Below are 576,716 nucleotides of genomic sequence, written 5' to 3' on the forward strand. Positions count from 1 at the left end.
AGGATTAGTATCCAAATATATAAAGAACTTATAAAACTCAATACCCCAAAAATGAATAACCCAATTAAAAAAATGAGCAGAAGACATGAATAGACATTTTTCAAAAGAAGACATACAGATGACTAACAGACACATGAAAAGATGCTCAACATCACTAATCATCAGGGAAATACAAATCAAAGCCACAACAAGATATCACCTCATACCTGTCAGAATAGCTAACATCAACAATACAAGAAACAAGAGGTGTTGGTAAGGATGTGGAAAAAGGACAACTTTCTTGCACTGTTGGTGGGAATGCAAACTGGTTCAGCCACTGTGGAAAACAGTATGGAGGGATAGAACTATTCTATGATCCAGCAATTGCACTACTAGGTATTTACCCAAAGAATACAAAAATACTAATTCAGAGGAATACATGCACCCTGATGTTTATAGCATTATCAGCAATAGCCAAATTATGGAAACAGCCCAAGGGTCCTTTGACTGATGAATGGATAAAGACAATGTAGTACACACACACACACACACACACACACACACAATGGATGGAGCTAAGAGTATTAAGTGAAATAAGTCAGAGGAAAACAAATACCATATGATTTCACTCATATATAGAATTTAAGAAACAAAACAAATGTGCAAAAGGAAAATAGAGAAAGAGGCAAACCAAGAAACAGATTCATAACTATAGAGAACAAACTGATGGTTACCAGTAGGGAGGTGAACTAATATTACACTAGAATATAATTCCAGTTAATTAACATATAATGTAATATTAGTTTCAGGAGTAGAATTTAGTGATTCAAAACTTCCATACAACACCCAGTGTTCATCACACTTGCACTCCTTAATACCTATGGCCCATTTAACCCTTTCCCCTCCCTTCTCCCCTCCAACAATCCTCAATTTGTTCTCTATAGTTAAGAGCTGATTGGAATTTACTTATTTTTTTAAGATTATTCATTTACTTATTTATTTGAGAGAGAGAGAGAGTGCACAAGCAGAGGGGAGGGGCAGACAGAGAGGGAGAGGGAGAGGGAGATTCCCTGCTGAGCAGGACCCTGGGATCATGACCTGAGCCGAAAGCAGACACTTAACCAACTGAGCCACTCAGGCACCCCAAGAATTAACTTGAGCTTAAATAAAAACTTAAAAAAATAATATTACCTCATATCTGTCAGGGAAATTCAATATAAAATGTGCCTAGTAATGTGTGAATTTAATAGGTACTTACCACACTCCTAAGCAAACTCCTTTTCTATATAGTGAATTTCTTCCCTGAGTGAGGACAGCTAGTCCCAATCCCATTTTCGAGACTAAAATCAATAAATGAACAAAGTAATGGCTTTGATCCCACAAAGTATCCTTTCAAATCACCTCTGTGATGATTCTAAGAACATCCTATAGGTCACTGAAGTAAAGGAAGTTTTATCTTAGAGCCCTATCCAGCCATTTGGCAGGAAAGAGCAGGCAAATAAGCCCCAAGGTTTCTGTAGAGAAAGATTCAAGTGATAGGGAAAGCTTCATATGGTAAAGCATATGTTAAGTCAACAATGTTCGGTTCCAAATCTCCGAGCCAAATTTCTCAAAAGGAGCCCCTGCCCTAGGAAATAGCTACGCTTCTCAACCTGCGTGCTCCCTTACCGATTTTTGGGGATGCCCAGACATTCTGTGGTTCCTTATGTGGTAATTATACCTATAGTTTAAACACAGTTCTTTCCAAAATATATCATTTGGGGGAAAATCATGACCCATAACAAGATATTACTTCCCATAACTCCAGGTACAAGTTTATTCCCAAGCATACATTTACAGACTTTGGTTGAGAGGAAGACCTGTTATAAAAAAAAAATAAATATCTTTCCCTTATCCAAGCAATAGATGGGGTAAAAATCCTTCCTTTCTTTTTCTTTTTTTTGCCTCAGAACAGGTTATAATTAATCTCAAGAAACTGAGTAGGTGAGTGTATATTATCCATGTTCAGACTTGTGGCATCTATCCAAACTTAGTGCATTTCAGTTTTAAAAAGAATCTTCAGAAATACAATTCTTGTCAATGAGCCAGTAACTGCCTACACACGGCTCTAAGCACAATTATTTGAAGCTTTATTTTTCTTACCTTATATTGGGCTCTTTTGCCCCAAAGTACTTTGATTCTGCTCAGAAATTACAAAATTATGCTATGAAAAGCCCTGAAATCTAAAGCTAGGATTATTTTTTGCATAGACAGAATGGTAGATGATAGATAGATATAGACACTTTATGTTAAAACATTTAAATATTGTGTGAGTCAGCCAAATCAAGATCATTCCCTTTTCCAGTCTAAGAAATGCAGATTTCCCCTGGCCATATACAATTGAATCAATTAAATTTTTATGAAACACAAGGACACAATATAAGGAAATTTTTCATGATCTCTTATGAAAAATTTAAGCTGAAATAAAAGCATGATCCATTAACCTTACATCAGAGTTTACATATTCTGCAAGGTCAAGACCAATGGTGACTTGTAGTTTGTGGAAAGCAGCACAGAATATTAGAAAGCGCATCTACTGTGGGGTTTTTTGGTAAGTCACTTAACATGTTTGCATTTGTTTGCTAACTCTAAATGGGGTGATAATTCCTACCTGCAAAACTAGCTGAGGATTAAGCTATTATTGTATATACAGCTGTCACAAAGGAAATACTCATAAATGGGGGCCATTACAATTTATTATTGCTAGGATTATTATTGATCTGAATTTCATGTTAAGATCATTTATTTAAGCATTGCACCGTTTCTTACCCAGCATCAGTCCATCACAGGGAAAAAAAAAAGAATTGTATGCTAACACCTACCCAGGCTTCCCCTAATGTAATAACCTTAGAAAGGATTTAATAAATTCTATAGTAAAGAAATCTTTTTTTCTTTTAATCTAGCATACTAACATTTTCTTTACTTGACTTCAAACAAAACTGAAATAGTTACCCTGTTTTCCAAAAAAAAAAAAAAAAAATGCTTATTAATGTGTTCTACACACACACTTTGGGAAATTCTGTTCTTAAAATTACCCTGTGCTTCAGGCAAATTGAATACCTGTCCATTCTTGAATTACACTCGTGCTTTGACCCACCGGGCCATTTCCATGTTGTCTGCTCCATCTTCAACACCTTAACTTCTCTTCTCTGCCTAGCAACTTGTGCATATATTTTATTTCTACCAGTGTGATGGAAGCTTTTTGAGCACCAGATTACATCAACTTAATTTTATAAAATCTTTCAGAATGCCATATATACAGCAGAGATTTTCCTATTTGTAACCCGAATGAATGCATAGTCATAGCTTACATACAAAGGCCCTTAGGGTGGGAAGATGAGAATTAGGGGAGGCGGGAATGGACAGTGAAAATCATGGGGGAAAGACAAGCTCTCTTAGCCATTATACAGTCAGGAGAAAAATACTGTTTCTATCCCTGATGGTGGAATGAGATGCAAGTGGAGCTCTATTGCCTAAAATGTAGAGGGAAATAAAGGAGCAAAACTAGCAAAAGAACTAGTACTTACAGGTTCTTCCCGTAGGGGACTTTTGTTGGAAAAGATAGGAATTTTAAAAAAATAATTTCCAGATTCTCAACTTCTGTATATATTCTGTCCCAAACCTAATGTGCCTGTGGAGCCACTGAAGTTCCAGTTGTCCTTAAGGTTCCCCCTTCCCCTTCACACTCACCAGCTTTCCACGTGACAAGAGAAAGCCACAGCTCTCCTATGGCTCATTGCCTCCCAAGGTATAAATCTTCCACAGCAGCAAAGGAACAACTTTACTACTGCTTTAATCAAGGCATCATAACCAACCCTCCCACCCAACCATATAATTTGATATCTTACATTTCATAGTTACATATGGAAGTTTATAATATGTTTATATTGTTTTGACCAATTGTATATTAATATTTATAATGATAACTCAAAGAAAGAAAAAAGTTTCATAGTTAAAACCTTTGGTTATATGAAAAAAATAATTTCAATTTATAAATGATTTTTGTTGCAGAGAAGTACAATAGGGTGATCAATAAAAGTTTTTCAAGCATAAAAGTATATTACATTAGGATAAAATTCTTTGCAGAAAGTAAAATGAAAGTGCGATTCAAGGAGAAAAAAGAACAATGTAAAATTTCCAACTATTACATTAGATCTTATATACATCTTATATACACATTAGATCTTAAATACAAAATATGTAGATGATGGTTACCAAACTACTTGTAATTTGGTGTATTGCTTTAAGACATTTAAAAGAATGATGAAAACTTTTATTTCTTAATGTCAATACTTACAATATGCTGGTAATTATATACCTTCTAACTTTTTAGTTGAATATGAAAAATTGTAAATATCTACTTAAAAATGTGTGATAGGTACATTTTTTTAAGTTGTTTTCAGAGATGTGTGGGCAAAAAAGGGACCACAGGCTTAAAGCTAAATAAAAGAAAAAGTTTTGAGCCTAATGACTACCACCCTACCTCTAGATTAGGGGGAAAAAATGAAGACAAGAAACAGCTACTGATTTTTGGTGCACACATATACACACATCCTCCTTTCCCTCATTACACCTGACCCCATCCTTTGCTTCTCTCCTCCACTAGCTCCATTTCTGTCACACCTTGGTGGCTAAAGCCAACGATTTCATTCACTGGCAAGAATCAAAGACCAGGAACCTTAAATTACTCCAGAGCAATGACCTATGACTGTCACCCTGTCCCCACCCTTCAAGGACCCCCACTTCTGTAGCTAGAGAATGCAGCAAGAAATGGAGGCCCCCAAGGAAGTGGCAACAAGGACAGCGACCAGGGGGGAGAGGCCCATGAGAGAGTGCACTGGGGTTAAGTGTGCAAAAAGGACTTTGAGTGAGGACAACAGTGGGCCACTTCAGAAGCTGAATGGCCTTAGGGATGATGCTATGACTAGAGGTTGTGGGCCTTGAAAGATGGAGCAGCCTTTATAGGCTATGTGAACAGATGCAGTGGAGCACTTGTGAGCCCTCTGGGGCCTTGTGAGGAGGGAGAGACTTGGATTCAGTGATCAGGGCAGGGCTCTGAGCTAGAAGACATGATGATAAAGCCCTGAGGCAATGCCTGTGACTTTTGACCGCTCCTGCCACAGGCTTAAGACCTTTATGGTTGTCTGGGCCCCACTTAACATTTTTAGTTCTGAAAACCCCCCTTAGAATCACTTTCACTCTGCCCTCTTCAATCCTAGTGTCAAAATCACACAGAGGGCTAAGAAAATATTTACTTAATTAAGGTTTAAACATGCACAATTAAAGAAATAGCTTAAACGCTTAAGTTTTGCATGTTGATTTTCCACATTAATCAAATTCTGACGATAATTACTTCATCTTCCACTTCACTGATCTGGGTAAATCAGGCTGCCTCCACCTGAGGGAAAAAACACCAGACCACAACACATTCAGGCCCATTTTAAGATCACAGGATGGCAGAGTCAGTCCTGTCAAGGGTCTTGTGGGCAGGAACAATGGGAAGTGTGATCCAAGTGCTTAGTATCATCAAAATATGTAATCAACAATGCTTTCATCTCTCACCCATGCACAAATACATGCATTTTCAGGTACTTGCCAAGATGTCAATTCATTTAAAATGGTTGAAAATTATTTCCCTACATAAAATAGTCAAGAAAGTAGGCTTTTAAATTTTATTTCTGGCCAAAGAAAAGTCCTCTAGAGTTCCCTTGGATAAATCTTTGTCTACACTTGGGACCTGTGTGCTATGACTTGAAGAAATGAGAACTCCCTTGTAATCAGATGACCTCAATTCCAACCCAACTCCATCATTTATTATTTGTGTTACCTTAGCACCTCAGATACTTCTTCTGTAAAACGAAGATAGTGTCTGCCTCAAGGGAATGTTAAATAAGAATACAAGTAAAATTGGAACCAATGTTAATTCCCTTCTTTTCTTTTTGACACTGGAAAAGTATTATCACAGCATTAAATGCTTGGATTTGAATCGGTCTCCACCTGAGAGCAAAAGAACAATGAAATGCAATAGATATTTAAAAAAAAATACGGACATTCTTGTGGATTCAGCAAAAAGACCAACTTTTAAAAAAAGCAAAAACTTACAAATTATATGAATCTAGGTTAATTGTTCAGGAGCTTTTTCTGGTTGCAGTGAGCACTTAGAAACTTAAATCACTTCCTTTCATGAATATTAAATCAAATACATCTAATTTAGCCTACATTGATCTCCCAACATAAATAAGTGAGTCATATAATGAGCCACATAAGAGTATTAATTTTTTTAAATGAAAGAATACCAAGAGGATGATTAGATTTTAAGGAACTAGTTTAATTTTTTAGAAAGCAACTAAAGACTACATCTATGCCAGTGGAAATATTTTGTATAATAATAATACTGGTGATAATAATGAGAGTGATAATAGTGAAAATTTAGCTAAGACTTACTGATACTTATGTTCCAGGTTCTGAGTGCTAATATATATTACAGGCACTGGTGTGACAATTTTATTTATATTAATTCCTTCCATCCTCACAACAATCTTACACAATAGCCATTATTGTTGTTGTTGTTGTTCCCACTGTAAGAATGAAGAGCATGGGCCCAGAAAGATCCCCCAAGGAGAAAAGAGAGGAGCTAGGAAGTAACCCTAAGGTACGCTTGCTTAATCACTAACTGGTAACATGCCAGAAATAGTGGATCTGAGGAAACTGGAAATAAAAACTAACCTGCCAAAGAAATTTTCCTTCTGATTCTCTTCTTACTCCACATCCCCACAGCACAGATATAAGCACAGATCTTTTGAGCCGAAAAAAGGGAGCATATTCTGCTTAAATCAATTTTATTAGTACACATTTAGTTACCCTTTTAGCAGTATGATTTGAAACACTTAGGAATATAAAAACACGGATAAGATTTTCATTGTTGTTTTTGTTTTTACCGGTGAAAAAGACAGTCAATGAAATACAAATTGAGAGATTTTAAAATGTATACCTATTTTTATTATGCTAAATAACCCTTTAGCATATTGTAAAATACATGTTATAATAATAGGTTCCCATTTACCAAGTCGATACATAAAATGGTAACAATTTTCTATAATACTTAAGACATGAACAGGTAGAGATAGGACGAGTAAAGTCTTGGCTTTATTATTATTGTTGCTGTTACTTCTATTTCAGAATTTATGGTACTTTTCTTAGGAACTGCAGCCTGTTTAAGAAAGTGTATGCTATCTGCCATGAACAAAGCAATCACTTCTAATCCATGCCTAGGATTTCGATATGATCATCAGATAGTCAGTGACACCTGAAGGACTCTGTTTGCATGACCATCAAATTCTACGCTAGCACCTGGAAGCTCTCTCCAACTTTGTTACACCGTCAATAACACCCGTGGGCCTCAAGCTATCATATACTCACGTATTTATAGAGGGAGTGACAAAGGTTGATTAGTTTATCCGGGGGCAGGGGAGGGGGGAATCCTCCAAACAACCTCATATCCCTTTCAAGGAATCAGCTCCAATCTCATAGAACAACTGCATTGTAATGGCAATCATAAAAGCAACAACCAAAGGAGCATTATTTAAAGTCATAACCACTATTTGGCTTTGGTCTAAAATCCTTAAAGACAGTGCCTACTTTAGATCCATACCATTCTCAAAATACTGTCAGTGGTCAAGCAATTTTTGGTGCCTGCCATGTGCCAGTGATGAGATAGGCACTGGGATCAAGTGGATAATTAGTAGACATAGTCTCTGACCTTGTGGAATTTATGGCCTGTGTCTGTCCACCTTGATGGAGACTGGATTCTGTCTGGAAGGCAAGGAATGACGGTAAGATGATGCAGAAAGGTAAGACAAACAGGAAGAGAAGAGATGGTCAGAAACAAGTGAGAATGAGATAACAGAATACATTTGAAAGTGAGAAAGAGGAAAGAGTCTCCAAAGACTCAGGAATACCCAGCACTGCCCTATTCAGTGATCTGAGAGTACCCTTCTTATAACTTTTTTATAATACCAAAATCTTTCATTATTACGGCAATTGCTTCATGAGGAGCCTAACTTTATATTCTTAGATTAATATTTATAGTTTCTAAGGCAAATAGTAAGTTCCCATATTTTATTATATTATCTTCCTTTTTCATTAAAAGTAACATGTACAGAGATCAGGATCTAACAATGAGGTGACAAAAAGTGAAAAACTGTAAATGTCAGCTCCTCATGAGCTGTGAAGCTTAATGACTGATATTGTACCAACAGTGTGTGTAGGCAATATACACAACATACATGTATTTTAATCATGTATCATCTGAATTGTATTTGAGAAAAGTACTAAAAGCAGGAATAAATAAAATTAATTTTGTGTAGCTATAAAATTCACTTATTTCTAAGTGGATTTTTTTTTACTATTAAATATGTATATTATACATGTGGTGAGTAACTATATTATATACCTCCTATATTTAGCAGTTAGAAGTCATGATTATTTATAAAACAACATTTTTAGTCATTAGGAGACTATGTCATTTAATTTATTAAAATTTTCAAACATTTTTATTGTAATGAAATTGCTTTAGAGCATATATATTTCCTCCATTCCTTTATAAACCTTCCTTTGATAATAATTAGAAAAATTAACTTTGTTCTTAGTATTTATTTTAAGGTAAGCCTTTTGTGAAAATAATGTTAAATCTTGGTCTCAGCCAAAAAAATTCACGTGGTTTACTTTATCAATAATTATGGAAACTATAACCAAAACAGCTGACCATCATACCTAACATAGGCTCAGTATTTCTGGTGTGGTATCAATGATGATTTAAAGAGAATTCCCTAGCAATGGATAATTTAGGTAAAATCAGTGCTGGAAGTTGAATGGTGAATGAAATAGGCATGATCTCTGGTGCAGCCTAAGGAGAGGAAAAGTATTACCAATAATGGATCTCTATATTTGGAAATTATAGACATGACAGAAATGATTACTTGAGAATGACCCAAACTTTAACCTATACATTATACACAGTTTATGAAATGTTTCACATAAGATATAACGTTGGTGTTATATCTTAAATTAGTGTGGAGTTGGTATTACTCTAAGCCTGTCTCATTAGTACATATTTCTAAGATACTACTGCTTATAAGATGTATAATTTTTTTAAAAGATTTATGTATTTATTTTTTTAAAGATTTTTTTTCAATATTTTATTTATTTATTTGAGAGAGAGAGAGAGCACAAGAGGGGGGAAGGTCAGAGGGAGAAGCAGACTCCCTGCTGAGCAGGGAACCCGATGCGGGACTCGATCCTGGGACTCCAGGATCATGACCCGAGCCGAAGGCAGTCGCTTAACCAACTGAGCCATTTATTTTTAGAGAGAGTGCATGCAAGAGTTGGGGCAGAGGGAGAGAACCTTCAAGCAGACTCCCTGCTGAGCACGGAAACCAGCATGGGGCTGGACCTCATAGTCCATGAGATTATGACCTGAGCTGAAACCAAGAGTCTGATGCCTAACTGACTGAGCCACCCAGGCACCCCTAATTTTTTAATATTCCATTAAGAATAAAAAAATACTGCCAATTAAAGGTGGCACACCCTTCTTTGTAAGATACATCCCATTGTCAGAAGTATTAAAGTATGAAAAAATGTGCACTTGGAATCAGTGAAATCTGAAAAGGAAATCTCACTCAAATCTCCTGCTGGCCTAGCCTTTTCATCATGAATCCTCTCCAGTGTCCTAAATTGGTTCATGTCCCATACCCAGTGTCAGAATAGTGAGTTCCACGCAGCAAATCTTCTTTACTAAATTCTACATAGTCTGCCCCTCTTTTTGCCTTAGATCGACATGGCCACTTCAGAGAGCATCCTTCATCACAGCCTTTTCCTATGCCTTTTCCACGACTGATTGTAATGTGTATAGCACAGGTCTGTACAATTATTGAGACTAAGAAACCTCATGCTTTTCTAAAGTGCTTCCTGCCAAATGTCTTGTGATAGTATTATCCACCTAGTGGACTGTTGTCACAAAGGTAAGGCTGGAGAGATTGAAAGAAAGAAAAGAAAACAAGTTCCTGGGAATAAATGAGACAAGAACATGTGGCATAAATTAAGGAGAGGCAGAGAAGAAAATATAAGCTTCCCAGGTCCTAAAATCTCCATAAGGCTCCCTGCTGACCATCATACAACCTAGGTGGAGTAAAGATTCTGTCTTCAGATTTTTCAATACCTTCCCATACTCTAAAGACTGACTATGCTAACGACCCTAGGTTTCTGGTACCTGCTTGTCCAAATGATGCGATAACCAGTACAAGTCCAGCACGTTCCTGAGTAATTGTTGGAAGACCAAGTAAAACAAAGGTCAATTCCCCGGATATAGAACTATATATTTTGAGCTAAAAATGGCTTCCTTATCCTTGTATATATTTTATTTTTTCAATTCTAATTTTGTTCTTGTTGTTATTTTCAGGAAAAGAACACTTATTATGTCGAATGTTATCAGAAGTCTCTCTCACTGAACAGGCATTGGGAACTTTGTTACATCCAATATGACAGAAGCCAGCAATGTCCTGTCCACAGCATCAAGAAAAGGGCATTAATATGTTCATGTCTAACCATTTCAAGTCTAGTTATAATTGGAATAATCTACACAATTCAAAGTGTGGAGCACACTGGCTGCTGGAGTTTTGATTCCTTAGTTAGAACGTACTAATATTCTAACAGCATTTTGTGAAAGAGAGAGAAAAAAAGTGGCCATTTTGAATCACAGAAAGTTCATTTCCAGCACCTGCCCAGGGACATCTGTAAAATGGCTAATGAGAGGAAAATATGTCTCACAAGGAAGGATGTTGCCTCTGAACTCTCAGTTCTGTTCTCACATCAAGAAAACTAATCATTAGGGATAAATGCCTATACCGTTTTATTTTTAGCCTTACTGAGGAGAAACCTATTATTTCTTTCACTCCCTGGATGAGACAGAAAATACTCTCTTACGGTCTGACAACATAAACAATTATGCGATTTTTGAAATTTGGGGGAAACACTTATATTCTATTGCAAATGCAGAATAAATTATGAATCACATAAGTAAAAAATTATTTCTATTTCTAAAATTCTACAGTGGTTACAGATAAGACCAAGGACAACTTGCTTCTATGTGTAGTGAATGGAAGTGGTCCTGAGAGGACTCTGGTACAGTTGCGCCCACTCCTGTCTATGTCACTCTGGCAGGGCAGCAGTGGGGGATACTTTAATTGTCATCGTCTCACACCTCTGGTCTGGGGGAAAAAGTCAGCAATAACCAAACTACACGCACTGGATTTCCTAACAAGAAAGGGGAGAGCACATACCAGAAGGGTGGTCGAACAGACAAACAATGGAGGTTCTCCTAAAAGAGATGTTTAAATGTTATGGGTCCATCATCAACTCTAAATCCCCTGCTTGTCACTTGGGTGTCATCCATTTACTGCACTATCCTGACAAGAGACAGCATGGTAATATTTCCTTCCAATGTCAGTCCATGAACTGCCATCATAATCTCTTGAGATAGATGGCACATCATAACCCAAACATTCAGAGATCAGTAAACTCCACCCCTGACTCCAGCCACATCATTGGCTTAATATTTCTAACTAGTGTTGACTCCTGATCCATGAGGTAGAAACACAGCAATATATTAACTACTATTAACTATCGTTAAATAATAATTGAAATAAAATCTATTTCCTATGATGTAGGTGCCTGTTACAGACCTATAGTATGCCCTCTTAGTATTTTCAGTTTTATAAGGTTTTATTTCAAAATAAATCGACCATCCGTTACACTGAATGCTGAGGATGTTTTTAATCTTTGCTTTAATTAAAAGTGAATTTATGGTACATTGAAAATTATATGAAACACCAAAAAGCTACTGAGATTCATAGGAATATGTCATTTTTCTTATCTTCTGAGAAAGCTAGCCTAAATAGTTAATGTACATTAAATATGTTTTGGGGTGCCTGGCTGGCTCAGTCAGAAGAGCATGTGACTTGATCTCAGGTTGGTGAATTCAAGACCCATGTAGGGTGTAGAGATTACTTAAATAAATAAAACTTGTGTATATATATATATATATATATATATATACAGACACACACACACACACATATATACTTATATGTATATATGAAAGTTATTTAGAGCTATCATTGGTAAATAATGAGATATAAAAAGAAAAACACTGAAAATTAACATAGTTTCTAAATAGGATTAATTATTATTAATAGACTACTCATTTGGCAGTTCAAATCCAATTTATGTTACTGGTTGCAAATATTGATTAGCACTGATATAATAAGAGTATAACAATCCACTCTTTTTTTATATTGGTCCAGCTCTTAGAATTATAGTATACACTTTAGACAATTAAAAACGCCAGGAATTTTATCATGTATCCGTTAAGATGACTTCAGCATTGAGGAAAAAAGAACTAACTTAAATTGGCTTAAATATTAAAGAACTTACTGACTCATCTACCTGAAATACTTATAGTAGGGTAGGCCTTTAATTTGACTTAATTAAGAGACTTCTCTCCACTCTCTTATAATTCAGCATCTTGTTCAGACTGCAGAAGTCTGGGCATTACATCTTTGCAGGACAACATGGAGAAGAGGAGAAATCATTTCCCTGGATACAAGTTTTCCCTTTTCCAGAAGTCTTCAGCAAACTTTCCTCATACGCTTTAGCCCAAATTGTATCAAAGGTTCATTTCTACACTAATCTTTGATAAACATAATGAATAAATCATTTTCACCCCTAGAGCCCAATTGGCAAAAGGTCAGCTACTCCTTACAGTAATGAGCTGCATTAAATTAGACTTCTTATAGGAAGGAAAAGGGGGAAATGGGTGTTGTTTCATCCTACTGCCCTAGGATGAAATTCAAACAATGTAATATTTTGCTATTGAACATGAATGGAACTGCGTAATTTAGAAAAGTGTTCAGGGGCTCCTGGGTCGCTCAGTCAGTTGAGCATCCAAGTCTTGGTTTCAGCTCAGGTCATTTCAGGGTTGTGAAATTGAGCCCCGCATCAGGCTCTGCATTGGGCATGGAGTCTGTTTGGGATTCTCTCTCTCCCTCTACCTCTGCCCCTCCTCAACTCACGCATGCGTGTGGTGTGTGTGTGTGTGTGTGTGTGTGTGTGTGTATGTGCACGCTCTCTCTCAATAAATAAATAAATCTGAAAGAAGAAAGAAAGAAAAAGAAAGAAAGAAAGAGAAGGAAGGAAAGGTGTTCAGTATGTTGGCTTTTCTTACATCCTGAATGCTACATTATCTGAACTGACCATGGAATTTGCTATAGGCATCAACCTTGGAGCCTTGCCAACACCTAGCATGAATCTGTATTTGGGTGCTGTGTTGAGAAAGGTCAGCCACCCTTTCCTTTCCGTTGTTATCTCTGGTTCATTTACATAAAATATTCTCGATTTGGCCAATTTGGTTCATGGAAATTTCAATTAGCAATAATTGCGCCTCTGATAAACCTCATTGGCTATGATAGTGTGCAAAGCTAGTTCATGGAAATTTCAGAAAATTAACCATGTATTTAACTTTTTGAGTTGTGGAGAAAATATTTTTCAGTATAAGAGTAATATTATCATTTAAAAAATATTGACAATCAGATCTGAAAATCATTAGTAATCCAATCTCTCTAACTCAATCTTTATTAAAATTGTGGCCTTCTTTTTTCTACTAAGTACATTATAAACTTCTCTCTATATACTTAGGTAGTTTACATACCTCTATTCTTAAAACATGCATAAAATTTTGGCAAGTGCATGTATCTAATATAATTGACAATATTGAAGTGGAAAAAATAACTAAAATATTGGCTCTTTCCTATATTTGTCATCACTTTCATGACTTGAGAGAGTTAATTTCTTGTTTTCAAGCTATCCTAGAAATACTGTCATTGTTCCCATAAGACAACATGGCAGCACGACTGCCTATCTCTCCATCTGAACACCGTTTTTAAACAATAAATTATAGATCCAGATAAAGCAAAGAATTCCATGATACAACACAAACAAGAAACATACTATATTTGAATGCCAGAAAAATTAAGAACATCATTAAGAAGGAAGGTGTAGTAATCAGAAGATATGGTGCAGCACAAATACTTGGGAAATCTCATAGAAATCTCTTACCCTCTTTTTCTTTTTTTAAGATTTTATTTATTTGAGAGAGAGAGAGGGAGAGAGAGAGACAGCATGAGCAGGGGGGTGAGGAAAGAGGGGCAGAGGGAGAGGGAGAAGCAGATTCCCTCCTGAGCAGGGAGTCTGATGCAGGGCTCGATCTCAGGCTCAATCCTGGGATCATGACCTGAGCTGAAGGCAGATGCTTAACCAACTGAACCACGCAGGTGCCCCTGAAGCCTCTTACCCCCTTTGAATTTAGTTCATACACATAACACATTGTCCAGGTATAAAATGAGAAAAATAATCACTGCCCCCACCTGCTGCCCCCAAATAGGGAGATTGTTTGATAGTATTTTATAGTTTTTGGAAGAATATTTATTTTTCTGGTTACAAAAGTAATATATGTTTATTGCACAAGTTTTTAAAAATCCAGGAAAAAATATACAGAAGCAAATATAAGCTATCCATAAACCTACTATTCAGAAATAGCTTTTAATATATCCTTTAATGTTGTTTCTACAATTTGTATTTTTAATATGAAATTTGATACAGCTCTGTACACTCCCTCTGACACTTCACATTGTGAGGGTTGATTTCAAGCCATAGCATAGGAATCTAAAATTGAATGACATATTATCAGAGACCGCACATTATGTCAGGGCAGCAAATCAAAGAATGATCTTCAATATAGATGCATCAAATAATTCTCTGGTATGTAGGCAAAGCAAATTCCTCTGATGGGGTCACCAGGCAATAGTTGCAAAGGCAGTGGTTTCCTGATGTCGTTGTACTCTTCCCCAAGAAATACTAAAAATGCAGGGCCACAATAGGTCAGCAGGGATGAGCTCATGGCCAACTAATACTGCAGAGCCCTACACATGCACGATATGGAAAGGATCATCATCTGTGTATTCTAAGCACCTTAGTTCTAAGTGAAATCTCTAGAGTCACAACCCCATACAACACCTGCCTGCCCAACCACTGAGCATTCACCTGGAGGTGTCTACACCACCTCAAGGTATCTAGTCCAAAAGACTCTATCCCAGTCTCCCAGCTTGAGTCTGATCTCTCCCCATTCCAGAGGCTAGAGCCACGTGTCCCCATGACAACAAACTGACAAAATGTTTTATGCAATATTAGCCTTAGAAAGTCAGGGCAAAGAACCAGACATCTACTGGTTTGAAAAATAAAACTTTTCCATTACTTGTGGACACCTTTACATTTCATGTAGAGGGTTGATCCTAGACAAACAGTCTAGAAATAAAGTAGAATATTATCTTTGTATTTGCTTCTGTAAAATGATGTAGGCTTCTTCCTATAATTCAGGAAAATATTCTATGGTCTGTGTGCACCTGGGTATGACAACTGCCGTTGCAAAAAAATATACATGGTTTTCCTTCCCACACAGTTGACAGTAATGTGGATGTTTTTGTGTGAGAATGTAATGCAGTTGAAACATCAATATCTTCAACCCTTATCTCTCCCTTGATCTTTTTTTGTAATGCTATACTCCTCTTTCATCAATTTCTGTTGAGCACGTGTGCATACTCCACTCTCTCGGACTGGAACTTCTCTTTTGTTTCATGTTTACTGTGACCACTCATAAAAGTTGCATGGTAGCATCTGGAATCAGAACTGGAGACTCAGTCTTCACCCCACCAAGAAGTTGTATGATGTTAGTCAAGTGACTGAAGGTCACCACACCTTAGTTTCCTCATGTAAAATGGAGTGAATAATGTCAAACCTTCTTATGTTAGAGTTATTTTAAGGTTCCGATGAGATAATGTTTATGTGAAAGTTCACTCACTAAAATGCAAGTATAATCATAGCTTCCCATGCTTAAACCCTTGGATGACTTCACTCTGTTTAGCATAAGCCCCAAAATATGGACTTACGGAGTCCTTTGTTATCCTGCCTAATTTCTATCTAGCCTCATCTCCTGCATCTCTCTTCTGGCACTCAACCTTCTAGATACACAGCTCACTTCATGGAGTCATTTCACTTTCAAATATGAAATGGGGGGAAAAAGTTAATTTGACTACCTTTTGAAAACATCTGTTACCTCACGGCAAGTTATCCCAAAGCTTGCCCCCAAAATGGTCTTTCAGGGTATGAATCACAGCTACCAAGACTTTTGCATGCTGTTCTGCAATACTGAGAAAGATCCTTTGAACACCAAGAATGTAATATTAATATTGGTGATCTTGATATCATGACTTTACGTCTGGCCTTCACAAAAGATCATTTACTCATTTCAAAACTGTTCCTAAATCAACAGGTGTTGTGTTCTGTTCAGCTAATTCAGAGTAGAGTCAACAGCAGACGGATAAACAGCTTGGCATTTGGCTTTGGCCCTACTGCAGAATTGCCAAGAGAAACCCAAGCATCCTGCATCACCTGCCTTTTCAAAGGCTTCTGTTGTCATATGAATGGCTCATTTTGTGACTCCAGCAATGCTTGAAATTGGCTGTCTGGTATCACAGAATGCCTGACCCTGACCAGGGGGCAAATGTCAAACCATGCCAGAATGCACAGCTTGGTTTCAAAATGACTGGCAAAATTCACTTCTTAGGAGAAGGGCATTGTGTTGGTTTGATGCCAAGAAGTATGGAAAATTATCCCATATTTAATTTAAAAGTTCACTTTGCTGCTTGTTAGTCAGCCATTGTAAATACTGAAGTTATAGAATTGCACCCCCTATTTATCCTTTCTCCTAGTTTTTTTCACTACCATTCATCAAAATCTTGAGTGGAAATACAAAGCATGTGATATAGTCTATCTAGAAGCAGAACTTAAAATGGATTTTCTTGGGCAAGTGATCTATTGAAGTAGTGTTTTTGAGAAACTAAAGGAAACAGGTAGGGTGGGGGAAGAAGCTGGATAATGATGTAGCTTCAGTCTAGTTCCACAGGGAGCTTGGGAGCATGAATTGAACCTCACAGGTTTATCAGCCAGAGGCAAGGGGGCTTTTCTCAGCCAAAAGTCAAAAAATAATGCAGCCATGAGCACTGAGAAGTCAACACTCACAGCATGTGGGGATGGGTGCACCAGCCTAGTAAAGGGGATCTGGAATAAAAGGGCAGATCTGGACAGGGCACAAAAGATTGTACCCACTTCCACAGGTCTAAAATTCATCCCATAAATCTCTGCCATCATAATTACTATGATATGTTATAACCATTGTTTTTGGTAAAGAAGCCTATACATACATACATATATGATGAAAACTATCTTTGAGTTCTAAACTGGGCTGTACTTATTCCAACCTCATAAAACTAGCAGGAAACTGAGAATTTAGAAAAGATGTAATTTACTTTTATCTCAGCAAATTACAGATAGCTGATCATGGTCTATAGAAAATTCACATTAAAAAATGGATAGGTACCAGTTTGGGGTTTTTTCCTAAACTATTTTATTTCAATTCCACTATTATTATTGCAAAGGCTTATTCTTAGAAAACAAAGTAAAAGTGAACCTGTTCTCCAAGACTCATAACCTGTGACGACCAAATAAGGATTTATCTTACCAGTTAGAATGGTAAAACTCATCCTGATTTCACAAGAGCTAGTCTGGAATTGCAGTCTTGAATGCAAACCACAGTGTTTTCTTTGAGAGCTTTCAAACACCCCATAATGACTGTTTTCAATGTTCTCATGTTCAAATACTCAGGAGTATTTTTTCCTCCTTCTTGCCAGATTTTCCAAGCTTAAATAAATAAACATCATTTTGGGATTTTACTTCTCATCTAACATTGTGTTTTGTTTTCTTTTATACTACAGAGGACACAGGGCACTTATTGGCCAGACCTAAATAACTGAAGCGGTAGGTAAGCCAATTTTGATACTATATCAATGCCCTTGGCAAGAGTGCAGACATGTTATAACCTTGAAGACCACATGTAAGTGAATGAATCAATGGCTTAACATAGGACCCTAGACTATCAAGGAGTAGAGAAATTGTCGTATCTTAACCCTTCCAGTATTCCAGAAGCAGAGAGAGTTCTACCTCTAAGATAATGAAGGTTAAATGTCAATGCCCTTCCCTTTCTCCGGTTCTGTCCAAAGCCTGGGAGGGGACCTACAATGTTTTCACATGTTCATCTATTTTTCTAAATTTTGCAGAAGCAATATATATAAGATTCCTTTTCTTGAAGAGGAATCCAAAAATTATAAATTTCAGGTCCTACAAAACTTTGAGTCTGCCATGCTTACCCATCACCAAGACCACATCTTTCTATCTAAGTAGCCACACTGGGAGGTGATGAGTGGAACTGATTTTTTTGTCACCCGAGGCCCACACATCTTTGAGGACAAAGCAGAAGATTCAGAGCCTGCTTTCATCAATTTATCATCCCTTTGGCTAAGATCTTTATTTAGCAATGCTTATGGTGAGGATTCCTACCACGTCTAAAGGAAAAAACACCCTGTGAGGCACTAGGATGTGCAGCCTTCATGGTCCCTTTTAGTTTTTCTGCTCTGCTTGCCACACATCCTTAAACGACAGTCAGGCAAGGGGCTCCCAAGCATTTATCTGAGGATATACGACTCTCTTTATCCGCGTGTCTGCAGCACCTGAGTCTGCATATGCCATTTAAAATTAAAAGGCCACAGCATTTCAGACCCAATCATAAGACTGCCAATTAAGGTATCATTTGTCTTTCCAAAAAATAAAAATAAAAAATCATTTGGGGCTATTTTTCTTTTATCCGTAGGCCCTTATTTACTGTAAATTTCCAGCAGACGGTAATGGACTACAACTGCTCAGCCTGTTTGAAAATTATTCAGCACAGATTCATTTGCAAATGGACACTAAATAAATACTTTTTGATGATATGTGATGATGTGGGAAAGGTTTTTATTAAAGGTGTCTGACGGGGATCAAATCTTTATGAAAACACTTCTGAGCCAGGGTGACTTTTTCAGAGTCATGACTGAACCACTTCAACAGCTATCCCTACTATTTACACCAGTTCCATGAATTATATAATGCCTCTGGAACCTGAATTCATTAATAGTGTCAGAAAATATGTTTTAAAGTCTGAGAAGAGCTAAAAATGATTTCTTCTCCTCTAACCGGGAAACAGAACACTAATTTTGTTCAAAGGAGAAATACTAGTTTTGTTTACCAGTGTAAGTTCCTTAGCTTACACATCAAATTCTACTTTTGGCTAGATCTATTCATTTGTTATTTTCAAAAAATATATGTATTTCCAGTATTTTAAAACAAGCAAATGTATGCTGAGACTTAGAGTAATAAAATGACTTTAAAACACTTGTCTTTGCCAGTCAGGTAATGCTTGTTTCTGTAAAAAATAATGCCAAGCACTTTTTTTTCTTCATTCTAGCTTGAGTTATTAGGCCTGAAGCTCCCAAACAATTTTTTCCTTTTTTGCCCTGACTATGCTCCTTGGAGAAAGCTTGGATTTCATTTTGAGGTCATACAGTGGAGGCCATTTAATTTTATAAAATCAAAGGAGGGAAAACCTGAATCTCTGCCCTCTTTTGTTCTCTTTGTTTATATGGATAAGGGAAGAGGTCTGGGTCACTCTCTTTGCACTTTTCAGGGGAGTAGAGAAGAGGATCTTCTCTCCTGATCTTCCCTTTAAGGATTCCTGGGCCCTGGTAGCAGTTTAACTCTTTGTCCCATAGGCCCTACCATCAGAATTTTGATGTTCAAATTAAAGTCACACACTAGAAAAAATTAGCAAATCTGGCCACTAGTTGTTCATTGTTAAGCCTGATAATCAAAAATAGTAGATTTGTTGCCTACTATAACATAATATAAAAATAGGAAATTGTTTGGTCATAATAGCTCTACCTGATATAAACCACAGTAAATTAATTTTAGTAATCCAAATGGAAAGAACATATAATCTAGATATCACATGTTGAGATGTGCACGAAGTGTGTAAAAGCTTTCACAAAAGCCAAGAAAGTTTTGTGAAAGCTGCAGGTGGTGAAATTATCCATCCCTTCGAGGATCTATTTTAATAAGTTCCTTTAAAGATATATTTTTATTATATCCTACAGCTATTTAAAAGGTGTTTTAATAAACACTTCTCTTTTATAGCTGCCAATCTTATTCCTACGTCCCACAGAAGTTATCAACATCAACACGCCCTATCTTAAAAGTATTCATTAACAGGGGTAATTATTTGAGAGTTGGGCCTCTTTTTTCCACTTCATGTTCTTAATCAATGATTCTGCAGAGAGTTGCTTCACCATGTGGGGTTTTGTGCACTGAGTTTTTTCCTCCATTTTGGGTCACACCAGGGCTGCTTCTGTGAAATTCAATTAGAACCTTATAATAGTTCTCTGTAAATTTCATTACTTCAAAAACAAACGGTAAGATCTTGAAAAGAGCCTACAACTGCTGGAGAGAGTTTATTAACACTTTGTCAGAAAATGTGTTTTTTGTCTTAGGCAAGATCAATCGAACCCACTTCAATTGGCAAGTCCCTTTGCTCTCAATGTGAAGAACACAGACTTGTCTCATCCCCTCAAAAAATGTTAAAAACACCCAGTTCCTCATAGCCATAACACTATTGGGGAAATTTTTCCCCTTTCAGGTTGGAAAAAAAAGTCACTTCTCATTTGGCATAACAATTATTTAAGGACCATAAATGAGTTAGAAAAAAAAATCAGATTATTTTGGAGTAAAAAGCCTAGAGAGAAAGAAAATTCTGTAATTTTAACAAGATTTAAACCTCATTTGCCACACTCTTTAACAGAAAGCAAAGGGGAAGCCAGCTCAGCAAATCAACACAATTATGAGCTTATTTAAAAATGCACACACACAAGGGAAGCAAACTGATCAAAATTAGGTAATATCAGCACTTAAAACATAACACTGTACTCAACAACCTGCCATTTAATTTTTTGTGATTATGTACAAATAGTAAATTATGGACAGTAATGTTTTTTTAAGAAATGGCTAGTTTTTAAGCTATAATTTTAAATAAACCGGGTAACAATAACACCAAGTAAAAGACAAAAAAAAAATGAACAAAACGCACACATATACATAAAAAATATTTTACCAATCTCCAACAAGGTCTCTTATTGTCCTCAAACTCTCATAAGCTACTTCTTTCTGAAATCACTGCAAATCCAACTATAGATACTCAAAATAAAACATTAAAATTGAATGATAGCACCCTTAGGGCAGACATAATAATCTGTGTGGACAAGAAAAGGGGTTGATAAGGAAATATGGCAATAATGTAAGGATTGTGAGCTGAATACAGGGACATTCTGATAGTATTGGGATGGAAGGAGCTACATACCAGTGATAATTGAATAATTACTTTTACAGAATTAAATGCATCATTTTGAACAGCCAGAGTTGACTATGTGATTATTAGTATATATCCTTCTGATACTCATTTATGAGCTTTGTTTCTGCTTTCTCTTCTTAAATTATAAGCTATTAAAGGACAGAAACATAGTGTCTGTTTCCATTATAACTAACTCCTTTACTACACTTGGTTCAGCACTCTTGAGATGTTCTATAAAGCGCATTAAAGTTGTTTGATGGACTGGATGGCTTACCAGTATGACAACAATTTTGTTAGTATTTACACAGCAATGAAATCAGTAACATTCATGTCAATTTCTATTCACTGTTTGTATGGTCTCGACATCAAAAGGTATCACTTTTACTAGCTGAAGGGTATTGCTTCTGACTGCCTCAGGGTGATGCAAACAATAAACAATCACATAAATTTTTTTAATACTTTCTTACAATAAATATTTACATAATGTTTTACGGTTTACAAAGTGCTTTGCTAGGATATTATCCCAATGACTCCTGCTTAAGCCCAGAATATTTCATTGAACTTTTGTTAATTTTTCTAGTAACTTCTGTTTAAAAAGAGACAAGAGGCCCAAAATGGAGTCACTTACGCTAAGCCTTAATGTCAGAAAAACCAAGACATAACACCTAACCTAACTGCAGCTTCAGCTTCTCCCAGGAATGTAACTTTTAACCAGTGAATCTGAAATTACATGGTCAGCATTACTGAGGAAAACTGCCCATTAGACCCTTTTCCTTTAGGAAGGGGACCTTACTTGAAACAATGCATTCTTTGCTAAAAACATTTCCATTTCCATCCCCCTCCCTGTCTTTAAAACCTTCCCTTTTCTACAGTTTTTTGGAACTCTTTCCTATTTGCTAAATGGGATGCTGCCCATGAATCTTAGAATAAAGCCAATTTGATCTTTAAATTTACTCAGTCGAATTTTGTTAATCCTTTCTTGTCTATATCCAACCTACTTTAACCTTCAAGTGGCAAGGAATTTGAAAAAACAACAACACAAACAGTCACAAATGTCTACAATCACTGAATTATCATTCACATTTTAGTTCCATCAGTTAATTTGTAGGTTGTCAGCTAAATTTAATTCCCTGACCATGTGTACCAATTTGGTAAATAAAATTCAGTAAGAATTATCATCACAACTAAAAATATACATCTAAACTATCAGATGAAATAAGTGTAATGTCTTTGGTAAATCTCTACTTTTTTACTGGTTTTCATTTATAATTAGCCTTTTGACAAAATAATTGGATTATTTTAAAAAGTAGGGTTCTTCTGTTATATTTATATTTTTGACATAAAGGCCCTTTTCTCATCATAAGAAAACTAATATGCACTTTAGGAAATTAGACACCAAACCACACTTTTGGATAATGCATCATAACTGAGGTTCAAGTATTAGAATTTGAGCTGCCCATTACCAAAAATTTTAATAGACCATTGACTCCTGCATTTGCCCTTCTAATGTCCCTCCTTCCAAATTTTGCTAACCTTAAAGCAGTTGTGTCGGCATGTAGGACCCCAAATTTCAATCTCATTTGTCTGCCTTCTGAGACCATTGATCTCATGGCACTCTTAAAATTCACTCACCACAAGTCCATTCCTTTAGGGTTAATCTGATAAACTAATCTGAATTAAGGTGTTACTATGAAATAGTGTATTTGCATTTGAATAAGAACTTTCTAGAGAGCTGAGAATTCCAATGCAATGAAATGACTTCAGTGATGGTTACTTCAAATGCACATCTGTAATTGTGTGGAAAACTTGAGGGAATTATACTCATACCACACTGTAATTTATTCACCTACTCTTCCTCCTCACAGGCTGGTTCTGACTATAGGTCCAAATATGTATGTCACCTATCCATTAAAATAAATAAACTATGGGTCCTGCTCTCAGGAAGTTTACGTTCCAAATCGGTAGTTCTCAATTGATAAGAATTACCTGGGGCCCCAGTCTGGGGCAAATCCTGAGTAATCTGAGCTACATTTGGACAATTTTGTTCCAATCAAGAAAGGATAATACACACACATAATATCTGATACATACACACATGATGCGGAGGAAATACCAAGGAAAGAGAAATATCACTCTGCCTGAGGACATTGAAGAAAGCAGAGGGAGACTTTGAATTTCATTTTGAATGGTAAAATTCCCTTTTTGGGCTGAGGAAACATTATAAGTAAGGGCATGGAGATGGGGAAATGCATAGCACACTGGAGGAACCCAGACTAAACGGGGCAGGGGTGAGAGTTTCGATCGTCTGAGGTACATAAATGAACATTTTTTTCTTTCCTCTTCAGTTGTCGGTTCTTAATGACCTGATGAGTTTACAGTCCAAATGGAATATAGGAGATAAATACAAAGGCTTACAAACTGAAACTCATATAATACTATTAAAAAGAAAAAGTTGAAACCTAGTCAGTTAAAGCTATATGAAAGCAAGAAGAACATGTCAAACCAATTATCATAAAACTGAAAATGAATCTCAGCAATATAATTGGAATAAGCATTGATGGCCCTTGCAGATTCATATTCTTAATTATTTCAAAGAATTTTGCTATGACCACCTAAAGCTAAAAATACTGAGGGAAGATCAGGATCACTGAAAAGCCACATATGCTTAGAATAAGGGCAGACAAATGAAATGAGAGTGAGAGGGAAACTATCCAGCTCTCTTTTACCCTTTTCATATAGGAAGGGAGTCAGAAGTAACCATAACCCAATAGCATCATTCTATGACCCTGAGAAATTAGGCAGAAGCCATCCCAACAATGGGAAGCAGACTGGTTTAAAGGGAAGGTCAGCAGTGTTTACTCAGCTATCTTTGGGGGATGCCAACATAAAGCTCACAGTATCCCTTGAGAGTCTTCTGAGACAAACTCTACTGGTTCACCATAAAGTGGTGTGAAAGAAGACACCATACCCAGGGTTTATACATCTTATATAACATTCATTTTAATGACAGGGTGAAATGAAACATTAGTATATAAGATAGTTTCAACCAATCAGAAAGACTACTTATTTGTGGTCCTGGGGTTCAAGTCTCTTGGGACAAGGTTCTTTGCAGAGCCATCCTTAACAAGCTAGTCACTTTCCTCAACAAGATTCTTCCTTCCTGCAACACTTTATCTCTTAGCTTCTATGTCACTGTGTTCTTCTAAATTGCTTTCTACCTCAAATGGCCCTTCCTGCAGAATTGCTCTATAAAATTTCTAAATGTTGTCATGTAGGCCTAATATTTCAGCCCTCTTCTCTTTCTTTCCTTAACTATAGCCTCTGTTCTCATCAGTGAGTCTCAAGTGTTGTTCTGAGGCCAGCAGTCATAGCATTAGCTGAGGAAATTAGCAATGAAAATTATTGAACTCCACTGAAATGCTATTGAACCAGAAACTACTTGGTTAGGGCCAACAATCTGCATTTTAATAAAACAGCCCTGTATATGATTCTGATGTACACTAACATTGAGAACCACATCCACAGGCTACCTCATCGATATTCATACAATGAATGAATATGACTCCTAAATAGGAGTCACCTGATCCCTCCCCTGGATCCCTCCCCTGGACTGTAGATGGTACATTCAACTGCTAGCTTGACAGATCCACTTAATTGTCTACCAAGCCTCTCAAGCTTAATCATCTAAATAGAAGATTATTGACTTCTTCCAATTTTGTCCTCCTTCTTTCTCAGGAAATGACACTATATTTATTCAGCTGCTCAAGCTAAAAACTTAGAATTCATCTTTGATTCCTCCCTTTCACTCAATCCCTCATCAAATTCATCAGCAAGTCCTGTTAACTCAGCATACAAACCATTGTCACATCAAATTATTTCCATCTCTTCCTCTTTACACTACTACCTTAGTCTAAAGTGCTATGCAATGAGACAGGATGAGCAAGAGTCAGAGAAGGAAATTAGAAAACAGAGATTTTAAGATTTTAAGGAATCAAGGGCAATGAAATATCACAAAAATCAGAGAAGGATCTCAGGTAAGAAGTAATAATCTGTATAAATCTCTAGAAATGTCAAAGAAAGAAAAGACTGATAAAAGTAATTAGTGATGCCTAAGAGGTCAAGCAAGGTAGAACTTAAAAGATTATCCAGACTGAAGACATGCATAGAAAAATATTTTGAGGAAGAAAGGGGAGAAAATAAGAGCTGGCTTTGACCTTCTCAAAAAGTCAGTACTAAGGACATCTGCTAAGGAGAAGAAATGACTGAAGATTTGAGAAAGGAAGCAAAGACTTGAACAGTCACCGTGAAACAACTACAAAACAACATAAGAAACAGAAATGAATAACCTGGTTAACCTTAATATAAATTTGCATTCAGGAGAACCTGACCGCCTCTGCCTAGAAATGCGTCAAACAGAATATTTAGGGTGGTTCTCCTCATGGTAGATCTTCAGATGATTCAAACATAGATATGGATCATCACATGAATTATTTTAGTCACAGCATTTGGTATCAACCATGAAGGAAATGAAGCATACGACTTGTTACCATGCAAAGTTTATATCAGAAAATTATACCACAAGAATAATCCTAGCATTTCTAATTACATGAGACTTTTTTACTTCCTTGGTACCTATTTACAGTGTTGTTTGAAAAAGACACCGATTGCAGCATCAAAGCACATCAGAAAGATAATTTCTGGCTAAAATTATAAAACGTAAGAGAAAACTCCCTGAAAAGATGAACCTCAGCACAAAACTAGAGGCATAAGCTGACCCAGTGCAAAGATAAATCCGCATTACGGTATACAAAATAATAATAGAATTTTACTTCATACTTAAAGGTTATTTGACTTATTGAATCTGCAATGGCAAAAAATAACTGCTCCTTTTTTTTAAGTTAAAGCTGTTTTTCTATTTATTAATTTAACTAATAACTTCAATTGAATTCCTTCTATGGGCCTAGCCCTATGCTACGTGTCCAGGCCATGGAACTGGCATCTGTACCCAAAGAGTATATCACATGTTGAAAGGCAGCCAGAATCAGCACAACCAGAGAGCACTGCAGGCATCGCTTTGGAAACCAGAAGGGGCAGCTCCACTGGACTGAAGGAGTCAGAGAAGGCTAAAAGCTGATTCTTGAAGACTATGTATGTTTTCAAGATGAAAGGAGGGGATATTCTGAACTTCTTTCCTCACATACCTTGAATTCCCTATATAAATACTACAGAAAGTGTCTTCTGTGGACTGGGGCCAATCCACAAATAATTTCTGATCCAAGACGAAGTAAGTACAGAAATTAAGAGTAAGCATTTGGAAATTTTTATACCAACTTGACAAAGTAATTACAAGTCTGTTAGATCTAGTAATAAAAATTTATGGTTTGTATTTTGTATTTATTTGTTTTTATCTCATTGTGCTACTAATTCATTTTTGTTTTTAAAAAGGCTGTGATTGATTGGAATTTAAGAAAAAAAAAAACCTGAGCTGAAAATATGTCTACATGAAATCCTGCAAATGAATGTTTATAGCAGGTTTATTCATAATTGCCAAAACTTGAAAGTAACCAAGATGTCCTTCAGTAGGTGAATGGATATTTAAATTGTGGTATATCCAAACAATGGACTATTATTCAGTGCTAAAAAGAAATGAACTACTGAGCCATGGAAAGACATGGCAGAGCCTTAAATGCATATCACTATGTGAAAGAAGTCAACCTAAAAAGACTACATATTGTGTGATTCCAACTCTATGACCTTCGAGAAAATAAAAATTGGAGACAATGAAAGGATCAGTTGTTGCCAGGAATTAGGGGGTAGAGAGGGATGAACAGGAGGAGCACAAAGAATTTTTAGGGCAATGAAACTATTTTGTATGATACTATAATGGTGGCCACGTGTCATTATGTTTGTGAAAACCTATAGAATCTGTACCCTAACATAAATGTGTGCTGTGTCAACATAAGTTCATCAATTGTAACAAATGTACCACTTCGGTGCAGGATGTTGATGGTGGGGAAGGGTGTGCATCTATGAGGGTGAGAAGTGTATGCGAAATCTCTGTACTTTCCATTAAATATTGCTGTGAACCTAAAACTGCTCTAAAAAATAGTCTAGTATAAAAAAAATGGTCCTTTACCACAAATGGTTAGAGAGACACTGTTCTATTTTCATTATGCTTCAACCCTAAATTCTACCAGCTCCTCTCACTATAGGAAACATCATGGTAACTCCTTGTAGGAGCTAAGAAAGATGGGAGGGTGGGAGTGATTATTCATTGTATGCCACAAAACCTCTTGTAAAAATTGATAGTAGTAAAATTCAAACATTTTAGAAATATAGAAAGTAAAATGTGAAAGCCCATCATAACCTCAGGACCCAGAGACAAAAAAATCATCAATATAATGAATATTATTTGCTGTTTTATCTTTGTGGGATAGTCTTACCTACACTGAGTTGCAACTTTCTTTTATTGTTTACTTCATCTTATACGTTTTCCACTAAAAAAAATAACAGAAAAGTATTAACTTTAAAGTGGTAACATTTATTGTTTACTATGTGCTAGACCATGATCTAAAAATTTTATAATACATCATCAATTTTCTTCTCATGAAAGCCTATGACATATATACCATTATTATGCCCATTATGCAGATGACAAAACTGAGATACAGAGACATAATCTAATTAAAGTTCACACTGCTACTAAGTAGCAGATCCCAGAAACTGAAATCTATATAATTCTACTTTATTCTTCTTTTATTAATTGTTATGTTAATCACCATACATTACATCATTAGTTTTTGATGTAGTGTTCCATGATTCATTGTTTGTGCATAACACCCAGTGCTCCACGCAGAATGTGCCCTCTTTAATACCCATCACCAGGCTAACCCATCCCCCCACCCCCCTCCCCTCTAGAACCCTCAGTTTGTTTTTCAAAGTCCATCGTCTCTCATGGTTCGACTCCCCCTCCGACTTACTTCCCTTCATTCTTCACCTTCTGCTATTTTCTTCTTTTTCTTTTTCTTAACATATGTTGCATTATTTGTTTCAGAAGTACAGATCTGTAATTCAACAGTCTTGCACAATTCACAGCGCTCACCAGGGCCCATACCCTACCCAATGTCTATCACCAAGCCACCCCATCCCTCCCACCCCCCACCACTCCAACAACCCTCAGTTTGTTTCCTGAGATTAAGAATTCCTCATATCAGTGAGGTCATATGATACATGTCTTTCTCTGATTGACTTATTTCACTCAGCATAACACCCTCCAGATCCCTCCACGTCATTGCAAATGGCAAGATCTCATTCCTTTTTATGGCTGCATAATATTCCATTGTGTATATATACCACCTCTTCTTTATCCATTCATCTGTCGATGGACATCCTGGCTCTTTCCACAGTTTGGCTATTGTGGACATTGCTGCTATAAACATTGGGGTGCACATACCCCTTCCGATCCCTACATTTGCATCTTTGGGGTAAATACCCAGTAGTGCAATTGCTGGATCATATGGTAGCTCTATTTTCAACTGTTTGAGGAACCTCCATACTGTTTTCCAGAGTGGCTGCACCAGCTTGCATTCCCACTAACAGTGTAGGAGGGTTCCCCTTTCTCTGCATCCCCACCAACATCTGTCGTTTCCTGACTTGTTAATTTTAGCCATTCTGACTGGTGTGAGGTGGTATCCCATTGAGGTTTTGATTTGGATTTCCCTGATGCCGAGCGATGTTGCACACTTTTTCATGTGTCTGTTGGCCATTTGGATGTCTTCTTTGGAAAAATGTCTGTTCATGTCTTCTGCCCATTTCTTGATTGGATTATTTGTTCTTTGGGTGTTGAGTTTGATAAGTTCTCTATAGATTTCGGATAGTAGCCCTTTATCTGATATGTCATTTGCAAATATTTTCTCCCATTCTGTCGGTTGTCTTTTAGATTTTTTGACTGTTTGTTTTGCTGTGCAAAAGCTTTTTATCTTGATGAAATCCCAATAGTTCATTTTTGCCCTGGCTTCTCTTGCCTTTGGCGATGTTTCTAGGAAGAAGTTGTTGCAGCTGAGGTTGAAGAGGTTGCTACGTGTGTTCTCCTTTAGGATTTTGATGGACTCCTGTCTCACGTTTAGGTCTTTCAACCATTTGGAGTCTATTTTTGTGTGTGGTGTAAGGAAATGGTCCAGTTTCATTCTTCTGCATGTGGCTGTCCAATTTTCCCAACACCATTTGTTGAAGAGACTGTCTTTTTGCCATTGGACATTCTTTCCTGCTTTGTCAAAGATTAGTTGACCATAGAGTTGAGGGTCCATTTCTGGGCTCTCGATTCTCTTCCATTGATCTATGTGTCTGTTTTTGGGCCAGTACCATACTGTCTTGATGATGACAGCTTTGTAATAGAGCTGGAAGTCCGGAATTGTGATGCCGCCAGCTTTGCTTTTCTTTTTCAATATTCCTCTGGCTATTCGGGGTCTCTTCGGGTTCCATACAAATTTTAGGATTATTTGTTCCATTTCTTTGAAAAAAGTGGATGGTATTTTAATGGGGATTGCATTGAATGTGTAGATTGCTCTAGGTAGCATTGACATTTTCACAATGTTTGTTCTTCCAATCCATGAGCATGGAACCTTTTTCCATTTCTTTGTGTCTTCTTCAATTTCCTTCATGAGTATTTTATAGTTTTCTGAGTATAGATCCTTTGCCTCTTTGGTTAAATTTATTCCTAGGTATCTTATGGTTTTGTGTACAATTGTACATGGGATCGACCCCTTGATTTGTCTCTGTCTTGTTGTTGGTGTATAGGAATGCCACTGATTTTATATCCTGCTACTTTACTGAATTCCTGTATGAGTTCTAGCAGTTTTGGGGTGGGGTCTTTTGGGTTTTCCACATACAGTATCATATCATCTGCGAAGAGTGAGAGTTTGACTTCCTCTTTGCTGATTTGGATGCCTTTGATTTCTTTTTGTTGTCTGACTGCTGTGGCTAGGACTTCTAATATGATGTTGAATAGCAGTGGTAATAGTGGACATCCCTGCCGCGTACCTGACCTTAGGGGAAAAGCTCTCAGCATTTCCCCATTGAGAATGATATTCGCTGTAGGTTTTTCATAGATGGCTTTTATGATATTGAGGTATGGACCCCCTATCACTATACTCTGAAGAGTTTTGATCAAGAAAAGATGCTGTACTTTGTCAAATGCTTTTTCTGCATCTATTGAGAGGATCATATGACTCTTGTTCTTTCTTTTGTTAAGGTATTTTATCACGTTGATTGATTTGCAGATGTTGAACCAACCTTGCAGCCCAGGGATAAATCCTACTTGGTCGTGGTGAATAATCCTTTTAATGTACTGTTGGATCCTATTGGCTAGTATTTTGGTGAGAATTTTTGCATCCATGTTCATCAAGGATATTGGTCTGTAATTCTCCTTTTTGATGGGGTCTTTGTCTGGTTTTGGGATCAAGGTAATGGTGGCCTCATAAAATGAGTTTGGAAGTTTTCCTTCCATTTCTATTTTTTGGAACAGTTTCAGGAGAATAGATATTAATTCTTCTTAAATGTTTGGTAGAATTCCCCTGGGAAGCCATCTGGCCCTGGACTTTTGTTTGTTGGGAGTTTTTTGATGACTACTTCAATTTCCTTAGTGGTTGTAGGTCTGTTCAGGTTTTCTATTTCTTCCTGGTTCAGTTTTGGCAGTTGATACATCTCTAGGAATGCACCCATTTCTTCCAGGTTATCTAATTTGCTGGCATAGAGTTGCTCATAATATGTTCTTATAATTGTTTGTATTTCTTTGGTGTTGGTTGTGATCTCTCCTCTTTCATTCATGATTTTGTTGATTTGGGTCATTTCTCTTTTCTTTTTGATCAGTCTGGCCAGGGGTTTATCAATCTTGTTAATTCTTTCAAAGAACCACCTTATAGTTTTGTTGATCTCTTCTACTGTTCTTTTGGTTGCTTTTTCATTGATTTCTGCTCTGATCTTTATTATTTCTCTTCTCCTGCTGGGTTTAGGCTTTATTTGCTGTTCTTTCTCCAGCTCCTTTAGGTGTAGGGTTAGGTTGTGTATTTGAGACCTTTCTTGTTTCTTGAGAAAGGCTTGTATTGCTATATACTTTCCTCTCAGGACTGCCTTTGCTGTATCCCAAAGATTTTGAACAGTTGTGTTTTCATTTTCATTGGTTTCCATGAAATTTTTTAATTCTTCTTTAATTTCCTGGTTGACCCATTCATTCTTTAGTAGGATGCTCTTTAGCCTCCATGTATTTGAGTTCTTTCTGACTTTCCTCTTGTGATTGAGTTCTAGTTTCAAAGCACTGTGGTCTGAAAATATGCAGGGATAATCCCAATCTTTTGGTACCAGTTGAGACCTGATTTGTGACCTAGGATGGGATCAATTCTGGAGAATGTTCCATGGGCACTAGAGAAGAATGTGTATTCCGTTGCTTTGGGATGGAATGTTCTGAATACGTCTGTGAAGTCCATTTGGTCCAGTGTGTCGTTTAAAGTCTTTATTTCCTTGTTGATCTTTTGTTAGATGATCTGTCCATTTCAGTCAGGGTGGTGTTAAAGTCCCCCAATATTATTGTATTGTTGTCAATGTGTTTCTTTGCTTTTGTTATTAAGTGCCTTATATAATTGGCTGCTCTCATGTTAGAAGCATAGATATTTACAATTGTTAGATCTTCTTGTTGGATAGACCCTTTAAGTAGGATATAGTATCCTCTCTGATCTCTTATTACAGTCTTTGTTTTAAAATTTGTCTGATATAAGGATTGTCACCCCAGTTTTCTTTGGGTGTCCATTAGCATGGTAAATGGTTTTCCACCCCCTCACTTCCAATCTGGGGGTGTCTTTGGGTCTAAAATGAGTCTCTTGCAGACAGCATATTGATGGGTCTTGTTTTTTAATCCAATCTGATAGCCTGTGTCTTTTGATTGGGGCATTTAGCCCATTTACATTCAGGGTAACTATTGACAGATATGAATTTATTGCCATTGTATTGCCTGTAAGGTGACTGTTACTGTATATTGTCTGTATTCCTTTCTGGTCTATGCTGCTTTTAGGCTCTCTCTTTGCTTAGAGGACCCCTTTCAATATTTCTTGGAGGGCTGGTTTCATGTTTGCAAATTCCTTTAGTTTTTGTTTGTCCTAGAAGCTTTTTATCTCTCCTTCAATTTTCAATGACAGCCTAGCTGGATATAGTATTCTTGGCTGCATATTTTTCTCGTTTAGTGCTCTGAAGATATCATGCCAGTCCTTTCTGGCCTGCCAGGTCTCTGTGGATAGGTCTGTTGCCAGTCTAATATTTCTACCATTTTAGGTTACATATCTCTTCTACCGAGCTGCTTTCAGGATTTTCTCTTTGACTCTGAGACTCGTAAGTTTTACTATTAGATGTCGGGGTGTTGACCTATTTTTATTGATTTTGAGAGCGGTTCTCTGTGCCTCCTGGATTTTGATGCCTGTTTCCTTCCTCACATTAGGGAAGTTCTCTGCTATTATTTGCTCCAATATACCTTCTGCCCCTCTCTCTCTTTCTTCTTCTTCTGGGATCCCAATTATTCTAATGTTGTTTCATTTTATCATATCGCTTGTCTCTCGAATTCTGCCCTTGTGATCCTGTAGTTGTTTCTCTCTCTTTTTCTCAGCCTCTTTATTTTCCATCATTTGGTCTTCTATATCGCTGATTCTCTCTTCTGCCTCATTTATCCTAGCAGTTAGTGCCCCCAGTTTTGATTGCACCTCATTAATAGCCTTTTTGATTTTGACTTGGTTAGATTTTAGTTCTTTTATTTCTCCAGAAAGGGTTGCTCTAATAACTTCCACGCTTTTTTCAAGCCCAGATAGTATCTTTAAAGTCATGATTCTGAACTCTAGGTCTGACATTGTACTAATGTCCATATTGAGTAGGTCCCTGGCTGATGGTACTACTTCTTGTTCTTTTTGCTGAGGTGATTTTTTTCATCTTGTCATTTTGTCCAGAGGAGAATAGATGAATGAGAGAACAAAATGCTAACAGGTTAACGACATCCCAGCAAAAATACTCTATACAAATCAGAAAAGACCTGAAACCAGAGGAAAAGAAAGGGAAAGAAAGAAAAAAGAAAGAGAAAGAAAAAGAAAAAGATAAAAACAAAAACAGAACAATAGAAAAAAAACAGTATATGATCAAATATGATCAGGCTAGTGCATAGATCAATGCCACACACTAGATTTTGGGCGTATTTTGGTCTGTTAGAAAAAAGTGCCTCCTAAAATTTTAAAGGAAGAAAGACTTATATATGTACAAAATAAGGGTTGATACAATGAAGGGATGGAAGATGACTGTAAAGATGAAAAGTATAAAAGATTTTATAAAAGGAATTGATAAGGAGTTGTTTGAAAAAAGAAAGAAGATTTTAAAAAAAAAGAAAAAAAAGGGAGAGAATGTGATCAGGCAGGAGACTAGAACAAAGCCATACACTAGTGGTTTAGGGTATATTTTGATCTGTTAGAAGAAACTGTATCTCAAAATTTTAAAGAGAGAACAACTTATATATATATGCCAAAAATAAGGGTAACTACTATGAAGAGATAAAATATAACTCTAAAAATGAAAAATAAAAAATGTTTTTTTAAAAAAAGGGATTGATAAGATGTTGGTTGAAAAAGGGAAAAAGAAAAATTTAAAAAAAAACAGTTAAAAAATTAACTTTGAAAACTAATGAATCATGGTAAAAAAAAGCCATGAATTCTATGTGCAGTATTCCCCTAGCGCTGGAGTTCTCCCGTTCCCCTTGATCGGTAAACTTGGTCTTGGCTGGCTGGTCTTGCTGATCTTCTGGGGGAGGGGCCTGTTGCCATGGTTCCCAAATGTCTTTGCCAGAGGCGGAATTGCCCCGCCCTTGTGGGTCTGGGCTAAGCAAGCTGCTCGGGTTTGCTCTCAGGAGCTTTTTTTCCCTGCAAGCTCTGGTACAGCTTTGGAGGACCAGGGTGAAAATGGTGTCCTCCCAATCTCCACCCAGAGGAGCTGAGAACTCAGGGCTCCGCTCCTCAGTGTGCTCCCAGAGAAAAGCAGTCACTCCCATCTCCCTGGTCTCTGGCCGCACTCCATGCTCACCTGGCCTGTGACCAAGCATTTCTATCTCTGGCACCCAACCCCGTGTGGAGTCTCCAAACCCAGCAGATCCCTGCGGTGCACTCCCACGCCACTCCTCCCTGGGGAGGAAGGGGAGTCTCCCCAGATCTGCCGCTTGTTGGGTCCCTGCTGGAGAAGCAGTGGCCCGACTGGGCCGCGGATCACAGTTTATGGCAACCCCGTGCTGAAAGCCCGCGCCTCAGCTCCATTTCTGCAGCCAGCTTCCCCACTCTGATACCTGGGAGCTCTGCTGCACTCAGGCACCCCCAGTTTTTCTGTGACCCCGAGGGTCCTGAGACCACACTGTCCCGCGAGGGTTCCACCCCCAGCTTAGCCACTGGAGCGGCGTCCCTCAGCAGAGCCGAGTTCTAAAAGTTCCAATTTTGTGCTCTGCGGCTCTATCACTTGCCAGAAGCGGCCAACAGAGGCCCCCTCCTCCACCGTCTATCCTCCCGAATATCACCTCGGGTTCACTTCTCCGCACGTCCTAGCTTCCAGAAAGTGGTCGCTTATCTGTTCAGAGAGTTGTTGCTACTCTTTTCTTTGATCTCCTGTTGAATTCGTAGGTGTTCAGAATGGTTTGATCCCTATTCAGCTGAATTCCTGAGACCAGGTGAAATCCAGGTCTCCTACTCCTCCGCCATCTTCTCTACTTTATTCTTTATAATGACTACTTAGCATTCTTACTTTTTAAATTTAGTGATTTCTATTTAAATTTGAATTATTTCACTTTATGATTATAAATAATGCCGCAACATCCTGTACATATGACTTTATTCACTTATATTAGTGTTTCTACACAATAAATTCCTAGATGTGGGAAGTTAGGTCAAAGGGTTTAATACATTTCAATTATGACAGATGTTGGCAAATTGTCCTCCAAAATGCTAGTACCAATTGACACACTAATCATGTATTAGAGTTCTCAGTTATTTATCTTTTGCAAACACCATATATTATCATTTAAAAATTCTTTGTCAACCTAAGACTCAAAACTATCTTACCATTGTTATAGAATTCTTAAAGCTGCATTGTAAAGATGTGACATTTCTGGAGACGATTGTACATGGCATCTGGACTTAAGAGTCAAATTCCTCTTACTTACTCCCTTTTCTCTCTGCTCGAGGAAAGAAGGAACAGACACAGACCTTCCTGAGAAGCCCTAGCATTAGCTACAACCCACAGGGTTTGGCCAAAGCTTTGGATCAGCTTTTAGAAGGTACTAATTGAACTGTCATCCAACTTGGCTGCAGTCAACCACCTCTCAGTCATTCATGATGAGGCATGAGGCTCTAGTTTGATAACTTCGCTAAGGGCTGCACAGGGAAGAAAAAAAATCATACAAGACCGTATTGCCAAGCAGTATTCAATGCTTTTCCTCTTCACTGTCCTCCACCTTGCATCCACCAAATACTCATTTGCATGACATTTCTCCCCTTGAGCTGCTATTTGCCCTTTAAATGACATCTTAGCATTTAAGGACCTCTAGCTGTCTTCCTTCCCTTCTTCCTTTGGCTGACACTTTTCCTGGAAGTTTGTGAAAAGGCTTGACATTCATGAAGTCTAAGGTCTTCTGGTGATACCAAATGTAACAGGAATGGAAGCATGATTAGCGCTGTGCGACATTATGTCTCTTTAGCATGGTTTGGCTCAGGTTATAGAACCTGGGCAGCTGTAACACAGACAGAGTCTGTGGCCATTTCCCTTCTATTTTATGATCATCCTGTTTCATTACTTAGAGCTTTCACTACATCCTGGCCTAGCAGCCTGTAGCAGCAGGCTAGAGAGATAAGGCCTTCGGGTAATAAATAAAGTAGAAGCTTAAAACCAATAGAAAGGGGATGTGGAAATTGTGATGACAAGGCCATATGTTTAGCCTTGGATATGTGCTTTAAGAGTAGTTGGGAGCCTTTTTACCCTCTTGTAAGAAAACTTCACATTTACATCTATCATCCAAACATTCATAAAAGCATGTCTCACATCCAGGCAAAGAAACTGTTTGACAGCCCCCATTTCTCATTCTAGAGGGTTAAGTACAAACAACAGGATAGTACAAGTGGCTTCCAGTCAGATACCATTCAGTAGAATTCTGGGTTTTACTGAAGAAAGGAATTAGAAAAATATCAATTTACTGATGATCAGCCACAAATAAGATCACCCTTTCTATTTACCTTAGATCCCAAAATGTGTAGAAAACAGAGTTCTGCAAAGGGATGGCACAAAGAAAAGAGGGTAAATTAAAACACATTTGCATATGAAATTAATTGAACAATATGACCAACTGATAAATAAATAGAGGATGGGAAGAAATCCGTGCTAGTATTCATCAGGTTACCTACAACACATACTAGCTTGCATAACAATTGAAAAAAAATCCCCATAATATATGACACCTCATTTTACTTTTTATTAAAGCCCTCAACTTTAAATATGAATCTGAATTCCACTATTAAGGAAGCATATTCCAATGACTGTTTGGGAAACCAGACAATAATTAAAGAAATTTTAAATATCTTTCCTATGCACAGAGGAAAATATTTCCAATACAGATTTAATAATATTTAGGATTTTTGCCTTGTGTAGCTCAATTTTTTTTAGGTTTGGGGGTGTTTGTTTGTTTTTCCTGACCACCTCAAATTCTGCATTTTTGTATGATCAAGAAGGAATCAAACCGAGGTTGGACAAAAAGCTACAAATGAAAGGAGTGGCCTGGGAGGCATAAGATATATTTACTAAAGCACGAAGGCTCCCCCTTGTGATGTGTTATGGGTGACTGAGGCGGCCAGCTAGGAGGCAGCAGGGACTAATGCTGGCTGTCAGATGTGCATCTGAAATGCCGGTATTACTGTATCTTATTATTGGCTTTTAATTGATTCATATCTCCTCCCCTCTAACTATAGAACTCAAGTAGTCTAAGTAAAAATTATTAAAAATAGCTGCAAGCATTTTTTAGAAGGCACAATAAATTCCAAATTGATTAAAGATTTAAATGTAATAAAGTATCTAGTGAAATTTTGATGAACAATTGTACGATCTTTGACTGAGAAGAACGTTCTAAACAGGACATCAAAGTCACTAGCCATAAAAAAAGAAACTTCTAAATTTGATACATAAAATTCCTAAACTTCACCTAACTAAATTTCTTAAACTAAAATTAAAAGAAAACTAAGAAAAATATTTTCAGTATACAACAGGCTGGTAGTTAATACACTAATAAAAAAATGAGCTCTTATAACAGTTTTAAGAAAGAGACAAATACGTTATTATGCCTAATAAACACACTAAAATAAACACACCAACTACACTAGCAAGTAAATAAATAAATAAATAAATTTTTAAAAATAAAAACAAATAAGATAGGTTTTTTTTTTCCCATTTACCTACCATCTTAGCCCAGTTTTAAAAGAATGGTAATACTCAATGCTGAGTTTGCAGAAATAGAAACTTTAATACACAGACAGATGTCTATACAAGATTTCGAGGTGGTAATCTGGTAAGATATATAAAAGATTGAAATTCACACATCCTTACCAGAAATCCAATCTCTACAAGTTTATAAAACAGAAATTCTTGCATCAATAAGCAATAAATATCCAAAGCATTGCTTATTATAATGAGGTATTGCAAACAATATTAAGTATCTGTTGTTTCAGATTTGATAAATAAGTTGATTCATTTTACAAAAGAATAATATGCAACCATTAAAAATGCTATGTTCATGCTGTATGATTTCATTAAATATCCAGGATAAAAGTCTTAAATGAGAAAGCAACTATTACATAGTCCTATATTCTATATTTTTATATGCATCTTAAATTTCTAGGATTTTCATAGTTTACATGTCAAAAGTGGTTATCCTGGGGGAAAGATTGGAAGGAGTTTGTAGAGGGAGAGTGGATAGTGAGTTTCACTTCTTGATAGCTTCCTCTGTTTTCTGAGTGGTAGACAATAGATAGAACTTTTATAATAAAAATTATTTTTTCTTAAAAATGTAGAGTAATAAAACCCTCATTTTAGACTTTTTTTCTCCATCCCAACTGCTTTTTAAAGACTTCAGATATGAACTGGAAACAGCTAAAAACATCAACAGGAGATTTGTAATCTATGTGTTGACTATTCTTAACTCTGAAAAAAGTTTACTCTAGCAGTTGATTCTGAATATAGATAACTAAACCTAAAATAAAACTTTTAGAATGGATTAGATATCTGCAATTATTTCCTCCAAATGTTCCATTTCATAGGTTAAAAAAAAAATCAGACGTGGAAGATAAAATGCCTTTCCCAAGTCACAGAGCAATAGGCAGCAAGCCAGAATGAAAATTCAGATACACTTCGTCATCAACCTCTTGTTTGGGTACAAATCTCACTTTCATGACTTTTATTGTGAAGGAGTATAGAAAGAGAATTTAAGGGTGCCTGGGTGGCTCAGATGGTTAAGCGTTTGCCTTCAGCTCAGGTTGTGGTCCCAGAGTCCTGGGATCGAGTCCTACATCGGGATCCCCACTGAGCGGGGAGCCTGCTTCTCCCTCTGCCTCTCTCTCTCTCCCCGTCTCTCATGAATAAGTAAATAAAATCTTTAAAAAAAAAAAAAGAAAGAGAATTTAAGATAGTTCTCATAGCATGCTAGGGTTCTCTTGAATAATGACATAAATAATGATACTGCACTTCTGCCTTATTAAGAAGGACATACCCAAACTACTCTGACCCAAATGTGCCATTAGTCACAACAATCACAATGATGATGATGATGATGATACTACAATTGAGCCATTGCAGTGTTCAAGCCAAGTATTAAATGTTTTATATGCATTATCTTATTTAATTCCCACTACTTAGAAACACAGTTTTCTGCATTTTCTTGAGGAAACCAAGGTTTAGAAGACTGACTTGCCCAATATCAGGGCTGATATAATATTCTTTTTTTTTTTTCTTTTTGAGGAGGCTCCACGCCCAGCTGTGAAGCCCAAAGCAGGAGTTGAACTCACGACCCTGAGATCAAGACCTGAGCTGAGATTAAGAGTCAGATGCTTAACCAACTAAGCCACCCAGGCACCCTGAGCTGGTATAACATTCTAGCACCTCTTAGTCATATATAACTCCAAAATTAAAAAATAAAGGACTTTTCATTGTCATTTAAATTGCCTCATAAAGATGGCCAAAGACTCAAGACACACCACATGTCTTCCTGATAGGTCAGAACTAAGCACCATTCCCATAAGGCCCAGCATTTTATAATGTATTATCTGCCAAGTTGCAATATATTTTCATGCCTTCTTTAAAAATGGTCTCATAAATAATGTGTTAATCAATAGTCAACCTCTACATTACACCTAGAAGCACTGACCCATACATACTCATCAGAAGACAGCATCTTTCCACTAAACTGTTTTCAGACAACTTAAGAGAAAGTGGTGAGAATAACAATAAATCACTATATAGTACACATCCAATTATATTTGGATACTGTTTTAAAATAGGTAATAGATGTAAATCTTTAGTAGATCTGACTTCACTAAATTTTGTTATAAATCTCCTTTCTTCCTCATTCATTTGCTCTTTTTATTATATTCTTCTCACGTGTTTCCTCATTACATTCTTTTAATTTCCCCTTCAATCACTCTGTTTATATTTGTTTGCTGAAGTGTTAAACTTTTACTATTTCTCCATCCTTCATACTCTAGGCCCCATGTACCATTCCCTCACTCATTCCTTCTCAAGAAGTATTCCTGGGGGTGTGCTTGGGTGCCTCGGTCGTTAAGCGTCTGCCTTCAGCTCAGGTCATGATCCCAGTGTCCTGGGATCGAGCCCCATATCGGGCTCCCTACTTCTCCCTCTCCCACTCCCCCTGCTTGTGTTCCCTCTCTCGCTGTGTCTTTCTCTGTGAAATAAATTAATAAAATCTTAAAAAAAAAAAAAAGAAGTATCCCTGGAACATGGCAAGAAACAGCAGCGAAGGAAAGCAAGAAAAAAGAACCACTATAGAAATGCTAAATAGGCTAGAATTTAGGGATTTGGCCCAGTGAATCAACTAGTTCTAGAGAAAAGGTAGAGAGCATGAGGCCAAATCATCCCTCCTTCTCTTCAAGTTGAAATGTGAAAAGACTCCTCCTCTACCAATCTCTAGCGAGACCCCTCTGAGCTCTCTTCTCAACTAGGCCACAACCTTGACCTATAAAGACTTGAACAAATGCTAACATAGTTTCTAATAGCTCAAGCCCACTTCCCTAGGATGACCTAGCCCCCCTTAAAGTGCCTGCCTGAGAAAATTCAGTTTCCAAATGAATTTACTGTTTGTTCCAACCAACATCTGAAGAGGTGAGGCCCCTGTATCTGAGTCTCTGGGAGCCTCCCTTCGATAAGTGCCAGTTAGCAAACCCAAATGAATTTCACATGGATCAACCTACACTTCTTACTTTTTGTAATTTTTCACCTCCCTGAATCAACTGAACCCCCACTCAACCCCCTCCCTAGTTCCCCATTCTCCCTTTAAAAGCCCAGTCATCTCTGGACAAACCCAAAATGAGTTCAGATCATGCTGGACTCTTTCCTATTGTAATAGGTAGTATTGCTGATTAAAATCTGTCCTTACTACTTTAACTATATGTCAGGCTTTGTTTATCTTTCACAGTTGAATGCATCAGAGGGGCAGAGATATTTGGGGAAAAAAAAAAAACTGGAAAGAACCTGGAGGCACTTCTAGATGTGTGGCAAGAATCTCCTTCAGTTTTCTTAAAGCTCTTTTCCTTTTGGACACTTTCCCTGGAGAATATGGTCAGTGGGACTCAGAGGAGAGGGAGTGTAGGGTGTCGCTTGACTAGGGCTTGCTTTACACTCAAGGGAAAATGAAGCAGAGAAGGCTTTCAAATTTCCCTTAAGTCTCTGTCAATCAACTCACCAGGATAAAAAATGAGAAAGGAATTTTAGCTACTAAACAGTAAATGTTATCCACTTGCACTTAATCAAGGGTTAACCCCCAGGAGAAAGTTATTATACATTATAGACCTGCATCAATGGTGCAAACAAAATGGAACCAAGTAGGAGGACATGACCAGTGGGAGTGAGAAGTGGCTGTGAATCTAATATAATCAGCAATGGGGCAGGGTGGGGGGGAAATTCCTGAGCCTGAGTGTAGGAAAGAAAAATAATAGTGAAGTGTGATAAAGTATAAAGGACTCAAACCCACCTTCTGGCCATGAGTAGTTGTGTGTTTGTGAATGATCTTGGATATTTTACTAACATACTCTGAACTTGAATAATTTTCCTTATATAAAGGAGGGAATAGTACCTGCCTGGCAAAATAATACACAAAATCTGTAAAATGCTTAGCCTGGGGACTGGCACATAGGGGAGTAATCAGTTACAGAGTGAGACTTCCCTGCTGTTCTGTAACTGCCAACTTGAATGTGGGGTTGTCAGATTTAGCAAATAAAAATATAGGATGCCCTGTTAAATTTCAATTTCAGATAAACAAGGTGTAAATTCTTCAGTATAAGTATGCCCTGTGCAATATTTGTCCCTTATTCATCAAAATTCAAATCTAACTGCACATCTTGTATTTTATCTGGCAATGATAGAGATTTCATTCAAAACTGGAGTTAAACAGGTCATGAGTATCCCACCTTTGTAAAAAACAAAAACAAAAACCTACAAGCAACTGAGAGCCAAAGGTCCTGTCTAGAACTCAAGAGGACCTGAGCCAAACTGGCTATACTACTCCCAGTCATCTCTCACATTCCATATCCACTTCCACCCCCAACCTAGAGAGTTGAGGAAATGGTTGGAGAGATATTTTTTGGAAAAAGGAATTGTCACCTAGGAAAAGAGTAATTTTCACCACTAGCCCCCAACCAATCCGTCTCCTTTCCTGGGTTGGATGAAATGGTTATGTACCTGAGTTTATGGCACACCCTCTGGACCTGTGAGATAGCAGAGCTTTCCCTTATGCTGAAGATGTTTAATTTTCCCATGAGTCAAGTCAGTAGTTCAGAAGGTATGGGAGAGCCCCAGCAGGAAGATTTGGAACGGTCCTGAAGAGTAAAAGAGCCGGCTGTCTTGCATTCAGCTTGCAACACATTCAGCGCAGTGATGAGGCTCTTGTGGGCCTTCCAAAGCTTTCACAAGTGGCTCTCACATGAGGGACAATACTCAGATGCCCATTATGCAGACAGCAATGATGGCCAGAGAAGCCTCAACAGTCAAGAGAGATCAACATTACTTCTAGGTAAGTGAAAATACTGCGCTCTTCTCTAACTGCTCCTCCTCAACGCACCAGACAGAAGCAGGAGACAGAAGGGAAGGAAGAAAAGAGCAGACCAAAGCTCTATGCCTCATCAAGTCTAGGAGACTGAATCCTTACAAGTTCTGGGGAATGAAGATGAAGCCTAAATGAGATACAAGATACAACTTTAAATTGAATTTGGGCAAAATTTTTCTAATAACTGAGAGAAACCAGAAATCCTGGGATCCACCCCAAGTGATGTGAAAGATGACAAGGAAGAAGAAATCTAGCCAATCAGGTTTGAAATAGTAATTGAAGAAGAATCAAATTATTTCATGTTTGGACCCCCTCTAAGTTCAGCGTTTTCCAGCTGGCACTTAGTAGGTACGCACAGAGTCAGTACAGTTAAGTCACGTTCCACATGGGAGCTTCAGTCTAAGAGCTTAACTGCAGGAACAAGGCTCTGAGGTGTAGGCTGCTCAGGTGGATGAAGTGAAGGTAGAGTCCAACTGATAAACAAGTGTATCAGACTTAATTGAAAATTGTTAGGCAATAGAGATCAGGGAAAGGCTAATAATTATGAGGCAGAAGTGGGTTTCAGCCACCAGGTCCACTGTTGGGTTTTGGAGATCCCAGGACAAGGCACCCTGGTGAAACAAAATGGTTTCCCGTGTGGACTTAGATTTGGAATTCTGCCCTTCAATTAAGTGCCTCTAAAAATGTGAGGTCACACCCCTCAAGAAAAAGAGGCATGGGAAAACCATTTCAAAGCTAGTGAGTAAGAAAAGACCTCTTTAGATTATTTGGGCCGAGACTCTTTCTAATAGGTAACAGCAGGACAGCCAAACACTGGACAGAGATGTGCTTCTGACCAGAGCAGAGGCACTCCATGGAGCTTAAACAAAGAATGGGGGAGTACAAACCTCCACAGAAGCATCATGTCTTCCACACTCACATCACAAAATTACTCCTTTCTTTTAACCTTTAGATCCTTCTTGTTTAAATTGTTCTTTGGATTTTAGTCCTGTGTATACTTAAAATATAGGCTTAGCTCTCAATTTGTTAAGTATTTTTCAGGAGTAGCATCAGTATTAGGTGACATGTGTTCCTCAGAAAAAGATTCACTCGTAAAATGAATATGGAATCATGGTCTTTCCTGCTTACTGTTCTTATTATTTAATATGCATTCAGAACTAACAATATATACTTCAAAGCACTATGTAATGTAAACAAACCCAAATTTGTAGGTTTACTGGCTAATGAAAAAGATTTGCTGATCTTTTGAGGGAGTTTGTCAAGTGAAATTCAGCATTTAAAATACAGAACCCTGCTGAAAATCCCTATTTGGTTTGTTAAAGTTTTTTTTAAAAATGAAAAATCAATAAAATAATCTCAAAGTCCCTCTAAAATATAGTCCACAAGGAAGTAGAAATAGCAAAGGAGAAAAAAAACTTTATTCTAATTACAGGATGCAGAAAAAGTTGTGCCAGTTCTCAGATGTGTTCAATAAGGCCAGAATCAAGAATCTGGTTATCTCTGTAATAAAGACACAGGGGTTGGGAATAGTATTACCAAGTTCCTGCCACATGGAGCATCTAATCTGCCAACACTCAGAGTATGTGTAATAGACATGGTAGACAGAATTCCAAGATGTCCCCCAAGACTCCTGTCCCTTTGTGTACAAGCCCTGTATAATCCCCCACAACCGTATGTGTGGGCCAGATGTAAATATGATGAGACAGCCCCTCCCATGATTACATTATGTTCTGTGACGCAGTCAGCTTTCAGAAAAGGAGATTATCCTGGGCAGCCCTGACCTAATCAGGGGAGCCCCCAAAAGTGATTGGACTCTTCCTGGTGAAAGACATGTATGAGAAGGATTCCAATGCAAGAGAGATTTCCACTGTTGTCCTTGAAGCAAGAAGGGGCCGCGTGGCAGCAAAGGCAGGTGGTTGCAACTGCAAAGAAACCGAATTCTGCCAACACCTGAATGAACATGAAAGTGGATTCTTCCCCAGAGCCTCCAGACACACAGAAATGTAGCCTAGACAGCACCCTCATTTTAGCATGTGAGACCCTGGGCAGAAGAGGACCCAGTTAACCCTGCCTGGACTTCTGACCTACAGAACTAGAGCTGAAAAATGTCTGCTGTTTTACCCCTAAGTTTGTGGTAATTGCGACGCAGCAATAGAAAACTGTTGGAGGGCAACAGTTATAACTTAAAATTGCTTTGGCAGAAAGGAGGCGATAGTTGAACTAACCTAGAGAAAAGTAAGGCAAGAGATACTATACCCCTAGTCTAGTCATGAGGAGGATATCAGACAACCCAAATTGAGATATATTCTACTAAATGCCTGACCAATACTCCTCGAAACTGTCAAGGTCATGAAAAACAAGGAAAGAACTGTCACAGACCAGAGGAGGCTAAGGAGACATCTGACTAGATGTAACATGTATCCTGAATAGGATCCTGGAACAGAAGGACATTCATGGAAAAACTAAATTCAGAATTTAGTGGGTTTTTTTTAATAAAGATTTTGTTTATTTATTTGAGAGAGAGAGAGCACAAGCAGGGGGCGGGGGGGCAGAGGGAGAGGGAGAAGCAGGCTTCCCGCTGAGCAGGGAACCCACCGAGGCAGGTCTGATCCCAGGACCCAGGGGTCGGATCATGACCTGAGCCAAAGGCAAATGTACAGCCAACTGAGCCACACAGGCACCCCCAGAATTTAGTTTTAAAATAAACAACTAAATACAGTATCTGCAAAGTATCACAGAAATATATAATGTAAATGAACACAATAGTGAACAAGTGAAGTTTAAATATATATTTAAATTTATATACATTAAGTGCTATTGTTTTGGTCATATGCTAATTTGATAAAATATAAGAAATTGTTTATAGTCACTATTTTTAATAAATGTAATACTTCAGTTTTTTTCTTAAAAAGCAAGCATATCATGCAAAAAACATATGGCTCTGACATACTGATCTTTTCTTTATGGCCTCAGTGGATCCCCAAGGTCAGTACAAAGCAAAAATAAGAAGTGTAATATCCTAAGGCTTTTTATACCATTCCATTGCTAGCATAGGTCAGGCAGTAGTCAGAAGATTATAAGATGCCATCCTCTAATCTGAGCTTGTGATACTTAGGAGATCACTAGAGAACCCACAAGTTTAAAGATTCTCTTCCAGAATGTTTAATGTGCTTTTTAAAGGTGAACTCAAAGATTTACCTGCAGAGGGGATAGAGATCAGGCCCAGGGTCCCGCAACAGCCAGCATGACACTATTAACATCAAATACAGTGCATTCCTTATTCTGCTTTAATTATCAATGCTAATAGAAGAAGCACAGGGCAATAAATTCAGGATTTAGCTGGCAAAGGAAAGCTAGTTTTCATGTTTCACTTTTAAAGGTATTATATTCCTATTTAACTTTAAGTGTCCTTGCATGTTCTTCAGTCTAGTTCTTGCTATATTCTACAAAGCTCGTACTGAAGCAAAGAAAAGAAGAGACAGAAGACTGTTGGTTTTAATTTTTTTTTTCTGTCTTCAATTATTTACTGTCGACCCTCGTAATAAAAGATCGCAGACTGTGGATAGACTGCCCTTCTTTGCCTTAAGGTGGTCAGGATTTTATCTGATTTTTGAATTGCTATTTGTCCCTCTGAGAACATGTATATATGACATTGTGGTTGCAACAAATTTTCAGTACATTATCTCTTTTTTTTAATTCAGAATAAGCTTGCCCCCAAGAGTTATATTATTCCCTCTATAGAGTTATTCCCTCTATATAGATAAGAAAACTGAGGTTCAGACAGAGTGAGTTAACTAGCAATGTATTTGAATTCAGATATTTTGACCCCTGATGCAATGGTGCTTTGTAAGTAAATGGGCCTTTGGCTTCTTTTGTTTCCCCTTTGTGCCACCCACAGCCATACTCAGTATGGACTACATGTCATTGCTGACCCCTGGCTACCGAGGTTCCTCAAATTCCCAGCCTTCCTGCTAACACTGTTGATAACCATGAAACTCTTACTATTCTTGTCTGTTTCCTAAACAAAACTTCAAAATTCTGCTCAACTTCTGTTCCCCTAGAAAAGTCCCCTGATTTGTCCCAGGTAAGGCCAAACTCATGGATAAACAGTGTGACATTTGACCCTGGACCTCACACAAAGGGCCTAAAGTTGAGACTTTGACATTGTCTCTGGATGAGGATATGTGGACAGGCACAGAGACACTCATCATAGAACTTTAAAATTGTATCCAATTCTGACCATGTGACCTATATCAAGTGTGCCAACATACTTGTATTATTATAAATCTTGAAATTACCATTTGAATGACAGAGTTCGGCTGCATTGTAATTTTAAATTTTTATTTGTTTAAAATAAATATTTGACATTTACCACAGTTATTGAAGCCCTATTTCTACATTACTTCATTTTTTTACTCAACATAGTTCAACATATGTAATTTTCATGGCTTATCTCAAATTCTAGGATGTCCCTTTTCCAGAGATATTTATATCCCCATAAATGGAAAGATGAACAATAGATAGACATATACTCAGAAATTTATTTACTATGTTCTAAGTGACTTATCACCTTTTAAAATAAAGAGTTGGGATTGTGCCTACAGGCTACCATTGTTAGTAACTATTTTAATAGATGCATTGTCTTTAAGGAACTCAAGACAGAAAATGAGCAACAGATTTTGAGATGAGGCTGGTTGGTTAATCAGAGAACTGGCACTTCTATATTTCAAATATGAATGAATCAAATATAAGTTGTTTGCAGAAAACAGAGAACAAGAAACAAAAAAGTAGAGTTAATAAAGTGAACTTTAACATAAAAGCAATCTCTTAATCTTTTAGTGTTTAAAGAAATTCAGACAACTATTTTGCATATACAATAATATCAATCATTTTATAATCCATTTCCAACCATCTCATTTACCAGTGTTCAGCAGCCCACATTTTCTATCCTGCCAAGCCAATCTCCAGGTGGTCTCCACTATTTTTTCTCATTCATCTTATGCCCATATCCCTTCCACAGCCTGCATCACCTCCTAAAGAATCCTTTACAGTTTTCTTTAATTCAAGAACATTTTCTCCAAAGGAAAAGCACTTTCCTGCTTTCACCCTATTTGTTAGGGTGTACAATTACGTGTACAGTCACAGAAAAGCATCACAAGACATTTAAACAAGGACAACAAAAACTTATAACTGTACCCTAGGAATTGATATGTGTTATATTCAGAAAATTATTTTGTTTTCCATTTCTGCTATCTGTCCTTTCATATCCAGCACTCTCTCCTTTTTGGAAACCCGTTTCTCTGAGAATCAACTGCAGCCATCACAGGTTGACATTTAATTTGCATTTATCATGAATAAAGGTACATTTCCATTCCCTCCCACTGTTTGTAACTGCAAACAATGTACTGTTTTTAATTCTAAGCAATTTGTTTTTCTCCTTTTAATGAAGGAGTCATGCTAACTGTCCTGATTTGAAGGCTTTCCTCCTTGAGGAGCTATAGCAGTGAAAATTGGCCACACAACTCATGCCTAGAGCCAAAAATATTTGTAAGTGCCCAGAAACAAATCCTACTGGCCCTGCAAGAAATAAGTGTATCTGTTCTCACGTGTTTGCACGCTCTCTCTCTCTCTCTCACTCTTTGTTTTGTTTTCATGTGAATTTGTTTTGTACAGAAAGACAATAAACTTCATTTAGTCAGATCTCACTGTTCCTTTAATCTAGGAAGCTGGCTGAGAAGGTCAAAGTCCAAAGAGGACAAGATGGCATAGTTACATGTGACCAAAGGTAATGCATACTGTGCAGGCCAAATAGAATTTTTTCTAATGATCTGAAAGACTGATTTAGTAAGCCAAATTCTCCCCAGTGCCTGGATAGAAGCTCAAGAGAGCCCCATGGAAGCAATAGGGAAATAATTCTCCTCTTCTCAGTGATGTGGAAATTAATGCCCAGGAAGGTTTATGACTCAAGCAGGACTCTGTACCCCTGGTCAGTTTTCTATCTCTTGGACTAACCTGTCGTAAGTAAAAACTCTTCATTCTAAGAAGGGATTTAAATATGCAAAATATTTAAAATCCCACACACCCCCCCAGCGATTATTGATTCAGGTCATTACCACTCTTATTGTTGTAGTTTATTTATTGATGGCAGGCAATAGATAAGACAGAGAAACTAAAATGTCGGCCAAACAAAAGAAGGACGTGTAGTCACTGATTGCATCCCCATCTCAAATTTAGAAGCTCAGAAGCTGAACAAAAAGCAAGCATGTACCTTAGGCTAGAAGCAGTAGCAACAACACACATTTACAGATTATGAAAAGGGCAAAATGTTCAGAGTCTGCATTGTTCAGCACAAAGAATCCCCAAAAGCTTCAGAGACATGTCCTTTTAATGAGAAACAATAGTTTGCAGCCAGATGCTCCTCATCATTATGAACACTTTAACACCAGAAAGAGGCACAAAAGGGGGCTATGAGCCCAGCACTTTGAAAATAAAGGCCTCAGTGGATAAGTATACCTATTAATATAAATGGTTCTGAATAGATTCTGCTTCTGCTCCAAGTCTGTCAATTAACAGCAATAAAAACAATATTTCCACACCATTCCAAGAAAAAACAAGACATCAAGCATATCTGGAGATACCTAATTTTCTACTAACTGTGATCAGATCTGTTGCATGAATATAAGAACAAAGCATAACCCCTTGAAAATACTGACACTGCTTAGCTTGGTTTTACACTAGAAACAAAACAGTTAACATTATTCTGATTTGCGACTGTTTTGCTGCTGAATAGGAACAGTCTAAATATATTTCCATTTAATAATAGAAATGAGAATATGAGCTTCATGGCAAAGTTGCAATGAAAGAAACATGAGTAAATGAACTAATGATATCATACTCTACCGGTATTTCCTCTTCTCATACTGACTTGAAATGACAGCTTAACTGATACTTGCTTCTCCCTGAATTTAAAATCTAAATAAGTACATTAAAGTGTCATCAAATTACAGTAGTATTTAAGAATTTGATGTCAGACACTACAAGTTTAAATCTTAGCTCTAACGCTCCCTAGCTGCATGACCTTGAGCTTGCTACTTAACCTCTCTAAACCTCTGCTTTTTCATCTGTGAAACGGGGATGGTAAAAATGTTCACATCATGGGGGTGTCGTGAGGATTAAATGAAATAACCCATGTACAGAATTTACCACAGGCTCTGGCATTTAGAATACTGTGGACTTTTTATTAAAATCTATAATTTAAAAGCATCTTAGGAGAATTTGAGAATTATCATCTAGGAATTTCACAATCAATTTTACATTTGGGAATTGTGATAGGTTTTTAAATGTGACCATACTACCAGAAAAAAAAAAAAATCAAATTCACTGTCTAAGCTCTAAGCAAGTGGAGGTGCATTAATGCAAATTAGACAGAATGACTTTTCCCAGTTATAATTGGGCTGAAATGAGGTGGAAGGAACAGAAAGACGATTAACTTTAGTTTTTTTTGTTTGGTTTTTTTTTTTTTTTTTTTTTTTTGGTAATCTCTAGCAGTTCGGAGTAGGTTTTAGTGCCTGATGGGTGTAGACTGTCAATGCTGTCAGGTGAAATTATTCAGAGGCCTTCAAGGGGTTTTGTTTATCTCATTTTCAATTAACCTCTGCGTTTTAACTTCATCATAATGCATATGCCAATTCACACCAAAGAACAAATAAAAAATCCCTGTTTGCCATCACTATTTCTTTGCTTCACAAATCAAATTTTATTTTTTCTTTTTAATGCATTAAAAAATTTTAATGCATCCTCTTTACATGAGGGATGTAAATTTCAGGTTGCAAAAGACCAACAAAGTGGCAAATGATTTAATATAAATTAAGTTTTGTGTTAACTTTCTCCTCTTTTTTTTTCTTTTCCTTGTTTCCTCACATGAGGTAACAGCAAAGTTTAGCACTGCTGAGAGCAAAGTTCAAAGTGTGCTTGAAGACGGATTTTTGTTATTGGCTCAGTTCAGGATTTCTTGAGGCCTACAATGGCTACATGTAGACAAGAGATTAAGATGCATTTCTTCTTCCTTGTGAGTCAGTGTCACTAGACTTAAGTCTAAATCTGTGTATCTCCTTCAAATGTTAATGGCACTAAGGCACCTCCCCCTTATTCTTAGTAAGTCAATACCAAGATATAAATAGCTTTTAGTAAGTATGTCCAGATTTTTTTTCACATCATTTGAATGACATTGACATTTTTATCCCTAAATGGATAAAGTTCCATCCAGACAATTAAAATCCCCTTTTTAAAAAGTGCCAAATGATACAGGGAACGCACACCATTTTCTGTTTTACTACTCAGGGGCTAAAAAATATGAAATTTGGTATGTTTCTTGTATTTAAAAATCTTCCTTGGAAGCACACAATAAATTTTGAATGAATAAGATGAGAGCACCAGGTATTACGTAATGCATGAGTATTGAGCATCTACAATGGGTGAATGTAAGGTTAGGGCTGGCCTGGCTATTTGCAAGCATTAAGAAAAAGACACAATCAAGAATGCCAGCAATCAGGTAGAGGTGCTTTTGAATGGATTACAGATTTCAACATAAAATAAGTGTTAATGGAAATCTTTAAATAATGAGTCTGTTCAATAGAAGGCTCTATAGAAGCCCTACATCTGAGGGAAGCAATATGAGTGTGATCCAAAGGGTAAAAATAGAAACAGGAGTTTCTGAAAGTGACCAAGTAGGCTTGGCCAGGCAAGTGCCATTACTGTCTTCCAATAATAAATATTGGTAGGCCCAAGAAATTCCTTAATTATTTGTAAATCTCCTGCAAATTCTTTTTCTCCAGATTAGCAAATGAGATTGTATAAAGTTTCCATAATGACTGAATTAGAGACTTAATTCATATTTCCACTGAACCAAGGCATTAGGTGACCTTAGAGTACCCTATAAAACAGCCCTAAACCCTGACCTGAATGGATCACATCCTCATAAGAATTAAGGGCAATCTAAAGTCATTACAAAACAAAACAAAACAACAAAACAAAACAAAACAAACAAAACACACACACACACACACACACACACACACACCCAAAACAAACAAAATAAAGTCATTACAATGTTTTTCCTTTCAAGACACCAATACTGAAGTCAGTATTTCAATATTCTTGCTTTGTCATTTCATAGACCATTAAAGTAAAAAATGGTCTGATTTTACCAATCTTTCTCTAATACAACCGAAAAAAAAAACCACCCATCAGTAACTGGATCATTACAAGCCTAGGGTGGATGTGAGCTAGATTTGTAACTTACCAAATAAAACGCTCTATATCCTATTATTCATCCCTGTGACTAGGCAGGAAACAATTCGATATGTTATTCTTTGGAAGAAAAATAAATCATTGAAAAATCATTATAAATTTAAAAATGTATTTAACTCAAGGGGGAAAAAAGAACAACCAAAAATTAGAAATATAATTTTAATAAGGAAATATCGAGAAAACTCAAGTACATTTTTAAAAATATAAAATGTTGAAAACAATGCTAATTCAGAAAAATGTTCTGTACTCAAAGGTAGTAAGCCTCTAGATTCTACACTTCAAAAGGATCTTGACTTGCAACAGCAGTAACCCCAAGGAAATTAATATAGCACTCTCTTTCATCTTTCTGATGTTAACAAATTTTTTCCTAATACACTATCCAAGTTTTAACTGAAGTACTGTCAGAGGAACTGCCAACTTCTGTGAAAATTTTTCTGAGCATATGATGCTGTCACAAAGTTTCCATGTTGCTCAAGACAGAGTGGTTGCTAAGGGATTATGAACTGTGTCCTCATCAATACTAGAGATCTCACTTTCCAGATCACTGGACCTAGAGATATGGCCTACAGAGCATGATGAGGGTGAGGAAAACTGACTCAAGAATATTCTGGTTGACATCAAGACACTTCAGCATAGGAAAAGCCATCACCTCCATCACTTGCAAAGACAAGCACAAGAAAGAACATAATAAAGTTCATGTTATACTTCAAAAATATAAAATATTAACCATTGATATATTGATATAATCTTTAGTTTGATTGTACACAGAAAGTTGGCCAACCAGGCAGAAATGTTTTATGCTTTCCAATATTGGTATATAAACATTTTAGCTATGTATATGCTAACTAATGTTCTACATGTACGTATATGTGTTTATATATCAAGAGTTAAACAGTTGAAAGACAAGTAGTGTTATTTGCTTTTTTCCTTTCAGAAAACGTTTTGTTTTGAAGAAAGCTGAAACTCTAAATAAATATTCCATAATGCAAATACAATAGTCATTGATTTGTAAGGAAGTATTTTTATTGACTATATTTGTCTAATTCTTTCCATATGTGGGTTAGTATTGAGTTTTCCAATGATGTATTTCTACTGATAAATATAATAGTTTGGGTTAATATCCATTTAAAAATTTGTTCTATGCACCATATACGAACATTCTCATTAAAATAAGCTGCATGTTTCAATCACCCTCATTAGAGAAAATAAGAAGAGAGCCTGAAAATTAAAGACCTGATGTCATAATAATTTTTAGTAGGTCTTCCAAAAGGATTATAGTATTGCTTCTAAAGCTTCCTCTTAACATATTCACAGTGCTTTGGCAAGCCCAAGATTATATAGGCATCATCAGGAAAAACAAAAACAAAAACAAACAGAAATCAAAAGAGCAAATGCATCAAGCTTATTATCACAAATGAGCAGAGTAAATTCTTACAAAACTTCCACTGGGATATAAGTAATAATGTATATGAAAATGTTATAATTATACAGATTAATTTTATTTTTATTCAGGTCTACAAATACAACAGACACAATTGTCCTTAATTCTGGTGACAGAAGAGCCATGTTAGGAACAAAAAAAAAAAACCTGCTGCTGATATTCACCAGGAAGGTAAATAAAATAAGTCTTTTTGCACTCAGTGCCATCTCATTTCTCAAGTAACTGATTTTCAGAACATACATTTTTGTTTCTCCCAATTTTACCAAACTTTATTTTACTTAAAAGGGGATAAATATAGGTCAATGGGAAATGGTACATCCATGAAAACCAATACTCAGGCTAGAGTTGCAAACAGATTTAGTATAAATAAATTTATGTAGAGGGAACCTGTAGGATGGTAGAGGTTACGCAGGGTAGTGCAGACCTCAAAGAAACCAAACTCATCAGCAAGGGGTCAAGGCACTTTAGGGAGGCATATAAAAAAGCGAAAGTCCTCTACTCAAGAAAAGGTGATAACGGCATTCTCAGGAGAACTACCATATGTCATCTAATCTATGGTGTCCTCAAGGCTAAGACATACTATTTTTTATGTACTACAAAGAAATTATTTTTTTAAAGTTACCAATTATACTTATAAAATAGCATAGGTTTAATATGTATTCCTATTTCAGAGATAATAACATGTAAAAAATATGAATCTCAGAACCATTTATGTTGAGGCATAGAAGAGTAACCATTGTTTGAAAAGCTTAAAGATGTAAATTTTGTATGCCCTAAAGCAGAGGGTGTGTGTGTGTGTGTGTGTGTGTGTGTGTGTGTGTGTGTGTGTGTTGGGATGAGGAAAGAGGACACATCCAGAGTCTGAAAATGCAATTTAAAAAGCAGAGTAGGTCATTAGGAAGATCTTGCATATTGAGAGGTATTACAAGGTAGAAAGGGAAGTAGGTATGGAGGTAATGATGTGATCTCATCTTTTTTATTCGGACTTTGTACCCAAGCCAGGCTGGAATGTCTGGCCTAGGTTTAATAATTCCCACAGTCTTGTAAGAGTCTGAAGTTGCAGAGCCCAGCACAAACAGAAATACAGGAGGTCACCATCCTGAGGACTGTCTCAACTTGTGTTTGTACAGGTGCTCAGGGTCTTTGTTAAGACTTCAAAGAAAATGTAGGTGGGGAGAGGCCATAGAAGTTGTACATCCCCAGGTGCAGAGATTCAGTCATATGGTAAATGTTTAAGTAAACATTACATCAAAGTGTTAGCAATAAAACCTTTTCTCTTTAATATTCACTCAAAGTTCCCACTGACCTTAAAATACAATTAAGTACAGCACAACTGTCCTGAGAGAATTAATCATTTCTTTATCACTAGTCAGGAATCATTTTCCCAAATGCCAGCACTGGCCCTCTAATAATTCACTTTTACCTTCTGTGGATCCTTGGTTGTGTGCCCAAGCCCTTTCCCTGACCTCAGCAGAACAAGTTGGCTGCAGTGCCGGCTGTCCTTGAAGACCACCTGGGAGCCTCAGATGGTGCCCAGTGCAGCAGCCTGTCGGAAACGGGCTACTGCCAGTGCGGGGCGGGAAACACCTGTGCCTCACAGTCTGCACTCTGCCACTCCCAAGGATCTTTCCAGATACAGGTCAAGCCTTTCTCCAATGGTAATTTAGATACAGGTACTTCTCAGTTCGTCTTGTCCCCACTGCACCATCAGTGCCGAGGAAGGACTTGGGAAATGAGGAAGGAAATCAGAGATTCCTTTAATGCCCAAATGCCATTTATGTGGCTAGGATTTCATTCTCTGACCCTACAACAAGGAGTATCCTACTTGTTATATAGGTGCCCCAAACACACGAACACGCACACCCCACATAAACAATTTATCTTGCACCATATCTGGTACAACTGAATTGATTAAGATGCAACAACCGATCCCACAAAGATCTGTGGAATTTTCAATTTCTACTTGACACTGTGTTGAATGCTGGGGCTGAAGGCACAATTGCTGCCTCGCAGTCTAAGGGGAAAGGCAAAACACAGCTTCTTATATTTAATACAAGGTAGAGCAGATAAGGAAGCACTAATAGATACACAATTTCTTTCTCAAATCACCCTTTTAGAAGATCTTTCAAGGAAGACCTTCCATCTATAAACAAAAATAGAGCTCATAAATGGGAGATGCTTCTATTTTTTTAAACTTGGTCCAAAACTTAGCTTCTTCACTTTTCTTGATTAACTTCAACTCCTCTTGCTGTTTGGTTTAATATATAACCAATACAGTGTACTTTAGCTTTTAAAATTTCTGGAAAATATTTATTGTTTTAGAAGCAGTTTAAGATTTTCTTTTATATCCTTCCCCTGAACTGATTTACAGAAAAAATTATGGTTTTGGTGGATGTTTTTGCAATTCATAGCACAATGAGAGCTCAGTAAATTCCAACTGACCAGTGTCTTCTAGATAGTCGCATTTTATCAACTATGGCTACACTTAACTAGTGATTTCTCCTTTGCATGTAAGAACAATTTTTTTTCCCAAATCTTATGTTTTTGTTAGCATAGCTGAGAGGAAGAGTCCTAATTGGAAATCTGTCTATTGAGGTGCCTATATCATATGTAGTTATATTTACTTGTTTTAAAAATGTGAAGTCTCAGCACCTAGTTCATTTTTTGGTTATTATTACTTAGGTGACATAATTAAATCACAATGTCCAAAACTAAATCAGCTTGGAGTTCAGAATTTTCTTTTTTATCTTTAAGAACAGATGTTTGAGTAAGGTATAATACCGGTTTTTTTTAATTTATTAAAATTCAATTGTATTTTTTAAACCTGACTGGTTAACCTTGAGGTATTTATGAGCTCACTATGACAAACCACAGTATTTTATGTTAATATAAATATTCCCCAAAAGTAATTATTCCATTTTAATTACTACCAAAGTAAAGAACAAGTCTGTTTTTCCTTTTTTTTTTTTTGGCTTTTGGTGCACAGTATATAAATAATTAGAAAGTATAATATAAAAACAAATTATGAACTGGCATTCACAAAGTAATTCTAGTTGAATTTTTAAAATTAATAATAAGCATAGTAAGATACTGGAGCATTTGAGAAATTGGGAGTCAAGAGACCAAAGGCCTGGATTCCAAATCTGGTTCCACCACGTAATGGTGGTAACACTTGAATAAGTTGCTCACACCTTTTTGTAGGTCAGTCCCTTCATTCATAAAATGAGGTGGAGAGTACCCCCCTGAACAGGATCCTTATAAGATCTGTATAATACAAAACATTCATTGAGAGTTTACTATGTATTATTGACCTTCCTAAACACTTTAGATGGATTAATTCAATCCTCACAATTATCCCAGAAGAAGGTACTATTATTACCTCTATTTTATCATGGGGAACTTAAGTCCTTGAAAAGTTAAGTGGCCCATCTCAGAACCAAAGTTTCTCTCTGTAGCTTTCTCCCAGAGAACAGGAATACAAGGTCACAGCCACAAACTCTGTTTAGAGTGCAAAGTAAGGAAAAGGAAATCAGCTTAACTGGATTCTCAATCATCAATAAAATGACCTTGGATAAATGAGAGCTTACTCTTTCCCTACTAAAAAGTATTTTCATAAAGCATAATCCCACTTTTCCTGTTGAGAAAAGCCACAAAGCAAATGCATGACACTAGATGCTATATAAGACACAATGTAATTTCCATCATTATTTTTTTGAATGTTCAGTTAGAGGTGAAAAGCCAGAACTAAGAAAGATGTATCAAATCTATACCATAGAAACAATTTTTTCATTCATACTCTCATATTTTTATACCTATGAATAGAAAATTATTAAAATGCATAATAAGGAAATGGAAAGTCTAAAAGTTTGAAAGAATATTATTCATTCTGGGATTAAGAGGTAATCACTTAGACAGAATATGTTATTTGCAAAAAAATAGGAATCCCCAGAATCAACTCCTCTATCCCAAATATTCTCCTTTCCTCCTTTGGTTTTATCAGTTACTAGGGCATACCCCAAAGACCTCTGTGTTACTGAATATTCTATTCTTAGCCAGAGAGAGGATTTGTCCACAGTCTCTAAAAATCCTTTTAGAGTAGACCCAGAAAATAATATAAAACAGGGTAAAAATCAGCCAGCATCTGCCATAGACTAACAGCTTGCCTTGTATTTGCAGTGTTGAACTTGACTTCTTCTAACCACCCAGACTTTGAATTCTGTATTCATACCTTTTCCTTCGAATTTCAAGAGCAGACATTTGCCTTCCTGAATATACCACCAGGCTTTTTCTTAACAGCCCTACTTTTGTGAGCCCACAGCCCAATACACACATAGAGCCTAATAATTTATCTGATTCTGTTGAGAGGCATGGATTCATGAGAACTGTTTCAGCTTCACTGTAAACAAAAAATGACAGCCCTGGGTCAATTGTGATATGAGAGGTAGTGGCTTGGGACGAGAGATGTTAAATCAAAACCAATGCTGTCAAGATATAATCCCTAAAGAGTAAGAGAAGAAACAGTAGTTTCTTTATCATTTATGTCCTGATATTTTGAGTTTTGTTTTAGAAATTCTGGATAAATCCAGAAATACACTGAAGATATCTCTGTGTTTATTCCCTGTTTCAGGCATCTTTATTTTCTATTCTGCTTTTCTCTTTGGGTAGGTTATACTTAATTCCCAAATAAATAAATAAATATATATATATATTTAATATATATTTTATATATATTAAAATATATATATATATACACCCACAATACCAGCTCCAAATATGAGCAGGAGAATTTGAGCAACTTTCGTCAGAAAGGAAGAAAATCATGACCATTAGGCAGAGACCTGGTATCTCCCCCAGATGAAGGAATGTAGGATTATGAAGGAACAAAGAAATAATCTTCATGCATTGGCTTTACCCAAAGAGGATATAATCTATATAGTGATATAGAATACTACTGAACAAATTGAGGACCTTAGTATATTCAGGGGTATATTTTGCCATTCAAAACCTTTGGCTAAAAAGTCTAGATAATTGTTTATAAATAACATTAAGAGAAAATATATATTACAAATGACATCAAAATAGATGTGCCTATAGTGTTAATAGTTGTTTCTTAATGTGTTTTCTCTTAAAAATATTCTGATTAAGGCAGCTTAAAACTAATCCCCTTTCACTGATCTGGAAGAGGATTTTTAGCAAGTAATTCTATTTAAATTACTATACAGAATTAATCCTTTTCATTGCTTATGGCAAAAGGGAAACCAGAGAAAAACAAAGAATATAAACTGGGGTTGAGATAGTTACATTGAATTCTTTCTTTCTCAATTGAAAAAAATTGAATGAAGTATTTTGTAAATCCTTCCTCTATATTTATTTTGCTTCCTTCTCAGGGAATACAAATCATGTTTTATACGGCAGATATAAAATACTAGTTGTGTGTCTAAGTGAAAATTTATGATCATTTCCAGAATATATAAAACTAAGATTCTTGTGTCAACCATAATGAAAGGGAACAGAAGAACAACATGAAGAAATTTTTCTCCTATTCTGAGTTCAGGAGAACATCCTACATTGTGGTTATCTCTCTGAGTTTGGGGAAATTTTACCTTGCACAATGTTGCCAACAGGCTAATCATTGTGTTTTCTCAATTCTAAGATTCTTTAGGAAATAATTAAAAAAGGATAATTAATGAGAAAAAAATGAGTTCTCGTGGTCCAAGATGATAATTATTAATACATCAAGCAACAGGATAGAGGGAGGGATGGAAAAGAGGTAAATGACATATATGAATTATCTTTAAGGAAGTTTCATTACATTTATGCTTAAGTACCATTGGCCAGAACCTAGTTAGAAAGCCATGTAAAACAGCAGGTAAACTGGGAAATGCAGTCAGTGTCAGGTTGTGCTGAGCCAAAAAATTAGGGTTTGGGCAATGGAAGAAAAAAACATTACTAATGGGAAACCAGAAGGTTCTGACACACTCTGCCTCTTTAGCAACCTATAGATTCATTCCTCCCATACTTGGAACACACTGTGCCTCTCCCCAAGAAATCCAGTGCCAGAGTTCCAACCAGTTTTGGCATCCACCTCAGAGTCCAGGTTATCTGGATGGTATGATGCATCAAGTCTGGATACGGTAAGTCACGGTCTGAGAACATGCAAAATAAAATACAAATTATTTGCCTCTTTATTCCAATGGTAAAGCAGGAATAGGATTTCCCCTTAGGAAAAGGGGAAAATTAGAAGTACAGAGCCATCACTGGTCCTTAGCAATTATCAAAACTTGCTGTCCAAGAATTATGAAGACTCCCTTCTCTAAAAACAAAATAAGTGCCTTGAGCAGGTAACTTGGCAACCCTGGTTTTGCTTTCTGCAGGCAACTTCCTTGCCCATTGTCTTGGCCCTCACTTCTCTCCTTGGGGAGTTCTCTACTATATTTCATTCCATGTTCACATGTAAGGTAGGCACTGGAGTTTGACCTTTGGGGTGGCTGTACAGATTTCACAGCCTACTGGTACAATGGGTCTGAAGATTTCATTAGAGATTGAACAGCTACAGACTTTTGCTTTTATTGATTGGGATGGAGGTGTGCAATGGTCAGTATTTACAATTCATTCAAAGAGTATTCACTTCTAGTCAGCTCCAAGTGCAAACAACTTCTTGTTTGTTTTTTAATGCAAGTTCTTAGAAGGCATAGATTTCAAGGCTAATGAATCTGGCTTTGAATTATTAGGTTCTAGCCCTGCCCATCCCTCTCCTTTCCATTGCCAGACCATGAAGGTGCTACCTTGGGGATATCTAAAAAAAATAGGTATATGAGTCTGCTCAGGCTACTGTAACAAAATACCACAGACTGGATGTCTCAAGCAACAAATATTTATTTTCTCACAGTTCTGGAAACTGGGAGTCCAAGATCAAGATGCCAGTGGGGTTGTTTTCTGATGAGAGCTCTATCTTCTTGGTTTACAGACAGTCATCTCACCATGTCCTCACATAGCCTATCTTCTGTGCCCATGTGGAGAGACAGCTCTGTATTTCTTCCTCTCTTATAAGGATATCAGTCCTATAGGATTAGGGTCCCGACCGTATGACCTCATTTAACCTCAGGTACCTCCTTAAACGCTCTATCTCCAAATACAGTCACAATGGGGGTTAGGGCTTCAACATGTGGATTTGAAGGAAACAATTCAGTCCATAACAATTCAGAGAAAATACAGGACCTTTGAACTAATTTTGCCACTAGTTTGCTGTTATAGTTGGCCTGGAAATTGCTTTACATAATGATAAAGTTGCTACCTTATTTGGGGTTATAGAAGCAATTAGCTATTTTAATCCCATAAGGCCTTAAGTTACCAACCTCTCAGTTTGCATTCTAGCTGGAGGCAGAGATGGTTGAGCTTTGCAGAGCAATATTTCCTCTATCTTTACTTGTACCTTGGCCAACTCTATCCTAAGTAAGTATCTCACTGCTATGGCTTGTTGAAAGCAACAAAAAGAACCCCAACATTTTAAATTATTCTTACCATTTTCCATAAGGCTTTGAGGATAAGCAGGCAGACAAACTGCTTTTTAAGAGACTTTTGGGGATGGTATTCCCAAATGTTTGAAATGACATAATAGGGGCCACCAGCTTTCCAACCTACAATTGTTACCTGGACACTTACACTAAACTGACACTACAGGTTGATTACAGCATCCTATTTCTGATAAGAAAACTTGAATTAGTTAAGATTAGATAAAGTCACAAAAAAAATAGATGGCAGAAAATCCAAAATAATATTTGAAACAAGGTGACAGTTTATTTCTTTCTCATTTGAATTCTTGGTGTATAGTCCAGGACTGGCTGAGTACTCCACAGGATCTAGGTACCAGACTCCCATTTTGTTGTCATTGAATCTTGGTGTTCTAGATTTTGTTTATTGACATCTGGAGTACATCCTCACATCCTTATCACAATGGCTGGAAAACAAGTAACTCCACTTTCCATACTCCCTCGCAGCTAGGGTTCCAGATGGAAGGTTGGTTGTGCCAATGAGATGCACAAATCGTGAAAGATTTGGAGGGTAGAAGGGAGGCAGAGGGTATATTACAATCATGGATACAGCAGTGGTTCTCAAGCAATTTCCAAGAGAGATGTGAATGTTTGCAGAAGCCATATTCTAAACACTACCCTTTAATAATGTAAGGCAGCCAAGGGGACAGCAACAGTAACAGCTGCTCATAGGTACGATGATGTGAACTTAAAACCAACTGTCCTGGGGTGGTTCTCTGACTTCCACTATGCCACTCCTTCCTATTATTTTGTAAGCACTTAATTCACTGTATCCTTTTTTGCTTTGGATACTGACAGTGGTTTCTATTCCCCAGTCTAAACTCTGGCTGATATCCCTACTGTGTTGTCCTCATCCACATACTTGAAGCTAAAGCTGACTCACAACGCTCACATCTATGTTTCCATCTGAAAAGAGTAGGAAAAGGTAATAGAGGGCCAGCAGTTTCCTCTAACGGCATGACCTCAAATAGTGTACATCGCTTCCTCTAACATTTCACTGGACAGAGAGTCGCGCGGTCATGTCAAACGGCAAAGCAGGCCAGAAGAGAAGACGCCAAAGGGGCAAACATATGATCAGTTAACACTCAGGGAATTTAACTGATGAAAGGAAGAAGAGGACTAGATATTGGGGGATAACTAGCAGTCTCTACCACAGATCCATTCAATACATCACCTTTCAGCAGCAAGGCAATCATAGTTTTAATTAAAGACAGGGAAGGTACTGAAAAGAGCAAAAAGGGCTAGAGCCAAAACCAGACAATGCTAAGGGTCATCATTTCAGTAGTACCCAGCCACAGGCCAGAAACAGGAAAAAAAAGTCATTTTGTCATCAATTTAATTCTATCAATGAAACTTAAGTTACTGAATTCCTTTGCTCTCATTCTGATCCATTGAAATCTCCTACAGCCTTCTTTACACACACTCTGGAGGCATTCAGTAAAGAAGTACATTTCAATTTTCTGCTTTGTGTTAGGCCAGCTTCCTTTATGTCCCCAGAGCACTAATTCATCAAGATCTTTGTTGTTTGGGGCAGAAAATTCAGCACCACATACAATCAGATATTTTTTAAGAGATTTTTATTATGACCCTTAATCATAACCTTCATTATTTTTTTTGTGTGGCCTCTCTTTTCAAATTATTCTGTTCGAGAAAGTCAGGCCCCAATTAGGAGACATTTTCTTTGCTTCAGAGAAGGTGGTAGCATTTTCAAGGCTCTAAGCTTAGTGCCTTAAAGAGTTTGGACAGAAAGCAGCACTTGAATCCTATAATTATACTGTGTTTTGGAGCACCGATTATGACAGGTGTGCAAGCAGGACCACGTAATGAGAGAGCTGGCAAAACAGTTGAGTTGTCATGTAATTCACTGGTCAAAAGCTAATCATTAATAGTAATAACAGTGGGTCTTTAGGAGAACTAGAGCTTCAATTCTGGCTCAAAGTAATTTTTCCAATCAGAATTTCAAGCACATTTTAATATGTTAGCTGCAATGTTTTGTCCAATCTTTTGGCTTTCAATTCACTCAAAAAAAAAATCTATCATATAATGCTGCCACATTTCTTACCACAGATGATTCTGTAGAATCTTAAAGATTGCCTTGTTCAGCTTCCCATTCAAGAAGGAATTTTACCGGGTGCCTGGGTGGCTCAGTTGGTTAAGCGACTGCCTTCGGCTCAGGTCATGATCCTGGAGTCCCGGGATCGAGTCCCACATCGGGCTCCCTGCTCAGCAGGGAGTCTGCTTTTCTCTCTGACCCACTTCCCTCTTGTGTTCTCTATCTCTCATTCTCTCTCTCTCAAATAAATAAATAAAATCTTTAAAAAAAAAAAAAAGAAGGAATTTTACCTCTACTAACCATTGTGAAACCCTTAAGACGAGGCCTGGAGAATATCAAATACTAAATAAATGTTTCTTAAACCAAAACAAACTACTTAAGAGAAAGAACTCCAGATCCAAGGGAATGGTACTTAGAAAGGGAGTCCCTATGCCATTTAGAGATCTCTGCCTGGAACATCCTTCTGGGGCCCTCAATTTAATTTTCTCTCTTTCTTATTAGCAGCATAGCCTTCCTGCCCCTTTGATGCTTCATGTACCAACTGCTGAAGGAGTAGCAGTTTATATTTCCCTAAGACCAAAATTAAACTCTCAAACAAATGCACAAGATAGTATCTTCAAGGAGTAGAAGTAGTTGACGAGTTCTCAAAAGAATTTAGAAAGCTATATAAGTTCTTTTTGAGTAGGTTTTTCCACCGATGTTCAACCCATTCTCAGATCATGACACTTCTCTACTCAAATACACTGAGTAAAAGGCAAAGTCCTTACTAAACATTACAAATTATAGACCCTGAAAACTTCTCTGACTTCTCCAACTAGGCTCCCCTGGCCCTTTCTGCACCCATCCCATTCTCACTGTCCCAACCATAATGAGCTCCTTGAGGTGTTCCAACACATTAATTACACTCCCATCTCAAGACTTGTTTTTGCTCTTTCCTCACCTCAAACACTCCTGCGTGGCACACTCCCTCACTTTCTTCAAGTCTTTGCTTATAATGAGGCCTTGTCTGGCCACCCTCTATAATACAGCCCATCCAAATCCCCATCCCGAGTATCCCTTTTACCATACCATATTTTCTTCTATAGCAATTATCATCAGAAATACTATATATTTGTTTATCTGTTCACTTTCTGCACAACCATCCCTATACTCCCTCACACAGTAGGATCTAATCTCCATGAGGACAAGAACTCTGGTTACTAGAGTATCTTATCCATAGCAAGTAGAATAATTCCTAGTACATCGTGGATGCCTATAACATTTGTTCAATGAGTAAATAGATGAATAAAAACAAAAATCATATATATTTGCAAGATATATAGCATATTTATCTGATTGATTTTTTTCCCTTCTATTAATCCTGCTATGTGCACAAAGTTGCCAATGTTCCTAGTTTGGTCAGGGGCCTCCAATATGTCGTAACTGTACCAAAAAAGCTTCTTGAATGATCGTTCTCAGCACTGACCTAATCTGTGCCCATGACGTTCTCAGACTCCAGTGTGCCCAAAACTCACCTGTGACCTCTCTCGTTTAAAGAGATTCCGATTCAATAGCACTTCAAACCCTTCTGATGCAGGAGCTCCCTGTACTGCACTTTGATAAAGGCTACACTCTGTGCTTAAGACAAACAAGAATGTGTGAAGGAAAAAAAGACAAGACAAGACATAATTTAACTGGGGAAGAAGAAAGGACATTAATTTTTATCTTCATATCCTCAAACGTAGTATAGCATCTGGAAAAAGTATGCACTCAAATTTTTATATAAAAGACAGTATGTAAGTATTTAGAGCAGCGCTAGTGTAAGACAGCAATCACTAGTCACTTGTGACTATTTAAATTTAAATTAATGAAAATTAGTAACATTTCAAATTCAGTTCCTCAGTTTTACTAGGTACACTTTAAGTGCCCAAAAGTCACATGTGACTAGTGACCACTGTATTAGACAGGTCAAATAGAGAACATTTCAATCATCATAGAAAGTTCTGTTGGACAGCACTGCACTAAAAGATAAGGTGACCCCAATTACTGCCACATAGCCTAGTGTGGACATAGCGGGGTTCCCATGCTAATCCCTGATCGCTACTTACATGAGACTTCAAGCAGGTTACATGACCTCACTGAGACTCAGTTTCCTGAGTTGTTACAAAGATTAATGTCAAATATTGTATTTTAAATATTTAGTATAGTGTTTAGTACATAATAATCAACATTTACTACTATCATTATTGTTATTCTTATTAATGAGAGCTAAAACAGGAAAGTCTTCATAGTGTAAATGAGGTGTGAACTACACTTTGAAGTTTGTGCAAGATTTAATTAGGCAACCATAAAATGCACAATGTGGAGGCAGTTAGAATAAAGGCTAGAAAACGAAGAACCTTCAATGGATCATGGTAAGCAGCTGCCAAACCTCACAGTCCTCCTACAAAGTGACTCATTTTCGTCTAAAATACAGTCAGATGGTGCGGAGAAAGTTAAACTTCTTTCTAGCAAATTATGATTTTGGGGAGGACAGTTTTTTAAAAAATGAGCTAATTAGGTAATGGTGATACTGGATAGTTGATGTCTCCATTCACCCAAAGAGAACTACCTGGTGAGTTGTAGAGGATTAGAAATTCAGAAAAAAGACGGCAGTGACTCTCTGGTACATTAACATCGGTGAAGCATCCAGAAGCCTGGAAGAAAATAGACTTTTGTTCAGCTACTCTTAGTCATTTAATCAGTAAAATCTGGTGCCAGTCCCAATAAACATTGGGTGGTGCAGCACACCACTGCACAATGCCCTCCAAAAAATGAGTTTAGAAACTAAACTGTCCTTAGAGGAGTCTGAGAAAGATCCATTATATTTGTTCAACAAATATTCACTGAGTGCCTGTTAAGTATTAGTGTTCTAGGTGTGCGAGGTTAATATATCAGTGAAGAAAACCAAAACCTCTGGCCTCACTGCACCCACATTCTAGCAACTCTACTTAGTTCTACTTTTTTTTTTTAAGATTTTACTTATTTATTTGAGAGAGAGAGAGAGACAGAGAGCAAGCGGGGGAGGGGCAGAGGAAGAAGCAGACTCCCCACCGAGCAGGAAGCCCTATGATGTAATCCATGATGATGCGATGATGCGGGTGGGACTAAATCCCGACACTGGGATCACGACCTTAACTGACTGAGCCACCCAGGCTTAGTTCCACTTTTTAATAAAGTTACAATTACCAAAGGATAATTAGTTTATTTACAAAGTAAAAATGACTAAGAGATTAAAAATAGAAGTATAGGTTTAAAATGGTAAAAATATTTAAAGCTGTTTTTACTAATTTCAAGAGAGGAAAATGTAAATGTAATCAGAATGTTTTTAGGAAGCAGCTGTTATGTAAGAATGATATCTGAAAGAATCTCACAACTATTCTTTAAAATGGAAAATATTAAGATTAAAAGAACTTGATCCTCATCTGATAACAATGAACTACAAAAAATAATAAAGCTTAAAAGTTAGAATTTTTATTTTATTTTGAAGCAAAAATTGATGAAATTAGATAATCCTTTGCATTGTTTTCTCATGCAAATAATAATATAATTATCACTTCAGATTTCTCCTTGCCCCTGTGCTTTTTGGCTACTTAGAATAATTTTAGAAAGGTATAATTATTCAAGTAAATAATTTCTTAGATTATTCTACCACATGACCTCTATCACCATATTCTAATTATTTCCACATTTTCATTTTATCCTGGGACAAAATAATTCTAGACAAATTCTGGAACAAAAAAATATCCAGAATAGTTATAGAATAATAGAAATCGGTTATATCCATACATTCAATATTATAACCACCTGTATGTCAGATGTATAAGATGAACTTTACTTAGATTCTAGATTTCAAGACTGAACGATTTCTTAGAGATTATTTTCTAATGTCATTAGCTTTTAATTTGACCTTTTCTTGCGAACTGCTCAAATCCCCAGGACATTTTTAGCCATTGCTACCTGATGGTGTGTAACAACCAGCCCCAAAGCCCAGTGGCATGAAACAATTAACATGTATTTGTCACTCCTGAATTTGCAGGTCAGCTGTGGGAGCTCTGCCTCATGTGTCTTTTATCTTCTTCCCGGGCTGGAAGGCCAGCGATGCATGTTCTTCCCTTGGTGGTAGCACAAGTTCAGGAGAACAAGCAAGCACATGCCAAGCTCCGATCTGCTCACATCTCATAAGCCAAAGCAAGGGCTAAGAAAGTCAACTCTGAGCACCTTGAGGTAGAGGAGAGGAAACATTGAAGTTCCTTGGTTAAGGGTGTAGATACAGAAAGAAGTGAAGATCAGAGTCAGTAATGCACAAGATGAGATAGAATGCAGTAGGAGTATGGGGAAAGAAGCATAGGCTCCAGCTCAGCAGCAGTTTCACAGATTCCACTTCAGGACAACATCAATGATCTCAAAAGTACTTGTGACCACAATAACTTGGTAAGAGAGAATGTGCATATATTACTATGAACTTATCATGCATTAGAAACATATCTTCACATAATAATGACAATAATGCTTTTCAAAAGAAACTATTTGGTCCTCACAGCTACAAGTTTTTATTATTGTATAAGTCAAAGTGGCTACATGATGGTTTTGAAAACAGAACTTACAACTTGAGTGTTCAATATATAGGCCAGACACTGAAAAGTTAAAAAATGTTCCCAAGTTCTCATTAAGAAAAAAAAAAAAAAAAACCCTATTGTAACCAAAGTAAATGGATATAGACTAGATAGAACCATTATTTTTTTTTTCCAAAGCCTTCTAGCTGTTTTTAATGAAACACACTAGAATCCTATCACGTTTGAAGTGGTATAAACACCAAATTTCCTAAGAATCCAGGCAGGAAAAATTTTATGCTCTTTCTGGTTTGAAAAGAAAATGTGCATGTATGTGTGTGTGTGCTTGTGTATGTATATGGGCGTGAGAGACTGAGAGAGAGAATTAAAACATCCAGTTCAATGTCACCTTCAAAAATAGGCACCAGAAGCAGCTCTATACTTATTTTGACAGTGCAGCTAGTACCAAAACAATTTTGGAATCCCTTATTTGGAATTTCTATCTGAGCCAGTAGCATGTTCTATTCAATGTCCTTAGTTAGCTTTTCTCTCAAATTGAATTTGGATTCAATTTTTTATGTAGCCCAAATAAATCAGAGCCAATTTTGACCACAAAATAATGAAGTAGATGTTGTTATGGAACTCAAAAAGCTAATTGAAAAGTATTACCTACATGGACTATCTCAAAAGATACCACTTACTAAGTGTATGGGTTGTTCTGAGTTAGAAATCTGTTGCATGCAAATAAGAGAAACTAACTCTGTCTCACTTAGCTACAAGAATTTTTTTTTAATTTATTTGAAGTAAAACAATGAATCATGGAACACTACATCAAAAACTAATGATGTAATGTATGGTGATTAACATAACATAATAAAATTTTAAAAATGTAAAAAAAAATTTATTTGAAGGATATCACATAGCCGTCAGAATCAACAGAAAGATTGGAGAACCAGGCCTAGAAATTCGGCAGGAACCGTAGACAGCTAGACCACAGGTGAAAGCCATGGGCAGAGCAAAGAGAGTCAGCTACTGCTTTCATTGCTGCTCATCTTGTCCTGTACCACAAATGCTGTCCCTCCTCAATACTGTCCCTGATGGACATATCTGCCACTGGACAGCTCGAACAATACAACTAAAGACTACACCTTTTTCCTTGTGTCTCTTGTTCCTGATTTTGGTCCCAGATTGGAACATCCATTTAGCTAAGCCAGGGGCCAGGCAGTGGGGGTGGGGGTGGGGGTGGGGGAGGGGGGTAGTTTCTGGCTCCCTTGATTTCTGGGGAGGCAGGCAAGACCTGGAGGAAATAAAAAAGAACAGATGCCCTTTCTTTCAGTCATACCTCTCATATCCTACAACTTCCATTGTCTGGAATTCAGAAAAACTCTGAATGTGAAGTATCGTGATTGAGGACTTTTTTTTTTTTACACATCCAATTTCAGGACTACATGAGTTGAACGGCACAGAAAGTCTTTTGATGTAAAATAATGTCTTTTGATGTCTTTACATCAGATGGATAAGTAAAAATTAAGACCAAGAGATTAGATTTCTTTTTGCAAACAATTAAGTGTGGAAGTATCCCAAGCTGCCTTCCTCATTTTCTCAGGAAAATGAGAATACTTTCTTCAGTCATCACATTGACTATTATTTGCATTACAATTATCGGTGCTTCCTTTTCCTTAGCACTCTATATGCCATCACTGTGTTAAATGCTTCACAAACACGATCATTTTATCTTTACAAAACTGCTGCAAGGTAGGTATTTTATAGTTTTGGAAAGTGAGGCCAGGAGGATCAATAACTCACCTAATGTTCACAGATCTGTCTAACCCATAGCCTAAGTATATCTCTGCCACTCTGTAAAGTCTCATCAAAAGAAATTCAAGGTTAAAGTCATTAGAAGGAAAATTCAAATGAGACAGAAAAGAGAGATGCTGCTCCTATTTACTTCATTCCCCCACACCTCTAGGAATACATTAACATGTTTTGAAGTATATTACCATTAGATTAATTTGGCATATCTGTTGATGATTGTTGTGATAAGCAAATGTTTCAATTGGAGAAATACAAAAGAGAAAAGAAATACATTATAAATATTTTATCTCCATTGTTATTTTCAGTTTGGCATTTTTCTAAAATCTTAGTGGCATGGATCATATGTTTAGCAGGTAGATGAGGTATCACAGATACAAAGCATTTCTTCCCCCAGATACCTCATCTAAATTATACATTATCCCCCCTCACTGCAAATTAATTATGTTAGCAATAAGAAAACCTTTTTTTCTGAGCAAAGAGGAGCACCAACAGACACATTTTATCTCTGAACTAATCAGTTCATGCACATACACATAAGGAAATTAATGAACTCGCACTAGCCAACTATTAATAGCTCTCTGTCATTATCAATACCTTTATCCCAAAGATGGAAAAACATTTTACCAACAGTTTACTAATCCAGAAAATCTCCTTTTAAGAGAGCATGACCTAGTTCCACATCTAACAGAAGAAGCAATCAAAGTCTAGAGAGGATGAAGTTTTGAGAATCACAAAGGAAAAATCTTAGATCATACATGTTCTACCTTGGAATATGTGTATCACTAGACCTCACCATCTTTGTGATCCATTTGGTATTGAGACTGCCAAATTGTAACACAGTTAGTATTGCCCACATGAAAACAATGGTCCCTAAAATCTCCTATTCAACCAACATTTACATTGTTGCTTTCCATTTCTAGAAGTGGAACACAAAGAATTCTCTTACTTTCAAGGAAATAAACTCAGCAGAATTTTCCACAAAAAAAATTTTAGTTATACTCAAAAAAGCAAAGTATTTACTAGAAATATCAGACATATGTGCATCAACTTTGAGTGTCTGAAAGACAGAAAGAGGCCACAAAGAATGCTTTGTTAACAGAATGTATCTGTTTGTTCAACAGTCCTTTGCCAAGTTTTCTTGAATACAGTGAATATATGATTGGATGACAGGTCTTTCTCAAAGCCATCCGCTCCTCTGAGTCAATCCTGTGGGAAATAGTTTATACTAAATTTGTCACACCACATCTCATTTCCAGGTCAAACAGAGTGACAGCAGTAGAATTCCAACTCTTTTGCTTATTCTATCTAATGTGGAGATTAAGTGTAACCCAACAAATAAGTCTGAAAGTTTGAGCACCACAATATGGTGGTTGGCTTCACAAGGATGTGGCCCAGCCAACCCGACCAAGAGTCCTACTGTCATTCCTCCAACAGATGTCTTTCCTGACAATAAAACCCTCTCCTTTGCCTAAAATTTTATTTTTCAAGAACAACACTATGAGTAAGCTTTCGGTGAACTCATTTGTCTCTTCTCCTGCAAGAGATAAGTAGATTAAAAAAAAAAAGTGTTTTGTTGTAGACATAATACTACCTAAGCAATATTCATGAGATTATTTTGGGTAGACGTTACTCAAGCTCAGTGCAAACTATCTTAAACTATGAAAGGAATTTATTAGAGGGGTACTAGAGTATTTCATATAACAACCAAGTCAAGAGCAGAGCAAAGTTGACATTGGACCCCAGGTAGTATGAGAACAGGGGCTTGAGCATCATTAGGACTCATTCTGCTTCTCTCCCCTCTGCCTCAACCATGGCTTCATTTTTCTTTCTTGCAATAAACCAGCTTTTTCTTCACACTTAAAAATGGCCAGCAATAGCTCTTGAACTTCATATATAATATTTCATTAATTAAGATATAAATATTTTCACCTATTAATGTTTCCAAATCCCAGATGTGTATTATAATTGCTAGCAGCAGTTGTGATGTAGTGATGAACTCATGTTCATCACTGAGAGGCAGTAATTGTAATATGGTGATTATTGACTGCCTGTATGTATCAAAATATGCAAAATAAGAGCCCACAGCAGCTTGAAAGAAAACGCTAGAGACAATCTTAAAAGACTCCAAGAAATGCTGAATCACCATTGCTTGTGATAACACAGGATAATGTATGGGAGAAAACAAAACAGATACCAACAACTCTGTCAAAAAGTAACTCAAAAAAGTCAGCTTGAATGGAAAGAATTATTAAGAATACCTTTGCCAATTTATTTCACTTATATTTTCCTTTTTATATATGTACAAGAATAGTATATGATTTTAAAAATCAGTATATAAAAAAACTAGCTCTTTCAATGAGTGTAAAACAACAGGCATCAGAGTTTAACAGCATATTTTCCCCTCAGTGGTAAATAAAATAATGGTGCATCTTATAAACAAGGGCATCTTAAATTCAGTGAAATACAAATCCAGCTTCAGTGTCGGATAAGCATGCCTCTCCTTTCTGCAGGAAGACAGGTTATCTCAGGTGCCTCATCCTGGACCAATCAATTGTGCCAGGAAAAAGTTAGAGCAAGGTTTGCTTAAGAGCAAACTTGAATGGAGGTGTAGCAAGGGAGGTGGGGAGATGCAAAGGTGTTAGGCAGACAGTACCAAGACCAGTGATTTTTTTTCTTTCATGGTTTAATCTTTGATACTGGCTTAAAAGATATCACTTCTGAAAGAAGAAAGTGCCGAGCTTAATGCAAAGTTCTGGCCATTTTATTTTATTTTATTATTATTTTTTTATTATGTTATGTTAATCACCATACATCACATCATTAGTTTTTGATATAGTGTTCCATGATTCATTGTTTGTGTATTTTATTTTATTTTAATTTTATTTTATTTTTAAAGTAGGCCCCCCAGTGTGGGGCTTGAACTCACCACCCTGAGATCAAGACCTGAGCTGAGATCAAGAGTCAGATGCTCAACTGACTAAGCCGCCCAGGTGCCCCAGTTTGGGCCATTTTAATGAGCTGTTATATAATGTAATCAAATCAGCATTTGACAATTTAAACATACCAGGATGAGTTCCTATATAATTACCTTTCCAGTGCCAAACTTAATCTTTTTCCTCCTGTAAAATTTTCTTAGACTAAAGCTATATCATGAAGTTATTTTTTGAATAATTATATTGTTCTCTTCGTTGAACAGAATGCTGGATTATATCCATCCAATTTGAAACTGGCATATTCTGGATTCATACACAGTCATTTATTAAAGTGTCCTGTAAAATATAGATGAACACTACATTTTAATAGGTGAAACTGTTTTGAGTTAATTCTTTTTTTTTAAAGATTTTATTTATTTATTTATTTGACAGAGAGAGAGAGCAAGAGAGCACAAGCAGGAGGAGCAACAGAGGGAGAGGGAGCACAGACTACCTGCTGAGCAGGAAACCCGATGTGGAGCTCGATCCCAGGACCTGACCAAAGGCAGACGCTTAACCCATGGAGCCAAAGGCAGACGCTTAACCCAGGGAGCCACCCTGGTGCCCTTGAGTCAATTCTTATTTCAGAAAATAATTCATGATTCATCCAAATAAGCAATACACTTTGCTTCTTACTTCTTCATCTACTATTGCAAACTCTTCTGCCAATAACATGACATTATTGAGCAAATGCAATTTTACCACTTTAAATATATTTATGTATATATAATTTTGTAATATATTTTATTGCAATACTGTATTATATATTTATATGTAATATGTATTTAATATATGAAATGTATTATAAATATATTAAGTGATTTCCTAAAGTACATTACGTTTGGGGAGAATGTCTTTATAAGGACCCATATCTAAGAATTAAAATGAACCTATATAGAAAATTTGTTCTATATTACTATTTTTTTATGTTCTCATCCATATTAATTGTATCTTATTTCTTCACTCTAACTACAAAATAACACAAAATTCTGGAATAGTGTTATCACCTGGTCATCCTTTTATTTCCTTGAAGAACATATTTCTTTTAAAAGATGTTATAGTGGCCTACAATTCACTTTTTCACATAAAATCTTATTTTTATATATTTTTTTAATAGTCTAATTAAAACAACAAGAGTCAAAAGACCTATGCTCTAGAGTTAGTTCCACCTAGAATTCATTTTGTGACATTGATCAAATCAACTGACCTCTTCGGAATCATCTTAAAATAAAAATGTTAAACATTCCCTCAAGCCTGAAGACTACTATTATCAAAATTTATATTCATAAAATTCTAATCATCTTTAGAGAAACTCTATAATGCAAACACTATGTAAATGCTGGTAAAATTATTGAGGAACTCTTTTTATAATGCCATTCTTCTACATGCTCTGAAGAATGCTATATCTTTTCTGAAAAAATCTGGAAAGGAACAATTATTTGGCCATGCAGAAATAAACATGAAGCAAAAAGGGTTATCACAAAAATAAGTAGGTCAGGAATCATCTTTTGTCAACAGCTTATTGACATTAACCAACTAGCATCAATTTCCCGTGTTAGCATTTTACCAAAAACAAAACACCACCAAGTTATTTTAAAAATGGAGTACCCCCAGGGCGCCTGGGTGGCTCAGATTGTTAAGCGTCTGCCTTCGGCTCAGGTCATGATCCCAGGGTGCTGGGATCAAGCCCCACATCAGGCTCCTGGCTCAGCAAAGAGCCTGCTTCTCTCTCTCCCTCTGCCTCTCTCCCTGCTCATGCTTTCTCTCTCTCTCTCTCTCTGTATCTCTGTGTCTCAAATGAATAAATAAAATCTTTTAAAAAAATAAATAAATAATAAAAATGGAGTATCCCCACTACATCAAAACTAATGATGTAATGTATGGTGATTAACATAACAATAAAAATTTTAAAAAATAAAAATGGAGTATCCCTCTAAAAATGTATAAAACCAAGCAAAAAATGATAATGACATTGATAGACTCATTGATAGCTACCAGTTACTGTTGACTCTGTACCAGCAGTCACTTCACTGGAACATTTGACCTGTATTGTCACATTCAGTTCTTACAACTATACCACGTGGTAGGTATCTTTACGGCTGACCCTTGAACAACATGGGTTTGAACTATGGGGGTCCACTTCTAAGTGGGTTTTTTCAATAAATTCAGTACAGCATTGTAAATGTATTTTCTCTTCCTTATGATTTTCTTAATAATATTTTCTTTTCTCTAGGTTACTTTATTGTAAGAATATCATATATAAGACATAAAAATACAAAATCTGTGTTAATCAACTGTTTATGTTATCAGTAAGGTTCCCAGTCAACAGTAGGCTATCAGTAGTTCCATTTGGGCAGAGTCAAAAGTTATAGGCAGATTTTTGACTGCCCATAAACCTCCACATGGTTCAAGGGTTAACTGTATTTCCATATACTGAGGCTTAAAGAAGTTAAACTATTTTCCCAAGCTATTAAATGTTGAAGTTGGAACTCAATGCTAGGTCTGTCAGATTCCAGAGCTCATGCTCTTACCATTCCTGCTATATTGTATCACTTCACTTTAAACAATGCATATCACTTGCAGATAGCATGCCCAAATGTACAGAAGAGACTATCTGGCTATGGTTCTTTTGCCTTTTTGAAAACAGACAAACCTATATACTAATGGATATATACTGCAAACTGCACTACAAAACCCACAAATTGTGGAGACTCTAGTTTTATTTTGAAAATATTCCAAACATCCAGAAAATAATGAAAAAGATATCCATGAAACTATCACCTAGATTTAACATAAGAAAATATGTTACCATATTTGCTTCAGATTTCTTTTAAGAAATAAGAATGCATCTTAGTGATGGGGAAGTATTTTAGACAAAGGTTAAGTGTCTCCAGAGAAGTGTCAGTATTTATTTAGTTGCCTAAATTATCACATTCAGAATGTATCGGAAATGTTAAAAGTCTCTTCTCTAATGTTTATTTCCTGAAATGGGTTAAAAACCAATGTTGTAGATTTTTCCAGATGCCAGTTTCCATTTGAATCCTATTTATTTCTAAAAATGGAATCAGAAGAAACCTCTGCCTTTGGAAAGTCAAAATATCTCATTCTTGGTTGGAAATAACTTTTCCTAGGATAACTAGAATGATGAGCATAGCATAAGGTCTTATTGCAACAGGATTAAGTTGCTTAGTGAGAAGTTAAATCTTTTTTCTATTTGGTGACAATATAAGATGATATTTGGTTGGTGAGACAGAGCCCTCCTACCTTCCTCATGACTTTAGAATGGGAGTGAGAGCAGAAATGATGATGGCCAGGTTAGTTAAAAATCACCTTGATTTTTAACTTATCTGGCCATCATCATGATACGGGGTGGCAGGCATGGGGTGGCTGGGTAATAGACATTGGGGAGGGTATGTGCTATGGTGAGTGCTGTGAATGTGTAAGACCGTTGAATCACAGACCTGCACCTCTGAAACAAATAATACATTATATGTTAAAAAAAAAAGAAGAAGAAGAAGACAGTAGGAAGGGAAAGATGAAGGGGGAGAAATCGGAGGCAGAGATGAACCATGGGAGACTATGGACACTGAGAGACAAATTGGGGGTTCTAGAGGGGAGGGGGTGGGGGGATGGGTTGGCCTGGTGATGGGTATTAAAGAGGGCACGTACTGCATGGAACACTGGGGGTTATATGCAAACAATGAATCATGGAACACTACATCAAAAACTAATGATGTATTGTATGGTGATTAACATAACATAAAAAAATTTAAAAAAAAGAAAAGAAAGCCATGGCAAGAGTGAAAACTCATCAAAAAAATAAATAAATAAAGTAAAATTCATTGTGGGACACTCTAAAAAATTAAAAATAAATAAATAAATAAAACACCATGGGTTTACAATATAAAATAAGTTTGGGAGAAAAGTCCGGCTTTCTTATGGGAGGCTTTACATTATATCACTAATAAGAAGATACTATATAGTGCATTACTCACAAACCATTTTATCACACTTTGGCATATGAACTACTCCACATTCTTTTATAGAAAATGTTTTATATTTGATTTTACAAGTTTCTTAATGATTTTTTGTACCGTAATTAAGAGTGTATCAAAATGCACAAGTTGTCTAAGTCTGTAAGGTTCATTGGTAGTGTTCATTACTAGCTCTGAGAATAACAATATTAGGATCTTTTAGATTTTCAATAAAATATTAATACTCTTATACAAAAAAGTTACAAATACATCTAATGCTTCACTTGCCCTCAATCCTCTCTTCCCTGAAGTAATCAGTACCAAACATTTATGTTATTATTTCCATACATAGTGTTTACCACAAATGTACATGTGATGTTTCAAAATATTTTATGTATTTTTAAATATTTTCAAAAATATAATCATATCATATATATCATTTCACAACTTGCTTTTCTCAGTCAACTGTATCCTTTTAAGATTTGTCCAAGTTGATACCTCTGATAATACATTTATTTGGCATTAGACTTCCATTTTCCTGCCTTCGATGATTTCTTGACTTCCTGATCTTATCTATTTAATAGCCTTTATTAAGTAAATTGCAAATCACTAATAGGCCACTTAATCTCTGGGAACAGTAATGTTTAGTTTGCAAAAGCATCCTCTGTAAGCTTACTGGTTTGAAAAAAGTTACTTTCTGGGTCCACCTGACTTGCTTTTAGGGTTGAAATCTCTCTTTCAGTGACTATATTTCATTAGTAACAGCCAGTTCTATTTGAATTACTAAAGTAAAAATATTCTTCCCTGTCAGCTAAAGTTCAGATGCAAGTCTTTCAATTTGTGATAGTTCCATGTAAATTGGAAAATGAAGTCATGAAGGTCAATTGCAGAGTTCTCAAATAAAAAAGCAGAGATGCAGAGGGAGAATAAAAGAGAAAATATAAGATTAAGAGAGAAATGCATACAAAGAAAGTGATCAGGTTATCCACTCTGATTTGGGTTCAGCATTCAAATCAGGTTAATTTTGCCCTGGGTCACTTATCCCTTATCTACAACTGAGATATCATTTTAGTTTGCACAGTACTCCCTTATCCTTTATCACTTAAATCAACTGACCAAACACTTCCAGCAAACTCTTCAGTTCTCTCTCTCCTTCTTGGACTTCATAAAACTTCTTGCACATGTCATTTGTGTTCCATATTTGTGCAGGAAGTGCAGTCCAAACTAAAGTTGGCTTTACTCTGGTGTTTTTTAATAGTTGTTTTTCCTTATTTTTTTATTAATAAAATAAATGCCATTCTGCCTAGAATACTTAGATTGCATCTTGCTTGAAGATGGGGATGGTTGAGGTGAACAAGAGAACTCCTTTTGAGTAAAATGCCTCATTCTTGAAGCTATATTGTCACTGACCAAATATGAACATCCATGAACAGGAAAATCATAATTAAATCATTAATTGGGGTGCCATTTTTATTTCAATTGGAAGATGAAAAATGAATGTTTATTAGCCCACTAGAGACCCTTGACTTTCCTGAAACTGTCATTCCATAGAATTACTGACTTGGGCATAGATTGTGCACATTTATGTAAAATTCAAAAACACTTTTACCAAGTCAATATCTCTCATCTATGCATGGTTCTTAATGGCCTATAACAAGTTTGCAAATCACAATACCATTTGATCCTTAGAACCATCACACGACATAAATGAAAAGGATACTCTTACTAATTCACAGGTAAGTTGATGTTAATCAAAGCTACGTGTGACTTGCACGTCACAGAATAAGTAAATGGGAGAATTAGCAGTGAAACTCAGGGATGTTGACACCTGGTAAACAATGTAAAAGATCTTTTCCAAGATTTTTCGATATCATTTGTATTAGTTTGCTAGGGTTGCTATAACAAAGTACCACAAATGGAGTGGTTCAAATAACAGAAATGTATTTTCTCATGGTTTCTGGAAGCTAGGAGACCAAGATCAAGGTGGCAGCAGAATTAGTTTCTTCTTCTTCTTCTCCTTCTCCTTCTCCTTCTTCTTCTTCTTCTTCTTCTTCTTTTTAAAGATTTTATTTATTTATTTGAGAGAGAGAGCATGAGATGGGGGGAGGGTCAGAGGTTAGAAGCAGACTCCCTGCTGAGCAGGGAGCCTGATGTGGGACTCAATCCTGGGACTCCAAGATCATGACCTGAGCCGAAGGCAGTCGCTTAACCAACTGAGCCACCCAGGCGCCCCAGAATTAGTTTCTTCTGAGGTCTCTTTTATTGGCTTGTAGATGGCAGTCTTCTACCTATGTCTTCACATAGTCTTGCCTTCGTATATGTCTGTGTCAATTTCCTCTTCTTACATGGACACTGGTCACACTGAATTAGAGGCCACCCTAATTACCTCATTTTAACTTAATTTTCTCTTTAAAGATCCTATCTCCACATCAAGCGGAGTTTTAAGGTTCACAGGGTTAGGATTTCAAATTACGAATTTTGAGAGGACACAATTCAACTCAGAATGCCATTATTGACAAATTTTAAAACTAAGAAAAATACCTTAAAATTTCTGCCATCTTACCATAATAACTGCTTTCACTTTTCAAGCTTCTTTTCAGTCCTTGTCCATTTGCACATATATTTCACAATTTATATACAATGTATTGTATATTTGTCTGTTTTACTAAATATTGCATGAAAAAGGGGCTGCTATCCACACATCTAGCAATTTTCCAATTCAATTTGGCGAACTGAACTGAACTGAAATCAGTTGAGTGTATATATATATATATATATATATATATATATACACCTCATATACATATACACACTATATATAGAGTTTATATATAGTTTAGTGTATATACTGTATACTGTATATACTGCATTATATATAGTATATATAAAAGCTTCAGTTATCAATATTCCAATTTAGATTCTTCCAAATACTACTCTAAAAAAACCAAGAAGATAATGGTAGTGACTCACATCTTGTAGATACTCAATAAATATTGCTTAAGTGAATGAGTGAATGAATGAATTCTCATACAAGTGAGCAGATGTTTTAGTTGCTAAAAGAAGCATTAAACCCTGTGCAACTTTTTGAAGTTGCTAATAATTATTATTTGGCAAAGTTTTTTAGTAAGACAAATGTTTCCCTATATAAGAATACGTATATCAAAAAAAATTTTTTTTCTCTTGCTAGACTTCAGCAATTCAAAAACATTTAGTATCAGGTAAGCTTGTCCTATAGAATCAGCTACAAGCAAATCATTTTTTCTAACCAGGTCATTCATATTTCCAAAGGAAATATTCTCTCTCTCGGGCAAGCAATAAAACCAGCAGCAGGAGACGCTCTTCAGAAATAATATGTGATGTCTGATCAAGTGGTATCATCAAACAAAGACAGATGGAAATTGATTAATTTTAATACTACAACATAGCAATATTGTCACTGCAGATTTCCCAAATTTCTCAATTATCCACACTGATTCAGTATTAAGAGATAAAAGCAGCCTTTTTGTTTGTTTGTGTTTAAACCAGTCTTATACTTTAAATACTAAAAAAATGTAACATGTAAGGATTAGGAAGAAATGTAAAGTCACAATTTGAGGTCCTGGGAGGTGTGCTAGTTCCCTTCCATACATCATATTATTTAATTCTCACTATAAATCTTCAAAGTAGGTATGATTTTGCCTGCTAAACATATAAGAAAATTAAAGCTAAAAGATATTAAGCCTTCATATCTGGTTATTTGAACCAAGGTTGTTACCCTCCAAAGAACATGGTCTTTCAAAAACATGGGCTGGATCCACTTTTTATGGTATAGTATTGGTCATCCTGTGGACCACATTAGCACTCAGTGTTTTCTCATTTTGGGGATCACAAGTTCTCACCCTGTCCTAGACCATGAAAACGGAAGTTCTCATTGTGGTTTGTGTCCTCCACTTTTTCCTGAGTTCCTGGAATTCAGGAAAAAACATCAGGAGTTAGTCCCAAAAGATTTCAAGCACCCACATACATATACTCAACCCCTGCAATCTGTCCCAATATCGGGCAAAATTGAGGTTAGCTGCTTAGCAATAAGTTCCCTTTCTCTTCTCATTTCCCTTATCTACAGCTCTTCTTTGCCACTAAAGATTGCACCTGATATTCACTTTAACTGGATTTATATATTGTTGAGGAAAGTAGAAGAGAAAGCTCTTAAAGTTTGATTTGTCTGGATTTTCGTGTCTGACATTTTGGGGTTAGGAATCCTTTTGAGAATACAGTGAGTTATTAATTCTCTCCTCCCAAAAATGTACCTTCACAAATATACAGATACTCCAAATATAATTTCAATGAGAAAACTAAAATGATTCCTTTTTATCTCAGATTGACTTTCTGTGGGCTCATGTTTTGACGCTCCTTAGAACCATTATGGATCTTAGACATCAAAAAATGAAGTTTAATTTAGAGAATATTACACACACACACACTTGGAGAACAAGTCAGAACTGTGGAACTCAATAAGTAAATACACTTGTGAAGATTTTTTTGCTGACAGATTAGGAAATTCTGGATTTCCTTGAGGAAAGTCAAATTCTTTTATAACAACAACAAAAAAATGAATGTGTATAATTCAATCTATATCTCAGTACTTAATACTTGTGTAAAATGTAGTGATGTCAAAACACTACTTTGATTGAAATTTTCATTTTCAACTTGTTTATATGTAGAAAATCTAAATTGCTAGTTCTTAGGGAAATACAATGCACAAAAACTTGTTTATATATTCAAGAACACGAAGATAATGCTAAAGTTCAATATTCCTTAAAATGCCAACTTAGGTTTTAGAAGTATAGAAACATTCACAAGTAATATAATCAAGAAAGTGGTTGCTTCACTTTTGTAATGAACTGTAAAAAACAAAAAACCTCCACTCAAAAAAAAAAAAATCCAAACTCCTAAGACATAAAAACACAATTCTCAAAATAAATAAACCACTATACCTACATTTCAATATAAACTTTAGTTCAAGATCATTTGTTCTTAGATGAATAGATAGTTTTCTAGTTAAAGTAAATTTCTCTCTTAAGGTGGCATGTTTCTTGAAAATATTACAGGAGAGCTAACATACTGGAGAGATGCATTTGGGGATTTAAGCTGTATACAACAATTTAAATGATTATTTGTGCATGCAGATCCTTACTTATGAGGAGTTTCTAACTGCTTTTTGCAGTGCAGCCCTCTTTAAAAACAGTCACTAGAGATAAAGAAAGAAATTGTTATAAATAGGATTACACTCAATATGAATTACATATAGAAGAAAGACTACCTCCAGTGAACTTCATTATAAAAGAAGCAAAAGACATGGCAGAGCAGTGGATCACTTGGAAAGAAATGTCACCCTATACAGATTTGCTACTTCTGGAATCGATTTCCCCAGACCTTGGAGGGCCTTGTGCCGTATGTCAGATTTCATTCATGTTCGTTCATTTTGACTGGTTGTTACAGGGAAATGTGGTTCTTTCATTTCACTGGAACAAACAAAACGTGATTAAAACATTCAACTTGCCTTTAAAAAGGAGTTTATTATTCCATGGAGGTAGAGCAGTTTATTGCTTTAATTCATAGCTTTTTGCCTCAGACTGCTCTGAGTTTGAGACACTGCTCTGTCTTTTTACAGTGCTCCAGAATCCAAGCTCCACAAAATAAGCACCTGGTCTGTCTTGGTCACTGAGGTATTCCTCGCACCCAGACTCATGCCTGGTCCAGAAAATAATTGCTGGATACGGAAAGAATTTAACATTTCTAAGCACTGGTTTCTTTGTGTATAAAATAAACCTGTTTCAAAGAGGGGTTATAAGGATAAACTGTGACAAAATGTGAAAAGTCTTTGACCAATGTAAGACTCCCTAAGGGCTTGCTAAAATTATCATTTCAATGAAAATCAAGTCAAGTTTCTCATATATACAGTTAAGTGCTCTCTTAACTGTACTTTCTCTTTCCCTCATAACTTTAAGGCCTCGTAAAATGTGTAACCCTTTTCCCCCAATTTCCTATTATCATTTTAAGAAAGTTCCACATGTCAATTCCAGCTATTCACAGATGATCCCTGGTCTTTCTACCTCTGAATTTTCTCCTCTTTATACAAAAATTTCTCAGTCTTAAGGATACGGCCAGTGAGTAGTAAGTAGCCACATCTCTCCACAAACCAAAAATGTACATTGTGTGTATTTGCTTTTATTTATATTTTATTATACACACACACACACACACACACACACACTGAAAGTCTCTCCTCCTTGATTAACCTTCATTAGGGACTTCAGATTAAGATGGAATGCTTGTATATTGCCCTCTGCTAAATAAATGTCATGGCTTTCACAGTTATTATATCAATTATATTTCCTAGAAAACTTTCTGTACTGGTTTTATTTGTAAGTCTAATCTTTACAAGCAAGCAGTAAATTTCTTTAAGTCAGAGAATATGTAAATAATTATTTTTCTAGGTCCCAATGCTAATAGCATTCTCCCTGCCCCACTCCCAAGACCATCAAGTCATATCTGACTAAAAATGCAAGGGATGAAATCATCCATTTGTAGAAATGAGTCACAATAAATCAAAGTGAGCTGAGTCAAGCCCTTAGGAAAACAGAAATGGCCTGGAATTGTAACTAAGAATATTCAAGTAGAGTTGCATGTTAATCTCTCCGAAAAACTGAAAGAGATAAACAAAGGAGAATTGTCAAGAAGACCTCTAGGAAGAGAATTCAGCATCTGAAGATTGAAGTGTATCTTATACATTGGGGTCCAGTGGCCCCAAAGCACAGAGCATCTCAACAGACCCACCAATTAGAGATTCAGCCCAAAAATCATTTACCTGCCTCTCCTTGGTCCTATCTCAGGCTCACTGAGCAACCTTCTGACCATAATTTGCCCTTGTGGTAACATTCACCACAGGAAGAAAATATATTGATCAGCAAATGTGATTTCTGGATCCTCTCAACACATTCATTTCTCAATGTAAATTAATAGATTGGCTTTTTGGATTTTATTCATCAATCTCTATTAGTTTGTTCTGTGTGAGTCTGTCCCTTGAGGCAAATTTGTTCCTGATCCACTTACAAATGATATTTTTAAGCCTGTCAGGCCAGGGCCAGACTCAAAAGCAAGTAAGTTCTGGCGGATTGCCAACTGTACTCTAACACCCATTCTCCCGTCTTTCCATTGTAAGACAGGTTTGTGTGAGACATCTTACCTACCCGAAGATCACATCTCCCAGTCTCCCTTGTAGTTAGGTGCAGCCATTTGGAGTCTGAGGTGAGGGAATACTCAACTTACTAAAAATTAAGCATACCTCAGGGAATATACTGTCCATCACAACATTGCAAGAATTCAAATGTTTCCAAAATTCAACTTATTCCTTCAAAATATGAACCACACTTTTCTTGAGAAAACCAGTAAATGTACTTTTCTCTACCTCACTACAATCTTAAAGCTGTTCATTATAGTTTGTCTATATATATGAGCACTTCACCTATATTATCTCATCTCAAAGTAGGAAAATGTATTATAGTGAATTATGTCAACAACTGTGAAAGGTCTGAGATTTTACCCTACTTCCAGGTTAATAACTTAGCCTGATACAGTTTCATAGATGCTGGCAGAAGACGTGAGACTCCCGGGTCAGAGACAGAGAACTTGATCACTCATGGTACCGGAAGCAGCATGAGATTCTTGCTTACATTAATTCTCTTATCCCCAAGTGCATTGATTGCTACATAGACAGAGGGTTTGGGTCATCAAACTTAGGAAACCCCTAATATTTAATAATGAGCTAGAAGCAAACCTGCTTTCTACCCCAGAGGGCAATACTATCTCTATTATACTAGATAGAAAACAAATCTTCTCTTTGCCAGAGAAGACATTGTGTCTGTCTTCTCAGGTTGTTTGTTGTACAAACAACCTTGAAAAGAATTTGGGGGAAAAAAGTTGTCAGTGCCTCTTCTCAACAGTTACAGATCTGTGGAGAACTGTCTCCTAAAAAATGGCAGTGGTCAGACTTCAGCATAGGTTCTATGAAGAAGGAAATGAAAACATCAGATTGAAGTAAATTCAATCTTCCTTCCCACCAATCCCTTGCCCATGACCAAAAACAGAGCAAGGGCAGTTACTAATGATGTTTAAGGGGAAAAAAACCCTTTGCACAGCCACAATGGACAGAAACATTAAGTAATTATCCAGTGAATTTGTGTTAAAGAGTCAGTTAACGAGTGCTCTGAGAGGCCAGCTCTAGTCTACTCTTCAGGTAACTCTCTCTCCCATGCCTCAGTAAGCTGTGGTTAGGTAACCAACTAGGACATCCAGAGAAATGAACCATTTCAAAAGAGGACTCTGATTTCTTTCCCTTCTGTGGTGATATTTTTTTTCTCATTTTTTTTTCTTCTCTTCTCCTTTTCTCCTCCTTCTCTTACCCAAGCTTATGTAAGCCACAGTGCTAACAATGCGACCAACATGATTTTAAGTGATATATACATAAATTCATTTAATACAACCCAGTGAGGTAGATTCTAACATCATCTTTCTTTTACAGGAAAGAAAACTGAGGCATTATTTTTTTCTAAAGACTTATTGTATTTATTTGAGAGAGAGAGCGTGCACACGAGTGGTGGGGAGGGGAGAAGGGCAGGGGCAGAAAGAGATGGAGAGAGAGAATCTAAGGCAGACTCCCCACTGAGCACAGAGACTGATGTAGGGCTCGATCTCACAACCCATGAGATCACATAACCTGAACTGAAATCAAGAGTCAGACACTCAACCAGCTGAGCCACCCAGGTGCCTCAAAACTTGGGGCATTAAAAAAATAAGTATGTTCTCCAAAGCCACACAGCTAATAAATTGCATAGCCAGGATTTGAATGTAGGATGTTTGATTTCAAAGTCCAAGCTCATTGTGAGTACTCAACATCACCTGTCAATGTTAGCATCCCGCTGTGTGATTTCCATAACCTCCTCTATGCCAAAAGAATAACATACCCAGACTTAGCCACCCATGTAGGGATTTGAGAAATTTTTGGTCAGTGTTTATTTCCTAAAACTGAGATTATTAATACCTTCTTATTTATGTTTTCTTGTTCCTTTCACTTGAAAATCTTCCCAAGTTAACTGAAAATGATCCAATCTACACTTTTTAATAAACATAGTATTCCACTGCAAGGATGTACCATAATCTATTCAACCATTACTCTGTTCATAGACATTCACCTTGTTTCCAATTTGTTCCAATGACAAATATTCCAGCAATAAACCCCTTGTTCATAAATCTTAATGGACCCAAGCTTTTACTTCTATGGGCTCAATTCCCAGGAGTGGGTCTGCAGATTAAAGGGTATGTGTATCTCTGTATTTACTAGACAATGCCAGATTGCATTCTGAGTCACATTTCACAAGCAATATATGAGAGCACCCTGTCTCCACATCCCCATAAGAGGGGGTAATTGCTCTTTTTAAATGGTGCCAATCTGATGGGTATAAAGTGATTTCTCACTGTTAATTTAAGTTGCATTTATCAATACCAAGTAGTCAACATCAGATTCTTAACAAATGTAATTGGCCATTTGGATCTGTTCTTCTATCATTTCAGAGCCAAATCTTGTTGTGCATTTTTATAGGCCTTTTTTTTTAATTGGGTTTAAATTGTTAAATGGCACATTTTTACTTTTTTAATAGTGTTTAAATAAATGTCTCTATTATTTAAGGGCTTTGTTATTACAGATATTAGTTCTTTTTCTGTCATCTATATTTCAATTTTTTTCTCAAATCTATCATTTCTTTTGAATCTATTTATGGGAATTTTTATGCAAAATGTTTTAATTTACAAAGATTTAAATATATTTCTCTTTTCTTTAGATTCTGACTATGCTATCTCTAACCGGAGCTCTCCAACCTCTAACTTTTACATGAAGTAATCTATATTTTCTTCTAGGGGCGCCTGGGTGGCTCAGCCGGTTAGGCGGCTGCCTTCGGCTCAGGTCATGGTCCCAACGTCCTGGGGTCGAGCCCCACATCGGGCTCCCTGCTCTGCAGGAGGCCTGCTTCTCCCTCTCCCACTACCCCTGCTTATGTTCCCTCTCTCGCTGTGTCTCTCTCTGTCAAATAAATAAATAAAATCTTTAAATATATATATATATATTCTTCTAAAATATTTAATGTTTAAATTTAAATTGTAATCTATTTGAAGTCTATTTGTGTGTGTGTGTATATATATATATATATATATATAAAAATATGTCATGTGAGGTGGGTTTCTAAATTTGTCTCCAAATGGATAGCCAATTGTGCCAAAATCCTTTTTTAAGTAAACTATGCTTTTCCTATTGAATTAAATCTTTATCACTACTAAATTCTCCTATTTGGTAGGAAATATTCTGGGAACTATTCTGTTTCATTGGTCTATTTGTATTTTTCTGTGCCAAATAACACTGCAATCACCAATTATTTAAAGACTAAATGAGAGGGGAATGAAAATAAGCAGCAATTTGTACAAACCAATAAAAATTAAGAAATAGAAAAAAAAGAAAACAAAGTAGCATAAATAATAAACAAAATCAGATAGAAGGGGAGCCTGGATGACTCAGTCGGTTGAGCATCTGACTCTGGATTTCGGTTCAGGTCATGATCTCAGGGTGGTGAGACGGAGCCTGGGATAGAGCACCACATTCAGCAGGGAGTCTGCTTTTCCCTCTCTCTACCTCTCCCTCTGCTCCTCCACTCACTCTCTCTCTAAAATAAACAAATATATCTTTTAAAAAAAGAAGTATATTTTAAAATCAGAATTATATATGTTGTCAGAATAAATGTAAACGTTTTCTGTATTTCAAGCTCTGCTGCTCTTGTCTCCAGTGTGGCTCACACAAGTTATCAAATCACCTGCAGAACTACACTAAAGAAATTAACTATTTTATATCATTAATAGTAGAGAATGTTTTTACAAGAACATGGTTTCCCGTTTTACATAAATATCAGAGCTAATATGATGTATTTTTGGAAAATCAGTGTCAAAGTAAAGCAAAAGCTTGTTTTTTGTTTTTGTTTTTAAACTGAAGACACTGAGGTGCCTGGGTGGCTCAGTCGTTAAGCGTCTGCCTTCAGCTCAGGTCATGATCCCAGGGTCCTGGGATCAAGTCCCGCATCGGGCTCCCTGCTATGCGGGAAGCCTGCTTCTCCTTCTCCCACTCCCCCTGCTTGTGTTCCCTCTCTTGCTGTGTCTCTCTCTGTGTCAAATAAATAAATTAAATCTTAAAAATAAATTAATTAATTAACTGAAGACACTGAATCAATGTCATTATTTCTGTAATATGCCCCAAAGTTTTTGTAGTTGACATTATGTTATCAGAAGGATATTGATAAGTGACCATCAACTAAGTGACAGCTGCTAGGTTTTTTGTGATGACATTATTTACTCTGAGGGATATTGCTCGGTAAAAATCAAATAAATGACAGCTGCTGTGGGTACCATTTTGGGCTTGCTACCTTCTCAGCAGCTATAACAAAAAGATGGATGAATGTCAACCAATCAGAAAAATGATTCAGCCATTAAAACATATTCCTCTCTTGCTGTTTTGTTCCCTATGGGATAGTTTATATTCTACATCTGGCTACCTTTGGGGATGTGTGAAATACTAAGGTATATGAAGTATTTTTTCATCCTTGTGGATTTGGGGTTGTTTTGTCATTACTGTTCCCACTGCTATTATTTTAGCAGTGCTGTCTTGGGAACAGCACTTCATTTAATGTGGTTCTATGAACAACAATGAAAATAATACCTATACAATTCAGGTATATTTAACTCACCTATAACATCTTGGCAATGTCAGCTTTCTTTAAATACAACTTTTCAGTAAGCTCAGTTTCTCAAGTATGTGTACCCTTTATTTTACTTTATTTAGTAAAATGGTTCATTAACAATATGGAGAAGAGTGGAAAAATAGGCATTGCTGTCAGTCCTCAGCATCTAGTCCTTATTTCAGTTGGAGATTAAATTGCCTGATGTCCTCACTTTAATAATTGCTGAGGCTGACTTTTATGAGGCCATCATGAGGAACACTTCAAGCTTTCAAGGGAATGTCATTTAAAAGACAGAAAATTAGATGCTGATATGCCTAAGTAACTGCTAATAATTAATTAAAATGGGTTTCAGTTAGTGAGTTCTTTAATATTCCATGCCTTTCCTAAAAATGTTAATAAAGTAATCAACAGACATTATTTCAGACATTTTAGTATTAATACATATATAAGTAATGATCAACATTATATGCTTCTTAGTCTATGTTTAGTTTAAAAAAACATAATCAAAAGCATCTACTTCCTGCAGAGGAGATACTATACTTCTATCACCCTAATGGTGTGAAAATGTAATGATGGTTTCCTACAAAGGAAAACCTCTTTCCTTTGATGTTTGAGCTTGGCTTCCATTACCACCGCCACAGTAAGCTGAGAAGAAAACACACATTACCCACACTATCAAAGATGCCGTGACTGCGCTGCTGACAAGCATATACTTAATTGCAGGATTTAAAATGATGTCTCTGCTTTTGATTTTCATGGTGAAAATTCTTCACTAAAATAATATAAGCAGTACTACCTAAAAAACAGCAGATGCAATGTCCTATTACTTCATAGAGGTCTCCATAAAAAAGTAGAAATCACAAAGATGCTCAGTGTAAATGATGAACCACTGTACTCTCATCTTTGTGAGTTTGCTTCACTATGAAACATTCAATTTGACATAAGCATCTTAAACCTCTTTGCATAAGTATAAAACGTCCCATTATTTGTGAGAAACACAAATTAAAGAGTCTAAATGATTATAGACTAAATGTACAAGATATTCTAGTAGATGTTATACTCTCAATCTAATTTAAATATGATATCCCAAATTAAGAGGTAGTCTGCAAAAATCACTCTGCCTTAAACATTGAGCAGGGGGAGAAAGAAAGAAAGAAAGAAAGAGATCATGACTTAAAAAAAAAGGAATAACTCATCTTGCAAGGTTTTTGTGAGTATTAAGTTACATAGCACATTCCAAAGTAGCTTGTTCAATAAAATATTGTATTATTTATCAGTTTTAGAAACAAGAACAAAATACAAAACATGAAGGTCCTGAGGTTTACAATATTTTATGGAAATAGGCAGGGAGTGGGAGAAATAACAGAAGAACAGAGAAAGAGAAAGAGAATGGGCGCCTGGGTGGCTCAGTCGTTAAGCGTCTGCCTTCAACTCAGGTCATGATCCCAGGGTCCTGAGATCGAGCCCCGCATCGGGCTCCCTGCTCGGCAGGAAACCTGCTTCTCCCTCTCCCCCTGCTTGTGTTCCCTCTTTTGCTGTGTCTCTCTCTCTGTTAAACAAATAATATCTTTTAAAAAAAAGAGAGAAAGAGAATGAAGGAGAATGATGAAGAACTAAATGTGGGAGAAGAGGATAAGAAGAATGGGTTGGGGCAGTGGGGAAGCTGCTTTGATAAAAGTCGTTTGAGATCCTTTGACTGGGAACATTTGCTTCCCAGGAAGGTCTTAGTGTTTGTAGCAGTGATGCCTATGAGACTTTTCTGACAGTGACCAAAATAGAATTCTTTGTCAAAAACTTGAATAAGCCTCCACAGGAGCTCAGGTAGATTGATATATTCAGCATGCCAGTGCATATTAGAATTCTGGGCATTCTAAATGAATTCTGGCTACAGAAGCCCATATTGTATGAATTCTGATTAGGGGTGGTGGGCAGGAATAAAGAAATTTCATCTGTTCTCTCAAGCCGATAACATATATTAGAAATCAGGAGATGGAGACGTTGGCCTGATTCTGGAAATTTGAGCTGTCCTGCTAAGGACCCAGTGGGTAAGAATGGCCAAAATTTCTGGACTGCTCTTCTCTCATGCAGACGTAAGCCTCTCAAAATCATTTAAGTTCTCTAAGTCTTCTCAAAATAAAGCCAATCCATTAACTGCAGTAGCTATTGTCCAAATCAGACACGCCAGTTACATCATGGTCCAAATCTATTCCTATTAGTATTTACTAAGATATTGAATATGTTGCTAACATATATGGCTATAAGGAATAAATTTCTGGTATGCACCTCAGAGGTATAATTTAAGAAGCATACAGAATTAAATGACCCGCCATCTTTTACATTGATATCATCCCAGACTAAAATAACCAAAAGTTTACATTGGCTACACTAATGAATTTTCTACCAATGTCCAGGTCTTTCTTTATGGATATCAGTGATGGCCAGTTAACTGGCAACTTTTTTTTCTAAGCAATACACATCAAGCAAAGGGTATAATCTACGGACTTATGGGATATCGAAACATAAGGCAAAGCAGTAGGAGAACTTTACCATGCACTTCAAACCTAGTCTACTTTGGGAACCAGCTGTAGTATTCACACAATTGTCCAAAAAATCAGGTGTTACTCTTAGGCTGCAAAACACATACTAATCCAGTGTTTCTTCCTTTTTCTAAAACAAGTGAAAAAAATACATAATGAGATGGGCAGAGGTTTGTTGAAATTCTAGGAGTTGGAGAGGTCCTAGAATTCAGGGGGTTTCCCTCAACAGAGCAAGAGGAAAAAGATGCCTATATCAAATAGAATGAAAGCTTCCTATCCATAAGGAAGTGGAACCAAGATTATAAGGTAAGGAATGTAAATACCTAGGACACTGGCTTGTGCCCACAGAGAAATAGCTATTTCTTACAGGGTAACAAAGTAAGTGCACTTAACAGAGTTCTGTGATACCAAAAAGCTTCAAAGCCTGGACTATAAAGCAGGACATGACTGCAGGTACCCCTGGGAAGAGTGAGTGGGTCTGTGGGCTTACTGGTTATAGATCATCTATATGCAATTTCTTACACTTAATGATGATGAATATGTTATGTAATTGATATGTGCTATGTATAGATTCAGATATGTTAAATGAATTTAGTAATATAACTTTGTATTAAGGAGTTCTGCCTTTGGTTTTAGTTATTTCCTGAAGTCCTGAGAAGGGAGGAAAATACATCACACAGTTGTATTCCATAAAATGAAACTTGGCAGAATTCACAAAAATCAACAAAAACAAAAGAAAAAAAATATTACTACACAATAAAATGTAAATAAAACAACAGAAGTGTATGCTAATTCACTGATTATAAATTGCTGATAAATGTATAGAAATCTATTTTCAGCAGATTAAGGTTATGTATTTATAATTTTAATTTATAATTTAGGCAAAATGTAATTAAAATTCCCAGTATGTTCATACTCACACCAGAACATTTAAGGGAATGATACTACACAATTCAAGTATTAGCTATTAAAAATATTTCAAGACAAAGATTAGCTAGATTCTTTGACTTAATTAGCCAATTATTTTCAAATAAAGCTTAGATTGTGAAATTGTACAATTGTTTAAGCCAAAGTGGCCAATAAACCTTATAATCAATAATACTGAATTTCTTTTGTACCCACAAAGCGAAGACATGATACTACAAGAAAAAACATTCAGAGAACAAAAAATGGCTCTAGGAATTTAAAAATTTGATGAAAGAACTCCAAAACACTATAGAAAAAAACACAACCATATAAACCAGAACATCATTCCCTCCCAAATAAATTACCAGTAAAATATTAGAGTGGAATAAATACATTTTCTGATATGCTGTTTCTGTCTTGCACTTTTGCTTTCATTCATTCACATTCAATTAGTTATTAAAGCCCAGGAATTGTGATAACCACTAGAGAATGTCTACATCTTGACTCCTCAAATAGGTTTTTCTTCCTTTTAGACAAAGACGTGTTATATTTGTTTAGATTTTAATGTTAGATCTTGTTTAGTCCCTCATACAGTACTTAACCTACAATAAATGCATAAAACTTCTTTAATAAATAAACTTTCTCTTCTGCCATTTGGAGTTAGAGAACACTAATATATAATATGAGCTAAATAAAATAGGGACATTTTATTTAACTTTATCATATAAAATGACAGCTCTAATAGTCAGATTCAGGGTGAGTGACCATTTCAAATATCCCATGTAGATCCAAACAATTTACTATACATAAGCAACAATTTTGGTATTTCAGAAGGTTATTTATTAAATATGGCCAGTGTTGACAGATTGTCATTGTTACCATTTAAAATGTTAACCAACCTTCAAACTGTCCTTAAAGGATCATCTACACATACAATCCAAATCAAATACAAAGTAAAATAAACATTAGCAACAAAGTTAAGATGCATATAAACAAAAGTTAAAATGTGGGGTGCCTGGGTGGCTCAGTTGTTAAGCATCTGCCTTCGGCTCAAGTCATTATCCCAGAGTCCTGGGATTGAGCCCCACATTGGGCTCCCTGTGCTCTGCAAGAAGGCTGCTTCTCCCTCTCCCACTCCCCCAGCTTGTGTTCCCTCTCTTGCTGTGTCTCTCTCTGTCAAATAAATAAATAAAATCTTTAAAAAAAATTAAAATGTGATATAAAGTTTTAAGTGCACCTGACTGGCTCAGTCAGTAGACATGCAACTCCTGATCTCAGGGTCATGAGTTCAAGCCCCAAGTTGGGGCATAGAATTTATATATATTCATACACACACATACACACACACACACACACACACACACACACACACATACATGCAATGTTCCAAAGAAAGCAAGTTTGGAAGGTTACATGACAGGAACTTCTATAAACCTTGTTTGTCTTGAAAGAGGAGAATTTAGAAATGAAAACTTTCTGTGGGTGATGGGTGCTTGCATCACTCATTTTTTCCTTTGTATTCACATGATCATTAAAAAAAATGCAGCTTATGGGATAAGACTATTGATGCTAAATCTTTAAGCCCTACATATTTTTTCCTAAATATTTTTGGGACCACTAAAGACTCAAAATAACTATAAACCAGAATGGTCCCCACAGACTGTGTAAATTCCATTGACCAATAGGACTACTTTTCAGGGGAAAGAGCAAAGATTCAGCGAGGGTCATATCTCAGAATTAAATGAGAACAAATATCTACTTAAAAGTCCAGAGACGTCAATAACTTGGTTATCAAATTTTGTAAATTACTTTCTATTTACTTTATCTAAGTGGTTGCTTTTACTGCCAATGAAACCTGACCTTAAGTCCTAGAAAAAAAGTACTTATGAAGCATAAAGTGGCCATATAACTACCCCTCAAGTATTTATAATGAAAAATATTCTGAACCAAGCAATGTGGGAGATGCAAATATCTATAAAATACAGATCTCCCAAGAGCTCACAATATAAAGGAGGCTATGAGACAAATTACTGGAAGGCGAGACTACAATTTAGAGCCAAACAAGAGAATCATAGAAACCCTCCAATAATCTGCACAAGAGTTTCAACCAGTAATGAAACTCAGATCCATGAACTGAACTCTTTTGGGACCTATATCTTAGACTTTGTATATATTCAAATTTCTTTTTCTTTTGGTGCAGTCATCTTTTGACTAGATAAATTAGGAAATCTGAAAAAAGCATGTGACAAACTAAAATTAGATGAAAGGAAAGACTATGTTATGTTTCCCCACATATTCAGAATAGATATCTTTGACATGTTTTGTTAAATAACACCTTGACATACCATGCTATTTTACTTTACTCTGTATACCAAAAGAAGGGTGAAAATAATAATTGATAAAATAAAGATATTTTACTTCAATTCAAAAACCCTGAAATTTGTTATTCTAATAAATCTCTGCATCAAAATGAACATAAACTAGAGCTTGCAAGTCTGAGAGCCTATTGTGGAAAATGGGTTGGTCTGATATTAAAATATTCAGACATTTGAAAGGGTTTTTTTCCCCCTGAATAACACATTATTTGGCATTATTTTCATTCTTTTTATGTGAAATTTGACCCAAATTTACTTTCTTATTTGTATAAAATTCTTTTGATATCTCACTTGAAAGAAGGAAGATAATGGCATAGTAAAGTAGAATCCCTTTTCCACAATAAACAAACTAGAAACGAGCCTCTTTTGATTATGTTTTGTGATGTGCAAAACCTTATTATACAGAGCTTTTATTTAAATTACAGAATGGCAAAGCCATGACAGAGAAATTAAAAATAGTTATTTAGTTTGCAAACTGACCCAAATAAAATATATAATTTATTCCTTAAATATGTAGTATGAAATGCTTTAGGGAAAAAAAAAGAAAAGAAAGATAGCTAATTGGCCAGGATTTGATAATAATGCCTCTTAAGGCAACAAACAAGAGAAAAATGATCATCACACACAGAGCTCTAGGGATGCTTAAAATTTAAACTACTGAGAATGCCATTTCTACCTCGCCTGGGAGAGTGTTCTTAAAATAAAACATTTTCTTTTCATTTTCTAAGATATGATACTGGTTACATGTCCTTTAAATTGGCTTCATTAAAATCCATTTGCCTTAAAATGATTTCATATCAGAAAATCTATTAATATAGTACACCATATTAATAGACTAAAAGAGAGTAAAATATGTCTATTTCAACAGATATCAAGTAAAAGCACTTAAAGAACTTCAACATTCATACAAGAAGAAGAAGATCTACTTTTGCCATTATTATTTAATATTCTCTGGAAGTACCAGTTAATGAAAGGAAAGAAAGAACTCTACATTAAAAGGAAAAGGTAAAATTACCATGACTTGCAGATGAAATTTTATATGCCTAGAAAATCTCAAGAAATCAATAAAAAGTATAATAAATAATAAGAAAATTCAGTAACATGTCTGGTTTTAAAATTAATACTCAAAAATCTTTAATTTCCCATATGCAACCAATGACCAGCTGAAAAATATCATGGAAGAAGAGGTCTCATTTACAATAGCAAAAAAAAGATAAAATACCTAGAAAAAAAACTTTTTTTCAAATGTGAAGAACTTATGTATAAATTTACTAAGGGGTACCTGGCCGGCTCAGTAGGAAGAGCATGTAACTCTTGATTTCAGGGTCACAAGTTCAAGCCTCATGATGAGTATAGAGATTATTTTTAAAAATGAATAAACTTTTAGGCACCTGGGTAGCTCAGTTGGTAGAGCATGAGTCTCTTAAAAATGAATAAACTTTTAAACTTTTTAAAAAGTAAATATTAAATTTACTGAAATATTTTTAAAAATATTCTTGGATAGTAATACTCAAAATTGGAAAGATTCAATATACACTGAAGGATTACTTTTTAAATTCTTGCAAAATAGTACTGAAGTTCATCTAGGAAAATAATGGGAGTATGCAGGAAAATATTGAATAAGAAAGTTAATAACAAGTTCTAGCAGAAATTAAAATATATTGTGAAGTTCCAATAAGTAGTTTACTTTGGTAATAGGGAAATACTATACAGACAAATAAATTGAACAGAATAAATATTTAAAATAACATGAAAATACTGTTGATCTTAAAGGTGGTTTTTCAGTTAGAAGGAAAGGGACTTATTCAATAAATCATCTTGAGACAACTGGTTAGCTATTTGGAAAAAATAAATCTAGATTTCTTCTTTATGCCACTCACCAAAATAATGCCTAAATGCATCAAAAAACAATAGAGAGTAAAAAGATTAAATAATAAATATATTTGTAAGCTTGGTGTAGAGTTGGCATTTGTGAAGAGGAAAGAAAATCAGGATGCTGTGGAGAAATGGATTGATAAATTTGGATAAATTCAGCATTTGTGTATGGTGAAAAATATTGAATCAAGTGACAAATTAGAAGAAATGCATTAATACATATTTTAAGGATAAAAACTTTTGTTCTTAATTAAGGCAATCCAAAAGAACTAACAAGGAATGAAGAAGGAATACAACTTAAAAAAATAGAAGAAGGGGGTGCCTGGGTGGCTCATTCAGTTGGGCATCTGCCTTCAGCTCAGGTCATGATCCCAGGGTCCTGGGATCAAGTCCCGCATCGGGCTCCCTGCTCCTTGGGAGCCTGCTTCTCCCTCTGCCTCTCTCTCTCTGTCTCTCATGGATAAATAAATAAAATCTTAAAAAAAGAAGAAGAAGAAGAAGTAGAAGACAAAAAAGAAGAAAAGGAAATTAACAGATAGAGGTAGGGGTAGGTCACAAAAAGTAAGTTCAATTTTACTTCTAATTTTAAAAACCAGATGAAAACTACAATGAGATGCTGTTTTCATCTATCCCACTAACTAATTGAAAAGATAACTTATACACTGTTTATAACCAAGGTATGAGGAAAATTAATAAATTGGTAAAATACTTTTGGAAAGAAAATTGTCAGTGTCTCTCAAAATTGTAAATATATGTACTTTTGACCCTACAGTTCTGCAGCTAGGAAGTTACCCTATAAAAATCTTAACCCATGTATCTTAAGATACATAAAAGGATGTTTATCACAGTAAAAATAAAATAACCAAAAATAAAATAAAATAAAATAACTAGAAACACTTTTAAATGCCCCTGATGAAAGAGTTTATATAAATGAGATGATATATAGCAGAAATCAATGTCAGCATTTTAAAAAAGAATTAGATAGTTATTAATATAGAATTACACCCAAATATATTTAGTGAAAAATATAAGTGCAGAACTATAGTAATATTGGTATATGTTTTTGTAAAAAAATAAAATAAAGGAGATACATATATATGTGCATATATATAGATATATATATCTTAATTTTCTGGAAAATTCACAAGAAACTGTTCCCAGACGTTTTCTTTGGGAAGAAGTTCTGAGAGTAGAGAGAAGTCTTTAAAATTCTATTTATGTCCTTTTGTTATATCTAAACTTTCTAATCATGTGCATGCCCATTTTTTAGTTGCCAAACTGATTTTATGGAAATATAATTCATTTTGTTTTCTTTTCTTCATTAAAAATAATAAATGATTTCTTAAAAGTTGTTTGCTTTCTGTTATACAGACTGACAAGAACAGGTACTGCTGAGAATAGAGGTAAAGTGTATCCTGGTGTGTGTGTGTGTGTGTGTGTGTGTGTTTACAAATTCTAGCTTTATTGTCCTTTCTATAAGATACATAGGAAGAAATCAGAATACAAGGGAGAAAGGAAATAAGAGAATAAAATCTATACATAATTTTAAGTGAAAAAGAGATTTGCAGATTAAAATGTATAGCACAGCCCATATGATTTAAATTATTTATGTATTTGTATAAAGAGAGGATGTTCATTTAAAAATTAACAGCTATTACTACCTATGGAAAATGGGAGTAATTTTATTTTTATTTTCTTTTTTACACCTGTGTATATTTCTTGAACTTTCTATACCAGTAAATGATATATTTACTCACAAGAAATTATCTGTAGTAAGTTTTTAACCACATGCTTTGCTATATCAATACTGAAAAAACATTTGGTCACAAACTATAACATAAAATTGTTAAATCTTTCATAGAAGAAATTCTATGAAGATATTTTTTAATATGTTAAATTTGAAGGATTGGGAGCCCATAATCCCCACCAAAACCAAACCAAACCAAACCAAACCAAAACAACAACAACAACAACAAATACTCAAATTTGAAATGGTATTTATTCTACCTGGGACCTTTTCATAATTAGAATTTCATTTGGGCTCAAATTTCCCTAACACAATGTCTCTTTTAAAGGCTCATACAAGGGATGCCTGTGTGGCTCAGTCGTTAAGCGTCTGCCTTCAGCTCAGGTCATGATCCCAGGGTCCTGGAATCAAGTCCCACATCGGGTTCCTTGCTCAGTGAGGAGCCTGCTTCTCCCTCTCCCTCTACTGCTCCCCCTGTTTGTGCTCTATTTCTCTCTCTGACAAATAAAAAAAAAATTAAAGGCTCATACAAAGTCTAGGTGATAAGCAAAAGACAAACAAAGGTAACTATTTTATAAGATAAGGCAGAATATATATACCATTGGAGCTATGAAAAGAACAAACTTGTTCATGTTACAAAATAACAACACAACCTGGGAATGAGGGGCCAGACAGAATAGCAGGGAATCTCATGGAGGATGAAGGATTTCACAGCCCTTGAAGAATTCTCAACCTTTCTCACTCTGAAGCTTCATAAGTTTTTGGGATTATTGATGTGGTGATGTTCCTTTCCTGTCTGGGAAAATGTACAAGCCCATTACCCCAGTCAACAGGAACTATGAGACATGCAGATTTCCTATGGAGAAAGTCACTTGCAGATGTCCAAACTCTTAACTCATCATCACATTACCACTCCAATACAAACTTCTAAAATAAACAAAAGAAAAGAGTCAATAAATACTGCTCTTCTTGCTGTCCAGATATTACAACTCATCAAAAAAATTGACAAAATGTAAGCAAGTCTCACCATTTATAGATTAAAAGATATTCTAGCCAATTTTATTGCTATGCAGGAGGAATTTTCAAATATATATATATAAATATATATTTTCTTCTCAGCTCCACCAATCCCATATCATCACAGAATATTTCTAAAAATTTTTCCATCCATGTATCTCTAATAGTTTCTAACACTATTTTAATCTGAGAAAGGAAAAACAAAAGAAATATCCAAATGAGGATGATATTTACTTACCTTCTATTACTATCAACTGCAATTTTCCATTTCCTCTACCTAATTCCAGTTCAAACTTCTACTCTTTCTGAGAATTTTCAAATTATGAGAAAATAAAGAAAAGTCAATTAAAAAGGGATATTTTAAACAATTGCCTATTTATATTTTAATGTCTCATTTTTAAATGATATTTCTAGCCAGAAAATATACCAATCTTAACCCGTGGTAGGGGGTGGGAGGGATGGGGTGGCTGGGAGATAGACACTGGGGAGGGTATGTGCTATGGTGAGCGCTGTGAATTGTGCAAGACTGATGAATCACAGATCTGTACTTCTGAAACAAATAATGCAATATATGTTAAAAAAAGAAGAAGATAGCAGGAAGGGAGGAATGAAGGGGAGGAAATCGGCAGGGGAGATGAACCATGAGAGACTATGGACTCTGAGAAACAAACTGAGGGTTCTAGAGGGGAGGAGGGTGGGGGGATGGGTTAGCCTGGTGATGGGTACTAAAGAGGGCACGTACTGCATGGAGCATTGGGTGTTATATGCAAACAATGATTCATGGAACACTACAACAAAAACTAATGATGTAACGTATGGTGATTAACATAATAATAAAAAAGAAAAATAACCAAAAAATAAAAATAAATAAAAAATAAAGGAACTAGAAAAATATACTACAGATTGTCAAAAGAGAGGATAAGAACTTAATTCAAGGATCCAACTCTTTTGCTCCTTTCCCATTTAGTTACTGTGTAACTAAGAGCCAATTATGGAGAAGCACTTCAAAACACTTCAAATCAGGTAATGGAAATGTGTCTCTGAAGTTAGTACCAATGAGCAAAGGGCAGATGATTTGTCTGCAGTTTCCTTTCATAAAGAGGTCAAACTAGCTTTTTGACTTTATACTTTAGAAAGAAAATAAGCATACATCTGTCTATAGCATCAACATTGAACTTCAACACATTCTTTGATGTTGGCTCTCTTAATTATGCTTTGGGCTACATTTCCCTTCACTTTCTCAGCCTAGGCCTCCCAGGGGCAAAAGGATTAACCTAGTATTTATACAAATCAGTAGTGCTAAATCTTACTCAAACAAAGATTTAGAGGGATTTAATAGTCATTTTTTTTAAGACTGGCTCTTTGAAAGCTCTTCAATTCTAGAAAACCAAGTTGTAATCAACAACATTTAAGATGGTATTAATAAACATGTATTTCACTGATTATTGTAACCCTGATGAAACATTTATTTCTCTCAGAAAAAGGTAAATCTCACTGGCAAAGCAGCCTAAGAATGTCTCCCAACTTTTTATCCTTAGTTACATTAGACAAAAATCATGTCTGAGACCTCAAAGACTTGCAGTCAAGTTTGAAGGCAAAGCACACAGTGGAGATTTATTCCAACAGCCAGGAATAATTATCTTTCTTATTAGCATAGAGTTGAGAACAATTAAGGCCATACTATAAATTCTATCTAAAAATAGGCTGAAGAAAGAATTCATTCCTAAACTCACCTAAATGCACAAAAAATGTTCATCATTAAAGTAAGCATGGTATTACATCATAAATTAGAACCTGTCTTGCTTTGGATTTCACTCTTTCAGTTCCCATTCCACCATCTCTGGGTTTGTCCATGGTCACTGTTCTCTGGCCTGAACAGAGCCCAATTTCTTCTTCCCCCATAGTGTGCTCACTAGGTCAGTCTACTTTGGCTATCTTCCTTAAATACTCCCTTTTTTTTTTTAAGATTTTATTTATTTATTTGAGAGGGAGAGAGTGAGCACACAAGCAGGGGGAAGAGCAGAGGGAGAGGGAGAAGCAGGCTCCCCACTCAGCGGGGACTGATGTGGGACTCGATCCCAGGACCCTGGGATAATGACCTGAGCCCAAAGCAGACGCTTAACTGACTGAGCCACCCAGGTGCTCCTTCCTTAAATACTCCCAACCCAAATATAATTGTTAAATACTTCCAACACTTCCTTTTTTCTTGTCCCATCATTTTATAATCAACACAAAGAAGATTCCCCAAACAGGACTTCACCTATCCTCAAAGCCCTAAATGCATTTTTGCATACCAGTCTTTTCATATCTACAACTAGACTTCAGTTCATAAAAAAATAAATGAATTCACGACATCGTTTTTGAGTTACCTAAAATATTATTGGGTGATGGGAACAAAAATGAATAAGACAGAGTTCTTTTTTTTTTTTTAAGATTTTATTTATTTATTTGACAGAGAGAGACAGCGAGAGCAGGAACACAAGCAGGGGGAGTGGGAGAGGGAGAAGCAGGCTTCCTGCTGAGCAGGGAGCCCGATGTGGGACTCGATCCCAGGACCCTGGGATCATGACCTGAGCCGAAAGCAGATGCTTAACGACTGAGCCACCTAGGCGCCCAAGACAGAGTTCTTGTCCTCAAAGAGTTTAATGCTTATAAGAAGGCAAAATAAAAATAAAAAATTACATAACAAAATTTAAAGTATAGTAATTGTGTTGTTTACAGTAGCGTCCAAAGGAAGGTGGCATTTCATTCTGATGGAAAGAGAGAGGATGCTATGGATGATGAGGCTGGAAAGGAAGATTGGTACGTGCCCTAAATGGTGCTGGATAAACAAAGGAACTATCAGATGCAAGTCACCACAGGCTATCTCTGTTTTGAAAAGATCCTCCTACAGAGGACATGAGGAATGAGGAATGGACGAGATGAAGAGACTCTGGCGTCCAATGCTAGTTGGTAATCTACGAAGGAGTTGATGGACTTGAAGTTTTGATGTGATGTCATCAAGGTGGGTCAAGTATAGGCAGAATGACTTGTCATTCTATTTAGGACTTTTTAAAGGAATACCAATGATAGCTCTCCTTGGATGAAAAGTAAACTCCTTTGGGGATTAGCTACAATCCGACCAATTAGAGATTTTTTTGTATTTAATGTTTAAAGCATAAACACTTCTGGAAAGACTCGGGGGCTATCAGGAATTCATAACTTGCTATGAACTATCTCAAACAGATTGCCTTCCCATTAATACGCTAGGGGAAATTGGTAACATTCTGACAGGAAAAAATTATAAAATGATAAAGGTAGAGGAAGAACTACCTCTGGCAAGAACAGGCCTAGAAGGCATCCTAAAATAGTATTTGGGGGCTACAAAAGAGTAGCCTGAGGTAACTGAAGCTAAAGAGTTGTGTGGGTAGGGCCATTCTTAGCAAAGGGGCAACCTTGATGCAAATCACACATGTTCTCCATCAATGTGCAATGTAAACTGATTCTTCCTTCATGAACAAGAACATCAACAGCAGTCTTAAAGGGAAAAGATAATTTAAAAAAATATTTTTTGCAGCCTCCCAAGAATATCTATGATAAAATGGAGATAGTTCAATCTTCATATCTGAAAAGAAATTCTGACTTTTTTATATATAGATTGCAGAGTAATCTTTTTTTTATTGTTGTTCTTTAACAACAGATGGCAAAATCATCTTTCCCTCCACGTTGGAAACACCCTGGGGTGCCTACTGAGCATTCATAGTGAAGGGTCCAGGGAAATTGTCACAATCCACAATTTCCCATAAATGACTCAGAATAAAATTATAAAGATAACTTTATAATATTTCTAAAGTGCAACTTTGAGTGCCACTAATTTTATTTTTAGTTTTAAGAATTCAGAAACCCAAATAGTTACAACAAAAAAAATATTTCTCTAAAGTTTCCCCTAAAATATACATATCTTTAAAAAAACCTATTGAGCTGCAATCAGAAACTACTTCCTTACAACTGGCAGTGCCATTGGCACTAGAGAATCATTACCTCAAGGTCAGGGCATTGTAAGAAGTCAGCAAAATCTTGGGGTGCCTGGGTGGCTCAGTTGGTTAAGCAACTGCCTTCGGCTCAGGTCATGATCCTGGAGTCCCGGGATCGAGTCTCGCATCGGGCTCCCTGCTCGGCGGGGAGTCTGCTTCTCCCTCTGACCCTCCCCCCTCTCATGCTCTCTCTCTCTGTCTCATTCTCTCTCTCAAGTAAATAAATAAAATCTTTAAAAAAAAAAAAAAAAGAAGTCAGCAAAATCTCTATACTATTTACATTTATGGAGTTTCTCTGCCTATTCTCGCCCTTTATTTAAATTCTTGCAGATGGGCTTAAGACTTATGAAGAAAGTTTTTGAATAAAAATTACAAATTATAAATTATGGGGAGGAATTAAGATAGGTCCTATGGAACATTTATTTCCCATTCTAGATAATGACATTAAGTAAAACTTGGTTCTTTATACTTGATGCTGTGATATTACCTGACTGGAAGTTTAAACATTGGAAGAGTCATTATACAAAGATTCTGGCTTAAACATTCCAAGGCTACAACCGAACAAGTAAAAATCTACGTCATGTGTTATACGGTAGGCCATATCCTTGCAGTTCCGAATGCGGTATAAAAGTCAATTAAGTCATTAGGACAAAAGCTAGTTTCCTGACTTTTGTCTCTGTTCATCCCCATCTACTTAAAGCTGATCCATCCTTCAAAGTCACAATCAGGATCTTTTCCTCCGTGAAGCTTTCCCTGGGTTCTCTAGCATCTTCCAAACTTGTCTATGTCAAGTTTTTTTTAGTTAACCTTTGATATTATTCTTTATCCATTTTCGATAGGTTTATGGCTGGTCTCCTGAACTAGATGGCAAGCATCTTTAACCAGCACAGTGTCAAAGCAAGTACTAGATATTTGGCAAATACTTATTTGCTTGGCTTGTTATCTATGATTATTTCTTCCTTGCCAACCCTGGTGTAACCCCTTTCTGTTGGGCCATTTGGCTAGATTGATGGTTTTCAAACTGTGCTTCAAAGAATCTCTTAGAAGTTGAAAGGGAAAAAGAAGGGCCAAGAAAATAAGCCTCCTGGCCAGATCCTTAGGAACCCCTCCCTCACTGCCTTTGGGGAAATAGATATGATATATAAGGTAGTGAAAGTGAACCAAAAGAATTAGCAAAGAATGCATAGAATTTTGCAAATGAATACTTGGGGAGAGTTATAATCATCTTTGATTGCCTTTAAATTTAAATATTCCACTGAACTAGAATATCAATGACAACTTATTGACTGATGATGCACTCACCTTTCTCCAGTCTGAGAGTCTCTGATTGTTACCTTTCTACTACGCACACTTTGCAGATTTTTTATGAAATTCATAGACTTGCCTAATGAAGGAAATTAAAATCTGGCTTCAATATCATTTAGTAATTAAATCTCAGCCTGTTTAAATTAAAATAAATAAATCAGAGATTACAATCTATAGAATTCTTAAGTTCTTATCTAATAATTTTAATTATCTAAAATTACTGTTCCTTTAGGTCTAACCGTTATCATCTACATTCTTATGCCTTTCTTAATACAAGAAATTCTATTCCTAGTCAGCTTTCTACTCTAGGTAATGGCACTGGTTTAAATAGGGGACATAGCTGCTATGTTCACCACAGAGCTTAGCACTGCATCCGGTACATAGTAAACATTCAATAAATATGGATTTTTTGAATGGATGAAAAATTAATAAATCAATGTCAGAAAATCATTTCCACTAATGTTAGTAACTTCCAACTATAGATTAGCCATATTCAAATTACCTCTTTTTAAGAGCCATCTTATAATTTTCTCCATCATATCTCAGACACCCATACTTCTCCAAGGAAGGCAGAACAATAAGCTGGAAAACAGTACAACTCTACAGTCACACAGCACTGAAGAGCACATCTGGACTCTAACACTTGAACTCAAGCAAATTTGCAAATTAGTTTCTGATTCATAGGCAGAGTCTCTTCACTTGCTTTTCAGGGTTGTTGCATGTATTAAATAGATAATATATATGGAAGTTCAAGTCACAGAGCTTGGCACAGAGTAGGCATCAAAAAGTGTTCCCATTTTCTCCCCCCCTTTGTAGCACCCTTTTCTGTCTGCTCGGCTTCATTTGGATCTGATACCTATAAAAAGGTGGTTCTAAGATTCAAGCCCAGAGGTCTCTGCTTCTGGAGTCCACCACTCCTCCATGCCAGCCAATAGCCAAGCGCCATGCCCTTGCTACAAACCCAAACCAGAATTAGATCTCCATCACTCTACCAGCAAAGGAATTTGAAACTCTTAGAATTATAAAAACCATGAATTTCTGTTTCTTTAATTTACTCAAAACTCCTGAAGGGAAAGCCAAGCATGACAGCCCCAGGTTTTCAGTTCTTAGTATATAATCAAAGACTACACCTCTAAAGTAATAGAAATTTTGATCTAATTAACACTCACTACTCTAAAACAGACTTTCATGTGCCTGGGTGGCTCAGTTGGTTAAGTGTCTGCCTTCGGCTCAGATCATGATCCTAGGGTTCTGGGATTGAAGCCCACATTGGGCTCCTTGCTCAGCCAGGAGTCTGCTTCTCCCTCTCCCTCTGCCCCTCCACCCTGCTTGTGCTCTCTCTCTCGCTCTCAAATAAATAAAATCCTTTAAAAAATAAATAAAGCAAATTTTCAAAATTAGTGGCTGAAATTTCCTTCCTTGAGTTTTATTGCTTTCAGAAATCAAAGCAATTGAAATCTTAGCACCCTTACTATTTCATTGAACATTTCTTCGACATCTTAAGTAACTCAATTTCAACATAAAGTATTAATTAGCAATTTATTCCTTCTCAATGTCATAGTGACCTTTATTCAGAGGTTGTTGAGGTAATTCTGTGATGTAACCAAATTAAATTTCAACCTTAAATCAAGCAATTATTTTAAATCAGGTCCTTTAATAGTGACTAAATAGGCACTTGTACTACTTATATTGTAACTTATTTCCCCATGGAGAGTTAACAACTGCTGGTCCTCTATATAGCCATCATGCTTAAAGGGTTTTCTATAAAGCCAAGTCTAATGTATGTTCATCCTCTAGAAGAAAGTAAGGGAATAACTGCCTGTTCCCACAACATAACATTTAATTTCTGTTTTAAAAAATAGCTTCTATTCGTCCCTATAAGTCCCTTCATACAGCTGTCTTTTCTCCTGGCTTTGCTCATCTCCCTTCCCTTTGTCTTAGATGCTTTTATTCTGCAATCCATACTCTTATTACTAACCATACACTTCTCTCTCAGTCTCATTCACTTTATCATTGACACCACTCTAGAATGTTTTCCTCTAGCCTTCTCATTGATGTTTCTTTCTCAATTACTTTGTTTTCTTAAAAAGAAAACACAGGAATAATCTTCACCAAACTGAACTACCTGACAAGAATAATGTAGTTTATAGAATCCCATGCTGGAGGCTTCACAGAAAGGTATTAAACCACTAAAACTATGATAGCATTCATCGATTCATTTATTCAAAACTATGTAATATTTTTAACATTTCAATGAAAAAATTTCCAGATTCTCCTTCATTCTACCTCGACCAGAAAATGAAAACCCTTCTGATTCTCAGTAAAAGCAGGATGACTCCATAGGCCATTCTTATTTAGCTAATGTAGAATTATTTTTAAAAACCATTACTCTAAGAATAACTGGATAAGCAGAGTGTGAAAAAAATCTAGCTGCTGAATATCTCTCAGCTCTTCAAGGATGTGAAGTAGGCAGCAGTTTCGAGTGCTACTTCACACAGTGGGATTTCATTCTACTTATTCACTTTATAAACATATATTAAATGTGTACTGTCCTGGACACTGTATAAGATTTGAATAATGAACTAAAGAATTCAGAATCAGAGTAGTTCCTGTTCATGTCAAACTGAAAGTCTTGTAGTCTTACAAACTGTGACCATGAAATGGAGGGAAATCACAGGATGATCTGGGAGAGTAGAAACAGGGGTCCTACGTCATATTGGGATGTCAGGGAGAGCATTCCTGAGTAGACTTGTGGGAGTCTACTCAAATGAGAGTGGTCAAATGAAATAGGCGGTGCAAATGAACAGCCCACAAAGAGTAGATAAACATAATTACAATAGCATCAAGTGGCTATTTTCTAGAGTTGAGATTGCATGGAAAAGTAGAGTTTGTGTGTTGGGGGAGGATGGCAGAATATGTTTGATAGTATTAACCCAGAAAGCATTGAGTGGCTGGAAATGAGGCCTCCCTTACACAGCTGCAGGCTACATGCTGGTATTTAAAATGCCCTTCGCCCGCCACAGGGTCATGAACACCAGTCCACAAAAATACCACAATCTTTGCTTTTCTACCACTTATTGTGCCTGATTTACTTTAAGAAAAAGTTCCAAAACCAGGAGTCCCTGAATCTAACTGAAACTTTCACAGTGGCAAATTTCACGTTTGCCCCACATTCATAAGGAAAGGATAAAAAGCTAAATGGAGCCACTGAGAGGAAAGTTAGAGCCAACCTCCCACACCCTACCCCTCACTGACATGGTTAACAGTCTCAAACCCATCTTTTCTGGATGGTGTCTCAGATTATCACAAGATATGGGATAATCTGAAGAATGTTGGAGAATACATATGCTCACTGGGAAGTTCTAATTAACATAAGTTTCGGAGAAAGTTTGCTCATGTAGTAAAGCTGGTAGACAGAATGAATTCCCTCAGCTCTTGAGTTTCTTCTGGCAGACTCTTATTTGTCCCCTTTTCACTACTCTGGAATCTCAGCACACTAATGCAGAATCATAAGTAAAGGACCTGAAGGACTGTTGGGCTAACAAGCCCTCCAGGTAATTTTGATTTTTTAGCCAAATTTAAGAAAACACTATGAGAGAGAAAACTAGCCAATTTTGTATAACCCTGGGCTAACAAGGTAAAGCATGCCTTACAAAGACCAGGAAATCTGTTTCATCTTCATTCAATGTCTATTAAATGATGTGGTTACAAATTAAAAAGAAAATCTGAACTTCAAATATCCAATTCTGAAATTGATATATAGGTAAAATATTTTGTATTTAATTTTAACTTGTTATTTCATCTAGATATTTACTCTTATGTCAGAATGGTTCCACAAACAGACCGTATATTTATAAAGATAAGCAGCTGCATTCTTTTGAATGTCCAACAAAAATGCCTCCAATAACATATGCACATAAAATACTTGTTAAACAAATACATGTTAAGCCAACTTTAATTACAAAGCCAACTGCTGGCATTGTCTCACACATGTTAAATGTTCCATGGGGTTCCTGAGTAACCAGCAACCTAATTTTTAGTTTCATTTTCATGAAATAGTTTACTCCTCAGGCTGTCAAAGTTCACACTATGTCAATTGTACCTTTGTCAACTGTACTCTGAAAAACTCTTTGCATTTCTCTTCCTGGCTTGTGTGGGACTTCTTTTTTTTTTTTTAATTATGTTATGTTAATTACGATACATTACATCATTAGTTTCTGATGTAGTGTTCCATGATTCATTGTTTGTGCATAACACCCAGTGTTCCATTCAGTACATGCCCTCTTTAATACCCATCACCCAGCTAACCCATCCCCCCACCCCCTCCCCTCTAGAACCCTCAGTTCGTTTCTCAGAGTCCATAGTCTCTCATGGGTCGTCTCCCCCTCCAATTTCCCCCCCTTTCATTTTTCCCTTCCTGCTAGCTTTTTTCTTTTTTTTTTTTTTAACATATAATGCATTATTTGTTTCAGAGGTACAGGTCTGTGTTGTGTGGGACTTCTTATTTTGTTTTACTTTCTTATCCTTAGTAAAGCATCACCAAACAAAGGACAAAATAAGGGCAATGAAACAATTGTGTGATGACTTTTATTTCACAGCTCTGCTCATCTGCTGCACAAATAGCAGAACCCACGGTTAATCACCGCATACTCCTGGTTCCCAGGGCACTCGTGGAGCTTTCCATATGGTCTGTTCAAAATGGGGACTCATACATATATCAAATACAAATTATGCAAAGAAATGTGATCATATAGTGGAAACAAGTTGTAAGAGAAAAATACCTGTTCAATAAAAACAGAAATCTATTTAATGAGCACTCCACATTTCTAGTTCCCAAGGCAAAGCAATAGTGTGCACACTATATAAATCTTCATCCTAACGTTAACTAGGATAATCTCTCAGACACACTCAACTAGAAACTTTTGTTTTCACTCATCCAGGCGAAAGAAGAAAAAGTTTAATTGATTATTTCCATTTTCTTCTTCCTTAATGTTTCAGGCTCTTCAGATCTTGCTACCTAGTCTGGGTGACTTAGCCCCTCTACGGTAAAGTCATTAAGTGTTTTTGCCCCTCAAAATTTCATCTTTAAGCTTTATTCTGCAACTTTTCCTCCTGGCTTAAATAGACAATTTTTAGCCTTAGGTAAGGTAACCATATAATTTATGATTCAAACCGAGGCACTTTTGAAAGTGAAAACTGGCACAAAACAGAAAGAACAGGGTAACAGAGAACAAAAGAGAGATTGTACTGGGAAAACTGGGAAGTATGTCACCTGGGGGTTTGCTTTTTGGTCAACAGAAAGCTTCTCCTCTAATTTTTAAGGTTAATCTGAAGAGCCATTTACATAACCAGAAACTATTTGACTGTAGATTGGATCCTATTTCCCACACATTTTATATTCCTAATAGTAGTCAACTGAGAAAGGCAGTTAAAAAAAATTATCAGTTTTCATAAGACATTTTCAGTAACAAGAAAGCATGGAGAATAAGCGAGGAAAAGAAAGCTTTTTGGTGCAACTACATACCAAGTACTGTGTCTATGGAGAGAGAGGGAAAGTGAGAGATTAATTGTATATTCTTAACAACCCTATAACTTAGATATTAACATTCCCATTTTAATAAATAGGCAGTCCACACATTGATGGTGCATTTACATTAGCAATTACTGCAACATTTTTGGAAAGTAATCTGACAATATCTATTGAAAATTTTAAAGTGCCTACCTTTAGACAAGCACTCCTACTTTGGTATGTATCTTCTAAAAATGAAAGCACCTCAACATAATGAGGTGTACAAGGGAGTTTATTACATTATTGCTTTTAGTAGCAAAAAAGAACCAATTAGAAATCACATCAATGAGGGGCACCTGGGCGTCTGAATCTTGATTTCAGCTCAGGTCATGATCTCAACGTCATGGGATGGGGCCCCACGTCAGGCTCCCAGCTCAGCATGAGTCTGCTTGGGATTCTCTTCCACTCCCTCTGCCCCTCCCCACCCCCAACTCGCACTCTCTCTCAAAAAAAAAAAAAAAATCAATGAAAGCATGTCACAGAATAATGTTTACAATATGATCTTGTTTTTGTAAGAAAAAAAGATATGGGTTTCACAAAACACTTATGTATAATGTATATATGACTTATTCACTTAACAAAGATATTGGGCTCTCACTAGAATGTGTTCTAATGCTATATTGGTGTGTACTTATAGTAGCAGAGAGGAAGATTAGTGAGGATTCTCATCTAGATGTTAATTATATCAGAATGGCAGTACTGAGAAGGGTAAATAAGTCATACACCTTCATGGGTTTCTTTTTCTTTTTTTCTTTTTTTTTGACAGGTTGTAACTCATATGTATTAGTTTTGTAACTTTTACAAATCCAATTAAAAAAGGAACTGGGTATTTCATATATGCAAAAACAAAGACTCATTGCTCTTAAATAACTAAATGAATTGACCCTCCCTGACACTACTAGAGAGTGGTCAACTTGAACTGACATCCCTGGCTAATTCTAGAGCACTCCACGACTAGGAGTCCAGGAGAAGCTATTGCTTTAAACTCAGTGAAATGCTTGGAGATCCAGCAGTTCATTCAAGATAAAACAAATCTAGAAGGAAATGGAAAGAGTTCTGAAGGAAAGTTAAATTTTCTGCTTCAACAAAAACTAAATAAAAGCTAATGTCCTTTGCTATATGCTCTTAGAAATATTTTTGTTCACTCAATCTCATTACAAGCTTGAGATGCCTCCTTCATTTTATCAACTTTGGTCCTGATTTTCCCAATTTCAAAACCTACCTAAAGGTTTTCTACAACAGATTTTAATAATTCAATAGGTGTGCAAAGGGTAAGTGAACACAGTTTGCCTAGAGCTGCAAAACCATTGTGCGCTCTGGAACAGTGATACTTCTTAAGTGAATGGGGACAATTAAAACAAAATTGTTAAAGGAAAACATATATTCCTTCTATTAAGTAGTAAAGCTTTAATATTGGGCATTGTGCCAACCACATAATTAACATGGATTCACACACTATACTCTTTCCACAGGTATCAAAGTTACAATAGGAGACTCCAGAAAAAGTGGCAGACTGAGAGCACTACAAAATACCGAGCAGGTGTTGCCTGAGTCAGAGTTGTTTGAGTAAAGTCACAAAGAACAGGGCTAAGGAGGAAAAGGCACACAAAAGAACAGAATCAAAATGTAATCAGATCTCAGGCAAATAGGAGCTGGGTATTGGAAAGTCATGAACAAGGCTATTCAACCTATCAGCAGCAGCCTCCTGGTCTCCTAGCTGTGCTTCTCTCTGGGATGGTGCCTGCCCCATCCTCTCTCAGCAGTTTCCTCAGCTGACTCAGCTTGGGTAGGGCACAAGATGGTGGTTAGCCTCAACTCCTTAGTATGGCCCTCATTGCCAGTAAATTTCACTGATTAATAATGGTTTCTTAGTTCAAATTTTTCTGGAAAAAAATTTTTTTTCTGGTTGCCTATCCCAGCTGGCTAATTAAAGCCCTTTGCACGACAATGCATTATAACCCCTGGTCAGCCTGTGGAAAATGGCTGGCTAAAGACTGATGGTTCAGTCCTTATTCCATGTGGACCACATCCACTCAGCAGGCACTATGGCCACAGAAAGACCTAACAAATAGATATGTCTGACATATTTCAAAAGTTGATTTGTGAGAATCATGGAACACTACATCAAAAACTAATAATGTAATGTATGGTGATTAACATAACATAATAAAATTTAAAAAAGTTTGTGAGTCAGTCATTTGGAATTTGTACAAGTTTTTCTCAAGAAAATAAGGAAGAGAAATAATCTTTAAAACAAACAAAAATCAATTGTCTGCTGTGAGTTAAGCACAGTGATAGGAACTTTATGTTCATTTCTAATTTCATTTCATTCACACACAATTCTCTAAGCAACTTATCATTCATGAGGTGGTTTATACATTGTGGCTAGGCTCAAAGATAACTATCAATATCTTACTAAAATAAAAATATGTATTAATAACACCCAAAATAGGATAAATGATAACCAGGGTTCAAATCATTGTTTCTACAGAAAAATACATTGCAGGGTGCCTGGGTGGCTCAGTCAGTTAAGGGTCTAACTCTTGGATTCGGTTCAGGTCATGAGATAGAGCCCCACATTGTAGGGCTCAGCGCTGGGCGTGGAGCCTGCTTAAGATTCTCTCTCTCTCTCTCTCTCCCTCCCCACTAATGCTCTTTCTCTAAAATATGTATGCATGTATATATTTTTTTTCAAGTTCCAGCATGAGCACATTTTCCCCCAATTGGAGCAAAAACCACACCTTCTTGCTCTCCCAGGGTGTTTTGTGCAGCAGTGAGGCACATCAGCTCTAGACCATAAATAACATAGTGCCCATGGTCTAAGAGGGAGGGTCTGAGGTGAGAAACAGACATGAGAGGCAGGCAGTAGGCAAAGGTGAATCTGTTATTCCAATTGTTTAGAGAAAAGCACTATGAGGGATGAGGAAGACGATGAGGCAGTAAGAAAGTTTTAATGAAGTTTGTACTCTTTTTTTTCCCATAGAGTTTTGCTTTCTTTTCCTACTTATTACTACTTCTAATCTTAGTATTAAGAATTATAAAGTACAAAGATGGAAAGCAGCAGTGAGAAGCCCACTCTTTGCCACAGCTCTGAAAGTGCTCAACCTATGAATGAAGCAGAGCGGGAAGGGGGTGAGAGGAAGAGTGGATTCTGCTGACCCTCTCTGGGGAACCCATTTGTAAATGCAAGGACATGCATAAGTCAGACATAAGCAAGTCAGGGACTGTGTGTAATTGGATCGTATAATATGACATTCATCCCTGACTTTTTTCCCCTCACCTAGTCTCCTGGTTTTATATCCTACTTTGATGTAAGATAATATGGTTGTACATGAATGACTTGAGTTAAAAAATAGACACATAAAATTCTCTCAAGCTAGATACTCAGCAACCTAAATTGTGAGACACTCTTTAGCCAGAGACAATTTCATAGAGAAGAGAAATGCAACACTGTATTACACAAATGGAAAACAGCCTTTATTCCCTTATTAAATTTTCAAGGAGTTACATGGAGATTTAACCACAAAGCTCCCATTATTTAAGGGATTTAATTATTGTTTGTTTCTTTCTTTCATTTTCTGTCTCCAAATAAAACATATTTCATTACATGGTGAGCGTTAATGCTTTTAGGAAGGTTCAGAAGGAAAAAAAATCAGCTTTTCACAAAAGCAAAACCATATTCCTTATTATCTACACAAATTAAGAAAAGCCATGCTCCTCTCAGATTGGACAGAAAAGAGGTGGCCCCTTCTCAGATTCCTCCTTAATAGCAGGGCTTTCCAAGTTTTGGAATTTGGGTCTGCCAGGGCCTAGTCTCACAGAAGGAGAACACTACAAACCTTGGGACAGTGGTTTCCAAATATTAGGTGCCCAGAATCACCTAGGGAGAATCTAAAACGTACAGATCCTATGGGCCCCAATCCAGACACGCTGGAAGCCAACCCCCCAAAACTGTACCTTGAATAAGGGCTCCTGGTGAGTCTCTCATAGTCTATGGGCACTTGTCCAATATATAGATATGTATATATATTTAAAACCATTGTCTAGAGCTTTTTTCCCCTCAAAATATGATTCATTGTCTATCTTCAGGCAGAATCATTCAATATGTTTGTTAAAAATGTACATTTCCAGATTGGAATTTAACTGTATCAGATTGTGGGTTGGGATCCAGTAATCTTCCTTTTATCAAGAACCCAATTAAATCTCACCTGGGTGGCTCAGTTGGTTAAGCGACTGCCTTCGGCTCAGGTCATGGTCCCAGAGTCCCGGGATCGAGTCCCACATCGGGCTCCTTGCTCGGCGAGGAGCCTGCTTCTCCCTCTGACCCTCCCCCGTCTCATGTACTCTCTCTCTCTCTCATTCTCGCTCTCTCAAATAAATAAATAAATCTTAAAAAAAAAAAGAACCCAATTAAATCTCATTCCTACTAGAGTTTGAGAATCAGGACACCTGGGTGCCTCAGTTTTATAAGTGTCTGCCTTCAGCTTGGGTCATGATCCCAGCATCCTGGGATGGAGTCCTGCATCAGGCTCCTTGCTCAGAGGGAAGCCTGCTTCTCCCTCTGCCTGCCATTCTCCCTGCTTGTGCTCACGCTCTCTCTGACAAATAAATGAATAAAATCTTTAAAATAAATAAATAAATAATAAATAAATTTGAGAATCACTGTCTTAAGAGGCTTTCAGCTAAACATATATCTTTTGTCTATTTTTCTCCTCTCCATAGTTAATTTCTTTATTAATATACAATTTTCTCTTCATATTTGGATTAAAGGTAAAGAAAAAAGTCTCTTTAATATGTTCCCACATGACTCTAAGCTTTTGCTATATTACAGGAAACTTTTGGGAAGTTCTCCTCTTGTAGGCAGAGACACCTGGCCATTTGCCATGTGATAATCCTTCCTTAATCTGTGAGGAAATGGACCTTATAGATGGTGATCAGTGGTCTAGACCCTGTGATTACAAGACTGTGACAACTTTATCCCTTAATTTTAAGGGATACAATCTACAATACATTGTATACTGCTGCTCAGTTTTCCAAATTAGAAAACTTCAGCAGTTGTCATCATTGTCAATTATAAATTAGGGAGTCAATGAGTCAGTGATGTCCATAGAGCCTGAGTGTGGACAAACCTCTCCTTGCCCACTCTGCTAAGACAACATCAGGAGCCATGGAGAGAGAGTTCTCAACTAATCAACTGTTCTTGCAAAATAAACCTCATCTGCAGGGGGCTAAAAAAAACAGTACAGGACATACACATTGTTTTTTACTTGATATTTTCTTGAGTAGAACATACAAGGACTTTTTGAAATGCTTTTTATCTGGTTGAGGTCATTTAGAATTCTAAATCTGCCATTCAGTGCATCATAAAGAGAAGCAACTCACTTCTTAAGGGGACTCAGTCCTGGTTTATGACCCCATCCCTTCGGATCTGACTGTCCCCTTTATATGGGATGTATAGGGCCCACGTGGTAGGGCCAGAATTTTCTCTCATCCAAACACTCTATTGAGAAATGCAGAGAAATCTTACGATTGAACAGAGCAACAGACTGTCAAAGTCATAACATTTGTAAACATACTGACTAGGACATATCAGAAAAAACGTTTTATTAAAAGTAAAAGGGGCATCTGGGTGGCTCAGTCAGTTGAGCAACAGACTCTAGGTTTCAGCTCAGATCATGATCTCATGGGTCATGAGACCAAGCCCTGCAGTGAGCTCCACACTTAGCTGGGAGTATAGCTTGAAGATTCTCTCCCTCTGCCCCTCCTCCCACTCTCATGCATACGGGCACTCTCTCTCTCTCTCTCTCTCTCTTTTTCTCAAATAAATAAGTAAATCTTAAAAAAAAAGTAAAGAAAAATCCAGACTACATATTTTGCAACAACCTCAAGTAAGCTAAAGCCTGTTTAAATTCAAATACAATTATTCTCACAGACTAATGGACAATGAATTGTTCATCAAAGGAGGAAATAAAGTATTTTTCCTCATTTTTCTAGTGAGGGTCCTAGGCCAAAATGAAAAAGCATATGAATATTTGACTTCACATCATCATTAAACAATAAAATCACCCCCACTTTCTGAGCCCCTTTGAAGGTAAGTTAGGTCTGTTTAAACACATTTGTCTCTCCAACACCTAATCAAACTAGAACATGCTCAGGAGATCCTAGTTAAATATATGAATGAAATGTCAATATCAATGCGATCTACACTTTTAGAATTCAATGACTTTTTTCCAACTACAAGATTAATTCATGTTCAACGTAGAAAACTTAGAAAAAAGAAATGTACCTATACACATAATCAAGAATCTATAATCCAAAAATCAATACATAAACAATATTAACATTTTGACCTTTTTCTCACTCATATGTATACATATATATTTTTTTTACCCAAATGAGAATATACACACTGTTTTGGTTTTATTTGTTTTTGTCTTAGAAATATACTTTTTAGACTTTTGATTACATCAATAAATATTTCTTAAAATATGATTTTTAAATCTGCATATTTGAAAATACAAATGAATTACAATTTATTCAACCAATCTTTTAGGAAATAGGATATATTTAGTTTGTTTAATATTTTGCAGTTATATAAATAACCATTTTATGAGCATCTTTGTGTATACCTTAAATAATCTCATTAATATTTCTAAAAAGAGAAATTAATCAATTAAATGCTCATTTTTATAGTTTTTTCAAACCTATTTCTGAATTACCCTCCAGAAAATTTGTACCAATTTTTTTTTTTTTTAAGTAGGCTCCATGCACCACTCAGGGCCCAATGTGAGGCTTGAACTCACAACGCTGAAATCAAGACCTAAGCTGAAATCAAGAGTTGGATGCCCGAGTGACTGAGCCACCCAGGTGCCCCATTGCTAAAATATTTTTGACAGAAAAAAGGTTCTCCAGTTGTAGCACGGCTATTAATTCAACTAAGTGGTCCTCATAAAGGGATCAAATTTTGTTAATTTTTTTCACTTTCAATATTAAATGTTTTATTTTTATTTACAGACTTCTTATTTTCCCCAGAAAATTATCATAGTTCATGTCAGTGTTTCCAGAAAATATTTTCATGTCTTTACAGAAATCCAAATAATAATCAGATGATTGTCCTGCAAGTATGGAATCAAAGCCAAGAAAATTAGTTGTTCAACTCCATTGTTTAATTTCATCAGGCTATGATGGCCTGATAAATGCATCTCCCCCCTAGGAAATGAGACTGGTTAACACCTGGGTTCAGGCCATTTCCTGCACAGAATATTACAGAAGACACTTGGAACACTTTTTCTGGCTAATGAATCTTCTTTTAGTTATAGTAATACCAGCTACACCATGATACCTTTGGCAGACTAGTAGGGCTGGACCTTGATTTTGGCAATAACCTGATTTGCTATTGGGAAGAGACCTATCAATTCTATGTTATTCCCTATTTTCTAGTTAATTTTTCCAAAGTTTTAGTCTCAGATGTTTCCCATATTTTTCAGTTTGGTGAATGCCTTGCTGTCACTGTCTCCATACCCAGAGTGATAAAGTCTTATCAAATATTTGTACACCTCTTCTACAGTGTGAATCTATAGTGTGAATCTGTTACTGGAGGCAGCTGCCCAACCAGGGTCTACATTTCAGAGTAGATTAGTTTTCTATTGCTGAATAACAAATTACCATAAACTCACGGGCTTAAAATTCATTAGCTCTGTCAGAAGGCTCTCTCAGCTTCTAGAAGCTGCCATCATTCCTCCTCAGGTAATTCCCTCCATACGTAAACCAGCAACAACTGTCAAATCCCCCCACTTGTGCTTAGAGTTTCTCTGACTTCCTCTTCTGTCATCAGCCAGAAGGGCTCTGCTTTTAAAGGCTTATGTGTTAGATCAGACCAACCCAGGTCATGTCTACCTTAACTGTGACATTTAACATAACATAATCATGGGAGTAATATCTCATTGTATTCACAGGTTCCATGGATAGGGTAAAACGTCTGTGGGAAGCCATCCTGCCGAACATACTCAGCCTCTCTTATATAGTCTGGTGTGTTGACTTGTTCTCACCAATAGAATGTCACCGGAAATGGTGTGTGTCTCCTCCAGGCTGGGATTTTAAAAATCAGGTGTTCCTCCATCAGTATTTCTCTCCCCATCTTCCAGATGAATGTTAAGGACTTTAAGGCCCTAATGGATGGTACAGCCACACAAAAAGGTCCTGGGTCCTTAACTCACCAGGTGGAAGAAAGTTGCTCATGGAAAGGAAGATCCACAGTGAACTCTTAATGAGAAATAAATGTACTTTTGTTGGATCAAGGTACTAAAAATTTGGCATTGATCTGCTATGGCAAATAATGCCATCTTACCAGATATCTGTTTTCTTCCATTTCTAAATATTGAGTAAGCAAAATTAATTCAAAATGCACATTTTCTGAGTAGAATGGAATAACTCGCAGTTTAAAATCCAGTTCCTTCAAGTAATAGTTTTGTGGCCTTACAAAAGGTATTTCACCTTTTTGATTGTGATCAAGTATTAACAAACTTCTGGTGCCTGACAAATTAGAATAGGACTATGACTTCATCTCCCTTTTTAGTAAAGATCATACTTTATATTTAACAGTTAATGCCTATTAAATGCCACTAATTGTGTTCTTCATGCACAGATCCTTTGGCATTAGAGATGCTAACCCAAACAATTGAAAAAAGTAATAAGGACCTTAGGTTCCTCATAAAGCAATTCAGTTATACTATTAGGGATTATGTTCCTATGTTTAGTGCTTTAAAACATATATCCTATGTATCTATAGGTACTATATATCTGCTTCAATAGGCAAAAACAGATGTTTCATTAAATAGCTAGAATGGATAAAAATATCCATCAGCAAACCACAGAATATGAAAATTACCTCTTCAGTACTATGCATCAAAAATAGATAATATTCAGTTCTTGAACTGGGAAACCAGAAAATACACTTAAAATGACAATTTTGAAATGAAATTTTCATTTCATGTATAGGAAGGATTTTTTTTTCCTTTGGCAAATCAACATTTAGTCTGTAAAACACGATGCTCGCTCATAATGTCATGCATCTCACTCTCAATAATTCTTTCTTATTAACTGCTTGGGTGCAATTTATTTTCCTCTCAGGCTGTGAAGGTGCGTGCAAGTGCAGCAGACTCTGGCTGGAGCTGATAAGCCAGCCCATAGCAGCAGCACTGCTGGCCTGATGAGATTTGTAAGAAGACAATATTCCATTGGCTTGCAAAACTATGCTGTATATCAAACCTATCAAAAATAACATCTACAAACAATGCCTTGATGCCTTTGCCAACTCTCACAGAAGGCTCTCTGCTGTTCTTCTGAAAATGTACCTAGATTTTTTTTTCTATTGTAGTGAAGAAATACAGACTACATTAAAAAAAAAAAAAGATTCTTGCTTTTGTTTACCTTTTTTTCACTAAGCATGCTAGTTTAAAAGAATATTTTTAAACCTTGGCTTTTAAATAGACATCACTATAGTTCAAGAAGAGGACAGATTACCCATCTCTACAGTTAGGACCATTTATTTCATAGAAGATTTAAAAAAAAAAAAAGAAATCAAGGAATGCTCAAAAAAGAAATAAGTCACAATCTCACAAACTAAAATTTCATTATAAGTCTTCCAATGCTTTTAAAATGAAATATTTATCATTGAGGAAGGCAAACACCCCCCTAAAAAGATGCTTTCCTTCTGCTTAGAAAAATTGTTTATTCTTTATGCTATCTTACACCACACAATTGTTTGTCTCAAAAGCACATAATCTATTTTAATTTAGTATATTTCTGAGATCTTTGATTCTAACCAAAATTAATATTGAGAAAATATTATTTTAAAGATGAACCACAGTGAGGAACTTCAACAGATGATGCACTGAATATATTCATTTTAGTTATATACTGAATATATTAATGGAAAATAGGCTACGAAGATGATATTATATTTAGATCTTTACAGCTTACACACGGACATACATTTTCCACAATGCTGAGATGTGGATATGGCTAGCACTGGAATTAACTTCAAATGCAACTGACTGCCACGTATTGAGTGTTTACTGTTTACTCTATGCTTTACATATATTATCTCATTTAATCCTCAAAACAACCATATGAGATTTCTTAGAAAGCAATATTTCATTGGCTCAGAAAAATCCCTGCTGTATACCAAACCTATCCAAAAAAATCTAAAACATGTTTTGATGAATTTTCCAATTTTCATACACACACACACACAATCTGCTGTGTGATTTTTCTTTCTTTCTTTCTTTCTTTTTAAGAATAAGTAATCACAAACTTCGGTGGGTTGAATGACTCACCTAAAAGCAAAAGTACAGAGACAACCACATGCTTTGAGCACAGACTATGGATGTACTGAGTGCTTTATGTACATACGTACAATCACACGATCTCAGTTAATCTTACCAATTGCTCCATGAGCCTGATATTATTATAATTCTTTTTTACCTCTAAGTTTCTCTTTTCATGTTATTTTCTAAGTTGTCATACAAAAAAATTAACTTTTTATCTTTAGGTGTACAGTCCTGTTAATACTAATTCATGTTAGATTCATATTACCACCCCCACAATCAGATACAGAACATCCATCACCCCAAAAACTTCTCTGGTGCTACCCCTTTATAGTCACACACACAAACCTCTCACCGCTAACCTCTGCTAACCACTGATCACCACAGTTTGTCTTTTCAAGAACGCATACAAATGGGAGTCAGACAGTACATAACTTTTTGTGGCTGGCTTCTCTCACTCAGCCTGATGTCTTGAAATTCACTGAAGTGATTGCATGTAACAACAGTTTGTTCCTTTTTATTGCATTATATCTATTTTAAATATAAACAAAATGAGACGTAAATTTATTCTTCTTAATGTGTGTTACAGGTATCTGCTAGTTGCATATTCTCCCACGGTTATCCTCTTTTCATCTTTTGTGTAACCCCTTTTAAAACCTAGATATTGTGGCCACGTTGGTTTATTTTTGTTTTAAAGATTTATTTATTTATTTTAGAGAGAGAGAGAGAGCACAAGCAGGGGAAGGGGCAGAAGGAAAGGGAGAGAAGGAGACTCCGTGCTGAATGGGGAACCCAAGGCAGGGTTGGATCTCACAACCCTGAGATCATGACCTGAACTGAAACCAAGTCAGACACTCAACCCACTGGGCTACCCAGGTGCCCCCAATATTGGTTTATTTAAATTCTTCCCCTGTTTCTACCTTATTGGGATAAAGTGTGATTATGCTGTTGGAATATTGCTTTGTGGAGCCTTTCCCCACTTATCCCTCTTGAACCATCCTTCCTCAAGATTCGCAGCGTTTAGATATAGCAGCAAAGCTAGTTTAATAGGCCAGTTTTTATCAAAACTCCTTGGAAATGGAATATCAAAAAATTATCTGGGGATCATGTAGACAGAGGGGAACCAGGATTAGCAAAAGCACACTGAGCAGAAAAGTCTCAGAATCCAAATATGGTATTTGCTTATTTTATACATATTGCCTACTTAGGGAATTTTTTTATTGCAATCACAAATAATTTAGGTATAAACAAATTAAACATTACTCTAATTAGAACCACCTTTAAAATCATAAAAATTAGAACTTACTGAAGGGAACTGCCTATTTATGCCACTATGAACCTGCCCCCATCCTGCCCTAAAGCACTGAGCAACGCTTTGAGAGGAGGCAGCTCTCAGACATGGTTGATTAAATGACCTATTACCTATCTCTCAGGGACATTGCCTTCCTTAATGCTCCAGTGGCTCCTTGTGTTTCCACTGTCATAAAAGAGCAGATTTTTATTCCCAATAACATAACCAACAGATGTCTCCATAATCCTAAGGCAACTAGGATGGTGGCAGTTTGTGGTATTTTCTCATCCCTTATGGTACATCAGAAATATCTGTGCAACCACCTGTGTTCTTCCCCTTTGCCCATGCAATTAAAGCTGTTTCATAATAGAGCCAAATTAAACAATAAAAGGGCTCTAGGAATCAGAAGATTGTCTCATAAATTCTATCCTTCAGAATGAAAAAGAGGTGAACTTTAAGAAATAAAAAGAGTATAATTTGTTTGGATTCTTAAACTCTGTGTCCTTTGTTACCAATTAACTTGCGTTATTAAATTTTTTCTACTGGTACTTACATGAAAGAAATAGCTACAAGCTGTTACTGCACATTCTACCAAAAATACATCTTCTGACTCTATATAGCTTTAAACTGTTTCTCTTGAGCTTGCTACGATGCCAACCATTTTGCTGCCATGATACATTTCTGGAATCCCTTTGTGCTGATTTCTATATCAGAATCACAAGCGTAGCTCCCAAAGGGCATGTTGATATGTATGAGTAGATGGTCAGAGACAACCCTGTTACCAGAGCAGAGTGCTTTCCACAGGAAGACTGCCATTGGATACAACTGTCCAGCAAAATATATCAATATCCTGGTAGAATCATTAGAGGACCTCCAAGGGAAGCAGTGAGTTGAGAGGGACACAAGTCAAAGCAACCAAAAGGTGGCACATTAGCTTAAAACTAGGTTTCTCTTGATTATATTCTCAGACCAGTATGTGACAAAAGCAGAGCTATCCTGACTAACCCTCACCACACAGTACCTCTACTGTGGTTACCCATTAGATAGTTACCTATTAGATATTATACATATTAGCTATCAACTCCTGGTACAGTTTCTTTGCTACCCCTTCTAGATAGATTCAGCATAAAACATGACTGTCCCTTGCATGTGTATCATGGGATGGTATCATTTAGATTGGAAGACTTCAAATCTAAAGTTGTAACATACTAGAATGTCTCAATTAGTTGCAAAAAAAGTCACAATAATTCATGTCAAAGCTTCAAAATTGGGGAAATGATTCACTTTAAAAATTAGATCACATTCAAGGTTATTCATATAATAACATATAATAACACAATCCTCACAACCACTAAGTTATATGGTCCAGGTGGGTAAGGCTCATCCCTTTTTCCTTCATCAGGAAAGTGCCTCTGATATAGTAGGTATTCATCAAATAGTTGGTGAATGAATAAATTCCACTTTTATCCAAATATACTTTCTCAAGTAGTAGAGAAAGGGTGACAAAATAACCATCTTGCTAGGAGTTACTTACACCCCATGAAATTTCCTAGGCCCATGGGAGTATGTCACCTATGCGAACATCATCTATTAGAAGCACTGCAACAGAGCAAAACAAAAAAGATAATTATTATTTTTCTTTCTTTTTTTTTTTTTTTTTAGAGAGAGCACGAGTGGGGTGGGGAGGAACAGAGGGAGAGGGAGAGAGAGAGAATCTCAAGCAGACTCCATGCCTAGCACGGAGCCCCAGCAAGACCATGAGATCATGATCTGAGCCAAAATCAAGAGTCAGATGTTTAATCAACTGAGCCACCCAGGCACCCCAGGATAATTAGTATTTTAAATCTCAAACAAATTATTTCTTAAATCTTTTTTTTCTTTTAACCTTGAAAAGGTTAAAACAAACACTAAGCCAGTGTTTGTTACGAAGGCAAATTATTATTAATAATTACATCAGCAACAATAGTTATTATAACACACTATGCTGTGCTCATAATGCTCCACACATTATATGCATCACGTCATTTAATTCTCATGACCTTATAACATAAGAGTGATTGATAATCTTTATTTAAAGATAAACCAAGATGGCCACACTCTTGGTAGTAAGTGGCAGGACAATACTCAGAGTCATATCTGCTTGATGCCCAAGCCCATGCTCTTTCCACTCCAACATGCTGCCTCTATTGAACAAACTTAAAGAAAATCAGAAATGCTGGAAAATTATTAGCCACCTCTTAATTGTAGACTATTTCCAAACTTTAGAAATCCAGCAGCAAACTATCAAAAAGAATTCCTAACATGTACAAGACTTCATACTTTACTGTATTATGTACCTGACCATATTATCAATAAAACAATGTGTAAGAGGCTCACTTATATTCAAGGCAAGAAAACTTTTTGAAAAACAACTACCTTAGACTAAACTTTTTATTCCCCAAAGGGAAGCTTTTTGCTCTGATTTTCAAAGCAGGCATAGATATAAGCAACATTTTGCCAAGTAACTACACAGAAAGATTTCTCCTTGGGTTCAAAAAGAGGGTATGTTATATTCTTTGCTGGTTTCAATGCTAATTTTGGCTTTTCACATAAAAGGCTTTCCTGAACAGTTGGGCCAAATGTGTGGTAATTCTTGGATATAACCTCTAAGTCCTAGAATACTCAGCCACAGTTACCAAAATAAATTAATTCAAGAGAATCTGGATTCAGTCCTTTCATAAATAAAGAAAACCTAGGAGGAGAAAACAAAACAAAATACATTCTTTCAAGTAGGGAAACAATGCCAACCAAAAAGCAGCAGTGTTTAACTTCACAATGTCATTGATAGTAAGGTTAGTGCATCTTTTCATAGTATACTTCAGTACCACGTAAAGCTTTCTAACTGTGGACACCCTGGTACAGAATTAATCTATGGAATTGTGTCCTGGGCCCTCCTCTCTTCTTTTGCCTTAGCCTGTATGCTTTTGTGACCACCTCTCAGTTCAGTGTGAACAATCTACAAATCTACACATTAATGTTTTAGAAATCTTGAGCATTCCCATGCAATTCTGGCAGGACTTCAAACAGAGAACAATAGAGTCTAAAGTGAGCTCACCCCTTTTGCCTTACAAACCTTTTTCTCCTTTTGTGGTCCCATTTCTTTTTTATTGAACCACCAGTTATCTGGGATTGCATCTTTAGATCACTTTGACTCTTCTTTTTTTTCCTTTTTTACTCATCATAAGCAAACATTCTGCTGCATTAAATACTCAGAATCTGAATATTTTTATCACCTCCACTACTGCCACCTACTCTACCATGCCACTGTCCTCTCTTCCTTTGGTCACTGGAACGACCTTATAATATGCCTTCCTGCTTTCTCACTTCCTCCTGTATCAGTTAGGGTTAGGTATTGTTATATATGATAGAATGCCCAAAATAATAGGACCTTGATCAAGACAGGAGTTTATTGTCCTTATACATGAAATAGTCCAGATAGAGGTAGTACCGGGCTGGTTTGGTGTTCTATGATATCAGTGGCCCAGGATCCTTCTATGTTGTTGTTCCACAATGAAGAGGGTTCTTCTCATAGTCTAAGATGTTCACCCAAGCGTCAGCCATACAGTCCATATCTGCTTCAGTATATAGGCAGGAAGATTGGAGATTACTCTTTTAAAAAGCAATTTCTGAAAACTGCCCTTAATATTTCCAATTTCTATCCCTAGAGCTGAATTTGGTTTCATTGTTACACATAGATACAAAGGAGGCTAGAAAACTTTAGTCTTTATTCTGAGTGGCCAAGTAACCAGCTAAAGATTAAAAGAAGAGAATAAATACTGGGTGGCAACTAAATACTCTTTGTCATAACCCAATAGAATCATTTATCCATCCAGCAGCCAGAGTAATCCTTTTAAACCATTAAGTTTACTGATTGTATCTTCCAAGTTCTTCAACAGCCCACAAGGCCCTATATGAAATAGGAAAGAGTAGTAAGATTACCTTTAAACCTTGCTGGTCTTGAATTTTATGTGAGATGATTCGGAATGGGTTTGTGTCCAACATATTCAGCTATAGAGATGAAGGCACAGAGTAGGCAAATCACTATATATAAGCAGGATTTAGGGTTTGCCAAGCAAATATGACAAAGCGAAAAAGGAGTAACAGAGTCAAAGTACAAAATAAGTGAACTATGGCATCTGATATGGGTATGAATGGAAATAAGGATATGAGCAGAGTGAATGTTTGATCCCACTCCTCCAAGAAGCAGATGAAACATAGGATTAAAAGTGCACAAATTTTAGTAGGAAGAATGCCTGTATGAAAGGAAGTAGGAATGGAGGCAGAGAGGGTAGGAGAACTGTCAAGCCATGATGTAAGTTATCTGACAAGTGGGATAGAAAGTTGGGATAAGTATCCTAGACTGTCATACCATCTAAGAAAAGTTTGGCTAGCCATCTGAGCCAAATTTGGCAGAGAAGTCCCATATCACCCAAGAATGGGTCTGCCTTAGAATGCCTGCCACACTCACTTATTGGCCTCAGTGCAAATTCAGCAATGGATTTCAGGCTGCAAATGCAGCCACTGGGATCCTCCGTCATTTCAATCCCTGTAGTTGGAGGTCTCATGGCCTCCACACTGAGAGACATTTAAAAAGTGATGTGATCAAAAGATTATAAGTCTCGGTAGGTACAAAGCAATTTTGAAGATCATATATTGGAAGAAGCTGAATATAAAGGAAGTAGAAAGCCTGAAATTAAGATTTAAAAAAGAAAGGACTCATTAACAGTAAGAAAGTGGAGACTGCAACCATGAGAATAAATAGCTGAAATCAGAAGAAGACAAGACCACAGGAGAAGGAAAAATCAAGAAGACAAGGGCATTACAGAGATTTTCTGCTTGTAATACTGAATGCATCAAAGACTGTGAGTGGAGTAATCTGGAGAGAAGAACAACAATCCAGATATTGAAGTCTTCAAAGAATTAAGAGAAACAACTTGGGGTCTCCAGATGATGGTAAAAAGAGGCAGGTGGGTGGTAAAATCTGATGGTATGGGTTTTAAAGCTGTGGTTCTTTAGGAGCAGGAAGGGAGAAAAATTCAACAGAAACAATAAGGAGCAAGTAGTATATCTATACCATTTCCCAGCCCAGTGGTTCAAAGAGTATGGGAAAGAAAGCAATCACCCATCTAGAAGGACAGTGGCATAATATTATCCTCAGTTATGGAGGGCGGGGGGAGAAGTGAAAGGGATAGAGAAGGTGCTGAGATATTTTTGCTTAAGACAAATGCATTCTAGAGGGCATATAGAAGGGTTTAAGAAACGGGGATAAGAGGGAGATAGGATCCAACTTAGGAGCTACACAGAGCCACATGGGGATGAGAAGCTAAGTAATTGTCCAAACGGGCTTTGGGGTTCTTGTGGTAACTGAGTAAACAGGGATAGAGGGCTTGATGCAGTTGATATTATATCTGCATATATCGAATATATCTGGCAAATATAATATCAATATCAGGGCGCCCGGAGGGCTCAGTTGGTTAGGCGACTGCCTTCGGCTCAGGTCATGATCCTGGAGTCCCGGGATCGAGTTCCGCATCGGGCTCCCTGCTCAGCACGGAGTCTGCTTCTCCCTCTGACCCTCTTCCCTCTCGTGCTCTCTATCTCTCATTCTCTCTCTCTCTCAAATAAATAAATAAAATCTTTAAAAAAATATCAATATCAATAATGAAGCTCTCCTCTAAACAGCCTAATTCTACTCTTTGGTGAGATTAGACTACCAAAGGCTACCTATTTGGACTATATTCTTTAAATCTAACTAAACCACCTTTTAAGATCCTATATTTGACTTTTTTAAAAGTTGGTTACAAGAAACAGCTACACAAAATCCACTTCTGCATGTGTTGTAAAAATTTTAATAGACTGTAAAAAGTTAAAGATGTTTAGAGAAAACACTAAAATAATAATATAAAGCTGAAAATAAATTAAAAGGTAAACCTAAATCCAATCACTTAAAATTATGTATGTTAAACATTAATGGACTCAACACACTGGTTAAAAAGCCCAAATTGTCAGGGTGAATATAGAGCGATACCCAACTATAAATTTTCTATCAGAGATTCACTTTAAATATAAAGATGCTAGATTACATATAAACAGATGGGAAAAGAAACACCATGCAAATAGCAAGCATTAGAAGATTCGAGGTGCTATAGTATTATCAGATAAAGTAGACTTTAAGGCAAAGAGTATTACCAGAGATAAAGACAGACAATCCATAATAATGAAAGAGTCATTTCATCAATTAATTTCTCACTTAAGGCCTTGCCTCTCAAGGAAGCCCACAACCAGGTGTAGTCTGTCTGTGGCTCAATGAAATTGAGAAGAGTCTGGTTTATCTAAACTACAGAGCTGCTGTATTTCTTTCAATTCTTTCCTTCTTCTTATGCATCTGTCCATTAAACCCTGATCAAATCATGCCTTATTCCTCATTTACTGTAATTAGTACTAAATCTTGTGGCCGACTGGGAATCAAGTGTCAGACATCAGCTCTTATCTGAGGACCCCCGTGGTTAATCCAGAAACTTTCAAACACATTGTCAGACCCATTTTCTACCTGGTTATTTTGTGGGACAAATAATATAAGTAGTTCTTCAAGTTCTTTGTACAGCTCACAGTATTCTGGCACTATCGGGATTATTCCAACTGGAATATCAAGATTATTCCAATTATTCCAATTCCCTGTATCAAATTCCTTCTCTACTTTCACAGAAAAAGTAGATGGTCTATGCTGCATCGACATAGACTTAAGAGAAACGGAATATCCACATATGTCTATACCAATAATATCATATCACGATCCCTGAGGGAGCTATACACTATTGGGGTATGGGTTCTTTTTCTTGAAAAGTGAGAAATTATTTTATAAATATGTTCCTTGGATTTGATTCTGAAATTTTCAGCTACAAATTGCTAGTAGACTGTTTTGTAAGTGAATTCACATCAAAAGATAAATATGGCTAGTTGCCTTCTGCTGTAGTCAACAAAAGAGTTGCGAAGAGATAGCAATACTCCCTGGGAAGAAGGTGAAAATGCATCTCAAAATTCTTATTATGAGTCATACCAAATTGCAACAAACTGTTTTGGGAAGAAGAAAAACATCAAGGAGAAGTTATCAGAATAGAACGCTGTCTGATGCTATACCCAGACTAGAAGATATCTGTAGAAGATGAATAGATAAGGTTGCACTTCTCTTTGCTACAATTTCAAAAGCAGTAAATTTTACTCTATTATCGACATCAAATGAGAAAAATTTCTTTGCCACATTACTAGTTTCAAATAATGTTGTTTTTACACTTCTGTATACATGTACATATATATGCATACACAGACACACACACATGCATTTATTTCTCTTAGAAGAATAATATTGGTGATTAGAATATGTACACAATTATCCTTCATTTTCCAACATATGTTTTCTTCTTTTTCTGTCACATAGCTTTCCATAAGGGACAGTAAATATAAAACTTAAAATTTTTGAGAACTATTGTCTGCCAAGCATTTATTGCAGTTCACTTATATCAGCCCCATTATTTCTACCTTTATTTCAGGGAATCAAATGTTTCAAATAACAATTCTTCCTGTTTTGAACATAAAAAGGCAATTAGAATTAAGGTGGCAATGTCCATAAGAATAAGAACTTTACCCTTTAAGATTACCAGCTTCATTGCCAAATTGATTATTTAAAACAAAGATAAGTCTGTGTTAAGGTGAATGATGTAGGTTTGGCTACACAAAATCCATTCATTTTGGTCACTTCCCTCATCAACTTAACTAGTCCTGCAGCAATCCACATTGATCAGGGTTAAATTAATAAATCAACTAGTTCCAATCTATTTATTTCATCAATACAGCCAAAAGGAGTATGAATGAAAAAGTTGAAAAAGAGAAAAATAATAGCCTCTGTTTTATTCTTTTTTGTTTGTTTTCACTTGTAATGAAAATCCTTGAAACTTAGCTTGCTTCACAAAAAAAAAAAAATTATGAGTCACAATTCATGTCATGTTCTTCAAAGGAAGACAACCTACTAATAATGAAGGTACAGTCCATATGAACTATAATGCTGCCCCTTATTAACTAAAGACACCCCCTCATAACCCACCATCATTTCCACAACCCCTCCTTCAGGGAGCCTGGGTGGCTCAGCTGTTAAGCAACTGCCTTCGGCTCAGGTCATGATCCCAGGGTCCTGGAATGGAGCCCCACATCGGGCTCCCTGCTCAGCGGGAAGTCTGCTTCTCCCTCTCCCACTCCCCCTGCTTGTGTTCCCTCTCACACTGTGTCTCTCTGTGTCAAATAAATAAATAAAATCTTTAAAAAAAAAAAAGAAAAAAAGAAAAAAGGTCCCTCCAACATATAGGGAAGGATATCAAGGAATCAAATAGAAGGTGTTAATATTAGAGGTTCATGTGCTATAAATGTATTGACTTGCTGGTTTCATTATTAAACCACAAAAAATTGGAATTTCTTGCAGAGTTCCTACATATCCTTAATCCTTAAAACACATGAAAATACAGAGTTCCTGCATATGTTTAATCCTTAAAACATATACATGGGGCGCCTGGGTGGCACAGTCTGTTAAGGGTCTGCTTTAGCTCAGGTCATGATCCCAGTGTCCTGGATTGAGCCCCAAGTCAGGCTCTCCACAGAGCAGGGAGCCTGCTTCTCCTTCTCTCTCTGCCCCTCCCCCTGCTTGTGCTCTTTCTTGTTCTCTTTCTCTCCAATGAATGAATAGAAAATCTTTAAAAAAACAAAAAAACAAAAATGCATGCACATGTGCACACACACACACACCTTTTAAGCACTTCACTTTCTCAGAGTGAACATGAACACTGAGATTTCCATGAAGTAGATTCTCAGCATGTCCACTCTCCAGCCAACCTCCTTCATTCATTCTAAAATATAAAAATGTTCAGCAAATATTTCTTGAATGTCTATCACATGACAGGCATTGGAAAATGTGTTAAAGTTCATTATGAATGTTTTCTGAGCTCATTCTTCTTGCTGTACTCAAAGGAAGTGTGGGTACCTCACAATCCCCTTCTTCTTTCCCATGTAAGCTATGTATGTATGCATGTATGTATCATAATTTTGGCTCTCACCCTATGTACTCCCTGAACCCATCTTAGTGCATTGCACCCAAATACAATCCAAATTCAACCACAAAATGGATATTTTAAACAAATTTTATTTGGGAGACAAAAGAGAAGTTATATTACAGTTATAGAGAAAAAATTTCTCCCCACCCTGTCAATCCCCACTAGCTCTATTTCTCCTCCCCACCCTAGCTGATATATTCAAAATCCCCTAGCTGATATAGCCTACTTGGTAAAACAAAAGCCCAGTAACATTCCAAAAAGGCTCCACTAAGTAAAGCCTCAGTAGGTAGCCAAATCCTAAGCAAGTGGTATTTTCATTCCCCTAAAAAGCTTCAATTAAAAAAACAGATATCTATATATCTGTATTGTTAGATAGATAGATAGATAGATAGATAGAGAGAGAGAGAGAGAGAGAGAGAGAGAGAGAGAGAGATAGAGATCACATTTCTTCTCATTTGAACTCGGGCCACTGAACTAGTGACCCATGCTGTCTTTTTTAGCGTATCATTTACCTGAGCAAATAAACCCATGACCATCAATCCTTAATTTAGAAAAAGAACATCATACCTGGATTCTTGATAGCATGGAGCATGCCCAAGCTAACTACAGTCTGGGTTCCACTTTGTTGCTCAGCCTTAAAGCAGCTTCAATCAGAAGTCTAGGTTGGGACACTGAAGTCAAAGTTGTTTGGTTCCATTATACAAACTCACTGGGACTGCTTATAGGCAACTCCATGGATGCCTGTAGAACCTCCTGTCCACATAACTCCTTCTGTCTAAAAGCATCCATTCTTCCTCCAACCGCTCCCTTCCTCAATGCAAAACCCAATCAGCCTTCCCCAACTGCATGTTGAAGACTGTCTGAGTTCTTAGGTCTGATAAGGAGAAATAAAAGCTGGGCAAGTGGGTGAAATAGAGCAGGAGCAGGCTACTTACTTGCCTACATAAGCAACCTTTCTTCAATTTTTCAGGAGTCATAAAAGATGACTATATAAAGTTGATAAAAATCAGATAAAGACTCAGTAAGTGTTAATTGCTGTTATTGCTGTTGTTGCTATTGTTGCAAATATTATTTCTATTTGTTCCTCTGTCAACCATAGGAAAAGAGAGCCAAATCGAGGTATTCTTTAAAAACAGGCACTTGTGGGGCGCCTGTGTGGTTCAGTCGGTTAAGTGGCTGACTCTTCATTTCAGCTTAGGTCATGATCTCAGGGTCATGAAATGGAGCCTGGCCTCGGGTTCCATGCTCAGGGTGGAGTCCGCTTGGGATTCTCTCTCTCCCTCTCCTTCCATCCCTCCCCACAACCCCGCACTCAGGTGCTCTCTCTCAAATAAATAAATAAATCTTAAGAAAACAAACAAAACAAAACAAAAAAAGCCAGGCACTTGCACTACAAGCAAACTGGAGGGAAGGAGGACTATCCTTGCCAAGGACAGGTTTTAATTGATGATGGCTGCAACACAAATGAGGCTGCCTCCCATTGATATGGCTCTTGCCCCTAAGTACCCCTCAGAGGGGCAGCCATGGAGACAGACGGAAACCACCTGCTCTGTTGCCAGAACCTCCCACATGGCAACATCAATAATAGGAGCAGCACTGATCCTATGCCTTCAAATCCGTGTTGTCAGCTCATACCATATTTAGGGAAACAGACTTTCCAGGGAAATACCAGTTAATGAAATAACTAGAGAGAAACCAAGGGTTACTCTAAGGCCGTACTCATGGTAGATGACCAGTGTGTATTATTAGGAAAGACTAGTGACATATAAACCTTTTCTTTCAAGCCTTAAGAAAACTAAAACTTACAATGGTAAATTTAACAATTATAAATAAAAATATTTCTACATAGTTTCAGTTTTCCAGGAGAACACGGTATTTTAAAGACAGATACTCATTTCTTCAAAAGACATGAATAGCCTAAAAGTCTTGAGCTTGAATAAAACAGGTTAAAATTAAAGTAATTCATTCCCAGTAAACCTCAAATATTCAGATAGCTGAGATGACCTTTCTTGTTTCTTTGGTTATCTAGACTGGTTCTTTGAACTACCCATTTCATTAAAAAGTAACAGCTTCCCCTCCGATTTCCGCCCCCTTCATTTTTCCCCTCCTGCTATCTTCTTTTTTTTTTTTTTTTTGAACCATGAAAGACTATGGACTCTAAAGAGCAAACTGAGGGTTCTAGAGGTGAGGGGGGTTTGGGGGATGGGTTGGCCTGGTGCTGGGTGTTAAAGAGGGCACGTTCTGCATGGAACACTGGGTGTTATATGCAAACAATGAATCATGGAACACTACATCAAAAACTAATGATGTAATGTACGGTGATTAACATAACATAATAATAATAAAAAAAAGAAAGGATGAATACCCCAAAAAAATAAAAAAATAAAGGCAAAACACTGTAAAAAAAAAAAAGTAACAGCTTCCACTGAGTGTTTGCCATGTGCCACAGTGTACCACATACATTAGGTGAATTACCTCATTTACTAGTCACAACTTTCTGGATAGGTACAGTCACAAATGAGAAAATTGAGGGGTAGAAAAAATAATTTTCCTAAGGTCACATAACTAGCACATGACTGCACTGGGATTCAATACATGTGGTCTGATTCCTCACCTGCTCCGTTGTAACCGCTAACTTTACTGTTTTCTTTATCTGATCGAATAGAGTTCACCAAATTAGTTCATGTCTACTTAAAAGTAGAAGGTCAAACATTTAGATGAAAACTCTTTACAACCTTCTTCCATATTTTCAAATTAAATCTAGACAAGTCAGCACATATTTCAATATAACACAATTTTACTGAATTTTTTATATCACAAATCCCCTCTTTCCAAAATCCACTATCAAGACCTGGTAATTCTACCTCCAAAAAAAATCCCAAATCAGTCCACTACTCTCCAACTCCACTGCCATTATTATATCCTCAGTTACTGCCATTCCTTTTCTGGATTACTGCAATAACCTCCTAATTTATCTACTTTTTTCCATTTATATTCCCCCCCCAATCCCTGAAATACAACCCCCTGTGTAATAGTATGATTTTTATAAAATTAAATCAGATTATGTCCCTCTTATGCTTAAAACCTTTCAATGACTTCACACTGCTTTCAGAATAAAATATAAACTCTAATACAGCCACAAAGTCTTTCACAATCAAGCCAATCAACTTCAACTCATATACTCTCCCTCTTGCTCACTGTGATCTAGCCTCTCTGGTCTTCTTTCTGTTCTTTTAAGGTAAGCTCTGTTCCACCTCAGGGCCTTTACATTTACTCTTACCAGTAATATTTTCCACCTGGCCCTTTGCTTAGATGGCTGGCTCCATCTCATTCATTAGAACTTGGCTCACTGTCACTACCCCAGAGATGTTTTCCCTGACCACTGCCTAAAGTAGCGCACATATGCACAATGACCCCCTGCTTTGTCCATTACTATCTATGAGAGCCCACTCCTTATTCCCATTAAGGCTTTTACCAAAATGTGCAGTTCTTATCTGTTTTCTCCACTAGAATGCACGACCAAGTGGAGGAACTACTTCTCTCTTATTTGTTGTTGTGTTCCATGCCCAGCACATAGTAGAAACTCAATAAACATTTCTGAATTAATGAATGAACTCTCCAAACTTCCTGTCCTGTGGTTTTTAAAATCTAGCTATAGAAATTCTTCTTAGATACTCAAAAAGTGAAGGAACTGAAAAGAATATTAGGTCAGACTAAAGGGAAATCTGTAGACAAACACATATACCAAAAGAAATTAAAAATATGTCCATAATATATATACCACAAACCATAATCCTAAATTTGATTCAAAAAGCTACCAAAAAAAAAGCATAATGCTTTCTAAAGTTCGTAAATTAGCCCAAAAACTCACATTGTCAAAATAATTTTAAATTAGAAATAAAGGTTGAACATTTTTTAAAGTAGCCTAATCTATCCTCGTTCCTTTACATGCTTTTTGTTTGTTTGGAAAAAAAAAACAAGCTAACAGACTTAGAAAATCTCAGATTCTACTTAGTTCTCATACAACTTGAAAAGCTATTTTTCATCACCTCAGTGGGAAGGGTGATAAAATTCTCAAAAATTACAATCAATAAGATATTTTCAGGATAGTTTAAACATGTGTATACATCTTTTGTTAACTGTGTCAATATATTTTTCTTGTCTTATGGGCAAATTTCTGGGGAAATGTATTGTCTCTTTCAAAGACTGGAAGATAGCCAAATTCTGTATGCCAAGAATAAAAACAAAAAATATACTAAAGCATGAAATATTATAGAAAGAGAGCTCAATGAGAAATGTAAAGCAAACTAGTCAAAGTGATACCCAAATTTCAAGATCCAGTGGGTCTCCTATGAAAAACCACCAGTTGGCAATTTCTGCCCAAATGATTATTTCCTGCAATCTAAGACTTTTTTTTTGCGTTTTTGCTGAATGTAACATTGATTTCCTACTATGTACAAACTGACACATGTAATCTGAAAGTCGAATAATGTTGAAATATGGTCCCTGCTCTTTAACTGATTGTAGCTTACCAAATTATGCACACTTATAAATAACTCTTACCTCAAATACCTCTTCATCCTAGGTAGAAAGTCCCAATCATCTTCATGATCTCATATGTCAAGAATTTCTTCACAGTGATGCTATATTTCTGTATTTCTAGTATCTTTTCACTACAGAATAATAAAATATAAAACTATAATTTATTCTTTCTTGCACATGACAATTCATTTTAGATATAGTGCAGCACAATATCTGACATGAACAATGACAGGTTATATACTGAAGCATGTAAACTAAAAGCAAGTCCTTTAGATCTGATTCCAAGGTCCTGACTCAGCCAAAATTCAGAGACTTGAATACAAGTGCAAAGGATAGACTCATGCCCTCGGGAAATAAGAGCGGTTCAAAGTGCTAAATCTAGCTAGCAGTTGCAATATCACCTATTGCTTATCTACTGCATTACCTGACTTCATGAGATTAACCTGGGCAGAATTTCAGTTTCAACATGTATTAAATGGAAAACTGAATGATATCTTAAATACACTAATGTCAAAAATACTGGAGGAATGAAAGTGGCTTTTATTCATTAAGGGATATACTGAATGTTTAATGTATACGTTGCTTATACTAGGCACCCTGACAGTTTTTTTCTTTAATTAGACAACACATGAACATCATTTACTTAAAATACACCCATGTAGGCAAATATATACCAAAGAGAAATGTGCAATATAATAAATGACGTGTGCTTAATAAAACTTTATACCACTCTACAAAAAATAGCTCACTCACCTTTTATTTTATTTAACAAAAATTTGCTATATTCAGTGGAGTACAGTGAAGTGGAGACACCAAGTTCTTTTTTAAATGTAACAAAATACGGTGTCTGTTACCTTTACCTTTTATGAGTTGCCTGCTCTCCGTATTTGGCAAGACAAATAGAATTACATACTGTGAGTGACTCAGAACAGAACTTCACTATCAATCATCTGCCTGGCTCTGCACAAATTCTGTAGGGCATTCAGGACATTTTGCTGCCTATGAATATTTTAGACAAGAAGAATCCCTGAAAGCTTCCTGATGGATTCATACAAGAAAGGAGGACGTTTTCATGTTTTATAGCTATTTGCTAAAGTACTACAGCCATTACTACACTCCAATGAAAAGATGCCTCTTTAAACAGAAAGAAGCAGCCCTGTGGAAGAGTTCTGGCTCCTTTTATCATAAACTGATTTCAAAGTAATGATATATAATATATAAATATTGCATGCACTCTTCTGCAGAAAATGAAATGCTGTACTGGTGCCAACACCTTTACACCCAGCAATGATTGTGGGGGAAAAAAAGAAAAAGAAGGAAGAAAATGTATGCCAGCCATTTAAGAAAAGAAGTTTGCTCGTGTACCTCTTTAGCTTTGCCAATGAAATAAAAAGCAATTTATTAGCTTCTCTACCATTTTATTGTAGGATTCACACCCATGAATAAACAGCAGAGTACAATTCTCAACAGCAGTTCCCAACTTCTCAAATAAAGCTTATACTTTATTTTAAAGGTAACAGAAAATTCAGAGACCACAGGAAAATAAAACAAAGAAAATATTCACTTGTGGGTGCACTACTATTGATATTTCATAAAGTATTTCCTTCCAGTTTTTCATGTATTTCTGTATGTAGTATTTTGTATCTTATTTTCACTAATATTTAAACATTTTACCATGTTATTATAAAGTCTTCATAAACATTTTAGTGGCTAAATAACATTCCACTAAGTATATGTAACAGAGTTGAGTTAACATTTGTCTTTGTCACATATTTAGAAGGTGCCTAATATTTACTCTTATAAATATCATTACTTCACATCACTATTCATATGTATTTCCTGTATTTTTTATTACTTGAATTTTTTTTTTGTTTCTAAATTAAGCAATCTCTCTTCCATCTAGAAAGAGTGGGGTAATGCACCCAACTCCCCAGTGACAAAACAGGGTTTTTGTTTTTTTTTTTTGCGTCTCTTCTATTACTAAGGATAATATATAGAAAGTTCAAATATATCTAGAAAATCAGCTAATGGCTACAATTACAATGAGTTTTGCAATTTACTAAGAGTCTCACAACTGTACTGGGATGTATAATTATATCATTTTTTTCAAATTAATTAATTATGGACAAAAGAGTTTAATTGCTCTAATTAAGTGCAAATAGTAAGTTGGGGGGGCTAATACTTTACCCCATGCTTTCCAACTTCAACAGCCACCCTCCTCTTATAATATTGATAAGGCAGGGAGCTGGGAGAAGATATTGTGTAGTTGTAGTGAGTGTGAGCACTTGAGTCCAACAGCCTTGATCCAGAACCCACTTCTGCCACTTATTCTTTCTGTGATCTTGTATAAATTACTTATTCCCTCTATTTCTCAGTTTGTTAATCTCTTAAACTCTGAAGTTAATGAAAAATATTAAATCTAGCATAGGTTTATTTGAAAAATCAAATGAAAAAATTCAGCTTATTAAGCACATGATTAACGTCTACATTCATTTTTTTACCTGTTAGCTTACAATTTCCATACACTTAATTAATATAAACTTTAATTTGACACATCGTCCATATTTATGCTCTCTGAAATAGACAATAAAAACTTCATCCTCCCTTAAAAATAAATATGAAACAAAGCTACACCTCAAAACTGTAACCAACAATCTAAAAAAGTATAAAGCAGATTATTTAATCAACCCATATGCAGACACAATGCTTACATGTGATAAGGGCTCAAATTAACTGATCTAGCTACACCTCCAATAAGTGTTCAGTACAAAAATATAGTTTATTTATATTTATTATATATAAATATATATATAAATAAACTATATTTTATATATAGTTTATATATATATAGTTTATATAGATCTCATTCATATGAGATCATCTGATCACTCCTTACTCTGACATTATACCCTCACATGACCTTGTACAAGGCCTTCAGCATAATTAACTTCAAAAATAGCAGAGTAAGGTATGACTATAGCTTCAGTTACTCTCAGTATGCACTAGAATGAGAACACTGAATACCACTAGAAAAATTAACTTAGGTTTCTTGCCAATAATGAAATCGAATTTATTTAGGTCAAGAGACAAGTCTTAAATATGTGTATGTGCCACATAGACACACACACACGCACACACACACACACACACACACACACACTCACACATATCCATAGTAATTCATGACAAAGGAAAAGAAGCAAAGAAAAAGTATCAGAAGAGGTTTCAGCATGAAGAATTTAATCAGTCAGGGTTCAACTAGGAAACAGACTCATCATGAGTTACAAACTAAGAGATTTATAGTAAGTATCATCTCATACAATCAGGGAAAGAGCTGGGCAAGTGAAATCCAAGCAGGAAGTTGGAAGATCAGAGTAAGAGTGACCAGTCAGGCAATCTGATAAACCAAGTACATCTAACCCCTGAAATGGGCTACGAAAGGAAGGCTCATGGAGAGGTCTATGGGAAGCATGCTTCTGTGCAGCTACCACATCTGTGAGCCCACTATGCAGAGTCCGGGAGTGGGCCGGCAGCCACTGTGGGTCAGGTAGAGTCAGCAGTCAGAAACAAAAGCTGGATGCAGAGCAAGGACCAGCTGGAACCTGCCAGCACCTGGTGTCACCTCTGCATCTATAGGCAACTGCATCTAACCACATGAGCCTGCTAGGGAAATGGTTACTGCTTCACTGCTGCTTTTCAAATCTTGGATAAAGTTCTCTTTTGGCTAATGCTAACCTAAAACCACACAGAGAGAAGCATTCTAACACAAATGGTTTTAGCATAACTGACACAGTACAAACCACCACAAGAGTCTGGATTAAATGGACAGGTGATTAGCATTATAACACAGCATGCCTATTCCAGCAGTTCTTGTTATCATAGGAAAAAAATACCGTCAAGACACTAGTATTATGGAAAATTGCAACATTAAGTGTGAGGAAAAAAGCAAAAGCCTTCTTTTCATACCAAAACATAAAAAGTAAATGGGAATAAGCAAGTAAAATTGTCTGATTTGCATGTCTGGAGGAGAAATGATCTACTAAGATTACTCTTCTCAAGTTAATAACAAATTGTTTCTTCATTAATCATCACTACCATCAAAAAAGATTGAGCTAGAATCTTTGTTGTGTATCTATTACAGCTTATGAAGAAAATGCAGGATTTTTCAAAAAATTTTTTTCAAATTTTTTCAAATTTTTCAAATTTTCAAAGAGAAAACTTGGAAGGCCCAAAACAAAATGCAAGAAGACAAGAGAAGGGCTAAATGATTGCACTCCATCAATCTGAATGGGACTGATGGAATGTGAAATAAGTTCTAGGGCAAAAATACGCCATGGAACAATAGGAAGTGTCAAATATTATTTATCTGTTTAGCATTATAAGGCACAGGTAAGAAAGGAAAAATGGAAAAAAATGTTTTCCTTAAATTAAATGCCTAAAATATTTTGAGCACTGAAATGTGCCCTATATCCCTCAAATAAGAACTGTAAGGCCACTGTTGTTATGAAAAAATACATATTTTTCTAAAAAACAAATTATAATGATAACTATGGAATTTCACAGTGAGGCTAGTTTACAAAAACAAATTAAAATGATATATAATTATCTAGTAATAGAAAGACTGTCTAAATTCTCAAAACGAAGGAAATTTTCATCTGACTTATTCTAACTCATTGTGAAAACAATTTCAATTCAAAATCAATTATTTATTATTTCATGTTTACTGTTACTACATGAGGTGCCAAGTATACAAAGATGAATAAGATATATGTAAGGGCAAATCTGCCTTTTATGTTATCCCTCCAGAATTTGAACCTCTTTCTACTTTGTGTACAGGGTCTCCACTCTATTATCTTGATAGATGAGGAAATGCTTCTTACTGCACAAGAGCTGAAAAATGTTAAATACTCACATTCCCGGTTATTCCTGCAGATAGAGAATAATCTTGTGACCTAGGCTCTGGCAATCAAATGCAACCATATCTGACTCTGACTCATCCCCACTGCCAGCAGACGCAGTATTGGTAATGGAAGCTGCAAGGTCAAGGCGCAGAAATGGCATGTGGTGGTGGCTGTGGTAAAGTTGAGTTGTTAGCATCAAAGAGGCAGCAGTACAGGTGTAGACTGGTGCTCTTCCATGGTTCCCTCTTCGGACCAGTTCCAATGTGGGATTTGGAGTTTGTCCCTAGAAACATTTCCCCATGCCTAGTGTTCCAACCTTCCATTAAACCCCAAAGATACCCAATATATCTTTTCAATAAACTCCTTTCTGCCTAAATGGAGCCAGTTATCTGTTGCCTGAAAATAAGAACTTTGAATGATATAACATGTTTCTTAGGCTCCAAGAGTTCACAGTCTCAAAAGAGATACTAAATGGTGATACCATATAAAAGCCATAAGTATGGTATATCTAATTAATAATCAACATCTCCACTATGAGACCTCAAATGCCCTTTAGAATATCCAAAACTGGAACTCAAACTGGGCCCTCTGTCACTTTTCTTTGAGTCAGTGATTGTTCATGACAAAAACCTCATAAGACTTCTTTTGATGGGGGGAGAGGGCAGAAGGAGATGGAGAGAGAGAATCTTAAGGAAGCTCCATGCCCAGCGCAGAGCCCTAAGTGGGGCTTGATCTCATAACCCTGAGATCATGACCTGAGCCAAAATCAAGAGTTGGACACTTAACTGACTGAGCCACCTAGGCAACCCCCCTCCACTGTGTGACTTCTTAAAACCACCCCCTTCCTTGTTGTCAATATTCAATATTCCATACCCAAGTCCTACCAATCTTGGTTTCTACATACCTCTCTAATCATTCACTTCTCTGCAGTATCATCACCACCCTCAAAGGCTAAGCTTTCATGATCTCTCACTGGACTTCACTCTTCCTTACAAGAAGGCCAACTAGCAACTGTCCATAGACATGACAATATTGTGAAATCCAAGAACCCACAGGTAAGGACAAAGCCCTCCCTTAGACAACAGAGGCTGAGAAAGACTGCATTAGAAGGGTGAACATTACATCGCATCTTTTCCTGCCCTCAAGACTGGGATTTATACCATCAGCTCCCCTGGTTCTCAGGCCTTCAGATTTGAGACAAAATTACACCACTGGCTTTCCAGCTTGTAGACTGCAGATTGTGGGACTTCTCTGTCTCCATAATTATATGAGCCAATTCCTCAAAATAAATCTCTCTAGATAGATAGATAGACAGATAAGTAGATCGATCGATTGATCTCTGAAGAAACCTAATAGAGGTACCAATACAGGGAAGGGAGGGAACAAGCAAAAGGGTACAAAGATAAAGCTAGACTTCTCAGATTATATCTTGCTTTGTGTATTTGATGTTGAGAATACATAAATATCTTATATAAATATAAAACAAACATTTTTAAAAAGCAATCCCTTAATAAGCAAAAATAAAAAGAAATGTAAAAGCCAAATGGTATAACAAATTAAGGCATAATCACATATGGCATTATTTCAAGTGATTTTAAAATACAGCCATTTGGTCCTATATATCCAGTGGAATATACACTAAGCTGAAATATACAAAAAGAGCTGCAAAAAAAAAAAAATCTTAAACTGTTCTCAGTAATCATACCATTGGACTTAGTGTTGGTATTATTCTAAGTGTATTGTGAAAAAAATAGATGAGTAATTATAGGGGTGTGAGGGGGAAGCAAATGTAAGATTAAAGAGGTTAAGTAAAGATTCTATGTTCTTGAATTTGAATTGAAATTATCCATGTGAAATCATGATATATTTTATCTTTATTTTGAACACATATACACTTCTTAGCTCTGTTTACTGAAAAGGCAATAGTACACTTAATACATGGTACTTTCTAAATACCATCTTCCACTAAGAAAACAAGGACTCCTTGGACAAGTGGAGTATTCCAAAATGGAATAGGAAATGCACAAGATGATTCTAGAACATTTTGTCAAACCAAAAATCAAAGACTACTGATGAGATACAAAGGATTTGAGAGCCAACTTGAAGTTCTTTCCAGCCAAAATAAGAATAATAACTGCAAAGGATTTAAAAATCAAAAACGCCAAAATTCATGAATACATAATGAAACTTAAAAAAAATCGTTGCACACCTTAAGGAAATATTAGGGAACCAAAGTCATTATTTTGAAAATTGATAAATCCTGACTTTCTTGCATGAACCGAGGATATTTCAAGGTAATTTAGTAGTTGATTAGGGTAAGTTTCTCTTTATAGAAATATGCCAAGTAATAAATTTCAAAGGGAGATTTAAAACATCATTATTTTGCAACTCCTAATCAAATAACATATCCTGGCAGTTATCATCAGTAGTTGTTAACATCAACAAAAGGGAGAGAACTAGATACCCTGTGCCTTCCATGAATACTCTTTAAGAAATATTCTTGCAAACCAAAAAAAAAAAAAAAACAAAGAAGAAGAAGAAGAAGAAAAGAAAAGAAACTGAATTGGTCAAGTCTCTAAATCTAACTACTAATTTATATAAAATGAGGGAGACAGGGGAACCTGTTAAAGAAAATAGAATTGCAGTTAGCAAAATCCACACCGCAGGAAAATTTGCAGAATAAATTGCAATGAGAAAAAGAAAAAATAAAATAAAATAGATTTCAGATAGGTCTTTTCAATTGCTTATCATTATGGACCCTATTTGGATCCCTATTTGAACTAAAAAGAATTAGGAGACCGTCAGGAATATTTGAACACTAGATATTTGATGACATTAAGTAAAGTTTTAGAAGTGATTATGGCATAGCGATTATATTCTTAAGAGTTTTTACCATTTAGAAAAAATACTGAAATGATTTCAAAAGAAATCATATTAAGTAGAGGGTATTAACAGATGAAACAAGGTTGACCATTTATTATAACTATAATCACTGTTAAAGCTGATACCAGGCACAAAAGAATTCATTATACTGGTATCAGAAACATGCATATGTTTGAAATTTTTCACAATAAAAAGCTTTTTTAGTGTTATGTAAATAATTATATTTTTAGAAATTTAAAATCTAGAGACTTCCTCAATAAAATATGAGCAAGTTGATTATAACTGTATAACTTTTGTGTCAAAATGGCAGAATTCTAGGCTTTCTAAGCAATAGATATGGAAAGATTAGAAATGCAATCTATCATTCCAAAGTAGCCCAGGGGTTCAAAAGAGGAAAAGAGGAGAAAGCAATAAAAGAAAGTTTATTATTCTTACAAAAGGTAGAAAACAAGAAAAAAAATGTAAGTAAGGTAAACAGAAAACACAAGGTAAGACGGCAAAAACTAGCTCAAATAGCAAAAAAAAAAAAACAAAAAAACGAAAAACCATAAACTGACAGAATAACAAGAGGAATTGAGGGATCAAGTATAACAGATGGAAAGGTCTGAAGGCTGTAGACTCTAGAGTGCAGCCCCTCACCTCCCCCAAATACTACACCCAAACACACACACACACACACACACACACACACACACACACATACACACACACACAGAACTAGCTGTTCACTCATCCATTCAAACATCTAATGAGAAGCTTGTGGTCCTTGGTAGTGTCTAGGAACTAATGATAAAACAGTAAACAAGACAGGCTTGATGCTTTTACTTGTGGAGCTCACAGTCTAGTGGAAAAATGCCTTAAAAAATAAAGGTAATTCCAACCCAATGCATGAAGTGCTATTATGGGGGAATCTACAGATACTGCAATAAACAGAGAAAATGTTTTATATCTATTATCTGCTTTTTTTAAGATTTATTTATTTGAGAGAGTGTGTGCATGTGCAAGCAGGGGAAAGAGCAGAAGGAGAGGGAGAGAGAATCCCAAGCAGAACCCCTGCTTAGCACAGAGCCTGAGGTGGGGCTCGATCTCACAACCCTGAGATCATGACCTGAGCCAAAATCATGAGTCACAGGCTTAACCAACTGAGCCACCCAGGTGCCCTTATCTGCTTTTCTTTAAGAATGAGTTGTATTAGGAGGGGGCAGAGCAAGATGGCGGAGGAGTAGGAGACCTAGATTTCGTCTGGTCTCAGGAATTCAGCTGAATACGGATCAAACCATTCTGAACACCTACGAACTCAACAGGAGATCAAAGAGGAGAGTAGCAACAACTCTCTGAACAGAAGCGACCACTTATTGGAAGGTAGGACGTGCGGAGAAGAGAATCCGAGGTGATATTCGGGAGGAGAGACGGCGGGGGAGGGGGCCTCCCTCGGCCACTTCTGGCAAGTGATAGAGCTGCGGAGCACAATATTGGAACCTTTAGAAGTCGATTCTGCTGAGAGATGTCACTCCAGTGGCTAAGCGGGAGGTGGAAACCTCGCGGGACAGTGCGGACACAGGACCCTTGGGGTCACAGAAAGACCGGGGGTGCCTGAGTGTGGCAGAGCTCCCAGGTATCAGAGTGGGGAAGCTGGCTGCAGAGACGGAGCTGAGGTGCGGGCTCTCAGCTTGGGGTGGCCATAAACTGTGATCCGTGGCCCACTTGGGCCACTGCGCCTCCAGGAGGGACCCAACAAGCAGCAGAGCGGGGGAGACTCCCCTTTCTCCCCCAGGGAGGAGCGGCGGGAGTGCACCGCAGGGATCTGCTGGGTTTGGAGACTCCACACGGGGTCAGGTGCCAGAGATAGAAACGCTTGGTCACAGGCCGGGTGAGCACGGAGTGCGGCCGGAGAACGGGGAGACAGGAGTGATTGACTGCTTTTCTCTGGGGGCACACTGAGGAGCGGGGCCCCGAGTTCGCAGCTCATCCGGGCAGAGAGTGGGAGGCCACCATTTTCGCCCTGGTCCTCCAAAGCTGTACCGAGAGCTTGCAGGGAACAAAAGCTCCTGAGACCAAACCCAAGCAGCTTGCTTAGCCCGGACCTACAAGGGCGGGGCAATTCTGCTTCCGGCAAAGATATTTGGAAAACACGGCAACAGACCCCTCCCCCAGAAGATCAGCACGAACAGCCAGCGAGCCAAGACCAAGTTTACCGATCAAGGAGAACGGGAGAACTCCAGCGCTAGGGGAATACTGCACATAGAATTCATGGCTTTTTTTTTACCATGATTCATTAGTTCATCAAAGTTAATTTTTTTAACGCTTTTTTTTTAATTTTTCTTTTTCCCTTTTTCAACCAACATCTTATCAATCCCTTTTTGAAAAAAACACATTTTTTATTTTTCATTTTTAGAGTCATATTTTATCCCTTCATAGTAGTTACCCTTATTTTTGGCATATATATATAAGTTGTTCTCTCTTTAAAATTTTGAGATACAGTTTCTCCTAACAGATCAAAATGTACCCTAAATCACTAGTGTATGGCTTTGTTCTAGTCTCCTGCCTGATCACGTTCTCTCCCTTTTTTCTTTTTTTTTTTTAAATCTTCTTTCTTTTTTCAAACATCTTATCAATTCCTTTTATAAAACCTTTTATAAGTTTCATCTTTACAGTCATCTTCCATCCCTTCATTGTATCAACCCTTATTTTGTACATATATGTCTTTCTTCCTTTAAAATCTTAGGAGGCACTTTTTTCTAACAGACCAAAATACGCCCAAAATCTAGTGTGTGGCACTGATCTATGCACTAGCCTGATCATATTTGATCATATTCTGCTTTTTTTGTATTGTTCTGTTTTTGTTTTTATCTTTTTTTTCTTTTTTTTTTCTCTTTCTTTTTGCTTTCTTTCCCTTTCTTTTCCCGTGGTTTCAGGTCTTTTCTGATTTGTATACAGTATATTTGCTGGGGACGTTGTTAACCTGTTAGCATTTTGTTCTCTCATTCATCTATTCTCCTCTGGACAAAATGACAAGACGAAAAAAATCACCTCAGCAAAAAGAACAAGAGGTAGTACCGTCAGCCAGGGACCTACTCAATATGGACATTAGTACGATGTCGGACCTACAGTTCAGAATCATGATTTTAAAGATACTAGCTGGGCTTGAAAAAAGCGTGGAAGTTATTAGAGAAACGCTTTCTGGAGAAATAAAAGAACTAAAATCTAACCAAGTCGAAATCAAAAAGGCTATTGATGAGGTGCAATCAAAAATGGGGGCATTAACTGCTAGGATAAATGAGGCAGAAGAGAGAATCAGCGATATAGAAGACCAAATGATGGAAAATAAAGAGGCGGAGAAAAAGAGATAAACAACTACAGGATCACGAGGGCAGAATTCGAGAGATAAGCGATACGATAAGACGAAACAACATTAGAAAAATTGGGATCCCAGAAGAAGAAGAAAGAGAGAGAGGGGCAGAAGGTATATTGGAGCAAATTATAGCAGAGAACTTCCCTAATGTGAGGAGGGAAACAGGCATCAAAATCCAGGAGGCACAGAGAACCGCTCTCAAAATCAATAAAAATAGGTCAACACCCCGACATCTAATAGTAAAACTTACGAGTCTAAGAGACAAAGAGAAAATCCTGAAAGAAACTCAGGAGAAGAGATATGTAACCTACAATGGTAGAAACATGAGACTGGCAACAGACTTACCAACAGAGACCTGGCAGGCCAGAAAGGACTGGCATGAGATCTTTAGAGCACTAAACGAGAAAAATATGCAGCCAAGAATACTATATCCAGCAAGGCTGTCATTGAAAATAGAAGGAGAGGTAAAAAGCTTCCAGGACAAACAAAAACTAAAGGAATTTGCAAACACAAAACCAGCCCTAAAAGAAATATTGAAAGGGGTCCTCTAAGCAAAGAGAGAGCCTAAAAGCAGCATAGATCAGAAAGGAACACAGACAATATACAGTCACAGTCACCTTACAGGCAATACAATGGCACTAAATTCATATCTTTCAATAGTTACCCTGGATGTAAATGGGCTCAATGCCCCAATCAAAAGACACAGGCTATCAGATTGGATTAAAAAACAAGACCCATCGATATGCTGTCTGCAAGAGACTCATTTTAGACCCAAAGACACCCCCAGATTGAAAGTGAAGGGGTGGAAAACCATTTACCATGCTAATGGACACCCAAAGAAAGCTGGGGTGGCAATCCTTATATCAGACAAATTAGATTTTAGAACAAAGACTGTAATAAGAGATGAAGAAGGACACTATATCTTACTTAAAGGGTCTATCCAACAAGAAGATCTAACAATTGTAAATATCTATGCCCCTAACATGGGAGCAGCCAATTATATGAGGCAATTAATAACAAAAGCAAAGAAACACATTGACAACAATATAATAATAGTGGGGGACTTTAACACCACCCTGACTGAAATGGACAGATCATCTAAGCAGAAGATCAACAAGGAAATAAAGACCTTAAATGACACACTGGACCAAATGGACTTCACAGACATATTCAGAACATTCCATCCCAAAGCAACAGAATACACATTCTTCTCTAGTGCCCATGGAACATTCTCCAGAATTGATCACATCCTAGGTCACAAATCAGGTCTCAACCGATACCAAAAGATTGGGATCATTCCCTGCATATTTTCAGACCACAATGCTTTGAACCTAGAACTCAATCACAAGAGGAAAGTCGGAAAGAACTCAAATACATGGAGGCTAAAGAGCATCCTACTAAAGAATGAATGGGTCAACCAGGAAATTAAAGAAGAATTAAAAAATTTCATGGAAACCAATGAAAATGAAAACACAATTGTTCAAAATCTTTGGGATGCAGCAAAGGCAGTCCTAAGAGGAAAGTATATAGCAATACAAGCCTTTCTCAAGAAACAAGAAAGGTCTCAAATACACAACCTAACCCTACACCTAAAGGAGCTAGAGAAAGAACAGCAAATAAAACCTAAACCCAGCAGGAGAAGAGAAATAAGGTCAGAGCAGAAATCAATGAAATAGAATCCAAAAGAACGGTAGAACAGATCAACAAAACTAGGAGCTGGTTCTTTGAAAGAATTAACAAGATTGATAAACCCCTGGCCAGACTGATCAAAAAGAAAAGAGAAATGACCCAAATCAACAAAATCATGAATGAAAGAGGAGAGATCAAAACCAACACCAAAGAAATAGAAAAAATTAGAAGAACATATTATGAGCAACTCTATGCCAGCACATTAGATAACCTGGAAGAAATGGGTGCATGCCTAGAAATGTATCCACTACCAAAACTGAACCAGGAAGAAATAGAAAACCTAAACAGACCTATAACCACTAAGGAAATTGAAGCAGTCATCAAAAATCTCCCAACAAACAAAAGCCCAGGACCAGATGGCTTCCCAGGGGAATGCTACCAAACATTTAAAGAAGAATTAATACCTATTCTCCTGAAACTGTTCCAAAAAAATAGAAATGGAAGGAAAACTTCTAAACTCATTTTATGAGGCCACCATTACCTTGATCCCAAAACCAGACAAAGACCCCATCAAAAAGGAGAATTACAGACCAATATCCTTGATGAACATGGATGCAAAAATTCTCACCAAAATACTAGCCAATAGGATCCAACAGTACATTAAAAGGATTATTCACCACAAAGTGGGATTTATCCCTGGGCTGCAAGGTTGGTTCAACGTCCGCAAATCAATCAACGTGATACAGTACATTAACAAAAGAAAGAACAAGAGTCATATGACCCTCCCAATAGATGCAGAAAAAGCATTTGACAAAGTACAGCATCCTTTCTTGATCAAAACTCTTCAGAGTATAGGGATAGAGGGTCCATACCTCAATATCATAAAAGCCATCTATGAAAAACCTACAGCGAATATCATTCTCAATGGGGAAAAGCTGAGAGCTTTCCCCCTAAGGTCAGGAACGCGGCAGGGATGTCCACTATCACCACTGCTATTCAACATCGTATTAGAAGTCCTAGCCGCAGCAATCAGACAACAAAAAGAAATCAAAGGCATCCAAATCGGCAAGGAAGAAGTCAAACTCTCACTCTTTGCAGATGATATGATACTGTATGTGGAAAACCCAAAAGACTCCACCCCAAAACTGCTAGAACTCATACAGGAATTCAGTAAAGTAGCAGGATATAAAATCAATGCACAGAAATCAGTGGCATTCCTATACACCAACAACAAGACAGAAGAGAGACAAATCAAGGAGTCGATCCCATTTACAATTGCACCCAAAACCATAAGATACCTAGGAATAAATTTAACCAAAGAGGCAAAGGATCTGTACTCAGAAAACTATAAAATACTCATGAAAGAAATTGAAGGAGACACAAAGAAATGGAAAAACTTTCCATGCTCATGGATTGGGAGAACCAACATTGTGAAGATGTCAATGCTACCTAGAGCAATCTACACATTCAGTGCAATCCCCATCAAAATATCATCCACTTTTTTCAAAGAAATGGAACAAATAATCCTAAAATTTGTATGGAACCCGAAGAGACCCCGAATAGCCAGAGGAATATTGAAAAAGAAAAGCAAAGCTGGTGGCATCACAATTCCGGACTTCCAGCTCTATTACAAAGCTGTCATCATCAAGACAGTATGGTACTGGCACAAAAACAGACACATAGATCAATGGAACAGAATCGAGAGCCCAGAAATGGACCCTCAACTCTATGGTCAACTTATTTTTGACAAAGCAGGAAAGAATGTCCAATGGCAAAAAGACAGTCTCTTCAACAAATGGTGTTGGGAAAATTGGACAGCCACATGCAGAAGAATGAAACTGGACCATTTCCTTACACCACACACAAAAATAGACTCCAAATGGTTGAAAGACCCAAACGTGAGACAGGAGTCCATCAAAATCCTAAAGGAGAACACAGGCAGCAACCTCTTCGACCTCAGCCGCAGCAACTTCTTCCTCGAAACATCGCCAAAGGCAAGGGAAGCAAGGGCAAAAATGAACTATTGGGATTTCATCAAGATTAAAAGCTTTTGCGCAGCAAAAGAAACAGTCCACAAAACCAAAAGACAACCGACAGAATGGGAGAAAATATTTGCAAATGACATATCAGATAAAGGGCTAGTATCCAAAATGTATAAAGAACTTATCAAACTCAACACCCAAAGAACAAATAATCCAATCAAGAAATGGGCAGAAGACATGAACAGACATTTTTCCAAAGAAGACATCCAAATGGCCAACAGACACATGAAAAAGTGCGCAACATCGCTCGGCATCAGGGAAATCCAAATCAAAACCTCAATGGGATACCACCTCACACCAGTCAGAATGGCTAAAATTAACAAGTCAGGAAACGACAGATGTTGGCGGGGATGTGGAGAAAGGGGAACCCTCCTACACTGTTGGTGGGAATGCAAGCTGGTGCAACCCCTCTGGAAAACAGTATGGAGGTTCCTCAAACAGTTGAAAATAGAGCTACCATACGATCCAGCAATTGCACTACTGGGTATTTACCCCCAAGATGCAAATGTAGGGATCCGAAGGGGTACGTGCACCCCAATGTTTATAGCAGCAATGTCCACAATAGCCAAACTGTGGAAAGAGCCAAGATGTCCATCGACAGATGAATGGCTAAAGAAGAGGTGGTATATATACACAATGGAATATTATGCAGCCATCAAAAGGAATGAGATCTTGCCATTTGCAACGACGTGGATGGAACTGGAGGGTGTTATGCTGAGTGAAATAAGTCAATCAGAGAAAGACATGTATCATATGACCTCGCTGATATGAGGAATTCTTAATCTCAGGAAACAAACTGAGGGTTGCTGGAGTGGTGGGGGGTGGGAGGGATGGGGTTGCTGGGTGATAGGCATTGGGTAGGGTATGTGCTATGGTGAGCGCTGTGAATTGTTCAAGACTGTTGAATCACAGATCTGTACTTCTGCAACAAATAATGCAACATATGTTAAGAAAAAAGAAAAAGAAGAAGATAGCAGGAGGGGAGGAATGAAGGGGAGTAAGTCGGAGGGGGAGACGAACCATGAGAGACGATGGACTCTGAAAAACAAACTGAGGGTTCTAGAGGGGAGGGGGAGTGGGGGGATATGTTAGCCTGGTGATGGGTATTAAAGAGGGCACGTTCTGCATGGAGCACTGGGTGTTATGCACAAACAATGAATCATGGAGCACTACATCAAAAACTAATGATGTAATGTATGGTGATTAACATAACAATAAAAGAATTAAAAAAAAACTCTGCAGGTTTCCAGAAATTTTTAAACTTGTGCTAAAAATAGTAGGCTTATAAAATTCTAACTGGTTTCCTTTATTAAAATTCGTTTAATCCTTGCTGATATTGTAAGTTTTCATATTTATTATATCCTAATATTAACTACATATTTTCATCCCCAAATTATATTTTAAAAGCTTTTAAGTTCTTTACTTTTGAATTTTAGACCCAGGACCCTTCTGCATGGATTATTGCTCTGATGTACAGTACCACTGCCTATTTGGTTGACTTCTTTCTATATAAACAAGTCACGTATAGTATAAATGAGCTTAGATTGGATCAGATACAATGAGGGTCGAAGAGTGATGGTTGATGCAAACAAGAGGGGTGATTAGTATTGTTCTAGCTGTATGATGAATTGCACCATATCATGCATTAAAACAATCGATTGTCCTTCAGGATATCAAAGACTTTTTAGCAACAACATGATGGGAAATATATAGTCCTTTATCCTTTTGCAAAAAGTGAGAGTTACAATAACAATTTTGAGAATTCTTTTCAAGTTTCAAAGAACATCGTCGTGCCAGCACTGACGAGAATGTATGCACCTTATCCTTGGTAATGGGCACAGTGTATTTTATTGTTCTTTTACTCTGCAGTACTGACTTGTAAGCTGTTTTGATCTCTGGGTACTTTAGCTTAAAAGTGGACCAGGAACTCTTCTACCCTTGGGGGTGTTAGTAGGATTCTAATGATTCTGTTTGATCTACCATGTTAAACACAAATGAAATAAATCAGGAGAAATACACAGAGTGAGTATATCAAAGAGTTATTTCTACTTCTGGGCATGAGGCAGTTGCTAAGCAACCTGTGTCAGACTTCATGGTCATCTGTTAGGAAGGACACAAAGTCAATGCTCACTCAAGACACTAAGATCATAAATGAAAAAAACTATTTTGTTGGATTCAAGAAAAACTGCTTGGATGAACGTATAATGGTTACAGGATGTGAAGCATCTGTTTGCAGATGTGTTTAAGGGAGCAATGAAATTGGCAAAAAAAAAAAAAAAAACAACAACAACAAAACCACACCAAAACAAAATGAAACAAACCCATATTCAGTCCAAGCTGGCTGGGAGGACAGGGAAAATAAACTAAATTCTTTGTGAATTGTTCCCACTTCCCAGGATCTACTTTCAGAAGTCTGTGGTTATCAGTAGGATATAATAGCCGTAACAGGCTGTGCTACAAACCTTCCAACAGGGGAGTCCACGGTGCACCTTTGGAATTTGGAGTTTTACTGATAACAATAAGATCACTTAAATCCTCTTTCACATTTTTCTTCAGTACAACATTTTAAAATATGAAGTCTGTAACTTAGAAAAGAGTTTTTTCAAAAAGCGGTATGAGATAGGTTTTGGGTTGAATTTAACAAAGCTATCCAAGGCACAAAGTGTGGAGGAATTATGTTTTTTGCTTTGTAGAACCTATATATTTAGCATCTAAAAATGACTGATGGTTTTTCCTCCTTATTTTTCTCTGGATAAATATTTTTCTTCTGCTACTGGATTATTGCTTGGCTGATCAAAACCTTTTATTGTGCTCTGTTCCACTGAGTCATGCTAACTGCAAAGTCTCTATTGTACCATGCACTAGTCTGTTGGCATTAGACAATATTTTTTAACTCATTTGAGCCCCAGTTTCTTAAATGTAAATGTAAATAATCGACAGTCATCTCATGAAATTGTGAGAATCTAATCAATAATATATAATAATATATAAAATGCCTAGAGGATAGAATGTTTTCCTTTTGTGGTAATTATTACTACTTATGGCATATGCTACTAGGACATAGTATTATAAGTAGGATTATTGCAATTTGTCCTCTAAAGGCATAAACATTTTTTAAATGGAAAAGTACATAGTTCATGTTTTTTATTGAGATTTTTTGAGAAATTAATTAGAATTCAAATAATTATTACATTGAGGTTTAAAAATTATTACATCTGTGTTTGAAGTACAGGTGGCAGCCATTTTCTTTTTGTTTCTGCAGTAAGTGTAGGTACCTAAAGTCTGTCAGTAAATTAATGTTTCTTTCCATAATGTAATTATAATATCTTCAGCATACACTTGATACAAAAAAAACTACTACCTGTAGGTCTAACCTCTCTCACAGACTCATAGATTCTCCTTGAAAGTAGAGGCCAGCTTTTTCTTTTTAGAGAGGAATTTTTTTTTAGAGTTATTTTTTTATTTATCAGAGAGAGAGCACAAGCAGGGGGAGCAGCAGAGGGAGAGGGAGAAGCAGGCTCTCCCCGCTGAGCAGGGAGCCCAATGCGGAACTCAATCCCAGGACCCTGGGACCATGACCTGAGCCGAAGGCAAACGCTTAAACGACTGAGCCACCCAGGCACCCCTGGCAAGGAATTTTTGCATTTAATATTGGGAGTCTTGTTAAAAATCTGTTAGCATCTTTCACCATGTTGAGTTCATTGATAACTGTAAAGTCAGTTGTGCTGATGATGAGGCAAAAGTTCCAGAATCCATTCTTAAGAAGTCACAGCTTATCTTTTTAGGACTAGTTGGGTCTAGGTATTCTCTCCGTGGCAGTGGGACATTTGTTAATTTATTCATTAACTGTTTTTTGCCTGTCTGCTATGTGCTAGGCGTATGTTAGATGTTGGGAATATAGTGGTGAACAAATTTGAAGTGAGCTCTACCCTCCTGGAGCAGTGGGGGAAAAAAAAGTGGAAAATGCCTTGAAGGAAATGAACAGGGTATAGAGACTGAGAATGTGGCTTCTGGGTTGGGTGAGTTGAGACTACATAGGGAGGAGGGTGGAGGAAAGATCTCTGAGCAGGTGTCGTTTAGACTGAAACCATTCAGAGCAGTGTTGACCTCCTGCACTTCAGCGTTTAGTGTGGGTAGCTCCACCACATCATGTACCTGCCAGTGACCTTTCTTTGTCTATTAGACTTCTGAGCTTGAATAATACAGCATGGTCTTCCATCTCCTTTTCCTTTATGAAGGCATTAAGCTTTTATCTTTGTTTTCTGAGACAGCTGTTTCATTTTACTGATAGATGCTATGTCATCCCTTAGCAAGCCAGTGCTTCTTTCATTATGAGGATTGTTTTCTCCTACATAGTTTTATTTCAACCTATGTCTTTTCATATAAATGATGAGCTCTTTAAAAATAAACTAAAATAATTTGTTAGTATAGATCAGGGAGGAGCTGTAATCTACAAATTAGAGTGGGGTTGTTCCATTTTGCAGGTTTGTTTTTCTGTATCTTGATTACCAGTTTCTCATAAATAATTGGGCGTTGCCTAAAAAGGGATTTAGAAGATCATTTATGTAGTACTAATCACTGCATTTTCATAGAATTTTAACGCTTTCAAATTATTGTGTTATATCTATTTGGAGAGAAGACTCTGGCTTAATAACAATAATAAAAGCATCTTTGCACTGGTGGGATCAGTGTTTTCAATTTGATTACCTTTCAAAACACCCATGAGTTGTAACAGTAGGAGTATATTAATCTACACAATTTAAATGTTAATAGACTAGCAATCATGTTTATACATCGATATGATTAAAGCCTAAAGTGCATGATTTCTATTTTAATACCCAGGGTCGACATGTCTATTTCAATGATTGGGAGTTTTTGAATTTTATAATTAGCATCTAACAACTGCTAGAAAGGTATTATGAGAAAAGAAGGCAAACAATATGAAACATAAAACAGAATGCCACATTATGATAACATCTGTAACCCATGTTTTATCTGTATTTTGTTAAGTGCACTATAGTTAGTGGCTTCCAATACTTACCTAGGAGGGATACAAATGTGAATCAGTGTACATAAAATAACTGGTTAGAATTAATTTTTTCCAAAGGATTTTTTATTGCTCACCTTTAATTAAAAAGAACAATGGAAAACTAAGCTATTTTACAGTAAATTTTCAATTTGTAATATTAGAAATAAGCATAATCATAAAAAATAAAGTTAGAAGTTCAGTTATGTTCAAGAATGAGGAAGCACTTTTTCAGACTAAATATACATTTTTATAAATTTTTTTCAGACTATATATTTTTTCTAAATCATAAATATATGTTATCTTCATAAATACCCTTATATCATATTTCAGACTCTAGCTCCATATATACCACACCCATAAATACAATGAGAGACATTTGGGAACAAACATGAACAGAATTTCATTTAATTTACAGAATGGTGTTTTTTGTTTTTTGCTTTTTTTTTTGAGAGAGAGAGAGAGAGAGCGTGAACAGTGGGGAAAGGGCAGAGAGAGAAGGAGAGATAGAATCCTAAGCACAGGGGGCCTGATCCCTCAACCCTGAGATCATGACCTGAGCTGAAATCAAGAGTCGGATGCTTAACTGACTGAACCACCCAGGCATCCCAAGTTTACATAATGGTGTTTTGAAGAATTTTTTAAATAGGGGATTTTGTGTGTGTGTGTGTGTGTGTGGTTCAACTGGAATTTTGACTATGGTTATTAAGACTTGGATTTACAGCAATAATTTAATTACATTTGATTAAAGTGCTGTGTGTACGTATCTGTGGAATTAAAACAAACAAGACAGGCGCCCCAATATGTTTCTATTTTCATTCTTCAAAGAAATCGTGTTAAAACATTGTTCTTTCTGTGTATTATGTGTTTTAAATGCTTTAATGTATGTTTTAAAATATATTTGAATACCAGGTTATGATCTAATTCTGAGAATGAGGTACAAATGCTTTTAAAAAGCACTCATGGCTGGGGTGTTGGCTGGCTCAGTTGGTTAAGCATCTGCCTTCTGCTGGGGTCATGATCTCAGGGTCCTGGGGGCTCTCTGCTCAGCAGGGAGCCTGCTTCTCCCTCTCCCTCTGCCTGCTTGTGCTCTCTCTCTGTCAAATAAATAAATAAATAAAATCTTAAAAAAAGAAAGCACTCATGGCAATGTACATAACTTTTATTTTTTTTTTTTAAGATTTTATTTATTTATTTGAGAGAGAGAGAATGAGAGATAGATAGCACAAGAGGGAAGAGGGTCAGAGGGAGAAGCGGACTCCCTGCTGAGCAGGGAGCCCGATGCGGGACTCGATCCCGGGACTCCGGGATCATGACCTGAGCCGAAGGCAGTCGCTTAACCAACTGAGCCACCCAGGCGCCCTGTACATAACTTTTAAATGTGTATGGAAGAAGTCCATCCTGATTTTTTTTTTTAAGATTTTATTTATTTGACAGAGAGAGCACAAGCAGAGGGAGAGAGAGGGAGAAGCAGGTTCCCTGCTGAGCAAGGAGCCCGATGTGGGACTCGATCCCAGGACCCTGGGATCATGACCTGAGCAGAAGGCAGACGCTTAACCGACTGAGCCACCCAGGCGTCCCCATCCTGATTATTTTTATAGGTGACTTTTTTTCCCCTAGACATCTGCCTCAAGAATTCTTTCTGTAATCCTTGAAATTCAGTAATTTAACTAAGATATGTTTTAATATTTAGCATTTTGCATCAAATGTTTCTGAAATCTGATAGGCTTTTTTTGATCTGAAATGAAAATGAAAACATATGACTCAGAGTAAGCAACAAAAGCATTACTGAGAGAAGTTTATAGCAATAAATGCCTATATTAAAAAGGAAAGATCTTAGACAACCTAACTTTATACCTCAAGAAGCTAGAAAAAGAAGAATAAGCCTAAAGTTAGTAGAAGGAAGGAAATAATAGATTAAACATAAACAAAATAGAGAATAGAAAACAATAAAAAAATCAACAAATCCAAGAGTTGTTTTTTGAAAAGATAAACAAAATTGACAACCTTTACTCGGATTTACTAAGAAAAAAAAGAGAACACAAATAAAATCAGAGTTGATTTACTATTGATTCTATGAGAAATGGTGATTTTCTTCAACATATTGTACTTGATGACTGCATATTGCTGTGTCCTCCATAGTGAAGGACTGTGGGCAGGGGGCAGGGAAGAAAGTTGAGTTGAAGTCTCTTACGTTTTGTTAGAATATTTGTGCCCCATTCTCACTTCTGAAGTTCTGTTAACCATTCCACAATAGGGTTCCCTGAAACTAATTAGAATACATGTCCTGTTCTTACTGAGGGAACAGGCAAATGTATCTGCCCTATTCCTCATTCCTCATGTGTAGCCCTGGAGCCTTTATCTCCATTAGAGATACTCAACTTCTTTATTGTACATTTCCTGAACTTTACTTGTTTTTCCCTGTAGCTCTTTTCACTTCTCCCCATCAAAATATCACTCAGTTCATTTTCCCCAAATTTGATGGTATTCAGAGAGGACTATTTGGTTTCTGAGGGAGAGGACTGGGTGAAGGATTAGGTGCCTTACTACAAAATATCTCGCACACTGCTCCAGCGACTGATCTTTGCTCCCCCTTTTGGCTGCCCCTTTTTGAGCTTCATGGTATTGGATTGCTTAGTTGCTGCTGAATTTTTCCTGGGTTTTGCTATTTTTATTTCATTGAATTGGATGTTGGGAGAGGAAATTATTGCAGCAGTTTTATTACACCATCTTAACTCAGAAGTCCCCAAAGCTTTTTATTAACCAGGAAAATATTTCTATTCATTGTGCAGATAAGGAAATTTTCAAATACAAGATTAGGGAGGACACATTATCATGTGAACAAGTACTTAATTACATTAAAGATGCAAATGTTTTTGAGATTATACTTTTGTAAACAAAATGATCTAATTATAATGGAGGATTTGTGATAACTGGAATGTAAAGGAGCCTCAGAGGAAAAATTAGGAAAGCTGAGTATGAGAACTATTTATTGCCCGAGTTAGTGGTATGCATAAAATCCAATGAATGCCAAAGACTGTATGCAAAATCACAACACAGTGCATTCTATGACATAGTCCCATTCGCTTTCTTTTAAATATCTAGGTAACTTTTCATTTCTTGTAAGTGAACTGAGGAGATGTTGTCTCAGACTGACACACTTCTGAATGTTTTAAATCTCTAACAATCAAAAACACACTTGGCAGAGAACTAATTTCACACCTCAGGCATTGAAACCCAGAGTCTGTATTCATTGTTTATTTTACATAATGTAAAACAGCATGAGCATGATATATTATACAACGGATGAATGGGAATTTTAGAAAATAAGGAATCATTTTACATTTACACCTGGTGGATGACATTTTATATATTGGAACTTGTCCTGATATATCAAACATGATGATTTTTTTTTGGTCAAGTGAATTTTTTGTCACTAGCATACATTAAAGAATAAAAGATTTCTGTTATTATTCTTCAATTATATTTTTGTGGAACATAATGGTAATTTTATGGGTTATTGTAATGTCAATGTTGATATGTAATAAACCAGCTTTTGTTTTAAATATGGTATATATAAAAGTTAGAGATCATCATAAAATCTAGATTAATAAAATTATAATATGCTTACCAGTAAATAGCTGAGCCAATTTGAAATAATCCTTCAGGAATAGAATGATTCATTTCTTATTATAAAACCTTTGAATTATTAGGGAATATATTAATAAATTCTGGTTTAATTACTGGAGCCGAGTAGCCATATATTGGTGTAATTTCTATAATTTAGAGGTGTTTAAATTATTTCAGGAATGGGTATTGTTAAAAAAAAATTGCACCAGTGAAAGATATAGTTTGGTAGTATGCCACTTTTTGTCTTTTGGGAACAAAACTCCCATGTTGTGTAAAGTCTAAACCATATAGTATAGAATCATAATTGTCAACTAACACTAGGTGACATGTTGCTTCATTTTAGGAATTCTGGGCTTGGGCGCCTGGGTGGCTCAGTTGGTTAAGCGACTGCCTTCGGCTCAGGTCATGATCCTGGAGTCCCTGGATCGAGTCCCACATCGGGCTCCCTGCTCAGCAGGGAGTCTGCTTCTCCCTCTGACCCTCTTCCCTCTCGTGCTCTCTATCTCTCATTCTCTCTCTCTCAAATAAATAAATAAAATCTTTAAAAAAAAAAAAGGAATTCTGGGCTAGAGTACATTGGAATTGACCACCTCTTATCACTGCTATTTCAGGTGCATGCTATGCTTTATTTGATAGACTCACATGGCTGAAGTCAGCTCAGGTTTGAGTCTGGTGGCTTTGGCTCAATTTTTGAATCCCTAACTTACCTTCCTCAAGATAGCAAGCTGTTATAAGAAAGTTCAACATGCGGGCGCCTGGGTGGCTCAGTTGGTTAAGCGACTGCCTTCCACTCAGGTCATGAGCCTGGAGTCCCAGGATTGAGTCGCACACAGGGCTCCCTGCTCAGCAGGGAGTCTGCTTCTCCCTCTGACCCTCCTCTCTCTCATGCTCTCTATTATTCTCTCTCTCAATAAATAAATAAAAATCTTTAAATTAAAAAAAAAAGAAAGAAAGTTCAATATGGACAGAAGGGAGAGAATGGATGCTGAGTAGCAAAAGGAGTGTGCTGGGCTTTTTTGGGTTGCTCTTAGATCCATTCTTAGCCCTTCCATGCCTTACTACGTGTACCAGGAAGCTGTACTCTTGCAAACTTCATTTTCCAGTCTTTTTTTTTTTTTTTTTTTTTTTGGCTGAGTAACTTCCAGTTAGATCTGACTAATGGGAAACATTTCTGGTAGACATGGGAAGAGAGGAACAGCCTCTGCTTCTGGTGGCATTTCCAACACCTACACAGCTATAAGGTCCAGGGGCCTTTGGTAGCTCCACCAGTGGTAGAGGCGGCTCCTCTGGTTTCGGTGGTATCAGAAGTGAGGCCAGGAGTGCCTACTGTTGCCAGTGGGTTTCGGTGGTTCCGGCGGGGGGTCAGAGGTTTTAGCGGCAGCAGCATTCCCTAGCAGTGTGAGCATTCAGTGCGCTGTGGGTTCCAGTAATCCCCCCTTCCTTTTTTGTCATTCCAGCGCAAGGGGTGGTAGCAGTTTCTGTGCTTCTTCTCTTATTTTCCTCATTTTACCTAAAGCTTTTTGGTCCTTCAGCCTGTCAGTCATTTTTTATAAGGGTTCCTTGCAGTAAATACTCTGTGTTTAAACTATTTCGCAAAATTTCTGTTTGCTGATGAGACTTTCCTGATTCTGTACTGTCATTATCTTTCTGGTATTACCCCAGACTGTTCTAAACTGGGGCCTCTTTAGCCTGGAGTGGGCACTCTCATTCCATTTGTGTGGCTGAGGATCTGTCTCTGACTCCAGCGACAAGAATCAAGAGTGCCCTGTGGCTCTATGCATCAGTATGGTGTGATGGTGAATATTATTTCCCTATATGTATTAACATTCCTTAGGTTTTGTATGTTTTAATACAACTCATTCTTTTTTTTAAATGCTTTATTTATTTGTTTGTTTGTTTGTTTGTTTGTTTATTTGATGTAGTGTTCCATGATTCATTGTTTGTGCATAACACCCAGTGCTCCACGCAGAACTTGCCCTCTTTAATACCCATCACCAGGCTAACCCATCCCCCCACACCCCTCCCCTCTAGAACCCTCAGTTTGTTTTTCAGAGTCCATCGTCTCTCATGGTTCGTCTCCCCCTCCGACTTACTCCCCTTCATTCCTCCCCTCCTGCTATCTTCTTCTTTTTCTTTTTTCTTAACATATGTTGCATTATTTGTGCAGAAGTACAGATCTGTGATTCAACAGTCTTGAACAATTCACAGTGCTCACCATAGCACATACCCTCCCCAATGTCTATCACCCAGCCACCCCATCCCTCCCACCCCCCACCACTCCAGCAACCCTCAGTTTGTTTCCTGAGATTAAGAATTCCTCATATCAGCGAGGTCATATGATACATGTCTTTCTCTGATTGACTTATTTCACTCAGCATAACACCCTCCAGTTCCATCCACGTCGTTGCAAATGGCAAGATCTCATTCCTTTTGATGGCTGCATAATATTCCATTGTGTATATATACCACCTCTTCTTTAGCCATTCATCTGTCGATGGACATCTTGGCTCTTTCCACAGTTTGGCTATTGTGGACATTGCTGCTATAAACATTGGGGTGCACGTACCCCTTCGGATCCCTACATTTGCATCTTGGGGGTAAATACCCAGTAGTGCAATTGCTGGATCGTATGGTAGCTCTATTTTCAACTGTTTGAGGAACCTCCATACTGTTTTCCAGAGGGGTTGCACCAGCTTGCATTCCCACCAACAGTGTAGGAGGGTTCCCCTTTCTCCACATCCCCGCCAACATCTGTCGTTTCCTGACTTGTTAATTTTAGCCATTCTGACTGGTGTGAGGTGGTATCCCATTGAGGTTTTGATTTGGATTTCCCTGATGCCGAGCGATGTTGCGCACTTTTTCATGTGTCTGTTGGCCATTTGGATGTCTTCTTTGGAAAAATGTCTGTTCATGTCTTCTGCCCATTTCTTGATTGGATTATTTGTTCTTTGGGTGTTGAGTTTGATAAGTTCTTTATACATTTTGGATACTAGCCCTTTATCTGATATGTCATTTGCAAATATTTTCTCCCATTCTGTCGGTTGTCTTTTGGTTTTGTGGACTGTTTCTTTTGCTGCGCAAAAGCTTTTAATCTTGATGAAATCCCAATAGTTCATTTTTGCCCTTGCTTCCCTTGCCTTTGGCGATGTTTCGAGGAAGAAGTTGCTGCGGCTGAGGTCGAAGAGGTTGCTGCCTGTGTTCTCCTTTAGGATTTTGATGGACTCCTGTCTCACGTTTGGGTCTTTCAACCATTTGGAGTCTATTTTTGTGTGTGGTGTAAGGAAATGGTCCAGTTTCATTCTTCTGCATGTGGCTGTCCAATTTTCCCAACACCATTTGTTGAAGAGACTGTCTTTTTGCCATTGGACATTCTTTCCTGCTTTGTCAAAAATAAGTTGACCATAGAGTTGAGGGTCCATTTCTGGGCTCTCGATTCTGTTCCATTGATCTATGTGTCTGTTTTTGTGCCAGTACCATACTGTCTTGATGATGACAGCTTTGTAATAGAGCTGGAAGTCCGGAATTGTGATGCCACCAGCTTTGCTTTTCTTTTTCAATATTCCTCTGGCTATTCGGGGTCTCTTCGGGTTCCATACAAATTTTAGGATTATTTGTTCCATTTCTTTGAAAAAAGTGGATGATATTTTGATGGGGATTGCACTGAATGTGTAGATTGCTCTAGGTAGCATTGACATCTTCACAATGTTGGTTCTCCCAATCCATGAGCATGGAAAGTTTTTCCATTTCTTTGTGTCTCCTTCAATTTCTTTCATGAGTATTTTATAGTTTTCTGAGTACAGATCCTTTGCCTCTTTGGTTAAATTTATTCCTAGGTATCTTATGGTTTTGGGTGCAATTGTAAATGGGATCGACTCCTTGATTTGTCTCTCTTCTGTCTTGTTGTTGGTGTATAGGAATGCCACTGATTTCTGTGCATTGATTTTATATCCTGCTACTTTACTGAATTCCTGTATGAGTTCTAGCAGTTTTGGGGTGAAGTCTTTTGGGTTTTCCACATACAGTATCATATCATCTGCAAAGAGTGAGAGTTTGACTTCTTCCTTGCCGATTTGGATGCCTTTGATTTCTTTTTGTTGTCTGATTGCTGCGGCTAGGACTTCTAATACGATGTTGAATAGCAGTGGTGATAGTGGACATCCCTGCCGCGTTCCTGACCTTAGGGGGAAAGCTCTCAGCTTTTCCCCATTGAGAATGATATTCGCTGTAGGTTTTTCATAGATGGCTTTTATGATATTGAGGTATGGACCCTCTATCCCTATACTCTGAAGAGTTTTGATCAAGAAAGGATGCTGTACTTTGTCAAATGCTTTTTCTGCATCTATTGGGAGGATCATATGACTCTTGTTCTTTCTTTTGTTAATGTACTGTATCACGTTGATTGATTTGCGGACGTTGAACCAACCTTGCAGCCCAGGGATAAATCCCACTTTGTGGTGAATAATCCTTTTAATGTACTGTTGGATCCTATTGGCTAGTATTTTGGTGAGAATTTTTGCATCCATGTTCATCAAGGATATTGGTCTGTAATTCTCCTTTTTGATGGGGTCTTTGTCTGGTTTTGGGATCAAGGTAATGGTGGCCTCATAAAATGAGTTTAGAAGTTTTCCTTCCATTTCTATTTTTTTGGAACAGTTTCAGGAGAATAGGTATTAATTCTTCTTTAAATGTTTGGTAGCATTCCCCTGGGAAGCCATCTGGTCCTGGGCTTTTGTTTGTTGGGAGATTTTTGATGACTGCTTCAATTTCCTTAGTGGTTAGAGGTCTGTTTAGGTTTTCTATTTCTTCCTGGTTCAGTTTTGGTAGTGGATACATTTCTAGGCATGCACCCATTTCTTCCAGGTTATCTAATGTGCTGGCATAGAGTTGCTCATAATATGTTCTTCTAATTTTTTCTATTTCTTTGGTGTTGGTTTTGATCTCTCCTCTTTCATTCATGATTTTGTTGATTTGGGTCATTTCTCTTTTCTTTTTGATCAGTCTGGCCAGGGGTTTATCAATCTTGTTAATTCTTTCAAAGAACCAGCTCCTAGTTTTGTTGATCTGTTCTACCGTTCTTTTGGATTCTATTTCATTGATTTCTGCTCTGACCTTATTTCTCTTCTCCTGCTGGGTTTAGGTTTTATTTGCTGTTCTTTCTCTAGCTCCTTTAGGTGTAGGGTTAGGTTGTGTATTTGAGACCTTTCTTGTTTCTTGAGAAAGGCTTGTATTGCTATATACTTTCCTCTTAGGACTGCCTTTGCTGCATCCCAAAGATTTTGAACAATTGTGTTTTCATTTTCATTGGTTTCCATGAAATTTTTTAATTCTTCTTTAATTTCCTGGTTGACCCATTCATTCTTTAGTAGGATGCTCTTTAGCCTCCATGTATTTGAGTTCTTTCCGACTTTCCTCTTGTGATTGAGTTCTAGGTTCAAAGCATTGTGGTCTGAAAATATGCAGGGAATGATCCCAATCTTTTGGTATCGGTTGAGACCTGATTTGTGACCTAGGATGTGATCAATTCTGGAGAATGTTCCATGGGCACTAGAGAAGAATGTGTATTCTGTTGCTTTGGGATGGAATGTTCTGAATATGTCTGTGAAGTCCATTTGGTCCAGTGTGTCATTTAAGGTCTTTATTTCCTTGTTGATCTTCTGCTTAGATGATCTGTCCATTTCAGTCAGGGTGGTGTTAAAGTCCCCCACTATTATTATATTGTTGTCAATGTGTTTCTTTGCTTTTGTTATTAATTGCCTCATATAATTGGCTGCTCCCATGTTAGGGGCATAGATATTTACAATTGTTAGATCTTCTTGTTGGATAGACCCTTTAAGTAAGATATAGTGTCCTTCTTCATCTCTTATTACAGTCTTTGTTCTAAAATCTAATTTGTCTGATATAAGGATTGCCACCCCAGCTTTCTTTGGGTGTCCATTAGCATGGTAAATGGTTTTCCACCCCTTCACTTTCAATCTGGGGGTGTCTTTGGGTCTAAAATGAGTCTCTTGCAGACAGCATATCGATGGGTCTTGTTTTTTAATCCAATCTGATAGCCTGTGTCTTTTGATTGGGGCATTGAGCCCATTTACATCCAGGGTAACTATTGAAAGATATGAATTTAGTGCCATTGTATTGCCTGTAAGGTGACTGTGACTGTATATTGTCTGTGTTCCTTTCTGATCTATGCTGCTTTTAGGCTCTCTCTTTGCTTAGAGGACCCCTTTCAATATTTCTTTTAGGGCTGGTTTTGTGTTTGCAAATTCCTTTAGTTTTTGTTTGTCCTGGAAGCTTTTTACCTCTCCTTCTATTTTCAATGACAGCCTTGCTGGATATAGTATTCTTGGCTGCATATTTTTCTCGTTTAGTGCTCTAAAGATCTCATGCCAGTCCTTTCTGGCCTGCCAGGTCTCTGTTGGTAAGTCTGTTGCCGGTCTCATGTTTCTACCATTGTAGGTTACATATCTCTTCTCCTGAGTTTCTTTCAGGATTTTCTCTTTGTCTCTTAGACTCGTAAGTTTTACTATTAGATGTCGGGGTGTTGACCTATTTTTATTGATTTTGAGAGCGGTTCTCTGTGCCTCCTGGATTTTGATGCCTGTTTCCCTCCTCACATTAGGGAAGTTCTCTGCTATAATTTGCTCCAATATACCTTCTGCCCCTCTCTCTCTTTCTTCTTCTTCTGGGATCCCAATTTTTCTAATGTTGTTTCGTCTTATCGTATCGCTTATCTCTCGAATTCTGCCCTCGTGATCCTGTAGTTGTTTATCTCTTTTTCTCCGCCTCTTTATTTTCCATCATTTGGTCTTCTATATCGCTGATTCTCTCTTCTGCCTCATTTATCCTAGCAGTTAATGCCCCCATTTTTGATTGCACCTCATCAATAGCCTTTTTGATTTCGACTTGGTTAGATTTTAGTTCTTTTATTTCTCCAGAAAGCGTTTCTCTAATAACTTCCACGCTTTTTTCAAGCCCAGCTAGTATCTTTAAAATCATGATTCTGAACTGTAGGTCCGACATCGTACTAATGTCCATATTGAGTAGGTCCCTGGCTGACGGTACTACCTCTTGTTCTTTTTGCTGAGGTGATTTTTTTCGTCTTGTCATTTTGTCCAGAGGAGAATAGATGAATGAGAGAACAAAATGCTAACAGGTTAACAACGTCCCCAGCAAATATACTGTATACAAATCAGAAAAGACCTGAAACCACGGGAAAAGAAAGGGAAAGAAAGCAAAAAGAAAGAGAAAAAAAAAGAAAAAAAAGATAAAAACAAAAACAGAACAATACAAAAAAAGCAGAATATGATCAAATATGATCAGGCTAGTGCATAGATCAGTGCCACACACTAGATTTTGGGCGTATTTTGGTCTGTTAGAAAAAAGTGCCTCCTAAGATTTTAAAGGAAGAAAGACATATATGTACAAAATAAGGGTTGATACAATGAAGGGATGGAAGATGACTGTAAAGATGAAACTTATAAAAGGTTTTATAAAAGGAATTGATAAGATGTTTGAAAAAAGAAAGAAGATTTAAAAAAAAAAAGAAAAAAGGGAGAGAACGTGATCAGGCAGGAGACTAGAACAAAGCCATACACTAGTGATTTAGGGTACATTTTGATCTGTTAGAAGAAACTGTATCTCAAAATTTTAAAGAGAGAACAACTTATATATATATGCCAAAAATAAGGGTAACTACTATGAAGGGATAAAATATGACTCTAAAAATGAAAAATAAAAAATGTGTTTTTTTCAAAAAGGGATTGATAAGATGTTGGTTGAAAAAGGGAAAAAGAAAAATTAAAAAAAAAAAAACGTTAAAAAAATTAACTTTGATGAACTAATGAATCATGGTAAAAAAAAAAAGCCATGAATTCTATGTGCAGTATTCCCCTAGCGCTGGAGTTCTCCCGTTCTCCTTGATCGGTAAACTTGGTCTTGGCTCGCTGGCTGTTCGTGCTGATCTTCTGGGGGAGGGGCCTGTTGCCGTGTTTTCCAAATATCTTTGCCGGAAGCAGAATTGCCCCGCCCTTGTAGGTCCGGGCTAAGCAAGCTGCTTGGGTTTGCTCTCAGGAGCTTTTGTTCCCTGCAAGCTCTCGGTACAGCTTTGGAGGACCAGGGCGAAAATGGTGGCCTCCCACTCTCTGCCCGGATGAGCTGCGAACTCGGGGCCCCGCTCCTCAGTGTGCCCCCAGAGAAAAGCAGTCAATCACTCCTGTCTCCCCGTTCTCCGGCCGCACTCCGTGCTCACCCGGCCTGTGACCAAGCGTTTCTATCTCTGGCACCTGACCCCGTGTGGAGTCTCCAAACCCAGCAGATCCCTGCGGTGCACTCCCGCCGCTCCTCCCTGGGGGAGAAAGGGGAGTCTCCCCCGCTCTGCTGCTTGTTGGGTCCCTCCTGGAGGCGCAGTGGCCCAAGTGGGCCACGGATCACAGTTTATGGCCACCCCAAGCTGAGAGCCCGCACCTCAGCTCCTTCTCTGCAGCCAGCTTCCCCACTCTGATACCTGGGAGCTCTGCCACACTCAGGCACCCCCGGTCTTTCTGTGACCCCAAGGGTCCTGTGTCCACACTGTCCCGCGAGGTTTCCACCTCCCGCTTAGCCACTGGAGTGACATCTCTCAGCAGAATCGACTTCTAAAGGTTCCAATTTTGTGCTCCGCAGCTCTATCACTTGCCAGAAGTGGCCGAGGGAGGCCCCCTCCCCCGCCGTCTCTCCTCCCGAATATCACCTCGGATTCTCTTCTCCGCACGTCCTACCTTCCAATAAGTGGTCGCTTCTGTTCAGAGAGTTTTTGCTACTCTCCTCTTTGATCTCCTGTTGAGTTCGTAGGTGTTCAGAATGGTTTGATCCCTATTCAGTTGAATTCCTCAGACCAGACGAAATCCAGGTCTTCTACTCCTCCGCCATCTTGCTCTGCCCCCAACCTGCAGACTTTTTTACACCAAAGCAAATAACAAGTGAAAAATCTTTTTAAATTGTAAAAAGTCAATTTATAAACCATGAAGTGATTAAAATAATAATATCAAGGCAAAATTCACCTAGTCACAATACTAACATTAAGGGGCTATTTTGTTTTAGACAATAATTTTAAAATAATCCAAATGTCTATGAAATGGAGAGTAGTGGAATAAATTATAGAAATCCATACAGTGGAATACAGTTAGATAAATTTAGCAATCCATACAGTGGAATGCTCTGCAGTAGTGTTTGTTTTTTTCTTTTGTTAATGATGCAGATCTCTAGGAACTGATATGGAAAAGTTCCCAAAATGAATTGTAAAATGAATAAAGTGGGAGTACAGAACAGTATGCTATTACATTTGTTGCATTTGTGTTCAAAAAGGGAGGCTTTATGTGTAGTGAATGCAAATATTATATACATATGTGATATATGTTATATATGCATATGTATATATACCACATATACTTCCTCTAGAAGAATATACAGGGAACTAGAAACAGTATTTTCCATTGGGAACAGGGAATGTGGGTGAGAGAGGAACTTACTTGTCACTGTACATTCAGGCAAAACTTTATTTCTCTCCTTGTTCTGTTCATGTGGGATGACAGAGACAGAACGGTGGAGAGTTTCTTTTACTTATGGATAGAGAAAGAGCACGTAACACATAATGCCCATGAGACTCCAAGAGTTGCACAGGCTTATAAGAGAGAGTTATAAGAGAGAGTGACTCATGATAATAAAGCAAGGAGCCAAGGGGAAAGAATTGGATTATCTAGTTTCCTGTCTAATCTTCTACCTACTAACCCAAATGCAACCAAACAGAATTAACAAGATTCAGAATATTAAAGAATAGTAATTTTCAATGAAATATTATTTCTCTTAGATCTGAAACCTGGATTTTCAGAATTCTAACAAAGGAGAATTTAATAAAGAATTATTCTAAATCAATGCAAAAGATCAAAACAGCTTTTAAGTGAGTTAACTATCACAATGCAGTAACACTGCAAATGTACCATGCAGTAAAAAAAGAGAGACGGCAATGCATTCCAAAGTGGGTCCCACAAAATGCTACTCCCATGAAAAGTTCTCACAAGACAAGGTTCCACGGTCAGATAAGAATACTGTACCCTATAATCCTATATGATATATATTGGTATATTGGAAGTTCTGGGTAATTGGAGTAAAGAAACTTGTTTAACTTCTTTGACCACAAAGAATATTTTCACACATATACAACTAGTAAAATTCCCAGGAACTAGTACTTCAGTGATCCCATTCTGGGAAACAAGGCTCTTAGAATATAAAAGGCAAATTGGTGACCTTTCCAACAGGGAAAAACACACCTTATCAATGAATCTTTAACCCTAATATTAAAAGGCTATGATTAAGCTGATTATTCTGCTGTAGAGTCACATTAAATTATTTGGTAAGACATTGCAATTAATTTTCAAGAAAAATGAAACTACTCTTTTTTTTCTTTAAAGATTTTATTTATTTATTTGACAGAGAGAGACACAGCGAGAGAGAGAACATAAGCAGAGGGCGTGTGAGAGGGAGAAGCAGGCTTCCCACTGAGCAGAGAGCCCGATGTGGGGCTCAAACCCGGGACCCTGGGATCATGACCTGAGCTGAAGGCAGACGCTTAACGACTGAGCCCTCCAGGCATCCCAAATGAAACTACTCTTAATCCACATTCTGTCAAACCACTCTATTTTCATCACAGCATTTATCACTACCTGGTTTTTGTGTTTGTTTACTTAAGTACTTATTTGTTATTATCTATTAGCATCTGTTCATACTAGTTTCTCAATAAATGTTAATTGAATACTTAAATAAATGTAGCTCTTTTCTCTTTCTTACCTCCTTCAGTCAAAAGAACACTTCCCACTTTTTCTTCTAAGACATTAGTAGTTAAAGAATATTCTGTACTGATTTACTAGCTGTGTCACCTTGAATAGGTTACTTAACTACTCCATGCCTCAGTCTCCCTAACAATAATAAAATTGTTGAGGCAATGAGTTAATATATGAAAAGTACTTAGAACAGTATCTGGTATATGGTAAACAGTCTGTAAGTGTTAGCTATAATGATAATGATGATGATGATGTTAATATGTTCTAAGGACAAAAATATTAAATTCAAATAAATTTGGGAAATGCTTGACTTACAAAGTTAAACAAGTATTCTGCATTTTTAAGAGCTTTTAATTGCTGTTAATATACATTTGTGAATCTACAAGAAGTAGACACAGTTGGAACAATTTAAAAAAATGACCTTAAACTGTCTTTCACAGAACATATATTAGTATCTCCTAAGAATACCAGTGCTCTCAGAAAGATAGCTTGGGAAAAACTAAATTAGAAGTTCTTGCCTAATGCAAATACATACCTCACTCCACCCACCCCAGAGCACACACAAATCCCCATGGGATAAACTAAAAAGTGAGTGAGCACAAAAGGCACTTACATCCATTGTCTAATTTTATTATCAATCCCTCTTGCTGTCAGTATTTTCTTTCCTTGAGGTTCCCTGATATTCCTTTATCCCTGTAGCAGTTGGCTATATGGTTTTACTGAGGCCTACCCCTGAGATCCCATCTCTACCCTGGGGCTAGCTTGGTACTACTGCCATTCTTGTCTTTCAGCTACCTTCCCTTGCAAAAGATTTAAGTTAACATTCTTTACCAGAGCCTTTTCAGTCAATGAGATCTCAAAGGATAAAAAAGAATTTTTCCATGATCAAAAGACTAAAGTTGTAGTAAAAGAAAGAAAATCTGAAGATCTTTCACCTAACAAGACTCTACATAAATAAAAAGGATTAACAGTTGATTTTTAATGCCATTTAAAGGAAAAGAATTTTTGCTTTAGAAATTTTGCAATCACTTTGCAAGTGATTGCAGTGAGGTGTAGTGAAAACATGGGCTCTGGAGCATAGTAAAACTGAACTGGAATTTCAGCACTACCAGCCCCCAGCTGTTGGCCCTCTCTGAGTTTCCGTATCACCATCTGCAAAATCATAAAACACTATATAGATAATATTCATTGAGCACTTACCCAATATGATGCACTATTCTAAGTGCTTTACATGGATTAACTCATCCACTCCTCATGTCAATGCCCTCTAGCCAAGGACCACAAGGAGCACACCTTTGGTCAAACAAGGTTGGGTTTCTTGACTTGTTACAATGAAAGAGACCACACGTTGTGGACAACTGTGGGGCATCTCAGTAAGTGGGTGTTAGAAAGGACTAAGGTTCAGGCTTGTATTAGGTGATTTTGGGAATAGGGGAAATAGAACTTGCTCTGTATTTGATACTGTCAGAAAGTATAGGTAATTCTATGATTGGTATCTTAATAATTCTTAGGTAGAAAGCAGGAAGAATACAGTAGTCTAGATCTGTAATTGGTAAAGAAGTTAGTTATTCATTTTAGCCAGGACAAGGGGATGCTTGATCATTTTTGTGGTCAATTTTCTTGCTTTTGTCTGTGTTCAGACATGATTATAATCTTGTCTTGATTCATCACAACCACAGAATGCCCTTGTATGCCATTAAAGTTCTATGAAATTTGTATGTTCAGCAGACAAATACCACAAGCTCGCTGCCAGTTATCAAGCCTGCTTCTAGCTATACCCAGGGCTTAACTGATAAAGCCAGGCCTCTTTCGCACTTATAGCAATATGGGTACTACTTATCTGGATCTTAAACCAAGACCACTCAGCCATTAAGTAACATGGGTGGAATCTGAATCCAGATAGGTACTAGGCATTATTCTATGTGACTCAGAACCAATACTCCTAATCTCTGTGCTATTCCACCTCTCAGTGCTAGCTATTATCAGCTTCCAGGATGGCTATAAAGATTGCTGATGATGTAAATGTCTGGGTCATGATAAGACTTTGACAAAAAAAGTGGTCCTATTATTATTAAACAGAGAAACTAAAACATTTTAAATTTAGGATTACTTTCAGGTCTTCAGGAGTTCCTGCCTTGTGAGTTGAGCATCTGAAGGAGGAGCAGGAAACATCTCTAGGTCAGATTTTCCTACTAACCAACTATATATGTATGAGTTATAGGATCCTGCAATGTTCTGTTCCCAAGGAGTTCTCTAAGTAATTTTTTTAATAGTTGTCATTGAAGAGTTCTAAGTATTTTTAGTCAAATTATTTGGTTCTGTTTTTAAAGATGCCTTCCTCACAATAGTCTCTGTGTGCAAACATAAAATACAAACCCAAGAACTTTTTTTCAGGTATAAGACTAAAGTATGTTTTAATTGTTAATACTTAAGAAAATCATTAAATTAAATTTTCATTTTACTCTAGTGATGACTGCAATATTAAAAGCAAGGCCCAGCAGTGAGGGTTTCAATGTTAAATCAGTGCTAGAAGCAGGCACAAAAATATTTCATTTTCAAGTATGTCCTTAAAGGCTTGGTTTTCCTCAGAACACAAATACTATGTATAGAATTAATCCAAACAAAATTATGAGTCAGACAAAATCAGTCAATTCTTTGATTCCAACTCCAGGCTCCTGGTGCCTCCAGGGTAACTGTGGCTGTCACTGCCCATCACTTGAGCATTCTAAGTTCCATTGTCCTTCATCTCAATACTCTTCTAAATTTGATTTTTCCTATTTCTCATCCCCACTCTCTGCTAGTTCGCCTTGTTAACAAAATAGTTCATGAAGACTTGGTTGCGCTGGTAATAAATCATTGTGTTAACCCTCCAAGAGGAGTTATTTGGATATTTTGATTACAAAAAAGGGGGGGGTTGATATAGAACTTTCAGGCATCACAGTAAGGAATGGCAAGAGATAGTTTTAGCTATGTGTACATAGGGAAAGAGGAGGAGCCAGAGCTAGTTCCAAAAGGAGGAGTAGGTAACCTACACTTTGGTATTTCAGGACTACTCAAAATAGTCCTCTTCCTCACCTCTAAAAAACTATACATGTATAACACGTTTAGGGGCAGGGTTGGGGACACACCTCAAGTAACTGGCAAACACACACACACACACACACACACACAATATTACTACTTAGCTTCAATGGAGTCAGAAATTAAACATTTTCTATTTTGCAACTAAGTTAATGTCTAATAAAGTTTAAGTAATGAAATGACACATCGACATGCTGCAAAAACAAAATAATTCTTACTCTTAAGGGATTCCAAAAAGAAAACAACAATAAGGAACACTACCCTGGAACTAATTTTCCAGGAAATATCCAGAATTTAGCTCTTTGTATCTGCTTGAGATAACTCCTAAACTTAAATTTGTTCCATTTAAATGTCATCTAGAAAAAACAAAGACCAAAAAAAAAAAAACCTAAAAACTAACCAACCCAAATTTCTAGATTCACTTTTTCTGAAAAGTATGAACTTAACTTCATTCATTTCCATAAGCTGTAATGATTAATCCTAAAGAAGAGGGAATATCTACTATTGTAGACAGAGATTGGACTTATACCAGTGGTACTTTAAACAATTGATTGAGCTATTTATCTGCAAATTGAGAAAGGTAGGGAAAAGAAGTAGTTCCTCAAGGTCCATAGGAGACCTGGAGCTATTTTTAACATTTCAAAACTATATATTATATAGTTATAGTTATTATATTATAGTTATATAATATATATAGTTATATAATATATATAGTTAATATATAGAATAATACATACTCTATATATTAATAGAATTAATGTGTTTGCTATAAAGAACAAATTGGTGGTTGCCAGATGGGAGGTGGATGGAAGGATGGGTGAAATAGATAAAGGGAACTAAGAGGTACAGACTTCCAATTACAAAATAATAAGTCACAGAGATGAAAAGTACAGCAGAGGGATTATAGTCAAAAAGATGATAACAACACTGGTGACAGATGGTGACTATACTTAATGTGGTGAACACTAAGCAATGCATACAATTGTTGAATTATTATATTGTACCTTTGACTAGTACTACACTGTATGTTAATTATACTTGAAAAAAAGAATTAATGTATTTACTCACACTGAATGTGCACTAAATACCAGGATTTTTTTTTATTTGGTTGAAATTCATCATCTTGGAATGGTGTCATTATTAAACTCAGGCTAAAGAGATCAGCAGTTGTATGTGTTTCAGATTCTTTTAAAATGAAAAACCTAATTATCATTTTAGGAGTCCTTTGGGTGAGGAAAAAATAGACAAAATATTTCAAAATGTTGAATCAATACAGAAAAAATAATTAAAAGAGCCCTTGGCAATGAAAAGGTCAAGGATCCCTTGTACCAGACAATGTCTATGATATCTTCCCACTTTAAAAATCAATTCAACTATGCATCATTTTTAATAATATTTTTGAATTCTTTTCTATAAAATTAGATGAAACAGCAGATCAGATTCTATTTCCAACCAGCTTTAAAGTTGTTGAAATTTTAAAATGTCTACATTTGACATTCTCCTATTTCTACTCACAAGAGAGTAGGTTTTCAAAAAAAAAAAAAAAGTTTGCAATCTAATAACTATAAACAGCCTCCTTAGATTCATCTACTTACCGAATCTCTCCATAAAGATATAAAATTCAAAAAGCAATAACTCCCATTTTAAAATGAGGGTTACAAATTTAAAAGAAATTTGAAAGCAAAACAATTGCTTGTAATCGTACAGCAATAATTAGGAGAAAGGGAATGATGAACATTTTGACAATGTGTTTATCATTATCTAGTACTTTAGAAATCAAAAATATGAACTCCGATTAAAAAAATTTAAAATATCCTGAAGTTTCTTTTTTTTTTAAGATTTTATTTATTTGACAGCGAGAGAGGGAATACAAGCAGGGGGAGTGGGAGAGGGAGAAGCAGGCTTCCCGCTGAGCAGGGAGCCCCACATGGGACTCGACACCAGGACCCTGGGATCATGACCTGAGCCGAAGGCAGACGCTTAATGACTGAGCCACCCAGGCACCCCGTGAAGTTTCTTTAAAGTCTTCCTAACTTGGACTCAAAGTGTCAACAACTAAAGAGTCAAATAGCAATGATGAGTTTCTGTGCATTCTTTCACAAATCCTTTAAAAATTTCACAAAGATACACACCAGTCTATTTAAAACAGGATCAACAACTCCTAAGAAACCTTGTTCTTTCTTCTTCCTTTTACATGAATACACAGTATGAACCATCAAATACTCTGGCTTCTGTTCTTCATATAAGTACAAATAAGAAATGGTGGGATTACAGCACTCCTTGGTTAGCTGTAGTAGAACAATTTGTAGAAACCAAAAAAGGATTGATGGGCTGGATGGTTTTCTCACTCTATCTACACCATGTAACTGGATGATGATTTTGATTAAACTAATCACCAATCAATCCAGTCCTAGGATTTCAAATATTTTAGGTACCTTGGAATTCATCCAGTCCAACCCCCAAATTTTTCCATGAGAAACTAGAAGCCCAAGAAACGTAAGTGACTTGCTCATGGTCATTTAACTAGTTGGTGGTAGACCTTAAATCCAGCTCTCAGTACTCTTGCCCAGTGTTTTTTTCTACTACCAGAAGTTAGAAACTGTTTTACTAAAATGTTGCCTCTTCCTATAGTTTCCAAACCTCCCAGGCTGTCATGCCCTAACATTTACTCACTTGTGGCCTTGGTATGGGGCCTCTTCAAATGGAGGGTTTGCTCAGATGATGTCACATTGTTATGGCCCTTTGATACCCCCAATTCTTGTACAGACATCTGGTTTCCCTGATATATGCACTTCAAACTTGACACAGCTTTAACTCTACCCTCTCCTTCAAATAGATAACCTGATAACTCATGCCTTTTGGCTTAAACTTGATGATTCTTCCTAGTCTTCATTTGTTAGTTTCACTCCTCAAAAGGCTTAAGGTTAAGTGCCTTTTAAGCACCTAACCCTTTTAGCACTCTTACCATTCCTTTATTTTTTTAGCCTCTCAAGTTACTAAAGAAACCTTTATTGCAGACTCTTTGAACCCAATCTTCTGTCTCAACCTTGAACAGATGGTTCCCCAGGCCTGGGCAGAGCCTCTTCTGCCTTTTCAAGCTGGTGGTTTTCCTGTCAGTTCCTGGCTTCTGCTGCCCTCTAGCAGCCATTAGTAGCATGGCAGGACATGAAATAAAGTCATATTTTTACTGAATTGAATTACTTGATGGATTATTTAAGCATCATGTAAATATGACCTAAAAAAAAAAAATCATGGCATGTAATTGGTGCCACTGTTCTGTAATCTCCCCATCCTCGCGCCTGAGTCAGAACCTGGTTTTAAGTTAGGGCTATAAAAAACAAAACAAAACAAAATAAAGTTAGGGCTATAATGGAGTTAATGCATGCAATAGATTCTTTTATACCACAATTTATCTGCCTAACTTATACCCATCAAGTGTCCAAATCTTTAATCCCCTCACCTGCTCAACTGAAATCCTGGCATAGGAACACTTCAAAATGAAGAAGTGACAAAACCACCTAAACATCCAAAAATCGGGGATTATTTACATCAACTTTGGTAACTCTTACAATGGTATATTTTGTGACTACTAAAATTTATGTTTAAAAAAACTCCACAACTATGGGAAAATAATATAATATTAAGTGTAATAGTTAAACATTAAAAAAAAAAAGAAGAGGGGCACCTGGGTGGCTCAATTAGTTAAGCGTAGGACTCTTGATTTCAGTTCAGGTCATGATCTCAGGGTTATGAGATCAAGACCTGCATCAGGCTGTGCACTGGGCATGGAGCCTGCTTAAAATTCTCTCTCTCTCTCTCCCTTTGCCCCTTCCCCCCTCTCTCTCTCGAATAAGAAAAAGAGGAAGAAGAAAAAGGAGGAGGAGAGGAGGAGGAAGAAGAAGAATTACAGGAAGATCCCAATAATAGAAATAGAGAAGGAAAGAAAAGAAGTGGTCTGAAATGTTGGTTGGTAGTTGTTTTTTGTATTATCCCATAAGCATGTGGAATATTTCATAATCATAAAAGCTGCATCCATGTGTGCAAACTGTGAGTCACTCATGCCTGACTACAAGACTGAGAGAGTCAGATCTCCAAAAAGAACTACTGTGGTACTTACAGGTCATCACAGTGATGACAGTGCCATCATCATAGCCAAGGACATGGGTAGTATTGGAATGGATAGGTGGCAAGACAAAATCATATGGTCAATCACATTCTCTTGCAGCTTCTCTGCCTCAAGAATCTGTAGGGAAGATGATCTTTTTTTTGGCAAATTAAGCCCACTAAATTTTTCAACAATTTATGTGAAGGCAACTTCAAAAGTGAGTCACCAGATGTTTCACTGTTTGAACATGTGGAACCTTGAGAAATGTATGAGAACTATGTGAATTTTTCAACTAAATGTGACTTTCTGTGTAACCAGGCTGGTGAAATAGGTCAATCCATGTACATGAACAATACTGAGTGGGATACAGAGTGGGAATTGTGGTGTCAACCTTCACAAATATGTGTAAGGTTTCCCAAATGTATTCTCAATATCATTTTAGAAAGTTTGTACCAGTTTACAGTAGAGGTATGGAATAGATGAGAAAGGTTGCAGGTTGTGTACATTTTCTAGTATACTTGTTGCAAATATGCTTTATCTAATTCAAAAAAAGAGACAGAAAGAGAGAAAGAGTCTGTTATAATAAGAATAATCACATCTGCTTTTATTTTATTATTCTAACGATATCCTACTCAAATTTTGGTGCTTTCTTATTGTGGGCAGCAAATTTCTTGCCACTCACCCCATGTGCACAAGAATCCATCATGTCGGGTGCCTGGGTGGCTCAGTTGGTTAAGCGACTGCCTTTGGCTCAGGTCATGATCCTGGAGTCCCGGGATCGAGTCCCACATCAGGCTCCCTGCTCAGCAGGGAGTCTGCTTCTCCCTCTGACCTTCCTCCTTCTCAGCTCTCTCTCTACCATTCTCTCTCTCTCTCAATAAATAAATAAAAATCTTAAAAAAAAAAAAGAATCCATCATGTCATAGCAGGTGAGTGCTAATACCCTAAAGTAGGAGCTACTGAACACAATCAGGTCCCTTCAGTTTTCCTAATATTCAATTTAAGAAGGTATTTTTGGTAAAAGGAAACATTTAAAAGTATATTTTTCTTCGTCCCTTTTATTGTTCTCACCTCACATTTTATCAGTTGACTAAATATAGGTTTCCCAATATTTTTCAGTGGTAATTTCAGTGGTAATTTCTAAACCCATCATTAAAGATGATGTGAATTCCCCAAGAGGCACAAAGGCTAAGTTTCTTTACTTTTTTTTTTCTTCAACAATTCAGTAATTACTTGTTGAATATGTTACGTGCCAGGCATTGTTCTGGGAATTGGAGGGAATATAACAGCGAACAAAACTGACCAAAACAAACAAACAAACAAACAAAAAACACTCAAATCCCTGACCTCCTTGAGTTTATATTTCAGTATTTTTTAAAGTATTTGTTACCTATATATCTTTTATTCTTATACTCTGTATCTATCTAGTCAGCAAATCTCATCAACTCTACTTTCAAAATGTATCCAGAATCCGACTACTTCTCACCACCTCCACATTTACCACACTTAATCTAATTTCTCCTCTAAATAACCCAATGGTATTTAAGCTGTTCTGCTTGCTTTCAACTTCCCTCTCCCCGACCCCCTACCATCATACACATATACACAGGCTATTCTCAACACAGGAACTAGGATGACCCTTTAAAACAAAAGCCAGATTACATAACTTCACTGCTCAAAATCCTCCTATGGCCCCCTAGCTCACTTAGAGAAAAGCCAAGACTATACAGTGGTCTACAAGACTTTACAGAGTCTGTGCTACTGACATCTCTCTGACGTCACCTACTCTCTCTCCCTTTCACTGTGCTCCAGTGATGGTCGCCTCCCTGCTTTTAACTCACAGGGCAACTTTGTGCCTCAGAACCTCTGCACAAATTAGTTCCTCTGCCTAGGATACTCTTCTCCCAATATCCACATACATGATCCACTCCCTCACCAACTTCAAATCTTTCCTCAAATCTAATCCTAGCAAGATGTCTCCTGACCACTATATTGAAAATTGCAACCCTGTATTCTTCTTGAATTCCTAAATAATTTTTTCCAAAAGCCCAGAAAGGTAGTCATCTATGCAGAGTTGGGTTGTGGATGGCAGCAGATCTGTGTGTTGTGTAGCAATGCATGAGTTGCAGAGGCCATCTATGAAGGGAGCACTGAAAGAGGAAGCTTGGAGCAGCATGTTCAAGTCTCAAAAGGATAAAGTGGTGGAGACTGAAGAGTTTAGCCCTGTGAAGGGAGGGGGCTGGTAGCAGCAGCAGGAGATTGGTTCTATTCAGAAAATATTTATCTAATACATAATGTTAAAGGTTATGACAGCAATGTTTCTTACTGGGGAAGAAGGGAGTTACAACTAGAGTGAACCCTGTGGTATGGGATTGGAGCTGGAGGTTAATGTTAACTCATGCCTTCAGAATATATAGATATAGAAATGAATATGTACATAGGTGGGTGTTTATAAGTATACGTAACCCCAGCTATGAACACTAAAAAGATTTAGGAGCAACAATACTCCATTGGCAACAAAAATATCTAGCACTCAGATCTTGGTTTCCAAATATCCAATGTCATTTTCCACTTAAGAGATCCAGGGATCCTCGAAAGTGGCTGATTCCAGGGCTAAGCGGAGGAATTACAGAATAAGCCTGAAGCAGCTTTTTATGCCAGAGAGAAAGGAGCACTCAAAGATGGGGCTTTGTCAAAATGACACAGGTATCCATTTAAAAGAACCTTCACTGGCCAAAGCTGGTAAAATTTGAGTATCAAATAATAATGCTAAAAATTATATAAAATTATATTATGAAAATCCATGAGTTTATCCTGATCTAAATTTTTCTAATAGTAAATAAATATAGAGAAGAGAAAGATTTTCTCTATAATAGAACAATGACTAATAAATGTAGTGAAAGTCATGGACCGTGATAGTAATTAACAACCAAGAAATATCAACAGATGCTAAAATAGTGGATGAAAGTCAATATGGAATGGGATATTTACATACTCTCAAAATACTTCCCCATAAAATGCCTTTTAATTACAAAGGGAAAAAGAATAACTTTGCAATGCAGATGCCTGACAGACGTCTTCTTAATTAAGTGATCAAAGTTAACGTTAACAATTATGAGACAAATTGAAATAACCTCTCACTTGACTGGATGCAGTAAGAACACAATTTGACTTATGTGGCATTCTTACCAAAAACGTTATAATTGGCATCTAACCATGAGGAGTCATCGGACAAACACATATACCAGGACATTCTACAAAATGTTTAGCAAGTAATCTTCAAAGTGTCAAGGTTGAAAGTCAAAGAAATGTACAATGTAATGATTTGAGATAGATAGATATGGTGAAAGGATTTTCCCCAACAATGAAAAACTATTTTTTTTAATTTTATGTTATTATGTTAGTCACCATAAAATACATCATTAGTTTTTGATGTGGTGATCCACAATTCATTGTTTTCGTATAACAGCCAGTGCTCCTGTACCTGCCCTCCTTAATACTCATCACCAGGATAACCCATCCCCCCTCCCCCCTCCCCTCTAGAACCCCCAGTTTGTTTCTCAGAGTCCATCGTCTCTCATTGTTCATCTCTCCTTCCGATTTCTCCCCCTTCAGTTTTCCCTTCCTTCTCCTAATGTCCTCCCTGCTATTCCTTATGTTCCACAAATAAGTGAAACCATATGATAATTGACTTTCTCTGCTTGACTTATTTCACGTAGCATAATCTCCTCCAGTCCCATCCATGTTGTTGTAAAAGTTGGGTATTCATCCTTTCTGATGGCTGAGTAATATTCCATTGTATATATGGACCACATCTTCTTTATCCATTCGTCTGTTGAAGGGCATCTGGGCTCTTTCCACAGTTTGGCTATTGTAGACATTGCTGCTATGAACATTGGGGTGCATATGGCTCTTCTTTTCACTACATCTGTGTCTTTGGGGTAAATACCCAGGAGTGTAATTGCTGGGTCATAGGGTAGCTCTATTTTTTTTTTTTAAATATTTTTATTTATTTATTTGAGAGAGAGAGAATGAGGGAGAGAGAGAGCACATGAGATGGGGGGAAGGTCAGAGGGAGAAGCAGACTCCCTGCCGAGCAGGGAGCCCGATGCGGGACTCGATCCAGGGACTCCAGGATCATGACCTGAGCCGAAGGCAGTTGCTTAACCAACTGAGCCACCCAGGCGCCCTATTTTTAATTTTTTGAGGAACCTCCACACTGTTTTCCAAAGTGGCTGTACCAACTTGCATTCCCACCAACAGTGTAAGAGGGTTCCCCTTTCTCCGCAACCTCTCCAACATTTGTTGTTTCTTGCCCTGTCAATTTTTGCCATTCTAACTGGTGTAAGGTGGTATCTCAATGTGGTTTTGATTTGAATTTCCCTGATGGCTGATGATGATGAACATTTTTTCATGTATCTATTAGCCATTTGTAAGTCTTCTTCAGAGAAGTGTCTGTTCATGTCTTCTGCCCATTTTTTGACTTGATTATTTGGGTTTTGGGTATTGAGTTTGAGAAGTTCTTTATAGATCTTGGATACCAGCCCTTTATCTGTAGTGCCATTTGCAAATATCTTCTCCCATTCTGTGGGTTGCACCTTGTTTTATTGACTGTTTCCTTTGCTGTGCAGAAGCTTTTTATCTTGATGAAGTCCCAAAAGTTCTTTTTTGCTTTTGTTTCACTAGCTTTTGGAGATGTATCTTGAAAGAAGTTGCTGTGGTTGATGTCAAAGAGGTTATTGCCTGTGTTCTCCTCTAGGATTTTGATGGATTCCTGTCTCACATTGAGGTCTTTCAACCATTTTGAGTTTACCTTTGTGTATGGTGTTAGAGAATGGTCTAGTTTCATTCTTCTGCATATGGCTGTCCAATTTTCTCAGCACCATTTATTGAAGAGACTGTCTTGATTTAGGACACTAAAAGGACATGACAACTAAATGCGATATATGATCCTGAATAGGGTCTTTTTATATAAAGAACATTATTGGGACAACTGATGAAACTGTATGAACAGTGAAGAATCAGTGCTAATTTCTTGATTTTGATGGCTACATTATGATTGTGTAGGAGAAAGTCCTTGTGTATTGTAAAGTAGTCACAAGCGATAGCAACTCACTCTAAAATGGTTCTTGAAAACAGAGGTTTCTTGCACTATTCTTGCATTGTTTTTCTGCAAGTTTGAAGTTATTTCTAAATAAATAAAATTGTAAATCCACCCAACACATTTCCCATTCCCCTCTCTAATTTGTTTTTCTCCAGAGCACTTATCAACTTCTGATCTACAATACATATTACTTGTTATTGTCTGCTTCCTCTACTGGAATATAGACTACAGAGATTTTTGTATTACTTTTATTGCTCTATTCGAGCACCTCCCACAGTGTCTGAGCCACAGATGATGCTCAATAAATATTTGTCCAATGAATTGACTCTTCCTATCTTCAGGTATAGATTGCCTGTGATCTGCAGCTGAAGCAAGTACACAATCTCAGCAAGCCAGTTAACAGGCAGAGTTCCATTCCATGACATCCATAGAAAAAAGAATCTCTTCTCCAAAGGAAATGATTTGAAGAAATGAGGAAATGCAGATCTACCCACTCCTAGACAAACACTATATTTACTATATTTACTATATAAGACAGTTTCACTGTCTTTATTATAAAATTTACTATAAAATGTTTCACCCACTAGAACCAGAGATTCCCAAACTTCTTCAGTTTCATTGGTAGTTTTGAATAATGAAATGGACCTCAGCAGTCAGTTTTTCCATAAAAAAAGAAACTGCTTCTAAATCAATTCGTTACCTCTTTTTCAGGCCAGATTAAAAAAAAAAAAAAAAGAGGTTCTGAGTTTGAATAGACAATTTTTTTTTTATCTTCTACCAATCTCATCAAAGTTTTCAGTGTTCTTAGGGAAAATTTAAGTCAAGATATCTTGTTAAATCATCTTGAGATTTTTAAATGTACACTGAGAAGAAAATGAAATTTTCATTTGAAAGAGAATTCATACGAAGTTAAGTTTTTACATTTTTTTTGTATTTTCTTTATTAGTTGTACAGTTCTCCAGAATGTACTTAAATTAATATGAGAATATTATGGGAAGAAGCAGAGTATTATAGCATAATAATATGAGTCTTATAGTCAGAAAAACAGGGATTCCTTCTACCCTTCATCAGTTATTAGCAGTTTAATCTTAGGCAGGTTATTTAACCTTTCTAAGTGTCTATTTCCTTATTATAAAACTGGTATTATAATGATAGTGGCTACCTTATAGATTAATTGTAAAGATAAAATATATATAGGTATGGATTAATGTATATAGAAAGAGAAAGAGAAAGAGAGCACTTAGCACAGGGCCTACACATGGTGATAAATATACAAATCTTAGCTTCTTGCTGTATATGTAATTGAATATAAACTCCATTTTTAAAATACAAATATGCAATAAACCTAATTGAAAGAAAATACACAAACATCGGGTTTTTCTTCTGAGTTTCATTCTGGTAAAGTTTTCTCCTTTTCTGTAACTCACATTAACATATACTTGCAAAATAATATCATAGAGTGATATAAATGTAGAGAAGCAGCTTTGACTTTGCATTGTTAATATTTAGGGGAAGCCCAAATTTTACGTAGAAATTATATTATTTCAGCTTGAAATTGACTTATACAATATGACATTTCATTTTCATTTGCACACATTTTATCTCTCACTAATTAAATAATTTCCCAAATCAGCTTGAATTTGTCATATCTGTCTATACATGAAGGTAACAACCAAATTGTTTTCAGGCTAATTTACATAGTAAGTATAGTGGAATTTTTATTCTATATAATGCATCAGATATGAATATTAGTTCAATAAAATGCTAAAGAATTTAATAATGTAAATTAATTATGTGATCTATATACATCTGTATTCAAATCTCATTCAAATGTTAAAATAATTTAAAAAAAAACAAAGCAAGTATTACATAGGCTACTCCTTTTCTTTTTCAGTTAACATAGTTTTATAACATATCCTTAGTCTCATAGTCTCATCTCATATTGCATCTGGTTTTGTATGACTAGTCCCAGTCGCTTCTGATTCACTTAACTGTAAAGTTGTATAGCAAAATATTTCCAATCCTCAGGTCTAGTCTTATGTTTCAGGTCCTCTGGCTTATGTTAAACCCAACTAATGTCAGGAAAGCTTACCCTGATTGATGATATAAAAACGGTCAATAAATACCTCAGCAGCTACAGCACACAGGCTCAACACAATGTTATTTCAATTGTGCATTAATTACCTACTAGAGTCTAGATCTTTCTGGAGGAGCAATTAAGCTTATAATAAAAATTACATATAAAATAAAGATGTAGATCAAGATATATATATATAAAACTTTTATATATTCAAACTTTCCAAAAAATTTCCAGGAGATGCCAAATCAAAGACTTTTGTGCAGACAGGATAGACTAAGATGTCCTGCAATAACAACATTCTCACTATAATTCACCACACGTCCACTGGTGGTGGCAGGGTAGGTAGGAGGAAGGGTGTCAGCTTGGGATGTCATCACACAGGGGCCCAGGAAGAAAAAGGCTCCATCTCTATGTTCTAAGCCAAATAGAAATGACAGCAGTAAGTCACATAAAAGCTCTAAAATTTCACCCAGAAATGACATTATTGTTCACATTGCATTGGCCAAAGCAAGACACATGGTCCCAGCAAGCTTCAAAGTTACAAGAAAAACAATCCTACATATACCCAAAAGAAGGAGAGAAGTGGAAAAAGTTGGTTAACAACAATAATCATGACTATAATATGCCCAACACCACACCAAATATCCTGTTCATTGTTCTTCCACAGGCAAAATATACTCATCACTTCCCCTTGGAGTCAATTCAAAAGTCACGGCATCAAGTTCAGAGTTCAGGATCTTTGGGTGATGTACACAAATCTCTACATCAGAGGTTAATATAAAGTCTTGGATATGGCTTCTTTTGATCCAGAGGCCTATGAACTAAAAAGGTAAGTTATCGTTCCCACAAACCCAATATACAATAGTGAAGCAGGATAGGATAACCAAAATAAATACATTCACAAAGTAAAAAGAAAAAAAAATGGGAGCCTGTTGTGGGCAGGGTTTGGTCCCTGTGTTAGTGGACCAAACTGGGGCTGCCTTGGGATTAAGTTGAGTCAGATCAGGCATTTGCCAGAGATATAGTAGCACCAAACTGCAGGAAAATGTGGGGTGGAGCGTCTGGTGCCAGCAAGTTTTGTGCTGACTGGAGGGGACCTCCAGTTGCCAGGAAACCAAGGCAAGCCAGGTTGGAGGTGACAGACCAGCAGAAGCAGGTGGGGGCAGGGTGGCAGTATCAGCAAGGTTTGCATGGGTCTGCTGGGGGCGAGGGCCTGGAACCCAGGCTGGGTGGAGGGAGGCATGTCTGCAGGAGAAAGCAGGGGTGGATGTGCTGTTAACAAGTTAGGTAGCAAGTGTTGGCACTATACTTGTTCCCACAGGTGTCCGTGTATCTAGACTGAGGTGTGGGGGAGGGAAATACATCTGCCAGCTCCATTATTCCTAGAGAAGTCTCCCAGTGGCCCCTGATCCTCCAGCACACACTCTGAGATTAGTAAACAAATCTCACTATTGCATACCCTAGGCATTTTTCACACTGCTGCTTCTATGCTGTATCTCCACAGGGCAGTTTGTTGTGTTATATCTTTAAGGGTGGTGATTCAGTTTACTCTCATCCTCCCAGGGGACATTGCACTGCAAGACACTATAGGAACTCTTCTTTATAAGGCCACTACTTTCAAGAGCAGGAGATGTAACTGACTTTCCTAATACAAATAAGCAGACACAGAGAGTAAGCCAAAATGTGGAGAAAGAGGAATATGTCCCAGATGAAACAACAGGGCAAAACCACAATAAGAGATCTAAACAAAATGGACATATGTGCCTGATAGAGAATTTAAAGTAATGGTAAAGATACTCACTGGACTTAAGAAAAGAGTGGAGGAGCTCGGAAAGACTCTTAACAAAGAGATAGACGACATAACAAAGAGCTCAATAAATGAAACTAAAAATATACTAAAGGGAATAAATAGTAGACCAGAGGAAGCAGAAGACGCGATCAGTGACCTGGAGGACACAGTAATGTAAAGCAATCAAGCTAAACAGGAGAGAGAAAAAAATAATAGTAAAAAAAGAAAATAGATGTAAGGAACTCAGCAACACCATCGAGCATAATAACATTTGCATTATAGGGATCCCAGAAGGAGAAGAGAGAGAAAAGCAGGCAGAAAGTATATTTGAATAAATAATAGCTGAAAACTTCCTGAATCTGGGAAAGGAAACAGAAATCTCGATCCAAGAGGCACAGAGATCCCCCAACAAAATCAACTCAAGGAGGTCCACAGCGAGACATATAGTAATTAAAATGGCAAAAAGTAATGATAGAGAATTTTTAAAGCAGCAAGAGAAAAGAAAACTTTAAGGGAAACTCCATAAGGCTATCAGCTGATTTTTCAGCAGAAACTTTGCAGGCCAGAAGGGAGTGGTGTGATATATTCAAAATGCTGAAACAAAACAAAACCATACACAAACAAAAAAAACTGCAGCCAAGAATCCTCTAACCAGCAAAATTGTTATTCAGAATAGAAGGAGAGATAAAGTTTCCCAGACAAACAAAAGTTAAAGGAATTCATGACAACTAAACAAGCCTTATAAGAAATGTTAAAAGGGAGTTTTTGAGTGGAAAGGAAAAACCATAAGTAGAAGTAAGAAAAATAGGAAAAACAGAAGCAGTAAAAATAAGTATATCAATAAAAATCAGTAAAGGTATTCACACACACAAAGAAAGGACATAAAGTATGACATATACCTAAAACATAGAGGAGAGAAGTGTAAAGAATGAGTTCAAACTTAACTGAGCATTGTCTTAATACAGACTGCTATAGGCAGAAGATTTTATACATAAATCTAATGGTAACCACAAATCAAAAACTGGTAATAGATACACAAAAAATAAAGAGAAAGGAATCCAAGTATATCACTAAAGAAAGCCACCAAACCATGAGAGAAGAGAGCAAGAAAAGAAAGGAACAGAGAAGAACTACAAGATCAACCACAAAACAAGTAACAAAATGGCACTAAGTACATACCTATCAATAATTATTTTGAATGTAAATGGACTAAATGCTCCAATCAAAAGACACAGGGTGACAGAATGGGTAAAAAAGCAAGACCCATCTATACGCTGCATACAAGAAACTAATTTCAGACCTAAAAACACATACAGATTGAAAATGAAGAAATGAAAAGCATTTATCATGTAAATGGAAATAAAAAGGAAACTGGGATAGCAATACTTATCGAACAAAACGGACTTTAAAACAAAGACTGTGTCAAGAGACAGAGAAGGCAGTATATAATCATTCAGGGAACAATCCAACAAGAAGATATAACAATTGCAAATATTTATGCACCCAACATGGGAGCACCCAAATACATAAAGCAGCTAATAACAAACACAAAGGAAGTAATTGATAGTAATACAATAATAGTAGGGGATTTTAAAACCCCGTTTATATCAGTGGATAGATCATCCAAACAGAAAATCAACAAGGAAACAATGGCTTTGAATGACACATTGAACCAGATGGATATATCCAGATATATTCAGAATATTGTCTTCAAGTGCACATGGAACATTCTCCAAAATAGATCACATGTTGGGCCACAAAACAAGGCTCAATAAATTCAAAGAGACTGAAGTCATACTGCGCATCTTTTCTGATCACAATACTATGAAACTAGAAATCAATGACAAGAAAATATCTGGAAAAAAACAAATACAGAAGGCTAAATAACATGCTACTGAACAATGAATGAGTCAACCAAGATATTAAAGAGGAAGTCAAAAAATACCTGGAGACAAATGAAAATGAAAACACAATGGTCCAAAATCTTTGGGATGTAGCAAAGCTATCCAAAGAGGGAATTTTATAGCCATACAAGACTACTTCAAGAAGCAAGAAAAATCTCAAATAAACAACCTAATCTTACAACTAAAGGAGCTCGGAAAACAAAACAAAACAAAGCCCAAAACCAGCAGAAGGAAGGCAATCATAAAGATTAGAGTAGAAATAAATGAGATAGAAATTTATTTTTATTTATTTATTTGACAAAGAGAGAGAGCACAGCAGGGGGAGGAGCAGAGGGAGGAGGGAAGTAGGCTCTCTGCTGAGCAGGGAGCCCGATGCAGGGCTCGATCCCAGGATCCTGGGATCATGACCTAAGCTGAAGGCAGATGCTTAACCGACTGAGTCACCCAGGCACCCATGAAATAGAAATTTAAAAAAAAATAGAGCACATCAGTGAAACCAGGAGCTGGTTCTTTGTAAAGATCAACAAAAGTGATAAACCTTTAGCCAGATTCATAAAAAAAACAAACAAAAAAAAGAGAGACAGAGAATTCAAATAAACAAAATCAGAAGTGAAAGAGGAAAAATAACCAAGGCCATAGAAAAATACAGAATTATAAGAGAGTTTTATGAAAAATTATATGCCTACAAATACGACAATCAAGAAGAAATGGACAAATATTTAGAAACATATACCCTCTCAAAACTGAATCAAAAAGAAATTAAAAATTTGAACAGACAGGGTGCCTGGGTGGCTCAGTCGGTTAAGTGTCTGCCTTTGGCTCAGGTCATGATCTCCGGGTCCTGGGATCGAGGCCCACATTGGGCTCCCTGCTCAGCTGGGAGCCTGCTTCTCCCTCTCCCACTCCCCCTGCTTGTGTTCCCTCTCTCGCTGTGTCTCTCTCTGTCAAATAAATAAATAAAATCTTTAAAAAAAAATTTGAACAGACAGATTACAAGCAATGAAAGTGAATCAGTAACAAAAACAAACAAACAAACAAAACCCAACAAACAAAAGTCCAGGACCAGATGGCTTCACAGATTAATTCTACCAAACATTTAAAGAAGAGTTAACATCTATTCTTCTCAAACTATTCGAAAAACATAGAAGAGGAAGGAAAACTTTCAGATTCATTCCATGAGGTTTGAATTGCCCTGATACCAAATCCAGATAAAGACACTACAGAAAAAGAGACCTTCACTCCAATACCTCTGATGAACATAGGTGCAAAAATCCTCAACAAAATATTACCAAACTGAATCCAACAATACATTAAAAAAATCATTCAGCACAATCAAGTGGGATTTATTCCTGGGATGCAAGAGTGGTTCAATATTTGCAAATCAATCAATGCAATATATCACATCGATAAGAGAAAAGATAAAAAAAACATTTAATCATTTCAATAGACGCAGAAAAGGCACTTGACAAAGTACAAAGTGCAACATCCATTCATGATAAAGCCTCTCAACAAAGTAGGTTTGAAGGGAACATACTGCAACATAATAAAGGACATACATGACCAATAAAGGCCACAGCTAACATCATACTCAATGGCGAAAAACTGACAGTTTTTCCCCTAAGATCAGGAACAAGACAATGATATCCACTGTCACCACTTTTATTCAACATAGTACTGGAAGGGGGCACCTAGGTGGCTCAGATGGTTAAGCGTCTGCCTTCGGCTTGGGTCATGATCCCAGGGTCCTGGGATCGAGCCCCACGTCCAGCACCTGGCTCAGCGGGGAGCCTGCTTCTCCCTCTCCCTCCGCCATTCCCCCTGCTCATGCTCTCTCTATCTCTGTGTCTCAAATGAATAAATAAAATCTTTTAAAAATATATAGATAAAATAAAGAAAAATAAAGATAATTTTTTAAAAATTGTACTGGAAGTCCTCGCCACAGCAATCAGACAAGAAAAAGAAATAAAAGACACCCAAATTGGTAAGGAAAAAGGAAAATGTCCACTATTTGCAGATGGCATGATACTATATACAGGAAACTGTAGACTCCATCAAAAAACTACTAGAACTGATAAATGAAATCAGTAAGGTCACAGGATACAAAATCAATATACAGAAATCTGTTGCATTTATATACCCTAATACTGAAATAGCAGAAAGAGAAATTAAGAAAACAATCCCATTTATAATTGCACCAAAAATAATAAAATACCTAGGAATAAAGTTAACCCTGGAGGTGAAAGACCTATACTCTGATAACTATACAACAGTGATGAAATAATTGAAGATGACACAAAGAAATGGAAAGATAATTGATGCTCATGGATTGGAAAAACCAATATTGTTAAAATGTCCACACTACCAAAAGCAATCTACGCATTTAATGCAATCCCTATCAAAATACCAACAGCAGGTACCTGGGTGGCTTAGTCGGTTAAGCATCTGCCTTCTGCTCAGGTCATGATCTCAGGGTCCTGGGATCCAGCCCCGCATCAGGTTCCCTGCTGAACAGGGAATCTGCTTCTCCCTCTACCTCTGTGCCTCCCCCTTGCTTGTGCGGGTGCACATACACACGTAAGTAAATAAAATCTTAAAAAAAAAAAATACCATCAGCATTTTTCACAGAACTGGAACAAATAATCCTAAAATTTGTGTGAAACCACAAAGGACCCTGAATAGCCAAAGCATTCTTGATAAAGAACAAAACTGAAGGTATTACAATCCCAGATTTCAATATATATTACAAAGCTACAGTATTCAAAACAGTATGACACTGCCACAAAAATAGACACATAGATCAATGGGACAGAATAGAGAGCCCAGAAATAAACCCACGATTATTTGGCAAATTAATCTTTGAGAAAGGAGGCAAGAACACGCAATGGGAAAGAGAGAGTCTCCTCCACAAATGGTGTTGGGAAGACTGGACAGCTACATGCAAAAGAAGGAAACTGAACCATTTTCTTACACCATACACAAAAATAAATTCAAAGTGGATTAAAGACCTAAATGTGAGACCTGAAATCATAAAAATCCTAGAAGAGAGCACAGGGAGTAATTTCTCTGTTATCAACCACAGGAACATTTTTCAGCAACATTTTCCTGGAGGCAAGGGAAACAAAAGCACAAATAAACTATTGGGAACATCAAAATAAAAAACTTCTTCACAGCAAAGGGAACAGTCAACAAAATTAAAAGGCAACCTACAGAATGGGAGAAGATATTTGTAAATGATAGATCTGATAAAGAATTAGTATCCAAAATATGTAAAGAACTTATACAACTCAACACCAAAAAACCACAAATAATCCAATTTAAAAATGGGCAGACATGAACAGACATTTCTCTACAGACATGATAGCCAACAGACACATGAAAAGATGCTCAACATCACTAATCATCATGGAAATGCAAATCAAAACCACAATGAGATGTCCCCTCACTCTTGTCAGAACAGCTAAAAATAAAAACACAAGAAACAAGGGCTGGTGAGGATGCAGAGAAACAGGAACCCTCACGCACTGTTGGTAGGAATGCAAACTAGTGCAGCCACTATGGAAAGTAGTATAGAGGTTCCTCAAAAAATTAAAAATAGAACTACCATATGATCCAGTAATTCCACTATTGGTATTTACCCAAAGAATACAAAAACACTAGTTCAAAAAGATATATGCACCCCTTTTTTTACTGTAGCATTATTTACAATAGCCAAATTATGGAAGCAGCCCAACTGTACACTGATAGATGAATAGATAAAGAACGTGGGATTTGTATGTATATAATGGAATATTATCTGATCATAAAAAAAAGAATGAAAGCTTACCATTTTCAACAACATGGACAGACCTAAAGAGAATAATGCTAAGTGAAATAAGTCAGTGAGAAAAACAAACACCATACGATTTCACTCATATATGGAATTTAAGAAACAAAACAAACGGACAAAGAAAAAGAGATGAACCAAAAAACAGACTCTTAACTATAGAAAACAAAACTGATGGTTACTAGAGGGGAGATGGGGGGATGGGTGAAATAGGTGAAGGGTTAAAGAGTATACTTACCAGGATGAGAACTGAGTAATGTATAAAATTGATGAATCACTATAGTGTACACCTGAAACTAATATAACACTGTATGTTAATTATACTGGAAATAAAATTTTTTTTAAATGTTAAAAATCAGTAACAATCAAATTCCCAGTGTCTTAGAACAACAGTGGTCTATTTCCCATCATGCTACACGTCCATTATGAGTGTGCTAGGGTGGGGGTGAGAGAGGTGTGCTCTGCTCTATATCATCCTAACTCAAGAATCCTAGCTAAGGGAAGCCCATCTGCAATGTTTCCATTTCCTGGGTAGGAAGAAGAGAAAGTAGTAAATTATACACTGGCTATTACAGCTTCTATGTAGAAGTGACTCACATCACTTCTATTCCCATTTCATTATCCAGTGCAAGTAACCTCAAGGTACAGGAAAATGCAATCCTATTTTATTAGTAAATATTAGTAAATAGAACTAATCACTCTCTCAAGTTAAATGAGTCAGTATATAAGGATTTAAGGGTTATATTGCTTGTACATCACCCACTTCACAAGTACCTCATCACCCAGGGCTAATTCTTATGGAAGGATTCTCCTTTGTCATTCCATGTACATTCTTTTTAAAGCTGCCACTCTCTTGAAGAGTACCACTTATAAGATAGAAGAAAACCCTTCCTTAGTCTACAAGAGCTATATTCTTCTTCTATATGAATCTCAATCCACTTAGAAGATTCCAACATAACCTCCAAAACATACTGGCTACTTAGCCAAAACAATCCCAGAAAAGAAGAAAAAGGTAAGAAGACTAACAGTTTCCAAACTTACTACAAAGCAATGGAAATAGAGTGTGGTACCAGTAAAAAAAGATAGACATATAGATAAATGGAAAAAAATTGAGAATTGAAAAATGAACTAATGGGCACTGGGTGGCTCAGTTGGTTAAGCGACTGCCTTTGGCTCAGGTCATGACCCTGGAAACCCAGGATCGAGTCCCACATTGGGCTCCCTGCTCAGCAGGGAGTCTGCTTCTCCCTCTGACCCTCCCCCCTCTTATGCTCTCTCTCTCAAATAAGTAAATAAAATCTTAACCAAAAAAAAAGAAAAGAAAAATGAACTCATACATCTATGAGTCAACAGATTTTCAACAAGGGTACCAAGACCATTCAATGGGGAAAGACTAGGCTTCAAAACAATGGTGCTGGGACAACTGGATAGCCACATGCAAAAAGAATGAAGTTGGTCTCTTTGTATTACAAGGTCTAACATTTTGTGTGCTGCATTGATGTCTTTGAGCCTCATAGGGCCCCAAAGTTCTAAGCATGAGATACCTTGCTCTTGCCTAATATGTCCCCCACTTAGCGCAGGAAAAGCTCCCCATCTGAATAGTTCTATCAACTGGACCCTCTGAAACCCACTCAGTCCTCAGTCTAATGGGTTCCAGCTCCCTGCCAGCCCATGAAATTCAAACAAGCCAATACCAGTTAAGCCAATGACCTCCCATGGGAAGCATGGATCACCTCATCCTCTGGTTACTACAAAGTCTGACTTCCACAGCCTCTGCTTATTCCTGCTATTCCCAGGTGCAAGCCCCATGTGGTCCTGCATGACATGCTGTGTCCTCCTCTGGGGAGGAGTAGATTAGTGGTTGCTTAGGACTAAGATAGGAGAGTAGGGTAGTGGTAGCTAAAGAACACAGATTTTATTTTTGAGGTGATGAAAATGTTCTAAAATTGAGTGTGGTGATGTACATATATGTGAACATATGGAGAACCACTGAATTGTATACTTAAAGGGGTGAATTGTATGGTAAGTGATTCATATTTCAATAAAGCTGTTTAAAAATATAGTGGCTATTATTAAAGTGTTGCAATATATTGAAGAAGATTGACACAAATGCACAGATGACTTATTTATTTAATTATTCTTAAAGATTTTATTTATCTATTTTAGAAAGAGATAGAGAGAGAATGCATGAAGAGGGGGAGGGGCAGAGGGAGAGAGAGAATCTCAAGCAGACTCCATGCTTAGCGTGCAGCCCATTGCAGGGCTGGATCTCACGACCCTGAGATCATGGCCTGAGCCAAAATCAAGAGTTGGTCACTCAACTGAATAAGCCACCCAGGCGCCCCCAGATAACTTATTTATAACAGAGTGTTAAGAAAAGTTAGCAAATTTGGTTTTATTACTTGCTTGAAGAGAATTATGTTCCCTCATAAAATATTTCTTGGTGTCAGTATACAAAAATAGATACAGAGGGATGATCCATTGGTCTAAACAAATATGGCATTTGGGTTTTTTATGTGTTAAACCAAAAGGGGGAAAAAGGATACAAAGAGTTTTCAGGAAAAAATAAATAAAAACAAAGAGTTTTTAGAATTTAAGCTCTGAATAAATGAACCTGCTCTTTTTCCTTATTATAATTTCTCCTAGTTCCTTGAAACTGTCATCCCTCTTCCGATTTTACTTGCTTCTTTCCAAAACTTAAGCAGAGATCTCTGAAATGATGCTCTCTAAAATCTTAGAGAGGCACAGTGGAGCCTGGATCTACCACAGCCCCACCTGGTAACATCTTACACAAAGCAACCTCCTCTGGGGCTCCTCAGGGAGCAGCCCAAGTGCTGCCATCAAAAAATGATGAGAACCTTTTGGTACGTCCTATTCTATCATACAATGATGAGTATGAACAAGGATGTGTTCTATCACCTAGACCTCCTCAAAATCTGGTTCAGCAGTCAATCACTGCCCATTTCCCACAAATGAACCAGGAGGCTGTTGAAGGAGTTTGTGTTCCAGGCATCCAAGTAATACAGCCCATTCTCCAGAACACTGGGGTGAGGTCAGGCAGGGCATCTGGCAGTCACAGTTTGGGGACTATATACCAAAATCCATCATCATAAATAATACTTATGGTCCATCTGCCCGTTCAGCAGCCACCAAGCTAGCTACAGGATGATTCTTCTAACAATGCATATACATTCAAATGCTTAGTCTGAAAAAGTTTAATTGGATCTGAAATCTTGTTTCACTATCTCAAAAAGTACCACATTTAACATTTAAACATTTAGAAAACTGATTGCAACTCTTGTAAAATTAAATTATTCTAAAGAATTTGTTTTAATTTTTTAGATGTGAACAATGTTTCTCATCAATAATAACTATTAAGAATTTAAATAGATCATCACATAAAAATTTTGATCTGTAATTGCATATGGCTATTCTAAGGGGGAAACCATCCTGATATTAAAAATTATATGCTCAGGGGCACCTGGGTGGCTCAGTTGTTAAGCGTCTGCCTTCAGCTCAGGTCATGATCCCAGGGCCCTGGGATCGAGCCCCAGATCAGGCTCCCTGTTCCGCGGGAAGTCTGCTTCTCCCTCTCCCCCTCCCCCTACTTGTGTTCCTGCTCTCTCTCTCTCTCTGTCAAAGAAATAAATAAAAATCTTTAAAAAATTAAAAAAAGAATGATATGCTCAGAAAACAAACTCAAGTTTTTCATTAAAATTTGTAAAAGATTTTATTTAGAATTATGTACAAATTCAATAGTAACATCTTCCATATTATTGGGTATTCTTTATTCTTACTATACTATTACTAAAAAATAAATTAGCAATACAAAATTTTTCCAAGACCCATATAGATAACTCCAAACACCACAAAAAATTGTCATTTCTATGTCATTTTCCTGCCACATGAAGAAAGTTAGGAAAGAATTAGTTTAAATCCAATGGCCAACCATTTTGAAGAAATTCTCATTAACAATATTATCTGTTCCTCATCTCTCCTCCACTCTCCCAAATACTCCTGTGTTATGTCTACTACTCCATTTCCCAAACCTGTTTAATCCCTGGCATTTATACAAAGTCCCACTCCCACCCTGCCGTGTCTTGCTTGAGAACATAATCAAACTATTAGAAATGAGTACACATTTCTTACTAACTAAAGCCAAAGGGAATGCACCTCTTTTATTAAGAAGACTAAAACCATCTGTTAGGTACTAAATCATGTCCCCCCTACCAAATTTGTTTATTGAAGCTTAAACCCCCAAAGTGACTATATTTGGAGATTGGGCCTTTAGGGAGGTAATTAAGGTTCAACTAGATTATAAGGGTGGGGTCCTAATGGACAGGAGTGGTGCCCTTGTAAAAACAGGAGGAGACATCAGAGGTCTCTCCCTAAAAACACATGCACAGAAGAAAGGTCATACAACAGAGGGAGCTGGTGGCAGTCTGCAAACCAGGAAAAAAGTTCTCACCAGAAAAGTTTGCCAGCACCTTCATCTTGGATTTCTAGCCAGCCAAACTGTGAGAAAATAAGTTTCTCTGTTTAAACCACCCAGTCCGTAGTACTCTCTCATGGCAGCCTGAGCTGACTAATAACACCATTGTAGAGAAGTTCCACACTCGGTTACTTACTACATATTTTGCTGTGTCTGATTACATACTATCTTCTCTACTTGACTCTTAGGAAAAAAAAAACAAAAACAAAAACAAAAACCTCTTATCTCCAAAATAAATCCTTCCATCTGTAGCCCCCATCAAAACTCCTCTGTTTCTCTGTCCCTTCTCTCTGATACCAGGTTACTTGGAGACAATGAATTTATTAGTGAGAAGGTAAGAAAAAGTGAAGAGAAATAGTCTTGAGGAAATTTTTGCTCAGACAATAATGAAATCTGAAGAGTTCTCCTTGCTCTTCACTGAGTTATCTCTGTGATCATGAAAACAGTTCTTCCCACCAGGTTCTTTGTCACTCTCCCTTTGAGCCTATTGGATTAACTACTCAATTCCTGGACTTTGGTCTCCCCTTTGTAGGTTCTACTCTATCACCTTCTGTTAACTAATTTCCATCTAGAGATAAGTAATATAATTATGAACTGGTAAATTTTCTATTTACTATAGTATATTAAGTTGCCACTTAATTATGATACAGATGTTTATATTTAATATGATTAGTTTATGCCTGGAGATCTTTACCTATACTGTTTCCATTTCCTCATTTTCCACTCATTCCTCAACCTATTCCATAGAGATTGTTCATGTGGCAATCTGCATGTTACCAAATGTAGTGGTTATTTTCTGTCCTTTTCTTATTGAACTTTTCAGCAGCAATAGCACAGTTCACCACCACACCTCCTTCTTCAAACAGTCTCCTCATTTGGTGTCCATTACACTAGACTCTCTGAGCTCATCTTCTCAGTCTCCTTTCCTGCTCCTCCTCCTCTATAAAATCTCTGAATGTTGGAGTTCTTCCAGATCTGTCCAGGATCTTCTCTTCTGTATCTACATGCTCTCCCTACACATTCTTAACTACTACCCTCCCTTTAAATACCATCGGTATACTGACATCTCATAAACGCCTTCTATCTGGGCACCTGGGTGGCTTAGTCGGTTAAGCGACTGCCTTCCGCTCAGGTCATGATCCTGGAGTCCTGCATCGGGCTCCCTGCTCGGCAGGGAGTCTGCTTCTCCCTCTGACCTTCCTCCTTCTCATGCTCTCTCTCTACCATTCTCTCTCTCTCATGTGCTCTCTCTCTCTCTCTCTCATTCTCTCTCTCAAATAAATAAATAAAATCTTTTTTAAAAATAAATAAATAAATAAAGGCCTTCTATCCAGGTCTCCAGACCCACATACCCGAGTGCTTACTTGATACCCCACTTGGATCTCCAACAAATATATCAAACTGTCAGTCCAAGCAGAAATCTTGATTTTTCCCACAGATTTTATTTCTTTGTAAGTTATCCATAGGTTGGTAAAAGGTACATTCTCCCATTAAATTGCTCAAGCCAAAAACTAGAGTCATTCTTAACCCTTCTCTTTACCTCCTTACATCCATCAAGCCCTATCGGTGGTCATTCCACATTATGTCTAAAATCCACCCTCTTCTCTCAATCCCCATTGCCACCACCCTAATCCAAAGGCAATTTTATCTCATCAAGATTGTTAAAAGTGGCTCCTAATTCATCTCCTTGCCTTTACTCTTGCCTTCTTCCAACAGTTTAAGACTTAGAATGACCCTTGGTCTCCAACTTTCCTTGGTCAAGAAGCAGATTGAACAAAAGCTACTCAGGGGTGCCTGGGTGGCTCAGTCCTTGAGCGTCTGCCTTCGGCTCGGGTCATGAGCCCAGGGTCCTGGGGTCGAGTCCCACCTCGAGTCCCACGTTGGGCTCCCTGCTCGGCGGGAGGCCTGCTTCTCCCTCTCCCACTCCCCCTGCTCGTGTTCCTGCTCTCGCTATCTCTCTCTCTGTCAAATAAATAAATAAAATCTTTAAAAAAAAAAAAAAAGCTACTCAGTCTCCAAGGAGGATATAGTCTACAATTTTCACTTTAGGTGAGACTGAGAGGAATAATGGGTAGGAAGAATCGTCAAAAGGCAAGACCCGGGAACCACAGAGAACAATGGACTGTGCAGCACCTCCCAGAAAGCAGAACTGACCCAATCAGGGAGCATTCTTTATCCTTAGGTTTGGTGACCCTCATAACACAGAGAGATTTCAGAATTTTAATGGACCAGAGACTACTGTGTGTTCCCATTCTTCCTTTGAATGGGAATGTTTATTTTGTTATAATGGTTATTTTGTGCCTATTTTACCACTATATATTGACTGTGTGGGATATATAGTTTGTCTTGTATTTCTCAAGTCTATTTTTTAAAAGTTTTATTTATTTATTTATTTATTTATTTATTTAATTATATTTTTTTTTTAGTAATCTCTACACCCAACACGGGGCTCAAACTCAAGACCCCAAGATCAAAATTCACATGTTCTTCCAACTGAGCCAGTCAGGTGCCCCCTTCAAGTCTCTCTGAATCAAGAGAAGCTATATCCAGATTTAATTTAGAAATTACTACACAGTATTCTCTGATGTAGAAACTGTTATGTATCACCCAGAAATCAATCTAAAGTTTGAGGTTAATTCTGTATCTAAATACAAATTAGGAGGTGACCACTTCTGCTTGAGAGAAGGGGAATGAGTCAAATTTTTAGTGATCAGAAGAATAGCCTAGGAAATAAAGTCCTCATTAGCTTAGGGTGCAGAGTGACTTTGATAAGCAGAGCTCCCTCACTGACCTGTTTTGGAAATGTTCTATGAGTGAAGAATAAACTTTTGTTAGTGAAGTTAATGAAGTTTTTGGTGTTGCTTTTTACAATAGCAAAACCTAACCTATCTTGACTGATACAGCTAAAGTACATTGTCCAGTCTGTCTTCCTTGCAATTAGCTATCAATATATGAAGGAGTTATTGTATAAAGAGTGTGACAGAAATGATAAGAGCCTCTTGCAGTCATGTCCTCTAAAACTTCCCATGTATGATCCTCTATTCTCTCTACCCATAAGCCAAATAAATGCAGAGGTCTCCAAGGTGTTATAAAAGGGTAGAATCACACACAGAAAGGTCTCAGAATATGAAATATATTGAAATCTTCCGCCAAGGAATGCCTGTGTTGGACCCCACAAAATTCTACCGTGTTAAGCCATGAAGGTCTGGGATGTTATGGACTGGATGTTTATGTTCCCTCAAATGTTGAAGCCCTAAACACCAATGTAATGGCATTTGAGATGGGGCCTTTGGGAGGTAGTAGGGTTAGATGAGGTCATAAGGGTGGTACTTTCATGATGGCATTAATACCCTCATAAAAATAGACAATCTGAGTGCTCTCTCTCTGTCATGTGATGACATAGAGAGAAGGCTACAAGCTAAGAAAAGTGTTCTCACCAGAAAGTGAACGATGTAGGCACCTCAATCTTGGATTTCCAGCTTTCAGAACTGTGAGAAAATAAATTTCTGTTGTTTAAGCCACGCAATCTCTGGTATTTTGTTATGGTAGCCCAGCTAAAACAGGGAGATTTATCTGTTTTAACAATATTTCCCTAATCAATACATGTAATGTATATTAATTTTCAAATAGCCTTCTGGTTGGACTTCCTAATTCTAATGTCTTCTCTTTCCAAGTCACCATATACAAACTACACCAGATTAATCTCTTACCGGTAACTTCTACCTATTATGATTGTGCCAGTCATAAATGCTCCTCTCTGGAGTGCCTGGGTGGCTCAGTCGGTTGAGCATCCGACTCTTGATTTCGGCTCAGGTCATGATCTCAGGGTCCTGGGATCAAGCCCCACATCAGGCTCCCCACTCAGCAGGGAGTCTGTTTGGGGATTCTCTCTCTCTCTCTCTCTCTCCCCCTCTTTTCTTCTGCCCCTCCCCCCACTTGTAGGTAAGCGCTCTCTCTCCTTCAAATAAGAAAATAAATATTTTAAAAAATAAATGCACCTCTTCAACTACCATATAAAATTCAATCTTGTCTTTTCTTCCTTTCTTGATCTGTCCTCAACACACATTCTCAGTCTTATCTCTCACTATCAGCTCACATACCTTATGCTATAAACCTTATTATCTATGATCCCTATTTATCACTATCCAAATATACCTTTTGTGTTCCCATCTCCCACAACATGTACCAAGAGCAGGTATAAACCATAAAACAATCACCAGAGTAAATAAAGAACTGCATTTGAGTTCCCTTCCCTCTGCACTCCCCTCCTACCCATCCCCTTATCCCCAGCTACTTTTCCACGAACAGTATAAATCACCAGAAGATAATGAAACCTGTAGCAGGGAGGAAGGATTATATTTCCTCCTCCATGAGGCCTGGCATTTTTGCACAGAGGTTAAGCATGTGCACTCTAGAGTTACCCTGCCTGGTTTCAAATCCCATTCCAGCAATTTGTGTCTATGTAACCATAGGTAATTTACTTAAATGCAATACTCATTTCTTTATCTGTTAAAATAGGAATAAAAATAGCCCAAAGGCAATGAAAAGAGCAAGTTCCAGTAAAGGCAAGTTTGAGCCACTCCCACTAGGTTTGCAGTTTTGTAAAGCCGGATCATTTTGCAAATGGCTTTAGGACTCAAAATTACTGAAGCTTTTCATGAGCTACCCTGACAGGCATAGCTGGAAGTAGAGAGTCTCTTACCAGAGAAGAGGTATGGTATAGTAGAAAGAAAATAAGACCTTGGAGCTATGTAGATTTTGATTCAAAAGCTAGTAGTGTAACTTTAAAATCACTTATTCAACCAGCCTCTCTGAACTTTATTTCTCCTATATAAGTAAAATAAAGCAGCCCAATAAGAGTAATGGGAGGATAAAAAGTGAGGTAACCCAAGCAAATAGCCTTGCATATTCAAACATGAGTTCCTGCTTTCCCCTCACTATCCATTAAAAGAAGCAAAAGCAAAATTAATCCCCCTAATTCCTGAAGCTTTATTTTTTATCCCTAGCAGTCTGATTATTCAATGTTTCTCCATGTGCTTCGCTTTCTAAGCATTTCTTTCCTAACACAGTATTTCATTAGGTTTGTGCTCTTAAGAAGCAATATAAATTAGCTAAAATGTCTTTCTGTTTTCTTTCCAGTGAACTAATTCTCACTGCATTCTAATAAATAAATAGCACTGTATTTCTTGCAATTGTTTATGATCGGTAATCAAGCCTACATGTCTACATGCCAGCAAATACCATACTCATTTCTTCTCCTGCCAACATTTTCTGGAATTCAAAAATTATACTTATTTGATAAGTCAAGTTCAAAACTAAAGTTAAAATTATTTTTGTACCAATATTGGCCAGGAATATGATCTTTTTATTTATTGACCCCAAAATTAATAATAGTCATCTAGTTCTGCTCCTCCATGGAGTAATTTACTCTCATTATCCACTAGGTCTTTTGTTTTATTTGCCTGGAGTAAGGAAACTAAAAGAAGAGGACATTTAATGTTCATAGTCATTTTCCTTCAATATGAAAAACAAGTCTATAAATTTATTCATGACTGTTAGGCACTGTGGGATTCTAGTAAAAAAGGGGGTATATCACCATATTATAATGATAAACTACAAATGCCTATATACATTATTTTTCAAGAGTAATTCAAATTAATAGCTTCCATCTAGAAATGTCATATAAGGTGTCTACATAGTAAACAACTGTCAGTAATTAGAGTTTTTCAACCACTATTTCATTGCTGTTTTATATGTGATCCCTTCAGGCTTATATAAAAAAACATTTTAATGCATTTTATTTTCATTTTAATAACCTATAAGCACTTGAGCTTTTGCTTCTAAACATTCATTCAAAATTCAACTACCAACTACAAATTAAGTTATATAGGCACTGAGAAAATGTCTATAAATCAAAAGCTTTGGCAATCACATTATGTTCTATATACTCAATCAATGAATATTTGTGGGCCTATTAGGTAGAGACACATACAGGCCTTGAGGATACAATGATGAGCAAAACAAACATAGATGCTGTTCTTATGGATACACAGAAAACCTGTGTTGCACTCAAGATGTGTGAAATGGGGAAGCGGATTTAGACAGAGTTTTGGTAGCCATCATAAATATTAAATCTATGGCCATGTATTACAAGAGGTTCAAGGGGGTAAAGAATCTAGGCTGAATATCACATTCTGGATTTTTTTTTTTTAACCTTCCTTTCTTCTCTCTCTCTCTCTCTCTCTTAAATATAGCAGTTTTAGGTTCACAGCAAAATTAAGGGGAAGATTCAGAGATTTCCCCAATACACCCTGTCCCTACATATGCATAAACTCCTCCACTATCAACATCCCTGACCAGAGTGTTACACTTGTTACAACTGATAAATCTATATTGACTCATCCCAATCATCCAAAGTCCATAGTTTACATTATAGTTCACTCCTGGTGTTGTTCTTTCTATGGGATTGGACAAATGTATAATGACATATATCCATCTTTATAGTATCATACAGAGTATTTTCAGTGCCTTAAAAATCCTGTGTTCCACTTATTCATCACTTCCTCACCACTGCCAACACCCCTAACCCCTGGCAACCACTGAACTTTTTACTGCTTCCATAGTTTTGATTTTTCTAGAAGGTCACATAGTCAGAATCATACAGTATATGTAGCCTTTCCATATTGACTTCTTTCACTTAGTAATATGTATTTAAGTTTCCTCCTGTCTTTCCATGGCTTGAGATAGTTCCTTCCTTTTTAGTGCTGAATATTATTCAACTGCCTAGATGTAACAGTGTATCTATCCACTCACCTACTAAAGGACAACTTGGTTGCTTCCAAGTTTTAGCAATTACAAATAAAGTTGCTATAAAGATTCAGTTTTTGTGTGGGCACATGTTTTCAACTCCTTTGGGTAAATACAAAGAAGCATGTTTAGTTTTGTAAGAAACCCACCAAACTGTTTTCCAAAGAGGCTGAACCTTTTTTTTTTTGGTGGGGGGGGAGGGGCTTCTATCCTGTTCCATTCATCTATTTGTATATTCTTTTGCCAGTACCAACACTGCCTTCATTACTGTAGCTTTATAGTTAAGTCTTGAAATTGGGTACTGTCAGTCTTCCAACTTTGTTCTTCTCCTTCAGTATCACGTTGATTATTCCGAATCTTTTGCCTCTCCATATAAAATTCAGAATCATTTTGTTGATATCAACAAAATAACCAACCAAGATTTTGATTGGGATTGCACCAAATCTATAGATCAATTTGGGAACAACTGACATTTTGAAAATGTTGAGTTTTCCTATCCATGAACATGGAATATCTCTCCATTTATTTAGTTTTTTTGTTTCTTTCATCAGAGTTTATAGTTTTTCATATATATATATATGTTTTTCATATATATAGATAGATAGATAGATATCAGCATCCAAAATAAGAGAAATACTTAGATATAAACCTAAACATATATGCTGATATAAGTGGTATTGTGTTTTTAATTTCAAATTCCATTTGTTTATTGCTGGTATACAGGAAAATGACTTTTTTTCAGTTTATTTTATTTTTTTAGCCCCAACATGGGACTCAAACTTACAACCCTGAAATCCAGAGTTGCATGCTCTTCCAACTGAGCCAACCAGGCGGCCCAAATGATTGACTTCTGTATATTAACCTTGTATCCTGCAACCTTGCTATAGTAACTTATTAGCTCCAGACTTTTTTGGTGAATTCTTCCATATTTTCTACATAGGTGATCATACCATTGTTATACCTTTTCTTCCCTTTTATTGTCTTACTGCTTTAGCTAGGACTTCCAAAGAGAGTGCAGAGAATTCGTATATCTTTCCTAAATGTTTGGTGAAATCTACCATTGAACATCTGGGCATGGTGCTTTCTGTTTTTGATGGTTTTTCATTGTTGACTCAATTTCTTTTATAGATATAGGCCTATTAAGATTGTCTATTTCTTCCCTGTGAGTTTTGACAAATTGTGTTCCTCAACTGAGGAACTGAAGGGTGTTGAAGTCTCCTACTACAATGATGGATTCATCTGTTTCTCCTTGCAGTTCTATCACATTTTGCCTCATATAGTTTGACACTCTATTGTTAAGTACATACACATTAAGGATTATTATGTCTTCTTGTAGAATTGACCCCTTTATCATTATGTAACACCCCTCTTTATCCCTAACCTTCTTTGCTTTGATATCTACTCTGTCTGAAATTATTACAGCTACTTCTGCTTTCTTTAGATTAGTATTAGCATGGTGTACTTTCTCCATCCATTTACTTTTAATCTATTTGTCTTTCTATTTAAGTGGTTTTCCTATAAACAACATATTGCTGGGTCTTGTTTTTTGATCCACTCTAACAATCTCTGTCTTTTAATTGGTATATTTAGATCACTGTCATCCAAGGTGATTATTGATATAGTTGGAATAAATATTACATATCTGTCATTGTTTCCTGTTTGTTGCCCTTGTTCTTTGTTCCTATATTTGTCTTCTACTCACTTCTTTTCTGCCTTTTGTGGTTTTAACTGAGCATTCCGCATGAATCCATTTTCTCTTTCTTTTTTTTTTTAAAGATTTTATTTATTTATTTGAGAGAGAGCACATGAGAGGGGTTACAGTCAGAGGGAGAAGCAGACTCCCCCCCGAGCAGGGAGCCCAATGCGGGACTTGATCCAGGGACTCCAGGATCATGACCTGAGCCGAAGGCAGTCACTCAACCAACTGAGCCACCCAGGCACGCTTTTCTCTCCTTTCTTAACATATTTGTTTGTTTCTCTGGCTTCTTTCAGGATTTTTTAAATTTAAAGTTGATTTTCTTTTTTTTTTATTTTTATTTTTTTAAGATTTTATTTATTTGAGAGAGAGAGAATGAGAGATACAGAGCACGAGAAGGAAGAGGGTCAGAGGGAGAAGCAGACTCCCCACTGAGCAGGGAGCCCGATGCGGGACTCGATCCCAGGACTCCAGGATCATGACCTGAGCCAAAGGCAGTCGCTTAACCAACTGAGCCACCCAGGTGCCCTAAAGTTGATTTTCTATAGTTTGGAAATAATATGCCTATGCGTAGCTTTTTGTTTTGTTTGTTTTGTCTTGTTTTTAATTTATCTGCCAGGGTTTGTTTAGCTTCCTGGGTCAGATCTGTGGTCTGCTTTCTGATATTAATTTTAGCAAATTCTCAGTCGTTATTGTTTCAAATATTCCTTCCATCCCTTTCTTTCTTCTCCTTCTTGTATTTCCATTACATGTATGTTACACCTTTTATAGTCGTCCCACAGTCCTTGGGTATTCTGTTTTTATTTTTTTCCAGTCTCTGTTCACTTTGTTTTTCAGTTTTCAAGGATTCTATTGATATATTCCCTTGCTCAGAGATTTTTTTTCTCAGCCATATCCAGTCTATATAGAGCCCATCAAAGGCATTCTTCATTTCTGTTACAATGTTTTGACCTCTTGCATTTCTTTTTGGTTCTTTTAGGTAGACAGAACTAAAATCAAATTATATATATTCCAAACCCCATGCTCTTTTTCCTACATGAGTCTGAATTTTTAATAAAAAAAAAAAACACTTTAGTTTCTAGTCACTAATTTAAAAGAATTTAAATTTAAAAGAAACACTTGATCAAAGAATAGCAGTTTTCATATTTGTGTAAAAATCTAAAACCATTTTGGAGGTTTAATTTTGCTCAAAATGGAGGTTTAATTTTGTTCAACTCCATGGGATGTCATTTGTACCACAGTCAAAATGAAAAAGCCCTCGCAGGAGTTGTTCAATGTGGTGACCCTGTCTCATATCCTTTCCCCTCTCTAATTGCTTACTTCCTACCTTCCAGCTGCCTTAGGTCCTAAAAAGCAAGAAAAAAGGTAAGTACTAGGAAAAAGTTTAATGATAGTATGAGATTTTCTTTAGTCACTTCTTATCTAGTTTATTATTCTACTATAAAATGTTAGGAGAAAAATGAACAAAACTTTTATTTGAGTCCACTCAGTGGTGTGCTGGAACCAGTTCACATCAATTCCTAAGAGCTGAATGTTCTCATCTTTTCCCAACCTGTGATCGATCACACCAACACGGTGCCCTGAACCCTTCCATGGTGGGTGCATTAGTTTTCTATTGCTGTTACAAAAAACTACCATGAATTCAGTGATTTAAAACAACCTAAGTTTAATATTTTAGTTATGTAGGTTAGAAGTCTGTCACAGGTCTATGGGGTGCCTGGGTGGCTCAGTCAGTTAAGTGTCCGAATCTTGGTTTTGACTCAGGTCATGATCTCATGGCTCCTGGGATTAAGCCCTGCTTTGGGCTCTGCACTCAGCAGGGAGTCTGCTTGGGGATTCCCTCTTTCTCTCCCTCCCCCCACTTGCTTACTCTCTCTCTCTCTCTCAAATAAATAAATCTTAAAAAAAAAAAAAAACAATTATGTTACAGGCCTCATTGGGCTGAATTTCTTTCTGGAAGCTCTAGGAAGAAAATCCATTCCCATAGATTTTCCAGATTCTAGAGGAATCTCCCACATTCCTTGGCTCATGGCCCCTTTCTCCATCTTTAAAGCCAGCAACATTTATTTGATCATTATTTTGCAGTCACACCTCCTTATAACTTTCTTCTTCAGCCTCTCCACTTTGAAGGACTCTTCTGATTACACAGAGCCCAGTATAATCCAAGATAATGTCCCTATTTTAAGGTCAGTTGATTAGCAACATTAATTTCATCTGCAACCTTACTTCTCCTTTGCCGTGTAACTTAACACATTTTCAGTTTCCAGGCATTAGGAAGTGAACTACTTTAGGGGGGCATTAATCTGCCAATAATAGAAATTGGCAAATGCTACAAATCAAGATTCTTCTTCCCAGAAAGCTGGTTGTTAAACATTCACCAGCACACCATTGCTACAAGTAATCATGAGGGAACATCAGACAAAACCCTTATAAGAATTATAGGATTAAAGCAATTTATAGAATTCTAACAAAGTTGCTTTGTACCTTAAGATGTTTAAATACACTAGATAGCTGGGAAGGATAAATTACTCTCTGAACAGTTTAAAACAAATTAAGTTTGCAAAATATCTTCCTTAGGATGAATTAATATGGAGTCTAAAAATCTTGTGTAGCATTAGCTGGTGAGGAACAAACAGGAAAATGTTATTATAAAGTACATAAGCTGTTGCCTTTTAAGATTAAAAAAACAACAACAGCAGCGAAGAGACTTAAAAGATTTTTTTAGATGCTATTTGTCCTTCATATAACATCAAAGAATTCTTTCAGTATCAGGCATGGATTAACTCATTAACATTTTCATCCTAGAAGAAATGACCTGAATATCAAGATTTTAATTCACTGAGTCATAAGGCAAACCAGAGAAGGTGGAACATTATTCTGTCATGCTATGTGGGTAGGCAATGCTTTAGCAAACCTAATTGAGAAACATAAATCACACTTCTTAAGTCTTACAACTCTAGTATAAAAGGTGGTCCACTTTGTCCACATGTTGAAATCAATGATATTTATAATTGAGGATCTTTTGATCAGATTGTTGGTAGTTGGATAAGCTTTTATAAATAGTAATTTTCTTTAATTTTTATATAATATGGCTTTTAGAAGTTTCTCATTAAAGTTTCTCATGGAAGGAGAGGGAGAAATAAACTCCAGGGTTTATAATTACAATAGCTTGTAACTTAAGTAATGCTTATCCTGCCAGGAAGTAGACTAAACTTCTTACATATATTATCTTATCTAATTCTAAAGACAACCCTATAAGACAAGTCTAGAGGGTTCAGAGAATGAACTCTTAGGTCAAATTCCTTGGATTCAAATCCTGGCTCCACCACTTCCTAATCATGTTTGACCTCGGGCGTATTTTTATGTCTCGGTTTCCTTATTTTGTCAAAAAAAGGGTGGGAAGAAGAGTCTGCCATACAATGTTCTAATTAGTAATAAATGAACACATGTATGGAGCTTAGTGTGGTGCCTAGCTGAATAATGTTATCTATTTTTTTTTTTTTTTTAAGATTTTATTTATTTATTTGAGAGGGAGAGAATGAGAGACAGAGAGCACAAGAGGGAAGAGGGTCAGAGGGAGAAGCAGACTTCCCGCTGAGCAGGGAGCCCGATGTGGGACTCGATCCCGGGACTCCAGGATCATGACCTGAGCCGAAGGCAGTCGCTTAACCAACTGAGCCACCCAGGCGCCCCTAATGTTATCTATTATTATTAGTTCCATCCTGTTAGAAGATGCCCTCTTATAACTTCTCGGTTTCATTACGGTCTACATAACCAAGTGGAGATTTCCTCCAAAAATGAATTCCACCAACCACCCCAGAGGAAAGGGACAAACTGGTACAATGGGAAATGTTAAAGGGTAGTAAATGTACATATAATATATATAATATATATTTTTCATTATTGCATTTCAATATTCATTAACATACATGGTCTGTTTTGCTTAATAATAACTGTTATTTGTTAAAATAATGACATTCTTGAATGCCATATTTGGGCATTTTTGAAAAAGTGGTTACAAAATAGTATCTAACATATCCTCTACACCACAAAAAAAAACAAGCCTTAGATACATACTTTCTGTGAATCTATTTTAACTGTGCTGAGCATGCATTGCTTTTACAACTGGAAACAAAAAGGAAACAAAAGAAAATGGATAGTTTTGCAAGGACTATGGTGCTGGGGACTCAAGGACTTTTTGTTTTTTATAAAAAAGAGATCTGGTTTTGTGCCTATACTTTTCTTTTTTTCATTCAGATTCATCTTCATTGTAGTTTGTGAAAGAAAATAACCTTACTCCAGAACAGTAGATACTATTTTAGTACAAACATAATGTTTTAGTTGAAAATTTAAAAAAAACTTACTAAAAATTATCAACTGGGAAAAAAAATTATCAACTGGGGGCCCAGTGATGAGGGAGCACAGCTTAAGAGTTCTATTGTAAAAGGTGTTTCACCATCTCCAGTTCTGATTGACTGCCTCCATTAAGAGTCACCTGTACCGCCTTAAGACTAGATACTCTGTTCTAGATGCTTAATGAACTGGCCCTTTATTTAAGTATCCATTTAACAAGTATTTACTGAACACCAACTATGTGCTAGGTACCATTGCAGGTGTTATGGATACAACAAAAGGACAAAAAATACTTGTCCTCATGGAGGTTAACTTTTAGTGAGGGGAGATACTTCAAACAAAATAAGTAAGCTAATTACATATTAGAACAGTAATAAATATGGGAAAAGAAAAAGTGATTATGGTGAAGCAGGGTGAAAAATTTGGGACAGGGAAGGCCTCATTGAAAAAGGTAACACTGGAGAAAGACTAGAAAAAGGGAGAGAGCAAGCCATGCCAGTATTTGGGGAAGATAATTCTAAACCAGAGATCAAATCCCGGAGGCAGGTAATATGCATTGAGGTGTTAAATCGAGGAAATCCACTTGGTGGAGGTGTGTTAGCAAAGTAGAAAATAATAGAAAGTAGAGTCAGAAAGTTGAAATATCTAGCTTTTGAATAAAATGGAAAGATATTAGTGGGCTTTGAGCAAAAGAACGTCGTATTCTGACATACGTTAAAGATCACTTAGGTTGCTGTGTTGAGAACCATAGACAGGGAAATTAGTTGAGAGGTTAAATAATTGACGTTAGCTGACAATGGCTTAGGACCATGGTGACAGGGGAGAGAATTGTATGTTGAAAACAGTGAGATTCTGGGTATATTTTGAAGGTTAGAGCAAACATGACCGATATATTGGGGTATTAAAAAAAGGTTAGGGACGCCTGGGTGGCTCAGTCATTAAGCATCCGCTTTCGGCTCAAGGTCATGGTCCCAGGGTCCTGGGATCGAGTCCCACATCAGGCTCCCTGCTCAGCAGGAAGCCTGCTTCTCCCTCTCCCACTCCCCCTGCTTGTCTTACCTGTCAAATAAAATCTTAAAAAAAAAAAAGTTAATGAAGACTCCAAGGATTCTGGCCTTAACTGTAAGGATGATGTTCCTATGAACTGGTATGATTGAAGATAGTGCAAGTGAAGATTGTAGATATGGAGTCTGAGAGGTTCACAGATTCAGAACTGGACATGTTAAATTTAAGATGCCCTTTAGACATCCACATGGAGAGGATAAGTGAACATGGATATATCCATATATAGTATATGTATGTATATATAGGTGTATATGTATATGTGTGTGTATATATACACACACACATAAACATACGGAAAAACATTTGGTCTGAAAAATTACCTAGGACATCTACAACATCCTATTTCAAAAATGAGACTGGATGAAGACTGCAGATAATGAAGAGGTCCTAAGTGTTTTTTCTTTGGGGTATTCCAATATTAAAAGGTCACAAAGATTAAAAGTGCACCACCAAGAAACTGAGTAGAAAAGCCAATTATGTAAAAGAAAAACAAAGTATGTTGTTCTAGAGACTACAGGATGAAAATGTTTCCAAGGAGAGTTATGTCAACTGTGATAGGTCAAAATGAGTACTGTTAAATGACTTTTGAATTTAGAAACATGGACATAGGTAACAGATGACCTTAACAGAATCATTTTTAGAGGAGTAGTAAGGGTAAATTCTGATCAGGGTGAATTAATAAAACTTGAAAGAAGTGAAATCAGTGTAATTTTTGCTTGGCTCTTTTTGTTTCCTTTTCAAGTACCTACTGGGAAGCATTTGCAAATTCTGAAAACTGAAACTTATCAAACATACATAAATGCTAACCCAAGACATCAGTATTTAAATGCAGCTTTGCTTGCTTTCCTCATTAAGAAACAAAGTAGTCTGTTGTGATTAAATCAGCACAGTAAAAGCATAATGGCTGCTAACTCAATGAACTAGATGGACTCAGATCCAACTACAATCCCTGATAACCTTCAAAATCTTCAGCATGGAGTATGCCATGATAAAAATCATTGACAATACACTTCAACATCAGTCAGTAGCAGAAATCCAAAGGTTTCCACTTTGCCAATGCCAGACACCTGAATACTCTCCCCCATCTATCTTTGCATATTTCCAGTTCCAGCTGTTAAGTATACTCTAGTGAAGTTACCAAGTCCTATACAAAAAATGAAAAGTGTTTTGAGCTCAAAGTCTTATTTTCAAATTATACAAATAGATGGAAATTCAGGAAATTCCTTAAATTCTAAGTTTATTTCCTATACCCTAAAGTTCAGAGCAGATTTTCAGCATTAAATAGTGACACATACCAAGTTTCAGGTATTTATTATTCAGTGTAAACCCCAACACAATACACCAACATGATTTCGTGCATTTAGAGGGGAAATATTTCCTGGATAAGTGGAAAATTGTGCGGATGGCTTCTGGAAGACCTTCATCCTAAGCAGCTTTATAGTGAAACATTTCATTTAGAAGTCTGGACCTTCTTTCTTCAGTTTGCTGTAATCTACATTCACTGAGTAGAACTTGGAAAAGAAAAAAGATATTTTAGATAATCTATCAAACACACAGAGATGATACAGAAGTTTTAAAATTATTTTTATTCAGCTTTCTATAGTAACAATTACAGACATGAATTTTTTATTACGGATATTTAACAATATAAAAGTCATCCAAAGAAGACACTAAAATTCCAGTCCTTTAATAATGATTTTGGTAAGGTAAAAATATTCAATCTACCTCAGCAGAACAGTGTTAGTACGTTCCCTCAATTTTCTAAATCAAATTGCATTAATATCAAAGTGACATCTGACCACTTGCGGTACAAAAGTTTTTCAAATAATACCGTATTTTTGCTTCTAAATAATACTGTATTTAAATCATAATGCATGTTTGGAAACCTGTAATTTCTAAAAATTTCCTATTAAAATTAATTTTAGAAATCTATAATTGCTTTAGAAAAAAACCGCCTCTCTCAACGTTTTTTTTTTTAATGATTTGTATTTGAAACATCTCCAGAGTTTCTACTGAGAAAACATTAGGATTTATACATTAAGCCTAAGGCTATAATCTTGGGTTTACAGAATCCTGTGCGAAAGAATACTGAAGAGGTTGTAATATAATTACTTGAAGACTACATTATTTTAACTCCAAAAGAACTAAACCTGCAGAATCATCATCAACATTTTCTTCAAGGTTTTTAAGAAGCTCATAAACCTATTATTTTTTCAAATCATTTTAATTTTCCAAACATACCCTAACTTCTTTATCTCTAACTGAAGAATTCAAAATTCTTATTTTACTTAAGTTTTAAAAAAAGAAAAATTCCCAGGTTGTAAAGCTTATCCTTGAGTTACACACAAAGTTGCATAGACAGAGAAGTACAAATAAGCCAAAGAGCAGTAATCTTTGTTCTGACATTGTTCTTATGAAGCAACTGAACCTAAACAACGAGATTTTTGTAAAAGAAACTAATTTGTGCTACCTTAACATGTCAACAAAATTAGAGGGAATATTTATAAAAGAACTACAGGCTACATATTAAGAAAGTAAACACTGATTAGGTTCTTCTAATGGATTCCAGACACTGTGGGCATAATGCTTTATGTTTATCTTAATTATCACAGCCTTATTCATTCTTACTTTATAAAAGAGGCAACTGAAGATCAAGTTACAAGATTCGCCAAACACTGAATGAGAAGCAGGATCAAGCCCTTACACTCAAGCAGAGTGGAAAGGCCATAGTATCTTTGCCAATTTTGTCAAAACTAAGCAGGCTTCTGATGTATTTGCTTCTATTCGGTTCCATGTGCCAGCATCAAAATTCTCTGTTGAAGTAACGAAGTAATTTTCAAATCTGTTTTACTTTTCAGCTTCCATGTCCCCATTCTTTTTCTCAATTTAATAGTGGCTACCTGGAAGGTCTCTGGAACAACAGTTGGGAAGGCACACATATTCTGATCGTGGCTTATGGACATTTTATTCAGTTGAGAGTATTCCTGGGCCTTTAATGCTTAAATCCTATTTTAGTCCTCTCGTTTGTCTCAACTTTGGCTAGATTTGCAAAGTGGCAACAATCCCCAAAATTTAGTGGTTTACAACAACAAAGGTTTGTTTTTCACTCACATTATATGCCATTTGTAAGCTGACTGCTCCATGTTCTCTTCATTGCAATTCTGGGTTGAATGAATAACCCTTAACTGTCCATTTTGGTCTCAGGACAGATGAAATAGAACAATGGAGGAAGCACACACTGGTTCAGAAATGGCAGATATCATTTCCCCTTACTTAGGATTTTTCCAGAATAAGTGATGTGGTCAAAAATAAAAAAACCAAGTATCTTAGGTGACGGGTAGTGAATGATAAAAATAATCTAGTCTACCTCACTGTTTAGGTTTAGAAGCAGTAGCATGCTTCATTCACTCCAGGCTCACAAGTTTCTGGACTTGGTTCCCTTTTATTTCTGCTTACAAATCGCCCAATTCTTCTACAAGTTCATCTGTTGGCAAATACAGCCAATAATAGTCCACTAACATCCTGTTTTCCAAGATCTTTTCCTGTAACAAGCTCTTTAGGCACATGGTCTACCTTCCAAGTTATAGCAGGTGATAGATACTTTATCAAATGTTTTGTATCAAATATGATTCATCTTTCCAATCTCTAAATCAGTGTCATAGCTAGTCATCCCATTCATGCCACACAAATTAGATTTTTGTTTCAGCAACATTCCATTTCCACTTCACATGTCCTCATACTGGCATGTGTTATCATAGTGCCAGGGTATTGGTAATTGCATTCATTATCAGAATCACCTAGGGAGCTTTTTGAACTACACCTACCCAGAGACTCCAATACACAATTTGGTGGAAGGATCAAGGCCTGTTTTTTTCCCTTTTCTTTTTTAAAATTTACTGGATGTGGAATCATTTTCTTTAGAATGTACTTAAACAATCTTTTAAGAGAGGAAAAATAAATCAGGATGCCCCTTTACCATTTTTTCAAGTTAAAATGTAATACATAGGTTAAGTGGCTCATTTCAGCTTTGCCAGCACATTTTTATCTGTTTCTTGCAGGGAGATCCATTTAAGAGATTTGGGAGCCCAATTATGATCAGACAATTGAGTGGAAAGCTTGGGATCGGCAAAAGGCAATAATTATCTTAAAAGTTGCTCTCATCAATGATAGCAGCCATCTCCATCTGATGTAGATCTGCTAAGGGTCCTGGACGTTCATTGGTCAGAGCACCGCTTCTTGAGAATGCTTAAGCAAACTGCTATTTCTCTCTTTTGATGAAGCACCTCAGTACACTGGAAGTGCACATGGTGAGTCATACACTTTAAATAGGTAAATTGTATGCAAATGTGAATTATACCCTAATAAAGGTGCCCTGGTTTTAGCATTTCCAGAGATTCTTTGTATGCAAAATTTTTACACATAAGGAAGGTTCTGTATAGGGAATTAACAAATGGTCTCAGATTTACAAGAACATGGATGGGCTTTAAGAGCATTATGCTAAGTAAGATACATCACATGGAGAAAGACAAATACTGTATGATATCCCTTTTATGCAAAATCTAAAAAAGCTGAACTTGTAAAAGTAGTAGAATGGTGGTTACCAGGGGCTGGGGGGTGGGGGAATTAGGGAGATGTTGCAACTAGTAAATAAATAAATCCTGGAGATATAATACATGACACAGGAATTACAGTCAACGATATTGTATAATAAATTTCAAAGCTACTAAGACACTAGGTCTTAATTATTCTCAACACACAAAAAAATAGTTAATTATGTGACACAGTGTCAGGTAATGCTAATATAGTAATCATACTGCAATACATAAATTTATCAAACCAACACCTTGTATACTTTATACTTAACATAATTTTATGTGCCAACTGTATCTCAGTAAAATAAATAGGGGCGCCTGGGTGGCTCAGTTGGTTAAGCAACTGCCTTCGGCTCAGGTCATGATCCTGGAGTCCCAGGATCGAGTCCCACATCATGCTCCCTGCTCGACAGGGAGTCTGCTTCTCCCTCTGACCCTCCCCCCTCTCATGCTCTATCTCATTCTCTCTCAAATAAATAAAATCTTAAAAAAAAATTTTTTTTTAATAAAATAAAATAGATAAATGGTCTCAGTCCATAAACTCATTCTGTGAAAGCGTAGTCCCACAAACCACTTTTCAGGTAAGATGTTAAAAAGTTTCGTTAGAAGGTTCATTGTAAAATTTAAGTTTCAAGTGACTTTCATTTCTTCCTAATTACCCTCACCTGAAATATTTCAACCATACCAACAAGAAAGAAGAGCCAACCAAACCATCCAGTGAAATAGTACTACTCAAAGTGTGGTCCATGGACCAGCAGCATCGGCATCACCTGAAACCTTGTTAGAAATACAAATTCTTAAGTCTCCACAACAGACCAACTAAATTAGAATCTCTGGAGATGGAGCTGAACAATATGTGTTTTAACCACCTGTCAGGTGAGGCCTATGTACACTGAAGTCTGAAAACCACTGCACTATTCAAGATCTAAGAAAATGGTATATGATAGCTATTACGTCTCCTTTTATTAGTCAAATCATGAAAACATTATCTTAATTTCACATCCAGAGTCTAAAGTCTGTGAATAAAATCCTTAGAAAAAAATATTTGCTAGAGAAATATGCCATTTTAATTTCATAGAACAATCTAGCAATTCCTCCAAAGTTCATCGTAATGGAATTTTACATGTATATCCAATTTAAAAAAAAAAACAAAAACCTACTACATGAGTATTAAAATATACTTTCTAGCAATTCTGAAACAATTTTGTAGCTTACCTTGTATTGATCATTGGGACCCAGTTTGTTCCAGGGTTCTGGGTTATTCTTCCTATCCCAACTAAAAGGAACAAACATTATAATTGTTATAATAAAAAAAACTATTTAAAATATTTTTGTACTTCCTAAGAAGCCAGTATTTTGAATAGATCTCATTTTCTATTAGAATAAGTATGGTGTTGTTTTCATTAGAGTTGAAGCAGACATAGGCTCTATAATTAGCAATTCCATGTGATCAGTTAGAAAAAAAGGGTAGAGCACTACTGGGTATTTACCCCAAAGATACAGATGTAATGAAAAAAAGGGGCACCTGCACCCCAATGTTCATAGTAGCAATGTCCACAACAGCCGAACTGCGGAAGGAGCTGAGGTGTCCTCAACAGATGAATGGATAAAGAAGATGTGGTTCATAAATATAACGGAGTATTACTCAGCCATGGAAAGGATGGATACCTACCATTTATATCAACATGGATGGAACTGGAAGGTATTACGTTAAGTGAAATAAGTCAATCAGAGAAAGATAATTACCATATTGTTTCACTCATATGTGGAATATAAGAAATAGCACAGAAGATCGTTAAGGGAAGGGAGGGAAAACTGAATGGGAAGAAATCACAGAAGGAGACAAACCATGAGAGACTCTTGACTCTGGGAAACAAACTGAGGGTTGCTGAAGGGAGGTGGGTGGGGGGATGGGGTAACAGGGTGATAGGCATTAAGGAGCACATGTGATGTCATGAGCAGTGGGTGTTATACGCAACTAATGAATCATTGAACACTGCACCAAAAACTAATGATGGTTTGATGATATGATAATGATGATATGTTGACTAACTGAATTTAAATTTAAAAAGAAAAAAGGGTAGAACACAGGGCCTCTGGGGCAGTGTTTCTGTCCCCATCCCTGTCACCGGAAACTTTAAACTTGGCTTTTACTGAAAAAGTGATATATAGAAAAGTATACAGAATAACAATAAATCTCTTTTTGTTCCCTGTTGTTCTCTAACTTCAAAAAGAAGCATTCCTGGGACACCTGGGTGGCTCAGTCAGTTAAGAGTCTGCCTTCGGGTTAGGTCGTGACCCCAGGGTCTTGGGATCAAGTCCAGCATCAGGGTCCTTGCTCAGCAGGGAGCCTGCTTCTCCCTCTGCCTGCCACCCCCCCTGCTTGTGCCCGCTCTCTGACAAATACAATCTTAAAAAAAAACCATTCCTTATTGAGGAAAAGCAGGAAAAAACATTTACATGTATGAGCAACCCTGATTAAGTATTTTATAAAAATACTTATCTCAATTCTCACAAGATTCCAAATAGATATTAGCAGTTCTACTCTACCCAGGAGAAAAATGAGACTCAGAGAAATTTAGACAATTTTATGAACCAAGTAGATGACAACAGAACTAGGATCTGAACTTTCTATATACGACTACAAAACTTAGGCTCTTTCTACTACTTGATGTTGCCTCCCTGAAGACTGTGGCTCCTAAACCAGCTTTAGACCACCAAAGTTATAAATATTTTTAAGTACTTACCTGACATCTGGATTGAACAATGCCAGGCGCAAGACATACAGCGCTGCTCCAGTACCTCCTGCCCCAATAAACATGAAGAGGGGGATCAACTAAAATCAAACAAACACAAAACAGACAAGAATTAACAGCCAGCTTCAAATACCTAGCTACTGAAAAGAAGAAAGGCTACAGTAGTTCCTACACACTAATTCTGAAGTCTCAAACCGCTATTTTTCGGTCTTGTTTTAAAATTGGATAAAGATAGACCTTACATTGAGGTAAGATCTCTTATAACTGTGTTCAAAAGAAATGGAATTTCTGAAAAGATGTGAAGATGAATCTGGTTTAATGTAGAAAAACGTATATTCAAATTTTTAAATTCCCAGGAAAATATATCAAATCGTCTTCCCCTAATATTTATACATTATTCTCATTAAATTTCCCAGCCTCCTTTATCTTGAGGCTTGTAAAACTTCTTGGTCTGTCTTATAAGTCTTTTGATTAACACAAATTCTGTGAAAAAGAGTTCGAATGAGCAAAAACAAAAGCACGCCCATTACAAACACTGGTTACATGCATCAATCTCTGAAAACATATTGCTACCAATGCTTAATGAGTTTAATACAAAAACTGCGTAACTGAGTTTTAGGACAACAAATTGATGTGCTTGGGAAAAAATTAAGATACAAAAGAACTTAACCGCGAGTCCCCTCTGCGCTACCGAACTCCCCCCAAATCTCAAGACGTGAAGACGTCTTGGAATCCTCAAGATTACAGACCTTTGTAATTGCCCGGTGGTGCAATGCAGTGAGCACTAGATCTTTGAGATGGCACAACAAATAGGAAACCTGACCTGCTGGTCTCCAACCCACACGGTGCACAACTACCCCTGGGTCGGACCAACATACGAGAGGGTGCAACCACCATAATATTCCAACATTCACCAGTTTATTTTCCTCGAAGGTATCCCTCACCTTCCACCTGCCAGCCTAAGCCCCTCAATGCCTGGCGTGGTCAGAGCTCAAGGGCCTGGGGTAACTAGGATGACAAAGTAAGTGAGCAGGGTCCACCCCAAGGTGAAGGAGGAAGCCCCCAGGGAGTTGAGGAAGCCGCAGCAGGACACAGGATGGACAAGTGAAGACACTGCTAAAGGGTTCACGAACTTACGCTCGGATGCTTCTTGGCCTGACCGATGATCTGGCGTAACATGGTTGCTGCAGAGGCCTCCTGTCCAGAAGAAAAAAAACAAACGTCGAAGGGCCGGCACTAAGTAATCCCTACACCGAGGATGAACGGACGTCCAAAGTCACCCAGAACCTCCTACCTAAAGGACCCCTGGCTCGGAGGGCAGTCTGCAGCAGAAGGGCCCGGATGCGGCTGTCCTTAACAGTGCCTGCCTTGATCCAGCGCATTATGCGTCCGCTCTAACCTGGCCAGACCCTTAGCGTTCCAGTCCCAAGCGAAACATTCTCATTCCTGTCCTATATATGCTTCTGACCGGTAAATTTTTGCGTCGAAACTAGAACACTTTGATTGACTAGACAGGCACTTTCTCGGGAGGACTCGCGTTGAGAAATGGGACGAGTGGGGTCTTCTTGTGAGGTGCCTGCAAGCCTGTACGCGCGCGCTAAGGCGCTGAGGGCGCGCATGCTGGGCGCGCGCTTGCCGGCGCTGACGGGCGCTGACGGGCGCTGAGGGAGCTAAGCGGCGCTTATCGTAGCTGAGCGTCCGGCACCTGGCGAGCGGGTCGAGTCACTTGCTGCTAAGGTCAGCGACTGCGGTTTAAGAGGACTGCAGCTGCTTCCTGTCTTAGACGGTCGCTTATGGGCAGAAGTTAAAAACTAGTAAATGACTTGAAGATGGCAGTAGACCTCAACGTAACCTCTAAATCCCTAGGTCCTGGCTCTGGATTTAATGTTTTAATGTTCAGTGCCATACCCTTGTACACTGTCCCGGGACCCAAAATTGCATTTTTTAAAAGATTTTTTTTATTGATTGATTGATTTGCGAGTGAGCGAGAGAGAAACAGCATGAGAGGGGAGAGGGTCAGAGGGAGCAGCAGGCTCCCCGCTGAGCAGGGAGCCCGATGCGGGACTGGATCCTAGGACTCCGGGAACATGACCTGAGCCGAAGGCAGTCGCCTGACCAACTGAGCCGCCCAGGCGCCCCCAAAATTGCATTCTTAAAATGTTTTGAGTGCTCCTGTACCTACACATATCTTAGACTACTTTAACACAGTTTTCATTTATCTGTTGTTTTTATTTATTTATTTTTAATCTGAAAGTCGTAACATGGGACAGGCTTCAAGGGTCTCGGGACAATCTGAACCCTCTCCAATCTCCTACGTAGAGCATTAATCGAATCATCACACCAGTGACTGGGACTGCGAAGACTAGGAAAAGGTTCCTCCGAAAAAGCAACGTTAGACCTAAAGGAGAAGTAAACATGAACCAAGTCAAAACGGGTGACGCAGGTGTACAAAATAGTGGTAGCAGGTGTGACAGGCTGAAACTGGAGAGATCCTTTTGAAAAGCGGGAGGTCTGGTATGGTCGGAACTTGAAGGGAGAGCAGGGTGGGGATCGTGATCTACTGGGCCGGTGACCACTTACACATCAAGGGCTTTATGCTGAGAGCATTAGTAAATTATGCAAAAAAAAAAAGTTGCTGTGGTTGTAAATGATTGCTTTGTCTATGAAGAATGGATTAGAGGACATAAGCATGAAAGGGGAGTAGACCGGTCAAGGGCCACTGTAGTAGTCCTTGCGAGAGATAACAGTAGATTGGACTAGTGTGGGCAATGTGATGATGTAGAAAGGATTCCAGACATTGGTCGAATGTGAGGAAGTGAGGAGAAGCAGCCCAGGATAATTTCAGGGGTTCAGTTTTGACCAGCTGTTTGGATGTTGATGCCAATTATTGAGATAAGAAACAAGAGAGAATGATGGGATATGTATTTATGTAAAATACAAGTAGATCTCTGTAAGGGCAGAAGAGAGATCTAGACTAGAAAAATATATTTAGGACTCAGTTTATTCGTGGGAAATGAAGCCATATGACTGAATGAGATTGCTTAGGGAGAGAAGGTAGAAGGTAACAAGAGAGACAAAAGACATGGAGGTGAGGAATTCCAACATGCAATGTTTGGGAGAGGAGATAAATTCAGCAAGAAATAAAAAATAAATAAGTGGTGATTATTAAGATGATATATCATGAAGCTTGGGAAGATGGTGTCTTTATAATTCATTCAGTAAATCTTGCACTAAGTACCTACTCAGCACCAGGCCCTGTTCTAACTTGGGAGAAAGCAGTGAATGCAAACACTGTTGTATCCTAATGGAGATTACATGGAAGTTGGAAGACACTATAGATAAACAAGATAACTTTAGATCATGATAAACCAATAAAATATGATAATGAGAGGACATGCTGGAGTGGAGAAAAGAAGATTACTTAAGTGAAAGTAGATAAGGAAGTTCCCTCTAACGAGGTAAATAAATAAATTTAGCCATAATATCTAAATAAATTAAGGTTACCACACTTAAATAAGGAGGTAACCTGGTGACAATATGGGTGAAGAATGTTCAATTCTTAAGAGAAATGGTTTTGAGATTGAAAAACAAAACAAAACCCCAGGCCAGTGTGGCTGAGCCATATCAAAGGAGAGAAGAAAATGAGATCAGAGAGGTTGTAAAGGACTCTGACATTGACTTTATAGATGATGGTGAGGAATGTGGCTATATTTTTAAAAATCAGCACAAAAATCATGGAAAACACTTAAAAGTGAACACAGAAACATAACAGCAGTAAGTGCAGGTGGACTTTTAGTAAAGAAATTAGAAGGAAGATTTCTTCTTGTAATATTCTCTTTTTAATGATAACAAGTGATACTAAAATAAGTGATTAGGTATACAGGAATACCACTGTTGATAAGAAAGTAAAATCCAAAGGCTTACCTTTTGGTTATTGACCTAATTTCTAGCAGTAACAATAATATAGGTAGTCAAGTGATGCCTTTGGAAATGTTAACAAAGGAGGGTTGCAGAATATAAGTTTCATTAAATATTAACCAGAATGTCAAATTATAAAAGTTTGAAATATGCATAAAGTTAGGGGAAAGAGTCTGTGACCTATATTTTAAGCAGGGATTAGAAGAATAGAAGAGACAATCAAGGAAAAGAAGCCATAGTAGAGGATGCATATTGTAAAAATACATTTTAGCTTTAGAAGTGGTTTTTGTATGTGTGGTAGATTATATTGTATACAAATACCTGTTGCCTGCCCCTGGAAGGGGATTATCACTCACTTGCCTCCATGTCAGGCTTGATAAGATGACTTGCTTTATTAGCAAATGAAATGTGAAACGTAACCTGTGTCACGCACAAGCAGAAGCTTTAAGATCCAATATGTGCCGTGTTTTTTCTTTTCTCTTTGCCACAAGATCAACAGTGTTCTAGATAGAGGTTTGGGTGTCAGGGTGAAAATTACTTGGAGCAGAGACACTGCTGACCTACAATGAACATGTATTGAGAATTAGAAATAAGCCTTTATTGCTGTAAGTCACCAGATTTAAGAGTAGTTTGTTACTGCAGCCTAACTTAGCTTACTCTAATAAAGAATTTGGCACTGAAAGTGTGGTGGTATATTACCATAAAAAAAAATCCTAAAATATCTGGCATTGGATTCAGGTCCCAGCAACAGGTCACAAGGTAACTGTTACCAGAAGCTGGAAGGATAGCAATTATGTTATACAGTGTTGGAACATTTGATGAAATTGTTGTCAATGGAAGGCAGTTAATGTACCTCATAAATTCATAGGTTTTAGTGAAATGGCAGGCATAGGGTATGTAAGCTGCATGTGTCCACTACTATTGGCAACAGTTGACAAGGTAATACAATATAGAGATGGACTCAGAAAATAATTGGTCAGTTTGCAAGCTTCAATGACAGGGAATGGAGCATCTGGAAATTTAGAGACTTGCAGAGTTAGAAGATATGGCTGATACTTATCTTCAGCTGTACAAGATAAAACGGAGATTGATGTTTAATCAAAAAGATCAATTAAAAATCTCAAGATAGTGACCCAATCATGAATGTAGCCATCACACCTTTATTGAAACATCTCAATAAATTAAGGTGTCTTAGTAAATTCTCTCAACTAAACAATTTGAAAGTCTGGACAAAGAGATAAGGGTGTAGCTCTTTCACCAAAGCCTAGCAGGATCAAGGTGACTAAAATTAAATCTCGAGAAAGAAGGAGGTATGACTAAAAAGAAATGTGAGTATAGCCATTGATGGATAGAGTTGACTGGAATCAAATAAAAGAGACATAGACTAAGTACTGATAAAAAAAAATCAGATTTGATTAAAGACACTGTGACTAATTGAGATGTTAAATGACACTTGGACTCCCAGTGTTCTGGAGATGAAAAGCAGGTTGACAGATGTACTCATCCTCCAAGGAGAGCCTATTCCTCTCTTTTTTAAAAAAATATTTTATTGATTTATTTCTTAGAGAGAAAGAGCACGTGAGCACAGAGGGAGAGGCAGATTCCCTGCTGAACAGAGAGCAGGACATACGACTCTATCCCAGGACACTGAGATCATGACTTGAGCCGAAGGCAGACGGTTAACCATCCGAGCCAACCAGGTGCCCAAGAGCCTATTCTCTAATGCCCCTTTTAGATAGATCTAGGGCAAGACTTCCCAAAGGTGAAACAGGAGCCACAGAGAATAGACTAGAACTAACCTCCAAATAGCAAATTCAAGACCTACTCAAAGAATAGTCTGTACTTTCAATCAGCAGCAACTTCTGCTTTTTGAGATTTCAGGACCGGTGTGTGCCTCCCATTCTTTCTTTTTCAGAATAGTATCATTCATGGTGGTTATCCAGTCCTTGTTCCACCACTGCATTTTGTATGTTGTGGGGCAAATAACTTTCCTGTTTCATAGGTCTCCAAATTAAGAGGAGACATACCTAGAATAGAGACTACAGCATCACTCATAAATCATGGGTTTTGAGTTGGAAATAGTGACAGTATATGACTTAGGTAATTTCCCTTGGTGAGGAGGGTGAAAGAGGAAAGGAGAAAGATCTGAATGATTGTAATCAGAAGGGCCACTGTGGTAGACTGTCTTTTTGATCACAAATATTTAATGTCCTTACTGGGAAAAGATTGTCTTCTATTTCCCTGTTGATAAGCTTTGTCAGATGACTTGATTGAGCAATAAGCATGCAAAAGTAAAAATACTGATAAAACAGGAGGAAATAAGACTTTGGGGCCTATGAAGAACATAATGTAGACTATGATCTTTGTGGAATGATCAGGCTAAAAAAGAGGAAGATTTGCGTTCCATATGGGTGAAATCAGGCAGAAGAAATAAAAGTTCATAGTGTAAGTGCATAATATGTAGAAGAAATTGAGATGAATTCAGTGTGTTGGAAGCTTAGGTTGCATAGAGAGGGGTTATAGAAAATGAAAACGGAAGAGGTTAACCCAGGTTTTTGAGAATTTTAGATTTGTAACTTGACCCTTTAGGTAGTGAGGATTCATAAAAGCTTTGTATCTAAACACAGGATAAAACAACTACAAGACATAATGATGAAGGATAGTTGGAAGGCAGGCAGGCAGGGACAAGGGGCCCCCACCCTAAGAGGAAACCACCCTTAAAAGGATTTTACTCCCTGGAAGGAGTCCTCCACCCTTTCCCATATAATAGATAGGTGACAAAAATCTGATTGGATGACAGGAAAGGGAGGATTAATCAGATTAAAACAGCCCGCTAACAAAGCCCATAAAAACCCCTAGACTTAGAAACTCCCTGTGGCAGGCACCTGCATGGCTCAGTCGGTTAAGCATCTGCCTTTGGCTCAGGTCATGATCCCAGAGTCCTGGGGTTGAGTCCTGTGTCAGGCTCCCTGGTCAGGGGGGAGTTAGCTCCTCCCTCTACCCCTCCCTCCTGCTCATGATCTCTCTCTCATTCTCTCTAATAAATAAAATCTTTAGGAAAAAAAAAAAAACTCCTTTGGCAACCCCTTCGGGTCCCGTCCCTCCTCAGGAGCTTTGTATTATCACTTTGCTATCGCTCAATAAACCTTATTTGTTGCCCACCACTCTGGTCTACCTCTTCATTCTTCGAAGCAGCATGACTAAGAACCGCTGGCACCAGGAGGAGGGGAAAAATCCTGCAACAGTAATATCTTGATAAATGAATTGGAGCTGTTTTTTACCATTTTACTCTGAGACTTGTGCCCTCTATATTTCTTGTTCCATTGTTTGATTTAATTTTGTGAAATACAAAAATGTATAAATAGTAGTTTTCTAAATTAAATGTAAGTTGTACTATGAATAGGTCTAAAAACTAAGCAGTATATCAATAGCACCCCCCCCAAAAGTGATTTTTCTTACAGAGTTTCTCTGAAAATTCAAGCCTAGAAAATTCTGGAAGGTATAGTGATTGTGTGTTGTTATTAGTGCGTGACAGTAAAGAAATGACTTCTTTAGAGACGGATAATTTGATAAGTGAGCTGTGGAATATGATAATAATACAAACCCAAGGCAGAATCTTATGTTTTACTCTGTTTGCATTTGGGCATTTAATTATTTTTCTAGCAGATATATTGACAACTGTAGTTATTTTTCTGATAATGCAAATACAAATTATACCTTCACTTGTTAATGAAGATTCTGCAGCTATCCTTAATCTAAAAATAAATATGTTCTTCCACTAGTATTATGGTTACTTAGCATAAACTGTATTTAATTATAAAATTTCTATTAGAAAAATTAGAACATATTTTCATCTGTGAAAGTTTACTTCCACTGTCGTAAATCTCAAAGCTTCACATACTGTCATTAATTTAAATTAAATACCTGAAGAACTTTATGTACAAAATTCAATGAATACTAAAAAGCAAAGAAACTCTAGCAATGTATTTATTTATTTATTTAAGATTTATTTATTTGAAAGAGATAGAGCACACAAGCAGGTAGAGGGGTAGAGGGAGAAAGAGAGAATCTCAAGCAGACACCCAGCTGAGTGTGGAGCCTGACTGGGGCCTGATCCCACAACCCTGAGATCATGACCTGAGCTGAAATCAAGAGTCTGACATTTAACCGGCTAAGCCACCCAGGCACCCCAAAACTCTAACAATTTGAAATACACTCGTTTTCACTGAAACCTTCTGGTTTAACAATATTTTAGGAAAACTGCATATTTACAATTTTTGGAAAATTATACCATACACCTAGATCTTCAAATTAGAATTTTTTTTTAGAATAGCTATGTTCTACTACTCTTCTGTTATTTATTATTTCTCTGAAATTTCTATCTTCTCTATGAATCCATTCACTCATTCACTCCTTCATTAAACATACATTAAGTGCCCAATATATATTGCTCCTCATGCTGAGTGCTTAGGATAAGAAGAATAACACATTGCAGGGGCGCCTGGTTGGCTCAGTCGTTGGGCGTCTGCCTTCAGCTCAGGTCATGATCCCAGTGTCCTGGGATCGAGCCCCACATCGGGCTCCCTGCTCAGTGGGAAGCCTGCTTCTCCCTCTCCCACTCCCACTGCTTGTGTGTTCCCTCTCTTGCTGTCTCTCTCTGTGAAATAAATAAATAAAATCTTAAGAAGAAGAAGAATAACACATTGCTGTCTTTCTTCAACATCTTCAAGTCTAGTGGGGCTAGGGGTATCATTATTACAAAGCTTTCTGATAAGTGCTACAATAGACACTGATATATGACTTAGGCTACTGGATATATAGTGTCCCAACCAAGATCAAGAATATAAATTCATCTTTGGAAATGTTAAGTCTGGTATACCTCCGAAATATCCAATTATAGATGTTCTGAAGGCTGGCAAAACATCAGTCTTCAACTCAAAGAGAAGTTTGGTCTAGAGGTACAATTTAAAAGGAAAGGGGATATAAGTGACAGTTATTGGGAACTGATGAGCTTGTCCATGAAGAATATGTGTGAAAGAAAGTGTAATGAGAGAAGAGGGTTAATGCTAAAATCCTAAAGAACATGAACAAAATGGGGACCAGACCAGGAAGGAGGAATCAGAACAGCAAAGTTGTATCAAGTCAGAAATGGAGGCATGGCGTCTCTAAAGAAGCCGTTTCTTTACTGTCACGCACTAATAACAACACACAATCACTATACCTTCCAGAATTTTCTAGGCTTGAATTTTCAGAGAAACTCTGCAAGAAAAATCACTTTTGGGGGGGTGCTATTGATATACTGCTTAGTTTTTAGACCTATTCATAGTACAATGTTTTATACCAGTCAGGGTTTAGCCAGAGAAACAGATCTTCTAGGAAATATACATACATAATAAGGAATTTATTACAAAGAATTGACATTATGCAATTGTGGGAGCAGTATTTTATTGCAGTCTGAAGTCAACAGGGGAGACAGTAAGGGAAGAGGAACATGAAGTCAGAAGCAAAGATATATTAGAACCTGTGGGGACAGGTGGAACCCATGAGGACAGAGAGACCCTATTTCTAGAGCCCTTTGTCACGGAATTAGATATAAACCTAGTTCAAGAATATAGAAACTAAAGAAGGAATTTGACAAGAAAAGGAAAACGAAGAGATGCCCCATGCATTCCATACATATTCCTCCTTCATTGAATTGTAGAATCCCAATTTCCCCTTGCTAATCAAAATCAGCCATTTAAGCTAACAGAGTAATAGAGATTTCTTTCTTTGAAATTATGACTTCCAGACCAGCAAAGCTACAGTTGCAGGGATGGTAAGTCATAATTTTACTAGTGGATCACTACAGAAGGTAAGAACCACTTCCATATTGTCTCTCACTGTTGTCCTTCAGAGTCAATCCAGAGTGGGATTATAGTGCTACAGCTGTCAACTTGGAATATTGATAGCATTTTATACAGAACCATCTGTAAAACAGGCTCAAATATGTCTTTCTTAGTTAATTGGTCATAGGCAATGCTCCATACCATAGGTTCAGGTTGAGAGGGGAGTACTGAACATGGGCATGCAACTTAGGCTTTCAGGACCTGCTCAAATCCATCTGGTGATGGTTTCCATTTGGTGATGAAATGCTGCAGTGTATATTCAATCTTATAGATTTGTTGGTCAGATAAGACCCAGTTCATGATAGATAACTGAGGTAGGATGGTAATTTGCTTCCAGCACCAACAGATCTGCTAGGTTATACATCTCAGGTTAAAAACAATTTGCATGGGGGACACCTGGGTGGCTCAGTCGGTTAGGTGTCTGCCTCTGACTCGGGTCATGATCCCAGGGTCCTGGCATCAAGTCCCGCATCAGGCTCCTTGCTCAGTGGGGAGCCTGCTTCTCCCTCTGCCCCTTCCCCTGCTCTTGAGCGAGCGTGCTCTCTCTGACAAGTAAATAAAATCTTAAAAAAAACAATTTGCATGAGAGCCCAGACTCATTGCAGGATCCTGCCCAAAACTAGCAACTTTTCAGGTTGCTCAGTAAATGGATCAGGGTAGCATACACAGATGAAGTAATTGTTGCCTCCAAAATTCAAAGAGACCCACAGAGTAGAAAGCATCTTTGTGATAAGAGGAGCCAAATGCAATAATCTGTCCTTTACTTTCAAAGAGCTATGTTGACATGTCCCAGACCACTGAAACCCTAGCAATTTCACTGAGGTGGCAGAAACCTGATTTTTGGTCAGATTTACCTCCTACCATCTGGCTTACCTATGTCCTAAGTAGTTGTTACTTCTTTCTTACTAGGTCCAATTACCATGATACCATCAGTGTAACTGACCAACATGAATTTCTATGGAATAGAGATGATCTAGGAACCTATAATAGGGCTGTAGAGTTGATGTATCCATAAGGTAAGATAGTCAAAGTGTGTTACTCATCTACAGAAAGCAAATTACTTTTTTTTTTTAGAGAGAGAAAGAGTACAAGCAGGGGGAGTGGCAGGCAGAGGGAGAGGGGAGAGGGAGAAGCAGGCTCCCCGCTCAGCAGGGAGCCTGACATGGGCCTCGATCCCAGGACCCTGGAATCATGACCTGGGCCAAAGGCAGACGCTTAACCAACTGAGCCACCCAGGCGCTCCACTTTTGTTGGTTTTTAATAACAGCTGTAGACATGGAAAGCATTCACTGGTCCAAAATTAAGGTGCCAGCAGACTTGTTCCCTCGTGAGAACCCTCTTCCGGGCTCTTCTCCCTGAGAGCCCTCAAGGGGGGGGGGGGGAGGAAGAGGCTAGCTCTGGCCTCCCTTTTTCTTATAAAGATACTAATCCCATCATGGGGACTCCACCCTCATGATCTCATCTACACCTAATTACCTCTCAAAGGCCCTATCCGAATACTGTCATATTGCAGGGTAGGGCTTCAACATATAAAGGAGTGGGGGGCACACGATCATTCAGTCCATGATAGCTACCAAACCTTCAAGGTATAGATAATTCTTATGCTATTTGTCCCATATCTTTGAAAAAGGAATCTTCAAAATTCACATTACAAAATAAGCATTAACCTCATAATAAAACTTGACAAGAAGAGTCCACCCATATTTCCTTTAATTCCAACTAGTCTAATAATAGTTTCATCAAAGAAATATCAGATCCCTCAAAATGTGGGGCCCTAGTGAAATATTAGTTAAAATTACTTGATTTAGAAACTGTTCATAGACTTACACTTTCAAGATTGGCAGATTACATTATTCAGACAATGCAGACTCTTTTTCTGTTCAAAGACACTGAAGAGTGTGGAGGGTTGAATAATGTCCACTGACATTATTTGTGAACACCTGGAACCTCAGAATGTGAAGTTATTTGGGATTAGGGTCAGTGTAGATGTAATTTGTTAAGGTCATACTTAATTAGAATTAGTTAAGGTCATACTTAATTAGAATAGGCCCTAAATCCAATGACTGATTTTCTTGTAAGAAAAGAAGGGAAGACATAGACACACAGAGAAGTGACGTAAAAACAGAGACACAGATTGGAGTTATGCTACCACAAGCCCAGGAACACCGGGAGCCACTAGGAACTAGAAGAGGCGGGGAAAGATTCTCCCCTACAGTTTTTGGAGGAAGTGTGGCCCTGTCAACACCTTGATTTCAGATTTCTGACCCCCAGAACTGTGAGAAAATAAATTCCTCTTGCTTTAAGCCACCCAGTTATAATAATTTTTATGGTAAACTTCAAAAAACTAAGGTAGATTTTGGTGCCAGAAGTGAGTCTCTCCTGTAACAAATACCTAAAAAAGAGGAAATGCCTTTGGAATTGGGTAATGGGGTAGAGGCTGGAAGAATTTTGAAGTGCATGATAGAAAAATCCTAGATTGCCTTGAAGAGACAATTCATAGAAACAGACACATCAAAGGCAGTTCTGATGATGGTTCTGTTGGAAATGAGCACAGTGGAGAAAGCTACTATCATCTTAGAGAATACTCATATTGTCATGAACAGAATATTGGTAGAATTATAAATATTAAAGGTGCTTCTGGTGACAGAAAGAAATGAGGCCAATGTTACTGGCCATTGGAAGAAAGGTGATCTTTGTTATAAGTGGCAGACAACTTGGCTAAATTGTGTCCTTTCGTTGGGTATAAAGTAGAACTTGTCAATGATGAATTTGGATATTTAGCTGAGGAGATTTCCAAGTAAAGTGTTAAAAGGTACAGCCTTGTTTCTCTTTGCTACTTATAGTAAAATGCAAGAGGAAAAGAATAAAGAACTGTTAAGCAAAATGGAGATAGTGCAAGAGACATATGCGATAGAGAGCATCCAAGATACATGAAATTGAAGTCCTGAAGAAGACTAAGATTTTAAGGCAAAAAAATTGGAGATATAATAACAAAGATTGTTTCAAATCTGATGTAGGATATCAAACTAAAGATTCAAAACTCTCATTAAGTATTGTATAGAAGAGAAGAAAACAGACCTTAATACATTGCTGATGAGAGTATAAATTGGTACTACACTTCAAAAATCTGTTTGACTTTTTGTACCAAAATTGAATATTTGAATATTATACAATCCAGTAATTTCACTCTGAGATATAAACCCAACAGTAATGTGTGCTTATGTGCACTGAGAGACACAAACAAGAATGCATATAGAATCATTATTTATAATAGCTTTGAACTGGAAAGAGCAAAAATGTTTATCAAGGGCAAATGAATAAATAAATGTAGTACATTCAAGCATATGATTCCATATTGCAAATGAAGTACAAGTACACACAACATAAATGATTCTCACAAAAAACAAATTGTTCAAAGAAACCAGAAGCAAACAACATTGTGTGAGTCCATTTATATACAATTTTAAAATAGTATTAGACTCAGGATAATGACTAACTTTATAGGAAGTAAGGAGTTGAAGAGGCTCAAGAGAGGCTTCTTTGGTCTTGGCATGGTGGATTTTTTTTTTTTTTTTTAAGATTTATTTATTTGAGAGAGAGAGAGAAACAGAGGGAGAATGAGAGAGAGAAGCAGACTCCCTGCTGAACAGAGAGCCTGATGAGGGGCTCAGTCCCAGGACCTGGAGATCATGACCTGAGCCTAAGGCAGACACTTAACCAGCTGAGCCACCTAGGCGCCCCTTTACGTGGTGTTTGGAAAGATGTTTACTTCTTGATGATCCTTTGATCTGTACATTTGTTTATTTTTCACTTTTCTCTGTTATATTTTCCAATAATTTCTTTAAACTGAATTGTTTAGATTTAGAACAATGTTAGGGAGTTTGCTTATGATTGTCACTTAAAGATCTGATGGATTAAAAAAAAGAACAGAGGGTATCATTTGTGCATTTTTGTTTGTTTGAAAGCTTCTCTACAGCTTTTGAGTTGATGACATGAAACTTGTCGCTACTAATCTTATTTGTCTAACATCCAATATTGTACATTTTATGATGTTGCTTCACTGATGCTGTCTTTGCCCATCTGCTTTGCTTTCTTGGGACTTGCCCCTTGTGAAACACAGCTAAGACTGCCATTCATATGCACTGAAAAATAATTAAATACCTTAGCTTGTCTAAGAGATCTGTCTAATAAACAGCTATTACTGAGGGCACCTGGGTGGCTCAGTTGGTTAATAAACAGCTATTACAGCAAATACTGAAATACCTCTTACTTTTTTCTTCATACAGAACAAATACTGATAAAATTTCACAGTATCATGTCAGTTTTTAAAAAAGCTATGTTATGGGGCACCTGGGTGGCTCAGTCGTTAAGCATCTGTCTTCGGCTCAGGTCATGATCCCAGGGTCCTGGGATCAAGTCCCGTATCAGTCTCCCTGCTCAGCAGGAAGCCTGCTTCTGCCTCTCCCACTCCCCCTGCTTGTGTTCCTTCTCTGTCAAATGGATAAATAAAATCTTAAAAAATAAATAAATAAAAATAAAAAAGCTATGTTACTATGTGAATTAATCATGAAAACACTGTGCTTGATTAAAGAATCCAGACACGAGACCGACATTTTTTATTGTATTTATATGAAATATCTAGAATAGGCAAATCCAGAGAGACAGAAAGTCAATTATTGATTGCCAGGGACTAGGAATAGGGGAAATGTGAAGTAACTGCTAATGGTTATGAGATTTCTGTCTGGAGTAAGTAAATGTTCTAGAATTAGATAGTGGTAATCATTGTACAACTTTTGAATATGCTAAAAACTGAATTTTACACCACAAAAGGGTAAGTTTTATGGTATGTGAATTATATCTCAAAAAAGCCATTATAAAAACTAAGCCCTGAGCTAAGCACGTTTTTTATTTTTTTAAAGGTTTATTTATTTATGTATGTATTTATTTATTTTAAAGATTTATCCATTTATTTTGAGAGAGTGAGAATGAGAGAGAGAGTACATGAGAGGGGGGAAGGTTAGAGGGAGAAGCAGGCTCCCCGCTGAGCAGGGAGCCCGATGCGGGACTCGATCCTAGGACTCCAGGATCATGACCTGAGCCGAAGGCAGTCGCTTAACCAACTGAGCCACCCAGGCACCCAAAGGTTTATTTATTTATTTTAGAGAGAGAGAAATAGAGAGAGCGCAGACCAGGGGGAAGTGCAGAGGGAGAGGGAAAGAGGAAGCCGACTCTGATGGGGTCAATCTCTGATGGCAGATCATGACCTGAGCCAAAACCAATAGTCAGATGTTTAACCAACTGAGCCACCCAGGCACCCCAAGCACCTTTTCTAAAAAGGTAATCTTGTTATATCTAGAGAGATGATTGATGGGCTAAGGTACAAAGACAAGATGATAATTTATTTTCATGATAGTCTTTTGTGCATTTAAAATTTTTGTACTATATATACATACTAGCTGTGAGATAACTTAACTTAAAATCTTTTCAATATTATTCATTTGTTAAATATGTAGAAAGGTTTTATTCATGTAATACTAGAGTAGATTTTTGCTGCCTAAATACTTGAAGAAAATCCTGTAGTCAGTATATTTTACATAATTTGAAAAGGATGATTATCAGTGAACCCTTTATTATAAAACATTGAAAGAATTTTATCTATTTATTTTTAAGATTTTATTTATTTATTTGACAGACAGAGAGACAATGAGAGAAGGAACACAAGCAGGGAGAGTGGTAGAGGGAGAAGCAGGCTTCCCGTTGAGCAGGGAGCCCGATGCAGGCTCGATGTGGGGCTCAATCCCAGGACCCTGGGACCATGACCTGAGCCTAAGGCAGACGCTTAACAACTAAGCTACCCAGGCGCCCCAACATTGAAAGAATTTTAGAAGTTCCCAGACATCCAAAGTTGTAGTTAAGAATTCTGACTTGAACCTGATTCCTATTCCTTTGTAGATATCCTGTCTTTTCCGATCTCGTCTGTCTTTTCTCTAAAGTAACATTTAGAATTCTCTTGAAGTTCAGAAATTTGAGCACAATCTTTTCTTCATCAATATTGTTTTCTCTTGAATATCTCTGAAGATATTAATTTCTTTTAAAGATTTTATTTATGTATTTGACAGTGAGAGACACAGTGAGAGAGGGAACACAAGCAGGGGGAGTGGGAGTGGGAGAGGGAGAAGCAGGCTTCCCGCCGAGCAGGGAGCCCAATGCGGGGCTCCATCCCAGGACCCTGAGATCGTGACCTGAGCCGAAAACAGACGCTGAATGACTGAGCCACCCAGGCGGCCCTCTGAAAATATTAATTATGGCGAGATAATATGAGCTATGGACTCTCTGCAGGGGATATCCTTAAAGGATTGTAAATGATGGCTAGCTGCTGCCTTGTGCTGGTTCCAACGCAGTTCAATATTTCTTATTTTCATCTTAGCATTCTATCAAAACAAATACTTGCTACAAAAAGCTGGCCTTCAACAGGCACCTTATTCCAGGTGATCACATGTGATAATATAAGTAACTATTTTATCATGCATGCCTTGGATTGCCAATATCTTATTTTCCACCGGTAATAAAATCACCACTGTCTTTTGACCCACACCAAGTTAAATAATAAATCTTAAATTCCCATTTTGAGGTTTTATTTATTTATTTTCTGAACACCTTTCTGCACTAAACTCTGTATCAGACAAGGTTTCAGTAGAGGAAACAGAAACCACTCTAAGTATGTTAGGCTGAAAAGAAAGTTGGTACATATGAAGTCATTTGAAAGGCTGGAGGAGTGAAAGTCACGGATCAAATGAGACTTTTAGTTTGAAGATCATACACTTGCAGCTGAGATCTAGAAGTCAGAAAATGAGTGCAGCTATTGTCACTAACCTTTTCCAGAACTGTTCCTCCAACATAACCTTATACCTTTGAAGCTGGTGAGTAGATGCCAGAATGTGGATTCTACCTTCATAGATTATGGAGCTTGTTTTGGTGCTGCTGCAGCTAAAAGTAGATGGCCTCTGCCTCCCTTTTACCTTCTAAATCTCATGATGTACATAGGAGCCCTGATATATCTGAATTATATAATTGTTTTAAAGGTTTTTAAAACGTTAGTTCCTCTCATGTTGTTAGTTTTACTTTAATATTTAATGAAACTTGGTTGCCTATATATGTCTGTATACATGGATTGCATGGTATTGGTAGCCAAAATTTATATACCTTGCCTAAATAAGCAGCTCTGTTCACTCGGCAAAAAATGAATGCAAGTTCTGTTTACAGACATCCTTGCTCCAACGGTTATAGTGGGTGGGTGCATGTGAATGAGTAGGCTGTCCTTTATGGTTTATGAGTAGTTTATGCTAGATTTTTCTATTTCTTATGGCAGTTGATCGTCACTGGGCTCACTATCATTCTTTCTTTTATAAACCTAGTGCCCATTCTGAAAATTTCTGGAGTCAGACTTCCCACTTAATAGAACTGACCTTGAACTTTTATTCTGGAGAGAAAGCTGAAAACAGGATTGTTGTGTGACTTTTTCCTTTTAATGAATCACCCAGACTGTTGTCCTAGTCTTGGCCCTTTTTACAGGCCTTATTATCCCTCATCTGAGTGCCCTACAAAGGGTACTTTGTAGGAAAATCTGACTTCAGTAACTCCTTTTTCACCTGGATGAAATTATTAGCTTCTTAGTTTGGTGGGTTTTGTTGGGAATCTGAGCCTACCTCTATAACTATCAAAATTCCTCAGTAGCCTTCAAAAGTTTGTTGGTGATACTCCTCCTGGGTTTATAATAGTACTATGGTTTTATGGTCTTATTTCTATTTTTATATTTATTCCGTGACTTCAGTGAAATCTGGGGAGGGTAGAAAGATAATTCATGTGTTTAACTACCCTTTGTGAACCAAATATATTATCCTTAGATTTATAACAAACTGATTTGCACTTTCCTGGATTAAAAAAATTAATCAGGATCTACAGCTTCTCCCTTGAACCATATAAGACAATTCAATTTTTGTTTTCATTTCTCTTATTTTACTTTCCCCATGCTTCCCATCTCTTTACCTCCAAATCTCTTGGATTTGGTTATAATCTTTTAGAATTATGGCTCTTCTGGTTACCTATCCTTGCTTAATAATTGTATTAAATTTCACAATTTCATTATCAATAATTATTCATATTTAATTATAACTTTTTTTCTCTTTTCTTTTTACATCATTATGTGCATTGCATGTTCTTGGGGTTTTGGGGGGTTTTTTTTCCTCCCATTTTTCTGGAGTAATTTTGGAGATAGAATCCTTTGTCATCTGCTTCTTAAAACTTCTCATTTAACTACAGAGGTTATTTTAAAAAAAAAAAATCTTTTTTTTAAAGATTTTATTTATTTGAGAGAGAGAATGAGAGAAAGAGAGAGCATGAGAGGGGGGAGGGTCAGAGGGAGAAGCAGACTCCCCGCTGAGCAGGGAGCCCGATGAGCAGGGAGCCCGAAGGCAGTCGCCCAACCAACTGAGCCACCCAGGCGCCCTTAACTAGAGAGGTTACTATTATCATGCCCAGATTCTAAATGAAGAATTAGAGGCTCAAAGAGTTCAAGTTACCTTTTGAAGGTCAAACAGAAATTCAGTGGCAAAGCTTGGACTCAAATTCAAGTCTGCAGACTCTCTGTTTGCTGTCTTTTGCTTCTCAGTTTGTTTCTTTTTTATATAGCAAGTGTCCATACAACACTATGCTGCTTACTTAACCACCTTTTGTAGTAGTTTGAAGGACCATTTCTAAATATAAATCTGTCTTTTATACTTGTTGATGATACTTGTACAGTCATGTTCAGCTTGATTAGTTGGAGAGAACTGAACATTAAGAGTATTCTTTGTCAAAATACTACATTAAGGCTGTCCATGGTTCCAACTATTAGGAAATAATTATTCTCCTAATATGTGTACTAATGCATGGATACCTTGAACTGAATAGAGAATAAAAAGAAAAGCATGCAGGATTATATAACACAAGTATTTTTAACAAGAAGATGGCATGTCATTAGGAGATTCAAATTTTTCTGAGTTAAGAATGCTCACAGTAATTTACAATATGTGCCTTCAAGACACATAGAAAAATATTATAGGAGATGCTAATACAGCAGTTCATAAACAATAAAGATTCTTTATATGACAGAAAAATAGTAGCAAAGCAACATCCCTTATGAACATAGAAGCAAAAATACTCAACAAAATACTAGCAAAACTGAATCCAGTAACATATACACCATGACTAAATGGAATTTGTACCAGTAATGCAAGGTTGGTTCAACATGAAAATCAATGTACTACACCATACTGACAAAATTACAAAAGTATAAAAACCACATGATTGTTCCGATATATACAGAAAAAGCATTTAATAAAACTCAAAACTCTTTCAAAATGAAAACAATCAGCAAACTAGAAACACAAAAGAAGTTATTCTTTTATGAAATAAAAGCATCTATGAAAACCCATAGCTAACATCAGACTAAAACAGTGATAGATTGAAAGCTTTCTTTCTAAGATCAAGAACAAGACAAGGAATTGTATCCTTACTACTTTTATTCAACAGTGTACTGTGAATTCTAACCACAATGTTTAGGAAAAAAGAAAAAAAGAGGGCAGAAAAGGGAGGAAATTGTACATAAGTTTTCGGCTAGCATCCCATTGGCCAGAACTTAATTATGTAACCACATATAACTTCGAGAAAGTTAGAAAATGTAGTCTCTATTATTATTATTTTTTTTTAGATTTTATTTATTTATTTGACAGAGAGAGACACACAGTGAGAGAGGGAACACAAGCAGGGGGAGTGGGAGAGGGAGAAGCAGGCTTCCCGCCAAGCAGGGACCCAATGCGGGGCTTGATCCCAGGACCCTGGGATCATGACCTGAGCGGAACGCAGGCGCTTAACGACTGAGCCACCCAGGCACCCCTGTAGTTGCTATTCTTGAAAAACTTGTGTCTAGTGGGGCACCTGGGTGGCTTAGTCAGTTAAGCGTCAGACTCTTGATTTTGGCTCAGGTCATGATCTCAGGGTCTTCAGATTGAGCCCAGATTGAGCCCTGTGCTGGGCTCTAGGCTCCTCCCCTCCCCCTCTCCCAGCTTTTTCTCTCTCTCAGATAAATAAATAAAATCTTTTCAAAAAAGAGAAAAACTTGTGTCTAGTTAAAATTTGGGGCTTTTATTTTTGGAAGACAAAGATAATAGGTATTGGGAAACAACTAGCAGTTTCTTCCACATTTATTAAATACAAATCAAAAAAGCAATTTGCTATTTAAATTTTTTTTCTTTCTCCATTTTTTTCCTTCCTTCGTTTTTTCCTTTTTGTCTTTTAACTCATGTATTGCAAAGGTTAAAAAGATTGCTAATTTAAATGCAACATGGTCCTCTGGATTGGATCTTGGACAAAAGAGGACATTAGTGAGAGAACTAGTAAAATCCAAATAAAGTTTGTGGCTTAATTAATAATATTGTACTAATGTTAATTTCTTAGTTTTGTAAATGTAACATTGTTATGCAAAATATTAACATTAGTGGAAGCAGGGTGAGGAGTATATACAAACTCAGTATTATTGGTGCATTCTTTCATAAATCTAAAACTACTTAGAAATTAAAAGTTAAAAAAAATGATTATTAATACTCAATGGCCAGGGGTTTGGAAAGAATTCTCATGCACTCTTGGTGATAATATATATTAGTACAGCCTATTTTTAGAGAGCAATTGGGCAATGTTTATTAAATATAAATGTGTTTGTATTTTTTTATTCAGAAAATCTATTTCTATCAGTGGCCCATGGCAGCAAGATGGTGGTGCAGATTTCCAAGAAGATGAAGTTTGTTGCCAATGGCATCTTTAAACCTGAACTGAACGAGTTTCTCACTCAGGACCTGGCTGAAGATGGCTACTCTGGGATTGAGGTCTGAATTACACCGACCAGGACAAAAATCATTATCTTGGCCACCAGAACACAGAATGTTCTTGGTGAGAAGGGCCAGCAGATCTGGGAATTGACCACTGTGGTTCAGAAGAGGTTTGATTTCCCTGAGGACAGTGTAGAACTGTAAACTGAAAAGGTGGCCACAAGAGGTCTGTGTGCTATTACTAGGGCAGAGTCTCCAATACAAACTCCTAGAAGGACTTGCTGTGCAGAGGGTTTGCTATAGTGTGCTGCAGTTCATCATGAAGGGTGGGGCCAAAGGCTGTGAGATCTTGGTGTCTGGGAAACTCCTAAATCCATGACGTTTATGCATGGCCTGATGATTCACAGTGGGGACCCTATTAACTATTATGTTGACACTGCTGAGGCATCAAAGTGAAGATCATGCTTCCTGGGGACCCACGTGGTAAGACTGGCCCTAAGAAGCCCCTGCTTGGTCATGTGAGCACTGTGGAACCCAAAGATGAGATATTGCCTACCACCCCCATCTTGGAACAGAAGGGTAGGAATCCAGAGCGGCCTGCCATGCTGCAGCCAGTACCCACAGGATAACAGGGTCTCCTTGGCAGCTGGATCTGGAATCTGGATTTTGCCATGTAAAGACCTTTAATAAAATCTTTGAAGAAAAAAAAAAAAAGACAATCTATTTCTAGGAATTTCTCTTATAGAAACTTAAATGCTAGCTTTTGGAGTGTCTTTTCCCTTTTAGATAATTCAGCATACTTCCTCCCAGTGAATCTAGGAGGAGAGTGGAATGTTTGGTTCTCTAACCTCAGAAGTAAAACAATCCTTAGTATGGTTCATGTTTGAAATAGAATGGAAATTAAGTTTCTCAAGTGGAGCTGGTCAAATAATTAAGTTGCTAGGCTTTTAACTGGAGGAATAACAGTTCTGAAGGCCAGTGGGTAGTATTAAGGATTAGATGCCACCTCTGGGTCTTGACAAAATGAGGTGTGGGAGGCTGAGTGGCCTCCAGTTGAGAGGACTGCAGGGTAACTTTCCATTTTAGACAAGAAGTGCATGAATAATCATTGAAAAGGAAGAGGGTTTACTAAGAAGGTTGTAAAATTTTGGAATTTAAGTTTCTACAGCACTGTAGAATGGTTTGAGGAGGCACATAGCAGTGGTAGTTTGGATCAGGGGACTAGAGACTCTTAGAGATTGGAGGAGTTTACATTTTTAGCAGGGATAAGGAACACAGAAAGATGAGGTTGCAATATAATTTGTACAGCTACTGTTATGGTGGAACGTCCTGGGACATTAGAAGTAGTCCAGCTTTTGGGGAATTTAGCCAATCCTTAGCCCTGAGCATTTGCCCATGACCTTTCCTTGGTCTGGAACACTTCTGTCTCCTTTTCTCACTTTCTCAGGTCAGTTCAGACTATGTTTTGCTCTATCACTTTCTCTAGGAAGCCTTCCCTGAGTGCCTTCTCTCCTCTTAGCATGTGTACTCTTTCTCTGGTAGCCTGTCTCACAATATACAGCAATTGTCTTACCTGTTTGTATCCTTACCTGTACCTTAAGTTCTGGAAGGAAAGAGACAACTATCTTGCAGGCCGTCCAGCCTCCATGTAATCAATCCATAAATTATACTACTTTGTAGTAAATATTTACTATTTTGTCAAATTTAATATTATAAAATTCAATTCCAGTTCACAAAATAATCTAACACGTTTCTTTAAAGAGTAAGCTTCACTAATGCATTATATGATTTGATTCCTACACATTTATTTTCCCATGTTACAAACACTGCCACTCAATGTTTATGTGTGGAATAAACTAGTGAACTGAATCAACTTCATCCAATTCTAGTCCTTGATATATAAACTTTTGAAAAGTATTACTAGTCAAATTCTAACATTTTAATATCATTTAAAAAGTATTTAACCTGTATGTAAATAAATGTGGTGTTTGAAACTGTTGAAGGACTGCCATATCCAGTTGTACACACTAACCTGAGTTTTTATGGATTTAAAAATTCATCTAAAAAATTAAATTTCCTAAGTGAATGCAAGGCATTCACATTCATTTGGACACACATCCTGAGGTAATACACAATCTACTTGTGAAATGGATTATTTTCCCCTAGATGTATTCTTAGTAAAATTAAATACTGTCTATTTTATTTATATGAAAAAGACTGTCCACAGTACACTCGTTGTAATAATACTTAATTACTATAACTTAATGCTTTTTTCCCCTCTTTTACAGTGTAATTTTCAAAGCAGCTAAGTCTAATGCGATTCTCACATTTCCCTCTTTCAGGAAATAAAATACTCACACGTTCCAAGGTATTTAAAGCGATGCAATTTGCAGAGGCAGCAGGTAGAACGTTGCTGTCGGTATTATTTATGTTTTTGGTAGCAATTTAAGCTAGCAACGCCTCCTTCTGTAAAGTGTACTCCTAGTAACTACTTAAGAAACAAACACCAGGGGAGTCTGCTTCTCCCTCTGACCCTCCCCCCTCTCATGTGCTCTCTCTCTCTCATTCTGCCTCAAATAAATAAATAAAAAAATCTTTAAAAAAAAAAAAAAGAAAAGAAACAAACACCAGGAACAAACGTTGGCCTCCCACGGATTTGGGCGGGGGGTGGAGCCTCAGTGATTTGTGGGAAGAGCCTCTCAGGGCCTGGGAGGGCTCTCTGCTCCCGCTCGTCAATACTCGGCTCCGCTCGGCTCCCTCTCGGATCTCGCTCGGCTCTGTTCGGCTCCTCCTGCAGGAGAGACAAGAGAGCGCCTGAAACTGCGGCGCACGCGCTCACGGCTCGTGCTGCTCTTAGGGCCCCGCTTTGCCGTGTGTTTTCACTTCCTTCTCTTCCGAGCTGTATCCGGGTCGTTGCTTTCTCTATTGTCTCAGGCAAACGACCTCGGACTTTGCAAATTCTGGGTCTTTTGTTGCTTCTGGTGCAAGCTAATAAAGTTTTTCTTTCTTTTATTTTTTTCTAACAGTTTTAACGGAGGAAATTAACTCCCCAGAGCTGCCGGGGCCTGAGGGAGCCTCTGGCACTGGAGCGCCGTGGGAAGGGGCGCGAGCGGCCGGGGCCGGTTCGGCAAGGACTAGGGGGCGGGGTGGGGGGCGGGAGGGGACCTCAGCGCTGCTCTCTAGGCGCCCGGGCCCGGTCGGCGGCGCCGCCGATTTTAAGTAGCATCTTTCGGATTTGTTCCCGCGGTATCAGTCCCGACTTCAGCGCTGCCAGGCTCTCGCAGCCTCTCCCTAGGTCTCCTCCAAACGACCACCTCACGGATTCCTTAGTAAGTGTGTTGGAGGCCTCCGCCGGGAGAAAGGTGCATTTCAGCCCTTCTAGAAGTCAGGGCCTGTGGGAGCAGGGTGGGGGTGGCAGGTTTCTGCTGGAAGCTGGACCTTTCGTGGGCGCTTCCCTTCCACAGTCTGCGAGAATGAACGAGGCTTCTTTAATTATCTGGGCTTCGCGTTTTCTTTCTGTTGACTGTCTCCGTGTCTAAGTGAGGGATTATGAACTAGTCGCAGAAATGTAAGAGGATGTTATGGGGGTTAGCTTTGATTTTGGTTGGCCTGGGTTCGCCTTTGCCACACCCCAGCCTGGAGCCGCCTCTGCTGCTGGCCAGCCCTCCCCAGCCCGTGTGCCCACTCCAAGCGAGCTTCCTACACTTTTTGCTGAGAACTGAATTAGACAGATTCCCTGCACGAGGTCATCTGTATCTTCCCTTAGCATCACAGTTGTCTGTGCTTGGCGTGATTATTAATGACGATGTAATGTTTTTCTCTTAACAGTGGATCGCAGCTCCAAGAGGAGGCAGGTGAAGCCTTTGGCAGCTTCTCTGTTAGAAGCTCTCGATTATGATAGTTCAGATGACAGTGATTTTAAAGTTGGAGATGCCTCAGGTAAATGTTTCCTTTTCTTCCCTTTTCCCAGCTTTCTGGAAGTTGGGCCTATTTTCAGATCCTTTTTAAAAATCGGTTTTGATTAAGATGCCAATTTAAAGTTAAAGCACATAAACTTCATTTATTTTGTCCATTTGATTTCTCACATTTCCCGAAGATCCTTTCACTAGATCCTATCATTGCTTCTGTTTATATTGATACTCAGATAATTAGGAGGCAGAAAATAACTTATACTATAGATACCAAAGCGTTTTCTCTGTTCTTTACTCAAAAATAATTTAAGCTTATTTTATGGATAGAGGGGGAAAAAATATCCAGAAGTCAAATAATATCCTGAGAGTAATGTGAGCCATGAACAGGGTTCTTCTTTATTCACATCACTTGGCACCCTCTGAGGGGAGTTTTGCTTTTTGTCTATTAGCTCCCTTAACCAGAATAAAGGTGACCAGAGTAAAAAGTTGTACTTTGTGGTGGGTGTTGGACCTTGTAGATTGGGCTTTTCAAAACTCTCTGAAGTACAAAGATACATGTTTACTCATTATATTTTGTGATTTTAAAAACAAACTTTTAAGAAGGTCATACGTTCACATTGTACAAGATTGGAAAACACAAAAATACGGTTTTCCATGGTATCTTCTGTTTATTATACTTCACATATATAGATATATATGTATAGTTTTAATTGCAGGAATCTGAAAAATGTACATTTTATGTGAAAAATACTACAACACACGTACAGTAAAAATTACTTATAATTTTGCCCCTTCTGATGGAAGTTTTATAAAGACTTTTCAGTTTCATCCCTTTAATAATTTTAAAGTGTTCCCCCAGAGAGTTTTCTGTGCTTAGTCATAACACTCTCCCTTCCCATTTTTTTTTTTTAACCTGCTAGGGATGATAAGATGAAGTAAGGTTATGTTGCGTTTCTGTTATTTAAATAACATCAACAAGTAGAATTTGCATGGTGATTTACTGAGACCTTTTTGTTTCCATAATCTCATTTAACTTTTGTAATAGCTTAGTGAAGGAAATATTATTTTACAGATAACAGGGCACTTGAGTTCAAAGAACTTGCAGGAGGTCACTTAGGCCATAATAGATGCAAATCCTTGTCTTTTGACTCCAAAATTTAAGTCTTTTTGCTGCAGAGATCCTAAAAGTAAATAGATGTAATCTTAAACTGAAACTACTTGGATTTTGTGACTAATTGAGGTCACTCCCAACAATCAAAAAGTTAAGTTTATCTTGATTGTCTTTTAACCTTTGCTTCTCAGCCAGTTTCTCTCCCTTTTATTAGTCAACTTACTGATGTTTGGTCCTTCCAAAGGAGGAAAGCAAGGGAAGGGAAAGGAGCCAGAACTTTTTAAGTACTCTTGGTGAGAATCTTTGTAGATAATATTTTTGGTTAGAATGTAGTTTTGGTCCAGATTGTTAACTGTTAAAATAGTTGTTGGGTTTCAGAAGTTACGACTCATTTGAATACCATTATGAAAAAACTCCGAAGCTTAATCTTTAAGTATTCCATAATTGTTTCTGTGACAACAAATCCTGACTTTGTAGATTTTTTTTCTTTTTGTTTACTGAGTTATAGTCATTCACAGGTATCACTTCTCTTTACAAAGGTTAAAACAATTTAATGTTACAAACTGCTTTTTCAAGATAATTTTTGGTATCAAGCTAAGTGGAGATTCCTGACCTTGTTAAATCTTAATCAGAGTTGATGGGAATTATCAATTATGTATGAAAAGTGGGAGGATGAGTTTTGTTAGGCTGATAATTTTTTTATGTTTGAAATTTTTAAAAATTTTTTTATCGTTATGTTAATCACCATACATTACATCATTAGTTTTTGATGTAGTGTTCCGTGATTGTTTGTGTATAGCACCCAGTGCTCCATGCAGAGCGTGCCCTCTTTAATACCCATCACGAGGCTAACCCATCCCCCTCCCCCCCTCCCCTCTAGAACCCTCAGTGTGTTTTTCAGAGTCCATCGTCTCTCATGGTTCATCTCCCCCTCCGATTTTCCCCCCTTCATTCTTCCCCTCCTGCTATCTTCTTTTTTTTTTTTCTTAACATATATTGCATTATTTGTTTCAGAGGTACAGATCTCTGATTCAACCAGTCCTACACAATTCACAGTGCTCACCATAGCACATACCCTCCCCAATGTCTATCACCCCGCCACCCGATCCCTTCCACCCCCCCCCAGCAACCCTCAGTTTGTTTCCTGAGATTAAGAATTCCTCATATCATAGAGGGTGTTATGCTGAGCGAAGTAAGTCAATCAGAGAAAGACATGTATCATATGACCTCACTGATAGGCTGATAATTTTTTAAAAAATGTCTTCAAAGCACTAAAAAATATATACTTTCTGTTCCCTCCTGTCATCATAGTTAGTCTGCTCTATTTGTAATTTACTTCCTTGGGCGCTGTGTAGTTCTTATGTTACTGGAAGGAAGATTATAGTAGTAAATGATTTTGTTTAAAATAGTTAATAATAGAAATTGAATCCTCTTTTCCATTCTTGGTTAATGTGCATTGGTGTCCTTCATAGCTAACATGGTGGCTTACTGTAGATTACCAGTGTTCCCTGTTTGAATCCTTTCTTTGCCTGAGGTAGTTGGACTCTTAAATAAAACATTAGACTTATCACTGTTTTCAGTCATGTTAGAGTTGTAGAATCCCAACCCTACATGTGACTAGATTACACTGGAGGTGGAGAAATAGTAGCTAATCATCTGTCTGATCAAAGCTTCTTTCAAAACAATGTCTAGAAATGACTTACTGAATGAACTACTGACTCTCTTAGATTGGTTGGACTTAATTTTTGTTGACAAGATTCTGTGCATCAGTTTCTTCATTTTGAAATCAGAAATTCCGACTACAAAACTTCTACTTCTGTTCGGCTTTAAGAATGTAGACTTTTGAAAGATTATATTCAACACCTTTGCAGATAAACATAATTTTATTCATGTGTTTCTCAGATAATAAAATAGAAAAAGATAAATATTGCTCAAAAAATGACCTGCCAGTAAGATTGTCAAGTGATTGATTTTTGATGGTTAATAACTAAAAGCCTCTGACTTTAGAAAAGTACAAACATTTTTGAAAATAGATCTTTTATCTTTAATGTGAAATTAGAGTTAGATTTCTCATTTTTTTAAAGATTTTTATTTATTCATGTGAGAGGGGTAGGGGGAAAGGGAGAAGCAGGCTCCCCGCTGAGCGGGGACCCCAGTGTGGGGCCCAGTCTCAGGACTCTGGGATCATGACCTGAGTGGAAGGCAGACTCTTAACCAACTGAGCCACCCAGGTGCCCCTAGATTTCTCATTTTTGATTGAGGACAGAGTACAACCATATTAGAATTATGGTGATAGTCACCAGAAGAACCATATGTGGAGATGTTAAATTGAACCATATGAAATTACCAATTTTTGATTATTGGCGGTTTCATCATTCGACCTAGTTTAAGTGGTTATATTTGAGACTTGGTCCTGGAATTGGGATTAGGATAGATTGCATTTAGTTATCTGATATATAAGTGGAAGGGTTTTGAAGATGAGTGCATATATGACTTTTATTAAATGAGACAGAATAGCAGTGCTGTGTCCCTTCTAACCTGCTGGCCAAAGTAAGGTGATTAACTTTAGATCTTGATCCATAGTAAGTTTAATTAGGCCAGAACGCCAGAAAATTAGCTGGAAGAGTCAGGCTGAGACTTTGCTTTGGTAGTATTTTTTTACTTAATCTAATTTTGGCTAAGTGGATCAAGATAATGGTCATTGATGATCTGTAGTTTTGTTCAAGAGCACTTGGCTGGATATTATGGTGAATTCACAAAGAAATGTGATACTATCAGAATAACTAAATAAGTAAAATAACAGATAATACAAAGCATGATTGATTATTTTGTATAGTTCAAGTCAAGGAGATAGGACTACTTTAGATTGGATTTATCTAGAACAATTCATTGAGGAGATTAACAGTTGAACATAGGAACTGAAAGAGAAGCAATCTAGGTGAGGGAAACAATGTATTAAGTGTTAGAAGTGTGGACACTGGAAAATACTTGTATTTGGGAATCAGGATTGAGTAAGAGAATAAAAGAGATGCATCTGGGCAAGTATAATGAGGTCAAATTAAGGCCTTAATTACTAGACCAGGGTTTCTCAATCCCGGCACTATTGGCATTTGGTGTTGTATAATTCTTTGTAATGATGGCCTGTCCTGTTTACTGTAGAATGTTTAGCAGCATCTGTTTTCTACTTACTAACTGCCAGTATCATTTTCCCTTCTTGCCCCCACCCCCACTTTCATGGCAATCATTCATTGTCTAAACATTGCCAATGTTCTCTTTGGGACAGAACTCAAAATTGTTCTTACTTGAGAACCACTGGTCTGGATTTATTCAGAAAATGTTAAATGACACAGCTGGAACTAGAGATGATGAGTAGAGGATGAGTTGTGTTGACTGACTGGCTTTTTAAAAAAGAGAAAATACAGGATTAGTAAAAAATGGCCCCAAGGTGATAACTGAATAACCAGTAGACTGGTAATCTGTTAGGTATTGTGTATATTTATAAATACTAATTACTGTTGCACTAGATCAATGAATGGAATAGTTAATTAAGGTTGATAGACAAAGGTGATTCTTTATATTGCAAAGCTAAAATAAAACTGAATTAAATACTATTTTATTGTTCAATATTTATCATGGGGAAAACTTAAGCATTGAATATTGTGAAGGAATTCTTGAAGGCTGTTTTTTAATTCTGTGTCTGTAAAAAATTCCCTAACTTCTGTTAGTTGAAATAGCTATTGCTTGGAGAGATTTTGATATATTGTATATTTGAGAAAGGTACCTTTTATTTAACTGAATAGGAAGGAGGGATTTCAATTTTAATTTTTTTCCTAAAGAAAAAATTTTATTGTAGAGTTAGAATTACCTTTTTTAAAAAAGGTAATTATTAGAGATCGATAGCACGTGAGCAGGAGCAGGGGGAAGGGGCAGAGGGGAGAGGGAGAAGGAGACTCCTCACTGAGCAGGGAGCGTGATGCGGGGCTGGATCCGAGGACCCCGACCAAGATCAAGACCTGAGCCGAAGGTAGATGCTTAACCAACTGAGCCACCCAGTAGCCCCAGATTTACTTCTCTTCTAATGCTAAGAAGCATCTGACTTATTTCTCTAGTCTATTACCTTTAAAAAAAAAAAAAAGATGTAAGAGTGATGGATTTGGAACATGACACAGAGTCAGTTTGAATTTGTAATAATAAGACATTTTTCTTTGTAGCCTACAAAAATGGAATTATAGACAGCCAAAGACTGATTTTTTTCATTGTCATTTTTCTCAAGCTATGCTTGTAACTAAATATTGTTTATCTCCATCCCTCAAGTGCATATGTATCAAAAAGAAGTGATGACTAATCAGATGAAGTTATTTTTCAGAAATCAAAGATAAAATTTGATATATTCGTGATGCCTGCAGTTGGAGTATGGATAATGTATTATATTTGGAGAATGAAGGGTTGGGTAAGCTACTAGGATTTGGATTTGTGGAAAAATTTCAGATTCATCTAATATGTTAACAGATGTAAAGCATTTAAATATTTTTTTTCTTTTCAGATTGCTTTCTATCCAGATATGATTACAAAACAAAAACAATCAAAGAGTATCAGTTTCTCCATACTTTTTTTTTTTTTTAAGATTTATTTATTTTTTTGAGGGAGAGAGTGTGCTCATGTGTGGGTCAGGGGAGGGGCAGAGGCAGAGGGAGAGGGAGTGGGAGAGAGAATCTCAAGCAGATTCCCCACTGAGTGCAGAGCCCCACGTGGGGCTTGATCCCCTGACCCATGAGATCATGACCTGAGCCTAAATCACGAGTCACTTAACTGACTGAGGCACCCAGGTGTCCCCCACCCCTATACTTTTAAAAAATGATTGGCATTGGCAACAACAACCAAGACAAAATCATAACAATTCTTAACATTTAGCAAAATTTACCAAGTAATAGCGAAGTTGGATTGGTCTCAGTTTTGATTAGGTCCCCACATTTGTGCCCCAGTTATTCTAACTTTTATATCTACTGTTATTTTTATTGGTAAAAATTATTAGAAATAATTTTTAGGTACTTTATTTTATTTTTTTAAGATTTTATTATTTGAGGGGGGGAGCACGAGAAGGGTGAGAGGCAGAGGGAGAAACACACCCTGCTGAGCAGGGAGCCCGATGTGGGGCTCGATCCCAGGACCCTGGGATCATGACCTGAGCTTAAGGCAGATGCTTAACCAACTGAGCCACCCAGGCACCCCTTTTTAGGTACTTTAAAAAATATCTCTCTTAATTATGCCATTGTTTGCAAGATGTTCCAGTCTTCTGTAGTTAGTATGCACAGACTCTTTTTGCCTTAGAAGTGTTTGGTCAACTCTGCTTATTATTTATTAGATTCTTATCTAAAAATATCTAGAAATTGTTATGATTATTATTTGGTTTTTTACCAGAAGTAGTTTTTCTTGGTAGGTTGGGTTTAATTATGAGTGGTATTAAAAAAATCATAATTTTCTTAATGGTTTGTATAACTGTTGGAGTGAAAAGAAGTTACCTAGTTGTGGATGATACTGGATTCACTCTCTGAAATTCAAGAAGCTTACAAATCCAAAGGTGTTTCCTAAGTTTGGTACAAACTTGTTTTTGGTAAAACCTAACTGGAAATGATAGTTTATTTGTAGTGTTTCCTTAAATATTTGTAAATATTTATACTTTTCCCTGCAGAGATGTGTTTGATTATAGGATAGTGCCATAGATCTCACTGGAGAGTTTTAAGTGTCATATATTGTGTATACACCATGCTTCCCTTCTAAAATCTGAAAAAAAAATCAAAATTCTGAAAGATACCTGGCTCCATAAGTTTCAAATAAGGTATTGTTGACCTACATGATATTGTTCTTGTATCCTACCTAAGATTGTTTAGGATGAGAGTGCTTTTTCACAACAGTTTTGAATAAGCTGTGGGTTCCTGCGTGGTAATCTTGAGATTGACAATTATTTTGTAGGGCCAATCAATATTTATTGTATGTTAGTCTGTATTTTTAATCAATTTAACTTGCAGGATTTTTTTTTTTAAGATTTTATTTATTAGAGAGAGAGAGCACATGAGAGGGGGGAGGGTCAGAGGGAGAAGCAGACTCCCTGCTGAGCAGGGAGCCCGATGCGGGACTCAGTCCTGGGACTCCAGGATCATGACCTGAGCCGAAGGCAGTCGCTTAACCAACTGAGCCACCCAGGCGCCGTGCAGGATTTTTTTGTTTTTGTTTTTTAACCATTTGTAAAGGATTTTTAGGATATTTTAGATACCAGATACTAATTGCAACTTTCTTTACTTTTTTTTTTAACTTTCTTTACTTTAATATCCATTTAATTATAGTAGCTAAGGCTGGTTGAGTTAACAGAAATTAAAATGGTGTGGAAACATAGACTTTTTTCACCATTTTATTATTATCCTTTTCTTAGTTATAGGCTCAAAGAATGTATCACCCTACAGGTTTTACTATAGTTGTTGGCCATGACCTATGACTAGTTGTTTCTTACTTCTTTAAGCTCCCCTTCCTTTTTTTCTTCTCCTTGTTATTTCAGATTTTAGATTTTTATTTGTTTGATTAGGTGTAAAGAGGATCAGAAGGTTACTGAGTAGTCTTGGGCCAAGATTGCCTGCGCTGCCCTAGGCAGGAATGGAAGAAACTTGCTAGAAAGCTTGTAGTTCTGCATGAACTTTTTAATAGTCTAAGCCTATCTTTTTAGCGACTACCGTGGTTGTTCATTTCCAAGATGGATTCGTTTTTTAAAAAATTAATTTCTTTCATTCTGGGGGGGCTGTCGTAGTTACTGCCTAGAATTTTTGAAAGTTTAGGTGGCTCTAATTGATATGAACAGTATCCTGATAGCAGGAAAATTGATAACTGCTCTTGCAACTTCCATTTACTATGCCACTGCTACTGTCTCCTTCACCTGTGAACTTGATACTCCTAAAATTGATTAGTATGTTAGGGATGTTGACTATCATAAATAACCTGTGTTCATTGTTGCTGGGTAAAGAGTAAAATAAATGAGACCAAGTTTTTGGGCCAGGTTTTTCTTGTTCTGAATGTAACTCAATGCTTGTAAGTTCATACAGTTTATGAAATGAAGATGGAAGAGAAGAAGAATTTGGTCTGTATTATATCATTAAGTTAAAATCAAGTGCCCAATTTAAAAAGAAGCACCTTTACTTTTAGGGAAAAAAAATTGTTTCTAGGGTACCAAATATAGCATGAGCCATTTGACACAAGATAGTGCTCCTCTTTTTGAAGCATATTTTAATTTAGAGTTACATATAGTCATCTTCATTAGTGCTATATTGAATTAGAACCATTATACCAACTTCATTGATTTATTATTTAATCAGGTTGGGAATGTCTACCATTCTTTGACTTAAATTTGTTTATATTGTTTTGCAAGTTACTCACAAATTTTGGTGGTTTCATTTGTGTCAGCGTTGTGTGTGTGTGTGTGTATGTATATACATATGTGTGGTTTTTTTTTCTCATATTTTCAACAGATTCTGAAGGGAGTGGTAATGGAAGTGAAGATCCTTCAAAGGACAGTGGAGAAGGTTCCTGTAGTGATTCTGAAGAAAATATTTTAGAAGAAGAACTGAATGAAGATATTAAAGTAAAAGAAGAACAACTTAAAAATTCTGCAGAGGAAGAAATACTGTCATCAGAAAAACAGTTAATTAAAATGGAAAAGAAGGAGGAAGAAGAGAATGGAGAAAGACCTAGAAAGAAAAAGGAGAAAGAGAAAGAAAAGGAAAAAGAGAAGGAGAAAGAAAAGGAGAAAGAGAAGGAGAGAGAGGATAAAGAAAAAGCAACAGTATCTGATGCTGTGGCTGCTTCTGCTGCTTCCACCACACCAGCCACAAGTCCTCCTGCTGTTAACACATCTCCTTCAGTCCCCACTACGACAACCACTACAGAGGAACAAGTCAGTGAGCCAAAAAAGTGGAACCTTCGTCGAAATCGACCACTTTTGGATTTTGTATCCATGGAAGAGCTGAATGATATGGATGACTATGACAGTGAGGATGACAATGATTGGCGACCTACTGTAGTAAAGAGAAAGGGGAGATCTGCATCTCAGAAAGAAGGAAGTGATGGAGACAATGAGGATGATGAAGATGAGGGAAGTGGGAGTGATGAGGATGAGAATGATGAAGGCAATGATGAAGATCATAGCAGCCCTGCCAGTGAAGGGGGTTGCAAGAAGAAGAAGAGTAAAGTTCTTAGCAGAAACAGTGCTGATGATGAGGAACTGACCAATGATAGCCTGACACTATCTCAAAGCAAGAGTAATGAGGTAGATCAACCCAATTTTTATGATATCTGTCTGTCTGGGGAAAAGGGAATTCTTCTCTAAACCATTCTACTCATTATATTAAGTAGCTTCCTTGAAATCCTGTTTATAGACAGCTGTGGGAGTGAATGAGCGCCCTAACTGTAACATTTATTCATTTGGTCAACCAGCCTTTATTGAGTATCTACTATTTGTCACCGTCCTCAAGGAGCTCATAATCACCGTCCTCAAGGAGCTCACAGTCTTTGTAGTTAGAGAAATATTTTTATATCCATAGACTAGGAATATGGTAGTTTTCCTTTCCCCTTTCTATCCTCTCACCCCATTCTTCATAGACTGCTGAATGGTGCTGAGTGGAGTATGAAAACAAAGGTCACCTTTATTTCAACTTAGCTATGTCCATATCCACATGAAAATTTAGACTTCTAGACTACTTTAGAGCAGGACAACAAACAGCTTAATGATTGCCTCAGACTTTTAGAGATTGATTTTAAGGTTAATTCCTTTACCAGTTGTAGCACTCATCATCTGAATAGTCACCAAGTCTTTGCTTTAGATGTATGGGAGTAAATAAGAACTATATGTTTACATATATTTAGTGAATAAGTTCTCTCTACAAAGAAATGAAAAAGAAAAATCAAACACTCCTATCATAAGACAAACATTTCTTTCCTAAAACTACAGTAATGACTCAGTTCTTCCACTTGAAGTTCTACTACCGAAAGTTAGGTTTATCCTTTGGGCCCAAGATGCAACATTCAAGATTCTTCAGTCAAACACATTTGTGTCTCTTTGTCTGTGTGTTTATGTATATGTTTTTCTTCAAAAGCAAGATTGAGTTGTCGTCATACATGTAGATGTACCTGTTACATCAACATGTAGAACTATAATAATTAAGTCTGTCATTTCTGTTAATGCATTTGTTGTCACAAAAATTCAGTTCTTTAGCAAGCACTTATTTTTTGTTTTTTCATATCATTGAAAAAGGTTAAACTGGTAGAAGGATTTTCCTTCTATGCTGTATTCTTTTAAATTTCTTCTACTTACAAGTTTTACATAGCATTGATTACCTATTTTAAGTAAGTTTCATTTAAAAACTTGGTGATTTTTTTCTTGCCAAAATATAAAGTAACAGGCTCTGAGGGGCTTATATGTCAGTAGTGATGAAACAGCAGGTTATAATAAATATATATATTATAAACATTGGTTAACTTCTAGGTTATCTACTTGCATATGAAGAATGTTGCCTGCCTCCAGTGCTATCTATCTAAATTCTTATCTTTAGGTAACGGGAAATTGTCATTTGGAATATAATATAGTATTTATATGCTGTAGCACAAACAGTTCCATATTCCCAGTGCCAATTTAGGGAAATAGAAATATGGAAAAATCAGTTGTTCATATTTGATGTAGGCTTGTATCCAGTTTATTTTATAGCATTTAGTAGTCGATATCTACTGAATAAGTTTACCTTTGGCAGCATTACTTTCTTCATTTTTATTAGCCTGACATTCATAAAAGTAAGCTGGCTAATGATAAAGACAGAGTTAGATTTTATGTGTTGGTGTGGGGAATACCTGCAGATGTTTAGGAATTTGCCAGGTAAAATGTATACATTATCCATTTGTTAATAATCTGTAATACATAAAATACTGCTTAGGAGGTTGTAGACTCTCCTTTATGATGCATCGGAAGGCCACATATGCTTTTAGGTTTTTTTCTACCAGGAGAGACTTTAGTAAATAATGGGACTTCATATATTTAGGTTAAGTCCCAAAGGAATGTGATTCCAGAGCGCCTCAGTAAAGTTGTCAAGAACTTTCTTCTTACAGTCGCTAAATTAACTCTTGTGTTAATTTGTGTTAATTTTCCTTTTGTTCTACCCTATGCAGAAATGCAGAAGAACGATAGAAAGTTAATTTTAACTCAGTAATGTTCTACCTGAAATCTTGGTAACTGTTTTTCCCCAACACCAGTAATTTTTGATGATTCTACTTCTATTTGTTACTCAAATGAGATGACAAATTTTAATAAAAATTAATCGGGATTATTATTTTATCTTACATTTCTAAATTTCCTGTTCATATGCGCTTGATTTTGTAAAAAAGATGACTAATGGTAATTCTTGTTGCTTTACGGCCATTGTTTGTATCTTAATCTTCCTAGTTATTTTAGGTAGATACTTTGGCATCAAGGTATCAATTATCTGTTAGTTAATACAGATGTATTTGATGATATTTGAAGTTTTATTTTTCTCTACTTTTACTTTAGGTTTTCAAATACGGCTTTGTAGTAGAGATAGCTGAAAGTGTGGTTTTAGAATTACATAATTGAATTATATTTAGTTTATAAACAGCAAACTTTCTTGGCTGTTATGTCAAGTGCTTTTGTAGGGAAATGATGTTGGACATCCTGTAAGTGATGTCAGAAGCTTTAATAATTTTGAAGGTTTTCAGGGAATTTGATTTTTTTCTTTGAGCGGGGGGCCTTTTATTGACTCTTAAGGGACTGGATCCCAGGACCCTGGGATTATGACCTGAGCCTAAGGCAGATGCTTAACCATCTGAGCCACCCAGGCACCCTGTAGGTTATAGCTTTTGTTATTTACTATTTCAAATTAAAACTCAGGAATTTCAAAAATTAAGACATACAGAAGCATACAAGTTGTCAGATTGATGACCCTATCCCCTGTTGTATAGTTCTGGAAGACTATATCATACACATATGAGAGAGAGTGAAAAAGGCAAACAACCTTAGTATTAGTATGAAAATAGCCTTTAGCTTGTAGACCCTGTGAAGCAGAGTGTCCCACAGACCACACCTTGAGAACTACTGTTCTACAATTGGACATTTGATAAACCTACATTTTCTACATATGGGCACTTTCCTTGGCCTATAGAATTAATGACATTTTTTGAATTTATTGCAGTCTGAACAATCCCCTTGGAGTATCATTATATGCCACTTTCAAACTTTTATCTTGATGCTTTTGGGATTAACTGATGTTATATTATTGCTTTTTGGTTTTCTGAAGTAAATCTTCTGGGGATGGGTGTGTAGCATTTTCAGAGAATGGTTCACATTTTCAGGACTTTGACTCTAGAGCTTTGGTTGAGGATTAATATTTGATAGAAGATAATTTCAGTAGAAATTTTCAGGTGGAAGTTTTTTGGTTTCTTTTCATAAAAGGCTCTCATGTTAAATGGATTATTAGATGTTAAGTGGTTGTGAAGAAATGGCAATTGTCATCTGATTTTTGGTAATGAAAATTTTTGCCAAAATTTATAAATAGCCACTTCTATTTGGGGTTTCTGACTTAAGTATCAATTGCTTTTTATACATTTCAAAATAAAACAACTACTTTTTTTTTAAGATTTTATTTATTTACTTGAGAGGGAGAGAATAAGCAGTGGGGAGGGGTAGAGGTAGAGAGAGAGAGAGAGAGAAGCAAACACCCTGCTGAGCAGGAAGCCTGATCTGGGGCTGGATCCCAGGACCCCAGGATCATGACCTGAGCCAAAGACAGATGCTTGACCAACTGAGCCACCCAGGTGCCCCAGAACTGCTTTTTGTTCTGTTTTGTTTGTTTGTTTTTTTTAAAGATTTTATTTATTTACTGGAGAGAGAGAGAGAACACAAGCAGGGGGGAAGGGTGGAGGGAGAAGCAGACTCCCCGCCAAGCAGGGAGCCCGATGTAGGACTTGATCCCAGGACCCTGGGATCATTGACCTGAGCCGAAGGCAGATGCTTAACCAGCTGAGCCACCCAGGCGCCCTTAAAATAACTGCTTTAATACATAAAAAGTTCAAAATATTGTACAAAAATTACTTCAGATTCTTGAGAATTTAATTTTCTTTAAAAACTTGGAGACCTGTTGGGCACCTGGGTGGCTCAGTTGGTTAAGCGACTGCCTTCGGCTCAGGTCATGATCCTGGGGTCCCTGGATCGAGTCCCGCATCGGGCTCCCTGCTCAGCAGGGAGTCTGCTTCTCTCTCTGACCCTCCCCCCCCTCGTGTGCTTTCTCTCTCTCTCATTCTCTCTCTCTCAAATAAATAAATAAAATCTTTAAAAAAAAAAAACTTGGAGACCTATTGCTCAAACTTTTTGGTGTACTTTTTCTCATATTCAGAGCAATAGGATTCTTTTAATTCTAGTTTTACATGAAGTGTTCAGGAATTCCCTTTTATTAAACACACATAAAACTTAGAATTTACCTGTTGTATATTATTATTTGTAATCTTTTTTTTTTTTAAACATTTCATTTATTTATTTGACAGAGAGAGAGATAGCGAGAGCAGGAACACAAGCGGGGGGAGTGGCAGAGGGAGAAGCAGGCCTCCCGCCGAGCAGGGACCCCGATGCGGGACTGGATCCCAGGACCCTGGGATCACGACCCGAGCCGAAGGCAGACACCCAACGACTGAGCCATCCAGGCGCCCTGTAATCATCTTTGTGGACTATATAAATAAACACTAAACCCATGGAGAGCATTGGACAATATTATTATTTTAGGTGTAAATTTTAAATCCCAAGGGAAAAAAATGAATTGGTTTACTATAAGTAGTCATTGGTTTATTACTATAGTGCCCCATTTATTCTTCTAATTGCCCTTAGATTGCATTAAGTTATGACATAATATTAAAGTTCTATCCTAGGTGATAACTCTTGTGCCATTCAAAACCTACTTTCCCAATTTCTATTTTTATGTAAAAATCATATTTTCAAATAATTTTTGGTAAAAACTTTAGCTTGACTATTTTGTCCAGAAGCTAAAAAAATGATACACATCTTCAGAAATATGCTGATAAAAATTGTTACTAAATTTGCTTTTATATTCTGATAAGTGTGCTCAAACCCTTATTTGATGTATTAAAGACAACTTAGAGCATAATTTTTTAAGAGAATGTGTTACTAAGATTTTCCCACTGAAGCATTATTTGTCAGTCATTTGGTGGGGCTCAAGTTCCCCCCATTTCTCTTTCTTTGCATTACATTTCTGGTAAAAGTCTCAAATGATGGGAATCCCAGAAATACCAGTTGATTTTGTTTTCTCTGCCTCTAAATGATAGTATGTGTAGAGAGAAATTGTACAGATACACAATTTAGACGTTTATTGTTTTTTCTGAGCAAAATGGAAGAACAGGGAAATAATGGAATCAGAGCTACCTATTAATGCTTGTTTTTCTGATCCATAGAAATTTACTTGTTCCCCACATGGGTAAACCTTTTTTTAAGCACTCATTAGTTGTAATTCCACCAGAAAAGTATTGACAGAACCCATTTTACACGAGTAGCCTGTCAATCATCAAACTCTGGTTATTGGCTAGATCTTTTTCTAGTTTGTGATTATTTTTAACCCAGATGTGGTATTTTGGGAAAAAAGTCTTTTGGGACTTAGCATAGGAAAATATTTAAAGTAGCAGTACTTATTGAGGGTTACAACTTTTGGGGGGATTCCAAGGAAGATTCCTCAGTATAGTAAATGGTCAGCTCATATTCCTCTTGAACCACCTACAAAGAATTAGGAAAGGAGAATGGAAATGAACATTATTATTGAGTACCTAGTATATCTCAGGAACATTTTTACCATACAATTATCTTAATTTTCACAAAAATCTCATCAGGTAGGTATTACTTTTACCATCCCATTTTACAGATGAGAAAACCGTCACTTCGAGGTTCAACAGTTATTAAATGAGAACTGAGAATGAAACACTAGGACATTAGACTTTAAGTCAAATGCTTTTAAATTTGAAGCATAGCTAATGGGGTGAACATTTGGGTAGATTTTTGTTTTGCTCAATGTACGAAAGTACTATAAACCATGAGTTTTCTTTTTAGGAAGTTTGTACCTTTATTTGGTACTCACGTCCAAAGCCCACAAATTACTTCGGTTTTTTAACAAAGAGGAGCAAAAAAAAAAAAAAAAATACCATTTTATTTTATTTTTTTTAAAGGTAAGTATCTCTTTTTCTTTTTTTCCAAGATTTTATTATTATTTATTTGACAGAGACACAGCAAGATAGGGAACACAAGCAGGGGGAGTGGGAGAGGGAGAAGCAGGCTTTCCGAGGAGCACGGAGCCTGATGCAGAGCTCGATCCCAGCGTCCTGGGATCATGACCTGAGCCGAAGGCAGACACCCAACAACTAAGCCACCCAGGTGCCCCCAAATACACAATTTTAAAGTACTAGGATTCTCTAGAGCAAGGACACCGCCTCCTTGTTGACTTTGCATTCTTTTCTGATTTGTTTTACAGATAGCTGCAAGTTTAGATGTATAACACAATTTTTAAAAAAATGTTATTGATGTGACATTTAAGTGTCATTCAGATGTCATTTACGGATTGCTATGAAATGATGACTCTAAATGTTACCTGTGGATATTGGTCTGTTTAAAAGAATATAAAAATATAAAAAAAAGTGGTTAGGTTCTTAAAAACATAAACTCATAAGTTCTATCTTATATAATGCCCAATCTGATAATGTAAGAATATAAGAATCATTATATTGTTAATCATTTAAAGTTTAAATCTGTAATGCAGTTTAAACAAAGCAAATTCTTTTCTTTCTTGACATTTTATATTATCTCTTCCTTTCTCCTTTTATATTATAATTAGCTCAGTATCTTTATTATCAGTTATACTAGATTTTTTTTTTTTAAGATTTTCTTTATTCATGAGAGAGAGAAGGAGGCAGAGGGAGAAGCAGGCTCTCCGTGGAGCAGGGAGCCCAACGTGGGACTCGATCCCAGGACCCTGGGATCATGACCCAAGCTGAAGGCAGATGCTCAACCAACTGAGCCACTCAGGCGCCCTATACTAGATACTTCTTGACACGAACCTAATAGAGTACTTCACACTTTAGCAACTAGACAACCTGGATCCTTTTTTAGATGGTTTTCTGTACCTGTATGTACAGATATGCCTATACAGGCTCTCTTGGATCTATCATCCAGTGGTTTGATGATCCTGAAACTTACTGAATTCCTCAGCTGTTAAGGAGTATAGAGTCTGTAATTATGCCATCACATACATATTTGCTTATATGTTATCTTGGATTGATTTTTTCTTGTTTGATATATGTGTGTCTTGTCTCCCTTAAGGCAGGATTATAAGCTTCCAAGTGTAGGAACCATGTCTTACACTTTTTAAATCCATTGTAGGATTAATAATTACCTGTGGGTTAATTTTTCCTTTCTTCTAGTTTAAGGGGTCAGACTATAATCCAGAATGGCAAAGCAGATGAAGAGTTGTCAGTTGCATGCTTGCTCTTTGATTTCTTAAAGGAGGGAGAATATGGAACTTGCAGAGAAAATGCAAAATTAAAGCGTGCTTAGAGGGTCATTTGACAAAGAAATGGACTTTTCAAGTGTTCTGAAATTACTATTTTCAAACTAAATTACTAAAATAATGGAGAATGCAGCATAATTTTAGAAATGCATAAAACAACTTTGAGGATTATAGTTATTAAAATTATCTTTTAATTTAAATATGTGATTTTCTGGTATGTTTTAATATTAGGACTCGCTGATTCTTGAGAAGAGTCAAAACTGGAGTTCTCAAAAAATGGACCACATTCTGATTTGCTGTGTTTGTCTTGGAGATAATAGCGAGGATGCTGATGAAATAATTCAGTGTGACAATTGTGGCATTACAGTCCATGAAGGTAATTTTGCTTTGTTTTGTCTGCTTTTTGAAACAGCTAATTGACACTGCATTTAAATAAGTAAAGTCAGCTCTTTTACATTTGTACTCTTGGAAAGTTTTTCTATAGTATTTCATGGTTTTTCAACTGAAGTAGGACATATTGAATCCTCAATGTATCCTGGGTGTTATTTTTCGGATTATGTTAATTTAAAATGTGTTTTAAATAACTGAAATAGAAATATTATATGGAAATCACAGTATTTCTTTGAAGGTCAGTGTTATGATAGTTTCCTTCATGGCATTTGTTTAAAATGAAATTTAGATATAGGAAAAAGTCTAGTATGTTAGCCTGGTAGATTATGTTATTTAAAAAATTACATTCTGAATCTAGTGATACATAGTTTCTTCTTTTGTGGTTATAATTTTTAATTTTAAACTTGAGTATTTAGAGAGATTATCCTTTAAAATCTGAAATAGAAGCTACTATAATATATTGAAAATATTTTTCCCAATTATTTTTGAACCTTTTTTGTTAGGTTTTTTTGCTTCTTTTTTCACTTGAATTTTTTTTTATTTTGACATAATTTCTGACTTACAGAAAACTTTTTTAAGAGTACTACCAAGAATTCCCATATACTCTTGACTCAGATTTCCCAAATGGCAACGTTTTGCTGTTTTATTTTCTCTGATACAACGATTTCATTTTCAACTTTATGAGAATAAACTGTAGACATAACGTCCCCTCCTACCACTAAATACCTCAGTGTGTATTTCTTAACAAGGGCATTTTCTTACATAACCATATAATTATCAAAGTCAGGAACTTAGCTTTGTTTGAATTCTTCTAATCTATTAACTCTTCACATTTTGCCAATTATCCCTATATGTCCGTTCTAGCAAAATAAAATCCAGGATTATATATTACATTCAGTCATTATGTCTATTTGGTCACCTTTAATCTAGAACATTTCTTGAGTCCTTGTGTTTCATGCCATTGGCATTTTTGAAGAGTACAGGCCAGTTCATTTATAGAATGTCCTTAATCCTAGTTTTTTCTTTTCTCATGATTAGATTCAGGTGACATGCTTTTGGCAGAAGTGCCACAGAAGTTATGTTGTGTTTTCAATGTATCCTATTAAGAAGCATATAGTACTTACTTTTCCCATTATTGGTGATGTTACTTATCACTTGGTTGAGAGGGTATCTTTCAGGTTTCTCTCTGGTAAAGTTATTATTTCTTCCTCTCAGTGAATTTTTTCCTACGGGGCCACGATCACCACAGAACAGTTTTTCTGTGGCCTTGTCCTTGCCTGCTCTTTTGGTGTTACAGCCCTTCTTCCATGTAGTTCTGGGAGTCTGCTGGGCTTGTGGGACCTGCAGAGCCTGTGCTTCTTTAGCCAGTACCCTCTTGATGTCACATAAAGCTGCCCTTCCTTGCTGCTGAGGCTCACCACAGAAATGTCTCCTATTACTGTTACTCATTCACTTATTTTTTTCAGTAATGTTTGTTGAGTACCTTCTATGCGCTAGGCATTCTGTAGATTTTAGGCAAGTAAAATAAACTGTAGAAATTGCTGACCTCCTGGAGCTTAATCTCTAGTAAAACAGGCAATGAAAAAATAAAACAATAAGTAAATATGTATCAGGTCATCGTCTGAACTGTGAAGAAAAACAGGGCAGGACAAGCCGTATTGGGAACGCTGTGGATTGGGGTGGGGAGCTTGAGTGGGCAGGCGGAGGCTCGGACTTACAAAGCTGAAAAGGGAAATCCTCTTTAAGAAGGTGATATTTGAGCAGTGACCTGAGGAATGTTAGGAAGCAAGTCACGCGACTCTGGGGAAGGAGCACCCTAGGGAGAAGGAGTAGCAAGTGTCAGAATCTTGAAGGGGGCACAGTCGGAGTGTGATATGGCAGGAACTAAGTGAGCAAGCTGGTGAGTGGTGGCGATAGAGACGGGGGCAAACCACGTACGCAGATCTTGCAGGTCAGAGATTTTAGATTTGACTATAATGGATGAATTTTGGGCAGAGGATTAATACGATTTGACTTCTGTTTGGGAAGGATCACTCTGCTGGGTTGGGAGTAGACTGAAGTGGGTCTAAGTGGAGAACCAGGGAAACCATTTCGGAGACCACTGCAGTGATGTAAGAGAGGAAAAGGTTTTCAGGTAGATAGTAAAAGTTTGGTTTTAAATGGTCTGAAGTTTAGTAATGTTGGGACTCATCAGCCTGTAGATGTTATTTAAAGCTGTGAAACTGGATATGCTATCTAGGGAGTAGTAAGGTGGTTCTAGCATTTCAGAGGAGATGGAAATCACATGGTCAGTGGGATAGGAGGAGAACCAGGAGTAATGACCCAGAGGCTAGGTAAGGAAAATGTTTCAAACAGAGAAAGTGAGTAACTGTCAAATTTTGTTTCTAGAGTCAGATAAAGACCTATGTCATGTGGCCAATTATCCTAATGCAGTGGTAGACTCCTGAGTATACTACCAGGCAAGCCATCCCAAAGGTTGTAGGAGAAAAGGGTCATGGACAAAATGCTTATATTACATGGTTTATTTTTTTTTTATATTACATGGTTTATTAAATAAGTAAAATACATGGAGAAAAGCAAAATACATGGGAAATTGTGTCTTGTGACTAATTTGGAAATATACACCGTAATTTCTGCACATTGTTCACACAGACCAATCCTATTTAAATTTAAATGTAGGAGGGCACATTCTAAAATTGTTAATACGAGGGCACTGATCATTGGTGGCCATCTTAGAGGCTGCCTATCACAGATGCAGAGATTATATAGCACGTTAGTATACTGTACTAACAGGGAAGTGACCAGTGGAAAGGGAGAGTTGACAATTAAGATAAGGAGAGAAAGGAAGCAGTTGCTGGAGCAAGGGCTTTGAGTACAAGGCTAGAGGGGATGGGATCCAGCACCAAGTGAGGGGATTGAGTAAATATGAGTATCCATAGTAACCAGAGGGAAAAGGATATATGGATACAGATGTAGGTAGGTTGTTAGATGTGGGGGTCAGAGCATGTGCAACTTAGTTTTGAATGCTTTTTGTTGTCTCGGTGAAATGGGAAGCAAAGTCATTAGCAGAGAGTGGAGGTGGGGGAGATGTTGGGAGATTGGGGAAGAGAGATTGGTATAAAATAGTTATTTGGCAGAATGAAGTGGACTACGGAAATAGTGGCATAATATTGTATGTGTGTATACGTACATATATATTTTATTGACAGCTATAAAGGACCACTTGTGATTAGTGATAATGAGTTAAACAGACGAGTCAACATGGTTGTGTGTATGTCTGTTTTTGTTTTTTGTTTTTTGTTTTCTCCCCGCATGGTTCAGATTCCTTGGAGCAGGTGCAGAATAGGTAAACATCAAAAAGCAGCTGCTGTGCTGCTGATGTGTAGCTAATATGTGGAATAAATAAATAAGGAAAACTAGGTGGGGAAACTGAACAGTATTCTACATCTTTAGGAGAATCTTTATGTTGTGGTATAATTGCTTTGTTAGTAGTATTGGGAATTCTGTGAACTTCAGATAAATTCAAAGTGCGAAGTATAAATCAAAAGTAAAACATAAATCTTGAGAGTTTTTAAAAAAAATTATGTTACAACTTTTTCCCTCTAGTATAATTTCCCATTTCCTTTGTTAATCTTGGAGTTTCTGATGTGTAATTGTGATTATATAATTTTCCTTTTTTTTTTTTCCCGTGGTTTCTTAGTAGAGTTAGAACTAATAGCTTGAAAAATTCCTAGTTCTGGTGATTTTTAATTATCTGTTATGCTTTAGGGAAGAACTGTTAGTTATTTTTTTTAAAGATTTTATTTATTTTTTTGAGAGCACAAGCCACTGTGTGTTTATGTGTACTAGTTGGGGGGAGGGGCAAAAGGAGAGGGAGAAGCAGACTCTCTGCTGAGCAGGGAGCCTGATGCGAGGCTCCATCCCAGGACCCTGGGATCATGACTTGAGCTGAAGGCAGACGCTTAACAGACTGAGCCACCCAGGCACCCCAAGGGGAAAAGTTATTAAAGATTAATGTATTTCTCATAAATACATTACATAAATACATTTTTCCTTTTAACTTAATTTCCTGTAGGTTATTTTTGTCTGACTAGTATAAAAGATTCCTTTACCAGATATCACTGAGTACTATGTTTGAGAAGGGGTTGTTTTGATAAGATATATTCCTGACTCTCCATTTAAGTCTTTTTGGGTAATACTTGGGTAGTTTCAGAAAGAAAGTATATTGATTAATAGATCTGTGAAGAATTTTTCATCTTCCATTGGCTTTACATCAGTTGAGTCTACTAATAGAAAAATAAAAATAAAAACAAAAACAAAAAACCCTGCTTAATATTCATTGGTTAGGTGGTTGGTTTTCTTTTCTGGTTAAGAGTAATGATGGTAATTCTTAGTATAATAATGTGCAGCCTGATCAGTATATAATTTTCTGGTCCCTTTTTGGGTCATCACACTGTTGCCAGCCTGTATTAATTAAAGCCTGGGTTGAAAAAATAAACAGTGACATGTGACTTGGTCCAAATAATTTAGATTTTTTGTTTTTTTGTCCCTTTCTAGGTGTACCATGTTCGTAGTCCTTTTTAATTTTTAGTTTTGTTTTTCTCTAAAATGGGGTCAGCATCTTCTTAGAAGTGTCAGTTCTTCACTATCCTAATGGGAGCTTTCATGACTGCTTAATTATTTTAATTTTTAAGGTCTTTCCCCCTATATAACTGAATTCTTGCTGCATCTAAAGTGATTGGTAGATAAGTTTTAAAAAATGTTCAACTCACAGCATTTATTTTTAAAAGATTTATCCATCTATTTTGAGGGAGAGAGAGAGAGCGCGCGCACAGGTGAATGAGCAGGAGGGGCAGAGGGGGAGGGAGAGAGAATCCCAAGCTGGGTCCATCTCAGGACGACCAAATCAAGAGTCAGAGGCTCAACTGACTGCACTACCCAGGCACCCCTGGGTAAATTTAATTTTAATTTAAATTTTATTTAAATTAAAATGTCAGTCTTACCTATTTCAGTATTTTTTTTTTTTAAGTGTTGCTACTTAGAGTAGGGTCCATGGATCCACAGCATTAAGCAGTAGCATTTATATAACCTGGGAGCTTGTTAGAAATGCAGAATCACAGACCAAGTCCCTTCTGAATCAGAATCTATTTTGAGAAAATCCCAAGATGTTTCATATACACATTAGAGCATTAGCTCCATTGATAATACAAAGAAGTAGCCCTGCAATGCTTATCAGGATAGCTAAACTTGAATATTTTCAAGATTATCATTGGGCCCATTTAGCACCAGTGTATTCAGAAGGATAGAAGAACAAAACCATAGCTTGCCACCAAGGCAGCCTCATGCCTTCCTTTTTGTGAGTCTTTGTAGTAGTCCCTACAGCAAGCAGCTCCCAGTCATTTGGGAGCCATCTTCTTTGGGCTATGTCATTCTCCCCCACTTATCCCCATTTATTGTTACTCTCAGTTCAGTTGCAGTCTACCAATTGGGTCCTTTTTACCATAAGCAATATTTCCAAGTAACACGATTGATACTCTTTATCAGGTTCCCAGAGTAACAAAGGTAGAAACTTAAACAAAAGTCAGAGTCTAATGAAGCAGGGGAAAGGGTTAACGGAATCACTGGGAATCCTACTAGTTCTCTATACTGAGGACTAAGAGACAAAGGACTCTAATGCATGAGTCCCTCTTGGACCTGCCTTCTGTTGACCATAGCAATAGCTATCATGTACGTAAACCACTGAAAGTATTGAAATTTCTTTTTTGTATCCCGCCCCCCCCCCCCCCGCAGGCTTCCCTGTTACTGTCTTTTGAGTCATAGATCCCATCAGCATTTCTCTCTCTCTAGTGTTGCTCTTTTTACCACCTAGAGAGGATTGGAGAGAGATTTGGTGAGCACAACTTTCTCTATGATGTTGATGTAAACATTAATTACTATTTAAATAATTTCTTTTGTTACCTTGATTCTATAAATATTTAAATGTAAGATTTGGTGCTAGCAAACAGGAGGATGTACCAGATATAGTCTCTGCTGTTTTTATATAATAGGGGAAAGAAAACATGTAAAATAAGAGCAAAGAATAACGTTTTTCAAGTGAGTTATAAATTCTGTGCTGTGGGTGTATTGAGTGCATCATACCTTATTGGTAAATCTAGGTGACTTGTGAGTTAATTGTATGTTCTCTTTTTGTAACTGATTTCAAGAGGTTCATTGGTGCATCAAATTGAACACACCCAAGGAAGGGTTGAAAGCGAAGAACTTTTTATTGTTACAAGTAAGGGGACAGGGAAATAGCTCTCAGTACTGTCTCCCATGGGGTTAGTACAGGAAGCTTTTATTCAGTATTAGGGGGTGGGGGCAGGGAACTTGTGTGGGCACTTCTGGTTCAATTGTACATGCTTAATATGTCAGCATGCTAGTGGATACATCATATGTTCAAAAAATGGCAGAAAGCTTCACCCATAGGAGAAGATTTTAGTATTATAATGAGCTAAGGATAACTTTATATGATAACTCGGGGCTTTTGTGCAGGTCCTCAGCTCCATCCCAGCTCAAACTGGCTCTTCTAAGGAGCTGTCAGGTAAGACACACCTGGCAAGACACACCTGTCAGGTGAAACACTTAGTTGGGTGTTTCCTTGGCTGGAACTGTCCGTTCTGCAAAATAAAACACACTCCTTCCCTGCTTTTGTCCCTTCTCCTCCCTTTCTGCTCGTAGTGTTCAGCCCTCTTATCTGAGTAACTTTCTGTTGCATCCTAGCTAACATTTTGATAAGCAAACAATAGGCTGCTAATCCTTGCACTAACATATATATTTCTGAATATATTGTATTTAGCTTACTGCTTTTTAGTTCTGTGAAATTTTAAGGTATTTATGATTTTTACCACATTTTATACTATTAGATTTATTTATGGGCTGTTAATGCAACTTTTTCTTTGCATTTAGAAATCACTTTTTTTTTAAAGATATTTATTTATTTGAGAAAGAGAATGAGATAGAGAGCATGAGAGGGGGGAGGGTCAGAGGGGAAGCAAGACTCCCTGCTGAGCAGGGAGCCCGATGCGGGACTCGATCCTGGTACTCCAGGATCATGACCTGAGCCCAAGGCAGTCGCTTAACCAACTGAGCCACCCAGGCCTCCTAGAAATCACTTTTTCAAGGCTCCTATTATGTGTTTGCTTTTTAGTGTTATGCTCCTGTTCATTAAAATATGCTCATCGAGGAACTGGAGGTTATTATGCTGAGCGAAGTAAGTCAATTCGAGAAAGACAACTATCATATGGTTTCACTCATATGTTGAATATAAGAAGCAGCACAGAGGATCGTAGGGGAAGGGAGGGAAAACTGAATGGAAAGTAATCAGCGGGGGAGACAAACCATGAGAGACTCTTAACTCTAGGAAATAAACTGAGGGTTGCTGAAGGGGTGGTAGATGGAGGGCTGGGGCAGTTGGGTGATGGGCATTTAAGAGGGCATGTGATGTGATGAACACTGGGTGTTATATTGCAACTGATGAATTATTGAACTCTACATCTGAAACTAATGTACAATATGTTGGCTAATTGAATTTAAACAAAATAAAAAAATGAAGCTCATAGAAGCAGAGATTACTTTGTGTTTGTAGAGACAAATTATATTTCTTGTGAAAAATATTTTCAGCACAGAATCATAAATATTGTTTATTTTTAGAAATGGGTGTAAGACAATTTACAGATATTTTATATATGTATAAAATGGGTATAATCTTATTTATTTTTTTAAAGAGAATGTGAAGTAAAACCTTGATGAATTTGTTTTTTTTTTTAATTCTGTGGTAAATAATCAGTGGCAAGTACTTTTGTCTGTATATCTGTATGCACATGAGAAAGCAAGACAAGTCTGGAAGAATACATATCAAAGTTTAAAGTATGTTTATCTCTAGGTAGTATGATCATGGAACATATTTTCTTTAGCTCATTTTGTTGCCAACTATGTGAATTAGGGATAATAAGTTGGTTGGAGGTATAGTCTTGAATGATTGAAGCCACTGTACCTATATAAGGATTGGAATCTGTGAATATCTAGTTTAACAAGTTCCTGTGTTTTTTACATAGTTAGAGTCTAAATCTCCTGTATGTTTCTGTTTCTGCCATGGTTGTGGCTGATATTTGGTGGTATACAAAATAAATAATAATGCTTTTAGAATAGAGATAATTGTCTGATGTTCTATCCAGTGGTCTCAGATTTTATAAAAGATTATCACCTGAGGTACTTGATTTTTTTCTTTTTCTTTTTTTTTTTTTAAGATGTATTTATTGTAGAGAGCACGCGTCGGTGCTGGAGGGAGGGGCAGAGGGAGAGGAGAAAGAATCTCAAGTAGGCTCCCCGCTCACCAGAGATTAATGCCCCGCTTGATCTCAAGATCCTGAGATCATGACCCGAGCTGAAATTAAGAGTCAGTCGCTTAACTGACTAGCCACCCAGGAACCCCCTGAGGTGCTTGTTTAAAACAGATTCTTGGGTACTACTCCTAGAGATTCTCAATTCAGTAGGTCTGGGGTGGGGCTCTAGTATCTACAGTTTTAAAAGGTGCGTTGGGATTCTCTTGCAGGAGGTGGGGAAGATCATCCTTTGAGAGACATTGGTTTAGAAGGAAGTAAAATTTGAGAGAGAAAAAGAATGCGTAGGTGGTTGTCATGCCGGAGCTTAAGACAGCTGCAGATACAGGTCATGGCAAGGAGCCAGGGCAATGTAGAATAAAGTATACTTTCTGATATAAGGTGGGTAAGACTCACAATAAGATTTTTAAAAGTTTAGACTTTTTTATTTCTTATAGAAATTGTTGGAAACAAGGCAAGAAGAGATAAAAACTAAACTCTGAAGACAAAAAATAATGGACCAAGATGATAGAAGGTTGAGACTCGAAGCAGATGGGAGCTAGGGTGTAAACTTCTAAACAGATGCACTTCTTCTTGCTCTGGTTCTCCTACTGTCTTCAGGGCTGATTTTTCTGAAATTCACATCTGTTCATATTATTCCCCTATTTAAAATTATTTTGTGCCTTTAGAATAAAGTTCACACTCACAGCAGGACTCTTTTAGATTTCATAACCTGCCAATTTGAATGACTTTTCCAGTATTAGAGGGCTTTCACTTACACTATTGCCTCTATCCAGATGCCTTATATTCCACAAATATAACCTAAATGTATAGGTGTTAAATTAGTGTTTACCATTGTCTTATCTTGTTAGGAGATTTGAAAAATCATTTTTTATTAAAATATTTCCTATTAAATATAAGTAGCATATAAACACAAAAGTTGCAAACATAAAAGTACATAAGGTAGAACAATGAATTACTGTCCTTCATCTGAATTCTGCTTCTTTTTGCATAGGAAATTGCCGTTAACAGTTTGGTCTGTATTCACATCTTTCCCTCTCTGGTACTCTCTAACCCCCATACAGGTGCTATTCATTTAACTTTATTATATTACATGAATACATTTTCGTTGTAGAACATATCAGTATATATGGACTATAGAAAACATCTTCCATGATCATACCACCTAGAGATAAATATACTTTAAACTTTGGTGTGTGTTCTAGACTTGTCTTGCATTCTCATGAGCATTCAGATACACAAACATTTTAAAAAAATTTAATGGCTGGTAATATGCAAACTTTTTTTTTTTCTCCAAGATTTTATTGGAGAGAGAGAGCGTGCACACATGAGTGGGGGGAGGGGTAAGGGGAGAGGAGAGAGAATCTCAAGCAGATGCTGAGCTTAGCATGGAGGCTGATGTGGGGCTCGATCCCACAGCCCTGAGATCATGACCTGAGGCGAAATCAAGGGTTGGTCATTGAACTGACTGAGCCACGCAGGCGCCCCTTTGCAAACTCTTCTTGTGACCTCTATACCTCTGTTATCACTGTGGTATTGCCCTCCTCCTGATCCAGGATCCATTCATGTATCATGTGTTGCTTTTTGTGTCTTAGTCTCCTTTAACCTAAAACAAATTTTCTGTTTTTTTGTGTCGTTCATGACCATGTGATAAAGAATGTAAGCCAGTTTTTAGAATAACTTGTAAAATTTCCCTCAATCTAGATTTGTCTGGTTTTTTTCTCATGATTAGATTCAGTGTAAACATTTTTTGGCGAAAGGACTATGTTGATGTTTACCTTCCGTTATACCACATCAAAAAAGTATGATGCCAGTTTATTGAATTTTTGGTGGTAGTTAGGTGGTGTCAACTTAGAACTCTCCATTTTAAAGCCATTTGTTTTTCTTTTGGTAATTAACAAGTAATCTGTGAGGTAATAACTTTGAGACTTTGTTAATATTCTGTTCCCTAATAGCCTTTTGCATAGTAGTATTAGGGTTCTTGTCAGAATCAGTTATATATGTAGCTGGAAGATGGGGATTTTTAATTCTGTCATTCCTCTACGTTAATAGGCAGCATTTATTTTGTAGAGAACTTCTCCCTTTTTTCCTTTTCAGTTATTATTGTGCTCTCATATGTTATCATCTATTACCTGATTACTCTTTCTGATACTTAAATTGTCCAAATTTGACCAGTGAGAGCCCCTTCACACAGGCTCCCATGTACGTATGTGAACACACACATCACATATGCATATGCTCATGCTCTCTGTCTCTTTCTCTAAATAAATGGAATAAATACCATGGGACTTTTTCCCCCCTGTTACTTGCTGTATTTCACTCATATGTTAACCTGTTAATATTGAGATTCTTTTCATGTGAGTACAAATGGGATATATTATTCTTTTTAATGGTACATAGTTAGCTATAGAATGGTTCAACCATGATATCTTTATTTTTCTTTTTGTTTCTAGTTTTTCACTTCTACATAGGACTAACAGATAGGTGTTATATATATTCATGTAATAACTTCTGTGGGATAGATTTCCTAGAAGTGAAATTGCTGAATCAAAAGATAAGTGCATTTTAACTTTTAAAAAGACAGAATTGCCAGAATGATCTTCAAGAAGATTGTACCTGTTGATATTCTTACCAACAGTGTACAAAGTACTTGATAACTGCATATTAGTAAATTTTCTTTTAATCTTTTAGAAACTCTCACTTTATTAAAATATGTGTTCACGTTATTATGAGTGAGGTTTGGTATCTTGTGGCCACTTGCATTTTATGTTCTGTTACTTGCTGTGCATTTCCTTTGTCATTTCTCAATAGGTTTGCTTGTCTTTTTCTCATTGATTTACTGGAATTCTTTTCGTTTTAATGTTAATCCTTTCACTGCTATATGTGTTACAAAGATTTTCTATCCTTGCAAATATTTTTTCACCCTTTCATGTACTTTGAAACTTTGTGGTATTTTTCATTGTTTATATCATGTTCATTTTTTTATACAATTACAGCTGTAGATCTTTCTGTACTACTTTTTTTAAGTTCCAAAATGAATTTTAATATAAAATTAATCCAGAGAAAGGGAAATTTTCTAAAGCATAATAGGAAGCTAGTGTTTCTGGTTTCTTTTTGTTTGTTTGTTTTAACTTCAGGTGCCTAAGTGACAGACTTCCATATTATTTATTTGAAGAGACAGAGAGAGCACAAGTTGGGGGGGAGGGGCAGAGGAAAAGGGACAAGCAGACCCCCTGCTGAGCGGGGAGCCCTGATGCAGGGCTGGATCCCAGAACCCTGAGATCATGACCTGAGCTGAAGTCAGATGCTTAACTGACTGAGCCACCAGGTGCCCTTTCTTTTTTTAAATATACTTAAGCATAATAAAGAGAAGTTTTTAGGTTGAGATTTTGCTAAAAAGTAGTATTTGAAATACTGCTTATTAAATATATAACTGTTTAATTACTTTTCAGAGTACTCACTTCATCTAAATGTAGATAAATTTCTTTTTGAAATCAAAGGGTTCCAACTTGTCACTTAGTATAAACACCTTGTGACAAAAATCTTATACTGACTTGTAATAGTAGGGTACCCCTGACTGTGATGTCAGTTATCCTGATATACTGATTGCATTGTGTCTGAAGAAAAATGTCACATAGGTGTCATAGTATGTGATAGAGCAAGCATTAGGTGATGCACTGTCCTTTCCAGCAGTTACCCTTCGGTTTAGCTGTTGTGCATTAAATGAGATAAGGTCTACTAAGAGATGCTTTCCCCCCCTTCATTTTCAGTCTGCTGTTAACTAGCCCTAGACCATTTTTATTTCATAGTATATGCAAAAATATATCCTTATGAATCTTTATTGAGTAGTAAAGAATGTTCAAGTTATAACCATTTGAACTTTATAAGTCAGCAGACACTTTGGTTCTCTTACACTTGAGGACATATTTGTTACAGGTATCACATCTTTTCTCAGGAACAACAGTATTACTTTACAATCTTTTTTTTTTAGTGAGTAAAAATCAGAGGTCTTAGTGATAGGATGTTAACAGAAAAAATGTTTTAACTTTTTAAATGACAACTTTTGGATTCCTATTTTTTTCTATACTGAGAAATAATTTAGGAGAGATATTATTAAATACATTTGTAGATCATTTTAACTCAGCCTCAGAGATGTGGTTTGTCCAAAGTTACATAACTCTAAAAGATGGAAGACTGCAGGTCTTTTGCTCCCCTGAGACAAGTTGAATGGGGAAAATTTCCACTGATTTGGATTATCCATATACCCTTGTATAATTAAAAACAACTGTAAATACATTTTATATTATTTTTCCTTAAATGTGCTTTGTGTAAGTTGCATGTGTTACTCAGAGGTTGATCCTAATCAGATGGCCATAGAAACATATTTTTTTCTGTTTACACATTGGAAAACATGAAAACACTGTATGAAACAGGTTTTATATGTCTATAATTTTATTTTATATGGGTACCCAAACGAAAAAAATTTTTCTGCAATCTTATTGAAGATGCAATTTTGCATCTTCTACTCAGAATTAGGTAGGTAGAAGGAAGTAAAGTTTTTTTTATTTTTTTAAAAAGATTTTATTGATTTTATTTGAGAAAGAGCAAGCGTGAGTCAGGGGCAAAGGGAGAGGGAGAAGCAGACTCCCCACTGAGCAGCAGGAAGCCCGATTTGGGGCTCGATCCCAGGACCCTGAGATCATGACCTGAGCCTAAGGCAGATGCTTAACTGACTGAGCCACCTAGGTGCCCGGAAATAAACATTGTTTTATGGTATTTTAAATTCTGTTTTGCATGGAGGAAAGAAAAAGATCTTAAAATGTATTTAGTCATTAATTAAAAGGTATCAGAGTGGTTATAATATGTTATAACTTTGGTCTGGAGGTCAGTAAACTAAATAGATGCCATAGAGAAATATTGGAAAAGTGGCAAGTGAAGAACTCTATAAAGGTCATAACACTGTGGATCATCTTTCAGGGGCATTGAAGCTGAAGAAGAAATACTTAATGCACCTGCTGGTTGCTCTTCAAACTTATATGATACCGATCTAGGTTACAAAGTAGGGATTTCCTAGGAGAATTGCTCAAAAATCATTCTTCAGGTTGTTTGTAGGTTTACTCTGTGTACAGATTTTTGCCATGTGTATAGAATATTCTTTAAAAAATAGAATTGAAAGTTTGCTTTATTGTAAAAAACTGCTGTGATTTACCTTGATTTTGGCAAATGAAGTGAATAAAATAGCCCCACAGGGGCTTTGTTATTTTGGTAATTGCCTACTTTGTGTGAATACAGATGAAAGAATCCTTTGAAGTAAAAGGAACATTATTTTGTAAAGAAAATAGATTTTTTTCCTTGAAGTATTGTATAAACCTTTGAGAAAGCAGATTAATTTTTATTGTTTTGTGATTTTTCTTTGAATATGGTATTTTGCTTACTATTGCGTTTACTGAAAAATTCTTTTTTATTGGTGATAATATAATAATAACTGCTCCCAAGAAGAAATTTGTATTTCCTTTTCATTTTAGGATTTGTCATCTAAAATATGTATATCTAAACAGAAGTGAAGATAATGATTACCAACCACAAATTTAATATTAAAGAAATTAAAAGTTTTGATTTCTTTGCTCATCTTGTGTACTATATAGTCTAGCTCCTTTGAAATCTTTTCTTTGGCATCCTTTTGTATGATTTTCAGATTACGTTAAGGTTCACTGTTATAAAGCCTTTGAATGGCATAAAGATAACAGTTAATGGCATCTGCTTCGGGCAGCATATGTAAGTCATAGTTGCGAACCACCTTTTTAGTTTTATTCCTACCAGGCTATTTTAATTATAATCTATAGTCCTTGGTAGCATTGTGTGACTAAAATACTTACACATGACTCTTGACCTATTAATGACATCTAGTAAATTAATGTTGATACTTTAAAATTATTTACTAGTTGTGTATGGTTCTTTTTCTTTCTGGGTGATTTAACTCAGTATTTATATAGTTATTTATTTTAATTTGAGTATCTTTGGTGTTTGTGAGAAGACACTCTTCAGTTTAGGCTCCAATTGTCTGTTTAATGTGTAACCACTTCAAATAATCACATCTTACACTGGATGCATATAAACTTACCTGTGGGGTAAAGCCTTTTGAGAGATGAGTGTTGCTTACATATGCTTCTCATATAGTGTTTTTTTGTTTGTTTGTTTTTAATGTCTTCAGTTTATTGGAAGTCACTTTGGATGCCCCTTAGAATTGGGCACTTAGATTCTTAGAATAAACCTGGTCAGAAGATCCTGGGGTGGTTGATATTTGGCTATCTGTAGAAGCAACCTATCTTGGAGAGGTAATAAATGTGTCTTAGGAGATCAGAGAAGTGCCCCAGCCTAAGGATGATGAGGGTGTACATCAGGCCTAGAATTAAGTTGTAGTTTATTTCTATTTATGCATTAATTTTTTTTTTCTCTTCAGGATATTTTTATCATGAGGGTGGTGTCGTCTAGGTAATAGGAAGTGTTGCGTCAAGCATCATTTAGGAAAAAGAAAACTATTTAGGAGTCATGACTATTGTAGTCGTTATGTAAGTCATCAAGAGTTCGACATGGTTTTTTATAGTCTGGGTGAAATGATCTCTGAACTTTTCAGTTGCCCTTTATTGGATTCTATATTTATCAATACTGTGATGGTGCCAATACATTCTTCTTGGTATTTTTATACTGAGAATTAGTCATGATAATGGATGTGACATAACTTTTTAGTGAGTTTGGTTTGTCAGGCACAAAGAGCCTCATCAACACCGAGTTCATTGACAAAATTGAGTTTCAGGAATTTTAATGAGAACCTGATCTTACCAAAATGTTGACAGTGATATTTTGCTTGAATTTCATGTTGGTGTACACGTTTCACATCTATTAAGTTCAAAATCAAGGAAAATCTTTTTAATTTTATAAAAAGTTTAAACAAATCTGGAAGTGCAAATAGTAACTTTAAATATAATTTGTAATTGCAGTTATGTATATTTGCATAGATAAGGAAACCTTTTACTCTTAATAATTGAAAGGTAGTATAATTGAAGTATAACATGACCTACTCTAAAACGTAAAGACCTATACTAACTAATCTTGTTTGTTTGCGATGAGGATCTTTAAAAATTTTTATCACATTTTCTGATTAAATAATTTAACTTCTCTCAGAATATTGAGTTAAACAGAAAAAGAGTAATCTGTTTTTATTAATTTCAGTTATGGATATACTTTTACAGAAGATAGAATTATAAATGTTTAAAAAGATCAAATACCTCCTAGAGCTAGAAGTTGGCTCAGTTGTGAATGGAACTCAGTTTGTCTAACTCTAGTCTGAACTATTCAAATTGTCCTATAACCTTCAATTTATGTCTATGTGGGTTTATGTATGTATTTTTCTTTTACTAATACTTAACTTCGTGTTTATGGTTATATGAATTTGTGTTTTATCTGCCATCCCCAAAGTTAGAGACCTTTTTGATTATATGTTTGTTTTGCGTGAGCATGGTCTTAAATATTTAAGTGTCCATTACAAAAGGAGCTCAATTAATGTTAATCAGTAGTTCCTAGATACAGTCTGATTTCTTTTTAATGAAAATTCCTATTTTTATGTAATTTTTATTCCCATAATGCTTTTCCAGTAGATGTAAAATTATTTTAAAAGGTCATTTGTTTCATTGTGCATACTGTGGTAGGTGAAAAAGGACTTTTATAAAATGATTTCACGTACATGTTTTGACTGTAATATCATTCTTATAAACCATTAGTTTTTCAGATTTGTTCTCTACTTCCCTTTTTCTTTTGTAATTTTATAAATGAGTTAAAAAATAAACTATTTAATCATACCTTTTTTTTTTTTTAGGTTGTTACGGAGTTGATGGAGAGAGTGACTCTATTATGAGTTCAGCTTCTGAAAACTCCACGGAACCTTGGTTTTGTGATGCCTGTAAATGTGGTGTTTCCCCTAGCTGTGAACTCTGTCCCAATCAGGATGGAATTTTCAAGGAGACAGATGCTGGAAGGTTGATGTCATAATTCTGATGGGTTTATATGCCTTCTTTATAATGTGTCTGCTTCTATTATAATTTTTTCAGTTACAAACTTTTGTTTGATTGTTTCTTTGTATTTTTTTTGGCATAGGGTAAATGGACCGTAGGCTACAGATCAGGGGATGGAGAAAAGACTATTTATTGGTTATCTGCATTTGCCTTTATAGCCATAGTCCCATTTAATCCCAGTAATGACTCTATAATGAGACAGGTGCTAAAGTTTTACATTTTATAGGTGTAGTACCTGAGCCTTAGATCATTAAGTAATTTTAATTTGATCAAGGCCACAAGCAGGTGAATAGTCAGATTTGAACCCAGATCTGTCTGACTTCACTGACCATACAGTGGTTTTAAAAGGGGACTTTACAGAATTATTGAACTATGATAAGAGTAACTGTGATATCACAGCCTGTACCCCTGAAACAAATAATACATTATATGTTAATTAAAAAATAATTAGAAAAAAACTAATGATGTACTACAAGTTGGCTAATTGAGTTAAAAAAAAAAAGTAACTGTAATATAAAAGAACTCTAAAGGATACCGTCAGGCCGAGGGAGAGTATCCAGGAAATGACAAACTTGGAAGACCCCTCCCCAAGGCTGGAGTTCAGACCTTATTGGAGAAGGTGTAGTTGCAACCTGTTGGATGGCAAAGATGCTTACTGGTTTGCCTGGGCCAGAACTGGTCTTTGGTTCTTGGCAAGTGGGTGTCTAGGCACAAGTTGCAGAAGGTACTGGGCCACCAGTATGGTGTCTGGAGTGTGTGGGTCCGTGTTAGGAGGGCCACAGAAAAGTGATCTCCAGGCTGGGCTTGCAAGGGCATAGTGTTGGTAGTTGGTGTATGTGGCTGGGGCAGAGCCCTGGCAGATGCTCTTCATCATCCCTGCTGAGAAGTGCTTTCCTCCTACAGTGCTGTCTACCACTTTTACTAAGACAGCTTAATATCATGCTCACTGTAAAGGAGAAATGCTGAAGGGGTTTTTTCCATTATTGCATAGCAGATATTTAAGGTGGATTTGGAGCTGAGAGGCAATAAATTGATAACTGGCACAAAGATCTATGTTTTTTTCACTGCACTCACACTAATCTTTATTATTACATTTGAGCAATTGTCATCATGATAGTGTTGACATTTTTCATGTTTTTTGCCCAGGAGACTACCCTCTGGGTATTTTAAGAGTAGTTCCTGCCCTCTTGTATTTTATGGATCATTACCTACCCAACCTCCCCACCCCCCCAATATAAGAGGAGTACTAAAATATATTAAGTTTTTTATTTTGTGATATAAGTTTTTTTTTTTTTTTAAGATTTTATTTATTTATTTTGACAGAGAGAAACACAGCGAGAGAGGGAACACAAGCAGGGGGAGAGGGAGAAGCTGGCTTCCCGCAGAGCGGGGAGCCCGATGCGGAACTCGATTCCAGCACCCTGGGATCATGACCTGAGCCGAAGGCAGATGCTTAACTACTGAGCCACCCAGGCGCTGCTGTGATATGTTTTTTGTTTTGTGATGAAATATTTCAGTATTTTTAAAAATGTTTAATATTGGGACAAATTTTCAGCATTATTTTCCATATTTTAACATTGAAAAGGATAGGATACATTTTATCCCAACGTAAAGATAGTCTTTAAAATTTAATACATGTTAGTTTAGTAAAGTCAGAAATATTTTTCTTATATGTACCTTGGTTGGTGGAGAGGCCCCCGAGAAATGTTGCCATACAAGGTTGTTGGGATAGCATAGAATCTACCATGGAATCTTGGAGAAGCCTTTGTGTTGATGTCTAGGAAAAATGGCTAAAAATCTTAGCTCTTCCTCATTGCACATCCAAAAAGATGAAATAAAATACAAGGCATAACAAATAATTTGATGTATTGACATAAATCTTTAGTCTCTGTCATAGACCTGGGCATTATTTCATGTCTGGACTGACTTGGGCCCAGAATTAGGGAATTGAGTGCAGCATTAAAAGCGTGTGCTTCCAAGTTGGACTGCCTATATTTGAGTTCTGGTCTTTTTTTTACGAACTGCGATTATAGGCATTTGATTTAACCTTTTAAAACCTCTATTTTCTTAGTACTTTTGAGAGGAATGAGGTGATTCCTATAAAACAGTACAGTTTCTGGAGCATAACAAGTGGTTAATGAATGTCTCCTTATTTCTACTGCTTCTGCTACTGTTGCTCCTAATGGTTTTCTTAACTACCAGTATTGTTCCATTTCCTTAAGGTGATCATAGATCATAGAGTAGCTGCATGAATTCCTTCTGGTAACTATTTAGTCCTGACAGTTGTAATTTTTGGTGAGAAATTATGGTGAATAAGTAAGACAACTTTGGAAAACACAGAGCTTCCTCTTAGGGAAAATAATTTGTTTTACCTCTTTTCTTGTTCATAGTTTGAAAGTTCTATTGAAAAACTTAGGGCGCCTGGGTGGCTCAGTTGGTTAAGCAACTGCCTTCGGCTCAGGTCATGATCCTGGTGTCCTGGGATCGAGTCCCACATCGGGCTCACTGCTCAGCAGGGAGTCTGCTTCTCCCTCTGACCCTCCCCCCTCTCATGTGCTCTCTCTCTCTCTCATTCTTTCTCTCAAACAAAATCTTTAAAAAAAAAAAAAAACTATAAAGTACCTGGCTCTTCACGCCATTATAATCCACAAAATAACTTGTAAAATTGTTTCTGAATGGAGAAAAGAGAGCCCCCTTTAATTAGATTCACTGAGAAATATTTGTACTGACTCCTGTGGTACACTTCCTTGATGGTACAGCCTCGCCAAAGTTCTTCTATAGTATTTGAACATTTTATTTGCTTTGAGGCACACACTCATCTGTAGGCTATGGTGGAAATTATAGGTCTTGATATAGTTTGAAGGATATAGTTGAAGCTTGATATACTTTGATGCAAGGCAAAAAAAAAAAGTCAAAATTTGGCAAGCCATTTAGTATTCTAGCTTCAAATGGTAAATGGGGGGAAAAAAAGAACAATGTATGGAAAGAATGAAAAAGGTTTTGAAACTGCATATCACATAGGCTAATTAGACTTTCCCCCCCCCTCTCTTTCTGATGGGAGCCGCAAGTTCTACATCTAGTTAGTTTGCTCTATTAAAATACGTGAGATTAAAAGGAAATATTAATAGTTTCCATGCTAGAATGACAATTTTGACTCTTTGTTTTTTGGTGGTTTTATGTGGTGCTTGATTTCTGTTTCCTTTCCCCAGTCAACATCTGTCCTTATAGCTCTAAGCAAAATGGGTGTTAACGTAGCAAAGATTATTCCTTTTTGATTTCTCCATTTGTCTTAATTACAGAGTTCTAAAGTATGTACAATTAAACAAATGAACAAAAAATTATTTACAAAAGATATTAAAAAGGAACAAAATTGTCTCAGCTGTTTGATATGCATTTTAATAAAGACCCAAGTTGACATCCTCACATCAGTGGTTGGGGAAATGATACACTTGTGTGCCAATCACACTGAAATGGCAGTTTAAATCTGTAATACTTGCATGACTCGTACTAAAACATTTTCAGAAGGTCAGTATGAAGCAAGCAGCCAGCTGTTGGGTTTATCAAAGATAGACTCCTACAGAGTACAGTGGCATTTAATACACCAGTGGAGCATGAAAAAGCTGTGCAAATTAAATTGAGAAAGCAGCTGCTTGTTGAAGATGTGTATCTTTATATCAAACTCCACAGGATGCATTTGGGAGGTTGGATTAAAACATTTTATCAAGAAAATCTCAAAATCTTGGATTTTCTTCTCAATAAAAAAGATAATTTCTAAAGATTTGTAACTGTTTTCCCCAGTGCCTCTATAAAATGATTCTTAGTCTTACTCTTTTAAAATGTATAATGTGTCACAAAACACAACCATGTAGCAGTCATAGCCTCTCAAGCTGTGATAAAGCAGAATTTGTTGTTAATATAGTCACAAGGTTAAGAGAGATTTGCTATCTCATTTTTACCTCCTTTCTTACAGAAGTGATATCTGTTTAAATTTCAAAATCCAGTGATCCCATATATTGTGTGGTTGTGTGTAAACAGAAAGGGCTCCTGATGCATTTCAAAAGTTTCAGCGCAGCTTTTAAAAAATGAAATTAGAATCAACTACCTTTTTTTAGTGTGCTGAAACTTTGAGCATTCTTTATTTAGTGTTGCGTATCATTCATACTTAAAAAAATACATATGGGGCATATAAGTTTTAGTACAAAGGTTGTATGGTGAACAGATGAGTGAAATAGGACTTCCTTATATTTTATAACTGTTTTGGACAGTTTTCGAGAATCAGTTTTAACCTCGGAAGAAGGAAAGTCAGGATGAACATTAGAAATTGTTTTAAAGTGTTCTGAAGGACTATTCCAACAGCTTTTAGAAAAAAGTAACAAGGAAGAATAATTTTAACTAATTACTGCAGAATTACCTCACAGTTCTTAAATTAGATCCTTACTTCTCAGAATGCTTAATGAATGTGAATACCTTTCCATGCATAAGAAAATGATGTTTTGTTTCACTTGAATAGTGGTTTTGTGCAAATATTTAAGAAAAACAGGTGAGTGCAAAGTGTAGTGAACTGAAGTGACAGGCAATTATAGTTGTTAACTCTTAGCTTTGGCTAAGTGCTAGAAAAGTGCTTATTGCAGTTGTGCTTATTCCGTATTCTTCAGTTATGTGAGATTCTGAGATCTGACCATAGAATTCTTTCAGTAGTTATTTGAGATGGCACATATTTTATGTTTATTTTCCTTGTGGGCATTTTATGAAAGGGTTTGATGGCAAAATCATATTTTCTCTTCTTATAGATGGGTTCACATTGTTTGTGCCCTGTATGTTCCTGGAGTAGCCTTTGGAGATATTGACAAATTACGACCAGTAACACTAACAGAAATGAATTATTCCAAATATGGTGCCAAGGTGAGACAAAGATTTCTTGATTGTCTAAAAGAGAAAAATTTTATTTGTTAATTTGTATGGCTTTTTACTAACACCATATCATTGTTGAGTACAGAAATGCTTATTCTTATTATACTAATTTGTAGAGTAGTTAGCACTAAATCATCTATCATTGATAGTAATTTTCCCAGAAAGCCCATAATTTATAAATTCCTTCATGTATTCTTTAACTTGTGGGGTAAAATGATAATTGATTCTGCTTATATTTCTGTGCCATTTAGCACACTCCCTAGCACATATGAATTCTCAAGACTAGTTAGAACAAATACAAACCTAATTTCTGATTTACTTTTGAAATGGAATTTACCAAAATTACGAAGAGTACAAGAGGCACCTGTTATTTTACTTAGACTTCAAGGACTGTTTTTTGTTTGTTTGTTTGTTTGTTTGTTTTTTAATGACTGCAAAACCTGTCTAGCAACTGATTCTCAGCCTCAAATTTATAAATTGGTTTTTGTTGCTTGAGCTTTAGGATTATAAGTGATAAAAATACACTTATTAATTTAAATTTAGTTACATGATTACTACAGACATCCCTGTAATATTAGAATGAATTAGGCACTGATATATTCTCTTCCATTGCTGTCTTTTGGGAAATTGGGAAGGAAGACTCTTGAATAGCATTAGTAACACATTAAGGTGGGGTGGGAAGTTTACATATTGTTGGAAAACTCTGATATTGAAAATTCAAGAATTTGACAGTTTCTGCTGTTAAATTCAGAATATCCTCCTTAGGTTCTAACCACTACCTGCATCCCTCACCCTCCAGCCTCACTCCAAAACTCTTGTGCTTTAGTGTGGGTAATTTCTATTGAATTATCTGCAGCATCCCTCTCCAAAATTAGCTAAAGCCCCCAGGGAGAAAAACAGGCCCAAGCACCGAACTTACTTTCCTGGTCCTCAGGTAATTCTATACTATCTTGTTATCTCTCTGATGCCTTTAAGCAATAGTTTAAAAAAAATAATTTGTCCATATTTTCTAGTTTCTAGCAGGATTAATACAAATTACCAAGTGTACCATTATTGGAAGTGAAAGGTACTGCTTTTTGATAACAGCTTCATAATTCACAAACACAGAGCCTAGAAGGGACTCACAAGTAATTTTCAGTAGGCACACATTATTACCATAAATATAAATCTACAAGCAGTGATAAACACAGGAACCAGATGTTACTTCATATATCTGAAACCAGCAGTGACCTCTGAACCGAAAAAGAGAATCATTAAATACGCAATTGTGAACTGATTTTTCATTATCACCTGCTTTTGTTTTGAAGTATGATTAGGAAGTGGAGTAAAAAATTATGTATTCTCTGGCTCATCTGCAAAATCAGTGATGTGAATTATAACTGGGACAGCTCTTCTAGACCTGTCTATCCATTTACTAATCCTGGTTGCTTTCTTTCCTATGTTCTCAGTTGCTTAGTTCCCTAGCATTTTAAATGATTCAAGCAATTGAGAAAGAGTCTCTTTTTCTTGCTAGATTGTTCTATAGTCTTTACAAGACCTTATGGTCAGGAAATTTTTCCTTGTATTCACTCTGAAATCTCTTGCTTAACTTCATCATATTACATTGAATTAGTTTGGGAAATATCCTGAACAATTTGGTTCTGTTTGTGCTATTGACATTATTGAAATAATTTAATTTCTTCATTTCTCTCTCTCCCTTCCTCTCTCCTGTCTCATTCTTTCTCTCTCTTTTGGTTTCATGTTTAGATTACTATTTGCTAGTATTTTATACCATACACCTTCTACTGTTATTGGAAAAAGACATTTAACCATGCAGTAGAGTGTCAGGATTTGGGTGTGTTTTTATGTCTGTGCCCAGAGTCCTGTTCTTGCTGTTTTCATTCATTGCTGATGTGTCAGTTTGGTGCTGTCTACCTAGTAGATAGCCACTAACTGTTAACAGTGTTAAAAATGACATTTTTAGTGTCTGTTGAATTTTTTTCTTTATGTTTCCCTTATATTTAATTTACTTAGAATATATTTACTATAAACAGTTCTTTGATTGTCTCTTGGCAGTTTTTCACAATTTAGCAGGTTTTTCTTTTATGAAGATTACTATCACTAGTTTATATTTTAAGACTGGATTTTTTTTTTCTCTGTGGTTTAGATAGTGAAAAGGATAAAAAAAATAAATGTGGGGGATTGGGAGTAATTTCAATACTATAAACTTCTAGTTTTACAGTTTTTTCCTTTGTATTCAGAAAGGAGTTAGCTGTAATATCTTTCACAACAAATTGTTTACTTAAGATTACTTTTAATTGTCCTAAAAGTATTTCTAATTTAATTTAATAGTATTTAATTCTCTTAAATGTATTTTAAAAGTACATGATTTCTTTGGCTGCAATGCCTAGATTTTTTGGTGAATTTTTTCTGGCTTCTTACTTATTTTCTTAAATTTTCCAAGCAGTATTATATTGTTCAAATCAGTATGGTTTAATGGTTAAGAGCATGGACTTTAAGATTACCCTGGTTTGAATACTGACTTGGCAGTTATTTTTTGTGTTATTTTGGGATTTCTTAGCCTGTCTTCCCCTCAGTTTTCTCATGTGTAAAATGGAGATAATACCTCTTCCACATATTAGAGTGGAAGATTCCACAGTATGGTTACATTATATTAATATATGTAAAGTGCTTAGAATAGTGCCTAGCACGTAGTAAACCTTCAAATTATTATTATTATTACTGTCATCTATTATATCAGTGGACTTTTGGTTTATTAGAACTGTAGAGAGAATTAACTTTTTTTTTTTTAAGATTTTATTTATTTATTTATTTGACACACAGAGAGAGAAGGAGAGAGAGCAGGCGCAAGCAGGGGGAGTGGCAGGCAGGGGAGAAGTAGGCTCCCTGCTGAGCAAGGAGCCCAATGTGGGGCTTGATCTCAGGACCTTGGGATCATGACCTGAGCCGAAGGCAGCCGCTTAACCGACTGAGCCACCCAGGGGCCCCTAGAATTAACTTTTTAATATAAACTCTTTTCTTGCCTATAATTATTGTTTCAATTAATATGCTACTGATTCACTATTTGTATTTTATGGATACTTTGTATGAGAATGCAGTCTTGTTCTAGAGATATTTTTATTCTGAGAGTTTTCCTTTTATTCCACTGTAGGAGTGTAGCTTCTGTGAAGACCCTCGTTTTGCTAGAACTGGAGTTTGCATTAGCTGTGATGCAGGGATGTGCAGAGCCTATTTCCATGTGACCTGTGCCCAGAAGGAAGGTCTGCTTTCAGAGGCAGCAGCAGAAGAGGTAGGTTTATTTAAACTCATCGTTGGTGAATATGTTCATAAGATGTCTCATGACTGTAAATGTCCCACAACAGGTGTGCATTATAAAAGAAATTAACAAGCTTATTTTAAAAGTCTTTGCCTAGATCACTGGTCTAAAATTTAAAAAATCAACAATGTATGAGTTTTTTCAGTTTCAAAGCTAGTTAGACATTTGGAAAACATGTTAAAAATTCTTATAGTGAGATCTGACAGATAAAATGAAACATAATCCAGGTTGTTTTAAAGCATTAAAATGTCAGCATCTTAGATAACCTCACTCTGTTTCTATAAATAAAATCATTACCTCGTCGTCTTCAGTATCTGTATTTCTCTCTCTTTACAATTGTTTTTAATTTTATAATTTTCCTTCCAGGTTTATTGGCTTTAGATTAAGGAATCATTTGCTTTCAAAGTATGTTTTGGGGACTCCTTAATATTCTTTCAAGGGGTCTATGAGGTTAAAACTATCTTTGTAACAATATGAAAATGGTATATACATTTTTTACTCTTAATTCTCTCCTGAGTAATAATGGATATTTTTTTTTAAAAGATTTTATTTATTTATTTCAGAGAGAGAGAGAATGAGAGATAGAAAGCACGAGAGGGAAGAGGGTCAGAGGGAGAAGCAGACTCCCTGCTGAGCAGGAAGCCTGATGCGGGACTCGATCCCGGGACTCCAGGATCATGACCTGAGCCGAAGGCAGTCGCTTAACCGACTGAGCCACCCAGGCACCCTAGTGGATATTTTCAGAGATTATATAACACATAACAAATAACATATTGAATGTGGAAATAGTTTTGAGAATCCAGCTATCTTTTATGTGGGCTGTCTAGATGTTAAAGAGATTTGTGAAAATGTAAAACAGTGCCACTCTTCTCACTGATTTTGTATATAGTATTTTTTTAATAAAAATATTATTTATCTTTACATGTAATGGGATTATTTTTAAAATGAATAAATATATTAAAATTTTATTATTTTAATTTCTAATATGGGGACTGTCTATAAATATAACTCACATAAGCTCTTTCGGGCTCTAATAATTTTTAAGACTTAAGGAGTCCTGAGACTAAGTTTTGTTGATTCTTTAGGTTCTTTATGTAGACAGGTATTTGAGTGTTTGCTTGGTAATTCTTACCGTCTACTCATGGTGGATCTGTGGTATATCTAAGTCCCTTGTGTTTCTTCTTTTACTAGCTAAATTTTTAGTGTCATATAAAAATATGTTTATTATATTGGGTCTTGAACTTATCCCATTTAATTCATAGACAGGAATCCAGTGAAAAAGATAATCTAATGAAAATTGGTTGAGTAGATTTAGAGTGATATATTTTTTTAATAAATGAATTCTATAACAGTTATATGTTGGTACATGGTTTTGTACCAGTCTCTGATTCTTATGAATTGTACTTTGATTAATTGATGAAGGGTACTGCGTAAACACAACATTTTCACAGCTCTTAGGCAGACATAGAGGTATAATTAATTATATAATACGGTTGTGTGGATTAGTTATGACTACACCTCAGGATGGTGAGCAGAAGTGCAGAGGGGCAATACAAGTAAGACTTAGAAGACTAGGTAATCCCAGGTGAATACTTAGATCACAGAATCTGTTAGGTTATTACTCTACTGTGGTAAACTTTGAGCTTTTGCAATCAGGAAGACTCCTTTGTAGCTGTTTCTTTTAGAACTTATTGAGAGCTTTACCTTTCATACTATGGTAGTTTGGGTTCCTATGTATAGCACCATTCACCATTTTTTTTTTGGGGGGGGGTTGACAGTAGCTGACGAAAATGTGTGAAGTTGGGGTGCCTGGGTGGCACAGTCACTTAAGGCTCTGACTCTTGATTTCAACTCAGGTCATGATCTCAGGATCATGAGATCAAGAGGCCATGGCTCCACTCAGTGCAGATCCTGCTAAAGTTTCTCTCTCCCTCTCCCTCTGCCCCCTCCCTGGTGTGCTTACGCAGGTGCCCATATATGTGCTCTAAATAAAATCTTTAAAAAAATAAAAAGAAGGGCGCCTGGGTGGCTCAGTTGGTTAAGCGACTGCCTTCAGCTCAGGTCATGATCCTGGAGTCCCAGGATCGAGCCCCACATCGGGCTCCCTGCTCAGCGGGGAGTCTGCTTCTCCCTCTGACCCTCCCCCCTCTCGTGTTCTCTCTCTCATTCTCTCTCTCTCTCAAATAAATAAATAAAATCTTTAAAAAAAAAATAAAAATAAAAATAAAAAAAATAAAAAGAAAATGTGTGAAGGAGCCATATACTGTGGCCTTGTTAAGTGTACTTTTTTGGATGGGGGGAATGATTTAAAATATATTTGCATATGTTTCTGGTGTCTTGTTATAAACATTTATAGAATTGGAAAATTATAAAGATTTCTAAACAGTGTTTTAAAACCCAAGAGTTTTTATGAATCTATATCAATGAGGTTTGCTCTTGGCAGTCATCATTCTGTTAAAAGAAGTTCTTGGCTACTTCTTATGGTTGTACTTCTATAGACTAAGATTCATGTAATATAATAGTATATTTAATTAAAAAAACAAATTTTAAATTAAAACAGATCTATTTTTTGGAGGCATATCTTCTGTTTCAATTTTATATGACATTCTAGAAAGCTGCTTTTTCCCCTTTTTTAAAGACTTGTTAAGTGGGGTTTCTTCTTTTATCTTTTTTTAAGGTTTTATTTATTTATTTGACAGAGAGAGACAGCGAGAGAGGGAACACAAGCAGGAGGAGTGGGAGAGGGAGAAGCAGGCTTCCCGCTGAGCAGGGAGCCGGATGGAGGGCTAGATCCCAGGACCCTGGGATCATGACCTGAGCCGAAGGCAGACGCTTAACGACTGAGCCACTCAGGCTCAGTTTTATATCGGCAGTATATAATGGCTGTTTTATATAGGCAGTAAAAGAAAGGTTGAAAAAGAATTAGTACCTCAGTTTTATCCAGTAACATCATATACCTTACCATATTCTAATGATTTTTTATAGCCTTCTGATAGTACTTTATCTCATTCGTGAGGATCCATTTGAAGTTTCTGTTCTTTCTGATCCACTTTGTGAAAATTCCAGATTATTTAGAATATTCAAACCATGTTATGATACAACACATTTATTATTAAAACTGAGCAATAGTACAGGTTCAGTTACGCTGACTGAAATTTATGTGATTGTTTCACACCATTTAGTTAGCCTTAAGGTTACTTATATTTCATGTAAAACATATGGTAGTTTCTTCTGTGATAAAGAATGATTTGTGATACTCTGTTACCATGTAGGAAATTCTCTTTGAAACTATAAGATTATAGATTTTTATTGATTCCTTTTTTTCCCTTAACCTTTGACTTAATGGACTGAAATCATTCATGGATTAATGTCAAGAGCTCAAATTAGATCTTTATCTGTTGAACTGATGCCTTAGTATTGCTGGGAAAACCAGGATTGGTAGGAATGGGCTCTTGGTGGATCAAATAATTTTTCGTGAATTCATCAAGAAGTTACATTGCTGAAACTAGACGTCTTATATGAGATCTTCAGCAATACCTTTATGTGGCTGTTAGGCATTTGTTAACTTACATTTTTATTTTAAAAAGTATTTAGTGTTATATATACATATATATATATAAATGTATGTAAGGCTGTATCTTTAGAATATGTCTAGAATATGTCTACTTCTTAACAGATTCATTGCTGCTCTCCTAGTCTCAGTAATCCTTTGTCACCTGGATTAATAACATCCTAACTCTTTCCCTGCTTTTCTTTGCCTTTTTAAGGACAGAAGGAGGCAGTTTTTTTTCTCTGAAGAACCAGATAGTAAATATTTTAGGCTTTTTGGGCCTATTGTTTGTGTCACAACTATTTAACTTTGCCATTGATTGTGAAAACTGTCTTAGACAATATGTAAATGAATAACTCTGGCTGTGTTCAAATAAAACTATTGCTAGAACAAGATGGGCCCAGATTGGGCTCTCGAGTCATAGTCTGCCAATCCTTTTCTAGAGAATAGAGGACCTTTTCAGTAACAACTAATACTGTTCCATTAAGATATAAGTCAGATCTGGTCACTCATCTGCTCAAAACCCCTTCAGTGACTTTCTGTCGGATTCACACTAGAGGCCAGTTTTTTTTTTTTTACAATTGTTGTAAAGCTCTGTGTGATCTGGGTTCACATTACCTTTCTGACCTCATCACTTCCCCTCAATTAAATCTCCCTAGCCTTTTCCCTGCTCCTGTAATGAATGTGTTGGGTAAGCTCCTACTCTGGGCCTCTGTACCTGTTTCTTTGCATGGGCTGCCATTCCCTCACATATGCCCTCATGGCTCATTCCCTCACTTGTTTTTGGATCTTCACTCCATGTCTCCTTCTCACTGTGGACTTTTCTGGTCACTCTGTCTAACGTTGTAACACTCTCCATCCATGATACTTTCTAATCCCCTTTCCTGCTATTTTTTCCCCCATCTTTTTAATACCTAACCACTGTCCAATATATTGATCCTTATTTATCTTGTTTATTGTCTCTCACCTTTATTAGAACATGGATTTAGGAGAGGGTTTTTTTGTTTTCTCTTATTTTTCACTGTGTCTTCAGTCATTAGAATACCAGTTGAGGGAGCAGTCCCTTCTATCAGTCAGCCTTTGTTTGATCAGCTCTTTAGTATTATTGGCTTTTTTGGGTAAGATTTTATTAAAAAAATAATTCTAGGGTAAAATTAGTTTCAAATCATCATTTTGTGTTGGATCTTGCATATTTCCTTTCCCATTTATTTGTTTTGATTTCCTATTTATATAAAGGCATTGCCTGAGGGTATACCTTTGGCATACTTTTTTGTGGTATTGGAATAACTGTTTATTCATACATGTGTCTCTGTCTCTTTGGTTTACATGAGATGATGTTTCCTGCCATCCCAGCTCAGAGAACTATTAAAGCACGTGTTAGCAAATAGATCACTTTCACTTTGTTACTTTTCTAAGGTAATCTTATTTAAACCTTTATTTGAAGTTTAACTGTAAGAATTATGATTTATTTGGGGTATATGCAGAGTATCATTTCCTCTAAATAGTCTATATAAGCTTTATTATTAGACACAAACCTGGACAGAATTATTTTGATCCTTATGATTATTCCTTTTGCTGATATATGTTTTTTACATTTTGATGTTGTTACATTTTTTGTTAAATGTTGTCTTACTGATTTTTTTCTTTTGTATTAACCTAGGAATATTGATGAGCCAATTTTTTAGTACATAGTGTTCTTTCTCTTAGTTCTTAATACTAGGTATAGTTGCGAGTTTGCTTATGAACTTATTTGGGTTTTTTTGTTGTGATTTTGTTTGTTCTTATGTTTTGACCCCCTTCACCCATTTCTCTTCTCCCCTCTCTTCCTCTGGCAACCACTGGTTGGTTCTCTCTGTGAACTTGTTGTTTTCTGTGTGTGTGTGTTTTGGTTTGTTTGTTTAAAGATTCTCATTTAAGAGGGATCATACAGTATTTGTCTTTCTCTCTTCTCTTATTTGACTTATCATGATGCCTTTGAGTCTATCCATATTGTCGCAAATGGCAAATTTCATTTATGATTGTGTAACATATATCACAGTTTCTTTATTCATTCATCCATTGTTGGACATTTAGTTTCCCATATCTTGTCTATTGTAAATAATGCTGCATTGAACATGAGTTTGTATATATCTTTTTGAGTTGGTGTTTTCATTTGCTTTGCATAAATACCCAGAAGTGGAATTGCTGGATAAATGGTAGTTCTACTTCTAATTTTTTGAGGAACCTCCATACTGTTTTCTATAGTGGCTGCACAAGTTTACATTCCCAATAGTGCACAAAAGTTCCCTTTTCTCCACATCCTCACCAGCACTTGTTATTTCTTATCTTTTTGATAGTAGCCATTCCAACAGATTGAGGTGATATGTCGTGTGGTTTTGATTTGCATTTTCCTGGAGATTAATGATGCTGTGTGTCTCCCATATACTGGTTGGCCATCTGTATGTCTTCTTTGGAAAAATATTCATATATTCTGCCCATTTTTTAATCAGATTGTTTGAATTTTGTTTTGTTTTGCTATTGATTTATATGAGCTCTTTACGTATTTGGGATATTAGCCCCTTATCGGATACATGATTCGCAAATATCTTCTCCCATTTGGTAGATTCCTTTTCATTTTGTCGTGGTTTCCCTTGTTGTGCGGTTTTTTTAGCATAATGTAGTCCCACTATTTATTTTGCTTTTGTTCCTTTTGCTTTTCATGTCAGATTAAAAAAAAAATCACCAAAACCTTTGTCAGGCAGTTTTCTGCCTATTTTTTTTTTTTCCTAGTTTTATGGTTTCAAGTCTTATGTTCAGGTCTTTAATCCATTGTGTAAGATAGTGATCAGGTTTCATTCCTTTGTGTGTGGCGATCCAGTTTCACATCACTTACTGAAGAGACTATCCTTTCCCATTGTATATTCTTGGCTCCTTTGTTATAAACTAATTGACCATATGTGCATGGGCTTATTTCTGGGCTCTTTATTCTTTTTTTTTTTTTAAGATTTTATTTATTTATTTGTCACAGAGAGAAAGAGCACAAGTAGGCAGAGCAGCGGGCAGAGGGAGAGGGAGAAGCAGGCTCAGCTGAGCAGGGAGCCTGATGTGGGGCTATATCCCAGGACCCTGGGATCATGACCTGAGTCAACCCAGGCGCCCTTAACCGACTGAGCCACCCAGGCGCCCCTGGGCTCTTTATTCTGTTCCGTTGATATATATGTCTGTTTTTTTGTCAATCTGTTACTAGTTTTAATTACTATAGCTTTGTAATACAGTTTAAAAATCAGGATACATGATGCCTCCAGCTTTGTGTTAGCTTATTAACTGGTTTGGGTTTTATCTGATAAATATAATGAATTATGTAACTGGTAGTATTAACTCCTTTAATTTTCTGGAAATCTCAGAGCCACATTTGGAGTCTAATACCAATATGCATGGGGCCTTTAAGATATGTTTTGGCTGTTCATCTTCTTGATGTTGCATCTTACCTAGGCTTTAGCAGCAAGTAATAGAACATTTACCTGCAGTGGCCCAATAGTAATGTATTAAATATCTCATATGACAGGAGGTATAAACACGTAGTTCTGGGTTTTTTTTAGTGGCTTAATAATCTAGTCTCTTTTATCCTTCTATACCATCAACATCTTTATGGTTTCCTTTTTTGTTGTTGTTGTTGTTAAGCTTGTTGGTCTCAATATTGTTGGAATGATCCTAAGCACTTCATTTTAGAATTCAAAAGAAGAGAACAAGGGTTCTCTTCTTATTAAAAATGAAAAATTTTCTCATATTTTCACTCTAGTAGATTTTTCCATTATCTTCTGTCAAACAGTTGACAGAAAATAGAACTCAGCAAGCATTTGTGGAATATGAATATATATATAGTCCGTATTGAATTCATGTTCTAAAACCCAGTTATGTTAAGAGGTGACCTATATATTACTCAGCAGTGAAATGTATATTCAAAAGTAACTTTGTAGCACTCAGTGAAGTCAGTCAATCATGATTGAGGGCCTATGCATATGTGCAAGGCAGTAAGTTAGGTACTGGGGTGGAGAAGTCTGTCAAGGAGCATGAAAATAGCTTTAAGGCACAGTATTCACCTACGTGGGGATAAACAGTAAACACAGTGAAATGTTAAACAACCATACAGGATGATATTAAAAGATGTCACAAGTGTCTAGTATGGACAAAAAGTAATACAAATACAGAAAGAAATTTTCCTGGAAGAATCAGAAACTTCTATTTTTTTTATCTTATCTATAAGGACTTACTATTTTTTTTTTTACCTTATCTATATTTTACATTTAGCATTTAAGGATTGCAAATTAATGTGTTTTATTCTCATTTATTCAGTATATTTGTTCAGCGGATATATTGACCTGTTGGTATTAAGCATTGTTACAGAACAGGTGGCATTGAAGAAAACAGACAAAACATATGTTCTTTAAAGTAGCTTACATTTGGGTGGCAGGTGGGGAGAGGACAGCACAAAAACAAAAAAAAAAACCAAAAAAACCCAACATTGTGCTAAGTACTGTGAAAAAATACAAAGCAAGGTAAAGTATTTAGAGAGTAAGGGGGTAGGGTAATGCTGGTGAGATTTTATGAAAATATGTAAGGAAGGTGGTAGGGAACATATATTTATTTGAGAGGAGAGCATTACAGGTAGAGGGAACAGAATATGCAGAGACTGAGATAGGAACATGCTTGGTTTGAGGACCAACAAGGAGACTGGTGAGGCTGGTACAGAGTTAGGGACTAGGGTTGGTAAGAGGGGAGGAAGGTGGTTGTAGAATATCGTGTAGGACTTGGAAGAACATGGGAAGGACTTTGGAGTTTTTTCGAGCCCGACATGGGACTCGATCCCAGAACCACCTGAGCCAAAGGCAGATGTTTAACTGACTGAGCAACCCAGGCGCCCAGGACTTTGGATTTTTACTGTGAGATGGAAAGCCCTAAGAGTTTTTCATAGAGTACATGTGAACCAACTAATGTCTAAAAGGACCACCAATTGTGTTGAGACCATAGGAGGGAAGGGTGAAAGTGATTGGTAGTAGTCATGAAAACTTGGGAGTGGAATAGAATTAAAGATAGCTAATATGGACAGGCCTTTAGAATTTTCCTTTAAAGAGGAGTTTAGAAGTTGAGCAGCATATGGGAGCCCAAAGAAGATCTTTAAAGCTTTAAAAAAGATAATTACAATATGTTTTGTATGCTGTATGCTCAAATATGCTGAGTGGAGTGATCCAGTAGAGAGAAAAAAATGCAGGAGAGAAGTTGAATTGATAGAGGAAAGAAAGTTAATCTTAAACAAGAACAATGGTCAGTTTATCCATAGTAACAGAAGATCAGGCAGAGGATGTGGATGTGGATGCAGATACATTGATGTAATCAGTGATTGGAGGTTATGGAAATTGTCACTTTGTTGCTTTTTTCCTCCCTTCCCAACCCTCTCTAGTGAAAAAAGAAACATGGTCAGCATCTGCAAGTCAGGAATAAGGAGGAGCTAGTGAAGATCTGAGGGAGAGATGAAGTTATTCAATAGTTACCTATGAAAATGGAGAATAAATTAATTTGAGAATGTGTTCAGCTGCTCAGGTACAAGTGCAAGGTACAGGGGAGAGTTGGAGTTCCCTGTGCTTCAGGTTTTGTTAAGTGAAACTAGATGAGGACAAGAAAGAGTCCTTGCTCCGTGCAGAAGAGTAATGAACTGATGGAATAGTCAGGTAAAGATGGGTGGTCATCTGATGTGCGTGGGCTGTAGGCAGTCAGGAGGTGGAAAGTCAGTACCCTGAAGATCCAAATGTGTTAGAAACTTGAGTCTCAGATGGAGTGACCAGGACAGATAAAAGGTGATGCTCAGAGAATGATATTTTAGGCGTTAAATTATGGAGAGAATGCAGAATGTAGGTATAGTCATGGCAATTAGGTGGTTGAGGTGTGGTAGACAAGAACATTGATGGTGTTACAATTGGAAGACACATATGCTCCTAACTTATTGTAGTATTTACACTTTTCTGGTTTCAATACATACTTCAGTTTTATTATCAAGATACCAATAAAGCATCTTTTACTTGCTTAAAAATACACTGTTTTTAAACTTAAGGAGCTTTGTTTAAAAAAAAAATTTTTTTTTTAAAGATTTTAGACTAAATCATGCAATCCAGAGGCCCACAGACTAAATTTGACCTGTGGATAGATTTTGTTTGATGGGAAGTGTTATAAAGTCTTGAATATGAATGCTTTTATAAGTGGGACATTCCAGTTTGTCACAAACCCTACAGTTCTCATTTCCTCATTATTTTCCCCTTTCCCCCAACATCATTTACTTTTGTCTTGTAATTTTATAGCTTCTTTCAAGCCTCCTTTACTCATTTATGTTTATTGGTACTGTTTCTCAAAGCATTCTCATTTAAAACCTTTGCCTTAGACTTACTGAATCAGAATCTCCCAGAGTTGGGCTTTACTCATCTCTATTTAGAGACCTCCTTAAATGAATCTAATCAGTCAGGTAGTGGTTGAAAAGAGAGATCTTACTTATTAGCCACGGGTCTTGGGTCATCAACTTAACCTCTCTCATTTTCAGTTTTCTATCCATAAAATTGATATTAAAATAATAACTTATCTCAAGTGGTAGTGATACAGAATAAGTGAGATAGTATGTTAAAAGGCACCTGTGCCTGGCACATAGTAGACATTCAGATAAATGTTTTTATCTTTCCCTTTTCCATTGGGAAACTTTCTTGAAAGTTCCATTTCTCTAAGCAGTTTGAAAGGATATTCCAAGTTAACCAATACATTAATTAGGACACTATTTCAACTGGTTTAAAAAACCCAAATAATTAGTGGTTTAAAGAACGAAGAAGTTGAATTAGCTCTAATACAAGATTCTAGACTGATTTGATATTCGGGGGAGTCTGGTTCTAGGGATTAGGTGCTTTTATTGTTGTTTCATCTTCCTTTAGTCTGTTGTACTTTCTTACACGTCAGAGATGGTTTATCTCTACTTTGGGTTCCACCCATTGGAAGGGGGAAAGAGAAGATTAAGAGTAGGCAGTTCCCTTTCAAGGTCATAGTCTGGAATTTTCACCCCTCTCATTTTCCAGAACTTACCACATGGCCATATCTAAATGCAAGGAGGCTGGAGCAGAGAGTTTCTGGCAGGGTAACCATTTACTCGGTAAAAACTCGAAGGGTTCTACTAAGGGGAAGACGGGGAGAATAGATACTGGAAGACAGTGGTTTCTCTCATAGTTATTTGCTTGTTATATCTCTTCATTCTCTGAACAACATTAATTCCTTGGTCATTCTGGCCTTAGAATTAGGTTTATTGTCCTCCAATCCCAAATTAATTAATTTAAAAAATTACCTGGGTTACTTGTTCCTTTTCAGCTATCTTGTAGACCAGAGATGACTGGTCTTTTTCCTAATTCAGTGTCTTGGCCCTAAGGTTTAATTCAGCTATGTAAGCATGAATCCTACTTCTGATAACTCAGTTTCAACCTTACCTACTTTAAAACAATAAAATACTTCTCTAGATCTGGCCATTTTGGCTGAGGTTCAATATAATCTTTATTTTCATTTATCATCATCTGTCACCAAGATTTACAGCATGTCACGAGAAGGCAGCTGTGTGTGCATGTGTGTGTGTGTGTGTGTGAACAATCTCCTACCTACCTTTTTGTTTCTTTACTTTTATAACTATACGAAGTAGTTATTATTAAATCTGTTTTACGAATAAGTTAAGAGACCCAGAGATGTGTAGCAACTTGTTTGAAGCTGTGAAACCCATAAATTTTGGAGCTGACCCAAGATTTGCAGGCTTTTGTGTTTCCAAATTCCGTGGTGTTATCCACAGTGCTATATTGTGACATCTGTGGATATCACACTACAGAATTGAATCATGTACTTTATTTTAAGGTTACCTTAAATTTATTGTTGTTGCTGTTATTATTATTATTATTATGTCCCTTTCTGTTCTTTTTCATTTGCTGCTTTTTTAGTGTCATCATTTCTCTTTGGGTTGTAAAACCCCACCGTACTCTAAGACACCCTTTTAACATAACTTATATAAAAACTGTATGGAGAGCTTATCTTTATTTCTCCTCCTTAGGACAGATCTAAAGCATGAACTCCCCATTATTTTGTTGGCAGTTACAATGCAGTTTACATGGTTTGGCTATTTACAAATTATTATTATTTTTTAAAGATTTATTTATTTGAGAGAGAGAGAATGAGAGAGAGCACGAGAGGGAAGAGGGTCAGAGGGAGAAGCAGACTCCTCGCTGAGCCGGGAGCCCGATGTGGGACTCGATCCCGGGACTCCAGGATCATGACCTGAGCCAAAGGCTGTCGCTTAACCAACTGAACCACCCAGGCGCCCTTACAAATTATTTTTTTGATAGAGTAAATTTTCTCTTCTTTTCTTCTTTTCTTTTCTTTTCTCTTTTCTCTTCTTTTATCTCCTCTTCTCTTTTCTTTTCCCACCCTCCTTTTCTTCCTTCCTACCTACCTACCCTACTCCTTATGAATAAAAAGAGTAACCCATTAGGTTAGTATCATGAGAGATGGGTGTGAGAGACCTCTGTTTTCCATTTGAGCTTTTACAGTTATATAAAGAGTTAATGGTGATACTTAACGCGTTCAGTTGTCCTGGGTAGAATATGTCCATGCATTCATTGCTAGCCAGTTAAAAATGCTCCACTTAATCTGTGTTGGCTAGTCCTGTATTTTCTGGGTATATTGTCTTATAATATTAATCTGTGTATGCATAACTTTAATATTTAATAATGGCCACTACCTAAGATTATTAAAATCTTATTTGTTTTAAACAGGGATTATTTTTTTAGGTACACAAGGTACAATGTATAAGATTTGATTTCTCTATAAGGCCCTTTAAAGAAAAAAGTGGTTGTTAATTTGAGATTGATATACAAGATTAAGTTTCAAAAGTAGCAATTTTTTTCATTATGGGTAAAAATTACTTTTGTAATTTATTTTAGAAATATCAACACTGTAGGAGATTCTTCAAAAAGGAAATATTATCTCTTGTGTTAGTTTGTTTATGACCCTTTGTAGTAAAAATGTTCACTCCCCCCCTTCTGTTTTTTGGTATAGGATATAGCAGATCCATTTTTTGCTTATTGTAAGCAGCATGCAGATAGGTTAGACAGAAAATGGAAGAGAAAAAACTACTTGGCTCTACAATCCTATTGTAAAATGTCTTTGCAAGAGAGGGAGAAGCAACTGTCACCAGAAGCACAGGTATGGGATTCATGCCAAAAGTCATGTTTTTTCTTTCAAGGTTATGGATTTTAGATCTTGTGTGTGTGTGCCAATGACATGTGATGTATAGTTATGAAATGTGGTTAGTTACCTAGGAAGTGGATTGTAATTAAGGTAAATGGTGAGTGTAGTTTGTAGCTGATGAGTACCCCTCATCTAGTCAACAGAGCAGCCTTTTATGAAGCATATTTCCAAATACATTGAAAAATGGGGCTTAGAGGAAATTATTCTATCAGTGCAGTATATTGGACATATCTTTTTTCAGTCTATTCCATTGTTTGTTTATGTAAAGGATCTGATCAGTTTGCCCATCTTTTAAAATGTATTTCTAGGTAAATTAAGATGAATTTATAGAGACTTGGAGTTACTGAGAAGAGAAACTTCAGTTTAATCAAATTAGTTGCTGACAACTCTGATCATAGATTAGGACATAGAATAGTTACTAGGAGTAGACCTACTTTATTGTAACCCAAGAATAATAATAGTATATCTTAATAACTGTGGATAGATATAACTTACCTTGATATAGGAAATTCTGATTATCTTTACTTTCTCTAAGCATGCAAGTAGAAATCATAGGGAATATGTTACATTTTAATATCTTTTAAAATTTGTATGCATTTCTCTTATAGGCAAGGATCAATGCCCGGCTTCAGCAGTATCGTGCCAAAGCAGAACTAGCTCGATCTACCAGACCCCAGGCCTGGGTTCCAAGGGAAAAATTGCCCAGACCACTCACTAGCAGTGCTTCAGCCATTCGTAAGCTGATGCGGAAAGCAGAGCTAATGGGGATCAGTACAGATATCTTTCCAGTGGACAATTCAGATACTAGTTCTAGTGTGGATGGAAGGAGAAAGCATAAGCAACCTGCTCTCACTGCTGATTTTGTGAATTATTATTTTGGTCAGTATAGACACTAATATATGCACATTGTCAATGAGAACAATTTGCTATTGAAAATATTTGTTATACTGTCAATTTTTAGATATTTATTAGCCATGCTAAATATATTAAGGAAAAAGCATGTTTATTTTCCTAGTAAGTTGTGAGTTGTTACAAAATGCTGAGTTCCTGTATTTGTGAATAGGGTTAAAAGTGTTGTAAACAATGTAAGATTATCCATGTGATCTTTATGGCTGTCTTCTTCCTTTGTGTGTTTTGTAAATCAGCTTTTATTTTCTACTAAAGTAAAATTGGATATTTAATTTAAATAGAGAGAAATATGCGCATGATTCAAATTCAGGAAAATATGGCTGAACAAAAGAATATAAAGGATAAATTAGAGAATGAACAGGAAAAGCTCCACGTGGAATATAATAAGGTAAGTTGGTTACAAAACAACATGATATTATAGACCTATTGATGATGTTATTTGTTACTTTAGGGATTTTCTATTTATGTCTCATTTTGAAATTCTTATGAAGTGTTTAGGCCCTTCTCTACACTTCCTATTTTACTGTCTTCATTATCATCCATAAAACTAAGTACTTCCTATGTGCTAGGTACAATTTGAGCATGTTACATATATTAACTCATATAATTTTCACTTCAGTTTTATAATGTGAGCTATAATTATGGCTCCAATTTTTAGAGGCTAAGGAGGTGAAGTTATTTGCCCAGACTCACGTAGGTAGTCAAGTCATAGAGTTGGGGTTTGAGGCCAGTCTGACTCCATTCCTTGTTCCTAACTAGTGTACTATAGAACTTTGCTAAGTCTGTAGAAAACTTAGAAACTTCCTTTACATTACTGTTTTTATCTTGAATTGTTTTGCGATGTTACTTTTGATTTAAGAAAAATACCTCCCAATTTAAATTTCCATTCTGCATCTTCATTGTAATGATGAGGGAGATCAAAAGAAATATCCTATAAAAGCAGGTGTGGCTAAAATGTTAGGGAATAAGTAACACAAGTATTCAAAGCTGATACTGACTTATTGTTAGATAACATTTTAAGTGATAAAAAATTGGTAAGAGGTACGTTTCCAATATCAGCCACACTGTAGTGAAAGAAAAGAGTACTGGGATTATATTCAGAAGACCTGGGGATTCTTGCTAGTTCTATGATCTTGGTCAAGTCACAGAAATCCTATGATCCTTAGTTTTCTCTTTGAGAAAATGGTCGAAATGCATCTTTAAAAACTCAAGGATTAATTAGCAGAATGTGTTTGAAATTATGTAGAAAACTATAACGCAAGGATAAATATAGATATTATCAGTAAAAATGCTAACATGAAACAAAATGCTTATATCTTATTGGTGCTGCTTATTCAATAACTGGATAGCCTCCTCTCAGGGTATCATGACAAAACATGTTAAAAATATGGATTATCAATACAGATACTTTTGGACATTTGTTGATAAATTATTTAAATTTTCCCATGTTTTACTATGTATTTTAATGGTTTACTGATTCGGATTATTTACATTGTAGCTCTGTGAATCTTTAGAAGAACTACAGAACCTGAATGGAAAACTTCGAAGTGAAGGGCAGGGAATTTGGGCCTTACTAGGCAGAATCACAGGGCAGGTTAGTTTCTTTCCAATTGCTATCTCCTATTCTTACTCTCTGTATTATTTCCAAAGATCAGATTTCTGATACAATTTTCCTAACTAAAAAATTCTGTTTGATTAGGGGCAACTAATCATCTGGGGTAATGATAATGCCTGAAATACATCTAGAGCATTGAAAACTGCCTACTGAGAACCTGTAGCCTAATTTGGTTGTTTTAACAGCTATCTTGTTTGCAAAATTTTTTCATTGGTTCTAACTGATTGACCTGTCATTTGTGATGAAACTAAGATTTGAAGCATGAGTTACTCCTATCAAATTCTTCTAATCTCTAATTTAGCAGTTAGATTCCTTGCCACATTTTTTTTCCTATCCTGTTCTTCTTTTATATTTAGTTCCCTTTTTTTTAGATGCAAAATTTAAAAAGCAAACTAGAGAGATTCATTTTTGTGTTGATTTGGTTTTGAGCTGTGTAAGAGATGGGTTTTGAAACTTTAATGTTAAAATGTAGTTTTTCACCTTCAGTAGATATCACTGTGGTAATGACAAAAATTACTTTATCCTTGAGCATTTTTAGCTGGTTAAAGTTCTTGGTGTTGAAAAGAAGAATCATTGCCAAATAGATTTTTTTGAATGCTTTTTTTTTTTTTAGTACTGTGTATATAACACATAAATTAAAAATTCATTCAGATAATTTCAGTATATTTTAGAGGATGATGGAGACTCATTGTGGTCCTTTTACGATGAAAGTAGTCTTATTTGTGAAGGAGGCTTATCAAAGAAGAGATATTTTTCATTGTACTTATTTCAGAGGTTTACGTAGGGTCAAATTTATCATACAGTTCGTGTAGACTTAGTATTTTAGAAAGTAATACATACTGATATGTATTGTGCTATGCTAGCTTTGAAGATGCTGCTTTTGTGAACAGGATGTATGTGGCTTATATTATAATGAATAACGTAATTTAAGAGGTGAGAATGAGCAGTCACCTATGACGAGTTGACCTTTCTTCCTATTGATAGGTTGTTGATGGATTTTTGGATTTTTTTTTTGGTGTTTTATATTTATGGTGTTTTATATTTAGAGAAGTTAATGTTGAGTACAAGACTATTACTAGTTTATTTGCCAAGCTAGCATTATCTTTTGGCTTGGTTTGCAAGATCATCTCATAAGAATCTCCTATTTAGTGTAAAAAATTATCTACCATATAAGGGTGTTTTCATTTATTAAATGACTTTTTAACAAAAGTTCACCCATTTCCTTGTGCAAATGTAAAATACACAGAAGTAGAAATCATTTGTACCACTTGCATGACACTTTTTTCCAGTTGGTTGAACAGATGCCGGCCCACCGGGCCACTGAGAAATGACTTTGATAGATGGTTGCTGTCTCAGAAGCCAGCATACTACAGATTAGTAGAAAACCAAAAAGAATCCCATTCATTTTGTGGAGAGTTTGGTCCAATAAGATAATTTTTCTAATTAACCTGTGGAGCACCAGTGTAACTGGCATGTTGAGGAAAATAAACTGCTTCAATATTCTTTTTGTCAAGTGTATTGTGTGTGTGTGTTTTTTTTTTTAAGCTCTTAAATACTTGTCCTTGTCTTTCACTTTTTAAAGCCAAAGTAGAAGTTTAATTTTCATAATGTTTTAGTGTTCCACTGAAAATTGATGAAAGTATGTAAATATAGGTTTCTAATGGATGTAACTATGAGACAGAAACTCATTTTAATTCTTTTTGCTGGTATAATAGCTGGTAAAACATTTCTTCTTCACAATTCTAGCATATTTAGTTGACTTGAATGGCAAATAGAGGAGAATGTTGCTTTATATTTTTTCTTTAAAACAAAATAAACTGCATTTGTTCAAATCAATAGAAGTTGAACATACCGGCAATTTTGCGAGCACCCAAGGAGAGAAAACCAAGTAAAAAAGAAGGAGGCACACAAAAGACATCTATTCTTCCTGCAGTACTTTATAGGCAAGTAATAAAATGATAACAGATTAATATTGTTTTTTTAAACTCAAACTTTTAATAACAAGATGCTTCAAATATTTGTGAATGAATTATGTCTGTACTAGAATTTCTGTTAAATGCATTTGAAATTCATTTTATGAATATCTTCATCAAAGATGCTTTTTAGGTTGAATGACAGAAGAGATTTTTGCTTCTCTTTTAATGATAAGTGACTTATATCCTTTAAATAGGTGGAGGTGTATGTCCAAAAGTTCCGTGGAAATGAACAGTCAGTCCTCTTTGGGGAATTGGAAAGTGACTTTAAATAATGTAGATGATCATTTTCTTAAATAATTAAAAACGATATATAAATGTGAATTTATATTTTATTTTACTTTAATTAGTTTTAGAGCTTTTCATGTGTTTTTAGGTAGTGATAGGTATCATAGACAGTGAATTACTGTCTTTGTACAGTGGTGGATAATGAAGATAAGTTCTAGATTTGAATCTTTTTTTCTGTGCTCAGTTGTAATTTATTTACACAAGTGTTTTTGTTTTTTACTTTTTTGTCTCAATAGTTTATACTGGTCACCATTTATAGTAATTTTACATAGCCAAGACTTCTTTCCATATATGAATAGGTTAGGATCTTACTTTTTTAATGTAACTGATCATATTAAGTGGGGAAAGTTATATACACATACAAATGTATATATTCACATACATACCTATATATATTTATGTAAATATATAAATATTCTCCCCACAACTTCTTCCTTTCTCAGAAATAGCAGGAATAACAACGATATCAATCTCCATAATTACTTTCCATTCTTGGTTGGAGGCTCCCTCTGTAGGTAATAGCAAATGACTTCCTTGAAATGTAGGAAAAGCCCACTAGTGTTTTAATGTACAATATGAAGACTAGCACATTCTCAGTCTAGCTTTTCTAAACAAAGTTGGTTCATTTGGAACCATCACACATTATCATAGTGCTTCTGACTTATCACTACAACAGTTCATTTTGTTTCAGAATGTATTTTAGGTGATTTTCTTTTTCACTCTGAGCAGCATTGAGACCAAGTACTAGTTGTTGTTGCATTTATATGATCTTTTTTTTTCTAGGATAACTTAAAAATTCAAATATCATTGTTGTTTCTGTACATGGATGGATGGCTCTTATAGATTCTCAACTTCTCCTTCACTCTTTATGTTCCCAATATAAAAAAGACCCTGGATTTTCAGGTCGAGGTGCTTGTGCTCTAGGAGTAAAGTTTCCTTTTTTCACAAGAGAAGTTGAATTCCTTGAAAACAAACAAAAATCAAAGTAACAGTAACACCAATAGTAAAACGCCCCATTCTTTGCAATAAATAACAATTGGTAGGGGCGCCTGGGTGGCTCAGTCGTTAAGTACCTGCCTTCGGCTCAGGTCATGATCCCAGGGTCCTGGGATTGAGCCCCACATCGGGCTCCCTGCTCTGCGGGAAGCCTGCTTCTCCCTCTCCTACTCCTCCTGCTTGTGTTCCCTCTCTCGCTGTGTCTCTCTCTGTCAAATAAATAAATAAAATCTTAAAAAACAAAAAAAAATTGGTATATTTTTAAGACTCAAAGTCAGATTTCGAAAAGTCTTATTTATAAATTTAGCTTATTTTTATGTTCCAACACTTTTTGAAAGGTTTGTAATTAATGGTAGAAAATAAACTGAATTTTGTTTGTGAATTAACTTCTTTTATAGTTTTAGAGAAGTAGAAAATTGGAAAAATTATTTGTTCAGTAGTTAACTTTTCTAGAGAAAAATTAAGCTAATATTAAATGAATTTTAAGTGATAATTAAAATTAAGATAGTGATGATGTTGAGAATACTATCTTATAGATGACTTTCTCTGAAAAGTTTGACTCTAGAGCAATATTTATATTAGATCCAGCTATTTTTCTACAGTCTCAAAAATATTTAGAACTAATAAGAATTATGTTATAAAAAAGCATGTGTTATGAAAAGATATTTGATTTTAACAGAAGAAATTTTAAGTTAATCAAGGTGAAATTTTGAAATTTGAAAAATACGCTATGAATAGCTGTTTCACTAAGATAATTATTACTCTAATCCTTTATTTGCTGCCTTTATTCAAAGTTGTGGAATTTGTAAGAAGAACCATGATCAACATCTTCTTTTATTGTGTGATACCTGTAAACTCCATTACCACCTTGGATGTCTGGACCCTCCTCTTACGAGGATGCCAAGAAAGACCAAGAACAGTTATTGGTAAGTAAAATGAAAGAGATTTTAATGTTAGAAATGGTTCGCTCTTTGTTTCAACAAGTGTAAGATGAAGTGTTATATCGTATGGCTTCACAATAAAGTTTTCAGCACATTTTTAAATTTTTCATAAATATTTTTCCAACTTTGTTGAAGTATAATTGATAATAAAAAACCATATATATTTAAGATATATAACTTAATGATTTGACATATGTATACATTGTGAAGTAATCACCATAATGAAGCTAATTAACATATCCATCACTTTGCATAGTTTCCATTGTCGTTTTTTGTGGTGAGAACACCTTAGTCATAAATATTTATTATAATATATGAATAAACCTGTAATAGTTTTTTTGGGAAATGAATTTTTAGTTAATTGAGGCTATTGTGGTATCTTGGCAATGGTTAAAGCATGAATTCTGTCTCATCTGTGTTAATTCTCTTTTATTATAAGAATTTCTCAAATGGTTCATTTTTGTTTTGAAATTGAATGAATTTATCAGGAATTTGCCTCCATATTCATCCTTTTACTACCTTTGGTATTTTTCATTTGTGCTAGTTATATTTATTTATTTATTTATTTTTTAGTTATGTTTAACCATTCTTTTGCAAATCTAGAAACATTTGACATGTTTCTAAATTTTTTTTCATTAACTTAGGTATATTACATTACTACAGATGTTTGATAAAAGCTTATGTATGATGAATTTTATCCTTTCCTTAATTTTAGTCCAAGGGAGAGACAAGTGCTCAAGTTTTAATGTGCTCAAGTTTTAATAGGCTAATTCTATATAGGAAGAATTTAGAACACGGAAAACTTTGGAATAAACCTCAGTGTTCTTTTTAGGCAAATTACCTTTCTACTTTTAGAAAAGAGTAAACCCCAGGTTCTTAAATGGTAATCTGTATGAAAAGTCATGTTTGTCAAACACATTGTTAAGCATGTTTTTTTGACCTCATTGTTTTATCTCATAAAGCAATCTCTGTTCATTTTATTAGGAAGCTTACATTCTTTAACCATTTTCACAGGATTGCTTTTCATAGTTTTTTTTTTTTTAATTTTATTTATTTGTCAGAGAGAGAGAGAGAGAGTGCATAAGCAGGGGGAGTGGCAGGCAGAAGGAAAAGCAGGCTTCCTGCTGAGCAAGCCGCCTGATGTGGGACTCGATCCCAGGACCCTGGGGATCATGACCTGAGCTGAAGGCAGACACTTAACCAACTGAGCCACCCAGGTGTCCCTCATAGTGTTCTTTTATCAGTTTGTCTTTAGACAGCCCTACTAGTCTGCCCTTTTCAAGTATAATGGAGTGTGTATATATATTATATTATATATACATTTTATATATGTGCTTTTGAAACCAGTATTTACTAAAAAAATGCTGTGGCTTATTAGAATGTCAGCAGTGTTAATAATCATCCTGGGTGGGTATTTTTTTGCCTTTTTAAAGAAGATTTATTTATGAGAGAGAGAGAGAGCATGTGCACACGGCAGGGGGAAGGGGTAGAGGGAGAGAAAGTCTTTAAGCAAACTCCACTGAGCACAGAGCACAATGTGGGGCTCAATCCCATAACCCTGAGATCGTAATGTGAGCCAAAACCAAGAGTCAGACTCCCAACAAACTGTGCCAATCAGGTGCCCAATAGATGGGTGTTTCTAAATTGAAAGCCAGTTTTGGTAGTCTCCAGGGCCAGGGTACTTAGTCATGATCTTTGACATGGAGATATGCAGTTCTCTCCTTAAATGAGGTTATGAACTTTTCTAATACTGCTCTGCCAGCAGAGCTCTGGTTTCTAGTATGTAAGTTTCTGGAAGAACTTCACATACACTGCCTTGCTTAGACTGTTTTAGGGAAAGCTGGCCTGAAAAGACCTAAAACTACTTAGGGTCCTATGTATTGGTTACAGTGTTTTAAAGTAAAAGAAGCTAATATTGTGGCAAAGTGAAGTCTTCAATATCTTCTTGTTTTTAGTGATCAAATTTCTTTTGGCCTCTGAAATTAACTTAGTTTTGCTTAGCAATTAATTGAATATATTAGTTTTGGAGTAAGTTTTATGGAATTATATTTTTCTTTAGTGTATCTCAATTGGGAGAGGCACTTTATGCTTTTAACATTTTCAGTTTATTTTTGAAATTATATTAAAGATAATAAATACTAAAGCAATTTCACTTCCCAAATATTTTATTACCTATACTCTTTGCCTAAGTCTATTATATATGTATGGTAGAAAAACTGTAATGGTATGCTACTATGCATCTTTTCCCCATTCTGGCATTCTCTGATGCCATATTGGTATTTTGAAATTGACCATGGTTAGTAGTATGCATAATGCGGAAATTGGGAAGTGGTACAAATAACGACTTTTTCCTTAGAGAATTAGGTGTTAGATTAGCACACTACTGCCTAACCTCTGCTTAGTTTCCATTTAGTTCTTCTTAGTGTTTTTCTTAGGAAAAAAGGTACTAGAAAGGTCCTTTTGTCTTAGAGAAAGGGTTCCTGGACCCTAATCTCATGATTGGGCCCATTATTGGCTTAAATTTATACAGAGCCTACTGGTACACATTTCTGAATGTCACCAATTATTCCTTTTGCTGTCTTTATGCTATGCGTACTTGGTAACACCCTTTCTACTCATATACCCCTTATGTTCATTGCTAGCTAAAATTACTATGCAATCTTCCCTTCTCAAATACCATGTTCTGCTTGATAGACTGTTCTAAGGACTTCCTGTCCAGCTTTTTTTTTTTTTTTTTTTTCTTCCAGTATCAGCACTGCTTTTGGGAGATACTAATTTGAGATCTGGATGCTTTCTGTTTGGTCCATACCACAACAGTTCACTGCTTATTCTGGACTGATTTAAGACATGTGACAGGAAATAATAAAGATACAGAGGTAATTATTTATGGAGAGTAGGGAAGTTGAGTAAGTTCACATTAGACAAGCTCTGACTTTTCAGTGAAATAGTAGTCTGTGAAAAGGGAAAGGAATTGGGATGATTATGGTGGCTTAAGAAGACAGAAGATAGTTTCCAGTAGTTATTGTGAAAAAAAAATCACAGATGACTTGCTGAGGCTGTATACCAAGAATGTTCAGTGAATTGGTTTAATAAGTGTGATTAGTTGATTTTTCTCCATTAATGCTCAGCTGTCCAGGAGCAAGAGAGAGAAAAACCCAGGGACTTCTTAGGTTGGGTTAGGAATGGTCAAATCAGATGAGAATGCTAAGTGGGTGAGGAATTTGGCAAAGGATAAAGAGGCTAGTGAAGGTATAATCTAGGTTCCATTTGTTTGTACTTACTCCCACTGTTTGAAATTTCATCTTACTCTTAGTTTATGTTATCTTGGTTTGTTTCTTTCTAAGTATATAATGTTGCACACTGCCTTACATTCTTCTCAGATAAGCCTGATGTGTATAAATTAAATAGTAAGGGTTTGATTTATGAGAGTAGCTCGCATAATAGATACTTCTTTTAATTTTAGAATAATCTTATGTTTTTATCACTGATCAGAATTTGTCTTGCCTTTTCTAATTAAAGAATATTCTGAAAACAAAAATCCTGAATATTCTGAAGAGTATTGTTTGACAGATAATTGAGTAATATTTATTACATCCTTTTATTCTTTGGTTATACCTTTGTTTATTCTTTTAAGAGAAAAGAAAATCTATAGCACAAACCCTTCAGTGAATAAATTACAAGTTTCTTCCCGTTTTTCGTAATAATTTATCCTTTCCTTCCTCTGTTAGCTCTTTTTATTTTTATTGAGAGATAATTCACATATAACCTTGTATTAATTTTAGGTGTACAACATAATGATTTCATGTATGTATATATTGTGAAATGATTACCACAGTAAGTTTAGTTAACATCCATTGCAGCACATAGTTAAATGTTTTTTTTCTTATGATAAGGACTTTTAACATCTATTCTCTTAGGGGCGCCTGAGTGGCTCACTTGGTTAAGTGGTTAAGTGGCCAGCCCACTCTTGATTTCAGCTTAGGTCATGATCTCAAGGTCCTGGGATGGAGCCCCACATAGGATTCCACACTTAGGGGTAGAGTCTGCTTGCTTGTGCCTCTCCCTCCCCTCTCCCACCCACCTCATGTGCATGTGCTTGTGTGCACGCTCTCTCTCAGATAAATAAATAAAATGTTAAAAAAAAAAGATTTAGCAACTTTCAAATGCACAATACAGTATTATTAACTATAGTCACCATGTTGTATATTACATCCCCAGGATTTATTTATTTAGAGAGAGAGCATGGGGAGACGGGCAGAAGGAGAGGGAGAGAGAGAGAATCTTAAGGAGGCTCCGCCTTGGGGCTCCATCTCACGACCCTGAGATCATGACCTGAGCTGAAATCAAGAGTTAGATGCTTAACTGACTGAGGCACCCAGGCACGCCCTCTTTTTAATTAAGTAATTAATTAGGACATATTTATGTTTAAATGGAAGTTTGTACCTTTTGACCACCCTTAACCTTTTGCACCACTCCCCCCAGCTTCTGGCAACCACCAATCTGTACTTTTTATTTATGAATTTGTGGGTTTAAAAAAGAAATACTCTGCATATAAGTGAAATCATACAATATTTGCTTTTGACTTATTTAGCGTAATTCCCTCAAGGTCCAGCTATGCTGTTACAAATAGCTAGGGTTTCCTTCTGTTTTATGGCTAAATAATATTCCATTATATATCTCTACCACATTTTCTTTACCCATTCATTCATCGATGGACACAGGGTATTTCCATGTTTTTGCTCTTATAAATAAAGATGCATGAACATGGGGGTGTAGATATCTTTTCAAGATAGGGATTTTGTTTCCGTTGGATATATACTCAGAAGTGGAATTGCCGGATCATACGGTAGTTGCATTTTTAATTATTTTGGTTTTAAAGATTTATTTATTTTTTATAGAGCGAGAGATCATACCAGTGGGGGGAGGGGCAGAGGGAGAGAGAATCCCAAGCAGACTCTGTGCTGAGTGTGCAGCCTGACTCGGAGCTGATCCCATGACCCAGAGATCATGAACCAAGCCAAAATCAAGAATCGGATGCCCAGACAACTGAGCCAACCAGGAGTGCCCTATTTTTAATTTTTGAAGAACCTCCATGCTAGTTTTCATAGTGGCTGCACCAGTTTACATTACTGCCAATAGTATATGAGCATTCCCTTTTTTCCAAATCTTCTCCAACACTTGTTATTTCTTACTTTTTGATGACAGCCATTCTGACAGGCTTGAGGTGATATCTCATTGTGGTTTTGATTTGTATTTCACTAATGAAGTTTTATATAGGCACCTGTGAAGATTTTCCTTGGGGGGGGAAACATGGAAGAATCTTAGAGGTAAGGGAAAAAACAGACTATGCTATGGAATCTTTGAAGACTGAAAGCAAAATAATTTGTAAAGAAAATAAAAGGAAAACATGAATTATGTATAATATTTGAGAAATAAAAGTGTCACTGAATTTATTACAGTTAAGAAATAAAATCCTTTTTTTCTCTAACATACACAAGTAGATTTTTCTATAAACTGAATTAGTGTACTTGTCTTAGCATTATTATATAATGAAATCATTTTTCCTCAGTAACTGAAAAATTTTAAACCCCCTTCTGAACTTAAGTTGTGATGTATGGTGCAGGAGATGAAGAAAGTATAGCAAATGAGAAAAATCTCTTGGTATTTCATTTCAGTATGAAGGTCGTTCTTTTGCATAAATTCCTGACATGAATTTTTATTACTTATACTTTAAAAAGTTCCTTTTTAATTAATTGAATAGTTTGATTACTTAAGGTTATGTTTAATATTTTGCATGGGAATTATAAATTATAGGATTCTCTTCCCTTAGTAGAATATATTACGTAAAAATACAGAGGATTAAATATACAAGATAGCAGCTTAGTGGGTTATCAGAAGAAGTCAGGTATGTGTTTTGACATTATGAAAGATAATTATTTTACCCCCAAATATTACTTAATCCCATTGAATTGGACAGGCCATAAGCTTTATCCTAGATTATTATTCTTAGGATCTTATGTACTGATTAATGTAGTAGAGATGCTTTTTCATATCTTAAATGATACATAAAAGATAGAGACTATAGTATTTAATAGATTGTTGAAAAAGTTTGAAGTAGTGTGTCCATCTATGTCGACTCTGTACTGTAACTATCACATAGCAGTTGTTTTGAAACAGATAAATTTCTGCATTGGTGGTTACATTTTGTTTTGATTTTTCTGTTCAGTGTTTTGTTGTGGAGTTCAGGGAATAACAATTCTACCGTCAGAGGGCTCTTTGTGACCTAAATGTATTACTTTTGGTGAGGATGAGAATGAGCATAAGAAGTTAGGGAATGTCCTGACAAGGGTTATTGTTACAAAATGAGAAACAAAAGAAAAAAAATTCAATTATTTAAAAAAAAAGCCAAAACAATGATTCATCCTAAAAAGGTACTTGTTTCTATATCCCAGAAATTCACGTATGTTAAAAATGAATTGGAACTGTCTGAGAAACTTTGATTACATTTCACTTCAACTGGTAGAAATGATCACTTAATGAAATAGTCCTTTTCTATGATATAATTTGATATCTTTCTATAGGCATTTCTGTTTTGATGTTTGTTCCATTTGTTATTTACTAACAATATCTAACATTTGTGAGTTTTTCACAATTCAGGATTGCCAATAGATTGTTTCAAAATATACTCATTAAATTAGGAATACTGTTAGGTGTTTTTTGCTCATATTCGTCTTTAATCTTTTCATATGGGACAAACAGGAGCAATTGGGTGTATTACACTTTATTTGTATTTTAATTTTTTTTAAAGCTTTATTTATTTTAGAAGAGAGTGTGCCAGCAGGGGGAGGGGAGGGGCGGAGGGAGAGAATCTTCAAGCAGACTCCCCAATGAGAGCAGGGCCCAACATGGGCTTGATCTCAGTCCTCATGAGATCACAACTGAGAGTTGGGACACTCAACTGACTGAGCCATCCAGGTGCCCCTGTATTTTAATATTGGTGGCAGTCTGTGAATCCAAGGAATAAAGTGCTTGGTTGTTCTACCAATAGACATATAAAACTTTTTAAGAAACAACATGGCAAATTATTTACTTGTTTTTTTTCTTATTGGTCATTTTTTTAGTGTTAAAATTTTTCCTCAACAATTTTGGTTAAATGAATGGGTATTTTTAGATATTAAAATCAAAGCCTTAAATATTAATTTGCACTTTAGCAATTAATGTGTATGTCTTATTAACACAAATGGCATGTTGCATTTAACTCTTACTGGAATTCAGAATTTAAAGTCACTTTTAAAAAAATAATTATTAGTTTGATAATGTTTATTAGTGAGAGATGTGAATTTTGATGGAGTATGACTTCAAATGATAAGAAATCTTTGAAAATACTTGGTGAGAGAATTCTAAGATGCATTCAGGGGTACTTATATAAACTAAGTACTGATATAAACTAAGGGTACTGATATGTAAACTAAATATCAAACAATTTTATCTACCGTAACTCTTTTTTATAAAGATAACACTATAAGTTAGACTTTTAAAGAATTACTTTCTGATCATTATTTTTATTTTTAAAAATTTTATTTATTTGACAGAGAGAGAGAGACAGCAAGAGAGGGAACACAAGCAGGGGGAGTGGGAGAGGGAGAAGCAGGCTTCCTGCTGAGCAGGGAGCCCGATGCGGGGCTTGATCCCAGGACCCTGGGATCACAACCTGAGCTGAAGGCAGACGCTTAGTGATTGAGCCACCCAGGTGCCCCTGATCATTCTTTTAAATTCGAAGAAAATATATGAAAAATTTTACTTCTAACAGTTTCTCATGAATTTTTAAATGGGCCTTTATAATTGGCAATAGCAAGGTTTTCAACAATCATTTTGTAGACTTTTGCTGTCCAAGTGTTAGCCACTAGCCATATGTGACTCCTTGAATTTAAATTGATTAAAATTAAAATTTCAAAATCAGTTCCTCAGTCACATTAGCCACGTTACAAGTGCCCAATAGCTGTATATGGCTCATGGCTGCTGTACTGGTAGTGCAGTTACAGATAATTCTAACATAAAATTCTACTAGACAGTACTGATCTAGATTGAAGTTTCAGTGTTTAATTCTCTTTTAATGTTACTCTTGTTTTTCCAAATGTTTTGTTGTGGCAAAATACACATAACATAAAATTTATATCTTAATCATTTTTAAGTGGTACAATTCAGTGGCATTAAATACATTAATATTATTGTAAGTGGTACAGTTCAGTGGTATTAAATACATTAATAATTATTATATTATGGATAAGATACTATAATAATCTATCTCTGTCGCATTTTTCATCTTGTAAAAATTGAAACTCTCTATGTATTAAATAATAATTCCCCATTCTTCCCTCCCCTCCAGCCCCTGGCAACCACCATTCCACTTTCTGTCTCTATGATTTTAACAACTCTTAAGTACCTCATGTAAGTGGAATCATGTAGTAGTGGTCTTTTTAGTGACTGGCCTATTTCACTTAGACTAATATCTTCAAGTTCATCCATGTCATAGCATATTGCAGAATTTTCTTCTTTTTTCCAGCTGAATTAATAGTCCATTGTATGTGTATACATTTTACTTATCCATTTATGGGTCAGTGGTTACTGGGGTTGCTCCCACAACTAGCTATTGTGAACAATGCTGCTATGAACGTGAGTGTACAGATATCTCTTTAAGAATGGATTATATGGTAATTCTATTTTTAATTTTTTGAGGTACCACCATACTGCTTTCCAAAGCAGGTGTGCTGATTTACATTTCATCAGCAGTGCACAGAGTTCCGATTTCTCTGCATCCTTGCAAACACTTACTATTTTCTGTTTTTTTGTTTTGTTCATAGCCATCCTATTGGATGTGAGGTGGTATCTCATTGTGGTTTTGATTTTCATTTCCCTACTAATTAGTGATGTTTAGCATTTTTCTTTTGCTTATTAGTCATTTCTATGTCTTTGTATATCTCATTTATTTATTTATACTATTGAGAGTGAGGGAGTGTGAGCCTGTAGGGGGGTGAGTGGAAGAGGAGAGAGAGAGAATCTTAAGCAGGCTCCATGCTCAGTGCAGAGCCTGATGTGGGGCTCAATCTCATGACCCTGAGATCATGACCTGAGCTGAAATCAAGAGTCAGTCACTTAACCGACTCAGCCACCCAGGTGCCCCTCTATATCTTATTTAAATCCTTCTTCAACATGAATGTGGACTTAAGAAACAGTTATAATAATATTAGTTTTTAGGGCATTAATTTTTTTTTAATGTATTAGTCTCTACATCATGTAAAAAACAGGAAGTGGAGTTAAAACCCATTTTTATAATACTAGCTTTTATAATTGATCATGTATTAACCTTTATTGAGATCTTTATTTCTCCATAATGGATTCTGACACTATCTAGTGTCCTTCCCCCCCCCCCCCCCCCCACTCTGTAGGATTCTCTTGATCGTTTCTTGTAGGACAAGTCTGGTGGTATCAGACTCCCCCAGCTTTTGTCTAGGACTGTCTTAATTTCTCCCACACTTTTGAAGGACAGTTTTGATGAACATAGGATTCTTGGTTGACAGGTTTTTTTTGTTTGTTCGTTTGGTCCTTTTAGCATTTTGAATATATTGATACACTGCCTTCTGGCCTCCAAAATTTCTGATGAGAGATCTGCTTGTAATCTTATTGAGGATCCCTAGTATGTGACGATTCTGAATTTGTCTCTTTGTATTTTCAAGATTCTCTTTGTGTCTTTTTATTTGGAAAGTTTGATTATAATGCATCTTGGTGTGGGACTCTTTGAATTTATCTTGCTTCGTATTTGTTGAGCTTCTTGGATTTTATATTATCTTCTTTAATCAAATTTAGGAAGTTTTCAGTCATTATTTCTTCAAACATTCTCTCTGCCCCTTTTTTCTTCTGGGCCTTCCACAGTGCAAATGTTGGTCCACTTGTTGATGTCCCACATGCCTCTTAGGATCTATTCACTTTTTTTCAAGTTTTTTTTTTTTTCTGTTTGTTCCTCAGACTTTGTAGTTTCCATTGTTCTTTCTTTCTTTCAAGTTTGCTGCTCAAATCTGTCCTTTTAATCCTTCTAGTAAATTTTCCATTTAGTTATTGTACTTTTCATCTCCAGAATTTCCTTTTGGTTTATTTTTAGGCTTTCTGTCTCTCTATTGATAATTCCATTTTGTTCATAAATTATTTTCTTGTCTTTCTCCACAATTTCTATTAGTTCATTGAGCATTTAAAAAATAATTCTTTGTCTTGCAGATCTGCCATCAAGTCTTCTTCCGGGACATTTTCTGTTAATTTTTCCCGCCTTTTAATGGACGATACTTTCCTTTTTCTTTCTATACCTTGTGAGGTTTTTGTCAGAAACTGGACATTTGAATTTAATAATGTGGTAACTTTGGAAATGAGATTTTCTTCCATTCCCAACATTTGCTGTGTTTTGTTACTGTTTCTGTTTTTTGTTTGTTTTTGTTTTTGTTTTTTATTATAGTGTGCTGTCTCTGGCTGAGAATCAAACTAAGGTGTAAACTTTTCTGAGCCTTTCCCTGGGCAAGTGTGGTCATTTTCTAATTTTTCCTGTGTATGCCCTTATTTTTGAATGTCCACGTGTTTAATGTCTGGCTCCCAAAAGGGGGCAAAGAGAAGAATGAAGGTGGGGGATAATTTTAAGTTCTAGAAGTCATTTCAGGCCAAGGGGGAGCTCACTCACCTTTTTGTACTTCGGTGATCAGAGCACAGACACTCAATATTTGGAGGACATGGTTTATTTTACCCATCGTGGCTCCTAACAGCTATATGTAAGCTACTGCAAGAACATGTGCATGGCTGCCTGCCGTCTGGCTTGGTTGGAAAATGGGTAGCTGTGACTTTGCTGAGAGCTGAAATTGACTGAAATTAATGGCAGTTTACCTGTGCAAGTCTTTCCTTGGAAGTTGCAAGCCTTTACTAGACTCCAGAGTTCCATAATAATTACATCAAACAGATTCTGCCAGTGCAGTTGTTTTCTAGGTGGAGAGACATACTTCCATTGCTTTGGACTCCGCCATCAGTGCTGAATCTCTTATGTTGGTTCACTTAAACATGTAACATTATTGTATGTGGGTTTATGATACTTACAAGGATACAAGGAATTGCTTTATATATTTACTATTGTCATTCTTACAGGAGTGTACATTTTTATATATTCTTCACATATACCTGGATTTTGTATTAATAGAAACCATAGCTAATGCTAGACAATAAAAATAAATGTGTGAACTTACATTTTTTTCTTTATGTAGGCAGTGTTCAGAATGTGACCAGGCAGGGAGCAGTGATATGGAAGCAGACATGGCCATGGAAACCTTACCAGATGGGACCAAACGATCAAGGAGACAGATTAAGGAACCCGTGAAATTTGTTCCACAGGATATGCCTCCAGAACCCAAGAAGATTCCAATAAGAAACACGGTAATTTTTTCCCCAATTATCATAATCATCACAAATCTGAGGCCAAAATTTAAGAAGTGAGAAAGACTAAGGGTGAACATATACTCAGGAGTCAAAGAAAGAAACCAGTATGTTGCTATTGGTCATTCTTAAGAGTTTATTTTTACATTATGAAATACACCATACATGTGTGAGAATTTATGGTTTATGTATTCAACTTAAAGCATAATAATAATGAATGCCCACTGTATCCACCAACCTGCTTCAAAAATCGAACATTACCAAAGGCTTTGATATCCCCTGTGAATCCTTGGTAATCACATTCTCATCTATCTAGCACAGAGGTTACCTCTATCTTCAACTTTATATTTCTCATTCTCTTCTTCTTTTTTTTTTATAATCTCCAATTGTGTGTACTCATAAGTAATATATAGTTTTGCAGTTTTTGAATTTTATATGAATGGAGTTAGACTTTTTCCTTTTGTTATTTGATACTTTAACCCATTGGTTTGATTCATAAATACTGATCTCTGTAGTTATGATTCATTTATAGTCACTAATGTATAGTTTTCTATTAAAAGAATAGATCATATATTTTATTCTGTAGATTGGCAGTTTTGTTTCCATCTTTTTCCTTTTGTAAACAACTCTGTTTTAAATATTTTTGTAGATGTCTCCTGCAGCATGGTAACAAGGAGTTAGGGTAAATACCAAGGTGTTCATTTGCTTAGTTATTGGTTTGTGCATCTTAAGTTTTGCTAGGTAATTCCATTGTGTTCCAAACCAGTTTACGCTCATAGCAATGAATGGTCTGTTGCTCTACAAACTTGTTGTGTCCAATATTTTAGTGCTGTCCAATGTGATACATGTAAAATAGTTTATCATTTTATTTTGCATTTCCCTCAATATTAATGTCTTTGAATATCTGTTTATTTTTGGTAAGTTGTATTTTCTCTTCTAGGGAATGTAAATGCAATTCTTTTACAGTTTTTCTTTTTTAAAGCCTTTTTTTTTTTTTTTTAAGATTTTATTTATTTACTTGACAGAGAGAGACAGCGAGAGAGGGAACACAAGCAGGGGGAGTGGGAGAGGAAGAAGCAGGCTTCCTGCCGAGCAGGGAACCCGGTACAGGGCTCGTTCCCAGGACCCTGGGATCATGACCTGAGCCGAAGGCAGACGCATAATGACTGAGCTACCCAGGCGCCCCTCTTTTCCAGTTTTTCTATGAGATTGTTAGTTTCTCATTAAAAATTTTTTGACGTTAGAGTTTAAAGAATTTCTTCCAGGAGGCATTTATATTTGTTATTACCAAGTACCTGGGAGGTCTACCAACCTAAGACCATTTTAAATAAATTTTGTGTATGTCTTTTTCCATTACACAAGTGGTGTGAATTTCTGCCTCAAACTCATGAAGGCTGGTCTGCAGTTACGAATTCTTAGTGGGGGGCATTTTTTACTTTCTTACCTTGAACCAAGGCAGACACTTTTCAAAAATCTGCCTCCCCCTGAAGGAGATGTAGATATTTTTTGAATTAGTTGTCATCCTTTGTTTTGTTACCTGTTTAGTTTTAGAGAGTTTTTGCTTTTTTCCTTGAAGTCACAGCTTTCTCAAAAATTTTCTTTTAATCTGTAGTAGCCATATTTAATGTAATCAGTTAAGAGATCTTATTTAAGAGAAGTCACCTAGAGTACTTCATTCAGTTTTGTGTTATGGGCTTACTTGAAATTGATGACACAGATGTGGAAATTGTCTCTTAGATAATTTAAATAGTTGATTTTCAATACTCTAAATTGATCAACTTGAAATTGTTTTATTTATAATTCCCACTAGTTTAAAACATTTCTTTAGGCCTCACAAATACATCTTGTTTACAAATGAACTAAAGAGAATTTTCCTTAAGTAAGCCTGCTTATTTCTATTTCTAATATATTTTGTATAACTTCGATGCCAAGATCTTAGAGAAAAACTATTACTTCATGTGTCTGTGTCTGCAAAGATTATCCTTTTATGAAACATTTTCTTTCTTTATTGTTTAAAGAAATCTTTAGGACCAGTGTTGTTATTTTTAACTTTGAAGTTCTATATAGAAGTGAAATTTCATACCTATTATAGTGATACTTCTGTGCCCGTAGTTTAATACTACTTGAGATGAAAGAGGATCTTATATTTTTCTAATTTACTTGTTTGCTCTTCCAGCCTAGAATTATAAGGAAGCTTTTGAGTTTTCTAATTTAGTCCAATTCTTCTAACCTTATTCCTTGTCTCTTGTTTTCTTGTGTAAAAGTCTTAGTCTTCTTATAGATATGGGTGGGTAAAACACAAAGAAGGATTTCATGGCCAGTAATTTTGGAAATACGGTATGATTATTTTCTCTCTCGGGGGGATTCAAATATATATTGAAGGTCTGAGAAACACTACTGTTTAGAAAAATGATTAACTTTTTTCCTAACTTATCAAAGAGCACTTTTTTCAAGACCCATTTTTTTATTGTACCGTAGAGTTCTGGGTGGTACCAGCTTTAGAAATGGTGTTCTAGAGGCCATGAATTACTTTCATCAGGATCATCTGGGGTGTTTGTTGGAATCTAGGTTTTGGACTCATCCTAGAGCTAATGAATTAAAATTAGGGGTTGGGTTGAGCAGACTGCTTAGGTGTTATTCTTACATGCAGACTAAAGTTTGAAAATAACTATTTACATAATATTTATGATTATTACTTTTACTCTTTTCCTTCCTTCTTCCCTCCCTTCCCCCCATCAATCCATACAGCAATTCAGAAAACCTTTGATGAGCATGTTCAGTTGGTCAGGTACCTGATCGAGGAACGTAAGAATGAGAGGTGCAGAAGAGAGTGATTCAGTCATCTTGATCTTGAGCTTACCATTTAGGCTGAGTTTCTCCTGTTATCTTAATTTTTTATCTTACCATTTCTGTTTCAACGTTGTATTAACATTTTAAATTATTAGACAGTATGGTTAAAAATGAGGCAGTCTATTTTCTTTTCTTAGTATACTGTTAATTATGGGATTCCAGGTACCTAACTGCCAACTCATTTGTATAACCAAGTATATCTTTCACAACAAATAACTGATTTATCTCTCCCTTTGTTTAATTTTTTAATTGTTGTTCCTAGTATCTTCCTACTTACACTTTTTATTTTGGTACATGTATTACACTTTTGGATATTCTATCCTTAAATTTCTTATAATAATTCTTGCTTTTGTTAGTTTGTATTTTCCCTGCCATTATTGATCAAAGTTTACTTCATTTCACAATAGTCATAATGCTCTATCAAAATTTTAAAGAAAATTTACCTTTGTGATATAGGGAGTTCATGACATATATCCTAAGCTTTAATTTCTCATTTCCAAATAATAATATCATTTAATAGTACTGTTAAAATGATCATTTGTTCTACAACTTTTATCCATCATTCTACAACTTATATCCTTTGGGTTATAGTACTAGCACAGTTTTTAGAAAAGTTTGGGCTATTTCATGCTAGTAAAAATGATTTTTCTCTTGTTTCAAAAATCTATTTTGTGGGATATGTGAGTTGGTATTCTGTTAGAATAATTTTATTTTTAAAATTCAGACTTTATAGTATAATTAAGCATATAGCACTTTAATCTTTTTTTTTTTTTTGAAGGACTGTCTCTATAGAGTTGTCTCTAAGAACCATGAAAAATATAAAATGATCATGGCTGCCATAAATTGAAGTCCCATTTTTATTGAACATATTTTCTTCCCCCTGCTATTACTTTCTCACCTTGTATACTTTATGTCTTTATGTTTAAAAGTAATATAGTGGTAGTAAAGAAGCAAAGGAGGGAAGGAAGGGATTTACATGTTGGAATATTTGAGTAAATCCTGGTATGTTGCTACTATTAATTTAACTTCTGTTTATCCATACTGCTAATAAACCCAACCATCCTATTATTTTGTCTTTCTTCCTACTATTTGATCGTTGGATATTTTAGTTCATTACTTTCTTCAAAGGATAGTAAGTCAGAAGAGGAAATGAGGGATTAGTCTACCTTTATCTAAGATTGTTTAATAGTAATAATACCTAACATTTATTGAGGACTCATCATATGCCAGACACTGTACTAATCCTCTGGCCTACTCTCCCTTTAAAAAATAAGTTAGTATTTGACTATTATAACACATATTTTACTCAAAATGAAACACACAGAAAGCTTCAGTAACCTACCTATGATGTTACAGATAGTAAGCAGAATAGGGCTTAAATTCAGATAGCCTGAATTAATGACCTGGTTGTTGTTGTTGTTGTTGTTGTTTTGTTTTTTTTAAGGTCTGTAAAAGAGATTTACTTGAGGTATAAATGAAGTTGTAAAACATTTGGTTTTTAGGTAGCATAGTTGGGAATGTGATACCAGAAGATTCGTGTGTCTTTCTGTAGCATAGTGTTATCTATAGTAAGGCGGTCACATACCCGCTTACTAACTTGCATACCTGAGTTTGTTCACATTAAATATAAGATTCAACACTCCTTTTCTTTGCACTTTCGGTTGAGTGTGAAATGTTTTTCCCCCCCAGCTTGTGCAAGAGCACTGATGTCACTCCTTTCAATCACAGTTTAATAGTGTAGAAGTTAATTAGTAAAATGTTTGAAGGTTATTCTACCTTGAGGAAGTTGATACTTAAAAAAGAAAATAGAAGCAGCAGATCTGTAAGTACACTGACAGTATGTGTATATGTTAGCCACCAGTATATGTTTATTTTGCTATTCTGTATTGGTTTGCTTTTTTCCCTCTGAATTGTGAATACTGTAAAACTTGTTGTAGAAAAAAAGAGTGCATGCTTTGGTATTGGCAATGAAGATGGAGAAGTACATAGTGGTTTTTGTTTCCTAACTAGTTACTCCAAATCTGCCTAAAACACTTGGCTTATTGCATCTCAGCTTTTTTGATTAAGCAACAGAAACCTTTTTGATTTGTTCATTTGATTTGATCAGTGTTAAGAGAAATGGGCCCATGGACTCAATTTTTGTGCTCCAATGCCTGCTTTGTGCCAAATAAGGCTGCTATTAGAAGAATGGCATCCACTTTTCCCTGCTGACAGGCAGTTTCTGTTTATCATAGCCAGAGAGTGCAATGGGGAATAGAACACTTTGGCAAGCCTTACTATATTTTTATTATTTAGATGCTAAGGAATTTCTTTTTTCATTTTATTCTACTCTGATTTCTTTAATAAGGATTTATAGAAATCTAAATTAATATAGCATATTTTGAGACAGTAGATCCAATAAGATATAGATGCTTTTCAGAGTGTAGTCCTAGTATTACTTTTCCTTCCCCTAATTTTTTCTTACCCACAGATGATAAAAGATTAGCCAGAAGAGTTACTTGAAAAAAATGATAGCACTAAAGGTTTGTTGTTTAAAAATGATGGGTTAAAAGAGCCATTTTTGAGTTGTAAGAATGAAAATACTGTATTTTCAGAAAACATTCCTCTTGTACAAACATGGATATTCTCTGATTCATATTTTCATATTATCTCATATTGAATTGTTAAAATTTTTTAAAAATGATTCTGAATGTTAGAATTATTTTTAAATTCTAACCATGAAAGTAATACGTGAATTTTTTTTTGTTATGAGAAATTCAAAAGTATTAAGTCTCCTTTGACTTTCCTCCCAGTGCTACCCTTCCCCAGCCCAATTCACATGCCTTGAATCTACCTTTATTATAAGGGTATATATTTTGAACTTTATCTGACATTTCTTTAGTGTGTCTGTGAAACAAAAAATACGAAAAAAAGTAATCAGTGAGTCATATGGAAAAGTAATATGGGCATAGTTCAAGAGACATGGAAATAATGAAGTATTAATAAGCAAAAGAGGAATGATCTAGTTTTAGAAAATTCTTCACATATTGTTTCCTGTTCCAGGAACATAATTTTGTAACTTCATCTTAGATTGGCTCACAAATAACCCATCTTCAGTATTTCAGTCTCTCAGGAACCATATTCTCTTATTTATTATTGGGCACAAATAGGACTAAGTCTAAAGAAAAAGGGTTGAAAAGCATATTTTTATTTAACCATTATCTGTTATTTACTTTGTATTTTATATTAATTGTCATTACTGTGCTATGAAGTAGTTACCAATGTCATTGCCATTTTACAGTTGAGAAACTGAGGCAAAGCAATTCAGTAACTTGCCTACGGACATACAGCTTCTAAGTGGTAGAGCCAGGAATCAAACTAAGGTAGCTTCTGAGGCCAAACTTGTAAGTGCTTCATTATGCTGCCTTTCCAAGCAGGATTACAGTGATTGTTCCTGGTACTTGTCCTTGGGCCAGAATCATAGGCTCCTCATGCTTTCAGCAGCTTAGTGGCTAAAGGTTTGGTCAGGAAAATGGAATTCACTCTGTGGGGAATTAAGGACTTATACTAACTACTGTTGGCATACCTGGGGTTGTGGATGTCAAGAAAACTTTAACCATATGTCAGAGGCATTCTGCTGAACATCAGAGAAATTGTCAATGAAATATCTATCCTGAAGCACTGAGTAGGTGGTAGGAACTGACACCAGGCCAGAGAATTTGACAGTGAAGATCTGAGCCCAAAGAGCACTGTTGAGTTGGTAGAAAAATGAGAATTTGTGGGGAAGTCTGCAAAGCCTGCCAGGACTGTGAAGTGGGAGCTAATGGAAAGGTCTAGAAGGCAGCAACCTGTGAAAAAGCCAAGCATCTGAGTCTCATGACCTCCTGAGTAAAATGGCCTTCACTTAAATGTCAAATCTGAGGTTACTAACATGGAACCATAGACAGAAGGTGAGAGGGAGGACTTTGGGAAATTAATTAATTAATTAAATTTAATTTTAATTTAAAATAACTTCTATTTATTCAGTGAGAAATATCTTGTTTATGGATATAACTTATAATTATGCTTTAGAAAGTATCCATTAAAATGTACTGATATCTTCCTCTCTAGGACATTTTCTTTGTAGCATTATTCCCTTTAAAAAGTAGAAGATGGTATAAAATTAACTTCTTGCGTGTTTTTGATATCATCAAAACCTGTAAGATAGCATAGTGTGTGGTGGAAAGTACCTGGACTAGCACATGGTAGATTTGAATTGTAGTTCATACTCTGCCAATAACCGTTTATGTGGCCTTGGATAAGTACTTTACTTTGTTTATACTCAGTATCATTTATAAAATAAATTAGATAATCTTTTCTAGAACTAAAAGTCTCATCTATATTCACGTTTGCATTTATTATTTTATCCTTAACACTATTCGGGGCGCCTGGGTGGCTCAGTCATTAAGCATCTGCCTTCACTTCAGGTTCACAATCTCAGGGTCCTGGGATTGAGCCCCTCATCAGGCTCCCTGCTCAGCGGGGAGTCTGCTTCCCCTTCTTCCTCTAAACCACCCCTGCCCCCGCAGCTCGTACTCTCGCATGCTCTATCTCTTGCTCAAATAAATAAATAAAATCTTAAAAAAAAAAACCCACTATTGATTAGAGGGTTAAAGTACGCACACATTGTTATTAAAAGAATCTAGGGATAGTAATACTTTGTAATTAGGCTTCATGACATGTAATAAAAATTGTTTTATTTTTAAAGACCATATTTGTTGATAATCTTATGTTTTCCCTTTCTTGCAGTTACCTTTATTATAATTATTGTTCTTCTAAAAAAATTTTTATGAATGTTTCCAGGAGATACTTTTCATCAAATGAGCTACCAGATGTATATACTGGATACTCATTTGTTTCCAAGATTTTATTTTTTTTTTTTTATTGATTTTTTTAAAGATTTTATTTATTTATTTGGCAGAGAGATACAGAGAGAGAACAAGTAGGCAGAGAGGCAAGCAGAGGGAGAGGGAGAAGCAGGCTCCCCGCCGAGCAGGGAGTCCAATGCGGGGCTCGATCCCAGGACCCTGGGATTATGACCTGAGCCGAAGGCAGCTGCTTAACCGACTGAGCCACCCAGGCGCCCCTCCAAGATTTTATTTTTTTGAAATTTTCCTTTTGCTTACTTTTCAAAGTGACATTTGATTGTTTTACTTAGCCAATTTCATAGTGACTTCTTTATGATAGTAACTTTCCAAAGACAAAACAATGATTAACAATAATAGAAACATGCTGTCTTACTTTATGAACACTTTTTATCATATTATTGTTCTAAGGCTGAGTAGGCAGGGGTGAGGCAGATGCTGAAAGAAACTGTACACTGAAACTATCCCCCTAATTAAGTAAATTTTAAGGATTCTCATTGATTTAGTTTATTTTTAAAGGAAGGCATGAATAGAGTTTTCCTTTGCCTTACATTGTTTTTCAATTTTTTAGTCTCCTTGATCGAAGAGCAACTCTTTTTTTTTTTAATCATTTTATTTATTTATTTGACAAAGAGAGAGACAACGAGAGAGGGAACACAAGCAGGGGGAGTGGGAGAGGGAGAAGCAGGCTCTCCGCAGAGCAGGGTGCCTGATGCGGGGCTCAATCCCAGGACGCTGGGATCATGACCTGAGCCAAAGGCAGACGCTTAACGACTGAGCCACCCAGGCGCCCCTAAGAGCAACTCTTCTTACAACATTCAACTTCTTTGTAAATCTTCCTTCCTTCCTTCCTTCCTTTCTTCTTTCCTTCCTTCCTTCCTTCCATAAAATATACACAGTTTTTGATATGGTCAACCAGGTCAAATAATTTCTTCAATATTTCCTCTGGAGCTCTTTCTCCTCCAGCTCTAATCTGAACTGGTTTTTCTATGTCATCCTTGGACTTCGCTTCATCATCATCATGGGACTTCCTTTTAACTTTCATAGGTGGAATTTTTTGTTGCTTGCATTTAATTTTTCTTTTCATTTAGTCCCTTATCTTAGTGGGACAACTTCTTCAATGATTTATTTAGTAAAGGTTAGTGAGAGGTAAATTTTTGAGATCTTACATGTCTGAAAATTAATTTTTTATGCTCATTAATAATACGGCTGTGTATAAAATATTACATTTTTTTAAAGCACCACTTGACTGTCTCCTCGCTGTCAGTATTGCTTTCTGCTTTTTAAACTCATTTTATCCTCTGTCTTGAAACTCTTAGTATTTTCTTTTTTTTCCAGTGTATTCAGTGGTAAAATTCAGTACCTTGCTTGGTGTGGTACATTTTTATTCATCTCTGGGAGCTTAGTGAGTCCTTTCTGTCTAGAAACTCATGTATTGTAGTTCTGAGAAATTAATTTTTGTTATTTTCCTCTTTTTTCTGTTCTCTTTTTCTGGAACTTCTAATTGTATTTTGGTGCTGCTAGATTAGTTCTCTAATATTTTTTTTCTTTTTAAGATTTTATTTATTTATGTTAGAGCAGAAGGAAAGGGGAGCGGCAGGCAGAGGAGGCAGACGGAGAAGCAAGCTCCCTGCTGAGTGGGACTCAATCCCAGGACCCTGAGATCATGCATGACCTGAGCTGAAGGCAGATGGTTAACCAACTGAGGCACCCAGGCATCCCTCTAATATTTTTTTCTATCATATTGTTCTTTTTTTTTTTTTTTCTGGGAGATTTTCTCAACTTTATATTCCAACTCTTTTACTAAATTCCTGATTTTGGGGATGCATGTGTACTTTCATTGTTCTTTTTTCTTTTAATAACAGATGTTCTTATTTCATGATGGCAAAACTTCTTTTACTTCTTTAGGACTATTCATTGTAATTACTTTTCAATTTTTTGTTTTGTTTTGTTTATTGTTTTTTTTTTATCCTTAACATTGTCTTTGTTTCCTCTGTGTTCCCTAATTCTGTTCATGTTTGTCTCTTTCATGTCAAAGCTTTCAGATGACTGGGGATCCTTAGATGTGCACTCATATATTTAATGGTAATTAAATTTATGTGAGGCTGTTTTCCCTATAGGGGTGATTTTATGATCGGGGGCTTTTTCTTCGAGAACACCTTAAATGTCAGTATCAGTAGTTTTTTTCCACATCCATTCAGCAGAAGTATTCTCTCATCTCCTAACTGTTAGGTATAATTTTGACTGCCAGACTCCTGGACAGGTGAGGAGAAGGGGGCTAAAGATCTCACAGTTCAGAGAGCAGAATTCCATGTAAACTTTCTGGTTTCTGTTTGCTACGTCACTGCTCCCTTCTCTGTGCCTGATAATCCATTGTCTAGCATCTGTCTGGTTTTTTTTCTCCAGAGGACAGGCCTCCTGTGTCTGCTGGGAAAGGAGTAATCTCTTGACAGTATAGAGAAGGAGTGAAATCCCTTATACCTTTATGTTACTGAATTTTAACCCAAAGTAACATTTTATTTCCTACCTATATATGATTTCCACAGTGTGGTAAGTGGAATAATGGCCCTCCAAAGATGTCCATGTCCTAATCCTCCGAACCTGTGAATAGTTCTCTTATATAGCAAAAGGAACTTTGCAGGTATGACTAAAGTTATAGACCTTGAGATGGAAGGTTAACCACAGTTGTCCAATGTGGGCCCCGTCTAATCATAAGTACTTAAAAGAAGAAGTTGTAAATAAGAGGGAGATGTGACTACAGACAGTGGGTTAGAAAGATGCAGCATTGCTTCCTTGGAAGATGGAAGAAGGGGGTCATGAGAAAGGAATGTTGGCACCCTCTAGGAGATAGAAAAGGCAAGTAAACTGATTCTCCCCTTAGAGCCCCGTGAAAGAAATGCAGCCCTGTCAGCACCTTAATTTTAACCCAGTGGCACCCATGTGAGAACTGTAAGATAGTGCATTTGTTTTGTTTAAAGCCACTGAGTTTATGATAATTTGTTACAGCAGTAATAGAAACTAATATAGAATAACTTGTACATTTCTTTTCACATTTAAAATTAAAATGGGACAATGATTTATAATACTATATATTTTTTACTTGAAGCCATGTATGTTGGAAATGAATGACACATTCCTTCATATTTTTGGAAAGTTCCAGTACAGTAGTTTATTCATACTCAAATGTTTTATATCATTAAATGATGTAGAGTCAGTAGGTGAATTTTATAGTGCTTAGTTTTTTCAATACTGATGGATGTTGAAATAATTTTGAAAGGCATTTTAGTTTTGTTTAGGTGTAAGTTAAATGTAAAAATTAATCATTTATGCGGTAATGGAGAATTAGTTCATTATTCTTTAAAGTTTGTTACAATTAAAATTAACTTGATCAACTTATGAATGATTTTTTTATAACAGCTTTATTGAGATACAATTCACATACCATGCAATTCACTCATTTAAAGTTGTGTAATTTAGTAGGTTTTAGTAAATTCATAGAGTTGTACCGCCATTACAATCAATTTTACAACATTTTTATTGCCGTGCCCTGCCCCAAATTCCCTCCAAAATCCCTAAACCCATTAGCAGTGAATCCATTCACCACTCTCCCAACCTCAGGCCTTGGCAACTACTAATTTACTTTCTGTCACTGTATATTTGCCTATTTTAGACAGTCCATATACATGGAATAATATAGGGATGCCTGGGTGGCTCAGTCAGTTAAGTTGTCTGCCTTCAGCTCAGAGTCCTAGGTTCCAGCCCCACACTGGGCTCTCCCCTTAGCGGGGAGTCTGCTTCTCCCTCTCCCTCTGTGTGCACGTGTTCTCTTTCTCTCAAATAAATAAAATCTTTTAAAAAATGGAATAATACATGGTGTTTTATGACTGGACTTTTTTCACCTAGCATAATATTTTCAGGATTTATTCATGTTATGGCATGTATCAGTACTTCATTTCTTTTTTTTTTTTTTTTAAGTTTTTGTTTATTTATTTGACAGAGAGAGAGCTAGCGAGAGCAGGAACACAAGCAGGGGGAGTGGGAGAGGGAGAAGCAGGCTTCCTGCCGAGCAGGGAGCCTGATATGGGACTCGATCCCAGGTCCCTGGGATCATGACCTGAGCCGAAGGCAGACGCTTAACAACTGAGCCACCCAGGCGCTCTATCAGTACTTCATTTCTTTTGATTTTTGTATAATACTCCATTTTACGGCTATGCCAGATTTTTAAATTTATCCATTCATCTGTCACTTGATGGACATTTGTGGGTTTCTGTTTTTTCTTTTTTACCTTTTGGCTGTTACAAATCATGTTGCTATGAATATTCATGTACAAGCTTTTGTGTGAACGTGAGTTTTTCACTTACCTTGGTTGTATACCTAGGAATGGAATTGCTGGGTCTTATGGTAACTCTCATTTTAGCATTTGAGAAACTGCCAGACTGTTTTTTAAACTGGCCATATACTTTTCTGTTCTCACCAGCAATGGTGTATGAGGACCCAAGTTTTTCTACATACTCACCAACATTTATTATTGTCTGTCCTTCTGATATAATAATCCTAGTGGGCGTAAAGTAATATCTCATTTTGACTGATTTGTATTTCTTTGCTGGCTAATGACACTGATTATATTTAAAAATGATGCAGCCCCTTTTCCCTCTCTTTTATCTGTGCCATGTAACAGTGCTAAAATGATGTTTCAAAAAGTTGGGCTCTTAAATGAAAAATGACCGAGATTACACATCTGTTGAAAAGCTTTAAGTAATCCTCTATTATTATGGCCCTCATCCCTAATTTTAGTTTGTATGAACTAAGCAAGATAAACCTAATGTGATAATATGATGAAATTCCAGAAAGATACTCTGGGGAATAATTGAAAGATTATTGCTGGGGTGCCTAGATAGCTCAGTTTGTTAAGTGTCTGCCTTTGACTCAAGTCATGATCCCAGGGTCCTGGGATTGAGCCCTGCCTAGGGCTCCCTGCTCAGTGGGCAGTCTCCTCCCTCCCCCTGCTCATGTGTGTGCTTGTGCGCGCGCTCTCTCTCCCTCTCTCTCTCTTCCTCCCTCTCAAATAAATAAAATCTTAAAAAAAAAAAAAAGATTATTGCCATAGCACTATTTTCTTTTGCTGCCCTTATCACAATTGGAATTAATTTTTTTGTAGTTAGTTTAATAAATGGACAGAGATCCTTTACATAATAGAGACCTGGCTGTTTATTTTTAAATACTTAAACTCTTTACATGAATGCTAGGTTAAGTTCAGACAGTAAAACTGGGACCAACCATTAGAATTGTCCTAACTATGGAACATGCTGCCTCGTTCTTTGGAATATTTGAAGCTATATGACTATGAGGGATATTTTATGAAGGAATTTCCAAAATTGGGTAGAGAGAAGGGATTATATGAACGAATACTTAATTTTAATTTTAAGATGTATGTGAAGTAACCATGACTAAACCCCAGTTCCTTTGACCTCAGTATGTCATGGATCCTTCTCTACTTTCCTAGTCTAATAGCCATTTTATTGTCACAATTATTGAGCAGCATAGTTACCCACATACCTCTTGCCTTCACTTAAAATTCCAGTATCTTAGATCCTGTATTTAGTCATTTTAGTAATGCTTTTGCTACCATCCTTGATTCTTTCATCCTATTGCCAGTCTGATTTTTTTTTTCCATTCCTGCCTGAGAGTTGCCATTTAAATGTGTTTTTTGAGAATTTTTTGTTGTTAGACATTTTCTCTATACCCATCTTTAAGGTGAATGTTAAGTTTTATATCCTTATTAATGGTATTAAAAAGGACTTACTCCTAATTTAAGAACAATTTTGACTGTAGTTTAGATTTTGAAAGATAGGATTATATGATTTTATTTTTATGCTTCACATTAGTTTCAGTTTACCATATTTATAAATAATTTTTCATGTAATTATTTGTTTGGTATCTGTAGATTCATGGATATGAACTCCCATGTGGATAGGAACTGTCCTGTTTACTGTATTTCTGTTACTTTCTACAGGGTTTGGTTCACAGCAGGTACTTAGTATTTCAGTTCTTTCCATCTTTCACTATGGTTATACATCTGAAGCTAGTGTACTTTGGAAGAGTCTTTTTTTTCTAGCTCCCTTATTGTTAGGAAGGGAATTGGTCCTTTTCTCCTTATATATTAATCATATTTCATTGACAAAACTATAGAATTACTCAAAGGCAGCCCGGGATACTTTTGTGTAAGTACCTTGTTATTTAGACATTTTCTCTGCATTATTTTTTCTGTGGAAGCTTTTCACTTGCTTTTATGCAAGGTAATTACTTTTGAAGAAAATATAAATTAGCTTACCTGTGTCCCTTTTGAAGTTACTTTAAAATTGATGTTTGTACTTTTTGGCATATTTTCTAATGACTTTAATGTAACTTGAAAGCTTTCAGATTTTCTTTTCGTTTTCTTTACACTTCATGTTATCTAGTGACTTTTCATCTTTTATACAAGTGCCAAAGGACTTATTGGGACCTGTCTTCTTATAGTCCTTTACCCACATGCATCATCTTCTACTCTCTTTGAAGTTGTACATCTTTTTTCCTATGTCATACGTTTTATTTTGTTTCATAGATCTCCTTTATTTTGGAAAATAAGTGCAATAAAAAGTCAAAACACCGTTTACTAGCTTGGACTAAAACAATATTGTCTTTCAGGATGCACCTGTTGTTACAGATCATTACTTTGAAGAAAGGTTTAAACACACGTTTAAACTGTTTTCCATCTAACTTAACAGTATTAAGTCAATAGCCTGTTCCAAGTGGCATTCTTCATTTGAGAGATAATCAAATATCCTAGAGTTTACTTCCATTACATTTGTTTTTAAACTAATTTTACACATGCAAAATAGAGGCCTATTTAACAAAGTTAGAACCTAAGTCCTAAGACTTCAAGAAACTAGAATATGTTTCGTGTGTGTGTATGTCTGTATGTATAATTTTTGATGCTAGTTTAGTGGAAACAGAAATGTTTGGATTCAGCCCTATTGAAATGACTAATGGTTACTGTGCATTGTTTCTTGTTATCTTTATACTTTTCAAAATAAATTATTGCAGTTCTGGGAAGAAAGGGTTATATATATGGAGGCTTTAGATATCGGAGTTATTGAGTCTCTTTTTAGAGTCAAGGTGACCTCTGAGGTACTAAACAGATTATGTAACCTCTGTTTGTTATAGATTCTTAGAAGAAACCCTGGCAATTTTTGTGGTGAACTGGACTATATTTAACTCACTTTGGCTCACTTGGAAGAGATCTACTATGGGTATCCTTAGCTCAAATAATACTATTTAGAGCCTAAAGGCTCCTGCTGTGCTTTTTGCCCCTTGGAAATCTGTCATTTTTATTTACTTCCTCAAGTGTGGAATAAGGAGAACAAAGAATAGGCAAAGCCTCAGGATTTTACTTATTTTGAATATGCCATTATTCTTGAGAAGGGTTTTATAGGAATATTTATTAATTTATAAAATGTGTAATTTGTTTTCTACTTTTAGGTTTGTGGTTATTTTAATTTAAAGTGTTAAGAAAAATTGGTCATGATTTTATTCTTCAACATATTTTCCTAACCCTGTTAGTATAAATTAAATTGACAAGAAAGGAAAACAATCACTTTTGGTGATCACCATTCCATCTGTTATATGCCAGTAGCCAATAGAAACAGATGGTGCTTTATTCATACCTTGTTTATATGTACATTTTATTTTAAATATTTTATGAGTTTTAATATATGACTGTGTTCAATATATTGTTTTGTAATTGAAAAACATATACTTGGTTTTTTTAAGGAATTTTATATAAATTTATGTTGAAAAATTAAAAATAAATTATGTTGAAGGATTTTTGTATAACTGCCACACAGCTGTTGGCATTTATTCCTCGGCATAAATCTGAATTTTAGCTTGACAGAGGTTTTCAAGGTTTGACCTAATTGTCCTAATTAACATTGAATTTGGAATTTTGTTCATGAAGAAACATTTGTCTTTTTGGATAGAAATTACATAGGGAGGCATTCCTTATGTTTCTTGTAACCACATACAGCTTATTTATTAACTGTCATAAAAAAGGTCCATTTTAAATTTAGAGAAAAGAGTACACAATGAATATGTGAAACCCATCTTAGTGATACCAAAGATGTTGAGGCACTGTTTTTTAGTTTTAAATTTAGTTCATTTGTCAAATGAATCAGTCTAACCTTGGGAAAATCATCATGCATCTAACTTCATCATAAATTAAAATAATCCCAGTGCTAAAGAATTAATTAAAATTTGTTACAGGTTTTCTAGTCCAAATGAGTAAAGTTATTGAAACATTTAATTATTTGTTTCCGATGAATAAACTATTAAAATGATGCTTGATAGCTAAATACTTTATTCCTTTTTAACTTTTATACATTGTCTGTAATACCATGTTACTGTCTTTGTGGATATTTTATCACCTTCTATTTTCAAGAAAATGTACCATACGCAGATAAAGAGCCAGGTGATCTATGCAGTTTCAGATTGTTCTTGTTCCTTAGGCAAATAAAATTCTTACAAAATAACACAGAAAAAAATAGAAATATGTCAAGTTTTGGAGCGAGTTTCAAACTTTCATTCACTCTTAATACCTTAATAATTACAAAAGAAAGCACAATTTGCAATTGAACCCTTAGTCATTTGGAACTTAGAGGTAATACATCTGTGTTAAGTTCTAAAGCATATATTTGATAAATAAAATTCTTCCTTTTTCCACATGCTATTTTTACCCTGCTGCTTTATTTTTTTTTTTTGCTTCTAAAATAGTGTCAGCCTCAATGTATATCATGAAATGACCACCCAGTTATGAATACTTCTATATATCTAAGATGGGTCAAGCTTTTGGATAATTGAATTTTGTTGGATGAGCCAAATGTTTTTGTTATTCCTTTTTGCATCATTTCTTCCTTCTTTTAATTCCTCCTAACATTTTCTGATTCTTTCAGGGACACCGTGTTTAAGGTATCTTGTCTATTGTGATTGTAGGCAGTCATGAATTCTCATACTTACAGTTGCTGCCACTTTATTAAAACTAGGAAGAAAAAAAAAAGGAAAGAAAACCCAGAACTGTTAGTATTGTCCTGATTGGAGGACTTGGTATTTATGAAAAGTTGTGTTTGGATTAAATCCTCTTTTTCTTTTCTTTTCTTTTTTCCTTTGGAAATATTACTGGTATGATAAATGCCAAAGAAGATGCTTGCTGTAATTGACTTTGGTAATCGATCATGTTAGTCATTGTACTGTATAAAGTACCAGACTGGTAGAATATAGTGTCAATTTAAGGTATTGAGGTCTCTTCTTCATTGGGTAAAAGTCTCTACTTGTTTCAGAATAGAAGAATTCTTCCTTTAGGCATCACAGTGTTATAGTTTAAGTATTCGAGTCAGAATAAGAGATTTGCTTTCTCGTAATAATTTTACTCATCTCTACTTGGATTATACTATTAACCTTGGATTTGGCAGGCAAGAAAAATCACTGAATTCAGAGTTGAGATACCTGGGTTTGCAGTTTACTTCTGTCAGTTACCAGCTGTGTGATAATTAGGTCACTTCATTGGACTGCTTTTTCAGAACTCCAAGATGCTATAATTTCATATTGCTTATAACACTTCTGTTTTTCTGGCTGGAAATTGTTCAGTCATTTAAAATTACCACAGGAATACATCAATGATTATCATTTGATAATAAGTGTACTTAGTTTAAAATGACTGTTGTAGATAATTATAAATATATTCACTTTAAAAATAGCACTTTAATAAGACATATACATAGAAGAAATTTATAGAGAAATGTAACTGTCATTGTCACTCATTGGCATTATGCTGTATGATACTAATTTCAGTATAGATGTTAGAAACTTCGAATTGATGGAATCATACCAGAGGTTTAAAGGTTTAAAGTATTCATAAGAAATGGTAGATTATTGGGGCGCCTGAGTGGCTCAGTCAGTTAAGCATCTGACTCTTGATTTCAGCTCAGGTATGATCTCAGGGTTGTGAAATTGAACCCCGCATCAGGCTCCTTGCTAGGCATGGTGCCTGCTTAAGATTAAGATTCTCTCTCTTCCTCTGTCCCTCCTCTCTCCCTCCCTCTCTCCTTCTTCCTCCCCCCCAATAAAGAAATGGTAAGTTATTGTATATCTTCAAAAGAATTGAAAACATGAACTTAGAGCATTCACATCTATTTCAAAAATTAATTCAATGATTGATGATTCAAAAATTAGTAGTACTTTGCTAGTAGATAAAGTTCAAAATTAATATATATGTACTTCAAAAATTAATTCAATGGTTAGATAATTTAAAAAAACTAGTAGTAGTTGACTTCTATGAAAAAAAAAAACCACCCAACTAGTAATAGTAGTTTACTACTAAAGTAGTAAACTGAATTGCTACTTCATTACCTAAAGATGGGTTGAATGAAGAGAAATATGAAAATGTGTGAGGCCTTTTGAGCATTCTTAGATGTTTATAGAACTGAAATGAGTCATTTCAATATTCCCTCCTTTTTTTTATTAAGTTTTATTTGTTTAACCTCTGCACCCAACATGGGGGCGAACTAATGACCATGAGATCAAGAGTCACATGCTCTTCCAACTGGGCCAGCCGGATGCCGTGAATATCTTCCCTTTGATATCGGTCATTTGGATCACCTGATTGAAATGCCCTTATGCATAAATTTATGCAAATTGAAAAATAGATTGCTGGCAAAGGGAATAGTAATTTATCCATTTTGTCGACTCTTTTATCATTTGTATTCTCTAGTATAATTATTTATGAGTTCTAATCTAACCACTTACTATTTATTTTATTAAAATAAATTTATTGAGCTTTTATGTAATACATATTAAGATTAATTGGGTCTAGAATGATGAATATGGCATGGTTCTTACCAATTTTATGATGATTTGTGTCGGAGGACAGAAGTTGAAGCATAAAGGACAGGAATGTCACAGAGAGGAAAGACGAATATGTAAAGAGCTAGCCTCAAGGTTTTAGGTAGAACTTGGATAAGCGTTGTCAATATTAAAGACTCTTCTACACGGATGTTCTCAGACTTTAATGTGTGTATAATTTACTTGCAGATCTTATTAAAAGGCAGATTCTAATTCAGTTTGGTGAGGTGAGCATGAGCTTCGATGTTTCTGACAAGCTCCCAGGGCATGACAGTGCTTATGAGCTATGATTGATATTTTGAGGAGCAAGGCTCAGTGTTGTTTTTTAGAAGTAAGAATAGACATATGTAGGGCCTGCATTTAAAGCCTTTTCCTGGATATAGTCTTGCTTTTTCTAACTTATTCCATAATGTAATTAGAACATACTGATTAGCAATACAAATGTAAATGAAGACATAGTTTATAAAATTACTTCTTTTGAATGACTAATTTAGTCAACTCTTGGTTATCTTTGGGCAGATTAAACAGTATGCAATTAGCCATGGTATTAAATAACAAGAGAGTCAATATTATGAAGAGTTGAAATGACAGAAATTTAGGAAAACATCAGGGTACTTGTACTGGACATCAATTCTGTTTAGGATTATTTGGTAATGTTCCTTGATCTTAGCAGTCAGACAGAAGAATTTGTGGGAATGGTGCCTCCTTTCTCTTTCAGTCTCTAAAGAACTATGGTCTGCACACGGAGATTATAAATCTACAGAGGCTGTGCGATATGGGTGGAGATTTTGAAGATACTGTATGCAAATACTATTGTATTTTTATTACTTTTAACATTTAGATGTCATCATTCTAATGGTAAATGTATTCTGATATATAGGATGTAAAATTTCAACGAAATAGTGTAAAATAAGTCATTTATACCATGTTTTAGACTTTTTTTGTTGTTTTTTTTCTTTTTTTTTTTTAAGTAGGCTCCATGCCCAGCGTGGAACCCGATTTTTAGTTTTATTTCATTTAGGATTTGGGGACATCTGAGATCTTTTACTCCCACTTTTTGCTGGCAGTTAAAAATTGATTGGTTATGAAAAAAAATTGGTTATGTTATACAAACATGTATATACTCTACACACAGGAGTACTAGAAGGAGTCTGAGTCCAGGTTTAGTATTTTGGCTATAGAAGTCATATAAGTTATGAAAGTTTAAATGCTCTGGATAAATCATAATTGTGTGACATGTGTGAAGTGTTGAGAAGTCATTCCAGTTGATTTTGAAAAACTTATTTTTCCTGTCGGATAGTTGTGTAATTTAAAAGTAAAGCGCTTATAAAGTACATTTAATTTGTCATGTTTTTTATCTCTTGTGACATAAATTGTAACATAGTGCACTAGAGCAATACAGTATTCATTAGAAATACTAATTTTCTAAGTGCTTAAGTTAAGCAGTAACATTTAACAGAATATTTATTTTTATTATTAATTACACATTAGATATTTTTGTGGAATTTTTTTTTCTTAGAGAACCAGAGGACGAAAGCGAAGCTTCATTCCTGAGGAAGAAAAACATGAGGTTGGAATAAGTTAAGCATTTTTTACACAGTCTAAACTTTGAGAAACTTTCTTGCTTAAATTACTTCTTTTTTCCTCATATCCTGATTTTGTTTTATGTTTTGGTTTTTTTCCTTTGTATGGCAGGAAAGAATTCCTAGAGAGAGAAGGCAAAGGCAGTCTGTGTTACAAAAGAAGCCTAAGGCTGAAGATTTACGAACTGAATGTGCAACTTGCAAGGGAACTGGAGACAATGAAAATCTTGTCAGGTAAATTGCATGCTGAGACTTTGTCTTTAGGGGATTAAGGTTCCATCTTCATCATTTTCTCATCACAGATATAATGGGGGAAAAATCACAGTATAGGACCTTTCTTAAAATCTTATTTAGTGGAAATAGTAGTTCAGAAACAGATTTCATCCACTTATTAACCTGCCACACATGGTTATTCTCTGGCTTTAGGTGTAATTAAGAGTGATAATTTGGATTTTGAACACAAGAAACAATTTTCTCTTGACAAGAGCAATTGGTAATGCTCTGTATGTAGAGGCCACAAAAATAATTTGATCTTTGTACAAAGATTATTATTTTATTTCATAAAACAATACAATTACTAACTTGTTACATATTATAAAAGTTGAAGTTTATTAGTAATAATGATAAGACGGATTCTTTTTTAATGACAAGAACTTCATTAGCACTTCCTTACCATTTATCAAAACGAATGTGTTAAATGCTTCTCTCATGAAATAAAGAAAGGTGAAAAGATGGCCTAGATAGATTTTGTTTTTTTGTTTTGTTTTCTTCTTTGTTTCTTTGTTTTGCTTTGGTACTTTTTTTTTTTTTTATCAGACATAATGCTAATCAGGAGTCTCAGCTGATGTTGCACAGTGGCTATTCCTGAGGGTCCAGAGACTGCTAATTTTAGCCTTTGCCTCTTTTGCTGAGATGAAGAAATTATTCAAAGCCCTGGGTGAGATGGAGAGTGGGTGAAGTGGGTGAGCAGCAAAAGGAGATCTAATTTAAAAGTAGTATCATTCTTTCAAAGGACAGTGACACATAGTCTTTTAGTATGTTAAGGAAACCATTTCTGATTTCTTTCAAAAATTGTCTTTTGATAAAGCCGTGAAATTAACTGAGGGCACAGAAATTAAATGTTTTAATAAGAGTGAGTTGTTAAAACATATATTAGCACTGTTAAATGATGTTAAATATTTGCTTCCAAAATGATGTCACTTATTTGTCATTAAAAACTAATTTCTGTTTGTTTTAATTCATCAAATAAAGGCATGCAGTTTTAAATTTTATGAGTTTTTCATACTATCAAAGAAAATAAGGAGAAAATAAAAAATTTCAGTGAAGAAATACAAAGTGCTTCCACAAAGTTAAGAAGGTCTATCATGTTTGGGCAGTGTTCTCTGAAGTAGTACATATAGAATGTCATGAGAGCTCTCCTGGAGATGAAACTCATTTAAATTTAGGATAGAGTAGTTCCTGTATCAGAAGATACACATGAATAATTCTGACCACAATACAATTTTCTCAATGTAAAAATAAAAGAGAAATCCCAACCATAAGCATAACATGATGGAATACATAAAACAATAAAAATAAATAAAAGAAAAAAACCCATAAAACAATCTTATATAATGAACAAAAATTCAATCTAAAGGAAATCCCCTTGGGGTTGAGGGTTGCATTGTGGGACATGATCAATTTGAAACAGTAGTTAAAAACTTTGAGAACTGGTTATTTTTTCTTTAATTATTTGAAACTGTGTAAATATCAATCCTCTTATTTATTTTTTCAAGATAGGAAGCTGATTCATGACAGTTTTGGTGTAGGACCTATACATTTTTACCAGGTTTCTATTTATTTATTTTATTTGCTTGGTCATATATTTCAAACAACCTTGGACATAAGTTCAATTTTTATTTTAAAACTATAACAAGAGCATCTCCAACACATCATATTTTGTCATTAAAAAAAAGTAGGTACAATCTTTCTTCGATTCTTGATGAGATTTCTAAAATAATATTAGCCTTTCCTATCATTTATTTAATTAATTTCTGTTATAAAATTTCCATTCCTAATTGCATTATTATAACATGCCAGTGTCTGGGATTTTGTGGAAAGTCTTCTGGAAGGTAAAGATATTTTTGTTACTCTAGAAATGATGAATATACAAAGTCTTCCTTGGTTTTGCCTTAAGAAGACAGCATCACAGATTTTCTGCAAAGGGTTTAAAGAGGTAATGAAGAGGGAATTAAATGTTTTATAAATATTATATATTAATGTTTTTGAGGATAAAATAAGTTGGTTATAAAGCAATGCCATAAAATGTTTTATGGTTATAATGTGATTCTTCTGTAAAAAAATACATACTCATTAAGCACTATTGCTCTTGGGTTAAAGAAGAATTTTTTTTTTTATGTAGAATTTCATGTGTTTAAAAAGGCAATCTTATAAGTTAATATTGGCCATTTCCCCTAACATCTCTTTTATTTTGTAATTGGCTCCATTATTTGCAAATCATCCCCCCCCAAAGTCTACACTTTCATAATTAAGTTGCATTTTAAGTATTATGTACACTTGTTATTTTTTAACTTTAATTTTAAGACATTTTAAAGTAGACTTTATTTTTCCTAAAGATATATTTCAGTGCTTAGTCAGAGATACATTATACTTACTATGTATGTCTATTAGGTTCTCTTATAAACTTCTTGGGTGGTAATTTAATATTTTACTGAATATACTATATTTATTTTCTCAAGTTCCTTTGAACTAATGTATGTGACTGACTCACTAGAACCTGCTGTTTAGTAGCTTTGATTTTGAAACCACACTTCTCTATGTAATTCAGGCTGTGTAAAAAAAAAATTCCTTCTTAATTATTTTCCTGGCCTTTTCAGTTATTTGTATATGTGTATATGTGAATTTACATGTGTAATTTTTTAATATCATTGGGAAATTGACTTCATTTAATCCGTTAACTGTGATATTAGGTTCCAGCTGTTATTTTTGGTTTGCCTCTAAGTTTTTCTCAGGTCTTTGGCAAGTAATTTAGCATTTCTGTCTCAGTTTTTCTCTTTATTGTACATGACCAAAATTATACTCTGTTCCATTAGGGACTTAAATGAGTAACTACTGAGTGATAAATATTTTTCCATATAAAATAGTAGGGTAGTGGTATTATTTAGTCATACAAAGGATACATACATGTGGGCTCCAAAATAAGGGTTCCAATTGGTAAATATGTTTTAGTAATAATACATGCTTATTTTTGCCTTTCAGAGAATGTGCATGCCCTGTTTTTGTTGAATTTGTTGAAACATGTTCTCTAAAATGATTAGATTCAACTATTTCCACTAGGCATGGGAAATCTGACAATGATCAAGGTCCTAAATAGAAAGATGGTTTACAGTACCTTACAAATTTTTTAAAAAATAGTCCTTCCATTTTGTATCTGCTTTTAAAATTTAATTAAAAATTATGTGGGAAATTTCCAATTAAAAATGTGTATTTCTTAATGCTAAAGGCCAAATTGAAACTCTATTTTGAAGTCTTTTTAGGTACTTATCTCTTTGTGATGGATGTTCTTTGTTTGAGGTAGTTATGGCCATGTAGTGATATATTACTGGTTTTTGTTTCCACGGTTCTTGGAACAATTAATACTCAGTGAATGCTTGGTAAATGAATGACTACTTCGTATAAATAATGACTGATCATTCTTTCCTGAATTAATAAAAAAAAACTTTTACTGTTATAATTTATTCCTAGAACAAATTGGTCATTAAATATAAGTATTTGATGAAGATGTTTAGAAGGCTTAATAAAGGAAAATTGCTTTTATGTCACTAAAAAATAGGGGATGAATTTTTTCTGTGTAAAAGGTAAAGAAATAGGAACTACAGATCTTGAGATTAGTTAGTTGATACATCAATTTAACAAACAAATGAAGTGATCCCTGTCCTTGATCATATTTGATTTGCAAAAGATAAATTTTTAGATGTGGCTGTGCCTTTCTTCTAAGTCTTTATCAAGCTATCAGATTAGGAATAAGACCAAACTTTTAGACCTCAAATTTTAGCTTAACTGTGACTCAGTGTGACACATTTTATTACTTAATGGGAGATAGGAGAGAGAAAAAAGGTTTCCTAAAACTAAAAAACCCCTAGAATCCATCGGTCTCCTTAAATAGTATCTTTAATTTTATTTTGTATTGTGGCCATTACTCAGAAGCATTGAGTGTAGGAAATGATCTATGAAGCTATTTTACTTTTATAGCTAAGTCCACACTATTAAATGCTTACTGTATTCTCCTTATTTGAGTATATGGCAAATTATATAGATATTGAATCACTTTGGTTATAAGATTAGGATGTCTGTTTGTTTTCTTAACAATATTATTGGCACTTTTATTTATTTCACATTTTAACAACATCTGGCTTCCAAGTGCTTCCCTCTTAACTAAATTTGATTGTATCATAAGCTGTTAGGAACACCAACAAAAATTCTTATTTATCAGATTTTTATTTCAGATATTAGTCTCTCTGATTACTCAGGTTTTTTTTTTTTTTTAATTACCCATTTTGTTCTAACATGTGTGGAGGCTTATTAGGTTACCTGTGTCATAGTTGAACGGTTTTCTTGCAGAGATTTTATTAGACTAGAGAGTAAAGCTAAGATTAGTTATAACTTGTTACTATACTCATAGAACATCAGATCACTAAAAATGGATTGTTTTAAATTTCTTTAAAAAATGAGGGGTGCCCCAATGGTTGATCATCTGACTCTTGGTTTCGGCTTAGGTCCTGATCTCATGGTTTGTGGGATTGAGCCCTGTGTCATGTCTGGCTTTGTGCTCAGCACAGAGTCTGCTTGAGTTTCTCTCTCCCTCTCCTTCTGCTCCTTGCCCCCCACCCCCCTCACATGCACTCTCTCTAAAATAAATAAATCTCTAAAAAAATATTTTAAAAAAATGAAACCTAGTGTTATTTTTTTTAAAGCAGTTAAACTTGCAATTGGTAGATTTCTTAAAACAAATAGAATGAGTTATTTTGATTATGAACTTGTTTACTGTTTCTTGTGCAATTTATCACATAATCATTCTTGATAAAATTTGTATACTCATGTAGGAATATCATGATTGTAAGTGATGTTGTTTGTATTATTTGGATAATTATAAATTAAAACCTAGAAACAACTACAAGTTTTAAAATTACTTATGTCTTCTAATAACTTTCAATGTATGAAAAAACAGACATTCCCCGTACAAAGACATTTCTGGACAAACTTCGGTTTTTATTCTTTGCCTCTACCAGCAATTTCAAGGATAGGTGTTAGGTTTTTGTTTTATTTTGTTTTGTCTTGTATTCCTGAGTCAGTGGTTAGTTAGTACTATAAAATTACTTTATTCTAAAGGACTACTTCCAAAGCTTGAATTTTAATTATTTCTTTCAGATATGTGTGGTAAAATGTATCCTCTCATGTCATGCTTATAGCTTTGTGATATACCTTTCTTCAAGTTTGGCTGCTACTCTTTCTGGTACATGTTTAACTTGGCTTTTCTCTCTTGAAAGTATAACCATCTTGAAGGCCATAGTCTCTGTTTCATGTAACCTCGTATAGCTTTATGTTCTCGCTCCAAGTTACTGAACCCTCACCCCCCGGCCCCCGCCAATCATGGTGGTTAGTGGCTTACACACTTTGTAGGAAGTTGCATTAAGGAATCATTGCCAAGATATTAAATCTTACTAGTTTTTATGTTAAATTTAATATAAAAAACAAAGTAGAGCAACCTATCAAGATTTCTCAGAAGACATGGACTTCCTGTAACTCATAGCCTGAAGAAATATGCTGCTTATCAAAAGGGAAGAAACGTCTGGAATTCTAAATCCAAACTGATGAAGCCTTAGGAATTATTTGAAAATGTAAACAAAGGAACATAATTATGACCTCTTTGAAATTTTATCTTCTTAGATTTTTAACTGTCCTTTTAAGTTTTTATATATAATTTTAGTAACAATTAGAAACAGTTGCTTTTCATGGAAATTCTGGTATGATTAGTGAATAATAACATCATCTAATACTTAAGCAAAACTAAAATGCAGTAAAATTAAAAACACCTATTTCTGCTGTATTCTGGAGTGTTTTAACATAATTATGTCCCTGTTTTGAGAATAAACTTCCATTTTGTTTTAACACACAGTTGATTTTTAACATTTTGATGTCTTTAAAAAAGATTACTTTATGAGGTCCTTTAGTTTTGAAAGTTTAATTTATTTTCCTTGAAAACTTGGTTTAATTGAATTAACTTTTAAAAAGCCACTTAATTGGATAAGCTTAACACTAGGCATAAAACTAAGAATGACAATATTTAATTTAATTTATGAATAAATCTAGAATGTATAAAGAAATCAGTATGATTTACAAAGATGTTTTTCTTTCCCTTGTTATTAAAGATAAGTAGGAAAAAAAGTTTTAAAATACATTATCCTTGCTGATATATTTTTAAAAGTAGATGGTTTTGATGAAGTACAATGTTAGTTATTTGGATGCAGACAACAGAAAATTTAAAGTAAAAAAATGGCTATCCCTAAATAGAAACTTAATCATACATGTTTTGTTTCAGTGTTTTAAAATCTAGACTGTGTCAACTACATAGACAAACAACAATTCATTGTCCCTAAAATTGTAAATTCTAACGTAATAATGATGAAACAAGCTTAAGCAGTTGCATGGAAATATTGTTTCCATTTATTAAAATTTATTTAAAAGTATCATGTCCAATAGTTTTCTGTTTGCTTGAGTTTAGAATATACAGGAAGTAGTTTCAGAATTTCCAACCCAAACAACTACAAAAATTAAATCTGCTAAGTTCACTAGTGTGTGTTTATGTGTGTTTGGAGGGTGGTAATAACTTACATACAATGAAATGCATAAATGTTAAGTGAATAAATTGATGGTTTTCCAGAAAAGTATGTACTCATGTAACCCCCATTTCTAATAAGATCTGGGACATTTTCATGAATTCCAAGAAGCTGTTTCCTTCCACAATCAAGTCTTTCTTCTGAAAGGCACTCATTTTGCTATTCTTTTCAACCCTGTTAGTTTTGCCTCTTGTAGAATTTCATATAAATGATATGTTTAGTTTTTATTTTATATCAGCTGTTTTAATGGCTATCCCACTGTGGTTTTAATTTACATTATTCTGTTATATATATATGTTTATATATATATATCATATACAGGGATGTTGAGCACATTTTCATGCACTCTCTGGCTATTTGCATGTCTTTGAGAACTAATTCTTTTGCCCATTTTTTTTTAAAGATTGGGTTATATGTTTAGTATTGAGTTGTAGGAGTTTTTAATATATTTTGGATGTAAGTCCTTTTATAAATAAATGTTTTTAAACATTCTCCTTATTCATGGCTTGCCTATTCATGTCTTTAATGGTATCATTTAAAGAGCAGAAGCTACTAATTTGCTGAAGTCCAGTTAAGCACCTTTTTCTTTTATGATTATTGATTTTGTTTCCTATCTAAGAATCCTTTGCCTAGGTCCAGGTTACAAAGATTATCACCTTCAGTTTCTTCTAGAAGCTTTATAACTTTAACTTTCATATTGAGATATGTGATCCATTTGAAATTACTTTTTGTTTGTGATTTCAGGTAGAGTTAAGGAAGATTTATTTATTAACTCACATGGGTTTCCAGTTTTCCAACACCATCTATTGAGAATGCTTACCTTTCTACATTAAGTTGCTTTGGTGTCCCTTTTTAAAATCAGTTGGCTTTTGGGCGCCTGGGTGGCTCAGTTGGTTAAGCGACTGCCTTTGGCTCAGGTCATGATACTGGAGTCCCGGGATCGAGTCCCGCATCGGGCTCCCTGCTCAGCAGGGAGTCTGCTTCTCCCTCTGACCCAACCCCCTCTCATGCTCTCTCTCTCTCATTCTCTCTCTCAAATAAATAAATAAAATCTTTAAAAAAAATTGGCTTTTTAAATGTGGGCCCTTTTTGGGCGCTTGTGTGGCTCATTCAATAAGTGTCTGCCATCAGCTCAGGTCATGATCTCTCTGTCCTGGGATCGAGCCCCACATCAGGCTTCCTGCTCAGCAGGGAGTCTGCTTCTCTCTCCCTCTCCCTCTGCCCCTCCCCACTGCTCGTTCTCTCTCAAATAAATAAAATCTTTAAAAAAAATAAATGTGGGTCCTTTTAAAACTGTATTCTATTTCATTAAAGCTCTGTATTTATTCCTATGCCAGTACCAATTGCCTTGATTACTGAAGCCTTACAGTATGTTTTTTTGTGCTTGTAGTTCCTTTGCATTTAATACACGTCAGAAACAGTTGTCCATTTTCATTAAAAAGAAGGAAAGAAAGAAGAAACCTGGATATAATACCATAAAAGGCACAGGCAGCAACAACAACCACAAAAATAGATAAGTTGGATTTTATTCAAAATTAAACTTTTGTGTATCAAAGGACAAAACAGTGAAAAGGCAGCCCCCCAAAATGGGAGAAAAGATTTGCAAATCATATATCTGATAAGGAATTAATAATTGAGAATGCATAAAGAACTGCAACTCATCAACAAAACAAAAAACATTAAAAACTAGCAAAGGACTGGAATAGACATTTCTCCAACAAAGATTTACAGCAACCAACAAACACATGAAAAGATCATCAACATCACTCATCATTAGAGAAATTTAAATGATAACCACAAGATACCACTTCAAACCATTAGAATGGCTATTTAAAAACTAACAGATTAGCAAGTGCTGGTGATGTGATGAGATTGGATCCCTTGTGTACTGTTGATGAGATGCACTATAAGGAAAACAGTATAGCAATTCCTCAAAATATTAAAAACAGAATTGCCATATGATCTAGCAGTTCCAGTTCTAGGTATATATCCAAAAGAATTGAAGGCAAAGATACTGTACATCCATATTCATAGCAGCATTAGAGGCAATAGCCAAAAGGTAGAAGCAACCCAAGTATCCATTTATGGATGAATGGATAAACAAAATTGGGAATATACATACAATGGAATATTATTCAGCGTTAAAAAGTAAGGAAATTCTGACCCATGATATAATGTGGATGAACCTTGAAGATCTTATGCTGTTTAAAGGGTACAGTTTCAGTTGGGGAAAATGAAAAGTGGAGATGGATGATGATGGTTGCACAGCAGTATAAATGTACTTAATACCATGGCGCCCGGGTGGCTTAGTCAAGTGTCCAACTAGAGTTTGGCTCATGTCATGATCTCAGGGTTGTGAGATGAGCATGGGGCTCTGCTCTGGGCATGGAGCCTGCTTAAGATTCTCTCCCTCTCCCTCTGCCCCTCCTTTTCCCCCCACCTCTCAAAAAAATATATGAATCTACTCAATGCCTTAGAACTGTGCACTTAAAAATGGTTAAAGGGATAATTTTGTGTATATTTAACTACAATTTTTTTAAGGACCGTAACAGCTTACTGGGATTATGATTAGCTTTTTGTTGAAAACGTGGATGAATTTGGAGGAGCATTAAAATCTTAACAGTATTCTCTTTTTTTTAAGATTTTATTTATTAGAGAGAGAGAGTGAGAGCACACAAGCTGGAGGAGGGGCAGGGGGAGAGGGAGAAGCTAACTCCCCGCTGAGTGCAGAGCTTGATATTGGGGCTGGATCCCAGGACCCTGAGATCATGACCTGAGCCAAAGTCAGACACTTGACCAACTGAACCACCCAGGCATCCCTTGTCTTTTAAATTATTTTTTTAATTATTACTTTTAATTCCAGTATAGTTAATATACAGTATTATATTAGTTTCAGGTGTACAATATAGTGACTCAACAATTTACATTACTCAGTGCTCATGATAAATACAATCTTTAATCTCTATCACCTGATTCACCCATCCCCACCCACCTCCCCTCTCGTAATCATCCATTTGTTTTCCATAGTTAAGAGTGTGTTTCTTGGTTTGTCTCTCTCTGTTTCTTTCTTTATTCATGTGTTTCTTAAATTCCACATATGGGGGTAATCATACGGTATTTGTCTTTCTCTGGCTGGTTTATCTTGCTTAGCATTATACTTTCTAGCTCCATCCATGGTGTTGCAAATGGCAAGATTTCATTCTATTTTATGGCTGAATATTCCATTATATGTGTAATATATAATTATTTTATAATGTTAGATCATATAATTGTTACCAATATGTTATATATCTCATCTTCATTTATTGACACGGGCTTTTTCCATAATTTGACTATTATAAATAATACTGCAGTAAACATCAAGATGCATGTATCCCTTTGAATATTTTTTTGATAAATATTTTTTGTATTTTTTGGATAAATACCCAGTAATACAATTACTGGATCGTAGGGTAGTTCTATTTTTACGTTTTTGAGGAAACTCCATACTGATCCACAGTGGCTACAACAGTTTACATTCCCCTGAGCAGTTCATGAGGGTTCTTTTCTCTCGACGTCCTTACCAATGCTTGTCTTTTGTTTTTGATTTTAGCCATTCTGACAGATGTGAGGTGATAATGTAGTTTTGATTTGCATTTCCCTTATGATAAGTGATGTTGAACATCTTCGTGTGTCTTGGCCATCTGTATGTCTTCTTTAGAGAAATGTCTGTTCAGGTCTTCTCATTTTTAATTGGATTATTTGTTTTTTGGGTGTTTAACAGGATTGTGTTCTGATCCTTGAACTTGATATATCTCTACATTTATTCAGATTTTCAGATATCCTTTATTTTTTCTCATCAGTGTTTTTGTAGTTTTCAGTATAAAAGTCTTGCATGTCTTTTATTAAATGTATTCCTATGTATTTAGTGTTTTTTGATGCTATTGTATAAGATTTTTAAATACAATTTTTTAAAACTGTTTATGCAACAATGGAGAGCTGCCAGGTGTTGAGGTGGTCAGTTAGGACAGTTAAAGTTATTTATTTATTGCAGTAGCATAAGCAAGAGGCCAAACAGGAAAGGTTGCTGGCTCCCCAAATATTCCATTTTTTCTCCATTGAATAGTACTGGGTAAAAGTTCAAATGAATCAGTGCAGACATGGAAGGGAGTGGGGCATTATTTTCAAGGGAGTCCTGAACAAAAAGCTTTTGCTGTTTTCCAGACCCACGCACTGGGGGAGAGGATGGGTGCAAGGGCTAGGAAGTAGAAAAGAACTGAATCAGTAGAGAAGAGTGTCTATAAGACCCCTCAATGAGGAGATTTTGGCAGAGGTGCATGAGCTCCTCCTTCAGTGTTTCAGTCTAACTCCTCCTTCCTCCACATTAAGGAGGCTTCAAAAATTACACCAACCTTGCAATGCTGGGATAAACCCCTCTAGGACATGAGGTATTGCCTCTTACATATGTTTTTGGATTTCATTTGTTAATATTTTGATAAAGGTTTTGTGTCTCTATTCATGAAAGTATTGTTCTTGTTAATTTAATTTCTCGTAAAGTCTCGATCAGGTTTTGTTTTCAGGGTATACTGACTTTCTAAAAGGCACTAGAAAGTGTTCTTCTCTCATCTATCTTTGTTTATGATTGATATTTTTTCACTAAATTTTTGTTTTTTCGTTTTTCTTTAAAGATTTTATTTATTTGAGAGAGAGAGAGAGAATGAGAGATAGAAAGCATGAGAGGGAAGAGGGTCAGAGGGAGAAGCAGACTCCCTGCTGAGCAGGAAGCCCGATGTGGGACTCGATCCCGGGACTCCAGGACCATGACCGGAGCCGAAGGCAGTCGCCCAACCAACTGAGCCACCCAGGCGCCCCCACTAAATTTTTGTTAAATTCCCCAATGAAACCATCTGGACCACAGTTCTCTTTCTCGGACAGGTTTTGATAATTCAGTTTTTAAAATAAGTATAGAGCTATTGAAATTTTTTTTTGTTTTGCATCAGTTTTGATAAGATGGATTTTTCCAGGGAATTTTTTAAATTTCATCTCAGTTGTCAGTTGCTTCTTTAATTGTGCTTATCTTTTGAATATGCACTGCAACTATTTGCTTACTTTTCTACTTGTAATATGTTGGATCATATTCTCTTCTTTCTAAGACAAGGTCAGTATTTACTTCTATGTATCCTTCCCAACTCATATGATTCCAGAGTGATCTTTTTCTTGCTTTGATTGCCCTTGGGACTCATAAAATCCTACATAATGCTGTCATGCTCTTGTTTGAAAATTGTCTGAATTGTTTTTACTTTTTCTATTAGATAAGGGTAGGATCTTGGCCTTCCATTTATTTGTGATGGTTCTTATAGTCTAATACAGTATGCCACAGGCAATTCAGAATAAATACTTATTAAATTACTTGCTGATACATTACTAGGTTGTACACCTTTGTAGCTTTATACAATTGAAATAGTTTATAATTTCCTTGAGGGCAGGAACAGGTCTTTAAATAGTTCTTGATTGTTTTATTTTTAAAGTTTATAAATACTTTTAATTATTAAAAACATACTTAAAAATAGTATATACATGTTGTAAACAAACAAAAAGTAGGTAAATAATAGTTTCTTGATTGATTACTTCAATGAGAGATCTCAGCTACTTCATACTTGTCACTTGCCAGTTCTGTCATTTTAGGCAAATTAGTTCATCTCTGTGGATTTCTGTTTCCTTATTTTAGGAGAAGAACTTAGGCAATATCATCTCTGAAGTCTAACATAGTAGCTCTGATATTCACAGATTATATGATAGTCCAAGTTCCCAAGTTTACATTCCCTCACAAGCTCTCCTGGAAACATATTGTCAGTAGCATCTCTTTCTAGGCTACTCTGTAATTATGTAGAATGTGATTATTTTTCTTGCTTAAGTCTCAAAAAAAAAAAAATCTCTTAGAGTGGAAGCCGTCATCTTGTTGCTATGTCTCTCATTTAGCTAAAGAGGAGTGGAAAATAAGTTCATTCACGACACCTTCTGTTATTAAATAGCAAATACTTTTTTTTTTTTTAAGATTTATTTTAGAGAGAGCACGGGGTGGGGAAGGGGCAGAAGGAGATGGAGAGAGAGAACCTCAAGTGACTCCCTGCCTAGTATGGACCCTGGTGGAGGGCTTGATCCCATGACCTGAGATCATAACATGAGCCAAAATCAAGACTTGGATGGTCAACTGACTGAACCACCCAGGCTCCCCGATACTTCTTTTTAAAAAATAAATATATTGGGGCACCTGGGTGGCTCAGATGGTTAAGCGTCTGCCTTCGGCTCAGGTCATGATCCCAGGGTCCTGGGATCAAGCCTGGCATCGGGCTCCCTGCTCCACGGGAAGCCTGCTTCTCCCTCTGCCTCTACTGTTGCCCCTGCTTGTGCTCTCTCGCTCTATCAAATAAATAAAATCTTAGATAGATAGATAGATAGATAGATAGATAGATAGATAGATAGATAGATGATAGGGGCGCCTGGGTAGCTCAGTCGTTAAGCATCTGCCAAAATCCCAGGGTCCTGGGATCGAACCCTGCATCGGGCTCCCCGCTCCCCGGGAAGCCTGCTTCTCCCTGTCCCTCTGCCCCTGCTTGTGTTCCCTCTCTCACTGTGTGTCTCTCTCTGTCAAATAAATAAATAAAAATCTTTAAAAAAAATAAATATATTGAGATCCAGTGTTCATACTGTAAGATTCAGCCATTATAAGTGTAGAGCATAATGATTTTTTTAAAAGATTTTATTTGTTTGACAGAGACAACGAGAGAGGGAACACAAGCAGGGGGAGTGGGAGAGGGAGAAGCAGGCTTCCTGCAGCGCGGGGAACCTGATGCGGGGCTCGATCCCGGCAGTCTGGGATCATGACCTGAGCTGAAGGCAGATGCTCAGCCAACTGAGCCACCCAGGTGCCCCGAGCATAATGATTTTTAATAAATTTGTAAAGTGGTTTGCCAGTTTTACCGCCTCAAAAAGTGCTATACCTGTTTACTGTCAAACCTAGCTTCTGCCCTCAGCCAGCCTCTGTAAATGTTCTCTTGTCACTGGTTCTTCATAGCCTGTTCCTTTCCTGACCTATTTTTTTCATCTTCATATTACTATTATACCTGTTTCTGGTGACTGATTTTTTATTAAAAAAAATTTTTTTTTAATGTACTAAAGGCAACAAAGATTCTTCTTCTGATCCAAACTTTAGTCAGGCTCCTGAACTTCCTACTAAGCTCATCTGTGTACTTTTTTGTAAAATACAGTTTTAGCAAGAATCCTGCTAAGTCAAGTGGTTTTTTTTAAATTTATTTTTCACAGTTTTTATTTTTGTGCATTCTTATTTGTAATGTTTCTTTCAAACAGTTTTTACCTCTCAGTTAATGTCACTTTTTGCTCGGTTCCAGGTATTACCCTGCATTTCTGGCCTCCAAGATATCTTTATGCTATTACTGTTTTAATGCCATGTTGCTCAGTTCCTGCTGCCTTTTTTTTTTTTTAAAGATTTACTTATTTATTTGAGAGAAAGAGTGTGAACAGGGGGGAGGCACAGAGGGAGAGGGAGAGAATCCCTTGTACACCCCCCACTGAGCATGGAGACAGTGCTGGGACTCAATCTCATGACCCCAAGATCATGATGTGAGCCAAAACCAAGAGTCAGACACCCAACTGACTGAGCCATCTAGGTGCCCCACTTTTTTTTTTTAATTTATTTTTTTACTGAAGTATAATTAACATATAATGGTTTTTATATTAGTTTCAGGTGTGCAATTTAATGATTTAACAATTTTATAAATTACTCAGTGCTCATCATGGTGAGTGTACTGTTAATCCTTTATATCTACTCCACTTATCCCTCCCCCCACCCACTCCCCCTCTGGCAACTACCATTTTGTTCTCTGTATTTTTTGTTTTCTCTTTTCTTTCTCTGTCTTATCATTTGTTTTGTTTTGTTTTGTTTTTTAAATTCCAAGTATGAGTGAAATCATATGGTATTTGTCTTTCTCTGACTTATTTCACTTAGCACAATACCCATGGTAGGTCCATGGATGGTAGGTCCACCCATATTGTTGAAAATGGCAAGCTCTCATTCCTTTTTATGGCTGAGTAATATTCATATTCATACACACACACAACACACACACACCCCCACATCTTTACCCATTCATCTGTCGATAAATACTTATTTACTTGGCTTGCTTCCATATCTTGTCTATTGTTAATAATGCTGCAGTAAACATAGGGGTGCATATATCTTATCAAATTAGTGTTTTTGTTTTATCTGGGTAAGTATCCAGCAGTGGAATTACTGGATCATAAGGTAATTTGGTTTTTAATTTTTGTGGAACCTTTATACTGTTTTCAGCAGTGTCTGCACCAATTTGCATTCCCACCAACAGTGCATGAGGGTTCCTATTTCTCCAGAAGTGCTTGCCAGCACTTAATATTTCTTCTCCTTTTTATTTTAGCTGTTTTGACTGGTGTGAAGTGATATTTCATTGTTTTGATTTGCATTTCCCTGATGATGTGTGATGTTGAGCATCTTTTCATGTGTCTGTTGGCCGTTAGTATGTCTTCTTTGGAAAAATGGTCATCTTCCCATTTTTTAATGAGATTGTTTGGTTCTTTGGTGTTAAGTTGTGTAAGTTCTTTATATATTTTAGATATTAACCCCTTAACAGATACGTTATTTGCAAGTATCTTCTCCTATACCGTAGTTTGTTTTACGCTTTTGTTGATGGTTTCCCTCACTGTATAAAAGCTTTTTATTTTGGTATAGTCTTAATGGTTTAATTTTGCTTTTGTTTCTCTTGCCTGAGGAGACATATCTAGAAAAATGTTGCTAAGGCTGATGTAAAGGAAATTACTGCCTATGTTTTCTTCTAGGAGTTTCATGGTTTCAGGTGTCACATTTGGGTCTTTAATCCACTTTGAGTTTATTTTTGTGCAAAGTGTAAGGAAACGGTCCATTGTTTTTGTTTTGTTTTTTGTTTTTTTGTTTTTGGATTTCTTGCATGTAGTTGTCCCATTTTCCCAGCACCATTTGTTGAAAAGACTATCTTTTCTCCATAGTATATCCTTACCTCTTTTTGCAGTTTAATTGACCATTTATCCTTGGGTTTATATCTAGATTCTCTTATTTTGTTCCATTGATCTATGTATCCGCTTTTGTGCCAGTACCATACTGTTTTGATTACTACACTTTTGTAATATAACTTGTACTCTGGAATTGTGATACTCAAGCTTTGTTTTTCCTTCTCAGGATTGCTTTGGCTCTTTGGGGTTTTTCGTGGTTCCATACAAATTTTAGGATTGTTTGTTCTAGTTGTGAAAAATGTTGGTATTTTGATAGTGATTGCATTAAATCTGTAGATTGCTTATGGACATTTTTAACAATATTTGTTCTTCTAATCCATGGACATGGGATATCTTTTCATTTGTGTTGTCTTCAATTTCTTTCATCAGTGTTTTATAGTTTTCAGAGTATACCTCCTTGGTTAAGTTTATTCCTCTGTATTATTTTTGGTCAATCATAAGTGGGATTGTTTTCTTAATTTCTCTTTCTGTTACTTCATTATTAGTGTAAAGAAATGCAACTGATAATTATTATTGTAAAGAAATGCAACTGATATATTAATTTTGTACCCTGTGACTTCACTGAAATCATATATGAGTTCTAGTAATTTTTTGGTAGAGTCTTTAGGGTTTTCTATATATAGGATCATCTGCAAATAGTGGAAGTTTTACGTTTTCTTTACCAATTTGGATGCCTTTTCTTTTACTTGTTTGATTGCTGTGGCTAGGACTTGCAGTACTATGTTGAAGAAGTGGCAAGAGTGGACATTCTTATTCCTGCACTTAGAGGAAAAGCTCACTTTTTCATCATTGATTATGATGTTAGCTGTGGGTTTTTCATATTATGGCCTTTATTATGCTGAGGTATGTTCCCTCTAAACCTACTTTGTTGAGAGCTTTTATCAAGAATGGATGTTGTACTTTGTGAAATGCCTTTTTTGCATCTGTTGAGATAATCATGTGGTTTTTATCATTTCTCTTGTTAATGTGATGTATCACATTGATTTGTGAAAATTGAACCACCCTTTTATCCCTGAGATAAATCCCACTTTTTCCTGGTGATTGATTTTTTTTTAATGTACTGTTAGATTCAATTTGGTAATATTTTGTTGAGGATTTTTATATCTATGTTTATCAGAGATATTGACCTGTAGTTTTCTTTTTTTGTTTTTGTCTTTATCTGGTTTTGGTATCAGGGTATTGCTGGCCTCATAGAATGCATTTGGAAGCTTTCCTTCCTCTTCTATTTTTTTGGAATAGTTTGAGAAGAATAGATATTACCTCTTTAAATGTTTGCTAGAATTCACCTGTGAAGCCATCTGGTCCTGGACTTTTGCTTGCTGGGAGTTTTTTTTTATTACCTATTCAATTTCATTGCTAGTAATCAGTCTGTTCAAATTTTCTATTTCTTCCTGATTCAGTTTTGGAATTTTTCCATTTTTTTTAGGTTATTGAATTTGTAGGCATATATTTTATAATATTCCCTTATAATCCCCTGTATTTCTGTGGTGTTGGTTGTTACTTTTCTTTCATTCCTGATTTTATTTATTTGAGTCTTCCCTCTTGGTCTTTTTTTTTTTTTTTAATGAGTCTGGCTAAAGATTTACAATTTTGTTATCTTTTCAAAGAACCAGCTTCTGGTTTCATTGATCTGTTAAAACTTTTTTTTTTTTTGTCTCTATTTCATTTATTTCTGCTCTAATCTTTATTATTTCCTTCCTTCTACTGGTTTGGGCTTTTTTTGTTCTTTTTCTAGCTCCTTTAGGTGTAAGGTTAGATTGTTTATCCTGCTAAGTCAGTTCAATCAAACTTCCCCCACTCTTGATATCTGATCATCCTAGATATCTGATCAGGTTCCTCATCCTCCACCTTTCCCAAGGGGATATCTCATCACCTGGGCTAGCTTCAGCAGCAATCCTGTTTGGTTGGTTTAGCTAGAATCTCGCCTTATCTTTGATGTTGCCTCTTAGTGATTTTTCATCCACTGACTCCCACTCTTTTCCTGGGCCATAAATTCCCACTTGCCCATGCTGTACTTAGAGTTGAGCTGCATCTTTCTCTTCCATTGTAAAATCCCACTGCAGTGGTCCCAATATCTATTGGTCCTAAATGAACTATACCTTACCATCTTTAACAAGTATGATTGAATATTTTTTTAACAAAGGAACTTCTAATTAAAGATATACTAAAATGAGTCTTGAAATGTGAAGGATTTATTCCATTTTAGTTATTCTTCAACTTGATTTTTTTTTTAACATTGGGTATTTTAAAAAAGCCTGCTAGATTTATGTGAAGAGCCTAAATTTTATTAAATTTCAGTATTTTTCTACATTTTGGGGGACAGTATTATGTAACAAATGATTAGTTTGAGGATTTGTAGCCATTCAGCTGGTTTTGACACCTGTTTCTGTTGTTATTAGCTCTGCCCTTACCTTTCCTGTGGCTTACTTTCCTTATCTGTAAAATAGCAATAATCACTAGTACCTACCCCTTAGGTTGTTGGAGGATTAAATGAGATAAATGCAAGTATAGGGGTTGGCTCAGTTGTTAGGAAATTGTAAATGCTCTCTATATGCAAACAATAACAACAACTGTAATAAAACACTGAAATAATATGTACCAGGTACCATATATATGTAATCACTTAATCCTTATCCTATGAGCTAAGGAGTATTATTATCTCCATTGAATTGAGGAAACTAAGCCGTAGAGAACCTGAGTAAGTTCCCAAAAGTTGCATAGCTTTGAAACTAGTGGAGCTGATATTCAGATTCAGGCAGTTTGGCTGTAGAGTCTGTGCTGCCTATATAGTCTCAGTATAGTTTACATTTCAGCTCCCTGGTTGGATAAAATGTGCCTTTGATAAATGTGTTTGTTGCAGGCCAAATGGCGGGGCACCTGGGTGGCTCAGTCGGTTAAGCGGCTCCCTTCAGCTCAGATCATGATCCCGGGGTCCTGGGATTGAGCCCCGTATCAGGCTCCTTGCTCATCGGAGACCCTGCTTCTTCTCCCTCTGCCACTCCCCCTGCTTGTGCTCTCTCTCTCTGTGTGTGTCAAATAAATAAAATCTTTAAAAAAAAGTAGTATTCCAATTAATATTGTTTACATATATGGAAAGACTGTTAATAAGGAAAATGAGGATGATAATTTTTCTGTTTATTAAAGGAAGAAATCTTTTTTTTTTTTTTTTTTTTTTGCTGTGGTAGTGCATTTAATATTTAATTTAATAGGCTTGAAAACTTAAGTAACCAGCCAGGAAAAATGGTTGGGAATGCACAGAGCTAAAATTGAGAAGTTGGAATTTTAGGTAAGACTTTGCCAGCAAGAGGTTATGTCACCATGAGTAATGAAGATAACTTCTTTGGGAACTAGTTATTCATAAAACGAGCAGCATATTAAATCGATTTGAAAATCCCCTTTAATTTTCATTCTCTGATTTTATAATAGTGTAGCAATGAAGAAGACACTCAGAAATATTTAGATGTATGGAATTCTGAAAAATTTACAGCATAAAACTTTGACCAACAGTACTATTTTTAATTGTATTATTAGCCCATATTTTCCTAATTTTAAATTGGGTTATACATTTTATAGATTGTAGCCTACCAAAATCTGTGAGTTAACTATCAGGTAGCCACCTTACATTTTTTACTAATTGAGATGTAGGTTTGTGAGAAATGGTTTATGGTAGAAAATGTTTTCTTTTAATCTGAAACATTTTTTGTTTTCTTCTTAATTCTTTAAAACAAAAGATAGGTTGAGCTTTTAAATAGGCTGAAATATATTTGTACATAAAAATGACATTAAGTACCTACAGCAGGTTTCATATTTACTCTTCCTTTATATCTCCTAGTTGTTTTACATGTATGATATAGTTTCTTTTCATTTTAATAAGATTTTTTTAAGTTCTTAATTCATTTTAGTCCTTTTTGTGAAACAGTTTCAAGGAGCAGTTATACTTACCCTCAACTGGAATGCTTTAAGATTATCAATTTCTGAATTAACTCTTCCCACTATAGCGCACTTAATAGGATTTAAAGCTAAATATGTATACCTTTATACAGCAAACTCCCATTTAGGAGTTTCCTCTAATTCTGGTCTCCCTCTCTAGGCTGCCTCAGGTATAATTAAGAAAATACACAATCAAGAATTAAGTTGACATTGTGAGATTACTCGGTAGCTGACTTTAACCATTGCACATAAACAGCACAGTTATTCTAAATCTCTGTATCACTTTCAGCCAGATAACCACTAAAATCACTGCAGTGTGCTTTCCTGAAAATGCCATAATCCTTCAAATGCCACATTAAACTGAGAGAGAAAACCATCAGTATTGCCTGCACAGTTATGTAGAAGGATGAGCCATGAACCAAGTGAAAAGATGTTCTGGAAGAACAGTAACCTTTCCCTTGATGTGTGCATTTCCCATTACATTTTTGACACAAAATGTTGCAAAATGATTTAATGGTGGCATTTTGTTTTGCTGACTCCTTTTTTTCATTAAAGAAGAAACCAAAGTTGGGATAGAAATGTAGGGGAAGGGTGACCAAGCACTGAATTCTATTATAGAAGTCTCTTTTCAAAATAAATTAAAAAAAAAATACTTTAGGAGCATGGCTTTTCCCCCTTTACATTGTATATAAACTGTGATATATAAATCATTTAGTTCTTTTATATCTGCAAAAGGATGGCTTGTTTATTCTTTAAAGTTAATCCCTTTCTCCATTGTGTACTTCCTATTCTTTTTTCATCTTAGTAACACTTGATCTTAAATGGCCTGTCAATAAATCAGGAGATCTTTGTTGAGTAAATGCATATGTCTCATTTATACATGTAACCCAGAAAGTATCCTTTTTATTATCACTGTGCATGTATATTACTCAAGCTGCTTATACAAGGAAACAAAGTATGAATAGATTCAGTGGGTCTAAAACATCAGTGCCTGCCTGGGAGCCTGGGTGGTTCAGTTGGTTAAGCATCTGACTTGGTTTCAGCTGGGGTCATGAACTCAGGGTGGGTCTAGTCCAGCTCCACCTTGGCTCTTCACTAATGTGGAGTCGGCTTGAGATTCTCTCTCCCTCCCCTTCTGCCCCTCACCCCAGCTCACACTCTCGCTGTAAAAGAAAAAATAATAAAAAATAAAAGATCAATGTTTTTTAACTTTGAGAGGATACATTTTTAGTGGGACTTAAGTTATAAAGTTGTCCCACATAAAATTAGTACAAAGCTTATTTGCATCTATGAAAACATGCCAAGAAAGAGAAAGTAACTTCCAATTTTAGTATATGTGCTGCCGAAGCAAGCACAAGAAAGAGAAAGTAACTTACCAAAATACAGTTTGTAAAACTTTTGTGGCATTGGATTTTCAGTTTTAGTGTTGATATGGAGTGCTTGGATATGGGCCCAGTCACACAGTTATTTAAAAAACAAAAATAAAAAACTTGAGAATTTATTTGGTACATGCACATTTCTTAGTATCTCGTTTTTTTTAAAATGCATCAAATAGTGTTTAAACATTACTTTAATTCTCCCTACTCCCAGGATTATAGGAATATTCATAAAAGGTGCACTATCAATTAAAAGAATGTAAATTTAATGTGAACTTTCTCAGTCCGAATGCTGTCTGTTGTTCCCTTTTATCCAACTGAGTAACTCGGTAGGAGACTTCATTGCTGTCTTTGAGCTCTGTACATGTAGATTAGATTCAGTTTCCTTTTTTTTTTTTAAAGATTTTATTTATTTATTTGAGAGAGAGTGAGAGAGAGATAGAGCACAAGAGGGGGAGTGGGAGGGGGAGAAGCAGACTCCCCTATGAGCAGGGAGCCCGACTCAGGACTCGATCCTGGGACTCCAGGATCATGACCTGAGCCGGAGGCAGTCGTTCAACCAACTGAGCCACCCAGGCGCCCTAGATTTACTTTCCTAACAAACATTAACTCTGCTGTTTTTTCTTCCAAATGTCTCAGAATAGTAGAGTTTACATTGAGTTCAACAATTCTTTATCTTAATTTTATCTTATTTAATTTTTTGCTAACAGCCGTTAATCTAGATCAAAAGAACTAATCAGGACAATGTGCAGTATGTATGTATATCCCCATGCTTTTAATGAAAAGTGACTGAAGGCCTTTGTTAGTGATATACTTAAAGTATGTCCTACTGAACAGGTACCTTTTCCTCCCTTTCCCCCTTTCCTCCTTCTCTGCCTCTCTCTCTCTCCCTGCCTCTCCTCTTCACCCCCTTACAACTATCATGATCAAAAAGCCACAGAAATTTGTTATAGAGGAAGAATCTGTTTTCTCAAAAATTTTACATAATGGGAACTCTTAGTATAGGATTACCCAGTGAGATGATTGTCAAAAATGAGTGGTATCCAGTAAAAGCAATGGGGCTATAAAAGATTGGGTAGGTTTAAGCAAGTAGGGAGGAAAGGAGCAAGGCATTCCATAGAGAAGAGAGGCTCTGTGACCATAGCCAGAAGATGGGAAGTTCTTTTATGGCAGCAGGTAGATTCAAGCAGAGATCTACGAGAATTATTTGACCTGGAGAATTATTTGACCTGAAACAGCACAATGTGTGGTTGTTTTTATTGGATTCTGACTTTACGTTAAGTAAGATATACAGGGACATTTTATATGACACTATTTTCAAATTATTTGCTAAAATTTAATTTTTGCTAAAAATTTAATTAAAATAACAATTATAAAACTTAAACTACAAAATGTTCACGAAGAAAATGAAAACACATACACACGTATATATATAACATATATATATTTTGGGAAAAATAAAACCAGTAGTAAAACAAATGCTTTGGAATATACAGATAGCTTTTTATTTTAAGAGTAATTAATGGCATACTGGATTAGAACACATTTATTAACTTATTGGATTGATTTTTTAAGTACCAAAGCAATGTATGTTGTTTGTAACCATGTAAATAACAAATCTGTAGAGGAATGTTATTTTCTCCTTACTTAACTCTAAACCCCACTCCTTTGATGGAACATACTAAATTTCATGTATAATCATCCATACTTCTTTCTTCTAAGTACAAATAATATTCAGGGCCCATTGGCTCCTCCACCCCACAACCTCTCTCTCCCTTTTACAATTATAGTAGGCTTTACTCTGACACCTTTTTTTTTTAACTTGAGAACACATAAAGGACTTTTTTCAATAAAAATAGAACTAAACCAGTTTTTAAATAGCTACAAATTATAAGTGGATGTGCCATGATTTATTGTTATATTTCTCTATAGGTAGAATTTTTTTCTGTTTGATTTCTGTTTGAAGTGAGTTTGCTTGACCAAAGAATATGTTTATTATACATACATATATATACATGTAGTGTGTGTGTGCTTTACATTTTAATAGATACAATTATTTCATTACTCAGTAGACACGAATGTGTGAGAATATCATCACATAGATTTTTAACAATCCAGTGGATAGAAATTGGCATTTAATTGTATATTGTGACTACCTATGAGACTGAGAATTGATCACATGTTGATTAGCCATTAGCCATCTGGGTTTTCTCATCCATGTGTTGTCTTTCCATTTCCTGTGACTCTTTATCTATTAGGTATTTTCCTTTTTTAAAATGAGTTTATCACATGTCTTTGTATAAGTTGCAAATACTTTCTTTCAGGTTTTTTTTTTTTGTATGTATGTGCTTTGTTTGCTAATGGTACTTTTTGCCAAATCAGAATTTTAATTCTTTATGTTGTAATATTTATGTCTGAAAAAAACTAATCTGACATTATGAAATGGCCAGCTAATATATCATACATTACTTAGGCAGGCACCACTTATTATTTGTCTTTGCCTTGTAGATCCCATGTGAAGTTTTGCTTCATTTTAAAGATCTGCTGAAATACTGTGCTACTTAAGAATAATTTTTACTTCACATTTTGGTGTTAGCCTAATATAAAAATGTTCTTTTGATTTAAAAACATAATTTGTTAGCTTTCAGACTCTATTCTAAATTAAAATAAATTTGATCTAATAAATTTCATTTACTGAATTTTATTCATGAAAATTAAATTTTAAAGCATGTTGAAGCTACTCATTAATGTTCTAACCTTTTGTATAGTGTTTGGTATCTTAAGTTGAATATATGTTTGGTAATTGATTCCTAAGGCAAAAATTATTTATGTTGAAGAAGTCACTGGTGAACTTCAAATGCTAAGTTCAATGGCCTTTTTATTTTTTAAGTACTCGTTGCATTTGGTCTCATTTCAGCATATAACATTAGTGACCAACCTTCTTAAAATTTTTGGTTTTTATATGCAGTGTTTTTTTTCTAGTTCTTGGTAGCAATATAGTGCTTAAAATGCTTGAATTTTGGAACCAAGTAATTTGGGTTCAAATCTTCCCCCAACACTATGAGTTGTGACTTTGATTTGGTTTTATAATTTCTGTGCTTTAGTTTCTTCATTTGTAAACTGTGAATAACAACTATTTCTCTCTCATAGAATTGCTATGAGGATTAAATGAATGAAAACATATAGTGATTATATGCCTTCATCTGCTCTCTCCTAATCTGTTGCAGTAATAAACACCTTCATTAGTTTGAATGTCTGTAGTCTTTATCCAGTTGTCTGAATGAATTTGTTCATGTACTTGAATCTGTCCAGCAACTTCCTGTTTCTTGCAAGGTAAATCAAGTTTATACCATGGCTTATAAAGTCCTCCAAACCTGACCTTAGTTTAATTTTTATCTTCATTTCTTGTTATTTACAGCTCCAGGTGACATCTGTTCAAACCATTGCAGGCTATTTCTCCTTATTAAAATTTTACTGTTACTTTCATGCAATCTTCCTTTTACTTTATGTTGTATCCTCTTACCTAATAGGACCTCCCCTTTTTCTCTGGAATGAGGGTTTCTCACTTGCTTATATTTAGTCTATATGTCTTGGTCAATCCATGATTCTTAGTGTGTAAATACTATACCTAAAAAATTAAAGCAAATTAGTTTTAATAGTCCCAATCCCAAGCTCAGTGCTGATCACATAGTATGCCCTTTACACATCTGAAGAGAATAAGAATCTATAGATTTTAATTAAGGTGGCTCTTATTTAAAATTTTAAAAGTGACAGTCATCAGATAGTATTGGGAACTTGGCTTAGTTATTTTTATATACAAAACACTGAAGCCGGGGCACCTGGGTGGCTCAGTCTTTAGACGTCTGCCTTAAGCTCTGGTCATGATCCCAGGGTCCTGGGATCAAGCCTCCCAGCAGGCTCTCTGCTCAACAGGGAGCCTGCTTCTTCCTCTCCCACCCCCCCCCGCCCCCTCCCCGCTTGTGTTCCCTCTCTCGCCATCTCTCTGTCAAATAAATGAATAGAATCTTTAAAAACAAAAACAAAACACTGAAGCCTTGTTTAGATTGGGATGGTAGTTTCTGTCATCATTTGTTTTAATATAATTTGTGTAGTAATTCAGTTAATTTTTTTTCATGGCTGTATTGTTCTAAGTATATTTTAAAATTCTTAGATGAATTTTATTACCCTTAATATTCCTGTTGTGTTTCTAAAGTACTTATTTCATTAAAATCTGAAGTATCTTTAATCTGAAAATATGTGTTACCATTAGTTTTTGCTGATTTTTAACTGCTTGGGTAATACAGAGTCAGGTAAGTTAGGTCTGACTATATCTTAATCTAGTTTGGTCAGAATAGAGGAAATAAAGCTATATAATTTGTTTTGTAATGTGTAACTGGGTCTCTGTTTTACACTTTTTTTGCTTATTATTTATGTTGTATTTATCATATGTGTTATATATCCATATGTTATAAACCTCAGAACAAAATATCTAAAGAAATTTGTTAACAGATTGAGAACTTCTAATTTCGCTTTCTGGAGTAATAACATGGCAGTAGAAAGCATGTGTTTTGTTTTTTTTTTCAGGTTTGTTTTGTTTTGTTGATACACGTACTTTGATATAATACCATATTCTTTTACTTCACTGTAGTGATTAGCTTCTAAGGAGTCCTGTGCAGTTATTCTTTCAGCGGCTCTTGCTTGCATGAATTATATCTAGCAGCTATCTGTATAACTCCCAGTACCCTTTATGTTTGTAGCTTCATTAGTTAACGTGTGTATGTATAAGACTCTAACTCTAGCACTCTTTTCTGGTATCAGGTAAGCATTTTAAATATGTAAGATGAAAATCAACTATGAATAATTTAGGAAAATGATGATTTCCAGAAGCTGAGTGGAGGCAAAAAGAAAAGAAAAAATAAAACATATATCTTTAAACTAACAAAGATTATAAATCACCCAGAATTATTTGTAGGACATAATTTTATAAGTTTTAACTTATGGTAGAATACCGCTTACTTCCTTCAGTATAAAATTTAACTTTATAAGATTGTCATTCTCAACTTTAGAAGGAAATTTTTTATTGGCCACACACATACGTGCGCATGTATACACACAATGGCATATTTCCTAACATGTATAATTTACAAATTGTCAACTGCCAAACACTAACAACTGATGCAGGTAACACAATATTTTTGATTTTTGGCATTTAAATAATATCTTTTATAAATTAATTGTATTTCATACATTATTCCACTATTTCATTTTAAGGGGAAAAATCAATTCTTTTACTGCTTTGGCTGTGTTAATTATATAAATATTCTTACCTTTCATTGTAATAATCTTCCTTCTCAGAATTTATCACAAATACTCAAAGAAAAAAAGCTATATAAAAGAACATTTTTATAGTAGGAAAAAATCTCACCCCCAAAACACACAAATCCCCAAATAAAAACAGCTTAAACATGGTATATAGGAGGTGGATGATAAATTGCAAATCAGGATAATAAAAATATCATGTATCTTTTATAGATTACAATGTAATTACATAGGAATGAAGAAACCTATTTTAGAATGTAAGCATATGCCACTAAATTGTTACATATAGATAGCTAGAGATTGGAAGGGAATAAAAAATGAGCATGGTATTTATTTAGTATGGTAGGATTATGAGTAAAATAGTAAAATTTTTTTACAAAATTTCAAGTTAATTACATGAATTTAATGTTTAAACAGAGCCCTATTTGACACACATACAAAAAGGCTAAGTATAAAAAACATGGCCATGATCAGTTGACCATGGCACAAAACCTAGGCTTAAAATAGGCTTAAAAACCTAACATAAACCTTTGCTCAGAAATTACCACTTCCTAGGGAAAATTTTATTCAAATGAAATAAACATCAAATTTCCTCTCCCACTACTAAGGGTAGACTAAATATGTTTTTATACTATGTGTGTAAGTTTTTATACACATAGTTTCAGTTAGTAAAGAAAATGCTAAATATACTGAGATATAAACAATTTATTGATTCGTATGTAAGTATATATTTCTTGACATACCTAATCATTATAAATTAGGCCCCCAGTGTTGTCTGGCAGTCCTTTCATGTTTTCCAAGTCAACTTGAACATTAATGCTGACAACACCTATTTCCAGTCTCCTTATGCACCTCATCTTAACACCTCTTCTCTTCTTTCTTCATATTTAACCAATGACCTCATCTCCTCTTCACATAGAAAACAGAAACCATCAGACAGAAAGGCACAAACTTTCTGATATGTAACCTGTAACTTACCTATAAATGTATTGATATCTATAGGCATCTCTTCCATCACCCTTATCTCTCCTCTTTTAGTAACAGTATACCCAGAAAAGGTGGTCCTTTTTCCTTTTGAATGTAATATTTCAACCAGTGCCCTGGATCCCATTCTCCTTGACGCAGATTATTTCCTACTCCTCTATCTTCCACTTGTTCTCCATTGATTACTTTCCTCAGCTTTCAAGACATGGCATTCCCCTAGGTATTCTATCGCTCTGGATAGTCCTTTTATAGACTTCTCTCCCTCTGCCTTCCCTGCTCATGTTAGTGTTCCTTTACATTGTGTCCCATATCCTTTTTTCATTCTACAGAGTCCCTTGTGATTTCATCTTTGATATATCATTAGTTTTCCCATTAATGCAGAATTGTTTTTTTTTTAAATTGAATTATAGTTGACACACAATATTACATTAGTTTCAGGCGTATATCATAGTGATTGGACAAGTTGATACATTATACTATGCTCACCACAGATGTAGCTACCATCTGTCACCATACAGTGCTGTTGTAGTATCATTGATTATATTCCCTATGTTGTACCTTTATCCCCCATGACTGATTTATTCCATAACTGGAATCTCCCACTCCCCTTCAGCCATTTTGCCTGTCCTCCTACCACCCATCCTTTTTGGCAACCATCAATTTGTTCTCCATATTTAAGAGGTAGTTTCTGCTTTTTGTTTATTTATTTTTTAGATTCTACATATAAATAGTGAAATTGTATGGTAATTTTCTTTCTCTGGCTTATTTCACTTAGCAGAATACCCTCTAGGTTTATCCATGTTGTTGCAAATGGCAAGATCTCATCCTTTTTTATGTCTGAGTAATACTCCATTGTGTGTGTATATATGTATATATATGTATATATATACACACCACATCCATTCATCCATTAGTGGACACTTGGATTGCTTCCGTATCTTGGCTGTTGTAAACAATGCTGCAATAGACATGGATCCATATATCTTTTTGAATTAGTTTTTTTCATTTTCTTTGGGTAAATATCCAGTAGTGGGATTCTTGGATCATCTGGTGTTTTCTATATTTAAGTCTAGCCAGACTCTGTATACTTAGTCTCTGACTGGTATAGCCAGTCACACACATCTCGATAGCAATCTCTACCTTCTATATCTATGCCTTCGTTTTGCATCTTCACATCAAAACTTTTGCAACTGCTTCAGTTTTGGCCTTTCTCTTGTCATGCGTGAACTTTTGCAGGTAACTTTCTAAAATTTCTCCCTCTTAATAGCTTCCTTTTCCTCCAGTTAATGCATCCACAGCTCTCTTTCTGTATCACATGCTTATGTTATTGATTTGCTTAAGTCCTTTCAGAGGATCTCCAGGAAACTGTCTAGACCCCTGTCACTTATCCACAAGTGCCCTTTACTCCAGTCATACCAATACAATGTGGCTTTTCTGACATAACTCTTTTTAAAAATTCCTCTGTAGTTTCTTCTGCCTCCAATTTTATTCCACATATTCTCTGACTGATAAATTCCAGCTTACCTTTTAACACTTGCTTTAATCTTTTGTTGATCTTTTTTATTTATCTTTTACTTAACCCTCTCCTACTTCTCAAACAAAGATGGTCTCTTGCTACATTAACAGCTTATGCAGGCTTCTGTGGTAATACTTGTCACCCTGTACTGAATCTTTCTTGGAGTCTTATGCTTTTGTTCAATGACTCCTTCATCAGACTGAACTTAATGAGTTTTATTTATCTTTATATCTCAAGAGCTAGGATAAAACTTCGCATGCTGTAATCTTTCAGTAATTTTTTTGAATGGATGGTTTATAAAAGACACTTGGTTAGTGTGGGTTACACTTAGAACCCAGACCTCTTGACTTTCAGTGTTCATTATCATACTGTTTCTATAGGTTCTATGTTATTAAGTTCTTAAAAAAATTTTACTCTCTTAGAGACTGTTATAGTGCAGTTTTATCTTTTGCATGCCCTGTCAACAATTTCTTTTTTTAAATGAATTGTGTGTACTTTTTAACACTTTTATTCTAGTGTTTTGACTTTTCATCATTTTGGAGAATACTGCTCTTTCTGTATTAACTGTAGAAGTCTCTTCATTGTTTAAATACTTGAAATAATAAACCTTTTGCAGTGTCATGTCACTGTGTGTCATTGGGTTTCCACATTTCCCTTCTATGACGACAGCTACGTTCTGTAACATTTTATTCAGTTAATCTGATCACTTCAGTATAATTGGTTAACCAATTCTTGATACATTTTTTGAGTTTTAATAATCACAGTCACATTTTTTTAAATTCTGCACCCATTTTAGTAGTAGTAGTATATCCCCTATATAAAACTGTTCACTTAATAAATTTCCTAGACCTTCTTGTTCTGATATTTGGCTCTCTTAAATTCTTGCAAAAAAATTTTTGTTAACAATGTGTGATTTATTGCTATTAGTCATGTTATCTGCAGGCATGTTTTTCAGTCTCACTAAGCCTCTTTTTTTGTGTTGGTAAATAAGAAAAATAACTTATGACATATATATATATATATATATATATATATATATATATATAAGTGTATATATGTATATAACATTGCTCCCTTTGTACTTCATTACTTAACCTGCACTAGTCTAAAGAATTACATTTCACATTAAATTGTCTTCATCTTAATTGTTATTTTTATCAACTTGAACTTTGATTTACACTAACTTTATTAGTTAGTAGAACTAGAATTAGAAACTAAAACACAAGTAAGTGAAATGACTTACCAAAATTTTCAAAAGATTTATTTGCTGTTAAATTTGATTTTTTCTTTAAAACCCTGCATATTTTTTAAAAAAAAAGTTCTTGCGATCTTGATTCCCTTGAATGTACTCTTTTCTGAAAATTAACCTATCAATTCCAGAATTTATTCTCTCTCTCCAAAACAATACCTCTTTCATTTTCCCTCATTGGTTATTATTATATTTAATTCTGTACTAGAAAAGATTACACTGCTTTTTAACCAAAGTTGTTTTTGTTTTGTTTTGTTTTGTTGTACCCTTACTTTAGTTCTTTGGTGAAAGAGAGAGGAAGAAATTTAGAAAAAAAAAATAAGTGAATTACCCAGTTTCTTCAGCTTCCCTTTCATAGGTACTATATCAGTTGTTTAATTCTTCATGGTGTTCTTTGAACCTTATCTGAATACTCCATGGTTTCTTTAAAAGGTAAAATTCAAGGGCACCTGGGTGGCTCAGATGGTTAAGCATCTGCCTTCCACAGGGTCCTGGGATCAAGTCCCATATCAGGCTCCCTTCTAGGCGGGGAGCCTGCTTCTCCCTCTGCCTCTGCCTCTCTCTCTCTCTCTGACTCTCATGAATAAATAAGTAAAACATTTAAAAAAAAATAAAAGGTAAAATTCAGAACTCTGGAAACTTTTTTTTTTTTAATGAGGTACTTGATGTATGTATGTATGTATTCTAAAATACTTAGGCCTAAGTTTGAGGAAAATATTATGGCTAAAAGAACAAGTCAGAATGGTTGAGTATTACCTTGTGAACATACTATTAAAAATGTGACCACATAATGTTGACTTAGTGTAAAATTTTAGTTCATGCATTCTGTGTGTGTATGGATTTTTTAGTATAAAGATAACATATGAGACCAAGGATCCTGAGTGTGATTTAGTTCATAAATGGGCAACCATTTGAGCACTTGAGAATTGATAGATTGAACTACATAAAAGTAACTCTTTAAGTATGTTCTTTCCAAATAATAGCAAGTGGAGGAGTTCTGCTTTGAAAGAAGCTGTTAGACATCCCCTGTAATTGCTCAGTAAATCAGACACAGACAGCTGCACTAGGAAGATAGGCCTCGGAAAGACTAAATCAATGGGATTCAGTCACATCCAAGTGAAATTACATCAGTCAGTAACTTTCCTTTTAAGTGACTGAAATCTTCCAGACCCAAATTTCTCTTATTAGGTACTTATTTATGTAATTTGTTAAGGAATTGAAAAATTACCTAGTTATATCAAGGACCTTGTTGTGACATGGCCTGTAAATGTAGATCTTTTAAAAGAAAAGTTGAGTTTCATTTCTTTGACTGTTCTTTTGAAGCTTTCATTTATAAATAAATAATGAAATCTATTTTTTCTTTATTTTTTAAAATAAGATTCCTGTGTTTAGTCTCAGATTTATTTTCTAATCTGTCTCCTATTTATTAAGGATATTAAAATCCATTCATTTATTCATCCATCAAATTGTTATTTTGGAGGATGTATAAGAGACATAAGAATTTAGAGGATCGGGGCGCCTGGGTGGCTCAGTTGGTTAAGTGACTGCCTCCAGCTCAGGTCATGATCCTGGAGTCCCGGGATCGAGTCCCACATCAGGCTCCCTGCTCGGCAGGGAGTCTGCTTCTCCCTCTGACCCTCCCCCCTCTCATGTGCTCTCTCTCTCTCTCTCTCTCTCTCTTATTCTCTCTCTCAAATAAATAAAATCTTTTATTTTATTTATTTGGGGCTAGCAGGAAATCATGTTCTGTAAGAATGGAGGGACTGAAAGAATTGGTTATAGGTGTCCTTGGTTTAGTTGGGTCACAGGCCGAGTCCAGAGAAATTTAACTGCCAAGTAGGAAATCCTCAAGATGAGGTGGTGTGGTACTCTGTGGGGTTTTTAATTGATTCATTTGAGAGAGCGAGAATGAGAGAGAGAGCACATGAGAGGGGGGAGGATCAGAGGGAGAAGCAGACTCCCTGCTCAGCAGGGAGCCCGATGCGGGACTCGATCCCGGGACTCCGGGATCATGACCTGAGCTGAAGGCAGTCGCTTAACCAACTGAGCCACCCAGGCGCCCCTCTGTGGGGTTTTTAAAAGATTTGTTTTAGCGACCAAAATTCTCCGTGTAAGTAAAACTTATCTTCGAACAGTTGAATGTCAGCTGGTCCGTCTTAAGTAAAGTTGTGAAATATTTGTAATTTGTCACCTACCCTCTTTATTATTATTATTATTAATTTACTTCCTTTCCGTGCCTCTTTGTGTTTCCTTCATACCAGCTGTATTTGCTCTACTTTAAGTGGAAGTTCTTAATCTGACAGGATTATGAAGCCACAGAATTTTGTTTTGGATGTCCTAGGGTGGTGCCCCAAAATTTGTATTTATAACAAGATCTCAATTAATGCTGATTCTGATGGTTTGGAAATACTTTGAGAACCACTGTTTTATTCCAGAAGTCCTTTTAGCTGAAGCTAAAGATTGTGCTTATAAGCTTCTTAGGGATGCAAATCACCTTTGGAAAGAATTACCAAAAACAACCAAACAAAAAGAAAAACCCCACTCTTGGAGATTCTGAATCAGTAGATTCTAAATCTGTGGAGTCGAATTTGGGCATCTGTGGTTTTATAAAGCTTTACAGGTACTAGCTTCCTAATAGCACCTATGCCAGTTCTCTCTCTGGCCCGTAGATTCGCCCTTTCATTGTACTAAGTTCTGACTGTTTGGGGAAGATTTTAGAAAAGCATTCATTCAGCAAATAATTATTCTGTTTCCCCTTTGTACCAGATGCTGGACTTAGTTCCAGAAATTCAGAGGTGAACAGGGGCGCCCGAGTGGCTCAGTCCATTGAGCATCTGACTCTTGATTTCAGCTCAGGTCATGATCTCAGGCTTGTGAGATCGAGCCCTGCCTCAGGCTCCGTGCTGGGTGGAGCCTGCTTGGGATTCTCTCTCTCCCTCTCCCTCTGTCCCCTTCTTCCCCTGCCTCTGTCTCTCCCTCATCAAAAACAAAAGAAAACAAACAAAACAGAGGTGAACAACATAGACATGGTACCTCAGAGTTTAAACACCTCCTGCCTTTTTCTGCATATGCTCACATATTTACTGATCCAACCCAAATGAGTTGGCTTTCTTAGTCTTTATACTGGAGCTATGTTTATGTAGGGACCTCATAAGACCAGGAGTCCCATTCCCTCCTAGTTGAACCTGATCATTGAAATTTTAGAGCCTTTAGGGAGGAAACACAGTTCTCTTGGCCAAAATAGTATTATAAAAAGCATATTTTGGGGGCACCTGGGTGGCTCAGTCGTTAAGCGTCTGCCTTCGGCTCAGGTCATGATCCCAGGGTCCTGGGATCAAGCCCCGCATCAGGCACCCTGCTCCGCGGGAAGCCTGCTTCTCCCTCTCCCACTCCCCCTGCTTGTGTTCCCTCTCTCGCTGTGTCTCTTTCAAATAAATAAATCTTTAAAAAAATAAGCATATTTTGTATGATTTCAATTCTTTCAAATTCATTGAGGTTTATTTTATGGCCCAGAATATGTCTGTCTTCTTCTGTGTGCAATTGAAAAGAATATATTCATCACTCGTTGAATGGAATGTCCTATAAAAATAGGTTAATACATTGTTCAGGTGTTTTTATACATATTTATTTTCTATCTACTTGTACTATTACTAAGAGAAGAGTATTAAAGTTGCTGACTAAAATGTAGATTTGTATATATCACCTTTCAGTTTTATTAGTATTTGCCTTATACATTATTTCTTAGTGAATTGACCCCTTTATCAAAGTAATGTCCCTTTTAATCTCTGGTAACATTCTTCTTCTGAAACTTACTTTGTCTGATGTTACTGTAGGTACTCCAGGAAGCTTTTGATTGCTGTTTGCATGGTATATCTTTTACCCTTTTTTTACTTTTAACTATCTATATCTTTATGCTTAGAATAGCTTTATATTTATAATTAATTATGATATATTTATCTCCATACATACATGCACACTCAGATATACAGACTACATTTAAAATGGATTGTATTTCTAGTAAACAGCATATAGTTGGAACTTGCTGTTTTATCAAATTTGACAATCTGTCTTTTAACGAGGTAACATCATTTAGAGTTAATGTCATTATTGACATGGTTGAATTTAAATCTACCATCTTGGTATTGTTCTCTATTTATTTCATCTGTTCTTTGTTATTTTTTATTCTCTTTTTCTGCCTACTTTTGCATTGAGTATTTTTTTATGATTCTGTCATATCTCCATTGTCTTATTAATTAGACTGTTTTAAGAATTAATATTTGCCTTAGGGTTTACAGTATACATCCTTAATGTATCACTGACGCTCTTCAAATATTATGTTACTTCTTCACAATTACTGTAAGAATCTTAAAACACACACTGAATGCCAGAGGCAGTGAAGGCTAGTTGAGTTTCCTCTGAAAATCTCCCTTCCCTTTAAATACTCAAAATTCATTGTTTACCTTGTCTCTAACTCAGAGACTTGTCCAATATCATTACACTGAATAAGAATCAATGAAATGTGCACATTCCCAAATCTCAGCATGTTTGTTTCTTCCTCTGTTTCTATCTGTCATTCTTTTTCATTTTTTCTTACCCTGGAGCTATCAAAAGTGCCCGTTGTATAAAAATGAAGACTTTAACATTTAAATTTAAAGGGAGGGGTGTGTGTGTGTTTAGGAGGGAGTATATGTGAATCTCTTTATATCTACTCAATTTTCCTAAAACTTTGAAAAATAAAGTCTGTTAATTAAAAAAAAAAAAAAAAAAAAAAAAAAAAAAAAAAAAAAATAATAAAGGCAGGGGTGCCTGGGCAGCTCAGTCAATTAAGCCTCTGCCTTTGGCTCAGGTCATGATCCCAGGGTCCTGGGATTGAGCCTGGCATCAGGCTCCCTACTCAGCAGGGGTCTGCTTCTCCCTCTGCCTCTGATCCTCTTCCCTGCTTGTGTGTTCTCTCGCTCTCCCTCTCTCTCAAAGAAAGAAAGAAAGAAAAATCTATTTAAAAACTTAAAGGCAGGTGCATGGAAACGTATTTTAAATTTTGTTCATTATAAAAATATACATACAAAAAAATCCCAAAATAAGAGTTTAAATTCCTTTAATCTTATAGCATCTTAGTATATTTACTTTTATTCATATAATTATAATGATTTTGTTCCAAAATTTTTTTAAATATAGCTGTAGTGTATTATTTGAAAACTAGAAATATCAGGATAATTTGGGAACCGTTGTCCATCATAACCTTTCTTGAAGTCCGTTCCCTCCCTTTTTCATTCTTGTGGCTTCCTTGAGATCTTTCTCAACATCTGTTTCACTCTGTTATTCTGTTTCACTGTTTCCTACTTAGCTGTTTTAGTGTTTTCTTTTGCCTTCTTTCTGTGTTTCTTACTTTTGATTAGCCCTCCATGGATTCCACTGTTTGCTTTAGCTCTACTCATTTTTATTGCTAGTGCACAACTGCATTCTGTAGCTCTAATTCAGTTCCTCCAAAGTTTTGGGTCTTCTCTTGCCCGATAAAATGGCTTAATTACTCAACTCCAGTCATTGTAGGAAGCCCACCAGTACCCTCCCTCATATTCAGAGTAGGCCATGTGTTCTCTTGCTTTATTCTCCAGTTGACCCTGCTGTACTTTACGTTATTCTCCAAATGCAATATTCCAAGGCTATCATGAACATTTACTGAACAAACTTAGGGTAACAGAGATACCTTACAGGCACAACAGTCTAAAATTTAAAATTGAATGCTTTATATCACCATTCTTAGAAGCTACTTGGCCATCCCTACCACCAAGAATGTTGCCTTTTTGCTTTAGACCTGGCTTTACAAAAAGCAACGATCAGTGATTTAAGTTAATGTCTTCGAACATAAAATGATGCTGTATTGTACATCATAAAAAGGTTAGATCCTAAAGAGGAAATAAAATAAACTGGGTCTGGCGAAGGAAACTAGTTATTTTTTAAGAATGTTTTTCTACTTGTAAAAATTTGGGAAGAGATGTTTAATTTTCACAATATTCGTATTTGGATAATGAGGGTAACCCAGCTGCTGCTGAATTTTTCTTATTAAGGTGATATTCTGATAAAATTACATTAAAAAGAAAATGTTTACTCAGTATATTTTTTTCTTTTATAACTAACTTGATTTAATGAATTTTGTTAGATGTGTAGGATGGCTAATTTGCCTTACACATTCAGTATTTAATATGACATTCTTTGATTTTTAAATCTGTATTAATTAAAATATTTAACCTTTAAGTAACTTTGTATGATTCCATAAATATTTGTATGTTACATGTTATCAGTGTTTGAATTTTTTAAATTTTATTTTTCTTTTTAAATTAAATACATTATAAACAAGTAATTTGTATTTAAAGAAAACAAAAGCCTGAACATGGTATATATTACATAGTGAAGTGTGGTATTTCTGGAGAAAGCCATTTTAGAGTAGTACATGTAATTTCAAGCATATATAGCAGTGAAATATTTCTCATTCACTCATCTATTTTTCAGTAAAATTTGTTTTTGAAAATTTTTACTTATTTTCCATTGAAATGTGTCACTATTTTAAGTTGTACAGAAAGGATTATCTGTTATACATTGAATTGTTTGGAAAGACTGGAACTCTAGCCACAGTTCTGCTTTTGGCTAGATGAATGACCTTGAATTAAGCTATCTCTAAAGTCATTGTCTCATCTGTAAAATAAAGGCATCAATCTTACTTTTTCTCAAATTTTGTAACTTTTGTAACTTGAAGAGATTCCAAAACACTGTACAGTCCTGAAAAGGATCTCAAAGCCTGTAATCCCACCATCCATCTGGTACTTGAATCATCTGCCCAGTATCACTACTAAGAGACAGGGCGAGGGCTTCTTTCAGGAATAGGAGTGTGTAAGTAACCCATTTCCTCTTGAGGCAGGTCTGACCGTGGGCACTTTCTCTCCCCAAGTGATTGACATGTCTCTCCTTAATAATTTCAGTCCTTGGAGTCATACAAAGTAAGCGTAATCCAAGTCCTAGTATTAGGAACCAACTATATTTTCTGGTTTTTCTTTCTTTTTTTAATCAAACATCCTGTTTTGTCTATTCCTTCTATAACAAGGTTTTGTTTTGCATTGGTTTTGCAGTTTTGGACATACGAAATAACCATAATATTAATGAAATTAGAGGTGAAATGAATTTGAAAATAACATTGGATATAAATTTTGGAGTTGATAGATATTTATATCTAGGTAGTGTATAAGAATCGTATTTTTAATGTTTGTAATTGAACCCTAGTAAAATGTTATTTTAAAGTCTTTATGGACTGGGAATTTAAATAATGCTAATGTTAGGTGTTTACTATGTCCAGACTCTATTCTTTGCTCTCCAAATGTATCATCTCATTCAGTTTTTACAACAGTCCTATGAGGTATGCACATCTCCATTTTGGAAATTAGGTAACTGAGGTACAGAGTTACTAAGCATCATGAAATAGAAATTATTCCAATTCCATATTGATACTATATAAATTATGTATTAAAATATAAATTTTTCCCTTCCAGTAAATACTTATACTGTTTGAAAAATCTCTTCATATTAGTTGCTGAGATTTACTGAGTGCTTTTTATGGGCCAATGTGCTAGTGCTTTCCATATTTTATCTCCTGTAATCCCAGAAAAGAGATACAGATTTTATCCTTATTTTATGGGTGAGGGAACTAAGAAGAATTACTTGTCCAAGATCACACAACTAGAAAGTGGTGGAATTAGGGTTTGAGTCTAGGTAGTCTTGACTATGTAGCTTACGCTCCATTCATTAGGTATACTGCCTCTCTAGACTACACTGTGTTAGCATATTTGACTTTGTTGGGTCGGAAAAAGTAAATGCTTCTTGGCAGGCAATTCCAACTATACAAGATACAGACTACTGGTGCATGCATCAGGGAAGCCCTTTGAAAATACTTAATTCCTTTTTTCTGTAGTAATTTATATGTAAGCTTACTAGATACATATGGAATAGATACTAAGCCACAATTTGATCTCTGATATAAAAGACCACATAGTCTTTTGTCCTAGGAAAACCGTAGCCAAAACAAGTCACACTACTTATTCTAGCTTTAAGGGAGAGTTGGAATAGTAAGTGAAATTTTAGGATAGAGGAATATTAGCAATAGCTTTTTAGTTTTTTTCATAGAGTTCAACTTAGATTTAATTGGGGTTTAAAGCAGATTTCCATGATATCTAATGTTTCTATGTTCAAATTCCTTTCAAAGTTAAATACACATATATCTTTTGGATTGTCTGCTAGTCCCCATCATTTGTGCATGTAATTAAGATTGAATTATACTTCTCTGGTAAATGGTGTGGTTGCTTCCTCTTGCATTATGCTTATGTGGTAGTTCTTAAGTTGCAGTCAAAGCACTTCTCAAAATATCACATTCAGAATGTGCTTAAAGCTCTTAGAGACTGAAGCACTGAGAAAAGTTAGCACATACGACTATTCGACAAGGGAATTCAGCTCTCCCTATGTCCTTGTTATTCGACAAGGGAATTCAACTCTTTCTGTTTATTTCTCCTATGTCGATAAGTACATTTCTCTGAAAAGTATGTTTCACATTATATTCTTTTTTTTCTTGTACAGTTTTGTTTTTGCTTTCTTTGGAAATTATTCAGCTTGGTGTGGTAGCTCTTCTCAGTAGTGCTGTATTTGTCTGTGATTTGTGCCACTTTTCACTTTCTTTTTCTCAATGGAACTTAGAAGCATTAAACACATCTTTCTAGTAAATTTTAAAATGAAGTTTCTCTATGATGTGTGACTACTTTGACAGTTTCACCTCATCTACATAGGTATAGATATCTGAAGGAAATAAATTTCTGTGTTTACCACAGTCCAAAAAAAAAAAAAAAATGCTCTTCTAATCACTAAGCACCTAACATTTCTCCTCTGAAAATGCATGAAGGTAGCAAATGAATACATGTTGCTAGTGAAATAAATACAAGAAACACCAGAAAAAGTTTTGAGAAATAAATGGAAGTGAATGAGTTTTGAAAATTTGGCTAAAATTAGTGCATTCATAATCTACCAGTTCTTCCAGTGAGATATATTCTCTGCCATTGTTGTTGCACAGTCCACTAAAATAGCTAGTTCGAGATACACTTTTCACAATTGTAACCAAACATGTCTAATACTGTCCTTAACAAAGGAAGGCAATGTGTAAGCACAGGGGATAAGAATCATTTGAAAATGTCCTCCCTGAGACTCTCTTGTTGAGCAGAACTAGCCCTGTAACATGGTGATTAGGTGTGCTTGTTTTCAGCACAGTTGCATTCAGTATGCCTTCAGCATAGTTTCTCAAGAATTGCTAAATTGCCATAGTTGAAGAAAAAAGAGCAAACTGCAATTTTTTGAAACATTTATTGATCAAATACATGTTTGCTTATGTAAATACAGACCCTCCAACATTTTTATATATCCTTTTCTGTTTTAGTAAGATAGATTTATTTTGACAACTAAAACTAATAATAACAATACTAATAATACAAGAGGAGGCAACTCAATGTTTCAAAGGATAAAATGATTCCATTTTAACCAGTAAGAACCTGTACAAGATCATGGCATTTAGGTTTAGGGTATCTATCTCTTTGGACCAAATCATATGTTATTTGAATCTACTGTGGTATTGTTAGTATGTTTCATAAGACATAGTACAGAGCTGCTATGATCTTTAAATGTTAATGTTCTTTTCTTATCACTTTACTGTGTAGATACCCTTCATGAGACCCAACTCTGCCACAGCTCATCCTCGGAGGCAATCCTGGAAACCTCTTTTATAAGTGTGATTTTAAAAATGTGGATAACACTCTCAATAGAGTACATAAAGTAAAGGAGAACAGCTATCTTGTCCTTCCCATAAGCTTATCACTGCAAAAAGTTGCCTTTGCTTGTCAGGTTTGGATAGAATGTAATTGATTGGTTTGTTGCTTGGACTGACAAGGCAGTTAATTTGCCTGTGTGGATTTTTTTCTATTTTTTTCTTCTTTTTTTTCTTTCTTGCACTAATCAGAAACATTTGATATGTGCATTGTTGAAAAATAGTAGATAATGTCTTGTCAATTGTCCTATTAAGTAATGTCTTTCCCTCTTGCTTCTTTGGCAAATGATGATATACAGTGTTTGGACTTACTGAAGAGTTATGGAAGCCTGTGGGACTTAAATGCAATGTGCTACTCACTGTTGTTGTTGAACAATACCAGTAACAAACAAGAAAGACAATGCATTCCACTAGTCTGCTATTCTGTTTCATCCAACTTAAAACATATATTCATATGTGAAATGTTACATTGGGAAACAACTATAGACTCTTATATTAAAGGTTATTTCTATTTAAAATTCAACAAAAGTGAAAGACTTGTGAAGCATATGCCATTCTAGTTTTGGCTCATTAGTCCTAGTGTGAAAGCACTAATATTATTAGCATGAAACTTTTACAACTTCAGATTTTAAGCTCATTAGTAAAATATATCTGTGTTGATCTCTAGATATTTTTTTAGTAATACTCAAATTTATTCAGTCTTTACTGATTTCATATGAACTTTCTTTGTTCAATATAATTTTATTTTTCATGACCTTAAATATGAGGTTATGAAATAAAGAGGGAGATACAAGGCTTAATGACTATACAACCTTCCAGCTGAAAGATCTTCATCAACATCTATATTTTTCCAGAGGTTTACAGAATTAAAATTTGATCTTCAAGTTTTAATGATCCAGTTTTAAATCAACGACAGAAATATGTTGAATATTCATCACTCCATTGAACTGATTTAGAAGAGACTCTTGGCTGAAATTGAAGTGTACATATACATGTAATTGTTAACATGTCTCTTGGAATTTCCTGATTCATAATTGTGGTTTGGACATCTTTTCAGGTATAGTGGCAAGTGAAAATAGTTTAAACTTTAGGAATAGTGTAGGCAATGTTATAGATAACAAAAGCAAGTGTAGTGTAAAGTTGCTGTATGCTAGTAATCTGTAGTTACAGTAAAGAATCATATTATTGGATAAGATGTTTAATAAAAGTAATATGTATATAAAATACGTAGAAACTGAGATTATTAACTTATCAAAAGATCTTTTAACATTGGAGGAAAAATAATAGCCTATAGCAAAACCATTAGGCATTTTTTTTTTTTCTGGAGTAAGGAAGGACTCATTATCTCTACATAAGCTTAAGGGAAAGTTGATAATTATTACTATTGCTTAACTGCAACTGATTATAAGAAAAATGACAGATTGCCATTTCCTTAAAAGAATATGCTAATGTTCCTGGCCCTCCTTGATATATGGTGAGAAATTACTAGCGGTCATTTTATTTTAGATTTTTTGAGAAATCATTAAGCCTTGTGGTTTTGGTGTCACTATTAATCAAAATCCTTTATACCCTGATTCTAATTATAATACTACATTATCATCATTCTCTGTCTTACATTCTTCAATGGTAGATATGCTATTCCATATTTGGTGCTAACACTAAAATCTTTGTCACACATCGCAAATACAAATCTCATAATCCATAAGATCATTGGTCCTGCAAACATGTATTCACAGTAAGAGAACTTTTAAAGGGAGTAGAATAAAACATTTTCTCCTAATAATCTCCTAAGTGCTCTCATATTTCCACAATATGAAGTTAACTCTTTTCCATAATTGGTTCAATTGCTATTCAAAGGAGATATTAATGTGTCCTTAAGAAAATATGCACTAAATGATGCATATTTCACAGGTGTGTAAAATCGCCAGGACAGGTAATCGATGGCTATTTCTCACAAGGTAGGGAAAGGAAAAATACACTAAAATATCAGGAAGGAAATTAAGGGACTCAGAAATACAAGAAGAATGACATAGTAGTATATAGGGTGGTTCTCAGACTTCGTAGTGCATCGGAATCATAGGAAGGATTTGTTAAAACACAGATTGTTTGTCCACCTCCTTACTGTCCTCCTGCCTGCCTTACTCCCTCCTTTTGTCTCCCTACAGGTTCTAATTCAATAGGTCAGAGATGATGCTTGAAAATTTGCATTTTTAACAAATCCCTGAGTGATACTGCTGGTCAGGGACCAAGCACTTTGAGAACCATTTGTATATAATAGTTTTTAAAAGAATCATTGTATTGTGGTTGACATTGATTGAAGATGGAGTTAATGTCCTTAAAAGAGCCCTTGCATTTTCAAAAATATTTGTTTCTAGATAAGTTTGTAGGAGTTACATCTATAACACATACGGTGTCTTTATTTTTATAAAGTCATTTAAACAATTTCTTTTTACTTTTTAATTTTAATTATTATGGGGACAGCACTATTTTAGATAACAAATCAGTCAAAGAACATAGCCTTTGTCCATAATTCACTAATTCTTTGTTTAAAAAAAGGTTGGAAATTAGGGTTATGTTTGAACATGAAAAGGTTAGCCTTAACCTTTATCCATCTTAAGTTTAGAAATGATATTTATGTATCACTTATATACCGTCATTATTCATGTATTTCTTGACGTTTATCTGATTTTACATTTACGGCATTAAAAATAGATTACTGACCAGTAAATAATAATCACTTACTATCATTATCCTATTTCCTTGTTTATACATCCTATCACTCTTTTTAAACAATGTTCCTTATTTGATGACAAAACTTACCACTGTTTTACTTGATTCACAATATGGAAATATTTTATGAATATTTCACCAAAATCTATTCAAGGAGTTGTAGAAGGACTTTCTACAGCAGAGTGAAATGTAATGTTAAAAAAAAAAATTTTTTTTTTTATTTTCTAAAATTATTTTTGACAAATGAAACTTGTTTAAGAGACTCAGCTTTAGGGTTGCATGCATATGAAGATAGATTTTTTTCCTACCTGTCTGAGTCAGCACTTTGTAAATTTACATAGTATTAAGGATTGTGATTAAAAATATTTCTGAGGTGGACATGGTTTGCAAATACTGTTTATAAAAACATAGGCCTCTTTCTCCCAGGGCTCACTCTAAGACTTTCTATAGGCCTGCTGATAAGATTCACTGCTGTTCAGGTACATAAGATATAATGAAATTGGATGTTCATGCTGGGCTTTGTAAATAAAATGAGATTGACCCCAGCTATTATCTCATTTATCTGATTTACATTGTAAAAATCAGGATCTACACTATTGATTAGAGCATAATTAGTTAATTATGAACAGGGAAATACAAAGTTATGTGGGGTTTGAGCACAGCAGGTTGTACTGCTGAAAAATTTTCAAGGGCATGAGCAGATGGAGATCAGTTTATTAAAGAACAAAGCAGACGTGTTTCAGGTATGGAAATGTCTAATCATTCTTTCATGCTGTGAGGAGGTACTTGACCTTAATTGTGTATTTTTATATGAACTCTTTTTGTTTCATGTTTTATTTTTTTGTTTCTCTTTGAATCTTGTAACCTGGCTGTTACAGATGTAGCTAACTGAATTGATGTCATTATTTAAGTTATCATTAAATATGAATTTGGATTTCAGTAATTATCCAGATACTTTTATCAATTAATATACTTTCACGGGTAAAGAGTATATTTATCTTTCTTATCACTCATTCATTCATTATTCCCTGTGATAAAAATAGAGGTCTATAGTGGTGTTAATGAAAATATGTTGAAGATGTCCACATTAGTCTTCTATTTGTAAAATATGATATAAGTACATTTTCTAATTATTTTGTTTAGAAAATGGTCATATAGGTGGTTTGCACTAAAATTGTAAAATACAAAGAGTAAAATGTCTTTATTGATATGAAATGTTATTCTGATATTGGTAGAATGCAGAATTTTGTTCAAGCATGTATTATCTTAAAAGTGATTTGACTCATGGGCCACAATCCAGCATTTTCTCCATCTGTTAAAATGAGTAATTGAAATAATTGGCTACTATTCAATGAAAGAATCTATCACTACTGTTAATAGATTTGTTTGGGTGTTTTAAGCTGCTAGTGAGATTTTATTTAAGTAATGTTAGTATTAAAGATAAATTCTTTTGATCTTTCTCATATAGAAGTTTTACAAAGAAATCATGAAAAAGTAAGGAAGCCCAACCCATCAGTTCTCTCAATATTTAGTCTTCTTTTTGAGTGAACAGATGCAATAGTATATATATTTCAATCAGTATTTTACCATATATAGACATGGATCTAAGTAAAATGTTCCTTGACATGAAAAATAGCTGTGATTATGTATCAACTTGATCACAAAAAAATGTACATCCCTTTTCAAGTCTCATGTTAAGGATTTCTCTTCTTCTGAAGTTTAGCTTATCATCTGGCTATAAGTTATATGCATAGGAGGTGCACTTAATTGTTTCAGTTAGTTTAAAAATAGGTATTTAGTGTATTCTAATGAAATTATCAATTGGAAATTAAGAGGGTTAAAGAAATCCTTTGGAATACTGGCTTTTAGCCTTTTCTTGGCACAGGCGGAAATAAATCAGTTGTTTCTTTTTACTTGTATTCACATTCTCAGTAATCAGATAAACCAAGGACTGCTTGTTGTATGGATCTTAGGACATGAACATAAGTCATTTTCTTCCTCTTCTTTGTCTAGGGTGCTATACTTAACCGTATGCTAAGTAAGTATTTTAAATACATATAGAACTGTGTTTATTTGGTCACTGCATTTTGTCAAATCATTGTGTAAAAGACCACATATATATAGCTGCTTTATTATTTACATCTGTATCCTTTATGAATCTGATACCTAGGAGATTGTATTTAGTAATAATCTAAACAATCAGGTTTCCTTTCATCTTATAAATGGGATTCATTTTATCTCATTAGAACTGTAATTTTAGAATGCCCTATAGTGTTAATGTGTACAATATTTATTAGATGTTTAAAGGATACTTCTTTAAGCATCCAATTTGTATTTTATTAAAAAAATTCATAGTGTTTCTTTATGGGTTAGTTTAATATTCTCTTTAAACATTTTAAGATACTGCCTTTCTACTTAGTATATGTGCTGTTGGTATATTATAATTTTTTTTTTTTACATAGACATTTGTGTTCTTTAATAAAGTATATTGTGTTATATCACTGTGCTTTTGTGGGTCAATGACTGCTCTTGGAAAAGATTTTAAAACATTCACTTTTTTGATTAATTAAATATGTATGTGTCCTATGTGCTGCAGTTACGTGTTTCCAGGTGTATGTAAGAAATAGAAGTAGAGACCATAAATGATAATTTGATCAATAACTACTTCAACTTTATTTCACCTTTTAGGTAGCAGAATGATTGCAGACCCTTAGGAGTTTCTGATTTTCAATTTTTAAAAAAGATCTAAATTTATAACATAGCTAGAATTTATTGGCTGACAAAATTTGCTAAAGTTTCCAAAGTGGTGTGTGTGTGTGTGAATGAAATAAGTAATCCACTACTTTTACCATCTACATTGTTCTTCGGTTTCTAGGATTCTTGATGGTATCTCTTGCATTTGTCTATGATGTATTAATTCTTACAAATTCTGTTGGAGTTTACTTGTATCATTCAGGATATTTTTGTTACCAGCACATAAAGCTATGGATGTCCTCAATATTCTAATGTAGAAATAACCATATTTTTTCCACATGGAAATAAGTCTAGTCATTTGTAGAAAGAGCTTTAATTTGCATATTTATTAACAGAGCTATTGATTTCAAGATTGATTTATTTCTCTGTGTTTTTCCTCTCCTGGATTTTGACAGTTCCTAAGTATATTAACAGTTTTTTTTTTACTGATGAGTGTGCTATAACTTGAGAGAATTCTCATATCACCCCCTAATTCTGACAAGCAAATTTTGCCTTTCCTCTGAGACCCATTACAAATACATTAGAGTTCCATATGGAGACTAAGTTATTCTAAAAGGTATTACTAATGAAGTAGTCAGTAAGGATTACATTATTTCCAAATGGCATATACTTTCAGCATTATCATCTAACAAATCTAGCATATAAAACCTTTCTTTTCCCTGTGCATTTATTCTTGAGCTGGTAACTTGATTTTATAATAAATTGAAAAATCCGGTACAAACTGGAACTATATCTAAGTGTAGCAAACTTGTTCTTAAATGTATTAGCTGGAAATACATAGATACAACAAGAATCACCTGCATAGATGAAGGTGAAAAATAATGTTAAAATTCACCCTTATATTCATGATGTTTGATGTGAGTTATACACTATAAATCATAAATTCAAGTTATGACACAGTTTTAAAGTAAATATGCAATAATTAGGTTGTTAACTCTTCACCTATCAAGAGCCCGGATTATTGGCAATCTGAACTCTAAGGGATGTTGCCCAAAAACCTGAAGTGAAGCAAAAAGGACTATATAGTTAACCAAAATTTAATCCATGTACTTAACTCAGTCGAAGTTCTCATTTTCATGTCTTTTAACTGTCCCTTTGCATAGTTTTACCAAGGTTAAAGATCTGTTTTCTAAATCCACAACAAATTACTGTTAGGGAAATGCTTAGACAAATAGAGTCACAATATCAGAAAGCAGTAGCCGATAATTTTCAAGCAGTTCAGGACCCTGAAAACCTATAAAAGTTGAATACAAGAATTCAAACAGAACAGCAGACAGATAGTACTCCAAACACAAAAGGCTGGCACGCTGTTAGACACACAGCAGCATGTTACTTGTATTCATGACCCTGAGATGACAAAATAAAGTAAATTATATTTAATGTATTTTCTTGATGAAGCAAAGAAGGTGATTCTTTTTAAATTTCCCATCAAAGATGATTCTGAAGGTTCCTTTAACTATATGTAATGTAATTGAAGTTTTAACTATTGAAAGGTAAATAAGTTGAATTGACAAGAAAGAACATAAAATTGTGTGGGCTTGCCATTTAGTCTCTTTATGTTACATATTATCTATTATTTTTTCTTAATGCCAGAATAACACGTATTTGAATATTTTGGCTGCTTTTAAATATATTTTGGTTTATTTATATTGGCATAGTAAATAAAGTGCTCTTATTCATATTTGATTTTAGTTTTCATGTAGCTAGGAATTACCATGATAGACAAGTCTGTGTCTTGAGTCTAAAAAAAGGTTTTTGGAAAAGTGCATAAGTTTATTTGGTTCATAAGAAGAAAGTTGTAGAGGAAGAAATGCATTAACTTATGACATACTGTGTTTTAAACTTATTTATAACTGAATAACTTAGCTAAAGTTGCTAACTTTCTAAAACTCTTGATTTCCAAAATGGGTCTTTGGACGATTGGATTTTGTAGCATGATTTGACATTTTTACATAAATGTAGATTTATAGTCCCTTTTATTGTGATGGTTTTTGAAAATCAATTATTTTTCTTTGTGTTTGGTTTATAACACTAGTTCCTTCCCCCTTGTTTCTAATAAAGGTTACTGAATAGTAATTTTGCATTTTATTCAAGTAATACATGTATTATAAAATTTTTCTCTTAGTTTCATAGTTGTGGATTTCTCAGTGTTTTAAATCAGTAAGAGAAAATAATATATAAGAGAATGACAGATTGAAGAAAAGTATTTAATTTTAACTTAAAAGAGCACAAAGAAAATGAGGAGATAATCCTTTCTATAAGATGTATACATCTTTGTTACTTGTTGTTAAATTTTGGTCTTGTTATTCCAACTGATGCAAATTTCTTTTTACAAAAACAATGAAATAATGCAGATCTTTCTTCATTGTCAGCAGGATGAGATTGTCTGAAACGAAGAATAGGTATGATAGTTTTCTTAGATTTTGTACATCATAGGTGGCAAAGACACTATCAAAATATTTGTTAATAAGCTTTAAGATGTACTAGGAGGTACTCTGAAAAACCAAATGCACTGAGAGAAAGTGACAGGTAAATTTTGAGAATATTTATATTTGAGAAAATAATACCAAATTCTTAGGACGGTTTTTATTTGCTAGATGGCGTTAGCATGCTGTAAATATTAGAAAGTGTATTTACAATCTACCTTCACTTGGAGAAAGAGTGATAAGGTATAAATTGTATAGGATTGATTACAGCTTAAGTTTTTTTAAGTAATCACAATGTATTAGATTGAATTCATAATCTAGAATTATATGTATCTTAAATATTTTTAAGATAATGGGTAAATGATTAATTCTTGAAGTTCAAAACTGAAATTGTGTTAGTTTTGAACACATTTGACTATACATATACATTCATTCTTATGCTCTTAACATTTCTACTATCAAAGTGTTCTAAATGATATTTACTTTGTTAATTTTGTTGTATTTTGTTTTTTCCTAAGATATTTATTTCAGGTTTAGATTGTCATAGACTTTAATAATTTTGTGAACTAAGCATAGAATTAACGATGTTGAAATGTGTAGTAGTTTGCCATTTGTCTTTGAAAAAGATAGTTTTTTTATATTATTTAGACATACCATAAATCTGTTTACCCTGCAGGTGTGATGAATGCAGACTGTGCTACCATTTTGGCTGTTTGGATCCTCCTTTGAAAAAGTCTCCTAAACAAACAGGCTATGGATGGATATGTCAGGAGTGTGATTCTTCATCTTCTAAGGTAAGGAGAAAAATAGTCCATAAGAAGTGTTTTACATCATTTTGATAGCCATATCATACCATCAGTTCCTAACTTTAAAGATAAGTATAATTGTGAACGACCAACATTTTAATCTAATGTACTTTAAGAATATTTTGCGATGGTGATTTTATTGCCTTTAAAATAAGGAATAAACAGCTCTACTAAATTATAGTAGTTTCTTCCAAAATATTTTAGCTGTTTTGTGTATTTTCTATGTAACTGTAACATATTAAATAGTGTTACTAGTCGCCAAAGAAAGTCACCCTATGCTAATTTACGACATATAAGGAATGGCAGGGAAATTCTGCTTTGGGTCATAAGAAATTTGTTTTGACAAATACATATTAACATATATAAATGTGAATCAACAGAATAACCAATAAAATCCAATTTTATTTTGTAGATGACTCATTAAGTATATTGTAAATGTTTTATAAAATCTGTTCTTTGAGATCTAAGCGAAATAAGTCAGAGAAAGACAAATACCATTTGATTTCATTCATGTGGAAATAAAGAAACAAAACATGAATATAGGGGTGGAGTAAAAGATAAGTCTATTCTTTTTTATATCCTAAATTTCTATATCCTAAAATTTTATTTTTGATATTTATTTAGCTAAGTAAAAAGATAATAAGGCTGTTTAATATTTTATCTCAAAAAATTACTGAAATTATATCTTTTGAATATCAATGTTACAACCTTAAATTGCAGTAATCTACAGTTTAAGATTATTGTTTCTTTAAAGTCTGAATAGACTCCTGGTACTTTAACTCATTTGACAAAAATATTGTATGTGTTTGAACTAAGACATTCTGGTCAGCTGTAGGTTAATCAAATTGTTCTTTAAATAGACAATGGAAATCAGCTATCTACTGTAATATGGACATGAAACCATCTTTCTTAAATGCCATTTTAATGGCATTTGTCTGTCCTAGAGTTAATTAAAATTTATACTGAATTCCTTTCTGATTGTGGAATCAAATATGTGTGTGTGTGTGTGTGTGTGTGTGTGTATTATTTTTTTTTTCTTTTTGGCCTAATTGTTGCCTTTAGATTCTGAGTCTTAATTTTGAATGTTCAGAAACCTTGATAATCAGGCCAAGGAAAATGGTATGTGGATTGAGTCTAGTAATTCATTAATGAATGATCTGTTTTTAATTTGAGATCCTCCAAAGGATAGGTATTCACTGTTTTCAGAATATACCAAAATCATGAATAATCCCAAAGGCATAATGGATATCTGTATAAATGTTTGCAGTTTTACCTTTTAATAAAGTATAAGCTCTAGTAAAAAAGACAAAAACAAAAAATCCCAAAATACATATTTTTTAAGTCAAAATGATTACCTAGATTACCACAGAAGCTATCTGTAAAAATTTATTTATGAAAAACTGCAGAAAAACATTTGGTTATAGAAAAAAACCTATTTAAAGCATTCTTTAAGTAACCAACTTTATTAAAAATTTTACATATTTGTATAATGATTATTAAAATAGAAAATAATGCATATTTTATTTAATAACCAAGCATTTTTTCCCAAGATTTTAAACTATACAATATCAAAAATTATTTTCCAGGCATTTTATTAAGACCTTGATTTAAGAGGGAGCATATTTAATAGCAAAAGTTTTATTCCATGATTAAAAAAATGCTTTACAGAAATTGTATTTAAAAATGAAAAAATTGTGGTTGTACTATAGATTTTAGAGAGTTGTCTTATGGGACTCTTTGTGGTATAATATGATTTTTCTAAAACAGTTTTTATGTGGGGTTTCCTCCTACCCTCAACAAGCAAATTAGGAAAGCATCTTTTAAAGGATTTATTGCCCTTTATAAATACACTTTTTTTGCATACATTCTTTTGAAAAGGTTCTGTACTACTATAAATGTGTACCATTTATTCAGTGCTTAAAGAATGGCTTTAAGTTATATAGTAATTCCATTAATGAATACTGAAAATGAAAGGGGGCCTATTTCACATATGTTAGGAGTATATCATACCTTTTGTAATGCACTAGGATGCCGGTAGCCATTGAGAAGGATAAAGTATTTTTATTTTTGTTTCTGTTCTTCCCTCTTTACGAGACAGTAAGTCTTTGGATGCTGATGGAAATCCATTAGGAAGGCACATTGTTAGGAAACTTGTATTTCCTGTATTCAATCTCTGATTGAATACCAGATATAAACAGCCAACTTGGTCAAAATTTCATCCAATTATGGGATCTATAACCTTTGGAATGTCACAACATTTTACTGTAAGGTTTACATCAGTGAAGTGGAGTTGTATTTTTATCATACCAACATGACTATGGTGTACTTATACTTTTTTTTCCAATAAAAAATTAAATTTAATGTAAGAGTTCAGCTGGAAACTTAATTTATTACCTTGAATATTTGTGTTGCATCCATTCTGTTTTGTTTACTTTTGAAGACTTCTATTCTTGACCAGCAGGTAGTAGATTTGTTTACATTTTCCTTTGAAAGATGTTTGCCAGTTTGGGTCCCAAGAAGAATGCATTGATAGATATAATGTCATGCTTTATAATTCAGTGAATTGCTGCAGGAGCTATTTTAAATTAAGAAATCAGTATACTATTAACATCAGAGTCAAAATTAGTATAATCTTAGGGCCTAAAAGAATCTCACAATGGAAGTTAATATACTTTGCTTGTCTTTCATTTTCTTCTATTAGATTTGGTGGAGTGTCATTTGTTAGGTAATACTGGGTATGTTTGCCATGTTCATATATTTTAATGATATGAAAAGTAAGATAGAAATCGTTACTGCCAGGAGAAGGGAAGTGAATCAGTTGCTAATAAAGTTAGGTAGGGGGAAGTGAATGTGTAAAATTGTGACAGCCATAATATATCCAACTTCCTTTCTCTGTGGTAGTCAGGATTATTAAGTCCAAGAAGTCTTAACTTTTATGATGAAAATTCAACTCCCAAATAAGAAATTATTTATTTTGCTTAGAATTTTAGATAAACTACAAGGTGAGGGTATATAGGTGAATATGTGCTTGAAAATGCATTGCACTTTAAATATTAATGTAACTGTTAATATTGTCTCCAAATTTTTTGTAGCAGGGAAACTCTAAAATATCACCATGTATATTCTCAGCAGCATAATACATTTATACATGTCTTTGTCTCTCAAGTAATAGGTTTATTGCTGTGGGTTTTATGAGGGCAAAAATCTTCTGTCACAAATCCTGCTTATTACTTTTTTGGAAATTCCACTAAAATCTAAGAAGATTCATCATATCATAATCCATAATTTTGAGTTTCAGTACATGATAAAATACTAAGTGTAGTTAGTTTTAATACTGATTTAGTAACAATTTACCTAAAAGTAGGATAGTTTTTTTAATTAAGAAATAATTGACATACAACATATTAGTTTGGGGTATGATAACATAATCATTCAATATTTGTATATAGAATGACTTTTTATTCTATCCAGACCCATGAAGTATGGCATGATAAGGCTTTCTCTGCCTTATCAACCCATTATAAACCTACTTAGTTCACTTTAGGCTCCATGAAAAATGACTACATGGACACAGATACATACATATACATGTGCACACATGGAAACACAAATTTGCACACATGGAAACACAAATTTACACACATACAAACACATGGAAACACACATGCACAAAACATGCCTTCTCCCATAAGCTATGCTTCAAAGACATTTGACTAAGGCAGCAGCTATTATGTTTACGTTAGGTGGAGCTAGTTCGTTGCTACCGATCATCATGCATTAGTGTTTTTCTTTCTGCTCTTTACTGTGTTGTGATAATAGTATTGTTAATGAGTGCTGTATGCCTGGAAAAGCAGTTCATTTTATTCTTAATCCTCCTCTTCACCTGTCTCTTACTTTTTCTTCCCTCTCATTCCATCTGTTCATCCAAGCCAAATAACTGGAATCATCTTCAAGCCTTGTTAATCCTTGTCCTATATAGAAAATCACTTCCTGAGTCCTGTAAAAGTTTTCTTCCTTAAATGTTTCTCCAGTGTGCTCTTTGTTCCTTTTCTCCATTGCTACTGCCTTGATTCAGTGTCTCACTTTTTCCTTATTCTATCAGTTTCTCCTGTTTTGGAAACTATCAACAGGTCTGCCATACTCATCTATTTTACCCATTCTCTTTACTAGAGACCTCCAAAATGAAGTGTTTGCACCCTAAGAGATAGACAAGATAACTAATAAAACCAACTTACTTCTGTATGACATCCCATTTTAATTTCTGTGTCTGTGTTTTATAATGTAAATAATATATAATACTGTAGTATAAGTATATAACTTCACACATACATATGTTAAGATGCATATTTAAAATATGTTTAGTATGGGGGTACATCAACGATAACGTTTGGGGACCATACTCCTATGCTGGTACTGGAGTAATCTTTCATAAAGTATAACTTTAATTACTTGACTCGTTTTCTTCAAGTCTTCTCCATTCTCTTCATCTTTTAATTAATTAATTCTGAGGAAGTTCCTTGATACTATGCAAATACCCTATTCCTCATCAAACTTTATTTTCTGTTTTATTCAGTAGATTATATTGGTTATTACCATTTATTTTGGTAATTGTCCCAAATTTGGCTAATGGAACCCACTTCAGGCTGTCTTGTGACACTTCAACCTAGCATCTATGTCCTTTTGACGTGATCCCAGCAGTATTTAAATACTTTCTTACTAAAGATGTTCCAGGCTCAACTATACTTTCCCTTTCCCTATTCTTAGAACCAGCCATTTCTCCAAGGAGCTCCATTTCCTTTCAGTGGAGAATGGTATTTAGAAACCAAGATGTGGGTGCTAGATGTGCTCATTGTTCCTGCACTATTCCTTCTAGGTTGTCTCAGTAGACAGAGCCAAGAATTAGATGTATGTATACATCCACATTTGCATCTGTATTTCTACCTTTATAGACATTGGAAACCATTCCAGTTTTCTCCCTGACAGAAAACTGGATCCCATTATTCTTAAATATTATATATTTTTAAAGATTTTATTTAATTAATTAATCTATTTATTTATTTATTTATTTATTTATTTATTTATTTATTTATTTATTTGAATGAGAGAGAGAGAAAGAGAGTGCAAGCAAGAGGGAGCCGACACAGGGCTTGATCTCACAACCCTGAGATCATGACTTGAACTGAAACCAAGAGTCGGATGCTTAACTGAGGTGCCCCACATTATTCTTAAATATTTTTATATGATTAGTCCCCTGATAGAAAACTAATCTCTTATCACTCTCCAGTCTCACCCCACAAGGACACCTATTTTGGCCTGATGGTTTTTATTTTTATTTTTTGTTTTTAAAGATTTTATTTATTTGACAGAGAGAGACACCGTGAGAGAGGGCACACAAGCAGGGGGAGTGGGAGAGGGAGAAGCAGGCTTCCCGCGGAGCAGGGAGCCCAATGCGGGGCTCGATCCCAGGACCCTGAGATCATGACCTGAGCCAAAAGCAGACGCTTAACGACTGAGCCACCCAGGCACCCCAGCCTGATGGTTTTTTTTTTTTTTTAAGGATTTTATTTATTTATTTGAGAGAGAGAATGAAGTAGAGAGAGAACATGAGAGGGGAGAGGGTCAGAGGGAGAAGCAGACTGCCTGCTGAGCAGGGAGCCCGATGTGGGACTCGATCCCAGGACTCCAGGATCATGACCTGAGCCGAAGGCAGTCGCTTAACCAACTGAGCCACCCAGGCGCCCAGCCTGATGGTTTTTAGACTGAATTATTTGGGAGGAGGTGAGAGAGGGAATGAGGGTGGACATTTATATTTTTTACAAGCTCCCTAAATTATTTTAATGAGCAGTCAAGAATAAAGAATCTCTGTTTTATGTATATTATGACTTCTTCAGTTATTAAGAAAGATTTTAATCTAAGAATTAATTTTCAGATCTTTAAAACAAATATGCACAATGCCTATAACCCAAGTGAAACGTCAACAAACTACTTTAAAATTATGTTGTATACTTACATGTAAGTTACAAGGTAGACTAAGTATTGTATTTTTTTAAAATATAGGGCACAGTTTACTATTCTGTCTTTTTCTAGAGTATACTTGTTATAGATCTCAACAAATTCTGTCTGCTAAAACACCCAAAATGAAGATAATTTATTTTGACATGGTTAAATGAACATGTATAAATGTTTTTTAAAGTGTTTCATCCACATCATATGTACTCACAAATGCCACTAAGAATTTAAATGTATATCATAATTTACAGTGCCTGTGCCAGTTATGATTTTAACTTTTCATCCTTATTTAAGCTCTGTTTGGTGAAAAGCTATAGAGTATACATGACAGGTCATTATCTGACTACTACAAGATGAACTGTCTTAGAATGGAGACCTCCATTTGGTTCATTCTTATTTGATCTATCTAGTGTACTACTCTTTTTGAGCAATAGTAAGTTGAATTCATATGCATAGAAATGTCATCTACATCCCTATGTAAGATTTTCTGGAACTACAAATGCAATAATACATGCCTGCTGAGGCAAATGGTACTGTTTGATAATCATTTGTATTAGAAATCCCTGAGTAGGGAAAGTATGATTTTTTTATCTTTATTTTCTAGTTTTCTGCATTAGGCAACTAGAATTCTATAAACGGTATACCTGAGTAAAAACTACATATATAAATATTTATTTTCAAATAAAATATTCATTGTGAATTTTGCCCCTTTAAGAACTGAACAAAACAATCTCTCCAGGGAGTGTATTGCCACGATACATTAAACAAGCACATTTAATCTGGTAATATTAGATATCTGAATTTTTTATATGATGAAAATTTATGAAAAATATAAAAATAAGGGGTGCCTGGCTGGCTCAGTTGGTGGAGCATGCGACTCTCGGGGTTGTGAGTTCCAGCCCCATGTTGGGTGTAGAGATTACTTAAAGTAATCCTTTTCAAAGTTCTTTTAAATTTGAAGTCTGTAACTGACCCTTTAAAAAGAAAAAGATTTAAAAATTGTACCATTTAACTGTATTAATTCAGTATTCTTCTAGCATTTGTATGACAAGCATTAAAGCTTAGAACAGTGCTTCAGCAAGTTTTACTGAGTTTCAATTTGCCTTTTTACTGATACAGGTATGTAGAAGTCTGGAGACAAGTTGTTTATAAACATAAAATACTGTTTATACAATATCTTAACAGTAGAATACCATAGAACAAATCTGTGGTAGTTTGTAGACTTACTAAAAGTCTGAGAATTAAAACTAGTATGGTTATCCTTGATGATAGTTGTAGTTACATATTTAAACTTTAGATTTCTTCTTTGCTAGTATGTGGGATAAAGCCCACAATCTTCTAGTGGATCTTCTACCTTATATCTAGATTAAGTTCAGGATATTGCCATTTACGCTGGCATTTTCTATGGCAGGCAAGATTGTTTGTATAAATGTCTTATTTAAGCCCTTAGTTTCTGAGTGTTGTAATTTTAGACTAGTAACAATGATTTATGAATTCAATAAGAAGTAATAGTCATTAACAATTCCACTAATTATAGTTGGTACTGTGCTTTTTTTTTTTTTAAGTAGAATGTATTTTTTTAAACTGAATATTTATGTACTGAACTGAACTTACTATTTGTCATTATTGCTTGCTCAGAGGTTCTTTACTTGATTGTCCTAGACATTTTCTGAAACCTATTCCGGGTAATACTTTTATCAAGTAACAGTTTTAAGCTAAACAAAAGACTGTTGATTATTCTTTATAGTAGAATTAGGATCTCTGCTGATCTATTTAGTTCCATAACTTAAGGTAATTTCCGTGGGGTCTAAGTAATACATGTTAAGCATATTGGTATACTTTGATATGTCATGGGTAGGTATTCCTTAAGAATCTTTCTGAAAATATGATTTCTGTACTCCAGGTAAAGTTTGTCAGTGTTTATGCCATATATTTGTATATATTTCAACATCATATTCACAGAAAGAAAATGATTGGAACCTCTAAAATTAGAATTTTTTAATGTTAATAATTTGCAAAATTGAAAAACTAAATCAGTTTTTAGGTTACATTTACTACAAACTGGAAAAACCAAGCTATTTTCTAATTTAGGTCGTATGTGGGCGTGATGTATTTGCATAGCATGCTGTGGAATACCATATGTGATAGGAAACTAACTCATAACTGAGAGATAATCAGAGTACAGTAGGGTGCCAAACATGGGAATGCCTTTCAGAACTCACCAATTTTATACTATCCTTTATTTTTTATTTTTTTTATTTTTTTTTAAGATTTTATTTATTTATTTGAGAGAGAGAATGAGAGAGAGAGAGAGAGAGAGAGAGCACGAGAGGGAAGAGGGTCAGAGGGAGAAGCAGACTCCCTGCTGAGCAGGGACCCCGATGCGGGACTCGATCCCGGGACTCCAGGATCATGACCTGAGCTGAAGGCAGTCGCTCAACCAACTGAGCCACCCAGGCGCCCCCATCCTTTAGTTTTTAAATCGTTTTTTTTTTTTAATTATATATATTTATGTTATGTTGGAGGAAAAAGCCACCTACTAAAAATCTGGTAGTTAGGCTGAAGGATTTTCATTACAGAATTTAAAAAGTTAATAAGAATACTTTTACCTGTTAACCCAGCATTATTAAATTTGGATTATATAATATATTAATGTAAGCATTCAGAAGGAAGGTAGACTATATTAATTACGTAAACTTGCTATTCCAGTATTTATATATAATATAACAGTGAGAGACCTTGTTTGCTACAAAGAGGTGGTCCTAGTTGAAATAGGCTAGCCCATTCTCAGAGTTGTGGAACTAACCTAAATAATAGGAAAGGCTTTAACTCCTAGCTTCAAAAAAACAGAGTAAGATTTCATGTATTCCCACTGCAAATAGTTTATTCCTTCTAATTTATTGAACATTTATTTTAACTATTTGATCATTGTGTTTCCACACTGGAAAGATAAGTAAAGATAACTTTACTTATCTGTTAAAAATTATCTTTCTAACCTATGTATTGTTTCATAAGTACCGTTTATCTACAAGTAAGACTTCTTCAAAACTAAGCTAGGAAAATTAAAAGAATGACTCTGAAAGTTAATGGAATTGAGTTCTGAACTCAATTATTTATATTTAATTTTTCTAAACTAGATGTTCTGATAGAATCCTTACCAAGATTGATAAGATATTGTAGATTAGGGGTCGGGGACATAGCCAGAGTATTATGCCATGTTACTTACATTTTAACATGTTCATTTTTTGACATTTCTGAAATTAGGGTATGTGTCTATAAGCAGTTTATATTTTTAAGTCAAAATATTTATTTCTTAAAAATCTGCCATTAAATTTATGGAGTTTCTTATAATCTGAAGCATTGTTGAGTAACAAAACAGTAATTTAAAATATAGGCAAAGTCAAAGTATGCAATACCTTGTAGAATAAAGAGCTTTATGAGCTTTGAAAAGAAACAGACTGGGTCCAGATATTAACTATTTATGACGCTTGTGACCGTTAGCAAGTTGCTTCAGTTCAGTGAGTTTCAGGTTGCTTATTTGTGAAAGGTTTAATGGCAATACTTGGAATAATAGGTATCTCTTCTTATTCTTAAACAGTAATTTTAGTTACAGAGAGAAAAGTTCAAAACTAGTGCTAACGTTCTGATTTTCGAATATAAGAAATGTTTTTAAAAGTAATCTGAAGAGCAGTTTTCTGTTTTATCTTTTGTCTTCACATACCAAGTATAAATCTTTTCTTGCCTCTTTCAGAGTTTCACACTAAACAGAGTAAAGTCATGTCTAACATTTCCATTCACAAAAAGTCCATTGTTTTAATTTCTTGCTAGAGTTAAGAGGTGATGAAAGCTATCTTTATAATTCATCTGTTTTTTAAACTAAGGCACCTATAGCTCTCTAAACTTTTAAAATTACATATTATACTATTCCATAAGGTATTTTTTCTATGTCTATTGTGTATCATTAGCACATAGTTTTTTTTAATAATGATGGTAATGACTATTTTCACATTGAGTATAGAATTATGGTCCTCTGTGATTCACACATATCGATACACTGATGTGTTTATTTTATGAGTAGAAGGCATATTATTTAGAAAGTAAAGGTTTACGGTCATATTTAAAACACTGGTTCTACCAAGAATTGAATAATAAAAAAAGATGTAACTGGTATGGGCATAAAAGGAAACTTGTTTTTAACTAAAGATAGATTTTGTTAAGAGGTGAAGAAATACTCAAGAAATTTCCCATAGACTGTGGAGGGGGTATTATTTCCTGGTTAAGGTCATGAAAACTATAAACCTGAAACTGAAATCAAAGTAGGAAGTAAATAAAATGAAATTTAAAATTAAACAATTGAAGACAGGTGTAAGATAATTTATGAGTTTACTTTGTCAAAGTATATAAAGTTTTTGATAATAAAAGATTTCATCAAGCCTAATGAATGACTTATAGAAAACAGGCATATATCAGCAACACATCCTTTTACCATCTAAATGTTTGAAAACTCCTAAGGATGGAAATGTGGAAGGTTATGGACTAGTCTTTCACATTCCTTATGAAGCCTGGAAATTAAGGTTATTAACTTTTAGGGCATACTGTGTAAACATATTTGGAATTTCATAACATGATATGACTTCAATATGTCTTTTTTTAATTAATATATAATGCATTATTTGTTTCAGGGGTACAGGTCTGTGATTCATCAGTCTTACACAACAACAATATGTCTTTTTTTTTTTTTAAAGATTTAATTTATTTGAGAGAGAGTGCATGCACAAGTGAGGGGGGCAGAGGGAGAGGGAGAGAGAAAATCTCAAGCTGAATCTGCTCTGAGCATGGAGCCTGACACAGGGCTTGATTCCATGACCTTGAGATCATGACCTGAGCTGAAATCAAGAGTCAGGCGCTAAACCAACTAAGGCATCCAGGTGCCCCTTCAATATTTCTTACTGCATTTATGTCAAGCGAAAGCCTCATTCTTTTTTTTTTTTAAGATTTATTTATTTACTTGAGAGAGAGTACATGCATGCAAGCACACAAGCAAGGGCGGGGGGGCAGAGGGAGAGGGAGAAGCACACTCCCCACTGAGCAGGGAGTCAGGCATGAGGCTCAATCCCAGGACCTGGAGTCCCAACCTGAGCCGAAGTCAGGCGCTTTACTGACAGAGCCACCCAGGTGCCCTTGCGAAAAGCCTCAGTAAAGAAATTTGTACTCATTCTCAAATGCTACTAATGTCTTTCTTTTGGAAAAGTAGATCTCAGTATGTGCTTTACATGTATGACTCAAAGGGTAGAGATTTATACATGTAAATTCTTCAGAACCCTATCTTTATACCCCGTATTTCTTCCCCTCTCTGCCACCCACTCCCCTGATTTCCAGTGGAAACCTTTAATAATATATTCTTCCTTAGTCATAGCATATAAGTTTCTCTGTTACCTCCATGTTACTTTAAAAAATGGATATCTGACTTTCTGGGAATATCAGATATGCTGTTTTTAAGTTACTTTCCATTGGTAGAATGCTAAGTAAGGCAAATTATAAGACTGTGGTCCACACTATCTTGCCATGGCCCTCGCCTTGTCCTGTCCTGCTCCATATTAAATTATTAGTTTCAGTTCTTATTTTGACAGGGACTCAGAACTACCTTTAACTAAACTTTAATAAGTTAAGTGAACATCACTTTATTCCTTCTTGTGCTCTGTCAAAAATTTTTCAGTCTTCTGATTTACATCATAATTTGACATTTTCATCACTCGTCAATTCACATAGCCCAAATGCCAGTGATTTTTCCTCAAAGCCTACAAACCACCTGCACCAGGATCTTCTAAAGTACTGTTAAATATGCAATTTGGAAGGCCCATACAGACCTGCGAAATCAGTATCTCTGGAATGGTGCTCAAGAATCAGCATTTTTATAAGCACCACAGGTGATAAGTTTAAGAACCACTGCTTTTGACCCTAATTTCTTTTAGATTCCTTAGTTTTGTCTCTACTTCAAGTATTCACTTATTGTGCCTATAGACTGTCTTTCAACCCCCCAGGCAGATTCAAGGTAGAATGATGATACCTGATTCAGGTTCAGTACAGTAGCATTCCTGGGTTACTAATATACCATATTCCCTTTCTTCTTTCCAATTTCTGGAATTGCTCAGCAACATCTTAAGGATCTTCTCTGAGCTATAAATTCAGTTTGCCCCCATGCAGAATCTTCCTCAATTACTCTGCTTCATCCTTTTTCTACTTCTTTGCAGCAGTTGATACTGGTGGTTACTTCCTCCTTTTTACAAGTGGCCTTCCCACCTTTCAATGAACTTATTTTCTCCTGGTTTTCTCCCTTCTTAGGAGACCATATATATCTTTGGTTTTTTTGATAGGCTTCTTTGGCTTCTTTTTGTAGTCTTCTTTTCTTTGCAGGTGACAGCATCCATACCCGAAGCTGATCCAACCCGAAGCTGTCCAACTACCCTTTTTTTCCTTTTCTTTTCTTTTCTCTTTTTTCTTTCTCTTTCCCTCCCTCCCTCTCTCCCTCCTCCCCTCCCTCCCCTCTCTCCTCCCCTCCCTCCCCCTCCTCCCTCTTCCTCTTTTCTTTTTCTTTTTCTTTCTTTTTCTTTCTTTCTTTCTTTCTTTCTTTCTTTCTTTCTTTCTTTCTTTCTTTCTTTCTTTTTTCTTTCTTTCTTTATTTTTCTTTTTTATTTTCTTTTCTCTTCTTTTCTTTCTTTCCTTTCTTTCTTTCTCTTAGATTAATTTATTTATTTGACACACAGAGAAAGAGAGAGAAAGCACACAAGCAGGGGGAATGGCAGGGAGGGGTAGAAGCACGCTCCCAGGACCCCGGGATCATGACCTGAGGCAGAGGCAGACGCTTAACCAACTGAGCCATGCAGGTGCCCCAGTCCATCTACTTTTTCTGAGTTAATGTTCATCAAGAGAGACTTTCTGCCTTCTAAAATATTATCCTTTGAAAAAAATTGAATATTACTCTTTGCCTAATAATTAAGACATAATTTAGTGATAAATTCACCAAATTTTAGTTGGCCATTTCCACTATCTAGTAGTCTACTGAGGAAAAACTAAAAAAAATTACAGTAGCAACTTCTAACAGGAAGGAGGAGCAAGTGAGTTTTGGGTGAAGATGTAAAATGGTGTAATCACTTGGAACGCAGAATAAGTTCTGGTGATCTAATGAACAGCATTGTAACATAGTTAACAATACTGTATTATATACTCGAAAGTTGCTAAGAAAGTAGATCTTAAGTGTTTTCATCACAAAAAAAGAGATGGTAATTATGTGATGTGATGGGGATGTGTTAACTAACACAGTAGTGGTAATCATTTTGCAGTATATGTGTATCAGATCAACACGTTGCACACCTTAAAATGTACACAGTGTTATATGTCAATTATATCTCAATAAAGTTGGGGAAAAAAACAAAAAAGAATTACTACAAAGTTTAAATAGCAATTTATCTAAGTAGGAGAATTCTTATCAACTTGATCTCCAAGTGGAATATTGTTCTGGACATATGCTTAAATATGCTATAATTGAGGTGTCAGACTTTGAGTTTTCTTTAACTTTAAAGCTAGAGAGTAATAATTCAAAATAGCAGTTTTTAATATAATTAACATCCTTCATATAAAATCTTGCTTTAAAAAAATGTATGCTTGTCTTTTTATTTTTTAATTTTCTCTGACTCAGCTTTTCTGGAGAAAATTGGAATCAGAAAAGAAATTACATACATTGTGGTTTTTTTTAATTTCTTACAAATTACATGGTCATTATAGAATATTTGGAAAATTTTAAAAAACATAAAGAAAAATCTTTAGAATTACCTACAGGGGCACCTGGGTGGCTCAGTTGTTAAGCATCTGCCTTCGGCTCAGGTTATGACCCCAGGGTCCTGGGATCGAGCCCCGGAAATCAGACTTCCTGCTCAGTGCGGAGTCTGCTTCTCCCTCTCCACCCCCCACTTGTGCTCTCTCTCTTAAATAAATAAATAAAATCTTGAAAATTACCTGCAATTATAGTACCTATAGGCATCACATTTCCGCTCACATTTCAGTAGTATATCCTACCACAACCTATTCTTTAAAAATTCAATCATATTATATATTCTGTCATATAATGGGTTTTTTTAAAATGTAACGGTGTATGTGACCATTTTCCATGATGTTAGATACTTTTTTCTAACCAGATTTTTTTTAACCAGATTTTTTAGTACTGTATATTTCTTTGCACAGATATACTCTTGGGGTAATTTCTGGATCAAAACACTGAGCATCTTTAATATAAGAAAGTATAATTTTAGAAATAATAATAGCAGTTAACATTTATTGAGTACCTCTACATGCCTAGCATTATTTAAGCACATAAAACATATCATCTCATTTACTCCTCACCACAGTCTTTAAGGTAGTTACTGTTTTTATCTCCTTTGTGTGGGGAAAAAAGTGAGGTTCAGAGAAGGATTACACATCCAAGTGGTATAACCGTGATTCAGACCCTGATCTGCCTGATTCTGGAGTCTGTGTTTTAGAAACTTGCTTTCCTATATTGAAATAGGTATTTTCTATTCCTTGTTGCATGTGATTCTCAAATTAGATTTTGTCCTGAAGTCATTGTAAATTTTCATAATGTAGAAACTCAGATAATTTTGTGTTATAAATAAACACCACTGTAATAGGAAAAGGAAAAATACCTTTATTATTAAGTAGGATCTGTTTTGGTGTTTTCTAGTGAATAGCATAATGAATAAAGCCTAGAGGTAATTCTTAAAACAGATGAATTAATTAAAGATGGTCCTACTGTAAGGTGTAGAATATAGACTGTAACTTCTCAAGGCCCTTTCTTCATAATAAGTGAACGAAATGATTACCTTTGTTAAGGGAGTTACCACTTCACAATATGGATGATTTATATAGACCCAGCAGAATCTAATCTATTGTACTTGGAGGGAGGTGAGGGAAAGGGATCTAAAAGTGAATTTTTTCATTAGGCACTAAGTACTATATTTTTGCTGAATCAAATATCGTATCTTAATATTTGTCATTGTGAAGTTTGAAAATCTGTACTATGAAAAGAAAGTAAAAGCAGCCACATTTAGTTTCTTTGCAAAGATAGTTTAAGAATGTTAGGATTTGTGCAGTGTCAGCCACTTTGTGTACAAACTGGAAGGTTTTATATATTTTTTTTAAAATATCAGCATTCTTTTACAGAAAAAATTCCTCTTATTCAAAAACAATACCTTATAAGTGGATCAAATACTAATTATAATGCAATTTAGACTCATTTGGATTCTTTGTTAATTTTTTTGTCAGCTAGAGAGTATGAAATTATTACCTAATTTATAGTTAAAAAATATCTCCCACCCCCCCACTTGGCAGATAAAGATCCATATGTGTAATTGTGTTGTTCTGCTGTATTTCTACCTGTGACCTAGCACAGCCATCTATGTTCTTTTGTGATTTCAGACTTCTACAAGTTTTTTTTTTGCATTAATATATTGTTCTCTTTTTTTCCTCTGAACTATATTCATATGCTAAATTTAAACTCTGGTCACCTAAGATGCAATTTATTTTAATGTTTTCTCTGAAGGTTTCTTAAAGGTTTATGTTGTAGTGTTATATCTTCATGGAAGTTAAGTTGGTTTTTTGTTAAATGTACCTTCGATAATGGCTACAAATGATTATCTGGTTCGCTGGCTTGAAAACTCTTTAAAGTATGCATATAGAGGTTACAATTTTTAAGAATCACTTTGAAAAGTTCAGGCTGCATCAGTGCATTTTTATCAGTTCACTTTTGTGTTCCTAAGGGACTACACTATTTTCTCAACTTTCAAAGACATTACATTATATATAGTATAGTGTAAATTCTGTTTCTAGATCAGATTTCTAGATTAACATTACCAGATATTTGTGAATCAGTTTCCAAAGCACAGATAGATAGCTTAAAGCAAGTCATGAATATAAGGTATTTCAGCATTATTCCCTTTTTTTAATGCAGCCGTTTCAACATATATCCCACAAAACAAAAATCATTACTTAATAATTCAGTTTAAAATGTATTCTAGTATCCAGTCATTAAATTTACTTATCACTTATTTTTCCTTACTTCAATTCATTTTAGGATTGTGAATGAAATAGGTATTTTCAGAGAACATTCTCCTCTTTTTTTTAAAAGATTTTATTTATTTATTTTTTAAGATTTTATTTATTTATTCATGAGAGACAGAGGGGTGGGGGAGAGAGGGAGAGAGAGAAGCAGAGGGAGAAGCAGGCTCCCAAGGAGCAGGGAGCCCGACGCGGGACTCAATCCCAGTACCCTGCGATCATGACCTGAGCCGAAGGCAGACGCCCAACCATCTGAGCCACCCAGGGGCCCAAACATACTCCTCTTTTACAAGAAGGTGAAGTGCTGTATAACTTAGACACTATCTTTTGTTTATCTTTTTCCCTGTGACATTTAATGACAACGTGGAAGCTTTAACCTGTTTGCAGCATAATGACTATATTAAGTACCATTTTATTCCCCCCCCCCTTTTTTTTTGAGTGCTCGCAGGTCTACTACTCATGAGTCTAATTTTTGCAGTGAGGTAAACTTTATGATTTAGCTGTTCCAAAATGCCCCAGTTTTTTCTCCCCTACTCTTTCTTCCATCCTCATTTTCCCCCTAAGGTATAATGAATACTCTATGTATTTGTGGTCTTTTATCAGTAAAAACTTTCCCTAGGATAGGAACCTCTCTAATAGGATCAAATATAGTTAGTTGCTTTTTAAATTAATATTATTATTTTTTACTCATAGCAATTTGAAAAAAAAAATCCTACAGTCTGCAATTGACACCTTTAAATAAAAACTCTTCAAATTAATTTTAAGTAAAGAGTATATAAGACAATAGAAGTGGTCTTACCTGTTCTCCATATTAAATGCTTTAAAGACTATCCAGATTCCTATTTTTAAAATACTAGTCTTTCATTTTTATTCAGACATAAATAAATTTTGTTCTTGAATTTAAGACAAGGTACAAACAGGGACACCTGGGTGCGTCAGTCAGTTCGGCTGCTGCTGTCGGCTCAGGTCATGATCCCAGGGTCCTAGGATCGAGACCTGCATTGGGCTCCTTGCTCAGCAGGAGCCTGTTTCTCCCTCTGCCTGCCGCTTCCCCTGCTTGTGCTCTCTCTTGGTCTCTGACAAATAAATAAATAAAAGTCTTTAAAAAATTTAAGACAAGACACAAACAGAAAGCAACTTAATTCTTTCTTCCTAGTGCCTTTAAACAAGCTGTGTTGGATCTTCTTTTCTCTAGTGACTCTAGGACATACCTCATGGCGTTTCCAGTCTACTTAAGGTATTAATAGTCTTTTTTTTAATATAAAAAATTCAGTCTAGTTTAATATCAAGGCTTCATCCTCTCAACAAGTTCAAAGCTTCTCCTCTCCCCAGCCAAGGTCTGCTTCAAACTGGAAAAGCTATAGTTTGATGGGGGCCATACTGGACTTTGATTCTTTTCCCTGCTTTCTTTTGTGGGTTTTTGGTGATCTCTCATTGTTATGGCTTGTCTACCTGCAGTTCCTTTGATGTGAGTGAGAGATGGTGCCTTCTCCTTACTTACAACTCATTTTTAGAACTTAAGTTCTTTTTGTTTCCTCTTTCCTTGGTATCACCTTATTCCCACCAGGCTGTCCTCTGGCTAAATCCCTTCCTAGATAACCAGAATCTGGCTCTCTTTCACATCTCATTATCATTCCTAAGATAAGCGCATACACACACACCCCTGCCCTGCAGGCTCAGAAAAGCAGTCATTCCATGTGTGGCCCTGATCTTTTTTCTCCGCTGCTCTGCCACTACGGCAAGACAGACATGCGTCACCATTCAGTCTCTGTGACCCTCAGACTCCTGGGGGCAAACTCTCTGAGTATGTTTTCAGAAAATCCGTCTCATACATGGGAAACTGCTCCTTCTAAAGAAATCCCTGCTCTCTCGTCTCGCCTGTGCTGTCTTCAGGCTTCTGTGATGAGTTGCCAGACCAGTGTTATGTGTATGAGACTTGGACGTAAGTATTAAATATTTTATCAGTGCATATCTTTACAAAAATGAAATTTCAAACTGTTTATGATAGAGAAAATTTCACCCATCCCATGAATCCTTTAATGTATGTCAAATACCCTGTCACCATGACTCAAATCATGATCTTTTTCTTAGTTTTTCTACTTCATTCTTCTAGTTCCTCAACTTCAAGACCCCTAGGCCCTTATCTTCCTTCTGATTTTATTCCTCTTCCCCTTACTAAACTATTTTTTTGGCACTTAGTATTACACTTTCAAAAAAACATTAGAGCCAGGGTACCTGGGTGGCTCAGTTGTTAAGTGTCTGCCTTTGGCTCAGGTCATGATCCCAGGGTCCTGGGATCGAGCCCCACATCAGGCTCCCTGCTCAATGGGAAGCCTGCTTCTCCCTCTCCCACTCCCCCTGCTGTGTTTCCTCTCTCGCTGTGTCTCTCTCTGTGTCAAATAAATAAAATCTTAAAAAAAAAAAAAAATTAGAGCCCTCTATTATAATTCCCCAGCTTTCTCTGGATCCATTGTACTGTTTCATCGTAACTGATTTTTGTTTGTTTGCTTTTGTTTTTTTTTTCTGGCCAGAAATAACTGGAGGAATTTATGAACTTAGGTTCACATGTGAGCTCCTTATCAAATTTCTTATAGCAGCTATATCAAATCTTTGCCACATATCTCAAGTCTCAGTTTTATGTCCAGCACCTCATTTTTTTAAGATGACTCTGTCTCTTAACATCATTGAGGAAAAGGGCCCATATCCCCGTCGTATCTCCTCTCAACCTGACATAGTCCTTCATACTTTTCCTAACTCAAACTTGGTTACTTTCCCTACCTTAGTCTCTTACTTCCTGTCTCCAAAGGGGAGAAAATGTTTCCTTTTGTTCTTTATTCCCCAAATCACCTTTCTCTTCAGAATCTAGGTTTCTGTTCTCATTAAGTCATTCTGCAATCTTTTCCAAATCACTCTTTTTGAAAGACCATTTTTCACATGTCTTTCTAGGTTAGAAAACTCCAGGAAGGAGTTCTCCGTTGTCCATACTGTAGGACAGACATGAGGGTTTCATCCCTGACTTCCGGGCCATCTGTAATCTGCCTCCATACTAATACAATACTCCAAATAGCTCTGTCTCCCTCTCTCCCTCTTCCCTTCCTGCTTCACTCCTCTCTCTCTAAGTATGAGTGTATTTTTTAAATTAATTGTTCAGCTTAAGTTCCAGTTTTTCTATAATCTTTAGGACGAGACTGAATTTCTTTTTCATTTCTTTGCTAGACTGTTCATTTGGTATTTAATAGATGTTTCTTTGTATTCTTATTCATCTTTTTATGTCTAAGTTCTTTTTACCAGCTAGATTACAAACATGTATGGCAGAGAGTATTTCTTTCCTACTTTCTTGAAGACAAGGAGTCTCAGTGTTATATATAATTTTTTCTAAGATAGATTTAAAATTGCTTCTAGTAGTTCTTCACTGCTAGCTTATTTCCTATTAGTTATTAAAATTATTTTTTAAAGTTTTATTTTGCTGAATGGCAGTAGAAGTAGTGCAGGGTCTACTTTTTGCCCTAGATGCCCAAGGCTATTTGTTGAAAAAACAAATGATGTCTGAAACATAAATTTCTTCCAGCCATGACCCAGATATGCATAAAAGACCTAGAGTAAGAGACATAAGAAAATATCTTCAGCAAATTTTTTAAAATAATACCTTTTCTTAGGAATAGTTGCTATTCCTGTCTAGTTCCCTCAGCATTTCTGTTAACATTTATGAGTACCTGTTGATTATTTGTAGTATATTTCTTTGGAATAGAGATACAGTTTTAAATTAAAAAGAAATTGTTTCCTCCAGAATGAAGAACACCAGGGTTGTCTAAGAGGGTAAAACTAATTTGAAAGAAAATGTCCATTTCATATTTTTTGTACATAAATTAAGAAGAAATACTTACACTGGTATTTTCTTTCTCTTGATGGCCCTACCAATATGTCTGCAACAATAACCTGATTTTATTGAATGAAAATCTGTATCATACTCAAAAGATATGCTACACACTGTGCTAGGTGCTTGAGATATACTAAGATAATCAGACATTGGGCTGCCTGGGTGGCTCCGTCTGCCTTAAGCTCAGATCATGATTTGAGAGTCCTGGGATGGAGCCCCATGTCAGGCTCCCTGGAGGTCTGCTTCTCTTTTTTCCCTCTGCCTTCCCCCCCCCCCCCCCCCCCCCGCCACCACACCTTGTGCTCTCTTGCTCATTCTCACCCTCTCGCTCACTCTTGCTCATGCTCTCTCTCAAATAAAATCTTTGAAAAAGAAATCAGACATGAATCTGGCCCTTAAAAAACTTAATGTTCTGGGGCGCCTGGGTGGCTCAGTAGTTAAACATCTGCCTTCGGCTCAGGTCATGACACGGGGTCCTGGGATCGAGCCCCACACTGGGCTCCCTGCTCAGTGGGAAGCCTGCTTCTCCCTCTCCCACTCCCCCCTGCTTATGTTCCCTCTCTCGTTGTCTCTCCCTCTCTGTCAAATAAATAAATAAAAAATCTTAAAAAAAACAACAACATGCTATTAGGATAGATAAGACATGTATGCATATAATCATAATACAAGATTGAAAGTGTTAAATGCCATTAGAAGGTATAGAGAAGTTACTCTGGGAATTTAGAGACTAAGAACATTAGTTTACTTTCAGCTCCAAAAATCAAAAAGAAATTGGTGGATAATACATCATTTGAATGGAATTATGAAAACTAAGTAGGATTTGATAAGAATATAAGTGAGGCTAGGCTAAGTTATGCAACATACACCCCCAAATCCCAAATTTTTAGCGGATTAATACAAGTTGAACTCTCATACAAGTAACATGTCATTACAGATTGGCAGAGCTACTTTGCACATCATAGTAACTTGGGGACCCAAGCTAATCATAGTTTTATTTTAACATATATGGTCCTTGGCACTGTAGCAGGAAATATGGCAAATTGCAGAATGGCTTTTGGAAGCTGACACATATCATTTCAGTTTACCTTCCACAAATTACATAAACCTACCTTTAAGAAGCCAGGGAAATATAATGCTACCATGTGCTATCACACTTCAGAGGCCTTTCTGGTATTTGAAGCAGCATAGGGGAATCCTTGGAGAGAAAAAGTGTGTGTACGATTTCTATGGAGGAAACTGCATAATAGTTTGAAAAGTCATGTAACAGTTGCTAATATGTTTTTGAATTTTTTTGTTTTAAATAATTTTTTTCGGAGCAGTTTTAGGTTTTACAGAAAAACTCAGTGGCAAGTATAGAGAGTTCCCATATGCCCCCTCATTCCTGCCCTGTTATTAACATCTTGCATTAATGTGGTACATTTGTTAACCTCAGGTTCACATTAGGGTTACACAGCTAGTTAATGGCAGAGTTATGACCAGGTTAGTGCTAGTTGCTGTTAATCTATCACTGAGCACTTCAGAAATTATCATATGTTGTCATTAAGTCTGTTCAGTGATTAAAAATAAGTTTAGTGCTAAAATGTATATACCTAAATTTGCAAAAACATAAGTCAACTCAAACTGTAACAATATACAGTGAATGATTAGGGAGAAAAACACAAGTCCTTTTTAAGTAAGCTTTGTCAAAAGACTAATTCTTGCATTATATGAACACTTGCACATAATTATCTTGATTTCTTTGTGTATTGGCCCTAGAACCCACCTCTTTCTTCACTTTCTTCACATAACCTTCTAAGGCCTGTAAACTTGATTTTATTCTGTCATCAGTGTCCCTCATTACTTCTTCTGGCACAGTGTTTCCTGAGAAATTAGTCTCTTAGATGTTCTCAGTGTTCCTGTAATCTTAGTCAAATAGTCTGCTTCAAGAACAGACTCAAAATCATATTGTCTAGGTAAGTGTATAAATTTGGATATGTGACTTAATATCTCTGCCTCATTTCCTCATTTTAAAATGGAGACAATAATAATACCTACTCATCAGGGCTTTTGGGGGCTATTTTATCTGTGTTTTAGAGTCTGATAACAATGTCAGTGAGCCTGACCAGTACCTGATTCACTCTTGCATTTAGTTGCATGTGCACAAGAAAAAGAAAAGAAATGGTTTTCACTACGATAAAGATGAAATATATATTTTTCATATGTATATATGAAATATATATATTTTCTTAGATGTTCTCAGTGTTCTGTGTTCTTCATCTTAAAGATGAAATATATATTTTTTCATATATATATATGAAATATATATATTTCTATTTCCAAAACACTGAGAGTAGCACATCCCTTGTTTTCATTTGAGGACCATCTAAAATTATTTTAATAGAATGTTGGCTATAACTATAATTTTTAAAATACTCCATAAAAATTTAAGTTTAAGCAAGTGTTAATATTTTGTATATTTTTCATGGTAAAGAAATGTCTTTTTTTCCATTTCAAGTCCAACTTTGTTAAGGAGCACAATTTCCTGCATTGGTAATGTTAAATGTAACTTTAGCTTTCAATTCATTGCTGTGGTTGTTTCCAGAGCCTGCTTTAAGAGATAAACCCATTGCAAATGAAGACAGCATTCATTTTCTTCCACCTCAGGCCACACAGAATTGATTGAGGTAATAAAATGACAGCAACTTGTAATATACTGAAGGCTCTTTAATTCGAAAACGAGTTCTAACCTGATTCAGAGCTTGTTTAAAGCTAATTTATAGCTTGCATAATTTTTAGCTAGCCAACCAGGGTAAAGGATGATATTTGAAAACTAATAAAGTTAACTTATGATACATTCACACTTGTTTTGTTAAAGTCAACTGGTATTAAAAAACATAGGTGGGAGCAGAATGGCAGAAATAATAATTGGTAAGCTTTGCCTCACATAAGTAGCATTGTTGACAACGGTTTAAATTTTTCATCATCTCATTTCAGACCTAACTTCTTGTCCTGTGTTCGTAAACTCAGTTCTATTTGTATTTCTTGTATTTTAAGGTCCTTCATTTTTCATCACATCTATATTAAGGTTAGTGAGAGGCTGGGTACAGTTGGCAGCGGCTGTGACTGCCACAAGTACAAATGTACTGTAGGCCGTGGTGACAGTGCTGCTGCTAACTAGTTCTGTCAGCATTTAATCTTTTTTAAGTTGGAAGCTGAAAGGAATTAGAACTCTTCAGTTTTATTTGGGCTCAAAAAGAATCCATAGGCTTTTGGCCTTTGTGGGCTGTTTTTCTCTCTTTATTTGAACATTTTTTGACCCACAAATAATATAACTACCATAGTAAAGTATTTTGTACTATGAATGAGGCCAGATTTTCAGAAATTTCATGTCAGCATTCATGAGTAAAAATGGATTACATTTTTCTTTTTTATATTTAAATCCTTTGCATGGTAATAACTTTTACCCTTTTAAAAAAAAAGGACATGGAGGATGAGCATGTCTTTTGTCATATGCTATTATTATAGGATCCTAGAAAATGATGAAAAATTTTTTTAAGATTTATTAGAGAGAGCAAGAGAGAGCATGAACAGGGGGAGGGGCAGGTGGAGAGGGAGAAACAGACTCCCTGCTGAGCAGGGAGCCTGACTCGGTACTCCATCTCAGGACCCTGGGATCATGACCTGAGCTGAAGGCAGACCCGTAACTGACTGAGCCACCCAGGCGCCCCAAAATGATGAAACTTTGAGAAGAGCATTTATCATCCTTAACCGTGTATCACACTTGTACATTGCAAATGTTTTGGCTATCTAAGCTTAAAATGTCAGTAAATGTATATGAACATAGGTTTAGATATATGAGACTGTACTCTCATATTCTGTGGTTTCTTCAGTGAAGCTTGTCTAGATAACTTGTATTAAGACAAAGATTGTGGTTAATCTAATTCTGCCCATAATAAACATGGCCATAATTATTTTAATTACTCTTTTGAAAATTATAAAGCAGTATGTGCTTATTATAGAATAATATATAAAGATGAAAATAAAAATCATTCAGGGAATAACCATTGCTTGCATTTTGTTATTTTTTCTATGTGTATTTTTAAAAATCTTAATATGACATATGCCATGCATTCTCAGTAGGGGCAATGTTGCTCCAAGGGGGCAAAAATTGGTTCTCACAGGAGTAAGAAAGAGGGTTTGTGACCCTCCACTGTTCAACCTTTTCTGATAAAATCTTACTCTTAATATTTAATTTCTTTCAGGTTTTCTTGGGTATCACACAAGTAGTACTGTCGTTAAGATTCATGAAAAAATATACAAAATGTATAATGATCACTAATACAAAACAATGAAACAGATGGTTATGATCACATGACATTCCATCAGTTGCTTGATCTTGAAGTTATTTCACACAAAGTGGCTACATGTGCCTGTTGGCTGCTATTGGCTGTCTTGTGGATGTTGTTTATGCTTGATCTTCAGTGCTTTTGTGTATAACAGGCTTTGAGAATGAATAGATTATCTAATATTACAAAAATTATTTAATCCATCATTAATTATATCAGTTGCTGAAATGAGAACATACTAACAATATATGAATGATTATTTAGCAGCTAGTTATTTTCTCTTATCAAGTGAAACCTAAAGTTCACTAAAATTTTAAGACCTACTTAATTTTTTTGGTTACTTTTGCTGGAAATATAATAGTTTGAATGACTTAAGACTTGATTTTACATTGTTACATGTAAAAGAATTTTCTTACATGTTTATATGTAACAACATTTTAATTTTTAAATCTTGTAATGTTTTATAAAGTATAGTTGACACAATGTTACATTAGTTTCAGGTGTACAACATCGTGATTTGACAAGAGTATGCATTATGTTTTGCTCATCACAAGTGTAGCTGCATCTGGCACCATACAATGCTATTGCAGTACCATTGACTATTCCTTATGTTGTGCCTTTTGTCCCCGTGACTTATTCATTCCATAACTGAGAGCCTGTTATCTCCCAATCCCCTTCATCCATTTTGCCCATTATCCCACTCCCCTCCCATCTGGCAACCATCAGTTTATTCTCTGTATTTATAGGTCTGGTTCTGCTTATTGTTTGTTTATGCATTTGTATTTTTTTTAAATTCCACATATAAGTGAAATTTATGGTATTTGTCTTTCTAGGTCTGACTTGTTTCACTAAGCATAGTATTCTGTAGGTCTGTCCATGTTGTCACAAATGACAAGATCTCATACTTTTCATACTTTTTAATATTCCCTTGTGTGTGTATATCATATCTTCCTTATCCATTCATCTGTTGATGGACACCTAGGTTGCTTCCATATTTTCACTATTGTAAACGATGCAGTAAACACAGGGGTACATATGTCTTTTTGAATCAGTGTTTTTGTTTTTTTTTTCCTTTGGGTAAATTAAAAAAAGTCTATTTTTAGTTTTTTGAGGAATCTCCATACTGTTTTTTGTAGTGGCTGTACAGGTTACATTCCCACCAATAATGCATGAGAGTTCCTTTTTCTCCATATATTTGTCAGTGCTTGTCTTTTTTATTTTAGCCATTCTGACAGGTGTAAAGTGATATCTCATTATGGTTTTGATTTTGATGGGATCAGTGATGTTGAGCATCTTTTCATGAATCTGTTGGCTATCTGTAAGTCTTTGGCAAAATGTCTATTCAGGTCCTCTACCCATTTTTTAATAAGATTTTTTTGGCATATAATTTATATAAATAAATTACTCAGCAGTTATAGTTACACAGTTAAGTTACATGTTAATAACTTAATTTTTAACTTCTGTTAAATTACAAAATGATAAAAATTTATATTTAATCATTCATAACCTCGTAGCAGATAAAAAGTTAAGCTCTTTTTAAGCCTAAAGCTTAACTCCTTTTATATAAAGTACAGCTAGCTATACATACAGCACATAAACAGATATACAGTATATCTGTGGCATTAAAATTTCATGGGGAGGCAGTTAGGGAAAAAAATTCTAAGAAGACTCTCTGCGGGATACTAATAAAACCGTTGAGAAACACTAGCATAAAGAACTGTTACCCTGCTCCTTCCCTTAATATTATATAGTAATTATTCAGATTATTTTTATGCAAAGCCAGTTTTGTGCCCTGCACACAATGGGTATAATAAATTAAGAAAAAGTAGATTCACTTGTGACATCAGTTATCAGTTTTATTTGAAATTTCATTTGAGATGATAATCCATAAATTCTAGTAATCCACAAATATCCATAAAGTACTAGATCATTTTGTGATTGTTGGAGACAGAATCGTAAATATCTACTTAGAGATTGAAACATCAGTCTTAATAAATCTATAAATTTCAGTAGGAGTCCTTTTTATATTGTTTGAAGTCTTTCAAATGATCTGGCCTTTGTATTTACTATAATCCTTCTAGTTTGTATGCATATTATTCTTTTATATAATTCTAGGGTATGATTTATGACTCTATCATTTACAAACATTAATGCCTTTGTGCTGGCCATTACTGTGCTATGATTAAAAAACTAGTAAGACATTTTGTCTTGATTACTTAAAAATGGGAGCAAGACAGAATTCTTCCTCTAGGATAGGCATGTAAACTGAGGAACTAAGGACTTATCAGTGCTTTAGAAGTTTAAGTAGGAATGCCTGGCTGGCTCAGTCAATAGAGCATACAACTCTTGATCTTGGGATTGAGTTCAAGCCCCATGTTGAATGTAGAGATTACTTAAGTAAATAAGTCTTAAAAAAAAAAAAAAAAAACTAACAGTACCGGGTATTTGATATTGTAGAAAGTATAGAAACCATTGTTTTGTGGAGCCAAGCAAGCAAATATTTGGCAGAATGAAGTATGACAATAACAAATGTTTTACCATATAAACTATATATATTACACTCAATACTGTACAGTAGTTTAATTTCTAAAATTCATCTCACATCTGTATTTCCATTAACTATCTTGAGAAAAAAGATTGAGAGACAAGCACTCTAAGACTGAGAATAGTATATTTTTTTATTGTTTTCTTATGTTTATGGCCTGAAGACTTTTCTTTTTTTTTAATTTTATTCAGCTCCATTCTCATTTGGTTCACAGTCACTAAAATTTAAACTTCTGGACTTGAACCATATAATATAAAAACTTTACTTTTAAAAATTGCACTCCCTTTTAAGTGAATTTGAAGCCATTGTAACAAGTGATTTTGGAACCCAAGTAATGTAACCAAACGCAAACATATGGTTGTTCTATTTTTCTTGTTTTTATAGCTTTGGGAAGATGGTGTTTTTAGAGCAAATATTTTATTTTTTCCCCAGTATGAGTTTTAAAAATCTAATAAAAACAAAGGCCTTGGAGATATTCTTATTACAGAAGTTTCAGGGAGTAGGATTGTCTGCAAAAAAAATTGTTTTCATATATACATTTATATAAGATAAAATTTGTTTTACCAGTGAACAGCTTTTAATATATGTTCTTCCAGTTGCACTGCATTTAACAATAGAAAGGAGCTGGTTTCAAAATAATTTAAAACAAAATTTGTCCCTAGCACAGAACTGATTTATTAAATTTTAAAATAAGTGACCTATTAAGAGAAAACGTTTAAATCTGTTGTTTCTGTTATCAAATATAAGGCATTTATCTGTATTTAACCTTTTAGAATCATTGTGTTTATTTCAATGGATACTCATTTCTTCTACCATTTGGAGGATATTTAATACATGACTTAGTACCATTTGCATATAGGAATATTCATTTTAGAAGTTCTGTTCTCCATTTAAGTAGTTTTACCTATTGACCCAGGTAAGAGAGCATAATCAAGTTAACTAATTGTCACAGTCTCATGAACTTCATATTGACAGGAAATTAAAGACAAATAGAAGGGTGCCTGGGTGGCTCAGTAGGTTGAGCAGCCGGCTCTTGGTTTCAGCTCAGGTCATCACCTTGAGCTGACATCGAGCCCAGTGGTGGGCTCAGTGCAGAGTCTGCTTCAGATTCTCTTTCCTTCTTCCTCCAGCTCGAGTGTGCATGTGCTCTCTCTCTCTCTGTTTCTCTCTTTCAAATAAATCGATAAAGACAAATAGAAATCATCAGCCTTTAGCTTGAAATCAAACTTAAAGAATTTTACAAAGTTGTATTATATTTAAATGAAGAATGTATATATTTTACATTAACCCTGAAGTGTAAGTAATTTAAAAATGTTGAAAGGCAAACGTATGGAACATACCAAGCATTTAGCTTTGTTTCTGAAAGAAATGAAATTACAAAAAATGAAAAATTACAAAACGTAATTAAGGTACCTTAAAAGATACCAAAAGTTACAGAAGGTATACAAAGGTATAGTAAATGTTTCTGGAAATGAGAGTTGAGTAAAATTTTTCATAGGATACGAAGTAATGTACTATTAAAACTAATGTACTAATAATAATGCATCATTATGATCAGCAAGTTCATATAATAATGGCATTGACTTCTGGATTCCTGTCTGGTATGGGGGTGACCTGGCCCCTGAGGCCAGTTATTTGAAGACCCACAATTCTCTACCCATTTCTACATACCATTCTATACAGATCGCTATATATGTCCCTAAACACATTTTTATACTGATTCTACACATACCTCTGTACACCAATCTTTTTATACCCCTATTTACATCCCTAGAGATGTTCCTACATATTCTACATGTATCCCTACACACTGATCCCCTACAGAGCCATTTCCAAGACCCTTTGTACACACACCGTGTATACACATACACACTCAACACTAAAACAAAAAAACTTACCTTCCTTTCCTTAGTATGTATGATATACCCTTATTTTTTTCTCTTAAATTTTACTATTAAAACCAAATTTTTCAGAAGTCACTAAACCCACATTTTGTTTAGACTAGAACTGCTGTTCTAGTACGTCCAGACTGATATATAGGTCAGTATATTTTTGCTATGTGTCTAGGCATATGAATACAGATACAGAAGCAAATAAAACTTAGGACGAAGTAATATTTTGCTTACATTCCAAATTTTGTAGACAGTTTTTTTAAGCTTTCATGTTTTGATCTCTCATTGCTCAGCAGTGATTATCTATAGATTTATAATTTTTTTCTCACCATATGATACACAAACTACAAGAATATCTTATGTAGAAATATTTAAAGAAACTAGAAGTTCAAACAAAAAGGTTCAAATGTTAGGATTTAAAGAGCTTTATATCATAGGATTGAAATTTCTATACCTTATGATTAAATGATAGGCTTCATGCCAGTAGAATGGCAGTAGGTTGCAAAGTTTGGCATTATCTGAAATTGTTTTCAACTATTTACCAACATTGAGAAATATTTAATTCCTGGGAAACATCTTTGATGTATGGTCAGTCTTGTCATGAAACTGTCAGGAAGCCGATATGTTTTCTGTTATATTTATTATCTGTGAGGTAATAAATGTCTATTTCTACAAAATTGAAATTAAGTGAAACATGCCTGAGGAGTGTCAGGTTTATGGTCAGTCAGACCTGGATTTGAATATCTACTCCTCCACTTAGTAGTTGTGACACTCTGGGCAAATTCCTTAACCCTTCTGAGTTTCAATGTCATCATCAGTAAACTTACTTAATAGGCATTTCTGAGGATCAAAGAATAGCATATGTAGAATGCCTAGCACAATTCCTGGCCCATTAAATCCTCCATAAATGGTAATATGTATCATTTTGATTATTATTACATACCAAAAGTTATAGTAGGTTGCAAAAGATAATAGTAAATGTTTCTAGAATTGATGAGAGTTGGGTAAAATTTTCTATAGGATATGATGTATTGTACTATTACAATAATCTTTTGTTTATCCTATTTGTGAGCAAAGCCAAGCTATTTTGTTGCATCTGTGTTTGACTTTTCATAACTCAAAGGTAGGAATGCCTAAAAACTTACAGTAGTTCTTTACATAATTGTTACTGTCAGAAAGATTCCTTGAGAAAAATAGTATCACGTACAAATCTGGGTATAGATTCCTTTTTTCTGGGTTAATACGGAATTATAACACAGTACTATTTCACAATTTTTTCAACAAAGGGTTATATGAATATTGTATTTTCTAGGCATCTCAAGTTTTAATTCAAGCTATTGTTATTTTTCACACATGCTATTAAATTATTGCTAATAACAGGTCAATAGATACTGCAAATGTGCTCAGGATAAGTAAAGTCCTCCGTAAGTAATGTCTGCCTTAAAAATTCAGTTGGTTAGAATTAAAAAGCATTTACCCAGGAAGAGAATTGGTTCCCCAAGGTTATTTGAAGAAAATACCAGCGTCACCTTGAGTTCTATTCATAATAATAAACTTCTCATTCATTTAAAATAGTTGGAATCTTTGAATTTAAATCTAGAATTGGCTTTGCAGTCAACTGGTCAAATGCTCTTAGACCTCATCTCCTTCAAGGTTATCTCTGTATTTAAGAATGAATTGTCAAAGACCCATATGATTAGCAGGGCCCAGCTAAGGACTTTGACTTTCTAAGTCCATCAGTCTTTGCCCTGTATAGTACTGATGATCAGTGTCCCTTTATGGACGTTTGTGGTTAAATCTCTTACAGTGCCTATACATTCCCCAAATATTGTATAACTTCTGTGATTATCTAATTCGGCTTATTGTTTGGCATATATAGACAAAAAAAATATTTTCTTATCATTTTGATGTAAAATAAGTTATTTAAAATTTTTTCTTGCACTGTGGTATATAGTAGTCTGAGTTTCATCAAGAGCATGATTTGATATATGGTTCCTACAGAGAAGTTTAATCTGTGTACAAATTTTATTCTTTGAAATTATCAGCTTCATTTTGCATCAGTGTAGTGAGTCTCTGATAATAGGTATTTTTGTGTTTCATTTTTTAACCCCATTTGAAATTGTTTCTATAAGTTTTTATAATTATCACCTTGTTATAAGTTCTTATACTTATCACTTTTTTAGTGATACTGCTGTTCCTAATTGATACTTCCTTCTCCTTACCATGTAGTCTCCCAAAATTTAAAAATACTGCTTCATGAAAGAAAAAAAAAAAAATACTAGCATGTTTTCCTCAAATTATCAGACTATGAGAATTTTTGCCTACAAAAATTTCTGTGGCTACCTTTTAAATATCTAGATATCAGAAATGGCAAAGTAAAAGTAAGAACTTACCTAAAAAACTTCACTGGTCATTTTTATTTTTACACGTTAGGATTTTTTAGACTTTGTTTACAGATGCTTTTCAATCAAAGCCAATAGTTTTATTGTATTTTGACAGAGTGTGCTATAGACAACAGTGTTAAATTTATTATCAGTGTGAATTCATGAGCCATAAATGCGTAGCCCAAACACATGAAATTGCAAAATTTACATTTTCTTAGTAACCTTAGGTATCTTCAAATTTAAAGCTGGTAGAAATACTTGATGCCCTTTTCCATTCTTATAGTGATACACATTGCAATTATTCACTGCTCTATAATGGATCATTTTTTATCTCCATCTTGTGTTCTGTTTATATAAAATAAATATTTATGTTTTCTCATTTTTCTGAACTAAGAGATACACATAAAATAGGTTTGAAGTATCCACTATAATTCATTGCTTGAAAAGAAAGACCTTACACTGATACTGTATGGAAGAGAAAACTATCTAAATCATTTTAGCAGCAAGCTTATAACCAAGATAACATCAGCATTTTCCTTCTTGAAAATGTATCTTCCATATAATAAAGTAAGGGTACAGTATTTTATTAAAAATAATACAGCAAATTTAACCTATCACTATCACAAACCTAGCTTAAAGAAGGTCCTCTTATGTTTGATGGGGGGAAAAATAGTAAGATTTGGTGTAGTCACATGTTCACTATACCAAATAACCAAAAAAAACACTAAAATGCAAAAAAAAAGTGAAATAGTTCTTATGTTAATAATGTAATACTTCACATATTATCCTCTATAAATATACATTCATATTGCTGCTTACCTATGGTGTGTTTAGTAATGAATTTCGTGGCAGATTACTTTAATAGCTGCATTTTTAAAATGTATTATTATCTTGCTCTATTATATAAGTATGTTCACTAAGATCATTCAGAAAATGCAGAAAAATGGATAAAGAAAACAAAACTCATAACCTACCTTTCAGAGGTTACCACTGTTAGCATATTGGTATATCCCTTTTTAGCTTTTCATCTTGCCTTCGTTTAACAAATATTTACTGAGCATTTTATAAGGGTAAGGCCCAGTAATCGTTGCTGAGTGCCGTGGCATCCGTGGCCGGATATAACCCTGTCCTTGTGATGCTTGCTTAGAGTCTATCAGAGAATATAGACAAATGGGATGGAAGGGATGGGAAAAGCCCCCAAGGTACTGGGGGCTTCCCTAGCAAGGGAATTAACCTGGTTGGTTGGGTCCCGGCAAATATTCTTGCTATTTCTAGAATGTAGTAGGAGTGTTCTGTGATGCCAGTACTGTTAGGGGCATATGTTCTCATATTTTAAAAATTTCATTAGCCATTTCACTGAGGATCTAGAAGAAAATAGCATTCTTGTGTGCATAAGCCTTCATATCTGAAAAATTCACATTATTTTAAAAACCACTATGATATCATTATCGCTGCTATAAACTTAAATAGACTGAAAATGAGCAAATCTCCAAAATGTCTCTCCAGTTTCTTCAGTATGGGCTGGAAAGAATTTAGCATTTCCAAATTATTTTTATGATAATAAAAAGTTGCTGATTCACTTGTTATAATTTATGGAAGTATTTTATTTTATCCAGCTTTAACACTGCTATTGTCCTAAAGCAATTAGCACAGTTTTATTGCAGTTTTGCAATATTTTACAGTGATATACTTAAACTATTTAAAGACCAGTTTTTCTAATAAAATAATTATGTGCTTTTTTACCATTATGAAATATGCTAATAAATTTGAAAAGTAACATGTATTAGATATATTAACAGTGCCATAATTCTGTTTCATTAAAAACAGTAAATTAATGTCATAGAATGCTATAAGCCTTTTGATTTTTTATTTTATTTCTATTTTCATTCTATTTATGTTATATATTACTATATTTTAAACTTATATTACAAAGCAAACTTAGGAAAATATGAAAGCATATTTCATATTAAAAAATTTTAATGGTGGCAAGTAAGCTCTTGAATATGTTGAACCTAAATTCTTCATCATGAATATTAAATTCTATTATCTTAAAATGTTTCATTGGAAAATCTAGACTTATAACAGTATGTTTCATGACATAGTTTCTAGTGCTTTACAGTCAAAACATGAAAATTCCTATAATATTTAAATATTATAAAATTAATTTTGAAAGCAAATAATTTTGTTATGATTCAAGACTTCATTTTAGAAACTAATACCAGAGGAATATCAGATAGAAAATATTTTAGTTCTTTCAAGAAGAATTTCATTTATTTAAATTTTCTTTGGCAAACATGTTTTAATATCTCTTCCCAATCTTTCAGAGCCTCTATCTTTCACCTTATCCTTTCTCCAACTATGCCCATTTCCAGACTACTACAACACAACTTCTAAGTAGTTGTACTCAGTACCTTCATTTTCCTTTTCCTCCAAAATTAGAAATGTTTATAAAAATGAAACAGTACAAAATATTATATACCTCCTTACTATAGTCATGTAGTGATAATTCTCAGACACTAAATTGAAGTTGGGAAGATCACTCTGATTTAACTGTTTATGGTTGGGTGTATAAAGTAACATATAGGCATATTAAAAAAAAAAAGCAGTTATAGATCTCTGAAAGTTTTTCCCTTTCATACATACATTCAGCTTCCTGTGGTCATTTTGAGGATAACTAGAACATACAAACTTAAAAGGAGATGCTGAAAGATGTTCTTATTTACAGTAAATGCAGTGGACTTTGTGCAAATCAGTGCTGCAGCTGTATTTTGTTTCTTACTCAAATTGAAAGTCTTAGATACTAGGATGGAGAATTTACCACATATTGTTTTTAGAAGGATATTTTTATGCTGCAGGAAAGGTTTGACTAATATAGAAGATATATAATGCTTAACAAGAAGCCCAGAAATAGTATTGTCAGGAGCCCAGGCGATCAGAAGTAATTTTTATCATGATTCTTTTGGTCTTTCTACCATGGTTCACAGATTGCTGTTATAACTCCAGTCATTACATCCATGTTTGAAATTAAAGAGGAAGGATGAAGTATAAAATGACATGTTTCATTCCCTCTTTAAACTATTTCAACTAGGTTTTGATACCTACCACTCCACTGAAATGATTCTTGTTAAGGTCACTTACAGTCTCTTTCTTGTCAAATTCAGTAGTCATGCCTTTGTTTGAATCTTATCTGACCTCTCAATATGATTTGACAATCTACTGGCCATTCCCTCTTTCTTGAAAAATTTTCTTTACTTGGCTTCTGTGACCCCATCATCCCCCAATTTTCTTCTTACAAAACTGGCAACTCCTTCTCAGTCTTCTTAGCTAAATTCTCCACCTCCACCCAAGTTGTATTACCATGGCTTAGTCCTTAAGGCCTTTTTCCTCTCAATTTACATATTATTCCCTAGATGATTGCAAATAGTCTTATAACTATATGTTGAGGACTTCAAAACTTCTAACACCAGCCCTTAATTCTTCTTCCAGGATCTAAATTCATATATCCAAACATTTGTCTGACATTCCCATTGAATACCTAAAGATTGTCTTAAGCTTAATATTGCCTAAATATAATTCTTGTTTCCTGATCCTTCATCACTCCAACACAACTACTTCTCCCATAGTTTTTACCAGCTTAACCATTTTTGGTGGCAAAAACAGGGAATCATTTCTAATTACTCTTCTTTTGTTTATTCAGTAATTATTTAGTGAATACCTACTACATGCAGTATGTTGAGGGTAGAGAGGACAGCAAACAGAGCTGATCCCTGCTGTCAGGAAATTTATACACTTGAAATGTAAAGTGTGTTCAACTCATGCTTATGTTCTTTATACCAGACACCTGGTCAAAGACACCTCTCTGTTTCTTTAGCAAATCAAATTATGTTATAAAATGTTGCAAACATAACAGTAATTGTAACTTGTAACACTTACTGAAGCCCTTTGAGTATTCCTTCCCCATCCCTTTCCCCTTCCTTTCTTTTTACCAGATGTGACCATATTAATCATTCTCTGGTATGTTTTTATATTTTAACATTTTATATGAATGGCATATTATGGATCTTCTACAACTTGCAGTTTACTTTCAACAGTACATTTTACATATTTATATTAAAGTTTCTTAATAGTCAAATATTTAGCTCAAAAACTAGCTTCCTACACTTAAAACATACCAACTAAAGTCAAAGTGGTAACACATATACCACTATTATTTAATCTTTTTTTGGATATATTAGCCAACACAATTAGACAAGAGAAAGACACAGTGTAAAATTGTAAAAGAGGAGTTAAAACCATTCCTATTTGTGTTTACCCAGATATACCCAGAGAATCAACTGAAACACCATTACAAACAATAAGAGAATACAATGAGAACTTCTATTGATAATATTAGGAAAATCAACAGTAGATAATAAAACAATATAGATTATTCAAGACAACCCTAAATTCTGTATCCATATTCTTTTAATTACCTCCCTAAATTTCAAGAGTGATCAAAGCAAGAAAACTTTCCACTGTGTATATTTCCAAGAAGAGCAAATCAATATATAAGCAGTTCACATTCAAGAGATAAATTAGATATCAAGATGTTATAACAGATTTCTATGGTCTTTTCCAGACCACTCTTCTCTACTAAGAGCTGTAAGATTTTAGAGATAGGAAGTACCTTACACTTAGAGGATGGATCATTTGTTCTTTTTAGGCTGCTGAAAGAATCCCCAGGATCCCGCGGCTAATTAATAGTAGGGCTGGAATTAGAATTCAGGTCTCCTAAGTTCCTGTCTGGAACTGTCTTTCATGATGAGTATTGACTGCAATGAAGCAATATGATTTTAAATAAAATGTTGGCGACATTGTGTGTGTATACATAATCTGTGAACTGAATTGATCCTATACTGAAAAACAGCTGTGTGATGTTCATGCCCAAGACATCTACATGCGCACAGTGGACAATGTCTAGGCTTTGGTGTCAGATAAACCTATTTGAATCCTCCTTTGGCACTTACTATTAATGTGATTTGGGGAAAGGCACCCATGACCTCTTAGTCTTGGTTTCCTTACCTGCAAAATGGGAAAAAAACTAACCTCAAAACCTAACCAGAATAAAAATGATCAGTTTTGCTTCCTTTTCTAACTACAATTTTAGTATTTCAATACAAATGATAATCGTTATGCTAAGAATTACTTAAACTTACAAGATAGAAATGTTTTCTGTTTGTTGATTAATCTACAAATGTGCATACTATGTGCCAGGTTCCGTTCTAGGAAGTGGAGAAACAGCGTATCTATCCTGTTGGATCTTAATTTCCAACAGGGACAGACAGACAATAAACCATTAACAAGTAATTTCAAATTTTGATGTAGCAGAAAAAACACAGGAAAGGGATACAAAGTGTGTGGGAGCACACTTTCTTAGACAAAGTAGTCAGGAGAGTCCCTCTCCTAACGTGGTGACATTCCTGCTGAGACCTGAATGGTATGAAGGAGCCACTTAGGTACTCATCTGTGGAAAGAGAATGCCCAGGCGTAGAGAACAAGAGCGAGGCCCTTACAGTACAAGTGAGTGCAACGTGCACGTGCACCAGGAAGACTTCCATATTACTATGTAGGCCACGGTGGATATTCTGTTTGCAATGAGAAGCCATTGAAGGGTTTAAAAATTTAAGTAATATGATTTGATTTTGAGTTTTATGCTTGTTTTTTGTTGCAATATAGACAAAGTAGAAGGATAGGTAAGATGCAAATAGGAAATAAGGGAAAAGGCTGTTGCAAGAGTCCATATCAGGAATGAGGGTGTCTTGAAGACCTTTTGTAGTAGTGGGAATAGAAAGTATGATATACTTAAGAGTATGTTACAGTTCAGAGTGAGGGCAGGTTGATAGGTAAATATGGGAATCTGAGTGCCGAAGGAGCAGCTAGTTTGGTGCATAAAGTTAGAGAACTCATTGACTAAGACCTGTATGACAGAAGTAAACTAAGCATACAGAATCAGATGCAGAGGAAACACCACCGTTTGTCTAGAAATCAGAGGCAAGATGAGCATGTTTGGAGCCAGGTAAACAAGTTGGAAAAGTGTACAGATGAAGCTAGAAAGGTGAGAGGGACCAGATGATATCAGACTTTATAGGCCATGGCAAGGAGTTTGGATTCTACTCTAAATACAGGGCTTTTAAGGAGGACTTCGTTCTAGGGTGAGATGTGATGTCATCTGTGTCTTACAGAGATGGCTGTCTTTACGGAAAATAGTTTTTACAAGTATAAAGTGGAAGCAAGAAGTCTGATTAGGAAGCTGTTGGAGTAATCCAGGCAAGAAATAGGATATCCTGGACTAAGATGGTAACGATGGAGATGGAAAACACTGTACAGACTTTAGATACCCCTTGGTGATAGACAGCAGGCCATGTGTGTGAAATTAAGGAATGACTCCTAGAGTTTGGGTTTGAGCAATTGGGTGAATTGCAGACCAAGAGAGAGAGAAAACTTTTGCAGGGGTGGGAGGGTTGATAGTGGTTGAGAAAGAAGAATCAAGAATTTGGCTTTTAGGGGTGCCTTGGTGGCTCAGTCGGTTAAGTGTCTGACTCTTGGTTTCAGCTCAGGTCATGATCTCAGGGTCATGAGACTGAGCCCCGTGTCGGGCTCCATGCTGGGTGTGGAACCTGCTTAAGATTCTCTCTCGTCTTCCCCTCTCCCTTGATCCTCTTCCCCCTTGACCCTCCCCTCCGCATGCAAGCTCTCCAAAAAAATAAAAAATAAAAAAAAGATAAAGAATTTGGCTTTGTGCATGGTATGTTTGAGGCGCCTATTAAAAGTTCACTGAAGGCATCAAGTAGCAGTGGGTATATGAGCTTAAAGCATGGATATATATGTCAGTGCTGAAGATATAAATTGGAGAGTCATCATAAAATAGGTGGAATTTGAGGCTCTTCAGAGCCATCTCCAGATAAGGTTATCAAAGGATAACAGAGTTCTACAGACAGCAATAAAATGAGGAAAACGCTGAGAACTAGGAGAAGAAGAAATTTAAGAAAGATGTCAGTGTTGTATTGGTAAGGATGCTTTAACTGCAAGTAACAGAAAACCCAGCTACTTGATTTCATACCCTGTATTTCAGAATTGAGAAGATTAGGTGGTTATAGGACTACTTAAAGAAGATATTTTGTCTTCTGGAATTATCAGTGTGTTTACTTTTGGCATTAAGCTTGTCTCTCCGTGATCACACGATGGCTTTTGGAGCTCCAAGTATTATGTCCTCGCATAAGAATACATAAAGGCAAGCCAAAGGAAGTGATCCCTGTCTTGTGTGTGGGGTTTTCGTTGTTTTTGTTTGTTTAAAGAGTAAGGAATACTTCCACAGAAGTTCCCAGTAGGTTTCTCCCCATATTTTATCTAGAATCAGTCCATGTTTTTAAACCCCAGTGGGGTCTATCATGACAGTCAAACACATTTTTAAAAACTAATAAATTTAACCAGGTTATTTTTATGGAATTTACCTTGCAATGAGGACTCATTCCTGTGGCATGCACTATTTATTCAAATAATATATTTATAATAAGGAATAATCATATTTGCCATGTGTTTATACAGGCCTCACAAATATATTGTCCATTATAGTATATCTGTATAATATCTGTGTGTGTACATAGGTAAAAGAAAAACAAAATTTAAATATTACTTAAGGGAGGTGAATTAAATTACTTTTAGCTTCTCTTCCAAGATTCTGTATTTCTAAAAATTAAAAAATTTAGCTGTAAGATTATGGCCTATTTTTTTGAATGATATGCCTAAAAGTTTAAGTCAGTTCTATAAGAACTATACTTGTGTAACCTCTACAGATCATTATTCATTGTTCTTATGTATTGGACCTATCTAGTTCCCAAGATTATTTTCATTTCAGTTGGACTACACAATAGGATTGTTGCTTTACTCTGGGAGAAAAGCATTAGTTTACATTCATTTACAGTCACAACATCATGTAGACTATAAGGTAAATCTGGGAGGAACTTCAGTCAAAAATGATAATCAAAGGTCCTTGTAATTTTGAAAAATTATTTATTTTGCTTCTCCTTAATTATTACTATTTTTGAATGATTATCTTTGGGAGTAATCATTCACCTAATTAACAGTTTATTCTTTTATTACTATTGCTTTGAGTCTGGTAATACAAACAATTGAAATTGCAAGATCAAAAAATTAAAGAAACACAAATGGAATAGATTTCTACTTAATATCATAATGATGGAGATTTAGCTAAGTACTGTTTTTGAAAAGGATCCCCACTACTTAACAGCATATTAGTAGGCCATTGATGATTAAACTCTGTCATAAAGTCAACCCTGGAAGGAAGCAGGAATAAAGCTTATTGAATGCCTTCTGTGGGCCAGTATCTGTGCTTGTCTCCTCACATTTTATTTGATTTAATACCTTTAGCCATTAGTAACAGTTATTATTATTTTACAGAGTAGGGAAACAAAGTTCAGAAAGAGTAAGCAGTTCTTTTTTCAGAGTTTCATAGCTTTGGATAGTGTCTATGTCAAAGTTAGGATTATACATCCACTACTACCCAGTTGTATAGAAGAAACAGGACACATATAAAAGTACATCCAAATAACCATCTGTGCAAAGTGTATAATGCTAGAACCAGAAGATGCTAGAACCAGTATTGTCTTCCTTTTCATGTCACTTCCTACTCTTTTCCTCTCTCTCACTGGACTTCAGCTGGTTTCACCTTCTCACTGTTTTCCTTATCTGGAATGCTCATCCCTTCATTCTTTAATTCTACTCCTTCTTATCCTTCAGTTCTCAATGTATTTGTCATTTTCAGGAGGGTGGAGAGCTTCCCAGAAACTTTCAGATGCTTCTATTAAAAGTTTTGTAGCACTAATCTTTCATTGAACATATCATAATTGCAATTATATAGTTACTCCCGTGATCAGTTGTTTTAGTCACAGATTGCAAGCTCCATAAAGCAGGGACTATGTCTAATAGATCATAATTTTTGAGCACCTAGCACAATACTTGATACATAGTTAATAATCAGAGAGGGATACATAGATGGCTTATATAGCTCTCCAACTATCTTTTTTTCAAATAGGATATTTGAAAATGTCATTGTATGAATTATTTTTTGTCATGTCCTATAGCCTAGATTATGGAATACTGAGAAATACTTTATACTTACAGAATAACTAGTTGGTCATAGAGAAATATTAAGTAAGTGAGTGCATTTTTAGGCAAGCTTTCTAAATGATTTGGTACTTGCCAAGAGCCTACTTTTTTGAACGTATCACTGCATGGTTTTCATTATGGTAACAGTTTAAAACATTTAATCTTTTTCTTAAAAAAGCAAAATAGTAGCTAAGCGGTAATCTACAAATTCAAGATATGGAAATGTGGCTCTTATTTTTGACACTGATTATGAAATACTGCCATTAGAGAATTTTTTTTGCATGGAATTTTCTAAAATAGTATTTTTAATTTTTCTTGAAGCAAAATCAGTGTTTTAATCCATGAAAAATTAATGTGCCATAGGAGATGTGTTACTTGGACATCTAATGAGCTATTAATTTCCAATAAAACTGTCAAGATTAATGGGTTCACTCTGCGGAAAATAGTATTCAACTTGAAAAAGATATTTGAGGCAACTTAATCTATTCACTTGGGAGTAAAGTTTTTTAAAATTCACTTTCTAAACATAAGTCTATTTCTGAAAGATGTCCTTGAAGTTGAATTTATCTTAATAGAAAAACAGTGTAAGTTACATTGAGAAATATTTGTTTTAAAGGTTACAATACTAATCTTTGGGCACAAGGGAAGGTTTATTATTTTGATGACATAATCCAACTCTGTAGGATATTAATCATTAAAAAAATACTCTTATGTATTATCATGGTTCAGTTTTCTTCTCTTCACATTTATATGTCTGATGTACTTTCTTCATTGCATTGTAATTATATGCATGCCTGTCTACCAAAATGGAATATGAACTCCTCTAGGCAGCAAGACCTTTTTATTCATCTTTGTTATTTCCAACACCTTGCCTAGTGTCTAACACACGGTCATTGTTCATTAAATTTTTGTGAGAGAATAAAAGGAAGGATTCTAGGAATAGAATTTACTTCAAAAGTTAAGATCATCTTAAAAAAATAATGTTTAATATGAGTCAATGGACAAAATATATTCCAGACTCTTCTAAAATGTGAAGATTTAATCAATACAATCAAGTCTATCATTGGGTTACCAAAAAAAATGAATAGATAGATCAATTGATCAATCTTTAGGTTTTGGCTTACTAACATTTTTACTTTGTTTTGACATTTGTACCCTATTAAGTCAGTCTCAGGTCAAATGATATTTTTTTGGAGAAATTTCTTTTGTTAAACAAGAGTACCTCTCTTCCTCTAGATAACAGTCAGACATCATTTTTGAAGGCTCTGATTAAAGGTTACTGAAATAACATGTCAGTATTAATAAGAACATCTGCTACCCAAAAAACTATCAAATGAAATAAAAACAAGTCATATTTTACCATATTACAGTTGAATATTGTTCTAATGGTTCTTAAACTGCATGAATCAGGAAAACATGACAATGAACTTCATGTGCCAAACACTATTCTGTATTACTGTATGATTTTACTAGCACTTTTTTTACTAAAAGCACTACTTTATAGTGTAGAGTTCATATCATAGAAATGCCAGAACCTCTTTATGTAGAATTCTGATTACCTTTGCATACTACTTTGGTGAGAAACTTTACAGTATTTTAACCAAAGTATTCTTATTTCTAAATCATCCTAACAAAGATTCTGTTTATTTGCTTATCTCTTTTTGCTTTTTGTGTTGAGATAACTTTAGATTTTAGGAGTTGTAAAAATTGTATGGAGAGTATGCAGTATCCAGCTTCAAGTTAACATCTTAAATGAACATAGGACAGTTATCAAACCTAAACCCTAGTATTATAGTAGTTTTAAGTAAACTATACAATTTATTTGGATTTTACCAGGTTTGCCACTAATGTCCTTTTTCTGGTCCAGAATCCCGTATTTCATTTTGTCATGGATCCTCCAGTTTGTGGCAATTACTTACTCTCTCCTTGCCTTTCAAAATCTTGACACTTTTGAAGAGTATTATTCATTTATTTTGTAGGATATCCTTCAATCTGGGTTTGTCTGGTATTTTCTTATGATTAGATTGAGGCTACTACAGACAGAGGTGATGCTCCTTCACCTCCTGACAGAAAATAGGATGTCAATATGTATTACTAGTGAGGTTAACCTTGCTTACTCAAGTTAAGTTAGTGTTTTTCAGGTTTCTCCACTGTAAAATTACTGTTTTTCTTTTAATGATGTAGTTTTAAATCATTTGAGTTTGGAAGACAGTTTGGGGAGTTGTTTTAAATCACTAGAAAACCTAGTGAAGAAATTGGTTTCATGTATTTTTCTATCTAGTGCTCAGTATTTTCATATATATAATGGAGGATTAGATAAGATCTAATAATCTTTCAGCTTTAATATTCTGGGACTTAATTACCCTGAGGAGAACTGAAGTGAGTTAAGAGATGTCCCATACATATCATAGTTGTTTTACAAATTAGCCTCAAGTCCATCTTTGAATTTGATGTAGCTTTTGAGATAAATACTTCAACAACTTCCTGCTTAACAAGGGCATTATATATTTAAAACAACTTAAATTGAGACAGTTTATAAATTCCTAACTGCAGATCTACTATCTAGACATTTTAATCCTTAGATATGAAATTATTTCTTAGTCTAAAAATTGTCAGTTTAAAACATTTACATTGTCTAGCCTCAGAAACAGTAACATTAAAAGAATTTTAATTAGTGAAATACTGTCAGCTTACTTTTTTATCTTAATACAAACTATAGTTTTCACTTTGATAAATTCCATTCGGTGAAATCAAGTTTTGTAAATAACAGCAAATTATGTAGATAATATAATTTTCATTAAGGGAGTTTTTGGTACCTTTTACTTTTTGAATGTCTTCTACGTAGCTTTAAAGTAATATTAAGGTTGTAACGTTGCCATTTATGTAAATTCTATTTTTCTTTGACAGTGATTTGATACATATGAGCTATAACTATCCTTTCTTTAGAATGTCAGAATTCAGCAAAGGAAATATAAAATGTATATTCTTTCTCTCTCCCTTTTAAAGGGCCAGAGATTTTTCTAATGGCAGTATAGAAGTTAGTTTTGGTAAAAAATAACCTTAGGGCCTTACTAAACAAAAAAAAAATTTTCTTTTTATAAAGTGTCTTTTAAATCTATGTTGCATTAAACTCCTCATTGTATTGTGAAGGATAAACAAAATGATGTCACACCCTGTTAAAGAAGGCACTCTTGTAGTGGCCAATTCCAGTATCATGGTTATTGTTTATGTTAATGAATAAATAAATATGCTATATATAAGTATTTTCCAGCTTTTATAACAAGTTCAGTTATTACTGAGTCATTTCTGGTCATAGTAAACAATGCATGTATCTCTGAAAATTTTAATGAGCCAATCACTGATTTTTTTTTTTTTAATCCAACATGGAAATCTCTTGACTACTATACTTTGGTGATCACCGTATCTCATATCTTGCATATTTCAACATTTTTAGACACTATTTTTATCTCATTTTAATTTGAAAGAAATTTTTTAAACCCTTGGGAATTTAAATGTGTTATATTTAGGGTATGTGTTATATTTAGGGTAAAAAATAAAACAGTGTAAATTTAGAAATGTCTCTTCTCCTTGAGTATCTGTGGGGAAAGTAGAAATTTATATGTAGTGTATTTAAATATTAGCACCTTTGGGATTTTTGAAATGTTACATTTAATGACTAATAGACAATTTACATAAAAAATATTTTCTGAAGAACCTCTTTAAATATATCTTAGTATATTATAAACTTTAATATATATTGAACTTGTGAATGTTCTACCTGGAGGGTAGAAATTTGGCAGAGTAGGAGGATCCTGAGTTCACTATGAATACACTAAGGAAACAACTACATGTAATGCAACACACTCTGAAAACGACCTGAAGACTGGCAGAACAGATCTTCCACAGCTAAAGACATAAAGAGAAGGCCACATTGAGAAGTGCTGGAGAGACAGAGACATGGTCAGAACCCAAAAACCACCAGTGTGGCAACCCACAAGTGAGAGGGATATCACAGGCACAGAAGACTGGGGGGATCAAGCCCCACATAAGGTACCCCCATTCCTGGGGATCTGCACTGGGAAGACAAGCCCTCATAAGGTCTTTGAAAATCAGCAGGACTTCACTCCAGGAGAGCCAGAGGGCTTATAAGAAACTTGAGTCACAGTTCTTAAAAGATTAGCATGCTCTATCACTGAGTTATGAGGATTTATTGACTAAATGGGTACCAAAGAGGCAGGGATCTGCAGGAGCTTTCTCCAGGAACAGAATGGTTGGTGGGCACCATTTACTTACTCCCCATCAGCCTAGCTGGCCAGAGGCTTGTGGGAGCCAGTTCTGACCTCTACCTTGATAGGCCCACTGCCCCACCCCAACCTTACCCCTATGGACCTGCCCTACCCACCCTGGCAGGTACTCCTCCAAAGTGTCTTGCACCCCACCACATCCAGCAGGCAGCTTCATTTGGGACCAGCATTCCCCCGCCCCACAGCAACTACTGCCCTGCCACACCTGGCAGGCAGCCCTGTCCTGGACCAGCACTCTTCCAGCTCCTGCCCTAGGGAGAGGGGAAGATAGCCCCACTCAGCAGCACACTCAGAGTTGTTTAGCTGGTTCTCTCAGCCAGCTGCATGGTGAAGCCATGCCCACCAGTGCACCCACATAGTCACAGCTGGTCATTGCAGAAAGGCAGGCTGAGGGCAGCCCTCCTTACCAGTGTGCCCACAGTAGTTGTAGCTGGTCATTGCTGACAGCTGGGCTGCAAGCAAGTCCTGCCCAGCAGCATACCCATTCCTGCCCCAGCCACAACAGGAGTGCATATGCAGCCCACACAGGGGACACCCCTGGAGCACCTGGCTTTAGTGACCAGAAGGAGCTATGCTACTGGGCATCTTAGGATGCCTTCTACATAAGGCCACTACTTTGGAGACCAGGAGATGTAGCTAACATACCTAATAGATAGAAACAAACTCAGAGAGTCTGATAAAATGAGGGGACAGAGGAATGTGTTCCAAATGAAAGAACAAGACAAAAACCCCAGAAAAGACCTAAAAGAAATGAAGATAAATAAACTGCCTAATAAAGAGTTCAAAGTAATGGTCATAAAGACACTCACCAGACATGAGAGAAAAGTGGATGAACTCAGTGAGAACTTCAACAAAGAGAAAGAAAATGTATATATATACAGAGCTGAAGAATACAATACTGAAATGAAAAATATACTAGAGGGACTCAACAGCTGATTAGAGGATACAGAATAGATCAGCAATCTGGAAGACAGTGTAGTGGAAAGCAACCAAGCTTGAACAGCAAAAAGAAAAAAAAAAGAATTTTTAAAAATGAGGATAGGTTAAATGATCTCTAGAACAACACTAAACAGTTAATGGACCAATGAAGAAATCAAAGAGGAAATTAAAAATAACCTGAAGACAAATGAAAAAAGAAACCTAATGGTTTAAAATCTTTGGGATGCAGTGAAAGCAGATCTAAGAGGGAAGTTGAGTGATACAGGCCTACGTCAAGAAACGAGAAGAATCTTAAATAAACAACCTAACTTTATGCCATAATAAGGAACTAGGAAAAGAATACATAAACCCAAACTTAGTAGAAGGAAGGAAATAATAACGATTAGAGCAGAAATAAATGAAAGAGAGACTAAAAACAATAGAAAAAAAATCAATGAAACTAAGGGCTAATTCTTTGAAAAGGTAACAAAAATTGATAAACTTTTAGCCAAACTCATCAAGAAAAGAGAGGACTCAAAATCTGAAATGAAAGAGAAGTTGCAACCAACTCCATAGAAATACAAAGGATTACAAAAGACTACCATGAAAAATTATATGCCAATGAATTAGATAAAGTAGAAGAAATGGATAAATCCCCGCAAATGTAGTCTTTCAAGAGTGGATCAGAAAGAAAGAGAAATGGTAATAGAATTGAATCCATAATCAAAAACTCCCAACAAACAAAAGTGCAGGACCAAATGGCTTTATAAGTGAGTTCTACCAAATATCAAAGTAGAATTAATACATATTATTCTCAAACTATTCCAAAAATCAGAAGAGGAAGGAATACTTCCAGATCCCTCTATGATGCCAGCATTACATTGATTAAAACCAGACAAAGACACTACAAAAAGAAAATTACAGACCAATATCCCTGATGGACATAGATTCAAAAATACACTAAAAGGATCATTTACCAATATCAAATGGGATTCATTTCAGGGATGCAGGGATGGTTCAATCAACATTATATAGCACATTTAACAAAATTAAGGATAAAAATTACATGATTATCTCAACAGATGCAGATAAAGTATTTGACAAAATTCAACATCCACTCATGATAAAACCTCAACAAAGTAGGGAAATGGGAACATACCTCAACATAATAAAGGCTATATATGACAGATCCACAGCTAATATCATACTCAACCGTGAAAAGCTGAAAGCTTTTCCTCTTAAGATCAGGAACAAGACAAGGATGTCTACTCTTAGCACTTTATTCAACATAGTACTGGAAATCCTAGCCACAGCTATATGATGAAAAAAGAAATAAAAGGCATCCAACTAAAGGCACTCACATTTACAGATGACCTGATACTATATATAGAAAACCCTAAAGACGCCACCAGTAAACTCTTAGAATAAATGAATTCAGTAAAGTTGCAGAATATAAAACTAATATGCAGCAATCTGTTGTGTTTTCATAAACTAGTAACAAATTAGCAGAAAGAGAGATTAAGAAAACAATCCCATTTATAATTGCATCAAACACAATAAAATACCTAGGAGTAAATTGAACAACAAAAAACCAAAAGGTAAAAGACCTATACTTTGAGGACTATAACATATTGATGAAAGAAATCGAAGATGACACAAATGGAAAGATATACCATGGTCATCAGTTGGAAGAATTAATGTTAAAATGTCCATCCTACCCAAAGCAACCTACAGATACAATCTATATCAAAATACCAATAGTATTTTTCACAGAAGTAGAACAAATAATCCTAAAAAGCAATATGAGACCACAGAAGCCTTCAAATAGCCAAAGCAGGGACACCTGGGTGGCTCAGTTGGTTAAGTGTCTTCCTTCAGCTCAGGTCATGATCCCTGGGTCCTGGGATCGAGTCCCACATTGGGCTCCCTGCTCAGTGGGGAGTCTGCTGCTCCCTCTGCCCCTCCCTCTCCACTCCTGCTCGCTTGCTCTCTCAAAAATAAATAAAATCTTTTTAAAAAAGTAGCCAAAGCAATCTTAAGAAAGAATAGAGGTGGAGTATCACAACCCCACATTTCAAATTATACTACAAAGCTATAGTAATCAAAACAGTATAGTACTGACACAGACAGAGACACATAAATCAATGAAACAGAATAGAGAGCCCAGAAATAAATCCATGATCATATGGTTAGTCTTCAACAAAGGAAGCAAGAATATGCAATGGGAAAAACAGTCTCTTCAACGAACAGTGTTGGGAAGACTGGACAGCTACATGGAAAAGAATGAAACTGGACCACTTTCTTACATCATATAAAAGAATAAACTCAAAGTGGATTAAAGACCTAAATGTGAGACCTGAAACCATAAAAATTCTAGAAGAGAGCACAGGGAGTAATTTCTCAGATGTAAGCTGTAGCAACATTTTTCTAGATAGGTCTCCTACAGCAAGGGAAACTAAAGGAAAAATAAACTATTGGGACTGCATCAAAATAAAAATAGGTTGCACAACAAAGGAAACAATCAACAAAGACAACCTCCTGAATGGGAGAAGATATTTGCAAATGATAAGGGGTTAATAAAAAAAATATATATATACATACTCAGTACAAAACAAAAACAAAACAAACAACAAAAAATCCAATTAAGAAATGGGCAGAGGACCTGAATAGACATTTTACCAAAGAAGATATACAGATGGCCAATAGATACATGAAAAGATGTTCAACATCACTGATCATCATGAAAATGCTAATCAAAACCACAAAGAGATACCACCAACTATCAAAAAGTAACAGTTGGCAAGGATGTGAAGAAAAAGGAACCTGTACACTGTTGGGAATGTAAATTGGTGCAGCCACTATGGAAAAGAGCATGGGGTTTCCTCCAAAAGTTAAAAATAGAAAAACCATACAACACAGTAATTCTACTTCTGGGTATTTACAAAGAGAAAAGAATTAAAAAAGATACATGTACGTCTATATTTATTGCGGCATTATTTACATTAGCCAAGATATGGAAGCAACCTTAGTGTGCCTGGATAGCTGAACGGATAAAGAAGTTGTGGCATATATACACAGTGGAATATTACCCAGCCATAAGAAAGGAATGAAGTTTTGCCTCTTGTAATAACATGGATGGACCTAGAGGGTATTATGCTAAGTCAGACAGTGAAAGATAAATACCGTTATGATTTTACTTCTTTGTAGAAACTAAAAAAAACAGATGAACACACAAAAAATTCAAACAGACTCCTAAACAGAACAAACTGATAACTGCCAGAGGGGAGGGGTGTAGGGGAATGACAAAATAGGTGAAGGGGACAAAGAGGTACAAAGTTTCTGTTATAAAATAATAGGGGATGAAAATTACAGAATAGGGAATATAGTAAATATTTTAGTAATTTTGTATGGTGACAGATGGTAACTATACTTATGGTGAGCACTGGGTATGTATATAATTATCAAGTCACTATGTTGTACACCTGAAACTAAAATACTATGTCAACTATGCTTCAATTAAAATAAGTAAATAAAAACAAATAATGTACTACATTATTTTTCTATAATCATTGCTGACTACATTCCAACTTACCAACCTAAATTCTTCAAGCCAACTAATATCTTTTAAAGCAAAAATGGGGGCACCTGGGTGACTCAGTTGGTTGAGTGCCAACTCTTGATTTTGGCCTGGGTCATGATCTCAGTCCTGAGATCAAGTCCCATGTTGGGCTCCATGCTCAGTGGGGAGTCTGCTTCAGAATCTCTCTCTTTCTCCCCCTGTGCTCTCTCTCTTTCAAAATAAATAAGTCTATCAATGTGTGCTCACACATGTGCTCTCTCTCTTTCAAAATAAATAAGTCTATCAATCAATAAATAAAGCAATAATGTTATAAATAAAGGTGAGTTATCAAGGTGGGGGCTTCTAATGTAGAATCTAGCATACACTTCTATGCTTATTTCCCAAATACTAGACTTCTACTAGAGAAGGAGAATTTTTTTTTTTATCACACATGTGCTCTCTCTCTTTCAAAATAAATAAGTCTATCAATCAATAAATAAAGCAATAATGTTATAAATAAAGGTGAGTTATCAAGGTGGGGGCTTCTAATGTAGAATCTAGCATACACTTCTATGCTTATTTCCCAAATACTAGACTTCTACTAGAGAAGGAGAATTTTTTTTTTTATCTTCAAGACCATAAGTTCCACCTGTAAAGAATAGTGGTATTCTTAGCCCTAGAAGGTTCATATCTTAAACATATCTGAAATACCCAAAAATTCAGTTTATGGAAGTTGTGCTTTTTTCTGTTTATGGGAAGATACAGGATACAAGCTTATAGAATTGGGTTTATGCTTATTAAGAGTCTACCCTAGCTCACATTTACCATTCGTCACTCATTTCCTTTCCTTTCTTTTATCCTACTTATTTTGCCCAACTCTCACCTTCCACTTACTGATCTTCATTTCCTTTACTATAAATACACCCTTCTCTAGATGGTTGTGCCAGTCCTTAGGGCCTTTCTTCCCAGAGAGATTTCCAAATTATATATGGGAAATACAGTGTTTTATTTTTTAACTTTCCCATTTCCATGCTGCCAGAAGCAACCACCAAGTAAAATGTGACAAGAGGAACTAAAGACTTAGAAAAGCAAACCCACTCCACTAAATCTGCTTCAAAATCACGAATTGGAGATAAGGGCCCAACAAATGAAATAGAACTGTGCATATATTTTTATACATGAAATTAGATATTCATGACTGCCCTTTTATCCATCTTACTTGCTATTAAAATAAAGAGTATGATTTTATAATTTTAAATAAAGGGAAATTTCCTTTATGATTTCTTGTTTGAATCACTAAGTAGAGAGAAAAGGTAGAAATTTACAAAATAGCTCCATTCTGTGTAATGACATAAGTGTTTGAGCTAGGTTTACTAAGAACTTCCCAAGTTACTTTAATTTTATAACATAGCCTAGACTTTCTAATTAAATATGCAACTTCTGTCTTAGAAAAAAAAACCATCATATGCTTTTTACAGTATATTTAATTAAGCATTTCTTGTAAGTTCATTTCAGTATCTATCATAGCCCACTAAAGTTGGAATTCAGTTGTAAAATGGTAGATAAATTGCCTTTTGTATTAAATGAAATAAGAATCTCAAATATGCAAAGTCAGGAAATTTAACTGTGGCCTTCAATTGCTTATTCAATGCATTGGAAAACTGAATGCAGAAGTACAGAAAAAAAAAGCCAAAGGTTGTTAAATGTAGCACATCACACACATCTTGCACTTTACTTAATGATCCAAGTGTTTATTACTATGAAGTAAATGCACCATTTAAAGAATTATGGTGGAATTGTAAAACATTAAAAACTCTAATTAATTTTAGCCTGAAGCATGCAGCGTGCCCATTTTGCCTAAAACATTTTCATTATCATCAGTGTTTTTCAGTTATTAAGATAAATTTTTTCCTCATTGTGCAGCACTGGCATATTTTCTGTATTAAAAGCACAATCTTAAATGCTGTTGAGAATTATATCTGGAATATGCTTTAAGTGAATAAAAAAGTTTTTTTGACCACAGATTTGAACAGTATATATTGCTTTTCGACACCTATTCTATAACTAACATAACAGGTTAGGTGTACATAGTTTTTTGCCTGAAGATAAACATAGCTGTATATATATATATGCTTATTATCTGTATGCTTATGTATATTAACATAAGCATACAGATCATGTGAATCTAACTACAATAGTTCTTCTCTGGCCAAAGGAATATTTAAAATCTAAAGATTATATATGAAAATGGAAATAAGTTAGTGCTTAGCTGCACCTTCTTGCTTCATTTTATTGTTCTACTACCACGTATCTTTCTGGTATGAATAGCAAATTCAGTGAAGTAAAGACAACTGAAACCATTCTCTTTGTAAACAATGACCTCCATTATGCTTACTTATTTCTGGAAATAGTTCAAGTGGCCAGATTATAGAGGGATTTATTAAAAGAAAACTTATATTCTTTGTTTGCAAAAATAATCCATGCTCAGAGTGGAAAAGTAAGAAAACACATGAAACAAGAGAATAAAAATTAAGAACACCATTATGAACATTACAAAAGGAATTGTAAGTAGAACAATGAAAAGCAAACTCTTTTAGTTGTATATTTTCAGTGTAGGCAGCTATAGGTGCCTTGAAATTTTTTTCCACATAAAATCTTTGCACATACATGATACTTATTTTGGATTTAGAAAACTTTCATTGAGTTGCCATTTTTTTATCTTATTTTGAAATAACTTTAGACTTATAGAAAAATTGCATAAAATACACAGATAATTGCCATTTGCCCTGCATCCAGCTTGCTGTAGTGTTACCAGGCGCTCTAACCAAAGTAAATTACTGAAACCAGGAAATTAACATCAAGACAATACTATTTACTAGTGCATAGACCATATTTAAATTTTGCCAGTTTTCCCACTAATATCCTTTTTATGGTGCAGGATCCCACCACTGTCTTTAGTCATCATGTTCCCTTAGTCTTCTCCCATCTGTGATAGTCTAGGCTTTGTATGTTCTTTCATGACCTTGACAGTTTTGAAGACTAATGTTCGATTATTTTACAGAGTGTTTATGTGGTATTTTCTCTTGATTAGACTGAGGTTATGCATTTTTAGGAAAGATACCACAGACCAGAGTTGTGCCCTTTTTAGCATATCATAGTAAAAAGTTAGTGTTAATATATATTGCTAGTGATGTAAACCTTGATCACTTGGGTATGGCGGTATCTGACAGCTATCTGCACTATAAAGGTACTCAAAGTCATCTTTAAACGTATAAAGAATCAATAGAGAAAGTTGTCCCCTTGTATAATACTACTTTGAAAGAAGTCATTTACAATTTGGCTGTCTCTAGGGTAAAGGCAGAGTCATCTGTACACAGACTAATTTGAGTCCAAATATTACATAAGCAGTAGAAATTCCAGCTGCTGGGCGCCTGGGTGGCTCAGTTGGTTAAGCGACTGCCTTCAGCTCAGGTCATGATCCTGGAGTCCCGGGATCGAGTCCCACGTCGGGCTCCGTGCTCAGCAGGGAGTCTGCTTCTCTCTCTGACCCTGTTCCCTCTCGTGCTCTCTATCTCTCATTCTCTCTCTCTCTCTCAAATAAATAAATAAAATCTTTAAAAAAAAAAAAAAAGAAATTCCAGCTGCTAAAATAATTGCCCTTTATTTGGAGTTATCTCCTAAGAAAAAGGGAAAGCAGGATGGATAGATTTGATTAATTGGCATCAGTTCTTTGAACTATTATGAGAACTAAGGCAATTTTGTAAATAAGGAAAATTGAGAGTGCCTCTGTTCCAATTGATGGGGGAAGCTTGAATAGCATTTAAGCAAAATCTTGCAAGTTTTATCCATTGATAAGAGGGATTTAGTTTAGATAAGAATGGTAGTGTTTTTACTGATTTCTCAGTTAGAATAACTTTCAGTCTTACATTGCCACCTAGAGCATTAGACCATAATCCCATGGTCTATATATGCCTAGAAATGATCATTGTCCTTACTACAAGAATGCTGTCACTGTCAAAAGAGCAAGAAGGCTAAAGAACCACCTTAGTTATTTGGAGTTAGGAGTAGTTGTTTTGTGAGTGGGTATTCTTGAAATTCCACATGTAACTAGCAGGTCTGCAAGATTGTTACAAACAACATGTTTTCTGGAGTATGAATTAACAAGCTTCAAAGTTAAGAGGTAAACCTGTCTACACTTTCCAGTGGCCCCAAAGGGTACATTTTCTTGCTGGCTGCTTCAGAACACTTCATGAAACAAATGTCAAAATTGTCAGGACTGTCACTAAGAAAATGATCCATGTAGCAAGGGTCTTCTTTCACTGGGAAACAAACAGATGTCTTACCTCAGCACAGAGTAACAAAAACCTGCCATTTATCAGAAGAAATTTTTGCCTGCCCTTAATATCTAGTAGTGAAGAAATACTTTGATAAAAGGTTCCCGTCTTTGCAGTTTGATTCATTATGCAATCATTTGTCAATATTTGTTTTGCTGCCTGAGCTATTTTTATGATTTTATTAATCTTAATTGCTTATAAAATTCTCATACAAATTGACCTGTAATGTTAGAAACACAAATTAGCACTTCCAAAAAAAACCAAAAAAACAAAACAAAAGCAAAGCAACCTCTAAAATCCTTTCTGGAGCTTGATTATGTCTAATTCTAATGTTTTTATTTATAATGATAAAATCTGTTACTGTTATTTTCATTTTTCTGATGATCTACTATAGCAATTACAGTGTGTTTATACTTTAGCAGTTAGGGTTAAGTGCCTTTTCCTCCCCTTCATAAACCTTTTTCTCATCCAAATCACAGTTATCCTTGTACAAAGGAAAAAAGAGATTGGATCTTATTACCTATGGCAATGGTTTAAAGGCATAGAAAGGCAAGATATTGTAAGACATGTCTTCAGCATAAAGAAAAATGTGGAACAGTTCTTCACCTGTCCTGAACAGGCGGCAATGTTACAAGAGACACGTATTTATAAATTAAGCAGTTGAACCTTGAATAATGCAGTGGGGTTAGGGGTGCCAACAACCTGCATGTGACTTTTGACTCACCCAAAATTTAACTAACAGCCTACCACTGACCAGAAGCCTTAGTGGTAACATAAAGAGTTGATTAACACATATTTTGTTATGCGTATGATATACTATATTCTTATAAAGTAAGCTAGAGATGTTGAGAAAATCAGAAGGAAGAGAAAATACATTTACAGTACTGTACTGTATTTATTGAAAAATATTTGTGTATAAGTGAACCCACATAGTTCAATCCTGTGTTGTTCAAGGGTCAACTGTATATACTTTATTACTAAGAAAAATTCAACAAAAAGACTGGCATTATAAGAATTTTAGTTAAATATGAAAGTAAAGTTTATAGATGCTTCCTATTATTATTAAGCCTTTACATTTCCATTTTGACTTAGAGTATTATTGAAGGCTGCTGGGGAAAGTGAGATAACCAAGCTCATAAAACCAGTACGTCATATCAGTGTGGGAACTTCGACTGTCCACATTATAAAGGTTCCAGTCCTGTCCTTCAAATTAAAGGATATGAGCTTGATAATGGCCATTTTGGCTAATGTTGCTTCAAACATTTTTGTTTTTAGTACTGTCCTGGAAAGTGTAAGATTTTTAGAAGTGTGGCTCTTGGATAAGGAAGAATATTACGCTTTTCCAAGTTACATTAGTTTAGGCAGACTTCTCTTTTATTCATTTTTTATCCCACTGTTTCACATAATTCAGAAATCATTTATTGTACTCCAACTATATACTAAATGTGCCCTGTTGACAGTAAGAGTGTAATAAAAAAAAATAAAGCCCTGCCTTGAGGAACATATAAATTCAGTGCTACCTAGCAAAAAATTCTTGCCACCTTTACCTGCTGATTTAACACTTCCTGTCAGTGTCTCACCCAAAGACTACAGTGGAAACTATAGAGCAAGATTTGGTTTTTATTGGGATCTAATCAAAATGTAATCTCTAGAAACTCTTGTCCAAAAGTGGAAACTACCTGTTCAAGAGTCAATTGAACATAGTATCTCTGTTCAAAAGAGATAAATTGGAAAAAAAAAAAAATGAAACAACATACAGTGGCTATTATACTTAGAAAAATATGTTAAAATTGCATTGCCAAATGATACTCAAAACCCCATCTCTTCTATGCCACATATTTATAAATGGCCCATGTTGGATGATAATATTGATAATTTCTCCACTTTTCTGGTATTGACAAAGTCTAAATCACAGATGCTGGTGAACTTTGGGAGAGACCAAGTGTATAAAGGAAGCTTTCTCCACCTTAATGTTTACAGGCAAGGATGTGGTTTTTCATGGGAAACAAATATATATGCCTTGATTTGCATTTACTTAATAACGTTAATTTACTAAACAGAGCTCAATTATTTAATTGAATTGAATTTGGTTTTATATGATTCAGAGATAGAGGGCGATGTATTTGGTGATACTGATATTGTTGTTGTCTAGAGATACTTAAATTGCTACTCATGCTTTAATTCAATAGAAGAGACAATGCTTAACTTCAGTTAATAAAAATGAAAGATCTCAAATTAGAAATATTAGGAAAGCAAGACTGCTTTATACTTGGTATTGTTGAAGGAACATAGATGATGAAATGGGTTACAAATTCTAAGATGAAATACTTCTCCAGACTCTTCATTATTTATACTTTGGAGGTCACCATAATATTGAACACAAGATGCACTTCATTCCTATGGAGACCGACATTATGAAGTCACTTCATTTATTCACCATGTTCCACAGGAACCTGCTGTGAATTATGAAGCCACCACTTAGAATTGAAACTGTAGAAGATTGTAAGCATTCGATAGCCTGACATGCCCATGTTTCCTATTTTAGAGCTGACTGATCTTCAGATAACATATGGTGGTACAAGTAATTGGAAAATTGGCAGACCTGTCAAGAAAGCATGCTAGATGAGACAAAAACACCATGCTGGAACACATAAAGTGTCTCAGAAGTTAAATTTATTTTTATCAAACAGTGAAGTAAAAATACCTGATTCACCTCCTAAAAAGGACACTTTTTACGGGCAAGTGTTTTCAAAAGTAATTTTTAGGTCATTAATAAAATAAGTTGCTTTTAAAAACATATAGAAAACTTCAGTCAATGTGTAGTGTAAAAGAAAACCCACTGTAAACATTTAAATGTTACATAATTTTACCATATTGTTTCTAGCCTTTTTTCCAGGATTACCAGAATCACAATAGCTAATTCTTCAGAAAATAGAATTAAAATGTATTAAGTACAGCTGATAAAAATGCCCTAAAGTTTATATTTTAATGTTTTCTAAAATTTATTTCACAGGAAGATGAAAATGAAGCTGAAAGAAAAAATATATCTCAGGAGCTCAGCATGGAACAGAAAAATCCAAAGAAATAAAGGATTTTCTGTAGTGTTTTGAAAAGTTTGCAACTTATGTAGTAGCAGATAAAATTTCTAATTGTAAAATGTTAAATTGTAAAATCTAATTTGCAAAATGTTCTCAATAAAGTCGTTGAAAATGAAATAGGACCTTGCATTTGGAATTTGTATGTTTTCTAAAGCAATTTAAACTTTTACATAAAAGACCTTTAAAATACTATATTTAATTCTGAACTGAAATCTGAGAATAGAGACAGAATTTTCTCTTATCTATAACCTGTAATCTGTAAGTATTAATACATCTGGATGGCCTTAACACAATTCCAACTATTAATATCGAGAAAAACCAACATAGTTCAGAAATGAACAGGGAACACTTGCATGCAGAAACACTTAAAATCACAGTGCCACAAGATGAAATACCATTTCATGATTTCATCAACTTAGGTATGACATACTACTCTAGGATTGCAGGTAAAGGCTAATAATTTAATATTCTCTGCCGCAGAAGTAGTACCATGATTTTTATCATAAAATATCAGCTAAGGACCTACTATTTACTGTGCCCTACACACTCTTCCTGGACATTTCAAGAACAGTTCCCAGCTGTATTTCTTTGGCTTAGGAATTTTCTAAAATTCCTTTGATACCTATCTTTATCAGAGAGAGTTCTCATAACAAGACATTTTACTTCCCCTGATTCTAATTCTTTAGCTATCATTTGCCAACTTATAGCAGGAGCAACGAAACTACTTCCTCTTTGCAGAGCCAAATGTTTTGGGGACATGTCTTTATTGGATTATTTAAGGCAGAGTTTCTTAAAATGAGAAGCAGAACTTTGGAGGGCTTGTAAGAGAATGTCAGCATACAACTTCTTTCCTGTGAGAATGAAATCTGTGTACTTGCCCTGGAGCCATAGTTTTATCACATGCATCTGACGAGCTCAATAAAGGTGTGACAGTGGGACGTGCTGACAGTTACCATACAGTGAACCCAAATGGGAAAAACTACAAGTAGGCAAGATTGAAAATTCACTGATACATAGCCTCAAATAATGTAACTGTGGATATCAGGAAAACGGTCATATCCCACATATTGGACTCCTTGGATGAATTTTGGGACAAAGACTTTGAGGCGAATGCCTGAGAAAGGCAGGTTAGAGTCTAAAGAGGGCCTTGGCAATAAGCAAATATAAAAATTAATTTGACATCTTTCCCCATTTTTTTCTCTTTGAGTTAGATATCCGTCTATTTCAAAATACCCAAATTCACATAAATTAGAATTACATTAGTAGGGTCACTTTCGAAAAGCAGCAATGATAACATGATTCATACCATAGGTAGCATTTATTATATTTATTATGTTGCAGGTACTGTGCTAAATGCTTACAGTACATTATGCCACTAATCATCCCTGTTAACATATAAGATGGTTACTATTTTCCCATTTTTCCAGTGATCAATCTGAGGTTTAGATGGGAAATAAAGTTATGTAGCTTGTAACTGGCAAAGCAAGACTTCAAACCCAAGCAGTCTCACCCCAGAATATCACATTTAATTACTGTGGAAATACCTATTAACTACCATACCCCTTTCAATCCACCGTCTTCCCCCAAAATGGACAGTCTTGCTTGTTAGCACCTCACTCATCACTTGCTACTTCTTTAGTTATTTCTCCTCCCCAGCTACTCAGTCATGCTTAATTTATTTTGAAAACTTTGGCTTTAGTGAAGTAAGTGAAACAGTTTCAACTACCATTCCACCTGCTCCAAAACAGGAGAGTCTGCTTTATCTTATACATTGAAATACAATGAAACAAGTGTAATAAAATCACTTTTTTTGGCTATTTTTTTCAGTAAACTGTTTATTCAATTGTTAGTACACTGCCATCTCATCTCTTACTACTTTCATTCCTAAAATAAGTTGGTGAATAGTATGAGAGGCACAGTTACACTCAGCCACCGGACAGGCATTTTAAATATATATATATATATATTAAAGTGATACCTTTAATCATTTAAAACCCCAATTTTCCTTTTTAAAAAGGATGTACAGCTCAATAAATTTTGGCAAATGTATATATCTATGTGATCACCACTCCATGATAAAAAATTTTTTAGGGCGCCTGGGTGGCTCAGTTGGTTAAGCGACTGCTTTCGGCTCAGGTCATGATCCTGGAGTCACGGGATCGAGTCCTGCATTGGGCTCCCTCCCTGCTCGGCAGGGAGTCTGCTTCTCCCTCTGACCCTCTTCCCTCTCGTGCTCTCTCTCATCCTCTCTCTCTCAAATAAATAAAATCTTTAAAAAAAATTTGTTTTTAAAAAAACATACTCCTTGGTTTAGGACAGTAAGTGATAAAGTAGTATCACTGTAAATTTCCTTTAGGGATAATTTACCATACGAATTTTTCAAATTTTTAGGGTCCATAAATTCATGCCATCAATACATACACATAAATCCTGTTGTCACCCTACAAGGCTGCCCACATTATGCAACTGATTATATTAGTCACTTTATTTGAATCAGATTATGCATATTTTATATTTTTAATATTTTATAGAATATTACATATCGTATTAGCTCAGGCTGCCATAACAAAATACCCCAGGCTGGGTGGCTTAAACAAGAGAGATCTATCTTTTCATAGTTCTGGAGGCTGCAAGTCCCAGGTTTTAGTTTCTGGTGAGGACTCTTCCTGGCTTACAGATGGTGGCCTCACTGCATCCTCACATGGGCTTTTCTTGGTGCATGCATGAGGCAAGAGAACAGGCAAGCCCTCTGGTCTCTCTTACAGGGACACTAATCCTAATCATCAGGTTTCTAACCTTATGACCTCATTTAACCTTAATTACTTCCTTATTCCAAATACAGCCATACTGGGGGGCTAGAGCTTCAGCATATGAATAGGGGGGCTTGGGGGAGACACAATCAGTCCATAACACATTATTTAAGTAAGTCCAAGTGCCTCTGTTAATAACTGTTCTAACTTAAAAAGCACTAGAGCAAACTCCCAATGAAATGTCTATGACAGTATGGATTATATATACTTATAACTACTATTCCACCTGCTCTGAAACATGAGAATTCTGCTTTATCTTCTGTACACTGAGTTATGATGGAACAAAATATTAGAAATGTTAATAATTGGAACATGATCTAAAACCGATTTCTAATAAGACAAACCACTGCATAATTACATGTACCTGTTTTATCTCTATATATCCCCATTACTTAGCTTGTTTCCTGACCCAGATTAGGTGTAACACTGCCACTGTAAATCAGCTTGTGACTAACAATACAGAATACTTAAAGGACAAAATTCCTTTGTATGATGTCTCTATAATCTCCACCTGTTCAACCAAATTGTTCTTGCTTCATGTTAGTGACTGGGCTATATTTCTTCACGTCTTTAGAAAATTTAAAAATAAAACAACTTTTATTCAGTATTTTTCTCTATCATACTTATGACCAGCATTTAAAAAAAAAAAAAAAAATTCAATGGGCACCTGGGTGGCTCAGTTGGTTGGGCGGCTGTCTTCGGCTCAGGTCATGATCTTGAAGTTCAGGATCGAGTCCCGCATTGGGCTCCCCGCTCAGCGGGGAGTCTGCTTCTCCCTCTGACCCTCTTCCTTCTCGTGCTCTCTCTCATTCTCTCTCTCTCAAATAAATAAATAAAATCTTTAAAAAAAAGTAAAATAAAAAAATGCATTCAGTATTCTACTCTTTCCTCGGGTCTATGAAATAAACAGCAGAAGTAGGAAAAAGTATTAGGCTGTCCTCAAATGGAAACTGCTGAGCTGTAAGATCTTAAATTCATTCAACAGAACTTCATTGGAACCCTCTATATGCCGTGCACCATCTGTTACCAGGAATTCAATAACAGACAAACTCCCTCTGCTGTCACTGTCTTGAAATTCTTAATACTTTTTAAATAAGGGGCCCCACAGTTTTACTTTGCACTGGGCCTGCAAAGTACATAGCGGGTACTACTAACACGTATTGCTTTTACTCTAAATCAACTGTATTGGAGTATAGTTTACATACAATATCATGCACCCATTTTAGATGTACAGCTCAATAAGTTTTGGCAAATGTATATATCTACGTGATCACCACTCCAAGATACAAAGCATTTCCATCACTCTACAAAGTTTTCTCACACAATTCTGCAATCATTCACACACCCCTATTATAACCACTGATCTGCTTTCTTTCTTGATTAGTTGGCCTGTTCTAAAGTTTCATGCACGTGGAATTACTTCAGAGGTATTCTTTCGGGTCTGGCTATGTTCACTCAGCATAATATTTGAGAGTCATCCAGGTTATTGCATGAATCAGTAGTTTTCTTTTCTTTTCTTTTTTTCATTGTTATTGCAGAGTACATTTTCATTGTGTGAGTGTGCCACAATTTGTATATCCATTTACCTGTTGCCGGACATTTGAACAGATGCTATACAAAAGAAGATATACAAATGACCAAGAAGTACATGAAAACATACTCAACATCATTTAGTTATCAGGAAAATGCAAATTAAAACCCCAATTACCACTGTATACCTACTAAAATAGCTATAATTATGTTGCCCAATACAGCAACTACTAGCCACATGTGGCTAGTCTGAATTAAGTTATGCTGTAAGAATACATGCCAGATTTTGGTGACTTAGTATGAAAGAAGGATAAAGTATCTCATTACTTTTATTCTGATTACATGCTGAAATGACAAATTTAAATAGATTTGGCTAAATAAAGTATACTATTAAAATAAACTTCAGTGGCTCCTGGGTGACTTAGTTAAGTGCCTACCTTTGGCTCAGGTCATGATCCCAGGGCCCTGGGATCGAATTCCACATCCAGCTCCTTGCTCAGTGGGAGAATCGGCTTCTCCCCCTGCCTGTGCTCTCTCTCTTTGACAAATAAATAAAATCTTTTAAAAAGAATTATTAAATAAACTTCAACTATTTCCACTGTTTTCATGTAGTTGTCTATGTGGTTTCCATTGTATTTCTACTGGATAGTCCTGGGCTATAATTTAAAGTCTGATGACGAAATACTGGTGAGGTTATGAAGCAACTGGACCTTATACAGAGGACTCAACTAACCCATGTTCAGACTCATGCCCCACAGAAATTCTGAAATAATAAACATGTGTTGTGGTAAGCTGCTAATTTTGTGGTAAACTGCTAATTTTGTGGTAATTGGTATGCAGCAATAGAATAATGAGATACTGCATAAGCAGTTGGGGATAGGCTGCTACTGTTAGCAAGTCAGGCATTCAGCAGTGGTAACCACATCTCCTTCCAGGAGTAAACAGTGATGTTAACTGAGTCCCTACATAGCTCCATGCCTTCAGGATGGGCATTTTATTCGTGAGTCTATTAAGAAAGTAATGATGTAGCCATGGAAAGAGGCTGACTGACAGCTGAAGCCCGCCTGATTATCAGTGCAAGTGTACACTTTGAAAAGGAGTTTGGAAGTTTTGTAGGAAGTTAAACATCCTCTTAATATGTGACCCGTACCTCCACTATGGATTTTTACATAAGAGAAATGAAAATATATGCCCACACAAATATTTGTCTACATGAATTACATGTAAGTTACATGAACTACATGTAGTTACATACGTGGATTACATTTGTTATGTGAATATTTTAAACTTTATAAAATTCATAATTAGCCAAAAACTGGAGGCATTTTTTTTCTTTTTAAGTAAAAGTTGTATTTCATAATGGTTATTCTTTTCAGAAACTATTTGTCACAGTAAACTGTAGGGTATATGGTTCACAAAATCCCTTGATTTTCTTTCATGGAAATTGGATACATTGTGCAATAGATTTGTAACAACAGTGTAAAGGGTGGGAGTAATCACTATCTACAAAAGATGCTAATGAAAATTTAAAAAGAAATTAAACAACATACCAAAAAATTCAAGAAATTCAGCATTCAAAAACAGTATAATGCCTTATTTGAAAACATTTAATGTAGTTAAAGCTTCTTAATGACTCCATGTTCTGTTTTAATGATTTGTTTTGAATGACCTTTGCAGTTGAAAGTACACAACCTAAAATTTTAAAATCGTAACTGTATCTTCTGGATAAATTCTATCCTTTTCTCTTGGGATCAGAAAGCTTGAGTTGGGGGGGGGAAGCAAGATGTGCACCCAGTTGCTCCAACTTCAAGTGCCTATGAACTCCTTTGAGTTTCAAGCATCCATGAACGTCTCCAAGTTTTACTTCCACACACGCCTCACAGGACACGCTCTTTCCAGGGTGTAAGAGTTTTTCATTTGTAACTTTCTGATCATCCAGATGAAATGAGGTGAGTCTAGGTAGTTTTGCTTCTCTAACATTTTTTTTGAAAACGATAATTACATTCTTATTGCTCATCTTGTTTTGTATATTCTTTCTGTAAATCACTAATGGCTTTCCTTTAAGCTTAAACCATTAGAGGCATTTGACATTTCCATACTCTTACCTCTGTTGTGATTTGTCTTGTTTTCCCCAGATACGACAAATGGTTGCTCTTTAAGTTAAATGTATATAAAACAAAAACAGAATGTTTCTTATAAATGCTCCTCTCACATGGCTATAATAAGATTTATTACAAAGTCCATTGAGAAAAAGGAGTAAATTCAGTTCATTGCACTCACATTTATTTCCCAATACCTTGGGTCCCTGAGGCCTGCGTGCATTTCAATCGGTTGGTTGCTGACACTGCCTGGGGCTGGAGCAACCTACCCCCCCTCCTAGTAGGCTAAGTAAGATTCACTCTGAATAGTGAAGGTTGATTAGAAACCTACTCCATTTCACATCACCTCAAGAAAACAATTTATACCTAGCCATGACTGAACAAATTTCATCCCCATTGCAGACTATCCTGAACATAGCAGGTAAGAAATGTTTCCCCGTGGTGAATTCAATGTGGAGTCCCTGGTTTTATTATCTAGAGAGGAAGTTAAGTGCTAATGGCAACAGCATGAAAACACATGCAACTATGGCATAATTCTGATTTGTTTTAGAAAAACTATTAATTTCCTTGTTACAAAGCCAAGTTAAGTACAACCCTTTAAAACTGCTGAACCATGAAAAACATTTTCCTTAAGGGTTTTAAATTTGGAAACAGACTCACGAAATTTATAGCTTTAATGAGATATTCTTTGCCTGCAGTCAAGATGAAAGCTAGATCATTGGTTTCCCAGCATGACACCTATGTGTTCTTATGTGTACTTGATATCATTAGCCTCATAATAACACAGCCAACATCACATTAATGTTTGAAAGGTTCACTTTCGTCTCTTAGTTTATCTTTCATTTATACCTACAGCATGTTAAATATCTCTCTAGACAATAAGATATACTCTACCTTTATTGATACTGTCATGGGAGTAAAATAAAAATCACTATTTTCAAATCCATATTTCAAGCCACAAACAATAGATATGGTTTCTACAAAACAGTAATTGAATCAGATGTTGTATGTGTGAGTTTGAAGATGATAATCTTCCTTGTTACATAAGGAGAAGAAAATGTGGATCTCCATCATGCATGCCAGTTCCAACTATCATTTTTAACATTGTGTCTAATTCTAAAGGTGACACAAGATCATTGTTACTTCTAAAGACAGATGAACTCTTTCAGAATATTCAGATTTCAGGGCAGTGAGAAAGGCAGCTTATTAAATAGCATCAGAAAGAGGTAATAATCATTGCAGGAATCTTGTCATTCTATGTTCCATGGTGAAAGTAACACAGTGAAAGAGCTCTGAAGAAAATAATCAAACCTACTGTTCGCAAAATACTAGTTTTTGATATAACACAATGTAATTCTGTGATTAAGAAACCTAATTCTGTAAGTTGTGCCCTTAAATTTGTGCAAATATTTGAAGGTATTTTATCTGTAAGTTTACGATCCCTCTACTGTTATCATCAATATCAGACATATGCAAAAGGAGAGAGGTTGCAATGAATCCCCAATCTACTCATAACTGAGATTCAACAATCCTTGAGATTTTCCCATCCCTGCTTTATATATTTTTTCCTCTTTCTCTTTTGCCTAATTATTTTAAAGCCAATCCCAGACTACAATGCCTTTAAACATATATTCTCCTTTAAACAATTTACTTCTGATTGGATATGTTTAATTTATACATGTTTTTCTATGACAGATGTACATTTTGTTGTTTTTTTAATAATATGAAACTGTAGGTTAATATGATTATGGAAGACTGGACAACAGTATATTCTGCCTTGTGCACCTCCGGCCACGCTTTTAGTGAGATTCAAAAGAAAATATTTGGTCTGAATTTTTTTTAATGGTGATGATGTAAGAAACAGAAAGTACACAGAATCTCAATTCACCTTTGCAATTTTGCACCTTAGGCAGAAAAATAGAACTAATCAGAGCTGCAAATCATAAAAGAGAACACGTTTCAACCTCCAGAGCACTACTGAACCAAGACATCCTTCTGATCATACTAACAAGGGACAAAACTGGTGCATTCAGCAATGCCTTCAAAAATGTGCCTTGTTAGTAAAAATCAAATTAACCAATGGAACATCTGTTCAGGGTTATGATTCTCTTTTTTTACACTGTATCTTTTTGGCAAGTATTGATTTGGGATTTGAAATTTTACATTTGGTTACATCTAATTCTGGAAGTCAGGAACAGTCTTACGTAAAATGTTTTAATAGGCTGTTGGCTTTATGTGCCCTTAGCTACAACCAAGATGTGAGTTCCTTCTTCCCTTGTCCCAGCAGCCCAGGTCTATCTTCTCTGGGGAACCATTTTTTGCTCAAGATCTTTCCTTAAACCTGTGTCTTTCCTTGATCCTCTAAAATCAAGCTCTTCTACCTGCCCTCAAACCCAAGATCTCTTTCCCATGGAGTTCCACATTCTCCATTTAGTTATATCACAAGATTACAGCTGGTGAATATAATGAATGAATTTTTCATGAGTGTATTAGTCAGGCTAGTCTAGGCTATGCTGTGGAAACAAAGAGTCCCTGAAATCTCAGTGCCTTAAACCAACAAAAGTTTACTTCTCACTCATATCACTGTCTGTGGCTCTTCTTGCTAGTTCTTTAAGAACTGCCTCATGGATTTATATGTTCACATTGCAGCTTCACCATTTGAGTGTTCACCACTTGAGAGAGAGAAAGAGAAAGAGAGGGAGAAGGAGAGAATCTGGTGGGAGAGAGACAAAGACAGACCTAGAAAGTTGTCATGAGTAAGTGTTCCGACAGAGGATCATGAAAGGTGCTAGAGATCACGGAGGGGAGCAGCTAAAGAAGCTCAGAGGTGGAAAAAATACTCCATAAAAATAATACCTGAGTCTGGCTTTGAAGGCATGGGATTTTATCAGAAGTAGTAGTGGGAATAATGTTTCAGAGAGATGAAATAGAAATATGCAAAGATAATGAGTTTTCGAAGGTTAAAGATGATTCAGCACATCTAGATCCAAGAGAAAGCAGGGCAGGAAGTCACAGGGACTTCCTAATCATATCTAGGAAGAAATGATGAGGTATTCTTATGAGAGGTTTTGGGAGTTTCCGAAGGTACCTGGATTTAGTTCTGCAGAATTGGACATGTATTAAAATCATATAGGGATGAGGAAACAGTGGTGATGACTGTATAATATTGTGGATGTAATTAAAGCTACTGACTATACCCTTGAAAATAGCAAATTTTAGGGGCTCCTGGCTGGCCCAGTTGGTAGAATATGTGACTCTTGATCTCGGGGTTGTGAGGGCTCAAACTCACAACTCGTGAGGTAGGGTGTAGAGATTAACTTAAGGTGTAGGGTGTAGAGATTACTTAAAAATAAAATCTTTAAAAAATATATAAAAAAATAAAATGGCAAACTGTGTTATAGATATAATACACATTTAAAAAATCCATAATGGGATATGCTAAAAACGATTTAATTGTACATGTTAAATGCATGAATTGTATGTTACATGCATTATATCTCAATAATTTTATTTGGAAAAGATTTAAGCTTTGAAAAATAAAATCCTATGAAGAGCTTTTAAAGAAAACTGACACTTGAGCCCCATCCAATGATCAATTAAGTCAGAATCTCTAGGGGTGGGCCAAACATTCAGCATCTTGAGGCACTCCAGGTGATTCTGATGTGCGGTCACAGTGCAGAATCACTGCTGTAGGCAATAAGGAACCAGGGAAGAATTTTAATCAGCGGAATAACATGATCAGATTTGAATTTTAGGAACGTAGATCCCTGACTTTTCTGCTCAGATCCTTCAGTAGCCACACAAATGTGTATAGAGACTATAACACTGAATCTGGAAACAACTCCAGTGTCCCTTAGCTGACAAATGTCAAAATAAACTCTGGTATATTCATACAATGGAATACCGATCAGCAATTAAAAGCCCCCACCACCTCGATCGTAATAACTGTCTGTATTTCTGCTGCCTCAACTCTATTGCCAAGGCAGAATCTGCCCTTATTTCCTTTCGGGCTTGTCTGCTGCCCAACCAGGCTTTCCTATTGACCTTGGCATGCCTTCTCCAATTGTCAGAAACCTCAAAAGTCAGAAACCTCATTACATACAGTAAAATTCACACTTTTAACGTGCAGTTCTTTGTGTTTTGACATACCATACAGTCATGTAAACACCATCACCATTAAGGTAGAAAACAATTCCATCACATCCCCGAATTACTTTATGCCCCTTTATAGCCAACTATCAATGTCTCCTCCCCAACCCTAACCTCTGGCAACCACTAATCTATTTTTTGTCCATACAGTTTTGCCTTTTTCAGAATATCAGAAAAATGGGATGCTACAGTATGTAGTTTTGGGGTGGGGCTTCTTTCACTTAAAATAGTTCATTTGTGTCATTTCATCTATCACGAGTTAATTCTTTTTTATTGTTGAGTAGTGTTCATTGTATGGACATACCACAGTTTATATTATCCATTCACCGGTTGAGAGAAATCTGAGTGGTTTCCAGGTGTTGGCGATTATGAATAAAGTTTCTATAAACATTTGTGTCTTTGTGAAAACAATTTTTATTTCTCTTGGGTAAATGCCTAGAGGTGGCATTGCTGGGTTATGCGGTAGACATATAATTATTTAACTTTGTACTATGCTACCAAAGTGTTTGCAACATTTTACATTCCCACCAGCAATGTAAGATGGTCCCAGTTGCTCCACATCTCCACATTCTCACCAGCACTCGGTATGTTATGTTTTGTTTTGCTTTGATTTTTTAGCCATTCAAATGGGCATCTCATTGTGATTCTACTTTGTGTTTCCCTAAGGACTAATAATGTTGAATACCTTTTCATGTGCCTATTTGTCACCTGTATATAATCTCTACTGAAGTGCTTATTCAGATCTTTTGCCCATTTTTCTTTTGGGATGTTTGTTCACAAAGATGTTTTTTAATATCCCTCATTGCTTTTCTCTAACTATGACCAAGGCAGTCAGTTTTTCCTCTATTAGAATAATCAAATTTTCTTTTCCTATCATTAAATATCTTTCCAGGTCCTGCTTTCTGGATTAGTAGCCTCCTCTTGTTATATTTAGCCACCTATCTTCCCTTATCTCAGGCCATTCTCTCAAAAAGCTAATGTCTTCAAGTTCACCTCTTTATCTAATGAAGCTTTTGTCTCTGTTCTATGTCCTGCTCTGGGCGAGTCCCACTTTCTTATAGACACCCATACCTCTAAGCCTGCATTTAGCCAAAGCTATCTTGCATTGTCTCTTTTTCCCCTTTGTTCACCTAAATATCCTTTTCCCTCTTTTTCTCCCCTTTCATGTTGAAGGCTTTTCTCAAATGTCTGGAAATCCTTGACAGCCCAGTCATTCTTAAAGAATAGGCACTATGTGTGCTATGTGCATGGGGCAGGTTGTAGGCTGGTGAGCTGCACCCCAGGAGGCATTGATAAACTGATAAGAGAATCCACCAAAAGCCAACACACCTCTGATTTTGTGTGTGTGTGTATACGTGTATGTGTGCCTGATCATTTCCTCCAAGAAAAATGCTACCGCCTCCTTCTTGAAACTCTGTGTCTCAGGACAGTCTGCCAAGGGTGAAATAAGGGTGAGAGAGCCAGGGCTCCGGTGGGGCTAGAAAGTCTCATGGCCCCACGTGTAAACTCACTCAATCCCCCTGTGACCAGTAGGGAGCCTCCCCTCTGTCCTTAGAAGGACTTGCTGTCTCTCTCTGTCTGGAGACCCTCTGCTCTTTTGGTAGGGGATGGACGTCCTTCCTTTAGCTGGAGGGACACTCACCTGACTGTGTAGACTAGGGAAGTGAACCTAAATATCTGTTCCTAATTCATGTTCTTTTTCAGCTTCACTCTTCATTCCAGCCTCCCACCATGCCTGGTGGTTCAATCTCTTGGGTTTTTATGGGGTTTGGAGACACATACTAGTCTGATCCTGGCCCTCACCTTCTCTGCTGAGCTAAGAGAGTGACCACTCATCATGTTCCTTCTGTTGTTCCAAAATTTGACTTTATTCTTCTCCGTGTCCCTGTGATTTCAAATCCTTTTTATTTCTTGATTTCAGTTTTACTGAGAGGAAGCAGAGAGAAACATGAGTTCAATCCACTATTTTTTAAACAAAAATCTGCCCTAATTTTTAAATATAATTTTCACAAAATTGTTAAGAAATTTCTTAGGCATATATAGCTTGTTTGCAAGTAATAACAATCCACTCAAGCCTACTTATGTAATTTCATGTGTGAGCACAGGGATGTCTCACAGAATCCAAATACCTGAAAACTTTAGGCTGGAATGGGGAACAAGAAAATCTTCAAGAATCAGGGTAGCTACTTGGCAGCATACCTTTCTGGAGTTTCCCCTCTTTTTACCCCAAATCGGTTCCCTTCTCTCTTCTCTTTCCTCTCTTCCCCCTTCCTTCTCTTCCTCCTTCCTCCCTCCCTGTAAAAACCCTTTTTTGATTCTTCATCAGCATAGGGTCTAAATGAGCCACAACACAGGCTCCTGATCTTCCACCTCTAGGAACTTCCATGAACTAACTCTAAAGTCTCAAATGAGGTAATCCGATTGGCCTCGTTCTTGAGTCACCTGTTTTCCCATATCTAATCAGCTGAGGGCAGGGAGTGATAGGCTACAAACACAGTGACCCTTAGGGCCATTGGAAGGAGGTGTTTCTCCTGGACCAAGAGCACTAGGATTTATCTACTACATAATCATTAAGTAAATAGTGGACATTACAGTGTTCTAGTACAAGGTAGATATTAAACTTTTTCTCACATAGTTCCAAATTTATGGAGTATCTTCATCTTTTATAATTTCATGAAAATCTTTCACTCCTAAATAAGCTTAAAAGATAATATAATCTAGTAAGAAAAGAAAATGAAAGCCAGTAAGGTTAGTCAAGTGGCTCAGAGAAGATACACATGGTGATGGAATCTCAAAGCATGAAGAATATGACTGTCTACAGAGACTTGGAATGAAAAGGTAGTTGAGGTGCAAGATTCTAGCCCAGAATCTACAACTCAATGACCAACACTCAGAGCAAGACCTGAAACTTCTTAATCTAGTTAGAATGATGCTAAAGTGAAGAATCTAGAAACAAACCACTAACGGATTAAAAATATAAATCAAGTTGTCCATATGAGAAGAAACAAGTTTTATTGAAAAGTAGGTCTCAATCTCAGGGGGGAAAAAAAGAAATATAAAAGAGGAGGCAAAAATCTATATAGAATTTAATTTCATTTTAGAGCTATTGTAGCTTTGGAATAATATTACTTTTCCCAAGGATCATATTTTGAAGGATACTATATAATGATATTGCAATAAGAGAAATGATTAGTTTGGAATACTAAGGATAATATAAAAACTAGGGAAATAACTGTTGATTTAAAACACTTTTACAGAACTGGAACCAATTAGGGCGCCTGGGTGGCTCAGTCGTTAAGCGTCTGCCTTCGGCTCAGGTCATGATCCCAGGGTCCTGGGTTCGAGTCCCACATTGGGCTCCCTGTTCGGCAGGAAGCCTGCTTCTCGGAGCTCTCTCACTCCACCTGCTTGTGTTCCTGCTCTCACTATCTCTCTCTCTGTCAAATAAATAAATAAAATCTTAAAAAAATAAAAGACTCGCTCAGAATTGGAACCAATTAATTTTTTAAAGGATAAAATCAAGAAGAATGTTATGTCCAAATAACATTATTTGAGAACAAAAAAGTTAGACACAGATTGGTCTTTAAATATTCTAAGCACACACAAGTAAGATATATTTCTCTGGCTTGGAAAGGTTTGCATTTTCTGCAGTTCACTGAACAGACAAAATGTCAAAGGGAAATCTCAGCTGTTCTTGTCCATAGTTTACACTATAAAACATAAAAGAAGCTGTGAGCATCCCTCAAGAAACAAAACAAAACCCCAGCACCTACAAAGCCCTCTTGCTCTGTACTCATTCAGCACCTGTGCAATGTCTTTTTCCTCCTGGCTTAGTGAATCATGATCCAAGAAGCACATTTACCCTTTGACAAGCTCTGACAAGCTGGGCAGGAGATACAGGCTCCATGCAAAGAAGCTGGCTCAATAGGATCTGAAGAGAGATGTGTGCTAGAAACTGATCCCCTCCTTCCAAGAAACCACAAGAGGTGGCCCCTGCTCTCTGGCTGATTGTGGGCCTCTCTGGAGGAGACCAGAGGGAACATGTCCTGTCACCACTTCTGGATCCAACACGACCTCAAAGAGATTCTTGAACTGAAGGGCTCAAATAAATATCCCCAGACCTTTGCTTGGCAAACATCCTATAAAGCCCCAAGTCCTTTTCACTGTGTATCAGTTCTTCTGTGCTAGGCTCAAGCTGGAGGAGCGGAATATTTCTCTGCCCAGGAGTCTCCTGACTCCTTCAAGGGAAAAGAGTGAACTCCCATCGTAGGGCTGGAGGGCGGAGTAATGGTGTGTTATCTGACTCCAGCTTAGTTTCTCCGTTCTGGCAAGGCTGAGACGATTTTTCTTTTTTTCCCTCCAAAATGATCATACCTCATCACCAAGAGAATTCATTTCTGCCTACTAACCAGCTAGACTAGCCTATGTTACAGCCAGACCTACAAGACAGGTATACTTCTCTGCTTGTGCTTCTTTTCCATATCAAAGTCGCTCATCGTTTAACTTTTATTAATTTATTTTGAAACAATTACCTTTCTTTAGGAACATGTCTATTATGTAAATGAAGAAACACCCGAGTTACTCTACAAACATGTAATCCAAAAACGCTCACTGAAGCTCAGCTTTGCTAGACTAGATGTGTTAGAATGAAAGCAAAATGATTCCAAAACCTCTGGGTGTTTGTGCAAGATAAACTTTAAAGTTGCCCCTACAAAGAAAAGAGTCAGACATTTGTCAAAGGTGGCAAGACAGATTTTATTCAGGTTATGGCAGTAAGGGACAGAGACCCCAGTATAAACTGTTTCAATTCCACTGACACAAAAGGGATGCCTTTTAAGCCCTGGGTGTGCTAAAGGAAAAGCACTGAATGACATTGTCGGGGGAGGCTGGCCAATGTGATCAGGGATCTGTGTCTGCTAACTGGTGTTTATTGAAGTCAGGCTCATTCCTTCCCAGGGAAAATGGAAACAAAGACCCTATCTCTCTTAATGGTTACATTTCAGAGAGATGGCTCTCAGGTCCTTGAGAAAGTCCTTCCTGGGTTGCCAAAGACACATCTCAAAGAGGCAGAGTAAGGATTTACAATTGCAAGTTTTCTAAAGTAAATGCTTTATGAAAAAGGAGATTGGAGACCTATAATCAGATTTTAGCTAGAAGAAACAGTAAATTCTTTTGGCAACACTGAGCTTTTTCAGGCAGCCCTTTTAAGGGGAGAGGGGTTGTCATCCTAGGGACACAGCCTTGAGCTGATAGAAGCTATGCTAGAGTTTGTTCAGGTGTCTTAGTATGGGTAGGGGACAAAGTCATTTGTACTGATAGTTTGGCAGTTCTTACCTCCATGATTCCTACCTCTTGATATTCATGCCTTTGTGTAATCGCCTCCCTTTGAGTGCAGGTGAAACCTATAACTTGCTTCTAATCAACTGATTTCAACAAAGACGACAAGAGGAACATGACTACACTTCTGCAATTACATTACATAAGATGGCAAAAACATCTTGTGAAGAGACTATCTGCTCGCTTATTGGTCTTGATGAAAGGAGACCCAAGTGGCATGGAACAAAGAATGTCCTCCAGCCAACTGCTAGTGAGATAACAAGGCCCTCAATCCCACAACTACAAGGAAATGAATTCTGCCAACCGCCTCACTGGAATGAACCTTTTCCCAGCCAAACATTCGGATGAGATCCAACCCAGACAACACCTGGATTGTGCCCCTGCAGAAAATGAATCAAAATGTATCCACATTCCTGACCCACAGAAATTGTGAGATAATAAATGTAGGTTGTTCTAAGCTAAATTTGTGGTAATATGTCATACAGCAATAAATAGCTAATACAGTCCAGGTTTCCAAAAGCATGTGTAGTTTAACATTATTCTCGTATCAGGCTCTGTGAATAAAAAAAAAAAAAAAAAAAAAGTTTCACATCCAAATCAGTTTGGGCAATGTTGCATTCTGTATCTGCTGCCCCTTGAAGAGTCACTGTATTCTGAGACACAAAACAAAGAAATATTGTTAAACCAGAGTTACCTGAATTTTTTTCCATTATGGAGCCGAGCCTCATTTTGATTTTTTTTAAGCTTCTAGTAATATTTTATAAAACCAGTTTTCAAATTATCACACCACAAAGTAATGGTTGCAAAAAGCAAAAACGTTCAAGCTAGGAAGCTCATCCCATTGAAGGTACAGTAAGACCTGCAACAGGTACATGCCTATGGTGATTTTAAGGAAATCAATTTCCAGATTCCCACTTCCTTATATCGTTTTCCTAATTAACCTGCCAGACAATATTCACGGGGAAAAGCCTTCAATTTTCCTTTCCCACCTTACAAAAGAAAGGTGTCCTTCCCATTCAACCCCAGGAAAGCTCCAGATGACAAATAGGACAATTTGAAACACTGGTGTCCATGTTTAGAAAGTGAATGACCAAAAGACTGGGTATTAAATCCTTTTACAACCCCAGTTTTTCCTTTCCTTACTTTCACACTTCATAAGGGCTTACGGGGTGAGAGAAATCGTTGTGGCCATCTTTGGAAAATACAAAAATGCCAGAAATGACCAAGTAATTCCTTAATGAAGGTTTCCTCAGACATTATTAAGGCAAAGTGAAGGATGTCCAAGGGTAGGGCGAGGATGTTCCCTGGGGAAAGGGTAAAACCCAAAGCCCTGAGCTGCTTTTGCTGCAGCCTGCCTGAGCATGGCAGCCGGCCATGAGACAAGAAAGAGGCTCCAAAACTCTAGAGTTCACACATACAGACTTAATTCCTACTGCAAGTCAGGGAGGGAGTTGATGATGAGCGAACCCTGTTCCATGCCAAGCATGCTCACATGGACTTTTCACTACCACTCGAAGGGTGAGAGGAATTAATATTTTATAGGTGCAGGAAACTATATACTTCAGTGAGTTGCAAAACTAGGGCTTGAATCCAGATTTGGGGCTTCAGGTCCAGTGTGGTGGTGGTGGTGGTGTTTTAAGAGAAAGGAAATGAGCTTTATTCCAGATCAATTTAGGACAGCTGCCCCAGAAACACACCCTTCGTAAGAAAGAAAAGTGTCTCCTAGTCCAGTGTGTTTTTAAGACATCATCAAAGGGGCTTTCCTCAGGACAGTGGGGAGGCAGCTAAGCAACCCTTTTTTTTCTGCCTTTAAGGCAATACTTTGATTCCTTTTAGGGAGATTTCACCTCTGTAAAGGGATCTGAGGACCACTGAGCTCCCAGGGTGATTTAGATGTAGCTTAAGTCCCTGAGTTGTAAGCCTGTTCAAGTTGAATTCTTAACCTCTAGGCATAGTGGCAAGCCATTTTCTAGCTCTCATGAGCTGTTTATAGAAAGATGGATGAGATTCTGATGATCAGCAAGTACTTTTCTAGTAAATAATGATATGGCTAAGAAATATTTTAGAGACTGAAAATACAGCATCATTTAAATGATGTGACTCATTGTAGGAACGGAGACATACCGATTGACCTTACTATGACTTTGTCCATTCCTGAAGTGTATATAATAGTTACATAGCATATGGACTAGAGAAGTAAAATACCCAAGTGACTCCTCGTCTCTAAATGAAATTCACCAGGAAAGAACAATGACAAAGGAAACTGTAATTTTTCCAGGAATTACTCATAAGATTGACTACAGAGGCATTTATAATGTGCCTGTATAAACATTGTCCTTTATATCTGGCCTATTCCCTAAAGAAGTAGAGATGGCTTATGAAACATTAACAAAAAGGTAGAAGAAACGAAACTTAAATAAGTAAAAAAGAAATAAGGAACCAAGGTCAAGACTAGAAAAGGTAGAGTGAGGATAGGTAGGTCCTACTGAGTTATTAAAGTTGTGTCACAAATTTGGCTCTGAGCTTCCTGAGGCTAAGCAGCTAGATATTAATGGTTAGACCAACAGATTTTGATACGTTATCAGTAGGAAAAATGTAATTTCCACTAGCCCTCTAATGCTTCAATACTTCACACTAAGTATTCTTTGCAGATAAAGTTTATATGTGGAAATCTTTGTGCAAAAATAAAGGTTTTGCTAATTAGAAGGAAATGCAAAGAAGTGTGTTTACAAAAATGTTTCTCATTATGAAAACTGATGGTTTTGAAAAACAGAATATAATAAATAAGAGAGTTTCAAAGTGTTCCCAGGTTAATAGGGGAAAAGGAACCAAAGGCCTGCTGCTTTGAAGGTTTAATCCAAGGTGCTTATCCAACCTCTTTGTTGAACAAATCTTGCAAATAAGGCCTTCTCAGAAAATGCACAGCGTTTTCTGTGGGAGCTTGAAATGTCAGCAGAAGCAGCTTTCTGAGGATATTATGCTGGCATTACCATCCTAACAGTTGGGGTGGGGGAGGAAGTGCAAGAGAGTAAAATCATTTCGTTGCCTAATATTTATGCTGTACTACGTAACAGCTTTTCTGGCAATGCTGACAGGTGTAACAAAAAGAGAAAACAAAACAAGTAAATAAACCAAGGAAAGAAAGCAAAGCTTGACAAGAGCCAGAAGCACAGATCCTTAGTTCTGAGCAATTACTGGTATTAAAGGATACGGTTCAAAAGAGGATAAAATTATAAAACTCACGCAGATAAAAAGCACACACATTAAAGATTTCATTTAACTTACTGTTAACAAAGGAACCGGGCAGATGTTAAAACCAGTTTAAAGGAGAATCCAAAGAACAGACACATTTAAGAGGCAGAAACACTGAACTGAATTTGTAAATGGACCCACACGTGTCTTTTCCACAAAGAAGAGAGCGGTCCCTCCACCAGACAGAATTCATTTGCATGTCCACAGACATGTATGATTTGCCTTGCCATCAATTGTAAAATAGCTCAGAGGCAATTAGAGGCTATCATCAGACAACCCCGGAAGGGTGTTTCTTAAACAACGCATAGTCCGCCTTTGGAGACTTTATTTGCTCGGTCTGAATTTCCTTCCACTGGTAAGTGAACATGACCTCCCTCCTAACAACCTGCTGGTACTAGCAGCACCCACCTTTGAGACATTCCAAAGCATATGATGCTCCTTATCTCCTGGGATTCATAACAGGGCAGGGGTCCTCATTCTACTTGCAGTAAACAAAAGAGAGGGTTCTGAACAGAGTCCTACTGTTCTGTGGACTGTCAAATTTGCTCTGACAGATCTTCCAATGGCTGTCTTTAATCTGAGACTAAGGCATCTGATGAATGGATGAGATTAGTGAATGTCCCTATTTCATCAACATCAACAAAGCTTCTTGCAAGAACAGTTACCCTGATGCCACAATTTCAAAATAATGCTTTAGCAAGGACTTGAATTTTATATAGTCAACAGAGAAATAAAGTTCATCAGAATTCTCTTTCATTAGGTCTTTCCACTGGTGGCAGAGACACTACCCGTTCACCAAATCCATCTCCTCCTCCAGGCACACAGCTAGACTGTGTTCCAGCTTCCTTCACAGTTAGGCGTAGCCTTATGGCTGCTTTCTGGCCAAAGCAACGTGCGTAGAAGTGACTGCATTTCTAGGCCCGTGCCTCCGCAGCACCCCCAGCTCTGCTAGCTGGATGCAGAGAACTCTGAGATATATTGGAGGAAGGAGACATATTCTGAAAGCAGCATAGGTCCTGAACGACCATTCGCTTCTGGACTTTGTGTGAGTGAGAAATAAACATACATTGTATTAACTTTTGACTTTTGTGATTTATTTTTCAATTGCAGCTAGTATTACCTTAACTAACAAATACACATTCCAAATTTTGTTTGAATTTGAAATTTTAAAAACAGGCTATATATTCCTATTGTTTAACAATCAAAACAATATAAATATAAATATAAAAGATGTACATTGATGGTCTCACTCCCATATCATTTCTGTACACAATGCTCCATGCGCTCTCCCCTCTGTCTTAGAGGGAACCACTTTAATAGTTTCTTGGGTATCTTTCCAGTGTTTCTTTATACATACAACACAAAAGGACATAACAATGGTATATATATATATATATATATATATATATATATATATATATATATATATTCTTTTCTTTCCTTCTTAGCCCAGAGGCAGCATACTGCTTAAACTGTTTTGGGGCACCTGGGTGCCTCAGTCAGTTAAGCAGTTAAGCCTTCGGCTCAGGTTCTGATCCCAGGGTCCTGGGATCGAGCCCCATGTCAGGCTCCCTGCTCGGTGGGGAGTCTGCTTCTCCCTCTGCCCCTCCCCCTCCCCTGCCCATGAGCATGCACTCTCTCTCTCTCTCAAATAAATAAAACCTAAAAAAAAAAAAATCAACCGTTTTACATCTTGCTCCCTTCACATAACAAAATATCCTGATGATCTATTATACAAGAGCCTACTCATCCTTTTTTTATAGTTGCATAGTATTTCAGTGGATCGGCTACCATAGATTAATGATGGGCATCTACTGATGGGCACTTGGCAACCCATCTTCGCGAAGGTCCATACAATTCCATACAACTGGAGTGAGTCAGCGTGTGTTTAGGATTCAAGCCCAGTCCTAGCTGACCGCAGGCCACAGGCCCTACGCCACCTCTTTAGGAAGACAAGTACCTGAAAGAACTTCTTTTTTTACTCACAAAAGACAACAACATAACCCACACAGGGAGTGTCAGATGACTACAATAAAGTGAGGATGGTGTCGAACGGAATTGTTCTCATCACACCAGGTGACAGGAGAAAGGAAGGCATGGCAGCCTCATTGAGCTGTCCGCCTCATATTCTCTGTGTCCACAGAGCATTAGAGATGTGTTTGTCCCCCAGTGGCCTCCCTCACTTACTCCTTATAAAACACCATTGGTAAGTCTATTGTTAATCTACGTGTCCGAGCCAAATTTGTTTTTTAGCTTGTAGCCCTCATTGTTGAAAGGAAAAAAAAAGATACCAACTGTTTTTCCAATTTAAAAATCTGTAGCTCATGGCCTCCATTCTCACTTCTCTCTCCGCTTCCTGCACATTTTCTCTTGAATATCTAAAAGCAGACTCTTCATGCCCACCTTCCTACTTCTCCCAGACTCAAAGTCAAGGAGCCATTTTTGAGTGTCCTATACCAGAAAGGCAGGAGCCAAGTTTTAGTGATTCTTTGTTCACAATGTCCCTCATACTAGGCAATGTGGAAGAGGCATGATTTGAACATAGATCTGTGTGATTCCAAATGCTGAGTTCTAACTGCCCTGTATGTGCTGTATAAATTAATTACTGGGGATGGCTTAGTATATAGACACTGTTCCCACACCAATGTTCCCATCCTCCTCACTAATAACAAAGCATACTGAGAACCCATCAATTCCGGAAAAGGTTAGGATTTGGGCATTCTAGTGAAATTGTACATTTTCCAATGTGTAAAGATTCTTAGAGATTAATTTGTCCAACTGGTGCTTTTCACAGATGAAGAAACAGCATCAAAGAGGATGTGTCTTGCTCAAGAGCACACACAGAATAAGCATCAGAGATTTGGTCTCCTGATGTCCACTGCTTTTTTCTTTATGTTTCATGCCCCCCTTTCAAACCTCTGTATTATTAGCCCTGCTTTTAACTATTCTCAACTTAGCAAGTGTATTAATGGGCTGTTTTTGACCTGCCAGAGCAGTCTCTGTTTTAAATAAGGCTAAAAGAAATCACAAAAATGTGCTGACCCTTTGTATCGGTGAGTCTATTTTGAAAGCAGTGCTGAGTTTCTCAGGTAGCGGTGGGAGTGAGGGACGAGCAGCTGCCTGGGCTGGGATCTGGCAGCTATTCCTCGTTCCACCTTTCTCTGAGCATCTGGAATGCTGCTGATTCCAAATCTTCCGTGTCAGTATTGTAAGATACACGAGTGCCTCCCCAAGGGAGCGAAGGAGATAAAAACACACCCACTCTCTTCTATCATTTGATACTCAGCCAGATCTTTCCACCTCAGTATAAATTTAGCATCCTACCCACAGGGTTGACCTTTGCAGACTTAATTTATGACCTGTCTGAAAGCTTACTCAACCCGTATCATTTCCAATCATGACTCAAGAAAAGCAGTGCCAGACTAAACATTGTTTGGCTGCTCCATCCTTAGGAAAGGGGATCAGTCCATGTCTAGGCTTGTGCTTTTCAGGTTCAGACTCAGTGTTCTCTATTAGCCTGGGGACCACTGGGCATAGGGCCTAATTGGTTCACAATAAAGGTAGAAACAGTGATTTTTCCGTCCAAGAAAACACCCATCCCTCCACTCCTCAAACTTTGGAACACAATTTTCACCTACCTCTAACCACATGATCCAGAACTGGACCAATTGTTCTATTTCATTCCTTTGGCATCCCTCACAAATGAACATATCATCCAAATCTGAACAACAGGAGGCATCCTTTAAGATTTTCTCCACTGGAATAGCAAAATCATTTCTTTCTTCCTTCTTGCTGGTGAGCTATAAAAATACACTCTCAGAGAGGTGTCTTTCCGGGTGGAGTAAATCTCAAACCCACGATGACAGCAGAACAGGGACTTCCAGTTTCCATGTTCTGAAGGCCCTCAAGTGGCCCTGGTACCTGAAGGTCCCCCCCCCCCCCACCACGAGCTGAATAAGTCTCCAGGAAACTCTTTTTGTTTAGCTTATGTTGGGTTTCTGTAAAATAAAGAGTCCTGACTAAACACTCAACTCCCATGAGTTTGCTTTATAAACTAGGCTGTCAATTTAAAAATTTATGCTAAGAAATACAACTGTCAAGTGGATTGGAATAATACCGTAGGTTATCTCATTCTCTTCCGTAGAGGACAGCTTATGTGAGAAACCGAATTATGATGAAAAGGTTGCTTCCCAAGAACAATATCGGGATGAAAGGAGCGGAACAATCTCAAGGGCCCCTTTCTACACCCCATGGCACTTTGGGGACATAATGCCTGTTAAGTAGGGCCGAACACGTTAGTCAGCTAAACAAGGCCCCAATCTCTTGCATAACCCTTAGAGGCACTCTGACAAATTCTTCTTTCCAACGTTACACTTAAAGATTTCTTATCATTCACCAGGTGATTCCAATTCCTTCACCTGATATCATGCAGTTTTATACCTCAATGACTTTGCACATTGTCCTTGCTTCTTATCTCCCTACCGCAAGCACACCCCTCACTGCCGCCTCTTTTCTCTGATTGTAGAAATATTCCTAATCTCCCAGGACTTGACAGAACACATGGGTCCCTCTGAGGCATTCCCATTTTTGCCTAAATCTCAGTTTCATCCCACTTTCTCCAGTGTTTTCCTTTAGGAGCAAACTGCACTCATTTTGTAGCGCCACAAGCCATGTATGTGCTGTGTCTTCCTCCAGGTGGTATGTTCTTTGAGGACAGGGATTCAATCTTACCCATTTTTTGATCCTCAGTTTTTAACATAATCCACTACAAATAGTAGATGCATAAAATATGTTGAATGTTAGCTATCTTAGCATGAATTACTGCAGATTGCCTGACTGATTTTTACTTACAGGATGTTACATTGTTTAGGAAATTTTGAGTAACATTTGGCAGAAAATAAACCTAAATTAGATGACTTTGGGGTGAGAACCTCAGAAGCAGGCTTGAACCACCAAATGAAAGGAAAGGCAGGAACACAGCTGAGGCTTGAAGAGAATTGGTCTTAGGGTCATGAGCGTCCCTGCGACTTTCTGTCTTGTGTCTCTACATACCATTGTATGCAGACCAACTTCTTCCTCTCTCTGGGGAATATGGGTGCTGACAATCTTAGAGCTTCATCTCTCATCATGTCAGCTACCAACAAGGACCTGAAATTCCCCAGTTTGAGATGGAACATCCTAATGAAGTAGATGGGATTATGTGGGATACTGTGGCATTGGCCCCTATTCTTCACTTCTCCCAGAATCTTTATTTTTTGTCTTCGACTGTGAAGTCCTCTTCACAAAAGACAGACTACATTTCTCACTTCTTGACGATGTCTGGATGAGGTGAAGACAGCAGTGTGTGGATTCTGAGCCCAGGCCTTAGGAGGCCTCTTTAATTTCCATCCGTGCCCTGGCTCTTTAGCTGTTCCTAAGAAGGCCATGCCCAGGCCAGCCCCTGAAGTCCCCAGAGACGCATGGGGCACAGCCAGCTAGCCAGTCCAGGTTGTACGTGCTGATCTCAGCTGACTCCACTGCACGAGTGATCTCAGCCAAGATCAGAGGCACCCAGCTGAGCCCAGCCTCGGCCAACCAACACTTAAGTGACCCCCCAGGTCCAGGACAATACATGATTGTTGTTTTAAGCCACTGAGTTGTTAACCTAGCATTTTTCTGTGGCAATAGCTAACTGATATAAAACCAAATCTCACTTTTGCAGCTTTCCAGATATGTGACCCCGGGCAAGATGCCTAACCATCCAGATTTCACTCGCCACCTCTACAAAACAGAGATGGTAATCGTATCCATATCACAGAATTGTTATGAGAAATAAGATAAGTTAAAATGTAAAGTGTCTGACACATGAAAAAAAAATACAAATTTTTAAAAATTACTATTACTGTTTCACATGCCTGGCCACAAACAATTGTAGTCAGGGAGGTGGGAAGCATCCTAGAGATTGGCCTATGGACAAAGAAGAAGGCAGTTCTCATTTAATGAGGTGGTTAGATATGGTGGAAGAAGCCTTCCCTGGAAGCTGTGGCTGCTGATTGCACGTTATGATGGGAGGCAGGTTGGGCAGACAAAACAAGAATGTGCCCAGGACCTTTCCTGAATCCATTCCATTGCTAAACTCTGAATCACAAGAGATGGTTTCACATACCTAGCACAGAGCAGGCAGCATGGGTATATATGCCATCTCTTCCATTTAATAGGCATTCAATCTTTGGGATTATTCAGTTAGCTGTACTTACAGTCTTTGCATATTGGAGAATGAAAACACTGACTCCCCTTTCCCAGCACGGCTTCGGGAATTAAGTGAGATAATGTGTGGAAAACAAGAGCTATGGTACGTGACACAGAGCAGCTACTCCGTAAGTGGTGGCTCTGGGTTGCTGTTATTCTTCCTGGCTCCCTCTGTGACGTGCTGTTTCTCGTTAGCTTCCACTGCAGGAGGACAGCCTTCCTGACTCGGCCTCTTCTGTTTCTGGAGCTCTCTCCACTGCCTGCAGCCTAAAGCACATCCTATGAAGATCGTGTGTGTCAAGTCTGAACACGAGCAAGGTGCACCCATCGCAGGGCAGTTAACGCTGAACACGCACATGGCCCTAGTTTTTCCAAGGTGACAGGCTTAGAGGAAAAAAAAAAAAAAACTTGTGATATCTGATCTGGAAACCCTTTTTAGTGCAAAATCTGAATTGCAAAGTTGTTATTAAAAACTGCAAGTGATCATCAGCAGTAAAAGTGTGATATTAACTGCCTCTAACCCCCTTCGTCTCTCCTTGGCTGACACTCCTGACTGACATGGGGAACTGGCGAGCCGCCCCCCGCCGAGCTGGGCTGTAATTAGTGTGTGCCTAGAAATGCACATTGTTCACAAGCAGACCCTTGCAGGGAATTGCTCATTATTCCCATAATTTCAGGAAATAAAGAAAGACCCCCAATCACTTTCCAAGCCCAAGAAAGAACCACCGGCAGTTTTCCTCTGGCAGCAAGAAGGGGAGATGCTGATGAGACCCCGCTGTCTACCCAGGATCCCGGTCTGATGGCAGGCATTTGCTCCTTCTGACCCCCATGCCCTGCAGCGGGAAGACACACCTCCCACCTTGCCCGGAGGAAGATGAAGATGTGCTTCAGCAAGCTGGCCTTTCCACACTGAAAGCATCTGCCCTTTGTCACACCACAGGCTAGTGTCAGGGATGTGCTGGGGGGTGGGGGAGGGGGGAGAAGAGTAGAGTATAGCACTCGAATGGAAGAATTTATCCCGAGGACGACATGGACAAAGAAAACATATCATGTTTCTATGTGGAGTTAAACTGCCAGTCATGGTTATAGGTACAGTCTCTGGATAAACACACAATTTTCATCCTGGCATGTATACGTTTGAACACGCAGTATGCTGGAGTGAGGACAAGGAGGAGGAAACGCTGGACGTGGAGCGCAGTGGGCTAGAATGTTCTGAGATGTTGCTGAACGTCAGGAGAGTGGGGATCGTGTGCACGATGGGTTGTCCTGGTGCTTGGCTGTTAGTTCATCAGAGAAGATAGAAAGATGTCAGAGGGCTCAGGCATCTCAGTGCGTCCACAGAAATGCCACTGCCCTTGCTACCCTTCGGGGAACACGGGGAATTCTCTCTCACTGGGGAGGGCTGCAGTGAACCAAGGGGATGCTGTGATCAGACAGGACTGGCGTATGTGTGGGTGGCTTTGCGGGGAAGACGTGATCAATGGCTGTTTTAGAAAGATCTTGATTTTAGGTAAATTTACTTTCCCATCATGAAGTGCCATGCCTTCAGAAAGACAAATTAATTTAACATGACTGACTTACTGCTCCCTTATGAATTACTTTCCAATTGTTTTTAATAGCATATCTTTATCTCCAGCACAAGGGAACACAGTTGACCTTTAACAGCCTCTTTTATAAATGAACACAACTGCAGTTCAGCTTTTCCACTTTCAGATCTTTATCTCCTGGCACCTTGAATCCCCCCTCATCTGAATGCAGGTCCAGCTGTCTCTCCAATGGTATCTATCCATTAATTAAACACTTGGTGCTTAACAGCTTGCATGCCAGCAGCGGTAAAGGATGAGAAGGCAGTTCTCCTTTAATCTACAAATATTTATTTTCTTTTAGGGGGATTGGTTGGGAAAAGATTAAGTATATAGGAGGATAACCAGCTTACGGAGACTGTGCGTGTTGTGGTGGAAGTTTCCTGCCGAGTCACATCAGGTGCAGTTAGTAAGCAGGAAGGCTGGCTCCTAATCCCTGCAACCATAAATTATAAAGTACTGTTTAAAACAAGCATCTTCCTCCATCTGGGCTGAGGAATGTGTCTGTGTTTTCTGAGTATTTTAATGAGTGCTTGCGAATGGATTTCCAGAGAGGAGTGAATATAACTCGCACAGAATCGGACTCTGGTATTTATGGGATCCTGTCTGCACAGGAGCGGGTGGGGGGTGGGGCGGGTCATGGCTTGTGTTGCCTCCTCCTGCCGCAGTGCATTGTGGGACCCTTCTTGGTCCATGTACTTTTTTGTTTCTCAGACTCATTCATCACTGAACTGTATAGAAACTGTCCTAGAATAACAAAGTAACAGGTTGAAAGTTGGACATAGCCTTAGTTTTTTAAAAAAATGTTCTTTTAAATACAGAAGCAGTATCTGTGTGGTAGAATATTAAGAAATACTTACAAGCAAAACTAAAGGAATAAAAGGATTATATTGCAAATACCTAGAGACTGAACAATCCATGCCTCAGTATATATCTTTCTGGATTATTTTTTAATTTTTGTTATATCTTAGGGGATGTATAAAATTTTGTTTTGAAATCTGCTCCTCCAGTTAACAGTGTCTATTTTTCCACTTCAGTATATTTTTTATCTCAAGTGCCAAACCATATTCACAATTCTACAATTGTCTAAAAACTGTCCTTTATATCTGGCTTGTCCAAACTAGCATCCAACCTAGAAACACACATTGTCTTTAATTGTCATGGGTTCTAGGTCTCTTTCAATCTAGGCTGGTACACCTTCTCATGCACTAATGTTTGAGAGAGAGTGCGGGTTGTCCAGGACAAGGTCCCATGGCTTGGTTTAGGTTCCTTGAAAGCAGAGCCTAAGATAAAGACTTTTGTTCAAGTAGTTTCTGGAAGGCGATCTCAAGAAGAAGAAGTGAGGGAGCAGGAAGACAAAAAGGAAGAAGGGAATGCTAAGAGGGGCACGTGTTACTGATACTGTGACTGTAAGGAATGGGGTTCAATTTGACCAGGACTGCTGAGAAACACCCAAGGTGCCTCTGGGATTGCCCAAGAGACAGGAGTCTGAGGCACTGATCTGCCACCTCATCTTGGGACGGAGGGCATTCACTGCCCTGTGCTTCCAGCTGTGCTTATGCAGGCCTATCAGAGAAGGTCCTGGGCAAGAACGCAGAGAGGCTCGGGGAACATCTGTCCACTCCAGCTGCAATCAAAGGTGGGCCAAGGGGATGGAATGTGGGCACCCGGAGGTATAGCCCATGTTAGGGCTCTTTTTCTTCCTCATTTTTTTTGCCTCCATGTAGTATTAGTCATTCCGTTATTCTACAGGAGCATTTCCTAGAAGCAAAAAGTTATCTAAGGCCAGATAGAGTTAAATTAAGCATTTTGGGGGAAAGAATGGTTCATTCCTTTGATTTCCCTATGCCTGCAAAGATGTGCTAACACCTTTTGTTCTCAAGAGATGAGTTCATCAAACTTTTATTGAGCACCAGACACCGAGGAAAGTGCTGATAAAACAACTCTGCCCTTAAGTTTAGCAAGTTTTGTAAAATAAAATATTATGGTGATATGGAAGAATTTTATATGGAGTATGGTATTGGGTCAGTGGAGAAAGTGATCAACTCTTTCAGGGTAGTGAAGGAGGAGGCAGAAGGAGAGAGAAAAATCTTCATTAATGCACTGATGCTTGACCTGGGTTTTGAGACAAGTAGGTGGAGAAGAACGTATTCGAGGCTGAATTATATTGGGAGCAGAGGTTATAGGCATGAAAATAAAACTTGATCAGGAAACTGAAAGTCATTTGGTATGACTGGTGAGTGGGTATAAAGGGGCTGAAGCCAGAGTTGGAAAAAGAGGAAGGGACAGATCATGGAGACTTTGTACATCAGACTAGTTAACTGTCTTCACTACTGAGCTGACATGGAACATTCCTGCCAGGAACATGGAATGCTGAAACGTGTTCAAAATTGTGAGTTTGGGAATATACAAAATTGTGACTTAAAAAAACCAAGAAACTTTTCTAGAAGGCAACTCCAGTGGGTAGTTACAGTTTAATTAGTAATGACTCTAATTGTATAAGCATGCCTTTCACATGATTTATAAAATGTAGCTATGCATGTAACTTCTTTTGGGGTCAGGGAATTGCATTAGAAAATGTGCGAAAAATCAGCAACTTAAGAGGACCGATGAAACAGTAGGACTGGAGCCCCTAGGCGTGTGTGTGCAGGAGCTGAGCCCTTTAGCTCTATGTTGTTCCTCATGCCTGTGTTAAGGGTCTCACTCGGGTCTTGCACTCTCTTCTCAAGTCCAGTGAACATCATTCAATAATTGCTTTACATGCTCTCTCAGGCACGTTAGGGACATCTGTTTCTCTCAGGTCTCTGGCTGGGGCCTTGTCCTCTCCTTTCATTTGGGGTACATTTCTCTGTCTCCTCATTCTGTCTGCCTCTGTGCGTCTGTTTTTGTGTGCTAAGTCAGCTGGGTCTTTTGCTTTTCAGAGTAGTGACTTTATGAAGAGGAGGTCCTGGAGTGCCCTGCAGTGCAGTGTCCCCCGGCACTTCAGCCAAGTGTCCTGTGTGTGTGTCGCAGGCCCTGCTGTTGTGTCAGAGTCGCTGTTCCTTCCAGAGCAGCCATCCGCGCGGACTCTGCCTGTTGTGGGCGGTGCTTGCTCTCTGCGGTGTTAGTGGGACGCGGGCAGTCTGGCTCTGAGGGGGCGTGGGAGCAGCACCACGGTGTTAGCTCTGTGGGCCACTGGTCCTGCGACAGACCCCCAAGCGCTGTGACAGCCGGGGGGCGGCACGCCAGGTGCGGCGGGGGCGCAGGGCGGGGCGCAAGGCAGTGCGCTGTCTGGCGGCCCCGCGCTCTGGGCCCAGGCTACAAGGGTCTGTGCAGCCCTGCCCCCTGCCGGTGGCTCTGTGTTTATGCGGGGGGAGAGGGGGGCGCGGGGGAGGAAAAGGGTGCCCGCCAGCTCCGTGGTTTTCCAAGTCCCGAACACACTCTGAAATCACTATGAACAGATCTGTCTCCCATGTGCCCCTGGCGTTATGTACACCGTCATTTTTATGTTGCCTCTCTGCACAGGCTGTGTGGAAGCCCACTTCAGAGAAGTTAGAAACAGGAATATAGGGGTCCAAGCCAGGGCTACTGCTCCTGATGGCCCAGTTCTAGAGATTTCTGTCGAGTCCTGTAAAGAGGGACTAGAGGCCAAGATTCATGGAGCTGTTTTTATGAGGAAATGTGAGGCAAGGGGCAGAGCTGCTTTGGTAGCCAGGTGCCGAAGGGCAGCAGAGTCTTGGGGAGAAGAACATTCTTCTACTTCCTCAGGAACCCGGGACCACGCTAACTCTGAAGTTTGGAAAGATCAGGAGACTGCTCCCTTGACAAAGACGTTCAAGTTCTCATAGCAAGCATGGCTAGTAGGACAGCATCTGCAAGTGCCTTTGCAGGCAGGACTTACAAAGGAGGAGGCTGGAGCCGACCGGAGAGAACATGATCGATGCCGCAACGGGACTCAGCTGCAACTGAAAAGTACGTAGGTGTGTAGGTATGTATGCAGAGTGATTCCATGGAGACTCCCTAAAATAATTAGGCCAGACTTTATAGTGGACTGCCTAAGTAGATGGAGGTAATGCCATTGAAACTAGTGTGAACCTAGATGGTGTGAGTCCCATTTGTTTCCACATATGGGTAATAGGGTCTGTAAGATTTGGGTGGCAAGTAAGTAATGCTAGACTCTGGAGTATACCTGGTTGGGTCTTGTGGTTCAGTACCCTTCGCCCGTTATGTGCGCTGTGATGGTCACCATCTTGTGGTCAGATCTTCCTAAACGTGCACTATTTTTATGGATTACACCACAAAGGGTAGATATCCCTCAAACGCGAGATAGAATCATGGTAAGAGCCAGTCCCTTTGCTCTCGTTCACCCTTTGTTGGTTGGCTTATCTCCGTGCAAGTATTGATAACTGCAAAGGGAAGAGGCTGTATATTCAACCCCTTCTGCCGAAGTAGGAAGATTTATCTGAGTAGAAATAATAGGAGGCAGCAAGAAGAGGGGAAATAGGGCCAGGAATCAGCTACATTCAATGAGACAGTGATGTCTGGAGGAGTCAGTGACAAAAAGGAGAAAAATCAAAGCAGAGTCACTCTCTAGAGCATGGCCAGCAGTACCTCCAGGTGATACATGATGATACAGGCTGTTGGATGCTACCTTACTAACTGGGCTACGGCATGCTCTCATGAACAAGCAGATTTATTGTATTGTCATTGGTACATCATCGAGCAGAGAAGTTGCAGGGAATTGTGGGTAATAGGCTTTGGGTTTGTTTTTTTTTCCTGGTTGAAGCTAACAAACTGCTTCCTTTATCTCAGCAAGCAGGAGACTCAGAGACAGAGCAAATTGGAATTTATACATACATTGATTATGTTCTTATCCTTCTATATTGTGCTATAGCATGTATTTGACTTTTGTTGTTACAAAAATAATGTAATAAAAAAGTACCACAAGCTACAGTCATATATTATATGTGAAGACTAAGCTTTATCTTCTGTCTTTCCTGCTATTATTTTTTTTTATTTTTACAAATAATAAAATATTTGTAATTTTTACAAATAATATTTTTTACAAATAATATGTCATTATATGATATTTTAAATAATATTTTTACAAATAATATGTCATTATATGATATTTTAAATAATTATGAGTTAATGATAAAATGCAGCTGGGGTTTCTATTTTGAGGAGCCACTTATGACACGGATGGATGCTAAATAAAATAACTCAGAGAAAGACAAATCATGTGTATGTGGAATCTAAAAACAAACAAAACCAAATACAGAGAACAGACTGGTGGTTCCAAAGGCAGAGGGAGGGAGAGGGCAAAATGGGTGAAGGGGGGGTCAAAAAGCACAAACTTCCAGTTATAAATAAATCCTGGGCATATGATGTGCAGCATGGTAACTGTAGTAAATAATACCGTATTATAGATTTGAAAGTTGCTAAGACAGATCTTAAAAGTTCTCATCACAAGAAAAAAAAACTGTAACTATGTATGGTGCCAGATGTTAACTAGACTTATTGTGGTGATCATTTCGCAATGTATACAAATATCAAATCATTCCATGTAAGCCTGAAACTAATATAACATTATATATCAATTTCACCACAAGTAAAAAAGGAGAATGTTCTCCTTTTTGTACGTATGTTCACGTAACCTGTTGGTGGCAAAGTCACTTGGGACACTGTTTTGGGAGGCAGTTTAGATACCTAGCAAAATTTAAAATATGAAATTTCCTTTGATCCTACAATTTCACTACTAAGGAGATTTCCCTACACATATACCCATACAAATGTGCAAAGACAGATGGAAGGATAATCACAGAAGCACCCTTTAGAAGTAAAAAATTGGAAGCAATCTAAATGTTGGTCAATAAGGGGTTTGATTAAACAAATCATAGTACAACTTCATGAGGAAGTATTACTTGGCATTAAAATGAGTAGTGTGCATTGAAAAAGCCAGCTGTAGACCAGTGTGTGGAGTATGATTTCATTTGAAAAACACATACATGTATGTGTATATGCCTAGAACATTCCTACAAAGGAATGAAAACTCTGAAAATTTCTTCTGGAAAATGTGTCAGAGGGGTCGAAGTTAGACACTGCTGTACAAGGTAAAAAAAAAAAATATATATATATATATATATATATCAGCAGCATCTTTTACTAATGAAAATTTAAACATACTCAAAAGTAAAAAAACAGAAGGGAATATAATTAGCTTTCAGGATTTTTGTGAACACAGCCTGCCTCAAGATAGGTGGGGGACCCAAATGACTAATCCGGGTACATCCCTGTCATGTTCAATGGGGTTTTTCCTCTTCCTTTTCTCTTTCACTATGATTTCTAGCAACTGCAAAGTATGTCAAGAAAGGGGGAAAAGATAAGTTGAATAAAAGTGGTTGCACAAAATTACAAAAAACATCTAGAAATGGTAGAAAAAAATCCTGTTGACAGTCATCAACTAAGAGGAACACACTATTTACTATTACTCTTTGTGACTCTATTTCTGTATGAGGCTACTGACAATGCTGGGTTGAACAAACTCATGGCTATTTCAACACCAGTGAACTCCCAAGGAGTTGGGGTTGGATTCCTTAATTTTCTTTCCCGTGTAAAGCTTGCAGGTGAGGAGAGCCAGTTTGTGTCAGGGGAAGAGTGTCTTCAATTCTCGGTAGGAATTTGAGCTGAGAGACAACCACATCCTGAGATGTCACCCACTGTTTGTTATTACTTATAAAGCAAATCTGTGCATGAAGTCCATACATGACTGGTTAAACTGAACTTTTCTGATTGAATGTCCGTTTTATTAAACTGACCACTTTCTACTCCATAGGCATTGTCAAGCACTTTCTACGGATCAGGCCCTGCTAGACACCGGGGATATAAAGATGAAAGTGCATATTCTTAGAGTTCCTAATCTTGTTAAAAAGTAAATATAGGACACACAAATTACAATATAGCAAGTTAAGTGCAATGAAGTAAGTAGATCCAAAGTATAGTCACCAGGAAACACACACACACTGATACTTATAACTGGAAAACACTTGCCCGCTTCAGCTTCTTAGCAGCTGAGAGAATCTATCGTTTAGATTTAGACATCATCCTAAGCTTTTCTGAGGACGAACTGTACAAGGTTGTAAAATAACAAGCTAATCGTGGGGACAACAGTCTTGGGGGAACATAAACCATGACAGAGTTTTGTGACTGTCCATTTATGAAATGAATCCTGCTTTCATTCTTGAGAGGTTCCCTGTTTCTCCAATTATCATTGCAATAAAAATCAGGGTCCTCAAGCATTTTTTCCAAATCTGTTCTTTGAGAAAAAATTTTCCTTCTGAATATTGTACAAGAAACAGATTTGGGTTGTTTACAAAAGCTTCTTAGGAAATTTTGAAATAAGAGGTAGCCCCTATCAATAAATAAACGAGAGCTGTTGACATTCTTAAAGACAGGTTTTTCTTCTATTCTAACCTCTTCCACACTTGTCAACTCCATTTATTTTTAATTATACCACAATGAGTAAACCACATGAAGAAACAACAGATCTGTGTGTGTTACATACTGAAAGATAAATAGATCCAGCTGATTAAACTGAACAGAATAAATATGTATATATTCTTTAGTTATTTTTGTCTGCCTGTTTTAGTGAGCACTACCCAGATTTACTTTAGCAATAGTATAAAGGGAGAGCAAAAGGAATACGCAGGTAAATCTAGGATTATGTTCAACTAAAATAATGGAATTAAAAATAAAGAGCCCAAAAGTTGTAGACAGTAGTACGGTGGTCCCTCCTTGGCCGCAGTTTCAGTTACCCTTGGTCAACCATGGTCCGGAAGCAGATGACCCTGCTTCTGACATATCGTCAGAATGGCAGAAGTAGCCTAATGCTACGTCACGTTGCCTACATGATTCATCTCACTTTGTCTCACCGCATAGGCATTTTATCATCTCACATCATCACAAAAATGAGGGTGAACACCATATAATATTTTGAGAGAGACCAGTCACGTAACTTTTATCAGAGTACATTGTTATAACTGCTCTATTTTGTTATTATTCTTGTTAATTTCTTGCCATGCCTAATTTATCAATGCACCTTTACCACAGGTATGTACGTCCAGGAAAATCACATGGCCTATACAGGGTTTATTAATACCTATGGTTTCAGGCATCACTGGGGGTGTTGGAAAAGATCTCTCAGGAATAAGGTAGGGCAGGGCGGGGGGGATGACTTAACAATTTTTGTTCTGTAGTTTGACATTTAGGGCCCTCTAGGATATGAACTCTTTCTTAATTTCTAGAAGGCTTTGGAGTTTTCCCCGTGCAGGGTTTGCATATGCACTAGGATGAAATCAGGAAAGACATTCAAATTCACGTTTAATGTCTCTTGTGCTGCTGGCCATGGAAGAGTACCCTTTTCCAAACCCCAAGTATTTTCTTTCTTTTTTTTTTTTTACAGCATTCTGCTGTAAATATGTTTTGTCTTCCTTCTGTCTTTGCTGCCAGAAAGATCGACCAAATTAAGAAAATTCCAGGGACGCCTGGGTGGCTTAGTCGGTCAAGAGTCTGCCTTCTGCCCAGGTCACAATCCTGTGTGGGGCTCTTTGCTCAGCGGGAGCCTGTTTCTCCCTCTGCTAGCTGCTCCCCGCTCCCCCACTTGTGCGCGCTCTCTCTTACACAAATAAATAAAATCTTAAAAAAAAGAAAATTCCATTTATTTTTCAAGACTGATGTTTATAAAATATGGCCTTTGCAAACAAATGAGTTTTAGGGGAAGACTGATTGAATGCCTAGACCTGAACCTCTCCCTCATATACTTATGTGGGTAATTATATCCTTAAGCAAGGGATGAAAAATGTCGTTGGATAAACTGATCTACTAAAGAATTGGTTTTTTCTATTCTACCAAATATCTCGTAAATAAAGGTATCCCTATTAGTTTTATTCTGACAAATAAGCTCTGTTTGATGTAAGAAAGAGGGAAATGTGTTTTAATAAAGAGAAAGGAATTGATAAAATAATGAATATTTAAAATTAGGTTTATGGAAAGACCAATGCTTGAAATTGTGACAGATAATTTCTTTACTGTTCTAGGATAACTACACCAACTTTGAAAGCAAATCATTCCCTTAACGCCTCATGAAACTGTCAGAGAGTGGAATGAATCAAAGATTATTTCATCATTACATATAAACAAAAGCAAATAAGCAAAGCTGCAGGAAAAAGTCCAAAGGACATTTTCTCATTAGATGAACAGGTGAGGTCTTACTGGTCATGGGTTAACTAGTTGGAGTATCTCAGATTTTGAAATTGCTGGACCATTCACACGGGAAACAAATGTGACCACTCTTTCTGTGGTAAAGATTTTCCATCATTTTTGTTCTTTATCCTTTTTGCCATTTCATGTCATCATGGTGCTTGTGGTAGGGGGGTACCTGTATTTCTAACTGCACTTTTAAGCCTAAAAAAACTAGCATTTGCCACTTAACCAACCAGACCCACCTCAACAAGTTAGGGAAAGAAATGCACTTGAAACACCAAGTCCCTATCTCACAAATTGTGGCACTTCATGGAAAACACTGAGCTAGACAGCAAGCTAGCATTATTGTTTTATGGAGAGGCTAATAGGTCAGCAGGGTTGCAGCGTGGGAGAGAGTGCCAAGGTCTAGAGACTGGGGACATACAGAACTGACAGCTTGCTGCAGTCATGTTATGCAAGACCAGTTGCTCAAGAACAGATCTGCTAATCTTGCATTTATTTCTTGTCTGTCACTGGGGTTGACCACTCTAACAGATGCAGATGACAAGAGGAACGCAACTGTAACAAAACAGAGTCTTGCATCTCAGGGAAAACATCTGTCACTGCCCTTTTCACTTAACCTCAGCACTGGGGCCGTTACACCAGTCTTCCAAACACCTCATCTCTGGGCCCAGTTGGACCCAGAAAAGACTGAGTTCCGTGAGACTTGGAAATAGAAAATAGGCACACAAATACCTATGGCTGGAAACTCTTGAACAAAGCCACTTCTAAGAGTTTATGTGGTAGGGTGGTACCTGTATTTCTAACTAACAAGAGCCCCTAACTTATTTAGAAGAGTAATGGCAATGAAGGCATAGGAAATAAATTCTACCCTCACCAAAAAAAACAGCTGCCACTGGCAACTTTTAATCTATAGTCATGGTTCCTTAGAGGGCTCCTTATTTGTACCAACAGATGATGAGAATGAAAATATTGCCTTCCTTCACCAGATATATATAGTAGGCCCTCATTACTTATATATTTTGTATTTGTGAATGTTGAGGAACACAGAAATCTGTATTTTTAACAAGCTTTCCAGGTGACCCCTACATGATAGCACTTTAGAACACGGTTTTAGGCTCCAAAACAACAGCTTACCTATTGGCAAGCTGTGGTCAAATGGGAAGATTGGCTGAGGCTCCGCTTACTTCCCCCACCCCTCATTCCAGAGGCTTAGTTGATCTGTGAACCACTGAGGCAGAAAAAGGACCAAACGCTAGGAGGTGCTCTTCTTGGGAGTCACCGTAGATACTCTAGTGCTTGCCTTTGGGAAGGCCTGGAAGTATAAGCCTGAAACAGTGTTTAGCCCCCAACTCCTCCAGCACTCTCTCTGAACAATCCCAGTACAGTCAGTTCATCCATCACCCCTTACACAGCCCTTCAAGATGTTCCCTCTAGCCTTCACCTCCTGCCTCCTCTAATACCACTCTCCCCTCACTCACTTCACTCCACATGCATGGGTCTGCTGACTTGTACCTGAACGCAGGAAGCCCATTCCTGCCGCAGGGCCTTCGCACTTCAACTTCCCTGGATCTTCCCATGCTTGGTGAGAGCTCTCACTTGATTTAGCTCTCTTCTCCTATGTTACCACTCGAAAAGCCTTCGCTGATGCTCTATCACTCTCCTGTTATGCTGTTTTATTCTTTTAAAAAAATCTCTCTCCATACCTGACATTATATTATGTGATTATTTTTTTTAATTGTCTCCACTCCAATACCCCTCCTCAGAATGTTAACCTCATAAGGATAGAGACTTTGTCTTGTTCATCTGTGTATTCTTGGCCTACTAGAAAACACTTGAGGGGCGCATGGGTGGAACAGTCTTTGAAGCATCTGGCTCTTGGTTATGGCTCAGGCCATGATCTCATGGTCATGAGATCAAGCCCTGCAATCAGGCTCCACGCTCAGGGCAGAGTCTGCTTGAGATTCTCTACCGCTTCTTCTGCCCCTCCCACTCTTGCACTCTGTGTGTGTCTCTCTCTCTCTAAAATAAATAAATCTTTAAAACAAAAGAAAACAAAAACAAAACCACATGGTATATATAAGTTCTTAATAAATTGCAGACTAACTGAATAAATATTTGTCCATAAAGGGGTCTTTAGAAATCTCTTGGCCCCATTCTTATTGCTATTCACCTAGTCAGGGGAATCCAAAATTTGATTAAACAATAGTCACTTTATATTGCACTAACACATGTTTGCATTTAGAACACATTATACTTAAAATTAATTGCAAGACACTAACACACAACAAAGAGAATACAAAGCACATTGTGAATGCTTCCTGGGGAAACATTTATCCTGTAATAGGAGGGTCTGGAAGGGTGAATATTAATTCAATAATATACATCTAGGGATTGGAGGTGCTTTGAGTAGTCATAGGGTATTTCAGAAGCAGGAACAGCTTGAACAAAAGCAAGTTATATTTTTGGAAACTGGGAGTAAGTACAGGTGACTAGAGATAAGAGTACACGCAGGGAAGTGGAAAGAAATGGTGGAAAGATAGAGCCAAGTTATGAATAGCTTTTCCTACTATACAAAATACTCTATTCTCAATTTTGTTTTGAAGAAATGGGAAAATCAAAAGCCTTAATATGGTGAAATAACATAATTATGTCTGTATTTTAACAATACCAATGGTGGGTGGCATAGGGATTGGAACAATCCTGTTGGAATTAGTGAGGAGAGTTAGGAGGAGGAGTCGGGGAATATGGAAAAGCATGGAGTGGTGGCAATGAGGGAGGGGAAATAGATATCTTCCTGAAATAGAATCAGTAAGATCTGAAGATAGTACGGACATGAACAGAATGCGTTAAGCAACCCATTTGATAGTTCTGTCCTTTGGGTGTGGGGTGGATGGAGAACACTACTGAACAAGGAAGTGCTTTAGAATGATCAAAGAAAGGGAAAACCACAGTCCCCAGTCCTGAGGAATAAACAGCAGGAATACAAAAAAACCAATTGTTAACGTATCAAGGAATTTAGGATCTCGCACCAGGATTTAGACTCATTTAGGCACTGGATAGATTTCTGTGGTGGAGATCTATGATAAAATGAATACAGAGCAGAGATGTAAAGGAAGATGGCAGAAGATTATTAACCTAAAAGCAATGAGAGACACTTGAACGACCACCAAAGGGAAAATGGATTTAAAATTCGCAGTTATACCGACTGACAACATACACCTATCCCACCTTCATTAAGATAATTACTGTTAGGAATACCTTCTTTAAGCTAGCCAGAAAGTTTCCTGTGGCTTTTCTCTAACTCAGATCTAACAATAGAATTGGGTATCCAATTCCGGGCACTTAAAAAAATGAAAAAGGAATAGAGACTTACTTGATAAGCAGCAAGGGACCAAGTGGAAATATTGGCAGCAACTGCCCACCCTCACCCAGTTCTTCTGCCCCTGTCAAATCTGGGGAACTTTTCACTGAAGGTCATGAGACTGATGAAGGATGCACGATTAACATCACCTCCATGACCGGGACTCAGTAATGGCAGCTCCCCTTCCCAAGGATCCTACTCATGAAGCAAACAGAGGGGCACAGAAGAGCAGAGCTGGAAGTCTAGGCACAGGCCTATAGGCCTGTCAACTGCAACAACTTCATTCTGTGATCTGAAAAGCTCCCCCTTCCAGCTTCAGAATACTGGAGATGTGAGGTTTTCCCTCAGTGATCCATGCGCCCTTAAGAACTACTTACAAAAAGTAGGGGCTCAAGTGATTGCTCTTACTCAGGAGGATCAATTTCAGTAAGATTTTGGCACCTTGTACGCATCATTTGTTTTATGGCTAGGTTGTGCTCATATCAAATGTATCTCACATTCATCATAAATTTTAAACAAAAATGTTGAACTCAATATCCAGAACTAAATATGTCCAATACGGTTTTCCCTTTCCTTCTTTGGTGAGATAATTGCATCGGGTCTTTAGAGAATTCTTCACCATGATTAGACTGATCCCAACTTTTCTCACCTCCCCAGTTGAGATCATCACATAAAAATCTTGAAAATTCCCTTCAACTATTAAGTGTTGCTTGCATTTTTGGGTGGCCAAATATAAAATATGGAGTGATAAAGCCTTCAACTTCAGTTTTCACATGCAAATTGTTTTAGAAAACATTTTTGTTCATCTCATCTGACCTTTACAAGGAAAATGCATGCTCAATTAACACCTACACTCAGTGATTTCCAAGCCAGTCTTATTCATCTTTGGCTGCATAAAATATATGTACAGGGTACCATATAGCAATCAGATACGTATTCAGGAATAGCTCTTCTTTAATTAATTTGTTTCATAAATAGTTTTTATGCTTTTTCTACTCTGATATATTCATCAGCCATCTGTAGCTAGCCTCAGAAATTTTTTAAAAATCTACCTACATATACACACGAGCATACCCATAGTTATGTATTTTCATAATAATTTAGTGCATACTTCAGAGTCCCTTTGACTACTATTGCTAGCAGTATTCTAATTGGAATATTTGGCTTGCAATTATATAGGAAGATTGTTCTGAAGGGCTTAGAGATAATAGGATTGACGGTAGGACTATGGGTTAGAAAAATAAAGGGCTGAGTTAGGTCAATAGGATGACAGGCATATTTGTCTAAACTGGGTCTGAGTATATTAGTAAGTGAGGATCATTTTGCAAATGATTCAAATGTTAGTAGTTTTGCACGAAATAGAATTTAGAACAATGAACGTCATGTGCAAGGGATAAAATGGGATAAAGCCCATATGCTACCTCAGGCAGCTTATTGTCCAATATGGGCAGCAGACTTTAATATATCAGACCGTAGTAAAACGCATTACATGGTGATTATCCCCAAATGAGGGATAAACAGAGCACTATGTAAAGGTAATAATTCTGAGTAGTGTAATTAGGAAGAGCTTTAGGGAGGAGACGGCATTGAAACAAGGCTTTGAAAGACAAGGGAATAAGAACTAAGGTTGATGGAATAGCACAACTGTCATATCCAGGTCAGAGATAATGAAGGGCTAAAGGAGGCCACAGGGAATTGAGAAAGAATCAAAAGTGCATTCAGGGAATGGCCTATAGTTGTATGGGGCTGGTTTGTGGAGTATCTATGATTAGACTTTTCATCACACTTGAGAGGAAATCAGAAGCCACTTTTGTGTGCCAGGAATGGCAAAGACAGGATCAAAAGCATGATTCCAGGTAATTCTATTTAACTTCATAATTCACAGTTCTCTATGTCAATCCAGAAAGGCCTACTGATGATACTGAATAATTTTCTAGTCCCTACTGATATTGTGAGAAGGTATAGTTTCACATAATTGCATGGCATCCATTATGAACATTCATTTCCTTCAGATTTTTTAACTGAGCGGCTGCTAATTGCTTTCCTCGCACCGAGGTTCCAGGTGTAATCACTGGTGGTTGTTCTCATTCATCAATAATGCTCACTATATTATAGTGAATTAGTCCATGAATATCTTCTGAAACTCTTTATTAGGTTTCTCTTATTGCACTGGGAACACCAGCACCAAAAACAGATCATGTGCCTGAAGGGCAATCACTGATTTTGCTCCTGTTGCAGAATCTCTGGGATTCTTTGTAAATTCCCTGTGTTATCTGAGCTTTCACCATGGTCTGACGGTTCATTTAGAGGACCAAACTCTGCATCTGAAGGGCTCCATGCACTTCCAATATACTTTGTGAAGAATAATGGTATGGGTGGTCATCCCTTACTCATGTAGAAAAATCAGGTTCTGGTTAATAAATACATTTAAAAAAAATACATGTCAGTGGGAGTGGGAGTAGAAAATGAAACTATTTCTCATCAAAACCATACAGCCATGATGACATAGTGTTAAGGAAAAGAACAAATTCAGGGAACTGCCAGTAAGCTACTGCCTCAGGGTAAAGATGAATTGAAGACTGTGGTTGTAAGGCCCTTTGCTGAGACTCCTGAGATGATTAAGGTGCCTACTAGATCCTCTTACGCCAACAAGAGTTCCTACAAACTCTGAGAAGAACCATATTGGGAAAAGCACTGCCGGCCTGAACTAAAAGACTGAAATCATTTGAGATATAGAAAGTTCTTGGGACTTGCTTTCCTCTGGTAGGAATCAGGGTGGGAAAACCGTTCACTTTTCTAATGGGAGTTATTACTACTCCCATCCCTGTTGTGTGTTTGTATGTTGGATGTGTATTGGGCAGATAACTTGTCATTTTAAGAGACCTCTGGATCAAGAAAAGCTACATTTAGATCTGATGTAGATCACAAGGCTCTAGACTTTGAATCTGATGCTGTGATTAGGTGAGACTTCTAGAGGGTCTTGGGATGGGGATGAATGTGTTTTGCATATGGGAAGGAAATAAATTAATGTAAACAGAGAGTTGACTGTAAAAAAAAAAAAAAAAAAAAAAAAACACCTTTTCCTTGCCTCCCACTGCTTCATCGGTGCTGAGCTTGGCCAACAGGATGTTAGTGAAGATTACATAAGCAAATGCCTGAATCATGCTCGCATGACTATGCTTCTCTTTTTGCCATTAGAACATGCCCTGGGGGGGCCCACTGGTGCCAGGAGAAGGGAGACATGTGCATCAGAGCCTGCTCAGCTTCCCTGCACACTGGCAGCTTGAAGTTACCACCTTAGTCAACTCTAGACCTGTGTGGATGAGAATGAAGCTTACTGCTGTCATGACCCTGATTTGGGGCATCTTTGTTATATATCAGTAGCTAACTGATACAATGCTCTATCCAAGGCACCAGGCTAAGCTCTGAATCATTTGTCAGCCTTGTGAGCTATATTATTAGCTCCATTTTGCAGAAAACTGGAGTTTAGAGAAGTTCCATAAAGCAAGTGTAGTTTATAGCCAAGCCTTACTAATTATAGGTCATTCCTCTCTAACCCTATCAATACCTTTCAATGTTCTAGAAAACTCAGGTTTGATCCTTTTCTCCCGCTTTCCCTTAGCCTGCTTTTGGATGAACATACTCAGTGGGGAGGACTAGAAGGCTTTCTCTCTCTTGTTATCTCTGTTTTTGACCCGAGTAGAAATGACACTAGCAAGGGCCCAATTGTGAAGCTGGAAAATGTTGTTTTGGGGCCATGCAATTGCCCCAATTTATGTTGCTATTTCTTCTTCCAATGAAGCATACTACTCTTTCCTTTCAGGTATATGTTTTGTTGTTGTTATTGTTTGTGGTTTGTTTTTTCTGTTTTGTTTTGTTTTTGCTTGAGTCCTTCTCAAATTAAAAAGAAAAAGATCTGAAATATTTGCTTGGTGGAAAAAAAACTCATCAACACTGTGTGGTCTTGATCCTACTTACTTGCATTTTAGTCTTATTTCTAAATAAGACATTTATTTATTTATTTTTATTAAAGATTTCATTTTTAAGTAATCTCTACACCCAACATGGGGCTTGAACTGACAATCCCGAGACCAAGAGTCCCATGCTCTAGCAACTGAGCCAGTCAGGTGCTCTCTCTAAAAGAGGAATTAGAGCTTTGTATTTTTTTTTTTTTTTTTTTAGGGCTTTGTATTCTTTTAAATATATTTGAGGTAAATGCTAGTAGGTTACAAGTTGTTGTGAGTAGGTAGAACCTCTTCAGTCCTGAAATACTATGGTAAATAAGTCTAGCTCGGCAGGGGAGGAAGGAAAGGAATATAAGAGTGTAGTTTACAGGAAAGAAAGAACAAAATGTAGATCTGAGCTCACTTTAAGTGCTGGACATTTTACGTATGTTCTGATGTAGCTGGTAGCCTACCTGGATAGAAACTGCTCTACTGAAGACATGTTATAAGGTGCCACATACCCCTTTCATCTTCTTGTGGGTTCGTGGACCCAATTCCAATGTATGGTTGGGACTTCTCACACAAACCAAGCAATTTTTGGATGCCAGCAGGATGTCTCAAAATTCAGTTCAATTCTGACACTATCTGACACCTGGAGAGAGCATTAGAGTCTATAGGTTAAGGGTTCAGTCCAACAAGAATGCACAGCCCTCCCCAGTTCAGATGCCAGTCACAAACCCAGGTTGGTTGTTACCTGTGCTTCTGACCACCTGGCTAGAAATCGGAGGTTCCCATGACTCCCTCCTTGGGTTCCATTAACTTACTAGAGCAGCTCACAGAACTCACAGAAACATTTTACTTACCAGATCATTTGTGTTTATTATAAAAGGATAGCACTCAGGAACAGCCAGATGAAAGAGCTGCATGGGGAAAGGGCACAGAGTGTCCATGCCCTCTCCAGCACCTCCCTGCATTTGTCAAACCAGAAGCTCTCTAAACTCCATCCTTTTGGGGTTTTATGGAGGCCCCATTACATAGACAAAATTGATTAAACCACTGATCACTGAGGATTGAACTCAACCAATCTCCAGTTCTTCTCTCATCTCTGGGGTCAGGGGTGGGCCTGAAAGTCCCAGCTCTTTCTCTTTTTTAAAGATATTATTTACTTAGTTATTTGAGAGAGAGTGAGCACGTGCATAAATGGGGGAGGGGCAGAGGGAGAGGGAGAAATAGACTCCCTTCTAAGCATAGAGCAGGACTCCATCCCAGGACTCTGGGATCATGGCCTGAGCGGAAGGCAACCACATAACTGACTGAGCCACCCAGGTGCCCTGGCAGGTCCCAGCTCTTTAATCAAAAGGTTGGTTCTCCTAACAACCAGCCCCTGTCCTTAGGTGGGGTCCAAAAGTTACCTCATTAACATAACAAAAGACATCTTATCACTCTCCATCACAGGAAATTCCAAGGGTTTTAGGAGCTATGAGCCAGGAACCTTGGACTAAGACCAAATATAGATTTATTATTATAAATCACAATATCACAGTTTTCTCTCAAAAGTTGAACCCTGACTGAAATATATAGGTGTACTCTCCTGTAACCCTTCCCACCAAGAGAAAATGACTTAAGGCAATTCTTGGGGAAAAGTCCTTTTAACTGTTTTACTGCACACTATGCCTTATATTGTGTGGAGTCCACTTTCAGATTTCTTCCTTTTTCTTCATTAAGGAAACTGGTGAAGATCATTAGCCAAAGAAAAATTTCCCCAAACCTCACTGGAACAGAATTTTTTTGTGAAATGTAATTCATGACTCCCTTTGGGAAAGATACTGGCATGGCTAATAAAATACCAAGCATTTTTCTTTTTCTTTCTTCTTTCCTTCAGAGAGAGCAAGCGATCGTGTGTGAGAGAGAGCATATGCACAAGCATGGCAGGGGAGGGGCAGAGGGACAGGGAGAAAGAAAACCCCAAGCAGCTCCAAGCCCACCTGGGGCTCAATCTCAGGACCCAGAGATCATGACCTGAGACGAAATTAAGAGTCGGATGCTAAACTGACTGAGCCACCCAGGTGCCCCACTAAGCAATTTTCTGATAAATTTCATAAGAATTAATAAGGATAAAATTTATTCTTATGAGTCCAGTGATATTTTGCTCTACTGTTCTTTTTGTATTTAACAAATGCAAATTGGCCTCCTAACAGCAAAATTGCAACCAAATGTTTGCCTATCAACAACAGCAAGATGATAACCAAACACAAATCTAGAACTCTATTAATACGGGAAAAATTTTAAAACATGTGTGGGCCAATTTGTCCTCTCATTTTGCTGCTTGAGGCTGCTTATCCTCTATCTAAGACAGAGGAGCTGAAGTCACCTGTGGTGAACCCCATATTATCAGAGTGGACCCTAGGATAATATTTGCAAAATATTGCAAAAGATATTTGCAGTATTTTCTGGCATGAAAGATCTACTCAATGTTGACTTCCTTTCTTCCGTTTTCATTCCCTCTGTTCAGAATAACCATAACTGTCAAATGGTTTTAGGGCAAGAAGATTTGCCTCCAAACACCAGGCCCTTATCTTCACTGTCGCTCATGACTTTTCACAATTTCCACTTGAAGTACTGCCTTTATGTTTTTAACAGAAATCTGTTCTTTTTTTAAGACTTTTTATTTATTTGACAGAGAGAGACACAGCGAGAGAAGGAACACAAGCAGGGGGAGTGGGAGAGGGAGGAGCAGACTCCCCGCTGAGCAGGGAGCCCCATGCAGGGCTCAATCCCAGGACCATGGGATCATGACCTGAACTGAAGGCAGACGCTCAACAACTGAGCCACCTGGCGCTCCAGAAATCTGTTCTTTCAGTATACTCCATTAATCACAGAATGATTTACTGTATCTGTGTGGCTGACCCTGAAGGTTGCCTTCATTGAAACTGAGTGTGCTTGTTCCTATCCTATGGATGGGGATTGTATCTGTGTGGGGATGAAACAGGTGTGGGGGTTTTGTTCCAATCCCTTTAACTCAATGAACAACTTCATGGCTGAGGCCAAGCTGAGAATAGATCCCTCCCCACTGGGCAGAGCCAGGACACTGTCTGGTATGATTCAAGCCTACCCCTGACAGCAGAAGCCCAGGGTTGTCCTTTGTCCACTTCATGCCCCCCGTGGTGTGTGCAGGCTAAATATCACACTGAGTCACGGCAGGAAATCTGAACCGTGGGGACAAGTATCTTAATTTCGTAGAGGGAAAAGCAGATTCTCGAAGAGATTAGCTCAGTTTTCCCAAGGTCATAGGTAGTGAGTGGGGGAGGGAGATCCCCAGGCTGGCTGACTGCGGAGTCCCTCTGCTCCCAGTGCACTTTCAGTACCGGCAGCGCCTCCCATGTTGCCCAGAGGCTTTCTGTGCAAAGCACGGGCCGCACACCAGCAGCCCTGGCATCTCCACCAACTCCTCAGCAATGCAGATGCTCAGGTACCACCACCCAAGAGGAATCCGAATCTTCATCGACACTAAGATCCCCAGGTGGTTTGTATGCACATGGAAGTTTGGGAAGCACAGAGATAGGGCATGATATGCAGTGATGAAATAAAGTCATAAAGAGTATGAAAGAATTTTTTAAAATATGTAGGATAGGTGAGGAAGTTCTGGTACCAGTCAAGGAGGAGGTCTAGAAGGCACCACAGAGAATGGATGGAAGGCAACATGCCAAGGAGAGCAGAGCAGAATTTCTCTGCAGTAAATGTCAGACAGAATGGGCTCACTGAGTGCTAAGTAGGACAAAGGAAAAACAACATCAAACGACACTAGATAAATGGAAGACACATTGCAGAACACTTAGGATAAGGAAAAAACTGGTAAAACTTCCAGAGAAAAGAAACAGATTTATTAGGGAATGAGAAGCAGGAATATAAGTCACAAGAAGAAAATGGAATCATAAAGTCTGAGGGAAAATATACGTGAAGCTAGCATTTCATACCCAGGGAATCTATTATTCAAAGATAAGAACTGAAGAAACATATTTTCAGAAATAAAAGTTGATTCAGTTAGGATTCTTAGTGGCAGATCACAGAATTGTCCCTCTCGAGGTTGAGCAGAAAGGGACTTATTAAAGGCTTTTAGGTAGCTCACAGAACCTCTGGGAGCCAGAGAACCAGGCCAGCAGGCGGCACAGCCAGGCAGGAGGCAGCCAGAGACCGGAGGGGGAACGCAGACCTTGGGGTGGAGCTGTGGAGAGGACCCTGGAGACACCATTCGAAGTCATCCCCCCACCCCCTCCCCCCACCCCATTGTCCTTTGGAAGCTGGCTCCCACTCTGCTTTTAGGTCTGTCTCTCAGCCCTGGGGCCTGGGAGGCCAAGGGAGCCCTCCATTCGGTGGACCAGCTTGCAGGTAGGACTGGGTGGCTGCCAGTGGGCGAATCAAAGGTCAGTTGGCCTTGCAGGGTAGGAGACAACCCATTCTAGCAGTACCTGGACGCCAAGAAGAGAAGTCGTACAGCGAGCGTGCCAGTCTTTCCCGGAGCCGGGGAAAGCCCGCCGAGTGCTGGTTTACTACAGGGTCAGGCCTGTGCCACTTACCTCTTAGCAGGCAAAAGAGTGATCATTTTCTTAGCATTAAGGATAAGATTTTCATGCCTACATGAAAAAATGCAGGAAACAGATATATGTGTAGAAAACTCAATGGTTAGGAGTCAAAATTCATAGCCTCTGGGTTTTGGTACTAACCTAGGGGGGATTTTGAAAAATAGCCAGTAGATTCCTTAGCCTCTTTATTTCAGATTACCTTGTAAGTCTTAAAGATTCTAATTCTTTGTAAATTGCATTTTCAATTGTAATTTTTAAAAAGAAATGAAAATAACTTTATTTGGGGGAATCTATGATTAAAATATGCTCATATACAAATACTCAGGCAATAACATAATTTTAAGTTAAAAAGGAAAAATCAACCATAACCCCCAACATCCAATAAATTTATTCCTAGCTTTACTTTATGATCTTTCCTGACGATCATTTTTGGCACAGAGAAAGGGAGAGAAATTTAAAAATGTATTTGTGGATGCATTTTTCTATATTTACAAAATGAGATCGTACTATATATGTTGCATTTATCGCATGTACATGCATACATCTTTTTTCATCTCACTCTATCGTGGCATCTTTCCATATTAATATATATACATGTAAACACATTCCCTCGTATAAGGATGTATAAGGATGTGTTTAGTTGATTTCATATTGGTGGTTATTTGAATTATTTCTAATTTGGGGCTATTGTAAACAATAAGATTATTATGAATTGAATTATGTGTCACAACCCCCGCCCCCCAAGAAACACACACAAATTCCTATGTTAAAGATTTAACCCCCAACATGACTATTTTGAATGGGAGAGCTTTAAGAATGTAACTAAGGTTAAGTGAGGTCATGAGGGTGGGGTCCTAATCCCATAGGACTGGTGTCCTTATAAGAGGAGGAGGAAGTACAGAGATTTTTCTATTACATGTGTGCATAGAGGAAAGGACAATGTGAAGGCACATCAAGAAAGTGGCCATCTGCAAACAAAGGAGAGCAGCCTAAGAAGAATCCAAATGGCCAACACCCTGTTTCTAGCCTTCAGAACTGGGAGAAATAAATTTCTGTTGTTTAACCATCCAGCCTGTGGTATTTTGTCATAGTGGCCCTAGCGAACCAGAGCCATCCTAATGGGTGTGAGGTGGTATCTCATTGTGGTCTTCATGTGCGCATACTTGCATTTTCCTAAAAATCAGTAATGTTGAGTATCTAACACAAATTTTTAAGGCTCTCGAATTATATACCAATCGTCTTCACAAATTTTTTTACCACCTAAATCTCTTAACAACAGTGGCTTATTTGCCCTCTCCAACATCCACAGGTAATATTTACCATATAACTTTGAAACAACACTGATCACATACAAGGAAAATGTTGCTGTAAGCTCCTTTGATTGCAGTTATCAGGTGCTACATTACTTCAGAATTATACATGGATTTAGCAGGCTTGGCACTAAAAAGATACACTTACTGAACTGAAAGTTACATTTTTCAATGTACATTCAAAAAGTTACATTTTTAAAAGACAATTGACATTTAGAAAGATTATATGAGATTAAATACCGGATTTGATCGTTATATCTGCATTTTCTCTGCCTCTCCTAACTCCTGCTACCACTAATTGCCAAGGATTCCATGTGGTCTCCCTGCAGACTCCTTGATGATATTTAAGTTTACTTATTCAATCCCTACTTCATTTCACCTCCCTTCTGTTGACATAGTCAATAAACAGCAGTTATCCTTTTATAAGGAAGAAAGGAAAGGAGAGCAGGAAAGCATATTCTTAAGTGAGGAAGCTCCCGTTTCTTTTTTCTTTTTCTTTAAAGATTTTTATTTATTTTTTCGACAGAGAGAGACACAGCGAGAGAGGGAACACAAGCGGGGGAGTGGGAGAGAGAGAAGTAGGCTTCCCGCTGAGCAGGGAGCCCGATGCGGGGCTTGATCCTAGGACCCTGGGATCATGACCTGAGCTGAAGGCAGATGCTTAATGACGGAGCCACCCAGGCATCCCAGGTAGCTCCTGTTTCTTGAATGATGGCCCAAGAATCCATTGACATGTTGTACCGCACCCTTTCATTACAGTTAACACTTCCCTTTCTCTAGCATATTAACTTTAAGGTGGCAAATCTAGTAAATCCTCTATTAACAACTTGCCCTTTCTTTAGGAGGCAGAGGCAGCTGAGTAGCCTTCTGCTCATGTCCTGCCCCTTGAATCTCAGATTTTAGTGACTCTTTCACTATAATTGTGATTTGTTGATAATACCATTGATAAATAGATGAGGAAAACTTCCAGATTTTGACCCTATCTGACCAAATGCCCTGGCCAGTGTGGAAACTGCTTGGAGATTTCCTTCTCACCGAGCACTGTACCCTACTTTGGCTTCTTTTGCTCTTCTAATCAAAACAAGGAAGAGCCATTCAGTTTCTTTCTTTCTCAGGAATATAAAATAAATATACATGTTCTATTGAAATGAATAGGGAGCCATAACATGGTGTAGCCTGCAGGCATACATAAAAACATAAAAAACAGACAACAAAACAAAATCTTTGAGAGGGCATTTAGAGAATAATCGCCATCCACCTTTACACAGGTAAGAAAAATAAATATCTCATATAAGTGAAATCATCCAGTATTTGTCTTTCTGTGATTAGCTTATTTCACTTGGCCTATTGTCTTCAAAGTTCATCCATGTTTTCACATATTGCAGGATTCCTGTTTTTAAAGGCTAATATTCCATTGTATGTATATATCACCTTTTCTTTATCCAGTCATCTGTCTATGGACATTTAGTTGTTTCCACACTTGGCTACAGTGAAAAGTGCTACAAATGGTCAACAGATATATATGAACAAATGTTCAACATTACTCATCATCAGGGAATACAAATCAAAACTACAATGAGATATCACTTCATACCTGTCAGGATGATTAATATGAAAAAAAAAAAAGGCAGCAAGTATCAGTGTGGATATGGGAAATTGAAACCCCTGCACACTGTTGGTAGGAATGTTAAATGGTGCAGCTATTATGGAAAATAGTATGGCAGTTCCTTAAAAAACTAAAAAGAGAACTACCAAGATCCATAATTCCACTTCTGCATATTTATCCAAAAAAACTGCAATCAAGATCTTGCAGTGCCTGGGTGGCACAGTCAGTTAAGCGACTGACTCTTGGTTTTAGATCAGGTTGTGATCTCAGGGTCATGAGATTGAGCCCGCAACAGGATCTGCACTTGGAGTGGAGTCTACTTGACAGTCTCTCTCCCTCTCCCTCTGCCCCTCCTGCTTGCACCCTCTCTCTCTCTCCCAAATAAACAAATAAATCTTAAAAAAAATTGCAATCAAGATCTCAAAGAGATAATAGCCCTGTCATGTTCAGAGGCGAGTCTTAAAATGTGAAGCAATGGAATGAGGTCAGGCAGAGACCCAACTGGAGCAAAAGTCCCAGGGACAAAAGTGCTGTATGTGGGGGGCAACCACAAACTGTACATTGGTTAAGCGAAGGGAGGCAAAGAATAGAGTAAGAAATGGTTAGATCACCTGGAGTGGGCATGGGGGCTTCTGTATTATGTTATAGCTTTTTTAACATATAGGATGGGTGTTCACTGAAGTCATGTAAAGAGTATACTTACACACCCTATCCAAGGATCACACACTTGACTGGGTGGACTTTTATTGATGAAGTGGGGGGGCGGGGAATGAAGCTAGAGGCAGTATCCAGCAAGGAGGCCATGGCAATGATCTAGGAAGGAGAATGTGAGGGCATGAAATAAGAAAGCAAGGAAGGGTAGAAAGAAGACAGAACTGAGAAATTTTTAGGTAGACTGAGTAGGAGGAAAAAGACAGAAAGAGGGAGGAACGACTGTAGTTATCTGAGCTTTTCACTTAGGATACTGTATACTTGGGGATGCGCTAAACTTGGTGATGACATTCAGGTCTGCAGATGACAAGCTCCATTATGATGACCAGTTTGAAGATTCCTTGAAGCTATGGAAAGAAAAACTCTTGGTCAGCGCTTCTTACTGTCTGTGACCAAGGGCCTATCTTGTGTTTTGTTTTTTTTAATTTCCAGCCCATCAAAGACTAAGAAAAATAACTAGGAAAAGTGGAAAAAATGAGAGTAAAAAAAGGCATACAAAATAAAAGCTCAGATAAAAACATAAAATGACTGTCAAATCACTATCAAAGTTTCTAACTTCTTACTCTTGATTTGTGACTTTGTTATGGGCCTGTAACACTTTGTCTTTCAACAGGGACTGGCATGTTTTTGTTATTTTTAAAGACTTTATTTATTTGACAGAGAGAGAGAGACAGCGAGAGAGGGAACACAAGAAGGGGGGAGAGGGAGAAGCAGGCTTCCCGTGGAGTAGGGAGCCCGATGCGGGGCTCAGTCCCAGGACCCTGGGATCATGACCCGAGCCGAAGGCAGACGCTTAACTGACTGAGCCACCCAGGTGCCCAGGACTGGCATGTTTTGCCTAGCCTTAGTGAGGTCTAATTGATATACAAAACACTGCACATAATTAATATACAATTGATGTATGCAATTTGATGACTTTGAAAATATGTCTGTATTCATGTTACCATAATATGAGTGGTAATTTTTAAGGATAACATGTACAAGAACCTAGGTAAAGTAAGTTTCTAGAAACCAGAAGTTATGGCTAAAAATGGGGTTAACAAATGTTCTGGTTTGTACAGTTTATGGCTGTTACCATCCTAATTTATATTTCCCCTTCTCACTCTTGAAAATTTCCTCATTTGGGGTGAAAGATCTGTACTCTGAAAACTATAAAACACTGATGAAAGAAACTGAAAAGACAAAGAAATGGAAAGACATTCCCTGCTCATGGATTGGAAGAACAAATATTGTTAAAATGTCTATACTACCCAAAGCAATCTACACATTTAATGCATCCCTTTCAAAATACCACAAGCATTTTTCACAGAGCTAGAAAAAACAATCCTAAAATTTGTATGGAATCATGAAAGACCCCGAATAGCAAAAGCAATCTTGAAAAAGAAAAGCAAAACTGGAGGCATCACAATTCCCCACTTCAAGTTGTATTACAAAGCTGTAGTGATCAACATAGTATGGTACTGGCACAAAAGCAGACACATAGATCAATGGGACAGAATGGAAAACCCAGACTGGATCTCACAATTATATGGTTAATTAATCTTTGACAAAGCAGGAAAGAACATTCAAAGGTAAAAAGACAGTCTCTTCAACGAATGGTGTTGGGAAAACTGGATAGCAACATGCAAAAGAATGAAACTGGACCACTTTCTTACACCATACACAAAAACAAATTCAAAATGGATTGAGGACCTAAATGTGAGACCTGAAACCATAAAAATCCTAGAAAAGAACACAGGCAGTAACTTTCTTGACATGAGCCATAGCAACTTCTTTCTAGATAGGTCTCCTGATCCAAGGAAAACAAGCAAAAATAAACTACTGGAATTACAACAAAATAAAAAACTTCTGCACAGTGAAGGAAACAATCAACTAAATTAAAAGTCAACCTATGGAATGGGAGAAAATATTTGCAAATAACATATCCAATGAAGGGTTAGTATCCAAAATATATAAAGAACTTATATAACTCAACACTCAAAAACCCAAACAATCCAATTAAAGAAGTGGGCAGAAGACATGAAAAGATATTTCTCTAAAGGAGACATACAGATGGCCACAGACACATGAAAAGAAGCTCAACATCACTTATCATCAAGGAAATGCAAATCAAAACTATAATGAGGTATCACCTCACACTTGTCAGAATGGCTAAAATCAACAACACAAGGAACAACAGCTGTTGGTGAGGATGTAGAGAAAGGAGAACCCTCTTGCCTTTTTGGCGGGAATGCAAACTGGTGCAGCCACTCTGGAAAACAGTATGGAGATTCCTCAAAAAGTTAAAAATAGAACTCCCCTATGATCCAATTGCACTACTAGGTATTTACCAAAAGAATACAAGAATACTAATAAATGGATACATGCACTCCAATGCTTATTACAGCATTATCTACAATAGACAAATTATGGAAACAGTCCAATCTCCATAAATTGATGAATGGATAAAGAAGATGTGAAGCACACACACACACACACACACACACACACACACACACACACACACACACACGGAATATTACTCAGCCATAAAAAAGAATGAAATCTTTAGTTCTTATAGATCCTCTACCTCTTTGGTTAGGTTTATTCTGAGGTATCTTATGGTTTTTGGTGCTATTGTAAATGGAATCTTTTCTCTAATTTCTCTTTCTACAGTTGCACTGTTAGTGTATAAGAAAGCAATTGATTTTGGGCACCTGGGTGGCTCAGTCGTTAAGCGTCTGCCTTCAGCTCAGGTCATGGTCCCAAGGTCCTGGGATCCAGTCCCACATTGGGCTCCCTGTTCAGCAGGAAGCCTGCTTCTCCCTCTCCCACTCCCCCCTGCTTACGTTCCCTCTCTCACTGTGTCTCTCTGTCAAATAAATAAAATCTTAAAAAAAAGCAATTAATTTCTGTGCATTGATTTTGTATCCTGCCACATTACTGAATTGCTGTATGAGTTTGAGTAATTTGGGGGGGTGGAGTCTTTTGGATTTTCCACATAAAGTATCATGTCATCTGCAAAGAGAGAGTTTGACTTCTTCTTTCCCAATTTCAATACTTTTTATTTCTTTTTGTTGTCTGATTGCTGTTGCCAGGACTTCTAGTACTATGTTGAACAATAGTGACGAGAGTGGTCATCCTTGACATGTTCCTGATCTTAAGGGAAAGTCTCTCAGCTTTTCCCCATTGAGGATGCCATTCGCTGTGGGTTTTTCAGAGATGGATTTTAAAAACTTGAGGAATGTTCCCTCTATCCCTATACTCTGAAGAGTTTTAATTAGGAAAGGATGTTGTAATTTGTCAAATGCATTTTCTGCATCAATAGAGAGGACCATATGGTTCTTCCCTCTCCTCTTATTAATGTGTTTATCACATTGATTGATTTGCGACTGTTGAACCACCCTTGCATCCCGGGGATAAATCCCACTTGTAGGAACTACAGAACACTCATGAAAGAAATTGAAGACGACACAAAAAGATGGAAAAATATTCCATGCTCATGGATCAGAAGAATAAACATTGTTAAAATGTCTATGCTACCCAGAGCAATCTATACCTTCAATGCCATCCCGATCAAAGTTCCAATGACATTTTTCAAAGTGCTGGAACAAACAATTCTAAAATTTGTATGGAATCAAAAATGACCCCGAATCATCAAGAAAATGTTGAAAAAGAGAAACAAAGCTGGGGGCATCACGTTGCTGGATTTCAAGCTATCTTACAAAGCAGTGACCACCAAGACAGCATGGTACTGGCACAAAAACAGACATATAGACCAATGGAACAGAATAGACAGCCCAGATATGGACCCTCAACTCTATGGCCAAATAATCACCGACAAAGCAGGAAAAAATATGCGATGGAAAAAAGACAGTCTCTTCAATATATGGTGCTGGGAAAATTGGACAGCTATATACAGAAGAATGAAACTCGACCATTCTCTAACACCATACTCAAAGATAAACTCAAAATGGATGAAAGACCTCAATGTGAAATAAGAATCCATCAAAATCCTAGAGAAGAACATAGGCAATAACCTTTTCGACATCGACCACAGCAACTTCTATCTATTTCACTAGAAGGCTAGTGAAACAAAAGCAAAAATGAACTTTTGGGACTTCATCAAGATAAAAAGCTTCTGCACAGCAAAGGAAACAGTCAACAAAACAAAGAGGCAACCCACAGAATGGGAGAAGATATTTGCAAATAACACTACAGACAAAACGCTGATTTCCAAGATCTATAAAGAACTTCTCAAACTCAACACCCAAAAAACAAATAATCAAGTCAAAAAATGGGCAGAAGACACGAACAGACACTTCTCAAGACATACAAATGGCTAACAGACACATTATGAACATTTGTTCATCATCATTAGCCATCAGGGAAATTCAAGTCAAAACCACATTGAGATACCACTTTATACCAGTTAGAATGGCAAAAATTGACAAGGCAAGAAACAACAAATGTTGGAGAGGTTGTGGAGAAAGGGGAACCCTCTTACACTGTTGGTGGGAATGCAAGTTGGTACAGCTACTTCGGAAAACAGTGTGGAGGTTCCTCAAAAAATTAAAAATAGAGCTACCCTTTGACCCAGCAATTGCACTACTGGGTATTTACCCCAAAGACAGATGTAGTGAAAAGAAGAGCCATATGCACCCCAATGTTCATAGCAGCAACATCCTCAGTAGCCAAACTGTGGAAAGAGCCGAGATGCCCTTCAACAGACGAATGGATAAAGAAGATGTGGTCCATATATACAATGGAATATTACTCAGCCATCAGAAAGGATGAATACCCAACTTTTACAACAACATGGGTGGGACTGGAGGAGATTATGCTGAGTGAATAAGTCAAGCAGAGAAAGTCAATTATCATATGGTTTCACTTATTTGTGGAACATAAGGAACAGCAGGGAGGACATTAGGAGAAGGAAGGGAAAAATGAAGGGGGAGGATCGGAAGGGGGACATGAACCATGAACCATGAGAGACGATGGACTCCGAGAAACAGACTGAGGGTTCTGGGGGGGGAGGGGGGAGGGGCTAGCCTGGTGATGGGTATTAAGGGGGGCAGGTACTGCATGGAGCACTGGGTGTTATACGAAAACAATGAATCGTGGAACACTACATCAAAAACTAATGATGTATTGTATGGTGACTAACATAATAGAATAAAATAAAATTTAAAAAAAAGGAATGAAATCTTGCCATTTGCAAGGACATGGATGGAGTTAGTATTATGCTAAGCGAAATAAGTCAGAGAAAGACAAAGACATATGATTTCACTAATGTGGAATTTAAGAAACAAAACAAAGGGAAAAGAAGAGAGAGAGAGGGGGCAAACCAAGAAACAGACTCTTGACTAGAGAGAACAAATGGGTAATTACCAGAAGGGAGGTGGGGGAGTTAAATAGGTGACGGGATTAAGACATGCACTTGTGATGAGCACCAGGTGATGTATGGCAGTGTTGAATCACTATATTGTACACCTGAAACTAATATTACACTGTATTTTTAACTAACTGGAATTTAATTAAAACTTAAAAAAAAAGAGGGGCACCTGGGTGGCTCAGTTGTTTAAGCATCTGACTTCAACTCAGGTCATGATCTCGGGGTCCTGGGATTAAGCCCTGCATTGGGCCCCCTGCTCAGCAAGGAGTCTGCTTGTCCCTCTCCCTTTCCCTCTGCCCCTCCTCCTGCTAGTGTGTGCTCTTTCTCTCTCCCTCTCTCTCTCAAATAAATCTTTTTTAAAAAAGAAAATTGCTTCACTTGTCCAATAAATAACATGGTTGATCTACTTATTAAAGAGCAAAATATGATCACATGTAGATGCTCTGACACTTCCTCCTATAGGATTTCTTCATGTACTGAAGGCAGAAGACCAGTTTGTGAGGCATCATGGAGCTATGAATGTTTGATTTACTTTGGATTTGGTAGATCAGATTTGTGAATTGACAGGCAGGACCAGGAAGAGGCTCTTGAGCTCATGGGCTCAAAGATTTCCTTTTAATATACACAACGTTTTCCTTCCCATAGGATCTCAGTCATTGTTCTCAACAGAAACTATATTTTAACTACAGGTGCCCTGCTGACAAAAACATCTTTTGCTTTCTGAATCACATCTCTGTCATTTTGTTGATGTAATTCATTCTGCTTTTATCATAGAGCAGAATCTCTTACAACATACTGTCCATCATAAATTTTTCCCTGATTTTAAGATGGTAAATTTTCCTCCCAAAAGAACTGCCTAGCCCTTCCTCATTATGTATTACATGTGTCCTTCTGAAATTTTTATCTTTTTTTTAAGATTTTATTTATTTGACAGAGAGCAAGAGCAAGAATACAAGCAGGGGGAGTGTGAGAGGGAGAAGCAGGCTTCCCACAGAGCAGGGAGCCCGATGTTGGGCTCGATCCCAGGACCCTGGGATCATGACCTGAGCCAAAAGCAGACAATGACTAAGCCACCGAGGCACCCCTAAAATTTTTATCTCTTTATGCATGGAGCTAATATCTAAGTTTTCCACATTCTTCTCCTCTGATTGGTATTACCCATTAAAACCAACGCAACACATGCTGTGGCCATTGTAAACTCAACTCAAATACTGACAGCCCATTCCATGGATTGTCAGTTACTGTCTGCAGTTGACATCATTTACATTTTTTACTGTGTTAAAATTTTCCTGCAAGTTGTCTCTCTGAGAAATTAAGAAGAAAAAAGTGGAAAAAATATTTTAGATAGGGAGTGTTGGAGGATCACCAGAAGGGGCCAAAGAGTCTAAGCTTATTCGATATAACAGTTCTAACAAACCAAACACCAGATTAAAAAACTGGCATGTAAGTATTGGGGGTGCTTAGAAGAAAGAGGCCAAGAAAGCAGATCTAGAAGAAAATTTTGTTTATGAAGGACAACAAGGTAGACCCCGGGGAGCCAGGACAACTAGTGCTGATACTGACGGTGGCTATGGGAAGACAGTCTGTAGATTTAAAAAGGAAAAATGACTGTTGCAGTTGTTTTATGTGGTTTACACAGTTGCTTATAGTACTGGTTTATTGTACCTAATAGTCAAGTTTTATGAAATATCATTAACACGAAGATGTCTGAACTAAAAAAGATTTCACTGTGCAACACATTTATGGAGTGTCAAGACAGTTATTTCTAGTGAGATACATTTAAGTGTATTACTGGAAACATTATCATTATTGGATTATTGGCTGCTCTATGGGGATATTCAGAATGAGTTGAAACTGTTGACAGTGTTTAATGAGATTTCCTATTTTTCCTATTTTAATAATACCAGTAGGGCTTATTTCTTATCTCAGGGCCTGGCAGCAAATAGTCGCTAGAGAAGACTGCCACAAGGCTGCTCGGGTCCCAAAGTACCGCTGCAAATGGTCTGAAGCATTGTAGGACCACCTCGCTATTCAGACCAAATCCTCTTTATTATGTTGTGTGCTCTGTCTTAAGAGATAACACTGATTTTTTTTTTTTTTTTTGCTGACAACATGCCAGCTCAGTACTGTGCAGTATTCCAGGAAAACATATTTTCTTTGAAGTATTTGCTTTATGATTTTTCAAAGGTTTGTCTTATTGCTAGCTACCTCTTCTGTACCTCAAATGTATATACATATATATAGTCCAGAATTAGAGAACCAAACAAAAAACCTAATAAAACACTGATTACCATTTGGGCACCAATTGGGTTTCACATATTCACCTACCCTGGTATGTAATGAGCGAAATTCATTAAACATTTTCATCATTCCTTGAAGATGTCCAGACTGTTTATGTGCAGGCATCTATAGGGTCTCAGTTATTAACTACAAAACAGGAGGTAAAGAAAATGGTATGGGGCTTTTTTGGACATACAGGATCTTAATATCTCAGGAATGGATGTGCAAGCCTGATAAATATAAAGCAATACTCTGAGTAAAATGTGTAAAATACTCTGAGTAAAATGTGTAATTATTGCAAAAACTCAATCATTTGCTGTGGATAGTACCATAAAGTCTATTTTTTTTATTTTTTTTAAATTTTTTATTGTTATGTTAATCACCATATATTACATCATTTGTTTTGGTGTAGTGTTCCATGATTCATTGTTTGTTCATAACACCCAGTGCTCCATGCAGAATGTGCCCTCTTTAATACCCATCACCAGGCTAACCCATCCCCCTACCCTCCTCCCCTCTAGAACCCTCAGTTTGTTTTTCAGAGTCCATCATCTCTCCTGGTTCATCTCCCCCTCTGACTTACTCCCCTTCATTCTTCCTCTCCTGCTATCTTCTTTTTTTTTCTTAAAATATGTTGCGTTATTTGTTTCAGAATTACAGATCTGTGATTCAACAGTCTTACACAATTCACAGCGCTCACCATAGCACATACCCTCCCCAATGTCTATCACCCACCCACCCCATCCCTCCCACCCCCCGACCACTCCAGCAACCCTCAGTTTGTTCCTGAGATTAAAAATTCCTCATATCAGTGAGGTCATATGATACATGTCTTTCTCTGATTGACTTATTTCACTCAGCATAACACCCTCCAGTTCCATCCATGTCGTTGCAAATGGCAAGATCTCATTCCTTTTGATGGCTGCATAATATTCCATTGTGTATATATACCACTTCTTCTTTATCCATTCATCTGTCGATGGACATCTTGGCTCTTTCCACAGTTTGGCTATTGTGGACATTGCTGCTATAAACTTTGGGGTGCACGTACCCCTTCGGGTCCCTACATTTGTATCTTTGGGGTAAATACCCAGTAGTGCAATTGCTGGATCGAACGGTAGCTCTAATTTCAACTGTTTGAGGAACCTCCATACTGTTTTCCAGAGGGGTTGCACCAGCTTGCATTCCCACCAACAGTGTAGGAGGGTTCCCCTTTCTCCACATCCCCGCCAACATCTGTCGTTCCCTGACTTGTTAATTTTAGCCATTCTAACGGGTGTGAGGTGGTATCTCATTGAGGTTTTGATTTGGATTTCCCTGATGCCGAGCGATGTTGAGCACTTTTTCATGTGCCTGTTGGCCATTTGGATGTCTTCTTTGGAAAAATGTCTGTTCATGTCTTCTGCCCATTTCTTGATTGGATTATTTGTTCTTTGGGTGTTGAGTTTGATAAGTTCTTTATAGATTTTGGATACTAGCCCTTTATCTGATATGTCATTTGCAAATATTTTCTCCCATTCTGTCGGTTGTCTTTTGGTTTTGTGGACTGTTTCTTTTGCTGCGCAAAAGCTTTTTATCTTGATGAAATCCCAATAGTTCATTTTTGCCCTGGCTTCCCATGCCTTTGGCGATGTTTCTAGGAAGAAGTTGCTGCGGCTGAGGTCGAAGAGGTTGCTGCCTGTGTTCTCCTTTAGTATTTTGATGGACTCCTGTCTCACGTTTAGGTCTTTCAACCATTTGGAGTCTATTTTTGTGTGTGGTGTAAGAAAATGGTCCAGTTTCATTCTTCTGCATGTGGCTGTCCAATTTTCCCAACACCATTTGTTGAAGAGACTGTCTTTTTGCCATTGGACATTCTTTCCTGCTTTGTCAAAGATGAGTTGACCATAGAGTTGAGGGTCCATTTCTGGGCTCTCGATTCTGTTCCATTGATCTATGTGTCTGTTTTTGTGCCAGTACCATACTGTCTTGATGATGACAGCTTTGTAATAGAGCTGGAAGTCCGGAATTGTGATGCCGCCAGCTTTGCTTTTCTTTTTCAATATTCCTCTGGCTATTCGGGGTCTCTTCTGGTTCCATACAAATTTTAGGATTATTTGTTCCATTTCTTTGAAAAAAGTGGATGGTATTTTGTTGGGGATTGCATTGAATGTGTAGATTGCTCTAGGTAGCATTGACATCTTCACAATGTTGGTTCTCCCAATCCATGAGCATGGAACGTTTTTCCATTTCTTTGTGTCTTCCTCAATTTCTTTCCTGAGTATTTTATAGTTTTCTGAGTACAGATCCTTTGCCTCTTTGGTTAAATTTATTCCTAGGTATCTTATGGTTTTGGGTGCAATTGTGAATGGGATCGACTCCTTGATTTGTCTCTCTTCTGTCTTGTTGTTGTTGTATAGGAATGCCACTGATTTCTGTGCATTGATTTTATAGCCTGCTACTTTACTGAATTCCTGTATGAGTTCTAGCAGTTTTGGGGTGGAGTCTTTTGGGTTTTCCACATAAAGTATCATATCATCTGCAAAGAGTGAGAGTTTGACTTCCTCTTTGCCGATTTGGATGCCTTTGATTTCTTTTTGTTGTCTGATTGCTGTGGCTAGGACTTCTAATACTATGTTGAATAGCAGTGGTGAGAGTGGACATCCCTGTCGCGTTCCTGACCTTAGGGGAAAAGCTCTCAGCTTTTCCCCATTGAGAATGATATTCGCTGTAGGTTTTTCGTAGATGGCTTTTATGATATTGAGGTATGTACCCTCTATCCCTATACTCTGAAGAGTTTTGATCAAGAAAGGATGCTGTACTTTGTCAAATGCTTCTTCTGCATCTATTGAGAGGATCATATGATTCTTGTTCTTTCTTTTGTTAATGTATTGTATCACGTTGATTGATTTGCGGATGTTGAACCAGCCTTGCAGCCCAGGGATAAATCCCACTTGGTCGTGGTGAATAATCCTTTTAATGTACTGTTGGATCCTATTGGCTAGTATTTTGGTGAGAATTTTTGCATCCATGTTCATCAAGGATATTGGTCTGTAATTCTCCTTTTTGATGGGATCTTTGTCTGGTTTTGGGATCAAGGTAATGGTGGCCTCATAAAATGAATTTGGAAGTTTTCCTTCCATTTCTATTTTTTGGAACAGTTTCAGGAGAATAGGTATTAATTCTTCTTTAAATGTCTGATAGAATTCCCCTGGGAAGCCATCTGGCCCTGGGCTTTTGTTTGTTGGGAGATTTTTGATGACTGCTTCAATTTCCTTAGTGGTTATAGGTCTGTTCAGGTTTTCTATTTCTTCCTGGTTCAGTTTTGGTAGTTGATACATCTCTAGGAATGCACCCATTTCTTCCAGGTTATCTAATTTGCTGGCATAGAGTTGCTCATAGTATGTTCTTATAATTGTTTGTATTTCTTTGGTGTTGGTTGTGATCTCTCCTCTTTCATTCATGATTTTGTTGATTTGGGTCATTTCTCTTTTCTTTTTGATCAGTCTGGCCAGGGGTTTATCAATCTTGTTAATTCTTTCAAAGAACCAGCTCCTAGTTTCGTTGATCTGTTCTACTGTTCTTTTGGTTTCTATTTCATTGATTTCTGCTCTGATCTTGATTATTTCTCTTCTCCTGCTGGGTTTAGGCTTTATTTGCTGTTCTTTCTCCAGCTCCTTTAGGTGTAGGGTTAGGTTGTATATTTGAGACCTTTCTTGTTTCTTGAGAAAGGCTTGTATTGCTATATACTTTCCTCTCAGGACTGCCTTTGCTGTATCCCAAAGATTTTGGACAGTTGTGTTTTCATTTTCATTGGTTTCCATGAATTTTTTTAATTCTTCTTTAATTTCCTGGTTGACCCATTCATTCTTTAGTAGGATGCTCTTTAGCCTCCATGTATTTGAGTTCTTTCCGACTTTCCTCTTGGGATTGAGTTCTAGTTTCAAAGCATTGTGGTCTGAAAATATGCAGGGAATGATTGCAATCTTTTGGTACCGGTTGAGACCTGATTTGTGACCTAGGATGTGATCAATTCTGGAGAATGCTCCATGGGCACTAGAGAAGAATGTGTATTCTGTTGCTTTGGGATGGAATGTTCTGAATATGTCTGTGAAGTCCATTTGGTCCAGTGTGTCATTTAAGGTCTTTATTTCCTTGTTGATCTTTTGCTTAGATGATCTGTCCATTTCAGTCAGGGTGGTGTTAAAATCCCCCACTATTATTGTATTGTTGTCAATGTGTTTCTTTGCTTTTGTTATTAATTGTCTTATATAGTTGGCTGCTCCCATGTTCGGGGCATAGATATTTACAATTGTTAGATCTTCTTGTTGGATAGACCCTTTAAGTAGGATATAGTGTCCTTCCTCATCTCTTATTACAGTCTTTGTTCTAAAATCTAGTTTGTCTGATATAAGGATTGCCACCCCAGCTTTCTTTTGGTGTCCATTAGCATGGTAAATTGTTTTCCACCCCCTCACTTTCAATCTGGGGGTGTCTTTGGGTCTAAAATGAGTCTCTTGCAGACAGCATATGGATGGGTCTTGTTTTTTAATCCAATCTGATAGCCTGTGTCTTTTGATTGGGGCATTTAGCCCATTTACATTCAGGGTAACTATTGAAAGGTATGAATTTAGTGCCATTGTATTGCCTGTAAGGTGACTATTACTGTGTATTGTCTCTGTTCCTTTCTGATCTTTGCTGCTTTTAGGCTCTCCCTTTGCTTAGAGGACCCCTTTCAATATTTCTTGGAGGGCTGGTTTCGTGTTTGCAAATTCCTTTAGTTTTTGTTTGTTCTGGAAGCTTTTTATCTCTCCTTCTATTTTCAATGACAGCCTAGCTGGATATAGTATTCTTGGCTGCATATTTTTCTCGTTTAGTGCTCTGAAGATATCTTGCCAGTCCTTTCTGGCCTGCCAGGTCTCTGTGGATAGGTCTGTTGCCAATCTAATATTTTTACCATTGTAGGTTACATATCTCTTCTCCCAAGCTGCTTTCAGGATTTTCTCTTTGTCTCTGAGACTCGTAAGTTTTACTATTAGATGTCGGGGTGTTGACCTATTATTATTGATTGTGAGAGGGGTTCTCTGTGCCTCCTGGATTTTGATGCCTGTTTCCTTCCTCACATTAGGGAAGTTCTCTGCTATTATTTGCTCCAATATACCTTCTGCCCCTCTCTCTCTTTCTTCTTCTTCTGGGATCCCAATTATTCTAATGTTGTTTCGTCTTATCGTATCACTTATCTCTCGAATTCTGCCCTCGTGATCCTGTATTTGTTTCTCCCTCTTTTTCTCAGCCTCTTTATTTTCCATCATTTGGTCTTCTATATCACTGATTCTCTCTTCTGCCTCATTTATCCTAGCAGTTAGTGCCCCCATTTTTGATTGCACCTCATCAATAGCCTTTTTGATTTCGACTTGGTTAGATTTTAGTTCTTTTATTTCTCCAGAAAGGGTTTCTCTAATAACTTCCACGCTTTTTTCAAGCCCAGCTAGTATCTTTAAAGTCATGATTCTGAACTCTAGGTCCGACATCATACTAATGTCTGCATTGAGTAGGTCCCTGGCTGACGGTACTACCTCTTGTTCTTTTTGCTGAGGTGATTTCTTTCGTCTTGTCATTTTGTCCAGAGGAGAATAGATGACTGAGAGAACAAAATGCTAACAGGTTTACAACTTCCCCAGCAAATATACTGTATACAAATCAGAAAAGACCTGAAACCAGGGGAAAAGAAAGGGAAAGAAAGAAAAAAGAAAGAGAAGAAAAAAAAAAGATAAAAACCAAAACAGAGCAATACAAAAAAAGCAGAATGTGATCAAATACGATCAGGCTAGTGCATAGATCAGTGCCACACACTAGATTTTGGGCGTATTTTGGTCTGTTAGAAAAAAGTGCCTCCTAAAATTTTAAAGGAAGAAAGACATATATGTACAAAATAAGGGTTGATACAATGAAGGGATAGAAGATTACTGTAAAGATGAAAACTATAAAAGATTTTATAAAAGGACTTGATAAGATAAGAAGTTTGAAAAAAGAAAGAAGATTTAAAAAAAAGAAAAAAAAAGAAAAAAGGGAGAGAATGTGATCAGGCAGGAGACTAGAACAGAGCCATACACTAGTGATTTAGGGTATATTTTTATCTGTTAGAAGGAACTGTATCCCAAAATTTTAAAGAGAGAACTTATATATATATGCCAAAAATAAGGGTAACTACTATGAAGGGATAAAATATGACTCTAAAAATGAAAAATAAAATTTTTTTTTTTAAAAGAGATTGATAAGATGTTGGTTGAAAAAGGGAAAAAGAAAAAAGAAAAAAAAACAGTTAACAAAAATTAACTTTGATGAACTAATGAATCATGGTAAAAAAAAGCCATGAAATCTATGTGCAGTATTCCCCTAGCGCTGGAGTTCTCCCGTTCTCCTTGATCGGTAAACTTGGTGTTGCCTTGCTGGCTGTTCGCGCTGATCTTCTGGGGGAGGGGCCTGTTGCCGTGGTTTCCAAATGTCTTTGCTGGAGGCTGAATTGCCCCGCCCTTGTCGGTCCGGGCTAAGCAAGCTGCTCGGGTTTGATCTCAGGAGCTTTTGTTCCCTGCAAGCTCTCCGTACAGCCTTGGAGGACCAGGGCAAAAATGGTGGCCTCCCAATCTCCACCCGGAGGAGCTGAGAACTTGGGGCCCCGCTCCTCAGTGCGCCCCCAGAAAAAAGCAGTCACTCCTGTGTCCCCGGTCTCCGGCCGCTCTCCGTGCTCACCCGGCCTGTGACCGAGCGTTGCTATCTCCGGCACCTGACCCCGTGTGGAGTTTCCAAACCCAGCAGATCCCTGCGGTGCATTTCCGCGCCGCTCCTCCCCGGGAAGGAAGGGGAGTCTCCCTGGCTCTGCCGCTTGTTGGGTCCCTGCTGCAGGAGCAGTGGCCCGACTGGGCCGCGGATCACAGTTTATGGCCACCCCGAGCTGAGAGCCTGCCCCTCCGCTCCGTCTCTGCAGCCGGCTTCCCCGCTCCGATACCCGGGAGCTCTGCCGCACTCAGGCACCCCCGGTCTTTTTGTGACCCCAAGGGTCCTGAGACCACACTGTCCCGGGAGGATTCCACCCCCTGCTTAGCCACTGCAGCGACGTCCCTCAGGGGAGCCGACTTCTAAAAGGTCCGATTTTGTGCTCCGCGGCTCTATCACTTGCCAGAAGCGGCCGACGGAGGCCCCCTCCCCCGCCGTCTATCCTCCCGAATATCGCCTCGGATTCACTTCTCTGCATGTCCTACCTTCCAGTAAGTGGTCGCTTCTCTGTTCAGATAGTTGTTGCTACTCTCCTCTTTGATCTCCTGTTGAGTTCGTAGGTGTTCAGAATGGTTTGATCCCTATTCAGCTGAATTCCTGATACCAGCCGAAATCTAGGTCTCCTACTCCTCCGCCATCTTGCTCCGCCCCCCTCACCATAAAGTCTATTACCCTAGCTTTTGTTTTCCATAGTTTGTATCACACATTGTAAGGTAAACTACATGCTATATTCTTCCACTAAATAATTAATATAACCACTGACAGGCAGTTTACATGCCTCGAAGTGTCTTCATCTCTTACACAGTTCTTCCTTATTAAGTGTTTTGATGATGACGTTACTGACTGTATTCTTTTGTTGAGGATAAGTGGAAATGTGACAGTTTTCTCTTTCAGCAGTCCTTAGAGCCCTCGGGATTTGATTTTTTCTACTATGCTGAAGATGGGTTTTTGGTTTTAAATTATGTGATTTGCCTGTAAAACTCTTCCCATCTCTGCCCCTTGTGAATTTTGCCGTTGGTGTGAAATGAGAAAATTGAGGTAAATGCTACCAGTAGGATGGCAGTTTTAAATAATTTTTTTGCTACACTGTAAACCTCTCTTGAAGTCCTCTCTGTGCTCATGACAATGCACCTGCCAACATACAGGCAGTGCTCCTGGGTTTTTCTACCCGGGCCATGGCCACAGCCTCTTCCCTGGTTTTTCTCCCTCAGCTTAACTCTTCTGTATTCAATTTTCTTTCCAAATGCCACTTCCTCAGGGAAGAATGCTCTGGTCTCCCCATGGAAAATAATACCCCAGCACTCTCTTTTTTATTACCTTGCTTTATTACTTGAAAATATGTTTATAGACTCCCTTTTGCAATGTAAATTTCATTGGTTCATGGACTTGTTCCCGGCTGTACCTCTGGCACCTAGGAAAGTCCCTGGCCTACAGGAGATACTTAATATAACATTCCTAATAAAGGAATAAATATTGGTATTGAAAGAGGACTTCGACTACCCCTGTTTCGGCCTCCATCTGCACTTTTTTTTTTTTCACGATTTTATTTATTTGAGAGAGAGAAGAGCCAGAGAGAGCGGGGGCGGGGTTTGTGGGGGGAGTGGGGGTTGGGAGGGAGGGTCAGAGGAAGAGGGAGAAGCAGGCCTGCCGCTGAGCAGGCATCAATCCCAGGGCCCCAGGATCAACCGGAGCAGAAGACAGGCGCTTAACTGACTGAGCCACCCAGACCAGACACCCCCACCTCACCCCCTGCGCTTTCTGATTAAGTTCTTTTCAGCTTATGTTTTAATTCAGGCAAAAGACCCTGCAGGCAAAGCATCCCTTTTTGGAAATCAAAACTTCTCCCTCAAATAATAGGGACTGGCCTAATATCAGCAAGACCCCAACTGGTTGACCCTAAAACAATGATCAGCTTGACATTTACTGTGCACCTGCTTGTACCCCCTGACCTTTGTTCCACATTTTCCTTACATAAATCTAAAAGTATTGTCAGCACTTTGGAGACCGTTTTTTGAGATGTTAGTCTGCTGTCTTCCCGATATTGGCCTCACTGAAATAAATCCTTTGTTCCACCACCACTTGTCTCTCTGCGTTTGGATTTTGTCAAGGCCAGTTTGGGGCCCTCAGAGTGAGGTGCTCTTGCATTCTTGGGCCCCATTTACAGCAGGTCTTAATGGCTTAACACATTTGTATTTTAGGGATAATTCTAAAATACACTGTGCATACACATTAGGTCACATGCGCAACAAAAGTAAGTTCTGCTCAACATGGCGATGTAAGAGGTGAACTCACCTCCTCCCACAAATACACCAAATCTCCGCTACATTTGGAACTGCCTCTGGAAAACAACAACAAAACGCCGACGGCCCCTATGCGTCGGGCAAATGGAGGTCCCCACTGAGCTGGGTAGGAGACAGATGGACACACTCAGTCTGGCAGTAAACCCCACCCCCGGCGCAGTGACAGCCGGGAGGGAACTCGAAACCCCGAGCTTCTCCCAGACGAGCCAAGGGTTCAAACTCCGCATGGGGCGCCCCCACCTTTAACACTTGAACCTGGGAGAGGAACCTTGAAAACCACTAGCTCTGAAAACCAGTGGGCCATGGATCAAAAAGACTACAGGGTTCTCCTGCCCTCAGACTCACCCTTTGCAGGTTCCAGCGCAGAAGCAGCCCCTGTGGGGGGTGTCGGATTTCACGTGGGAGAGCTCCGTTTTCTCGTCTTGGAATGTTGGTCTGAGAGGCAGGCAGCTCCTTTAACACACACTAGGAGTGTCTGCTGGGACGGAGACAGGTGCGCTCCATGTTTGTGCTTTCCTCTCCACTTGCTGCAGCTGCGGGACGCCATTTTTTTTTAACTCCAAGCTTGCTTCTCTTCTTTCTTCTTCTTTCTTTCTTTCTTTCTTTCTTTCTTTCTTTCTTTCTTTCTTTCTTTCTTTCTTTCTTTCTTTCTTTCTTGCTTTCTTGCTTTCTTGCTTTCTTGCTTTCTTGCTTTTCTTTCTTTTCTTCCTTCCTTCCTCTCTTTCTTTCCTCTCTTTCTTTCCTTTCTTTCTTTCTTTTCTCTTTCTTTCTTCCTTTCTTCCTTTCTTTCCTTTCTTTCTTTCTTTTCTTTTCTTTCTCTTTTTCTTTCTTTTCTTCCCTTTTCTTCTTTCTTGGCAGATACCATTTCTATGCCCTCTCTCTTCCTTTAGCTGGCAGATGCCATTTTCTTTTCTTTTTTGAACAATGTTTTTTTGTTTTTCTTTTTAAAATGCTCATTACCCAGCAGGCGCCATCTCCCCACTCTCCCTCCGCCTTACTCCAGCCGGTGGGTGCCTTCTTTGCACACTCCGTCCGCTGTGCTCCAGAGCGCCAGTATCTCCTGGAGGGCAGCTATTACGTGTCTGATGCCACAGCTTTTGTGGCTTCTGCTAAGGGGCGACCTGTACATCAACTGGCTCTAGTGATCAGTGGGGCTTATGCTCCTGAGCCCCACAAAGAAAAAGAGAGAAAGTTCTTAAATGGCTACCATCTCCAGGGCGCAGCAACAGGTAACAGACCCAGCAGGTCAGTCTTTCTGTGAAAGAGGCCCATGAGCTCTTCCTCATTAAAGCTGCAGCTTGAGGGGCAGGCTTCTCATTAAACACATCTGAGGGCCACTTGTGGACCTTTCCAGAGACCTTGGAGCGTGGGTGCTATCGTCATGCTGTCTTGCTCCTGCACTCCAGCCTGCCAGTGTTTCCCAGAGGGGAGATTTTATGCATGTCTGGTGCCCTGGTCTTGGCTGCTGCCTCCCCCAGGAATATCCTTGATGGCCTGGGTCTGGTGGCTGGGGGAGCTTGCATTCCTAGATCCCACAGGACTGTAGCAATCACGGACTTAGGACTTGGTAGGCTTCCACTCCCAGAACACTGCACAAACAGCAGCCTGAGACTTACCCTCAGTCTTTTCTGTGACGGAGGCCTGTTGGTTGTCCTGGAGCTTTGGCAAGACAATAGCCTTGGCATATCTAAGGGGCTATGTACTGGTCTCAGGGAATGTAGGCTGGTGCACGACATCTTTGTTTCCCTCTACCTCACTACAGCTCACTGGTATCTTCCAGACAGGAGCTTATAATTCACATGGTGTTCTGCTAAGCATATGGCACCTTCATCTTATGTTGTTCACCAGCCTCATTGTCATTAATGAGTGAAGTGATCATACCTGCTTTTACTTCTACAATTTAAATCTTCTTATGATTTAAGATATTTATTGAAATAATTTTTGTAGAATATCCCCAATTTGCTGAGTCTCTATGTAGGGGAGGAAAAGTTTTCTTTTTCCTCTACCCATTTGAGGTTCTCCAGCTGGGGTCCTGCAAATTAGACTGACAAAAGACAGATTAACAAAAGAAAAATAGAAGCTTATTAACATGTGCATTGCATATATACATGGGAGTACTCGATGAACTACTCAAAGGGGTGGTTAAAACTTGGGCTTATGCAGTATCTTAATAATAGAACAATAAATTTTTAGAGAAGTGACAGGACAAAGGAAAGAGACTGAGTTTCTAGGGATTGTGGGAAGGTAAATGTATGGGGGAACTAATGGGCAATAAAATCTAGTAAGTAAAGTTTGATATGTAAGATTCCTCTAGTGCATCTCTGGGCTGTTAAGGGTCTAGAGTTGTCACTGGTGATTAAATTGTGTCCTTTCTGGTAGAAAGGGGCAGGGGAACAACTTTACAAATTCAAATCCTACTTTTAGTTAAATGGGGAAGGGCCAAGAGCTTTTTGTGTATATATTCCTTTTCATTTGCATTCAGGCTAAAATTTTCTTTATGCTAATGTGGCATATTTTGCTACCTTTTACCTATTACCTCAATTTACTATTTTTATGAAACTAATAGCCCTTTGTCATAAGATGACCACTTCCTCATTTTTAACATATTTTTTCCATTTATGTGTCTCTTTATGTTTCATGATTAGATCTATTAAATTTCCCACAAAAATAATTTTAAATCACGATCTAGTTTATTTAGCATCTTCTGGTAATCGGAAAAATAATACTTTGGTGGAGGGCTATGTCAAGTTTCAGGAAAAATACTCTCTTTGTTACTCATATAAATTTACCTTTTATTTTCTAGTTACAATTTATTGCAGTTTTTAACTTCCAGCTGACCTTAGAATTTCTGGCCACCTTTTTCTTTAAAAGGAAACCTATCCTAATAGGATGATTCTGTAAATTCTGAATCTATCTGAGTGTAAAAAATTAGAACAATATAAACATAAGCACTTTCCGTTAGGAATTTCACTCAAAAGTATTTTTCATCTAATAAAAGCTAGTGAAGAGATACCCCAAGGAAGAAAGCAAGTAACCCTTAATCCTTTTTTATTCCCACGAATGAGTTCATTATTTATTTAATTATATAATGTCTTTCTTGGTCTTTGAAGTATTAATGCTTGAGGATAAAAGTTTTATTTATTTATTTTTAACATTTTTCTTTAATATTTTTAGTATATGTGCTGCCGAAGCGAGCACTAACATTTTTCTTTAATAAAGTAAGCTTTATGCCTAGAACTCATGACCCTGAGGTCAAGAGTCCCATGCTCCACCAACTGAGCCCGTCAAGGGCCCAGAAGATTGAGGTTTTATAACACTATTCTTTGTAGTGTTTTCTTGCCAAAATAAAAAGTTTCAATGAAATATAATGTGACTGTATCTGTATTCAGTACTGATATTTACTCTTTCTCTCCTGTTCTCCATTAGAATGTGAGTCAAATCATGATTTCCACTTAGGTCCAAAGTAATGCAAATTGAGTTACTTGAAACACGCCCCTCTTTGTGAGTATGTTCTAATGTTGCAACTCAGGCAGACAGAATGTTTCCTTGGTCATTTACCTGTACATAATTCTAAGTGCAAAGTTAACATCCATGGAAGTTAGGCATACCTCATCTCAACTTCAGTGCTCCGAATTAAAGACTTATGTTAATCAACCTTTAGGTAAATATTTAACAGTAAAATCAGTTCCCAGTGTTTTCCTTTGTTTATCAAATAAAGCAAAGCAACATTAATGTGAGTTCATGAGTGCTCATTTACATTTTAGTTTCCTTCCTATTTTCAACTCATGGCCTGCTTTGTCCCCCGTTATGTTACTCTGCTTTGTCCTGCAAAAATCAGTGGGGACGTTTTCCACAATTCAATTTGCCTTCGGGACGTCAGCCAATGCTTTTCTGAGAAAAGTGACCTGATGACAGTTTTACTGGCCTTGTTTTATTTTTGAAGCAGAAAAATAGCAAGTTTCCATCTTTATTTAATTTTTCTTTTCACAGATGAGAATGCTAAATGACAGCTGTGTGGACCAAGTTCAGCTTTTCACATCAAGAGAGCTAATGGGGCGTGTGATAAAAGCGTTGCTACCATTTGAGCATCACAACAATTTCCCTCCTCCAAAAAACATCAAAACAAGCATGAAACTTGAAAACTAGGAACCAAAGGAACCTTTGTCATTTTGTTCAACAGGTACATTAACCCCAAATTCTTAAATATTTTTTAACAAATGGGCTAAGAAAGAAAAGCCTCTATCAGAGTCCAAAAGGCAAGAGTCAGAGTTTATAAACAACTGTGGCCACAACAAAAATACAGATATGAGGTTTTGAAAGATCTGCTGGTCCTTTGTTTCATATCCTCATGATAATCACTATTATGATTGTTCCCAATAGTTTTTTATTATCAATGATGGCTAGTAATAATAAAAAGTGATAATTCCTTTTTTTAAATATAGAAGTAACATTTTATTTAATTTTTATTGATTGATTGATTGGTTTTTTTAAGTGGGCTCCACACTCAACATAGGGCTTGAACTCACAACCCTGAAATCAAGAGTTGGCGCATTCCACTGACTGAGCCAGCTGGGTGCCCCTAAAAGGTAATAATTCTTGATATCTACCTTCACCAGGTCCGTCTTAATGTACTCAATACATGCTTTTATTTGATTCTCACATCAAACCTATGCAGTAGATATTCCCCTTTTACTGATGAATGGGCAGAGTCTTGAAGGAGTTCAGAAACTTGACCTCTGATCACATAGCTAGTAAATGGCCGAGCTGATATTTGAACTATGGTCAATCTGATTTCCGAGTCTTAGCTTAACAAGTATGTATTCTTATATATCTATATTCTGATATAATACCTATATTATTTTAAAGAAGAGTTACCTGAAATCTGTAGGATCAGGTTAGAGTTTTCTTTGATAATTTATTTTTAGTTCAGTTTGTTCAGTTTCACTGTACTGCCTAAATGTCAATATTTGAGGAACCAAGAGAATTATGTAAAGGGGATACATGGGTTGAATGTGTAAGTGGAAAATTCTATTTGTTTTTCATGGAGATCTTGGCAACTATTTTAAAGAAAAAATAATCTAATAATCTCCATGACAAACAAAGGCAAAGTGTATCCTTTAACTCACAGAGTGAAAGTGCCCATTCTCATACATGAAGTCCTATGTTAGCATTTGAAATGTGCTTCAGTGAGGCATATAAGGCTCCTTTGTCCATTGCCCAGAGACACCATGTGGAATGGTTAGAAGAGCACAGTTCATTTTGTGTCTACCTCCAAAATCTCAATTGTCATTCTCAGAGATCCCGAATTGTCCTCTAGAAAGTATATATCGGTTTTCTTTTTCCAGTAGGGTATGGGATAATTCCAAAAACATCACCCAAAATAAATGAACAAATAAATATTAGATTTTTACTATTTGTTTTAGAGTTGTGATTAAATGTCTGTCAGTTTTAGGGGTGCCTGGGTGACTCAGTCAGTTGAGCGTCCAGCTCTTGATTTCGGCTCAGGTCATGATCTCATTGAGCCCTTTGTAGGGCTCTGCACAGGACATGGAGCCTTCTTATGATTCTCCTCCCTCTCTTTCTTCCCCTCCCCTGCGTGCTCTCTCTCTCTACAAAGCAAAAACAAATCTCTGTAGTTTTAGGGAAGTAACCTAAGAAGACTGAGATTCACGGAGATCACAGTTTCAATTATACAGAAGCTCTATGACCTACATTTAGGAGTATACACAAATGTTGTTAGGCTGCATGGTAATTAGAAATAAATGTAAAATAGTTCACATATATAGTTTTAGTGGTTCTTTTATTTAAAAAAAATCAAGATTTCTCAGCCTACAAAGTCAATTTTTAAGTTATCAGTGTTGATGGTTTCTTTGCCTATCACAGTACTAGTTAATCTCTAATCCCCTAGAACACTTAGACATTTCAGAATACTGGAGTTCAGATTCCAAGAGTAAGAATTTCTTTTCCTTAAGAACTTCCTTTGAAGTTCTCTGTGATCTACCACTAAACATTCCAACCCTACCACTCTTTTGCTTCCTTAACTCCTAGGTTTCCCAAAATTTCTGAAGTGATATATGCATAGTCTTTGCATTAGCATCAGCATCACCTGAGGTATTTTATAAAAACATACATACTTGGGTCTCTCTATTGAACTACAGAATAGAATCTCTGTGCATGGCAGAGGTACTTAAACTAGCTTTCATATGTTTCTGATGCAGACTAGAGTTCCCAAATCAGCTGTGTTGCATTGGAGGTCTTAAAATTGTAGACAAATTATATCATGCACTTGAGATTTTTGTGTGATCAAGATATTGTGGGAAGAGAGAGAATATGCAAGACCAATGAGGAAAATGGATAAATTTCAGCAAAGAGCCTTCTCTGAATCTCACTTTCCCAAATTTATAGTGAAGAAATATGAAGGATGTTTGGGTGTTATATGTGTAGTGTATATAAAGCATGGAGTATTTATTACCCATCCTAAGTGCTAATTAGTTGTTCTTTTGTGATATTCATTCATTCATTCATTCAACTAATTTTTTTTAAGTAATCTTTATGCCCAGCATAGGGCTTGAATGCATGACCCTGAGATCAAGAGTCACATAGTCTACCAACTCGGCCAGGCAGGCACCCCACTGAACTAATTTTTAAGTTCCTGTAATAGTCTTGTAATAGTCTACGCATGAAGACTACAAAGATGAACTAAAGCAGACATGGCTTCCCCTCACAGGGCATGGAGAGCATTCGTAAAGACAGATAATCCTCAAGTAAATACAAAAATGAATATAAAATAATAACCGAAACAAACACTAGAGAGATGGTGTTAAGGGAATATACATAAGAGGGAACTTAACCTAAGGAGAGAAAGGAAACAATGTGTTTCCCAGAAAAAAATCCAAAGGAAAAGTAGAAGGCTTGGAGAATTGGAACACTTTAGGCAAAAAATCAGCGTGTGCTTTACAACCCTGCCTATGGTTACTATAAATGCCTACACTCGGTGATTTTGCCTCATAAGTCTTTAGACTTATCACCCTATATAGATGAGGAAACTGAGGCTTAGGAAAGTGAATGTGGGCAAAGTCACATGTGTTTAAGCAGATAATGGGTTTATAATTAGAAATCTATTTGGTTCTGTTTGGAGCTTATGATCTTTCTTTTCTTGTAGACATGAGTGTATTTCAAAGGGCAAAGACACTTACTTTGATTACAGGAGGTGTTAGAAATGCAGCATTAAATCTGTACAGTTGAGAGTAAGGAGCAAAAAGGAAAGAAAATATAGATACGAATATACTTTCTGAATCACAATTTTTCTCTGGGTTGAGAACAATTGGTATGAATCCCGTTGTGATAGAAATGGCAAAGTGGAAGCATCTGAAATTTCTGTTCTTTTCCAAAAAAGGAAATCAAAATCAACCCTGTATCTCTAGAGAAATTGTAGATGTTAGTGCCACTACTCACTACTAAAGGCTTGAAAGATGAAGATTGATGATTCTTATCACATCCCCAGTTAGATTAATGCAGAAGACAGATGTATCTTGGAGAATGATGGTAGATTATTATAAGCTTAATCAGGTAGTGAATTCAATTATAGTTACTTTTCTTGATGAGGTCTCCTAAGTCGAGAAAATCATTATGAGCCCATCGAATCTGTTATGCAGCTCTTAAGCTGGTGAATATTTTCTGTCTTTGTCCAGTAAGTAAAAAATAACAGAATCAGTTTGTTCTTATCTGGCAGGGAAAATAGTACACTCTTACTGTTTTGCTTTAGGGTCCAATCAGTTGTCCAGCTTTATGCTATAATTTTGTCTAAAGGAAACGTGGCTGTATCACTGTCGTGTTGGTTCACCACATTTGTCACATCCTGATGATATGAGGAGAAAGGGAAGTAGAAGAAATCCTAGAAGTCTTGGTAAGACATCTTACCGGAAGAGGAGGATAAAAACCTTGACAATATAGCATCCTGTCACCTCTTTGAAGATTATCAGGACTTTTTCTTCGAAGTGAAAAACAAATAGTTATTCAATGAGCCCATTACCACTAAGAAAGAGGTACAAATCTTTGAATTTGTGTGTGTGTGTGTGTGTGTGTGTGTGTGTGTGTATGTGTATGCTTTAGAGGTAATGCTTTTTACATCTGCATATGTTATGTGAACCTGAAGGTTTTCAAACAAGAGAAGAGCTCTCAAATTGGTCCATTAGTCACGCCACTCTACTTTAATGAAGTAGCAGATATTATGATGAAAAAATTGTCTGTGGTGGATTGGGGAGTAGAGTGAAAATAAGTCAAGCTCCAAGGCGAGAATCCATAACAGAAAAGAAGCAAAATAATTCCCTTTGTGCAAGTAACTGTAGTCACATTAAGAAGTAGCTCTTATTTGCAACTAGCTCAGTAGACACCATAGGACTAAGGGATGAAGTGACCTGAGTTGCCCCTCATAAATTGATGCTGTCATATGTGCCTAGCCATTAAGTTGTGGGTGCCCAGCAGTGCCCCATCATCAAATTGAATGTGAAAACAGCAGATCCTGAAGGTACAAGAAAGTTGCCTGAATAGGTAGTTCAAACTCTCAGCATCTACTCCTCCTTACTGCTACACCTTTGTGAACCTACATTCATGGCCACCTGGGGAGTTAATAATGATATTGAGGAGAAGATTCAAATCTTAATTACAGTGCTGCATGATGTATAGTGTTCCCGGAGGACAGTGGGAAGGAAAATTCTCTAGGTGGGCTTAATTCCAAATATATCATATTGTCCATTTGTCTGGCAGAAGAAAAGTTTGAGATAAAGAATTATATGACTCATGTGTAATGACAGATTGGCTGAGTGATCAGGGTCTTAGAGACAGAAAAAGTCAAGGATTAGTGACAAGAAAGTCTAAGGGAAGGTAAATTTTTTTTTTTTTGATTTTCTAATATGGTCCCAGGTGAGAGAATATTTGGGTCATATACAAATTCTCTATTGCAAAGGACGAGATGACCATCCTATGGACGTCAGTCAATCTCATTCCCTTGCCACTCCAATGCTTTATTGAATTAGTTCATTCAACCAGTATTTACCAAATCATACCAAAATATATTTGGCACACTGTTTGAGGAAGTGGGATATAATGGTAACAAAACAAAACAAAACAAAAATGTCCTTGCTTTTACGGAACTTATAAACTTCTAGTGGGAAGAGAGATAACAAATAAAAATACACATACTATTTTCAGGGGGTAGTAAATGCTAAGAAGAAAAAAGTGTCAGTAGGTAGAGAGTAATGAGGTGATATTTTAGATACTGTTTAAGGAATTTTACACTAGTAAGGGGTAAATGTGTTACAGAGAGTTTCAAATAGATAGCAGGAATATGCTTGGTTTGTTCTGGAAACGGCAAGGAGGCCAGTGTGATGGCAAGCAACGGGGAAAGTAGAGGAGGCAGAAGCCTAATCATGTAGTCTTATAAAGCGCAATAAAGACTTTGAGTTTTAATTCTGAGATGGGAAGACACTAGAGGATTTCAGTTAGAAGAGTAACATGATATAACTTGTTTTAAAAGGATCATTTGGAATGCTATGTGGGGAATAGACTATAGGAGGTGAAGGGGACAGAAGGAGCCAGGTTAGGAAACTAGTGGTTCAGGTAAAGAAATAATGGATTAAACTACAGAGGTTATGGGCAAGGTATTAAGAAGTGGTTGAATTCTGAATATCCTTTGGAGGTAGAGCTGACAGAATTTGCTAATATATTGGATATGGGTATGAGAAAAAGAGAGGTGTCAAGGATGGGTTCCAAAGTTTTTGGTCGGAACAACAGAAAGATAAAGTTGGCATTTGGAAGGAATAATTTTTGTATGTATTATTTTTGAGATTCTTATTAAATGACTACATGAAGATATTGAGTAGATAGTTAGTTATATTGTATGGAATTTGGGGAGGAGGTCTGAACTGATGATATAAATATGGAAATTCCTAGCTTATAGAGGAAAGTTAGAGCTCAGAGAGTAGATGATATCACCTCTAAAGGGAGTATAGACAGGGAGGCGATGTCTCAGATTAGAGCCCTGGGGATGGGAGATGAGAAGGATCTAACAAAGAGGAGAAGTGAATAGAAAGAAAATGGAGAAAGTAAGGTTCTAGAGGCCAAAATAAGGAAAGTTTCAAGGAAAAGAATTGAAGAGTGTTGAAAAGGATCCTGATTAATTACTGACCATTGGATTTGGCCAGTGGAGGCTTTTAGTTCTCTTAAAAAGAGCTATCTAACGGGGCGCCTGGCTGACTCAGTTGGCTGAGTGTCCGATTCTTGATTTCAAGCCCCCACATATGGCTCTGTGCTCAAAAGAGAGTCTGCTTGAGATTCTCTCCCTCTCCCTCTGCCCTTTCCCCCTATCAAATAAATAAATCTCTTTTTAGAAAAAGCTATTTAAATCCAGTGGTGAGTATGAGTGCCAGATGGGGTCAGGCTCAAGAGTGAATTGGAGATGAGAGAGTGAAAATAACTAACATTGAAATCTCCCTTGAGTAGAATAAATAGGTTAATGAGGAAATTGATTATGATGTCCGGGATGGGGACTAAGCATGAGCCCAACAACATGTATTTTTCTTCCCAGAAATAGAAACCTAGCTACCTATAGCTGTTTGGTGCCCATCTGCAATTGGAGGGCCCAACGCTGCACCTCTGATTTGGTACTAACCCTGGAGAAACATGTCAACTCTTTTCTCTTTCTCTTTTTTTTAGTGTTAGTAACCTTTTACTGTATTCTCACCAGCACCAAATAAAACAATAATCATGACAATATCTTTGTCAATCAGGTATGTGGAATAGATAGCTTACTTAAACATTTTTTATCCAAATAGGATTAACATAGTGTCATATTGGTTTCGGGTGTGCAACATAATAATTCAACAATACTGTATATTAGATCACCTACATTCTTTCTTTAAATAAGGTATGAACCCATAAGTCAACAAACATTAGACATCTTTTCATAAGGCTTGTTTGTAACACTTTCATTGAAGGAAATGTTGCATCTTTCCAGTTCTGGTCGAAAGGATCAGAACAGAGATGACTGTGTAAGTGTATTCCACCATGGAATGGTAGGACCTTTTGTTTCCCCTTCTAATTTTACTGCCTCTTAAGAGAATTCCAATGTACCAATTAGACAATTTAGAAATTGATTACATGATTTAGAAAGAATACAAAGTATGCTCTGGAATATTTTATTTTCTTACTAAAAGATTTAGAGAGATTAGATGATGAGGTGAAAAGGAGGTGGGTGGGAGGTGGATGGAGTGACAGAATATTGGGAGGTAGCATCTGTGGAATACTTCCTGTTAATGAGTTGTGCTAGCCCTCTATCAAAAATGTGTTCATTTAATCTCATAAACACTCTCAAAAGAAGTATTGCTATTCACAACAGAAGGGGGGAAATAGAGACTAATAAAGATGAAATAATTTGCCCAACTTACACAACGAGTGACAGTGACAGTAGATGAACTTAGCTCTTCTAGCTCTGCTAACCAGAGGAAGAGATCATGAATTTTGAGCACATTGCTGGATCTGGTAGAACTTATAAATGGTCTCAGTCATTCTTGGTGCATTAGTTAGGTAGAAAGTGAGCACCCAACTCATGGAAGGATCCTGCCAATTAAGGAAATACAAAATATTATGATCAATTCCCCAAACAAGATAAATGAAGTTTACTGATTTTGTGTGTGTGTGTGTGTGTGTGTGTGTGTGTGTGTGTGTGTGTGTGTGTGATTGCAATATATGCTTAGAAGGACTGTTAAATGGCGTGTTTATTTAATACATGGGTTCTCAACAATAGGTCCTTTGGAAAATTTCAGTCCTCAGCTCTGGATTCGGAAGAAATTTACTTGTCGTGTATGACTCAACAAATACACATTTCCTATAGACAAATGAACATCCAAAAGTATAGCTTTTTTTTTACCATACTGGTATAAAAGGATGAGAAAATAGGGTGAACTTAAAGTACCCTATAAATTTCTAGTTATGCAGTATGTGTTGAAAGATATCTGAGAAGTCTTATGAAGAAAACCATTTAATTGTTCTAACCCACTTTTTTCCTAGTTTATTTGATCAAAGAACCCATTTAACATGAAGCATACATAAGTATTTTGAGGAAAACTAAGTCAAGAGCACAATGTGAGGAATACTCTCTAAACTAATAGTTTTTTTTCCAATTCTTTAAGAACTTCTTATCAGTTATTAAAGTTGACTTGATTAGGAAATAGGTACTTCATAACCAGAAAAGGAGTCAAGACATGGTCCCTCTCCTGATAGGAACAGTTGAGGATATGATAGTCTATCTTACAGTCTCTTATTTTTTTTCTCTATTTTTCCCTCCTTCTGCCTGACTTCTGCCTATTTTTTTTACAATTGATAATCAATACATCAAAGGAAACAGAAATTTCCAGTGTACTTGTCTACTACATGAAATGGTGAATTTTGTGAATCTTATGTTTATTTTTTTTATTTTAAAGATTTTATTTATTTGTCAGAGATAGAGCACACAAGCAGGGGGAGCGACAGGCAGAGGGAGAAGCAGGCTCCCCACTGAGCAAGGAGCCTGATCTGGGGCTCGATCCCAGGACCCTGGGATCATGACGTGAGCCAAAGGCAGCTGCTTAACCGACTGAGCCACCCAGGTATCTCGTGAATCTTATGTTTAGTATCAGATTTCACTGACCTGTTTCCATCTCTCAGCCTGGATTCTGGAGGACATTAGGTGGCAACGGGGAATTGATGTATGATAGGGTAGTAGGCAACTGAATTTCTTTTCATGAACTCAGGGAGTACCTTCTCCCTGGGATGGGAAAGGTGCACATGGTACCAAATGGCTAAATAGCATGGGAAAGATAAAAAGCAAATACAGTTCAACAGATACCACAAAGCTATTTTGGGGGCAAAATATACAGCCAAAATCTCAAACAGTGCGTTGGCAAAAATGAAAAGTTGATAAAGATGGTATCTGAGCATTTCAGACCAAGAACCTAAAGGTTTTTTTTTTTTTTAAGATTTTATTTATTTATTTAATTGACAGAGAGAGAGAGAGACAGCGAGAGAGGGAACACAAGCAGGGGGAGGGTCAGAGGGAGAAGCAGGCTTCCCGCTGAGCAGGGAGCCCGATGCGGGGCTCGATCCCAGGACCCTGAGATCATGACCTGAGCTGAAGGCAGTCGCTTAACCAACTGAGCCACCCAGGTGCCCCGAACCTAAAGGTTTTTGAAATGTGTATTAAAATTTAAAAAAAAAACTTTTAAATAAAGATTTTCTAGTTTAGATGTTATGAGTGACAGTGATAAATCAGAAATAATGGAGAACTTGAATTCATTCATTCCCTCCATAAATATTTATTAAGCATTAATTACATTGGTGGCATGGTGCTGGATGTTGGCCTGATCTCTGCCCTCAAGTAACTTAAAAGATACAATGGATAGAATGAAATTGCCTACGTAGGCCAGGGACATTTCCTTTAACCATCTGTTGCTGAAGAAACTGGAAATTAAAATTAGACACTGTAAATTAACTACAAATTATTGTGTGTATTTATTTCATACTTAGATTAACAGATAAATGAAGTCCTCACATACAATGTAGTGGTTTGGGATGGCAGAGATTAAGAGTGCGGGTTTTAGCTAGAATGTCCAACTTAAAATCTTAGGTCTACTACTTAATAGCTGTGTGGCCTTGGGCAAGTTATTTAACTTCTTGGTTGCTCTCTTATCTCTGTCAAATGGTGAAAATATCAGTACATACCTTAATGGGGTGTTCCGAGGTGGAAATGAATAGTACCTATTAGATGTTAATGTGGTGCCTGGCACATAACAAATGTGCAGTACATTTTGCTATCATTGTAGTTTGAACTTACTATATTAGCTATTGGGTAGTTCAGTTACTTTAAACTAACTCTTTGTTGTCATTTTAAGAACTTTATTTAAAGACCTTTTTAGGTTCCCTCATAGGTAAGTATCTGGATAGAACAGAACCAAACTAAAACATATAGGAAAACTTTCTTTGAACTAATAAACCCACAGAACAGCCCTCCTTACCAAGTACTGCCTTATCTATAGTAATTCCTATATATACAGACAAACTTCCTACAATAGCATGATTACTTAAGGATAAAAGTCCCATAGTGGGATGCAGGCTCTTTCCTCTGACTCTACCATTGATGGCTGTGTGAATTTCATCTCTCTGTGTCTCCATTCCATATCTGTAAAATGACAGGTTATTTCAAGATAATCTCCAAAGTCTCTTGAGGCTCTAATATTTTACAAGGTGGTTTAATTAGGGCTGTTAATAATGTTCTGGACTTTCTTCTGGCCACTTGAAGTCAGTAACTTGCTTGGCTAATAAAATGTGAGTGGAAGTGATGTGTGTGTTTTCCAGACAAAAGTTTTTATAAAACAATGCACAAATTGCCACAACGTTTCCCCTGTCTTGGAGATGGTGGAAGAAAGTGTTGACGTAGTATTCTGTCAGCTCCAGCTGGTACCTGCTGGCTGCACAATGTGGACCAGAAATAAATCTTTGCTGTTTCAAGACACTGATATTTCAGGACTATTTGTTTCATAGTATTAACTAACATGTCCTGACTGATACATGGTATGACCCAGTGCAGAGGCAGTCTATATAACATGATGGCCATAATATGTAGTGTATAATAAGTACTGAAAATTATCTTTTTTATGGTTATCATTATGATTTGTTATCTGACCCTCCAAATTGATAATGAATATTAAGTGGCCCAAATTTGCTTGTGCAGTGAATTAGTGAGTAACATTCTCAGCCTAATTTTTGGCTGTATCCCTTTCTCTATGCAAGATTTGTCAGTCTGTTACTATTAGGCCCTGTGTCTATAGTGCAAAATGTGTGAGAACTGGAACATCTTCTCTCTCATTCTACTGAAAATTGTTATGATTAGTTCAGTTCAGTTAAAAAGCTATTGAGCCCATGTTATGTGCCAGGAACTGTTTTATTTGACTATTAGAATAACCTTCTGGCATTAAGAAAATAATTCTCAGGAAGCCTGGCATGAGGTACATTGTTTTGGACTCAGAAAAGTCATATGTAAAATCGTTGGTACTTCCCTTTACCATGGCACTCTTAGTCATTGAATGTGGCTACACTCTGGAAGCCTGAGGTCCTGGACTGGAGAGGGAACATGGCAGCTGGGGTAAGTTGTGGAGGCTCGGCACCTAATGAGGAGCTTAGGGGTAAGACTCTGACGGAGGTTAGGGAGGAAGTAAGCAAAGTAAACTTTGTTAATGTCCAGGTTTTAGGCCTGGTTGAAGGAGAGAAGAAAAACACTTATAGAATATATATTTTATAAACGTGTGACTTTTATACTTCAGTTATAGATTTTAAGATAAGGAACTTGAAGATATCAGAAAAACATAACATCATGCTTTTTTTTCCTTCAATTTTTCATTGCATTTAGAAGTCATCATAGACCATTTATAGAAGCCGCTAAATCCTACAAAAGAAAAAAAAAGTTTAAATTGAAGTTGATTACTCTGACCTAGGAATCTCCTAATATCTAATTCTTGCATAAAAATGTAAGTAGCAGGATGACTCCTGCTGGCTTATAATATGCTTATTCTTTTTCCAAAAAAGCCCACTTATCAGACACAGAGGCTTGATACGGATATTTGAACATTATGGAAATGAATTCATAAGCCAAGTCTGTCAGATGTTTTTAATTTAAATGTTCTGATGGGTGATGAGATTCAGCATGAGGGCATCCAAAATCGTCTTGTGAAATTAAAACTAAGGGAAAGAGGCTAGAAAAATTTTGACATTTAGCTCATAATCCATGTGCCTATTTGGAATATAAAGTTTCAGGTCAAGAAAAGTTTTGATTTCCCAAATGTGAACTTTACTACTTAAAAATCAAGTGCATTCCGTTGGCATTTCTTTATAATGACAGAGGTTAAACATTTTACCACAGATTGCTTATGGAATCCTGGAGAGGTAATTCAGTAATAATGTGAACACTTTTACCTGAGCTTCTGTGGTGAACAATATACTACACGTTTCTCTTTCTAAATAAACACAGGTAACTTGTGGCCATCCTGCTGTCCAACTGTACTACCATCATGGCAATGGCATCCTTAATACTATCCACTAGACATACAAGAGAAGTAAATAATTTGTTGGAGATGGCAAGGACGAAGATGATATAGGCTCTTTGAAAATTAGGCAGTGCTGATATGCAGCACCGATTCAGAAATCAGGCTTGGAGGTTCCTATTGATTCTTTCACTTTGTCTGGATCTTTTTCCAATATTCCTAGTTTAGCCTTATTCTTAACTTTAAGCCAATGCCCAATTTCTCAAGAAGACTTTCTTCCTTGTTTAGAGTTTCCTAAATATTTCCTATAACCTCTTCCCCTTTACATTTTTGTTTTTCCTCTCAAAATATGCTAAAGTATTATTCACTGAAAATTTTTTTTGTATTTATCACTATGTGCAGTGCTAGTCATTAAATGAACGGTAACTGATTAAGTATAATCTAGTTAAAGGTGTTACATTTACATGTGTAAAACATTTAAATAACAAGTAGCAATGACTATGATGGGTCTGAGATTTTACTGTACTAGTAAGTTCAAATTGGCCTCTCGGTTAGTTTCATATATGCTGGCAGAAGACACAAGACTCTTAGGTAGGAGAACAAGGACTTCAATACTTACAGAAGAGCACACTGTATGAGCGTTAGCATATTTGAGTCCATTCCCCTTGCTTCTAAGTCCCAAAGAAGTAATACCCATGGGTTTGATGAATACTTGCACACTCACTGGGTTTTGTTACAGAAGAGTGTCCCTGTGCTTAGGAAACCTGATTTTTTTTTATAATAGGCAGTGAGCATGCCTACCCTTTGCTCCAGAGGGAAATACTACCTCTGTCTTCCAAGGCTGTTTGCTATATAAAAATCCTTGAAAAGATAGTCCAGAACAAAGAGCAGTGTCTCTGCTTATAAGATATGCAGAAATGCAAAAGATCTATGGAGAGTTGACTCTGCATAGGTTGCATATCTCAAGTGAGTCACATAAGCGGTCTTTGCTAGAGAAATTCAGATAAGGGGGCATTCACCTTGATCTTTATACTAAACTCAAATGGCTTTGGTTAATTCAGAAAAAGTTTACAGAAAAAGTTAATATTAAAGAAATCTTTGAAGGATGGGTAGTATTTGAAGGGATAAAGAAAAGGGCAATGGTATTTCTTTTGAGGAATGCAGTGCAAGTTGGGCAATGCCAAAGCTGATAGGTTATGGGGAAACATTGATTCAGCCTTATTGCTTGTTAACTATCTGCATCCATTCTGATTGGTCAGTGTCCATGCTATACTTACTGTTTAGAATTTTTTTTCTTTGAAGTTGGGTGTGGAGCCCAATGTGGGGCTTGAACTCACGACCCTGAGATCAAGACCTGAGCTGAGATCTAGAGTCAGACACTTAACCAACTGAGCCACCCAGGCTCCCCTGATGATTTAGAATTTTAAATAATAGCAAGCATAGTATTTGTTTGGTTTGGAAGTAGTTTGGTCTCACTGCTGCAGTAGGTTATCCTTCAGTAAGAGTTGCCAGATAAAGTCCTCTATTTTTATTTGCTAAATCTGGCAACCCTATCTCCAGTACAGTAAGGCTAGGTCTCTATAGTGCAGGAGCTCAAATCCAAACTGGCATTTACTCTTGTATGTAAAGGGGAACCATTAAAGGTACTTGGGCAAAGGGTTGTATTAAAAGAGCTGTGTTTCTGGAGAACAAAAATGACAGTGGTATACTGGGATAGATGATGAATCCTATTTTCCTGATTACCTAGATAATTGCTATATCTCTAGTTGGAGCAGTGGTGGAGAAAATGTATCCTAAGTTCAGGAGATAAGTGATTTAAAGTTATGTTTTATGAAGGGAGAGAGTAGATTCTGTGGATGCAGTATACATAACATGTGTGGGAACTATGTCCCAAAGCATGGTTATGACATGTTTGTACTGTGGTTGTTCTAGGAGTGCGGTGTGGATGCATCAGTACTGATCCAGCTGAGTGGTTTGGTAGAGAAGGACAGAGATAGCTGATGCTCCTTTATTCTCTAGTCTGCTCTGGGTGGAAGGACCCAAAGGCAGGAACACCTTTAACCGGCCAGTAAGAGATTCGACGTCAATGCACTGCTTAATTTCTGTTAGGATATGAACCATAATAATGGAGTAAAACAGTTTTACGCACTGAGATGTAGATTTGGGTAAGCTTTCATTTATGTAAGGGTAGTAGGTTTTGGTGCCAAAGGTATTGATGAAGAGAACTAGGGTGAATAAGATCGTGGGTTGGAAGGTGGGTAGGGAGTATATTAATTGTGTGTGTTGGGGGCGTAGTCCTGGGAAGGGGAGTGATGAGAAAACAATGTCTCCCGGAATGAGGTAATTTACAGAGTAGTAGACCAGAAACACTAAGGAGAAAAGTGGGCAGGGATAGCTCTAATGTTCTAAAAAGAAAAAAAGTTGGTGAGGTTTCACTGGAATAAAATTGTCTTCTCTGGGATTCAATGAAGACCCTGCAGATGAAATTTAGGCCTTTTGTTGTTACAGTTTGGAGAAAGCATACGATGCTTATGATAAGTAGAGAAGATAAGACAGAAATCAGGCATTTTTTTTTTCCTGAAAGGTAAACAGAATAAATCCGTTGACACATCAGAGTTGCTTTGTTTTCATTTGACATAGAGAGCAGGTGCTCTAAGATATATTAACAGCTAATATTTGGGGAATTCTAGTATAACTTCTAAAAGTTATGAACATAAGGAGAAAGGGATACATAAGAAGCACGTTGTCACAGAAGTTTTGGTTGAAGCTCTGAGAAGACTGATACTGTATTTCAAAGGGAGGTACAAAAACCTGATGCACAAGTTTCAGAGGAGGTATTTGTTCTAACTTTAAAGCAGGGTTGAATTTTGACCATTATATAGGAATAAATCATCGAATTACTGCAACAGCCTTGTGAGACTTGACCATAGAACTCTTTATTACCTAAGACGTACCAGGCAACATCAAGGGGCTTGCCTTAATTTTCACCCAGGTACCAGGAATTATCTAGTCCACAGAGTGTACTTTAAGAGCTAATAAGACACAGCAGTAACTTTCCTTTTTTTTTTTTTTTTTTATATTTTGCAAGTCATGGTTGTCGAATGTAATGATTACACAAAGTTAATACAACAAGCAGTCTAGGGGCGCCTGGTTGCCTCAGTTTGTAGAGCATGTGACTCTTGATCTTGGGGTCATGAACTCTGTTGAACTCAAGCCCCACGTTGGGCATAGGGCCTACTTAAAAGAAAAATATGGCAGTCTGAAGGGTAGGATCTATGAAAGAGAACTGTTAAGTTCCTAGAAGTTTGGTGGACAAAACATGTGATAGGAGTAACATTTATAAAGTCAAGCCTTCCTAAAAAAAATATGACTTAAGTACATAAAAAGGAAAGCAGGATTTCCCAAGTACCATAATTTTCTCCAAGCATCAGTAAGTAAAGCTTAATTTTATAAAGAAAAAGAATTAATAACATTGGTTATCTTATCTCGTATGACATTAAAATTCAGTGTTCAAAATATGTTGAATTGAATTCAAGAATGTCTTAGTCAAAATAAAAAGTATAAAAAATATCATTGGCCAACACTTACCCCAGGTGTATAAGGTATAAAATTAAGGCAAGGGCGCCTGGGTGGCTCAGTTGGCTAAGCGACTGCCTTCGGCTCAGGTCATGATCCTGGAGTCTCAGGACCGAGTCCCACATCGGGCTCCCTGCTCAGCGGGGAGCCTGCTTCTCCCTCTGACCCTCCCCCATCTCATGTGCTCTCTCTCTCTCACATAAATAAATAAAATCTTTAAAAATAAATAAATAAATAAATATATAAATAAACAAATAAAATATTTAAAAAATAAAATAAAATTAAGGCAAGAACATCCTTTTCCTCTACATCTGATACATAACAAGGACTTCTGCCAAAAACAAGACATGGAGAACTCTTTAAAATAATTCATCTAATAGACTAGAAAATGTAATCCAATTACTTGTTTTCTTCTCAAAAATGTTCTGCAGTTCTAACTTTTCTAAGATTCAAGTGTATTTTAAAATAAATATTAAAACATTCTAGGTTTCTTCTCTGGCATGAAGAGTCAGATGTTTCCTGGGGAAGTGGGAATATTGACTGACCCTGTAGCTGTGAGTTAACTGAGGCAGTGACTAGTCCCAGAGAGGAAGTGAGCCTTCGGAGGGTCACTGCTTTCTGTCTGAAGTACCTTGTCTGGCTGATAGGGGAAGGAAGGGCAGGTAAATTTATCTGGTATGGATCCTCTTTCTCTTGTATACCTTGATGGACTGTGACAGGTAAGACTGTGCTTTAGCCACAGGGAAAGAAGAAAAGGACCAGCAAAGGGACAGCAAGCTGGGGAAATCAGAAAAGTAGGCCAAGTCACAGTGGTATGCCCAAACAGGTTGCAAGCAAGCCACCCGCCAAGTAGCACTGCATGGCTGTAGCAAAATCTTTATAGAGTAGAACACCAGCATTGTGCCCGGAACACAGAGACTTTTCCGTTGGAGTCCAAACGCAGAGCATCTGTCACTAAGTCACTTATAATTAATCCTGCCTTTAAATTAGCAGCTGTCTTAGGACATTTTGCTGGTGGGTGGGTTGCAGACGAAGATACATTTAGAATGTAATGGATTTGAGCTTGTCAGTTTTAGGGTGTCTACAGTAGCAAGACTGGGCTCTTCTGAGGGCTGTTCATGTTTGTAACAGTGGTAGTGACCCGTTTTTGACATCTCTAATTTTTTTCTTGGCAAAGATTAGAGAGACAGCTATTTTAGTTCAGGATTTAGCCCATCAAATTCTTTGAATTCCTCTTTCATTTTCTCCTACAGTTTGTATTCACTTCCTTTGGAGGAAATCTGATTTATAAAAATCATTGCCTAGCCATCTGCCAAATTCCTGAGGTAATGGATACTAATTTTTCTTTGCCTCACATCACCATGTGAGAGATAGTAGGACATTTCTTAATTCAGGTGTCTTCAGCTGCAGAATCCAGTGGTCATGGTGAGAGCAGGCCACTTTTTTCAAGTCTTCAGAGTTAATAGAAGATGCTAACCCTCCTCATAAGCTTCTGCTTCTGACTGTCTCCCCTCTTCCCTGATACAAATGTTTTATAATATTGTGTGTTCAGATATAACTTGCTGGCTTAATATTTTGATGTGAGTTTCATACTTGGGTATATCCATTTTATTTGCTCTTTAGGACATTCTTTGAAGCTTGAGCACAAGTAGTTATGTCATTTATCTGCTAACAATAAATAGCTGTTTTGCAAATTTTCCAGAAGATAATAATCCTAGGAGCTAGCACATAATGAGCTTTCATTATATGCTAGCACTTTGCGAAATACAGTTGTGGCAGGCAGCCTCCAAGATGACCTCCATTGATCCCACCTCCTGGAATTCATGCCTTGTGTAATCCCTTCATCTGAATGTGGACTGAGTTAAGTGACTATAATATGATAAATTTTCAGCCACTAAGTTTTGGGGTAATTTGCTACGCAGCAATCAATAACTAATACAACTTGAGATATATTATTTCATCTTTAGAACAGTCCAATGAAGTAGGTATTGTCATTACTATTATGAAGAAAGACTGAGATGTTAAATATCTTGTCCAAAGTCATACAACAGGTGAAATAGGGATTTAAACTCAGATCTGCCTGACCCCAAAGTCATTTCTTAGAACTGTTAAACTATTCTGTCTCAGCGGGCACCTGGGTAGCTCAGTTGGTTAAGCGACTGCCTTCAGCTCAGGTCATGATCCTGGAGTCCCGGGATCGAGTCCTGCATCGGGCTCCCTGCTCAGCGGGGAGTCTGCTTCTCCCTCTGACCATCCCCCCTCTCCTGCTCTCTCTCTCTCTCATTCTCTCTCTCAAATAAATAAAATCTTTAAAAAAAAACTATTCTGTCTCAGGTGACAGAAATTTTATTTTATTTTATTTTTTAAAGATTTTATTTATTTGACAAGAGACACAGCGAGAGAGGGAATGCAAGCAGGGGGAGTGGGAGAAGGAGAAGCCAGCTCCCGCTGAACAGGGAGCCTGATGCGGGGCTTGATCCCAGGACCCTGGGATCATGACCTGAGCCGAAGGCAGATGCTTAATGACTGAGCCACCCAGGCACCTCAGAAATTTTAAACAGTAATGCATAAATAAAACTTGGGCTTTTCTCATTAATCAGAAAGTTGATGCCATCAAAATCATCTCTGTCTTTTAGAAATTTTGGTGGACATTGTTCTGAACCTTGGTTCTGGTTGTAGCAGTGCGTGGGTTGCAGTGTCCAAATGGGGTTCCACGGCATTCCTTCAATTCTCATGCCCTCTGTGCTTCCTCTGCCTCCTCCCAAGTCTGCCCTCCCTATTTCTGGCAGCCCGTTAGGAAACTTGGCCATTTTCTCTCCCCACTCTATCCTGCTATCCTCTTGAGAATCAGCCTCACTTTGCTATTGACCATCTGTAGCTCTCAAGAATTCTGGAGAAAACGCTCTCTTGTTGAGTTATTAATATAACCAAACTCCGCTTGATGATGATGTTAGATGAAAATGTTCCCTAGAGGCATTGCTATGATAGTTTTTCTCCTTTTATATATTTTTAAATTCTCCTTCATTTTGAAAATACTTTCTTTGCAACCTGGGATGGATTGCAGGATTTATATGCAAAGTAAAAATAGGCTCTGAATAGGGCTGAGGGTCATTTTCTTATGCATGTGCTTGTGGTCATTTTTTTTGTTCCAGGACAGGTTCATAGCTTTGTTTTGAATGACTACGACCTGCCAAAAGTTAATTTCCACTTAAGTGGGATATTACTCTATTTTTTAATTTCATTTCATATTATTTGCAAAAAACAGACACATTCTTTCTCATTTTATTCTTGAATAACTCCAACAACCTTCTAACTATTCTTTCTGCCAATATGCCCTTCCCCTCCAGACTAGCCCCTCTGTGACTTCCCAAAGCTCATTTCCAAAACCCCACTTACATCAGGGTGTAGCCTGTTGATGGCCTCCAGTGTATCTTCACAAAATAATCTGAGAACTCTTTCTGGGGTTAAATATTTTGTTTAAATAAACTAGAATGGAATGTTTAGAGTGGGGACTGGGCTCAAGTTGAGCTTTGTCTATTAAATTATCAAACAGGGTTATGATGACTATACTACTAATCCTGATTTATATTAAATTACATTCAAGTATGAAAAGGAATAGAAAAAAATGTGATTTTTTAATTAAGGTTTTATCTTATTTTTTTTTTAAGAGAGAGAATTGGGGAAGAGAGAGGGAGAGAGAGAATCCCAAGCAGGCTGTGTGCTGCATGGTACGGAGCCCAAGGTGGGGCTCAGTCTCACAACCCTGAGATCACAACCCTGAGATCACAATCCTGAGATCACTATCTGAGCTGAAATCAAGAGTTGGCTCCTTAACTGACTGAGCCACCCAGGTGCCCCCCCAAAAGTGTGATTTCTAACTGATAGTAACCTCTGATATAATGAAAGTCATTTAAATGTAATATAAATACTTTTAATTAACATATTGTGTTGCCTAAGGTATATTAGTAGTAACAGAAGTAACACTAGTGGGGCGCCCAGCTGGCTCAGTCAGTGGAGCATGTGACTCTTGATCTCGGGGTTGTGAGTTCTTGCCACATGTTGGGTATAGAAATTACTTAAAAATAAAATCTTAAACAAAAAAAAAGAAAAACTGGTGGTGATGATAGTAGGTATTTAATGGACTACCTACTGATTGTGATAAGGACCTTACATATATTGTCCCTATTAAATAGGTACTAATACCATCCTACAATTTATAGCCTTATCTTAATTTTACAGATTAGCTTACTGCTTTTTTTCCCCCCCCAGATCCTAAGCAACTATCAGTCCTGCTTTTATCAGTCAATAAAAATCTCATGTTTCTTGCTCTTCTCTTATAGGCATGTGCAATACAGCAGTTTAGGGAAATGAAATATCTTCTATCATGAAATATTATACTTCTCTAAATCAAGATTTATTATAGCTGTTTGCAACTTCCACCTGAGGGAATTTTCTGTCATACAAGTCAAAGAACTTCTATTTGTTCTGCCTAGTTTAGCTTTTCTCTCGACTTTACTGAATAAAATAAAAAGATGTGACAAAAGGAGACATTAATATCCACAAATCCATCTCTGTAGAAGTGAAAATCAGTAGCTTTTATGGTTCCTTTGGCAAGGGGCTCCTTTTAAAAGGGAGTAGCCATTATAAATGATATTAATAGCTGTGGCTCCAGTAATAGTAGTCCGTTTATCTTAGAACTTTTTTATGTACTTTTATTTTTCCAAGTGAATCAAGATAGAATAAAGTTCATCGTGTCTCTGTTATAGTTGTGATGGAGAGGTGGGTTAGGAAGAGACAAAATGTAAGTAATTTTTTTTGACTGTTGTAATGTACCATAAAGAATCATCAAGTATTACTTGTTATAATTTTCTTAAAATTCTCAAATCTCTATTATTTCCAAACTTGTTTGATTTAGAATAGTGACCTTGGAGGTAATTTTGGATAACAAACAGCAGATAGATAAATAGAACCCCAATCTGTTATAAATGATTACTATTGAGTATGTGATCAAACAAAAGCCAATCCTCCCAAATGCATCCTCCCCCAACCAAGTCCTCATATGCTTCTTATAAAATCATGTGGTTGAAATAATTTAGAGAAAACTCAACAATAATCTTAGTTAAAAATATAAAGTATATTAAAGGAATAAACAAATTCACCACTCAGTACACTCTTTGTTCTCTCACTTCCTATGTTTGGGTGCATGGTATAAAAGTCATATCAGGGCGCCTGGGTGGCTCAGTCATTAAGAGTCTGCATTTGGCTCAGGTCATGATCCCCGGGTGCTGGGATTGAGCCCCGCATTGGGCTCCTTGCTCACTGGGGAGTCTGCTTCTTCCTCGGCCCCTTACTCGGCTAGTGCTCTTTCTCTCTCTCTCTCACTCTCTCTCAAATAAATTAAATAAAATCTTTTTAAAAAAATGGAGTTTTGGAGAACTGCTGATTACAGTTTTAAAAAGGTGAACTGTATCTGGTGAGAAATTTTATCATGTCAAATCAAAGGATACATCCCAATGAATGAAAACAAAATAGTGAAACAACTACTAGTTTAGGTGTTTTATATCTTCTAAGGATAAATGCCTTTAGTAGTCTCTTTGCTTCTGCATGTGCTACTGCTACTTAGGTGAATTCAGTATGTGAATTTTATTACCAAAAGACAGGCTGTGACACCTTTTGTACCTTTCTCAGATCCCAGTCCCCTACTAATACAGAAGTATATCAGTTAGGCTCTGAAATATGTGGATTATGGCACTTAGAAGTTGTGAAGATTTTTGTTAATGGAACATTTCAATAGAGCCCTTGGTTTCACAGGTTCATTATTGCTTCTATGGCCACTGCAGAATACAAAACAGCAAGTTTAGTTTGTTTAGGATGAATATGTATGTGGGACAGATTAGTGTACAACTGATAAAAGTTCAGAAGTTAAAAAGTACCAGATTTTGGAAAAAAATCTGTCACATGGTCTAAATTAATGAATTTATTGGTATTTATTTTGAACCTATAAATAATGGTACCAAGTTTTTTCCTGAACCTTTGTGTATAGTTTCAAATTCTCCAGATATTTTGATACCAACCAATAAAAAAAATAATCTTTCCAGGTGTCCCCATAAACTATCAAATTGTCTCAGAAAATTTCAATTTTTCATAATTTAAAAATATATTTCCTAGACAACTTCTTGCACATAGTAAATTATTTGACCACCTGTACATATGTACAGAATATATAGTCATTGTCCACACTGGCTCAAAGGGTTTAAATGGGCCAGAAAGCGAGTTGATTGAAATAATAGTTAAAAAATAGCTATGTTTTAAAATAGATCTAAGTTCAAGGAGACCTGAATACTTAGACCTCAAAGATAGAAGAAATGGAAAATTGCTTTTGGTTCAGAAATTGTATTGAGTAAGAACGTCTCATTCCAATAAGTTTAAGTCCCCATTAGTTATAGAATTTGACAATCTGAAACAGTAAATCATAATATAACTTAGGAGAGATACTATAATTTCCTGAAATAGAAATATAGAGAAACATGATGCGTGGGCTAAAACAAAGTTTCTGTTGATCTGTGGGCTATAGGTTTATTTTGGAATCTTTCCTCTGAGTGGGTCATGGGGTGTGGATGAGAGGGAGTGTCACCCACAACAGTACAATGGGAAAATAGTTCTTGGAAGCCAGACTGATCTGTGTTCCAAACCTTGTTTTCCACATAATAGATACATATACTTGGGAAAACTACCTAACTTCTTAGTATATATCCTCATTTACAAAGTGAGGATTCTAATATCTTCTTCATAGCATGATAATGAGATTAAATGAAATAATGTATACAAATTCATAGCATTGTGCCAGGCACCTATGTGCCAGCTATTACATTAGCTCCTTTACCTTCCCTTGGTAATAAAAATGACCTAGTTATAAAATTGTATTGTGGAAAATAAGGGTTTTATTATTTTTAAGTACTAAGTATTTGGATAATTGTTAATAGAATAATGATATAATATATAAATGTACAACCATTTGCTCCTCCATGTCCACTAGAAATATAATGTGAGTGACAAATGTAATTTTAAATTTTTTAGTAGCTGTATTTAAAAAAGTAAAAATAAGTGGGGTAAATTAATTTTAATAATATATTTTATTTAACATTTCAAAAATACTATTTTATTTATTTTATTTTTTAAAGATTTTCTTTATTTATGAGAGAGAGGCAAAGGGAGAAGGATACTCCCGCGGAGCAGGGAGCCCGACGCGGGACTCGATCCCAGGACCCTGGGATCATGACCTGAGCTGAAGACAGATGCTTAGCCTACTGAGCCACCCAGGCGCCCCCCAAATACCATTTTAACGTGTAGTTAATATGAAACATTTTTAAGGAGATATTCTTCAGTTTTTGTTGTTTTGTTTTGTTTTGTTTATATCAAGTCCGTGAAACCCAGTAAAACCGCATTCAAGTGCTCAATAGCCACTTGTGACAGTTCTGCTCTGTTAAACTATGCAGACCTAGGTACTTTTTGTGGAAGAAAAAGAAAAGTGGGCAGAACTCTGCAAAACTTAGGACTTAACCCTGAAACAGAGAGTTTTAAACTGATAGGAGATGGTTCATACTAACAGTAACTCAGAGAGTGTTAACTGGGCGGGGTTATCCATCAGGATTCTTACTTTCTTTTCTTTTCTTTTTTTTTTTTTTTAAGATTTTATTTATTTATTTGACAGAGAGACAGCGAGAGCAGGAACACAAGCAGGGGGAGTGGGAGAGGGAGAAGCAGGCTTCCCGCCGAGCAGGGAGCCCCATGTGGGGCTCGATGTGGGACTCGATCCCAGGACCCTGGGATCATGACCTGAGCCGAAGGCAGACGCTTAACGACGGAGCCACCCAGGTGCCCAGGATTCTTACTTTCAAGTGATAGAACCAACTCTGGCTAATTTAAGTAGAAAATCAGATTTTTTAAGGCTATTAGATGGTTAACAATCTCTGTGACTGCTAGAAAACTAGACTTGGAGGGTACAGAGTCAGAGACAAAGTCCAAATCATTCTGCAGAACTGGCCCATCAAGACAGCACTACTGAGAATGAGTGTTTGCACAAGAATTGCCTCCTTGATCAATGCTGGACATCAGAGATAATGCTAGAACCACTTTCACTGCTGCCACCTCTGGGAAATGGATTCAACTACTGTGTTTACAGCCAATATTGGCAGAATGGATTCTGCATACAATCTGCTTCTTTGCATCCCAGCTTCTAAGCCAGTGTCTACTGTGTGTGCGTTTTATTGGCAGAATCTGGGTCGTGTGACCTAGCGACAAGGAAAGCTGGGGAAAAAAGCTTTCAGGTCTCAGAATGGGCAATAGTCACTGCGTCTCATCAAGATTCATGGAGTAGGTTATTCCCCCCACATATAGAGTGGGGTGGGATAGGTTTGCTATAGTCCAAAAGAAAGGTAGTGTCTGCCTAATAAGCTTGGGTTTTCTGACTATCCAGTAGCCTAGGATGAGGGCTTCTGAAGATTAAAAAATTTTTAAAAAGTTAATGTAAAAAAATTTTATATACATGAAATCTTTCTTCCCAATATGAATGCAGTACCCATGAAATTTGTGACTTTGTTTTATGCCAAAAATATAACATGAAGGGATTTATAGAATCTATAAAAGTATGTTTATTTGACCTTTATCTTTTTTCTGAAAAGATAAAGCTCTAAGTAATTAGAAACCAGAGGATATTCCCAGAGCAGATACGTAGGAGTGAATGTTCCCATTTTGATATTGAAAATAATTTGAAAACTTAAGACAATTAGGATGTTTAGGAATCTGAGTAGGCTCAGGGCGCCTGGGTGGCTCAGTCGTTAAGCGTCTGTCTTCGGCTCAGGTCATGATCCCAGCGTCCTGGGATCGAGCCCTGCATCGGGCTCCCTGCTCCGCGGGAGGCCTGCTTCTCCCTCTCCCACTCCCCCTGCTTGTGTTCCCTCTCTCGCTGTGTCTCTCTTTGTCAAATAAATAAATAAAATCTTTAAAAAAAAAAAGGAATCTGAGTAGGCTCATAAGCAACACCCTTATTCTTTGCCTTAGTGCAGAACTATTGGAGATAGTTACTTAAGTCAGCCAATATCACTGCTTTTACTGCTAGCTTGAAGAATGTGGCTTAAATGAGAGGAACAAATGAGGTTGCTAGTGCTTCCCAGATGGAGACCTACCCAATAGCACTGCCACCCACTCACTGATTTGGATGGCCAGAGAAGAAAGAGACTAATCCTCAATGTTTAAGAGACATAATATGAGACTCCATTTGATTTCGAAACCTGATCTGCCAACTTCTCCCCACTAGGTAGTGGGTGAGCAGTAGGAAAGTGGTACTGCAAAGGTCTAGAAGCCTTCCTCTACTTGAAATCTCTCCCTAGGGAATCCTAAGAGTGAGGGATAGATAGTCCCCATAACATTTCCAACTTTTTGCTCTTTTAAACTATTTGGCTTAGCAGTTAACCTATGATTGCCCAGGGATGTGACTGTGGGCCCCAGAGAGCGCCTCTTATCCAGAGAGTATTCTGACCTTTATGAAGCCATTCTCTTATTTCCAAGTCATGCAGCTTCCTGAAACCTCTGGTGAGCAGTGTAGACTTCGGTCCAGGAGGCTCTAAATATGAATGAGAATGGTACATTATTTAAATTAATTCCAGGACCTTGCTCTACCCATTGCTTAGAGACCACCTTATTCTGTTTTTCCTCCCGCATCATATCTAGACACAGGGTCTACTAGAGCTCACCAGATATGTAATGAGATTATACAACAACATAAAGGTATTCCAATAACACATGCCACCAATACAGAGGAGCCCTAAATTTGAATATCTGTGCTACACTATTATCAAATTGCCTAGGAAGAACTAGTTCAAAGATTAAAAACACAAATTAAATTCCAGAATTCTTAAGTTAAATTCCAATACAATTAAAGTCCCAAATCAAATTCTCTTGTTCTTGTGAATTATGCATCCAATGAATTAGAGTTCAATTTTTTTCTTCTACCACTTCTTATATAATAGGAATCTTAAAAACATGACCCTGAGGCCCCTTTGGTGGCAGTCTCTTTACATCTATCTGCCCCGGGTCCAGAAACATTGGCCTATACTACAGTCCCCAGCATAAAGTCATGAATCCCTTTTAGGAGAAAATATGGTCAGTGACATGATAAACATTGAGTGGGCTCAAACAATTCCCAGTTACTCCTTATAGATGAATCTTTTAGATGATATGTGGTCATTTTGTAGAGGAGCAGGGAATCTCTTCTTCCTAGTTAGAACGAGAAATCAATCTCTCATTTTAAAACTGGGGATCCCACCATTCCAGGGCAGCATCTGTGGCCTTGTGCTCCAGAATTTGCCTGGCCTACTCAGGGGTGTTTAGGCCATTCACAGTACAGTTGTTACACCAGACAGCTGTTGACAATCAAAATTCTAGCCTGAGCTTCTGTAGGTAATGGTTATGTTACAGTTAATAACACACACAAAATAGCACAAATGCAGCAAAATTTTCCAGGCTTCCAGAGGTCTGCAGGATATTTTAGAAGACACTCTCCTGAAATCCGGGTTTTCTTTTATTCGCCCCAGTATCTATCATCAAATTAAAGGGATCGCCCACTCTTCCTCCAGTGCAGTGATCTCACCCGTTTGGATCAAAGTCCCACATGGTATTTAAGAGCATCCTATCGCGCCTCTGTGAAGGTTCATATGCTCCTAACCAGTAGTAAAATCCATGGAGTGCTATGATGTAGAACACATTCTAGATCATTTGGGTGGTTCTTATATATTATGTGATTGTACATTCTTGTACCTTTATTCCACAATCTGGTAAATTTTCATGGTCACCATTCACTATGTGATCAAATGACTATTGTATTAAAAAATACCTTTTATAATATATGTGTTATTTCCCTTTCCCCTTTTTGTAGTGGTAGAAACCAAAGTCTGGAGTATTTCAAACATTATTTTAGTGATAACCAAACTAATGATTATTATAGGAATCACTTCCTATTGACTTATGATCCTTTGCTTTTTAAGACCAAAAGAATGTCAGCTACAATTTTTCCTCTTATGTTTGATACAAAAGCAACTGATGAAATCCCACTCACACATACTATCAAAAAGTGTACCTACCTTGAGAGGAGACCAAATGGAAGGCCCTGAAGACTTGAATTTCTTTTCTGAACAGGTGTCAACCAATCTGGGGCACATTTACAAATGGCATCCTGCTGTCAGTCCATGATGCCTGTTTTTTGTTTTTGTTTTTTTTTTTTTTTAATCTTCATGGGAAAAGTTTCTATCCATTGGGATAATTGTAGCTTTTTAACACATTTCACTATAATTAGTGAATCTGCATGTCAGTGTTTTCTAGCATATTCCCTGATTGAATTGGAGACCGTTTTAGTTCTCCCCATGACCCGTCAAAGATAAAGAATTTGTTTACTGTAAATTGCACACCACTCACTCCTATATGCCATCTGCCACACTTAACTGCACAGTGCTACAATTTTCTAATAATAGCTCTTTGAACTTAAGAAAAATAGTCAGAGGTGTTAATCATACTTTCTAGGGGAATATTTGCTTCTCTCTATCATCCTTTTACTTCTTGATGGGATTTTCATTTTAGTGTATTAAGTTAAGATGACATTGTACTTCTATCAATAATGCACAGCCAAGCAGGATTCAGAGATCCCCCTAAGTGGCTGTCATTTAACATAATTTTGAGAGGTGCACTTCCAAGAAAGAGTAGAAAGTTCCATACTTCAGAAAGGAATTTAGATATTTAGCATGGCTCTTATTGTCAGGACTCAGGTCAAATCTATGAGCTGTCTCACCTCCTTCTTTACTGTTTTCTCCTTTCTTCCTTCCTCTATTATGGCAGTTTGGTTAATGAAGTTTGTATGTTGTGCTCTTCACTTATTCTTCACATTTTTCATTATTCTAAATGGCTCTACATAACCACCATATGGGGGAGGGTAATAAGCAAAGTTACTTTAATGCATTATTAGCCAATAGACCTTGAATGTTAACAAGGCCTTCCTTTCAAGAAATGAGTTGCTGAAATTTATCCATCATTGGCAACGTTGGATAGATTCAAGAAGGTTTTATTTGGTTAGATGTACTCAGAGCCCCCTTTTGCTGTAATAGCAGCCCTCAAATGAGGTATCTTTTCCTATGGAGTTAGAGCAATTACATTTTTGGTTTATAAAAATAAAATAAAACAGCAACAACAACAAAACCACTAATTCACCACCACTTTACAAAATACTACAGCCCGTTGCTCTTTGAGAGTTTGGTTTTTTCACTTGAATAATCTTAGAGGACACTGCACGATGGAGGAAAGCCAGCTGGCTGGACTTGAAGGGCAGGTTGAATCCCTTTTTCAACATTTAATATTTATGTTCTCAAATATATCCCTAAACATTTGAGGATATTGATGTTACAACTTTATTTTGTTATATCTGAGTCATTGCACTGCCAGAACCCTCATTTAACTAACTGTGATGAAAGAGCATCATAGTCTGTCCTGCAGAGGACGAGCTGTAAACTTTTCCTTTGAAATTTATCTTTTGTACTTTGCTATTTTTGTTACCAAATGTCCCCTGTGCTTCACAAGCTTGTGGATAAAATGAAATTGCATTTGTATTTACGACCAAATTTCAATGGCTTTAAAATTTCACCCCGTTTACTAGCAAGGTTCCCCTTCCCAAATGTTTCTAAGACTCTCCAGGGATGCCTACACATGCCCATGAATCAGTTGTTTTAGAAGAAATAGAAATTCAGCTATGAGGTTTCCTCTTAGGGAAGAAGGGCACATTTCTTTCCTTACTATCACACTCGGAAGAGAGATTCACAACAGAATTGCTTGGGCCCCAGTTTTTATTAGTTATAATGTTTTAAGTCTTTGAATGCACATCCATAAAGTCATTTCTCCAGACATACCCATAGTACAAAAGTGACCGAATAAGGATGAGTTCCAAAGTTAACCAAACATGGAATCCCAAAGCAACAATCCTATGTGGAACACAGAAATACACCCTTTCTTTCTTATGGTTCATTTTCAGTCAGAAGTTCTCATTGTCCTTTATTGCAAAAAGATGTGATTTTATATTTTGAACTTTAATGTTAGTGATGTGGGGAGTGGAGAAGAATCATGGTCCAAGTTCTTTATCTTCTATGAGACCCGTATTCTTCTATATAAATTTGTGGCATGAAATATATATGTTAAATGAGGGATATCCCCCCCACTTCCTCTCAAGCCAAGCCATTGAAGAGAGAATGTCATCTCATTTCTATAACTGATTACATCTAAGCACAGATTTTTTACTTAAGCAAAACTCTGTAAATTTTTATATTATCTGTAATAAAATGTTTTGGATACTTGGACTGAATGCATTTATTTTGCTGAAGTAGGGCAATAAATGTACAATATGAGGATAGAATGACAGTGTGAGAGTTGGTGTTAAGGTAGTAATTGTCATGTAAAAAATATAGATGACCAATAGTCTAGAATTTTTCAAACTTGGAACAATGGCATTAATTTAACTTAATGAAAAGCAAGAATTTAAGTAATGAAAAGATTTGTAAATAACGTTGCAGGTTTTCCCTGACCCCTTTTCATCTTCTTAACTACTCACATTCTCATTAGATTTTTATTCAACTAACATCTATTTTAATTTTAAGTAGGTGAGGTCTTAGAGATATCAGGATGGATTAGATATAATTCTTACCCTTAAGGAGTTCATGGTTAGAAGAAACTGAATAGGTTACACACACATTGCACATTATCAGGAACTCAAAGAGGGTCTAAGATTTCACTCTAGTTAAATGCTTAACAGTTGAGCCTGTTACAATTTCATAGATGCTGGCATAATATATGAGATTCCTGGGTCAGAGAAAAGGACTTTACTCATGCTGCAATAAGCAGCATGAACCTCATGTTCTCATGAATTCTTTCCCCACCCTCACCAAGTTCTATGAGGTGATGTGAAATGGCCCAGGTAGATATGTATACAGTAGGTTTGTATCTCAGTTGAGGAACCCTAACCTTAGGAAGCTCTCCATTGTATAAAGGAGGCTGCTAGCAAATTTGCCTAACCTTTACCTTGGTGGGAGACAGTACCTTTATTATCAAGACAGGTTAAGAAATAGCCCACCTTCTTCCCCCTCAAAGAGAAACACTAGCTTTGTCTCATAAGGCAGTTTGTCATACACACATCCTTGAAAAGATAGTTGGAAACAAAATCTGTCAGTGTCTTTGCTCAAGTGAGTAGGAATACAAGACCCCCATGGAGAATCACCTCTCAACATTTATGTAACAACAGTAATAACAACAGTGTGATGTATTCTGAAAAAGAGTTATGAGTATGCTACATAGGAAGGCACAACCTAGCTGAGTCTAGGAAGGGAAGATACATTTTTTTAACTTAATAAGAAGGAGAGAAAAATCAAGACAAAGGAACTTCATCAGCATGGAAAGCACCAACGGCTACTCTAAGACTGCCCTCTAGTGTATGCAAAGCTTCACCTCTGTGACATTTGGCTTTGATGACAACTTTCTGCAGTCATGGGGGTGGGAGGGTGGGAAGGGCACATTTGCTTTGGAGATAAAAACCACGTCTTTGGTACACCACCTGGAGATCTATTTCCCTTAGTAATCGTAAGAATTTACACCACTTGCAGTTTCTCTCATTAAAAAATATCCTTGTTGCCTTTATGTGATGAGTTTAAGGGAATGATTTCTCTAGGAGTTGGAGAATAGAAGAATAGCTTATTGGTTTTGATAGTTTACGCCTCACTGCATGTAAGTTATATGTGCATCACATGATGGTCTAGCCAACTAAATGAAATCATGGAGGCAGAATATTAGAACTATAGAGTTCTAAGCATTATCTAGTTGATTCCTTCTTTTTTTCCTTTCCTATTTCCTTTCTTCCTCAAGGACTTTAATTGCTCACTGTGTTGTGTTCCATGCTGGGGGATACAAAAATGAAAGACAATGACTTCTTTCCTTAAGTTGCTGACAGAATCTTAGGAATGAAGAAACATGGTACCCCAATTACAACAAACTAATGTAAATTCTAAGACAAAAGGAATAGCAACTACTGTGGTTAGGGAACCTGATCCAGATAAGCGTTTCACAAATGAATATTCAGAAGAGATAATTCTTGAATTGGATCTGGAAGGACAGCCAGGAAGTATCTAGGGAAAGAACTGTGTAGAAAGGAGGTTAATCTCTCTATCAAGGGCTTTTTATGTCATGCTAAGGAGTCTGGATTTTATCCCAGTAGGTATCAGGAAACTTTTGGAGAATATTTATCAAGGAAGTGTTATGATCAGATTTACATTTTAGAATGATTGCTTTGGCAGCAATGTGGAGAATAGATTGAAAGAAGAAACACTGGGGACAGGGAAATCGATTAAGACGCTGTTAAAGTGACCTAGGCAAGAGACCTATGAGGCTCTGATGCTTATCATTAACATACAGACTGAAAGGAGTGTCTGTATACTAGTAGTGAAATCAATGTAATTGGTAAAAAATGGGAAAAATTAAAAGGAGCAAGGATTCAAAGATGACTGAGGTTTGTTGTACCTGAGTAGATGGGTTGTTTTCAAACAAGATCTGAAGAAAGAAAGTTTGGCAACAGACTTGAGATGAATTCAGGTTTTGCTGTGCTGTGACTTAATCATCCTTGGATCATCCGTAGAGAAATGATAGCTGGACTTGGATATATCGATATGGATACTCACTTTCATTCTGCCCTTTCATTGCTTGATCAGTATTTATTCCAATTTTTCATTTTCTTCTGTAGACCCTTTTGAAGTCAGAATGTTTGAGAAATGGGCAGGCTTTTGCAAAGCATTTTGGATTCTCTACTTCACTGAGCATCTTTCTTTCATCTGAATGCTCATATACCTAAGGAAGTTCTTTCATGTAAATCTTTTCTTCATTTTGGATGTTACTTGAAAATATTGCTAGGGTCACATGTTTTTTGAAAGTTACTTAATTCAGTGGTTCTATGTCATGAAAATGTTTTTCAATAGATCTACTTTTCCCCCCCACCACCCCATCCCCTCTACTGGAAGTGTTTTGATTGCTCAGCAAACGTGCACAGCATTCTCAGAACTCTATTCAGTTTGCCCAGTACTTTCTGAATCTGTTATACCTGGAAATTGTAGATTCATATGATGACAAAAAAACTTTAAATTTTTTGTTACTATTTGCTGTTTGCAGAATTTGGTTTCTATATTATATTTATTCAGCATGAATTATTTAAGAATAGGACATATCAATAAAGGCATTTTACCCACTTAAAAAAACAGAACAGTTTTGCTTTTCATTTCATATTCACCCTTTGCTCCATGCTGTACAATTCAACCTCTTAATTATTGTAATCTTAAGATTATTGGCAACTTAAGAGCTACTTCTTCCTTTGTATGATGCTGGCTAGTGAGTGCAGATTTATTAACAAATATATTTGTCATCTTTTTTTTTTAAAGAATGACTCTAAGCAGATATAAAGAAATTATTTCTTTTTTTCAGAGAAATGATACTTGCCAAGGAAAGGATCGGCCTGAGAGGTATACTTAAGGTCTTCTCAGATATTTTGTGAGTCTGTACCTTTGCCTGGGCATGCATGGTCATTTTTGAATTTTCTCCATATAGGCAGTTGCTTTAGAATGACCTAATATTTAATTTCTGGCCCCCCCCCAAAGAGGAAAGATAAAAATGAAGTGGGGGCAGGAGGAAGAGGGCTAGCCCTTTAAATCCCCAAGAAGTCACTTTAGCTCAAGAAGCAGGGTGCACCTCTCCCTATTATTTAGTATTTGGGTTTCTATCTCCTGTCTTCAGGGGTATGTTTATGCTTTAAGGAGCTTAGACTTTATCATAACATCTTGTGGTTGGACTTTGGAGTCGGGTATCTGGTTTATACTGTCCTCTGTTCATTCTCGCTTCTGTTTGAGTTTTGGAAGTTGGCATCTGTCCACCACCATCTGCTGCTGATGTCCGCATTCCTAGCATGGTTTCTGACTCTTTTTTGTCCACATTACCTCTGCTAAAAGTGTCCCTTTGTCAAAACCATGAGACCTTCTACCTTCTCTGAGTCATTGCTGTGCTGCTCATCTTAGGTGCTCAGGAAACACTAGATGCTTTCCCATAGCCTGTGGCCATGGGCCACTTGGGAAGCTGCCTCAGTTCTTTTCCTCTGGGACCTTACCTGCTGCCATCATATTTTTTCTGGCTGTGGTACCATGTTGGTACCAGAAAGAACTGCAGATGCCTTGTGGTCTGCTTTCAAATCACTCTAAATATAAATGGAATTTCTATGTGCTCCCTGCTCTCAACACATTATGCTATGTGTGTGTGTGTGTGTGTGTGTGTGTGTGTTTGTGTGAAGTCCCTGTTCTGAAATTCACACTGGAAGTTTATCCCATTGTTCTTTTCTCCATTTGCTATTTGTTCCTTTAGCAAATCTCTTAGCTTTATCTCCTTTTGGTGGAAAAGTCAGCTCTTACATTAACTTTCATCCTTCCCTATGTTCTATTATTTATAATTTGAACATTAAGAACTTAGTTTTGGGGGTAAAAATGAGAAGAAAATGACAAAACTCCTTTATATGTGTTTCTAGTGACTGTGGCAATCAGAGATTCCTGCCTTTCAAATGTTTTAAAATCCAGGAATTTGACTCTTTATTCTTTTCTGTATTATTTCCATGATAAGAGTGAGTCTATAGAATTCTGCATCCTGGTTGATGGGAAACGGTAAGGGGTACAAAGAAATGAGGAGAAAGGCTCCACTAATTTATCAGAGTGAAAGCAATAGATGATTGACCAATCTGTGGGAGGCCAGGAGAAGTTTCCAAACCAAGTTGGTAATGTTAGTTACAAGAAATTTATTATTTTTTATTTTTTCAAATTTTTATGTAAATCCTACTTAGGTAACATACAGTGCAATATTGGTTTCAGGAGCAGAATTCAGTGATTCATCACTTACATACAACAGCCAGTGCTCATCATATCAAATGCCCTCCATCACCCGTCTAGTGCAAACCCCACCCACCTCCCTCCATCAACCCTCAGTTTGTTCTCTGTCTTTAAGAGTCTCTTATGGTTTGTTTCCCTTTCTCTTTTTTCTCCCCCCCATATGTTCATCTGTTTTGTTTCTTAAATTTCACATATGAGTGAAATCATATGGTATTTGTCTTTCTCTGACTTATTTTGCTTAGCATAATACACTCTGGCTCCATCCATGTCATTGCAAATGGCAAGATTTCATACTTTTTTATGGCTGAGTATATTCCATTTTATATATGAAATGGAATATTCTTCTTTATCCATTCATCAGTTGATGGACATTTAGATTCTTTCCATAGTTTGACTATTGTTGATAATGCTGAATGCTGCTATGAACATTGGGGTGCATGTAGCCCTTCGAATCTGTATTTTTGTATCCTTTAGGTGAATACCTACTCATATTGATCCAATTGCTGGATCATTGAGTTCTATTTTCATATTTGATCATAGAGATCAAATAGTTCTATTTTCAACTTTCTGAGGAACTTCCATACTGTTTTGCAGAGTGGCTGCACCAGTTTGCATTTCCACCAACAGTGCAAGAGGGTTCCCCTTTCTCCACATCCTCTCCAACAGCTGTTGTTTCCTCTGTTGTTAATTTTAGCCATTCTGACTGGTGTGAGGTGGTATCTCATTGTGGTTTTGATTAGCTACTTCCCTGATGATGAGTGATGTTGAGCTTCTTTTCATGTGTCTGTTGGCCATCTGGATGTCTTCTTTGGAAAAGTGTCTGTTCATGTCTTCTGCCCATTTCTTAACTGGATTATTTGTTTTTTGGGTGTTGAGTTTGATAAATTCTTTATAGATTTTGGATACTAACCCCTTTATCAGATATGTCATTTGCAAATATCTTCTCCCATTCCGTAGGCTGTCTTTTAGTTTAGTTATAAGAAATTTAGACCGGGGGGGGGACATCCAAGAGGAGAAGAGTGGTCTAAGTTTTCAAAAGGGGGCTGACAGGTGTGGCATGCATTTCAAAAGAGTGAGGTATAGAGTGAAGTCTGGATAGGGCAGAGAGCCCTAGAATAGCACCATTGGGATGTGTTGCCTTCAGCATAGGTACTTATTCTCCACCCTGGTTTGAGCCCTGTTCTCCTCAGGGCAGCTGGGAAGGGGTTGGAGGAAGTAGGATACTTTTCAGAGCAGGGCCTCTAGGTTCTTGTGGCTGAGAATTGCAGTTCAGGGAGAGAACTAGCATTTGAAGTGGTTCTTATAGTTTTAATATCTTAGTATCAAAGAAAATTTGAATTCCCGAAGCACATACTTGGTGCAAAATGGGTCCCTGAATGACCTCCTATCTACAGTTCATTCTTTGTACCTGAACACTATTTCCTAGTGTTCAGAACTCTGGGATGGTCACTGAGAATATTAGTACACTAAAAACAAACTATCCTAAATTAAAAGGTTACGTGATGTAATTAGGAGCTGGCAAACAAAATATATTTTCTTACCTCATTGCTCAGGTTATAAACAGCTGATAAATATAAATTATTGGGAAAACCAGATTTACCATCTTCTACTTTTGAGTCTCCCTTTTATCACCAGGCCCCCCAGATACCTATAAAGACCTCTCTGCTGCTCTGTCCTCCCTGGTTTACAAGTGATAAAAAAGAACAAAGATGTGGCACACATGTTGGAAAAGCTGTACCCAAACCTACCCCTCTTGGGTGTGGGTATACGTTTTCATCTGTTGTATCAGTATTTCTTAAATAGCACTTAGCCTATTTTTTATAACTTGAAGTTAAATGTCCTGTTGTTCACTCTCCCATTCTCTAATTTTTTCACATGATATGAATTATGAGTTCTTGGGCAGCCTAGGATTAAAAAAAACAACAACACTGAGGATTTAAAAGAAACGTAGTGTTTATGTCAAATTTTTTTGTAGTAATTGAAAATAAATTTTGGGTAATTTTAGTTAGTGACAATCTAAGTAGGTTCTTCTTTTTTTTAAAGATTTTATTTATTTATTTGAGAGACAGAGAATGGGAGATAGAGAGCACGAGAGGGAAGAGGGTCAGAGGGAGAAGCAGACTCCCCGCTGAGCGGGGAGCCTGATGTGGGACTCGATCCCGGGACTCCAGGATCATGACCTGAGCCGAAGGCAGTTGCTTAACCAACTGAGCCACCCAGGCGCCCTCTAAGTAGGTTCTTATGTGCCCTGAGTAGGACCATGATTGCTGAATACTTCATAAATATCTTTGCATATGATTCAGCCCTTTGAAGCAAATTGTAATCTCTATGCTGTAGAGGAGGGGGTTGCAACAGACATACCACTTTAATTCCGTTTTACTATGAGTTATTTCTTCCCTTTCAGTCACTATGTTTATGTAACATGCTACCTCCTGACTACTTTCCCTGATACCCATAATCCATTTGTGATATTTAATCCTATTCAGAACCTTAAACATGCACTGGTTTTCCTACTTTCCTCCATCTCACCAGGAATTATTCATTGTTCTTATTCTCCCTGTTTAGGTACATGTCCCGTGTCATCCCAGGGGTAGCTGACATTTCACACATGACCTGTTGATACTGATAACCTTGGAATTATCTTCCCCTCAACCTGGTGGCTAATGTAATGATTATTTTGATTTTTTTCCCTTAAGCTATAGTAATGCAATTTATCTTCAGTATTGTCATTTTAAACATCTATTAATAATTTACAATTTGCTCTTCCTTTTGCACAAAATGCTATTAAATAACATTGAGTAATTAGTACACATGCCAAGAACTTTACAGACTTGTAAAATAGCAGGCCATTCCAAGGATTTCTGTCTTGGTAGAGACGTTTATAAGGAAAAGAGGGTGAGATTCAAAAATAAATTTAGTTCAAGGTCAATGATAGGCAACTTAATTGGATGGGTTACTATTTTCTCCAAAGAGGTTTTAATCCAGTTAACATCCTTGAGAAATGATTAAATAGTTCATGAGGAATACCATTTTTTTTCCTTGGGATGAGGTTTTTGTATTACATTACCAAAAAGATTCTCAGAGCAGATTTGGGACCGTTTTAGGTTAAAGTCCTCCTTTGACTCAGTCTTCAAAGATGTGTCTCAGTCGAAAAGCAAGTTTTCATTGCATATTTGTGCTAAGGTCATTCATTGGATTTTTTGTCCAATCACTTACATTTTTTATAAATGGCAAAAATTAGACATAGGCTTAATTTATGCAGTATATATGGAGTTCATGCTTACCAGGTCATCCACAGTGTTTCCTTATATACTGATATTCCTTTTCCTCTATAGTAGAAATATTTCAAACAAAATCCTGTGGCAACTCAGAATCAGTATTAGCTATTTTACATAGTCTGTGGACTAAAATTTTTATCTATTTTCTTTTCAATATGGCCTACATTATTTACCTAAGTCCAATTAAAGGGTGATGAATAGTGCTCTTACTCTTTGATTAACAAAACTAGAGCTATTTCATACTAAGGACAGAGAATTAACTTCTGTGCAGAGATTTTTTTTTTTAAGTTTATTTATTTATTTTTTTTTAGTACTCTCTGTACCCAGTGTAGGGCTTGAACTCATGACTCTGAGATCAAGAGTCACATGCTCGGGGTGCCTGGGTGGCTCCGTCAGTAAAGCGTCTGACCCTTGATTTCCACTCGGGTCATGATCTCACGTCTTGAGATTGAGCCCCACCTCAGGCTCTGGGCTCAGTGTGGAGTCTGCTTGTCCCTCTCTCTGCTTCTACCCCCACTTGCATGCTCTCTCTCTCAAATAAATAAATAAAATCTAAAAAAAAAAAAAGAAAAAAGAGAGAGACTCGTGTGCTCTTCTGACTGAGCCAGCCAGGTGCCCAACTTCTGTTGGGATTTTTAAAAAAAGGGATTAGGGGTACCTTAAGTGGCTGCCTTCAGCTCAGGTCATAATCCCAGGATCCTGGGATCGAGTCCCACATCAGGCTCCCTGCTCAGCGGGGAGCCTGCTTCTCCTTCTCCCTCTGACTGCCTCTCTGCCTACTTGTGCTCTCTCTCTCTCTATCAAATAAATAAAAATCTTTAAAAAAAATAAATAAATAAGATTAAAAAAATCCAGGCTACATTGTTGTTCTAGAATTTCCTTTTCTCTTTTCCCCTGCATGCCCTCTCTTCTCATTCCCCTCCTTATTCATGTTTTCCTTCCTCAACTTTATTTTCTCTTTTCTCTCAATCCTCTACTTTCCATTTCCCTTCTCTTCTCTTTTTCCTTTAGTTTTTCTTACTTTTCCTCCCTCCCTCTCTTCCTTCCCTCCCTCCCTCCTCCCTCTCTACCCTCCTTCCCTTCTTCCTTCCTTCCTTCCTTCCTTCCTTCCTTCCTTCCTTCCTTCCTTCCTTCCTTCCTTCCTTCCTTCCTTCCTCCCTTCCTACCTTCTCTTCCTTCCTTCAATTGTTCTTGTCACCTTGTCTACTCTGAGGTCAAAGGACCAAAGAACAAGTGACTATTTTATTCTAGGATTACCTACTGTCCCTAAAAATGTAGGACTATTCTTATTTATTTAGCCTCTGAGGACCCCAAATTCATCACTGTAACTGGCCTGCTAGGAGTGGTGATGTATCCTGTAAGGCTGGAACCCTGTTAGTCAGAGTCAGTACCAGACCAAATGCCATACATGAAGTGCTTAATTCCTTCAGAGTGGGCTTCTCATACTTAATTAAATAAGCTTTGCCTTCAAGCCTGACTTTTCTGGTACAGTTATGATTATAAATTAGGTTTACCTAATTATGTTGAAATAGTATAAATAGCCATATTGCCATGAGTAGTACAGGGAATCCGTATAACAGCAAGGCCAATCCACACATATGCTGTTTTTACAGAATCATCATAAATACTATTGGTGGTTTGATATTTACTGATAGTTTGAGGTTAGAATAAGTAAATTTTATCTAACATATTTTAACAAAAACAATTATGCTTTTTTTTTCTGAGCTCAACCCATTTTAAAATCACTTCTGATTTTTTTTTTAAAGATTTTATTTATTTATTTGAGAGAGAGAGAATGAGAGACAGAGAGCATGAGAGGGAAGAGGGTCAGAGGGAGAAGCAGACCCCCCGCTGATCAGGGAGCCCGATGTGGGACTTGATGTGGGACTTGATGTGGGACTCGATCCTGGGACTCCAGGATCATGACCTGAGCCGAAGGCAGTCGCTTAACCAACTGAGCCAGCCAGGCGCCCAATCACTTCTGATTTCTAAACATTAGAGGCATTATACTTAAATTCTTTTGAGAATCTAGTGGTTATATTTACAGTTCTCATAAGAATTCATAAACTCATAGCTTTTTTTGTGTGTGTGTATTCCATTGAATTTCTATATAGGCAATTGTATTATCTGTGAATAATGACAGTTCTACTTTTTCCTTTCCAATGTAGATTTCTTTAATTTTTTGTTCTTGCGTTATTGCTCTGACTAAAACCTCTGGTATAATGTTGAATAGAAGGGATGAGAACAGACATCCCTGTCGTGTTCCTGATATTAAGGGGAAAAAATTCACCATTAAGTATAACGTTACCTATAGGTTTTTCACAAATTCCCTTTATCAGGCTGAAGAGGTTTCCTTCTAAGTTTGTTGAGAAAGTTTTTATTGGGAAGAGATGTTGGGTTTTGTCAAATGCTCTTCTTGCATCCATTGAGATATCATATGCTTTTTCTTTTCTAGTTGTTTAATATGATAAATTACATTGATTGATTTTCAAATGGTAAACCAATCTCACATTCCTGCAATAAACATTACTTATTCATGATTAAGTATTAATTTTTTGTTTCACTGCATTTGGTTTACTAAAAATTTTTTTTGAATGCGTCTATGTTCCTGAGAAATACTGATTTGTGATCTTCTTTACTTGTAATATCTTTGTCTAGTTTTAGTATCAGAGTAGTGTTCTTTCTTTTAGAATAAATTGAGAAGTGTTCCCTCTTTTTCAATTTTCTGGAACAGTTTCTGAAAATTTGGTATTTCTTTCTAGATATTTCATAGAATTCACCAGTGAAGGCACCTGGGCTTGAAGTTCTCTTCGTCAGAAGGTTTTTTAACTAAAAATTTAATTTCATTAATATGTATAGGGATATCCAGGTTATATATTTCTCTTTCAGTGAGCTTTGGTAGTTTGTGACTTTCAAGACATTCTGAGTTGTTAAATTTATTTAATTTATTGGTTCTCCATTGTGGGGAAACCCTATCAGAGTAGTTGGCTGGGACAATTGTGGGGTTCACCTCATTTATTTTCCATCTCTCAAGGGTAATTGCCTTTTGCTGCCTGATATCCAATGTCTTAAAAATCCTTCATATATTTTGTATGCCTTTTGTTTTTTCAGACAAGAGAGAAAATCCAGTCCTTCTTTCTCCATGTGGGCCAGAAGCAGAGGTCGTAATCCAGGTATTTTAAAATTAAAATTTTAAATAAAATAAAAAATTTCTTAGAAGTCAGTTTGTTGGGAGTCACTGTGTCAGCCATGTTCATGAACTTAAGGATATTTTCATTTATTCTCAGGGGTTATATACTTACTGAATTATATTCGTATTAATAATACTTTCACTGAATGAGATTAATTGGGTTGATCTTCTCTTTTTCATTTAACTAAGAAAATACAGAGCATATCTATCTTAACTCACTATTGCTAGTATCCCTCCTTTCCAAAGCCAATTCTCTCTTACAAGGAGAGGGGATCTGTGCTTCAAGAGAGTACCAGAGATGATTTGAACATAAGAAACACCTGGTCATTTTATTATTTGGAGTTTGGGACCTTATCCTGGATCAACAATGAAATTGTTGGATAAAATCACGGTTCCAAAGAACAAGAAATACCCGCAGTATTGGCTGTGTTATTAACCAGAATGGCAATACATTATAACTACCAAAGGAAGGTTAGAATTATAGAAGTGAAAAATCCCTTATTTTCTATTTGTTTGCTTATAATTATTTACAATTATGAAATATGCCAATGATTATTTACAGTTACAAATATGAATTTATTGAATGTCAAATTCAATGAACCTTTTAAACAATATACATGCAGTGGTTAGGCAAAAATCCTGACATCTGGGTAGAATATGAAGAAAACAAAAATATTTTTGTGCAGCCTTCTATTTAAAACAGGCTATACACTGAAAGACCAATTTTCTTTGTGAACCACCAGTGCTCAATTTCTCTATTATACATAGCTTCTTTTAAATTTAATCTTACTGGGTGCCTGGTGGCTCAGTTGGTTAAGCATCTGGCTTCGGTTTAGGTCATGATCCCAGGGTCCTGGGATCAAGCCCCGAATTGGGCTCCCTGCTCAGTGGGGAACCTGCTTCTCCTTCTCCTTCTGCCCCTCCCCAGTACTTATTAACAAATAAGACTACATAAGTAAAAAATTTGTGGTAACTATCCTATAGCTAGGGTCCTTCCTTGCCAAGCACTACATCCTTTGTTGCAAGAAGTTTCTATTTATTTTAATTACTTAAACATTTATAAGCTTTAGGTCTTAAAGTTAATTAAGTCCAAAGTCTTAAAGTTAATTAAGGGTTTTAGAATTACAATTCTTTAAGTTGACATTAAAGAACAATAAATCTACTTGGTATTAAACACTTATCCCTAAAATTTTACTCAGGTAATACAAATAAGGTAATCGTGGAGTTAGGTAATTTTTAGCATTGCTTGAAGTTTTATAACAACAATGTTTAAGATGTTCATTATTTTAATTCAACATGGTTTTATATCCATATTTACATCTTTTGCAATCTTAAAATCTCAGTATAATTAGTGATTATTTACCTGATCTGTATGACAAATACAAGTTGTTGCCAATAAATTAGGTTCCCTGTCAGAAAATAAGTTAGAGTCATAGATAAATGAAATGTTATTTGCATTTTATCCTGCACTGTAATAATATTTCATTTGTACATGTATTACCATAATTAGGAGTATTAATGTAATTTTATATAATTTATTTATTTATTTATTTGGCTCTACACACAGCGTGGGGCCCAATGCAGGGCTTGAGCTCACCACCCTGAGGTTAAGACCTGAACTGAGATCAAGATTCGAATGCTTAACAGACTGAGCCACTCAGGCACCCCTATAGAATATTTATTTATAAAATATTTATCAATAATTAAAACATTTATATACTAATATTTTTTAAAATTTATTTTAAAAATGACAAAAACTCAATACAAAAATGTTTCTTAAGGATGACGTGATGACTAACTGTTTATCTTTTATTTTTTTATCATAGTCACCAGGATCCTAACCATTAATAAAATTCAGTCATTTACTTTTCAGAGATTTTTGTCCCTTTCTGTTAAGGGGAGCATAATTATTTTTAGAGCCAATCATGAAAAACTTTCCTGCAACAGAATTAATGTATAAGTCACTGTTTCTATTTAGGTATTCATTTTTTCAATATCCATTTCTTTGCAAATATAAAGGTGAATTAAATGGGTTAGACACTTATTGGGGATTTTGAAATGAATTTGGACTAATTTGGGCATCCCGATTGCTACATTTCTCAAACTAACACTTACTCTTTTGCAGATTTTTATTGTCTCCTAGGATGTTATGTTGGCAATGTTCTTTTTTCTTTTCTTTTTTCTTTTTACAATGTTCTGATGTACCTTGAATCTCATCCAAAGTGGCTCTTTAACAATTGAACTTTTGCTTTTCACTAAGCTTTGAATTTCAGAATTTAGCCTTAAAAAGTAGCAGCCAAGATTTCTTATCTTTATGTTAGGATATGTGATACCAGAATGTTGTAAAAAATAACTAGTGGAAGCAGACTTAGTAATTTGGTACTGGCTCTCCAGAGTTTTATATACAGTTTTATATTTTGGTTCATAAAAGACAATTTAGGTTCTTTATTTTGAAGAGTAATTTTAAATTGATTTTATTTATTTAATCTTTATGTTTTAAAATTATTTCAGGAAAGTTTAAAATTATTTCAGGAAAGGTTGTAAGGATTGTGCAAAAAAGTCCATGTGAATTACCCTCATATAGATACTGCAAATGTTAACATTTTAATCACACTTGCTTTGCCATTTTCTATGTAAATATACACCTAAGTATTATAAGTATTTGAGAATAAGTTGCGGACCTATAACTCTTTATAACATCATAAACACTTCAGTGTATATTTCTTATTTAGGGACACATTTTCTTATATAACCATTGCACAATTATCAAAATCAGGAAGTTAACACCAGTATAATACTATTATCTAATCCAAAGACCTCATTCAAATTTCAGTAATTGTCTCATTAATATCCTTTAGAGCGCTTGAGAGCACTGGATCCAATCCAGAAACACATGTTGCATTTAGCTGTCATGTCTTTTTAGTTTCCTTGAGTCTGCAACAGTTCCTAAATCATTCTTTTCCTTTCATCTCCTTGATATTTTTGAGGAGTGCAGTTCATTTATTTTAGTAAAATCTTTCTCAGATTAGGATTATCTGAGATTTCATCTTGATTAAATTTGGACTGTACCATTTTGACAAGAATATCACAGAAATGATATTATGTTCTTCTCAGTGCATACTATCAGGAGGCACATGACATTTGTTTTTCCCATTACTGGTGAAGTTACCTTTGATCACTTAGTTAAGATCGTTTCTCTTTCCTGTAACTAAAATGTCTTCATGGAGATGTACTTTAAGACCTTGTCAATACTCCTCATCAAGCTTACACCCACTAGTTTGAGTATTTATTGATGATATTTGCCAGGAGGAATTATTAATAGGTGGTTGTCAAATGGTAATTTGTCCACTTCCAGTATTCCTTCTTCGTTTATTACTTGGTCTACTACTGTAAGTTAGAACAGTCTTCTTTCCCTCGGTTTATTAATATAAATTAATGGACTCATGGACTCTTATTTAATGGGACATAATCCATTACTATCGTTATTTATTTTGACGCTGAAATTGTTTCTTATTTTGCCAGTTGGAAACTTTGTGCCCTTTTGCCATGTTCCCATCCTTCTTTAAGCACTGCCTTCCAAAGCAATCAAATAGTATTTAAGAGGATGTCATACTTGAGACTTGTGTTGTCTTTTTGAGAATACGTTACCTCCATCTTCTAGGGCAGACACTGACTTCAAAAAATTTTGTCACTTTTGAAGCTTCTCTAAAGTGGTTTGTTGTAGTCATATTAAGAGACCTTCAGTGTTCATTATGATAGATTAAAAATGGCTCTAGAGTCTCTGCAGGCCCTTCCATCAAGCTCTGTGATTTGCCTTGACCAGTAGGATGTGGCAATTTTTACTTTCACCTTCTTGAATTTTGCCCTGAGATCACCATGTAAGAAAGGTAGTCTAGCCTATTGGAAGATGAAAGGCTACCTAGAGGAAAATCAGAGCTCCCCGTGAGAACCAGGACCAAATGTCTGACATGTGAGTGAGGCCATCATGGATGTTCTAGCACAGATGACCCTCTAACTGAATTGGCTGCATGAAAGAGCTCAGGCAAAACCAGCAAAACATTTGGCCAAACCACAGTATTGTAAAGAACAATAAATCTTTTAAAAAATCTTTTAAAGATTGGAAGTATTACTGAGCAATAGTTAATGTACCATTGTAAATTCAAATGATCTCTAATTACATGTTCTTAAGTATCTTAGAGCTTTTCTCTATAATGCATAAATAGATAAGAAGTCCTCTTGAGTCCCCTTGGCTGGAAGGCCTGTTTGTTTTGAATTAGATAACCCCATGGTCACACAAATGATAAACCCTGTAACCAGTGACATTTTTCATGGAATACTGTTTTTACTTGAAGGAAAAACTCAGGTTATTCAGACTTGGGTAGTTGGCAGACACGTCTCTGAAAATGAATGAAGCAAGTTTGTCACTTCAAGAAAAACATCTGAGGGGTGCCTGGCTGGCTCAGTCAGTAGAGCACGCGACTCTTGATCTCAGGTTTATGAGTTCAAGCCACATGTTGGGTATAGGGATTACTTAAAAGTAAAAGTGAAAAAAAAGAAAAACCTCTGATAGTATTTGTTGCCAATGATAAAATTTCAAGTAAAAATTTTGAATTTTGGAAAACTTGTATCTGCCATATTAAGCTATGAGGTCATAGCTTAATAATTTCTTTTGAGATTGGTGATGATACTGTTGAAAATGATTTTTTTGTTTTTATTTTATAATGAAATTTTTAGCATTTAGAAGGTCTGCATAACTCAGTGAATCCACATTGTCCGAATGACAAATATATGATATTACAAAATCATATATGTGTCAGAAAGATCCATTTAGGCAGAGCAGAAGAATGGATTTTAATGTACTGATGTATAAGAATTTCATTTATATCATGTCAGGTTTCATATAACAACTATCCTTTTAAAATCTACCACTTGTAGAGTTTTAGTGTCAAAGAAGAATATTCACAATTATCTGAAAGGTTATTAAAGAATTCTTCCCTTTCCAACTATTTATCCGTGTAGTTCAGATTTTCTTTATTACTTAAACCAAAACAATGTATTGCAATAGGCTGCACATAGAAGCAGGTATGAGAATATGGCTTATCTTCCATTAAATCTGAAAATAAAGGGTTTTGCAAGAAAGTAAAACAAGGCTAGTCTTCTCATTAAATATGTTTTTGTTCTGGAAAATTTTAGTTCTTTTTCATAAAATATGCTATTTATGCTAATTTGAAATTGTTTTATAAATAAAATAAATATTTACCACTTTTCTTAGTTTTTATTTATAGTATATTAAAAGTCAGTGGGTAAAGCTCCTATAAAAAAAGCTGTCTGGAATCTTCCATTCTTTTTAAGAGTATAAAGGAACCCTAAGACCAAAAGTTTGAGAACCACTGCTCTCAGCAAATGGGCAGCTATATATTAAAAGGTTTTCAGAGAATATCACTGACCATAAACACAAGGGCCTAGAAGCAGCTTCCTAGATACACAAGCAAACATATAGAGAATCCTGAATGAAATATAATATTCTAGTCAAAAGACAGAAACATGTCCAAAAACAAACCCTGCAAGGAGAAGACAATATATGATCATGAATTCCTCACACATCCCTAGGATTCCTCAACATAGAGCATTTACCAAAACCTTAAGGCACTATATCTAGTTCCCCTGTCTGAGGGAATCTAATATCCCCTACATGCCAAATCACATGCTCTCACTCTGGAGGAAGTCACTGATAGGACCCAAGTTACAGACCCAAATTACCTTTCCAAGCTCTTACCTTGGATGGCAAGATGTTTCAAAAGCAATCACCTTTTAAAATGGCTGAGTAATAGACCTCCAGATACGCCAATGCTCTAATCCCTGAAATCTATGAATATGCTATTATGTTACGGCAAAAGGGACCTTGCAGATGTAATTCAGTTCACAGATTTAAAGAAGACATTATCTTGGATAGCTGGGTGATAGAATCTGTGAGCCTGTAAAAGTAGAGACTTCCTCTGGCTGGAGATGGAAGAGATGAGGCTGAAAGGAAAGTCAGAGGGATTTGAAGTGTGAGAAGGACCTGATGCATTGTTGCTGGTTTGAAGATGGAGGGGGCACACATGACAAGGGAAGGAGGCAGATTTAAAGGGCCCAGGGAGGCTAGCTGACAGCTAACAAAGAAAAGGTTGTCTCAGTCCTATAACCACACGAACTGAATTTGTTTGACAACCTGAAGGAGTTTAGAAGATTCATCCCCAGAGCCTCCAGAATGAAACACAGCTCAGGTGACATCTTGGTTTCAGCCTGTGGGACTCTAAGCAGAGGAACCAGCTAAGCCACACAGTATCTGACTTCTGACTTAAAGAATCATGAGGTAATAGATAGGTGTTGTTTCAAGATGCTAATTTGTGGTAATTTATTATAGTAGCAATAGAAAACAAATATAGCAGCCATTAGACTTTGACATGCAAACACTCTAAAAATGAGCCCAATTTTTCATGCCCCAGCAACAACTTCCAGTAGAAGCTCAGGTACCAGAAGGTTGGGGCAACAGAAAGGATCTCACCAGTGTGCTTGTAGTGTTCTTTAAATCCCTTTAACTCTGGTAGGTCCTTTTGAGAAAAGCTAATCTTGATGGGTTTTCCAAAACTGTTATAAATACTTTTGATGATAGTTACGAGCTTGTGTCAACATTTTATTACAGTTTTGCTACAACTGAAAAGATCTCTAGCAAGCAATTCAGAGATTTATCTCAGTAGTGATATTTATATGAAAAAAAAAGGATGGTTCGATAATCATTGACGGATCAGACAGAAAGGGAAATGAATATCCAGTTAAAGGTCAACTGACAGTCAACTGGAATGTATATATTCCAGAAAGAAACTATGAATTATATTGCACTGAATGTTCTGTCCATGTCAAGGGTGGGACTGTTTTTTCTTTTGCAATGCTCTTTCTTCTCTTCTTTACTGAATTAACTTCTACTCACATTTCATATCTTGTATCATGTATTACTTCCTCACAGACACCTACCATGACCTTTCTAACTCCTAGCTCCCTATTATGCACTCATAATGTACTTCATGCCTCCAAAACCCTTCTCACACAGGCAATTTTACATTTGTTTTGTTGATTAAACAATTCCTCTTTCACTTATTGGTCTTTAAACTTTCGACAGGCAGGGGCTATGACTATTCTTGTTCATTAGTAAGTCCTCAGTGCTTAGTAGTGCTGGCCAGATGAAAGGGCTCAATACATATTTTTAAATGAATAAATGAGTGCTATACCATTTAAATGTGGTGAAATATATGAATATCCTTAATAGGAATATTGAGCTGCTTCTTTTCTTTCACGGTGGTTAACCATCACTTGTGAAGACCGGTCAGATGTACAGTATGAATGTTTGAAAACGATTGCTCTAGTTCACGGTGTAAAAAAGAAATGTCAGTCTGATTTAGATAAACTTTGTTCTGATGAGAAACTGGCCCATTTTATAGTTAGAGAAATTTGGCCTTTAGCAAGTTTACTAAAATCAAATAGAAAATCGGAAGTGAGCTTATATTCTTACATTTTTCATCTATTACTTTAATAAACAGAAAAGCACCCTTAGGAAAAGAAAAATAACTTTTTACATTGCCAAGTAGCAACTGCAGGATGCTAATAGGAATGGGAGTATATCTATAAACAAAATTTAGTTTTCTTGATTATAAATAGGATAATATACCTGGTGTTCTACAAAGCTCATATATGCAGGGAGGATTTTGTCAGGTCTTTGTTTTAGTGGTTTTCTATTCAGGATATGAAATATTGAATCCACCATGCCTCCTCCCTTTCTTCTCCACACTCCATTCTGCTGGTCACCTACTTATTCTTTTAGTGAATAGCTGTAAAATATCATGGTGCTTAGAAAAATCTCTTTGTAAATGTTTTTCTTGGTTTCTTTAACCAGGAGCCAAAAATATCATGTGTTTCTGTTTTGAGAATGTAACAAAAAGAGCTTCTGAAAAATACGGATGGTGAAGCTGAGATAGGATGGCAGTATTTTTTAGAAACACATTTTTATAGAACCAGATGGTCTAGTATATTCTCAAACAAATATGTCACCTATAATTTGATGAATACCTTCAAAGGAAAATAATTTTTTCAGTAGATAACAGATGGTATCAGTCAAAAGCATATCGAGACACTTTAAGAAAAACTTGATGGCTCAAGTAAGGATTTTCTTCAATGTACCAAGCATGTTTTAGGGTCTAAAATTTGTCATCTGCAAATAATTCAGCCTCATTTCCAAAGTTTACTCCATGGAGAATTGAATGCAACCTGTTTTATATGCTAGCTATAAAAATGATGAAAATTCCAAAGTTGTTTTCTGGCTCTGTTTTTGAAGTGTCTATTATATTATGCTAAAAGAAAAAAGTACATATCTAAGCGTCTTAAAACTATAAACAGTTTATACTCGTATATAAACATATTTTAATAGAACTGAACTACATTTTACCTATGGGGTGTAAGATGGTGTTAATAGTGAACTTTTGGTAGTGCTTTTCTTAAAACTGTAGACATATGAGCATAACAGAAAGAAGATCTGAAGCTGCAGATATAAATTATTCAGGAATACCTAGAATATAAGTCATTTATTTTGCCCTGGTTTTGGCAAATGATACCGTAACAGGGCCATGATTCAGAAACCCAGCATACTGGTACGTTGATAGTAAGATCTTGATTTATATACAAACATGCGAGGTAGGAGGTATAGTGAAAATTGGAATGTTGTTTTTCTTCATGCCTCATATCCATATATGAACTAAGGTGGAACCATGTAGTTTATCACTTTGCCTGTGATATATTTGTGAGTAAAAGGGACACTGCTTATAGTTACTAAGTGATTATATATATAAACTGGGACTGTCCAGTGAAAATTGTGATATATATTCATCCCAAGTGTATACAACTAGTGCTGTGATAAATGAGTCTACTGCTTTCTAACTGGTATGTTCTGGAGAGTGGCCACATTCTTGGCCACTTTAGACATGGTTAGGTGGGTAATGCCAATGATTGTGTATTATCTAGAGTATCATTACTATTTCCAGACCTTTTTCAACATTATAGGCAAAAGACTTGTTTTTGAGACCATTTGCAATTCTGTTTCTTAACATGGATCTCAAATAATTAAACATATGTGTGTTTGTTTAAGTGTAATAAGATTGACATTATGCTTGCAAATATGATGTACTAGATCATGGGAAGGCAACAGTTCTACCATGACAAATTTTAAAAAGAAGATTTATTGCAAAATTATGTTTTAAAAAAATTAGATTTTTATATCTCTAAGGAGAGTAGATGAACTGAAATTCCAGAGAGGGAAGAACGTTTTTCTAAATGAGTTCATGATTACCAATCATTTTCTTCTCTGGGGGCATTTCCTTATTTGGTACAGGAAGATGGGCCTTAGTCTAAAGAGACGGTAATCTTGCTGAGGGAAAAACTGGAACTTTTGAAAATTGAGATATAATCTGACATATAATATTATGCTAAGTTTAGCATAATATTTAGCATATTAAGTGTACAGCATATTAATTTGATACATTTATATTACAATAAGTTTGCTATTGTAGTATTAGTTAAATGTCTCTGTTGTGCTGCATAATTATGATTTCTTCCAGTAGTAGGAACAATTAAGGTCTAGTTTCTTAGTGAACTTAATGTTTATACTATAGTTTTTTTTGTGTGTCTATAATCACTGTACTGTGTATTAGATTATTAGATACTAGTATATACCCTTAAATAACATCTCTCCTATTTTCCCATCTCCAGCCCCTAGTAATTACCATTCCTTTGTTTTTTGAGTTTGGTTCTTCTTGTTCTCCTCCTCCTCCTCTTCCTTCTTCTTCTTTTTAAGATTTATTTATTCCAGAGAGAGAGAGGGAGAGCATGAGTGGGAGGGGCAGAAGGAGAGGGAGAGAGAATCCCAAGCAGACTCCGCACTAAGCATGGAGCCCCACATGGGGCTCAGTTTCATGGCCCTGAGATCATGACCTGAGCCAAAATCAAGAGTTGGGTGCTCAACTGACTGCATCACCCAGGAGCCCCAGAGTTTGCTTCTTCTTTTTATTCTTTTTCAAGTTTGGTTCTTTTGGCAATTGTAAATGATAGTATGATTGGTTGAATTCAGATTAGACTCAAAAGTATAGCTCCTTTTTTCCATGAAACATAATCCCAGGGACTGGGTCAAGGCTTCTAAAACACAGAGAACATTTCTTGCAGTCTCCTCTTGTGTAAAACACAGTCCAGCTAGAGCAAGGAGGCTTGACATTGTCAGTCTCCATATCAAAATAACCCATATCACTATCTTTAATATGTATTTGAAATAGTGTGGAGCAGGAAACTATAGACCTAAGCTTAAAATCTATAAGGGACAGAACAGAATCTCCTATGGTTTTTCAGGACTAAATAGACAAAGACCTGCCAGAACGTACAGGAAAGGTCCAGAACGTCCATGCCCAAGAAACATCTTTGAACTGGACTGCATTTTACTAAAACTGAAACCTAGACCTCACTGAGTTAAATCCGTGATTGGATTTAGGTAGCTAACTTTTTAACTTATTTGCCAAAGAGGGGGAAAGAATAGCCTTCCTTTGGGGAAAATAACATCATCAGCAAGTGCTGCAAACATATATGTATATTTTTTGTCATATTGTCAAGCATGCAATAAAAATTATGAGAATATGACAAGATAGGATAGTATGATCAGTGAGCAAAAGCAAAAATAGGCAATAAAAGCAGATTCCCCCAGCTAATCCAAGAATTGGATATAGCTAACAAAGACTTTAAAAGAATTATTTTAAATATGTTAAGAAATAGAGGAAACGATAAACAAAAATGATTGAAAAGATGGAATTTTTTTTCATTTTTTGACATTTTTTTGAGGTGTAATTGTAAATGTACAATTAAGTGGGTTTTTTTTTTTAGTAATTTTATAGTTATACAACTATCACTACAATTTAGTTTTAAAACATTTTCATCACCCTTCACATTCCCTCAAACTCATTGCAGTCCCTTGTCTCCTCCCACCTCCTGCCCCTCTCTGTTTTCCTCAAGAATGAGAATTTTAACTTAGAATTAGAAGTTATAAAAGAGAATAAAATTGACATTTAGGAGTAAAAATATATATCCGAAAATAAGAATAGTTTGGTGGCTTAACACCAAACTGGATATAGCGGAAGGCAGTATTAGTGAACTTGTAGACACACCAATAGAAACTCAACCAAAGAGAGCAAAAATAAAGAAAAGAATAAATTAAGGTACAGGGTACACAAGACACAAGGAAAAGTTCCAATATGCATATGGTTGGGATTCCAGACGGAGAGTTGAGAGAGAATCGGGCAGAAACAATATTTGTAGAGATAATACCTGGGAACTTTCCAAAATTGGGAGAAGATATCAACACACAGGTACAAGAGGGGCGCCTGGGTGCCTTAGTCAGTTGAGCATCTGACTCTTCGTTTTGGCTCAGGTCGTGATCTCATGGGTTGTGAGATCAAGCCTGCATAGGGCTCCACACTCAGTAGGGAGTCTGCTTGAAGATTCTCTCTCTTTTCTCCTCTCCCCACTCATGCTCTGTCCCTCTCTCTCTCTTAAATAAATAAATCTTTAAAAATAAAACACACAGGTACAAGAGACTCAGTGAACTCTAATCAAGTTAAGTACAAAGATATCTGTATGTAGGTACATGATATTAAATAGCTGAAAGCCAATGTATAATAAAAAGCTTAAAATCAGCCAGAGGCAAAATAAACACACATTATCTTTAAACTAGCAGCAGTAAGGTAATCACTGACTTTTTGGTAGAAACTGTGGAATCTATAAAATAGTAGAATGACATCTTTAAGGAGCTGAAAGGAAAATAGTGACCAATACAGAATTTTGTACACAGTAAAAATATTCTTGAAAGATAAAGATGCTAGATGCTATACATTATCTCGGATTATATCCTAGGATGGAAGAAGAACATTAGTGGAAAATATGGTGAGATATGAATAAAATCTGTAGTTTAGTTAATAGTAGTGTTAGTGTTCTATTTATTTGTTTGTTTAGTAGTGTTAGTGTTTTAGTTTTGAAGTGTGCCATGGTTATGTCACATGGTAACATTAGGGGGAACCTGGGTGAAGACTGTAAGGAAACAGTACTATCCTTGCAACATTTATATAAATCTAAAATCATTCAAAAATTTTTAAAAAGTATAAAAAAAATAAAGAAGTTCCCAGACAAACTCTGAGAGTATTTGTCACCAGTAGAAACAGCCTATACAATATGCTAAAGGAAATTCTTCACACTAAAGGATAGTGATTCCAGATGGATGCATAAAATTGCAGGAAGAAATAAATGGCAATGGAAAGTGTAAATACAGGAGTAAATATGGAAAGATATTGGTGTTTAAAACAACAATAATCATATCTTTGTGGTTTAATATATGGAAATGTAAAATATATGACTATAATGGCATAAATGTCAAGAAGCATGTAAGGGGAGTTAAACTTGTCAGGTTATTGCATTGTTTGGAAGTGATAAAACTACTAATGTTAGGATGATTGTATGCAGGCAAAGATGAATATTATAATCTCTAGGGAAACTTCTAAAAAGTAATAAAAATGTAAACAAACAAGCTAAAAGAAGAAAAAAAAGGAAGTAAAAGAATTTGGTTAATTCTAAAGGAGGCAGGGAAAGATGAGAAAAGGAACAAAGACCAGATGGAGCAAAGAGAAACAATTATTGAGATGTTAAATGCAACTACATTAGTTATTACATATACATGGATTAAGCACTCGAAAGGCAAATGGATTAAAAACAGAACCCAAGTAGATGCTCTGTAAAGAGATCCATTGTAAATATAGGTATAGATTGAAAATAAAAGAATAAAAGTAAAAAAAAAAAAAAGGATAAGAAAAATGTCCTGGGTCCTTTGGGGCCCCACAGCTGCCATCTTGGCCCCACGGCACCCCACATGCCAGGATTGGGGGGCAGGAGCCCAGCAGAAGTTGTCACTGTGGGCCCAAGAGGCAGCCCTGGGCAGATGAGGCTGGAGCTGGCACTGATCACGGTGCTGCCCCTCTCCACTGTCACAGCTGCAGCCAACCCCAGCCACCCCCATGCCCTCAGGGGCCATGTTGGACCTGGGCGACCAACGGGAGCACTGGCAGATGTTCCAGAGTGTCATCTTCCAGGGCACAACAAACCTGCTCCTGGGCACCTTCCAATACCGTAGCCTGGTGAAACACACAAAGCTGCTGGAGCTTTAAAGTTTGGGCCTCAGCAGACGTGCAAATCTTTGACTATACCTGCAGCATTTGTGAGAAGAAGCAGAATAGACAACTTATTGTTCTGACTTCTCACTTCAAGCTCCTGAAGGGGGCCTAACCACTAACACATTCAACAGGCACAAAGCACAACACCCCTGTAAGAGATGTGATGTTCAGAGCCTTTACGCTCTCTGCTCAAACCCTGGAGGCTCCAGGATTTCCCCCACACTGCCTGGATGAGGGTGCTGCGAGGAATGTGGTCTATGAGGAATTCAATGCCATCTATTGGGAGAAAGTCATGAAGGAGCACAAGACCATCAAGAACGTGTCTAAAAGTGAACTCCCACTTCTCCCTTCCTGAACAGGAGGAATGATTGGGACCAATAGCTTTGCTGTCCCTGCTGCCCCTTGGTGGTGCTCAGGAATGTCGCTGACCCAGACTGCTGGTTCTCTTGGCCTCTGGCCATCTTGATCTCTGCAGACTGCTCCAGCTACCAGTTTCTCTATGCAGCACTTTGTCTTTCTTCAGCCCAGATTTTGATGTAGTCTAGTTGACATTCTCCTTTCTCTTCCCAACTTTTGTATGATCTTTTAGAAAAATAAATATTTTTAATATTAAAACAAAAGAAAGGGATGTAAGAAGACATATCATATAGACAATAACACAAAGACATTTAATGTGGCTATAATAATATCAGGCAAAGAAGACTACTGCAAGAAATATTGAAAGATATAAAAGAGTATTTCATAATGAAAAAGGGTCATTAAACACGAAGCCCAAATAATCCTAAACCTGTATATATTTAATAACATAGCTTCAAAATATATATATATATATATAAACATTGACAGAATTAATTGTGATTGTGCATTTGTTTCTCATTTTAATCTTGTCATTTATATTCTAGATCTTGATCTTGGTAGTGATTGCATTTAACATTTGTGCACTGTATATGTTATACCTCAATAAAAAAGTTTATTAAAAAATCTTATAAAAATATGTTATGGGACAATTATCCAGGTAAAATTTTAATATAGTGTATTTCTTTTCTCTTTTACCAAATCCTTGAGACTGAATGATAAATAATCCTATGTTAGGGGTTGCTAGCATGTTCAAATGATGTTTAATAGAGAGAAAAGGTCACAAAACTTATAGTAATAGAGATATTTTGACACCCAGTATATATTGATTCCATTATCCTAAAAACAATGAAAACTATGAGTTCAACTGTGTTCTAAGATATTCCTTCTTTATCAAAATTATGGAAGTAGGATATTAACATAAATGTTGCTAGACCTAGGAAAACCAGTAAATAGTGACTAAACTTTGAGGAACCTTTAGATAAGCAAGTTCTGAAATTAGTATTTATTTATTTTCTGGCATTGTGTTAGTGCTATTAGGATAGCAGATTCTAGTGTATATGATGTTCTTCAAGATACTTCAATTTCATTCAGTTTCTCTTAACAACTTTCTAAGATAGTAATGAGTAATATTTTCCATATGAAACACTTGACTTGCATTTTCTGGTAGTTAATAGCTACCATATGCTTTTTTCATGGTTTTTGCTAATGATAATAGCCATTATTTAGAGAAAAATTTAGAGAAGTGCTATGAGAAATCTCTGGAGTGTGTACTTTTTTCTAAGAGTGGTCAGTAAAGTGACTGTGAGTCTTAGAATCTTTAAGGTATTTGCATATTTTTTGTCAGTATGTTTTGTGATCATTATTACACACTTAGGAAGCAACAGGGGTACATGTTAGTGCTGTACTTGTTGAGGCATTTGCAGGATTGGTGTTGGACTCTTCTAGGATAGGAGAGGTTGGATTGATAGGAAGAGAAAGATAAAGTTACCTAATAGAGGAAGAATAACTGAGCATAGTCTCCTACTGAGAAAGAAAAGTGTGTGTGTGTGTGTGTGTGTATATATATATATATATATATATATATATATATATATATATAAAATGAGATTCCCTATCTAAAACTCAGGTATTCGTGTAGAAGGTATGATTTGCTGCCTAGATTCCTCTTCCAGCATGAAGAAGTTCTTCCCCTAACTATAGCATATGCTGCTGACAGACAGCTCTCAGCTCTTAGCTCTTTTTGGGATTGTTTCAGTTGAAGAAAATCATGTAGCCTAGGGTCATGCCCCCTTCCAGGGAAACCTGTATTCAGTGACTGGTTGATGAGTTTGAATAAAGACTTGGCTCCCTTGCCCTAACTCTGGACAATTCTGAGAGGTCATCCCAGCTTCAGAACACCCTGTAGGGTTGACTGAGTTCTTCACAGAGATGACATTTTATCTATACTTCTTTTTTGTCTAATCGTTTTTTCTTTCCTTTCTCCCAATTAATAATACTAATATTATTAGTAATAAGATCATATTAATAATGGGATTAATACTATATTAATAATATAAGATTTCAAATGTGTTTTACAAGATTTCATTCTCCCCATTAAATAGTTTATTTGCTGATTTATTTACAAGATTTCATTCTTCCCCTTAAATAGTGGGCTGGAAAGGGTGATTTGAGTTAGCATATACAGATAACATCATACACCAATGTTATAAAGGAGGCGGGAATGATGGGAAAGAGTAGTGGAGCCTTGAATAAAGTCCCCTCTTTAAGAGTGAGTTTGGGGAGAAGGCAGAGGCCTGGAATGTTAAAGGGAGTATGATGGGTATATTTCTTTCTTTTTTTATTTTTCCTAGAAAATAGAAGGAATAAACTACTGTAGATAAGTAGAATTCTTATAAAAAGGAATTATAGTAATTAGTGGTAGGAAATGTCTTGCCAAGTTAAAAGGAGAGGGCTGAGAGTCCATAATAAGAATTGACCCATGTCGGGCGCCTGGGTGGCTCAGTTGGTTAAGTGACTGCCTTCGGCTCAGGTCATGATCCTGGAGTCCCGGGATCGAGTCCCACATCAGGCTCCCTGCTCAGCAGGGAGTCTGCTTCTACCTCTGACCCTCTTCCCTCTCGTGCTTTCTGTCTCTCATTCCCTCTCTCTCAAATAAATAAATAAAATCTTTAAAAAAAAAAAAGAATGACACATGTCATTTTGTTCTCAGATTAATTGTGGCTTTTTTAACAAGGAAATTTTGCTATTCAAACATGATATGGAGCATCTGGGAAATGACTACAAAAATTATTTAGTAAGAGTCCAGTTGGTTCCTCATGAGAGACGATGGACTCTGAAAAACAAACTGAGGGTTCTAGAGGGGAGGAGGGTGGGGGGATATGTTAGCCTGGTGATGGGTATTAAATAGGGCACATTCTGCGTGGAGCACTGGGTGTTATGCACAAACAATGAATCATGGAACACTACATCAAAAACTAATGATGTAATGTATGGTGATTAACATAACAATAAAAAATTTAAAAAAAAAAAGAGTCCAGTTGGTTCCTAACATGGTGTTTGGCATACAGAGGAAGTAAAGGGACAGTTTCTTCCTTTGAGAGGAAACCAGATTTTTTTAATAGGGTTATAGAAGAACACAGTCCAAAGTAATACACTATTGTAAGATGAACAGTGTGGTGATGTGTCGTTGTAATTTCTCAAGTTCATAGACACTTAAATTGGGGAATTAAATGCTGATATTTTATTTCCCATAATTTTTTTTAAGGTTTTTTTTTTTTTTTTTTTTTTTTATCTGACAGAGAGAGACACAGCAAGAGAGGGAACACAAGCAGGGGGAGTGGGAGAGGGAGAAGTAGGCTCCCAGTGGAGCAGGGAGCCCGATGTGGGGCTTGATCCCAGGACCCTGGCATCATGACCTGAGCTGAAGGCAGATGCTTAACGACTGAGCCACCCAGGCGCCTGCCCATAAATTTTTTATGCTTACTTCTTTCTAGGGATCAGCGGTCTTTAATGTTGGCACTAGAAGTTTGAACCCTGGCTCAAAGTATCTGAAACTCCTGTGATATTAGATGATCTGTTAGGTTATCTTAGCCTCCACCAAGTATGTCATGGAAAATTACTCTTTCTCAAGAGAAATACAGACATTAAGGGTTGTTATATTTCCTTCTCATTTGAAGAGACAGATGTTGAGGTCTTCTTATTCCTGAAAGCCATGGATTAGGAAAGGCTCCTTAGTTTTTAGTGTTTAGCCTAACACCATCGTTAGTAATTCTTCACAGTTCTTAGGATTTGCACATCACTGGCTTTGGTCTGGTATCCTAGAGAGCTTGGTATTTGTTTCAGATCTGTCATCTTCCCTGGGATGCTGATTTGTACCCTTGCTATCAACTTCCTTTTTATTCTTTTGTCTCTAGAAGGCTATTACTGTAGTCACAGTGAATTAATCACTGTCTATAGACCTAGTTTTATAAGGATTTAATGAGCTCTCTTGAATTCTCTAGAGAAACAAGAGAGATGTATGTATGTTCCGTTATGTTCTGTACATTTTTCTTTTTCTCAAAACTCTAGACCACAAACTTTCCGTAGTCTTTCTAGGGTTTACAGGGGATAACCTAATATTGTTTTCCAAAAGTCTTCTAGATTTGGTATTTAATTGGCTTGGTGTCCACCACAGGATAGTTTTCACTCACTAGAGGAGTATATGTGTATTGAGAGTCAGGAATAAGCTTAACATCCTATTTCTCTCCAGGACAAACATAAAAATCTGAATTACAGGATCAGAAGAAAACTTGGCTTATTGACTATAATAAGAATAACTTGGGCATTTGAAAGGGCTCAGAATAAATTCATAAGCCTGTTTCCTTTTTTATATTACTTAATATAATATCTTAAACAAATTTGTATTTTCCTGTCCACAGTTCTCAGTGTATGATCATTCCTTCAGTAGTCAGAGATTTCCATGTTTGCCCTGAAGAGAGTTAAGATTGTTCCAGTTGGAAAGCAAAGAGAAAGAATCAATGGCTGTTCAGTTTTTGACTTCCAAAACAGCCTCTTAAAATCCACATCAAAATCAATATTTTCAAAAGCCAAAGATTTTGTTTTACAAAAACTGAATTTAATTGAAAGAAAAAGTCTCTTGAGAATCAAAAGGAAAGACTCTGAAAGAGGCATGCATAGACATTAAGACTATAACAAATAGGAAAGAGCAGAGACAGGTCCAGTTACCTCACCCGCTAGGACACTGGGTGAACAACTGGTGTATCAGTTAGGAATTGTGTTTGGTTGCAGGTAAGAGCAACCAGCCAAAGGTGCCTTCACCAAATGTGTGTTCATGTAAAAAGAAGTCCAGAAAAAGCTGGGAAGGCAGTTTCATGCTATCAATATCCAGGGCTCTGTCTTTTTGCTCTGTTATCCAGTTATCTCTGGTTTTCTTATGCATGGTGATTTCATGATCACAATATCGCTGCTCCAGCCTCACATCTGTGTCCTGGATAGACAGAAAAAAGAGGAAGGAAGCAATGAGGAGCACAGGGAAAGCAAAACACTCTCAGAAGTCTGCTGAAGTATTATAGGCCAAAGTTACTACACTTAGTTGCAAAGGAGTCTGGAAAATACACTTTTTTTAAAATAAAATTTTCCCAGGGAAAGAATTACATTGGATTGGGGGTAGAGAAAAGATGAGTTGGATGGGAAATACATTAAGGGATGTTGGTGAGACCTGAGACAAAAGCCGTCCCTAAGGGTACCATATGGAGACAAGCTGCGTGAAGGTCATGTGTCGATGCCATGAGCTTCATGTAGTCTGTGCAAAAAATCCTCATTAATTTTGGTGGGGGGAGGGCACAGGGAGGATTTTCCATTGACACTTGCCCAAAGCTTTTATAAGATGTATTTGAAGTCCCTCCTTTGGAACCTACTTTTTCAATGGCTAAAACTCATAGCCTCAGAAATAGAGGGTAGGTTTCATGACGCTTAAAGATGAAAACCAGGATAAAAGGGGAAACTGATAGCTCTTACTCTCGAGCAGGACTATGTAGGAACAAAATTTCCTCCCATTTACTCCTCCACTAATAATTTATGCACAGATGTCAGAATATCTCTTCTGTGATTTAACATGTTTTTCTAACTCCTTTTAGCTCCAACTTCATTTTTAAGAAAATTTCAGTGATGAAAAAATTTGGAAAAGGAAAGGTAAAACACCCAAGAGGAAATTTCAAATAAAGCTGTATCTGAGTTTAATACTGCAATAAACTCAAGAGACCTTCACCAAGGATTCTCACTATAAAAGCAGTTAGACATATTCTTGGACAGCTTTTGGGAATGACCTTCATCATTGTTTTTAACCTTTGTGTCTGTGTGTGCACTTCCCATTACTTCCCTTTGTTTGATTTATATTGTTACCAGAGTTGTTCTACTTCTGTGGGGACTTTTGGTAATGGATGGCCATGTGCTTATCATTTTTTTAAGAGAGTTGGGCAAACAGGATGTCGCCTTTCACAGATTATCGTAGGGAGAACACACTGTAAATAAGTAATGCCCCCTAAAAGAAGCAAAGAAAAAACAAAGTGTAGATTTGGATAAATATAAACCTTTTAAAAATTTTACTTCCATAGTTTCAGAAGTGAGATATTTTTTGTCCCCCTAAAATGCATTAGATGGATACTTCCAGAGGTGTGCACTTTTCTTATGCTATTCATTTGATCCATGATTCATAAAGCACCTTTGTACAAAAGCTGGTTAGTGTCTAAGCCAACACACTGACTTTAAAGGTATGCTTTGGCCATATTTTTCTGTGCTCTGACTAGAACAGTCCAGAGTGCCAACAGAATTTAAACTCAGAGTTTTTTCAAAGTAAAATTTGATAAAGAGAAGCTTACCTAAAATATTGTTGGTAAAAGTAAAAGAAAGACGATGACTAGGAAAAAAGAAATAGAATTTTTCCCTTTTGGAGCTATATTTTGAAGGAAAATGGTTAATATTTTCATTTCTGGTATTAAAGTATTTTCCCTAGCTTCAGAAAAAATAGCATTATCATTGCAGAAAAGGGTGGTTAGATGTTTTATTTTTAGCTGGAATCAGAATACTGTGGTTCTGATTAGTTACTGTAAGTTTTAAAATCTGAGACCCTCATTTGAGCCAGGAGTACATATGGGCTTTTAGTGGATGGGGAGTCTGCCTTTATATTCTTCTTGACATAATTCCAAAAGAGCTGGATTCCAACAATCACAGACAACTCTGCTCTCCATTTGTTTTAATGAGCAGAGCATTTCACACAATACCAATAAATTCTTTAAATGGTTTTTCTTGTATAATGGGCTTTTACTCTCTTCAGTAACAAAATCAGAGAGGTAAATAATAGCAGTTAGAGCAGAATGAAACAGTGTAGCCAAGGGGAGAACCTGCTATTACTCTTAGCATTCTATCCCACTAGAGCTAAAAGCTTTAAAATAAATGTTATTTTAGAAATCATTAAAAATTTTTCTACTAACAAACAAGGGCATCATTTGGGGGATATGTTTCATGGTAAGCATATATTAAAAAGCTTTAAATATATACTAAGCTGTGAATAAGGGAAGAAACATTTTGTGTTCAGCACAAGCAAAATTCTTTGGATAATATATTTAGAGTCTTGGTCAGTAGTTGACATTACTGGTGAAGGGTAAGAAAGTAGAATCTCAAATTCTACTCTACTTTGCTAGAGCCTGTTAGGAAATGTTGCCTTAGCCTGTTGCGTTTTCTCTCTGTGATTCGGACACCAGGTATGTGGAAATCAGTCTAGGGCCTTCCCGATTAGCATAGGAGTGGCTTTTCATCTTTCTTTTTTTCCAAAATAATAACCGCTATTTATTTATTTATTTATTTATTTATTTGAGAGAGAGGGCACGAGCGGGGGTGGGGGGCAGAGGGAGAGAGAATCTTAAGCAGGCCTCATGCCCATCATGGAGCCAGCATGGAGCCCAACACGGAGCCCTAAGTGGGGCTGGATCTCACAACCCTGAAATCATGACCTGAGCTGAAATCAAGAGTCAGTTGTTTACCCGACTGAGCCAGCCAGGCGCCCCCCATAACCACTTTAAATAATACATACATACATGTAGGGACACCTGGGTGGCTCAGTCAGTTAAGTGTCTGCCTTCAGCTTAGGTCATGATCTCGGGGTCCTGGGATGGAGCCCTGAGTCAGGCTCCCTGATCAGCGGGAGTCTGCTTCTCCCTCTCCCTCTGCCCCTGCTCGTGTACTCTCTCTCTCACTCACTCTCTCTCAAATAAATGGATAAAATCTTTAAAAAAAATGCATATATATAGGTGGCATTTTTATCTTTTTATTTTTACAACAATACCTTATGATAATCAGAATATATGATATTCCCTTTTGCAGATGTGTATGCGATATTAAGGTTTGAAAAGGTTAGTTAACTTACGCACAAGCCTAGAACATCCTATAGCTAAGACTCGGGTGTCCTAGAGTCTGTAGTCTCTTCTTGCTGTTAATATTCTATGGCTTTCCACACCAGCAAGATTGGGTGACCTCCAGAAATTCACCTGGGCCAATGCCCAAGATGTCAGTCCAGTTGGCTTGATTTCCAGCATTGGTGGAGCCCAGCTGCTCCCTCACCAACCTGAGAGTGGGGTAAATGAACTGAAAGATAAATACCTGATTTCTGTTTGCAGCGCCACCTCCTCTTTCTACTACAGCATTGACTATTTAAAAGTAGGAATTCTGTCTTCTGTGGTAGTTTTATATCTGGCATAGAGTTCTGGGAAGTATTCTAATGAAATACTTGTAGAAAAAGAGAAAGAACTATTTGCCTATCTCTGTAGTGCTCAGATCATTCAGCTGTGCGTAAGCAATGCCTAATTGCATGGAGATTACTATGAAGTATAACTAAATCAATTCACACATGATGCCAAAGAGCAAAGATAATAACAACTATATAATATCCAGTTAAATGCACTATTCAGTGCTTTTACTTCCCCAACCTGAAGTTGATATGTTGATAAAAATGACTTTGTTATTAGGTGCTCATTTCATTTATTTTTATTTTTTTTTTGAAGATTTTATTTTATTTAAGGTAGAGAGAGAGAGGGATCACAAGTGGGGAGGAGGATCGGAGGAAGAGGGAGAAGTAGACTCCCCGCTGAACAGGGAGCCCAACTCAGGGCTCCATTCCAGGACCCTGAGATCATGACCTGAGCAGATGCTTAACAGACTGAGCCACCCAGGCGCCCCTAGGTGCTCATTTCAGAAAGAAATGCTCTATATTTGGGGGATATTTTCCATTTGATTAATGAGGTGCTAATATATAAAAAAAATTAAGAAAATCTCATTAAAGAATCCAAAAGATTAATATTTTACAAATAGTAATCCCATTCAAATAGCATCATCTCAGAGTTGGAAGGGTCCTAGGATGAGTGTCCTACCCTAGGCACGAATTTCCTCTACAGCATCCTGAATGCACTATCTCCAGCCTTTACCCAGCTCCCAACATGGACAAAATTATTTTCTTACAACAGTCTATTTGAGTGTTGGATTGCTGTAAATGTTACAACTCTTTCTAATACTGAACTGAAATCAACTTCCTCTGATTTCCACCCTGCTAGTCTTTTTTTCCCCTTTCTTTCTTTTCATCTCTTTTCCTCCCTCCCTCCCTTCCTTCCTCTTTCTTTCTCTCTTTCTTTCTTTTGAGTAAAATGGCTCTAAACTTGCTGGTCTGGCATTTAAAGTTTAATTGAAAAATCAGTGTGTGTTGTAAGGCATATAAGTGTTTAAATATACTCTGTGAATGATCATTGGGGTTGGGTCTTTCAAACAATGCAAAAGGGGAAAATAAAAAATGAGACTACTTCCTTTTTTTTCTCCTCATTTGTTGTATTTTTAAGCACCCCCAACACACTGTTTTATTCCTCTGAGTGAAATAGGGATCTCAGTTTTGGACTGAACAGGAATTCAAACAGGAATGGGCATGATTGCCATCTGGTGGGTGAGTCCATGAGAAGCTAATTTGTATTAAAAAAAAATTAGGAGAAGGAAGGGAAAAATGAAGGGGGGGGAATCGGAGGGAGAGACGAACCATGAGAGACTACGGACTCTGAGGAACACACTGAGGGTTCTAGAGGGGAGGGGGGTGGGGGGATGGGTTAGCCCGGTGATGGGTATTAAAGAGGGCACATATTGAATGGAGCACTGGGTGTTATACGCAAACAATGAATCATAGAACACTACATCAAAAACTAATGATGTAATGTATGGTGATTAACATAACATAAAAAATAAAATTAAAAAAATAAATTAAAAAATAGAAAAAAATGAGGAGGCTGCTTAGGAAGAAAGCGGTTTGCTTTGTTTGGGCTGCTGGTTAGGAGTTGAGACGTAGAGAGTGGCATGGTGTTTGCCAGTCAGACTGTCCCTACATGAGTCTATAGAGCTGCAGCCAGAAGGGAGAGGAACTCTTTGCATAAAGGACTCCATGAAATATGGGAAAAGTGATAGTGCATTGTCTTTACCACGTTACAAAGTGTGAACCAAGTCAGGGAGAGAGAGCTTATCTCTGCATCTCTTTGAGTCCCTGGGGATTTACTGGCCTGAGTTTTTGGTGGAGGCACTTTTGCTCTGATAAATTGTGCTGGAGGAGTTAAACAGGAAAAGTAAGTGATTCAAGACTATTGTAATAGGGGGAGAAAGACTGAAACTCAACTGCACTGAGACGAAAGGTGGGAGAGTTTTTAAACACTGGGCTGAATTAGTGGAAAGTAACTGGAGGATGTTAGTGAGGAGGTTGGTCTATATAGTGTGAGTCCGTCTGTGTTTACTAATTGGCACTTGTCAAAGTCAGGCTCCTACATTCCCACAGATACAGGGCAACAGGTGCTTTATCTTTCTCGATGATTATATTTCAAAGGGATGGCTCCCAAGTCTTTGAGGAAGACATTCCTGGGTTATAAAAACTGGCAAGATGCAGGAAGAAGATTTACATCTCAAAGGAGCAAAAGAGAATTTATAACTGTAAGTTTTCCAAAGTAAATGCTCTAAGAAAAGGGAGATGGGGGGTGGAGTGGGGAGGCTAGACTCAGGGAGAAGCCTGTCTCAAGTTTAATCAAGC

General features: G+C 36.5%; 2 protein-coding genes and 2 pseudogenes across 20 annotated transcripts; 3 read left to right on the forward strand and 1 right to left on the reverse strand.

Annotated features, from left to right (window-relative positions):
• Window positions 1-210,828: 210,828 nt before the first annotated feature.
• Window positions 210,829-218,184, reverse strand: NDUFA4 (NDUFA4 mitochondrial complex associated). Its single transcript, XM_027574816.2, has 4 exons — window positions 218,020-218,184; window positions 216,874-216,962; window positions 215,342-215,402; window positions 210,829-211,045 (listed from the first exon to the last, which is right to left on the reverse strand). The coding sequence occupies exons 1-4, from the start codon at window positions 218,059-218,061 to the stop codon at window positions 210,989-210,991; spliced, it is 249 nt and encodes an 82-aa protein (XP_027430617.1). The 5' UTR covers window positions 218,062-218,184; the 3' UTR covers window positions 210,829-210,988.
• A 301-nt stretch (window positions 218,185-218,485) lies between these two features.
• Window positions 218,486-238,176, forward strand: LOC113911093 (annotated as a pseudogene).
• A 2,219-nt stretch (window positions 238,177-240,395) lies between these two features.
• PHF14 (PHD finger protein 14) lies at window positions 240,396-465,652 on the forward strand. 19 transcript variants are annotated; one of them, XR_003516385.2, is made up of 20 exons: window positions 240,396-240,876; window positions 241,376-241,486; window positions 250,081-250,877; window positions 258,397-258,541; window positions 265,742-265,804; window positions 274,807-274,966; window positions 279,793-279,904; window positions 283,065-283,202; window positions 295,876-296,022; window positions 296,676-296,946; window positions 297,258-297,364; window positions 298,475-298,570; window positions 300,431-300,534; window positions 302,643-302,774; window positions 314,081-314,249; window positions 334,431-334,481; window positions 334,607-334,728; window positions 374,583-379,457; window positions 382,546-382,575; window positions 383,276-383,393. XR_003516385.2 is itself a non-coding variant. In XM_027573355.2 (19 exons), coding segments are annotated over exons 1-19 (2,934 nt in total). In that variant the 5' UTR covers window positions 240,396-240,875; the 3' UTR covers window positions 465,613-465,652. The 19 variants fall into 19 exon arrangements, 13 of the variants coding, with proteins under 13 accessions (XP_027429156.1, XP_027429159.1, XP_027429157.1 ...); XR_003516386.2 differs by having other exon boundaries at window positions 382,549-382,575; XR_003516387.2 differs by lacking the exon at window positions 382,546-382,575 and having other exon boundaries at window positions 374,583-375,746.
• A 43,669-nt stretch (window positions 465,653-509,321) lies between these two features.
• On the forward strand, window positions 509,322-566,114 carry LOC113911092 (annotated as a pseudogene).
• Window positions 566,115-576,716: the final 10,602 nt, after the last annotated feature.

The sequence above is a fragment of the Zalophus californianus genome, chromosome 12, assembly GCF_009762305.2.
Source record: "Zalophus californianus isolate mZalCal1 chromosome 12, mZalCal1.pri.v2, whole genome shotgun sequence".
In the NCBI taxonomy this organism is placed as follows: domain Eukaryota; kingdom Metazoa; phylum Chordata; class Mammalia; order Carnivora; family Otariidae; genus Zalophus; species Zalophus californianus.

Coding starts and splice junctions, on each gene's coding strand:
- PHF14 (XM_027573355.2), top strand. Junction 274,967..279,792: donor AAGGAGACAGATGCTGGAAG/GTTGATGTCATA, acceptor CTCTTCTTATAG/ATGGGTTCACATTGTTTGTG. Junction 300,535..302,642: donor CTTCCTGCAGTACTTTATAG/GCAAGTAATAAA, acceptor CTTTATTCAAAG/TTGTGGAATTTGTAAGAAGA.
- NDUFA4 (XM_027574816.2), bottom strand. CDS start 218,061: ATGTTACGCCAGATCATCGGTCAGGCCAAGAAGCATCCGAGC. Junction 216,963..218,019: donor AGGCCAAGAAGCATCCGAGC/GTAAGTTCGTGA, acceptor GTTTGATTTTAG/TTGATCCCCCTCTTCATGTT. Junction 215,403..216,873: donor TTGTTCAATCCAGATGTCAG/GTAAGTACTTAA, acceptor TGTTCCTTTTAG/TTGGGATAGGAAGAATAACC.